This window comes from Stegostoma tigrinum, chromosome 10 (assembly GCF_030684315.1).
Source record: "Stegostoma tigrinum isolate sSteTig4 chromosome 10, sSteTig4.hap1, whole genome shotgun sequence".
Taxonomy (NCBI): domain Eukaryota; kingdom Metazoa; phylum Chordata; class Chondrichthyes; order Orectolobiformes; family Stegostomatidae; genus Stegostoma; species Stegostoma tigrinum.
The window spans coordinates 75,269,256-75,845,971 of NC_081363.1; the positions used below are offsets into that span (position 1 = coordinate 75,269,256).

Consider the following 576,716-nt stretch of genomic DNA (forward strand, 5'->3'; position numbering starts at 1 on the left):
CGACCAAGTCACACCATGGTTGATTGTGGAATTTGAATTCAATAAAATAAATCTGGAATTAACGGCATAATGATGACCATGAAATAGTTGCAATTGTTCTAAAAACCCATCTGGTTCGCTGATGTCCTTTAGAGAAGGGAACTACTATCCTAACATGATCTTGCTTATATGTGAGTCCAGACCCACAGAAGTGTGATTTACTCTTAATAACCATCTGAAATAGCCTAGTAAGACACTTAGTTGTTTCAAAGCAATGTTTAAAACTGGACAGACCACTAGGCATTGCGCCTAAGGCACTGATAACAGCAGACATAGCCCCATTCACCTGCAAAGTCTTTTGCACTGATGCCTGTGGCCTAGTGCCTAATTTGGGAGAGCTGTCTAGTTAAACAACAACCTGACACAGTCATACTCTCAGACTCATACCTTGCAGGCAATGCCCCAGATGCAGCATTACAAATCCCTGGGTATGCCTTGTCTCACCAGCAAGACAGCCAGCCACCAAGGAGTCCTAGCAAAACTGAAGTCAATGAGAATCATGAGTTAACTCTCTGCTGTTTGAAGCTGTCCTTAATTGAAAGTCACCTAAGCTCCAAGGCATCTGTGCTGGTGTGCTTGAGGGTAGACATTTTCTAATTAATCTGTTCACAGATGTTATTAAACAACTCTGGAGCCTCCTGATCCACAGCTAAGGACATTGCCACAGAGCCACAAGAGCCTGTATTCCTCAGGTAGTGTCCTAGGCCCAGTCATCTACAGCTTTTTCATCAATTACCTTCCCTCCACTGTAAGGTCAAAAATGAGGATGTTCACCAATGCTTGCACAACACAAATTCCACCCACCATCGACACTTTGCAGCAGCAGTGTGAACTATCTACACGATGCATTGCAAAATTTCACCAAAGATCATCAGGTAGCACCTTCTAAACCCACAACCCCTTCCACTTAAATGGACAAGGACAACAGATACTTGGGAATTCCACCATCTGAAATTTCCTCTCAAAGCCAATCGCCCACCTTGGAAACTTATCACTATTTCTTCAAAAAGGTGGAACTCCTTTCCTAATGGCATTCTGTGCGCCCTACACGAAATGAATTGCAGCATGTTTAAGAAGACAGCTCACTACCAACTACTCAAGAGCAATTAGGGATGGGCAATAAATGTTGGCCAAGTCAGCAATATCCAAGAATGAATACTAAACAAATAACCGTTGTGAAATGGAACATATTAGCATGTAAATGATGCTGACCAATAAGAATTTTGTAATGCATTGTCATTTCGGATTTAAGGTATTGGTGAAATGTAAGGGTTGCATTGTTGTCTTATATTGCCTCTGTATAAATTAAATTATTGCAATAAATAATATTTTGTTGTTCACCTCAAGACAAATGACCTGCATGTGTGATGCTTTCCAGTTGAAGCAAAAGGAATTACAGTTAGCCTCCAGGCTACTTTTCAAGATATAATCAAAGAAGGTGTAATTTTTAATGCTCCAGCCCATTAATCCTTTCATTCACTGCATGAAAGATAGAAGTTGCACAGCATAGCAGATGTGTCCTTGCATTTGAATCCTGCCTTAATGATCTGAGCATGCATTAAATTTGCAGAATAAACAATACTTGAAAATAATCAATTCAGCAGATTCCGATGGGTTAAATGGAGCTTAATGGACGCAGTGAACTTTGACTATTTGCTGAGGTAAATGCAATCTTCCCCGGAATTTAGGACTCAAAGATAATTAAAAAACACAGAATTCCCTCGTTGAGCTAAATTTATTAGTGAACAATATATTTTTTCTATATTGATGGAATCTGGAATTTCTACTGAAGGTTTAAGGATTACATTCTGTTCCTATCTATTTACAAGCAGGCCCCCGGTTTATAATGACTGAATAAGTAAAATTCCACTGTAATACCATGGGATTACAGAGCTCTCCTGGAATTGTGACATTGACTTGGAGATTGCATTCCATGATCCGTGCACATTTCCATGAAAACCACGATAAGTGGCCTTGAAAGCATGAAAAGCAATGAATTGCATTTTCCCTCTTCAGTGAGTGGTATTGCGGGACACTTACATCTGGCAGCGAGAGGAGGATTTAGGTTTCTTGGCCTGCTTTGCACACAAAACCTGTTCCTAAAGGGAGCAGATAGTATTTCAACAGACTGCACCACCCAGTCCCTGCAGAATTAGACAGATGGTACATCTGCCAGTTCCTGCATTATGTCAAAGATGAGCGTGCAATTTTCAGTTAACATTATTTTTGGAAAGCTATTTATTATTTTTGGGTTCCTGAAGTATCCAGTATCATTCAGTAGCAGTTATGGCTTCTTTGTCAGTAACAATAAAGGTGGCATTTCCATCAAAACCACCTTTATCAATCTTATTCATTTTGAGCAGGGGGTCTGCAGGGTGTATTGGAGGTGCAGGTGATTGTGAAGAAAGCGAATAGCCCTAGGTCTTTTATTTCACAATAAACTTGTGATTTGATGCTATATTTTGGTAGAAATTGATCTGTGGCTTCCTGCATTTATGAACAAAGGATAGAGTTACTTTTTAAAATACTTTCTTTATGCAAACAAAGCCACTTTGATTGCATTTTGACCAGTATAAAACATGATGAAAATTCTGTACTTTTCTTGTCACTTTTAAGAATGTCTTTTCCATTGTAATGGCCCATTGCACAATGAGATTTGAGATAACAAGGTGTAGAGCTGGATGAACACAGCAGGCCAAGCACTATCAGAGGAAGAGGAAGGTTGACGTTTCGGGCCTAGGCCCTTCTTCAGAAAAAGGAACTTGTTCACTTATTGTCCTGTTTTCCACAAATTTGTGGTGATATCACAGAATCATAGAGAACTAAAACACCAAAGATAAGAAAAAAGCCCTTCAGTTCATCAAGGCTGTGCCAGTCAAAAACGACAAGTGAACTATTCAATCTCCATTTTCCGGCACTTGCCCCATAGCCTTGTATGTCTTGGCATTGCAAGTGTACATCCAAATACTACCTCAATATTACGAGGGTTTCTGCCTCTACCTTGCATTCCTGTGCTTACACTGCCTCCATTAATACAGGCTTTCCACATTCTCACCACCCTCTACGTGAAAATGTCTTTTTCCCACATCTCCTGTAAACCTTCTGCCCTTTACCATAAATCTATCCCTTCTGGCCATTGATCCCTCCATTAAGGGAAAATGTTTATTTTCTGCCTCTGCCCCTCATAATTATTAAACATCTTAGTCATATCCGCTCTTAATCTCCTCTGGTCTAAGGTAAACAACACCACTCTCTCCAACTTCTCTTCATAACAGAAACTCTCCAACCCAGGCAATATCCTCCTCAATCTGCTCTGCACCCCCCCTCCAGTGCAATCACATCCTTCCTTATAATGCGGAGGTCAAAACTGCACACTGGAATGATTGTAAGAGGGTCACCTAGGTGGACCTCATAGAATACGAGTTCCCTGATTGGGGCTGTTAACCTCGTCCAATCAGGGAGCTTTGGCTGACAGATAAGAACAGGTTCTGTTCACTCTGAGAGCTGGCACTGAAAGACCCAGATCTGTGTCAAAGACTGTCTACACGTAAATAAAGGGTGACTTGGTGATGGGATACTGGCCTGAATGGAGTTATTTCAGATTGATCAATCTATTGATTAATGACATATAGGGATATAGGAATAATGTAGAAATGTGGCATTGAGGTAGATGTTTAGTCATGATCTAGAATGGCAGAGCAGGTTTGAGGGGCTGAATGGCCTGCTGCTGTCTCAAGTTCCTATGGCCATAATTCCTACCATGTATAGACCATGAAGAAGACCTCAATTTCAAGATCCTACCCGAATTCATACCCCACTGGCTATTTTACAAGTTTTGCCCTGAAACAATGATCATCTGATGGATTTCAAATCTTTGCATCTTTAATACTGTGCACAAGTGCCTTCATGGTCTTGTCTTCCCTATCCTTGCAAACGCTGCCAGGTCAAAACCATGCCCAGCTCCTCCAACTTTCCTTGCCTCTCCCTTTGGTATCATGCAAAAGATACAGAAGAAATATCCTTTGTTCTGGACAACTTTTGAGAATAAAGCAGACTTATGATTGCTTGTGTAATTTGTTCCTCCTTAAGTTCCACTGTCTTTTCACTAAGTAGCTACACACTGAACAATCACACCTCCCCTCACTGTGATCACAATAGTTTCACAAGCTGCAACTATTCACATAGAGTGTCCTACGATGTAATGGATTACTTCCAAGTTACAAAGCTTTTTTTTTGCTTGTTCATGGGATACAGGCATCTCTGACTGGGTCAAAACTTACTGTTCATCCATCATTGCCCCATTATTCTGAGTGGCCTCCTCTGGCCATTTCAGAGGACAGTGTTAATCGCTTTGCTGTGGGTCTGGCATCACATGTAGGCCAGACGAGGTCAGGATAGCAGATCTCCTTCCCTAAAGGACATTAGTAAACCAGATGGATTTTTACAACATCACCAACCATTACATGGCTGTCATTAGGCTACTTAATAATTTCAGATTGAGGTTGAATTCTAATTTCACCGTATTCTATAGATGACTAGGTCATTGCCACTACACCCGTTACCTCTACCCTCCCCCTTCAACTGAAGTCAGAGCTTTTTGTTACATCTGTGACATTATAATGCAATCCATTGCAAATTTGTTTTAAAAGGTTCAGACCCCATCGCCAGGATATAAATGGCCTGCATATTGTAACCAACTATAACTAAATTCTCACACAGTAGAAAAATAAATAAAACAGAGGTAGCATGAAGGATCGAGAAAAAATTGAAACTAGCGAGGCATACTGCAAATTAAATTTAACATGAATAAAGTATGATAAGTTGGTCACAGAAGTGTGGACATAAGTAATTAAATAATTAAGATATAAGTAATGTGAATGAAATTACACAGTAATTTAGAAAGGGAATAGACACTAATAGTAACCGTGTCAATGCAAGTACCCGGAGAAATTGGAGATGAAATGATGGATTATAGAGCCTGCAGTGTAGCCAACAGACATTACACTTCAATGCTCACGTCAGAGAAAACAATCAAAATTATAAAAATCTTTCGAACTTGGTCAGATTCGCTATTTCTGACCCAGAGCAGGCAGAAAGTTTAACTGTTTACCTTAGGATGACATTTCTTTGTTCAAGCCTATCTTCCAATGCAGGATCCTTCCTGATAGTTGCACAGCAGCAATTCTCCCATGGAGCGGCAGAGATAGTCTTTGTGGAGAACACTTCCCTTTATCATGATTCAGATTTTCATACTCCAGCAAGTAAAAGTAGTTAAATGCCTGAAACCTCCTTTAAAGGGCTACATGAGCAAGGTAAGCATTTACGGTAATTGGGTAAAGAGTTGTGTTGCGGGTGGGGTTGAATGAAGGTGCAGGATGACAGTGTGCGGGTGAGATGATAGGGTGGCAGGTGGGAGAGACAGCAGGGTGGTGGGTAGTTAAAGCAAGAAGTTTGCAGGAGGGTGCGTGGGGGTGTGGAGTGGCAAGTGGGTGAGGGGTTAAGTTGAGTCACAGGGTAGACATGTCAGCGCTGACAGTTAGGTGTATGGGAGTACTTGGGCCCAAGGGAGCAGATGAGTCTGTAAAGGGTTGAGTAAATTGTTCAGGTTGCAGGTATCAAGCAAGGAGATAGTTGGAAGGACAGGAGTGGCCAGAGATTCAGGAGAGGAGGTGGAATGTGTTTGAGGGTTTCAGTTATATTGTTACTCACGAGCTGGAGCCTGTATCGATGTTCTAACATTTTCTGGGTAACTATCCAGGTAATGATTCAGAACTCTCTGAAGCCTCTGACTCTAGCTCAGTGTTGGGGGCCTTCTAAGAGGTTTCTGGATGTTGGCTACTTGCCTATTGTTTGGGGTGCCTACGTCTTTGAACTCAGAGGGGGAAGGACATACTGATTGTAACAAGGTCAGCCAGTTGAGCCTCATAGAATATGAGTTCCCTGATTTGGGCTATTAATCTGGTCCCATCAGGTAGCCCCGGCTGACAGATAAGAACAGGAGGATCAGACTTCCTATTCACTCTGAGAGCTGGCTTTGAAGGAACTGGATCAGTGTCAAGCACTCAGCATGTGTAAATAAAGGGTGACTTGGTGTTGGGATACCAGGCTCGTGGAGTTATTTCACGCCCAACACTCTAGATGTGGCCTGATTAATGTTTAATACAATCCTAGCATAACGCCCCTGTTCTTAAGCACTATACTTCAGCTAATAAAGGCAAATATGCAAAATGCCTTCTTAACCACTTTATCCACCTGTTCTAATAGCTTAAGGGGCTGTTGTATGTGCGCATTGAGGTCCTTCTGATTCTTGGTGCTTCCCAGGATCCTACCATTCATCATGCATTCCCGTGTCTTGACCATCCTGCCCAAGTGCATAACCTCAAACTTATCCAGATTGAATTCTATTTGCCACTGATTAGCCCATCTGACCAGCCCATCTATGTTTCCCTGTAATTTATTGCTATTTTCCTCATTACTTCTCACCCCACTAATTTTCATTTCATCTGCAATTGTATCATCTGCGATTGAAAAAGACAGCAAAATGATAATATGAACTAAAAATATAGTAATGGGTCATAAAGACTGAATTCCATCCATTTGGTTGTGATGAGCCTTAGTAGCATAGATTTTTAAGTTAATTGCCTGACTTTAAAACTGTCATTGTGAATCTGTCATTCAGTATATGACCAAGCCAAACTTCCATTCGACTGTTTGTGTTTCTGTTTCAGATGAAGTAATGAATTCTACTCGCTTCAAATGAAAATTTCAATTTTGATTATTCTTTATCAGGTAAGGGATTGTTAAGAATAATAATACCAAGCTAGCTCATGCAATTTTGTAATCAAAAACTCACCCAACTGCAAATTACTTCAGCCTGTGCTTTCCTGGGCCACTGTGAGAGGCAGACAAGTCTGCTGGATTTTACAATACTAATGCACAAAATTCTTTGGTTAGAAGTTATTTATCCAGCACCTTATTGTGTGCATGAACCCAGGCTAACTCGACTGGTGAAATCATCGCAGACATAACCTGAACAGCAAAATATAAATACAGGTATATTCAATAGTCAAAAACTGGGCAAGTCATTTTCATAGACTCCAGTTTCCACAATAGGATTTGTTCGGCATTTACTCCAAAGGGAAATTAGTTTCTCCACTTATAGAGTTGTTTGAACTAAAATTTTGAGAGTCTGCCCATTGTCGGTAGGCTGGTGGTGTAAGCTGATTGTAAATGGCTAGAGGTGAAGAAAAGGAGCTACAGCCAAACCCATCTTTGACTCCTGTAGAAAAATCTTCCATAACCATCTGCTGAGAAACTTTCAACTTTACTGTACATTACATGAATCTTCATTCCTACAGGCCACTGCAGGTATTCATATCCATTGTCAATGAGATGGTAATACTGACTGATGCATCCTATAAGAGAGTGGAGGAGTGGGGAGTGCCTGAGGATGCTTCGCCTTCTCAGTGGAGTATGAGGAGAAGGCTGCAATGACTTTGGAATCGTGAATTTGAGACTCTGATGGGTGAAAGAAAAATGTTTGAGGAATATTACACGTATGTATGGATGCCGCGGTCAATCCTTCAAATGATGCAACAACTGACAACTCTGACTCTTGAACCTGTAGTTCCTATTTGTGGCAACATCAAGGACATTTCCTTTCCATTGCGAATTGGAATGGGTGGCATAATCGTAGTAGTTTTGCCACACAACAAAGAAAACCTGGATTTGTTGCACTATCCATGCTTTGTAGTCAGAAGCACTTGCAAGAAAGTTCTGCAATGATCTTCATTCAGCATCTTACAGTCACTGCTGCAGGCATGCTTCAATGGTAGAATATTCAGCAAAGCTCCATGCTAGAAGCAAACCTAGACCAGCCACCTTGGTCAAAGCACAGTTTGCATCTTTGGTATCGACCTTGCTGAGACTATCTTCTTTCAGGATAGCAGAACAAGCCAGGGCACTCTCTCAGAGAACCATGATATTTGATTGTGAAAGTTAATACGAGGTTGACCAAGAAAAAGTTCCTGAAGTGCATCCTTCACTTGGGTGCTCCCAAGAGTCAGCTGGCATGAGAAGGGGAGTATTAGAGTCCAAACATTTTACTGTAGAATGTGAAGACAAAATATCTCTCACCCTACTAGACCCCATCTTCTGTTTAAGATAAACACTAGACCACACAAAAGAGGGTACTTGTGACCACCCAACAGAGGCTAAGTGCTAGGGAAAATCTAATTGTGTTGTGTTCACTCTTTCTTCCTAATATTAAAGTAGAATGTTTACTTAGTCTTGGTTGTACATGAAGGGGTTACAGTGTTATTCAGTCAGGCAATGGTCACTTCAGGATAAAGAGGGCCAATGTGTTATCATATCCTACATTTACAACATTGAGGAATGGTCCTTTATTTGGATATGAAGGAGTAGGAGTTTCTCTATTTCATTAAACAGTACAGAGAAGAATTTCAATATTCAGTTTTAATACATTGCATCCTGGAACAATTACTGAGAAGTGTGCTTCCATCCAAGCAAGCACTTATAATTACAGACCAGCTAGGGTAGCATATCCGAATTCTTTTATACGGGGAAGCGTTTTAGCACACAGCAGGCCTAAAATCTTTGAAATATGAAGCTTACAGATGACAGTGCTGAGATCTATGAACTTGAGGTTACAGTTCTTGGTGATCAAATTTATGAGGCATATGATCAACTTTGCAGTTGTTCATCAGAAAATGAAATGTATCCTCTCAATCGCTCTCCTCAAAATATCCTCATGTATTCTTTATCAGACATCTTTTTACTTTGTTGTGTTGTATCTAACAGAGAGACAATGGTATTGGGCAATTGTTTGATGGCCATTTGATGCAAACCCAATTTCTAATGCCATATCATTGCCTTCCTTGCACATATTCACTTGTTGTAGCATTTGGTGATTGATGTGAAGAGTGAAGTTCTTGCAACATGCCAATGTTCACAAATGAAGATGCAGGCTAATATTTCCTGTTCTCCAGTGTAGTATTTGCATTCCAGTTCCAACAATCAATGTGCTTTGTAACTGAGTGCACATTTGCTGTCTTCTATGTATGGTGCAAGCACAGCTCCAATGACATTTCCTGATGCATCTCTTGTGACAAACCTTTCCTCAACTGGGTTGAAATGCACAAGGACTGACAGTGGAGTCAAGGTCAGTTTTACCTCTCTATAGTGATTGGGACCATTGACTGTGAGATCCCTGGTTGGCCCAATCAGGGAATCTTTGTTGATAGATATAAACGGGAGTGTCAGAGAGGCTCCTCATCCTAGGACTGCTCTGAGTTGGCTGGTCAGAGGCCATGTCCTGTGCACATATAAATAAAGGGTGCCTTGGTGATGGGATACTGGCCTCTTTGCAGTTATTCCTTTGTCAAATGCTGTTTACTGTGTGATTGCCCATTCCCATGGTGTAGCTTTACTCAGCAACTTTCAAAGCAGTTACATTATCTCTGCAAACTTGGAGAGGAATTTGTGATTAAAGTTGGTCAAACTAGAAGATACCAATTCTTTAGTGATATTGCCAATTTGGAAGCAGAAGAATGACTTTCATGTTGTTATGTTTGGTTTTACTCCAGCTACAGTCATGACGTACTCTTGGAAGTCAACCTTAAGTACTGCAAATGTATATTTCTACCTATTGAGCATCAAACTCGGGGGAGGTGATGGCCTAGTGGTATTATCACTGGATTGTTAATCCAGAGACCTAGGCAATATGCTGGGGACCCAGGTTCAAATCATACCACGGCAGACAGTGGAGTTTGAATTCAATAAATATCTGGACTTAAGAGTCGAATGATGACCATGAATCCATTGTCAATTGTCAGGAAAAACCCATCTGGTTCACTAATATCCTTCAGGGAAGGAAATCTGCCATCCTGACCTGGTCTGGCCTACATGTGACTCCAGACCCACAGCAATGTGGTTGACTCTTAACTGCCCTCTGCCCACTTAGGGATGGGCAATAAATGCTGCCTGGCCAGTGATCCTAATCCTGTGAATGAATAAAGGAAACAATATTGTGCGAGTTGAATGAGAATGGGCAATAGCCAGTGATCATGTTCTGCTTTGTCTCTTCCATGGATAAGGACATTGTTGAGCTAGTTGAACATCACCTCAATAGCTGCCAAGACTGATGAAATGAACTTCTGTTAGGCATAAGTGCTAATCTTTGCCCGTACAGCATTCTGGGAGACTGAAACACACCTTAATGAGCAACAAAACTGTAATATAATTGGCTTTACTGTGTTGCATGCTGACCTTTCTGATGTGGAGGTGCCAGTGTTACACAAGGTCAGAAATCACAAGACACCAAGTTATAGTCCAACAGGTTTATTTGAAATCACAAGCTTTCGGAGTCTTAATCCTTTTTCAGGTTGGTAAATATTTCAGCATCTTTTCATGTCATGTCATTTTTTTTAGACATGATGAACACCAATTATATAGCCACAAGAAAGCTAGAGAGAACCAGCTCCTATTAGTCATGTGATTTTACATCACTTTGTAATGAAACATTTGTTTAATTTACATGTTCGCAATAGCCATTTACATCACAGGACTTACTCCCACCCTATCCTAATTTACGACTGAAAATATTGTTTGTTTCTGATACCAGGCTAATAATCATCCAAAACAGAATAAAATGTTCTAGTTATGAAGGCCAAAGGCTCAAATAAATATGACAAGACAAAAGGTAGTGAAGAGCCAATTTCCAATCAGATAACCTATACTTCTCTAATTGAAGTAGAAGATGAGAAGAATTTGATTTTATTTCCAAAAGCCACAAACTAGTTATATTACTTTAGAGTTTTATTTCAAGTAACATTTGTGCTTCACATGAACTAGGCAATGACCCATATCCAACAAAAAGAATCTACCACCGTCCCCTAACATTCAATGGCGTCTCCATCACTGAATCCTCCATTATCAACAATCTAGGATTATCATTGACCAGATACCAAACTGGACTAGTTACACAAAAAAAGTGGCTACAAAAGCAAGTCAGAGGCTAGGAAGTCTACAATCCATCATCGTCACTCACTAAAGCTTGACCACTAATCTATAAGGCACAAATCAGGAGTATGATAGAATACTACATACTTGTCTGGATGAGTGCAGCTCCGATAACACTCAAGAAACTCGATACCATCCAAAAGAAAGCAACCCGCTTGTTTGTCACCGTATTCACAAATCACTACATTCACAAGCATTCATTCTTTCTTCACTATTGCTTAGTAACAGCAGAATGTCCCATCTACAAAATGTACTGCATAAATTCACCAAAGCTCCTTCATCCACACCTTCTAAACCAATGACCACTCCAAGGGCAAGGTGAACAGAAGCATGGAACATCACCACCTGCAAGCTGCCCTCCAAGCCCCTTACCATCTGACTTGGAAATCTATCACTGGATCTTCAGTGTCACTGGGTCAAAACTCTGGAACTCCCTACCCAACAGCATTGTGGGTGTACCTATGTAAAATGGACTGCAGCCATTTAAGAAGACAGCTCACCACCACCTTTTCAAAGGCAACGAGAGATGGGCAATTAATGTGGGCCCAGCAGTGATCCCCACATCCCGTGAATGAAATTGTTTAAAAAGTGACGTCTATTGACACCAGAATCAGAGAAATAAACATTTTCCAGTTTTTTGTTTATTCACTTGCGGGACATGGGAGCTGCTGGCTGACCAGCATTTAATACTAATCCCCAGTTACCCTCGAGGAAGTGGTGGTGAGCCGCCTTCCTGAATTGCTGCAATCCACGTGCTGTAGGTAGATCCACAATGTCCTTAGGGAGGGATTTCCAAACCCTCGGTGTTGGAATCTGAAAGTTTGCAGGCCAGGTTAAGCACATACAGCTGTTAAGCAAAACTCTGAACAATTCTGATTGAATACTGCACTTGGCATTTAATCTCAGTGAGCAGTTCTCGCTGCTCCAATGTGGCACTTTACCTTGATTTTCCACACCAACCACACATGGTCACCTTGACACTTATTGCTGAAATAGGGGCATAAGAACCTCATGCAGATAAGAAATCCCTTCTCCTCCCCATATATTGAAACAGAAGCAGTAGTGTGTAACGTTCTCAATGATTTGAACAGTTGCCTTAACTGCAATCTTAGTTAAAAGAACATTGTCATTTAATGGAGGAATTCAGTGCCTTCGAAAATTCATTCAATTATGTTATTTGTGCAGTTGAGTGTAATAATGTATGCTAAGCATTTGCCAGACTGCAACAGCTGAAAGAGATGGAAAAATAATCTAAAACATATTTTTGCCAACCTTTAAAGAGATTTTGGTCCCTGTATTTTATCATTCCTGTCCTCAAATTCCAGACCTCTCCAGTGTTATTCTCTGAATGGCTTCGAAAATTATATTCCAACAATCTTTCCTTTATCCACACACTTCTTCATCATAGTATATGTAAATTTATTGCAGGATTGGGAGATGTGGTGTGTGGGGTGTAGGGAGCGGAGGTGGGATCAAATTATAACTCCAATTCTGTGCTGAAGCTCTGCAGACTTTACTCCATCTTTGAAGTTATAGTTTCATAATATAGTCCTTTTTTAAAAAAAATGCCTCAGTTGATTCAATAGCACAGATGTACAAAAATAGCAGTTTAAATATATCCTGAAAAAGGATGAAGCTGTGGGAAGCCATGTCAGCTTCCATATTTGCATCACTTTCTTGTCAATTCTAATGTTCAATGAAGTAGATGATGCATCATTATTAGTGGGCACTGTGAATCTACCCGGTCGCTCTCAATCTTTTCCATTTGGTCTGCTAGCATGACCATATCTATAACTGGCTTAGCCTCACACAGGCAGGAACTCTTACTCCGCATGCAAGTCACGTCCTCTGGCAAAACAATCAGTGCTTACTATTCTGTTCTTCCTGCCTATTGAAGCTATTTGCTTGCATAACATGTAAACATGCCATTGTGTTGTCAAATGCACTGGCCTCCAGCTTTTTCTTGAATAAGAGTAACTTCCTTTGCATTTTTCTCTGCAGATGGGAAGCTCGATGACTTCAGAGAAACTGTTGGGGCTCTTTGAATTCAACTCCGCACCTGATTATTAAACACTGTTAAAAATGCTATGTACTCTTCTGTGGGATACAACTCTTGGCTCCAATTAAGAAGGATATAAGCTTCTTAGATGCAGAATTATGTGTCATTGGGAATAGATAAGTCAATTAGAGGACAAAGACTTGTTTCACAATATGTAAATACCCATTATTGTTGTCTGGTTATATTTTCTTGGGCAAGTATGTTTTTGCACAGAATTTCCCCATTTTTTTCCAGTGAAATACTCTGCACTTCGGTTTTGTGGATTGAAATACTTTCCTATGTTAGGCTTCAATCCAAGGATTTCTAAAGCTTTGCCTGTGTCATGTAGATTCTGAAAGTGAGTATGAATCAGAGAATGAGAACTTAACATTACCTGGCTGATTTTCAGCATGTCTCAGTCTCCCCACTTCCAACAGATACTTCACACACACAAAGACTCTCATCAAAACAGCACAGTCATGGCTCAGAGATATATGCAGTTACCATTCTCAAGCCAATATAGATCCAGAGTGACAAAATGGAGTGTCTATGGAGTTGACCTTTGTGGCCTGAAGGTGCAAGTTTTCCAAACAGTAATTCGATTTCCTCGGCCTCTCATTAAGTTCTGAGGTACTTTAAAGAAATGAATTAATTGTACGCAGTGGCACTGGTTTTAAAATTGAAAGCCCTTCCACTCCATCATATCCTCCTGGCTTCAACACTTGGCTCAATGCCTCACTATGAAAACATCTCCCACAACACCTCCCAGTCGCGAACCACATCTCCACAAGTCCCTCTCCCACTCCTTGGGCAACATGTCTATCCTAGGCCTCCTCCAGTGCCACAACAATGCCACCCGAAGGCTGGAGGAACAGCACCTTGCTTTCTGCCTAGGAACTCTGCAGCCCAATGGTTTCAATGTGGACTTTATTAGCTTCAAAATCTCCCCACCCCAACGTCATCCCAAGACCAGCACCCCCTCTCGTCCCAGCCTCCTCGACCTGTCTGTCTTTTCTCCCACCTATCCACTCCTCCCACCTCACTGACCGACCCCATCCCAACTCCCTACCTACATTCACCTTTACTGGCTTCATCCCCGCCTCCTTGACCTGTCTGTTTTCTCTTTACCTATCTGCTCCACGATCAACCTTCTATCATCACCTCCCTTCTCTCTATTTATTCCAGAGCCCCCACAGTCTCTGCCATTTCTGAAGAAGGGTCTAGGCCGGAAATGTCAGCTTTTCTGCTCCTCTGATGCTGCCTGGCCTGCTGTGTTCATCCAGCTCCACACCCTGTTATGTCAGACTCCAGCATCAGCCATTCCTACTATCGCCCAGTTAGGTGGTCTAAGGTAAGTTGAGATAAGGACCACAAACAATGGCATCAAAGTCCAGAGAGTAACATGTTTCCATTGTCCATCGTGTAAAAGATATATTTTGTTCTGGGATCTGAACCAAATGTTCAGAAATAAAGTTCTGCAGATGTTTGAAATCCGAAATAAGACAAACAATATTGGATATACTTGAATTCCTAATTCCCAATAACCCTATTCCCAACTCCTCCGCCTCCGCCGCATCTGCTCCCACGATAAGACATTCCACTCCCGCACATCCCAGATGTCCAAGTTCTTTAAGGACCGCAACTTTCCCCCCACAGTGATCGAGAACGCCCTTGACCGCGTCTCCCGTATTTCCCGCAACACATCCCTCACACCCCGCCCCCGCCACAACCGCCCTAAGAGGATCTCCCTCGTTCTCACACACCACCCTACCAACCTCCGGATACAACGTATCATCCTCCGACACTTCCACCATTTACAATCCGACCCCACAACCCAAGACATTTTTCCATCCCCTCCCCTGTCTGCTTTCCGGAGAGACCACTCTCTCCGTGACTCCCTTGTTCGCTCCACACTGCCCTCCAACCCCACCACACCCGATACCTTCCCCTGCAACCGCAGGAAATGCTACACTTGTCCCCACACCTTCTCCCTCACCCCTATCCCAGGCCCCAAGATGACTTTCCACATTAAGCAGAGGTTCACCTGCACATCTGCCAATGTGGTATACTGCATCCACTGTACCCGGTGCGGCTTCCTCTACATTGGGGAAACCAAGCGGAGGCTTGGGGACCGCTTTGCAGAACACCTCCGCTCAGTTCGCAACAAACAACTGCACCTCCCAGTCGCAAACCATTTCCACTCCCCCTCCCATTCTCTAGATGACATGTCCATCATGGGCCTCCTGCAGTGCCACAATGATGCCACCCGAAGGTTGCAGGAACAGCAACTCATATTCCGCCTGGGAACCCTGCAGCTATATGGTATCAATGTGGACTTCACCAGTTTCAAAATCTCCCCTTCCCCTACTGCATCCCTAAACCAGCCTAGTTCGTCCCCTCCCCCCACTGCACCACACAACCAGCCCAGCTCTTCCCCTCCACCCACTGCATCCCAAAACCAGTCCAACCTGTCTCTGAGATAATAAAATGTGAGGCTGGATGAACACAGCAGGCCAAGCAGCATCTCAGGAGCACAAAAGCTGACGTTTCGGGCCTAGACCCTTCATCAGAGAGTACCCTCCAACCTGTCTCTGCCTCCCTAACCGGTTCTTCCTCTCACCCATCCCTTCCTCCCACCCCAAGCCGCACCCCCAGCTACCTACTAACCTCATCCCACTTCCTTGACCTGTCCGTCTTCCCTGGACTGACCTATCCCCTCCCTACCTCCCCACCTATACTCTCTCCACCTATCTTCTTTACTCTCCATCTTCGGTCCGCCTTCCCCTCTCTCCCTATTTATTCCAGTTCCCTCTCCCCATCCCCCTCTCTGATGAAGGGTCTAGGCCCGAAACGTCAGCTTTTGTGCTCCTGAGATGCTGCTTGGCCTGCTGTGTTCATCCAGCCTCACATTTTATTCTCTTGGATATACTTGAAGTTGTTTCCTCCTGGATTGGAGAACTGAATGTAAGAATCTCTGTCTGAAGTTACCTTTTTGCCAAGAAGTGTGTTTATGGAATGTTACTATATTGGAACAGTTAAATAGTAATAGTTACTTTATCTATTATTTGGTTAAGGTTCTCAGTGGTTAAATTATTCTAAATTCCCCCTTACTTTGTTTCTAATTAACTATGGTGTTTAAAGAAAGTGTGTTTTGCTTAACATCAAGTAGTTTGACCAGTTACATCACATAAGAAAAAGTTAGGGTCGAGGCTACCTTCTTGAAATATTTGAGGGGTCTGTCTTGTCCATAAAACAATAAATGCTGGTCTAGCCTGTGAGACTAACTTCCAGTGAAAAAAATAAAGAGACAGTCAAACAGATAACAAAGTGTGGAGCTGGATGAACACAGCAGGCCAAGCAGCAACTCAGGAGCACAAAAGCTGATGTTTCGGGCCTAGACCCTTCATCAGAGAGGGGGATGGGGAGAGGGTTCTGGAATAAATAGGGAGAGAGGGGGAGGCGGACCGAAGATGGAGAGAAAAGAAGATAGGTGGAGAGGAGAGTATAGGTGAGGAGGTAGGGAGGGCATAGGTCAGTCCGGGGAGGATGGACAGATCAAGGAGGCGGGATGAGGTTAGTAGGTAGGAGGTGCGGCTTGAGGTTGGAGGAGTGGGTAGGTGAGAAGAAGAACAGGCTAGGAGGCGGGGACAAGCAGCACTAGTTTTGGGATACAGTGGGGGAGGGGGAGATTTTGAAGCTGGTGAAATCCACATAGATACCATTGGGCTGCAGGGTTCCCAAGCGGAATATGAGTTGCTGTTCCTGCAACCTTCGGGTGGCATCATTGTGGCACTGCAGGAGGCCCAGGATGGACATGTCGTCTAAGGAATGGGAGGGGGAGTTAAAATGGTTTGCGACTGGGAGATGCAGTTGTTTATTGCAAACCGAGCGGAGGTGTCAAACAGATGCTGTCCCATTGAAGACAGCCGCTCAATAGCGCCACCAATACCAGTGGTGATCATTGTTGAGCCAGATAGGAGACCAGCCATATTTGGCAGGTAATGAGAGGGGGAAAAGGGACAATTGCTTAAAATGTAATCTTGCCAGGAAAATCACAGGGTCTTACTTCCCTACCCATTTCTTCAAATACCCTTCCTACCCTGCATTGATACTGAGAGTCCATCTTCATCCACCTGGTGACCAGGCAAGAGATTTGATCTGCTATTGGAAAAATACTAATGTTCTGATTAAAGAACCTACAATAAGGCCAATGTATCTTCTGTTCAGCTGCCCCAATTGTGATCCCACCATTGGTAAAGCAACCGGTCAATGGTGTATAATGAAGTGTGGAGCTGGAAGAAGACAGCAGGCCAACAGCATCAAAGGAGCAGGAAAGCTGGTGTCAGGGCCCTTTTTCAGAAATGTAGAAAGGTCCCAACCTGAAACTTCAGATTTCCTGCTCCTCTGATGCTACCTGGGCCTGCTGTGCTCCTTCAGCTCCACACTGTGTTATCTCAGGCTCCAGCATCAGCAGTTCTTACCATCCCGCATTGGTGAATGGTGGGACAGCCATCTGACATGGCCCCCCCTTGATTTTTTCCCTACCTGCCCACCTCTTGGATGTTGGGAAAATTCTGTCCAAACTTTCAGGTTGGTGGTCTTCCATCAGAACTCCAGTATTGGAGCTCGGCAAAGCTACGGCAATTTTTGTTTGGCAATGCATGTTACATTGAGTTTCTCGGTGGGTTGTTTTCTGTCACCAGGAACAGCGAGCTTTCTCACCGTATCTTACCAAAATCGCCTCAGTAACAACCTACTCTGCCCTCGTGGCATCCTTCAAGAATGATTTCAGCCTCTTCTTACCCATTCCTGAAACAACTCACCATTCAGTGCTAATCATAAAATTCACCACATCATCTTTAGCAGCCTGTTGTGCATCGGGACATCCACTCTCAGTTCAGAGCTTCTCTACACAGATTCTAATGTTTGCCTCAGACGTGGCAGATTAGGGGGAAAATATTATCCATTAGCCTTACAGACAGGGACCTGGTAATTCTGCCGGAGACGAAGGTGCAGGCTGAGAGACTTTGTCCTCCCTCAGAAACAGTCAATGAAGCCACAACACCTAACCATACAGGATTCATTCGATGTTGCTACTGGGGTTCAAGAAGCCTCAGCTGTCTGGAACAGAGCACTGGAGGAAAATAAATCAATTTCTCCACTCTGCCAATGTCAGTGCCGCCAATAGCTCTCGCTCACTCCACCTCCAACACTGTGCCCAACTCTCATCAAGAAACATACTTTCGAATCTAACGTCTGCCTGCGACATCTTCTGTACTCAACCTCAACCAGTCCAATCCTCAACACTAAGATAATGAAATGTGAGGCTGGATGAACACAGCAGGCCAAGAAGCATCTCAGGAGGACAAAAGCTGACGTTTCGGGCCTAGACCCTTCATCAGAGAGGGGGATGGGGTGAGGGTTCTGGAATAAATAGGGAGAGAGGGGGAGGTGGACCAAAGATGGAGAGAAAAGAAGATAGGTGGAGCGGAGAGTATAGGTGGGGAGGTAGGGAGGGGATAGGTCAGTCCAGGGAAGACGGACAGGTCAAGGAGGTGGGTAGGTAGGAGATGGAGGTGCGGCTTGGGGTGGGAGGAAGGGATGGGTGAGAGGAAGAACAGGTTAGGGAGGCAGAGACAGGTTGGACTGGTTTTGGGATGCAGTGGGTGGAGGGGAAGAGCTGGGTTGGTTGTGTGGTGCAGTGGGGGGAGGGGATGAACTGGGCTGGTTTTGGGATGCGGTGGGGAAAGGGGAGATTTTGAAGCTTGTGAAGTCCACATCGATACCATTGGGCTGCAGGGTTCCCAAGCGGAATATGAGTTGCTGTTCCTGCAACCTTCGGGTGGCATCATTGTGGCACTGCAGGAGGCCCATGATGGACATGTCATCTAAAGAATGGGAGGGGAAGTGGAAATGGTTTGCGACTGCGAGGTGCAGTTGTTTATTGCGAACCAAGCGGAGGTGTTCTGCAAAGCGGTCCACAAGCCTCCGCTTGGTTTCCCCAGTGTAGAGGAAGCCACACCGGGTACAGTGGATGCAGTATACCACATTGGCACATGTGCAGGTGAACCTCTGCTTAATGTGGAAAGTCATCTTGGGGCCTGGGATAGGGGTGAGGGAGGAGGTGTGGGGACAGGTGTAACATTTCCTGCGTTTATAGGGGAAGGTGCCGGGTGTGGTAGGGTTAGAGGGCAGTGTGGAGCGAACAAGGGAGTCACGGAGAGAGTGGTCTCTCCGGAAAGCGGACAGGGGTGGAGATGGAAAAATGTCTTGGGTGGTGGGGTCGGATTGTAGATGGCGGAAGTGTCGGAGGATGATGCGTTGTATCTGGAGGTTGGTGGGGTGGTGTGTGAGAACGAGGGGGATCCTCTTTGGGCGGTTGTGGCGGGGGCGGACCTCTCAGTCTCCATCTCAGGCAACCAGCTTGTAACTGATGTCCATTTCAAGCCCACCGACTCCCACAGCTACCTAGAATACACCTCCTCCCACCCACCCTCCTGCAGAAATTCCATCCCCTATTCCCAATTCCTCCGCCTCCGCCGCATCTGCTTCCACAATGAGGCATTCCACTCCCGCACATCCCAGATGTCCAAGTTCTTCACAGACCGCAACTTTCCCCCCACAGTGGTCGAGAACGCCCTTGACCGCGTCTCCTGCATTTCCTGCAACACATCCCTCACACCCCGCCTCCGCCACAACCGCCCCTAGAGGATCCCCCTCGTTCTCACATACCACTCCACCAACCTCCGGATACAACGCATCATCCTCCGACACTTCCGCCATCTACAATCCGACCCCACCACACAAGACATTTTTCCATCCCCTCCCCTGTCTGCTTTCTGGAGAGACCACTCTCACCTTGACTCCCTTGTTCGCTCCACACTGCCCTCCAACCCCACCACACCCGGCACCTTCCCCTGCAAACGCAGGAAATGCTACACTTGCCCCCACACCTCCTCCTTCACCCCTATCCCAGGCCCCAAGATGACTTTCCACATTAAGCAGAGGTTCACCTGCACATCTGCCAATGTGGTATACTGTATCCACTGTACCCGGTGTGGCTTCCTCTACATTGGGGAAACCAAGCGGAGGCTTGGGGACCGCTTTGCAGAACACCTCCGCTCAGTTCGCAACAAACAACTGCACCTCCCAGTCGCAAACCATTTCCACTCCCCCTCCCATTCTTTAGATGACATGTCCATCATGGGCCTCCTGCAGTGCCACAATGATGCCACCCGAAGGTTGCAGGAACAGCAACTCATATTCCGCTTGGGAACCCTGCAGCCCAATGGTATCAATGTGGACTTCACCAGCTTCAAAATCTCCCCTTCCCCCACCCCATCCCAAAACCAGCCCAGTTCATACCCTCCTGCCACTGCACCACACAACCAGCCGAGCTCTTCCCCCCCACCCACTGCATCCCAAAACCAGTCCAACCTGTCTCTGCCTCCCTAACCTGTTCTTCCTCTCACCCATCCCTTCCTCCCACCCCAAGCCGCACCTCCATCTCCTACCTACTAACCTCATCCTGCCTCCTTGACCTGTCCGTCTTCCCTGGACTGACCTATCCCCTCCCTCCCTCCTCACCTATACTCTCCTCTCCACCTATCTTCTTTTCTCTCCATCTTCGGTCCTCTTCCCCCCTCTCCCTATTTATTCCAGAACCCTCACCCCATCCCCCTCTGATGAAGGGTCTAGGCCCGAAACGTCAGCTTTTGTGTTCCTGAGATGCTGCGGGGCCTGCTGTGTTCATCCAGCCTCACATTTTATTCTCTTGGATTCTCCAGCATCTGCAGTTCCCATTATCACCAATCCTCATCACTAACGCTGCAGGCTCGTTTGCTGCCTGCTCACTCATTCAGGACACCTACTCAAGAAATATCTAGCAACACCTGTTTCTCTCTCATTCGAGGAGGAGAACAACCCATGATTGGCCGGGAAGATTTGTAGTAGGTGATCGACTGCCCAAAATTCGGCTCCTCATCCTTATGTAAACCTGAGTGGTCAACTGACTGATTCCAAGTCCCTTAGCCAGCAACAGAAATTGTCTTTGACTTAGTGCCAGGACATCGTGACTGAATATTATCCCCCATGACTTGATTGAGGCCAGCTAGCAACATGGCTGGCTTCTTGCCTTTGGATCTATGCTAAATGGCGAAACAAGCTGGAGTAATATGAACCTAGTACCTCTGGCTGAGGGAGCAAAATACAAAAAAAGCAAGGCAGGGTTGCTGTGAATATTTAGGTACACTCAGTGTGAGTGAGCATAATGACTAAAGTGAACAGGCTGGAGATGCACTCTGGTCCAAACAATAAACTGGGCACATAGCTCTCAGTCTGCAGTCACTTCACTGCAGCTTTACAATGATAGCTGCAGCAATTGCTATCTGAGGTTCAGCATTGAAGAAAAGTGGCAATCCTGTAAGTGGGGGTGAGATGTGCCATCAAGTTCCTTAGAGGCTGGCCAGCATCCGTGGATGTGGGATGTGTGTACTAGCAATTAGATCAATATTATTGTTTCATGCAGCTGGATAAGTGTTTTCCTTTCTGTAATTTTCCAGGCTGGAATTCACCTACTTAACATTCCCAAATGGTGCATCAGGAATCTCAAAAAACAATCAGCAGAGGAATCACTACAGTGCTGTGGAGTTCATTATATTATAAATTTCACCTCCACGTCCTTGGTTCAAAATCAACCCATTTTGATTGGATGAAAGTCTCTTTTCTCTGCTGGAATAAATTTGTGTCATATTTTAAACAGCATAAACTCAGTCTAAGACAGCTCATCATTCACAATGCACTGACTCAGGTTGGCAATGAAACTGGCCAATCTTAATCTGATAACTGGAATCTGGCCTGGAGGTGAGTGCCATGTGGTTAAAGTGGTGGGAGATTATTGTGAGGTGCGGGAGACTGGATGAACAGGTTTCTGAACCGTCCTGCATAATTTCATTGCAGGGCTGCTTCAGACTTTATCTGTAGGTCCTCAACCACAGGCATGAAGCCTGACTGACAGGCTAGATGGACTCGCTGGTGCAGAAAGTATGCTCACAAGTGTTTGAAAGAAACTAGGCATATTGGAGATGTAAAAAATGGTGACTGGGGACAATCTTAAGCACAGGGCTGGTTAGAAGATTGCCTGTATTCTGAGGTGCTAATATGTAGGTAAGTGTGCATTGGTAGGTACTGAACACAGGATGATACTTCAATTATAGCTTCATGTGCAGAGTCCAGTGGAGGTTCTAAGGTTTCCTGATCATACAGGGAAGGGATGACATGTTGACTCAGTGCTTAGCATTGTTGCCCCCACCCCCCGCCCTCACAGCACCAGGGACCTAGGTTCAATTCCAAACTTGGGCAACTGTCAGTGTGGAGTTTGCATGTTCTCCCCATGTCTGGGTGGGTTTCGTCTAGGTGCACCGGTTTTCTCCCCACAGTCAGAATCTGTTAGTCAGATAATCGTCACATTCCCCTCATTCAATGTGGATATTGTTTTCCCTTAACTTTGGCATTGCTTATGAATTGCCCTGATGAGTGTAAGATGAAAATCTTCAACATTACATATCTTTTTTTCAGAAGTTTTGTATAATGAGGCAAGATCACCAAATCATTTTGTCCTCCCATCAGCCTCATCATCTGCCTGTAAGAACATCCTCATTCTGTGGCTCATTGCCCCTACTCCTTGATCTGTTAAGTATGGGAACTTCTTTGGTTATGGTATTGTTATAGATTTTAACATGCTAATATGATTCCAGTTGGTTTCACTACAGACTGAATCAGATCCAGGCTTTAATGTGACTTGATAGTCATTTGTTTAAAATTTCATCAAGGTGATCTTTCACTGACACATAAACGTACAACACTGTAGATTTGGGTTAAACAATGAATCAGAAGCTGTTTATACAAAAGAAATGAAGATAATATAAAATAAACTAAATTATTTGCATATAACAGAAACTTAAAAATTTAACTGTAAAATTATAAACGTAATCCAATTAATCTTGCACAGTATTCACACCAAACAGAATTTCCTTCTGTTTCACCCCTATAACATTTAATTTCCCATCTTGAGAATTTGACAGCTTCTTCCAGAAGTCTCCCTACAACTGAACTGAGACTTCCTTGACTTCAAATAACACCATCAGGGTTTTAATCAAACACCCCTGGTCTATAATTTGTAAAATAAACTCTCCATTCTGAAGTAACCTCTTCTTTATCAGTTTTCAAAATGCCTCCCATTCTTAGGAGCAAGTGTTCACATGTCCAGATTCAGCCAAGACTCCTACAAATCCACCCAGACTGAAACTGAATACATTGCTTTTTTAAAAATAATTCTAAATTTTCAATCTGAAAATTTAACACAGTGCACCATTCATTTTGTTCAGTTGTAAACTCTCGCAATATAATCTGTAGTGATTGTAATGAAATCAGCCTGGTGGACCTCACAGAATATGAGTTCCTTGATTGGGGCTGTTTATCTGGTCAACAGGAGCAACAAGTGATACACAGAGCTAAGCAATCCCACAACCAATGGATCAGATCCAAGCTCTGCAGTCCTGCCACATCCAGTCAGGAATAGTGGTGGGCAATTAAACAACTCACTGGAGGAGGAGACTCCAAAAATATCTCCATCCTCAATGATGGAAGAGCCCATCACATTAGTGCAAAAGATAAGGCTGAAAGTTTTGCAACGATCTTCAGTCAGAAGTGCCAAGTGGAGGATTCAATTCGGTCATCCTCCTCACTACAGATACCAGTTTTTAGTCAATCAATTCATTCCAAAATGATACCAAGAAATGGTTGAAAACACTGGATACTGCAAAGGCTATGGGTCCTGACAACATTCTGACAACATTACTAAAGACTTGTGCTCCAGAACGTGCTGCTCCCCTAGCCAAGCTGTTCCAGAATAGTTATAACACTGGTATCTGCTCGACAATGTAGAAAATTTCCCAAGTACTCCCTGTATAAAAAGCAGGACAAATCCAACCCGACCGATTACCACTCCATCAGTCTACTCTCAATCGTTGGTAAAGTGTCATCAACAGCACTATCATGCAGCACCTGCTCAGCAAATAACCTGCTCAGTGACACCCAGTTTGGGTTCTGCTAGGCCCACTCAGCTCCTGACCTCATTATAGCCTTGGTTCAAACATGGACAAAACAGCTGAATTCCAGAGGTGAGGTGAGAGTGACAGACCTTGACATCAAGGCTGCATTTGAATGAGTGTGGCATCAAGGACCCCTGGCAAAACTAGGATCAATGGGTATCAGGGGGCAAACTCTCTAATGGTTAGAATCATGCCTGACACTTAGGAAGATGCTTGTAGTTATTGGAAGTCAGTCATCTCAGCTCCAGAACATCTCTGCAGGAGTTCTTCAGGGAACCTCAGCCCAACCTTCTTCTGCTGCTTCTTCATGACCTTCCCTCCATCTTAAGGTCAGAAGTGGGGATGTTTGCTGATAATTGCACAACTTTCAGCACCATTCCCTACTCTTCAGACACTGAAGCAGCCCATATTCACAAGCAACAGGATCTAGATAATACCCAGGCTTGGGCTGACAGGTGGCAAGTGACATTCGTGTCACACAAATGCCAGGCTATGACCATCACCAACAAGAGACGATCTAACCACTGCCCCTTGACATTCAATGGTGTTACCACCTCTGAATGTCCCACTAGCACCAGCCTGGGTGTTATCAAACAATCAGAAACTCAAGTGGACTCACCATATAAATGCTTTGGCTGTAAGAGCAGTCAGAGGCTAGGAATATTGCAGCGAGTAATTCACCTCCTGACTCCTCAATGCCTATTTACAATCTACAAGGCACAAGTCAGGAGTGTGATGGAATATTCCCCACTTGCCTGGATGGGTGCAGCCCCAACAACACTCAAGAAGCTTGACACCACCCAGGGCAAAGCAACCTGCTTGATTGGCACTACATCCACAAGCATCCAGTCTGCCCACCACCGACACTCAGTAGCAGCAGTGTGTGCCGTCTACAAGATGAATTGCACAACTTCACCAAAGATCCTCAGACTGTATCTTCTGAACCCACGACCACTTCCACCCAGAAGGACAAAGGCAGCACATATATGGGAACACAAACACCTTTAAGTTCCCCTCCTTGCAGATATTTTACCGTTCCTTCACTGTCGCTGAGACGAATTCTTGGGATTCCCTCCCTAAGGGCATTGTGGGTCAACCCATGGCAAGTGGTCTGCAGCGGTTCAAGAAGGCAGCTCACCACTACCTTCTCAAGGGCAGCGAGGGACGGGCAGTAAATGCTGGCCAGCCAGCAACACCCACATCCTGCAAAATGAATTCTAAAAAGCCAGGGAGCCCTAGCTGACAAATAAGAACAGGAGTGTCAGACACCTTGTTCGCTCTGAGAGCTGGTTCTGAGAGAGCTGGATCAGTGTCAAGAGCTCTCCATATGTAAATAAAGCCTGAGTTGGTGGCGGGATATCAGCTTTTGTGGGTTTATTTGGTTTTGGCAGGATCGGACCTTTCTCAGTCCAAAGTCTGATATTGTCAGCTGTGGCAGGAAGTGTGCCCAGAAAATTTAAAACTATTACGGACTCTTCCAGAGCCTGTACCACTGATGGTGTGTCTGCCAGTGGGAGGCAGCTCAATGCATCTGCATTTGCTACTTGTCCTCCTGGGTGGTATTCCAACTTGTAATTATGTGCACTTAGTATTACAGCCCCAGCACTAAGTTACTGCCAACAGATCCCCTACATTCAAGGCAATGGCTGGGTGAACCCTGGGCTCAGTTACATGTTAGTGATGCAGACCCTCCCACAGACTCAATGTTCTTATTCATTGTGGATGAGCATTAAGAGTAGAAGGATGTGCATTGTGCTCATTCGTCAACACGCAGATGATTATAGAAAAACTGCACGCACCTTTTGCAATACATGGGCTCCAGGAAATGCTTGTTACAGATAACGGGCCATTGTTTACCAGCAGGGAATGTGAGAATTCCCAGAAGTGGAAATGATATTCAGGACAGCTCCATATCATCAATCATGCAGTGGTCTGGCTGAAAGAGCAGTCCAACCTTTGAAGGCTGGTTGACAGAAATGGCTTACAGCTTCAGTAGGTACCAAACTGTCACAGTTCCTGTTGTTTATCATACCAACCCCTCACTAACAGGAAGGCTATGGCCTAGTGGGGTTATGGCTACACTGCTAATTCAGAGGAATAGGTAATATTCTGGAGAGACGAGTTTAAATCCTACCATGGCAGATGTGGATTGTGAATTCAACAAAAATTGAAAGGTAAGAATCTACTGATGATCATGAGCCCATTGGTGGAAAAGTCCACTTGATTCACTAATGCCCTTTAGGGAGGGAAACTGCCATCCTTACCTGGTCTGCATGTGACTCCAGACCCACAGCAATGTAGTTGACACTTAATTTCCTTTGGGCAATAAATGCTGGCCTAGCCAACAACGCCCTCATCCCAAGAATGTGTATTTTTAAGAAAATGCAACAAGTTGCTTCTGCGGGGAGAATCTATACCAGGTTAATTCTGATCTTTCCAGACTTGGGGATGGAGGGTGTAATGGAATAAGGAATGTCAATGCTGGACATAAGACTCATCTAAGCAAGAGGGACAGATTACTTCGGGGAACAAAGTATGTTGTAGGAACCATGGGAATGGTACTGTATGGGTAAAAGGCATGGTTGTTGCGAGGTCAGATCTAGTGACATATAATGTTCGGGTAACTGTTCAATCTCGAACAAGCATATAGATCATATGAAAGCTGCAAACCCACAAACGGTGAGGAAGCAAAGTATACCCACCTCTTTGACAGCCTTTCCAACTGTGGGTTCTCCCTCACTGTCAAGTGTTCAAGATACTTTGGAATCTGATATGGACCTGGCAGATGCCACCTTTGCTGCCTGAAGAGGAGAATGAATTTCTTCTGAAATGCTCCATGCAGAAGAGCCAGGCTACTGTGCATAACACACCACCCATATCAAAAGCAGATTCAGAAGAAACTGACACAGTACTAAAATGCCCCAGGAGGAGATACAAAAAAAATGAGCAAAACTATGTCCTCAGACTCAGAGGGGGAGGGATGTCATAACCGTAATGAGGTCAGCCAGCTGGACCTCATAGAATATGAGTTCCCTGATTGGGGCTGTTAATCTGGTCCAGTCAGGGAGCCCTGGCTGACAGATAAGAACAGGAGTGTCAAACATCCTGTTCACTCTGAGAGCTGGCTCTGAGGGGAGCCAGATCAGTGTCAACAACACTCTACATGGAAATAAAGCGTGGCTTGGTGATGGTGATACCAGCCTCTGAGGAGTTATTTCACACTCCAGGAACTCTCTCTGTTATGAAATGCTTTAAAAATAAATAACCATAACTTTAGGAATACTTCGAACTTTTAATCATGAAACACCTTCAGGCATGCAGAAAACACAAATGTTACCAGTTCAAAATTCAACAATTCAAAACAAATGATATTAAGGTGTAGACAAACTACTTAACTTATATAACAACACTTTGTACTTTCCAAACACTCTTAGTCATTTTACCCAATCGTCAGGAAAATTAGTAGCTTAAAAGTAAGCAGAGGAACTGAATCCCTGAGCACTGCTACTCTGTGAGTCTGAGCAAGCAGGGACACCTTAAAAGGAGAAGACAGGTGAAGGACTGTTAGTAAAGCTTCTATGGGGCCAAGCAGCAACATCCACTTCTAAAAATAAATGAAAATGTTTTCCAAGGAGACTCTCCTCTCAATTGTAGGACAGTGATTTATAATATATTACTGAGACTCCCACATGTTCCAAGCAGGAGGGTTAGCCATGTTAGCCATGACTGTGTCATAAAATGAACCTCGTGTAAGAAGACAAGAGCATGTTCTTTTTTCCAAAAGTTGTCTGCCAGCTGTCTGGTCACACTGAATAGTAATGAGAGAAAAATCTATCCTCATGTCGTCATTCAAAATTAATGAAGTTTCCAGTTCATTGCTGAATAGTTTTTTTTAAATATTGCAATTCTGCTCCTATTTCCAAATTTATTATGCTTCATTTGTTTTTAAGATTCAATGATTTATCATTGTTTAAATGAGACATTTTTGAATGCTTCTTTCAAATTGATTTTTGCCAGCTCTATATATAGCCCCTAATCTGACTTGTTTGGTATAGACTAAGAAATATTCTCTTTATCTGGGCCAATCATTGAGGTCCTCCATTGGCTGACCATTAGGCTCAGAAACAAATGTTCTTTATGGGTTCAGACTTTGTGCTTTCTTTATTGTAAATACTGTAAAAAAAATAGAGACACTTAGTCTGCAAAAGAAGGCCAGATGTCCAATGCGTTTCTGCTCAAGCAATCCGAACCTAATCATATTGTCCCATTATTTCTGCATTTCCATGCCTCTTTCTAAGTGAATCTATGCTGCATAGACAAAAATGAAAATCAAATATAAATTTCTTCACAACAGGCACTTAAAACTGTACTCAAAGTGCCCCATTTTATGGCCAGGTAAAGAAATTAGAACCTAATGGTCTGGGTCTTCCAGACTCCAAAGAGTCAGAAACCAGACATACCTCAAAGGATGGATGTCAGACCATCCAGGCGGCTGATACATTCTCTTTGATGGAATATTTGCAAAGTTTAAGCTTACAATGGACAAATACCGCCAACCAGAACTCTCTTAGAAGGTCTCCAACATAAAACTAAAGTTGGAGACTTCACAGGGTTCTGAATCAGTACCCAGGAAATGTTAGACAATTAATACAGGCTGCAACTCATGGGCAACAATATCACTGATCCAATTGCACGCCTCCCCACATCTCTGGCCATCCCAGTTCTTCCAACCACCTCCTTACTTGATCCCCACAACCTGAACAACCTACTCACCCTCTTACAGACACATCTATTCCCTTAACCTAAGAGCCCCCATACCCATAACTACCCTGAAACTCAACCTACCCCATCACTAACCTGCCACTCTATCCCTCACGGATCCTCATGTCAGCTCATTGCTTTAATGATGTACCACCTACTGCCTCTCCTACCCACCACCTGTCGTCCCATCCACACAGCCATTCTACACCTTCATTCAACCATGCTCAACACTACCCCTTATCCAATTATTTTACACACTTACTATGTCTCTGTAGACTCTCAGGCATTTGACTACTTTTACTTATGGAATATGGTAGACACTGTCATGAAAAAGATGTGTTTTCGACAAAGTTTGTCACTGTGGCTCTCTGGGAGGATTGCTGCAGGGCAACTATTAGAAAGGATCCTGCATCAGAAGATGAGATTGAAAGAAAATCATACTAACGTCTGCAAACTAATGAGCCAGCTCGGTGAGCGAACCAACCAGGAGCATCATACTGAAGTCAATAGTTAACTTTCTGTTTGCTCTGGGTCAAAAATAGTGATTCTGACCAGAATCAAAATGTTTGTGCTAATACTTATTATTGTTTTCTCTGACACGAGCATTGAAGTGCAATGCCTATTGACTGCTCTGCTGGCTCTATAATTTATCATTTCATCATGGATTTTTCTGGATATTGGCATTGACATGGTTACTATTAGTGTCCATTCGCATGTGTAATTTCATTCACATTACTTATATCCTAATTATTCAATTTTTTATGTCCATAAAGTATCTCCATACATTATTAATGTTAAATTGAATTTGCAATGTGTCTTGCTAGTTTAAATTTTTTTGTCAATCCTTTGTGCTACCTGTTTTATTTATTTTTCTATTGTGAGGGAATTTAGTTATAACTGGTTACAACGTGCAGACCAGTTATATGCTCACTATGGGGTTTGAGCCTTCTAAAAAGAATATGCAATGGATACATTGTAATGTTGTGGATGTAGCAAAAAGCTATGACTTCAGTTGAATTGAGGTGGGCGAGATGTAGGGGCTTGATGGTAATGTGTGGGGACTAGTCATTTCTGGAAGACAGTGAAATTAGAATTCAATATCAGACTGGAATTAATACGTACCCTAATGACAGCCATGTAATGTTTGGTGATGTTGTAAAAATCCATCTGGTTTATTTATGTCCTTTACGGAGGGAGATGTTCTATCCCGACCTCGCCTGGCCTACATGTAATGCCAGACCCACAGCAAAGTGATTAACTCTTAACTGTCCTCTGAAATGGCCATAGGAGGCCATTCAGAATAATGGGGCAATGATGGATGAGCAATAAGTGTTGACCCAGTCTGTATCCCATGAACAAGTAAAAAGTAATCCATTACATTGTAGGAAACTCCATGTGAATAGTTGCAGCTTGTGAAACTATTGTGATCACAGTGAGGGGAGGTGTGATTGTTCAGTGTGTGGCTACTCAGTGAAAAGACAGTGGAACTTAAGGAGGAACAAATTGCACAAGCAATCATAAGTCTGCTTTATTTTCAAAAGTTGCCCAGAACAAAGAATATTTTCTGTATCTCTTGCATGATGCCAAAGGGAGAGGCAAGGAAAGTTGGAGGAGCTGGGCATGGTTTTGACCTGGCAGAGTTTGCAAGAATAGGGAAGACAAGACCATGAAGGCACTAGTGCACAGTATTAAAGATGCAAAGATCCGAAATCCATCAGATGATTGTTGTTTCGGAAGTGCAGTGAAGTGGAGTTGAAATGCCCATCAGCCATGTTTAATTGCGGAGTGGACTCGATGGGCTGAATGGCCTTACTTCCACTCCTATGTCTTATGGTCTTAAAACCCGCTTGTAAGATAACCAGCAGAGTATGAATTTGGGTAGGATCTTGAAATTGAGGTCATTTTCATGGCCTGCATATAGTAGAATTATGGCCAGAGGAATTTGAGACAGCAGCAGGCCATTCAGTCCCCTCAAACCTGCTCTGGCACTCTAGATCATGACTAAACATCTACCTCAATGCCACATTCTGCATTATTTCATTTTGTCAATAGAAATCCATTGGTTAATCTCTGCCTTGAACTTATTTAATGAGCTTCCACATCCCTCCAGGATAGAGAATTCCAAAGACTCAGTGTTTTGAGTGAAGACGTTCATCCTCATTTCAGTCCTAAATAGCTTGCCTTGTATTCGGAGATTGTGCTCTCTGATTCTCGACCCCATAGCCAAGCGGAAATAAATCATTCGGAATCTATTCTGTCTATACTTTTAAGAATTTATAAGTTTCTGCTTAGATTGCCCGTCACTGTTCTTAATACCAGAGAATACCGATTAATCTCTTCAGTACCTCATCATGGGTTAATCCCAACATGCCAGGAATCAGTCTGGTGAATGCCCATTGCGTTCCCCCATCCTTTCCTTGGTAAGCTGACCAGAGCTGCACCCAAAACTCCAGGTGTGATTCACAAATATTCTATGCAATTGAAGGAGGGGCACTCTGAAACCCTGTTGTGATAAAGGCCAACATGCTGTTTATCTTCTGAATTGCTTGCTGCACCAGCAAGGTAGCTTTCAGTGACTTATGAACAAGGAAACACTTCCTAATTTAATCAATAGTTAAGAAATACTGTGCACCTCCTTTCATCTTATCATTAATTATGGTTAATTTCACGCTTATCCACATTATATTCTATCTGCCACACTCTTGCTCACTCACCCAGTCTGTTTAATTCTCCTTGAAACCTCTTTACATCTTCCTCACAACTCACATTCACAGCAAGTTTTGTGAAATAGGCAAATATGAAAACATTACAATTGGTGCCCACATACAAATTACTTACATAGACCGTGAACAGGTAGAGCTAAAGCAATTATCCTTACCGTATTCCACTGATCACAGTTTGCCAACTCGAGAATGGCCTAATTATTCCTACTTCCTGTTTACTGATCAAGCATTTTGCACACTCGTCAAGGCAAAACTTCATCGACACCACAGGAAATCATCCCTCTCCCTCTATTTCGTAATTTCTCTATTTTGTAATTCATTCCTGTGATCTATAATCTATAATGCTGGGCTTTTTAGTTCTTTATTTTTCTGTATTTTTTCATAGAACATAGAACATAGAACATTACAGCACAGTACAGGCCCTTCGGCCCGCGATGTTGTGCTGACCTGTGAAACCAATCTGAAGCCCATCTAAACTACACTATTCCATGTACGTCCATATGCTCATCCAATGACGACTTAAATGTACCTAAAGTTGGCGAATCTACTACCGTTGCAGGCAAAGTGTTCCATTCCCTTACTACTCTCTGAGTAAAGAAACTACCTCTGACATCTGTCCTATATCTTTCACCCCTCAATTTAAAGCTATGCCCCCTCGTGTTTGCCATCACCATCCTAGGAGAAAGGCTCTCCCTATCCACCCTATCTAACCTCAGAACTTGTACTGGAGAATCTGTACCAAGATAGCTTGACCCTAAGGTGGAACTGTAAGTGGAAACTTGTAAACGTTTCACTGTACTTGTTTGAGTTCATGTGACAATAAAGTTATTTCAATTCAGTGAAGCAAAGGATAGGAATGAATGCTGTGCATCCCTGTTTACCACATCCTGAGAGCATGTAAAGGCAATCAGGACAGATAATAATTGGTGCAAGAGTTAGACATTTCTTTTCATGGGTACAGATTCCAATTGCTGGAGTTTCACTGATAATTTTGTCATCTCCATCCCCGTTGAGTTACCAGACCCAGAATCATGTTTAAGGGACCCCACAAATTCAAGCTGATAGTGCTTGTTGGCACTATCACCAGCTCCCCCAAACTAACTCCTCTAACCCCTAACATCACCCTCTGCAATACTGAACAATTTGTTTCACTTCTGAGGCCAGTCAGTGAACCCTTTTTTCCACTCCTCTCTTTTTGATTGTGGCCCTGTGTTTAGTGACATATTCAAGTCGGGGAGTGATTCACGGTCAATTTGTGTCAGTTTTTTCTTCACTCCATTTGTCAAAAGTAGTCACACAAGACTCCAAGAGGGATCAAACAGTTCCTCGTTCTATGCACACACACACACACACACACACACACACACACACACACACACACACACACACACACACACACACACACACACACACACACACACACACACACACAGATGAACTTTTATTTAACCCTGACAACAAATCCTGCCATAATCCTTCATCTTGATCTGCCAGGAAATCCTTAGGCTGATGCTTCACCATCATGGTGTCAATGCTAACGCAGGTCAGATATACCACAGGGTTAGTGACATCAGAGCAATTATTTTGAAAAGCCTAAAGGTGTGATAAGTATACTTAATTTTGATTGTGCTGAAGGCTGTGTCCTGTCTGATGACGTCTGACTACATTCACAAATATCAAGTTAAAGAATTTCTCAACTGGATATTTGTTTCAGGGCATACGAGCAAAAATAACATGTCATGTCTTTATGAACACGGGTGACACCGAGCTTTTTCATATTTTGACTTAACACCTGAGGCAATTCGTTTTGCAGAAGGTTCCCATTACAATAGAGTCATTGGATATGTTTTTCTTTAATACCTCATTGAAAGAAAGCCAATATATCAAATGGTCTGCTGAAGAGGTGAAGCTCCCTTTAAACCATGCTGAGCTAGAGCAGAGTTACAGATTCACCTGCTTTCATGCTGAAGGATAGAATGGTGAATCACAGAACCTTTAGGGAATTCAAGCAGTAGGTTGATTTATGACGAACATATTTGCCATGATATAATTAACCACAAGGATAATCATGTTTGTTGCAAAAAGATGTTGCATTATACAGGCTACCGCCATCATAGAATACTGCAGCACTTGAGAAAACTTTTTTATAGTCTTCAAATTCATATAAATGTATTCAGTTTTGGAGTTTGTGCACTGCTGCTGAAACTCACATTTTATTTGCTTCTGGATTCACTTCCTTCAAATCCCTTCACGACCACCTCTGGAGCTCTATATTTGTCTAAATCTTCACTGCCTAAATACTGTTTTGCACTAGTCTTTGCTCATTCTTTACTCCTGTTCTGTTCAACATCTATTTTGCCCCTTTCTAGCAACACAATTCAAGATCAAACAAATTCAGAATCCTTGTACTCATTTCCAAACCATTTTGCGGCCTCCTCCTGAACCCCTAAAACAAAAAATGTAGGCAGTGTGAAGTAAATGTTTCATTCAAGTACATAATCCCTTATAACACAAGTACTTAAATTAATTTTTGGTCCGAGTTCAAAGATTCTTTAACCACTTGGGCTTGATTGTCAATTTGTCAAATGGTAAGCATTTTACTATATTAATGGCGGATTGTGAAATCGGTTATGCAGCAGTAATCAAAGCCCTCAGGCTTATGTCAACAGACCGAAATAAGATGAAATAATTTTTTTAACACTTCAGATGCTTTTAAAAATGTTTAGACTTTCAAAACTTGATAGCTTGACTTGAGAGAAGCTTTTGACAAGCCATGCTGACACTTCTGCTCCACTTAACAAGTCCTTTTGAGATTTTTGACCAACCTTCTTGACAGATATTTTTTACACTTTTGCCAGTTGACATTGATAGGTCTGTTGACATTTCCAATGAGTTTTACAAATAATGTGTCTGCGCATTTGATGCACAATAGTGTTTGCTTTCAACCATGCCAAAGTGCACGTTACCTGCTGATAAAAAAACCTTTCCCCAAACATCACCTGACCACCACCAAAGGTGCCCAGGAATTACATTGAAAGGGATACATTACCTCTCCTCAGGGGTACCCTGGCTATCTAAAAAAAAACAAATATATACAAAATTCAGTCCTGTTCTTATTCGGTCTCGTCTAGACTGTTTGGGTTTCCTGCCCTTGGCCAACAAAAATCCCACGGCTGGTACTAGCTGATGATTTAAATGGCCAGATGCCTCTGTGAACCACACGTGTTTGAATCCAGAAGTGACCCATTTCTGCCCACAAAAATAGGAAGTGCTGATTTCCAGGCTCATCTGCCATTTTCGTCATTTGAGACAGCCACTCCATTGTGACAGAAAATCCAAGCTGACACTTTTCAACAATTTCAAAGGCTTTGCCAAACTCAGCACACTGTGATTGTAGGCTGGTTACATCTCTATAGTTATTGGCTTTATTGGAATCAGAGTCCAAGATTAAATGACAAAGGGGTTGCTGCACAATTTGGCAATGCAAACTCCTCATTCATTGTCATGCTGTCAACATTATTTTAGCTCATACTACAAACCTTAAATACATTTATTTTTTGAAAGAAATGATGTGTGATCAGCATTATTTAATTATGACTTGATGTTGAATTATTTTACAACCTTATTTTTTGTAAAGCAGTCAGTGGTACAGTGCAATGATATAGTATTCCATTGTGATACAAAGTAGCAGATTTAACACTTCCAGCTATTAACCACAAATTTTGCAACCTGCTTATATTTGGTTTGACGTGCAAAGCAAAGGAAACAATATTTTCTACAAGTTGGAGGGAAAATTAAAGAGCAAATCAATACTTGCTATTCATTCTCATTTCTTAGCAGACAATGTAGAATTCAAGATAATAAAGCCCTTGGCCTGCTGTGTTCATCCAGCTTCACACTTTGTTATCTTGGATTCTCCAGCATCTGCAGTCCCCATTATCTCTAATGCAGAATTCAAGTTAGGAGCAAGGAGGTGAACGCGAGCAGAGTTACAGAGGCCAGCTTTATATTGTGTTATATGTGGGAGTTGTGTTGAAGACACTTGGGTGAGAATTCATGCGTCAACTTTGGCTCAGTAGGTGAATTCTCGTGTCTGAGTCAGAAGGCCGACAGTTCAGGTCCCATTCCGAAGGCATGCATATGACATCTAGGCTGTACTGTCCTTCTAATGAGATTCTGCTATCTCAGATGGATGTGAAAATTCTCAGAGTAAAGAACAGCAGATGAAATAACTCCACAGAGGCTGGTATCCTGTTACCAAGTCACCCTTTATTTACACATAGAGTGTCCTTGGCCCTGATCCAGCTCCTTCGGAGCAAGATCTCAGGGTGAGCAGGATGTCTGACACTCCTGTTCTTGTATCGTATGATTGGAACAAATTAACAGCCTCAATCAGGGAACTCATACTCACACAATCATGACATCCCACCCTCCTGAGTCCGAGGATGTAGGCCGGATTTTTTTTGTAGCTCCTCCTGGGGCATTTTAGCACTGGTTCAGATCCCTCCAACTCTGCCTTTGATACGGGTAGCATGTAACGCACAGTGGCTCACCTCTTGCATCCAGAGCATCTCGGAATAAATTCATCCTCTCTTCATGCAGCCACCTCTGCTTCTGAGGTAACTTCAAAGCTTGATGGAGAGGGAGGACATTCAGGTTCCAGAACAGCCAAAAAAGCTGTCAAGGAGCCAGGCACATTTTGCTCATGCACTGTTTGCAAGTTTGCAGCTTTTATATCATCCGTGTGCTTGTTCAGGACCATCATACCTACCCGAATTTTATACAGCACTGGACCTGTTCTCACATTGTACATGCCTCTTACCTATACAGGACCATTCCTATGTCCCTGCACTAAACTTCATCCCCTGAAGTAAACTGTCTCTCTCACTTAGTAGAGTCTTGTTTCCAGCATTGTCATTCCGATGCTGTTTTGCCTTCCCCCAGCCAGATCCAGGAAGATCAGACTTAACCTGGTGTGGGGTCTTCTCTCCAACAGCAAATCTGCTGGAGCTATCTCTATAGTTGCACGAAGAGTTATCCTACAATCTAATCGGAACCAGGACAATTTGGTATCTAGTGAAGCTGTAAGCTGCCTCTTTGAGCCGACCTTCAAAGTTTACACTGTTATTTCTGCCAGACCATTAGATGCCGGATAGTATGGAACTGTCAACTTAGGAAATACTTGAAATCTCTGCTGGTAAACAAAGTCTCCCCCCCGCCCCCGCATTAGCTATGACAAATACTTCTGGGACTGAATGTATTGCAAAAGATCAAATTTTCTATTGCCATGCTCTTATTTGTTGAATAAGCTCTGTACAAGTCCAACTATTTTGAGTGGGCATCAACATTGACGAAGAACATTGAACTCATCAAAGGACTGCATAGCCAACATGTAACTAAGCCCAGGCTTTACCCAGCCTTCCCAAAGAATGTGGGGGAGTAACTGGTGGGTTTTTTTCTCCTTGTTGATACTCTGGGAATTGCCCACCAACGCAGCTCTGCCTAAATCCAATGCTGGCCATGAGACATAACTTCTCGCCAACATCTTCATTTTGGAAAAACAGTGTCTGGTGGTGTCCTTGGCTCAGGACAATCACTCTTGATCCCCATAATAAAATGCCATCGTCATTGATGGTCTGGTCTATCAGGGTCCAAAAAATTTTCTATTCTAGTTGTGGCAGCCATTTGGTTTCTCCCATCACCAAAAACTATTTTAGTTTTATCAAGACTGGATCTTTCTGCTTCCAAAGTCTGATACTGTCAGCTGTGGCTGAAAGTTGAGTAAATTTAAAACCATTACGGACTCTTTCAATGGTGGTACCACTGGTGATGTATCTGCTGGTGGGAGGCAGCTCAATGCACCTGCATTTGCTACTTGGCCTCCCAGACTGTGTTCCAACTTGTAATTATATGCACAAGTATTAGCGCCCACCACTGATTTCGGCCTGAAGCTATGAATAGCACTGCCTTGTCCTCTTTAAGTAGTCCTAGCAGGGGTTTGTGGTCTGTTATTACTACAAATTTATATCCATAAAGGTATTGGTGGAACTTCCTGACTCTAAATAAGACCACCAAACCTTCCTTCTCTATCAGAGAAAATTTACACTCTGCATTTAACCAAGTCCTGGATGCATATGCTATTGGGTATTCCTCTTCATTGGGCCACCTATGAGCTCATCCGACCACAATGACGTGTGGGAAGGCTCCACATGTCAATATCAGATCTCGCTTGGGATTACAATGTACTTTAGATGATGATAGCTGTTTCTTCACTTCCCTGAAGGCTATGGTTGTCTATGTAGACATTTTCAACGTTGACCCTTTATTAAGAGTTGATGTAAAGGTGCCAGGATGGACATTAGGCTATGTATGAACATTCTGTGATAGTTCATCAGGCCAAGGAAAGACCAAGGTTCTGGTCCAGAAGTGGGTGTCAGGTCACGTTGGATTGCACTCACTTTGTCTTCTGATGCATGTAACCCAGTCTTATCGACTTTGTAGCCCAAGTAGGTCACTTGGGGTGCCTAGAGCATACATTTTTTCCTTCTAAGGCATGCACCTGCCTGGGAGAAACATCTAAGGATTATGTCCTGGTTCTCTAAGTGCTCCTTATTGGTAATTAGCAAGTTATCTTGCAACCTGGGTTAGACTTTGTAAACAGTTCTCCATTTTCCTCTGAAAAATTGCATAGGCTGACAATACCCCAGATGGCAGTCTCATATATCAGTGCAAACTCTCATGGGTATTAATTGGAACGCACGTCTAGGAATCCTCATCTAGTCACAATTGCAAGTACGCATGGCTCATGTCCAGCTTTGTGAAAGACAGCCCTCCTGCCAGTTTTGCATATAAATCCTCGACACAAGGGCCTGGGTATTTGCAAAAAAAGGGGTTTACAGTTTGTTTAAAATCACCACAAAGTTGAACTCACCCAATGGACTTCACAATCAGTACAACCAGTGCTGCCCATTCCTCAAACTGGACCGGTTTGATGATTCCTTTGCTTTCCAGCCACCTGATTTCTGCCTTTACTTTTGCCCATAAGGCAAACAACATTAGGCAGGCCATGCAGTTATCATCAAATTGCTTCCTGGTCAACATGCAAGGTGGGCTTGGCTCCTTTGGTAGACCTTCGACCTTCCTGAAAAACTTCAAGCCTTTTACAACAATCAGTGGTAACTGAACCAGCTACTTCTCAAACTGGAACTGAAGTTGTTCACTTAACTTGTGGAGGCTGCCTGGTATAGCTTCTCAGGCTAGCCAAGGTCTTGCACAAATTTAAGGGTTGGAGCCCAGTGCAAATTTCATTAAAGACTGGTTCTGCAATCACTGAAACAGCCACGCTGCTATCGACCTCCTTTAGATCCAGGTGACCATTTAACCAGGCTTTTATTTTAATCAGCTCCAATTTGAACATCTTGACTGTTCCAAACCAGATGTCGGAGAACTTTCCAGGGTGTGCACTCTCCTGGATACCAGCCCATGAGTTCCCTAACTCCATTTGACTCTTTAGCTGACTGGAATCCACAGCAACCGCAATGGCTTGCTGGCCCAGACGCTGAAAAAAAATGTTAACCATTTGGCTGAGGTTTGACTTTGTGTTGAGATTTTGCTGTGGACTGACCTGGAATCCCTCTTTTCAGGATAAGTCATACAAGTGGAGTTCCCCAAGCTCATTTGGACTCTCAAGGGTGTCTACTTCCATTGGAAAGCCCTACGACTTGTATACTTTATTTGCCAAATTTTACAATGATAAAACCAGTTGCAGCACCTATTTGAAGACCAGGTGGGGTTCAACTAGTAAAGGCTTTTGCATGGCTACATCACCAATCCTGCATACCACATGGTCTCTCAGCATCTCATTAGGGTTAATTCAAAGTCACATGCCCCTGCCAGTTATCTTAACCTCAAACATCCTGATGCAGATTCCCCGGCTCTCGAATGGCCGAGTAAAACCAATAGCATCTCAGAATTAGAGGGGACTAACTAAATCTGTCAATTCTTGATAGTATCTGGTGCATTAGGGAAAGTTAGGCTCCAAATGACTGAAAAAGCTGCAGGTCCACAAACTGTCAGGAGAATTACTCATTGCTTTTCATCTGCTTTGGTGTCATTTGCCCATAAAAAGTAACGCATTCTTTCCACATATTGGACCCAGTGTTCAACAGCAAGATTGAACGAGTGAAGCTTGCCAAATACTGGCATGAAGCCAGTAATGTTTACCCCAGTAAACAATAAAAACAATATTGCAAGCAAATTTCTTCAATAGTCACAAAGTCACAAAGATGTACAGGACTGAAACAGACTCTTCGGTCCAACTTGTCCATGTCAACCATGTCTTCTAAATTAGTCTAATCTCATTTGCCAGTATTTGGCCCATACCCAACTAAACCCTCCATATTTGTATACCCAGCCAGAAGCCTTTAACATATTGTAATTATACCAGCCTCCACCACCTCTTCTGGCAGCCTATTCGATACATGCACCACCCTCTGCATGAAAAAGTTGCCCCTTACATCCTTTTTAAATCTTTTCACTCTTACCTTAAACCTATGCCCACTCGTTTTGGACTCCTCCACCCTGGGGAAAAGACATTGCCTATTTACCCTATTCATGCCCCTCATGATTTTATAAACCTGAATAAGATCATCCCTCAGCCTCCAACACTCCAGGGAAAATAGCCCCAGTCAATTCAGCCTCTCCCTATAGCTCAAACCCTCCAACCCTGGCAACATCCTCGTCAATATTTTCTGAACCCTTTCAGGGGTTTTACAACATCTTTCCAATAGCTGGATTAAATATAGTATTTCAAAAGCGTCCTAACTATTGTCCTATACAGCCACAACATCACTCCCAACTCCTATACTCAATACACTCACCAATAAAAGTAAGCATACCAAATGCCTTCTTCACTATCCTATCTACCTCCAACTCCATTTTCAAGGAATTATGAAACTACACTTCAAGATCTCTTTGTTCAGAAACATTCCCCAAAACCTTACCATTAAGGGTGTATGTTCCGCCCTGATTTGTCCACCCAAAATGTGGCACCTCACACTTACCTAGGTTAAACTCCATCTGGCATGTCTCAAGGTCCTATTATGCTCTGAGGTAACCTTCTTCGCCATCCATTTTGGTGTCATCTGTAAACATACATCTGTAAACCATACCTCCTTTATTCACATCGAAACACTGTGCTTTTCTCTCAATGTCACTGAACTAAGTCCACAGGGGCCGATAACCTGTTGCCAAGTCACCCTTTATTTGTACATGAAGAGTGCTTGACATCCAGCTCTCTCAGACCCAGCTCTCAGAGTAAACAGAACCTCTGACACTCCTGTTTATATCTGTCAGCCATGGCTCCCTGATGGGCCCCAATCAGGGAGCTCATATTTATGTGGTCCATCTGGCTGACTTCATTACACTCACTACAACAGAGAGCTTCTTCCTAATAACTCAATATTTATCCTGAACTGATATGAATCAAAAATAAATCATTTGATCATTATCTAACGGCTATTTGTGGGCCTTGCTGTACACAGATTGGCTGATGCATTTGCAATATTACCATAAAGGATATACTTCAATAATTGTTGCATCTGCTGTGTTGTACCTTGGAATGTCCTGAGACTTTCTGTAGGAACTGTATGAAAGCAAAATTAAAGCATCTGTGTTTTATTTTTAGGAAGTGGAGGACAATGAAGAGGCCAAGGGCAGTGTGGGAAGGGGCAAAGTATTAAGAGAATAAGGAACTGGAAACTCAGGGTCACGTTTGAGGATTGACTGAAGGTGCTCTGCAAAGTGATCATGCAGACTGTATCTGGCCTCTGAGGTTTTATTCGCAGATTAGATTCATGAAAAAATAGAATATCCTTCAGTGGCATGTGTAACCAAGTACAGAAGTGCAGGGGTACAGTGAAATTTTTTAGAATGCCTCCTCTTATGTTCAATTCCCTCATTTGCATTACACTGAACTTTACTTCCAACATGTAGAATTTATTTTGAAAATTAAACACACGCAAACACATGCACACACACGGGTGCACATGCATGTACATGCACTCGCACACAGGTACAAGTACTTAGGTACAAATCTTCGATACAAAAGAAGAATAAAAGGAAAAGTAATTGCATTATTTTATAGGGTTTAAAGAAAGAGATAGAAATAATACATAGTCAAAGGATTGGTATTATAGTCAGATATAAAAAAATTCCAAATAAACATTACATTGCAGCAGCTCAGCACAGGGGCTTCCCCAAATGGTCTGACCAATTGGTTAAGGCATGGCCCAAGGTTTTGGAATACTGAAAGGGGAATGGAGGAGAAGGTATATTACAGAGCATCGTCACCTGACGTGGTAGAAATGGCAGAGGAATATCTTTCATGGAGGGACATGCTCACCAGCTGAAATATTTTTTGTCTTTCAACTCCTTTAATCTTCAATAATATCAGCCCATCATCTTCCACTCTTCAGGAAATACAAGAATAGCATTAGTTATGATCTATTTCAGTCTCTGGCTGTATTAGTTGGAACGACCACCTTAAAGTAATAGTAGAGTAAAACTTCCTACCCTCATATTGAGAGTACCCTTCATGATGTGTGGCATCATAACCTTGTTAAATGGAATAGCTTTTGAATAGATCTAAAAACTCAAAAGCTGAGCACTCAAGACATGCTGTGGCCATCAACAAGCTATCATCGTTCACAGAATCATCTTCTGTAATTTCATGTACCAGCATATACCCCAAACTACAATTACTAAAAAGCCAGAGGAATCACTGTTGGTTCAGTGACCAGTGCAGAAAAGCATGCCAGAGAAACACCAGGGATCCCTAAAAATGTAGTGCAAGCCTAATGGAGCTACTACAGACAACTTTCTGCAAGTCAAACAGCAGAAATAGCATGCAATTAACAACCAATTAAACAGACCTAAGCACTGCAGACCAGCCACATCCAGCAGTGAATGGTGGTGGCCAATAAATAAATATTCCCATCTTCAACGATGGCGGATCCCAGCACATCAGTACAAAATAAGGCTGAAGCATTCGCAGCAATCTTCAGCCAGAAGTGTCAAGTGAATGATCTATTTCAGCCTCATCCCACGTTCCTAACATCACAGATGCCAGCTTTCAATCCAATTCACTTCATATGATATCAAGAAACAGCTGAAGGCATTAGGTACTGCAAAGGCTATGGGCCCTGACAAGTATTCAGTCATATCACTGAAGACTTGTGCTCCACAAGTAGCTACACCTCTAGGTAAACTTTTCAATACAGTTACAACACTGGCATCTACCTATCAATGTGAAAAACTGGCCATGTATCTCCTATGATTCCAACTCCATCGTGTTTCTGGGCAAGGGGCAAGGCTTCATGTGGAAGTACAGGAAATGGGGCAGGCACAGGTCAGATCACTGTTTACATAGTGGAGAATAATACTTGAACGTGGTAAAACAGAAAACATTTCTATCTAATTAGGAATTTAATATTGGAAAGGAGCTATAACAGAAACAGAAAAAAATCAGAAAATGGAACAGTGTCCATATAGGAAACAACGTAGGAAGTATTGAAATGAAATTAATGATAGGAGTCTCCAGACTTATCATGGATGTACAGCAGATGGCGAAGTTCCAGAAGATGGGAGAATAGCCAATGTTGTTCCTTTGATAAAGAATGGAAACAGGGATAATCCAGGAAATTGTAGGCCAGTGAGTCTCAGATCAGTGCTGGAAAATTCTGAGGGACAGGATTTACTCACATTTAGAGACGAAAGGAAAGAACTTATTAGGGACAGTTGGCATGGCTTTGTGTGGGGATGGTCTTTTATCACAAATTTGTTTGAGGTTATTGAGGAAGTTACAGAGATGGTTGATGATGGTAAGGCCATAGATATTGTCTACATGGACTTTACTGAAGCTTTTGACAAAGTCCCTCATGGCAGGCTGGTCCAGAAGATTGACTCACATAGGATCCGCAGTGAGTTGTTAAGATGAATATGTAATTGGCTGTCATAGAAGACAAGGTGTTGTTGTGGAGGGCTGGTTTTCTGATTGGAGGTCTCTGGCCAGTGGTGCTCTGCAAGAATTTGTACTGGGATCTCTATTGTTTGTAACTGATATAAATGATTTGGATGAAAATGTAAGTGGTCTGATTCTTAAGTTTGCAGACGACATGAAAATTGCTGGAGTTGTGGATCATGAGGAAGGTTGTCGAAGGATACAGCAGGATAAAGATCATTTGGAAAATTGGCCATAGAAATGGCAGATGAGTGTGAGGTGCTACACTTTAGTGAGGTCAAATGCAAGAGAAACAGGGGGACTGTTAGAGGCATTGATAAACAGAGAAATCTTGGGGTGCAAGCCTATAGTTCCCTGAAAGTTGCAACTCAGGTGGATAAGATGGTAAAGAAATGCCTTCATCGGTCAGGGCACTGAATATAAAAGTTAGAAAGTCATGTTGCAGCTGTGTAACAGTTTTCTTAGGCCACACTTGGAGTATTGTGCACAATTCTGGTCAGCCACTATAGGAAGGATGTGAAGGCTCTGGAGAGGGTGGCCAAAGAGTTTTACCAGGATGTTGGCTGGACTGGAGTGTATTTGCTATAAGGAGAGATTGGATAAACTTGGATTGTTTTCACTAGAGCATCAAAGAATGAGGAATGGCCAAATAGAAGCATATAAAATGATGGGAAACATGAATAGAGTGGACAGTCAGAGTCTTTTTCCTGGGGAAAACATTAAATATGACAGGGTGCAGGTTTCAAATGAGAAAGGGGGAATGTTTAAAGCAGATGTTCAAGGCAAATTGTTTTTTATGCATGTGGTGTCAGGAATGTGCTGCCAGGAGAGGTGGTAGAAGCAGATACAATAGCAAAGTTTAAGAGGCATTTAGTCTGACACACGAACAGGCATGGAGTAAAGGGATATGAACCATACGCAGGCAGGTGGAATCAGTGTAGAATGAGAACAAGATCGGCACAGATATGGTGGGCTGAAGGGCCTGTTCCTGAGCTGTACTGTTCTATGTTCTATGTTGGTCAACAGGTTAACACCAGTAACGGAATTAGAAAAGGTCAGGAGGGGTGAAAGGTGAACCTTGTGAAAATAAGAGAACAGGAACCGCAAGCAAGGTTGTTAAACCTTCCAATTTTGAGTTAAATCAAGAAATACAATGACACAGTCATGAATGGGCCAGTAGAGTATTTAGGGCTCATTTGTCATGTGGTTTTATGCTGAGATAAGAGTTTAGTTTCAAGATAGGCTTATCAGCTGTCTTCACGTTTGGTCTCCTTCACAACAATACTTGTTACATTTTGAGACTGAGTAAAATACATAGATACATAGGTATACGTAGATATATGTATATTTGTGTTATTGAATGACAGGGCACAGTGGCTCAGTGGTTAACACTGCAGCCTCACAGCGCCAGGGATTCAGGTTCGATTCCATCCTTGGGTAACTGCCTGTGTGAAGTTTGCATGTTCTCCCCATGTCTGTGGGGGTTTCCTCCAGATGCTCCGGTTGCCTCTCACAGTCCAAAGATGTGCAGGCTAGGTGGATCAGCCATGCTAAATTGTTTAGGAGATGGGTCTGGGTGGGATTCTCCAAAGGGTGGTGTGGACTTGTTGGGCCAAAGGGCCTATTTCCACACTGTAGAGAGTCTAATCCCATGAACTCTTCTGGTTAATGCTTTTTGTGTGCTACTCTTCAGATAGTTCTAATATATACATAGCTAGACTTTAGCTTTCTGTCTAGTCCTACCTGTGTTTCTCTCTTCCCCTTTAATTCTACCCACACTACACTGTTTATGCCCAGTGAAGAGCAGCTTAATGATATCATTGCACAGTTAATTCAGGGTCCTAATAAAGATGAACACACAAGTCGCACTGGAACAAATATTGTTCCGCATAACCCACAATAAGGCAGCTGCAGCTAGAATACATATATGATGTTTTGTCCCATGTCATGGAAACATGGAATCAAGTGAAACCCTTGCCCTTCATTAAAAATTGGCAGCATCAACAATGGAAGTGATGACCTTTCAAAAGTATTTAATTCATAGAATCTCTACAGTATGGAATCAGATCATTTAGCCCATGAAGTCCATACTGTTCCTCTGAACAACATTTCACCCAGATCTATCCACTACCCTTTCCACGTAACCCTGCATCTCCCATGGCTAATCCGCCTTGCCTGCACATCCCTGGACACTATAGGTAATTTAGAATGTCCAATATGCCTAGCCCGAATATCTTTGATCTGTGGGAGGAAACCAGAGCACTGAGAGGGTACCCACACAGACACAAGGAGAATGTGCAAACTCCACACAGACAGTCACCTGCAGTTAAACCTGGGTCCCTGGTGCTTGAAGCAGCAGTTCGAACCACTGAACCACTGTGCCACCCCAGCACAGACTGTGGAGCATGTGGATCCTGAGATCATACAAGTTGGTATATAAATGCAATTTCTTTCTTCACACTTTGCATTAGCTGAGTATCTCTGGCATTGCAACGAAGGGAGACACAAATGTTCCTAACGCTTCAAAAATGTGGTGGAGTGCCAGTGTGACAGATGTCCATTCCCTTTTTTTTGCCCAGGAAAAGAATATTCCAACATCTTTTGGTGGCATCTACTTATTACGTGACTGGGCAGGCAATTATTAGGAAGGCATCTAGAAGAAATCTTAGGCTGTGTTTGACTTTGCTAAGGCAGAAGAAGGTGATTGACACAGCTAGCTGTCATGTTTCCTTATGTTTTTCTCAACACAAGCACACCTACTGGTAAAATCAGGGATCCTTAATCTGAAGAGTTAGTAGCACAGGTGCAATCTTCCAGAGCACTTGGCAATGATTCTCACTTGGATGAATACACATTACAGATCAACTCTGGACTATCATGTGGTGTTCTACATTATTTCTTACCTGGTAATGCAATTGAATCGAAGCTACACTGGCAAAAAAAAGTGCAAGAACAACAGCAAGTTCTACACCGAAGCCTTTTTTCCAGGTCAAGCAAAATTCTAGGGACTAGTGACTTTCCTGTTCCGGTTTCGGACAACATATCTCAGATATCTGCCAGTAGTGCGGCTGGAGACAATGAAGTTTGCATTTGGAGTAAATTTAGCCCAGAGTAACATCCTGAACCCACAGATACTGTTAGATAGGAGAGGAAAATCTGTTGGCATCTGCAACTGAATGTGTTTTGTGAAATGTTTAAGTGGATAGCAGGGAATAAAGTGCCTTCTGCATTTTGAACGGTGAGCTAAGGAAATATTTTACTGACAGCATTTCAAACATTCTGCTGATCTCTCTCCTATGCAGCACACTCGATGGACTTGTAATCCCTCTAATCTTGGTAAAATTGTTCCTTGCATGGCAGGTCAATAACTCTCTTATAAACCCAGAAAGAATGCTATCGGAATTCTGCAGAGCGCATGTTTCAGATTTACATTTTTAAGAAGTCCTAAGCGTATTTTCTCTCATTAGTGTCTTCATCTTTTTAAACGCAGCGTGACTTTGGTGAATGTGGGTCACCTCCTTTTTTAAGAACTTTTACTGAATTTGTCAATTGATTTTTTTGTATTTCTCAGAATCACAGAATGTTACAGCGCAGAAGGAGGCTATTTGCCTCCCTTCATTTAATTTTTCACCCTCTATTAGGCCTGGTTTCCAATTGTATTGTCTACTTTTGTCATGAGCACACTTTTTCCTCAGCATAATTTCTCCCCCTTGTTTCATTCATGAAGTTGTGGATTGCCTCAGAGGAATGTACCTTGGCTGCACCTGGGCATCTCTTCTTTGAAGGTAGCCCATTGATTAGTTATTGTTTCTTTTGTTATTTGCAATAACTAAGGCCATTGATTTGCTTCAGAAATGTACTTTGATAGCTGTCATATGAATAAAGTACAGGATTTATTTTCAGGATTGCATTGGCAGATAAGCTTCATGTCCATCAGCTTGAACCAAACTGATCCTAGGTACTTGTATGCTTGGAACAGATTGTAAGAAATATCTGACCTGTACAAAATGCTAGTGCGGCCTCACTTGGAATATTGCGTGCAGTTCTGGTCGCCCCATTACAGGAAGGATGTGGAAGCATTGGAAAAGGTGCAGAGCAGATTTACCAGGATGTTGCCTGGTCTGGACCGAAGGCCTTATGAAGAAAGGCTGAGGGACTTGGGTCTGTCCTCATTGGAGAGAAGAAGGCTGAGAGGGGATTTAATAGAGAAATACAAGATGATTAGAGGATTAGACAGGGTGCACAGTGAGAGTCTTTTTCCGAGGATGATGCCGTCAGCTTGTACGAGGGGGCATAGTTATAAATTGAGGGTGATAGATTTAAGACAGATGTCAGAGGCAGGTTCTTTACTCAGAGAGTGGTTAGGGCGTGGAACGCCCTGCCTGACAATGTAGTTAACTCAGCCACATTAGGGGTGTTTAAACAGTCCTTGGATAAGCATATGGATAATGATGGGATAGTGTAGGGGGATGGGCTTAGATTAGTCCACAGGTCGGCACAACATCGAGGGCCGAAGGGCCTGTTCTGCGTTCTATTGTTTTATGTTCTATTTGCTTTCTGTATAAAGGATCAACTTCCATGGATTTGAACTGGTTAACATGTCAGCCAAAGTTTCCTCCTGGTTAGTTTAACTGGTACTAGGTTAATGATGCTAAAGGCAAAATTCCTTTCTGCATGAACAATTTAAAGAGCAATTTGCCTTTCACAATCTCAGGAAGTCCCAAAGTACTTTGTGGGCAATGAAATACTTCTTTGAAGAGTGTTCATTGATGTAGTACAGGTAGATTCACTGCCAATTTGGAACTTAGGAACAGGGGCAGGGCATTTAGCCCCTCAACCCTGTTCTGCCATTCCAGATCATGGCTGTACTTTTGCCTCTATGCCACATTCCTACACTATTCACAAATATTTCAACGTCATTAGTAAATTGAAATCTATCAATCTCTATCTTGAATTTAGTTTTGACTGAGTTACCACAAATTTCTGGTATAGAGAATTACAAAGTTTTCAAATGCCTCCTCAACATAGTCCTTAATGGATAGCCTTTTATTCTAAGGTCACGTCCCATGGTTGCAGACCTCAGAACAAGGGAAAACACCCTTTCTGCACCGACTCTGTCTATCCCTTTAAGAATGGTGCAAGTGTGTATGAACTTTCCTTTCATTATCCTCAACTCCAAAAAGCACAGGCCCAATTACCTCAATTTCTCATCATAAAACAGTCCCTTCATTCGAGAAATCAGTACGGTGAACTTTCACTGTTCTCCCTCCAGTGCTAGTATATCCTTCTTTTCAAGCAATCCTCCAGATGGAAGCTCACGAGCATTCAGGATTTGCTTCTGCTACCTTCCACCTTAGTTCGACTTTCCATGACTAGTTTTATTTTGATTCTATCTGAATACCCTCTTAGGCCCCCATCTCCCTGACAAGCTAACATAAAGCCTGGCACCAGCAAATATCCAAACAAGAACATTAGTCCTGGATCTGCTAAGGTGCAACTTGTCTTCTTACTGTATGAGAGTTAGTCCCAAAGCCTAAGTAACCTAAATCCCTTCCTGCTACACCATTCATACAACAATGTGCAGATAGCCTCATTGAATGATTTTGACTGACAGATAACTATTGACAAGGGCACTTAGGCACTAAAATTGAAAATAAACACTTCATGGTTTGCCAAATAGTGACAAGTTTACAATGTAACTCAAAAAACATCTATTATTTTTTAAGATCATGAAGAATTTTTTTTCTAGAAATGATGGAGATTTGAATTTTTCAGAATGTCTAAACAAATTGGTCTTATTGTGATCATCTCCTCCATCGACTCATGGATTTCTTTCACACAGTCACTCATTGATTTTTCTTCATGCCTTGTGCCAGCTGATTAAACTGAATCATTTAACACACACATATTGGTCTTTTGAATTGCATGATGATAATTTTCCAATTTTAGGGATTTGCAAATAAAAAAGGACAGTTTAACAATTTGGTTGACTGGGTTCTGTCAATTGCTGGGTTTAATTTGCTCTCAAATGCACAATATTACAGAAGGTACTTTTTTTGGGGAGGGGGGAGTGGCAGTGACGATGGGGAGTTGGTTGTGTTGTATTTAGAGTGCTGCCAAGCAGTAGTCAGAATTTAGCACGCCATTAAACCCATTAACTACTCAATTACAATGATATCTTTTGCTGCATCTTCTATTTTAAAATTATTCATTCTTCCAAAGGTGTTTACTGACCTTTTTTGTGCTTGATTCATAGTAGCATACCCATGAAACAATAATCTTTATGAATTTTTAGGAACATAGGAGCAGCAGAAAGCCATTCAGCTCCTCGAGCCGGCTCCACCATTCAATAAGATCATGGCAGATCTGTGGTCTGCCTTGACACTCGGGCTTAACAAAATAAATGCCAGTCTCAGATTTAAGTTTAATAATTGAATTAGCATCAACTATTGTATGAGGAAGAGAATTCTAAACCTCCACTACACTTTGAAGTGCTTTCTAACATCTTTCCTTGATAACTTGACCCCAATATTTAAACTATATCCCCAGTTCTGGACTCTTCAATCAGTGGAAATAGTTGATCTTTATCTATAGATAACACAGTATGGAGCTGGAGGAACACAGCAGGCGGGGAGCATCAGAGGAGGAGGAAAGCTGACGTTTCAGGTCGGGAACTTTCTTCAGAAATGGGGAAGGGGGAGGCAGCCTCTGAAATAGATAGACCAAGGAGGGGTGGGGCTGGGGAAGGTAGGTGGGATGGTGTTAGGTGAGTGCAGGCAGACAGTGGTCGGGTTTGGTCAGTGAGGTGGGAGGATCAGGTAGGTGGGAGAGAAGACAGACCAGGTCAAGGAGGTGGGGGCGAGAAAGAGGGTTGGTCATGGGATGAGGCAGGGGATGGGAGATTTTGAAGCTCGCAAAGTCCATATTGAGACCATTGGGTTGTAGGCTCCCAAGGCGGAATATGAGGTGTTGCTCCTCCAGTTTCTGGGTGGTGTCATTGTGACACTGGAGGAGGCCCAGAGTGGACATGTTGTCCAGGGAGCGGGTGGGGGAGTTCCCATGACCAACCCTCCCTATCATCCCAGTCTCCTTGACATGTCCGTCTTCTCTCCCACCTACTTGCTCCTCCCACCTCACTGACCAATCCCCATCACTACCTACCTGCACTCACCTGTCACCATCCCACCTACCTTCCCCAGCCCCACCCCTCCTCTCTATTTATTTCACAGCCCCCTTCCCCGCCCCCATTTCTGAAGAAGGGTCCTGACCCAAAACATCAGTTTTCCTGCTCCTCTGATGCTGCCTTGCCTACTGAGTTTCTCCAGCTCCATACTGTGTTATCTCTGACTCCAGCATCAGCAGCTCTTACTACTTCTGAGTGAATTACTTTTATCTATCCTGTCTTTCCCCATTAATGTCCCAAAAAACCTCAATTAGATCATCACTTATACATTGAATTTCTAGAGAATAAAGGCCTAATTTGTCTAATATCTCCTCATCACCCCTGAAGTCCAGATATGACCCAGTGTTGAACTCCTTCCACGGTCATAACATCCTGCTTGACGTGTGGTGGCCAGATCTGCTTACAATACAAGTGGGATCTATCTAGGATTTGTATAAATGCAGCATAATGTCTGCATCATTAAACTCCAGTCCTTTAGAAATGAAGGCCAATATTCCATTAGACTTCTTGACAATTTTCTGCGTTTGTGGCTTTTTAAGGAGCCATGCACCTGACCCCCCACATCTCATTGGACATTCGCTATTTTTAACTTTGTGCCATCTAAAAAACATCCCAATCTATCAATTTTCAGGTGAAATGGATTACCTCATAGTTGCTTATAATAAAATCTATCTGCCACAGCTTTGTCTATTCATTTAATCTACCTGTTGTAATTTTATGGTGTCATCAACAGTGTCTAGCTATCCAATTTTGTGCCATCGGCAAATTTGGGTTTTGACTTTTTATGTCATTAACAAGGTCATTACTGAATATTGTGAATAGTTGAGGCCATAACACATATCCCTGTGGGACCCCACTAATCACATCCTGCCAATTAGAGTACTTACTGATTATTCCAACTGTGTTTGTTGCCATTCAACCAATTTCCTATCCATGTCAGTAATTTGTCCTCCATTCTGTAGGCTTCCAACTTAGCTAAACATCTAGTGTATAAATTTATTAAAAGCCTTCCAGAAGTCTATACAAACAACATCGATTGACTTACTGAAGGGTCCAGACCCGAAACGTCAGCTTTCCGGCTCCTCTGATGCTGTTTGTCCTGCTATGTTCTTCTAGCGCTGCACCTTGTTATCCATTGACTTACTTCCGTCAACCATCTTTGTCACCCTTACAAAAAAAAGGCAATAAGGTTTGTCAGGCCTGACCTACCCTTTACAAATCCAGGCCAATTCTCCTTGATTAACTGGAATTTCGGGGTGATCAATTACCCTATCCTTGATTATAGACTCCAACAATTTACCCACTGCAGATATCAGGCTAACTGCATTATAATTCTTCGGTTTCTCCCTCCACTTAAAGAGCAATATAACACAAGTAAGTTGCCAATCCAATAGATACAACTCCTGAATCCAGACAACTCTAAAAGGTTATGGCTAGAGAATAGGCCGTGTGCTCTCCCATCTCCTTTAGCTTCCACAGATGGAAGCCATCAGGTCCTGGGGATTTCCCACTATTTAGTTCCATTAATTTCCCCATCATTGATGATTTATTAAAGATAACTTTATCTAGGCTCTGTCCCTGTTCCTCTTAATTCCTTTGGGACTTCCTGCAAGCTATTTTCCTTTCCTGCTGTGCATAATGAAGCAAAATAATCATTCAGCATGACTGCCATTTACCCTTGGTCATTGACAAAATCTTCACTCTCAGCTTTCAGGGAGCCAATAGTATTCTTAACAAGTCACTTTCCCTTTATATAACTATAAGACTCTTTTATTGTCTTTTATGTCCCTTGCAATTTTCCTTTCATTATCCTTTTTAGCCATTCTTTTAAGCTGCTTTGTGGCCATTTGTTGGTCTTTGTATTTATCCAGTTCAGTGGGATCTGTACTGTTCTTCGTGTTTTTATAAGCCCTTTTAGTTCTATGCTGCCCCTTACCTCCTTCGATGTCCATCACTTTTTTTTGTCAGATGGAGTTTTTCCTTCTCATGCATATGAGTTGCTTCTGAATAGCATTAAATGTTTCTCTGAACACCTTTCATTGTTCTTCATTTGTTTTTGTTATTGGCAGACTTTCCCAGTTTACTGTGGACTGCCTCTGCATCATCCCATTAAAGTCTGCCTTTCTTATATCCAGAATTCTAGCATCCAATCTTTGCTTGTCACTTACAAATGTTACATGAAACATGATCATGTTATGATCACTATTTGACAAATACTCACAAACACTTCGATTCATTGCTCATTTTTAGATCCAATATTGCTTGTCCCCATGTCTCATCCAAGACATATTGCTACAGTAAACTATTCTGGACACACTCTAGAAATTCACAACCTTTCAGGCAGTTGCTTATCTATCTCTCCCAGTCTATGTGAAGATTAAAATCACCTGTTAATACCCCTCTGCCTTTGCTACATAGTTGCCTAATTTCAGCATTTGTACAATCTTCTGAGCTGCTACCAGGTAGTCAATATGACACATATATATCTCTGTTCCAATTCACCCTTTATTTATATATGCACAGTACATGGGTTCTGACTAGTCAGCTCCAAGCCAGTCCTTAGACTGAGGAGACATTCTGAATCTCCTATTTACAACTGTCAGTCAGGGCTCCCTGATTGGCCCAGGTGAACAGTCCTAGTCAAGGATCTGATAGTCAATGAGATTCATCTGGCCCTGGTTCTAATCATTAAAATTCCTCTACAGTTGCTCAGTTCTATCCATAAAGTCCCTATTGGATGCTTTCCCCTCATTACATCCTCCCTCACCAGATTAGTGATAATGGGAACTGCAGATGCTGGAGAATCCAAGATAATAAAATGTGAGGCTGGATGAACACAGCAGGCCCAGCAGCATCTCAGGAGCACAAAAGCTGACGTTTCGGGCCTAGACACTTCATCAGAGAGGGGGATGGGGTGAGGGTTCTGGAATAAATAGGGAGAGAGGGGGAGGCGGACCAAAGATGGAGAGAAAAGAACTTAGGTGGAGAGGAGAGTACAGGTGGGGAGGTAGGGAGGGGATAGGTCAGTCCAGGGAAGACGGACAGGTCAAGGAAGTGGGATGAGGTTGGTAGGTAGGAGATGGAGGTGCGGCTTGGGGTGGGAGGAAGGGATGGGTGAGAGGAAGGACAGGTTAGGGAGGCAGAGACAGGTTGGACTGGTTTTGGGATGCAGTGGGTGGAGGGGAAGAGCTGGGTTGGTTGTGTGGTGCAGTGGGTGGAGGGGACGAACTGGGCTGGTTTTGGGAAGCGGTGGGGGAAGGGGAGATTTTGAAGCTGGTGAAGTCCACATTGATACCATTGGGCTGCAGGGTTCCCAAGCGGAATATGAGTTGCTGTTCCTGCAACCTTCGGGTGGCATCATTGTGGCACTGCAGGAGGCCAGTGATGGACATGTCATCTAACAAAACCAGCCCAGTTTGTGCCCCTTCCCCCACTGCACCACACAACCAGCCCAGCTCTTCCCCTCCACCCACTGCATCCCAAAACCAGTCCAACCTGTCTCTGCCTCCCTAACCTGTCCTTCCTCTCACCCATCCCTTCCTCCCACCCCAAGCCGCACCTCCATCTCCTACCTACCAACCTCATCCCACCTCCTTGACCTGTCCGTCTTCCCTGGACTGACCTATCCCCTCCCTACCTCCCCACCTGTACTCTTCTCTCCACCTAAGTTCTTTTCTCTCCATCTTCGGTCCGCCTCCCCCCCTCTCCCTACTTATTCCAGAACCCTCACCCCATCGCCCTCTCTGATGAAGGGTCTAGGCCTGAAACGTCAGCTTTTGTGCTCCTGAGATGCTGCTGGGCCTGCTGTGTTCATCCAGCCTCACATTTTATTATCACCAGATTAGTGATTCTGTTTCTAATCAGTAATGCTACTCCACCTCCTAAGTCATTGTCTCTATCCCTTCTGTAAACATTATAAACTGGTATGTTTAGCTCCCAGTCCTGGCTAAGCTGCAGCCACAACTCCATAATGGCTAATGTATCACAGTTTACAATTTGAATTGGCATTTGCAGCGCATTTAATTTGTTCTTTGCACTCTGTGCATTTGCATAAAGAACTCTAATTTTGGCTGTACATTCTATCCAGTTCTTCACAATCTCATTACTTCTTCTTCCTGGTTTACTAAATGCGCTTTTTATAGTCCTGCCTTGTTCATTCAACTGGCCCTGCTTGTTCATCCTATTAATCTCTAACTTCTCCTTATATCCTGATCTGCTGCTCCAGTTCCTATCACCCCACCATACTAGTTAAACCCCCACCAAGGATTTTTGATGAACCTGTTGTTTATTTTCAGCATGTTCTGTGTTTTGGATTTTAGATTTCTAATTTTTTTTTCTTGTTTCTTATATTTGTACCTGTATTAACGCTACTGAGCCCCCTGTAATGCTCCCAAGCTGAGCAATGCCTGATTTAACATTGAAATGAAGCCTGGCAGTTAACTGGTATCCGCAGTGTGCATTCTCCATGACAATATGCCTGGTAAGCGGAGTCCATTTTCAATGAATCAGCAGTTATGTTGGTTATCGCCCTGAATTGATATTCTTGCAAAATGTCTGGCACTCCGCCCGTAGCCTCCACAGCCAGTAACACCAGAGAAGTCAGCCACACTGAGCCCTGCCGAATTTTTCACCACCCCTCCCAGACCTCCCCCTGACTGAGGATGAACGGTCAATCCTAAGCAAGGGGCTCACCTTTGTCCCCCTCCACCCACACATCAACGAATACCAGTCCCATTTGGACATCGAGCAGTTTTTCCGCCGCCTTTGCCTCCACGCTTACTTCTCTAACCGTGAGCATAACCCCACCCCTCCACTGACCCCTTCACCAGCCTCCAACACAAGTCCTCCTCCTGGACACCGCCTCAGGCCTCCTACCCTCCCTCGACCTCTTCATCTCCAACTGCCGTTGAGATATCAGTCTCCTCAACCTCTCCACCTCTGTCACCCACTCCAATGTCTCCCCTGCAGAATGTGCAGCCCTCCACTCCAATCCCAACCTCACCATAAAACCCGCAGACAAGGGAGGCGCAGTTGCAGTATGGCGCACTGACCTCTGAGGCTAGACGCCAACTCTCCGACACCTCCTCCTACCGCCCCCGGATCACGACCCCACCCCCGAGCAGCAAACCATCATCTCCCAAACCATTCACAACCTCATCACCTCAGGTGACCTCCCGCCCGCAGCCTCCAACCTCATTGTTCCCCAAGCCGCTTCTATCTCCTTCCCAAAATCCACAAACCCACCTGCCCTGGTCGACCCATTGTCTCCAACTGCTCCTGCCCCACCGAACGTATCTCCACCTATCTCGACTCCATTTTCTCCCCCTTGGTTCAGGAACTCCCTACCAACGTCCATGACACCACCCACGCCTTCCAACTCCCCCAGAACTTCCAATTCCCCGGTCCCCAACACCTCATTTTCACCATGGACGTCCAGTCCCTATACACCTGCATTCCCCAGGCAGATGGCCTAAAGGTCTTCCACTTCTTCCTGCCCCACAGATCCGACCAGTCGCCCTCTACCAACCCCCTCATCCGCCTAGCCGAACTCGTCCTCACCCTCAACAACTTCTCTTTCGATTCCTCACACTACCTACAGACAAAGGGGGTGGCCATGGGTACCCGCATGGGCCCAAGCTATGCCTGCCTCTTTGTAGGTTACATGGAACAGTCCCTCTTCCGCACCTACACAGGCCCCAAACCCCACATCTTCCTCCGTTACATTGATCACTGTATCGGCAGCAGCTCGTGGTCCCAAGAGGAGCTTGAACAGTTCATCCACTTCACCAACACCATCCACCCCAATCTCAAGTTCACCTGGGCCATCTCCAACACATCCCTCACCTTCCTGGACCTCTCTGTCTCCATCTCAAGCACCCACCTAGAAACCGATGTTCATTTTAAGCCCATCGACTCCCACAGCTACCTAGAATACACCTCCTCCTACCCACCTTCCTGCAAAAATTCCATCCACTATTCCAGGTTCCTTCACCTCCACCACATCTGCTTCCAGGATGAGGCATTCCACTCCCGTACATCCCAGATGTCCTCGTTCTTCAAGGACCGCAACTTGTCCCCCGCAATGGTCGAGAACGCCCTCCACCGTGTCTCCCACATTTCCCGCATCTCATCCCTCACACCCTGCCCCCACAATAACTGCCAAAAGACAATCCCTCTCATCCTTACATACAACCCCACCAACCTCCAGATACAACGCATCATCCTCCGACACTTCCGCCATCTACAATCCGACCCCACCACCAAAGACACTTATCCCACCCCCACCCTTGTCCGCCTTCCAGAGGGATGACTCTCTCCAGGACTCCCTTGTCCGCCCCATACTCCCCTCCAACCCCACCACAGCTGGCACTTTCCCCTGCAACCGCAGGATGTGCTACAGTTGCCCCCACACCTCCTCCTTCATCCCCATCCCAGGCCCCAAGATAACTTTCCACATCAAGCAGATGTTCACCTGCACATCTGCCAATGTGGTATACTGTATCCATTGCACCCGGTGTGGCTTCCTCTACATTGGGGAAACCAAGCGGATGCTTGGGGACCGCTTTGCAGAACACCTCCGCTCGGTTCGCAATGAACAACTGCACCTCCCAGTCGTGAACCATTTTAATTCTCCCTCCCATTCTTTAGATGACATGTCCATCCTGGGCCTCCTGCAGTGCCAAAATGATGCCAGCCGACGATTGCAGGAACAGCAACTCATATTCTGTTTGGGAACCCTGCAGCCCAATGGTATCAATGTGGATTTCACAAGCTTCAAAATCTCCCCTCCCTCCACTGCATCCCAAAACCAGCCCAGCTTGTCCCCACCTCCCTAACCTGTTCTTCCTCTCACCTATCCCCTCCTCGCAACTCCATCTCCTACCTACTAACCTCATCCCACCCCCCTTGACCTGTCCGTCCTACCCAGACTGACCTCTGCCCTCCCTACCTCCCCACCTATACTCTCCTCTCCACCTATTTTCTCCTTTATCCATCTTCGGTCCACCTCCCCCGTCTCCCTATTTATTTCAGAATTCTCTCCCCATCCCCCTTTTCTGATGAAGGGTCTAGACCCGAAACGTCAGCTTTTGTGCTCCTAAGATGCTGCTTGACCTGCTGTGTTCATCCAGCTCCACACTTTGTTACCTTCGACAAACTGTATTGTTTCCTTCAGCAATACTGACGAAATGTTAAATCTGGTTGTGTCTTCACTCCTGTTTGGAGAACTGCAATTGTACTTGCTGGCTTGCCATAGTCATAGGTCCTGTGTGTGCTCTCAGTGGCTTTGTGGGTAGCCTGCAGCAATCAATAAAAATACTTCTAACATAAACCCAGATTGTCTGATAGTGGGATAGTCATTATTCCAGCATATTTGAGAGTTGTGCGGGGAGACCCTGTGGAATCCCCATCACAAAAGACGTCAAAAGAATTGCTTCAAATTCTTGTGGTTCTGAACATTCTGCTGAGCAATTCCTCCACACTTGTCCATTTTATTTGGGAGAGTCCTGAGGAATTTAAGTAAATTTCTACTCACATAAAGTTAGACTGTTAAATACGTGGTCTAAATCCTGAATGACAATTTAATTAATCCCATACTTACCTCAAACAGCTCCCAACTACATCCTCCACCCCCAAGCACTTATAGCCCCCTGATCCTGTTCTGATGTGCTTGGGTCTCAAACCATTTCATCTGGTCTGGACCTGTTCCCCCTATCCTCTGTTCCAAACTGAACTCCCTTACTCCCTTCACCCACTCCATGCCTAACACCTCCACCCCATTACCCAATTTCAGATGTGACCCTCCCTTTAAGCCCTGGAAGCTGATGCCCCTTCACTTTTTGTAATATCCAGTGCCTGTAGCAATTCCCTGATTCACATTGAGTGAATCAAATTGCTGAAGACTGATAAGCTGGGGATCTTTGGAGTAGGCTGAGATGTATTATCTATATGGCACAAGGTATGAAATCACACGCCACCAGGTCATAGTCCAACAGGTTTATTTGAAAACACAAAATCATTGGCTTGTTTCGGAATTAGGCTAAAAAACAGGAGGCAGAGATTATAAATAATGTACAGGTGGACTGATAGTATGCAGGATGTGACTGATATAGTCCTGCATGAATCCTGTTGGAGCCTCATTGTATTAATTAATAATTTAGTAACGAAATAGAGAGGCTGATTTCCAAATTTATCACTCCCACTGGTTAGCACTGCTCCATCACAGCACGGGACCCGGGTTTGTTTCTACCCTTGAGCAACTGCCTGTGTGGAGTTTTCATATTCTCCCTGTGGCAGTGTGTACTTCCTCTCGGTGCTCTGGTTTCCTCCCACAGTCCCAAGATGTACGGCCTAGGTGGATTGGCCATGCTAAATTGCCCTCAATTGACCAGGGATGCATAGGCTAGGTGAATTAGCCATGGGAGATGCAGGGTTATAGGGATAGGGCGTTGGGGAGGCAGGGAGGGTCTGGGTGGGATACTCCTCAGAGGATATGTGTGGACTTGATGGGCCAAATGGCCCACTTCACACTGTAGGGATTCTATAATTCCATTGGGTGAAAGCAGTGCACTGTGAAACTGCAGATTTTTGGCTTCTTTAAGTCTGCTTCATCTGAAACATTCTGCATGAAACAACTCTTGTGAGATTGTCACTTTGTCTATCCCTTGATTCGAGGATTGTGTTTACTCAGGATCATAAGTTTCTGCTGTGGGTCTTCACATGCTTGAATGAGTTAATTCCTGGCTTGTAGCTCTTTAGCTACAGTCCTCAGAGGTAGTGGGATCTGCAATGCAGGATTTGTAGAATTACAGCATGTCAGAATCATGCAATTACCTACCCAGCAATGGGAAGGATGGTATTTGAGCAAAAATCATTCAGGTGATACATATTAAAGGGGCACGGACATTTTAAAATATTCAGAAAATCTTGAGGGCTTTTTTTTTCTTGACTGATTTCTTGGCACGCAATTGTGTTTCTACATGTTCTTCTTTTGGAATTAGATGGTTTCCAAGTATCTCCGTAAAATGTGTTTCTATACAATGGATGGTCAGATGGAAAATGAAGGTGGAATAAGATGACATGTTAATTTAGGTCTAGTAGGATTTAATTCCAATTCTAAAATAGGCTAATGCGTTTAGTTTTATCTCATGTACTCACTGGGCACTCCAATGTCATATTTTGTGCGCGAACATCATAGTAACAGATGTTAACCAAACTCCAAACCCTAAATTTTTCCAGAAAATAGGTTTAGAAAATGCCAATATATGAAGCCAACGTAGTTTTAATTTTTGTTTGAGTAATTGCTAAGCAGAACCTGATCGAAAATAAGCAAACGTTGGATTGATTTGACTTGATTTAACTGTGGCTTTCAATCCAGCCAACTATAGCTAGCAAAGGCACAGAAATAAGTTGGCAGAGCCTGAGTGTGAGCACAGCTGATGATTATCCACACTTAAGCCAGAGTACTGCTGCCTCTTCAAATATAGCAAGCCCTTATCCCTGAATGGCCTGCCGTCCTATCGTCTCTGGCATGCTGCCCTCTTAATGGATATGGGTTTTCATTTACTGCATGTGTTATCCTCAGTCCTCTCTCTGGGTGAATTCATTTGGAAGCTATTGAGTTGAAATGTGATTTTACAAAGGTAAAGTAAGGTTGCACACATATTGCTAGGCCAAGCAGAATTTTTTTTTAAAATAAAATGTAAAATACTTTGGCAGTAACAGTTAGAAAAGCAGAGAACTATTTTAACACTTTTTGTGCTATGGTTCATTGTGATGTTAATAAACAATCAGCTGCTGCTTTGTATGACTGACTGATATACCTCAAACCTATTCCGTTATAATGCAACCTTTAATGGAGGGGAGATAGAGGAGGCGATGGTAGGTGATGCCCTATTGCTAGACTATTAATCTGGAGAGTCAGTTAATGTTCTGAAAACCTGGATTTGAAACCCATCTGGTTCACTGATGTCCTTTAGGCCCTGTCGTTCCCTGATCTGGCTTACATGTACCTCCACAGCAATGGGTTGACTCCTAATTGCCATCTGAACAAGCATAGCAAGCCACTTATTTGGCAGGGGCTCGTGTGGCCCAGCGATAGTGACCTTAGCTCTAACCTGGGTGACCCACATTTGAGTCCCACCTACTCCAGTGTGTACAATAGCATCTTTATCAGACTGATGAGAATATATCTAAAATGCTAAGTTCTTTTATAAACTCCTCACATGAAGAAATTAAAATTAACAATGCGCTTTGAAAAATTGGTCAATCATATCAACTGAAACCTGTTTAGCAATCCATATCCACAAAAGATATTTAGCACCTTTGTAGTAACAGAATGTAAACTTTCACTCTCTGAATCAGAAGGTCTGGGCCGGGAGCCCCAGCAAACTGGAAGTCAGCTCAGACTTGTGTGTTGTCCTGAGACAGACAAGCTTGCTCTGGCAAAAATGACGTCTTTTAGATAAGACAGAAAAATGAGTCAGTCATTTCAGATGTGTCTAAAAGGTTCTCTTGAGCGATATTTGTAGAAGAAAATCGGCATTCACTTAATGTCCTGCACAATATTTATTCCTCAGTCAAGATCACAAAGACAGATCATCCGGTCATCTATCACTTTGCAGATCGAGAGACCTAGCTGTGTGTGCGAATTGGATGCTATGGGAGGAATTTGCGTTTTGACTGAATACTGGGATAAAATAGGGGCTACAGTCCACACAACAACAGCAAAAACAACGTTAGCTCTGTTTTTTCCTTCACAAATGCTGCCAGACCTGCTGAGCTTTTCCAGCAACTTTGTTTTTGTTCCTGATTTACAGCATCCACAGTTCTTTCGATTTTTATTTTGGGACTACAGTCCTGTGTTTTGTGAGTGACAGTGAGTGAGAAGAAATTTGACAACTTGACTGATAACTGGAGTGAAGAAGTTAACTTGTAAGAAAAGTGGGGATATGTTGATGAGGTTGGCCTTGTAACCAATGAAGTTTAGAAGAAAGTGAGGTAATCTTCGTGAAGCATGTTATATTCTGAAGGGGCTTGAAAGGTTGGATGCTGTGAGGATGTTTCCGTTTATGGAAGAGACTAGGACTAGAAATGTATTTTAAAATTATTTCCAGTTTAAGATAGAGATGAGAATTTTTTCTCTCTGAGTTCATTTTCTGTCGAATACAGTTCCCTTGAGAACTTCAGAGGAGGTTTTATTGAATATTTTTAAAACTGAATTAGATTCTTCATTTAACAAAAATGTTTAAAGTTAAAGGGGCAGTAAAATGGAGGGTAAAACCAGTTTACAGTTGCTGTAGGTTGATGTATTTGTAAGCCATAGAGGCAGTACCAGGCACACCTCAAAGTGAGGTGTGAATCTGTTGAAGGTACAATGGAGGATTATTTGCATGCCAAACAACATAAACAACAAGTTATAGACAGGCCTAAGAGATCCCACAATCAATAGATCAGATCTAAGCTCTGCAGTCCTTCCAGATCCCATTGTGAACAGTGATGGACAATCAACAACTCACTGTCTTCAGAAATATCCTGAACTTTAGTCTTGATGGAGCCCAGCAAGATCACGCACAGAATACGGCTGAAGCATTTGCAATAATCTCCACCTATACGAGCCATTATCCATGATGTGGAGGTACTGGTGATGGACTGGGGTGGACAAAGTCTGAAATCATGTGACATCAGGTTATAGTCCAACAGGTTTATTTGAAAATACAAGCTTTTGGAGCCTTGCTCCTTCTTCAGGTGTGAATGAGAGGTAGTATCAGAGACTGAATTTATAAGTAAAAGACTAAGCTGCTGTTAAAGCCCCCTCACATATGTGTAAATCAATGGGGTGAATTGTATTTGCAAAGACATTCTATTTTGTTCAAAATGCACACAACTTATAGTCAGTCAATATGTTGTTTTATAAATTCCTACTTTAGAAATAAAACAAATTTGACTCCAAACTAAAATACAAACAGATTCTCAACAAGGCCTCACACCTAATAAGCATTGTCTGACCTAAAATGTCACCTCTTCTTTACACTGACAACACCTTTACTTCTCTCAGGACAGTGATGTTAAAGGAATTTAAGGATTTATATAATCATATTAATCAATTAAAACCTTCTTACTGATTAAAGATTTAACAGCATCTTTGGTTTGTTCAGTACATCCTCATCAGTGGTGTGACCCCTTTAATCTTTTACTTATAAATTCTCTGTCTGATATTACCCTCTCACTGACAGCTGAAGAAGGAGCAAGGTTAATTTCTGGTTAATGATCACCCCAAGATATTGATGGCAGGCTGTCCAAAGATGGTAGTCCTTTTGAATCCAATGGGAGATCATTAGATTCTGTTTTGTTGGAGATGGATATTATCTTGCACTTATGTGGCATGACAATTACTTAGCACTTGTTTAACTCAAACCTGAAACTTGTCGAGAATTTCTGGTCGTCTGCGTAGGTTGGTTCATTATCTGAAAAGTTGTGAATAAAACTCAATATCGTGCAATCATCCGAGAACGTCCCAAGTTTTGACATTATAATGTGGGGAAATGCATTGATAATGCAGCTGAAGATGGTTGGGGCTTGAACAGTACTGTGAGGAATCCCTATTATGATGTACTAAGACTAAAATGATTGGGTAATAATAATAATTCATAATAATAATGATAGTAATAATAATAATAACAATAATAATAATAATAACAATAATAATAATCCAAACAATCTTCCTTTGTGCTTTACTGAGTACAACCTGTAAAGAGCATTTTTCCTTGATTTCCATTCACTTCTTTAAACTTTTCTAGGGCTCCATGATGCCACATCCGGTCAGATGCTGCCTTGATATCAAGGGCAGTCACTTGTACCTGACTTCTGGAATACAGCTTTTTCTTGTCCATATTTGGAATAAGGTGTTTTAGGATGAAGATCCAAATCAAGATTCAATGAACAAACAGAAGATCTTGTAGCTCCTGACAAACCTCTGAAATATGCCGAGAGAATCAATGGATGGAATCTCGTAAGGCCTGAATGATGCTGCCTATGGAGAGAAAGGTAACAGAATCATGACAGATGTCCATCAAGGCCTATCTCGATATTGGGAAAAATTCACTGCATCGTTTAACTAAGTTTTGGTGTCGAGGTGAGTTTCTTGCTAGGTAGCAACAAGGTACTATTAGGAAGGATTAATACTTATCTAATTAACTGCACACTGCACCTCATTAATGTACAGTTTCCTACTCTATCACTGAGCACATTAAACACTGAGAATCTTGATACGGAAGGCACAGTGAATATATGGTGACTTCAGCTTGCTGCTTGCTCCAAAGGTCCTCCACGTTGGTTGCCAACATCTCAGGGCATGCTCATGGGCAATAGCCTTACCCCATATCCATGGACATTAGCATCTGACATGTCAGCCTCTAAGAAGCTTCATAGCACATCTTAGGCCCACACAATGATCACTTCTGCACTTCAGTCCTGCAGCTGGGGTGCACCCGCAACTATAATTGTAATATTGCAGCAAGGACACAGTAGGTGAAGAATATTTAACTCTTGGTTAGCCAGCGACTCGGGCTGCTTAGAGTCAGGATCCTATTCACATAAGACCAAGGAGCTGAATGTCTAGCAGCCCCCCTACCCTTTTGACCTCTCCTGCCCTAGTCTGAGCTGCTTTGCTCTTGAAATAAGAGAGTGACAGGAAATAAAAGAGACACAAGTGAGTGGCACAGTGCAAGTGAGGATGTGTCCTGGGCAAACATGTCAGCGGTGCTGAAGCCATGCAGAGTTAATGTTTTCAGGGATTTGGGGTGAGAGAGAGCAAATGCAAGAAGATGTTGCAGACAATTGTGAAAGTAGTCGAGTATGAGCTTGCGCAAGATGGGTGAGGTGGCACAGATAGAGTAGGTATGAGGTATCAGGGTGGGTAAACACTGGCTTCTTCTTGCATTGCTGTGCATTCCAGAAGATGGTTGAGACTGCACTGACCCAGGTGGCAATCCCAGAACAGGCAGGCATGATGTGGTGCCCACTGCTAGTCATGGGGAAAAGGACATCCCATATCTGCACCATGCCATCTGCCAGGATCTGCAGGTCCTTGCCTGCAAAGCAAGATGCCAATTTCCACTTGTATGCCATGACTGGGATAAATTTCAGGAACTGTGCAGGGCAGCACCAGACTGACAATCCTTGTTCAAGCACACAACGGCCTTTTAAAGATGACTCAAGTGCCAGGGATGCTGGTTTATTCCAGGATGTCTTGGAAGTGGTGAATTATTCTGTGTATGACAGGTGGTAGAATGGTGCCAGAAAAGGGTGAGAGTGGCTTCATAGGCCTGTGATGTGAATTTAGCAAAAAAAAAGGCATGAGATCTCACTAGGCCTCGTGATAACTAACCTTCCATGAGACTCGTCAAAGCTGACACTTAACTAATGTAAGGTTCAGCCTCATATGACCACTGAGGCTGTACTCTTAAACTGGAAGTAGACATCACAGGAAATGATATCGCTGCACAAATATGCAGGTGATTACTGGCCACAGCAAAATGCTTCTAGGTATTAATATCTGATATCCAAGGAGCAACTACAATAATATAATTTTGCCACCAAGATTTATGACAAAATAATAAACATTTGAATATGGAATGATCGTGAGAAACAGAAGTTTCTGAAAATATTCCATCAGTGTAGATTTTCATACTAAATCTCAGCTGTTTCTATTTAATATCATAAGAACTTAAAACTTTGTTTAAAAAGTTATCCTGCCAAAAGAAATGATCATGCCATAGGTTTAGACTCAATCCAATTATAATTCTTCATGTTTAATTCCCCAATGGGGCAACATAATTGGTGTGGTTCTTTGGCTACCTTTGTTTAACTAATCCTTTTGTGGTCATTAATCGTATCATAACAATTCCATTCAGTGAAAAAAAAGAAATTCTGCATGAAACACGAAACAACATCTATTTATATTGGCCTGCACAAGTCATTCTGGGAGATTGCAGTGTTTATGCTGCTCCTGTGTTTCTCACCATGTGGTTACAATATGTGAAATAGGCAGACACATGACAGATAAAATTTTATGTAAGGTATTATGAAGTGATTCATTTTGGTAGGAAATGTTGGTAGAGGCTATATAAGCTAGGCAGTGCAATTTTAAAGTGGGGAGCAGCAAGGCAGACTTTGACATGGACATATGCGGGACTGAATACTCAGGACACATTGAGAAAGGTGTTAAAAAGGATACAGGATCCTTAGCTTTATAAATATAGGCATTCTAAGATAAAAAGTAATCCTCTCTATGGATTGCCAAGTTGATGTGGTGGAGGGACTTATGTGCTCTGACAATCCCTTGTGTCCATGGAGCTGGTTTTGACATCAGATGTTAAATGCACTGCCAATTCTCCACTTGTATAAATGACAGATTTAAGACAATTTAGCTGTAGTTCAGGCATCATCATCAGTGCTTATGGCCTTGGCTCCGATGAAGATGTAAAGGAAAAGATCTGTTTTGAAATCGATGAAGTCCTCAATGCCATTCCAAAGGTTGAAAAGATTAGGGGATTCAATTTGCTGGGGTTGGCTGCCATCTGATGTCTGTGATGGAACCATTGGGAAAAGCCAATAGCGGGCACCCACTGATAAAAAAAAACTTAGCATGATTTCATTACAACGAATGCCCTCTGCTACCCGAAGAACTAATAGAAAACCACACTGAGGCATCCTTGAACAAATCATTGGCACCTTCTGGGTTACTTCATTGTTCAGGTCAAAGATCAATGTGCTGTCGGTATTATTCGATCCACTCAACTGCTGCTTGTTGGACAGATCATCAACTTGTTGATCAGTGATGAATATTCACATAACAGCAAGACAACACAAAGTTGAGAAGTGATAATGGGAACTGCAGATGCTGGAGAATCCAAGATAACAAAGTGTGGAGCTGGATGAACATAGCAGTCCAAGCAGCATCTCAGGAGCACAAAAGCTGACGTTTCGGGCCTAGACCCTTCATCAGAGAGGGGTATGGGGCGAGTGTTCTGGAATAAGTAGGGAGAGGGGGGGAGGCGGACCAAAGATGGAGAGAAAAGAAGATAGGTGGAGCGGAGAGTATAGGTGGGGAGGTAGGGAGGAGATAGGTCAGTCCAGGGAAGACAGACAGGTCAAGGAGGTGGGATGAGGTTAGTAGGTAGGAGATGGAGGTGCGGCTTGGGGTGGGAGGAAGGGATGGGTGAGAGGAAGAACAGGTTAGGGAAGCAGAGACAGGTTGGACTGGTTTTGGGATGCAGTGGGTGGAGGGGAAGAGCTGGGCTAGTTGTGTGGTGCATTGGGGGGAGGGCACAAACTGGGCTGGTTTTGTTAGATGACATGTCCATCATGGGCCTCCTGCAGTGCCACAATGATGCCACCTGAAGATTGCAGGAACAGCAACTCATATTCCGCTTGGGAACCCTGCAGCCCAATGGTATCAATGTGGACTTCACCAGCTTCAAAATCTCCCCTTCCCCCACCGCATCCCAAAACCAGCCCAGTTCGTCCCCTCCCCCCACTGCACCACACAACCAGCCCAGCTCTTCCCGTCCACCCACTGTATCCCAAAACCAGTCCAACCTGTCTCTGCCTCCCTAACCTGTTCTTCCTCTCACCCATCCCTTCCTCCCACCCCAAGCCGCACCTCCATCTCCTACCTACTAACCTCATCCCACCTCCTTGACCTGTCCGTCTTCCCTGGACTGACCTATCCCCTCCTTACCTCCCCACCTGTACTCTCCTCTCCACCTATCTTCTTTTCTCTCCATCTTTGGTCCGCCTCCCCCTCTCTCCCTATTTATTCCAGAACCCTCACCCCATCCCCCTCTCTGATGAAGGGTCTAGGCCCGAAACGTCAGCTTTTGTGCTCCTGAGATGCTACTGGGCCTGCTGTGTTCGTTCAGCCTCACATTTTATTAACAAAGTTGAGAAGTCCAAGAGCAATAGGTTTTATATCTTAGTATTAGTAAACAAAGTGAACAGAAAACAAAGAACACAGAAGTAAGGTGATTGACAATCAAACTAAGGCAGTATAAATGAAAATAAATTTAGTGCAATGATTTAGAATGCAATGTCTGAGAGGAGTGATTCAATAATTGTGATATCAGGGGTTGAGTCTGACTTTGTGATACATGAGTGATACACAGTATATGCATCATGACAGAATGAGACACATTATCATATAACATTCCTCATGGCAAGTTGATGCCCCTGTAAGATGCAATCACAGTTAGATATGCTTCTTCGACAAAATAAATGTTTTCCTTGCCTCAGCTGACTCTATTAATATTCCTTAACAAAGAAACAAAGAAACAAAGAAACCTACAGCACAGGAACAGGCCCTTTGGCCCTCCAAGCCTGCGCCGATCAAGATCCTCTGTCTAACCTGTCATCTATAAACAAGACAAAGCATATTAGACAGTGGCAGTGAGTAAAAGAACAGGCAAAGAAATGTTTCAGTCATTGCTGGGGAACTTCAAACAATTCACTAGACCAATCAGGCAGAGGTGTGGCTGGATTGGCACCAAAAATTTACAGATAACACACTTTGTCAGATCTCATTACAAAGCTGATCATAGGTCAGTACGCTACTGCATACATTGGTAGTTGTACATACAATAACCTACTCAGGCAAGGAATTCACAGAGTAAGAGAAAGTAATGAAAGTACTCAACATCTACCTCAATCTGCAAAAAAAACCTATTGTCAAATGGGCTACATTTAATAGATGCACCCAACAAGAAAGAGAATATATTTATGGTTTGATCAATGATTTGTACAGACTTGAAGAAAGCTGTGTGTTTAGTGCCTTAAAAGATGAACTAATCAGAGACAGAATTGTTATTGGTGTCTCAGAAGAAACGTTGGCTGACCACATGCAGCTGAGCAATGAGTTAACTTTAACAAAGGTAACAACTGAACAGGCAAGCTGATGACAAAGAACAAAACCAATTGATGATTCAAAGTGACCGTGAGAATCATTTTCAAAAATATCAGACTCAGTAGAGCATGTCAAGTTGAAAAGTGAAATTGGGACCGTACAAAAACAAGGAGGCATAAAAGGCATGCGTCAAAATGCCTCTCCAAAGCCTCTCCAACATCTGTAAGGCACAAGTCAGGATTGTGGTGGAATACTCCCTTGCCTGGATGAGTGCAGTTCAAACAACACTCAAGAAAAAATCCAGAGCAAAGCAGTTCGTTTGATTGGCACCACAGCCAACAACATTTAAACACTCCACCATGATGCTCAGTAGCATCATGTGTGCTAACCATAAGATGCACCGCAGAAATTTACCAAAGATCCATAGGCAGCTCCTTCCAAACACACAACCACTGCCATCTTGAAGGACAACGGGAGTAGATACATGAAAACACTGCCACGTAATCTCCCTTCAAGCGACTGACCATACTAACTTGGAAATATACCACCAATCCTTCACCGTCACATGGACTTCCTTCCCTAAATGCATTGTGGGTCTGCCCGCAGCACACATACTGCATGGTTTAAGAAACAGCTCATCACCTTCTTCTCAAAGGCAACTAGGGATGGGCAATAATTGCTGGCCAAACCATTAAATGTCAAGAGATGGTGGTTAGATTGTCTCTCATTGGTGATCGTCATAGCTTGGAACTCGCGTGGCACAAATGTTACTTGCCGCTTATCAGCCCAAGCCTGGATATTGTCCAGTTCTTGTTGCATTTGAACATGGACTGTTTCAGTACCTGAGGTGTCATGAATGATGAACATTGTGCAATCATCGCCAAACATACCCACTTCTGACCCTATCATGGAGGCAAGGTCATTGATGAAGCAGCTGAAGATGGTTGGGCCGAAGTCACTACCGTGAGAAACTCCTGCAAAGATGTCCTGGAACTGAGATGATTGACCTCCAAAAACCATGACGATCTTATGTGCCAGTTATGTCTCCAACCACTGGAGAGTTTGCCCCCTGATACCCATTGATTCCAGTTTTGCTAGGGCTCCTTGTTGCCACGCTTGGTCAAATGCAACCTTGATATCAAGTGCAGTCACTCTCACCTTACCTTTGGAATTCAGCTGTTTTGTCCATGTTTGAACCAAGGCTGTAATGAGAACTGGAGCTGAGTGGTCCTGGCAGAACCCAAACTGGGCGTCACTGAGCAGGTTATTGCTGCGAATGCTTCAGCCTTATCTTTTGCACTGGATGTCCTGGTCTCTTCCATCATTGAGGATGGGGATATTTGTGGAACCACCTCCTCTAGTGAATTGTTTAATTGTCCACCCCTATTCACGACTGGATGTGGCAGGACTGCAGAGCTTCGATCTGATCCGTTGGTTGTGGCATCACTTAGCTCTGTCTATCACTTGCTGCTTTCTCTGTGTGGCGTGCAAGTAGTCTTGTTTGGTTCCTTCACCAGGTTGATGCCTCATCTTCAGGTATGCCTGGTGTTGCTCCTGGCACGCCCTCATTGAACCAGGGTTGATCCCCTGGTTGAACGTAATTGTTGGGTGGGGCTTATGCCGGGCCATGAGGTTGCAGAGTGTGCTGGTATACAATTCTGCTGCTGTTGATGGCCCACAGTGTCTCATGGATGCCTCGTTTTGAGTTGCTAGATCTGTTTGAAGTCGGTCCCACGTAGCACGGTGATCGTGCCACACAACACGATGGAGATTATTCTCAATTTGAAGGTGGGGCATCATCTGCACAAGGACAGTGTAGTCATCTAGCAGCTATGGTCTTTAGGGCCCATTCAGTTTGATCAGTAGTACTGCTGCTGAACAACTCTTCGTGGCATACATTCAAATCCACCCCCCACCAAGAGCACTTTTTGTGCCCATGCCAGCCCCAGTGCTTCCTCTAAATGTTGTTCAACATGGAGCAGTACTGATTTATCAGCTGAGGGAGGACGGTACATGGTAATCGGCAGCATGTTTCCTTGTCCATGTTTAACCTGATGCCATGAGATTTCATGGGATCTGGAGTCAATTTTGAGGACTCCTAGAGCAACACCCTCCTGACTGTATATCACTGTGCCACCCCCTCTTTTGTGTCTATCTTGCCATTGAGACAGGACATATCCTGGGATGGTGTTGGTGGTGTTTGGGACATTGTAAGACATGATTCTGTGAGTATGACACAGGCTAGTCTGTGAGACAGCCCTCCCAATTTTGGCACTAACCCACAGATGTTAGTGCGGAGGTAGACAGAGCTGTTTTAGCCATTTACTTTTCTGGTGCCTAGGTTGATGCCATTTTTAATTTGTTGAGACTTTGTAGTGATTGGTACAACTGAGTGGCTCGCTGGGCCATTTCAGAGGGCAGTTGAGAATCAAACACATTGCTGTGGGTGTGGAGTCACATGTAGGCCAGACCGGGTGAGGGCGGCAGAATTCCTTCCCTGAAGGACATTAGTGAACCAGATGGGTTTTTCCGACAATCGGTAATGGATCCACAGAGATCAGTAGATTCTTAATTGCGGACTTTTTTTTTTAATCTGCCGTGGTGGGATTCAAACCCAAGTCCTCGGAACATTGATAACAAAGTGTGAAGCTGGATGAACACAGCAGGCCAAGCAGCATCTCAGGAGCACAAAAGCTGATGTTTCGGGCCTAGGCCCTTCGGGTTTCTTGATTCATAGTCTAGTGATAATACCATTAGGCCACCCCTTACCTCTTGTTACTGTTCACACTCAGAATATCTCCAAAATCATTTTTCAGGCAGACCAGAGATTCTGCATTTGTGCTGAACTGGAGTCCTCTGTCAGTTCTCTTCATGCCCAGCTGAGTTGAAGAGGCCACATAGAGGATTTTAATTGCCAAACTCCTCCAAAGGGCATATTTGAACAGATAAGTGAAATCATCAAAGCAGTAGATCCTGTCAAAAAAGAAATTCAAGTCAGACATTTGGGGTGAAATGTAATATCTGGGGTTGAATCAAAGTTGAGAAATGCATTATGAGGGATTGGGTCTGATTGTGTGATATGTTATTGAGCCACTGCATATATCGTCACAGGAAGTGATGCAACATTACATGATATTATTCACACAATAGATTGAAGATTAACATTCAAAATATATATTTGGATAAATTCCAGACATTGAAATAAATTGCAGAGCTATGGAAAAATACTGGATGATTTGGCAATAATTGGGTAGATCTTTCAAAGCACTGACACAGGTATGTTAGCCATATAGGTTCCTTGTTTTGAGTGTTAAATGAGAATTACATGTATTATTTTGTTCTCGCTGTGGTCAGTATTCTCAAATACATGGCTTCCAAACCACTGATCCTCAAATAAGCACTTTTGAGTTCTAAGGATTGTTTTTAATAACTAATTGTGGAGCAAGCGTGTGATAGGTCTTTTCTGAATCTGTGTCACACCTACAACTTCCTGGTAATCAATAACTGAGGCCAGGGACACAATCTTTCTGTGATTGTACCATTAATGAGAGATTAGCTATGTATACATGTGAACAATAGTAGGATCATCCTCCGGATTGGACACCATTCAACTTCTAACATGAAAACTTTCAATAGGTCAGTGCCTTTGTTCAAAAAATGGACAAAAGAAGTTCATGTGAACCCATTACACATTTGTTACTGATCTTGCATAGCATGATTGAAGACCTATTTACACACTTACTGTTGATGTTTTTGAGCTTTCAATGGCATTTAGTTTTCAACATAGTCAAGGAAACACCATGGCCAAAAGTGAAAACTCCCAGGTAACATAATGTGTGAGTGCATTCAAGATTAAGTTCTACTTACCTGTCTCCAATTGCATGACTTATCTAGCGAGCCAGCATGATGTTTCAGATTGCAATACTAGTCTCCTGTTTGATTTCTCTTGTATTTAGTTTCACTGCTGTGCTTTAATGAAGCTTCTGGAACTGCACCATTTTGCTGAAAATGTATTTGACTTTGGAACTCTGCAGCCATTGGACAAAGTCTTTCTTTCTATCAGGTTGATCATAATCCCAGATTTAATCTCAGAGATTAAAATATATTGCATAGAAATAAACTGGGCAGAATTTATTGCATAGAAATAGGTGATGCAGCCCAATGCATCTGTGCCAGCACCTACACTACACAAGAATCCAGCTTAATCTAACCCCCATCAGCATACATTCTGTTCCTTTCAGCTTTATGTGTTGATCCATCTTCCCCTTAAAGCGTCTAGACTATTCAGTTTGATCCACATACCAATTACATTGTTTAAGAAGTTGTTCTATTTCCTGTTGAAAGTATTGGAGTCAATATGGCCGTGATTTTCCATAAATGGAAAGATTTCCTCTATGTCTGTTCGATCAAGGCCCTTCATAATTTTAGGGATCTCCATTAAATCATCTCCCAGATACTACCCACTTTCATATTTCATGGCAAAACTATCCTTTTAGTACAACAAACCGACTACATCCATAAACCTATCCAATGACAAATCTTATGAGAACAAATTCTTTTGAATTATTCCTTCAAAAAAAATTTGATCACAAATAGCTGTCATATAAAATCAAAGTGCTAGGGTTTCAGTGTCAGTCCTGGGTATGCATATTAACTGGGTTGTGTGGCAGAAAATAATAAGGATTGATTCGACTGTTGTAGCAAGTGGAGTCACGTTTTGAGTCAGATACCAGTACTGGGATCTCTACCATTTCTAACCTGGGAACCTGAGTTCAGAAACTCACAACAAAGTGTGTCAACATTTTGGTATCACATTGGGATGGGCAGTGATTGTAGCTGGTATATCACTGCATGAATCGGATAGAATGTGTAAGCAAGCAGAACAATGGCAAATGAGACTTAACATAGACAAATGAGAAACACTGTATAACAGAATAAGCAACACATGCACTTAACAACTGGTTTTGGAATAGTTAATGTTGAAGCTGAAAGAGGGCTAATAATCTCACATCAACGTAGAAATTTTCCATCAAATGTAGAGCATTAATTGTGAAAATCAACAGAATATTAATTACATTGCAGCAGCAATAGAATATGGCTCAAGGAAGTTGTGAGCAAACGTACAGAGCCCTTATTAACCACAGTATTTTTATAGAGTTCTGGTTGCCAAGAAACAAGGAAGGCATAGAAATGCTGGAGAAAACACCCACAAAGCCATTTCTAGATCAAGGGATCTGAGTTACGAATAAAGACGAGAGAAACTTGACTTTTTATTCTGTCCAAAGGGTGATCTTGTATGAAAAATTAAATCTGGATATTAATACTTTGAGCTAAATGCTGAAACTATGCCCAAAAGACATTGATTTTAGATAATAGAAGGTAAATTTAGAAGTGATGTTAAGAAATGGTCCTTTATATAACCCTGTTTATAAAATTGCAAATTCAGCATTTTGCTTATGAAACAACTAAACAAAGGCTGGTATTCTGTCACCCATTATTTACATGAGCAAAGTACACGGACTCTGACCAGCTAACTCAGAGCCAGTCTCTTGAGTGAGGACATTTGCTGAGGCTCCCGTTTTTATCTATTGGACAGAGCTCCCTGATTGGCCCAGGTTACCTGGCCCAATCAGAGATCACATACTCCATGAGAGCCACCTGGCCAAACTTGTTCCAATCACTACAATTTATAAATGTTCAGTGATCTGTCTCATGTCAGAGCTGGGCCTGGAAAATAAAAACTGCCATATTTATGTAGGTCTCATTACGTGACACTGGTAACAGCCAGAAATAAAATTTGGCCTCATTAAAACATATTAAAAGCAAAATCCTTTTGTTTGCATGTTCTTACACCTGAATCTATTACTTGAGAAACTGGCTGAAGTACAGCTATGTAAATGAATCTTCAACATGATTACAGTAGGCCTCTAAGATAACAAAGTGTGGAGCTGGATGAACACAGCAGGCCAAGCAGCATCTTAGGAGCACAAAGGCTGATGTTTTGGGCCTAGATTCTTTATCAAAGAGGCCTCTCTGATGAATGGTCTAGGCCCGAAATGTCAGCTTTTGTGCTCCTGAGATGCTGCTTGGCCTGCTGTGTTCATCCAGCGCCACACTTTGTTTTCTTGGATTCTCCAGCATCTGCAGTTCTCATTATCTCTGATTACAGTAGGCTCTAGCAAGTTGTTTCAAGCCACTGTCAATATTTGAAGCCATTTGTTTGAATAGGGTTAAGCTTTGATAGGATTTTAAAGTCCGAAGCAGATAGACTATTGGTCATTAAATATTTTTAATGCAGATATAGATTATTGTTAACCAAGGAAATTAGTCATTATCAGGGCTGTGTAGGAATGTGGAATTCTAATCAAACAGATCAGCAGTGATCTCATTGAATGGCTAAACACGCTCCAGCATCTGAATGGTATGTTCTGCTCCTACGGTTGCATGCTCGTAGGATTCTAGTTATACTGTTCTTTAGCAAGGAAGACAATACTGCAAGAATCAAATTTGACACAAGCAAAAGCTGAGATACTGTATAGGCCAAAAATTAATAAAATGAAGATGCAAAAAATTGGGCTATGTTTCACATTGATAAGTCTCCAGAAATGGATGAGAAGCATCTAATAGTGCTGAGGTAAGTAAAGGCGAAAACTATGGAGGTATGTGTCACAGTCACATTCCTCCTAAGAAATGGAAATTATATAGAAATACATGGAAAAATATTTTTTGTATTCTTTCATGCGATATAGGCATCACTGGCAAAAGCAGCATTTGCTGTCCATCCTCAATTACACTTGACAAGACGATGGTAAGCTACCTTTTCGAGCCACTGTTATCCATATAGTGTAGATACATCTACATTGCTGTTCGGAAAGGAGTCTCAGGATTTTGATCCACAGTGAACGAATGTTTATGTAGTGCCCAGTCAGGTTGGTGGATGGATCGGAGGGGAACTAGCAGTGGATGGTGTTCCTATGCATCTGCTACCCTTGTCTTCTAGATAGCAGAATTTGCAAGTTTCAAAGGTGTTGCTGAAAGAACTTTGGAGTGTTTTCACCCTATATCTTGTAATATGGTATGCACGTTCGCCATTTTGTAATTGTAGTGAATGGATTGCCAAAGAAGCAGACAACTTTCTCCCAGATGGTGCTGACATTCTCAAGCGTTGTTGGAAATGTGTTCCTAGAGGAAAGGGGGAACTATTCCACCACACTGCTGACTTTCACTTTGTAGATATTGGAAAGGCTTTTAAGAATCAGGAATTGAGTTACAGGCCTCAGGTTTCCATGTCTCTGATGTGTTGTTGTGGTCACTGTTGCAGTATTTGTATGGCAGATCAGTTCACTTCCTTGTCAATGACAGTGGAGTTTTGGCCACTGAATATCAAGGGGAAATGTTTAGGTTCTCTGTTGTTGGCAATGGTCATGGCAGATGCGGCACAGATGTTATAATCTTGCATTTATCAACCTAAGCTTAAATCTTGTCCAAATCTCAGTGCAGATAGATATACACTGCTTCAGCATTTGAAAAGTATCAAATAGGAATCAACGTTGTGCAAGTATCCTGACATCTAAACATTTTTAATGAACCTGTTTAGATGTGTTATGACACACTTCCGGAGCAGGTAGGACTTCCTGTCCAGACGTAGGAACATACCACTACCAGTGCACCACAATAGCTCTACTAAAGAAAAACTACAAATACAAACCCCCTTCATGTTCCCTACTTCTAAACCTAGCAAGGATGGAAGGTAATTGATGAAGCAGCTGGCTAGGTGGTTGGCCTATTGATTTTACCCCCAGGAACTCCTGCAGTGATGCCCTGGAATTGAAATGACTAACCTCCAACAATCACAATCATCCTTCTTTGTACTAGATAGGACTCCAACTAGAGGATAGCTTTCCCTCTGATTGTTATCAACATTCATTTTTCCAGGGCTCCTTGATGTAGCACTTAGTCCATTGCTGCCTTGATGTCAAGAACTGTCACTTTCAACTCTCTACTTGAATTTAGTTCTTTTGTACAAAATGAAATTAGGAGATTAGTGGCTCGTGGTAGAAACAAGAGACAAGCATAAATAATGCATAAAAAATGGGTTATTTCATTTATCCATGTAAGTGAAATATTTTGTTTCCTCTGTCAAGTAAGTAGATACTTCCATTTTGTGCCTCAAAAGAATAAATGCATGTAGGATTCCAGACAGTGATTGAAAATTTGTAGTATTCATTCTCGTTTTATTCGATTTCCTATTAAATTAACATCTTAAGCAGTGTACCATATTAATTATGCCATCTTTTAATATCCTTTCTCCTATAGCAATAGTAATTTCATTTATATTATATATAGGTTCTGTTTCTACTATGGTACATGTCCACATATTCATATCAGAGCACCAAAGTTCAATCTTCACAAGGATAGAAAAAATACCAAGGAGGAAATTGAGAAAGGAGGCAGTGGAGTGGGAAGATGAAGGTAATAATGATAAGGGAGGAAGAAAATGCAGAGTACAAAATTAGGATCAGTAAAATTTAGAGGGCAGTACACTGGAGTAAATCAAAGAGAATACAAATCCTTGGGGGAGAGAAAGGCACTGAGCACTGGGGCTTTAACTTAAAAGGAAAAAAACACTGCATTTGATCAGTATCATCAGTAGATATCTTGAAGTGTTTTCCAGCCATTGAAGCATTTTTACTCTATTATATTGAAAACATGACAGCCAATGGATGCACAGCAAGTTCCTATAAATAACCATTTATTTATTATGTGATTTCATGCAATTGGTTGGCTGAATCTGAAGCTTGAGGAAATCTTACTTGCACTGTACACACCAAGAATAAACGTAGTTTGCTAATGTGGGGAGGAATCACCAAGAAGAGAGATAGCAATTTGAATGAATGCATTAGACATTACACATGTACATTAAACTGAATGATGAATTTTCTTCAGTACTAGATGCAAATTGAAAACAATTATGTTATTTAAAATCAACGGAGGGAAAGTGTGAATGTGACCCAGCAGAGAAGATAATGGTTCATAGTTTTTAAGAGCCAGAATAGGCCCTTTATCAGTAGTATTTCCACAAGGCTGCAACATTCCACTGACAGCAGTTCTCGGCATAATACTGTGCTGGGATGATTCATTTCAAGAGACATAAGGTGCGTAGGTGGAAAGAACTCCAAGTCTCTCAACTGCTTTTTTTAAATGTTTTAGTCTTCTAAATATGGTTTGACAATATTGTATATATTGCTGAAGAATAAATGCAATCCTGATTTTTAATTTAAAAATGTTGAGAGTGAAATGTGATGATATTTAGACAGGGAGAATATGATTCCATATTTCAATCATAATGGCATCACTACAATTTTAATATGAGATGTGAGTAAAATTTCATGAAATATTCATAGATGTAAACATGATCATTTTGGCCAAGTTACAGATGAAAAGAGATTGACATATATTTAATCACCAAGATGAAAGGTGATAAGGGAAGGACATTGTGTGAGGCTCAAAAACAACTATGGGGATTGCCCAGTGTGATTAATCTATGTTCTATCCTTCCAATGCAGTTAAGTTGTGTTGTTTGCCAGTTTGAATGATGCTTGCAGGTAGCCTAGCACTAAACATGCTATTCATAGAGCACGCACTTCAGCAGGTATCCATGTCTGTGTGACGCTAGCACACTTACAGGTAACCTGCGCCACGTAAAGACAATCTGCACCTCTTAAAGGCAAGGTGCATTCTGGCTGCTGCAGGGACTGGGTTCCAGAAGTACATGAAGATAGACAGCAGTCTCCAAGGTGATCTGACACAATGTTGGTTGACTTGGTGTAAACAGTGGGCAGGAGGAGGAAGGTCCTTTACCACTCAAAGACAATAGGAGGCCCTCAGGATAGAGACTCGGAAGTGGAAACAGATAACTTTCACAGATATTGCAAGCACTCTTGCCTCAATGCCCTGAATATAAAGCAACAATAAGCTTAATGGCTTCATATTTATGACCAAGGTCAGTGTGTGTATTTAAATTGCTTGCATCACATGCTGCTCCATTCACCTTCCTGTTCATTCACCTACCACCATTATCAATTAAGAACAACTCATATATAATATTTACAGTATCTCCTAATCCTTCTATATTTAATATTGTTACAAGCTTCACACACCTATCTTTTTTCTTGCCACACCTCCACTATTCAAGTATGACACTTGTAGTACTAAAACCCACAGTGCCATTCATTGACGCAAGATTTTTTCTCTCTCCCTCTCTCTCTGTCTCTCTCTCTCTCTCTCTCTCTTACACAACCACAGGCAGCAGAACCTAACTGATGGGGGACACATCATGCTGTCTGTTCTCATAACCATGCAAGAGATGTTGCCACCATGCTTGGAGAGGTCACAACTGAGGCCATGGTTTGTATTGAGGTTAGGACCAGAAAAGATGAGGCAGGGTGATGGATTTAACCAATTCCACTGAGGGGTATGGTTGCAGTCAACTTCTGCTATAGAGGGCACAGATGAGGACTTTGATGTGGCAGGATACAGAAAATCCAGACAAGCAATGAAATGTTTGATGCATTGAGAGACCTGGCTGTTATAGTCAAGGAGCATGGAGAAGTCCAGCACCAAATTGGCACAGTTCAATAAACAGCGTTCGGAGATCATCTTTTTCAGCACAGAATTGGTGATCAACTTCGTGATCACATTTATGGGCCCAACTTTATTGCTGTGTCATGGCTGTTGTCTCAGCTTCCATCCCAATTGTGCACAGCGTCAATACAATCAGAAGCCTCCCAAAGTTGAAGTTCAAGACTTGCATCAGCTTGCTGCCATAGAGGTAGAGACTGTTGCCATATAAACTTAGCTTGCCGACACCATGATTTCTGACACCAGTACTCAAAGGTTTTTGGAAGACCACCCAGCCTTTTAGAACTGATTATAAGGTTGCTCAAGCACCATCATGAAGAATAGCTGTGATTGCATGGAGCATCTAGCTGTTTGCATCTATTAGGATGAAAGCATTTACATAGGCAGACTTTGGGTGGTTTTTTTCATAGAATCAGTACAGTGAGGAAACAGGCCCTTCGACCTGACAAATCCACACCAACTCACATAGCAACCCACCCAGACCCAAGCCCCTATAACCCATCTAATCTACACAGCCCTGAACGCTATGGGTGATTTGGCATGGCCAATCCGCCTAGCCCGTACATCTTTGGACTGTGGGAGGAAACCAGACCATCCGGAGGACACCCACGCAGACACGGGGAGCTGCCCAAGGGTGGAATTGAGCCCAGACCCCTGGCACTGTGTCTTCCCTATCATGAGCTGTTGCCTAGCAGCCAAGACAAATGGCTGCCATCCACGCCAAGATGGTTCAGTCTGACATCAAACCTTCTAGGGCTAAAGCTGTTCATGATCATGCTTCAGGGCCATGTGTTCCTTCCACCATTGAAATTCAGCAGCCTTCCACCAGCCATACTGCTGTCACTGGGTCAGCAATTGTGAAACAGCATTCAGATGGAGAAAAAGGGGAGACGGGCTTTAATGAAATAATGTATAAGAATGATATGTTGATTTTCACTGCCCTATCTACCTGCTTCTACGGGTGATTCAATTTTCAAGGAACTATGCACCTGCACCCCAACTCCCATCACCCCAGGTCTCTTTGTTCGACAATACTCCCCAGGGCCCTACCATTAAGTGCCCTGATTCACATTACCAGGATGCAACACCTCACATTTACGGAAATTAAACTCCATCTACAACTCCTCGACCTTTTGGCCTATCTGATCATGGTCCCATTGTCCTCTAAGATAACCTTCTTCATTGAAACTGAAACAGTGAGGACTCATATCATTCTTGTGCATTGAACTTTTTCTTTAATCAGTTTATTTTGTGGTGCCTTTTGTTTTTATTTTGTGGCCAAGAGGATGCTGTGATGTTCAGATATTGAGGGGAGGTAAGGTGTGCTACTGTTGTTGAATTATTGTATTGGGTAATGGTTGTGAAAGAATTTATGTTTGATATATGCTCAGCTCTGCCAAATCTAATAATATCACAGCCACTAGATAGAGAATCAGGTAGACTCTGCCACAGTTTCCAGATGGATGCATGTGTCTTCTCTTTTAGTTAACTTCTCTAATTGCTAATGTAATAAACTACATTTGTTACATAAACCTCTTCTGCTGAAACTTATCTGTGCTATACCCTCCAGGTTCTGCAAACTACTTGAGACTAAGAAGAATTGGTGTTGATGTTACTGTTTTCAAAGATTATTCATGGGATGTGGCTAGGCCAGCTCTTATAGCCTATCTCTATCTACACCAGAGAAAGTGGTAGTGCTACTGATATTCCGTCCAAATGAGTCAAGTTCAACTGTCTGCCAGAAAAAAGTGTGTTTGTTGCCCCTTCTTTTCTTCCTCCTCTTCTACTGTACCCAAGCTGGTTGCCATACACGTGGTGTTAGAAGCTGGTGGCTCTTAATAGTAAGGGTGGGCAACATGGAGCAGACCACCAAACAGCTTGAAACACGCAGTGTTAAGTATGTAGGACTCCTCCAGAGTGGTTCAGGCATGAGGAAGATTGTTTCAGTCCTATTATTCTGTTCTAGCACATTTCTTACGGGTGTATGGCTTTCCTATTCTGCACACTTGTGCATGGTTTGTGCACTGGAGTCATGAATCATGTCATCAAAAATATTCCTAGGAGCCCCTCACTGGTTTGTCAAATGCAGCTGGAACAGCAGACTGATGCTACAATATCAGATATTGACCAGCAAGATAAACTGTGGATAATTGTACACCAAATATACACTGAGCAATGGGAACCTCATCTTGTTAAAATACATCTCAGGGTTGACATAAAGTCAGGTCAAAGTTGCTGGGATAACCTGTACTGTGGAGAAGCCAGCGATCTTTGAGAAATTGTGCCTTAAAGTGCCTTTTTCACCACCCTGTCTAACTGCTTCTGCCTGTGATTCAACTTTCAAGGAACTATGCACCTGCACCCCAAGTCCAATCACCCTTTGTCTCTTTGTTCAGCAACACTCCCCAGGGCCCTACCATTAAGTGCCCCGATCCACATTACCAAAATGCAACACCTCGCATTTATCAATATTAAACTCCATCTGCAACTCCTCGGCCCATTGTCCCATCTGGTTATGATCCCATTGTCCTCTGAGATAACCTTCTTCACTGAAACAGTGAGGACTTCATTGCTGAAACGCAAATGGCTGATGCAATGGTTGAATTTTAATGTCCCACAAAGAGAGTAGTGTCTCCCATTGTCAGAGACTCAGTGTCCAATAAAATGTCACAGTACACAGGGAGCTGAAGATCCCTATTTAGAGACTGATAACAGCAAGCAGCCTCAGGAGCAGTGCGTGTGCAGGCACTCACATCCTTGGTGATCCAAACTGATGTTGCAATATGCAGTTAATAGAATTCGCTTAAAAGATTGCGATAACACACTTTGGAAGTTCAGGTTACAAGGTGTAGAGCTGGATGAACACAGCAGGCCAAGCAGCATCAGAGGAGCAGGAAAGTTTTGGTCCTAGATCTTTCTTCAGAAAATCTTTGGAAGTTACTCCCTACGTGCCAGATAACATCCTTGAAGGGCCCACATGGGAAGTGTCAGTGAGAATTAAAAAGTATTTTAGAGAGAAAAACTTATGTGCATATTGTCCAAAAACCTAGGGCATGAGAACTGAGTTTTGTGGCCTGTAACTCTTGAGGGCATCGCTGTCATTTCAAATCATGCCAAATCTAATCTCGCACACTTTCTACTAGGATTCAATGGATAATGAACAGGAACCCAAGCTATGTTCCCCATCCTAGCATGGAAATATTTATTTTCATTTCTTTTATTTTAATTATGTAATCAATTAATTAAAAAAACTAAACACAGTTGATTGGCTATCTATCTTTCCCTGTTGGATTATCATGAGATACCAATAATAGATGCATCAGTAGTTTGATGGTTTTCAGAATTTAAAGTGTTAAAATCTTAAACTTACCAATGCTCTTGCAAGCAATAAACTACAATAAATGAAAATTGTACGACAGTAATAAATGTACAGTAGATAGCCAGTGTTTCTGATTACGGTTACATGATCTTGCAGCTAGTGAATCTGTTATAAGTGGTGTGTTGGATGACTCACTGATGAATTAACTGACAAAAAAAGTGAAAATCAGTATGCAAAGGTCTTTTGTGCATAAAAGACACAATAATTGGCCCATTGATTTTGATAGAGGCATTAAAATAGGTCAGGCAAATCTGGCAAGCAGCAAAACTCAGCACCTTGCATTGAACTTGTCATTGTCATAATGACCTCTGCCATGAGGGACTCCTTAAAACTCAAGAAGCCAAACGAACATGATTGATTTCCTCTGACCTTGTAACGTGGTGTCAGAGTGGAGTTGAGACTGGGTACTGAAGAGATGAATAAAAATACATCTTTAATGAGAGAAAAATGTGAATATTTAGATCTTCAGCAAACAGCTAAAAGCCACAGAAAAGGAACAAATAAAAAGGCTGCTGCTCAAATCACTGCGTGAGACCATTCCTGGTTGAAATGAAAGATATCATCAAGCAGAGCTGCATGGCGGTTTTTCCAATCATGATGGCAAACTTATAAAATTGCAACAGATTTGATTCACATACCAGAGCAGCTATGAGTAGCTATAGTTTTATCACTGGGGATAGACTGTAACATAGTCTATTCCATGTCAATTTTCAGCAAAGAATAACAGAAAGAATAACAGGATGAATCTTGGAAAGCATTGAAGGTGAATGCAACTTGTGAACAGTGTGGGCAGAATCTTATGGAGTACCTGGTAGAAGATTATACAATATTGAGGGCTATCGATGGTGTTGATGGTTGTTGGGGGATTTAAAGGCTAGGGGGGCACATTTTTAAGTGAGAGGAGAGAGATTTAACGAAGACATGAGGGGCAAGTTGTTTTTCACAGAATGTGGTTTGCATGTGAAATGAATTTCCTGGGAAGTAGTGGATGTGGGCACAATTACAATGTTTAAAAGCATTTGGATAAGTACATGAATAGGAAAGCTTTGGATGGATAAAGGCCAGAGGCAGGTTGGTGTGACCAGTTTAGTTTGGTATTATGTTCAGCATGGACTGGTTGGACTGTTTCTGTGCTGTATGACTCTGTGACTCTATATGAGCAACGCAGGCCGTGGTAAAGTTTGTAGCAGAATTACGCAAGGGGTCTACCTTGACATCATTAGTATCTCACAACATCTTTTATGCTTTTCTTTACAGTGTGACCAGATCCTCACTAGGCAGTGCTGAATTCCCAATTAAGGGCATTATTACTTGTTACAAACCTTGTTAATGGCCCAACTCACTGAAGTAATATTCAGATTCCTATCTCACCAAACGTGCCAAGGGAGGTAGATATTAATAGATCAGTTATTTGCAGACTTGTGCTTGCTACTTGCTTCAAAAGGCCTCCATGTTGGACACCTGGCACCATCACCTCAGGGCACGTTCCACAGATGCCAGCCACACAGTCTACATCCACAGACATTGGCATCCAACATATGTAAATGTCTAAGAATCCTGATGAAAAACCTCCAGTCCCCTTACAAGATGCTTCTGCATCAATACTGCATTTTATTTGCATCAGTAACTGTCATTGTTAATGCCCTCGTAAGAAAATTGTATACTCGGTGGGGACACCCAGCTCATGGACTGGACCAGGCTGCATCTTCAGGCTCTTCGCTCAATGTCATTGCTCTCACTGACTCTGGACCTGCCTGGATGATTACAGGACTGCTATCTTGCTTTTCCTTTATGCAGCTTTCCCACTCATCTCGAGCTTCCAGACTTGCATTACTTCTTTCTTGCTGTATTATTCAATGCAGACATAAAGGCAGGAAGATTGTCACTGTCGTCAGCAGGACTCAGTCAAGTCAAGAGAGATAGCCTATGCTCAGGTGGGCCCTGGCATAGTAGGTCAAGGGCATTTTAGGAGGCTTGGACATCGTCAGGCTGTAAATCAGAATAGTACATTGCAGGCTACTTTCTACATAAGAGATGGTGAATGTCAGGCAGCCCACCACACACCTTGACCCTTTCGGCCCTACTGGGCCTTATTCTGAGAATTGGAGAGAGGTGGGTATGAAGGGAGATGAATGTGGGTAACACAGCTATTACTTTTGGGTGCATGTGGGGAGGCATCCCAAGTGAGTGAGTAGATAGTGCAGAGGGAGTGCAGAGTAAGTGGTATCTGGTTGTTGGAGTGAGTGACACAGAGTGAGGGTAGCTGTTGCATGTAACAGTGAGGGTGGTAGAATATCTGATTGATGGGAGGTACAGTGGCAATGATACAGTAAGAGTGAGGTTTCAGAGAAATGATAGTGACATTCTCTCCCAAACCAATTCCCAGTACCTCCAGCTTCCTGTCCAGAAAACAAATGCCAAGTTTCTAAAGAAGGATCTAGGCCTGAAACATCAACCTTCCTGCTCCTCTGATGCTGCTTGGCCTGCTGTGTTCAGCTCTACACCTTGTTATCCCAAGTTTCACCCTACCTGCCATGCTTGGTGCAATTGTCAGGAACTGGGTGCATGACTGGCACAAATGCAAAGGAAGCCAGTTAATTCCAGGATATCCTGGCAGTAGTGAGTTGTTCCAGAAACAGCACATGTTCAGATGGGTTGGGACTTGGATGTGGGGTAGGTATTTAATGATGTAAGCGTGGTAAGAAATGGCGAGAAAATTAAGAACTTTTTGCAGCAAAAAATTGTCCAAACAAGTTGGTGCAACTTGTACTTTGCAAAAGAAGTAAGATTCAGCCCTGTGTGTTTTAATATTGGGAATCAGGGTAAAAAAAAATCCACTGATTAGTGCAACTGAACTAACGTGCTTATGGGATCCTGTCAATTCAGGCACCTGAAAGAAGACCTCAATAAAGATCTTACACCTCAGAGATCCTACTGAGGTAGCACAATTTGAGAAGAGATTTTGACTCTTGAAGAAGTTATAACATAGGCACAAGCTCCAAGGTTGGATCTCAATATAGCATATACATCGGAGAACAGAAGGAATTGTCCATCATCATCTTTGGCAGTCCCTCGCAGACAGGGAAGGCTCTCTTCCACTCTTAGGCTGAGTCTATAGGTGACTTTACAGTTTGCTGTGGCTTCTGCAGGCTCTGTTACCCTTGGGGTAGGAGGTACTTGTGGAAGGAATGGGTGGGGAGTTGGTGTGGCAGCATGGTCCTTATGCTGTTTTCGCCTGGTTTCCAGTTTTTCCTGATGGCAAATGTCAAAGTGCTCCCTGCCTTTCCTGGTGCTCCTGCTCCACTTTAGATGGCCTTGGGCCATTGATTCCCAGGTGTCTGTGGGAATGCCACATTTCACCAGTGGGGCCTTGAGGTTATCACTTAAGAGTGTCCTCTGTCCACCTGGGGCTCCCCTACCATTTTGGAGCTGGGAGTAGAGCACCTGCTTGGGGAGTCTCATGTTGGACATGTAGTCAACATGCCCAGCCCATTACGGCCAATCAACGGTGATCAGTGCCTCGATGCTTCATGTGATGATCTGGTCAAGGACGCTGGTTTCAGTGCTTCTGTTTTCTCAGTGGGTTTGCGGGATCTTACACAGGCTGCATTGGTGAGAATGTCTGAGAGCCGTAAGGGAGGGTGGGAACCACAAGATGGAGAAGCAACCCAAACCTGTGACATTCTTTGTTAAGCACTCAGATCTTTCAAGTGCAACAATGTGGAGAAAAGAAATAAGCATCCACAGAAGCAGCAGTAGAAAGATCAAGCCCAAGGACAAGATTAAAATACTGTGCAGGTCATTCCCTAAAACAACACAAAGTATCACAGATAATCAGGTGTCGAGCTGGATGAACACAGCAGGCCAAGCAGCATTAGAGGAGCAGGAAAGCTAACGTTTCGGGCCTGGACCCTTCTTCTGAAATGGGGGAGGGGAAGGGGTTTCTGAAATAAATAGAGTGAGAGGAGGAGGTGGATGGAAGATCGATTGAGGAGAAGATAGGTTGAGTGGAGGCAGACCGGTCAACGAGGTCAGGATGGAGCCAGTAAATGTGAGTGTAGGTGGGGAATTGGGGTGGGGGTAGGTCAGTCCAGGGATGACGGGCAGGTCAAGGAGCCAAGGTGAGGCTGGTGGGCAGGAGGTAGAGGTGGGGCGTGAGGTGGGAGGAGGGGATAGGTGGGAGGAAGGACAGGTTAGGGAGGCGGGGACGAGCTGGGCTGGTTTTGGGATGCGGTGGGGGAGGGGGAATTTTGAAGCTTGTGAAATCCACATTGATAACATTGGGCTGCAGGGTTCCCAAGCGAAATATGAGATGCTGTTCCTGCAGCCTTTGGGTGGCATCGTTGTGGCACTGGAGAAGACCCAGGATGGACATGTCATCCAAGGAGTGGGAGGGGGAGTTGAAGTGGTTTGTGACTGGGAGGTGCAGTCGTTTGTCACGAACTGAGCGTAGGTGCTCCACAAAGTGGTCTCCAAGCCTCCGCTTGGTTTCCCTGATGTAGAGGAGGCCACATCGGGAACAGCAGATACAGTATACCACATTAGTAGATGTGCAGGTGAACATCTGCTTGATGTGGAAGGTCTTCTTGGGGCCTGGGATGGGGGTGAGCGGGTGGAGGTGTAGGGGCAGGTGTAGCACTTCCTGCAGTTGCACGGAAAAGTGCCGGGGATGTTGGTTGAGAGTGTGGAGTGGACAAGGGAGTCATGGAGAGAGTTGTCCCACCAGAAAGCAGATAAGGGTGGGGAGGACAAAATATCTTTGGTGGTGGGGTCGGATTGCAGATGGCAGAAGTGTTGGAGGATGATGCATTGGATCCAGAGGTTGATGGGGTAGTACGTGAGGATGAGAGGGATTCTGTTTTGGTTTTTATTGCGAAGAGAGATCGTGACAGATGAGTTGCGGGAAATGCTAGCGACATGGTCAAGGGCGTTTTCGACAACAGCGGGGGGGATGTTGCGGTCCTTGAAGAACAAGGACATCTGGGATGTCCGGGAGTAGAATGTGTCATCTTGGGAACAGATGCGGCCGAAGCAAAGGAATTGGGAAAAGGAGATGGTATTTTTGCAAAGTATCACAGCCTAGGGAAAACACTCTTTTAACGCAGAAGATAAACAATCTCACAAGTACACATTAAACTTTGAAGAAGATAAATAAGCCTGTGGAGATTTTTTATGCAGAGATGCTTGATGCTGATTCTGTCAAATCAAGCATCGGTACTAGAAAGATGACAGAGGAAGATTTGAGCAAATCAAACTATGCTTTAAAGAAAGTTGACAGTGGTTTGTACTTATTGTGATGAAGACAGCAGAATGAAAGTAAGAATTGAAGATGTCTTGGATTCATAATGTTCAAAGACGTTATGACACAATTGGGACTTGAAGCTAGGCCTCCTGGCCCAGAGGTAGGTTTGGTGCCATTGCACCACAAGAGCCTTGACAACAATTTGAAATTCTAGATACACACCAGTGTTTCCAATGACATTATGAGCTTTGTGGACCTGTGTAAAGTTACACCAGATGGCAATCCAAAAATGAAATCCCTGAAGGTAAATTTGAGGCTGTGATATAATAGTACTCAGTCAAGAAAACAAATTAACCTGACAGCAAGACTGAATGACAAGACTGAATGTGTGGAATTTCAGAGTCTAAACTAAAGCCAGTATATTCAGCAACTTAATAACCCTAGACATGTCAGAAACTACTTGCAGCATTTTGCCAGCCGCTATGACAAATAAACAAATTAACAGATTAAGTGAGAAAAGATCAGATTAAGACAATCTTGTCTTGCTGAACACGGCTAAAGCAACTAGTGGAAACAGTGTAAATCAAGAGTCAGCTGAGAAGATTGCGACACATAACTTTGGAGTAGTTCATTTCCTCCAGCAGATGTTTAAGGAAAATTCAACAACCACATGCATACCATCGCAGGACCCAAACACTGAAACGATTATGTGTGCCATATGTGTAAATAAATTAACAAAAGTGGGACTAACAGTTATTAATGCACGAGAGACACGGTGCATAAGTTAGGTAACATTGTCATGGAAGATAATGTATGCAAATTTGGTTATTTTTGTTCATCCTGAAAAGAAGGATGTTTCGCCAGAGATACAACGATACACAGAAACATACATAGAAGATAGAAGCAGGAGAAGGTCATTCAGCCCTTCGAGCCTGTCACACTATTCATCACGATCATGGCTGATCGTCCATCACAATAACCTAATCTTGCTTTCTCCCCATAACCTTTGATCCCGTTGGTCCCAAATGCTTTATCTAGCCACCTCTTGAATCCATTCAATGTTTTGGCATCAACTACATCGACCTTCGCTAATCAATTCTACGGACTCAGCTCTCTTTGGGTGAAGAAATGTCTCCTCATCTTCTCTTAAATGGTCTACCCCGAATCCTCATACTGTGGCCCCTGGTTCTGGACAGACCCACCATCGGTAACATCCACCCTGCATCTACCCTGTCCAGCCCTGTTAGAATTTTATAGGTCTATATGAGATCTCCCTCATTCATCTGAACTCCAACGAAAGAAACCCTAACCCAGTCAGTCTCTCCTCATATGTCAGTCCTGCCAATTCTGGAATCAGCCTGGTAAACCTTTGCTGCACTCCTTTGAGAGCAAGAGCATCCTTCCTCAGAAAAAGAAACCAAAGCTGCGCACAATATTCCAGGTGCGACCTCACCAAGGCCCAAAATAACTGCAACAACACATCCCTGCTCCGGTAGTCAAAACCTCTTGCAATGAAGGTCAACATACCATTTGCCTTCTTTACTGCCTGCTGCACGTGCATGCTTACATTCAACAACTGGTGCTCGAGGATACCCAGGTCCCACTGCTCACTCCCCTCTCCCAATTTACAGTCATTCAGGTAGTAATCTGCCTTCTTGTTTTTGCTTCCAAAGTGAATAACTTCACATTTATCCAAATTATACTGTATCTGCTTTTGATTTGCCCACTCATCCAACCTGTTGGCATTATGCTGAAGGACCTCTATCCTCATCACAGTTCACTCTCCCACCCAACTTGGTATCATCTGTAAACTTGGAGATGTTACATTTTGTTCCATCATCGTAATCATTAATATATATTGAGAATAGCTGGGGTCCCAGCACCAATCCCTGTGGCACCCCACAAGTTACTGACAATCAATTTGAAAACACAAATACCCTTCTTAGTTTGCTGTAAGCATTTGACCCTTGGCCATGACGGACTCAGCGCAGGCAGCCATCTTACAATCAGTCCAATGAAGACATGGCACAAGCATGACTGTTGCCGTAGTATCTCACAGCAGTCAGGACTCAGCCCCACTTATGCCATGACAACAAATTCCTTCACCAAGGTAACCTAGTAATTCCACCCAATATGCTTTCAGCAATACTTAGCAGAATTCATGTCAGTAAAATTTTGATCTGAGTTCTGCTGAGACCCCAGGAGAGTCACCAAAGTTACTCGTCCCCAAAATAATCAATTCCAAAGGAACCTGTTCACAGTTGGAAGTATATCCCAAATGGGTTGAAGATTTCAAATGGTAAGCATTAATTCTAGCTTGTCTCAGTCTCTCACTTTCAAACTGATTGGTGTGGCGCAGCTCCACCTTTGTGGTCAACAGCTTGGAGCAGGAATTTCTTCCTGCCCTGGATGTGTGAAATGCTCTAGATAGGTTCTGATTTTAATCACTTGGGCACATTTCTGACCCCTTTCCCTGCGCTTCCAAAGGCTGAACAGGCTTCTTGGAATTGCTTTACCTGGTTTAAAGTCAATGATTTGGCAGAAGAACTTCCCTTTGGGAGAGAGTGAAGGAAAACTGGTATGGGATTGTTGTAAGACTTCATTATTGCAGTCTTGAGTAGTCTCAGTCGTGTCAGCCTCTCGCTGTTGTAGCATTCTAACTATTGAGTTAAACAGGGTCTGATCAAACTTCAGAGTTAGGCTCACACTTTGAGAACTCATTGCATGGCTAGATGAGGTGTTAAACTAAAGCCCTGGCTGCCTGTTCAGGTCAGTTTAAGAAATACTCTGGGCTGTATGTTATATTTTTCAGCAGGCTAAAGGAGGCTGGATGGAAACTCTGAGGTCTGCTCTCCCCTAGTCTCACCATGTCCATGCATCCAACCAAGTATTAAATATCTGGTAAGTGGCCACCTGGCATGAAGGAGGCCAATGATAGGTGCACAGGAAGCTGCTTCTCAACCAGAAACCCTTTCCCTTGCTCTCTCCCAACATTGCAGTAATTATGAAGGCGGTTTCTTACGTCTGTTTTTAAATACTTTAATGTAGTCAGCTCTTGCTATTTTGAATTTTGTTTTGAAATCAGCACAGTGAAAGATTTTAATTGCAGCTATATTCAAAATGGAAAAAATGATTCACACTTTGAATATGTGTAAATACTTAACTTGTGAATTCTGAGAATCAACACTGTGGGCCAGATAACATCATGCAGTAGAAAGTTAGGGCCACCATCACAGCCAGAATTGTAAATACCCCTGATCTCAGAACATTGATGACATAAAATTAAAATTTTTAAATTTGATCAAAATTCATACAGTTGCAGTCACCTTCCCCAGCAGAATCTATTGGTACGTTCAACCATGGCCTTAATGTTGGGCCTTTTCCATTGCTCTTGTGTCACCTCGTCTTAGCTGCCAATTGAAATTATCGAGGATGATTGGTTTGTCAACATGCTGAATAGCTTACCAATTCATGATTTCAAATTGCCTGGTGGTTTGTTGATCTCAACGCACAAGCGCTTTCCTTCATCTTGGCTTACTTTATGATGGTTGAGTATCCAATATCATTACAACAAAATTTTCATTTGGAAATGCAAAGTACAACCCTGTCACATTATTTTGGAAAAGAACAGGGGTGTTACCCTGATAACTCAGTTAATACTATCCTCAACCAACCTAATTGAAACAGATTATTCCATCATTTAACACATTAATGTCCATGGGACCTCGTAATGTGTAATTTTTTTCCAATGCTACAACAGTGACAGCACTTCAAAAATATTTAATTGACAGTCAACTGTTTTTGAGATGCCCCTAAGATGCAAATGTTCTATATAGCTGCAAGCTCTTTCTTTATAACATAAAACAAACAGAGCTCTGGGAACAGTATCCTACAGGCATGACCAACCAGGGAACATTGCATGGCTGACAGAAGTCCAAAGGAATGAGAAAAATAGCTGGACAATTAAATTTTTAAAAAAACTTTCAGCATAAATTTTTTACAGATTTGATGCAGTGAAGATCCAAAGTTTGTGCGTTATCCTGGGACATAATTCTATAGTCATTAAAACAAAAACACAATGTCTTATTTGAATCATGCCAGAAATACATGACATAAATATATTCATGTGAATGCTTTGTGGCAATCTCAGTGCCTAGAAACTAAAACATCATGTTCCATTTCTACATTTTGCAAGCAAAGAAACAGACAAAGGCATTTTTATCCTGAAAGAGTGTCAGCAATGGGAGGCATGCAGTTACTCACCTACAAATGTCTCCTACATCCTGTGCAGTTGTTAATACAGATATACCATATCATGGGTCTTCTGTCCTGTTTTGACTGAGCCGAAAGACTAAGTTTCTCAGCTGGACAACTTGTCAGGACACAGGTGTGCAAATGTGCAAATCTAGGGCCAAGCAGAAGGTCCACCTGCCCACAACCTACAGTTACTTGCCCATAACTCCATTCTTATTCAAACTCTCATCCAATGTCCTCTTCACCACATTGTGGGCTGAAGTTGATAGTGTAAAAATATAACCTGTTTCCTCTCACAACGTGAGATAACAAGGTATAGAGCTGGATGAACACAGTAGGCCAAACGGCATCAGAGGAGCAGGAAAGCTGACATTTCGGGCCTAGAGCCTTCTTCAGAAAAAAACATTCTGAACAAGGGTCTCAGCCGAAAACGTCAGCTTTCCTGCTCCTCTGATGCTGCTTGGCCTGCTGTGTTCATCCAGCTCTACACCTTGTTATCTCAGATTCTCCAGCATCTGCAGTTCCTACTATCTCCTCTCACAAAGTGGCAATTTTCTTCATTTGCAGAATGTTAGTGTCACTGGTTAGACCAGCATTTATTATCCATTCCTAGTTGCTCAGGGAACAGTTAGGATTCAAGCACATTATCTGGAAGTTTAGAGTCACATGTAGGGCAAACCAGGTAAGGAAGACAGCTTTCCTTCCTTAAAGGACATTAGTGAATCAGATAGGGTTTATGATGATTGATAATGTTTATATGGTAACCATTAGGCAAGCTTTTCATCAACAGATTTTTTTGAATTCAAATTTCAACATCAGCCTTGGTGGAATTCAGGCTATGTTCTCAAAATCTTCCCTGGGTTTCTGAGTCAGTAGTGACATTACCACAACACCATTGTCTCTTTACAGTCGCAGGAGTCTCCTTGTTGTTCAAATATGTCCAAGCTGTAAATGGTTTCAAAGCTGCACTTTTACAGTTAGTTTTATGCTGAAGAATTTGATTATTGTGAAGGGTGAATGAAGTTGGCCCTCCTCCTCTGCTCCCCAGTCGCTTTGCTGCTTCTGTGTGGTCCCAGAAGCAGGAGAGATCCAAGACACCTAGAAATCTTGGCAGCTACCATGAATGGCCGAACCGGGTGATTCTTAACTTTAACCCCTTTCAGCAAAACACTGAGGCTCAATAATTGTAGATTATGCCAGAGCATCACTACGGGGAGGTTGGCCCTGGGAACTACTTCATTCGGCTTTGCATTTGAACCTGAGTTGCTAACCTTTTTCCACACAACACACTTAGGCAACTGAGCTCACTCACCAATATCACCGTGTTGTATAACATAGCTGAATTTGCTCTCTCAGTGCTGGTTGCTGAGAATGTTAAGATGGCCCTGGTAAATATAATAGCAACATAATGAACTTAATTACATATCATCTAAATCAAGTGTATTCATTCCACTTTGGCCATTTGACTTACTGTTCAAAACTCAAGTCAGATACTTAACACAAATTTGAAGATTAACTGCCTGGTGTGTGCCAATGAACTGAGATTTCCAAAGCTTTCCATTTACTTCCTGGCAGGTTATCTCTTCAAATCTTTTCTCATCATCCTAAGGTTACAGACCTTATTCAAAACTTATAAACCTCTATTGATAATTAGTCTTGCTAATATTTGAAGCATATTTAACTCTTGGCTCTAATATTCTTTTTAATTCTGGAGTCTGCACCTAAAATTCTTTCCCTTAGCAACTTAGCTATAATTGAATATCAACTCACTGTCAGTAGAGTCCTTCAGTCACTGTGAGTTTTGACTCTGTTAGACAATGCCCAGCATTTCAAATCAATTCTGGTGAAAAAGATGTTTCCTTCACTCCAGCTTCGTCTAAATTCTCAAACAAAATATTTTGAACAGAGAACTTACTCACCCCTGTACTTAACGTGTTGTCCCTTATCTCCTGATTGTGAATCTTACAAGAACCTGTTCACATGAACATTTTCTGGAATCGAATTTGTTTTCCATCAAAAATCAGACCGTGAAGAAATCAGCAGTGGTTTCATTGTCGCATTAAGGCCAGCTTTTTATTGAATTCAAATTTCACTGTCTCGACCACACACAGACTCGGGGAGCATTTCTTGGACCATCTGTGAAATAACCATGAGGTACGAGGTAATCGATAACACCTTCTGGGAGCTAACCATTTTAACTCCCTCTCCCATCCCCTTTATGACATGTCCATCCTGGGCCTCCTCCAGTATCAGAATGACACCACCCACAAACAGAGGAGCAACACCTCATATCCTGCCTCCGAAGGCTACAGCCCAACGGCCTGAACATAGAATTCACCAGTTTTAAAATCTCCCCACTGGCCTCACCCCATGTTCAAACCTCCCTCTCATCCCCTCCTCCTTGACCTGGCACAACCTGTCCAACTTCTTGCCCACTTATCCGCCCCACTCTTCCCACTGACCAATTCCCACTACCCGCCCACCTGCATCCAGCCTCACCCCTCCTCCGACTATTTCCTAGCTCCCTCCCTCCTCCCCGTTTCTGAAGAAGGGTCCCAACCCGAAACGTCAACTTTCCTGCTCCTCTGATGCTGCCTGGCCTGCTGTCTTCCTCCAGCTCCAAACTGTGTTGGCTCTGATGCCAGCATCCACCGTCCTTGCTATCTTCAAGAGGCACATCAAAACTGGTATTTCAGCATAAGAAATAATTTTGCAATATTGGCTGCATCCACTGGTTGAATATTTTGTTTGACACAGAACTGAGTTACAAACTCTACGTCCTATCCATTACCAAGATCACTTATTTCTACAGCCTATGTTACACCCACACTTCCCCTAGGAAATATATTGATTCCTTTCCAACATCACAAATCCTCTACTCCCCCTTTTGCTGGCCCCTCCTTAAACCCCAAAGTCATCAAAACCATTGCCATTATCCTCTTATCCCATATTAATGAACCACTTAATATGGCCAATTCTCCACCCCTAATCCTTAATGATCTCTCCATTAGTTCCCATTTATCAGGGATTGTTTTTATGGTTTTTGCACTTGTTTGAAAATGTTATGTGTACAACATTTCAGTTCCTACACTCCTCACTGAGCCTTAGAAATCCCTGTCTCACTCTTTGTGTGTTTCTTCTCTCTTTGCAGCATCTTCTGAGGCAAAGCATTTTACTCTATGAATCTTATGTCTGAAAACCTCCTGTCAACAGACTACAGATTAAGTCCAACTCTCTCAAATTTTTCAAAATCTTTTCAAATCAGCTTTTAAAATCAGCCAACACTCAGTCATCACTTGCTGCCAACGACTCTCCTCCTTGGCACTGAATCTTAGGATACTTTCTATATATTAAGTTGTTACATTTTTCATAACTATTGCTACCCGTCAAATAGTTTTTTGGCAAACAGTTTATTTACCTTTGGCTTATTTCACTCCCACACAACTCAGGAGCAAGGTGACTAGTTAAATCAAACTCTGAAAATGTTTCTTACTCGCAAGGTAGCCATAATTATGAATGAAATCCTTGTAGCTAGGATGTAATGAAGCTACCTAAAGTCAGTTAATCACGAGGGAACATCACTGGTCTGCCACAAGAACATCTCCAGCCTTTATTTCATGTGCGGTGCTAGTTGGCTGCACTTCATTACTTGTCTCACATTATAACAATCCAGTAAATTTATTTTAGAAGAGTTGAGTGATTTCAATCTATCCTGAGTATAACATTTCAGAAGTGATTACGAGGCTTTTAGTGGGTACTGCTTACAAAAGTGGAGATAGGCAAATATTGAACCACATTAACAGAGAGGAAGAAATTATTTATACCAGCCACTGGAAATGTACTACTAGCAACAATATGGTGTGTATATATATAAAATTAGATTTAATTTTTGATTATTTGCAATGTTTGTCCTTGTTTGACAATTTGCAAATGTTTCATCTGTGTAAACTTTTTTTTCTGCACGGCTTAATTTTATTCTAAGGCCTATGTCTGCAGCTGTACAACAGACCACCTACAGACTTCTACATTGCATTGCATAACACCACCCTGTCTTGTAAATCAGTTTACAAAGCGTTTGGAAGAGATACAGTAGATCAGAATATGTAGAATAAAATAATTACATTTACATAAAACCCTTCATGTGAAAGTATATTATTGATTTGGATAGTTTAGAGGTGATAGGGCAGAGAAGATATCATGCAGCAGATAAAAAAACAATTCAATCCTATTTTTAGCTCAGAACGGAAGAGCCGGGGGCACTGCCCGATGTTTGTGCGAGGGTGAGGGTGGCGTTAAGTCATCAGGCTGTGGGTTGCCTAGTGAGACCAATGCTTTTTTCCGAGTGGGTGTGTGGATGTGGGACAGGGTCATTCAAAGGTCTTATTCATCATGGTGGGCTGGAATGCTTGGTTGAGTTAAAGAGATGGCATTTTGAGAAATATTGGTAATCTTGATCCTATCACTAGTTTTATTATAACATTGTTTACAGCAGTACGTTAGCTGGTGCATAGTGCACCATTTCGGTGTGAACTTTGCCCCTTGAAGACCTGAGGCAACTCCCAACTTTCTGATTTGCAGCACTCACAATATCTGCAGCAGGGACTCTTCACCAAAGAGGTGCGACCACCTGTCGACAGCATCACAACACCACCACATAAACAGGCTTTCACTGCCCCTCAGAATACTTGGCAACCCATCCCTTACCCCATAGGGTACTGGCAGGACCCCATCACAAACGTGGTGGCCAAAAAAGGAGGTGCTGTCATGACCACAAGGAGCAACCCTGCTGAGCAGTAGCCTGAATGGACCCTGGACATGTTGGAATCCAGCAAAAAGGGTCGCTGTCTCTACACACACGACTCCCCCCGCCACCAAAGAAAGAAAGACCTCACCACAGTGGATCAGAAGAAGTATTGGTCTCAGTCAGCAGCCCACAACCTGATGACTGAATGCTCCTACAACACAAACACCAGGCAGTGGCCCCCAGCTCCACAATCGGAGGGTCTTCAATATTATATGTTGCATTTTTCTTTTCTGCTGGAATTTTAAAATTTATTTTAACAGTTATTTCATTTATCAATGTCGGATTTTCGTCATTTAAAGTATTATAGTTCAATTTAGAGTGTACAGTTATAACATTTTATTATTTTTCTGCTAAGGATTTCTCTACAGAAACATAGAAGCAGGGAAGATAGGAACAGGAGGAGGCCATTCGGCTCTTTGAACCTGCTCCGCCATTCATCACGATCATGGCTGATCATAGCCTTATCCTGCTTTCTCCCTGTAACCTGTGTTCCCATTCGCCCCAAGTGTTATTTCTCATGGTCTCTTGAATACATTCAATGTTTCGGCATCCAATACTTCCTGTGGTAATGAATTCCACAGGCTCACCACTCTTTGGGTGAAGAAATGTCTCCTCATCTCCATCTTAAATCATCAGACAGGGACTCCAGGTTCTGGACACCCCCACCATTGGTAACATCCTCCTTGCATCTACCCTGTCTCGTCCTGTTAGAATTCTATACGTCTCTGTGAGATCCCCCACATTTGTCTGAACTCTAGCGAAAACAATCCCAACCAAGTCAGTCTCTCCTCATAAGTCAGCCTGACCATTCCCGGAATCAGCCTGGTAAATCTTTGCTGCATTCCCTAGAGAGCAAGAGCGTCTTACCTCAGAAAAGGAAACCAAAACTGCACACAATATTCCAGGTATGGCCTCACCAAGACCCGAAATAACTGCCACAACACATCCCTGCTCCTGTAGTCAAAAACTCTCGCAATGAAGGACAACATACCATTTCCATACTTTACTGCCTGTTGCACATGCATGCTTATCTTCAGCTCAAGGACAGCCAGGTCCCACTGCTCCCTCCCCTCTCCCAACTTGCAGCCATTCAGGTAATAATTTGCCTTCTTGATTTTTGCTTCCAAAGTGAATAACCTCACATTTGTCCAAATTGTACTGCATCTGCTATTGATTTGCCCACTCATCCGACCTGTCGACATTACGCTGAAGGATCTCTGCATCCTCATCACATTTCACCTTCCCACCTAACTTGGTATCATCTGCAAACTTGGAGATGTTACATTTGGTTCCCTCATCCAAATTATTAGTATATATTGTGAATAGCTGGGGTTTCAGCACCAATCCCTATGGCACCCCACTAGTTATTGCCTGCCAAGTTGAAAAGGACCTATTAATTCAAATTCTTTGTTTCCTCTCTGCTAACCAGTTTCCTATCCATCTCAACACACTCCCCCAATCCCATGTACTTTAATCTTGCATATTAATCTCCAATGTGGGAATTTGTCAAATGCTTTCAGGAAGTCCAAATATACTACATTAACTGTCTCCCCCTTGTCAACTCTACTAGATATAACTTCATAGAATTTCAATGGATTGGTCAAACATGATTTCGCCTTCATAAATCCATGCTGACTCTGACTGATCCTGCCACTACTTTCTAAGTGGTCTGCTATAAAACCGTTGACAATAGATTCGAGAATTTTCCCTACTACCGGTGGTAGACTCACCAGTCTATAATTTGCTGTTTACTGTCTACCTCTCTTTTTGAATATTGGTGCGACATTAGAACCTATATCTAGTTTGTGGTAATCAATGCTTTACTTTAAGTATTTTCACTTAAAGTCACATTTAACAGGAATTCAACCCTGACTTGAAGCAAAGTCTGATTGACTGGTAATTTGGGCTTGATGCAAGTAAAGATATAGATAACAGGGTTCTGGATGATCTCAAGTTAATGAGGGTAGATGTGGTTTGCGAGCCAGATGCTGATTCCAATAGCCACACCTAGAGGAGACAAAGATATGAATGGGAGTTTCTGAGCAAGTGAGTGAACAATGGAATGCAATATCTCAGAATTGGGAATGAGCGATCTCAGTGAGGGTGTTGATATGTGACCAAAAACTTGTCTCAGAATCACATTGGTCCCCAAGGCTGTAAACAATCTGATTCAGCCACAGACACTGGTCAGGAAAATGAAAAGAATTGATGGCTTGGGAGCAGAGTTTCCCTGGTCTTCTCAATATTTAATTGCAAGAGATTTCTACTCACTCAGTGGTTTCACCATCTGAATAATTGAAATAAGGAGGGAAGCAGTCTATAATCTAGAGTTGAAAAATAGTGACTCATTCGATGGCCTGGATTGATGTCGATGCTGACCTCCACAAACCTGGCTGAGAATTCCAATCTTGGATCTTTCAGAAATGCTGAATACAGCTGAAATAAAGTCCTGCCAGGTACCAGATAGTTGAGGGAAATCAAACCTTACCTCCTTTTACAGCAGTTAAATGCCGTGTTCTAAGATTTACATGTCCAGCAGCACAACTAGACACTTTGACAGCTGCTGTGAATGGCTAAGTACATAAAGTAAATGTTGAATTAGGGTGTTTATGGATTAGAGACATGGTTCCAAGTGGACTGGATGCTAGTTTGAGTTATTAGGATTGCGCCAGGTGCCTGAGTCGCTAGGCACAGAGAGTCCAAGTAGGTAGGGTACCAGCTGGGTTAGCTGCCAGGTGGGTAACGTGCCACTTTGGTGGATGTGGTGCTCGGCTAGTAATGGTGCACTTTGGGTAGGTCATAGTGCAGGGGTCAGGCCCAGGCCAAGGTGGGAGTGGGAGTTGTCGGGGGCACTGACTGTCAGGAGGGCAGGGATCAAAGGCAATGTGGGATTCCTGATCTAGTGACATGTTAGCGACATACTGGAGCAGAGGTTGTTAACGTACAATGAAGTCTGAAGGGATGCCTAAAACTTAATGGAACGAGAGAATAGGTATTGAATATATTAATTAAGGATAATTGGTTATATAAATATGGGGAGATAATAATCAGTGTTTTGTAGTTTTATGGTTAGCTAAAATAAAGTTCTCCAAAGAAGTGTGGTCTTGAACGCTGTTTAAGGACAGTCACGTTCTGGTATATAACAGAGGGTTTCAAATTCTGCAGCTTCATGGAATTGGACAGCCCCTGGAAGTGGGGTAGATTGAGGCAGTGTCGTGGAATCGTGTTAAATTTAAGGAGCAGGATGTCTGGTCAGAGCAGTGTGGTGTCGTGGATCCCTGTGTGTAAGGGATTGAGAGTGGTGCAGTTGAAGGTACGTGTACAAGTCACTTGGGGTGGATGAGGGAGAAAGTAGGGATGGTACAGTCATCTTAATAGTTACCCAGGAGTTAAGCCAAGTGTTTAATCATTTAACCTTTTCTGAGTATCCTTAACAGAAGTGGAATCATCCAAATTCTCCAATGTTAAGGCTGTTTTTGGAGGGTTCCAAATGCATGGGAATTACCCACCAGAATCTTCAACTTCCTGGATAATTCCAATGGCATCTAGCTTCAAAATCTCCCCACCCCTGACCTCATCCCAAGACCAGATCCCCCTCTCATCTCCACCTCCTTGACCTATCCGTCCTCCCTCCCACTGATCTGCCCCTCCCTCTCACTGACCAACCCCCATCCCAACTTCCTGCCTACACTCACCTCTACTAGCTTCATCCCCGCCTCCTTGAACTGTCCGTCTTCTCTCCACCTATCTACTCCTCCATCCACCTTCTATCACTGCCCCAACTTTATTTATTTCAGAGCCCATTTCCCCTCTCTCATTTCTGAAGAAGGGTCCAGACCTGAAACGTCAGCCTTCCTGCTCCTCTGATGCTGCCTGGCCTGTTGTGTTTATCCAGCTCCACACCTTGTTATCTCAGAACCCAGCATTGGCAGTTCCTACTATCTCCTATGGCATCTGATGTGTCAGGGATTTTACAGGGTCATGATACATAATTCTAGCTTATGCTGCTCCAATGACTATCTGCATCAAAATGTTATGTTATAGTTGTACAGGACATTGATAAGGCCACTTTTGCAGTATCTTGTAGAGTTCTGGTCACCCTCCTGTCGGAAGGATGTTATTAAATTGGAGGGGGTGCAGAAAAGATTGACAAGGATATTACTGGGACTGGAGGATTTGAGTTAAGGATAGGCTGTATAAGGTGGGATTTCTTTCACTGGAGTGTAAGAGGTTTAGGTTTGACCTTATAGAGGTTTATAATGTCATGAAGGGCATAGATAAGGTGAATAGCAAAGGTCTTTCCTCTAGGGCTTGAAAGTTCAAAACTAGAGGCCATAATTTTAAGATGTGAGAAGAAAGGTTTAAAAGAGACCTGACAGCTTTTTCACACAGAGAGTGATTTGTATCTGGAATCAACATCCAGAGGAAGTGGTAGATGTGAGTACAGTTACAGATTAAAAAGGCATTCGGACAAGTACATGACTAGGAAATGTTTAGAGGGATATGGGCCAAATGCAGGCAAATGGAACTAGTTTAGTTGGGAAACATAGCTGCCATGGACAACTTGGACTGGAGAGTCTGTTTCTGTGCTGTAACACTCTATGTCCCTGTGTGGATGAGAATTAATCTTCGGCTTTAGTATCTTGGGGTTAGGTGTAACAGCAAATTACAGCACAACCTAGTTTAAGCTTTGTGAGCACCTGATATGTTGATACAGTTGTAACCAGAGGAGGAATTGCAGCGTTTATTGTTGATGGTAAGGGGAGGTAAAATCCGGTGTTATTAGCATACTTATGAAAGCTGAGTGAAAAATTGTGGTCATTTTCACAAGGGAGTAAGTTGTGCACAATAAATAATTACAAAGCATTTGTCCCAGGTCAAACTACATGTGTGCAAGGACAAGCTGTTTGAAGGGCTATAGATGCTCTGTCTGATGTAAGTTGGAAAGATCAATGCATGGAGGCTATTTGAGTGTCACTCGCAAAACCTGACTGATTAGGCGAGAGATAGGGCAAATAAAATTTGAGGTGAATACAGTCTTTCAGGCTATTTTTAGTTGCTTTTATGTTTCTCCTGAGACAAATGAGAAAATATGAGCAATGTGGATGATATATCCAGCTGAAGGCAATTGATTCTGTCGAGACAGTTCAGAGATTAAAAAATGTGTTGGCCAGTAACGGCCAAGATAATAGAATGGAACTTAATTTTTTTTTCTCTATGAGCAGGACTTTATATACTTGACTATATGAAGTACTGCTTACCAGGAGAAAACAAATTAGTTGGCAACTTAAAGTCAGATGTGAACAGTGCCAAAATAGCTTAAGGTGAAGCCAGAAAAACTTTAAGGTTTTGAACTGTCTTGGCATTCATCATTGCAGACCAGTAATCAACAAACAGGGTGGAATCCTAAATTGAATGGGGTTAATCCTTTATCAGTCTTCCAGGAATGGCACCTCCTCTTAATTTACATTGTTATGATCCCTGCTGATGATAATACTAGACAATTCAGGCCCCTGTGTGAAAGCAGGTTAGATGGACGGTGAGCTTTATTTTTGTAATTTGTTTACCATGGAAGTCAGTGACTGGACATATTCGCGAGGGGATGCTAGTATGCTTTTAACAAATGAACAAATACATATGTACAATATCACACCATTCAAAAAATATTTGAAATGGTCTTATGATAAATATCAGATACAAAGATGAAATCCTTTTACTCTCTCCAGCAATCTTACAGATCTCCAAACCTCAGGGAAGAGTCATCCTGTTACATGTTCAGTGGGAACAGCTGGGATTGTTCTTTTCTCTGTATTGACTTAATTTTATTTCTTTAATATTGTTTTCTGAGACCATTAAAAAAAACCGCTAACACGTTTCACTTATTTCTTAACCTAAGTTCCTGAAACTCCTCTTCTACAGTGTTCTGTTTCTGGAGATTCCCTCTCATTGGCATAAGGATTTGAAACTTATTTTCTTATGCCCTAACTGTTTTAGAGGCTGTTAAAATGCATTTCTGCAAAGACAAAGCTCTTTTCTGCCTGAATGACCTGCTTCATTCTTTGAAAGTAACTCGTTCACTCTTTAACTATCTGAATGGTTTTGAGTTTCTAAAAGTACTCTGAGCCCGGCATCTCATTTTGAGGAGTGAAAGTCTACATCAATGGAACTGAGAGGTTGGAGAGGACCCAGTTCCTCAGAATGATGATAACCAACAACCTGTCCTGGACTGCCCACATAGATGCAACAGTAAAAACGGCACAACAAAGCCTCTTCTTGGTCAGGCAGCTCAAGAAATTTGGCATGTCAGCAACTTCTACAGATGCACCATTGAAAGCATACTGTCCGGGTGCATAATGGCGTGGTATGGCACCTCTTTTCATTGGAGAAAAGGAGGAGGAGAGGGGACCTAATTGAGGTATACAAGATAATGAGAGGCATAGAGAGAGTTGATAGCCAGAGACTATTTCCCAGGGCAGAAAAGGCTAACATGAGGGGTCATAGTTTTAAGCTGGTTGGAGGAAAGTATAGAGGGGATGTCAGAGGCGGGTTCTTTACACAGAGAGTTGTGAGAGCATGGAATGTGTTGCCAGCAGCAGTTGTGGAAGCAAGGTCATTGGGGGCATTTAAGAGACTGCTGGACATGCATATGGTCACAGAAATTTGAGGGTGCATACATGAGGATCAATGGTTGGCACAACATCGTGGGCTGAAGGGCCTGTTCTGTGCTGTACTGTTCTATGTTCTATGTTCTATGTTCTATGCTCTGCACAGGACCGTAAGAAACTACAGAAGGTGGTGTGCACAGCCCAGACCAGACCAGTACCAAACTTCCATTCATGGACTCCACTTACATGGCTCAGAACGGCTGCCAACAGCATCGATCTCATCCCATTAATGATTTAATGAAGATACAGAAGCCTGAACACACGCATGAGCAGGTTTAGGAACAGCTTCTTCCAAGCCATCATTAGACTGATGAATTGACTCTCTAGCATCAAATAATGATTGATCTTGCTAATTTTGATCTCACCTAGCGTACACCCCGTGCAATGTAACCTGTATCTCTGTCTAAGTTATTTTGATCTGTACCTCCTTGCTTACTATGATCTTTCTGTACTTCTCATTGTACAAGTGACAATAAATCAATCAATCAAGTACAATAAGGCAAGGCAAGGTAATGCAAGGCAGAATGTCATAAGCATCCAGGTAGGCTTAGTGTGTGTGGGAGCTATGAGAGGAGACAAAGAGCCCAGAGATGCAGTCTGGTCCAGTCCATGTGCTGAGTATCCCTGAATACAAAGAGTCCTTTCAGGAGCATTGCAATGAATAGCTGCCAATGCAGCCCCAGATGCAGCATTTAAGTGCAGAAATCACCTCTACATAGATTGAAGATGCCCCCTGACTCTTAGAGGCTGATACATGCCAACTGCCATGACTTTGAATATGAGGTGATTCTGACATGATGTATCCGCTCATGAAGTTTGCCTTGAAATGTTGGTGCACAGTTTTGGAGCATTTCGTCAGCTTAATCCACCGGGTGCTCATTTTTGTTTTCTTGTTGAGTTTTTCCGATATTGAACTTGTTTAGACAGTTTGGTCAGATAGGAGACTGAAAATTCATGAGGCAAGTTGGGTAATTAACAATGAATAGTCACCACTAATTGACAAATTGCTGTTGCCCGGCGTGGATTTCGCCACATCACTTGTGAAACATATCAAAAAAAGGCACAAGTTGTTCCCAAGATCAAAGAAGCTGCTTGGTCTGCTGTGTTCATCCATCTCCACACTTTGTTATCTCACTGTATTTGTTGCCTGAGTCTGCCACATATCTCGCCATAGTCCACATCACTCAGACTCCTGAAAAAATTACCTCAATCCCTCTCCTTCTTAACCAACACAAATCAAACCAAATCCTGTGCGTAATTTCTGCACTTTCGAATTCAGATTTCCTTCATAATAGCATAGTTATAATGAATGGGCTTTGCACAGAGGGTTTGCACAAATATATACACTTTCAAATTAGGAACAAGAGTAGCCCTCTTGGTACCTTAAGGCTGTTCTCCTTCTAAATAAAACCAGCACTGATCTGATTACTTAACATTCCTTCCTACTCCTAAGAAACTTACCACCCTTTGTATACCAAGAAACCTTCCCATTCCTCACTATTACTGCTCTTATCCTGTTGCCAGAAGCCTTTGTGTTTAGCAGGGGGCCAAACTGTGTTATGTTAAGAGCATGTGGTTCAGTCAGCGCTCTCTTCCTATAATAAGTCTATTTCTTAAAGAGAAGCTGCAGTGAAATATATTGCTGGTATTCCAAACATAATAAATGGCATACCAATACAGACAAAGTGTTCTAAGTTGATGCATATTACACAGTACACATTAGATTTAGAGGACAGATGCTATTGTTTTACAATGAAGACCCTCAAATGTTGTTGTTAATTGTAGTGTTTAGGTGGTGGGCATTAATTAGGTCTCTTATCTATAGTGTCAGTAAGGGGCTTTTGTGGCACAGTGGTAACATTTCTACCTCTGGGCCAGGAGAGTTGGGTTTACCCCATTCAGACCTGTTCCAGAAATGTGTTGTAACATGTCTCAACAAGTTGATTAAAAATGTACTTTTAACTTCAGGGACTCTCTGTGGCACTGTGGCAATGTCCCTGAACCAGAGGCCAGGTTCAAGTTCCACCTGCTCTAGAGGAGCGTGTACTAACATCTCTGAACAGATTGATCAGAAAACAAAAGTAAAGCAAAGAAAAATATTTAAACAATATGGTGGCAGCAAAGGGTAGTTGTCCCCACCTCTGAGTCAGAGGCCTTGGTTCAAGCTCCGTCTGTTCCAGAGGTGTGTAATAACATTTCTCAACAGATTAATTAAAAAATATCTGTATAGTAGCAGTTTGGTGCTATTCATGCCCCTAATGGGTTCTGCACATACACTGAACAATTGGAAAATGAGTGATTTACTGGTGTTAGTTAAACAGGAAAAATACCACGGGTGATTTGGTGGCAGGAAAAGCCATTTGGTTGTGTGATAACACTTCAGGTATTTAAAGAGAAAAATTGCATAGTAACAGTCTGAAATTGTTTGGTTGGGAGTTGCATGTTTGTAAGTATGTTTCTGTAAATACAAATGTGAGCATTTGAATGTTGGGTTCCAGTTCTTTTTACTGCCTGGCGATAGAAGATCACTTTCAGAGTGGAACATAATCAATTAGCTCGGGTGTCTGGTCATGAGGAATTGGCAACAGTCCTACAAAATTTCCAATAGCTTTATTCCAATGGTCAAAGTCAGCAAATGCATCTACTCGTGGCATTTCCTACTCTGCACCATCAGTTTCTCATACTGCTCAATACTACACGCCAGCATACAACCTTCAGCATTCTGATACTGAGGACTAGCACCTAACATGCTATACTTCATCTCACTCTCACACAAATACCAATGCTGTCAGCCTCACAGCTACCTCTCATTGCCTGCACGTACTTCCAGCTACGCAGCTGTGGCAGGCACACTGCCCATATACAACATTACATAGTCATTGACATTCTTCCAATCCTATTATAGGATAAGATGGCATGGAATAGAAAAGAACACAGTAGAATAATTAGGAGATAAGGATGTCTGCATCTCCTGAGTCATAGATTCATGAAGTCGTAGAGATGGATGGAAACAGACCCTTTGATCCATGCCAATCAGATATCCTAAATTAATCTAGTCCCATTTGTCAGAATGGGTTGGATTGGACAACACTAAGCACATTGACAATGGTGGCATCTTTCTGTCCAGTGCACCTTCTCAACCTTCATCCAGCAATGCTATTGGGAGAAAGCTGCTACATGAGATTGCAGTAGCTAGGCTAGAGGGAGAAGATGGTTCATTTCGTGTTTCACCACAGGGTGAGGTCATGAATGAATTCTGTTACCAAGAATCATATGGGGATCTTAATGGGATGGTGCCTGGGAAAATGTTAACAAGAACATGTTGAGACATTTGACTGGATAAGAAGCAGCCCCTTATCGCCATTAATGAACATGGAGTTCAGATTCAGATTCACACTGGCAGAGGGCACCAAGCAGTTTGCTCCACATCCCTTTTGTGCTGCAGTCCCAGTGGCACTGTCTGTACTGTTCCAATCCCTGTTCTAACCTTGGAGTGGTAGGTGACCTAAACCTCTGCTCATACTGTGAGGATGCAACCACACTCTCCAGCAAATCCATCAACATACCACTGCACCTTCAATTGCATTCCAGAACACTTCCAGTCTCTTTGAATTAGCAGAAGTTCTTAATAATTACTTCATCTACAATTTGGATATTTCCCCCTTGAAGGATCATGGGTGTAGGCTCTACCTTGCTGTTGAGCATGCACTGTTTGAAATTTGACAAGTTAATATGCTGCCTGGGACCTACCTAGTGAAAATGACATAATCTGGCATTGCATCAGCTGGTTGGGCTTTCAGACAGCCTTTTGATGGACTTATCTAATGTCCATGCACACTGGAGGCAATCAGTAGTTCAACTCACCACAACAAAGCCAACAATTTCCCATGCATTGGGTGGAATTTTCAGTTATACTGTACAAGTCTGGCTTTGGATTTGGAGGTAGGAGTCACTTTCATTCAGGACGAGACAGCTTACACTATGCATGTCAGAGGAGAATGGCAAAGCTTGATGCGACCAGACAGGAGGTTGTTGCCCACCCCATTCCCCTACTCTTCCCAAACCCCTTTGCACCCCTCTCCTGCCCACCCATCCCCCACCTTCCCCTAAAGGTACCTTCTAGAATTCAAGGTCCAGGTACAATATCAGAAAGACATTTGAGCAACCATTCACTTGGTGCAATCCGGGAAGCCTCATCAGTCCCAGCCACCTCCCCAATACGAACAGGAGTAGGCCATTCAGCCTCTTCAGCCTGTTCCACCATTCAATGAGATCATGGCTGATCTGTAGCCCAACTCCATATATTTGCCTTTGACCATATCCCTTCATACCTCTGCTTAACAAAACATTATTTATCTCATATTTAAAACTAACAACTGATCTAGCATCCACTGCTGTTTATGAAGACAGTTCTAATCATCTACCATCCTTTGTGTGTTGAAGTGCTTCCTAAAGTCTCTTCTGAATGGTCTGATCCTAATTTGCAGACTCTGCTCCCTAGCTCTAGAATCCCCAACCAGTGGAAATAGTTTATCTTTATCTACCCTGTCTTTTCCTGTTAATACCTGAAGATTTCAATGAGGTTATTCCTTAACTTTCTAAGTTCTAGAAAAATGGGCTGATCTGCATAATATCTCCTTATATGTTAACCTCTGCAGTGCAGGTATTATTCTCCTGAATCTCTGTTGTACTTCCTCCAAAGCCAGTGTATCCTTCTTAGTGTCTGATGTCCAGGTCTGCTCTCAGTACTCCAAGTGGGATCTAACCAGAGTTTTGTAAAACTGAAACATAGCCTCTGCATCCTTGACCTCCAGATATAAAGGCCAGAATTCCACTAGCCTTCTTGATTATTTTCTGTACTTTTTTGTAACATTTTAAAAATCGATGTACCTGAATGTCTAAGTGTCCCAGAGGTGTCTCCGAGAAGACAGTGAGTGGCTCCAAAGTTCAGCAGTGCCTTCCTGCAAGTTCTCAGGGGTGTTCACAAAAGACAACCCTGTAACCGGGGTTTGGCAGCAAGAGCCCTCCTATGGTATGATAAGATCCACACTTACCTGATTGAATCTAAATAGGCTTTATTAAAAATGACGACTTATAAGGTATGGGAAGAGAGGACACCTGTTGGAATCTTACAAAATTAATCTTCAGTTTCACGTGATCTGACATTGCTATGACAGCTCCTTTTGCACATGCTTTGTAGCTACAATGAGGCTAACTATAAGGCTAATTAACCCTTTGTGGCACACTCCCATCAGACCATGCTGACCTAGATGAAGGTAGCAGTGGGGGTTAGCACCTGTGGCGCCAAGAGACATACCTGGCTGCTGCACAGGAATGGGCTAGATGATTTCTAATGCTCTGCAATAAATTGCACCATAGGAGCTTCACGCATGGGAGCTTCACACAGTCTAACTGTGCCAGTACAGAGGCATGTCATTGAGGAGAATCACATGCAAGCCTCAGCAGTATATAAACTAAGTGCACGGTGCATGTGACAGCCATGTCATGCTGTCAATGTTCTATCAGTTAAAGAAGAGTCTAGCCACTAATCTCTTGGTGAGGAGGCCCCGAAGCTGTGATGATTATACATACTCCGGAATTGCTTATGCACATATTGGCATGAAACTTAATCTTTCTCTTTGTCTGCAGAAGAAGACTATTCATAACTGAAGGGAGTGGTCCCAAGCCACTGGAAAGATGCCAGTCTGCCAGATAATTTCTTTCTGGCAGGGGAGGATTACGATTTGGTCTGTGTAGATGTAGAGATAAATGTCTCATAGGAAGTTCATGAAGATGCCATCAGTCTGATCTTGTCAGAAGTGCTAACAGAATGAGACATTGTTTCAATAAGGGATTTTGCATACTCAACAGCTAATTTTTTTTTCTCCACTCCAGGTACTAGAGGAAAGCAAAAGAAAAGAATAACGTACAGCCTCACCATACATCCAACCTGAGTTCCTACTTAAGTTCCAGCTCCAACATTTCTAAGGATGATGTCTCCTAGCCCTCAGAGGAAGCACTGCAATTCATTCATTTGTGCCCTCTGCATGCACAAATTCATTCACCTCTACTGGTGTGCTACCTAGTTTAGGCTCTGGGTTACAATCTGGTGAGCATAGCCTGCAGGGGAAACAACAGAAAATGATACTAACATTCAGAGAATGTGTGAAGACCAAGCTGCTGCTAAGTCTCATGTAGGTGATGAGCTTCTGGATGCAGTCATGAGACCCATTGGTAATGCAGTGATAGGTTGGGGAAGGTCAAGTAGTAGCATTGTGAATAAACTATCTATGCTCTATCTGAGTTCATGGCTCTGATGTGTAAGTACTTGGCTGCCTCCATGAAAACAGTGGTGGCTGCTTTGGAGACCCAGCTCCAGCAAAATACACAGTGACTTTCAGATATGCACTTGGTTCTGATATCCATTACTATAGCAATTTGTGCTGTGCATCAAATGCAGGGGAGACGTGGATAAGGTACCTTGACATTCCTGCAGACAGCACTTCACCTCAAGATGCTAGGGAAATGCCATTGGGCACATATAGGCTGGAGTGGTGCCAACCAGGGACACCAGGGTCTTTGTTTCAGTTAACTCCAAAGAGGACTTGTTAGCCAACCTGCCCTCTGCCAGTGACCTCATCACCTACCGAAGATACACCTGCACTTGTGCAGAAGATGCTTGGCGGACCCCGGGATGCATAAGGATGCCAGTCAATGTTGTCACAGTCAACAATGTAGAAGACTGTAGGCTACTACCACCTCAGCTGTGGATAACAGGGATGCATCTGAATAGGCGATGGCCCAGTGGTACTATTGCTGGATTGTAATGCAGATAATGCTCTGGAGACCTGGGCTCAAATTCCACCATGGCAGATGGTAGAATTTGATTTTTTTTAAATGATGACTGAATCTAATGATGACCGTGCTGATTGTTGATTGTCAGGAAAAAACCCACCTGGTTCACTCACGTCCTTTCGGGAAGGAAACTGCTATCCTTACCTGGTCCGGCTTACACGTGACTCCAGACCTACAGTAATGTGGTTGACTCTTTAACTGCCCTCTGGGCAAACAGGAATGGGCAATAAATTCTGCTTAGCCAGCAATGCCCTCATCCAGTGAATGAATATGAAAAGACTTAGGTGCAGTCACAGATAAAGAAAGTTGAAGAGCAAATGGGTGGTTCACAAGTTCAATCAATGTATATAGTTTACTCTATCATAAATATATTTTCACTTATATTCTTTTGATATTTGTTGTAGTTTCATTGAACAGGTTGGTGTTGATATGATTGGCGGATTAGAGGCATTGAGCATCTTTCCACACCAGAATGTGATGATGGCCTTCTATCAAGAGACTATTTATTGTTTGGCATCATCAGTCATGTGTTTGCCTCATATAGTTCTACTAAACTGGAGAAGGGCAGACCTCCCTCAAATGGATTGTGGCTAAGGCTCATGGGACTGGTTTCAGGGACATTGAAGTTGTCTATTGAAGTGAGAGTAAGGATATTGGGCCTGCAGTGTAAAGAAATCTGAGAGGGCTCTGTAGGAAGGATCTTTCCCCTAACTGGGGCCTCCAAAACTAGGGAATCAGTTTCATGATAAGAATTAAAAAAATGACTTGACGTAGATAGCATCATTTTCTTGAGAGATGGGAGTGATTATAAGTGTGTAGCAGTTTCTTGCCCATAGTCTAGTCCTCAGTAACTGAGTATGCTCAATTAATGTAATGTGAGATTTCTAGAACAGAAAGATACAGTGCTATAGGTATAGCAAGGGAATAAGGTGATGAGTTGGATCATCCATGTTCAAGGAAAATATTTTCAAGGATGCAATTGACCTCCTCTTGCTCCTCTTTCCTATCACGCTGTGTTCCTAGTTTTGCCTTACAAAGTTCTCAGCAAATTGCAGCAGGCATCCAAACTGATGTAAGACAGCATGAGACTTTCAAGGTAGCACGGATATTGGCTTGCTTGAGCCAAAGCCCATAAATTTGCCTGTTTTCAAGACCCAGGGTCATGTTACGTAGATATAGGCACGGGCTTTTGGTGCAAAGGCTAGATCTTTTTATACTGATTAGTGCATGCAAGGGATTACACTGTCAGCAGTACTAATATAAAACAGGACACTTTATTTAAGGAAACAAAAACTGATGTAACTTAAATAACTCAATGACGTATGTCCCAAATTGGAAACTGGCTTCCAGTGAGCCAATTAAAAAAAAAACGATAAAACATAAGTAACAGTAGTTCATTTGGCGTGGATCTATTAGCTATAAGGTTGGCATGGGCCTGTCTGTCTCATTCACCATTGCCCTAATATCTTTTGATTCCATCTGTAACATCCAGTCCTGCGTAACCATCAGGGGTGACATCTCAGTTCTCCATCTTCCATGATAAGGACATCCCCCTTTTTTGAGTGAAGTTGTGTAGGGTACGGTACACTACGACAATGTCGGACACTGCTTCTGCAGAACATTGCAGTATTTTGCCTGAGCCATCCAAACATCTGAATCTCATTTTCAGCAGGCTTATTTTCTGCTCAGTGCTGGCTTTCGTGAAGGCATGCACGGGATTTCTCCTTAGCAGCAACCTGAATTCCTAACTAGTGTCATCGTCCAGGTCTCTGGGTACCACTTGTCAGCCAACAGCCAGTCATGCAATTAACACAATGCATTAAAGACTTGTGTCATTTGTGAATTTGTAAGGTGCTAGGCACTGGGTTGTGTGCACACACCTCGAGGATTTGTCTGGCGTGATCACACATTAACTTCAAGTTAATGTACCAGAAATGTTTCCTGTTGATCAAAACAGCTAGATGATCCAAGGGAGTTCTAATTGCAACATGTGTACAGTTTAGAGTGGGGATCCTGTGATTACACCAAATCCCAATTCCCTGACTGCTAGGCTCTCTGGATCTCAATGGAACATCATAAGTTCACGGGATCTTTGGAATAGATCTGTGGCCTCCTGAATACATTTGTGAGTTTTATGCTGGGATATCCTCAAAATAAGCTGACAGAAAAATAGGTTTGTGACTAAGGTGACCTTCAAGGCAATCAGCATGACATTGCCTCCCAGTCCTAGTGGTTGAAATTCCTTATTCAATAAATGGAACCTGTATGAAACCACCTCCTGGGACATTTCAGAGCACCTCCTGTGTTAATCCTTGGTCAGGCCCTGGCATCTGTCCTCCCTGGTGGCTTTCTCACTCCCGTAGCCATCTTGGCGAAGGCTATCCCATGGGCTTATGGCAATACATTCATGTGCTGAGAAAAACTGCACATTGACTGAGGTAATGTAAACATGTTGATTTGCTCTGCCTCGTACAGTACTGAGCTCCTCTACTGCATCCTCTTGTTTCTATTGTGCTAGCCGTGCCTTGCCTTCATAGACAGGCCAATCAACAGATATAACGAGCACTGACCAGGGAAACTATCCCTGATTGAAAGCTTAAAACTTTTATCCTTTCTTCATGTTTTTATCTACTTTATAAGGTACAAATCGTCCCAAAATGTACCGAGTCTCCAGATATTATTCCAATATTACTGGAATATGATCCATGTATGTTGTAGTAATGCTGATTTTGGGCATTAGACCATGGGATGGAGAACTCAGTCGAGCATGGTTCTCCATCTACTTTACTGATCATTATCAAGATGCCTCTGATTTATCCAAAATTTCTGTGCATTAGCACTGCCCATCTGAAGGCAGGCTCTTCTCACTTTGCATCAGGCCTTTCTCCAACCATTGTGATTAAAGATACTTTCTCGAAGGATGAAATGTTTTTCTTGTGAGTTTCAACATTTTTGATTCTCCCCTCTGCCATTCACCAAATTCTCCCTATTATCTTTCACCCACACCATCTTGTCATTCCCTTACCCTTGATTCATTTCCATTCCCATTTCTTTGATGGCTGATGTCATCCTTGTAGATATATATCCTTCCTTGGACATTGTTTCATCATTCCCTGGACATTGACACTTTCCCGCAGACTATGCACCACTGTGTTGTAGTGAACCTCTCTCTCATGCATCCTTTGTTCCACTCTTCGCACAGTCCAGCTTGGAGTGCTGACATCTGAACACTATCAAAATAATAAGTTGTAATAATGTATGGCCACAGGGACAAATCATTAACTACTTACTGCAAAATCCTGAACATGAAGCTTTCAGCTGGGAGAACTTAATTGGGAAGAAGCACTTAATGCTGATGAAGTGGCCTTTTAATACACAGAAATGCATACAAATGGGCTTTTCAACTCTTGTGGTTGGGAAGATTGACTTGCCTTTATAATTTAGGGAACTTAATTACAAAAGTTTATCCAGCCATCAGGACACTGAATTTTGGGCTTCAGCCCAATTAAGTTCCTTTGACCATCTTTCTTCCTGTTCCAAGAGGAGCACAAAATTCTGCCCATTATGTCTAGCATACATGACTTTAATTAAGGAAACAGGATGCTGAAAAACCCAGGTAGGCATCTGTTGTCTATCCTTCCATGTTGTCCATGCATTATTTTTACTTATACTGGAAAAGTACATATTAAGTGGGAATGCATTTTATGTGTAAGTTTTTTTATGTCTGAGAACTTATGATACTTGAAATTCATATTGATCCATCTATTGACTCAGTGTGTAGCTTCCATAGAAGTATGAAGTTGTATGTATAAACAAGCATTTGTTATCTGCCTAACCACTACCAATTCTAAGCTGCTACTCCACATCCTGACAGATGGGTAATACTGCTGGCTGTTTGTTACTCCTAGGTATAATACATATACAACATGTTGATTCATAATTCTATAAACACATACCAGTCGCAAACTTTCCTGACAAATTAAGGGCAATTTATTTGTCAATATATTTCAAGGCATTATATTTTATAATCCTTCTGTGTGAACACCATGTATCAGTAACACACAGTACACTAGCAGAAGGCAAACACACTAAACATTGCATAAAATTATCTAGTGTTTGTTTCATTACTTGGTATGGAAGAGTACAGACAAGAAGGTTTCACTCTCTGGTCTAAGTTGAGTTATCAATCTCAGTTGGGTTCATACATTTTGCATCAGTCTTCCTGTTTTCATTGAGTAAAATAGGAACAATTCAGCCATTTAGTTCATTGAGGTTATTCTGCCAATCAGTGAGAGAACTATTTTGCCTCCTAACTTCTGCCTGCCTTAGCCCTGTATCACTCAATACTTTTAGTTAATGAAATTATCAATCTCAGATTTAACTTTAACAATGGATCTATCATCATATACCATTTGCAGGACAGAATTCATCTTTCAATACCCTCTATGTGAAGAAATATTTCCTACCTTTCTCCAGTTGGTCCCAATTCTAACTTTAAAGCCATGTATTAGTCCTGGACAAGGAGGTATTCAATGGATGGCATGACTCTGGGAATTTCTGTGGAATAAAGGGACATTGGAGTGTTTGTCCATAGCTTGCTGAAGGCAGAAGGGCATTTTAGTAGGGCAGTGAAAAAAATATAGAGGACACTTGCCTTTATCAATTGAGACATAGATTACAAAGCAGCGAAGTCATAGTGAAGTTCTATCGAACGTAGGTGAGATCATAGAGTACAGTATGAAGTTCTGGTCACCACATTATAGGAAAAATGTGATTGCCCTGGAGGGGTGCACAGGAGATTCACAATGGCATGGAAAATTAAGTTAATAGGAAAGGTTGTATAGGCTTGGTTTGTTTTCAGTGGAGCAGAGGAAACCGAGGGGCAATCTCGGGCTTTTCCCCGAGTTAAAGGGTCAGTCACAAAGGGACACAGGTTCAAGGTGAGGGACAGGAGGTTTTTAGTGTGCGTGAGGAAAACCTTTCTTACCCAGAAAGTGATGATGGTCTGAAATGCATTGCCTGGGAGAGTGGTACAGGTGAATGGCCTCACATCCTTTAAAAGATATCTGGATGAGCACTTACATAAATGATTTGAATGAGAATATAGGAGGCATGGTTAGTAAGTTTGTAGATTACACCAAAATTGGAAGTACAGTGGACAGCAAAGAAAGTTACCTCAGAGTACAACAGGACCTTGATCAGATGGGCAAATTGACCGAGGAGTGATGGATGGAATTTAATTTAGATAAATGTGACGTGCTGCATTTTGGTAGGGCAAATCAGGACAGGACCTTTACGCTTAATGGTAAGGTCCTGGGGAGTGTTGCCAAACAAAGAGGCGTTGGGATGCAGGTTCATAGTTCCTTGGAAGTGAAGGCACAGGTAGATGTGACGATGAAGAAAGCATTTGGTACAATTGCCTTTATTGGTCATTGTATTGAGTTTAGGGGTTGAGTGGTCATGTTACAGTGGTACAGAACATTGGTTAGGCCACCTTTGGAATACTTCACACAATCTTGGTCTCCCTGCTATTAGAAAGATGTTGTGAAACCTGAAAGGGCTCAGAAAAAATTTACAAGGGTGTTGCCAAGGACGGTTTGATTTATAGGGAGAGGCTGAACAGGCTGTGGCTATTTTCCCTTGAGTCAGAGACTGAGGGGTGACCTTATTAAAGTTTATAAAATCATGAGCGGCATGGATAGGGTGGACTGCTAAGGTCTTTTCCCCAGATTGGGGAGTCCAAAACTAGATGGTATAGGATTAAGATGAGAGGTGAAATATTTAAAAGCGACGTAAGGGGTCGGTCAATTTTTCATCCAGAAGATGGTGCATAAATGGAATGAGCTCATTGAGGAGGTGGCAGAGCCTGGAAAAATTGCAATATTTAAAAGGCATCTGGATGAGTATGCGAATAGGAAGGGCCAAATACTGGCTAGATTAATGGGAATAGATTAATTTAGGACATCTGGTCAGCATGGATGAGTTGGACCAAAGAGTCTGTTTCTATGCTGTACATCTCTATGACCCTATGCCATGTCATAACATTCAAGTCCCCTGGCCAAGTGCGGGTAAATGTAATCCTATTTACATGGTTTCTCACTTGTTGATACAGCCTCAGTGGGGTGAAGGGCTTCTTCTGCACTGGGCGATTCTTGATATTTCTGCCACTTTCTCATCATACTCTATTAATTCCCTGAAATGTCTTGAAAACTTAAATCAAATTCCCCCTTAACTGCCTTAATTTCCAGGGGATACAACCTGAGAATGTTTAATCTGTCCGAGTGGACTAATGTTTGAAGTGTAAGTCTATCGTATGGATTCTTGGAAAGTGCAGTTTTAAAGATGTCAACTTTGGGTTTAGTTCTGATGCCACCCATAGTTGCACAGCTAACCAACCATGTCAGACAGGTATAAAATTAACTTGCATCCAAGTGTCAGACTATTTGATTCAGTTGATAATTTAGTCAAAAATGCTTTGGTAAAGCTCTGAATGATAATAAAGCCACAGAATTTAATCACATTATCTGGGTAGACATTCAGTTCACCATTAAATTATATTTAAAGAGTACTGACTTTTGCTGTTGTCATAAGCAATATTTCTTATTTAACCAGTACCAGAAGAAACCTAACTGTTGCGTGTGCATGAAATGATTGCTGAATTTGTCTACACAGTACTCGTATTTCAAAATAATTAATTGCACTTGAAGTGCATTAGGATGTTTTGAGACATAATATCACCACAGATCTTTTTGTTTGACAGTGGCTATCTAAAGTACCTTAAATGACTACCTGAAAAGTTCAAGAGTTGGTGGTGGTGTTATGGAATACACACTAGTTTAAGTCACAGAGTTCAGTTGAGGGTCAACTGAGCTGGTGAGATGGTAATTAGATACAAAGTTCACCTTTAAAGCTACAGTATTAAAGAGGGTCTCCATTTAAAAAAAACATTTTTGGAGCATCATATCTGAAGATTGCGCTAGTTTCCTGTATAAAGAAGCGAAGAGGAGGAAGAGAAAAAAGGGAAGGTTTGTGATAGGATGAGTGGCGTATTAAATGACTAAAGACTTAATTGTTCTCCTTCCCCCTCCCCCTTTCACTAGCACATAAGCTATCACATTTCTAAATTGCCTTCGCCTGTAAGTTTCATTTTCTTTCACAGATGCTGCCTGGGCTGCCGAATATTTCCAACGTTTTCAGATTTCATTTCAGAATTCCCGTATTCGGCTTTTGCTAAAAGTGCTCTCTCGTGTTCATGGCAATAGCTGACTTCGTTGATCGCATTTACATTAATAAAATTAAATAAATAAAATAAATTAATAAATAAGTTTGCCCGATTACCGTCTCCTGTCCTGACGTTTATGAACTGATTTTCTACAAATGGAAATAATAAAAAAGACTAAGCATGCTTCCTCTCCAAAGCGTTTCGACCCCCTGTTTGCAAAAGACACACACACACACATTTCTGGGTTCGTTGACTTGGCCACCAGTTCCTCAGGCACTTGCTGAGAAAGTGCCAAGCATGGACGCTTTCCGTCTCTGGCCCAATAAGCCTGCAGTTCCCAAGGATCAACACAGCCAAGTCTCCATCTCCTCTCCTGCAGTTCAGTATCGCGACGTTTTGCCGCAGTGACCTCAGACGTTTGAAAGTGGATTGGACTGAACTTTTTTTTTCCACAACTTCCAACTGCAGTCGGGGGCTGGGGCACTGGTGGTTTGAGGAAAGCAGTGCACGCATCCATTTGAACGGCAGACCCAAGAGAGCCTGGTGCTGCCTCTGACTGGGGACAACAGCAATCTTAGCTCATCGCTTGGGAACTAAAGACACCACCTCCAGTCCCGGATTCGGCATTCCTTCACCGAGGGTGGGAAAATAAAAGCCGGGTAAGCAAAATGAGCTTTTTTTAAGTAGCGAAAAGGGAAAGACCACACGATATGTGAAGGAGCTGAAGCTTTCCCCCCGCCACCCACTTTTGTTGACTGCACCGCCTTCGATGGTGGCACCGAGTCTCACACAGAGTTTCACTTTTTTCTAGCATTCAGGCAGGACGTGGGTGAGCGTTTGAGAATGTAAAAGAAACTCGCCTGTTCGCGGCTCTGAAACTTTGTGCTCAGCTTGAAGGGATCCTTCTCTCGGGTTGTGAGCTGTCAGAGAAAGTAGCAGATGGTCTGCATCGTTTTTTAAAAAATCTAGATCCCAGATATGTGATTTTTTTTGTTATATGATTCGGCGGCCAGCCTTTAAATAAAAGCTTTGAATGGTCGGCGCTGTAAGAGATCGTAGTTGCGCGTTGAATGACACTAGTTACAAATCGAATGGGGGTTGGGAGTGGGTAAAATCAGTTTATTCAGTACAGCAAGCTTCAGAACGATTGAGTGGATGAACAGATGTCAGTCAGATATGTGGGTCTGAGGCCACTGTAGTGTACCAGGACTAGTTAGCTATAAGAATCTGGATGAATAATTGTTGATGAAATTGCCGATTGTGTAATCGAAACAAACAAAAGGGTCCGCTTAGCCAGTTTCTCTGTTTTTGGTTTCTCTTGTTAGTTTCAGAACGCTGTTTCCATTGGCGCATTACTTGTAAATATATTTGAAATGATATTTAAAACGTTGTGTCTCTGGAGTAGCGCTCTAATCTAATTTCCACCTTGAACGGAAACGTCAGGAGCTCTGGACTGGCTTTGTAAAAAATATCTAATTTAACCCCCCTCACCCCACGCTGAACGTCCCTTCTTACACGCAAATTTATTTTTGGATTGCAACACATATTTCTAGTCAGGAGAAGGTCGTAGTTTTCTCGGGGTGTTCGTTCACCTGCCACTGGCCCAGTGTGTTACTCAGTTCCGATCTTGCATTACCGTTTACTGTAGAGGCTGGATTAGAAGTGAGAATGCCAGGAACTGTACCGCTTCGGTGCTGCAGGTTGGTAATCCAAAAAAAAAATGTAGATCAGCGACGGAGGTGTTGGCAAACCCTACATTCTCTTTTCACGTTTCCGAACAATCGACCACCTTTCCTGATAATATGCGATTCCCAGGCTTATCAAAAGCAGAAACCGACCTTTGGAAACAAATGAATCCGCGTAATAAATCGAGGTTAATTTTCTTTTTTTTTCAAGCACGTTATTTCCTCGGGCCGGAGCATTCTCGTTACAATGAAAGGATTGAATGAAAATCGTTAGAGAAAGCAGGAGGACTGGTGTGGCTGGTGAATGAGAGGCATAGCAACCTGTTCCATTCATTCTTTGCCTCGATTTATTTGTCATTTGCAAAATTCATTGACGTGGTCGCAATGGTTGGGGGTGGGCGGTGAAAGTAGAAGTATACATGGGCAGGGACGGGTGAAATAGTTAAAAAAAAGCTAAATTTAAACATCTCCTGTTAAATGGTAACTTTTCGAAAATGCAAAGAAGCGGACGACCCCTTGGATTTCAGGTGCTGTGTTTGCAGGCAATGATGCCTGGATCTGGGTTGGTTGCCCACCTGAAACCTTGGCAACTTGACCCACCTTCCACCTGGCGTCTCCGTCCCTCTCCGTCCCCAACGCCTTCTGCCCGCCCACCAACCAACCCAACCACCCTCATTGGTCGACCCCCGACCCCGCCTTTCCGCCACCGCGGGCCGTGGTTGGTCAACGTCGCATGTCGATCAGTGGCGGCGGCGGTTTCCAGGCCTCCCTCCCCCACCTCCACTTCCATCTCCTCCTCCTCCTCCCCCTCCCCCAAACACCCTGGTCGTCAAGGAGAACGGGAGCGAGCCGGCGGCAGCGCGCGGGACTGCAGCTGCGGTTGGAGTGGAGCGTGAGCCCATCGGTCGCCAGGTAAGGCAGTCCGCAATGTGGGGGAGAGGTGTCGTTGATGGCCCTGTGGCATATTAAAAGCGGCGGCGATGTGGTGCCCATTCTCTAAATCAGAGTTAAACATATGACTGTAATAACATCCCACAACCCCACCCCACCTCCCACCTCTCACACATATTCAATCTTACCACCTACTCAGTGAAACGACTGTAAATTGGACGTAGGCGGGTGGATAGAGACGGAGGGTTGCATGTTGCAAAAGTTGTCAGGTATACCTTTTGTTGTGTTCGCTGTTGTTGGTAAACATGAAAGGTAATGATGCGTGCTGGTGCTAAAGACTCATTACTGTTTCCGTGGAGCGATTACTCTTCTTCTCTTCTTCCTCACCCCTCTTTATGTTTGTTTTTGGACATTGTGCTTTGGGATTTTGGTTCATTCCCTCACCCACCCCCTTTAAAACAATAATAAGGCTAAAAGCATCATTTTAATTTTCTGCTGTTCGGAAACTTGTGTTAGATATTAAATTGTTTTGTAAGCTCAGGGGTGTTGCAATCTAGAAGAGGTGATGTTTCCCTGCTGAGTCAGGCGTGTTGTGTTCGATCACATTGTCGTTCACAGACACTGTTATTACTAGATTACCTTGTAATTTCTCAATGTTCCAACTAAGTGACACTAAGGTCTGACTTATAAAGGGTAACGTTATGTTACCTTCTAAATTGTTTTACTGTATATTCCATGATTTTCATTTGTGCTTCCTTGTGTGTTTTTATGTTAAGTCTTGACATTCATACTGGTTGCAGCAATCATCTTTGACCTATAATAATTGGTGCTTTAAATCATTTTGGCTGATGCCACAATTTCTCTGAGATTTGAGAGTCTAAATGGGGCTGCTTCACATTGCCTGTTACTTGTATGGTCTGTCTGTTTTATGCCAGTGTGGTCTGGGGTGGAGCCCACAATCCTGCATTTTTCATTACACAGCTGTGGACCTTTTAGACCTTTGCAATCAGATTATCTTGATATCATTTTCTTTCCCTGAAATGACTTGAGTACAGCAAAAGATCAAAGATTGGTTCAAGTGGTCACCATAACCTGTCAACTGCTGGTATTCCAAAATATGGAATAGATAGATGATCCTTCCTTAGCTGGAGGTGGGAAAACAAAATAATGCAGTTAATTTGATTTTAAAAATTGTACACAGTTGGAATACTGGACAGTTAGATCGTGCATGTATGCATCCAGGTCTTGAATAATACCTAGAACCAGCCTCTCCATGAAGTACTAAATTGGTTGACTACCCTAGGCAATGCTGACTCCAGAGCATACAGATTTAAAGTTCAAATAGCAGCAAATAATGAGAAATTTAGGAAGCATACATGAAGTAAACCAAATCATGGACTAGATTATTGGTTGGGGGGGGTAGGCTGAGGAAGAAGAGATTTTACTGATTAGTGTTTGGACTTGAGGCTGTTTCTGAATTTGAACATTGAATGGGGAAAGCACAGAATCAGGCCCTTGGCCCACCATGTCTGTGCTGATCGTGATAGAATTCTAAACTAATCTGCTGTACCTGCACAATTATCCTTTGTATTCTTTGCTTGTTCTCGTCTGTCTAAATGCATCTTGAACATTGGTATTGCATCTGCCTCTACTATCTCCTTGGCAATGTTTTCTAGGTACCTTCCACCCTCTGTGGCTTTTTTTAACAAAAACTTGTCTCTCATATCTTCTCTAAACTTTTCTCTCACCATAAACGTATGTCCCATAGTATTTGACATTTCTACCTTGGGGGGGAAAAAGACAACTATCCACTCTGTTTATGCCTCTGTCAATTTTATAAACTTGTGTCAGGTTACCCCTCGGCCTGTGATGCTTTAGTAAAAACAAACCAAGTTTATCTGACATCTCCTTATTGTTAATACACTCCAAACTAGGCAACATCTTGGTAAACCTCTTTTGCATCATCTCTAAAGCCTCCACTTCCTTCCTACAGTGTGGTGACCAAAACTGCACACACTAGTCCGAATATGGCCTAACTAAGGTTTTATACTCAGTGCCCTGACCAATAAAGGCAAGCATGCCATGTACTTTCTTTACTACCTTCTCAACTTGTGTTGCCACTTTCAGGGAGCTATAGACTTACACCACAAGATTCCTTTCCATGTTTTCGCTTGGTTTTGAGCTCACAAAATGCATCACCTGAACTTGTCCAGATTAAACTCCATCTGCCATTTCTCTGCCCAAGTTTACAAATAATCTGTATTCTGCAGTTTCATTTGACAACCGTCCTCACTATCCATAACTCCAACAATTTTTGTGTTCACTGTAAACATACTATTCAGGCCACCTACATTTGAGTATATGTTACAAACAATAGAGGTTCAGCACTAATCATTCCACTGGTCACAGATCTCCAACTGGGGGGAAAAAAAACCTTTCACAACTACTGTCTGCCTCTATTACCAAGTTTTGTATCCAACTTACCAACTCGTCATGGATCCCATGTGACTTAATCTCTGGAAGTAGCCTACCCTGAGGCACCTTGTCGATTGATTTAGTAAAATCCATGTAGGCAACACCCCCAGCTCTGTCTTAATCAAATATCTTCGTCACTTCCTCAAAAAACTCAATTAAGTTTGTGAGATAAGACTATCTCTGCAGAAAGCCATGTTGATTAGTTTCAATAATTCCATTCTAATCCAAAAGCAATTAAATTCTGACCCTAATTATCTTCTCCAATGATTTTTCATTCTCAAAGAAATGAATAACGTTGACCATTCTCCAGTCTTCTGTGACTTCACTTGTGGCTAAAAGTTATACAAAGATCTCTGTCAAGGCCCGAGCAATATCCCCACTTGCTTTTTCAGTACCTTGGGATGGATTGCATGAAACCCCAGAGACTTACCTACTTTAATGTTTTCCAAGACACTCAACACTGACATATACTACTGACATTCTTTGAATGGTTTATACTGCCAACTAATCTTTGCATTCTGGAGAAATTGAAGAGTTTTCTTTAATGAAATCTGAAGTTAGACCTGGAGATATTACCTTTTGACTTCCTCATGCATTTCAGCAAAGACTTCAAAACGTTAAGGAGCCATGATGCAATTTTGCTTTGTGTCACTGGTTATTGTAAATGTAATAGAAAATGGTCGCAGAAATATTTGTGCCCTGCCATGTCATCGTGAAATAGGCACAGAATTCTGACAAACTTGTTCCAGCATCCTACCCTAGAGTGCAAATTCTGTGGAGCTCATGTTCAGGTTAAGGAAGTGTTCAAGCTAAATTGTGTTGCAGTTGCCTTATTAATGATTCGTGCTTTCTCATCACCTGTTAAGGTCAGAAAAAAGGTTGTTGTTGTTGTGGGTGGGCAATACATACTTTTCCAAAAACAGTGAAACATCAGATTGTGCCTCATAGGTAAAATTTGCAGCTCATCCTGTGGAATTTCCCTGTGGACTACAGGGTCTCGCCCAGTCTACAGCTAAGTAAACCAGGTCCCTTTTTTGGCTGGCATCCCAGCCACCCAACTAAAAACTGTTGAGCCTCTTATTTCCTTCGAAGGGGTCTGAAGCCTATCAAAGAAACTTTTCTTAAATTAGTTTACAAAGACGAGCTCAAGAAACCTGGAGTAAGACTTAATTTGATGGACCAAATACCTGCTGTTGAATGATTTGCAACCAACTTGCTTGCCTAGTTTTTCTTGTATAAGTTTAAAAGTAGGCACCGATCAGTTTGGGGGTGGGGGGATAAAATGAAAATTGATAGTTTAGCTAAATGTAATTTCCAACTGTATTGAGCTCCTTCCTCAACCTCTGTGAGGTGATCATTATCCTTTTCTTCGGAATAAACTTTTTATTCAAATTTATTTGGGTTCCAAGTATTGCTTTGCATAACATTTTATTCTGCCTTATTGAAACAAAGAAACTAGTTCTGGGGAGCCCACAAAGGTTCAATTCCAGTGCCTTTAGCAATGCACTTGAAAAGAAGACCAAATTGAGCATAAAAATTTTCTAAACAGAAACAAAATTTCAGCAGATGGAGCTTGAGATTACACGATGCATAAACTAAATTGATCTGATTCAGTGCTGCTATGTTTCAATTCTTTGTCAATCCTGATGAAAAGTGGATATAAAGTGGGACTCTGTTTGAGCTTTGTCATTTCTTTCATGTTTGACTAGCTATTTAATATTCTGATTGGGATTGCATGCACAGAATGGTCATTTTAGGAGAGTTGGCAAGGCGCAATAGCAATGAGTCATTGCAGATTGTTAGCTAGTGCAGACTCTCGCTCTCGCATTAGTCAGGTGCGAGAGAACCCTGCCTTGACAGAAGAAAGAACTTTCAAGCTTGCAGGGCTAAAAGACCATTACAAGAGTGCCAGTTTTGCAGGAGAATGAACTTATTCTAAATTTTATTTTAATGCTTTTCGCAGAGTTAGTAGGAACTGCTGATGCTGGAGTCTGAGATAACAAGGTGTAGAGCTGGATGAGCATGGCAGGCCAGGCAGCTTCAGAGGAACAGGAAAGCTGATGTTTTGGGTCTGGACCCTTCTTCAGAAATGAGGGAGGGGAAGGGGGCTCCTGAAATAAATAGAGAGGGGAAGGTGATGATAGAAGGTGGACAGAGGAACAGGTAGGGGGAGGAAAGACTGACAGGTCAAGGAGGCGGGGATGATGCCAGTAAAGGTGAGTGTAGGTAGGGAGTTGGGCTGGGGGTTGGTCAGTGACAGAGGGAGGAGTGGATAGGTGGGAGAAAAGTTGGACAAGTCAAGGAGTTCTGGATGAGACGGGCTGATCTTGAGATGAGGTCGGGGTGGGGAGATTTTGATGCTTGTGAAGTCCACATTGAGATGCAGGGTTCCCAAGTGGAACGTGAAGTGCAGTTCTTTCAGCCTTTGGGTGGCATTGTTGTGGCACTGGAGGAAGCCCAGGATGGATGTCATCCAAGGAGAGGGAGGGGTAGTTGAAGTGGTTTGTAACAGGGAGGTGTTATCGTTTGTCACGAATAGAGCGTAGGTGTTCCACAGGTGGTCTCCAAGCCTCTGCTTGGTTTGCCGAATGTAGAGGAGGCCGGCTCGGGAACAGCGGATACGGTATACCACGTTAAACAGATGTTCACCCACACATCTGCTAATGTGGAAAGCTTTCTTGGGATGGAGGTGAGGAGGTAGGTGTAGGGGCAGGTGTAGCACTTCCTGTGGTTGCAGGGAAAGTTGCCAGAGGTGGTGGCCGAGTGGGGGAGTGTGGAGAGGACAAGGGAGTCACGGAGAGAGCGGTCCCTCCGGAAGGCAGAGAAGGGTGGGGAGGGAAATATACCCTTGGTAGTGGGGTCAGATTACAGGTGGTAGAAGTTGCGGAGAATTATGCGTTGAATCCGGATGTTTTTGGAGTGATGCGTGAGGACAAATGGAATTCTGCCTTTGCTGTTGTTATTGCGGGCAGGGCTGATGTGTGGGAAATGTGAGAGATGCGGTCGAGGGTGTTTTCAACCACTGTAGAGGGGAAATTGTGGTCCTCCTACCAACACCACCGCGCCACCCCCCCCCCCCCCCCAAACCCCCTACCGACACTCACCTTTACTGCCATCCTTCTCGCCTCCTTGACTTGTTCGTCTTTGCTCCACCTATCTGCTCCTCTATCTACCTTCTTTCATGACTTCTTTTTCCCCCCCCCCCATTTATTTCAGAGCCCCCTTCCCCATTTCTGAAGAAAGGTCCAACCCAAAACGTCAGCTTTCCTGCTCCTCTGCTGCCGAGTCTGCTGTGTTCGTCCAGTTGTACACCTTGTTAGCTGTTTAAGTTGCAGTTATGTTTGGGACTGACACAAGCAGCACAACAGAAGCCTTGAAACATACTTTTAAATTCTCTGGCCTTCATTGTGGTTGTGTGGCCTAGAAACTGTTCATTATCTGAACTCCCCATTGTGGAGCTTTAATTTAAGTAGGTCATATTAGATTTCTATCTTAGTATCTAGAGCAAATACAACTCACCGTCTTCAGAATTCTGCACAGATTACATTTGTAATCTGTTAAGGGGAAACATTGTGGTGACAATTCAATATTTATTGTCAATTTTAATCTGAATTCATATATCATCTATCCATTGTTTAATTGATGCAAGTTGAGGAATATGTTCATATACTAAAGTTTTTGGGCAAGTTGCACTTGTATTAGTAGTGATATGTTGCTTAGTTGAAGCAATTTGTCTTGGTTGCTCAAATGGATTTGAAAATCAAAGGTGCCTTTTTAGAGTAACAAAAATATGATTAGTCTACTTGATTTCAAGTTGTCAGATTATTTACCCTTCCAATAAGAAGAGATTGACCAAGTGTTTTGAATTGATACTGAGCCATGGGGGTATTACCATCTGAGGAGGGGTTGTTGTTGAGGTTTAAAAGTTTGAGGGGAGACTTTCTATTGAAACAATCAAGATTCCTAGGAGAATTTACAGGATAGATGCGGAGGGATTGTTTACTCTTATGAAAGAGTCTAGGAACAGAGGACGTGATCTCAGTAAGAGTCGCCCATTTAAGGTGGAGGTGTGGGTGGTCAATTCGTTTCTGCGGAAGGCTTTTGAGATCATTAAGTACATTCAAGGCTGAGTTATAAAGAGTTTTAACTGGTAAAGGGATCAAGGGTTATGGGAATCATCTATATTGCTGTGGGTCTGGAGTCACACGTAGGCCTGACCAGCTAAAGATAGTAAATTTCTTTTCCCTAAGGACATTAGTAAACTGAATGGGTTTTCCTGGTAATAAGTAATGGCATGAGACTTGCATCCCAGAATGTTATTGAATTCAAACATCTACTGGGATTTTAATGTGCGTTCCCAGACATTATCTGGGTTTCTGAATTAATAGGCCAGTAATAATGCCACTGGACCATTTCCCTCTCCTAAGAAAGGGGGTCCTTCAACAAAACAAGATTGGAAACCACTTGTCAAGAAAAGCGAAGGCTGAATGTTGTCTTAATGGATGTCTTTAAAACTATTAAAAGGTTTGAAAGGGTAGATACAGATACAGTGTTCCTGTTTACTGGGGATCCAAAACTCGGATGTTATGTGCTCAGGGGAAGCATTTTTTTTAAGTCGATCTTGAATGTGAAATGTACTATAATAGAGCTGTGCGGTTGAGCTGAAGAAGAAGGCTTTTATGAAGAAGAGAGGACGAGGAGGATATTTTGTTCAGATTAGACGAAGTAGAATGGGAAGAGATTAATTGCAAAAATAAAACATTGCAAAAGTTTCAGTCTAAAGTAGTCTTGTTTCTGTGCTGCATGAATTTTCTTTCATGCCCCATTGTAAAATACTTGCTAATTTTTTTTAAGTTTGGTTTTGAGAAGAAGCTTTATAAAATCCACTTCCGCCCCCTGGTTTGAAACACACAACTGTAGAAAATTAGAATAGGAGCAGACCTTTAGCCTTTCGAGTAAGCTGTTGCCATTCATGATCATCCAACTGAATAGCTTGTTTCTGTGTTTCTCCCTCTTTTTGATCCCTTCAGCCCAAAGTGTCAGATCCTTATTGAAATCACAATCTTTTTGACCTTGACTGCTTTCTGTAGTAGTGAATTCCACAGGCTCACCACGAACTGGTTGAAGAAATTTCTCCTCATCTCAGTCCTAATTAGTTTACCTCATATCCTTAAATTGTGATCCTGGTTCTGGACTTGCCTATTATCGGGAACGTTCTTCCTACATCTAACCTGTTCAGTCTTATTAACATTTTATAGGTTTCTATCAAATCCCTCCTCATTCTTCTGAGCGCCCAACAAATGTAATCTTAATCGATTCAATCTCTTCTTTTGTGTCAGTCCTGCCATTTGAGGAATCAGCCTGGTAAACCTTTCCTGCACTTCCTCTATAACAAGAACATCCTTCCTCAGAGGAAATCAAAAATATACATGTTATTCCAGATATGGTCACACCAATGTCGTGTAATAGTTATAGTAAGACATCCCTGCTCCCGTTTTCAAACTTCCTTGTTATGAAGACCATCATAAATTTACTGCCTTCACCATCTGTTCACCTGTATTCTTAGCTTTAGCAATTGTTTGTCGAAGGTACCTAGGCCTTATTGCAACCTACCCCCCCCACCTCCTAAATTATAGTAATTCACATAATCTGCCTTCCTGTCTTTTCTACAAAAGTGGATAACCTCACATTAATTCCACATTTTACTGCATCTGCCATGCATTTGCCACTAGCTCAACTTGTCCAAATGACTCTGAATCATCTCTGCATCCTCCTCCACAGCATAGCCTCCCACACAGCTTTGTGGCATCTGTAAATTTGGAGACATTACGTTTAGCTTTCTCATCCAAATCATTAATTTATATTTGGAATAGCGTTGATCCCTGCAGTACCCCACCAGTCACTGTCTGCTAGGAAAAGAAAACACTTATTCCTACTCCTTATTTCCAGTCTGTCAACCACTTTTCAGTTCATTTTGGTACAATTTCCCTAATGCCATGTTAAAATTAAAGTATTGGAAAATTCTCGGGATTTTGTCAATGGCCTTCTGAAAGTCAATAAACTATATTCACTGAGATAACAAGATGTACAGCAGGCCAAGCAGCATCAGAGGACCAGGAAAGCTGACATTTCGGGCTTAGACATCTCCACCTCCACATCTTTAGCAGGTAGTTCCTCAAAGAATTTCATTTGTCAAGAATGATTTCTCTTTCATAAATCCATGCTGACTCTGTCCGTTGTTTTCTAAGTGTGCTGCGACTAATTCTTTTGTAATTGACTTTAGTATTTTCTCCACTACTGATCTCAGGCTGACTGGTCTGCAATTTCCACTTTTCTTTCTACCTTCCTTCTTAAATGGAGGGATTAAATCAACAACGCTCCAACATATAGGAACCATTCTAGAGCCTGTAGAATCTTAGAAGCTGACCACCAAGACATACACTATTTCTAGGGCCACACTCTTAAGTACTGTGGAATGTAGATTACATTTACATGGAGATTTATCAGCCTTCAGTTCCATTGTTACGAATGCAGTCCCATGTATGCTGCCCCTTTTAAGACAGGAGGGTTAGGTCGATGTCAGGGAAGGATGGTACATACTGGGGAGCAAGCTGAGAGCCGTAGTCGTGAGGGGTCTCCGGCCACAGCCAATGGGTGAAGAGCGGAATACTCACCTGGGAGCTTCCCAAAGTTGATGTGGAGAGCAGTTGCAAGGAGATTCAGGCTGTGGGTGATGTCACAGAAGTAAGGTATGCTAACACGTTCATTGAGGGTGCGTCCAGTGTAGACAGCGTTTGCCAAGGGGACTCCGGCTGAGAACATCTACTAGACCCAAGTGATGGGACAAATTCCAGCTGGCAAGAGAACAAAACTGCGGACCAGTTTGGAGTGGTGGTATCATTTGATGAAAAAACAGAAAGTTGGATTCTTTTCAGTGAATTTTGTTAAATGTTTATTTAAAGGCAAACAAAGTGTCTAAAGATACGGAGTTCTCAATTGTTCTTGATTATCATTTGCGAGTGAGACCTTTTCAGGAGTCTGAAACGAGAGAAACCCGTGCAGAAGACACATGAACTATGCAAAGTGTTAGGAAGGAATTTTGCATCAAAGTCACTGGACCAGAAACTTTGTGTTTCTAAACTGGTACAGCACAAAGAGTCCATAGCTGCCTTAGAGTTTGTCAATATTGTGAATTCACATGATCATGCAGGACTGTTCGGATTGTGGCCTCCAACACAGTCATCTAAAGGAAGCTACTGACAAGGAGAGACTTTAATATTAAAAGCTGCTTTCAACATTGCTACCTTGATGGAGTTGGTTGCCAGCAAAGCAACACAATTGTGTGACAACACCCAGGTGTATAAAGTAGCAGAAAATCAGCAGATTTTCTGCCAACAGAGAATGCTGCAGATGTGGCCATGAAGAATCAGTGTGTTGGATTCCAGAAGCCCAGTGCTGCAGATGTAAGTGAGTAGGACATATTGCCTGAAATTGCCAGGTATAATTCGCACAAGCAAAGGGATTTCTGAAAGGTGAGAATTCAGAAGACAAAGGCATAAGGAACATGCTGCAAGTCAGGTAGTCGACAAGGAGTCAGCTAGATCTACAGGGAAAGCAGAAGGCCTAGAATTGGCAGAGCTTAGGTTAAATTTCCTGTTGGTACAGGGTGAAGCTGAGAGTTTCTAGTTTCTTCAGAAATTGGAGGGGAAGATAGTAGAGATGGATGTGGGTATGGGTGCAACACTATCTCTCATTCCCCAAGTTAAAGGCATTTGTCATTGCCTACCAAGATTACATAACAGACACTTGTAACAAATTGTGCTACTGAAGGGCTACATACTGATAAAGCTAAGGGACCAGTGTACCGAATTGCTTCTGTACATAGTGAAAGACATGCAGTATTTGGATGCTCCTGATTATGGTATATAAAGTTAAATTGGGCATGGTTAATAGGCTGGTGGACTCAAACAGTTTTGTAAGGGATTTTGGATAGGTATAAAGATGTCTTCAAAGGAACCTTGAGGAAGTGAAAGGAGTAGAAATTAAACTTTGGTTGAGGGGGGAGGCTTGCCCAAGGAGCCTCAAGGTGTGTGCAGTACTGTGTGCCATCCACCCTGAAGTGGAGGTGGAACTGGAGCAGCTTGTGAACTTGGGAACGTTGGAACCAGTAATCAACATTGACTGGGCCACCCAGTTGTTCCAGTCGAAGAAACAGATGGTACAGTGGGGATTTGTGGTGACTTCAAGGTCACAAACAACCCAGCCCTGTGTGCGTTGATCAATACCTAATTCCATTCATTGAGGACCTGTTGAGTGAACTGGCTGGGGGAAAAGTGATTCTCAAATGGATCTGTTTCAGGCTTACAGATGGAGGTCGCGAAGGAGTCTCACCCACTGCTGCTGATAAAGACATATGAGGAACTGTTCTGCTTCCAGCGTCTTGCTTTTAATGTTACATCAGTTGCAGCTTCATGCCAGAGGGCCACTGACCAAATTTTGAGTGAATTGCCATGTGTCAAATGTTATCTGGATCATATTTCGTTTGCTGGAACCTCCAAATGAGACCATCTGAAAAACCTAGAAGAAAATCTTAAGGTTGCAGGAGCACAGTCCATAACTTAAAAAAAGGGAGAGTACACTAGAGTACCTGGACTATGTAATTAATTCCAAGGGAATATACAAAGCACCCAAGATGGAGATTACTAAGAAGATTCCTAGACCAGAGAATGATCCTCAACTGAGATGATTCTTGGGGCTTGTAAATTATTATGACTAGTTCATATCTAATCTGGCAACCATTGCCAAAAACTACTGTTGGTTTCTGGGAAAAGAACAGCAGTGGAAATGCACCTAGAAATGTGAGGTGAAGCAAGCCATCAAAAAAAAAAGCCAGACGTGTTGACTCACTTCAACCTGAAGTTGGCATACAGTGCCTTGCTTTATGGGGTGGCATCATACTGTTATACATCTTGCCCAGATTAGGCGTGGGATGCTACCTTGAGTGACTCAGTCGTGAGCCTCATGGTGGATTTAGTCCCGAGAAGGACTAAATAATTCTGGGCAATTTTTTTCTATGACCTTGCCTCCAGGATTTGGGAATTGCTTCTATCAAATGGGTATTTAGTATGGAGAATGAGAATTATCCCTTCCCTCTTGAGAAAAGGTGCTCAAACAAGAACACCCTGGCATGGAGCAAATGAAAATAAACTAGCCAGGAGCTACTTCTGATGGCTGGAGGTAGACTCCTTGCTTTCTTCTCAGTTTGGATCATGTAAATCCTGTGCTTAAGCAAGGAATGTGCTACTGTTGTCACTCCATCTGTGGGAATAGCCTCAATCATCATGGCAGTGGATTCATGTCAGTTTTTTTTAAGGGGCCAACAGAGTGATAAATGTTACTAATAATTGTGGATGCTCAAAGGCAAAGTTCCTCAGACTGTTGAGTTTGTCTTGATGGGACTAGGGACCAGTAGTGTTGACTGAGCCAGGGGTGGCTGTGCCTAAGGATGAAACAACATCGGTATCACAAGGCATCAGTAGCCAGAGGTACATATTTGTGAAACAGCAGGAGCTTCTGGAAGCCTGACAGTCTTTTGAGGGATTGTTACTCCCCTAACCCTCACCCACCGAGAGAGTGATCATGTCAGTGTAGACAACATTAGAGTTGTCTTTTTCCACTGGCTTTTCATTTTGTATAAATGTTCCTGACTACGTGCACATTAGCTACAACGCTTGTATAATAATTATGATTAAGGGGGCACGTGTGTGTGCGAGCTAGGGGAAGCAGTCTACGACTGATCGTGGAGCTGAGAGGACACAAAATAAAGTACTCCCTGTTCCAGTGGACCCTCCACCTACCTTCCATTGTAGTGACCCACAAGCGTAAAGCCAGTCAATTTCCTGACTAAGATAATGATTTTCCTTCAGTTCACCTCTGTCTCTAAACCCAGTGTTCCTCAACTTTTCTGGTGTGTTATTGTGTTCTCTTTTGTGAATGCAGAAAAAAAATATATTTAGTTGGCCGTGGATAGCACAGCATGGAGCTGAAGGAGCACAGCAGGCCAGGCAGCATCAGAGGAGCAGGAAAGTTGATGCTTCAGGTCAGGACCCTTCTTCAGAAATGCCATTTCTTTTCTTCATTTCTTTGTTATCTCTGACTCCAGCATTGGCAGTTCTTACTATCTTTATTTATTTGGCCAGACATTTCTTGGTTCCCTGTTATATATTCTTGGTTTTTGACTGTAGGGGACCCGCATTTGTTTTCACCAATTTTTTTTTTCTTCATATATCTATAGAAACTTTTACAGTCAGTTTTTATATTCTCTGCAAGCTGACAGTCATTCTCACCCTTCCCTTAATCAATCAATTTGCTGAATTCTAAACTGCCCCCACTGCACAGGTTTGTTTTTTTTATTTTCTGTTCAATTTGCATGCCTATACCTGGATCTGATGCTTTTTTAAAATTTCCTTTAGTAAGCCATGGTTTGGCCACCTTTTTCACATTTTACTTTTATGCCAGATAGTAATGAATGATCATTGCAGTTCGCCCATGTGCTCTGAATGTCTGTTTGCCATTGCCTTGCTGACCAAATAAGTTTCTGATTTTAAATTGGATAGTGTATGGTGTTACATAGTAGTTCCAGAATAGAATGAGGCCACTTGTCCTGCCAGGTTCATGTTGGTGTAAATCTAGTGCAGGAGACTGCTCCCACCCCTTTTCATTGAACTCATTCAACATTACTCTTCTGGTATTTGCCTAGCAGATCACCATCAATAAATCTTTACTAATTGCCGCAAAAGAATAGCCGAGCCAGATTTGTTACCTAATTGGCACGTTTCTTTCCTCTTGGTGATTTATTCCAGGATTAGTTTAAAAAAAATTCAGTTTTGGTTTTTGAAGATGCCTATTCTTGTGACACGACAAGCATTGAATACTGTAGTTTTTGCTTTGGAGAAAGCATTTTCTATTATTATGTGCTAGGACACAAGCATACCCAGCGGATTAATCAAATAAATGAACGTTGCGTTGCAGGTTGTAAAGATTAACAGAACCAGTGAGGATTGGGAGGACCCTTGTTTATATGCCAGGCAATATGCTGTGGACACATTTCTGACATTGGTAATGTGCTATGATGATATTCAACAATTAAACTAACCCCAGGGAAAATACTTACTTTGTATTGGATATTTATAGAAGTAAATGTCTTTGTGAAAAGACAACACAATCTTTACAGTAAGACTACTCTTGTGCCTGCTGACAAACTTCCTTATGCTACACTACTGACTCATGGCACAAAACTAAAATGCTTTGCTGTTTGGTGTCAGCATCAGTGAATGTGCTATCTGTCTCCATGGCAACCACTTTGCATGCTTGCACAGTCACTTCAGGACATGTGTAACTGAAACTTACATTGAAGCTATATGTTTAACAAAGACCTGACTGATAAAACAAGGAGGACAACCCCTGTTAAGGTTGTATGTCATGCTATAATGCCACATCCAATTTTTGACTCGACTTCTATGTCTTTCCTGCCACCCTGAGGCCTTTTGCAAAATGTCACAGTAGTCTTTTATGTGTGGACCATGAGTTGCACCAGCGTTAACTCTTGACAGTGATGCAGTATTTATGACATTATCAATTACAATCTAAGTGTTGATTTGATGACCAAGAAAGTCTGATTCGATATATTGTCAGAATCATCCGTACTATTTATTTTCTAATATTTATTTTGTTTTTTTCCCATACAGTAGTCACCCTTGTGTTGATGTCTTGCAATAGTTAGATAAAATCAAGTATTTTAAGGTGTATTTTTTTTTGAGGGGAGTTAAAAGTACTTATTTAAGAAGTCTCAGGATTCTTTTACCTGCTGTTTATAAACTACAAAAGAGCTTGGACCTTTTGACTGCAGCTATTCAAATACAGAAACTATTTAACAACTTATCGGATTTGTGTACTTATCCAATCGGACCTCTCTGCAATTTCAAATAATAAAGGATTTGGGTAATCATTTAATGTGTTTATTAATGTTTTGACTTGATCTTAAGTTCTGTGTTTCTCTTTTTTTAAACTTTTTTCCTATACATGTATTGTACAAAATCTTAACAGCATTATTTTTTCTTGCTGTGTTTGGAATCCACCCGTTTACTTTGCATCAACCTGTGGTCAAGGCCAATCTCCAGGAACACTTAAAACAATAATCTAGTCCCAGGTAGCCATACCATGCTGTATGTATAAATCAGGGTAAACGGCCTCTCTCAATGATTTAAATTTCTAGCCTAGGTCTCTGGACCAGTGACAGAATATTTTATCCAGTCAACAACTGTTTCCTTCACCCTTTTTGAAAACCTGTATATTATCGACTTTTTATTTGTTTATATGGCTTGGTCACCTATTGTTTTTGATCGGCATGTGTTTATAGCATTATTGGACTGTCCAGCTCACGGAACACCTCTTCTCATGAGCTGCACTAATTACGTATTCCATATCCCTTTTTCTTGACTTTTTTGTGAATTGGCTAGGTAGTCAGTTCTTTTAAATATTTAAAGATTCAACTGCTTTCCGCACCTTCCCCAGCATTTTGCAGCCTCTTTACTCTGTGTAATTCTGACGTGTAAATTCTCCTGTTGCTTGTTGCAGTCTGTAACTTGTACATCTAACTGATGGTCTGCATCACTCCCAGAAAATGTATTCCAGGTCCCAACCACTCTGTGATAAACAATGATGGTGCAGCAAGTTACTACATTGGAGATTTTTGGGAATAAATATTGAGTACGCATATCAAAAAAATGTAAAGAAACCTTGCATTTTTATTAAAAAAGAGCACGGCCTCTCACAGAAACAGTTTTAATGGGTATATTGCTTCTACAAGTAGATCAGCATTAGGTCTTGCACATAAATAGATACTTAGATGCCTGTGATGAGGCAATTAACCCTGATTTTAACAGAATTCTCTGTAGAATTAGCTGACTACATTTTCGTAAGAAGTTGGGCTTTTACAATTGGGCCCGGTGGATCTAGGCCTGAGAGGAGAAAATAAGTACAGGTGCCAATCTAATAGAATTACACAAACATACAAGCTCAAAAGCAGGCTGTTTGGGCCATCTAGTATGGAATGGTATTTATGTTTGATCTCTTATGAGAATCCTAATTGTACTGCCACTTGTATTCCAGAGGCCCTGGCAAATCTGGGGACATCAGTAGAAATCCTGTAATAAATTCAATTTTGCATTTAAATTCATGGAATCTTTATGGTACAGAAAAAGGCCTTTCAGACTGTAATCACTGCACTGGCTCTGTAGATAAATGTTATGACTTAGTGCCATTCTCCTGCCTTTTCTCCGTAACTTTGCACGCTGTTTCTATTCAAATAATCATCTCGATACCTCAGTTAAATCTGCCTGCATCACTTCCAGACAATGCATTCCAGGTCGTAGCAACTCTGTGTGAATAAGTTGTTTTTTTTTGCTTCCACTGCAAATTGCTTTATATCTTTACTCTCTTATTCTGAATCCTTTTTACAAGTGGGAACTGTTCCACCCATCTACTCCTCCTTCTAGCCCCTCCATGATTTGAAATTTGCTTCAAATCCTCTCCTGCGTTTGTCCTCTCTCAAGGGAAGCAATCCCAACTTCTCCAAACTGACGTTTCTCATTGCTGGAAACATCCTTTTAAATTTCTGAACTCTTTCCCAGTGTGTTCACATGTCATGGCACCCAGAATTGTATGCGATACTGCAGCTGAGGTTCAACTAGTGTCTTATAAGTTTAGCATCACCTCCTTGCTCTTGTACTCTACATCCCTCTTCTTAAAAAGATGAGGATACTGTGTTCTTTATGAACCTCTACCTGTTTGCCCCCTTTTAATGACTTGTGCACATATTGACCCAGGGCTCTTTGATACAGCACACACTTTTTAAAATGTTTTATTTATATATATGCTGTCTCTCCATGTTCTTTGTTCCAAAATTATCACTTCATAGCTCTCTGCATTGAATTTTGACTGCTAACTATTTCCAAATGCCATTAACTTGTCAGTCTCCTTTTTAGAGAGCTACATTGTCCATCCCTCAGTTTACAATGTTTCCAAGTTTTGTGTCATCCACACACTTTGAAATTGTTCCCTGTATGCCAAGGTCGACACCTGTTATAATGTATTATCCAGCACCTGTGGAATTAGGAGGTTCACAGAAGGATAATTAAGAGGTCCACAGAATCAAAGTAAAATCACTAAGTAATTGAAACATATAGGGGGTATGCATACCCCCTAAGTACAACATTAATTAATCAAATAATAATGTGACTTTGCCTTAAATAAAACTTACCAGCAGAGAGCCTTCTCACTTGGACCTTCAAATGATTACTCTGACATCGTGGTATTTCAGGAAAAATTTGCTCTAAATTAAATCGACTGTTGAAATTTCATGTCACCATCTGATTGAACACCAAGTATATTTACATTGAGGTAAATAAATTTAAAAACTATATAATAATTGTACAGAATAATACAGTAAACTTGAGTATTTGGACTATATAATTTTTACTGGTTTATCAAGAGCGCTGGTTCATAAGCTGACAATTAAAACAAAACGTCAGGGTCCCAGTACACACTCCTGAGGATCTTCACAATGTACCTTCCTCCAGCCCAAAAAATATTTTGTAACCATTGCTTTGTTTTCTATCAAATGATCAATCTTTCATCTGCCCTGCTACCTGTCCCTTTTATTCCCAGTGCTCTAACTTTCCTCTCAAATTTGGTGTGCAGCACTGGTCAAATACTTTTTGAAAGTCCATGTGTACCACAGTTATTCTTCTCAACCCCCTCGGTTACTACTTCAAAATAACTCCAGTAACTCAGTTAAACACTATTTTCCTTTAAGGAGTCCATACTGGTTCTTGATTAACTCCTATTTGTTTATGTGACTTTAATTCCATTCCAAATAGAAGTGGGGGTGGGGAAAAATCTTCCTGATGTACATGGGTAATAGCAAAAAAATTGGAAGAATTGTTTGAGGAGCTCCTTTGATGTTGAAAGCAAAACATCTTATTTTCCAAACAAATGTTGAATGATGTGATCTCATTCTTACCTGTGAGTGGCAAAAGATCTGTTTGTGAATATTAGAGTCTGTTAACATCCTCATTGTGTAATCTTGCCTCATTGGTATGCAGCTTCCCATTCTCCTACCTGCCGGATAGAAACAATTTCCAACATGAAGGTCAAAGTAGTAACTTCCAGATCACTATTGGCAAAGACTGGTGCCGATTTTCCTCTGTCCAGTCTATCTGGGACAAATGGCAGGAACTGTGAAGAGTAACTCTGGACTGTCAGTTCTTGACTGAGTGTGCAGCTTGGCTTTAAAAATGATACCAATTCTGTTAATCCTTTGAAGTCATGACAGCAGCTGGTACTTAGACCTATATTGAGTGGGATTATACTAATGAGCAGGCCTTCACAGGGGTGTGGTGCATAGTTAGTGAGGTAATTTGAAAAGAGTGTACAAGAAAACCTGCTAGATGTAGAGAAGAGAAAGTCCCTATGAAACTCATTAAAAATGATACCTGGCAAATTTTTCTGGTAAGATTCTTATGTTGCCTATAGAAGCTACTGCCTGCTGAGGTTTTGAGCAAGGGTGTAATTTTGCAATTGTCCAGTCTCCTTGCACTACTCACGTCTAAAGAAAACTGAACATTTTATGGCCAATGCCTCTGCAATTTCCACACTCTTCCTTCAGTATTCTCGGATGCATCTCATTGGTACCATTAATATTGTCAATTTAAGTACCAGCAGCTTAACCAATACCTCATCAATTTTAAGCCCTTTTAAGTGACCAGACTTCCTTCTTTATCACCATGACCTGGGTAGTATTTATTTTCTTGCTTAAAGTCACATTGAAGTATTAATTTAATACCTCAGCCATGCCCCTGCTTTCATGTTTAAATCCCCTTTCTGATCCCTAATTAGCTCCACTTCTCCTTTTACTATACTAAATGCCAATTAAAGACTTTGGGATTCCCCCTTATTTGTTAGTTGCCAGGCTCTCTTCATGATCCTCCTTTGCTTATCTTACTTGCTGTTATGTTCTCCTTCTGAATCTTGTTTATAAATCCAGAAAAGAAAGCTAACCAATGCAATGGTGAGAATGTCATCAGTTGTAGCATAACACTGCCTTGGTTCATCGTCATGCCACTAATAATCTGATGTCCATTATTTGGACGGGGCTATACATAGAATCTTCACCAGTTGATCTGGCTCCTGCACTTGGAGCAAGAGAGAGCAATAGGTGTCTAATGGCTACCCTCAAGTTGTGACCTTCACAGCACACTAACCCATATAGCAATCCATAATCTGATGTGCTATGAAGTAAGTGTTTTTTTTTCGAAAACAGTGGAATGTTGAGACTGGATAGAGGCATGCTGTACCAGTCATTCAGAGATTTAGAATAAAGGAGAGGGGACAGTTTGTACAAGTTCTGAGGCTGTGGAATTTACTTTCAGGATTTGTGACTGTGGCAGAAATTAGATGAACAAAAATTATGGAATACATTGAGAAAATTTATTGCTACATGTATATGACTACTTGCTTGATGAAGGCCAAAGTACCAACTGCATTTTTTTCTAATGTTGGAATCCATAAATCTCTTTGTAGACAAGAAGGATAGATGTGGAACATTTTTAAAAATGATCATCTTTTGATTATTTTAAAAAATGCTTTATAACTGAGCAGTTTTTGCATAAGGTCAAATAAATTGCTATTTGTAACATTGTAATAAATTAATTAAGTACATGAACCTGATTAGATCCAGTATGCACAATGATATCTATAATTCTACAAAAACTAATATGTTTCAGCTTCCCATGACCCACCAATCAGAAAAATAATTTGCTAAATTATTCTAATTCCTCTGCTCCAGCAGTTTCTAATTAGATTGACTTCATGTGTTGTCCAATATTCTGGTGTTGTGTCCATTTGAAAAGGTTACTAGTCAATAACTTTTACTCTTGTTTTGCATTTGTTTTTTCCCTCTCCAATTGTAATGAAGCATACTTGTTTTTTTTCTTATTTACATCTGAAGGATATCAAGCTTTCATATTTTCATATTTTCTCCATGACTAGCAGTCTGTTTGGAGCATTATACTTTTGTTTTTGGAAATGCAGTCCTAGTGAGAGAAACTAGTAACAGTCAAAATCATGTAATTTTTGAACACAACAAAATTGATATTTTTCCTGCATTAATATTGTGATATTAGTCTAATCTAGAATGTGGAGTCTTTGAACTATTTACACTCCATTAATGTAAAAGTTATATTAATTCTTTTAGAAAAACCTTAAAGTTCATGAATGTTGACATCATGGTTGGGCAACAGATTAAGTAGGGTTGGACTTACATCATTTACCGCAAACCCAATCTATTTTACAGCTAACAATGTAGGTTTTCTATAAACTACAAGAGATAGACCCATGATCAGATCTACAACAAAGTCTCCCGATTTAAAAGCAAGATTATTGCTCCAGCAAAATGTAATGGATGGAAAATAACTGGATAATACAATTGATCACAATCACTTCTGCACTTCAAGCATGATTTGACGTAGTGACACAAACCTCTCTATTTTAGCTTGAACTTTGTTATATGTCACTACATTTAAAAGTTGGGGAAAGAAAATGTGCAGTACTAAGAGCCTAAAAATGCTGTGACTCTTGAAGTCCTGAGGTCTGGATGATTTGTATTCTAAGACACACAATGTTACTGGTGAAAGCATGAATAATAGCCATATTTAATACATTTCTTTGGATGCATGAATTAATTAAAGTAGAGGTGTATTGAACTTTGGTTTATTTCTAATAAAAGCTGAACAGATTAGCTTTATTTTGGAGAAAAACTATTGATCGTAATTAATATTTGTAAAGACTTAAATCAAAGAGCAAGCTTGGAAAGATTGGGATGCATGACATGAATTGTAACATGATAGCAATGCTTGAAAGATTTAAAGAAGGAAAAAAAAGTAGGTTTAAGTGGATGGTTTGAGAATTAGAAAGATACCTGTTCCTGTAGTGAATTGGACACCCATTTTGTGCAATATCAATATTTACTGGCAATAATAAGCTAGCTCACAAGGCAAACCAAGTAAAGATGTGGGAGACTGCAGGGCGACAAGAAAGTTAGCTAGATGGGAGTGAGAAAAGTGCTGCTTTATCTAATTCAATAGAAAACTTCAGAGAGTCAAAGAAATGTACAGCACAGAAACGGACCCTTCAGTCCAACTCATCGATGCTGATCCGCTATCTTAAATAAATATCTTGATGAAAATCATGGTGCAATTCTCACTGGACTATCTTACAATAATATATAAATACAGATACTTTTTTTTTTCAAGAAAAATTGGGGCTCAAGGAAGAAAAGCAATGAAAATGGTACCTAACTTTGGCTTTATTTGAGCTTTTGAAGATTAAAGCAAGGAGCTACTGAGAGTACTACAAGTCTTGACTGGAGTGTGAATAATAGACAAGATGTTGAAGTCATGAAATGTAGACTTGGATGATAACAGAAGGATATAATCACAATGAGAGACTTGTAGAACTGGGAATGCAGGTAGAGCAGAAATACAAATGAAAAATTTTAATATATAGAAAGTTCAAAGTTCCATGAGGTTCAGAGAGTCAACAGGATATTGCCATTGGTGAAAGAATTTGTAACAGAAGGATTAAAGTAGAAACACAGTTAGATTTATTAACATGCACAATTTTTTATTTGAAAGTACAAACATTGCACAAGTAACTTCTACAATTGTCAGTTGGCGTAGGAGGGTATCAGTTAAGCACTTGAAAGAAATTTGTAATGGGAAGTAGAGAGACCAGAAAAATGCACAGATGTGATATGTGAGCTTGTGAAAACGTTATGGGTTCAAGAAGAGAATTAGCTAGAAAAATAGGCCAATTAACTGTTACTTTTGAGAGCATCTGCCAGAAATATAAATGTAATTATTGCCCCCACATATGTCTGCTGTGTATTTGGGTTTGTTTTCAACACCAGAGATATTTTGCTTTACATCTATGGTTTGAAGTGACTATCGTTTTGTACTGAAATGATGGAATAACCTAGTAAAACCTTTTTAAAATGAGGTGGTTTGGCTGTTCAAGATTGGATTTGAATTTCTGAGCAACTGGTGTCAACCAGGCTGATCTCATTCTGGGTTTACTTTTTGAACATTTGTGTCTTCTGAACAAACCTTTAGAAATGAATAGTTAATATTTGGAACACATTTGATAACTAATGAATTTCTGTTGTTTGTAAGGCATGTAGTGAAACTATTAACATATTCCTAGTGCCTCGATGATTGGATGTTAGTCCTTTTTTTTCTATTCACTTTGTTTCTTTTTGTCTCTGTGGCTTCTGGTCCTGGTCATTTCTCTACTCTTTTCTTTTCCCTGCTGTTTGCTGGAGTTTACCTTTTTCCAGCTCACTTGTGGGATGTGGGTGTTGCTGGCTGACCAACATTTATTGCCTGTTCCCAGTTATTCTTGAGAAGGTGCTGGTGACCTTCCTTTTTGAACTGTTAGTCAATGATCTATGTTCACTCACAATGCCATTAGGAACAAAATTCCAGAATTTTAACTCTGTGACCTAATGCTTTGTTTTGCTCTTTCCAAAGCAGTAATATTTAGTGTGAAGTCGTCCAAAAGAAGGGGCATGACCAGAATTGCATACGCACTTTTAGGAGTGAGCCAGTTCAGCAGGAACTAAAGAAGTGAAGCATGTATAATAATTCTTAAAGAAAACATTTGTACATTCTGCTTCTCATCTTGCTATTTTATCTGACCAGCAGTCCTCAAGATATTGTAATACACATGTACATGCTATATAAATGAATATTGAGATTGTATACTCAATAACTATGTTCAAGACGCTCTTTATTCCCTAAATTCTTCTAAATTTTACAGTCATCCACATGAAAGGTAGGTAGCATATTGTATAACACTACGAGAAAATTTGCATTTACTCCTCAGAATATCAGTGGTTTATTTGCCAGAGATGAGTTCAGTTGGGTGGCTGGTTAGCTCAGTTGGCTAGACAGCTAGTAAATGAAGCCCATTGCTTCCAAAAGCTTGGGTTTTGATCCCTTTTTCTGTCTGAGGTAAACTCTGGAATTCTTGCTTTCCCCACCTGTGTTTAAAGAGCATGATTTTTTTTTTTGTTACCAAGCCACAAAAAAAATCTGCTTTCGAGTAGAGAGCTAGAGATGTGTTGTGAACCAAAATATTTGGTTACGGTCTATCAAGAACTTGGTTCTGTAAAAGAAACAGCTGGTTAGGGTTCAATTCAGTTCGCTAACTGTGTAATTGGGCTTTTGTTTTGGGCCATTTTTAGTTCAAATATAGACAAAAGACTGAATTCCAAAGGGAGCTGAGAGTAACTGCCCTTAACATCAGGGCAGCATATGGCCAAACAAAATTGGAGTTGATGGGAATTGGCGGGCGGGTGTGTAGCGGTGAGAGGCGGGGTTGCGGGAGCTTTCCGTTAGCGCTATGCTCGATGCAAAAGGTGATGATTCTTAAAGTTGAACCAACACCATTTCAACACATTATTGATGTTACTAAGGATAGTGTCTTAGATCTAATCATCTTCAGCTGCTTCACCAATGACCTTTCCTCCACTCTGAACATCACTAATTCTGAACTTAATGATGATTGCATCATTCACGATTCATATGTGAGCAGCCTGTGTCTGTATGCAGCAAGACGTTGGCAACATTTGATGGGCAGCACAGTGCCTCAGTGGTTAGCACTGCTGCCTCAGCACCAGGGACTTGAGGTTGATACCATCCTCTGTGACTTTCTGAATGGAGTTTGCGCATTCTCCCTATGTCTTTGTGCGTTTCCTCTCGGTGCTCTGGTTTCCTCCCACAATACACGTGTTGGGTGGGTTGGCCATGCTAAATTGCCTATAGCAGCCAGGGATGTGCCGGTTAGGTGAATTAGCCATGGAAAATGCAAGGATAGGGAGAACCAGTGGGTCTGGGTGAGATGCTGTTTGGAGACTTGTTGTGGACTCTATGGGCTGAATGGCTTGCTACCACACTGAAGGGATTCTACAGTTATAATATGAAGATTGGGCTGATAATTGGCAAGTAACATTAAGCCATGCAAGTAATGATCATCTCCAATGAGAGAACATAGAACAGTCTCCCCATCACATTCAGTGGTCTGACCACAGTTGACACCTCGCTATCAACATTACCATAGACCAGAAACTGAACTGGACTAGGTATATAAATACTGTCGCTACATGAGCAGGTCAGAGGTCAGGAATCTTGCAGTGTGACACTTGTATTGACTATCTACATGGCACAAATAAGGAGTCTTGACGGAATATTCGTGACTCGACTCATTGAAGCTGGTTCCTTGATTGACACCACATTGTGCATGGAGTGAGGGAGAGAATGAGTATTTGTCACTGATAGGTGGTACATGTTACTACAAGGTGCAATGTTTCACTCACCAAGGCTCAGTTGGTGCATTTCGTTCCATGAGCTCCACCAATAGAAAGATAAGGACAGCCGATGCATGCAAATCTCTCCACCTATTTTGCCTGCTAACTGCATGTATTCCTGACTTTAACATAACGGTCATAGTTCAAGAGATAGTGGGAACTGCAGATGCTGGAGAATATCAGAGAACAAGGTGTCAAGCTGGATGAACACAGCAGGCCAAGCAGCATCAGGGGAGCAGGAAGGTTGACATTTCGGGCCTAGACCCTTCCGAAAATGGTTCAATAATAGTTCAATGTCATTGGATCAAATTCCTGAATCTCCCTCCACAGCTGCATTGTGGGTATTTGCACTATAAGGACTGTAGTGGTTCATAAGGCAGCTAACCAAGATCTCCTGCAGGGTAACTGGGGATGGGCACTAAATTCTGGTCTAGCCAGTGGTATCCGCAACCCACGACAAATTTTTAAAAATGTTCGATTGCATACTTCAATCGTAGCTTCAACTTGCATGAATGGGAGGCAGCAGCAGAGAAACTATCCAAAATGCTGCAACATTTAACTGCTATACAGCTTTGAGAGACTTGGGGATGTGGTAGTATTGTTGAAGTAAAAGTAAACAACATGTTGAATCTGTCTTTGAAGAATGTTTGAGAATATTGTTCAAATAATAGGAGCATCTGAATTGAATTTATGAACTTCCATTTGTGATATTTTAAAGTACTTTATTGTAATTAAGTATGAAGCTGCTTCACAAAACTGTCAGACAAATCTTCTCAAAATTCATTGCCAGACAAAATTTAACAATGATTCAGCCTCTTATCTTGGGTACCCACTCAAATCAAACCAACAGATTTAATTAATTTTAAGTGCTGCTGAAAACAAAATGCCATGGCGTCTTTATTTACCAACATAATTATTTTCAATGTTTTTGAAATCCACATACTCTGACATTTTGGATTCCAAGAGACCAGTGAAGGTATACTGGCAGTGCGTTCGTTCTGGCTTGCCTAACCTGGTGCAAACTTAGACTTTGCTTTTGTGGTCAAGAATAATGAATTTGTGGATAGGTAAGAGCTGGATTTAGCAGCAGAAGTACAAACAGCGAATGACTCACTGTCATGGACCAAGGGTCAGCATGGCTCAGTTTTAATTACTGATGCCTTTGGGTCAAGGTTGTTTTCAAGCACAACTGTTGGACTTAATTATATAAAATAACCATGATTGAAAGTTCTGACTAAATAATCTTTTTTTGCTATGTGTAAGCATTTTTTAATACTGGATCCCATCTGTCTGTTCTGTTAGCTTTTGCTTGGGGAGCTTAAAAATCCAGTATTTGAAGAGGAACTTGAAGGCCCTCTGCCAGTCTGCATGAGAAGTCTCTACTTCAGCCATTTATTTGTGTTGTTAGGTATGCGTGATAAATTGCTACATAAATAACAATTTGGCTTAACTTTTATTCAGAAACTGTATTAAAATATAATATCTCTTGCAATTTGCATTTCAATGTTATGTGTGAACTTTTTTCTTTTTCAGGACTTTTCACTCACTTTTAAGTTGTGTTCCTATGCCTGGTTAGATTATTGTTCTGCCTCTTTTGCCCTGTTTACTACTTTGCCTTCTCATTTCCTTCTCTTGTTTGATTAGGTATTCACTAAAGCCTACTTTCACTGATTTCTTTTCTGAGCAAGTGTTTTCCAACTTACAATGCTTCGTGTTTCAAATCCACTTGATTAGATATCTATATGATATTCAGCATTCCTCAAACTACTGCTTTTGCCAGTTTGAGAACCACGCATATATTCTTTTCTCTTCCGAAACATTGATATGCCATCTTGAAGCTGTCCAGCTGTACAGCTCCAAACATCCTTTTCTTCAAACTTAAGAAGTAAAGTTCTTATTTATTCAGAAGTCCAGATCACATCCTTTTTTTTGTTTCAACTCTGTCTCTCTTGGATATGAGATGTTGATAATGATACTGATGTTGCACGCCCCCTAAAGCTTTCTCTGTTTCTTTTATTTAGTCCTTTTACCATCCCCTTTTGCCTTGTGCCATCATCGTTTTTTCCCCCTCCCATTTAATTTTCACTCCTCCTTTCATACCCAAATATCCCATCACAGGTTTTCCCTGTTGTTCTTCCTCTGAAACTGCACTCAGAACCAGAAAAAGTTCACTCTGACAGGTTTTAAAGACAGGTCAGCATTGACTTGAAACTTTACTGTTCCTCTCTCCAACCTGCTGACAGTTTGCATCGTTTTCTCTTTTATTGCTTTACCTATATTCAAGAGTATATTTTGATGATTGTTGAATGTGTTAAGACTTTGCAGCCCTGCTTTCTCATTGGATGACCTGTTGAAAAGATGAGAAATTTGTTGGACTAAACCCAACGATTAAACTAATGAATATTTGTGAACAAAAAAGTGCTCATTGCTGAAATCTGGATTAGTTTACTTTTTTAACTACAGAATTGTTTGTTTTTGTTTTTGTTAAGATTTGCACTCAATTATAATTTCATATTTTACATCTTACTTTAAAATTAGTTTACTGAAAAAAAGTTGCCCGGAGCCTCCCTTGATAGTAACAACTGAAGGAATTTTGGCCTTGGGCAACTTTGAAATTGCTGAGATATTTTCCTGAAATTCAGGTCTTGGTTTATTTTGTAGTTTTGTGTGTACAGATGTGACAACCTGGTAGGCTTGAAGTTCTTCTGTTTTAAAGTTTATTTTAGCTGGTTGCTTTAGGCTGTCAATCCCAGCTTGTTTGGCAGACGTTGTCCTCATTACAACATGATGTTGCTTTCAGCCTGACTTCGTGTAAGAGTTGGAAGCTTGTTTAAGGTCTGCCAAGAAATGGTTCCTATTGTTGACTGAGATAACAAGGTGTGGAGCTGGATGATCACAGCAGGGCATGCAGCATCAGAGGAGCAGGAAAGCTGAAGTTTTGGGCCTCGACCCTTCTTCTGAAGAAGGGTCGAGGCCCGAAACATCAGCTTTGCTGCTTGGCCTGCTGTGTTCATCCAGCTCCACACCTTGTTATCGCAGATTCTCTAGCATCTGCAGTTCCTACTAACTCCTATTGTTGACTGTTGATCTTCACTTGATATGATGTTTACATGTTTCAGGCATTTTAATAAAGCCATAAGAACTGTAATTTAATAAAATGTGAGGCTGGATGAACACAGCAGGCCAAGCAGCATCTCAGGAGCACAAAAGCTGACGTTTCGGGCCTAGACCCTTCATCAGAGAGGGGGATGGTGGGAGGGAACTGGAATAAATAGGGAGAGAGGGGGAGGCGGACCGAAGATGGAGAGTAAAGAAGATAGGTGGAGAGGGTGTAGGTGGGGAGGTAGGGAGGGGATAGGTCAGTCCAGGGAAGACGGACAGGTCAAGGAGGTGGGATGAGGTTAGTTAGTTAGAACTGTAATTTAATGACCTTTCTTTCTGCCAGACTTGGTTATTGAGAAGCAAAACTCTGGGTTTCCCTGCTACCTATTTTCCCCTTGCCAGCACCCACTTTAGCCTAGCAAAGCCAAATAGTATCTCAGTTCAGACTTCTAATTCTTCCCGGAGGTAATAGTTAATACTTAACTCTCTTGTCTGTGTGAATCTTTGTACGATACTGGTGGCAGCACTGATTTTTTTCCCTCTGTTTTCTCTCTCTTCCATCCACCCACCATTGTTTGAAGTTTGGGTAATTATTTACGGATGCATCTCCTTTTAAATGGGACATTGATAGCTGCTTTAGACTTGGCACAATGTTATCCATAGGAACCAACAATCTTTTAGAACAATGGTGCTTACTAAGAAGATTTGACTGTTTTCATATGAATGCACTGATTTTGGTGACAGTCCTATTCTGACTGCTGAAATATTTATAGTATTTCATTACTTTTCCCAAGCTTCCTTACTTTTGAGTTTAAACATCTCATGTCAGATCACCCTCATACTCTTTAAAGTATCAAGTAGACTAGTTAGGAGATAGAGAAGTAACCTTCCATTTTGAGAAGCTAGTCGGAAATGAAATTGGGAGAAGTGATTAGGATATCACAAAAATCAAATTCATCCCATCAAAGACGGATGCCCAGATAATTAGAGTTTCAAAGATTTAAGCTGGGTTAATATTCTTAAGAATAGCTTTCTCTTCTCTGGATTTGTGCATCCTACAGTCTCTAATCAGTCTAATGCTGAACCAGCAGTCCTTGCCGCAGGTGGGGCAGGAGGTGTTTGAAGGGCCAAATTGGCAGCATGCTTGGGTTTTTGCCCATTCCTTTTGCACTTGACCTCCTATCTAGCCTTATTGGTCAGGTTTGTTAACACCTGTAGTGTAGTTTGGGTGGTCTTGAGCAAGACATTCCCATGAAATGGTAGGAACATTGCATTTTTCATTGGAAGCTTTGAGGACATTCTTGAAATTTTGTTTTCTCTGCCCTGTTGCTATTTGCATGCCGCGAGAACAAATTGTTTTAGAAGTCTTTGTCAGACATGTGGATGATATTGCCCTTTCAAAACAGATGATACAGTGACCAGTGTGTCAGTGCCGTGAGACATGCTGATTTTGAAGCCATATGAGGTGTTCTGAGGAAGGGTTACTGGACCTGAAACATGACTTTTGATTTCTCTCCACAGATTAGATTAGATTCCCTACAGTGTGCAAATAGGCCCCTTTGGCCCAACAAGTCCACACTGCCCCTTGGAGCATCCCACCCAGACCCATCCGCATCCCCATCCCCCTATAACCCACACACCCCTGAACACTTTGGGCAATTTAGCATGGCCGATGCACCTAGCCTGCAAATCTTTGGACTGTGTGAGGAAACTGGAGCACCCGGAGGAAACCCACGCAGACACCTGGAGAATGTGCAGACTCCACACAGACAGTCACCCAAGGCTGGAATCGAACCTGGATCCCTAGTGCTGTGAGGCTGCAGTGCTAACCACTGAGCCACCATGCCGCCCTGATACTGCCAGACATGCTGAGCTTTTCCAGAAATTTCTGTTTTCGTTACTGATTTTGGAGCACCAGTCCAATTATTGGATTTTCAGGATATATCATTATGCTTTTCTAGGGTCTTGAGGTGTCTGCTGTATATTGCCTTTGCCTCTGCTTACAGAAGGGCAGGTTTGCCTGTAGACCATAAGCTTGTTTTTGGGTTTGAGGTCTTGGTCATCAAGTGTCCTTTCTCAAACGGCCAAAGATTGACTGGCACACTGGGTGATGCTGAATTTCATCTTTTGATGTTTGTCTTGTGCAAAGGAAACTGCAGAGTTATGAGAATTCATCTGTTGTCCAGTGGCTCGCTGTAGATCGTTAATGTTTGGGTTAGGGTGATTGGAGCCATGTCGTTCTGGATGCTTGGTACATGGTCTAGACTGAGCTTAAGAATCCATACTCCTCATGGCTGTTGGTGAGTTGTTTGATTTCCTACACTCTTTCTTTCCACCATCATCCGTTCTTTAAGCTATGGATTTTTGTTAGATAAAAACCAAAAGAACTGCGGGTGCTGTAAATCAGTAACAAAAACAGAGTTGATGGAAAAGCTCAGCAGGTCTGGCAGCATCTGTGAAGGAAAAAGCAGAGTTAATGTTTCGGGTCTGGTGACCCTTCCTCAGAACTGATGGTAGCTGGGAAAACGTCAGTTTATATTGCAGAAAATAGGGAAGTGGGTGGGGTTGGGAGTGAACTATAGGATAGAGCCCCTGTGTCTTTTGGGCTCTATCCTGTCCCACCCACCTCCCTATTTTCTGCACGTAAACTAACGTTTTCCCAGCCACCGTCAGTTCTGAGGAAGGGTCACTAGACACGAAACGTTAACTCTGCTTTTTCCTTCACAGATGCTGTCAGACCTGCTGGATTTTTGTTAGACTTTGATCTTCATTTATCTGTAAAGTTGCTTTCTTCCAATTGAGTTTTGGTAGCTTTTTCATTTCAGAAACTTCTTGCACATGAGTTAGTCATTTCCTTTCCTGGCCCTTCTCATCAAATCTTGTTTCCTGTGCAGATAAGCTCAATATCTCCACCTAGGTGCTTTTTATGATGGACTTTGAGGGATATGGTGCTTACAGATATGGAGTTATGAATTGTATTGGTACTTTTTTTTTCTAATTGGCTAAACTAAATGGTCCTCTGTTAATATATACATTAAACTCTGAATTATAAGAATAAAGATATTAATTTTGTATTCATAATTTTACCTGTAGTAATTCTTGCTGAGGATTGCAGTGTCAATGTTAGATACTTTTTCAGAAAGTTAGAGATAATGGGGTACTGAAGCTGCAGATTGCTGAGTTTGATGGGTGAGGTGCTAGATGACTGGAGGGTGACTAATGTTATTGAAAGGCTGCAAGTAAAAGCCAGGGAAATATAGACCAGTGAGTGTGATGTTGCTGGTGCGTAAGTTGTTGGAGGGGATGCTGAGAGATAGGATGTACATGCATTTGGAGAGGCAAGGACTGATCAGGGAAGGACTTTGCTTTTTGCATGGGTTGAGTTTTTTTTTTGACTAGGTTACCAAGCAGATAGATAAAGGCAGCGCAGTGGACATGGAATACATGACCTTTTAGCAAGGCTGTTGACAAGGTTCTGCATGGTGCACTGATTTGTGAGGTTAGATCAATTGAGATCCAGGGACAGCTAGCCAATTGGATACAAAATAGGCTTGGTAGTGGACAGGGTTGTTATTCATGTTGGAGTCCTGTGACCAGTAGTGTGCCGTAAAGATTGGTTCTGCAACCACTGTTGTTCATCATTAATATCAACAACTTGGATGAGAATATAGCAGGTATGGTTAGTAGGTTTGTGGATGACACAAAAATAGGTGGTATAGTGGATAGTGAAGAAGGTTATCTAAGAGTATAATGAGATCTTAATCAGATTCGCCAGTGGATCGGGAAGTAGCAGATGGAGTTTAATTTAGATAAATGTGAAGTGTTGCATTTTGGTAAGGCAAATCAGGGCTGGATTCATCCACTTAATTGTAAGATCCTGGGAAATCTTGCTGAACAAAGCTACACCAGGGTGCAGATTCATTGTTCCTTGAAAGTGATGTCGCAGGGTAGATAGGGTGGTGAAGAACGCATTTAGCACATTTGCCTTCATTGGTTAAAACGTTGACTGTGGTTTTGATACAATATGTTGCAGTTATACAAGACACTGGTGGAAAAATATTGACAAGGACGTTGCTGGGACTAGAGAGCACAAATTATAAGGAGAGAATGGACAGGCTGGAATTTCTTTCCCTGCAATGTTGGAGGCTGAGGGGTGACCTTTTACTAAGGTTTATAAAATCATGACGGGTGTAGGTAAGGTGAGTAGCCAAGGTCTCTTTCCCTAAGGGTTCAAAAATAGAAGGAAGAGCTTAAGGTGAGAGGGGAAAGATGTAAAAGAGACCGAAGGGACACCTTTTTTATGCAGAGGGTGGTATGTGTCTGGAATGTGCTGCCAGGGGAAGTGGTAGAGGCCGTTGCAGTTACATCTAAAAGATATTTAGGCCGGTGCATGAATAAGAAAGGTTTAAAGAGATTTGGGCCAAATGCAGGGAAATGGGATGAGTTCAGTTTTGGATACCTGGTTGACATGGACCAAGGGGCCTGCTTCCATACTGTATGATTCTGAATGAATGTATCTGTGTTGGGAAAGCTTAATGCTACCTAACAATCAAATTGTTTTGCCTTTTAACAATGGCTACCACTAAGTCAGTAGGTGCGGTTGGTGCAAATGTACTTCTTGGACAAATTATTTTTGATACAAATAAATATGATTAGATGTGAGCTTTGTTATATTTATGTTCTGGTAAACTACTGTCAGTATTCGAAGTTCACCCAATGTATTATAGTGTTTTCCATCAGTTGCAATGAATTTCCTAGTTTCACACTAATTTTAAGAGATGATTTGTTGGTTTTTAGAGAATGCTTGCATCTCTGGTTGTTATTAGCAACTTATTCTTGTTCTGCCAATAGAACACATGAGAGACTGCATTTTATATTGAATGACTCCCCTCTAGACTCCTAAATAATTTTCACTATCAGAAGACTTAATGTTGGGAGTGTGATGAAATATAATCCGCTTGTCTATGAGGGTGCTGAGCAGCTGTGGCACCACTTGAAAATTGATAACATTTGGGAGAGTTTACTGCATGACTGCCACTGTGCCCCTCCTGCAGTATGTGCTATCTGTAAGCAATTTGAAGTTGGGCAGCACTTCTCATTTGGTGATCTTTATTCAGAAGAACATCAGTAGTAAGTGCTTGACATGACTGTTCCCTGCCAAGTCCACCTCCAAACCCCTCTTCTGACATAGTCAGGTGTTCCAAATTCTCTATTTCTGCTTGGTCAAAATTTTAGAGCTCTCTATCTCACAGCACTGCAGCATTACCTTCAAAACAGCAGCAACTCGTACTTATAGCATGCCTCTAATGTAATAAAACATCCTGACACACTTCACAAGAACATTGCAAGCAGAGTTTACATAAAGCAATCTTACAGCAATGGTCAACAAGGGTTTTAAAGAGTGTCTTAAAAGTGGAAAGATGATAAATGCAAGTGTCTTGGAGGACGAATGGTTTGGAGGAAATTCGAGTTGATGAGGCTTAAGTTCTATATAGGGATTGAAACCAGAATTAGGATTTTAAAATTGAGGTATAGCTTAACTGTGTGTCAATGAACAACCAGGTCATTACTTGGTGCTACCTGAGTCTTTATTTGCACTGAGTTGCAGAATTTTGGATGGCCTCAAGTTAATTATGGGAAGAATGTGAGAGGCTACTTAGGAGTGCATTAAAGTTGTCAAGTCTGGAGCTAACAAAGATGTTACAAATGTATCTGAAGTAGAGTTGGAGTCTGGTGATAGTGCAGCTGTGTAGTGGAAAGCTCATTTTGGTATCAAATTTAAACTCCGAGCTGATTGTGGATGATCAGCTACGGTCATAATGAATGGTGGTGCTGGCTCGAAGGGCCGAATGGCCTACTCCAGCACCTGTTGTTTATTATCTATTGTCTATTGTCTTATATCTGCTTAAGCCCCAGAAAGGGAGAATGATGGAGTTAATATTTGGGGAGCAGAGTCTGTAGTGGGGGCTGATACGATGATTTCAGCCTTTCTGTTATTGAAGAAAAGCTTTGATCATCCTATAGTGAATACTTGCCAACACCCAGATCTGTCTCACACTATGAATGTGTCAATAGTGCTATGTGTGAAAACTGATGTTGTCTTCATGGGGAGATACTAACCTAGTAACATTACTGGCCTAACAATCCAGAAATCTCAACTAATACTATGGACACTTCAGTGCAAATTCGAGTCTGGTTGGTCAGGAGTTTCGACTTGATTATTCTAATTCTGGAATAGAATCCTTGACTCCGTAATTGTAACTATGGAACCCATCTAGTTCAATAATCTCCTTCAGGGAAGGAATTCTGCTCTGTATAGTTGATCTATACCATCATAGCCCTACTTTCTGTCATTGTTTTAGGTCTCGTGGTGGCCCAGTGGTCTGGGGAATAGGGAAAAACTGATTTAGGACCAAAGTTCTAACATCTGTTCATTTGGCAGTTTCTAACTATGAGCAAGATATTTTCAATCAAACAAACAAAAACAGAAATTGCTTGGAGAAACTCAGGAGGTCTTGAAGCATCTGCAGAGATTTTGAGCAGGGTGTGAGAGGTGAGGAAAGGGGTGAGTGGGTAGGTGGGGAGGAAGTCCAAGATCTGTCTCTCTTGCTTGCTCGCTCTTTCTTTTGCACTCGGGTCTCACTGTCACTCTGATGTTGGTTTTATTGTCACATGTACCAAACTACAGTGAAAAGCTTTGTTTATGAGTGGTACACGCAGATCACAGCAAGCAAAGGATGCACAGATCAAGAAGACTGAGAGGCATTCAGATTTATGTTGCAGGTTACAATATTTGAGGCGAGAGCCCATTTGACAGTCTGATAACAGCCAGAAAGAAGCTGTTCCTGAACCTGCTTGTGCATGTGTTCAGGTTTCAGTATCTTCTGCCTGATCAAAGAGGTCATAGATATTATTACCAAGGTGCAATGGTTCTTTGATGTTGGCTGCCTCTCTGTGGCAGCGAGCTGTGTAAACAGAGTCTATGGATGGAAGGTTGACTTCTGTGATGGTCTGGGCTGTGCACACCACCATCTGTAGTTTCTTGCAGTCCTGTGCAGAGCAGTTGCCATACCAGGCCATTATGCACCTGGACAGTATGCTTTCAATAGTGCATCTGTAGAAGTTGGTGAGGGACCTTTATGGACATACCAAATTTCCTGGGTCGCCTGAGAAGATGAGGCATTGTTGTGCCTTCTTTGACTGTCGCATTTACGTGGAAAGTCTAGGACAGGTCGTTGGTTATCATGACTCCAAGGAACTTGGAAGCTCCACACTCTCTACATCAGAGCTGTTGATTGTAGACTGGACGTGCTCTCCTCCTTTCTTTCTGAAGTCGATGATCAGTTCTTTAGGTTTGCTGATGGTGAAAGACAGATTTGTTTTCATTGCACCATGCCACCAAGCCTTCTGTCTCCCTTCTATATTTTGATTCGTCATTGTTAGATATCTATCCAACTACGGTAGTGTCATCAGTGAACTTGTAGATGGCATTCGTTGAGAGTTTGGCAATAAGGTGTACAGGGAATACAATCGGGGCTGAGGATGCATCCTTGGGGGGGCCTCCAGTGTTGCGTGCTATTGTGGAGGAGGTGCAGTTACCTATCCTCACTGATGGGGGTCTGTGGTCTTGGCTCTGCCCTCTGCAGCTGGATCCTCAGTTTTCTGACCCAATGTCATACTGTTTTTGAGATCAGTTTATAGGGGATAATGTTGAAGATGGAGCTGTAATCAATGAACAGGAATCTGACAGAGGTGTCTCTGCGAGGGATATGGCATCCTGTTTGGTCTTTATTTCAATAGACAAACTGTAGGGATTGAGGCAGGCTGGGAGACTGGAGCTGATGTGGGCAATGACCAGCCTCTAGAAGCACTTTATGATTATTGAAGTAAGAGCTATTGGGCGGTAGTCATTAAGGCATACTGCATTTGTTTTCTTGGGTACGGGGATGATGGTGGTCTTCTTGACCGGGTGGGGACTTCGGCTGTTAGCTGGGAGAGGTTGAAGATGACGGTGAATACTTCTGCTAGTTGGTCCGCCGAGGATCTGAGTGTACAGTCGGGAATAATGTCCAGGCCTGTCACTTCCCTTCAGTTGATTCCCAGGTAGACTGCTCTGACTTCAGAAGCTGTGACAGGGAACAGGTCTGTCAAGACAGGCATCACCACACCAGTGGTATTCTGTGCAAACTGATCATTGAAAGCACTGAGTGTTTTCATGGAGGAATATCTCATTGTCTGCTGTCTTACACTGTTTCATTTTGTATCCCATAATATCGTGTAGGCTTTGCCATAGATGGCAGGAGTCTGTTTGGTAAGTCTGGGCTTCGAATTTGGTCCAGTGCTGCCTGATGGATTTGCGGAGATCATCTGGATTTTCTGTGTTGGTTTGGTTCACCACCTCCGAACACCAGGAACTGTTGATCAGGAATCATATCCCACTGCCCTTTGCCATGCAGGAGGGCACCATGCAGTATACAGAAAACACCAGCTTGTAGTGGCACAGTTTCTGTGCGTCTTTCTGTCGTTCGTTCTTTCTGTCGTTCGTTCGTTCTTTCTGTCGTTCGTTCGTTCTTTCTGTCGTTCGTTCGTTCTGTCGTTCGTTCGTTCGTTCTGTCGTTCGTTCGTTCGTTCTGTCGTTCGTTCGTTCGTTCTGTCGTTTGTTCGTTCGTTCTGTCGTTCGTTCGTTCTGTCTTTCCTTCGCGTGCGCACCCCGGGACCGCTTGCTCCGCTCTGGGATCTCTCTGCACTATCTAAACACTCCTTGTTCCATCCCCAACCCCAACATCTGTGTAAATACTGTACCACTTTTCTTCGTTCTGCTGAAGAGCCCTAAAACTTGAACAGTTAACTCTGTTTTCTCTCTGATACTGTCAGACCTACTGGGTTTCTCCAGTTTTTTGTTTTTTTTTCATATCTCCAGTATCTGCAGTTCTCTTTTTTTTAAATACATTATTTTGTGGTGTTAGTTACTGCTTGTCTGTATTTGGAAATAGATCCTGCATTCAAAATCATTTATATTTTTGCCTTCACAGCTCCTGTGATCTAACAAGTCAAAGTTTATATCATGATATTTGAATATTTTTAGGAACTAGTTGTAAATTATCGACAAACTTTATTGCACAAAATCTTTTATTTCTGAACTTAGTAAAATGATATTTTCTTTCCTTTTTTTGCTGTGTCTCCTGGTTTTCCATGTTTTGCCATCACACATTTTCCTTTTTTCCAAGTTTTTTTTTAAACTACAGGAATTGGAAAGCTAATGGAATTATTGAAATATCAACCTAACTGAATAATTCCTGGCAGTGTATGGTACTTTAACATGTAGTGTGATTTTGATAATCAAGAACACTATCTTTGCCACTAACATCAGCATGTACTTCATATGATGGCTCCTAAAAGAGGAGGTGATGGTCTAATAGTATCATAGCTGGACTGTTAATCCCGTGACCTGGGTTAAAATCTTGTTATGGCAGATGCTGGAATTTGAAATCACAGCTTAATGATGACCATGAATTGATTGTCAGAAAAACTCACGTTGTTCAGATTTTTTTTGGAAGAAAGCTGCCATCCTTACCTGGTCTGACCTGCATGTGACTCCAGGCCCAGAGCAATGCAGTTGACTCTTAACTGCCTTCTAGGCCATTAGGGATGGGCAACAAATGCTGACCCAGCCAGCAGCACCCTCATCTCATGAATGAATTAAAATAAGAGTTACCCACAGAGGTTAGGTCTGTTCAGAGTTAATCAGTCTCAGCCTGAAAAGTGACAAGTGTGTTATGATTAGCATAACATCTTCAACTAAAGAAATTGGGGCATAATTTTCAATTTTTAACCAGCTCTATATTATTTCATCAACCACACAATGGGATATATTTTAAACATAATTAACAGTCATTGAATTTACCTTAAATGTTATCTAGTGCAAGTGTTTATCATCTTGATATTTCTCCCATTTGGGTTTTATCTTCTGTCAACTTTAAAAGAAGCTATTCTATGATCGTTATCACACTGCTGCTTATGGGGTATTGCTGTGTATAAATTGGCTGCCATATTTCCTTCATCGCGACAAGATCGTCCTTTAAAATACTTCGGTGACTTTGGGAAGTTATGATCTTGTGAATGGAACTATAGAAATGCCAAGTTTTTACTTTCAAATCTGTTGTCTAAGTGGTTGTTCTTCTGAGCATAGCGTGAGCTTTTACAGGCAATTCAGTTGAGAGGAAAGCTGAAAACAAACCTGACTGAATATGCATATTCACAGTGCTCCATATACATGACACTGGTGACAGTCACCACCAAATATATAATTAATTTAACATAGGGAAAAAACAAATTAAGTGCTTTATTGAGGAGTAAATTAATAATAGAGTATGATAAAAGCAAAACATTCACCCTATTTTATGTAGTTGATAACACTATCAACGAGTTTTGTAAGTGGCACCCTGTTTTTCCAGATTGAGGATGGTTATGCTAATCATATCACCATTGATACTTAAGTGAGATTGAACTGAACAGATCTGACATATGGCTTGGTAACCAGAATATGCAGCCTTTTACTTTTACCCAGGGAGTTATTGGTTTGGACAGTACTAAGCTTTTTTTAAAATCATTTAGTAGATTGTAGATACATATAATGGAAAGATATGTATTGACTACTAACTTTTTAAAATCTTTTTACATGTAGCAAAGGTGGAAGCCAAAAATTAAAACATTTCTTTAGCTTTTGATATTGACTATAGGAGACACCTGAATTTGAACACCTGTCATTTTGCTATGAATGTGTTTCCTGTGCTTATGGTACTTGTAGCAATTCTGCCTTGACTTGTCGAATGAATCATGTGGTGGTAATGATGATGTAATACTGGTGATGCAGGATCTTCTTGAGTAACATACTGCACTGAGCATTTTACGCAGTTTGTTTTCCACCACCTTCTCTCATTTTCCTATAATTAGTTGGTTTTCAAGATTGCAACAATTGCTTTGTGTTGATCTGAAGTTTGTTTTTACAAATTGATCTCCAATCAATGCGTATCATCATAAAATACTATAGTGCCCAAATAAGTGACTGCATGTTTAATATAATTAGGTGATTGAATTTGTGCCTCCCTGTGCCAAAAATAACATTAGATTGAAATAGACAACAAAGTGTGGAGCTGGATGAACACAGCAGGCCAAGCAGCAACTTAAGAGCACAAAAGTTGACGTTTCGGGCCTAGACCCTTCATCAGAAAATCTTTCTGATGAAGGGTCTAGGCCCAAAACGTCGACTTTTGTACTCCTAAGATGCTGCTTGGCCTGCTGTGTTCATCCAGCTCCACACTTTGTTGTCTTGGATTCTCCAGCATCTGCAGTTCCCATTATCTCTGATTAGATTGAAATAGTTCTGTTAATGTTGTGGCAACATTTTTTTTGGATTTTGTGTTTAACCAGGCAGTTAACGTAGGTTTGCATACAACATATTTCCAGCCATTTTTCTGGCGATTTAGAAGTCACTGTCATTTATTTGGAAACTTGCACACTTTGTAACATGATGTCAGCATTCAGCAGACACCAAGTCAACTGAGATTGGAACGTCCATTACCTATAAGAAAGAACTGATTTTACATAGCATCTTTTACAATTACAGAATAGTCCCAAGTACTTCACGACCGATCAGTTTGCATTTCACTTGATACCTTTTGGTTTTCATTGTGCTTGGACGTGTTATGACTTGCCTGTCGTAGGTGGACTTGAACCCAGACCTGTTGCTCAGATGTAGGGCTACTACCACTGGCACAAGATTCCAATGGTCAATGTTGTACGTAGCAGATTTGGAAGCCACTTCTTATTATAGGGGGAAAAGAAATTGACCCATAAGTCATAAATGATGATCCAAGATGTTTTGAAGGAAGATATAGGCTGGGCATTAGGTGAATGTGTTGCTTTTGTAAGTAATAATATAATATAATAAATAATATAATTTTAACCCCCCCCCCGACCACTGTATAGATGACAAAACCTTGATTTAAAGGCTCAATTGAAAGTGAGACACTCCTGTTTTGAAATGTCAGGTAATATTCTGCAGTTGCGTGAGACGATAACCTTCGGGTGACAATGATCAATTAAATCAAACTGGAACTTTAAAAGGTTCAAACACCTAATGTCCTTTTTTGTGCTGGTGTGACATTTTTGCTTCCCATGGCACTCTTATTTATGGTTAATGCAAACTGGCATGATAATCATGACAAACATTTTGGTGCAGGTGTATCCAAGTAGAAATGATTTTTGTCTAATATCCTATTTAAGGTTACGTTCAGTAATAGGCTGCATGAGAACTAAAGTTGTCTGGGTACAGTAAGAAGATTGTAACATGAAGAAGCATAGTTGATGACAAACATTTGCTCTGTTGAATTCCTGAGGGCAAATTTCACTAATTTGGTTTTTGAGTTGCAACATGTTCATGGGTGTTCCCTATAATTGCAGAGGGTAGCTAATTCCATGACTCCCATTTTGAGTACAATTGTTAACTTTTAAAAATAAAAAATGCTGGATGTGCACCATAGTTTTGAGCATCCTTCGAAGAGATGAAAGCTTGATGTTTAGATGAGAGATCTCTACCCAAATTGCTATCTCATTTTTCCTTGTTCACTTGACTGGCTGTGTATTTCAGCTGTGATGGTTTTGGATTTTTAAGTTTTGAGTTTTTCAAAAAATCTATATCTATTTTGTGCTGGTTCGGTGCTTTTTAAACTTTTAACATTGACCCTGGATTGTGATGAAAATTATTCTTAGAAGCCTATTCCAAGATATTCTTTGTTGTTTTATGAATTGTTGTTGGGGTAATTTTCTGCCGCAGTCCTGCGACTAAGGGCTCAGTTGGTTTATAGTGGTGAAGGAAACTGCTTAATGAGAAGAGGCTCTTCTCTTGTATTTTAATTTATTGCATGATAACAATCAAATAAAAAATGTTACAAGATAGTGTTACAAAGACTTTTTGGGAGATATGCAGATATAGGTCTTCACTTAGAAGATCTGCTTTTTCCCTCCCAAGTTCTGATCATGTCATCACACTAGGTGGAGCTTAATTCTGTCTTCAACATTGAGCCTTTCAGGACCATTAGCTGTTATAGATATTTTGAGATTTTAGTACACACCTCTAGGACAGGTGGGATTTGAACCTGGACCTCATGGCTTTGACTGCTCCATGAAAGCCCTTTTCTGTTTTTTTTTATACAATGCTCCCCCTCTTTTTTTCATAATTGGTATTTTTTTACTTGACAAGTTTTCAGTCATGTTGAAGCTAATCAGCATCAGCCATCTGACAAGGTCTTTTTGAGCATGAATATTCAGCTGTTTTGGTCACCATGTCATCAATACATTGTTGTCACTTTAAATGTTCATAGCAAAGTAAGAAGTTGTTGCTGAATCTCCACTAAAAAGTGAGTGCACCTCTTTCTGATTTCAATGTTTTGCAACTGCAATGCCCCTATTTTTGCAAGATGCTAGTGCATTTGAATCAGAAGGAAAATAAAGCTAAGCAGTGGAGCTTGCCTCTGATTTGTATGACCAACTAATAATCTAGTAATACGGAAAATTGCAAAAGAGCATAAACAATGAATTAGAATGGTAGGTAGGTGAGATGGAGACAGATCAAAGTGAGCGGGGTTGTTAATAATCTCCAGCTGTCTGAAGTTTGTGCAGTATTGAATTGCTCAGTATTATTGTACCTTTGTGTAGTACAGCACACTCCATGAGTTGTGCAACATCGTTTTAAGGCTTCAGCACCAATTCTGAGAAGTCCATTTAAAAAGTTCTGAATATTGATGTATGTAATGATTTCAGAAACTATTAAAGCACAAATACATCAACAAAGTAATACGTTCATGAAATAGTCGCATATGAAAAGGAGACACGAATAAGGCTGCAGCAATGTAGATAGACGGAGAATGGTGCTTGTAGGATACCAGTTCGTTTGCTGAAGTGAACAAGAGCTTTAAAAGAAAGACAAAAGGAAAAATGTGAGAAACGTAGTGGGAGGCTCGTTGATGAGCTGAAGCTGCCTATTACAGCAACATGCAACTGATCTCTAGAATTAAAACCTGGTAATACATTGCATAATAAAACTTGTTTTTAAAACCGTGCTATTGCAAAGTTTCTGGTTCAGTGTAGTTGGTTGTGGTTTGTCACTTTATTGTTTTTGGTCATTCTTCCTCTCTAAATGTGGAGACCTTTTTTTGTCAATGAGAGAAAATATTAAATTTGTGTGATCGTAGCTAAAGAGGAAGGAAGGCTCTTGAGCTACCATAATGGGCAAATGCTAAATGGCCTCCATCCTTATCACCTGAACAAGATGTGGAGATGGGGACAGGGAATTGTGAAAACCATATCCTTTTAACTCCACCTATTCTGTAAACCTCCTTGCCCTTAAAACTAAATTGTAGGCAAGACATGTTGGCTACCAGCAGCAGTATGGCTAATCTTCTAGAAGTGCTGATAACCTATCTGAGCCATTCAAATTTTTATCTGAGGCTCTGTTGAGTTGTTGAATTTAGTTGTAGGAATAGGTTCTGTAGAAGTAGATTTCACCAAAATGTGCAGGTAAGATTAATCAGCCAGTGTCTAGGGAGTCTTACAGTATATTGACAAGGGGGGAAAAAAAAACTACCTTTTCACAAGATAATAAAATGTGAGGCTGGATGAACACAGCAGGCCAAGCAGCATCTCAGGAGCACAAAAGCTGACGTTTCGGGCCTAGCCCCTTCATCAGAGAGGGGGATGGGGGGAGGGAACTGGAATAAATAGGGAGAGAGGGGGAGGCGGACCGAAGATGGAGAGTAAAGAAGATAGGTGGAGAGAGTGTAGGTGGGGAGGTAGGGAGGGGATAGGTCAGTCCAGGGAAGACGGACAGGTCAAGGAGGTGGGATGAGGTTAGTAGGTAGCGGGGGGTGCGGCTTGGGGTGGGAGGAAGGGATGGGTGAGAGGAAGAACTGGTTAGGGAGGCAGAGACAGGTTGGACTGGTTTTGGGATGCAGTGGGTGGGGGGGAAGAGCTGGGCTGGTTGTGTGGTGCAGTGGGGGGAGGGGACGAACTGGGCTGGTTGAGGGATGCAGTAGGGGAAGGGGAGATTTTGAAACTGGTGAAGTCCACATTGATACCATATGGCTGCAGGGTTCCCAGGTGGAATATGAGTTGCTGTTCCTGCAACCTTCGGGTGGCATCATTGTGGCAGTGCAGGAGGCCCATGATGGACATGTCATCAAGAGAATGGGAGGGGGAGTGGAAATGGTTTGCGACTGGGAGGTGCAGTTGTTTGTTGCGAACTGAGCGGAGGTGTTCTGCAAAGCGGTCCCCAAGCCTCCGCTTGGTTTCCCCATTGTAGAGGAAGCCGGGTACCCGGTGCGGTGTGTGATCTGCGAAATAATGGCTTCATATTTGTTTTTGGGAGTTTTCAAGTTTTTAAAAAAAAGAGTAGCTATAGACCAGTTAGTGTAATCATCTGTTATTGGGAAATCATTAGAGCCTATTGTAAAGAACATAATAGCAAAGCACTGAGAAATCATGGTATAAGCAAGCAGAGTCAGCATGGCTTCACAAAAGGAAAAATAATTCTTTTTGAGTAAGTAGCAAGCAGGTTAGATTAAGAGGAACTAGCAGAACTAATATATTTAGGTTGCCAAATGGTATTTGATAAGGTGTAACAAGGGTACTCAAAATAATAGTCCATGATGTTGGAGGTAGTGTATTAGTTTTGATAAAGGATTGATTAATTAATAGGAGACTGTTTAGAATAAATGGACATTTTTAAGATGACAGCCTGTAACTAGTGGACTGCCACAGGCATCAGTGCAGGTGTCACGTAGCTTGTTCTAGACAAATTGATGGATGAGGAAGAAGTAGGCAGGAAGACAAGTGGTGAAAATGGCACTGAGCCTGCTGAGATGTAGGTTGCGAATGGACTTAAATTTGGAAAATAACATGGGGAAAATGTCAGTTAATACACTTCGGCAAGAACGATGGAGGTGAAAATTATTTAAGTGGGAAAATTCTGCAGAAAGCTACAGTGCAGGGACTTGGGAGTCCTCACGCACACATAGAAAGTTAGGATAGAAGTTCAGTTAATAGGAAAGGCATATGGAATATTGGCCTTTACCCCAAAGGCAATGGAGTATAAAAATAGGGAAGTCTTGCTAAAGCTATACTAGGCACTAGTTACACTGAACCAGGCATATTGAACAGTTTTTGTCCCCTTCTCTGAAGGCTGATCTGGTTTTGGAGGGATTGTCTTGAAGCTCACGTAGGCTGAGCTTGTACCTATTGGAATTTGAAGACTGAGACAATCTTACAGAATTATTCAGGCATTTGGCAAGGTAGATATGAAAATGTTGTTTCTCATTGTGGGATGTTTAGGAAAAGAGGCCATAATCCCAGATTAATGGGTTGCCCAGTTAGGATAGAGATGAGAAAAGAAATTTGTTTCTCTGAGGGTTGTGATTTTGTGGAATTCCTTGCTGTAGAGGCTTGATTTTTGAGTATATTCAAAACTGAGACCTTTATTGATTAAAAATCTATCATATTGGGTAAAGGCTGAGAAGTGGTGTTGTATTGTCAGATCAGCCATGATCGCATTGAATGGTAGAGCAGACTTACTGGTCTGAATGATCTTCTGCTATGTATTATACTGTAACACTTTTACTGACTGCAGTAAGCAACACCCACAATGATGCCATGGAAATATGGACAGTGTAAAGAAGGAGCTGGTAGAAGACAGACCTGAAATTGCTGTGCTTCTGTGTAGTAATGTAGGTCATAAAAATGTAATCTATAAATAGTTGAAGTAATGCACTAAACCTCCTGGTTTACTCAAGATTCTTCCAGGTAGACCATAAAGGTCACAATCCTTATGCATGCTGTACCACTTCGGACTTGAAGGAATGTGAACACAATGATTGTTTCCATTTTAAATGTTTCAATTATATAAAGGTAAATCTTGAAGGTTTCATATGATGGGACTGTTGCCCTTTCCCTTGGCAACTTATCTTTTGTGGTTGCCATCAGGAAATTATTTGCTGAGTTTGAATGAATGTACTAAATTGTGCTATTCCAAAATTGCAAGTAGAATCACTGAAAGTTTGTCATCATTGTAATCTAGGAATGGGCAGAATTTTTGTACCCTTTTCATAATCTGAAAGAAAAGAGAGCGTTTTTACCTTTTGCATGGTCTAATTAATTTCTAAAAGAATATTCTAATCAAGCTGTTAAGACATGTTTTGAAATACCTATGTAGCAGGTGGACCTTGAATTCAGCTTTCTGGTGTAAAGGCAAGGACACTACCACTGTGCCACAAAAGTCCCAAATTTATGAAGGTATAATTTCAATTTTTGGCATTGTTATAAGTAATATAACACTTTGTCACTCAATTACAGCTTGAATGCCTGAGTAGCTGTAAGCTGTGGCTGTTCTTAATTTAACCGAATAAGCTGCAAATTTCCTATTGTGAAACAGCACTCAACTTTGCTCTTTTATATTTTTGGATGTTTCTTTCGAGAATTCTATCCAACTTGTCACCAGCTAATTCTCCGTTGTCTTATCAACAATAATGAAAAACATTCACAACCAGGTCTATGCAGTAAGCATTAAGCAAACTGCTGAATTTTTCATTGTTGGAGTTTGTTTTTTCTTTGAAAGCCAGTGCGGGCTCCACCTTTCCCTTGAAGTTGTTTGTATGACTGAGTGCATTTTAATTTCTGACATCTTTTTACTGGATTAAATGCAAGTATTTATTTGGTTTGATAGGACTCATTAGACAAAAGATGCACATTGCCTGTTAAAAGATTTGGCTTTCTTGATCTTCAAGTGGCCTCAACCACCACTACTGGCAGGGATTTAAGATCTTGCTACTTTATTCTTTCACTTTTAGGATTGTTATACTTTTGTCAAAATGATTTGATCATGTTTAGTTTGGTGGGGTGTGGTCTGATTTTCATGTTTTGTTGTTTTGCATTGCCGCACACTTTTTTTAGTGAATGAGCCAAATCTCAACATTTTAACTCTCAGATATCCCTTGATTTTCTTTTAATTTAGAAACTTCTGGTTGCTGCAGAATATTCTGCAATTTTTTTGGAATAGGCTTATATGATTTTCACTTTTAAAAATAAATGTTGCATGAGGCTGTTTTTATGGATCACAAGTACTGATTCAATAGACTCTACTGGTTCTAAGTGCACCCTGCCAAATTATATTGAGTAATTGTATTTTATTACAAAGCATACTGAATACCATATAGCATCACTGATGGGAAAATGTGTACCCATTACATCTTGTAAATGACCTCATTATCATATTGAAATGAAGTGTATGTTCTACTTGAACCACTTTACAATGCACCTCACTTTGTGGGGGAGGGGCCATAGAGTGATTGGTGCACTTTTTGTAACTATATTTGTTTCTGCTTGTTCTGCTTTTACTACCCTTTCACTTTTAATGAGGTTATACCTGGCACTCCAAACGCAGTATCATGCTTATTGCCTGGAGGTGTTAAAAAAAAATGCAGTTTGGCATATATCAGTTTAAGTTCTCTTGGTGTGAGAGTCGCTGAACCACAATACTAAGGAGTCATTGATAATAACCGTCACCAAACATTTAATCTCATCACATCCAGGATTGGTCAATTTGGTGTCTGATCGTTGTATTAAAATTGTAGAATTAGGTTTTATTGACACATGCTCAATTACAGTGAAAAGTGTACAAAGTCACCATTCTCCATCGCCATCTTACCTGCAAAAATCTGAATTTAAAATAAAGGGGAAAAATACAAGATAAATGCTTGAATCCTTAGATTACATTGGCAAAGGATTGAAATGAATTAAAGTTAGATCTTTACTGCACTGAAGGTGAGCTTTTAAAAATAAATGATGCCAAAAAAAACACACTTTACCCCAGTGTGAATGTCTCCACGTTGGAACCAAAACCAGAAATAGGATGAGAATATATTCTTTTGAGTATTGCCACCTAAGAAAAAGAGGTCATCTGTTTAAGGTAGATGAGGAGTAATTTCTCATCTGGAATAGGAATCTTTGGAATTCTTTACCATAGAGGGCTGCAGAAGCTGGATTGTAAAGTATATTAAAGGCTGAAATGGGCAGACAACCTTTACTCATCAAAATTCTCTGAATCAAAAGCAGAAAAGTAAAGTTGATGATTATCAGATTAACCATGAACTCATTGAATGGTACACAGCATCGATGGGCTGAATGGGCTACTTGTGCTCCTACATATTTTGGTCTTACAGTTTTAACTTCTAGGAGGCATGTTCATGATACTTTAACTATATCATAGCATGTGGCCCATTGGTATAAGACTCTCGGGTTCCTTCTTACTGTGCTGTCTTCTTGCAGCATGTCATTGTGATGAAGCATGATCTGAAATAAAATCTGAATTACTTAAATTGAGCCCAGACTTGCAAGATCCCATGGTGTTGTGTGCGTGTGCGTGTCCTTCAGTATTGTGTTACTCGTGTCATGTTTTTGCAATACTGGAGCTAATGTAAACATCATATTACAATAGATGAATAGTACATCACATTGGGCATTATGAGACTATTTCTTGTGTAGTGCATTGAAATTTGTCTAATGTGAGAACATTTTCATCACTATTCAGTGGAGTTTCCCTGAAAGAAGATAACTTCAGAGTTAATGATTTTGGTATTTGTAACTGCTGCAGTTACCCAATGAGAGTAGTGAAAACATTCACACCTAGTACCATACAATTTTATGACAATGTCTCCTTGACTGGATTTTGTTATCAGAGGAAGTAGTTGTCTTGGCTCCACTCAATTAAATACTTTTAATCATCTTAAATGCTTCTATTAGATAATAGAATCATAAAATCCCTATGGTGTGGAAACAGGCCGTTTTGGCCCAACAAGTCCACACCAAACCTTTAGCATCCCACCCAGACCCATCCCCCTATAATCCACCTAATCTACAAAAGGAAGATTCTGCCATCCTTCTAATGGGTCTCTAGAGTAAATGCAGTGTACTTCAACTGGTTCCTTCCCCAAATTGCCGTCAAACCTTCTGCATGCTTCAATCCACTATTGTCCTTGCCTCCATGGTCAGCCTGTTCAATATTTCAACCCCAAAACAGTCTCTACATTAACCCTGGATTTATTTCATGGAATTTCCATTTTCTTTATGCTGCAATGCTGTCTATTTAGATTAAACAACTAAACATGGCCTAATTGGTAATTGGGCTGTATGGTACATGTTTTAGTGTTGAGTGTTGGAGAATTATTCAGTTTCTGCTGGGGCACTCCAGTTGATGGCCTTAAACTGTTGTGTTGAAGTAAAGTGTTGGCTTATTGGGTGAAGATAGGATATATCAGAAATTTCTCTTCAGAAATACGCCTAAGGTTTGATACCTCATGACTTGCCATTTGGGATATCAGCGGCAGTCTGTTTTCTTGAAACTACCTTTTTAAGCATTGATGCACTTGCTCTCTTTGGTTAAACGGATGTGAGAGAAGAATAATCATGCTAGTTATTTGTTGTAAACCTTTTTCTTGTATAGAGCTAGTTCCGGATGCAGCTCTGTTCTGTAAGTTAGCCATAATTTGCTTTCCTGCTGGAAGCCCAAAATATTTGAACATAATGTGCATTGGTAAATGGTGTCCCTCTAAACATGTCTGGATTTGTTATGAGGTACAGGTTTGATATTATATTTTTGATACTCAGTAACTCATCAGTCACAAGTGACGAATGACTTAATTAGTCAGAGAAGCTGTCTGTAAATAGAGGTGATTTCCTAACTTGAAGGCTATGCACATTTTTTCTGTAGGAAAGCATTGAATCCTGTCCACAGGAGCCTCCAGCAATGCAACCCAGACTGTGTTTTGCAACATGCATGTCTGCACAAGTGTGTGTGCATGGCTTTGAGAGATCTGATAGGAAAAATTGACCTTTAATTAGAAGGAGGCAAATTTCTTGTTGGATTGGGTTCAGTTCAGTGCTCTGGAGTATACAGATATCAAAATAGGATCGAGGAAGACATTTTCTTCCCCTTCATCTCACTGCCATTATAGTCAAATTCAAACTTCATAGCAATCTAAGGATGATTACTGTGCAGGTATAAATAATATTAAGATGTAACCTAGACAGCTAAATAATAACCTAGAACTGTTTTTAAAACATATTTCTCCCGTATTGTCCCTTGACTTTTCTTCCCATCACCTTTCTTCCCTTATCCCTCCTTATCTGTCATATGGCTTTTATGTCTAAATTGCCAAACAGCATTGTTAAGTTAGTGACTGGAAGCTTCGTGCAATATCCTGGCTTGTTGCTGAGCCTATCTGCTTGTGACTCCAATCAGCTGCTTTTACATCATAGTTTGGTCTCTGAAAATCAGCTAACTAAGCCCTTCTCTGAGAATGGCAGCCAGGGAAATCTAACGGAATGTTGCTCCTCTTTGCTGTCTGTCAGGCTAAAAATATTTTTGGTAAATTTGTTAATGTGGCTGTGGGGGGGAAAAAAAAACACTGTACCTGTGATATTTCAGGAAATCTTGCTGTTTTGGTGACTAAGGGTGATTTTCTGTATGTGGAACATGTGTGTGGTGTTTTGGATTAAATGTGTCTCCTGTCCACCTTCAATGCTGCTGTCTGTCCAATCTGCTTTATCTATAGAGGTAAAACTGAAACATAACTTTTAAAAATAATCTTGAATATTGGTTTTGGTGTATTATTTTAAAAATGTAACTACTGTTGAACAGTAAATGCACTTTGTTTTAACAAAATTTAACTTTGATTATTTTTTCCATCTGCAACTTATTCTTAATGAGCAATCCTTTATGAACTGGAGAAACCCTTCTCAAGTTTAACATCATGCAGCAGTTGTATGGCAATTTAAATTAGTACATAATCAATCCCTTTGTGTAATGCAGCCTTTGATGTATTGGAGAGGCACATGCACTTTGCTTGAATTATGTCATTCTGGAATATTAAACATTTTTGGATCTCCTCAATGATGGCATTCTGAGAGATATGGCCGCAAGATGTACAATGTTAGATCAGTTGTGCCAGTTCAACCTTTTAGCAACTGTGATGGTGAGGTTTGATGATAAAGGCCTGCTCAAGTTGGCAGTACACATTTGTACTACAGCAAGACCTAGGATGTTATACTATCAATACATAAGAGTCCTGGAGAAATTACGTTTGTGAGGGGACCACTGAATAAATGCTGGTGCCCTTCTGTACAAGGATTTCAACAAAGCTCCCGCAAAATTATTCCAGCGGACTGGATGTTGTGTCCAGATACCTATCCTGCCAGCTTTTGTTTCCTTAACTTTCACTTGGCTCTTCCAGGGAGGACAAAACAAGTGATTTGAAGATCTTTGAAATTTTTCTTGAAGCATGGCAGCTTTGAAGTCTGGGAAGAGCCTGCTACCAGCTGTTCAAAGTGGAGCCCATTACCTTGTGTGATATTCTGCCACATACGCCCAAAGTTCTGCAAATTGACTAGACATCCATGGGCCAAGGGACAGCTGAAGACTGCATGGTCACAATACAGCCTTGTGTACTTTTTTTTGCTGCCCAAATGCTTGAAAAGCCAAAAACTGTATTCTCGCTCAGGTGCTAATATGTATTTTCAGCGTGAGATAATTTTGGGTTTTCCTGCAATTTGCTGCTTTCAGTGGTAACTAAGAATAGAATCAGGCCTGAAGTGTTTAACTTGGCACAATTTCCATGAGTATTGTGTAATCCAAAAAAAAGTTAGAACAAGCTGGAATCCAAAAAATGACTAAAAAGTAACATTTTTAAAACTTCTGGTTTTTAAAGATTACTGGGGGTTTTCTGAAAAAAAAATTGTACTTTCTTTTACTTCCTCTGCACCATTTAAAAAAAAATCTGATACATAGTCCAGAAAATTGTGCAGTGTGAAATGCATGAATGAAAAATGTTTTTTGATGCACAGTCAGTGAGTGAGTGTGCAACTTGTATTTGCAAGACCCTTGCTGGTTTTGACCTGTTCTCATAATCCTGGGTCATGCACAGCTAACTGCAAGTCAAGCATAGAGGCTACCAGGATTCGCTCAGATGTGGAGAAAGCAAGTCTTCCCAGTGGACATATTGAGTCTCTGCAGTTTTGTGCCCATTGTATAACTGACTGAATGGGGGCTGTGCTTTTGGAACTGGAGGAATAAACTCAGATGGCGAGGAGCCAGCTGACACACTCTGGGCGCACCTGCAGCATTAAATTGAAGTTCCAAAGACATCAGTAATCAATCTTGGGTTCTGTGCTTTTTACATAAAATGATTGACTCCCAAATGTATCTGTGGCCTGATGGAAGCCTAGAAGAAAGAATAGGATGGTGTTGTAGGTGTGGGTAAGGTATCGACTGGCTTGAATGTACTGAGTGAGGGGAGACACCAGAATTATTATTGTAGAAAATCTGACTATTGATTGTTTGTGCCATCATTCAGATCTGCAGCTGCTGTATTGATTCAGTCTAGGAATTCACTACACCTATGTAAATTGGTATTTCTCTCCCTTTTTAAATTATGATCAGGTTCAATAGAATTAGTATTGAATAAGTGTCTTTGAAAAGTATGTTGTATTATCAAGTTGTTTTCTGTTTTGACAGAATTATTGTATAATATTTTGCAACTGTTTTTTGGGCGGAATTCATTATATTTAAACATGATTCGTTGTGCCTTGAGCTAAATATTATTGTTGGTGAATGCTGCCAGAGGGGACACATGGACTATTGGTCAATAATTGATGAAAGCCTGCAATATTTTGTGTTTTTAACAGGTGAGTTTGGATCACTGGGGAAATTATGCCATGTTGCACTTTTTAGGAGCAGTGCCAGACCTGGGAATTGTTCATATGCAGACTCATTCTATACCGATTAGTGAAAATACTCAGCAAATTTCTGGGATCGCAGCAATTTTGGGGGGAAAAGAAAATGCACTTCAGGCATCTGCATGCAAGTGACTGAGCCGACTTGCATTGCCAGCTGCAGTATTGGCTAAACCAGTAACTAGAGGTTGATCTGTTATTTGGAATTCTTCAGAAAAATTTCAACTCTTACAATCCTATGTTTTCATTTCTCTGAGAAGTTTGACGGTCTAACTGCCTGCAGAGTTGGTGACCACTATATATTTTTGCTGTTGAGTTGATTGCTTGCGACCACATCTCTTATGCATTTTTCTTTTTGAAAATAGGCCATCCACACTTGTAGCATCACAGAAACCATAGAAGATAGGAGTCGGAGCTAGTCATTTGACTCCTCGAGCCTGCATTTAGTATTCACTTGTTGCCGTTGTTAGTAGTAAGCTGCTGACAACTGTCTGGTTTGTTAGGCTATTTCATGGGACATTGAAGAATCGATCTCGGGATCTGGAGTCGCTCATAGTTTAGACCAGCAAATGATAGCAGATTTGTGGGGAGTATTCCATCATACTTCCAATTGTGTTTTATAGATGGTAGAAGGAAAGCTTTGGGGAGTCAGGAGTTGAGTTACTAGCCACAGTATGCTAAGCCTCTGACCTACTCTAGTAGCCACTGTTCTTATGTGGTGAGTCCATTTAGGCCTCTAGTCAATGGTAGCTCAAAAGATGTGGACAGGGAGGGTATTCAATGATGGCAACAGCATTGAATGTCATGGGGAAATGGTTAGATTCTCTCTTATTGGAGATGCTCATTGTGTGGCATTTTTGTGGTGTGACTGTCAGTTGGCACTTGTCAGCCAAAGTCAGATATTGTCCAGATCTTGGATAATGGGAACTGCAGATGCTGGAGAATTCCAAGATAATAAAATGTGAGGTTGGATGAACACAGCAGGCCAAGCAGCATCTCAGGAGCACAAAAGCTGACGTTTCGGGCCTAGACCCTTCATCAGAGAGGGGGATGGGGAGAGGGAACTGGAATAAATAGGGAGAGAGGGGGAGGCGGACCGAAGATGGAGAGTAAAGAAGATAGGTGGAGAGAGTGTAGGTGGGGAGGTAGGGAGGGGATAGGTCGGTCCAGGGAAGACGGACAGGTCAAGGAGGTGGGATGAGGTTAGTAGGTAGCTGAGGGTGCGAGGAAGGGATGGGTGAGAGGAAGAACAGGTTAGGGAGGCAGAGACAGGTTGGACTGGTTTTAGGATGCAGTGGGTGGGGGGGGAAGAGCTGGGCTGGTTGTGTGGTGCAGTGGGGGGAGGGGACGAACTGGGCTGGTTTAGGGATGCAGTTGGGGAAGGGGAGATTTTGAAACTGGTGAAGTCCACATTGATACCATATGGCTGCAGGGTTCCCAGGCGGAATATGAGTTGCTGTTCCTGCAACCTTCGGGTGGCATCATTGTGGCACTGCAGGAGGCCCATGATGGACATGTCATCAAGAGAATGGGAGGGGGAGTGGAAATGGTCCAGATCTTGTATCTGAGCATGGGCTGCTTCTTCATGTAAGTGGTTGTGAATGGTGCTGAACATCATTGGCGAACGTAACCACTACTGACTTTATGGTTGATGAAATATCACTGATTTAAAGCAGGCAATGATGGTTGGGTCTTTGGAACTACTGAAGAAACATCAGTCATCTCACACTCCAGAAGCTGATAACCACAAATATCTACCTAATGTGCCAGGGAATGACTCAGTCTCATGGAGAGTTTATTCAGGGGAATCCTTTTGTAGAAAATACACTTTTGGTAAACAGTCTAGGCCAGTACTTGAAGGAATTGCATAAAACTTGGGAGAGGGAGAGCATAGTTTGTCTGAGCAGCTATTGATTTTTTTTCAGATACAGAAGTTGTAGTGGGAGAAAAAATAATTTTTCTGCATGTTTTTACTGTTAAGGTAGTCATTCCACTGGATTCCTGGAGTAGAGGAAACATGTTTGTTGAATTTTGATAATGAGCTTGCTGATGTGGTACAGGATATTGTGTCTACAAGCTGAAGTGGGATGATCACTTGGAAAGACAATTAAAATTAATTGCAATTATACCAAGTTATTAAAGTTAATAGAGGTGAAATCAAAAGACCTGTTTCTAATTAATTCCATTATATTCTTGCCCAACTTGTGACTGGAGTAATTTCAAAGCTTTGTGAAGATGTTGCCTAGTTGACACAGGCTGCTTGAAATCTTCTCTCCAATTGGATGAGGAGGAGTTTCTACAGCCAGAGGGTGATGAAACTGTGGAACTTGAAAGGCTGTGGAGGCCAAATCATTGAGTGTACTTAAGGCAGAGGTAGGTTCTTCACTAGTAAGGGGATCAAAGGTTACAGAGAGAAAGCAGGAGAATGGGATTGAGAGACATATCAACCATGACTGAATGGTGAAACAGACTCAATAGGACCAATAACTGAAATCTGTCCCATACCCTAGGACTGTGGAGATCCCTTGAGGTGAGTAGTGACTCCCTGGAGCCCCATACATTGGTCAAAGGTGATTGAGCAGGCTGTCAGGTTTCTGACTCTGATTTTGTGTCAGGACTGGTCAGGTGGTGTGACTCAGCACCCTCCTGCAAGGGTCAGTATCATTATGGTGGTTTATTGTGCTTTCTACAAAATAGTTTATCCAGAGAGACACGGGCTTGAAAGACTGAGGGAACTTTAGAAAGAGCAAATCATTGGGGGAGAAGCAGGAAATGCGAGATGCGGATCAAAAACAGAAGTTGCTGGAGAAACTCAGAAGATCTGGCAGCATACATGGAGAGAAAGCAATGTAAACATTTCACGTCCAGTGACGGCTCTTCGGGACCAATAGCTGGGGAAAGGTGGCATATATGCTGATGAAGGGTAGGTGGGAAGGGAAGGTGTGAGCAGTTAGATGGAGACAGAGCCTAGAGGAGAGAAAGAAAGGTAGGCAAACGAATGGTTGATAATAAGCCAGGCAGGGAGAAAAGCAGGCAGATGGGAGATATGAGTTGGTGAAAATTGGGTGGCTGTGCTGAAAGCAGCCTATGGCATGACAGGGTGCAGGGTGGGTAAAGGATGTGGAAGGAGGTGTTAAAACTCTAAAATTACTTAAATCCGAGGGATGAGGATGAATTGGAGATTGAGGGAGATGACAGTGAATAGAGAGCTGCCCTTGCTGCAGCTTTTTCTTGGAAAGAGATCCTTTCTCTTCTCCTTCAAGCTTCCTGCATTAGATTTTAATCAAGGTCAACATGGCTGAAGCAATAGACTTCCCTATGTTAGGTGTCAGGTATTATCTCTCCTGTGGATTTTCACTCCCTTTTGAGGTGCTTTTCGTAATTAGCTTTCCCTCACAACAACCTTTAGTGGTGGCTATTGTGGAGTATTCAAACAATTCCTCAACTTGTGACCCACCTCCATTTCCAGACTTGCTGGCTCTGAGTGGACAGGAAATCCATCCCTTTATCTACTAAGGGCTCATCTTTGTGGAAATTTGAACTTTAGCTTCCTGTTGGAGGTGATCTGAAAAATGACCTGCCCCTGCCCTGTCTCCCTGGTGAAAATTCAGTTGCTGACGTCAGTGCAAGGATAAAGCCTATAAGCTGCAGACAAAATAATATTCCACTTTTATTCAGTCTCAAATGAGGATTCTCCCTCTCCTGCTCTCTCTCCTCTTGTGCCCCCACCACTGAACTGCACTCTGTCTTTGCAATATTTAGGTAGAGGAAATTGCAGCGTACCTGAAAGTGGCTGTTGAGCAAGCAGACTGACTAATATGGCTAATGTGGGGTCAAGAGAAGTGAAGAGGTAAAATTATGTTGTTCATTTTATATGTGGAAGCAGACCCTACTTCTGGGATAATGTTGCCAGGGTAAATATAGATATTTACAAGTGACATTATTACAACTTGCACAAATGTGTCATCATGTGCAATTTTTTTCGAAATTTAGTCTCTGCTGTGAAGGATCTTTCAGTTCCATTTGATCATTTCAGCCCTTGAGTCTCACTTAGTAGCAAATGAAACTACTACTGAAAAGCTGCATTTCCATGAACCCACTTACTTGGGTCACCACAACTCTGATATTGCAGAATCTCAACAATCCAGTAAAAGCAAGATGAGGGAAGAACTGCATTAAAGGCATACTTGGTATTAAGTAGGGTATGAAGGAAGGCATGAAATCACACCACACCAATCCAACAGGTTTATTTGAAAATCGAAGCTTTTGGACATAGCCCCTTTGTCAGGTGAAGTGAGAAAGAAGCACACAGAACACAGAATTTAGAATTAAAAGATCAAAGAGTCACACCACTGATATGGAACAGACCTTCGGATGCTGTTAAATCTGTAATCACTTAGAAGGGTTTAATTGAGGAAAATGTGTGTATATATGAATCCCTGAAATTCCTTCAAGTCACTGCCCTGAGAGAACTGAAGATTTTATCAGCGTAAAAGAGAAGTGACGTTTTAGGTTAGACAGTACATGTTAGGTGTGAGGCCTTGTTTAGAATCTGTTTTGGGTTTTGGTTTGGAGTCAGACTGGTTTTATTTCTCAAGTAGGAATTGACTGAGAATGTAATAGTTCAACTCTTATTTCAGTCGGGGCAATATTAAATAATAAACAGCAATACATACGAAAATTTACAAAATTGAGCATTTTTTTTGGAACATTCAACCACACAAGATGATGGAGGTAAAGACATAGAAGCCAACTTCGTTGAGTTGGTAAAGTAGATGTGTGAGCTTTGACTGAACACCTTTTCCTTATCCTTGATTGCTCTTTGTCTCAATTTCCCCTTTCCATGATTTATCAATATACCAGTTTTTTTAGGCAGATAATTTCCTTTCCATGTAGTTCATAACAATGCTGGAGAAGTGGCATGATGTCAATAATAGCTTAAAGGGAGGGACTTGGGGGTAAGTTAGTCTGTGTTCAGAAAAAGGAAAGTGTGTGGAAAACATTCTGCTCTATTTCAGCTTTCTATCTGTCTCCATGATGTATTAAAGAATGGAGAGGAAACGAGTTGTGTAGATTCTTTGTGCCAAAAGTTCACAAGAAACCACATATAAAGGTTCTTTCACGTTAATGGAACATAGTGATAGCTGAACAATTGCTCCCAGTGGATTTCTCAAAAGTTGCTAACAGAAATAAGCTTTAAGGCTAAAGTGCACTTTCTACTTTAAAACAATCAACAATTTACGTTACATGCAGTGGATAGATTAGTGATAGTAAGAACTGGAGAATCTGAGATAACCAGGTGTAGAGCTGGATGAACACAGCAGGCCATGCAGCATCAGAGGAGCAGGAAGGCTGATGTTTTGGGCCTCGACCCCCCCGCCCCACCCAAAAAAAACCACTTCAGAAATGGGGGAGGGGAGGGTGGGTTCTGAAATAAACTGGGAGAGTGGGGGAGGCGGATTGAAGATAGATAGTGGGGAAGATAAGTGGAGAGGAGACAGACAGGTCAAAGAGGTGGGGATGGAACCTGTAAAGGTGAATGTAGGTGATAAGTTAGGTCAGTCCAGGGAGGATGGACTGGTCAAGGGGGTGTGATGAGGTTAGTAGGTTGGAGGTGGGAGTGGGGATAGATGGGAGGAAGGACAGGTTAGGGAGGCAGGGGCAATCAGGGCTGGTTTTCGGATGTGGTGAGGGAGGGGAGATTTTGAAGTTTGTGAAGTCCACATTAGTACCATTGGGCTGCAGGGTTCCCAAGCAAAATGAGGTGCTGTTCCTGTAACCTTTGGGTGCCACTGCACAAGGTCCAGGATGGACATTTCGTCTGAGGAATGGGAGGGTGGGTTAAAATGGTTTGCACCTGGGAGGTGCAGTTGAACAGTGTGAACCAAGCGGAGCTGTTCTGCAAAGCAGTTCCCAAGCCTCCGCTTGGTTTCCCCGATGTAGAGGACGCCACAGCTGGAACAGCATATACAGTATACCACATTAGCAGATGTGCAGGTGAATATCTGCTTGATGTGGAAAGTATTCTTGGGGCCTGGGATGGGGGTGAAGAGGGAGGTGTGGGGGCAGGTATAGCACCTCTTGCAGTTGCAGTGAAAAGTGTCGGGTGTGGTGGGTCTGGAGGGGAGTGTAGAGCGGACAAGGGAGTCCCGGAGAGAGTAGTCCATCTGGAAAGCAGATAAGTGTGGGGTGGGAAAAACGTCTTTGGTGGTGGGGTCAGATTGCTGATGGCGGAAGTGTCGGAGGATGATGCTTTTGATCCGGAGGTTGGTGGGATGGTACATGAGGACGAGGGGAATTCTGTTTTGGTTGTTATTGCGGGGAGGGCGTGTGAAGGATGAGTTGTGTGAAATGCAGGACATCTGAGATGTATGGGAGTGGAGTGTCTCACCCTGGGAGCTCATGTGGCGGAGGCGAAGGAATTGGGGATAGGGGATGGCATTTTTGCAGCAAGGTGGGTGGGAGGTGGTGTATTCTAGGTAGCTGTGGGAGTCGGTAGGCTTGAAATGGATATTGGTTTCCAGGTGGTTGCCAGAGATTGAACAGTTCATCCACTTCACCAACAACTTCCACCCCAACCTTAAGTTCACCTGGACTATCTCTGATACCCCTGTCGTCTTTCTGGACCTCTCTGTTTCCATCTCTGGAACCATTGGAGTCTTGGAAACTCCAATGGTTCTCGACCCAGCTTATGTTATCTTTCCTCATGGGCTGAAGTTTCTTTCCAGGGATCAATTAAATGAACTTTTCTGAATTGTTCTCATGGAATTATGCCCATTATTTAAATAAGGCAACTAAAGTTGTTGCCCCTTAGATGTGGCCTCACCCATGCCCTGTACAACTGTTACACAGCATCCCTACTTTTATATTCTGTTCCTTTTGCAGCAAACCACAGCATTTCATTTGCTTTTCTAACCAGGTGTTTGATACATTGCTCGGACCAGACCCTGGAAGAGGTTGCCCAATTCGTTGATTCCAAGCATGATACCCCAAACTGGTAAACTCTTGCAGGAGGAAAAATGAACTGGCTCCCCTTCTCTATTTGTGCAGCCCTTTAGTTGGTTGCAATAAAGTTCATTTTAATAAGGATCCCTTCCAGCATTCACTCTGATTTTCTTGCCAACATGCTGATGTTGATTGCCACGTGGCCATTGAAGTGGCTGAAAAGAACCGGTGATCCCTTTCCTTGTGGATGTCACGCAATTTTACCAGGCTTCCTTAAATCTCTCCACAAGAGATTTTATTAAGTATGAGAAGATTTAGTAACTTGAGACTTGCACAGAGATTAGAAATGGGAAGAAAGTCTAAAAAGACAATTCTTCTTTAAATAAAAGTGGATCAGACTTCAGACTTTCTGCAGATGGATCTCGAACCAAAAAAACAATGTTCCTGCTCCTCTGCTGCCTGGCCAGCTGTGTTTCTCCAGCGCCACACTGTTGTCTCTGACTCCAGCACCTGCAGTTCTTGCTATCTCTGGGTCAGAATTGAATATCTGCATTCAGAATGAGTCCTTTTGTTGTCCTGTTTCCTTGTTTCACAGCATTCTAAGACAAGGGTCTTGACTGCAACACATGTGACTAGGGTATAGTTTTTAGACTGTGACTGTCCTGATATGCTAATGTTTGAAAGCAGCCTGGTACGCATGAGAATGTGTACCAACCCACGAGCATACTCCAGTACATTTGAAACTGGTCTGGTGTATTCTTTAAAGTGAAAATCACCGTGGACTTTGTTTTGGCTCAGTGTAGCAATGTTGCATTATTTGGAGGGTTTCTCACCCTGAGATTGATGAGATTTCTTGTTATATCTTGCCAAATGTGCTTCACTAACTACCTTTTCCATTCCAGTGTATCTCCGTTTATCTTGCACCTCTTTCAGAACAACCCATCACTCTTCAGATATCTGCCCAATGGACTGCATCCCTTGTGCCCATACCACTGTAGTAGGAGTTGTGGCAGTTTCCAGAATAGTGGCGCACACCTCATGGAAGTGATAACAGTAATCACTGATGAAAACTCCAAATTTAATCAAAAGAAATGACTTGCTATTGATGAACTCTACAGCATTCCAATATGACCTTCAGTGCTAAGTGTTTGCAATTGATGGTGATGTCACCTGTAGAAAGCCAACTAATTTCCTGACTCTTCCTGCTTTGGCTGTGGAACGAACCTTGCAATCAGGCAATGAAACTGACCAGTTACAAAGCCATGCTATTCATGGCACATAGTATGGCTGACACTCCCTTGCTAGGAAAGCTCATTCTCTCTCAGATTTCTCTCTAACCACCACATCTCACAGTTTACTTATCCATAGCTGTGATCCCTGTAAACACTCTCCATACTACGCAGCTACTCTGCTCCTCAAGCCCACTATTGATCCACATCTTGTCATGGTCCACAAGGTAAGCAATTGGACAATTTCAACATAAGCTTTTAGTTATAGCCACCAAAGCAGAATAAATAAAACAATAGAGGTTGTAGTTCACTTCACAATGCAAACCAAAAGATGACCACTGCATAATTTACAGCCCAATTGGTTTGGAACTGGGTGTCAATTAGGTCCTGTCTGGTTTGTAGCAGCGAGTGCATTCATGAAGAGAGCTCCCTCTTCTGAATACTGTTCCCAGTTCTTCAGCATCCAGCAAATTGTTGCTTGCTCCAATTTCTGCAATGCAGAGCACAGCATGGTAGGTTGATTCAGCACACTCTGTCAAGACTGTACAGGAGGGGTCCTCCTCAGCCTGCTCCCGGCATCGGAACCTCTTCAGCAACCATATCTTCTGCTCCACCACACTGGCCTGGTCGAAGTGTAGGCAACACTGCATGTACCTGTGCTCTGTATCAGTCAGGGGTTTGTACAATGGTGTCATGAACTGTGGTTGTAGGTTGATAACCAGCCCTCTAAAGGACATGGGCCTGCAAACAAACCTTAAACATGAGTGCTGCAGGATTTAGGAATTGTGGCAGCTTCCAGAATAGTGACCTACATCTCCTGGAAGTGATAAAAGTGATCACAGATCAGCTTCAAATTTAGTTTTAAAAAAATGCCTTGCCAGATGAACTCTGCAGCATTCCAATATGGCCCTCAGTGCCATGTATTTTCAGTTGATGACATCCTTCACCTGTAGAAAGCCAGCTAATTTCCTGATTCCTATTGCTTGGGCTGTGGAATTAACCTTATCATCAGGTAAAGAAACTAACCAGTATGATCTCTCGTGTGTCATTGGTCACTGTTCTGATGTATTTGTGGATGTACAACTAAGAGATCCTCATATGTGACTTGTCACGAGAAGAAGCTAATCACAAGAGTTCGAAGTGGCTGTCACCTTCACCGCCACTTGGAGAAGACGGCCGTTCGCTTTGCAGGTCTCAGGTCCTCCTTTTGCAGCCAGCACTATTTCCGTTGCAGTGTCCTGCAACTGACAGAGCCTGGGTCAACTTGGTACCTTGTTTAGCCTCAAGACATGGAGTTGGGAGTTGAAAATCCTTGAGCCTCCTGCAGATTTGTTGCATCTTGAAGGGCCCTGTTAGTGCAATCTCGCCCTGACCTGGGTACTGCTTGTCCTCTGTGATGGCCTGTTGCTGCTCCTGGTCTTACTGTAGGCTCCAGTCCTCTCTGTTCATTTTTGCCTTATCAGGAAGGCAGCCAAAGTGTCTGGCATCCCACTAGTGGTAAGGCACGGGATTCTGTGTAAAGTTCCTACATTGGGAACAAGATGATTGAAAGAGATTCTTTGCTCTTAGGGTCATTGGTGACAAGCCCTGTAGATTACGGCTTAACATGCTTCTCCATACAGAGAGAGATGCTGCATTCCAGCATCAAAGACCATATCGCTACCATTCATTCAGTTTCAAGTTCAGCATGTTCAACAATTTGGTGAAGGTGTTACACTAGTTTTCTTTTTTTAAATGGTGGAGACATGGTCCTTGGAATGCAGTGTCTCTTTTTTTTATGGTGAAGAATGTTCATTATTAAGGCCACAGAATACAGTGCAAGCTAATGACCAGGATATTACATCAAAATGGAGTGCCTGTTGTGTTCTGACCCTTTCCCATCCCAGACCCACATTTTACTCATTCAACCTTTCATTGCATTCATTACAGACAATTGTTAAATTTGCAAGACAGATGAAGTAATATTCTGCACCTCCCATTAGCACCCTTGGAAGTTGTAAAATTAATCGTTTGCCTTTGGCCAGTACTGGGTCCTTTTTAAGTCATTGCTAATGTTTAGTTTCAAGGACCAGTGGTATGGTACAAATCACCTTTTGGCCAGCATGTGAACTCTCAGCACCTTCGCTCGTAGTTATTTTGTAATCAGCCTTTTCAGTTGTTGTAACATAACAAAAATGATTAGTGCAAATTTTAATTCATTTATTTCTTTCAGCAGTTTGATATTATTTTCTTGTGTAAACTCAAAGTCTCTACGTGCCATACACTATCTGTAATCATGTGAATGTGAAATAATAATGCATTTCAGGGATATCAATACTGCCACGTGCATGGATGCCAGGAAATATATTCAGAATTGTTCTTGCCTATTCTGTCCCTATAGCTCATTCCTCCACTTGGTGGCCTGATATCCAATCAGCAGTTTACATTCTTGCATCGTAGCATAGTCAAGATTGCATGGAACTTTTTTATTTTATGACCAAACTATAAAAAGTTATGACATTTTTAAGATGTACTGAATCTATAGATATGGTTGCTTTGTAAATGTTCTGGCTGGGAGAAAGCTGATGCAGCAGTTTCTATTAAACCGAAAATTTAAGCAGGCAATGCATGTTTGTTTATTTCAAATACGTCTTCCTGATGTACACAGCTTTCCTTGTTTTTGAAGAGTAGTTGAATCTGTGTGTACAAATACAATGCAGCGTGGATATCCTGATGTGCTTCAGTGGAAAACTCCGCATTGAAATTTTGGTGAGGTGCCAAATATGCTACAGTATTTCTTGCAGAAATTCGTGTAAGATAACAGAAGGTGCAATGGAGGAGTTGGCAATTTGTCTTCCCGTCTCCTGTTTCACTAAGTTTTTTTTTGATGGTTGTCAGGTATTTTGCAGAATTATTGTGAATATACATTTCATTGTAATTTACACATCTGTGTCTTGGGGGTTGTTTATCAATTATAGAGGACCTAAAGCAAATTTGCTTGCCCTTTAGAAATAAAAAGCACTGCAGTTCAGTGCCATTCAACCTTGTGCACCTCCACAAAGTTACTTGAGTCTTTGAAAATGATCTTTGCCGAACTTAGAAGTTGGTAACTATCTTCCTTAATAATGAAAATGTGTTTTTCTCTTTTACCGTATGATGATTTATGGGAGAATCTGAGAACTACACAATATGCTAGTGGTAAGTAAAGAGTTTTTTAAAAATCTGTTATTTGTTTACCCTGTTGTAATATGTTATAAATAAATGAAGTATTTCATGTTTGGTGGAAGTGTGTTTTTGTGCTTTCAGAGGTTGTAATTTGGCCCTCAGTTTCTCTCATGTTGCTTACAAGAATTCTGATGTCTTGTCTTGTTTTTCAGTACACGTTTAGAGGATATCTTGGATTTAGTGAGCATATTTCTATTTCAATTATAAGCGCAAACATTTTACAACCATTAAACAGATTCTTGTATTTTGTGGTTTTTTGGTTTCTTTGTTCATTTTAGAAAAGAATTGAACAACAATTTGGAATATGAAAGTAAGTAGTATTTCTGTTTCAGAGTTGAACCAACATAACTCATCATGTCTTACCGGTGGATCTTTTATCTCATTGCGGGCAGTGAACCAGGTGATTGGTTTTTTTATAATAGGGACCACTATGCAATGAAGTACATTGTATCAGAGCTACTGATTTGCTTTGACTACTAAGTCAAATTCCATTTTCGTTACTTCTGTCACTGGAGGTGGGCGGGAGTAATGTTCTACCCTGATTTGTTGTCTGTTTGTAAACCATGTGTCTAAAAATCTAATGGATGGAGCTGAGTAGGTAGTACACAGGTAAGGGATGACCTAAGGGGAAAGGAAAGCATTTATTTTTGATGTGGATTTCTTCAAGTGTACATAAATGTTGGGATTTTTTTTTCTTTTATAATATCGTGACTTCTTTTCACAATATTGTGGAATTTCTCACTATTTGTGTAATTTGTCATTAATGCCAAAAGGTCAATTTTCGGAGCAAGTTGCTGGTTGTAGATTGGCCTGAAGCTATGTTAATGAGGTGGAGTCATAGAGATGTACAACATCGAAACCGACCCAACTTGTCCATGCTGACCAGATATCCTAGAGTTAGTGAGACATGACTTCTGACACACACACACGTGTTGACGATCCTTAATCAGTCCTTGCTTTTCCAAACACATGTCGAAGCTCTTAATTTGTTTTCTGCTTTTATAGATGATGCATCAACTGAAACAGCAAAAGCCTGAGAGCTGCATAATTGTAACAGCATTGTGTGATGGACGTATGCACTCCACTAGATAGTGACTTAACACCTTGGCAAAAACAGTTTTAATATGGTCAGAGGCTAAAGGACATTTTGGTAGAAATATAACATTGGCACAATATGTAACTACATACGCGCTGTTTTATTTTCATGTCTATATTGACCATTTTTCCTGAATTGCAGAGCGCTGAGATATTTATTTGTTATCTTCATATTATTTAGCAATCTGCCTTGTATTTATCTTTGTTTACTTTAACAATCTTTTATTTTCTAAGTTGTTTTTTCAATGTTAAATAAAACCACATACACATATTCATCCAGCCAGCTATAGTGCTTTCTTGAAATACTTTCCATAAATATCATGCGCAACTTTATTCCTCTGCAAATGAAGATTCTAATGCCAAGCTTACATAATTGACTACTTTTTGCATTTATTCATCTATAGCATTTTTGAAGTGAATATATTTTCCCTATTCTGAGTATGCAAAGTTGCATATTTAGAAAATCTTGAGCACCAAGTGAAGGTCAGGTTAAATCTTTACGGTTAGCCAATAGATTGTATCGACAGTTAATATTTTCAATTAGTCTGCTGAAGGTATTGGTCACTTGTTTGGATTTCTTCTGTTCATTGACTCGTGGCTTGACTTGAATTAGCTAGTTGTCAATTCTTTTAAGATTGCATTTTTCAGCAAATGGTTACCTGTTTTGCTTGTTTGTCACCGACCTAAAATTCCAGCACTGTCATCAAAATATAGCAGAATGCAATAAGCTTTATGTTAAGACAGTATTTGGAGGGCAGCTGAGAGTATAAGATGTGGCCTTTACAGTATCCCTTCCTTTCCTTTCCATTTTGCTGTCCTCTCTGTACCAGAAAATGTCATTCATTCTCTGACATTAATGAATGAATATATTTCATGTGCACTCTCTGGCTTTTATACATCATTGTAATAAGGATTCTAATTAAATTGAACAATTACATGATGTGTTGAAATTAAGTTGTTTATTAAATTGTATGTAGCCATTCAAGTTTTCTTGGATTTTGAAAAATATCCAACAATACAACAGGAAACGTTAATACCTGCTACTGTCAGATATGTTGAGAAGATTTAATGTTTCTCATGTAACATAAAATCTTTTAATAGTGCATTGATTTTTGGAAACGCCTGTTTATATCTGTGGTTTAGTAGCTTGTGTAATTTCTTCTTCCTTGATCTATTCCATAAATCATTTCACTGTATCATAAACAAGCTTGTAAGTTGGCCGAATGTTGTGTATGCAATAACTACAGTAATGTACAACTGAGTGCAAGATTAACTTTTATTGGAATTTTCAACCTTTTTTTATGAGGGTTTGCACACTTGACCTGGCTTTTACAATTGCAAGCAGTTCTAGAAATGTATGGTACTAAATTGAGCTGTTTAGTACAGATGCTGTTAATTTTGTTATTGAGTTATGGCAAGCTGTCTACTTTGGGAACTATGAATATGTAGTAGTATGGTCTCCACCTTGGGTTAGCCATTTAACCTCCTTTTTTAGTGCGGTTCACTGCAAGTCATCATGTTGGTACAGAAAATCTCTACATTACCTCTGACTAACTGCAAGTACACCACTGAACCATCTTGCCATTGCCAAGTGTTTTATGAGGACCTTCTCCATTGAGAAATGGTAAATCATTGCATTCAGCTACTTGATGGACACGACATGGTTATGTTACTGTTACATGACTAATAATCTAGACCAATTATGGACCAAATAATATATATGTAGAAAGAGGGCTGAGGTCCTGCAAGAATTTATGGCGCTAGATAACAGACTGAAAATCAGGACCTCAAAAGTTGTAATCTTGAGGTTTGTGAGCATAGCAACAACTGGATAGAGCAGATAGATGCTTGGCTGAAGAAGTGGTACTGAAGGGAGGACTTTAAATTCTGCATTATGTCTGGGAGTGTACTGTAGCTTTAGCTGTAATCGTAACAAACTATTTGGCTTTGGAGGTTTGTGTAGATGAAAAAAAATTAAAGGGAACCATGCCATTGGGAGAGTGGGTCTGTGATTGTACTGTACCTCAGATTAAAAGAAGCTATGGAAAAGAACCAAGGGAGATCTGAAGTAATGTCTCTGAATGTCTTAGATTTTAAGGCCAAAGGTCAAGTGCTCAAATGGGATTAAAGTAGATGGGCATTTGTTTACTGGCACAGATGTGATGGTCTTGTTTTTCTACTGTCAAACTGATTCTAGCTTTGTTTTTGTAGCCATTGTGGAGATCAAAGCTGGGAACTAAATTGTTAGGGTTGTGTGACTTTTCAAAAGGAGGCAGTAAGGAAAGGGTGGGGGTAGTAGCCTCGTTGGTATGAGTTGAAATTAGTTTGATTGTATGAAGTGGTTTTGGATCAGAAGATAGAAAATCTAAGTGAGTGGAATTAAGAAATAACAAGGGAATGTTGACACAGGTAGGATGATCTATAGATTTCCTAATATTCTTTAGGACAGAGACTAAATTAGGAAATAATGAGGGATGTGACAAAATCAGTTACATAATCATAGGTGACTTTAATCTTTTGTTATTGATTGTGAAAATCACTGGCAGATGTAGCCACAAGTAAGAAATCAGTGTCTTCAGGACAGCTGCCTAGAACTATATGGGGTCAGGCAGTTTTGGATCTGGTGGTGTGTAATGAGGCTGGTGTAATAAATGATATCAGAGTAAAACATTCCCTCTGAAACAGTAAATATTTCATAGAATATAGCATTCGGTTTCAGTGAGAAACTTGGTTAGGAAACATCTGTGGTAATCAAAAATAGGATTCATTTTATAGGGATGAGGTCAGAATTGGCTAGAAAAGAAATCCTCTAGAAAAGATGGTTGCTGAGCAATAGCGGATACTTATAATTATAGTTAATTACTCACAACAAAGAAATATCCAAGTGAGGAAAAGGGATTCTAGAAAGGAGATAAACAAATTTGTTTTTAACCAGGGGAGTTGAGAATAGCATCAAATTGCCTGTTTTCTTTTATTCATCTTCGCCGCATTGAAAGAATCAATAGATTAAGAAAGTTTTTTTTTAGAAAAATGCCCCCAAATGTTGAAAGTGATGTCTACTGACACGCAAACCTTTGATCAGTTTGCTTTGGTACATGCCCCCCCCCCAAAAAAAAAAGTGAGGCAGAAAGTAAACTTTGAGGGTAAACTAGCAAATAAAATTAAAAACAGACAGTGAATGCTTCATCAAACACATGAAAAGGAAGAAGAGGTTGAAGTGAGCATATGCTGTTAGACAGTGAGGCTGAGGAAATAATGGGGATCTAGGAAATAGCAGAGGAGTTGAAAAAAATTGTTTGCATCAGCCTGCGCAGTAAGAGGCATTAAATGCGATCTAAAAAATGTTGAGTAATCAATGTGTAAAAAGAGGGGGAGGAAATAAATTGAACAGCTACCACTAGAACAAAAAGTACAAGGGAAACTAATAGGTCGGAAGCCTGCTAAGTCCCCGAACTTAAGTTTCAACCAAGGATTATAAAAGTAGAGATAGTGAATGCACTGACAGTAATCTCCCAGAAATCTTTTGATTATAGTGATGTCCTAGATGGTTAGAAAACTGTCAAAGGGACATCCTTATTCAAAAAGACAGGGAGACACAATCCAAGCAATTATAGCCAGTTAGCTTAGTGTGTGTCATCAGGAAAATATTAAAGTTTATTATAAAGAATTTAAGAGCAGAGAATTTAGAAATACAGCAAACTTTTTATGAACTGACACCAATGGAACCAGGAGTGTACAGGTTGATCAAATCTTCCAGTTAATCAAGGGGCCACATTTTTGGAAAAACACAAACTTAGTGGCAGAAACATGAAGCAGCGGTATGCATATTATTGTTTACTTTATTTACAACATAAATCACTTCATAATATAATTTTGTCTGAAATAAAACTTAGTAGAGAGCCTTCTCACTCACATCATCCATTCACTACTCTGACTTTGTGGCAGATGGCAATAATACAGCAAGCTTCAGGCATTTGATATATAAAATCTTTGCAGGTTTATAAAGGTGCCAGTTATATGATGTAATCAAGCCCAGTCAACGTGGCTTCATGAAGGGGAAATCGTGTCTGAAAATTTACTCCAATTCTTTTGAGGTAATGACTAGAAAAGATAAAGGAAACCAAGGAGATACTTGAATTTCTTGAAGAAAAATGCTTGATAAGGTACTGCACGGTAGGCTTCTTTAGAAGGTAGGTTGATGGTGGTATATTTAGTTTGTGTGGAAGATTCGCTAATCAATAGAACTCTAGTGAAGGTATTTTTGGAATGGCCACCTCTAACTAGAGGTGTGTCACATGGATCAATGTTGGAGCTGCTGTTATTTGTAATATATTATGACTGAGTAAAGTACATGTTCTGTTTTAAAGTTATGGATAACAGAAAAACAGGTGGGTGAGCAAGTGGTGAGGATGACACAAAGTGCACAATCTTAAGATGTTTTTGTGATTGCATCAATTTTGTTTTTTTGGCTATAAGGCCTAGAAGATTTTCTTGCTATATCTCTCAAAACTTGCATCCTTGCTTACTTAGCCTGCACCCATGGCACCACTTTTATCCAATTCAAGCCATATCTTATACTCTGTTCTTGGAATAATTTGCCACTGCTGGAACATCCCAGAATTCTCTGGAATCCCTGGCAATGGTGCTGCCTTTAAAGGCCATTGTGCACAGGATCTGCCCTTCATGATTCCTGACATTTACTTTAGATGTGGCAGACTAGGGAATTTTATCACCACGATTTGTGGACAGGACTTGGAGGTGCTGCTGAATGGGGTGGTACACATTTGGGATGTGTGGTTCACCCAGCATCAGTACAGGAGACCACAATACCAAATGACAAGTGCCTAATCATTGTTCCCACCCAGGATCATTCAGCCTCTTCTACCTGGAAGGATGCAGTCCAATGCAGGAGGAAGGTCAATATTTGCTCCACGCTGCCAGTGTAAATGCCACCTCACACTTGCTGTCTCTAATACTGCACCCATCTCCCACCAAGAACCATTTTCTACCATTTATCATTACTGCCTGCAACAGTTTCCTTCACTCATGCCCAAGCCACAATGGTGCAATCTAGCATTCCTGTGGGCTGCCTAATGATGGGACACTTGCTCCACGTGCAACAAAATTATCAACCACTTTCATCTCCCTTTAATACCTGAATCTCCCTCGTTGCAGGAGAAAACATCTCACCATAGGGCAGAAAAAGTCAAGACAATCAGGTGTCTGATATTCGCTTTCTCAAATCTAATGTGTAAAGGACCCTGACATGACAGCCCTGAGCAGCAGATTAACAGTGTCCGTGCCGCTTCACTGCTTTCCTGTGACTTGCTGTGCAAGCACTCTCTTTTTTTTAAAGAGTCTGCAGCAGCGGGTGAGGGAAACATATATTTGACCTCCTCACTGATCTGCCTGCTTTAGATGCATCTTCCATAATAGTATTAGTATTGGTAGGAGTGACCACCATGCAGTCCTTGTGGAAGTCAAGGCCCCACCGACACGGTGCGAATACCCTGCAGTGAGTTGTGTGATGCTGTGTAGTGCTGTGCTAAATGGGATAGACTTTGAACAGATTAGCCACTCAAGATTGGGCATCCGTGAGGTGCTGTGGACCATCAGCAGCAGCAAAATCATACCCCAATAGAATTTGCAACTTCATAGTCCTGCATATCCCCCACTGAACCATTATCGTCAAGCCAGGGGATCGACCCTGATTTCAGTGAAGGACATGCCAGGAGCAACACAAGCATGCCTATAAATGAGTTGTCAACCCAGTGAGGCTACCAGACAGGACTACTTGTGTGCCAAACAGCATTAGCAGCAAATGATGCAATCCTGCCCCATCTAGTTATGAATGGTGGTGCACAATTAAACAACTTGCTCCTCCAAGCCAGTCACTATCCTGACTTGGAAATAGATTGCCATTCCTTAAATGTTACTGTGTCGAAATCTTGGAATTCCCCCCTTATAAAGACATTGTGGGTTTATGTACAGCACATTGACTGCAGCAGTTCAAAAGGACAGCTCACGACCATCAACTTCTCAAGGGGCAACTAGGAATGGGTAGTAAAAATGCAAGCTGGCTGACCAGCAATGCTCACGTCCGTGAAAGAAGAAAAAGATTAATTCTGAAAGACCAGCTGCAGTTGATTGGACTTTGTACAATGAAAACATGGTGCAAGTTACCAGCATGCTGAATCTGCCGGTAATTTACAATTAAAAGTGCAGAGCCTTTGTCATATGTGTCCTTTGTCATATGTGTCCTTTGTAGATTTCTTTCTTAAACTAAAATCTTTCTCCTGTGAAGTGGTATTAAAAGTATTTGTACTCTCCACAGCTCCGGATGTCCTGCCTAAAGAAGATTTGTCTTGGTGCACTGGATGGTAAATCCCAGAGGCATTTCCCAATATCACATAAGATCATTTTACAGTATTTCTTTTGCTGTAACTGTGAAAGACAGTACAATAGCTCCAAGCTTAATGAGAATGAATAAAAGTGATGAAAGCAAAGTTCTGAAATGCCATTTGAAATTGTCTATTTAACAATAGCACAACAGTGAGAGGCTTGAAAGAAATCACAGCTGTCTGTACCTTAGGAAAGCGCCACCATCCAGGGTGGAGGATTGGTTCTTGGCATTCTTTTCTTCCCAGTCTTGGTTTCACCACCACATCATCTAATCAGTGACCTCATGGAGACTGAACTACTATGTGTATATCAAATGAATTGAAATAAAGTCATATGATCATGTGTCACAAGTTTGATGTCATGTGGTCAAAATATCACGAGTATGTGCCCAGCTTCATTCAGCAAATGTAACTCATATACTCCTTTATAAGCATGCACTGCTGATGCATTATAATTATGTGTGAAACCATAAGACAAGAGTAGAAGTTCGCCATTCTGCAAGCTCATGGTTGATAATTATCTGTTCTTTGACGCCTTCCCTTCCTAAATAATGGTATTGAATTGGCAGTTTTCCAATTAAAGTTTTTTTTCGGCAAAGGTCTGTGGCTTGGGTCATAGGTGAGGTTGTTGACTTGCTGAGCTGGCTTGTTCTTGTGGTGATGAAACATCTGAACGCTAGGTGACATCATCAGTGGATCCTCTGATGAAACGGTGTTTTTATACTGCTTGGTATGTTAAGGTGAGTTGTATAAATTCGAAGTGGACTATAATAACACTGCCTCATCAGGCCTTCAAGCCTGCTAATTCCAATACATAAAGTCATTGCTAAGTGAAATATGTCTATATAATGTCTCAACTGTGCTCATTTGGTGAAATGGCTACTGGACCATAACCTTGATGCCCAAAGCACAGCTGCAAGACAACTGAAAGTTTTATGTATGAAATTACTGGACAATGACATTGAGAATTGGGAGTTGGTTGCTGAAGGTAGTAACCTCTGCAGAATGACGTGTTTGTTTAGAAGAGGTGGGTTGAAATAAAAAGGTGAGGACTCGAAGAGCAACACATGTCAGGGAGTCATACACCTTTCAGCCTATTGAGAGAAACAAATATGGCAACATTTGGATCCTAAGCCACATAAGGTGATGCTTGACCAAAGTTGATTGTCATGTTGCAAACAATCATGCTGAGATAGAAGGATGATGAAAGTGAATTGGAAACAGTATAAAAACATGTACAAGGATGACACCATTGTGGAGAAGTTTTATAACTAACTAACACCAGTCTGGCCTCTCTTTTCTCTGAGAAATAGACAGGTGGGTGGGTTCAACAGATGGAGGTCTTTAAAATTATGGAAAGGTTTTGTAGGCTAGATGTAGGGAATATTTTTCATCTTTTGGGGAGATCAAAGTTATTGACCATTGACAAGCAGCTAATAAAAGCATTTGAAGAGTTCAAAAGAAGCTCTTCTGCCTGTAGGATGGGTAGAATATGAAAGTCACTCGCACAGGTACTTGAAACTAATGGCAAATATGTGTTTAAGGAGAAGCTACAAGCTGGCTGTTATCGCACAGTGATAGTTTTCCTAACCCTGGACCACAGGGCCTGGGTTCAAGTCCCACCTCTTCCACAGGTATGTAGTAACATACCTGAACACGTTGGTTGTGGAAAAGAAAAGTATGAGCGCATGGAGAAAAGAACTGTATTATACTGATATTATGCTTGATTCAGAGGTGCTATGTTATGAACTTTCAGATCTTTTCAATGCTTTTAAAAACCAGATCCAAGCAGGCTATTGAAATGACTATCATAAGTTGTGATATTTGTCATTTAAACTACCAACGGTACTGAGTCTGTGATAAATGACATAAATGACATAAAGCTTTGAACATTTGCAGCCATCTGGGAATTCATAATACTTTTGTGTAAGAATGGGACAACACAGGAGGTCTCTTGAATTTGCGTAACTCTTATGCTAAACAAAAGGAAAGGTAGAAACTTAATTTGTGACAGACAGACACCAGTGGTCACTATGAACCTTGGGCAATGCTTTGCTTTTTTCCCATCCAAACTAGACTAGATGAATCTCAAAGGTTTTAATCCATGACCCAGAAATCAATATGAATACCACCTCTTTAAAATACTCCAAAGGCAACATGATATGACCAGGGCTAACCTTTTAATTTTTTAGGGAGTTTTTTAAAATGCTATTGGGAAGGGTCTAAATCCATTTGCCAGCAGGATGGGAAGGTGCAAGGGAACGCCAAAAGAATTAAAGAAGCAGTAACACCTCCTACAATCAGTTTACAGAATAGCATTTTTAATTCTGCACTGTTGATGCACTATATGAATTCACATAACATTCACACAAGATGCATGACTTGATCATGGTAGCAGAAGGAAAAGGGTATGATATCATTGCCGTTGTGGAGAAGTGGCTGCAAGTCTACCAAGACTAGTAAGTAAATGTTCAAGGATATTTGACATTTAACAAGATTGGAGAAAAATACATGTGTGGCAGGATAGAGCTGATAACAAAGGGTGGGATCAGTGTATTAGGAAGAGAGGATCTCCAATCAGAAGAATAGTAGAATCTGTTTGGATGAAGCTAATAAACAGCAAGAAGTAGTAAATACTGGAGAGATTTATCGGTCTCTAATATTAATAGTAACACTTAACATGATATAAATCAGGAAATTCAAGGTGTATATGCTGAGGGGAATGCAATAAACATGGGTGATTTCAGTCTATGTATGGAGTGGGTAAATCCTAAAAAAAAGCAAAAGATTGGAGGAAAATTCCTGGTATGTTTGAGATTAATCCTGAAAACTCTGTTTGGATGAGCCAATTAAGGCACAGACCATTTTAGATCAATCATTCTGTAATATGAAAGGTCTAATTATTAATCTCATTACAAAACATGGTATGCTGATGTCTCATCACCAAAACAGAGCTTTTTTTTTGCTATGTGTGTGTGTGTGTGCATTACTCATCATTCACTACAGTGAAGAACTGTGGATATGTTCAGTGCACAGCAGTATTTAAAGTATGGCAGTAGACAGGTATTTGTTTGTCAGTGCAGTTTTTGGTCTGGCAAAGGAAGTGGTTACTCTGTGCAACTCCAGAAATGTGTATGTTGCAAACTCTCAAACACCTTGCCAGGTCCTGCTTACACACCTGGGTCACCTCATAGATCAGAGACCGGACTGGATAGTAAATTGTAGATGAACTATAACAGATTTGAGCTCTGACATCTTCTTCCCCTCTCAAAATGTTCCACAGCAGAATGTGAGCAATGATGTTCTGTGGGGAATAATGCTGGAACATGCATTCAGAAGGTGTGCCCAGATTTGGTCCTGGCAACTGCTGTGGGCTTCACTTCTCATGTATGGAGCTGGAGGCTGGAAACCACTGCCTTGTCACTTACCATTGTGTTGGAAATCCACAAAAAACTCCCTCCCTCCACCATTGATGCTCTGTAGCAGTAGATACGTAGAAACTCCACCAGTGGAAGATCCCCTCCAAGCCAATATCCATCCTGACTTGGAAGTATATTCCCATGGCTTGTGCTGATGGGTCAAGTTCCTAGAATTCCCTTCCTAATGGCCTGCTGACATCGTGCAGACTGCAGAAGTTCGAGAATGCAGTTTACTACCACTACCGTGAGGGCAACTAGGGATGGACAGTAAATACTGGCAGAAATCCCATGAGTGAATTGTGGCTTATTTTCCAAGAACCACCAGCCCATTTAGATATTCATTAGCCATTCAGAAGAAGGGTCCAAACCCGAAACGACAGATTTCCTGCTTCTCTGATGCTGCTTGACCTACTGTGTTCATCCAGCTCCACACCTTGTTATCTCAGATTCTCCAGCATTGGCGGTTCCTGCTATCTCTGAGCCTATTTAGATGTTGGCTTGCAGTGTGATCTGCCCTCCGGAGTGGAAAATAGTGTTGCAATTTGATGTGTATGAAATATGAAAGAATGCATGGAACAAAAATTTTCTGAACGTATATCCATCCAAACGTATACACCTGGAATTCCCCATGTGGTTGGGAAGTAATTTTTTAAATAGTATCTGTTAGCTAAAGAATGTGTATTCTTTCTAAAACTGCAAACCTTTAATGGAAAGAAAGATTTAAAAAGTTAGGTATAAATTGTGGTGCTAGTGTCATGGCTGATGGAATTTAGGTCATGAAGTAATGACCAGAAAAATGTGGAATGGTAGAGGAAGATCAAAGGGGAAGATCAGAATTTGATTGTAGTGATTAAGGAGTGAGTGATCAATGTCGCACAAAAAACAAATGTACAATACTGTAGTGTAATCATTGATTATAATGAAAATGCCATGTATGTGCCAATATGACACAAATGTTGCTTGACTCTTGGCTATGAGAATGTACTTTTGGAATTTGTTTTCATATACGAACATCTCAGTAATAGGAAGGGCTGGAGAATGAGCAACAAATTACTTTTTACTGTGTGGTCTGTTTTTTTTATTTTCACTGCAGTTTTGTGTTTTTCTTGGATGTGATCTCAACAGTGTAGAGAAATTGTTCCGAAGTACATTTTTTTACGTCAGTTTGGGAACACTTGGATAAAACAAACAGTTACTTACTATGACCAGCTGTCTAAAATGTAGCGAGAAATAGGATACTCTAAGATTGTGCTTTCAATATTGAACAAAGGAACTAGTATCTCTGTTATGTGCAATACTGTCCTTGAAGTTAATGGCTTTTTGTTCTCCTTCCCTTGTAAACCCAATATTTACACAGGCTTGAGAAACTTGCTTGCTGTTTTATGTAGCAAAATTGTAAAGCAGTTTTTAATGCATCATGATGTTGCTCAGGCTTGACCACAGAAGGAATCCTCTTCCCTCACACCCTGGAAAACAAGGAAACCTTGGCTTAGCTTGTGTTACCTGACTGAAAAAAACCTGCAGATTTTGGAAATCAGAAACAAAAGCAGAAATTACTGAAAAGCTCAGCAGGTTTGGCAGTATCTGTGGGGAGAAAACAGTTAACATTTCGGGTCATTGGAATAGTCCAGGTAATAGACGTTTTGTTCTTGGTGGCCAGGAACCAGAGCCCTGAATATTGTTACCTGCCTGGTGCAGTATTCAGGATATCACATCTGGGCTGCAGAGGATCAAGGATTGAAGGAGGAAAGATCCATTTGTCATAGTCAACACAGTTGCCAACCATATAAGTTGAAAGTGGTTCTGTGAAGGTATATGAGCAGCTAGGGGCTAATTCAGAAAGCAGAACCAAACAGTTGTTAATCTCAGTTTGTGGCTTGGGTAGTAATCCTAATTGGCACAGGGTCAACAAGACTAAAGAGGTAAATATGTGGCCCAAAGTTTGAGTGGGGAAACATGTTTGAATTCATGGACAGTACTGGGGAAGGAGGGAGCTGTGCTGATGTATGGGCTCTGCCTGAATCCTGCTGGGCCTAGAGTCCTGGTGAGTTGTATAACTAAGGCAATATTTCGAGCTTCAAACTAAATATGGGGTGGGGTTTTCATGCTGCATGGAAAATTATAAAATCAGAGATAAAGGAGAAGGAAGGATTGGAAAAAATAGAGACAGAATATGTGAATGTCATTTGTACCAGGTGACACTAAAAATGTACAGAAATTTGCTAACAGAACCAGCTGAAAGGTTTTGTATCTCAAATGCATGAAGCATTTGGATTAACATAGTTGAACTGCCAGAGCAAATTGATTTAAATGAATTTGACCTCATCCAGTTAAGGAAATATGGTTACATGGAGGATCAAAACTGGGAACTCAACTTTCAGGGATATTTCATCTTAGAGTGAGACAGAAGGGATGGAAAAGATGTTGGGGTAGAGCTGTCTAATAAGGAACAAAATGGAGACAGTTGTGAGAGATGATCTCAGCTTGAATGATGTATGATCCATTTGGGCAGAGATGGGAAAGAAGACATTAGTAAGAGTAGTGGACAGACCCCCAATCAGAAAACACTCTGTAGGAAAAGCCATAAAGCTATATAGCAAAATGTTAACACTTTTAGTGAAATTTCAGTGAGAGTTGCGTCCTTACTTTTCTACCTTCAAACATAATTGATGGTATGCAAAGAGGGGATTAATAATAATAATAAAACATTAATTCTGATTTCTCTCTAAAGATGCTGTTTCAGAAATTTCTGCTTTTTTGTTGGTGTAGAGTACTTATTATTGGCTTGTTTTTATCAAGCTGTGTGTAATGTTGAAAGCAGTCAGACAACGCCAGGTTATAGTCTGACAGGTTTATTTGAAATCGCAAGCTTTTGAAGCGCTGCCACTTTGTCAAGTGAAGTGAAGAAAAGCATACAGGCACAAAATTTATAGGCAGAGAGATCAAAAGAAAATACAAATAGTGAGTGGAGTATCCAGTAATAAGTCTCTGCAGGTGATTGAAAAAGTGTCATATGGTGTGAGTAAAGTGTCAGTAGCTTAATAAATGAAGGGGATGACCTATAATCCAATTAAGTAAGGCAGAGAGGTAATGACAAAATGTTTGTTTAAAAATAAGGCGGTGCTTGACAGAAACCAAACAGCTGAAATAACATGATAGGTATAAGAGTCGCATCCAAAGTGACAAGGAATCCAAAATTGCACAAACTAATTGGAGAGATCATTACAATTTATCAAAGTAATGATGCCAGCTCTGCATTGTATCAAGGATAACAAAGTGTGGACCTGGATGAACACAGCAGGCCAAGCAGCATCTTAAGATCACAAAAGCTGACGTTTTGGGCCTAGACCGGAAGATGCTACTTGGCCTGCTATGTTCATCCAGCTCCATGCTTTGTTGTCTCGGATTCTCCAGCATCTGTGGTTCTCATTATCTCCGCATTCTGTCAATGTCCCTTTGTAACCTAGCACAGCCCTCTGCACTGTCCACAACGTGACCCACCTTCGTATCATCAGTGAACTTGCTAATCTACCCTTCCACTCCTTCATCCAAATCATTCACAAAAATCACAAATAGCAGAGGTCCCAAAACAGATCCTTGTGGTACACCTCTTGTAACTGAGCACCATGTTGAATATTTCCGTCCACTACCACCCTTTGTCTTCTAAGGGTCATCCAATTCTGAATCCAATCTGCCACATTCCCCCCTGTCCCATGCCTACCACATGTGAGCCTACCACAGGGAACCTTATCAAACACCTTATTTAAATCCATGCATACCACATCCACTGCTCCACTTTCATCCACGTGTTTGATCACCTCTTCAAAAAATTCAGTAAGGTTTGTGAGGCATAATTTATCCCTCACAAATCCATGCTGACTATCACGAATCAAACTATGCCTTTCCAAGAGATCATAAATCCTGTCTCCCACAGCCTTTCCAATAACTTGCTCACCACTGAAGTAAGCTAACTGGCCTGTAATTTCTGGGGTTATCCCTGTTCTCTTCCTTTGACCAAGGGAATGACATTTGCCTCTTTTTTCAATCTTCCGGCACTATACCCGTGGACAAGGAGGACAAAAAGATCATTGCCAAAGGCTCTGTGATCTCGTCCCTCGCTTCCCGTAGAATCCTTGGATAAATCCCATCAGGCCCAGGGACTTATCTATCTTCAAGCTCCTCAGAATTCCTAGCACATCATCTTTACTAACATCAACCTCCTCTAGCCTTCCTTCCTGTTTTACAATGTCCTCCTCTACAACTAGGTACCTAAGCTAACTGGCTTAGTAGCCAACACGTTATATCCGAAAGAGAGTATCTGTTGTGTTCTGAACCTCTACCCATCTTAGACCCACGTCAAACATTCCAACTTCTATTGCATTCATTAGGTCACACTTGTATGACTTTGAATTCAGCAATGTTCCTTTCCTTGTCCCAAAAGCACCCTTGGAGGTTACACAAATAGTGGGATGGTTTTACCCAGTATTTGCCTCCTCTTATGTTATTGCTGCTAGTTTGTGCATCACTGAAATGACAATTAGTTTGAGCAACTCCAATGGCAGGGTGCACTCTGCCATTGACCATTGACACAGCAGCATGTTCAATCTGCATGCATTGCATATGTGCAAAGAAATGTTTACAAATGAAATGTAGCTGGAGTTTGCAAACACGTGCTCTGTGAATTTTCTCCTTCAATGTCCTAACGTCCAACCTAAGTAGATCCTGCGCTTTCATCCGTCAAAGTGACATTGACTCTAACCACCCTGGGGATTGTCAGTTGTGTTACACATCTGGAGAACAGAAAATGATGGCAGTGAGTGTGATTCATTGTGGAGATTATGACCACTTGGCCCTGCTTGTTTATCAGGTGCCCATCCGATCAAACCTGGACTTATATGTGCCCTTTAATGCTTGCTCTACCCTGGCAGCCCATTTCCATTCATCATCACCCCCACCCTGGGTTGAGATACATCATGTTGAGCTTGGCCTCTCTATGCTCTGAAACTGGACATTATACCTTTATTGATGCCTAGATGGCACCTCTAGGCTCTCTCTGTAGACTGTGGTAACTGTCGCTGCCGATAAAGACAGTGGCTTCTGTTGTTGCTTCCACCCCCTCTCCCACTCCCTCTCTCAGTATTGACTTCCCTACCACTTTTGACAGTGGCTTCGTCCCCCTTTTACCTGAGAACCTGCCCCCACTCCCTTCACCCTTCTTTGACAATCAGATAGCCCTGACAGTGAATGTTCCAAGTTGATCACTCATTGTGACTGTGTCCCTGATTGAGAGTAGCAGGACTCCTTGACTAACAGCAGCCCCTTGTCAGAGGACTAGCTCCTACCCAGTTTCTAGCATGGCTACTTGGTTGACTGATGCTTCGATATGTCATAAATCAAAATGCTCACCATGCTCCCATAGAGTTTCATACTGACAAGCAGCTCGTTTTTATAATCTGCACGAAAGAGCTTGTCAATACAGCAGTGTTGATAGCGTGTTAACACTTCAGTCAAAACCTAAAGCTAACTGGCATGGAAAAGCAAGGTATGGATGTTGCAAGGATTGAGATAGAAACTAAGTGATCAAGAGAGAGAGACCCTGTGATGTAATGTTGTTTTAATCAGTCAGCTGGAACCTTGTCTCTGCACAAAAAATGTCCCTCCTGTAACCTTTCAAAGTTAATTGAAAGACCCCCACAATAGAAATCCTTTGGAGCAAATGATGAGCTGATGTCACGGCTCTGCTTTCCGTTTCAAGATTTCTCGATGATCAGCATGATCCATGCACTTGGTAAGGTTGGATGCTGAATATTAGTGGGAAAAGTTGTGCTGCTAAAGAGGCAATTAAAAAACAATAATTCCCCTTAATTGGCAACTCACTTCTCCCGAACAACAAACATGCGTCGCTACTTGGCAAAAGCATAAAAGTTGATGCAAGATTCTCCTGACATTGCTGGACTTTGTGTCCAATTCTGTCGCAAAGCTCACTATTATCTACGTAGCTCAGATTTATGTTACATTCTACCTCTGATTTCTTTATTTGGAATATTGTAAATATGTATTTCTTTATACAAGTTGCAGCACACTGATTATGAAAATTGAAGTGAATGCAAATTTGCATTCATAGTCATGTGTATGTTTGTTTGTTTTTGCTGTCTAATGTCTTGCTGCATCTTTGTATCTAGCAGCAACTTGATTCTATGCACATTGCTAGCCAATCAATATCAGATGCATTTTCAGCCCCTAGCTCTCTTGTCTGATTTTCCCTTGGCAAACCAACCCCTGTCTTGCTTTCAATAATTCTTTCTTTGCTCGAGTTTTTGTTTGACTAACACCAATTCTCCCCCACCTTCCAGCCATGTTCCAAGACCTCTCCCAGTGCATGTGAGGATAACTCTAGGAAGTGAAAGTTGTTTGGTTATGTTGCGTTTTCTATCCGAGAACCACAACGGATGCAAAGTGATTTTCTTTAGAGAAAGACTATCTTTACAGGAAAGTGTTGAAGATGTCTCTTTTTGGAGTGTGGAGCAGGATAGTCTTGTAAGGTTGGGGAAGGAGTGATGAAGTTGTACTGAAGTGAGTAGAACATTTTCCAGTTTCTGTCACTGAAGTAAAATTTTATACCTGGTGCTTCTCTTAAATGCTGTCATTTTGATGCGCACACTGAGTTACGTTTGATTTAAACAGCATGTTCTGTGCAGCAAAAGAATATGCGGTTGATTAGCATTATTACTTTAGGATGCTCACTCAAGTTCTTTCTTGACAAATTTGTGAACAGTAATCAAAATAATTGGAGTATTCTAGAAGCTTGGAGAAAAGTGGAGCAGCACAATTTTGCAGCTCTTCGAACTTCTTTAAAAAACTTGATTCTATCTTTGGATCTACTTTGAAGTGAGACCTAGTTTATGCTCCGTGAGTTTATTCACCCTCAAGCAGAAAACAAACTGGCCGTTGTGCTCCATTTACTTTTTATTTTTCCATTAAGTAGATTTGTCTATAGTTCATCAGTAACCCTTCCTGATTTGTTTTCCAAGGCTCTGCAGCTACTCCCAGTCTAAAACGCCTAATGGAAGCTAGATTTGAGCTAAGTAATGAATAAAAGCTAAGTAGGTATTGTGACGAGGATTGCAGCCTGTTTCCTCACTGGACAAATTTAATTGTTTGCAGTATACGTTCTCTTGGCTGCACTCTCATCTGCCAATCTGTTGGAGTATTTGTCTCCTACAACAAAACGTGTGCCTGTGCTCTGTATCTAAATTTAGTGATGCCGCTGGATTGTAGAGAGACCTATTACTCTGTGTACTGTAATCTCACTTGCCATTTTATGCGTTTTATGACTTTTAATGGTGACAAGTTTAAAAATACTCCTCCAGAGGGGGACAGCTATGACAACAAATCAACTCCTTTTACGTGGACTTCAATAAATGAATGGTGTACATACAGTTTTCCTGGAATTACTTCACATATCCTCCACAGATCCAGGCCATTAAGTGAACTAGTCTGCTAGTGTTTACTGTGAATCTCTTTCCCATTGTTAGTACATCCATTCAACCTTTTGGCATATCTTTCCATTCCCTTTATATGTTTGTCTAGTTACCTTTTGAAAGCGTTAAAGCTGTTTGCCTAAACCACCTTCTGTGGTACATATTCCATATTTCAAACAAAAACAAAGGACTTTGGATGGTGGAAATTAAACAATAACATTCCACACTGTAGGGAATCTTAAAAAAAATCAGCAAGTCCAGCAGCGTCCATGGAGAGAAAGCAGAGCTGACATTTCGGGTCCAGTGTCCATCCTTTAGAACCTTCAAAACTTCAGCTTTTTCCCAGCAATTTCTGTTGTTTTTCCATGGTAACTGTCTTTTAATTTATGGCCTCTTTTATAATGATTACCCCATATCTGCCCGACGTGTGTTTTCACCGGACCATTGGTGAGGTTCTCCAATTCATATTATTTCAGAGAGGACACCATAAACATTCTTTCACTATGTTGGGATTGTGAATTTAAAATTACTAAATGCTGTTAAATTCCTGGGTAAGGAGGGATGAACTAGCTGTCCTTATTCATTCATTCCCTTGGTTGGTTCTGACAAGGTTAACTTAAAAAGGATCCTTTGTGGATATTTCTTACTAGCTTAAATGAGCTTGTGCCTTAAGAAGGAGCCATTTTATCCAGGCTTTCTTGAATTAACAAAAAGATTGAGTTTTCTTAATTCTGGCATGTGGGAAGAAATATTAATACAACACACATGCACACACATTAGAAACAAGAAGAATATCCAAAAAGGGAAATCTTAAAATAAATTCCATGAAATTGTCTTTGAATTGTTTATGAAGAGAGGATTGCTGAATTTTGTACCATCTGCACTAGAGATTAGTAATACATTGATGTTGGTATCATGACCCTTAGTTTTGGTTGAAATTCTGTATTTCTGATACCTCTGAGACCATGATTGAATTCCAACCTTCAGGGTAAGAGAGGATTCTTTTGTCCAGTTTCTTTTCACTAGGTTGCTTTCTAGCAGAGAGAATGAATCTTTATTTGCAAGACTGTCAATTAGGGTTGGATTTTAGACTGTAACTGTGTCAGCATACTAATAGTCAAATCCAACTGGTGGACGTGAGAACTTTTTAAGCCTAACTCCAGAAGAGTTTGAAATTTGGCTTTTTAACTGATGTCGTCTTGTGTATTCTTCAGTAATAACACAAGATATGTCTGCACTTTGTGTACCAAACTGCAGGAGTGCTTGCTGTTGAGCAGGGGTTTGACACCCTGCATTATCTTCATAGCCACGGGAGATCACAGTTCAGTTTGTTTTGACTTGCTTCTTTCCTATAAGCCCGTCCCCAACCCCTAAAACCCTCTCTTTGAGGGCTGTTATTTGAAGCTCCCTGCATATCTGTAGGTGTGACGTTGCATTGGTGTTTCTCTCCAAGCAACCACTTAAAGCCATAAATGGCTGCTGATGAAAGTTATCAGCCTTTCTTTATCTAAAAATAATATTTTGGAATTACATGTTAAAAATGACTGCAGTACTTAATGGGTTTCTGACCTATGGTTGTGCCGCCTGTCTATTCCATTCATATTTTTAACGATCTCTGGTCAGTCAATCTAAATCTTGAATAGCATTCAAAGTATGGCAGGAAGTTTGGCAGGCAGAGTGAGTTATCTCAATCATTTGGAGTTAAAGCACACAGTAAATGCAAATATAAGCACCAATACCAAACTAGAAATGAATGCCATGTAATTACATAAACAACCATTCACAATGTTGGGATTGTCATTTTGAACATTACTCAATGCTGCTAATGCCTGTTTTTGTGCCTGTTTAGTGCTCAAATGAAGTGTTCTGTTTTCCTTAGTGACTAACTTGGAAAGTGAAACACCGTTGAGCTTCTTTTGAGAACAGTTTAGATAACTTGTGAGAATGGTGGGCAATGCAGGATTGTTTTATCCAACTTTCTCTGTAACACTGAAGAAGGAGCTGTCTGAATGTTAGACAGAGGAACTGGTTTTTTGTTGTCCTTTGGAAAAGTGGCAAATGTCAAGGTCATGCTCAATAGATTGTACCTTTAGAGCAATAGCTCTAATCTAGAACAGAATGCAAGAATGAGGTTGCGCTCTGTTTAGATGCCCCTGACAACAGTGTCTTCAAAACCCTGGTGGCAAATTTTTGACCCAGTCATCTCTGCATTCTGCATTGCGAGTTAAAATTCAGTGTCCATATTCTGTGATATTGTGCACGAGTTCACTGGTGGGCATTTCCTGGTATATGTCTTGGTTGCTTCTTTGAGAGGCTGAGACTTTGAAGTTAGCCTATTAGACCTCTGCCATTGTGTTTGCATTTGATTTTGCCTATCCAAGGTTAATGATCTGGCCTGGATCATCTTTCCTAGCTCCTGTACATCTGTTCCACATAAATCACCATATCTGGGCATCCGTAATAATCTTGCCTCTAAAGTTTGTTGCATGAGCACCTGACTTGTGCAAATAAATTCTTGCCTTGAAAGCTCTAGTGAAGTTATTGAACTTTTTTTTTGGCATTGCAGCCATGTACTAGGCATTAGACAACTGATGATAATGAGATCTATGATCTTTCCATAATCTGCATCAATTTCTTAAATATTTCTCATACTTTTTTTAAAACGGAAGCTTTTACATTTATCAGGATTTTACTCAGAATTCTTTAAATAAGTAATATTACCGTTTTAGATTCCAAACATGGCCCCACTTTGTCTTTTGACCTCTCTCTGTTAACCTAATTGGTGAGGGAGTTTTCTTCATGCGTTCAGAGGGAAAAAGACAGCTGAGGTGAGGATTGGTCAGCAAGGTCATCGGCTTGAATGAACAGCCCACCTCTTAGTTTTGAAGCATCGTCCTGTAGGTACATTTGAATAATAAACATTCTAGTATCAGGATGCACTTGAAAATGAACCAAAAGCTGAGCCTAGACTCTCCTTCAGACATGGGGAAGGAGAAAGGGTTTCTGAAATAAATAGGGAGAGGAGGAGGCGGACAGAAGATGGATAGAGGAGAAGATAGGTACAGAGGAGATAAACCAGTCAAAGAGGTGGGGATGGAGCCAGTAAAGGGGAGTGTAGGTGGGGAGGTAGGAAGGAGGTAGGTCAGCCTAGGGAGGATGGACAGGTCGAGGGGCAGGATGAGGTTAGGAGATGGGGTTGGGGCTTGAGGTGGGAGGAGGGGACAGGTTGGAGGGGGATCGGTTAGGGAGTCGGCGACAAGCTGGGCAGATTTTGGGATGCAGTCGGGGGAGGGGAGATTTTGAAGCTTGTGAAGTCCACATTGATACCGTTGGGCTGCAGGGTTCCCAAGTGGAATGAGTTGCTGTTCCTGCAACCTTCGAGTAGCATCGTTGTGACACTGCACAAGGCCCAGGATGGACATGTTGTCTGCGGAATGGGAGAGGGAGTTGAAGTGGTTCGCGACTGGAAGGTGCAGTTGTTTAGTGCGAACCGAGCATAGGTGTTCTGCAAAGCGGTAACCCTAACCCCTTCCCCCTCCCCCATTTCTGAAGAAGGATCTAGGCCTGAACTGTCAGCTTTCCTGCTCCTATGATACTGCTTGGCCTGCTGTGTTCATCCAGCTCTACACCTTGTTATCTGGGTAAATTTATAATAGTTTTTGATCCGGCAGGAGAATGACCTTGTATTTATATCCAAGTATTGCAATTATGGTGATATACTTGAGATCTCAGACCAATGTAGTCACTGGATATGCAAATTATATTCCATATGGCTTTTTGAAATTTATTGCTTGTGGCTGAATGGAATGCAAGCTTGATCTTGGAGCTAGGGAACATAATCAGCAAGAACATCTATTCTGGAAAAAGTCAGCCCAATTGAATGAAATGCGTTATTTCATTCTCAATACCATGAATTCACTTGGGTACAAAAAGTTTCATTTAAATGTTTTGCGTTCCACAGTAGGTATTTTATATTTTAGGAAACTTTTGTGGGTATAATGTGATTAGTGTGCAAGACTTCCAAAAATAAGTTAAACAACATATTGGGTGGTGTTCTTGTTGGAATATGAGTCAAAGCCTACTACATAACATGGTGCAATACATTTGCTTATCTCCATTTTCATGCAGGAAATGCTGAAAGGACAGCATTTTTCATGCAAATTAAGCACATTACTTTACCTAAAATTCTATTTCAAAATGTGATTAAAAATGATATATTTCATTGCAAGTGAGTGAGTGATATTCATATTCTTTAAAAGCATTAAAATCACTTTACCTTTAGTTTCTTTTGACTAATATTCTAGCCTGAACAAATGACCATTTGAGAATATAGATTACATTATTGAAAACTCGCAGAAGTTATAAAGTTCTGAACTTGAAGCAGAAAGGCTGTTTCTAGAGAGTACAGCCCTTAAAAGGTTGGACTCTGAGAAAAAGTTAACGTCTGAAATGTAATCCATCTGTTTACTCCACAGATTCTAACTGACTGGTGTACTTTCTAAATTATGTATTGACTCAAAAGTTTTCTTGTTACACCTGTTCTGTCTTGTACTCCATTTTGAGTTAATACCCTGGGAGGCTTTTTGTTGCATTGCTTTTTTGATATGGAGCCATTTTGTTAAAGCTTGAGGATTGAAGGGTCTAGGCCCGAAACGCCAGCTTTTGTGCTCCTAAGATGCTGCCTGGTGATGTTTGAGAGATGTTTTTCTGATTGGAAGTCTGTGTCCTTTAGGGTCTTACAGTGTTGGGCCCCTTGCTGTTTACGGTTTATACGCGAACGGTGTAGTGTTGATCAGGAAGTTCCCAGATGATACAAAGGTTGGTGGGATGGTAAATATTCAGGAGAATAGGCCTGGATCACAAGATGCAGTAGATGGCTTAATCAATGGTGAATGGAATTCAAGTTGGACAAATGTGAGGTGATGCACTTGGGCTGAACAAGCAAGCCAAAGGAATACATTCTAAATGGTGGGACCCTGGGACGTGTCAAGATTAGAGAGGGATGTTGTTGTGCATGTACACTGATCCTTAGAGTATCAGAATAGGTGGATAAATTGGCATATTGGTTGGTATATTTGTCTCATCATAGACTTTAAGCAGGGAAGCTATGCTGGAAGTTTATAAAATGTTGGTTAGGCCACAGCAAGAGTATTGTGTGCAGTTCTGGAATTCACCTAATAGAAGGGTTGTAATTGCACTGGAGAGGGTGCAGGAAAGATTTACCAGAATGTTGTCTTGCCTGGAGAGTTTCATTTCTGAAGAGAGATTGGACAGATTGGGATTACTTTGAGCAGACGAGACTACGGGAGGATATGACTGAGATGTATAAATAGATAGATTGAATTGAATAGAAGAAACCTTACACCTAGATGGAGGGATCAGTGACAAGGGGGCATGGCTTTAAAGAAAAGGGAAGAAAGTTTAGCGGAGATGTGGTCATAGCAAAAACGCTCATAACATTTAAGGAATATTTAATGTGTTCTTTCAATACTAATGCGCATAAGGCTATGACCAAGTGCTAGAAGATGGGATTAGAATGGAAAGATCGTTGTTTTTGACTGGCCCAGACACAGTGGGCTGAAGGGCTTTTTTTGTGTGCTGTAGGTCTCCATGATGTGAATTCAACTAATTGACTTTATTTGTTTTCAGAGAAAATTATTGCTCCTAAAAATGGTATTTTTGTGAAAGTAAGAGAAATGTAGAAGTATTTCATGACTTCATATATGTTGTTACTTTGTCTCTCCTTACTTCCACCTGCAAGTAACAATGACCTTGTGGTATTATTGCTGAACTGTTAATCCAGAGACTCAGATAATGATCCATACACCCGAGTTTGAATCCTACCATGGCAGATGATGGAATTTGAATTCAATAAATATCTGGAATTAAGAATCAATTGAATCCCTGAATTGATTGTCAGAAACCCCCAACTGGATCACTAATGTCCTTTTAGGAAAGGAAACTGCCTCCTTACTTGGTCTGACCTACATGTGATTCCAGACTCTCTCTTAACTGTCCTCTAAGCATTTAGGAGTGGGCAATAAATGCTGCCTAGCTAATGACTCTGTTAACCCATGAATGAATGAAGAATAAAAAGAAAGTGATGTATTCTCTTTTATTTGTTAATTTGCATGAAAATCTACACTGAATTGCTGTTGTAAACATGGCCAGGATTAAGTGACCAATAACTCTACAAGTAAGTTGCAGTGGCACAGTAGCAGGACTCCCGTAGCAGTTATGCAGTCACAAATCTAAGTTAAATTTATTTCTGTTATTTTTGAGGATTATTTTACTGTCTCAAGGTCTTTCCTGTGCAATATTCAAACAATAAATTATTAGATTTATCCTTAATATTATTTGATTTGCATGGGGCTCACATCCTATAATACCTAGTTTCATGATCTAAGCTGATGATAATACTGAACATGTCGCATCTCAAAGTGAAATCTGAATTGATCATAAGTTTTGCTTTTGCAATTTCATTTTTGTGGTAGTGAGTCACCCACGATTATCTGTGTTCTTTTAACAAAAGAACATTATTTTGTTACAAAAAGCAAACAGATATGTGGGAAGATCTTAACACCAACAGCAAAAGAAAAAAACACAGACCTTTTCCCAGGAATATCCTTTTACAGATAGTCAATATCAGTGAAATATCGCTCCTGTCTTAACCACAATCTGTCTTTCTCAGTCATAAAAGTTCAGCTTTGTAGACATTGCATCAATTAATACTACAGGTACTTCATCAAGTTATTCAACTGAAGTCTTTGAAATTACATTTGAATTTACTATTCAAAAATGGCTTTGACCTTTTTTAAAAAAAAACACACATTAATTTCTTAGGACTAAAACCAAAATCCTATTTACCTCTACTTTTACAATTCAAATTCCCAAATGGCACTATGTTGTATACCAACTGGTTTCAAATGTCTTTAGAACAGGCTTTTAAACCACAATCTGGTGTAGCATTTTACACCCTGATCTTGAACAATTGTGCATGTAGTCAGGTGAAATGAGAGGTTCAGCTTCAGCTACATTTCCAGGTCCTTCTCAAGGGTTAGTTCAATTTCTACTTGGTAGGTCAACATTGATGACTTTTTTTTTAAAATATGAAGTTGTAGCCTGTTTCAAAACTTCAGTATCTGTCTGACCTGCAAATTAATTGATTGACTACAGAACAGGTCGGTGTTTCTGGAACTGACTTTTTAAAGTGTGCTATTTGGGGGAAAAAAAAATGTGGTCAGTGCCTAGACAGAGATTAAGTGCTTTAAAGCTAGAGGCTAATTTCTTTTGATCTGTGAAACTGTTACTTTGTGTCATTCTATGGTGGAGCATTTTCAATGTTGGGCTTTTGAACCATTCAGTTGATCATAGCTGATCAGATTTTGAGCTTGCTTTACTTAGGTTCTTGCGGAGCCTAAAACGCTCATGTATTTGGTTTTTGAAATTTTCAATCAATTAGCATTAATAATATTTTTGGAGATTAATTTTCAGGTTTCAATTGTAGCTTGCGTGGAGGAATGCTTTTTAATGTTAGCTTGAATGGCTTAGCTATGCAGAGGTCTACCTTTTATTGGTTATGATTTTTGAGAGAAAATTGACTTGATCCTGTACAATATTGACCAATGAAATTTGTTGTTTCCTAGTTGCCATATTGTAACCAGTGTTACAGCCCCACTGTTATCCTTTGTCAGCAGCATGTGGCATTATTGTAATATGTCATCTTTTCAGGCTCCTGGCATTGAATATATTCCAACATTTCTAAATTTCTCAATGGCTAACCTGCAGCCCTGATTGAAATGTCAGATTCAAGGTGCCTAACTTTACAAGAGTAACATAGTCACATGTTTCAACAGATTTTGTATTGTTTGTTCCAGCCAAAACTTAATTTTATCTTCATAGCTTTAAAAGAAAAAGTCAATGAAGCATGTACATCCTGTAATTTTCTGCATGTGTAGCACAGCTTTTGCCCACATATCTGTATGAAAGTGGAATTTCCTGCAGATTAGAGTTGGAATCACATGAAGCATTTGTACACTTCATTAAATTTCTATGCTGAAAGTTAGGTTGGTTCCAGATTTTATTTTGAAAGTGCTGCAGATTTTATATTGGCCACGCCTTGTTAAGATTATGGCTAAATCCCAAAACTGAGTAACTTTCAGCAGCAATTGCTCAAATCATTTGTGCCTTCCCTGACTCTGAGTAGGACCATGTTGTAAAGGTAGAACTTGTATAACCCAAAAACTCATGAGACTTAATGAAGTTGATTGACACTATGATGGAATATCAGATTTAGAAGAGAGGGATGCTTGATGACTAGCACAGATACGTTGGATAAAGGGTCTCCTTCTGTGCTGTAATGCAGTATGACTTTATGATCGTGTGAGGGGAGAAAAGTGATGTACATTTATGGTATTCATGCTGCAATCCTAAACAGTAATGTGCTGTCCTTATCCATTGATTAGTTTTAGAGTTCAACAAAATATTTCACAAAAAACCTAAGTCATTACATCAGAGCCTGTGGTGTTGAAGGTAGTGTATTTGAATAGACAACTGGCTAAAGGCAGGAAACAGTGACTGGGGATAAGGAGTTCTTTTTCAGGTTGGCACCCTGTAACCAATGGGGTCCCACAGGGATCAATGCTGGGACCACAGCTGTTTACAATTATGCATACTGACTTGGAGGAAGGAAGCAAATGTGTTGTCTGCATTTGTGACTACAAAAATAAATGTAAAGGCAAACTGTGAGGAATATACACTGTTTTATTGATAGGCCAAATAAGTCAGCAAAAATTTGGGAAATGGACTATAATGTAGGAAAATGTAAAGTTGTTCCCTTTGGAAGGGAAACAAAAAGCAGAGAAATAGTTAAATGGAGAAAAACTGCAGAAAGCTGGAAATCAAAGGAATTTTGAAGCATTTGTACATTAAACATGAAAAGCTAGCTTACCAATGCAACAGGTAATCAAGAAGGCTCTTGTTTCAAGGGGATTGGAGTATAAGAGGAGGCAGTCTTACTACAACTGTACATGATGCTGGTGAGATTATACTTGGAGTACTGAGAGCAGTTTTGCTTTCCTTACTTAAGGGAAGATATTAGTTCATTTGGAGGCAGTTCAGAGAAATTTAACTAGGTTGATCCCTGGTATGGAGTGTTTGTCTTATAACCAAAAATGAACAGGTTGGGATTCTGCGCAAGAATGAGAGGCGGTCCTACTGAAACAGCCTTGACCGGGTAAATACTGAGAGGATGTTTCCACTCATGGGAGACCCTAGGACCAGATGATAGTCTCAGAATAAAAGGGTGAGAATTAGGACTGAGATGAGGAAGAATTTCTAAGCAATGTGAGTCTTTAGAGTTCCTTAACGCAGAAAGCTGTGGGAGCACAGTCCTGTATTTCAAAGCTAAGATAGACAGATTCTTATGTAATAGGGGAATCGAAGGAGTTCTAATTATCATGTAGCTGGTTGAGAGCCAGACAGTTCAAGCGTGATGTTAGGAAGCACTTTAACATGCAAAGGGTGGTAGATGTTTGGAAGTGTTCCACATATGGCATTGATGCTAGATCAGTTGTTAATTTTAAATCTCAAATAATTTGTTCAGCAAGGATCTTAGGGGATTTTGGGCCAAAGGCAGACCTGTGGAACTGGGCCACAGGTCAGCCATGATCTCATTGAATGACGGAACAGGCTTGAAGGGTTGAATGGCTTATTCCTGTCCCTTTGTTCCTATGTTTTGGTGAGGGGTAATAGTGGAGTGGTGCAAAAGTGCAAGATAATTATATAATAAAATTGGCTGTCAATGACTTACACTATTATTTCCTGGAAAATGTTAGAATAATATCACAGCTGTCAATGTTCTGTTATTGTGCTGAAAGCCGTCTTCTGGACTTCTTTAGTTTTAAAAACAGTCAAATGCTTTGTGAAAATGTGGAAAAATGATGGGAGTACCTAATGAAAGAACAAGAAGTGAGGTGATCAAAAGGTTAGTTAAATGGATGTTTAAGGAGTTTTTTAAAAGAAGCAAAAGCAAAGAATTGATGGAATGTGCAGGCTTGGCAGCTGAAATTGTGGCTGCCATGACGATTGCAGCAAGATGTTGGTGGCAAGAGAGCCAGGGTTGTGATGACGACATGGAAATGTGTCTGTCTTATTGTTTTTTAATTGGAGTAAATTTAGACTCATTGTTGGAGATTTGTGCAGTTTGTGTAATAGCAACCGTAATAGAGTTTTGATAAAGACCGAGTAGAGGTGGGTGTGTTTAGTATACATGTTTGGGATTCTGAAACCAAATTTAACGTCACTTGAAGGATTTCAGGATCTGACCAAATGTGAAACTGCTTTGCTTTGGGTACAAGTGTGATTAGACAAGGTTCACAAATTTATTGTTATCGAAACAAGTACAATAAAAATTTAACTTCAGGCAGTGGGATCAGCTGATTTACAATGCAGTACTAGTCCTCTGTTTGTTGAGGTGCTGTCTCTGAAAGTCTTCTGTTTTCTTTGTTTTCTGAACACAGCAACACTAATTAGCAGGGCTTATGAGTCCTTTCCAAACCATAAGCACAGCCTGACCAGTGGTACCCTGGAATTCTGGTCCAAGGAGTGCATGATTAGACTTAGGTTGGTTAGATAAGGCTGACATTTTGTTTGTTTCATGCACCATCAGATATTGCTTGAACTCCTCCACAGATGCTGACAGACCTGCAGTGTTTTTCCACACCGATTCCTACCTCTGTTTGAGATCTCCAGCATATGCAGTTTTAATTTTATACAGTGCATGGTTGCTTCTTGATGTCCATTCTTTCATAATAAGAAATGTTATTGTTATTATTTCAGATTTGGCTTGTATATTGTGAAGTCCTATTTAAATCCAACACTTGCCTCACTGCATGTGTTTGTGCTGTTGACTAGACCAGTCCCTTTGAATTTTTTTTTGTTTTTGGAGGCCTCCTGCTGGATATATTTTTATCGTGACAATTATTATGTTTGGGAAGCTACTTTATTATAAATTATGAAGTTTTTTTATAACTTTGAACAAAACAATATCAAACTAATATGGTGGGTCAAACTTAAAAATCTGCATAAAGTATAGCACTCATCCGTATTTACAAGGGCCTAAAATATATGCATTCAGTTGATACGTAGTGAAAAAGGCGAAAGGGATCTTATAGTTTTATACAACAAACTAATCACCCACAGACCAAAGTTAAATCCATAACAAAAAGTACATTTGAATGTTTTGCTTTTAAACTAAACTGCTAATTATACATTTGGAACTGATCACATATCTGTGGAGAATAATTTGTCATCTGGGGGGAGCATGGAGATGGAAGTTGCAAAGATAGATCACTGATTGCAGGGTTAGGAGATGATATGAGATTCTGAACGTAATGACATGAGGGAGAGATACTGTTGTTACAAGTGCTCTGACTGTATTAAGATTAGTAAAAATGGAATAAACAAGGCTGTTCCATGGTGCTGGAAACTCTGAAGAAGCATTCGAACATTTTAACACAAGTTGAAAGATGTTAGAAGGTTTTCATGATGAGAGCTATAACATTTGAATAAAATGTTGCTATTGTTATGCTCTGAATGTAAAATGTAAAATTTGATCTAAAAAGAAGAGTTGTTGGCTTAGAGTTTCGTTAGAAAGTACTGTGAGGCTTTAACATTTTGAGCAATGTGTGCTATTCGTTATTTTGTGAAACAGCTGTGAGAGGTAGTTATATAAAGTGAGGGAGAAGAATATGGGCAGAAATTTATTCCTGATTGGTCAAGCTATTGTGTTGGTAATAGGTAGGTACATGCTGACATTCTTGCAGCTGATTGGCCAACTGATATTCAGAATGGATTATCACCTTTCTCAAAAAAAATCACCAAAATGAGGGCAATGTCTTAGGGGTTAATGTTGTGAGGTGGATGCTCACATATCTTCTCATTGTTGCATGCTGAATGCAGAGTATGGAACTGAAGCATTGCAGGTCATTGAAAATATTAAGTTGAGCATGTTTGACCACAGCTAACTTCTACTTTACTGTGCTTTTAAAGCAAGTTCCCTGTTATAGAGTCAGAGATTTACAGCATGGAAACCCTTTGGTCCAACTCGTCCATGCTGACCAGATATCCTAAATTAGTCTAATCCCATTTGCCAACATTAGAACCATATCTCTCTAAACCTTCCTATTCATATACCCATCTAGATTTTAAATGTTGTATTGTACCTGCCTTCACCATTTCCTGTGGTAGTTCATTCCATACATGCACTACCCTCTACATTCAAATAAGTCGCCTTTAGGTCCGTTTAAGTATTTCCCCTCTCACTTTAAACCTCTGCCCTATAATTTTCAACTCCCTTACTCTGTGGGGTGGGGGGGAAATCTTGATGATTCATCCTATGTACACCCCTCATGATTTTATAAACTTCTATAAAGTCACCCTTCCGCCTCTGATACTCCAGGGAAAATAGACCCAGCCTGATTAGCCTCTCCCTGTAGCTCAAACTCTCCAATCTTGACAACATCTTCGTAAACCTCTTCTGAACCCTTTCAAGTTTCTCAACATTTTTTCCCCACAGCAGAGAGACCAGAATTGAGCTGCTGTATTCTAGAAGTATCCTGTACAGCCACAACATGACTTCTCAACTCCTGTACTCAGTATAAAGGCAAGTGTACCAAACACCACCTTCGCTACCCTGTCTACCTGTGATTCTGCTGTCACAGAACAATGAACCCACATGCCAAGGTCTCCTTGGTTAGCAACACCCCCAGGACCTTAATATTAAAGTGTATATGACCAATCCTAATTTGCCCCACAAAAATGTGTCACCTCATATTTATCTAAATTAAACTGCGTCTGCCACTGCTTGACCCACTAGCTTATCTGACCAAGATCCCATTATACTCTGAGGTAACCTTCTTTGCTGTCCACTACACTTCCAATTTTGGTGTCATCTGAGAACTTACTAACTATTTATCCTATGTTCACATCCAAATGATTTATATAAATGCAAAAAGCAGTGGATTGAGCACCAATCCTTGCAGCACAGCATGGGTCACAGGCTTCCAGTGCACAAAGCAACCCTCCACCACCACTTTGTCTCCTACCTTCAAGCCATGTATGCATGCTATGTATCTAAAAGGCTACGTCTCCCTGTATTCCATGTGATCTAACCTTGCCAACCAGACTACCATGCAGAACCTTGTTGAGCACGTTGCTGAAGCCCATGTAGACAACATCCACCACTCTGCCTTCATCAGTCCTCTTTGTCACTTCTTCAAAAAGCTTAACTTAATTTTCCACGCACAGTCATGTTGACTACTTTTAATCATTCCTTGATAGACATAAATGATGTCCTTCAGCATCCCCTCCAACAACTTGCCCACCACTGATGTCAGACTCACTGCTCTGTAGTTCCCTTGCTTTTCCTTACCAACTTTATTAAATAATGGCACCAAGTTAGCCAAGCTCCAGTGTTCCGTCACCTCACCCATAGATGATAAAATTACCTCAGCAAGGGGACCCAACAATCACTTAGCTTCTCACAAAGTTCAGTGCTACATCAGATCAGGTCCCAGGGATTTATCACGTTTATCCACCTGTTACCAAACTCTGAGTTGACAGGCAAGCCGTTATGGCTGTGGGCTCTTTCTAATCCATGGCAACCGTGGAGCAGCAACTATGATTGGCAGTCTAGAGTTTGGCTTTCATGGTCCCTTAGGATGCACGTACAATTATTTTCTTACCTTTGGACGTGACCAAATGAAGTGAGCTCCGAGGTTGAATTTGTCAAATAGTTGATGAAGAAGAAAAAAAAGTCGTAGCTCTACCTCCTCCCCAACTCTTTCAAACCATCCTGTTCACACAATCCCTCCCACACACATTTCCATTCACTTGGATCACTGCAATTTTGAAGCTTCAAAACTGAGTCACAGTGGGAAAATGAGAAGCAGTGTTGTCGGGTGAATGAGAACAGATAATGACCCGCAATAGAACTCAAACTTTTAATTTCAGTGCAATGTTGCTTAATCTACGCTTGCTGTAATTATTCAGAGTTTAAACTCTCAATCTGAGTTCAGATGGAAATGCTGGACCCTGATGTTCAGTTGGGAAGATTGTGTTTTGTTTTAAATCGAAGCTTTCTCAAAATGTATCTTTCTCTTTCTTGTTTCCTGATTAATCATTCATGTCACTCACAGTACAGCCACTGTCAATACAGCAAGAGTAAAGTTGCTGTGTAGGATTAATGGATGACTGAGTAAACATCAGGGGAGAATTGGTGATACTGGGTGTGGGATGAGTTTTTGTGGTTGAGTAGTCAATAAATGCTACCCATAAGATAAAGGTGTCCTGTATTTCACCCAGCAGGCTTGGGTCCAAATTGACATCGGTAACAGAATAGTTGTCTGAAGATCAAGAGTGGAAATTTAGTTTCTTTTTAGACAAAGTTGTTAGTGGAAGTTACTGTTGAGAAGAATAGTTGAAACGATTAAAGTGTAAAATATAATTTCATATTCATGTTATGTCAACTTGAAACTTATGATTTGAAAAGTGAAGTGCAGAAGTTGCGCCCTTGCTGAAGAAAGAACAAGGTGTGGCTTTGGCCTTAAGAATTGGACACTAAGGATAAACTATTAATGTATGGACTAAATTATATTTTAAAAACCTGTTTAAATACATATGAGGCATGGTTAGGTATTGATAAATTGAGAAAACACATGGTTATTCTATGGAAGAATCTCTAATGGAAATGAACAGACTATCTTCAAAATTGAAATAAAAGCTTATTTGGTGATCCCAAACTCACTGCTTGTCTTTAAATTTTTGAACTATGCTGAAGTGTCGAACGGGATAGATTCATGATATTAGCTGGAGTGAATTTTTCACAAAGAAGCTTTTATTCCAGACGCCTGAGCTTTAAAGAATAAATCTAGGAAAACCTTCATTCCTTGTGTCTTTCGTGACTCAGTTGGGACATTCAGCACTAACATAAAGAATGGAGGATTCATTGATAGAGATGATGTGGGATTTCCCAGAGGTAGGCCACAAGCATCTATACAAAAAGAGAATTGTAACTTTTAAGGTGTGAAGGTGATATATTTGATTTATAATAGATAATAGGAACTGGGGAACCAAAACAGAAGAAAGAACCCCAGAAATGTAGGAGGGAATAAATGGGCAAGTGTTTTATTACTGACTCAAAATACCATTGTGATAAACTATGGTAAAACATTTTAAAAATTGAACATAACAGAAGGTTCAGAGGAGAAAATGGTGCTGCTGATCAGGCATGGGGAATTGCACTGGTACTAAGGGATATCAACCGAGTAATTAATTGTAGTCATAGACCTATTGAATTCAGCTGTTTTGGACAGTGGATGTGTCCAGCATGTGTCATGGATTAAATAAAACCTTACCTATATCCTTTGAGTAAGAACCAAAATTGGTTTACAAATTCATCCTTGTTCAGGTTTGGGAATGACAATGCAATGTAGCCACTCCATGATTCCCTGTAAAATAGCTGTGGTAAATTACTTTCTGCATAGATGGTTTGTCAAGTGTCGTTCCTATTTAAGGCTGTCTATATTCGGAAAGAAGACTCCTGGAACCCGATAACTCATTTGCTTTTGGGAAGTTAGTGGAATTGCTTTTTATGTATGCAGACATGATTGCATTCTGTTAACAAAACTTCACTTCTCTAATCAAAATATTAAGTAGGTGTTATTGCTGTCAGGAAATAGGGTTTAAAATAACAAATGCCACCTTCCCCTCCCCATGGTTGAAGAGAATGATGCTTTTTTTTTGTGGCTTGGCAACAAAAATCTGCTTTCAAGTAGAAAACTAGAGATGAGTGCAGTGTACCAAAATATTTGGTTAAGCTCTATCAAGAACTTCATTATTGACCATTCCCTCTATTGTAAGATCAATATTGGGGATGTTCAATGATGATTGCATCATTCACGATTCACATGTGAGCAATCAGTGTCCATGTGCAGCAAGACCTTAGCAACATATGGTAGGCAGCACAGTGCCTCAGTCGTTAGCACTGCTGTGTCACAGCACCAGGGACCTGGTTCAGTACCACCCTTGGGCAACTGTCTGTGTGGAGTTTGCATATATACCCTATGTCTGCGTGGGTTTCCTCCCCACAGTCCACAATGCACAGGTTAAGTGAATTGGCCATGCTAAATTGCCTATACTGTCCAAGGCTGTGCAGGTTAGGAGAATTAGCCATAGGAAATGCAGGGTTACAAGGAGAGGGTGAAGGGGTGGGTCTGGGCTGAGATGCTGTTTGGAGGATAGGTGCGGACTCAATGAGCTGAATAACCTGCTTTCACACTGAAGGAATTGTATGAAAATGCTCAATAATCTTACAATTATAGTTTGCCTGTGCATTAGCTCATGAATTAAAAGCCCCACTAAATAATACAGGATTAAGGAAAATGAATACTCTAAACGTAACACATTTATTGCTGAGCTAACAAGGTGTAGAGCTAAATGAGCACAGCAAGCCGAACAGCTGAGTTTCGGGTCCTGACCCGAAATGTCAGCTTTCCTGCTTCTCTGGTGCTGCTTGGTCTGTTGTGTTCATCCAGCTCCACACCTTCTTATCTCAAGTTCACCAGCATCAGCAGTTCCTACTATCTCTGTAACACATTTATTGCTGATATGTTCTGACTCTATGATCCTAGCTGATGTTTGTTACTGGACCTGTCAGAATTGCTGAAAGCTGGCTTGATAGATCATGTTTTTATTTAATGAAGTGTTCTTCCTACTTTTCAGTGAAATAGAATGTCGTTGATGTATTTTTAATGATAAAATAGAAATTTATTCTGCGAAAGAGATTAAGATAATATAGAATAAACCAAAATATTTATACACAATTCAGTATGTAAACTTTCAAAATAGACAGTAAAAGAACAATCTCATGTTTCCCAAAACTATGAAATTACAATACTCCCCAAAAAAAAAGTTCTCTTCTGTACCACATCTGTAGATTTAATCATTTCTTTCAATACCTGGTTTTGAGAGTATGGTCTTCCTTGATGATTTGTGCAATTGAGTTTAGACTTTCTCACAAAAACTGAAATTGCTGGAGGAACTCGGCATCTATACAAAGACAGATATGTAACTTTTAGAGGAGCTTCTCCAGCAATTTTTGGCAGCATCTGTGGAAAGAAGGCAGAGTTAATGTTTCAAGTCTGGTGTTTCTTTTTCAGAACTGTTAACAGTGTGTAAAATGTGGTATTTATGCTGAAGCTGAAATTGTGAGTCAGAGAAATGAAGGGGAGAGATGTGTGGATAGATGGAGATGGTGCGCAGAGAGAGATACGTGAAAGGGATAGGTGCAAAGGTGATTATGGATAGCAGGCCAGGACATAGGAAAAGCTGAATAAGTAATGATGATAAGAACTAAGAGTAGGAGAAATGGATGAGCTGTACTGAGTACTACCTATATAATTCGATAGTGGGATGAGGAGTACGTGAGAATGGGTGACTGTGCTAAAAGCAATCCGTGTCATTCACAGGACCCGTTGTGGCGTGGATAAAATAACATGGAAGGATGAAAGCAAGATCTAAACTATTTAGCTATCTGTTTACTTTTCTGTTTTCCAGCCCTCCCCTAAATCATACAAGAATTAGTCACTTAGTTTTATCAACATTTTCTTTCATGAACCAATGTGCAAACTTTTGAACCAGTCCAACATAACTCTTGAGTGAAGAAGCACTACTTGACATCATTTAGAACTTCTGCCTGAGCTTAGCCTTGGTGTTAACATTTAATCTTAACCAAGCATGATTAGTGAGACTTCTATCACTCCTAGATCTTTTGTCTTGTAACCAGTTTGATATCAGGCTTTTTAAAAAAACATACAAATAATCAAGAAATGACAGGATAACAGAATAAAAAGGCCTAGGAGAAAACCAACCAGTCTACCTCGCCTGTCTTGTGGAGTGCTGAAGCTTTGAGCATGTGTGTGCTCCCATGTACCCACCAGAGCCGTAATCTCTTGCAAGATGCAATGAACAGATGATCTATATTTTCAGTGTGCAAGATTGTGCATTTGCTTGTACTGACTTCGATTGGCCACACATCATCTTGGTTTAAAACTCTTTTATAATCCATAGAAATGTAAATTAATAAAGCTCAGATTCTGGCCGAACAAACTTAGAATGTTGATACTGTGGCTTCTACTGTTCTAGCCTTTTTGTTCAGGATAATTGTCAAGTCTTTCAAATATTAATTGCATTGTGACGCTTAATAGGCTTTTTACTGGTATAGTTGACCTTTGGAAAATATATCAGTAATTTCTGTCCTTCAGGTGGACAAATATAGCCATTATGTCAGAGAAGAGACCCATTAAAGGATGATGTGTTATGGATGTAGACTGTATTAAATGGAATATTTAGCTGATACCAAAATATTACAAATTAGTAATGCTTGCGTTTTCCCTTGTAAGTTTCTTTTGCCCTCCCATTTCTTGAAGACCATGAATATGTCTTTATTTCATCTTTCCTTTATTGGTATGTGATTAAAATGAGAGTGCCTTGGTAGGAAGTTGGCCCAACACATGATTTAAACTGATAATTGTTCCTGGTCCATTACGCAACATCAACATATCCAGGCAATCATTGATTTTAAAACTTTGAGCCAGGAAAGTTATTTAGCACAGTTTGGGACTAAATTAAAATGATATCAGACATATCACAATGTCTAATTTATTTGGACTACACACCAATGCTTTTTTGAATACTGCCTCAATCTTTCAAAAATGTGTACGTTGTCAAAACTTTAAAGTTTTGATTTTTGATGCACAGAGTGGTGTACGCAGAACCTATTAAAGTTCAAGAATCTGAAGGTAGATGGCAAAATTCAGAGAGGCTCTGAAATGCTAACTCTGTTTTTTTCCTTCAGAGTAGGTCATTTTGTACCCCCCCCAGGTGATCCTGCTCTGTTATTCAATAGGATCATGGTTGATTTACATCTGCATTCCTGCCCTTTCTTCCTAATATTTGACTCCCCTACTGACAAGAGTGTATCTATTAAAGCCTCAAATATGTGGAAGAACACTGCCCCCTTAGATCTTAGTGGCAAGAAATTGCAAAGACTCTTAAGCTGTGAAGAAATTTCACCTCTTCTTCAGCCTTAAATAACTGCTCCTTAATTCTGAGACTCTGGTCCTTGGCGCTCTCCTGAGGGGAAACATCTCAGTATTTACCCTATCCTGAATGCTGTAAGTGAGTATTACAAGTATAATAATAGCGTGGAGCTTTCAGCACAGTAGTTATGCCACAGATTACTATTTTAAACTGTATTATATCTTGCTGCCTATATTTGTCTCATAGATTAACAATCTTCACCTATGATAATGGACAGGAAAACAAGTGTGGTTTTACTTTGAACCCATAAAACACAAGAATGTATAAGTTAATTGCTTAGCAGACCATGAAGACTGCAGAACTCCATTAGTAAGAAATTGCTGCAAGTCTTCCACAAGTATCTAATAGATGAAACAAACCATGTAACTGAACCAGCCTCACTAGTAAAATCTAGTAGAATGAGGATCAAACTGTAGGATTGTTCATTTCTAGATATATTGTGAACTTCATCATCTATTTAAAATACATGACAATTTGAGAACAAAAGGCCGAACGTAATCTTCAAATGGAAAGGTCTTGGGGCAGGGGATACTTCAATTGGACTTTAAAAACATAATTCAGTTCCCATTATAAAGTTATGCATTTTGTTCTTGATAGAAGCAGAAACATGGTAAATAGATTTATTGGCAACTTGAGAGATTTATTTGGAATAGGGATTTATCTGTATAATAGATATAAACTTAGAATTCTAAGGCAGTGCCATTCAGCCACTATTTAGAATGTATAGCTACTGTGTAGCAAGTTCACATTGCCCATTTGTTATGATGAGTGTACAGGAATTTGTAATGGGAGGTGGATGTGGGTTGTGAGTTTTAGAAAAAAAGTCTATTTTATGACACTTCCATTGTGTAATACTAAACTGACCATGATTTGGAACCTTTTTCAAACAGTGATGTTGAATTCTTCTTCTAATTCACTCTCAGAATTTGGATGTCACAGGCTAGGCCAGCATTTATCGTCCATCCCTAGTTGCCCAGAGGGCAGTTAAGAGTTAACCACAGTGAGTGGTTGTTTCTGGAGTTACATGTCGACCAGACCAAGTAAGGATGGTGGTTTCCTCTCTGCACTTTGACAAATTGCAATGCCACGAAAGGTCAAAATGCCTACTGTGCACCAATATGTGATCTTTCTCTTTATCCCTCTATGTTGTGTTACATTTCTAACTAAATGTTAGAAAGTTGTATAATGCCAGTATGTGGAAGAGAACCCTGTAGGAAAAGTGTTGAAAGTAAATTAATCCTACTTTGATATCACTCATGATTGGTGTATGTAGCCACTTGCAATTGAAAAGAAACTTGTTGGTTTTTCTGTGAGCAACAGTGCTATCTCCTCCTAAAAACAGGCCTGGACAGGACTAGCACATCTCTCTCTAACTGTTGTCATTAATGCAGATCTTGGAAAAAGAGCTGACATCTTCCTGTTCATACACCGATTTGTTGCCTGTCCCTCGATCATTGGAGGATGTATACACGTCACAGAATTCTGCCATGAACCTTCATGGGATGGGACAGACAATACTTGTAAGAATTTGGATATGTGGTGCAGGAGGTCCCCCAAGGCTATGGGATGAGCACCAGAATTGTGGCCTTTTCTTCTATCTCTGCTGCTTTGCCTCATTATTAAGGTGCTTCAACCTAAAACATTATGTAGCTTGATGGCCCAGTTTTTGTATTTTGAACATCGGGTAGCAATCTGCTCCATTCATTAACATCAATACTGCCACACTTCAAGATATGTTCTGAATATATTCAAACTTGTTCCTTTGTCCTCTCCTGGAATGTATGCTGTTTGCGAGACAACAGGACCTGACAGGAGAGAATCTCTTTTTAGTTGTCTTTGATGGACTGAACTCAATCCAGTTAATTTTGCAAGAGATTTGTTGTAATCTTGTACAGCTGGCTTCAAAAAGGAGAAACTGATTTGTCCAATATCTGCCTGTTTAATCAAGAACAAGTATTGTTGACAGAATTTGCTTATGACTACTTTGAGTTGCTGATGCTCAGTGCAGGCAACACTGCATTGCAGGTGATAACAGTTGCTCTATACGTGAACTTTATTGACTTGCGGGGATCTTTGTCAATTTATCATTGCCATTGTTTGTAGAAGGCCGAGCTGAATCTCCTTGGGAGTCAGAAGAACACTTACCCTGCTGAACCCTGCAACATTAATGGTTTCTGGTAGAGTACAAGGAAAATGAAGACCCTATTGTAGTCAGGGACAACATGGTGTAGAGCTGGGTGAACACAGCAGGCCAAGCAGCATCAGAGGAGCAGGAAAGCTGACGTTTCAGGCCTAAACATCAGCTTTCCTGCTGCTGCTTGGCCTGCTGTGTTCATCCAGCTCTACACCTTGTTATCTCAGATTCTCCAGCATCTGCAGTTCCTGCTATCTCTGAAACAATTTTAACCCTATTGTAGTGACAGCATTCCTTAAGTCCCATCATATAGGATGCCTCTAAGCTGATAGGAAGCAGTGGAGAAGAGTGAGGTACACACTGAAACTGAAAGATGTCGTACCTCCTCATCATTCAGCAGCTGAGCAATAATCACCCCAATTGCTCAGAATCAAAAGCCAATACCATCAATTCAGTCTCCTCAAAGGTACTGACCAGTAGAGAAGATCAGTGAATGGTAAAAACCACATGCTTCAGTCTCTGAACACTGCCCAAAGCTGGCTGACTTTCTCCAACAGGAATTGATTGACCTACCTAGAAATCTTGAATATTGAATACAAGGAAGGCAGTGGTAATACACTTCTAGCAACACCCACGGCACTTGGTGCCAATTCACGATCTGCCAGGATAGGAAAGAACTAAGTTGTGCAATAACTTTACGTCGCTGAAACCTCAATTACATATGAGGTTAGGGCCTGTTAACCAGACTGAATTCCACTCTGGAGACAGCCATGCATACCTGCCCCCACTTCTGACAGAAAAGTTTTCACACAGGCCACAAAGGTTTTCAGGATTGACAGAAGATGGGAACCTGCTTTGATATATCCTGCACTTACAACGTAGTGTCATGCACAGGCATGCTGCCAAAATTGACCAGAATTCTCTGCTGTGTGAAAATCCTACAATGTAGGTAAACATGTAGCTAAGAGAGCAAAATCTCAATTTACGTCAATACCTTAATATTGCATGGAACTCAAAAAGGAACATGTTCAACATGTGCAACACACCTGTGTTCAGATACTCTTTATGGTTCAGTTGGCAGTGCATCGTCTTCAGGAAATCGCAGCTTCTCTGTGCAATTTTACTGGAGGTAAAGATGATGCATGAATTGCACCTGAATTCGATTGTGAACCATTAATCGTAAGTAAACAAAACTCGTAGCCTTTATTTCACTAAATAAAGGTCATGTGCAACAGAAAAGTTGTCAGTCAGTTAGTTCTTAGTTACTTTGCACTTCAGCTTCGTACAATAGTTTGACTTATTGCCACAATATCCTGCAATCACATGGAAAAACCAACAAAAAGCCTGAAGTAAACTGGAAGGCTTTTCAAAACTTACAAGGGTTCTATGTAAAATGCACTCCTAAAATGCACACCCAGATTTCTATGTAATGGTGTTCCCTGCATGAAACAACTTTCCTGGTTTAGAAGAAAGTTTTTGGTTCTGTTATCAATGCTGATTTGTTTCAAGCATCTGAACTCCTGTTGATTTTCGATAAGGAATCCATAAAAATCCAATCCATCATTGAACAATTTAAAAAATAAACTACAGGGGCTAAACAAAGCAAACTACTGTGATCATCGAATGTTTATTCATTTTTTTTCCATTTGTTGTTATATTGTTTACTTGGGGAAGTGGCTTCATTTCAAAACTTACCATTAAGTCATGTCATCAAGTCCTGTCAGCATTGACGATTTGACTTTTGTAAATTACTTAATGTCACTCTATGCTTGAAATGTGTGTTTTCTTTTAGTCTGCAGAGCCAGAAAAGGCTGGACATTATTAGACTGAATCATTAATTTGCAATTCTCAGTTAACATCATTTGTCACAAAAGGTTCAGCTGGAGTCAACAACTCTGACCAATGGTAAATTTATTGCTTGTTCAAAAGTGGGAAAATGTTTCCCCTCTATTGTTCTTACCTAATAATTTTTAAAGTGGGCAAAAGGTCAAAACTTTCTTTTGTAAATGCAGAAAGCAAGGTAGAAAAAACAAAGGCAAATACTACTGCAGAGATTTAATCTATGTGGTTGTAGCTTTCAGCATGATCCAGGCATGTAGTATTTTTATCTAATGCCCATTAAAGTATTCAAACTGATTTTAATAAGTTTCAAAAGATTTGGTCAAGGATAGTTATGTTTCAGAAATTCAGGAATTTTCATTTTTGAATCATGTTCATCCTTAAATGTGGGTGCATTGGTCCTAGTGAGATATCAAGTTGCCAAACATGTCAAACAGCAGATTGAACCTGTTGACTTCTTGTTTTAAGCAGATGCATTAAGGTGATAGGCACCAGCCTATTCAGGTAGACCAAGAGCAGGTAGCTTATTTCATATTTTGAAGGGTTCAGTCCCATGATTTTACTAAATTTTTGCGTTTAATCCTGGTCAGGCAGATCTCTTCTATTTTATTCAGTACTATCAACAGGACTGTTGCGGCACAGTGGCCATGTCCCTATCTGTGGGCCAGGAGGCTTGTGTTAAAATCCCACCTGCTCCAAAGACGTGTGATTACATCAACAGAAATTGCTGGAGGAACTTGGGTCTGACAGCACCTGTGGAGCAAAAGCAAGTTAACATTTTGGGTTCAGTGATCCTTTGTCAGAAGTTTGAGTTTCTCCAGCAATTTTGGTATCTGTTTCAGACTTGGAGCATCCACTATTTTATTTTCATTTCAGTGTGTAATAACATCTCTGAATGTGTTGATTGAGGGGGGAAAAGAAATCAATATTTTTTGGAGAGGCTGTTGTGTCATGAAAGTGTCCCTACCTCTGGGCCAGGAGGGATGATTTCGAGTCCTACCTGTTCCAGAAGTGTGCCATATCATTTCTGAGTAGGTTGATTGGACTACATCCGTTCATAACTTTCTCTTTTATAGAATTAAAGATCTCATTTGCCTTTCACATTGCCTATCAACTTGTCCTGCACTGTCAAAGATGGTCAAAAATCATCTCTGGCTGATTGGTACAAAATGATTCAATATTGTGACGATTTTTAGTCTTGAATGTAGTAATCTTTCTTTGTATTGGACAGTAGGGGTTAGGTTGACCTACCTTTGGATTTTTGGTCTGTGCTGAGTTAAACAACCTCAGTCAGGACAGCAGTTGTCAAGATGGCCATCTGGTGATCTCTGTGCTGTGAATGTTGGTGTTCAAGTTAGCTACAACGTTGTTACAGTTCTTTCAAACTATTGATACTGTATGCCAGAATCTGTATGTGAGTATGGCCACCCATAAGAGCCCTCAAAGGGTGATTTGGAGTATTTCAACAATCCTTCAATGTAGGTACACATTTGGAAGAGAGAACAAAGCAAATAAATTATCTGAATATTTGGATTTATTAATTATTTGAATAATTTATAATTTAACAAATTAAGATCTGTGTAGTGATTGCCTAAAAGTCAGTTGAATTCAGTTATTTGATAGGTTGGTGTAATCTGTAGCTCAGCTGTGAAAGAAACAAGACATTTTGTTTGGATAGCCTCCAAGTAATTGTTGAGATTGAGTTTTTGTTTCCTGTGTGTTTAAACAGCTGCTTGTCAAAATCTACCAGTGCACAAGTAGTTGAGGCAATGGAATGTTTTCAAATTAGCTGACTGTGTTTGGGATATATAGAATAGGTCTCTTCTTGGCAGGACTGAGGGGGTGGGGGGTAAAGTGTAAAGTCTTTAAAAACTCAGACCTCCAGGTGGAATCCAGCTGGGTTACTTTTGTTTAAATGCTGTTGGACCCCTTGATGCAGGACAGAAAAGAGCTCATTTCGTGTAATTAAATGAGATCGTGCTAGCTTGTGCATGCACATTTTGTGAAGTTTCCAGGTAATCTGATAGAAAATCTTAAATCTTAATCTTCACTTGAACCAAAACGTTAAGTCTTTGATTTCTCTCCACAGATACTGCCAGCCCTGCTGAGCTTTTCCAGCAATCTCTATTTTTGAATACTAAAGCTTAAAGTTTGTAAATTGGAGATGGTACAGGGTAATGGAAATGATGATTATTATAGCATATGCCATATAAATATTAAAACTTAATTTCTCTGTAAATTGAAGCGCTGAATAATAAAAAACATGTGGATGCTGGAAATCTGAAACAAATGTAGAAATTTCTGGAAAAACTCAGCAGTCTTGGCAGCATGGCAAAAAAAAATCCAGCGAACATTTGGAGTCCAGTGACCTGTCTTTAGAACACGATAGCAACATAAAATGGATACTTAAGAACCAATGATGTTGGGGTAGTATATTAGCATGAATAGAAGATTGGCTAGCTAATAGAAGACAGAGTTGGGATAAGGGGGCATTTCCAAGATGGCTACCTGGGGCCAGTGGAATTTCGATGAGGAAGTGAGTGTGCTATCACCACGTTTGTGCATGACACAAAAATAGGTGTGAAGGACAAGTGGTGAGAATGGCATAATGTCTACAAAGGAATGTAGATGGATTACGTGAGTGGGCAAAAACTTGACAGATGGAATACAATATTGGAAAATGTGAGGCTGTGCACATTTTACAGGAAGTGTGGAAGAGGTGAATATTATTTAAATGGAAAGAGACTGCAGAAAACTGCAGTGAAGAGTGATTTGTGTGTCCTTGTGCATGAGTGACAAGTAGGTCGCATTCAAATTCAGTGGTTAAAAGGGAAGGCAAATAGACTGTTTGCCTTATCTCAGGGGATGGAGTGTACAAATAACAAAGTCTCGCAAACGCAATTCAAAACACAGTCAGACCACACCTGTGAACAATTTTGGCCCCCTTATCAAAGGAAAGATATGCTGGCATTGGAGGCAGCCCAGAGTATATTCATCAGTGATTTTCGCTATGGAGAAATTTTCCTATGAGGGGAGAGATTAAAAAGGTGGGGCTTGTACTGGTTGGATTTTAGAATTTAGTGAAGCATGTAAGATTCGTTGAAAGTGTCGAGGTAGCTACTTTGTTTCTGCTTATGTAAGAGCCTAGGGCCAGAGGGCATAACCTTAGAGTAATGAGTTATCCATTTAAACCACAGAAAATAACTTTTTCAGAGGGCAGTGAACTTGCGGAAGGGGGCCACAGAGGCCTGTCGAGGCTGGGTGTTTTAGTATGTTTAAGGCCACGATGGACTGAATTTCAATCATTTAAAGGAATTGGTGGTTATGGGGATAAGGTAAGCAAGTAAAGTTGAGGACTGTTGGATCAGCTATGATCTCAATGAAAGGTGGTGCAACTATGATGGGCCAAATGGCCTACTTCTATGTCTTAATGTACTTATGTCAATAAATGTCCATGAACTGTAGACTGTAGAGGTCGCAGACGCACACGCGCGCGCGCACACATGTACGTGGCAACATTTTCCTACTTTGCTCTTCCCCTTCAGCAATAAACCACACATTGTATTTGCTGTCCTGCCACTTCCTGTGTCAGGCTTTGCTGCAGTTGAGGAGGATGGTCAACACAATAGCCTTATAAATAGGACTTTAATTGACTTCCAGTGCTCCCTGTTCTCTTAACATGTTGCAGCTTTATACAGATGACTCTTGGCTGGAATTCTTTGTTGTTGGTGTTCTTTTGGGAAAGGCAGATGCTGAGAAATGTTGGATGTACTCCAAATGTGACACCTTTACCTAGATGGCATGATGGGAATGTTGGTGGCAAACTTCATCTCAATAACTTTTAAGGACAGGCCAAACATTTTGTAAGAGGTATTGAAAGATTGGTGAATGTTTGAGAGCTTTCACTAGCAGAATTGTTGAATCACATGGGATGATTTTCTTCCATGAAGCTGCACCTGCTAGTGTTGAAACCCCACTCCTGAAGAGCCAATTCCTATAGAAGGGCCATTGTATCCAGCTGCCTGAAAACTGTCACTGTCAACAGGTTCTTTTCCCACAGCTCTTATTAGTCAATATGTTCAAAGGCTGCCCAAAGGATAAAATGTAAGGATATGCTTTATGTTGTCTTCAAGCTTGTATGATTGATGCCATTGCCTGGGAGCAGAAAGCTGCTGATCACTTAGCATGACACCTCCTGATCCAGCAAAGCACAAGTCACTGAGGCTCAGCAATGTGACAGTGAGGTGGATTGGTGGCAGCAGAGGAAGAAGAAAGAAGCCAGTGTGGGGCTGAGAATTTCATTTCCCCAAATAACAATTTGCCCCACCGTAGAAAAACTTGTGGATCCAAACTTGAGCTGCTCAGTCACCTCAAGACACACATCTACCCCAAGAGACATATCTTCAGTTCTCAGCTGATATCCTTCTGTTCATGCTAATTTTTTTTTCTTATGCCAGGACATCTAGATCTGAGGAGTTCTGCAGTTCCTCTCTCTTTTTAATATAACACACGCCAAATCCAAGATTATTTTGGTCTTTGTACTATAACGTCTCAGGACAAACTCCTTCTTCTGTTTTAACTACATATTCTAACATTGTTGCATAACAGGTGAAAGAAGATGAGAGGGTTCTGTCTGTGTATTCTTGTCAAGGCAGAAACTAGTTAGTTGTTCACTTTAAATTGTGTTAATGCTTAAATTGAGACAAATTTCAATTCCAGAATTTTGAGAATGGCCCTCCACCACAGTAGGTGCTCTCCCATTCCTATGTGTTCCATATGAATTGAACAAAATAAGTCAGTTTTGCTGAAAGTGATAATGGGAACTGCAGATGCTGGAGAATCCAAGATAACAAAGTGTGGAGCTGGATGAACACAGCAGGCCCGAAACATCAGCTTTTGTGCTCCTGAGATGCTGCTTGGCCTGCTGTGTTCATCCAGCTCCACACTTTGTTATTTCAGTTTTGCTGAAATGTTGGTTCTGTCTATTCCAATGTTTTCGGCTATTGTGGCTGGTGGATGCAGTTCATCTGGTGATTTGAATATTCTGATTAAATGATGTTGATCCAAGTTTACTGTTAAACCTTATGTTTTATGGATTACCTGAGCTTTTGTTTTATAGTATAATGTTTCTACAAATTTTGTCTATTGCACTGAATTGCACTCATGGGGTTGGGGGGGTGGTGGGTTCCCCATATTCTATCTGTCCTCTTTCTATCTCCTCCACATCCTCTTTCTCCTTCTTCTCCAGCCGTCCCCTTTTCCAGATATACATTTAGATCGTTAGTTGTCATCTGCATAAGAGTCCTTGTTTCTCTGTGAGTGGCAGTGAAAACTTTCTGTTTAGAAATTTATTTTATAATTATTCTGGTGGGATTGCAGTGATTCTTATTTTCCATCTTAAGTTTCAGTTCCCACTTTCGGGAAATCTTTAATTCCTAATGATTGAATCTGTAATTTTGAAATAAGGCTGTAAAAACAATTTTATGGGCAAAAATTCAAGAATAAACTATTTTGGCTCATTTTAGAGCTTTCATTCTAGGTGGTGGCTGATTCTGTAGTAGTTCTTTTTTGTAACATCCGTAGTTACTGCCTCATGATGTGGTCCAGAAAATTGCTGTCATTCACTGCTGCCCAGGCAACCTCACAGATCATTTCTAGTCTCTCGCCAGGTTTGAAATTTTCTGTTGAGTATTCCAGCTTCTTTCTCCTGTTGAAGGCAATCTGTCAACGTAAGCAAGAAAAAAAACTTGGCTGTGTGACTTGTTCCCAACAGAAATGCAGTTGATGGAGAGATAGCGAAAGTTGAACTTGTTGATGTGGGAAATCTGTTTTTGTTGCCACAGAGATAGAAATACTGTTGCTAAGAAATGATATTTTCCTCTCCCTGAACTGACTTTCATAATTAAAGACAAAATAAATGTGGAGATCAGTTTGATCCTCATGAAAACTAAAGTATTTAATTTTGAGAGTAGTCTATGATTCCAGTATTAAAATAGCATTGTTTGATCAATTGTTAGAATTTTGACTAATTTAATTGAACCGTAGAAATGATATCAATTTTTTTTGGATTATACTTTTTAGATAGATGGCAGTTCTTTTTTGCCTTTGCTGTGAGGCTTGCATAGTTTATAAGCTTAAACGAAATAACAAATCTGGGCCAGAAATGGTATTTTGTTATTCACTAATTGAACTATATAATATTATTATTCAATGGATTTAGTAAGAGTAATTTGCTTCTTTAAAAAATGTGGTAAAATGTAGAAGGTTAAAGCTATTGCCCTTGGCCCCTGCCAAAAATTGTGTACTCTAGCCACCAATTCCCTGGTCTACTCCATGGCCTGGCCAACTGGAATGAAGTATTTTGTAACCTTGCCAGTTTTTTTTGACCCTGAGCTGACCGTCTAACTCCAAAGACTGTCTGTTCCCATCTCTGTAATGTTATGTGGCTTTGCTCCTGCTTCAGTTCATTTTGCAGTTCAAATCTTGTAACACTTGTATGATTCTGTGACTGCCATACTTGAGAAGGCAATGCCCTCCATCAATCAGTGTTACCAAAAACAGATTATCTGATCATCACTTCATTGCTGTTTGTGAGACCTTACTGTGGAACATGACTGCCAGGAGCTATGTAAATGCAACCAAAACAGAAGTTGCTGGAAAAGCTAATCGGTCTGGTGGCATCTGTGCAGGAGGGGAAAAAAAAAAAATCAGAATTCATGTTTCGCGAGGAATTTCCGAGGAAGGGTCACCAGACCCAAACCATTAACTCTGATTTCTTTTTTCCCTGCACAGATGCTACCAGACCTGCTGAGCTTTTCCAGCAACTTCTGTTTTTATTCCTGATTTACAGCATCCGCAGTCCTTTCGTTTTCTATATAAATGCAAATTTTTTTTCGTTCAATCCATTTAGCCTCAGTTTTTTGGTTTGGAGAGACAAAAATTTGCATGTGTTTCCTACTTCATTTTGTTGGCTGAAAGTTCAAGTAACAGTATGTTGCCTGAGAATAGAATGCAGATTTCTCTGGATTCATATTTATTAAGACATTAAGGCCTAGAAGAAAGAAAACATGGTAAAAATAAGGAGCATAGATAACAGCTTTTGAGACTCTTTGGCCCAAGGCCCATATTAAAAGACTTGCAATGAATGATCATCTGAATTTAGATTTCAGTGTGGTGAAGATTTATAATATAGTGTCATTTAGGAATTGGATTTCAAAAGTAGAGATAAATGTGTTTTTGGTTTTAGTTTCATGAAGATGCTTTTTTTTTGTGACAAGACATCTTTGACCAGTTGAATTCAAACAAGATTTCCAAGAAAACCTGTGACTTCAGCTAAATAACCACCTGGAAAGGTAATGAAAAGGTTTACAAAACTGAACTCTTGAAATATACAGAAAAACAGACCTGGGGCCACAATAAAAATTGAGAACAGCATTTTCATACATGCAGAAGGGCAGTTTATTTTCTGGTCGTCCAGGCTTTCAAAATCAACATCTTGTTGGAAGTGTTCCTACTGAATCCCTCATTATGTAATGGTAGTTGACACTTTTATATAAAACTTGGTATATGATATTTTCTGAGGGACTCGAGCTGGCTTTTCACAGACATTTTATCAGAGAAGCAGCAAAAGCTTTTATTTTTCTGGAGTCTGAGTACGACAGCTTATTGCTATCAATTCATGTTCACAGCACAAGACCTGGTCCTGTATTCCTGCTTTGACTATGTTAACAAAGGGTGCAACAGATATACTTGTAATGTGTAGTGTTAATTTCAAATTGCACAATGGTCAGTGCTGCTAAAGATTCTTTAGCATTTAGATGCAAGTTATAGAGAACTGGTATTACACTAAAGGGGAAGTCACCATAGCCTGACCAGATTTCAGGGCTGCTCTTTCATTAGACAGAGGAACTGGTGATGGTTTAACCTGAGGGTCACCATGCCTCGGTTGAGGGGAGACGTTGAGGAGTGTCCTTTGTGGTTAAGTCAGCTGGTGCAGGAATTAAACATATACTGTTGGCGTCAGTCTGCATTGCTGATGGACTGTGTAGCCAATTGAGGTAATTGACACCTCTACTGTGGAGCTGTGAACTACAGGGCTAAGAGATAATGGAAACTGCAGATGTCGGAGAATCCGAGATAACAATGTGGAGCTGGATGAACACAGCAGGCCAAGCAGCTTTTGTGCTCCTGAGATGCTGCTTGGCCTGCTGTGTTCATCCAGCTCCACACTTAGTTAACTACAGGGCTAAAGTGGGAGAGTAGGAGGGACTGGATTGCTTTGTAGGGCTTTGGCACGTTCTTGATCGATCAAATGGCCGCCTCCTCTGCTTTAAATAACTACTGACACTAAAGGTAAGTAGCTGCATGCAGGGATACTGTATGGACCTTTTTAAATAGGTGAAAGATATCTAGCATAGAAGAAAATATAAAAATCCGAGTCACTTTGTAGCAGCAGTAAAAATGCTGTGCTCAAATTAGTTACAGAAATCCATGCAAATTGCAGTTCAATGCTGTCACAGTTTTCTTGAATAATCTCTCCTCAAAAGAGGTAATCAATTCCTCGGAGTAGTCCAGGGAAATCTATCTCTGTGTATATACAGTTTACAGGGTGGCAACATGTGGGCGTAATTTTTCTCTACGTCACGTCCCTCCCCTCCTGTTTTCCTACAGCAAACAAAAGCCACTGCTGGTTTCCATGATGGAGGGAAATGAAAGGTGGAAGCACCTAAAGAAAGCAAAAAGACAAATTTTGGTTCATCCTCACAAAATGACTCATATGTGTTTCATTGAGAGAAATAAGCTTCTTAGAGGAGGAAGAAACATTCAAGATTTTGAAACTTAGAAAGCTGATAATGTGAGTTGCCAGCAAAAGATATTTATCTAAGAAGCCTGTGTCAAAATTTGTTTTTACAACACAGGCATGATTTATCTTTTCCACTTTTTTGTTAGGACGTGGAAGAGTCAACTTGCATAGTAACAAGACAAAACTTTATTTTAATTCATGTAAGGAATGCTACTCACCTAGCCTCTGACAGCTGGTGAGATTATTTAATGCACGAAAAGACCCTGTAGGCAATCTGCTTTCTTGCCCTCAAAGTAAATCTGTTATACAAGCCCATTATCGCTCATGACTATTCATTATGGTAGACAGCAAGGTCCCTAGATGTTGTTTCAAATTCCTTCTGATGTTGTCTATTATTTTTAACTCTGTAACTTCAACCCAGCCTCTGTACAATGTCTGCTGAAATCCTAATTCATGCTTTTCATTTCAGTGATTCAAACCTGCACCATGCTAGTTTCCCAGGCTAGGTCCTCCAGAACTGTGGTTCTTGTCCCTACTCAACAGGTTTTATTCACCTATCACCCTTAGACTTGCTGCCCTATATTGGATTCCTGTCAAGCAGCGTGTTCATTATAAAATTCTCAGTTCTTTTCAAATTGCTCCTTGGCCTTGGATGTCTCTTATGTAATCTTCTCTGGCCTAACAGTCCTTTCAGACATTAATGCTCTCTCTAATTCCGGTTTCTTATGCAGGCTAAATTCAATAGCTCAGTTGGAGGTCATGCTTTCACTTGCTAGGGTCCTAAGCTGTAAAATTCTTTCTCTAATACTCCCTTTAAGATGCACCTTAATATCTAGTTCCTTAATCAAGCCTTTGGCTTTTTTGCTCTTAATGGTCCTGTATGGCATAGGATCTAATTTTGCTGTTTAACTCTGCAATCATGTGACTTAGGAAATTTTAAAACATTAGAGTGCTACACAAGTTTATCCAATTATTTTACTAATTGATAATTTTTTTCTTTATTGGTGCTTGATGGACAAAAGTTAAAAGGAAGTTTAAAATGTTCTGAAGTTCCAAGCACCTGTTGAAGGTAATGTCTTTTACACTTCTAGTCTCTGATTTGAGTTTTGTGACTGTGTGCTATTTTCAAGCTCCTCTTTTTAACAAATTTTTTTGCCAACTGAGAAGTGCCACAATGCATCTGTTTTCAGTAATGTTCCTTACAAAGGAATTGTAGAACAATTGCAGTAGTTGAGGTGGACAGTGATTGTTGTACTTAGGAATATTTAGTGCTTCAGCAGTCTCTCTCAAATTCCTTCAAGTGCTACAGCCACCAGCACCTGTTTGCGGCGTGTAAAATAGTGAGGACAGGTGACTGAAGCTGTGATCAAAGGGGTGGTTTTAGAGGAAGGCTTTGAAGAAATGAAGAGTGTTTTTACTGGAATTGGAGTCTATGCCATCACATGCATGGCCAATAATGGATAAACTTTTGTTAACCAAAGGTGTTAAGGAGCATGGGCAAAGGCAATGGCAATCTATTATGTTGGGCCACAGATCAGCCATGATCTCATTGAATGGTGGAACAGGCTTGAGGGACTAAATGCCGCCTCCTGTTCTAATGTTTTCTCTAAGCCTCTTGGCTATATCTTTACGGGCAAGCTTAAGGGCCGCAACTACTTGTTTGGCCTCTTGACATCTGTGTTTTCCAGAATTTATGAAGCAAGCACACAGAACAGTTTGCATGGGGACCTGTTGGACTCATGGTATTGTCACCAGACGATTAAATCCAGAGACCCAAGTAATGTTCTGGGGACTGGGTTTGAATCATGCTATGGATATGAATTCAATGAAAATCTGGAATAAAGAGACTTACTGGGAGTTTTTGCTTATTTTTGCATTCAGATCTGAAGTTCTCTACCACCTTTGTGGTGAATGGATGGATTCCCACCTTTTTGTGGCCAAAATATCAATGTCTGTCCTTTTTCACCACTTTTTCTCAAATAAAGCCTGGTGCCTGTGGCTTTGTCATTTTTTCCTACCCGAAATTTAGTTTAATATGAATCTGCTGCTCTTATCACTCTCTTTTAAATTGTCCCCTTGTCCCACTGATGTTAGTAGACCTGCCATCTCGGTTTATATTTTTGCCTTCTTTTGTCCTTGACTTCCCGACTGCAGCCACATTTCATGCTCTCTGCTCAGTATGGTAGCAATGCTCGTTCTAAGCTGTAAATACACTTTCTTTGCAAAAAAGCTTATGGACCTCGCAGCCTTTTTGTTGCCCATTGAAGTTTTGCTCTAACCCAATAGGTGCTTTAAACTATACTCGCAGCTGCTGTGCTTGATCATTTCATAGCTGAACCTCGAATTTGCACTGTTCTCACAGACCTTTGCTTCCTGATTTAATTTGTAACTGCCAAGTGTGATGAGCTTCTCTGTTACACTTGCTTCTGGGCTTCTTACTAGAAAAAGTTATTACCATTAAGTGCTATTTCTCTTTTGTTATTCTTTCCATTCATGTGTTTCTCTGCCAGTTTCATTGTTCAACTAAGATAATAAAGTGTGAAGCTGGATGAACACAGCAGGCCAAACAGCATCTCAGGAGCACAAAAGCTGACGTTTCGGGCCTAGGCCCTTCATCAGAGAGGGAGATGGGGAGAGGGAACTGGAATAAATAGGAAGAGATGGGGAGGCGGACCGAAGATGGAGAGAAGAAGATAGGTGGAGAGGAGAGTATAGGTGGCGAGGTAGGGAGGGGATAGGTCAGCCCAGGGAAGATGGACAGGTCAAGGAGGTGGGATGAGGTTAGTAGGTAGGAAATGGAGGTGCGGCTTGAGGTGGGAGGAAGGGATAGGTGAGAGGAAGAACAGGTTAGGGAGGCGGGGACAGGCAGGGCTGGTTTTGGGATGCAGTGGGGGAAGGGGAGATTCTCACCTATCCCTTCCTCCCACCTCAAGCCCCACCTCCATTTCCTACCTACTAACCTCATCCCACCTTGACCTGTTCGTCTTCCCTGGACTGACCTATTCCCTCCCTACCTTGCCACCTATACTCTCCTCCCCACCTATCTTCTTTTCTCTCCATCTTCAGTCTGCCTCCCCCCCCCCCTCCCTATTTATTCCAGAACCCTCTCCCCATCCTCCTCTCTGAAGGGTCTAGGCCTGAAACGTCAGCTTTTGTACTGCTGAGATGCTGCTTGGCCTGCTGTGTTCATCCAGCTTCACACTTTATTATCTTGGATTCTCCAGCATCTGCAGTTCATTATTTCTCATTGTTCAACCACTTTACTGTTAGCTGCTGCAGGTATTGACTGGTTGTATAAGTAGTATTTTTAAAGTTGTAAAAGCCCAACGTTGAGCATGAGTCGATTGGAATATTGTGCTCTCAGATCCATTGGAATTTTCACTGTTAACTTTTATTAATCTTAAATAGTCAGTACTGATTACCATATCGTATTTAGTTTTAGGATGCCAACCACTTGCAGCATGTGGTTGGAATAGTTTGCCGTCACCAACTTAGTCTTAATGAGAAGAGGCTGTATCTTAAAGATGTATTTTATTGCATGATAGTCATTGATTATCAGTTCAAAGATAATTAAGGATTCACATCAAATGCTTGCTGGCAATGCTCACACCCAGTGAATGAATAAAGAAGGTGATTGATGGTAAATCCATGTGCTTCTGTGGTTCAATTTAACTTGCTGAAATAGAAGCCTGGCATCGTTTGACCTTGTATCCTATGACTAGAGTGTATTTACAGAATATTCTACTAGAAGAATCTATTAACATCGTAATGAATTGGGGATATGGTTATCAGAAGTTTAAAAGAAGTACCATTTGTAATGCCCACAAGTGGAACAAAATAATAATTCATGGATGTTACTGCATTTCTCAGCAATTTGTAAGTTCAAAGGTGAGATGCAGTTAGTTAATGTATAATTGAGTCTTTTCAAGAGCCAATATTTAGCCTGCTTTACAGATATAATACTTAGTGCTCCACACTGTTCAAACTGCTGAAAGTTTGCTGAGTTGGTGTAAAAGATTAGCTATAATTTTACATTTAAATAGTTAAGCCACATAATGGCATCAGGAGTCTGCTGTTCTGAATCTTCTGTTGTATTTGTGAAGTAAGATTTGAATTGTTGTGTTTCATGGCGTTTGCTAGGTGACAAAAGTCTCTCATTATGGTCTTGCACACCTACCATGCTTTGTGTGGAACATACACCATGCTGGAGAAGCTCAACAGGGCTGGCAGCATCTGTAAAGAAAGAAACGGTTAATGTTTCAAGTCCAGTGACACTTCCTCAAAAGAGTCTGTTGCAACTCGAAATATTAACTTTGTTTCTCTTGCCATAGGTACTGCCACACCTGCTGAGTTTCTCCAGCATTCTGTGTTTTACTTAACATTTTCGGCTTCTGCAATATATTGCAGGGTTCTAAGGAAGGGTCACTGGACGTGAAACGTTGACTTTGATTTCTTGTCACAGATGCTGCCAGACATGCTGAGCTTTTTCAACATCCTCTGTTTTTGTTTCTGATTTACAGCATTTGCAATTCTATCATTTTTTATTTTACATTACTTTTATTTGATAATTTGTATGGAAGTGATTTAAGGTTGTTCATGAGCTTCATAAGGCTCAAAGCTGGGGATCTTCTGCACTGGGCCTTTTAACATAGTGACTTTGCAAACTTATATTAACGTTCCAAGCTTCCGAGATTTGAAGTTGCAGTTCACCATCACCACAATCTCAAGGCAAGTAGTGATAGATAATAAATGTTGAGCTAGCCAACAATTCCTACATCCTGTTAATAAATAAAAACAAAAAGTTGGGATTGGATTTGCAGTGATGTGTGGGAACTAAAACAGTGTTTGGGATATAGTTAGAACTCTGTGACTGAATAGATGGTGATTTTCCTGAGATTTTGGGGACTTCCCAGAAGGTTGTGCCCATACAATAACATTTTAATTACATTTTAACAAGTGCAGCTCCTGAGGGCTGTTCTATTTACCTGGCAGATATAATAACTATATCTGATAGTTGAATATCTCAGTAACCAGTCTTTTATTTTTGGCTGCTAAATTTTTGATTGATGTGTGAAGTAAAAATATGTGAATGTTCAGTGAGCAGACCCATTGTAGGGGTAAAAGTGGATGCTGCTGAAATGGGAATCAGTATTTGGTGAATGAGCTTAAGTTAATTCCTTGCATCAATTTTGATCATATGAATTTACTTTAAATGATACCGAATGCACGTTCTTTAGAAATTATCCTGGCATTTTTTTAAAAATTGTGTACATGTTATTATGTCCGCATTTTTATTTTTAACTCAATTGTATCAACATCACTGTCAAAAGAACTACAAGGCTGTGAAATTTGCAACATAAAACTGAAAACAGAAATAGGTAATTGGGACTGAGCTGACGGCAAATCCAACAGAAGTGTAAATGGGCTTCCTTGGCTGTCTACCTGGGTTGGGAGATTGTTAACTGTATGTTTGAGCAGTGTTGTCAAGTGCATTCCTACATGATGAGCCAGGAATCCAACTTTAATCAGCATTTTTCAACAGATAACTTCTCTTTTAGCTATTGGATTTTTTGGAGATTTCTTTGTTACTTTTCAAACCAAATTTTGTCTTCCATTTTACAGATGGTTTTTGTAAATATCTGTTATAGGTTAATAAAATTTCATTGACTTGTCCAGAAGGATGCCAATGCACCACCAATGAATGAAAGAAGGCCCTCTTTGGATTATTTTAGCTCCGAATTTCACCATGTAATCTTGTGATCCTCCTTCAATTTATGACAAGCTGTTCACAACGGTTTCAAGTAGATAGGAGAATCCAGGGCATTATATGATGAAGGACGTGTCTGGCCAGTATTAATCTGTGGATTAATAGTGCCTATACAGATTTACTGGTCATTTGTCTCTGTCTTTTTGGAGCTTTGTGTACAAGTTAAATGTTGTTTCCCTATATTACAATAATGCACTTTATTTTGGATAACACTTTGAAATAGTGCAAAGTGATAAATAACGATAAATTCTAATGCTTTCCCTCTCTCTGAGACTGATGGAACTGATTTTAACTCTGCATGTAATTGGATTTTCAGTGAGTTAAAATCTTGCAGTGAATCTGTAATTTAGTTGTGCCTGTGAAAGCTAACAAACCAACATTATCTTAAGTAAAAGGTACTTTAGGCTTGACCAGTTCAGTTAAAGTGGCACTTTGCAGTTTATTGGTTGAAATTTTGACTTTTCATTCACGTATGTAATTTGAGGGAAATGTTTTTAATCCAACATCTATTTGTAGCAATTGCAGATTTTGCTGCAAAAGAAGCCAATTTGACTCTGGACGTTTGGCAGGACGAATGTTATTTTTTAGTCACCTTGAGCTAACCTCTGTGTTCTGCTTCACAGGTACGAGCTAAGTGTTTACAACCGAAGGCTCAAATTTCTTAACTTCAGGTATTCGTGAGCTCAGCTTCTTTTGAGGTAGCGACTGAACAGCAAGTTTTAAAGTAGTGAAGGTTGATTTCGGAACACATTGTGATCAACCCCTTATTTTGTCAGAAAATGACTTTTTTTGCCCAACTATATTTAAAGGTCACTCTGATTTTTTTTATATAATTTTCCCAAGTTAAAAGTTCAGTTTTCAAATAATTTAGTGTATACATTTTGAATCTGATATGGAAATAATTGTCAATTCTTCGGAGTAAAATTCTGAATTTAGTAAGGGTGAAAAGTAGTTAAATGAATCTCAGCAGAAAATGGAAAAAGTTTCTATTTCACATTTACAGAACAAATGTTAAGATTTGACGTGTGGCTGTAGTTTCAAATTACTAGTCATATTTGCAGCCATATATAAAAATGCCTGAAGCGATTTGTTCCATCTCTATTTTGCAAAGCCAATTTGAAAAAGTGATAATTTGCAACTGTACTGAGCCTTGCGCACATACACCAATTTTGGCTGCATTGTAACTTGTCATGATGAAACAACAGTTTTGCACTGAATGTTTCTGAAGATGGGTCTCGACTCGAAATGCCAAACTTTCCTGCTCCTCTGATATTGCATGGCCTCCTGTGTTTATCCAGCTTCACAGCGTGTTATTCTCAGATTCTCCAGCATCAGCAGTTCCTACTATCTCTACACTTAATGTTATCCTTGCCCTCCCTATCTTTGAAAATATGCATTCTTTTCACCTACATATAAACTTTCAGATTGAATTAATTACTGCTTTGTTTATTGCATTATTTTTATCAAATTTCCTCTTCTCTTGGCTTCATTGATTTACCCAGTGTAGAAAAGGCCATTTGACCAATTGAATCTGCACATAACTACCACTATAAGCGCTGTTATTCAAATTTCCTGCAGTTGTCCCATATCCTTGAATCTAATGATATTTGAAGAAGTCATCCAGAAAATTTTTATAGTTTAAGATTTCTGGTTTTGGTCAGTGCATTCCTAATTCCCACCACCCGCTGAGTGAAAAGATTTTTCCTAAATCCTCTCTGAATCTCTTGTCTGTTACCTTAAAACAATGCCCTCTTGTGATTGACCTCTCAACTAGGGGCAGCGTCTGCTCTCTATTCAACCTATCCATACACCTCCATCTTGTATACCTCAATCATGTCCTTCCTCAGTCTTCTGTGCTCTAAAGAAAGAGCCCAAGCCTATCTAGTCTCTCCTTTTATAGCTTAATTTCTTTATCCCAGACAACATCTTGGTGAACCTGCTCCATAACCCTCCAGTGCTATCACATCCTTCTATAGTGAGGTCACCAGAGTTGCACACAGTATTCCAGTTGAGGCCTGACTAGCACTCGCTACACCTTCACTGTTACCTCCTTACTCTCATACTCTTTTTCATGAATGATGAAAGCAAATATCCCATTTGTCTCCGTTATTATCCTATTTGCTTGCTTTGCTGACTTCAGGAATCTGTGAACAATTATCCCAAGGTCCCTCTGGCTACCCAGTGTCCTGCCTTTCGTTAAATACTCCCTCATCCTGTTTCCTCTTCCAAAGTGGGAGATGATGCACTTACAAGGATAAATGCCATCTGCCAATAGTTTGTCTATCTGACCAACCCATCTATATCGCCCTGTAACCTGCAACCATTTTCTTTGTTATTAACTGTACCAGTCTGTCGTCTGCTTCCCGCTTCCCTCTTCCCTCCACATTTTCATCGATCCTTGTGGGTATGCCACTGGACACCAGCCTGCAGGCACTCAGTCTTCTAGTGTTACCCTTTGTGCCCTATTACTAAGCCAGTTTCTGATCCTTCTCGCCAGGTTTCCTTCAATTCCATTTGCTTTAACCTTCTCGACCAGTCTTCTGTGTGGGACCTTGTCAAAAGCCTAGCTAAAATCCATATATGCTACATCAACTGAACTTCCCCTCATCCACATACTTGATCACATTTTTAAAAGAATTAACATATTTGTTACGCATGACCTCTCTCTGACAATCTCTAATTAACCCCTACTTTTCAAAGTGGGTATTAATTCACTTCTTCAGAATTTTTTTCAGAGCTTCCCTACCACTGATGTGACTCACATCAGTCTGTAATTTCCTGGTTCATCTCTACCATCTTTCATAAAACATGGAACTATATTTGCCAGCCTCCAACACTCTGGCACTTCACCTATGGCTAAAGAGGAAATAAAAATTTCTGAGACCCCTAGTAATTATCTGCTTCACTGGGGATTTGTCTGTTTATATGCCTGACAGAGCCTCCAATGCCCCAACCCCTCCATTTCCTATGTCAAACCGTGCAAGTTCATCACAGCCCCCTTTCCTGAATTCTGTATCTATGTTCTCCTTTTCCAGAGTGAAGACTGAAATGAACTATTCACTCAACACCCTTCCATTATCCTTTGGATCCATGCACAGGTTGTCCCCTTGATCCCTAATGGGCCCTTCTCTTTCCCTGGTTAACCTCTTCCCTTTAATGTATTTATAAAATATCTTCAGTTTCTTCCTAATCCTGTTTTACAAGTCCTTTCAATGTCCCTTTAGCTCTGCCAATTGCTTACTTAATTGCACTTGCCTAGAATTTTATTTCTCGAGGGCAAAGCTGAATTGTTCATTTTGGACTTGCTGAAAGCCCTACTCCTGTTACTTATCCAGTCCTAAATTGCCATATCCGGTCCTGAATCCGTTGCCCCTACACTTCCCTCCAAAAGGATGCATGTGGACCTGTACGCTCTGCCCCCCCATTGCTCCTCATAACCCGTTTCTATTTCAACATTCACTCTATGTTGAAACGACTGCCGTATGCCATACACAGAAGTAGATCAAGAACAGGACCCTATAGAATATCATTCCATGCTAAAGCTAACTGCCATCTGAATACCTAAAAAGTATTGATTTCTGCTAATCCTGAGCAAAACCTACGTTCAGATCTGTGCAAGTTGCCTGGTGTTGCATCAGGAACCTTTTTTTGACCTGCTATAGCTTCTTGAAATAATTCAATGTCAACTACTACTACTACTTCCTACTTCATTCCCTATTAATCTGTCAGTTGCTTTCTCTAAAGAATAATGTTGGTTTGGGAAGGTCTGATTGTTTGAAGATTTGGGGTGAATATTTTGTCAAGTTGTTAACGTGAAATGGGGAAGTGATTCATTTGTTTGCTGTTATGGAAGATTATCAACCTGAAAGAGTAACTCTGTTTTTCATAGATGCTGCCAGGTCTTCTGACTATGTCCACTGTGTCTTGTTTTTATTGAAACTTATCTGATATTTGTGGGTACAGGTTATGGTTTAGTCTTCATGTTGAACAATGTTCAACAGCTCAAGAGGCTATCTGTCTATAATGTTGAAGATTTTCAGCTGAGGCGAAGTTGCCATTTGGTGTAAGGGCTATATAGTTCATTAGTAGGGTTAGTTCCATTGTAGTGGATGCTGCTGCGATGATTCAGGACAGCTAGTCAATTAGGGGAAGACATTTTTCATCTGCTTTATGGCTAAAATTTTTCAATGCCATGTCTGAAATTTGAATACCAGCTAAATGTTTAACCACCATGAGGAAATAGATTACCTTGTTACACAACGTCTTACTGGTATTTTCTTTTACCAGGTTAAATTCTAATTGACATAAGAACTGTGGACCCTGAAAACAGATGCTGTACACTGCGAACTATACAGGTAGGAGAGTACACTTCATTGGGCTAAGCTGTTGTCCTAAGAAGGCAAGTGCTTGGGTGATTACAGCATAAAATAAATTGCTCTATATGTAGATAGGCTCGTCTTGATAGGTTATTACATTATCTCTGGCAGCTTCTTCAAATGCCCAATTCTGAAAGAGCCATTAACTGTGTCAATATGGAGGGAAAGTGGTGTAGCAACAGGTTTAAATTTAAAAATGAGCTATCAAGAAGGTTGATTTCAGCAGTAAATTCAGACAAAAATTGTCCAGCTGAGAAAATTAGATTAAAAGTTGAAAATAACAGAACTAAATGGTTTAAAAAGAAGCTTGAAACCTACGAGGTGAAACAAGTTGACATCAGAAGACTGTTCTTCCCCCGCCACCGACCCCAGCGTTGCTGTTTGAAGATTTTAATGATGTCCCTTAATAGCCATATTACGTCCTTACAGCTTAACAGGTTTACAAAAGCAAAACTGTGTGTAAATGGTGGCCTAGGCCATATAGAATAGAGGAAAAAGTTGACACTGTGACACCAGGAAGTTAAGTGCTCTTGGCGAGAAGTGCATGCAGAGGTAAGATTTTCATGTACAGGATTCGCATGTAGATTTATCATTGTGTTCCAGCATGTAATAAACTGTTTGAACAACTGAAAACTAATGGAGACCAGTATAATAGATATTAGCTACTTGTTACACCTCAGTAATACTAAAACGTTATTGGTTACAACAATTGAAATCGGCAGACCCCTCCTCTTGCTCATCAGTTATTTTCTACTTGACCAGAAGACTGAAAACATTTTTCAGACTTAAGAGTTAAACTCTGATTTTCAATTAATGAAGTGACCTTTAAAATAGGAGTTTCTTTTATATAGTACCCTTTTAATGCCCTCAAATGTTCCGAAGTGATGTTTTAGAAGTGTAATCACTTGTAAAATTGTTGACCTAGTAGCTAATTTGTGCACAGGAAAGTTGTGCAAACAGCATTATCAGAATGACCAATAATCTGTGATATTAGCTGAGGGATGTTCTTGGCCAGGTCATTGGCATCCTGATTATTTTCTCTTAAACAGAGCCATGGGATATTTTATAGGCTTGAGAAGACAGACTGGGACTCTGTACCATCCAAAAGACAACACCTTTACCAGTGCACATTTCTTCTGCACTACGCTGGAGAGTCAGCAGAGGTTTATGTGGGGTGTGTTTATACCCACTGCCATCTGCCTCAGCAGAGAACAGTATCGCCATGCATTTTGTGTGTGTGTGTGTGTGTGTGTGTGTGTGTGTGTGTGCGCGCGCGTGTATTTGAATGTATTATATATTTGTGTATCAATATCAATGTTTGTTTTTAGTAGAATTCTAACACTGGCAGTAGTTAAATTGGATGGTGACAAGTGTCAATCATCCTGTTCTGATGGTGTTAATGATTTTCCAAGATCTTATCAAGTAATTTTGTCCTCTCAGCTTTCACAAACAAAGTGTCTACTTTATCAGCTACCAATGTTTTGTAAAGATGTAATCTCTGGATGAAAACATCTATCAATATTATCTGAAACACAAGGCTGTGTCATTTGGAAGTTTTAATGTGATTGTTATTTATTGCAATTTGTTTTATATGAGAAAAAAAATCTCACGCATTTTCTAAAATAAACATTGGGAAATTGCAAAATGTTATTTTTAAAAGAAAAAGACATTTTCAAATGATGTTCCATGTTCTTTTTGTAAAATTACAGCTGCTTGAGAGAATGATTTCTTCAGGGCAACTTCCCAGAGCATACACAGGAGTTATTTCTTTAGATGATCTTTGGTCAACTTAAAGCCTCATAAGGATTATTGCATTTATTTTGAATGTTTTGGACTGAAAAAGTCACAAAGGCCAATATAATTTTGCGTAGTGATTTTTGAGTAGCAATTTTTTTATAAAAGAGACTCCGTATAACAAAGGGACCCAAACTGATCAAAGCAAAATGCTGAAAGTTGTTTGGGGAAGGCAATTGAGACTGGAAACTAAACTCTAAAACCAGCTGCTTGTCCAATATTCCCTACCGTTGCCACAAAATATTGCAAAACTTAATACACAGTTGCTATTAATTGGGGCAGATTTTATCTCCAAACATGGTGTCTCCCTCCTCCCTGATGAAGTAACTAACCATTCTCTGTTTCTGCATTGCTGTACAGATATAACTTAAATTAAGCACTTTTAAAAAAAAAAGTCCCAAATATCAGCACACTCAGACACATAAAGGATACAATACAGAGACACCTCAGGGATGTTTTTGGGAGTCAGGAGTCCAGATGTTTTAACTGTTAAATATCTGTCATGCAAACTTACTTTCTTCCCTATTCCAAACCTGCTTTAACTTTTTTATTTCTTGTGTGGCAGCTGCTATTGAGCTCTGCATTGGAAGAAAATACAAAAGCAAAACAATCTGGGAAAACAATATGGAAATGTTCAAGCTTGTGGAAAAGAGCAAACTGCTGTCAAACTGCTTTAAACATAGAACATAGAACATTACAGCACAGTACAGACCCTTCGGCCCTCGATGTTGTGCCGACCTGTCATACCGGTCTGAAGCCCATTAAAGTACTCCATTTATTGAGTGCTTGTGTATGAAACATCTAAAATATCTTGCAGAAATTGAGATACACAGAAAACATTGTTCTTTCAATGGTATCTTTTAGAAGTAATGTATTTGTCAATGATCTAGGGAAATAAGACAGTATTGTATTATAAAACTACTGTGAGATGGTATTTATTGTTTTCCTGAGACATAACCATGTAGTTGTTTGAATAGTTCTAACATATAATTAGAGCAATATGTTCTATGGGTCAATAAAAGATTCAAATTGCCATTTTATAAAAATATTTCTTGATACTAGGCAACATCCTGACAATTGCTTTCAACTCCAAGATGCCTAAATTTGAAATACATTTCCTTTTGCATGGAACCTGACTTTCATACTGAGGTCTCATAATTTGTCAGGTTCATAATTATCTCTTAGCTTATATTCCATGGATCTTGAGAACAAGCCTAAAATACTATGAATCCATATGGTCTTTCAATACTGTGGAAATTCTTATTAGTTACACTAGCTATGCCAGAGAGAAGCAACAAGGAATAATCCATAAAATAATGATTTAATTGCATGAATGACCTCTTTTATGCATATTAACCATCCTGTTTGAATTAGAATTTGACTTAATAGACTCCCTTTGATAAAGGATAAGTAAGAATTGGCATTTCTTGAAGCTTTTAGGAGTATGTCATTCCTTTCCAAATAAGATTTACGTGCAATGGTTAAAGAAGTTTCTGATTTCACCCTTGTTGAAAATGACACCTGAATACATGAAATTTGATCATACCTGGATGTTTGTTATCTAGAGGACAAATTGAACAAGTAGCACATAGGACATCTACAATATATACACATTCACACACTAATGCAGGATCTTTTACTGAAAATCAACAGTAGTATGTCAGAGATAATGGGAACTGCAGATGCTGGAGAATCCAAGATAATAAAGTGTGAAGCTGGATGAACACAGCACGCCAAGCAGCATCTCAGAAGCACAAAAGCTGACATTTCGGGCCTAGACCCTTCATCAGAGAGTATGTCACTCAGGAGCTTGCAACTGTAAATGTGTTCATTGTGAAAGATGATGCTAATGTAATTACAGTACTGCTTTGTAATCATCCCTCATGTGGCCACTGTTCCCTCTACCATATATACTTGAATCTGTTTTTGCAAAGAAAATGTGGGACATTTTCTCAAATTCAAATGGTATAGACAAATCACTCAAACTTGAATAGTTTATCTATACCCATTAGTTTTGTAGGCTTGTAATACCATCCAATCTGTAAGATGCATCCCTGTACAAGCAAGAAGGTTAAAGGAAGCAATAACGTTGCGTATGAAGTTTGCTGCTGGCTCGTGATATGCTGCAAATTATAACTTTGGTGTAGCTCATAGTTGGGATCATTCATAAAATACGCTAATTTATTTTGAAAAATTCATGTCCATCATGTGAATTCCATTCTGCCCTCCCAATCTGAAAATCACATAGCATAATGGCGACTGTGTGCTTTTTTCACATGAGACTCACTTGAACACCCAGCAACATAACTCAAAATATTGTCCCTCTGAATTTGTTTAGGATAGAAGAATGTCTACAGTGCTTAAATTATGCCATATGTGTCTAATACTTTGTAATGAAGGATCAGTTTGTTTTGTTTGCAAGACCTCTATCATTGTGCTTGCATCATAGTGAACATTGTAACGTTTGTCCCTGTGTGCTTCTGCTATGGTGGAATTATAGTTAATAGTTAATGAGCTAGTGATGTAACAGTGGCATCAGTCACATGTAAGAGTCTGACAAGAGAAATGGAATAACCTGTACAATATAGAGATGTACTTAACCTCTCTGTCTAGAAGGTACTCATCTAATGTGATTAAAGGGAATTTGAAGAAACTTAAGTCACTCATATGTAGAGGAAAGTCTTCCAATTCCAAAACAGGCCAGAAGTCACCTGAAGAGAAATCCCATGTTGTAATCCAAGTGGAGCCAAGCCATAACCAACTATAAAATTCTGCTGTGTTGAAATTGTGACCAAGTTGTACGTAATGTATTGTTATGATTGCAATTTTATCTTGCTGTTGCCCAACTTTAGAATATGCTCACAGGAAAGAGTTCATAAAGTGAGTCACAATTTAACTTTGTTTATTTTGAAGCTAATGATTCCATAAACTGCTGTATTTTGTGTAATAACTGTTGAACAGGAGATTGTGGTGAAAGTCAGACATAGAAAAGAAGTGATCCGATTACTGATTTAAAACAGTTTGACACTTCCCAGATGATGGCTGCAGGACATCGTGTGTGAGAAGCTGAACCCTAACTTCAGCATTACTTGGAATCAGATTCAAAGAGTTCTTTGTTTTTGTAAAAGTTAATTCTGGTGGATTTGTATGGTTCTGACTCCGTGTTTCCTGTATACATTTGAAAATCAATTTATTTCTATTAGTTAGACTTGCACTGAATCTTTTTTTGGCAAAGATCTGCAGCTCAGGTTGTGGTTGAGGTTGTTGACTTGCTCGCCAAACTGGCGTGTTTTTGCTCAGACATTTTGTCACCATGCGAGGTGACATCATCAGTGGAGCCTCTGAAGTGATGCTATTCTACTCCACTTGGAATTCATACATTCCAGTCCACTATGATGAGTACTGTCATTTTCGGTCTTGATCTGTATGGGATTATATATGGGGTCCAATTCTATATGCTTGTTGATTGAAGTATGGATGGAGAATCATGCCTCTAGGAATTCCTGTGCATGTCTATGTTTGTTTGGCTTGGGCTACTATGGTTACTTTGCCCCAGTTAAACTGATGGCCTTCATTGTTTGAATGTACAGATATTAAGGAGAGTTCACCGTGCCATTTTGCTGCTGGCTGATGTTTATATATTCTGATGGCTAGCTTCCTTCCTGCCTGTCCAGTAATGTTTGTGGCAGTCATGCATGGTATTTTGTAAACCACATGTGTTCTGCGGGTTGTGAGAACGGGGTCTTATGAGTTCGGTGTCATAAAGTGGCTGTAGGCTTGTGGCCACTGTGATTTCTTGTGGTCTTAGGAGTCTAGTTGTCAGTTCCAATGTGTTCCTAATGTAGGGCAGTGTGGCCAATGTGTTAGATCATACTGTGTCCCCCTGTTGTTGGCTGTTTTGTAGGTGCCTGTGGATGAATTTTTGGGGATATCCGTTTCAAGCAAGGATCTTGTATAAGTGTTCTTCCTCTTCCTGAAGTGTTGCAGTGTGTCCTGGCCATTTTGAGTAATGTCCTAATGCTGCTTTGTTTGTGGACTTTGGAATGGAAATTGAGGATTTGATCTGTTCACTGAAGTTTGGAACTCTCTTTTGTTAATTGATCTAATTTAACATCCAGTAACAGAAGTTGATTTTTTTTCTTCCCTTGTGAATTTAATACCTGCGGATACACTGTTGATGAGGTGCTGGGTCACTTCTAATTTGTTGCGTTTGATAATGATAAATGTGTGATCTATGTACTGGATCCACAGTTTAGGTTGAGTGTGAGCGAGGGTGGTGTGTTCTAGTCTTTGCATTACTGCTTCTGTGATGGGCCCTGAGATGGGAGTGTCATTGATCTCTGTATGTTTGACCATTTAAACACAAGGTGTGTGGTGAGGCAGAGGCCTAGTAATTTAAGTATGTTGTCCTTGCTGATCGAGTTACTGGTCTGTGTTGCTGTTGTCTCTAGTAATGTGGCCACTGTTTCTTTGGCTATTGGGATGTCAACTGGTATCCTTTGATGTCACAGCTTTATTCACATCATAATCTTGTCATTCTTGAGGGTATCAAGGAAATCTTGAGTTAAGAAGATAGAATGAGGTGATCCATTTACTAGGTGTTTCAATCTCTGTTGTAGGTCCTTGGCCAGTTTGTGTGATGGTGTGCGTAGAAGGGAGACTGGGTCTGAGAGGGATGTCTGGTTTATGTATTTTAGGCAGTCCATAGAAGTGGTGGGTGTTTATGCCTTCCAGTTTCAGTCTCATGAACCTGTCTTGTTTATCTGCCCTGCATTCATTAGTCGCTTCAGTGTCTGGGTGATCCTATAACCTCGCTGTGGCGTGCGGTCTATTGCCACCTGTTGGTAACTGGTTGTATCTGCAAGTAGTTTCAGTGCTTTCTTAACGTAGCCTGTTTTTTTTTCATAATGACGGCCATGTGCCCTTTGCTGGTAGGATTATGATGTTCTTGTTCCTGAGTTTATCTAGTGCTTTTCTGCTGTGTTCAGGTTGCCCCCTTCGTTCCTTCTGTGTAGCCAGGGGATTATACTTTATTGGATGACTTGTTGTGTTTCATCCGTCAGTTTGTTGTCTTTTAATGTATTCTCCAGAGCGGCTATGAAGTCTCTTCTGTTCACATCTTTGTGGTTATAGTTCAGTCCACATAATAGGACATCATGCTCAGTTTCTGTGATTTGCCTGTTGGTTAGGTTTCTTATCTATGTGTCTAGTTTGTTGTTGTCCTTGTTTTTGTGGTGGATCCATTTGAGGAGTTTCTCCTGTGGTTCGTTTTTCTTCTTAGTTTTGGTTTTGTGTTGATGGCGATTGCCTGTTCTTGGGTTGCACTGAATATCTGACCTTGGAAGTTTAGCATTTATTTGTCTCCATTGATTGTATAATACTTGGGAGTGACTCTTAAATGTAACAGGTTAAGGGCTAAAATAGACCAGTCTGTTGAGAAGCCGCTCATAGTTTAAGCTTGTTTGTGCTATTCTCCATCAAAGTGTACTTTAATGTGCAATCTGTATTCCTAGCCACATGCCTCTTTAGCTTCTCTTTTTAAAAGTATGTGTGATACATACTTCTGGTTGTTGAGTAAAATAATGTTGCCAGGCTGTCGAAGACACACCCAATATGTCATGTGGACAGGCTTTGACTTGTATCTTAAAATTTTTATGGCTTTGGTCCTAGACTTTACTGAGGTTTGATTTCACAGAATGATTTTACTGGCCAATTAATTTGTGTATTGTGAACAAATGAGTATATTACTTCTGAAATAATAGATCATAGCTTAACTATACCTCTTTGCAAATTGAAAGAACAACAACAAAATAATCTGACAATTAATTTCAGCAGCGGCAACTGGTCACAAATTCTGATTGTGTATCTAAACAGAGAGAGTGGTAAAATGGATGTGGAAGGAATAGTTCACCAGATGTATTTCTTTTCTTCAATTTTCTGATTTCTTAGCAGTTATTTTTAATTTTTGGACTTTATGGGTGACTATTCCCAGCTAATACTTTGTGAAGACCATTCTTGTTGACCACAATGACAATATTATGCTTTTGAATCTATGAAGTGTACCTGTAAGTGGTTGTACCATCCACTATACTTCTGAACATTTTATTGTTTTGTGTGATGTGAGTATCTCTGTCAAGATCAAAATTCGTTGCCTGTACTCAATTACCTTTAAACTGAGTGGCTTGAAATTTTTTGAGGGCAGTTAAAAGCTAGCTAATTGCGACGGGTTTGGAGTTGCATGTAGGTCTGACTAGTAAGGATGGCAGAATTCCTTTTCAAATAACATCAGTGAACCAGCTGGATTTTTACAACAATGATAATTTTCTGGCCACCATTACCAAGACCAACTTTTAATTTCAGATTTTATTAATCAGTTAAATTTAAAATGCACCTACTGCCTTGGTACAGTTTGCACCTAGATCATCAGAGCATTAGCCCAAGCCTCTGGATTACTAATCCAGTGACGTCCATCCTCCTCGTGTGATGTACATCTTTGCCTGACTAATACCTAGGTAAATAATAGTAAGGAGGAAGAATCAATCTGAACACTCCCCTTCCACAAGTTAGAGTATTGTGTCCTTTCCTGCTATCCTTTTTCAATTAACTGATTATTCTATAATCAGATTGGAGGAATTTATTCTGTGTAGACACAGTTAATGAATAAAACCCTGTCTTGCCACTATGCATAGAAATAACTCATCTTTGACAACTATACTTGTGGCAAACAAAAATTGTCGTGGCAATTTATCTTGATTTGACACCAAGTCAGCGAAACAGTTTTGTGAATTTGCAACAAAAACAAAAGTTCCTGGAAAAGCTCAGCAAGTCTGGCAGCATCTGTGGAGGAGAAAACAGTTAACGTTTCGGGACTGGTGACCCTTCCTCAGATCCGGACCCAACACATTAACTCTCTTCTCCTCCGCAGCAGTCTGGCAGCATCTGAGCTTTTCCAGCAACTTTGTTCTTGTTCCTGATTTACAGCATCTGCAGTTCTTTTGGTTTTGATTGTGAATTTGCAAATTTGCTTCAGAGCTAAACGCATGAATAAACTTATTATTTGTTACCATTATTTGTCAATGAAGATTATTCTCACTTCCGTCCAATTTAAAAATTCTAATTATTAAAATACTAGCCATCTAGCCAGCATAAACTCAATAAAACAGTAAGTCAAAGAGATTTACCAGGATGTTGCCTGGAATGGAGATTTGAGTTGTAAGGAGAGGCTAGGAGATTAAAGGGTGTTCTTGTACAAGTTTTTAAAATCATGAGGGGTATAAATAAGGTGAATGGTAGGTGTCGTTTCTTTAGGGTAGGGGATTTCAAGACTAAGGGCTATATTTTTAAAGTGAAGAGAAAGATTTAAAAAACTTAAGGGCAGTTTTTTACACAGTGGTTTGTGTGCAGAATGAACTTCTTCTCAAGAAAGTGGTGGATACAGATACAGTTATAACATTTAGAAGACATCCGATAAATAAATGAACAGAAATGTTTGGAGGGATGTGGCCCAAGCACAGGTAGATGCATATAGTCTACTTTGGGATTATGGTTGTAATGGTCTGGTTGGACCAACGGGTCTGTTCTCGTGCTGTATGACCCTATGACTCTATAGCCCAATGCCTGCCAGGTCAGTTTACATTAGTATACAAAGGGGTTCTTTGATCCCACATCAAATTTAGACATTTTAAATACAAAACCGCTCCCTCATTGGTACTTCATTAGGCTGTCTGTCAGAATTTCCATTCACATATGATGGCAGGATTTACGCGAAAGTCTTCCGGAAGAAGGTATCAAGGTAGTGCTGCCAAAGTATGATGTGCATTCATTTCAGTTGACACGGCTGCCAATAGATTACTGTAATATTTTATATACCATCTTTCGTAATATCTACAAAAGAATCTTTACAAAGACCATAAAATACTCAATTTTTATTGTGTGTTCTTACTGGTTATCCACATGGCCTTTCAAATCTGAGGTAAAGTCACAGATTTAACTTTTGTTTTCCATGAACTCTGTGATTCAGTAGGTGTCTATCTCACTTCTGTCTGCTCTTGTTTGAGTTTAAAAAAATGAACTATGAGAACAGTAAGAATTGAATAATACTTCTGCCTGTCTTGGGAAAGGAGTGAAGAAAATTTGTGTCAGAGGGAATTTGAGAGGACAGGAAGAGATCCACACATTTGGGAATTGAAAACATGCTGCATTTCTGAAATACCAAATTCAAAGTATAAAGAGGCTGAAATCAGACAGAAAATGCTGGAATTACTTGGCAGATCTGTCATCCTTGTGGACAGAGAAATAGAGTTAACATTGATCTTTCTTCAGAACTGCTTTAGCTTTATGTTGAGTACGCTAGTTAACTCCAATGTGAGCACAGAGCCAAATAGAACTAGTGCTAACAAACTTGTCCATTTATGAAGTGCATGGACTATCTCCACTTCTCCTTCTGGTTCATTTACCCCTACCCACCACCGGCCTACTGCTACAACTAAGATTTTTTTTATATCAGGGAATTGAAATAGGGAGAATCTTTTGAGGCATTAAATTGAATTGTAACTTTAAAAAAATGCCTTGCAATGATACGTTAAAAACTGTACTTTTGAATATAATGAAGTAAGTTGAGCAGACCTGTCTTGTCTCTGTCTTAACCTAACCCTGAGAAGAAAAGTAGCTGGAATATTGATGGGTAATTGCGAGGAAAGATTGGGCAGGAGAGGGGAAGTAGTTCATTACTCAAGTGACTTAATTTTGACATCAGTTGCCATTTTCTCAGATTCTAGAAAGTGGAAGGCATACTGGGAAAATAATTCTGTGCGGCTGCCTGAAAATTATAACCTTCTGGATCTCTGTGCTGCGGATTCTTGAATAAAATGTTCTCTTTGTTTTGACTCTAAAGAGGATTTATTGCGAGTCATTAACAAAAAAAAATGGAGTTCACAGACAGAAAGTTGAGGAGCAACACACTGTGGCCTTTTATGAAAGGAAAGGAAACTAAAATAAAGAAACTTCAAAACCATGGACAACAGAGGAGAACCTGTAAGCTAAATTCACTTCTCCCTCTTGTCAGTGGCACAGGTCATGAATAGTTTCCTCCAGTACCACATCCCTACATCTATTCTCCCTTTGAGTGTTCTGGAAAATTCTTAAAATTCTCATGACAACTTGGCTCTATTGAAGGAACGAAGCCGGACATGAAGTCCAATAATGAAGGAGAGCATTTCATTCTGAAATGCAATTTCATTTTGTGGAGTTTGAATGCTATTGTGAATAGTAATTGTCTATTTTCAGGGGAAAACCGTATTTATTATCTTGCATTTGAACCCCTTGAATTTTATGTATATAATAAAGAAATTCTGGTCTGAACTGGGAGAACAATGCAAGAACTGAAATACAATCCTGCAAGTATCAGAAAAACTTCTAGAATCCAGACTCATTTGATCTAGTTTGACCCTCAAACCGTTAAGCTTTCTTTATCACGTTTTGGTGTTAAACAGAGTGGATCATTCAAATTCAAAGACAAAATATTGTGAATGGCTGAAAATTGGAAATGGAATCAGAAATTACTGGAAATAGTTAGCATCTGTAAAGAGAGAGACAAGGGGCAGTATCTTACAGAAGTCTAAGCAATGTGGGCTATTGTGCAATGTACGCAGAATCAGATAGTACAGAGGCCATCATGATGTCAGGAGGACCCTGCACCATCTGTTTTGCCTTCTATAAGTGGATTAGCAAGTTTGTTGCTAGGCAGCAAAGAGGTGCCAATTGACAGTTATTCTTGATTGTTAAATACCTTGATTTACCAAGATGTTGCCAGTAATGGAGAGTTTGAGTTATAAAATAGGCTGGCCCTCCATAGAGTATCCTATCCAAACCCACCCTCTATCCTATCCCCATAACAACACATTTCCCATAGCTAAACCACCTAATCTGCACATCCCTAGATGTGATGGGCAATTTAGCTAACCAGCGCATCTTTGGACTATGGGAAAAAACTGGGATACCTGAAGGAAACCCATGCAGGCATGAAGAGGCAGACAGCTGTCCAGTGTGGAATTGAACCTGTGGCCCCTGATACTGTGAGGTAGTAATGCTAGCCACTGAGCCACAAGCCTCCAAATCTACCAATTTCCCAACTGAATGAAAGACCTAATCCCCAGTACAAACGTGGGAGTTGGGGCACATTTAGTTGTCCTCATTTTATCTTCCAATGGGTGTAACCCAGTCTTGTCAACTCTGTAGCCCAAATTTGCCACGTGGGACACCTAGAATACATATATTTGTGTTCTAAGGCATACACCTGCCTCGGAGAAAAGTCTGAGGACGGTGTCTAAGTTCTTGAAGTGCTCTTTATTAGTTTTCCCTTGTTATTAGCACATCATCCAGATAAATGGTGGTTGAGGTAGAACTTGTAAAATGTTCTCTGTCCTCTGCTGAAAAATGGCCCCAGCTAATGATACCCTACATACTGGTCTCAAGTATCGATATACACTGTTTTGGGGTTAATAGTTGAATATTTCTGGGAATCCTCGTCTAATCCACAAAGGGAGGCAGTAACCTAGTGGTATTATTGCTGGATAGTTAATCAAAATCCCCAGATAAAGTTCTGGGGACCTGTGTTCAAATCCTGCTAAGGTAAATGGCAGAATTTAAATTCAATAATTATCTGGAGTTAAGAATCTAATGATGAACTTGAACCCATTTTCGATTGTCAGAAAAACCCTTCTAGTTCATTAATGTCCTTTAGGGAAGGCAACTGCCATTCTTACATGGTCTAGACTACCTATGATGGCAGACCTGCAGCAATTGGCTGACTTTCAACTGCCCTCTGGGCAATTAGGGATGGGCAATAAATCCAGCCTGGCCAGTGATCCCTCTTGCTGTCAATGAATAAAGAAAAAAGATTGCAGATACATGTGGCTCCTGTCGAGTTTAGTGAAGGACAGCCCTACCCCTCCGCCAACTTGGCAATCAAGTTCTCTATGCAAGGGATTGGGTATTTATCTAACTGCCAGAAATGGGTTCCCGTTTATTAAAATGTCTATCAAGGCGAATCAACCCACTGGGCTTCACAAGAGGTACAACCAGTGCTGCTCATTCCTCCAACTGGACTGGTTTGATGATTCCTTTGCTTTCCAGCCTCCTGGTTGCTACCTCTACTTTTGCAAGTAAGGCAAATAGCACTGGGCGTGCCTTAAAGAATCATTGAATTGCTTTCTGCTTAACATACAAGGTTGCCTTGGCTCCTTTGATAGTCCCTGGATCTTCCTGAAAATCTCCCATGTGTTTAATTAGGACTTCACTCGGGCAGCCATTTTCTAATTGAAAAATGTTTAACCAATCTAAATGAATCTTTCTCAACCAATTTCGCCTCATTAGGCTTGGGCCTGAACCTTTTACTATAATCAATTGTAACTGAACCTCCTGCTTCTCATACAAGACTGGAATTGACGTTTTACCCTTAATGTGCAGAGGTTCCGCAGTGTAAGTTCTTTGCCCAACTGAGGCCTCATGTCGATTGGGAGTCCAGAACGAATTCTGTTAAAGATTGTTTCTGGAATAACTGATATAGCTGCATTGGTATTAGTCTCAATTAGAGCCAGGTGACCATTTAACCAGATTGGCTTTGATTGGTTCTGATTTGAGTGTTGCTATGCAGTTTAATTGTTCCAAGTCCGATGTGGGTAGGCTTTGTACTGTGTGCACTCTCCGGATAAAAGCCTGAGAGTTCTCCTACTCAATTTAGGCCTAATGGAACCCTTTTTTTTGCTGTGCTGAGCCTGCACACTGGCAGCAGCAACAACAATGGCTTGCTGGTCCAGATCCTGAAGAAAACGTTAACCATTGGTGTGAGGCTGGTCTTTGTTTTGGAGTTTTGCTGTTGACTGACCTAGAATCCCTCTGTTCAGTATATGCCTTGAGTAAGGCTATGCAATTGCTTTCACTTAAATGGCTCCCCCAAGCTCAGTTGGCCTGCCAGTTGTGTCTATTTTCATTGGAATACCCTGCAACTTGTGTGCTCTGCTTGCCGTGTTTTCTAATGACCAAGCCAGTTAGGTTGCCTGTTTGAAGTCCAATTGGATTTCAGCCAATAGGTGCTCTTTCATGGTTAATCAGTAATCCCATATGCCAAATGGTGTCTCAGTATCTCATGAAGGGTTAAACTAAAGCCATGTGCCTTTGTCAGTCATCTTAACCTCGTCAAAAATCCCAGCACTGATTCCCCTGGTTCTCAAACTGCTGAGTAAAACCGCTAGCGTCTCAGAATTAGAGGAGGCTTGGAATCATAATATTCCTTAACTAAATCTGTTGACTCTTGAAAGGCTTTAGTATCTGGTGCCCATTTCTGAAGAAGGGTCCAGACTCACCGTCAGCTTTCCAGATCCTCTGATGCTGCCTGGCCTGCTGTGTTCATCTAGCTCTATACCTTGTTATCTGCAGCTATATAAAACCTTTGTTGGGCTGCATTTGGAGTGTTGTGTGCAGTTTTGGTTGCCACACTACTAGAAGAATGTGCGAGCTTCAGCGAGAGTGCAGAGAAGATTCGCCAAGAAGTTGCCTGGATTCAAGGCCCTTGTCTATGAGGAAAAGATGGCGTCTGAGAGGAGACCTGATAGTGGTCTACAGAATTGAGAGGCAAAAATAGAGTGGATAGTGAGAGGCTTTTTTCCAGGGTTGAGGTCTCAAGGGGGTACAGCTTTAAGGTGAGAGGGGGAATGTTTGAGGGAGATGTACCAGGGAGGTGGTAGGAGCCTGGAACACACTGCCAAAAGAGGTGGTGGATGCAGGCACATTGGTGACATTTAAGAAGCGTCTGAATGGTTACATGAAATAGAGGGATACAGACCGAAATAAGGTCAGAAGTTTTGTTTTTAGTTTAGTTAGGGCATGATGATAAGTACAAGTTTGGATGACTGAAAAGCTTGTTCTTGTGCTGTACTTCTCTTCTGTTCTCTTATCTGCCAAGTCTCTCTCATATTCTCCTTTTGTTGCTCTGAATTCCCTCTGAAGAATTCCCCTTCACCTCTTATACTCTGCAAGAGATTCACTGGATCCTGGTTGCATATGACTCCTTATTCTTGAACCAGAGCCTGAACATCTTTCTTCATTGATAACAAGGTGTAGAGCTGGATGAACACAGCAGGCCGAGCAGGAAAGCTGACGTTTCGGGCCTAGACCCTTCAGAAATGGTAGCATTTCTGAAGAAGAGTCAAGGCCCAAAAAGTCCGCTTTGCTGCTTGGCCTGTGTTCATCCAGCTCTCCAGCATCTGCAGTTCCGACTATCTCTGAAACAACTTTATTCATTCATTGTTCCATATTCTTAACAGCGTTACCCTTCACTCTAACAGAAACACAATGCATCTGAACTTTTGTTATCTCATTTTTGACAGCCTCCCACTTGCCAGTTGTCCCTTTACTTGTGAGCAGTCTACTCCAGTCAAGTTTTGAAAGCTCTTGTCTCGTGCTGGCAAAATTTGCCTTGCTGCAGTTAAGATCTTTAACTTTGAATCAAGGCTTATCCTTTTCCATAACTACTTTAAACCTAATAGAATTACGATCACTGATCCCAAAGTCCTCCCCCACTAACACTTCTTTCACTTGCACTGCCTTAATTCTCACGAGCAGATTTGTTTTCCTCCTCCTAGCTACATCTACACGATGAACAGAATTTCTTGAACACATTCAGCAATCCCCGTCATTGAAGGTCTCAACATTATGGCAGTCTGAGTCTTTTTGGAATGTTAAAATCACATACTATTGCAAGTCTATCATTAGAGTGCTCGCTAACGTTTGCTCCTCAATTTCTGAATGCTAAGGGGATGTAGGGGCATGGGTTCTATACTGTTGTGCGAACCTGTCAAGTTGATCATTCCCTTGTTATTTCTGAGTTCCAAATAATATAGTTTAGTTGGCCACTCCTTCTCATCTCTTGCTTCCCTTTCTATCCTTCGTATAACACCTAAACCCAGGAACATTGTGCTGCCAGTCCTGTCCCCCTCTCCACTGTCTGTAATGTTATGATGTCCTAGTCCCATGTTCTCATATTATCCCCCGAGTTCGGCCGCCTTACTTGCATTGAAATAAATCTAGTTTAATTGTTCAGAGTTACCTCATTCTCTGACTTACTCAAGTTTGCCTTTTCTAATTAACTTGCCTTTTTTTAAAATTCCGACCATCCTCACCTATCTTTTTATCCTCACTACTACTACTTAAGATCCCTCCCTATTAGTTTAAAGGCTAAACACAACAAGATGCCCTTTGTAATAATAAAATCATTTCTCTTCATCTTGAATTTGTATTCACTGAGTCTTAGAATTAATAGGATTTAACCTGTGATTTATCTGTTAGTTCAATATGGAAGGTTAACAGTTGTCTCTTACCATTGAAGTTACAAGCAGGGTGAGTACACCGATTGGTGCAGCCAACTATGTAATTCACTACAGTAGGAGAAGTATGTATATCATTGACATTATTGCTATAATTAAGAAGCAAGCTATTTGTCTAGTTATCTACAATGTGATTCTGATTCCTCTCCAGGCATGCAAATAGGAAGTTATAATCTCAGTATTGCAAAGTTGTCATTCTGCATGTTTCATAGAAGCAAGATTTGATTTACATTCTTCTTGTAGTTAGCATCATTACAACTGAGACTGAAGGCTTGCACAGTCACTCTAATTCCAATTATCTGTCAGATTTTAAACAACAAGATACATCATCCAAGTTTCTTTATAAATACAATTATTTGATTATTAATAAAACAGATCATTCAAAAATGCAGTAAAGTGCGCAATAATATGCAAGTACAAATGTTTGTTGCTCTAAATATCCCAAAAATGAATGCGCAAACACATGCACATTCTCTCTTCAGCAAAAGAGAGAAGATAAATTAGATTTCTCTGAATAGATTGGCCAAAGTGTTTTTCTTTTCAGGAAAGCTAGTGAGTTAGTCTTGAAGGGAAAAGGGTAAAGAATAGATTGTTTTGGAGTCTGTTACTCTGATAACTGACTTCAGCTTATCCAAAACTCTGTCCATATTTATTTCTGGACTCTAAACGGATCCCATTTGTTGATCTGATCTACCCAGTTCTCACAAAGCCACATTGTTTCCTACTCCAGCAATGCTTCAAATTTTATCCTGGTGTTCAGTTCCCTCTAATGCCTTTCCCTTATATCTCTTTATCTCCCAAGTCTCCTCGATCACATCAACCGTGTGAAACTTCTGACTTTCGTAAGTTTCGTCTGTCGTGCAAACCTGATTTTCATCGCCTCTGAATTGGCACGAATGACTTCTGCTACCAAGGCCCTAAGCTCTAGAATTTCTCTTTCTTCTTCCTCTTGCCCCCACCGCCATTAGGATGCTTGTTCATTGACCAGGCGTCTTTTTTTTGTCAGTATCTTTATTATATCATGAGCTGGTGTCAGGTTTGTTTAATAATGTTCATGTAAAGTATGTTGTTATGATTTGCCATGTTAACAATATTGTAGAAATGCATGTTTTGTGATGGTTGCGCTTGGTACTTTGTGTGAGAATTGTGTCATAAGATTTTCTTTGAGAGGAGAGAATTAATTACCTGTAAATCAGAGTGAATATGTCTGATTTTGTAAGGAAATGTTTGCATATGTTAGGGGGACATTTTAAAACCCATCTTTTAAAGTGCTTAGATTATTATCAGAAATATCCAGAGTTGATTTCTGGTCAGTGTGGTTATTTACAAGTGATAGGTATTACACTAGAAGTGGGCTCGGTGTCTTGGTTTACAGATCAAGAGATCTGAACACTAAGGAAAAAAATGGCATAACTTAACTGTAAGTCGTGCAGAAAATGTACATGTCCCAGCAGCTGAATTACAATTTTAAAAATTGCCAGCATGGTAAGGAATAGAACAACCTGTACCTATGCATTAGATTAATGTTAACTTAATTTTAGTGATGATTAAAATGTTAATAATTCAAACAAGTTGCTTTAATTGCTTTTTTTATGACTGTTGTGATTGAGAGGCAGTAGCATGAGGACATTTCCCTTTCCCCAGCCATCTGCCGGTGGACAACATTCATGCCCATGCTGCCTGTCTTGACTGTTCCAATGCTGGCTTTGCTGGTTTCCCGTATTCTACCTTCTGTAAACATTGGTGTCATCCCAAATCTTCTGCCCATTGTTTCATCTCGCACATGTCCTGTTTATCTATTATTTCTCTACTTGCTGACTTGCATTGGCTCCTTATCAAAGTATATTTTAATGTTAAGGTAATCACCTTTTTGGTTTGAAATCCCTCAAGCCTTTCTCATCTCTAACTCTGCAAACCCTTCTAGTTCTTCAATTCTGCAAAGTGTGTTTTCATCTCATTCTATCATCTAATCCTGAATTTTAATTACCTGCCAGTTGGTATCAGTACCTTCAGATGTCCCTATCCCTTAACTGTGGAATTCCCTCCCTGAACCCCTGTAACTCCCCATCTTTTCACTCCTTTCAGGGCTCATTATCATCTACTACTTTACAGAAGCTTTCAACCATTGACTGTAATAGCTCCTTAAGTGGTTTGCTATTGCCTTTTACTCAGTAATGCTCCTGTGAAGTGTATTGGGGCATTTTATTATATTAAGAGTCTATATACATATAAATTATTCTTAATTTATTTTGAAATTGACATTAAACACGTGGTCTGTTTTCTTCCCACCCATCTACCCAGCTCCCACCCAACTACTCAATTTTTAAAGCTCTCCTGATTGCATGAAGCTTTACATTAAAATTGATACATATGGCCCTGGTCCCTGGGCATAACCTCTCTGCTTCAGCCCCAGAGCATTACCTCAGGTAGTTCTTCCTCAGCATCCTCCTTCAGTAATAACTTCTGAACAAAGATCAATGAAATTTCCTCCATTTCCACAAGGTTTGCAATTACTTGTGTCTCAAAAGTCACCCGAGGTTGACATTAGTCAACTGAGTACATAGCAGACGTCAAATTTTGCACTTTCCTATTTAGACTGGCTCAGTTCCGTACTGAGGCAAGTGCATCTGCCAACTTATTCCCAAGGGGAACACCACAATGTATTTTACAGAATAAAGTAAATGCATGAAACAGGTGGTTTGATTCTCTTTTTTTTCATTGGCAAAATGTTATTCATTCATGTCTGTTTTAATACTTACATGTTATGGAATAGGGCAGAGTATATCAAAAAGCCATAGGGAGCAATGAGCATTCCTTCCTTCCTGTAGTGCTGCAAGAATGTTTTAGTGCTTATATTATCCCAGAGGAAAATTGAAGTCATTATTTTGAAATGCCGCCATGCGAGAGAGTGGAAGCTGTAATTACTTTGCACATTCAATTTAGTCAGCATCCTGTGCTATTCACAAAAATGAAAGAGCAGAACCACCAAGTTTACTGTATTCATGGTTGGAGCAGCTAATGTGAATCTGGAAGCTAAAGCTTGCATTGTGGAGAGTAGTCAGATGCTCTGATATGGTAGTGTTACTGGATACTTAAAATATGAGCATTTAATTCTGATCAAATGCTATGCATTTGCATTAAATTATGATTTATTGTGCAGTTAAAGTTGTCATTTAAAATATTAATTGATTGTACAATGCTACTTTGTTTCAATTCCACATCTCTTGACAAATGCACGGTCAAGTCCCAAACCATCTTTGTTCCTTGCCTTGCTAGCACAAATTCAACATATAGATGTAACATGATGAGTTGACAAGTAGTTTTTGATCACACTCTTCTGTTTGAATCAACCACATATTTTAACATAGTCTTCAACATTTGTTGATTTGAAATTTTAAAACAAAAATCCTATTAAGCATAATACATATCCTGCAGCTTAAGTAAGTTAGTGCTTCAATTTAGCAAAATGAGTGTAAATGGCCCTCATTAATGAACCTTTCAAAAGGGATTAGATGTCAAAAGCTATTGAAAGTTTGTCCCATGCCAGTTAGGTTGGGAAGCAGCTGTTTGTTATTGCTATCATAAAAATTATGGCTGACGGTGGTGGGGAAAAAGAGCAAACAAGGCATTGAAGGTTCTCTATGAAGGAAGAAGATGCAGACAAATTCAAGCCAAATTCAGTGTCAAACATGTGCACTGTGGTTGGATAAATAATGCTGAAAAAATTAACGAAGAATGAGAGTGGACAATAGAATGTGCTCACCAAAGGATGAGACTTGCAAAAAATAAGAAATCAGCCAACAGACAATAGACAATAGGTGCAGGAGTAGGCCATTTGGCCCTTTGAGCCAGCACCACCATTCAATTCAGCATTCAATGCTGATCATCCAGTCAGTATCCTGTTCCTGCCTTATCCCCATAATGCTTGATTCCACTATCTTTAAGAGCTCTATTTATCTCTTTCTTGAAAGTATCCAGAGACTTAGCCTCTACTGCCTTCTGGGGCAGAGCATTCCATATACCCACCACTCTCTGGGTGAAGAAGTTTCTCCTCAACTCTGTTCTAAATGGCCTACCTCTTATTTTTAAACTGTGTCCTCTGGTTCTGGACTCCCCCCACCAACGGAAACATCTTTCCTGCCTCCAGATTGTCCAATCCCTTCATAATCTTATACGTCTCAATTAGATCCCCTCTCATCCTCCTAAACTCAAGTGTATACAAGCCCAGTTGCTCCAATCTTTCAACATATGATAGTCCTGCCATTCTGGGAATTGACCTCGTGAACCTACGCTGCACTCCCTCAATAGCCAGAATGCTCTTCCTCAAATTTGGAGACCAAAACTGCACATAATACTCCAGGTGCGGTCTCACCAGTGCCCTGTACAGCTGCAGAAGGACCTCTTTGCTCCTATACTCTATTCCTCTTGAGATGAAGCCAGCATGCCATTAGCTTTCTTCACTGCCTGCTGTACCTGCATGCTTGCTTTCATTGACTGATGTACAAGAACACCCAGATCTCGTTGCACTTCCCCTTTACCTAATTTGACTCCATTGAGATAGTAATCTGCCTTCCTGTTCTTGCCACCAAAGTGTATAACCACACATTTATCCACATTAAACTGCATCTGCCATGCATCCGTCCACTCACCTAGCCTGTCCAAGTCATCCAGTATTCTCATAACATCTTCCTCACATTTCACGCTGCCACCCAGCTTTGTGTCATCAGCAAATTTGCTAATATTACTTTTAATGCCTTCATCTATATCATTAATGTATATTGTAAATAGCTGTGGTCCCAGCACCGAACCTTGTGGTACCCCACTGGTCACTGCCTGCCATTCCGAAAGGGACCCATTTATCACTACTCTTTGCTTCCTGTCAGCCAGCCAATTTTCAACCCAAGCCAGTATTTTGCCCCCAATACCATTGTGCCCTAATTTTGATCACTAATCTCCTATGTGGGACTTTATCAAAGGCTTTCTGAAAGTCCAGGTACACTACATCCACTGGCTCTCCCTTGTCCATCTTCATTGTTACATCCTCAAAAAATTCCAGAAGATTAGTCAAGCATGATTTCCCCTTCGTAAATCCATGCTGACTCTGACCTATCCTGTTACTGCTATCCAAATGATTTGTAATTTCATCTTTTATAATTGACTCCAGCATCTTTCCCACCACTGGTGGGGACGTCAGGCTAACTGGTCTATAATTCTCTGTTTTCTCTCTCCCTCCTTTCTTGAAAAGTGGGACAACATTAGCCACCCTCTAATCCACAGAAACTGATTCTGAATCTATAGAACATTGGAAAATGATTACCAATGCGTCCACGATTTCTAAAGCCACTTCCTTAAGTACCCTGGGATGTAGACCATCACATCCCAGGGACTGATCAGCCTTCAGACCTAACAATCTATCCAACACCATTTCCTGCCTAATATAAATTCCCTTCAGTTCATCCATTACCCTACGTCCTTCAGCCAGTATAACGTCTGGGACATTGCTTGTGTCTTTCCTAGGGAAGGCAGATCCAAAGTACCTATTCAACTCTTCTGCCATTTCCTTGCTCCCCATAATAAATTCACCCGTTTCTGTCTTCAAGGGCCCAATTTTAGTCTTAACTGTTTTTTTTCCTTTTCACATACCTAAAAAAGCTTCTACTATCCTCCTTTTATATTTTTGGCCAGTATGCCTTCGTACCTCTTTTTTTCTCTGTGTATTGCCTTTTTAGTTATCCGCTGTTGCACTTTAAAACTTTCCCAGTCCTCTGACTTCCCGCTCATCTTTGCTATGTTATACTTCTTTTTTATCGTTATACAGTCCTTAACTTCCCTCGTCAGCCACGGCCGCCCCTGCCTCCCCTTAGGATCTTTCTTCCTCTTTGGAATGAACTGATCCTGCACCTTCTGCATTATATCCAGAAATGCCTGCCATTGTTGTTCCACTGCCGTCCCTGTTAGGGTATTGAACCACTGAACTTTGGCCAGCTCCTCCCTCATAGCTCCATAGTTCCCTTTGTTCACCTGCAATACTGATACTTCCGATTCTCCCTTCTCCCTCTTAAATTGCAGATTAAAACTTATCATATTATGGTCACTACCTCCTAATGGCTCCTTTACTTTGAGGCCACTGATCAAATCCGGTTCATTGCACAACACCAGATCCAGAATTGCCTTCTCCCTGGTAGGCTCCAGAACCAGCTGTTCCAAGAATCCATCTCGGAGGCACTTCACAAACTCTCTTTCTTGGGGTCCAGTACCATCCTGATTTTCCCAGTCTACTTGCATGTTGAAATCCCCCATTACAACTGTAGTAATACCTTTGCAACAGTCCAATTTCAACTCCGATTCAACTTACACACTACATCCAGACTACTGTTTGGGGGCCTGTAGATAACTCCCATTAGGGTCTTTCTACCCTTAGAATTCCTCCACTCTATCCATACTGACTCTACATCTCCTGACTCTATGTCCCCCCTCCGCAAGGGACCGAATATCATTCCTCACCAACAGGGCCACCCCACCCCCACTGCCCACCAGTCTGTCCTTTCGATAGCACGTATAGCCTTGAATATTCATTTCCCAGGCCCTGTCCACTTGAAGCCACGTCTCAGTTATCCCCACAACATTGTACCTGCCAATTTCCAACTGAGCCTCAAGCTCATCCACCTTATTTCTTGTGCTTCATGCATTCACATATAATATTTTTAACTCGTTACTCCCCTCACCCTTCTTATCAATCCCAATTTCACCTGACCATTCTGTATGAACCCTTCTTGAGTTTTCTGCTTGGTTGATTCTGTTGTCTTTCCTAACTTCTCTTATTTTCACTTTCCCTTTAATTTCCTTCTTACATTTCCAGTATGTTCCCCTCCCTCCCCCCCGCCGCCACTACTTAGTTTAAACACACCTGTGTTGCAGTGGCAAACCTGCCTGCCATTGAAGAATGTACTTGATACAACGATTACAATCATAGCATTAAGAAAAAAATGATTTTGTGGAGAAAGCCGAAAGCTTTGCCAAGGAAAATGGACATCGACAAATTTTGTCACAGCAGCAACTGGGCTTTACAGTTTAAAGGGCAACATGACCTCGTTCACAAGCTCAAAATAAAACGAAAAAACCTACAGATGCTTAAAACCTGAAGCAGGAACAGAAATTGCTCGAGAAACTCAATGGATCTGACAGCATCTGTAGAGAGCAAACGGAGTTAATCTTTGAAGGGTCACTGGACCTGAAACATTTGACTTTGCTTTCCCTCCACAGATGCAGCCAGACCTCATGAGTTTCTTCAGGAAGTTTTTTTGTCTCATCTGCAAGCAGCTTTTTCAGGAAAGTTCATCTGCAAGTATTTCAAATCTGGATGTCTGGCTTATGCATAATCAAGAACCTATTCAAGAATATAATCTGGTGGATTGCTTTAATGCAGACAAAAACTGTCGTCTTTTACAAATGCAAACTAGATTAAATTTACCACACAACTGTCACACTGCAGTTGGCATAAGCACCTAAAAGATTAGGTGTCACATCTTGTTGCCATGAATATGTTGGGAACTGAAAACAAACATGGCTTATTACTCATTCACAACTCCGAAGCGCCAAGTTGCTCAACCAGATCAAACATTTGCCAGTAAACTACAAAGCAAACCAAAAGACCTAGATGACATCAATGACTTTTATTTCATGTGTTCAACTATGTTGCTACGTGCAGTTCCAGAACCACACAATGCTAATACCCATGCATAGTTGCTTCTCTCACACAATGACTAATAACCATATTTTTTTTCTCACCCAGTTCAACTAAACAGTAAATTAACCAAGGTGTAATTTAAAAGTTGAAATGCTCACTACACAATGCATTGCCTATAAGAAAACACCCTTCCTGAAATCAGGTGTAGACTTCAGCATAGACTTGCCTCAGGGAGTGAGACCATGAGGTACCAGAGCAGAATTGTTATTTGGCATATCAAGTCTGCTGTTCTGTTTCTCAACCCTATTATCTTCCCTTCTCCCTGAAACCTTTGATCTCCTTAGGTATCTATCTCTGCCTTAAGTGTATTCAATCATTTGGCCTTCATAGCTTTTTATAGCAATAAATTCCTCACTATTCTCAGACTGAAGATATTCCTTCTCACCTCTGTTCTAAAGGGTCATCCCATTACTGAGGGGCTGTGCCCTCAGTCTAGCCTCTCCTGCTAGTGAAAATATCATCTCCATGTGCACTCTATCCAGGTCTCTCAATGTTCTACTTAAATCTGTATTAAATTAAGGGTAGAATAAAAGCACTGCTGCAATGAATTTGTCTTAGTCAGTTGTAACTAAGCACTGCAGCGCAGGTATATGGATAATGATGGGATAGTATAGGGGGAGGGGCTTAGATTGGTTCACAGTTCGGCGCAACATCGAGGGCCGAAGGGCCGGTTCTGCGCTGTATTATTCTATGTTCTATGTTCTATCTCTGCGACCCCCTCCCCCATCCTTTTAAACTCCATTGAATAAGACCCAGTGTTTGCAACCATTTCTTGTAATGTAAGCCGTCCATTTCTGGAATCTCTTATAAACCACTTTTGGTCTGCCTCCAACAGATCTTTTCTTTGAACACCAGTTTTAAAAAAAATGCTCACAATATTCTACGTGTGGTCTGACTAGAGTCTTACGCAGACTCGGCAGTATATCTCTTCTTTTACATCCTAGGCCCCTTGAAATTAATGCTAACGTTGCATTTGCCTTCCCACCTGCCAATTGAAACTGCATGTTGACTTTGAGAAAACCCCAAATGAGGACTCCCAAATCCCTTTGTGCTTCATTTTTCTGAAGTGTTTCCCCATTTGGGAAAATAGTCTTGGCGTTTATTTCTCCTACCAAAGAGCATAACCTCACACCATCCCACACAGTATTCCTTCTGCCTTTCCTTTGCCTACTCTCCTAGCCTGTCCTTCTGCAGCCTCTCTGCTTCCTTAACACTACCTGCCCCTCCACATATTTCTGCATCATATGCAAATTTGGCATCAATGTTTCGGTTTCTTTGTCTTGATCGATAATGTATAATGTGAATACTTGTGATCATAACAGACTGCTGCGGAACTCCACTGGTCACTGCTGCTGTCCTAAAAAGAGTCCTTTTTCCTCACTCTACCTTCTGCCAGTCAGCCAATCCTCAATCCATATTGTACCTTGCCCCTAACATCATTGTCTCTTGCCTTACTTAGTAGGCTTCTGTGCAGCACCTTGTCACAGGCCTTCTGGAAATCCAAACAGATCACATTCACTGGCTGGCCTTTGTCTAACTTGCCTGTCATCTTCTCAAACAATTCTAACAGATTTGACAGGCATGTTTTCCCTTTGATGCAGCCATGCTGACTCAGCACTATTTTACTATGTACTTCCTCGCAAGCCACAATCTCTTCCTTTAATAATCTTATCAACAGCAAAAGTCAGGTTAATTGGCCTCTAATTTCCTGTTTTCGGCCTGTCCCTCCTCTTAAACAGAGGTGCTACATTAGCCATTTTTCTGTACTCTGGAACCACCCTGACTCATGATTTCTGAAGATTGCCATCAATGCCTGCACAATCACCTCAGCTATTTCCTTCAGAATCCGAAGGTGTAGTCTAATCTGCATCAGGTGACTTATCCATCTTCAGACCTTTCAGATTCCTCAGCACTTCCTCCTTCGTGATGACTACTGCACTCCCCTCTGCTGCCTGACTCCCTGACGTTTTGGTGTGCTAATAGTGTCTTCCACTGTGAAAACTGATATGAAGTACCTGATCAGTTTCTCTGCCATTTTTTTTATTCCCTGTTACTATTTTTCCAGTCTCATTTTCCAGCAGTCCAGTGTCCACTCCAGGTGTTCTTGCGGGGGAAAGTATTCTAAATCTTTAAAGATCATCTGAAGACAGCCTGGGTATGCACAAAGCAGGAAAGAATGGTTTCATATGTGCAAGTTAGTTTGAACCTAATGATTATGCTGAACCTTGTGTTGCACCAATAAATGGCAGTTTCATTGTGGAAGCAGTTACAAATCCAACACCACCTGAAGATGGGGTACACTCAAAAGATGAATCCTACACATTATTAGTGCTGAGACTTTCAATATGTTAAATTCATTTGGAGACTCTTTTTCACAGACAGTAATTACAAATGGAAAAGCATTTGAGTTATTGGACAAGCTTTTCTATCTGCAAAAAGAAGAGTTGTCAAGAATGAAGCAACTGTCATTTAAAAACTATTTTCAAATCCAGCTACCTATGGTTACTATTGTTAGACCATATACTGTATTCTATTGCTTGAATTTTGTCTTTAACGTGTTAGCTGTGTTGTGCCTGATCGGGAGGGACTGGAATGACAGCTTTGGGTAAAATGTTTTACAAATAGAAGCGAGTTTTAGTATTTTGCAATTCTCACTTTTTTTTAAAAAACAAAGTAATGTAGAAAAATCATTACTACCACTATGCCACTCAAGTTTTGTATATAAACATATTTATACTCTGACATACTCAATGCAGTTCATGACCATCTTGGATTGGTTATAACTTGTAATGTTATTGAAGCTTATTTAGACCCGTTCTGAAATATATATGTAACACTTGTATTGTTGACTGGATGTAGACTCATGTTGAACACTTTGTAAAGCAAAATCCGTTGGCTACAAATGCAGCAGTGTTGCATTCAGAAAGAATAACCTTGCTTGGATAAATACATTACCTTGATCTTTTTCTGAAGCCTTCTTCATTTTTTGAGCTGGAAGGTCTCTTCAGCACAAGTGAAGTATTTATAAACAGGAAGTCTGAATCTATACCATTCTATCCAGGAAAAGCATTCAACCAGCCATTACTGATTGAGGAGGTAACTCCCAGTGCCAGCAGCTTTTTCTTCAGCTGCTAACCAGTATTTGGATTGTCTGTGGGAGTTTATTTTCTTGAATTTAACTAGTTGTGCCAAAGTATTTTCGAGTTAACACTCTGCAGAGTTTTATATTCTTTTAGATTTTATCTGTCTTATTTTTGAAGGACAATTAGATATGTTTGCACATTTTAAATCTATTGTTATAATTTTTGCTTTGTTTTTAAGCATATTACTATTCCATGTTTATTGTGTTATATTTACAGTACATCTTACCATGTTCCCTTTCTCTAAACAAGTTTATATATAATTTATAATTTTATGCTTGAAAATCATGAAAGCATAAACTTGTTGCACCTATCTTACCTGCCGAAATTTAAATGGCAATTTTGATATCTAAAATAAATTTATCTTGCTGTAGCAGATGCACCTTGGCATTTTTATATAATTACCAGGAATTGTGTATGTGACATATCATCTGATCATTTGTCCCAGTTTTGAATGAAAGCAAATGTTTTGTTTTACAGTTTGAAGAATACCTAAACAAGTTTGTCAGATCCCTTTGAGGACATAGAATCAATCTGCATTGATTTTGAGATACCTTGCACATATTTATAAGAGGACAGCATAGTGAATCATTCACCCAAAAGAATTTTGATACACTTACCACAGCACCAACCAGCTCTTAAGTTATTCTAAATTTCACTGTGGATGTCCTTCCTTTATATACATATAAGAACGCTTTCTAGAAATTACAGCAGTGTTAATAACTGTTTGATTTGCTGAAAGACTTAACACTGGCAAGTTACTAGTTTGGAATGGCTCTTGTTTTATGTGGTTCACTTGGAGGGAAGTTGTGTAATAACAAGTTGACTTGAAGGTAAACCTGATTAAAAAGGAGCTGAGTTGAGGGAAGTCTACTGCAAACTAGCTGTCTAGCTGATCTCTGAGCTAGTAAGAACTGCGAATGTTGGAGTGGGAGACAACACACTGTGGTGCTGGAGGAACACAGCAGGCCAGGCAGCATCAGAGGAGCAGGAAAGTTGACATTTCAAGTAGGGACCCTCCTTCAGAAATCTGAAGAATTTCAGAAAACAGACAGTGTTACCTCATGGTCTGCTATCACCCACAATCATTGTTAACTACAAATAGTTCCCAATAGTAGTATGCATTCTCCTAGTGTGATCATTACCTACTGTCTGTCCAACCCCAATTTTCTGTCTCTTTTGGCTTTATCTCCACCTGTCTTTCACTCTTACTCCCCCCGCCCCCCCCAATATTCCCATAGATCCCCAACTTTATCCTAGCTAACAACAGTTCTGAGGAAAGATCACTGAGCTCAAAATGCTAACTGATTTTCTCTCCACCAATTCTGCCAAACCTGCTGAGCTTTTCCACCAATTCCTGTTTTTGTGTCTACATTTTCCTGATTTTCTCCGGCTCAACACGCCTACTTTCCATAGCGCTTCCAGGACACACATCCTAGTGATCAAACGCAATCTAGTTTTCAAAATTGAACAGAAATTTAGCAATACCTCCAGCATGTGTTCTGCTGAATTATTAGAAGTATTAGCCAACATTCTATTTGCTGATTTTGTTTTTTATTGGCAAACTGAGTATTAGCACATCACCAGCAACAGCTTTAGAACTGATGACCTGACAAATGTCCTAAACTAATCAGTTGTATAAAAAAGCAAAAGAACTGCAGATGCTGTAAATCAGGAACAAAAACAAAGTTGCTGGAAAAGCTCAGCAGATCAGGCAGCATCTATGAAGAAGAAAATTAGAGTTAACATTTCAGGTCTGGCAATCAGATGTATGTTAATGGGCTTAAAAGCGTGTTTGCACAAATGCAAGGCCTCAATTTACTAACTCAGCATCACATTATACAATTCCTCAGACTTTTGTTATGCCCCAGCTGACTGTTGCTAATCAACATTTGTTGCTCACGTTCAGTTGCCGTTAGAAGCAAATTGTCTTGGGCATTTTTACTCAAAGTATTTTATCCAGCCTCAGAAAAATGACAGCAAGCTGTGCTCTGCTTTCACTATTAGACTGGAGTACATAGCTTTGATTTTGTACAATATTCCATTGAAAGTGCTCACTAAACATTTGTCCTGTCCTGGGACAGACATAAAACACCTACATTTTCATTGATTACTGATGAGTAATTCGATCTATGTCTAATCTGTCAACAAAGAGCATTTGAATGTCATTTTAGTAAAAATATTACATTTGAAATATTTAAATTGTTATAAAGGCATTCAGATTTTGAGGGTAGAAACTGGGGTAACATTTGGCAAACTTGATGCATGGCTCACACAAGGAATTGAATTTGACCTGGAAGTCACCATTTCCCAAAGGATCTCAGTCTAGATAGAGACTAGTGACGTCCTGTAGTTGAACTTGGAAATGCATTTGTACCAGTAAGAAGAGCCATTAATTCTGTAAGCATACAATTATAGTGAGTGCTTTATAGCTGGAAACATTGGCTCCACTGATCTGTAAGAATATTTATCAATTCCTTCTGAAATAGAGGATTAACACTTAATTGATCTAAAATGGCCAGCAGTTTCCATATTACGGGAATGTTATGACATCTGCGAAACAGTAGATACTAGACTATCTCTGATCTAACTCTGCATCTAAGGTCATTTTGAACAGATTTCTCTGTCAGGAAAGCATGTGGGTTGTGTATTTCTGTGTGTTTCATCCCCTACATATATCCTTCTAAAGCAAAAGAGCACACTTATACTAGTGCTGTAGAATATGTGTCTAACTGTATGTGTTTTGGACTTTATAAATAAGTGGTTCAGTTGACTGCAACTACTGGTAACTGTTGAAACATTAATTATTGACGTTTCATCCAACATTGATATGAAACACAGTTTGCATCACATTTAATAACTAATGTCAGCACAAAACAAAATTGAGCCATCCCATAAAATAACCTTAGTGTTTACAAAACAGTCTAGAGGGTTTGAATAAGATTCACTTGCATCAGTTTATGGTGTCACTGCTTTAAGATTGCTTTGTCTTCTTGCTTTCTTTTGTCCCTTAAATGCCAGATATGCATGACAAGAAGGTCAGCATCTCAAGAAGAAATATAATTCAATTGAAACATCATGACGTTGTTCCCAGATACTGCAATTCAAGTGCGTTTTGAGAAGATTTGTAGCTCAGGTTGAGGTTCTGGATGTAAGTTTGCTGGCTGAGTTGGAAGGTTCACATGCATGATGCATGAACATCAACTAGCCACAAAAAGACATGCCCCACTATCACTGGTATCCTTGCATACAGATGAGGAAGGACACCACTTCGACTGGGACAACAACAGAGACACGCATAAGAATTCCTAGAAGCATGGCATTCCAACCGGAACTCCATCAACAAACACATTTGATATGGAGAGATAGTGGGAACTGCAGATGCTGGAGAATCCAAGATAATAAAGTGTGAAGCTGGATGAACACAGCAGGCCAAGCAGCACCTCTGAAGCACAAAAGCTGACGTTTCGGGCCTAGACCCTTCATCAGAGAGGGGGATGGGGTGAGGGTTCTGGAATAAATAGGGAGAGGGGGAGGCGGACTGAAGATGGAGAGAAAAGAAGATAGGTGGGGAGGTAGGGAGGGGATAGGTCAATCCAGGGAAGACGGACAGGTCAAGGAGGTGGGATGAGGTTAGTAGGTAGGAAATGGAGGTGCGGCTTGGGGTGTGAGGAAGGGATGGGTGAGAGGAAGAACAGGTTAGGGAGGCAGAGACAGGCTGGGCTGGTTTTGGGATGCACTGGCAGGAGGGAACGATCTGGGCTGGTTTTGGGATGCGGTGGGGGAAGGGGAGATTTTGAAGCTGGTGAAGCCCACATTGATACCATTGGGCTGCAGGGTTCCCAAGCGGAATATGAGTTCTCGTTCCTGCAACCTTTGGGTGGCATTATTGTGGCACTGCAGGAGACCCATGATGGACATGTCATCTAAAGAATGGGAGGGGGGAGTTAAAATGGTGAGTGACTGGGAGGTGCAGTTGTTTATTGCGAACCGAGCAGTGGTGTTCTGCAAAGCAGTCCCCAAGCCTCCGCTTGGTTTCCCCAATGTAGAGGAAGCCACACCGGGTACAATGGATACAGTATACCACATTGGCAGATGTGCAGGTGAACCTCTGCTTAATATGGAAAGTCATCTTGGGGCCTGGGATGGGGGTGAGGGAGGAGGTGTGGGGGCAAGTGTAGCACTTTCTGCGGTTGCAGGGGAAGGTGCCAGGTGTGGTGGAGTTGGAGGGCAGTGTGGAGCGAACAAGGGAGTCACGGAGAGAGTGGTCTCTCCGGAAAGCAGACAAGGGTGGGGATGGAACTGCATCCCAAAACCAGCCCAGCTTTTCTCTGTCTCCCTAACCTGTTCTTCCTCTCTCCCATCCCTTCCTCCCACCCTAAGCCGCACCTCCATTTCCTACCGACTAACCTCATCCCGACTCCTTGACCTGTCCGTCTTCCCTGGACTGACCTATCCCCTCCCCACCTATACTCTCCTCTCCACCTATCTTCTTTTCTCTCCATCTTCGGTCTGCCTCCCCCTCTTTCCCTATTTATTCCAGAACCCTCACCCCATCCCCCTATCTGAAGAAGGGTCTAGGCCCGAAACGTCAGCTTTTGTGCTCCTGACATGCTGCTTGGCCTGCTGTGTTCATCCAGCTTCACACTTTATTATCTTACATTTGATTTGGAGCCTATCGACCACCCTCTGAGAAAAAGAACAGGAAATGACATGACCAACCCAAGGTAACCTAAACAGATAAATAGAAAGCAGGACATAACATGAGCGCTTCATCGGAGCCTCACTGTTGATGTTAACTAGAATGGTGACAAAACATCTGGGAACAAACCTTCCAGCTCTGTGAACCAGCTTACATCTGGAACAAAATAAAGACCTACTCTTCTGTGGACCGAGAGGAGGAGAGCGCTGTGTTGGAGGTGGAAGGAAGACGTCGGGTTGGCTGTGCACCCTTGCAACCGGTGGATCTTAATGCTGGCTTCAGCCTAACGCTGGTTCAGGAGAGCAGCCAACCTGCAACGATGGCTGCGGCAAGTGCTCGTGCCCCAGGTCAGGGGGTCCGGAACACCACCCGTGTTTCCGTGAAGAAGGTGGATGAAGGTGCACCTGTGGACCGCACCTTCGTGAAGAGGGTCCTGTTGGACTGTTGTCGGTTCGCTGCTGCGGACATTTACTGCCTGCGGGATTTCCCCGGAGGAGGTTTTTACGATTTAACCTTCAGGAGTGCCAGGCTTTGCGAGCGCTTCCTGGAGATTTTTCAAGGAGAAAGGAGGTGAGGGTCCCCTCTCTCTATTGACCGCTTTCCCGCTGTTTGTGATGCCAGCGCAGAGGAGCCGTATGGTGACTGTACACATGAACAAATTGCATGTGCCAGCAGTTGATGTCCTGACCTTCCTTGGAAGGAACGTGAAGGTGGAAGGGGAACTAACTGACATCATGGACCCCTTTGGCATCTGGACCAATAAGAGGCTAGTCAAGGTGACGCTGCGGATGGGCGCGGATGGGAACGTTGTGCACCCACCGTCCAGCTTTGCGATCGGCGGGAGCAAGGGCTACCTGACCTACGCGGGGCAACCTAAAGTCTGCCATGCCTGTGGTAGGGCAGGTCACGTAGCGGCCGACTGCAAAGCCACCATCTGCAGGAACTGCAGGGAGGAGGGACACCTTGCAAAGGATTGCCCACAAGAAAAAAAGCTGCAACCTTTGCGGGGAAGTGGGCCACCTCTATCGGGCATGCTTGTGGTGGGGGACCACTTACGCCCAGGTCGCCGGCAGGGGCAATGTGGGGCCAGCACCCCCCACCCCCCCCCCCCACCCCCCCCCGAAGGAGAGGAAGGCACCAGGGCCCTGCGATGACCCCACTAATGTGCAGGAGGGCACAGCCCCGCAGGATGGGCCCGAGGCCAGCAAAGCACCCCTCCAGGCTCCGCTCCCCTCTGACATCCCGGAGTCGATGGAGGCGGCGACAGGCGACCCAAGGGAGTGGACGACGGTCCGGAAAGCGAGGAGGAAGGCGCGTCAGCGGGCCCAGGAACCGCAACCATCAGGCAGGAAGAGGCAGCTACAGGGGGGCTATAAGATCTCCTCTGACGAGGGAGATTCGGAGAGGGCCCGCCCAAAGCAGAAGCTAAAGATCTCAAGGGAGAAGGAAAGCAGCACCCTGCTTCCAGGTGATGGGAGGCGTCCTGAGGCTCCCTCCGACACCCAGTCACGTGCCGCTGGGGCCCTGGAGGGCCCCCCGGAACTTCCAGGCGGGAAGGAGGAAACAGCGTGTCCCCAGCCTGACCCAGAGCCGGACTCTCCTGCCTCCGCACCCCTGACAGGGGGATGCCACCCGGAAGGCAGTACGGATGGTTTCCTGAGCCGGGTGAGCGTCCAGCAGTTAGACCGGGCAATGGGCATGAAGGGACAGGTGGAGGCGCTGGACCTTGGACTTGGGGAGGGTACTGCAATCACTGCCCACAATGAGGGTACAAGTTGCGAGCATTAATGTGCACAGCGTCAAGTCCACTGCAAGATGTGTGTCCACATTGGCCTACCTGACCACCGACAAGGCTGATCTCCCTGTTTCTCCCTGTTCCCTGTGTGGGATACCGCACCTCAGCAGGTATGGGAAATGGTCCGGCGCCTGGACCTGTGGGCCTCTGATCTGGTCGGGCGGGTAACGACTGTTGCTCCTCGGGCCTGGCTATTCTGCTGCGGGGGCGAAACTTCACCATCTCTCAAGGTCAGGAGGTGGTGGGGGGGGGGCGCCTCCTAGTGGCTGATGTCACCAACAGGAACGCTACCCTGAGGCTGATCAACTTGTATGCCCCAGCGGTACGGAGTGAGCGGTTGGCTGTCCTGCAGCGGCTTCCACCCCTGCTGGCTACGTCCAGGCCGGTCATCCTAGACTTCAACTGCATCATCGATGCAGATGGAAGATCCGACGTGGGGACAGCGGGTGGGGGGAGTCAACTGGACGTCACGTCCAGATTCCTGATGGACAAGGTGAAGGACACCAAGCTGCTCGACGTCTTCAGCACCGCTGCAGACGGAGCGCAGCGGAGGTACACCTGGTTGCGGCCAGACGGGTCTATTCGCTCAAGGATAGACTTCCTGTTTGTGTCACGGGCGTTCTCGGTCAGGTCCACCGGCGTCGACTCAGTGTTCTTCTCTGACCACTGCCTCCTGCTGGCTGACTGTCATTTACAGGACGACCAGCCGGCCGGCAAGGGGATGTGGAAGCTCAACACGACTCTGTTGACCCCAGAGAACGTCGAGGAGCTTAAGAGGGAATACGCCGGTTGGAGAACCGTGAAACCCCTCTTTGAGTCTCCGGGCGACTGGTGGGAGACAGTGAAGGAGAACATCAAGAGGTTCTTTGTCCTCAAGGGTGTTCGGAAGGCGAGAGAGAGGCGGGGAAAGCTGACGCGACTCCAGAAAAGGGTGCAGAACCTGCTCCTTCTGCAGTTGATGGGGGTCGATGTCAGGGGGGACCTCTGCGAGGTGAGGGGCCAGCAAGCCTTGTTCTTTGCCGCGGAGGCCTCCAGGATAATCTTCCGGTACAGGGTACGCTCCGTGGAGCAGGACGAGACGTGCTCGCGTTTCTTCTTTCAGAAGGTGCACAAAGAGAGCTCTGTGCTTAGCCGGCTGAAGGAGGACGACGGCTCGGTGACGTCGTCTCGGCCCGACGTTTTGAGGATCAGCAGATCCTTCTATGCCGGACTGTACGACACGAAGCCCACGGACAGCACGGCCTCCAAGTCATTCCTGTCGTCTAACACGGCAGTCTTAGACGACGGCACGAGGGAGTGGCTGGACTGGCCGATATCCCTGGACGAGCTGACCAGAGCCCTCAAGTCCTTGGAGAGGAATAAGACTCCCGGGAGCGACGGCTTACCGGTCGAGCTGTATTTCGCTCTGTGGGACCTGGTCGGCCAGGACCTGCTGGAGGTGTACAATAGTGCGCTTCGGGCAGGGCAAATGTGCAAGTCCATGAGGAAGGGCATCATCACCCTCATTTATAAGAGGAAGGGGGAGAGGGAAGAAATTAAGAATTGGCGTCCCATTTCACTATTGAACGTGGACTACAAAATCCTGGCCAAGGTCATAGCCAACCGGGTCAGGTCTGTCCTGGAGTCGGTGATTCACCCTGACCAAACCTGTGCTGTGCCAGGCAGGAAGATCGCTGAGAACCTCGCGTTCATCAGGGATACAGTCGCCTACGTGCAGGACAGGCGGGTGGACATCTGTCTCGTCAACCTGGACCAGGAGAAGGCCTTCGACAGGGTCTCTCATGCTTACATGAGGGATGTCCTCTCCAAATTGGGGTTCGGGGAGGGCATCCGCAATTGGATCCGGCTGCTCTACACCAACATCGTTAGCGCAATCTCGATCAACGGGTGGGAATCGGACAGTTTTCCCGTCAGATCTGGAGTTGGGCAGGGCTGCCCGCTCTCTCCTGCCTTGTTCGTGTGCTGTGTGGAGCCCTTCGCCGCATCCAGCAGGAAGGTCGTGAGCCTGAAGGACGTGACTATCCCAGGCAGCGGAGGCCTTCAGGTCAAGACCTCCCTGTACATGGACGACGTCGCCGTCTTCTGCACCAGTCGTCGGTCGGTGAGTAGGCTGTTGGACATCTGCGGCCAGTTTGAACTGGGCTCAGGTGCCCAAGTCAATAGGGGAAAGAGTGAGTTCATGTTCTTTGGGAACTGGGACGACCGCTCCTCCTTCCCCTTCACCGTCAGGACAGACTACCTGAAGGTGCTGGGTGTTTGGTTCGGTGGAGCTGGGGCGTGCACTAAGACTTGGGAGGAGCGTATCACCAAACTGAAGCAGAAGCTGGGCAGGTGGACGCTCCGGTCCCCCTCCATCGCGGGTAAGAACCTGGTTCTCAGGTGCGAGGGGCTTTCGGTACTGTTGTATGTGGCGCAGGCTTGGTCTATTCCCTGGACCTGCGCTGCTGCGGTCACCCAGGCCATCTTCCACTTCATTTGGGGGCCGAGGATGGACCGGGTCCACAGGGACACCATGTACGAAGACCTGGAAAATGGAGGGAAAGGGCGTACCGAACGCCACCCTCGCCCTGACGGCTACCTTTGTGCGCGGCTGCATCAAGCTGTGCGTAGATCCTCAGTACGCAAACACCAAGTGTCACTACTTACTGAGGTTCTACCTGTCCCCGGTGTTGCGAAGGATGGGCCTGGCCTCGTTGCCGCGGAATGCTCCGAGTAGTTGGACCGCCCCGTACCGCCTGTCCTTCATGGAGAAATTTTTGAAGGGAAACACCTTTGACCACAAGGCCGTCAGGCAGTGGTCAGCACGTAGTATCCTCGAGACCCTTCGGGAAAAGGAGAGCGTGGATCCCGTCGTGTGGTTCCCCACGCAGACTGCCAAAGTCGTTTGGCAGAATGCCTCATCGCCAGAACTTTCAAACAAGCACAAGGACATTGCTTGGCTGGCGGTGAGAGGGGCTCTGCCAGTGAGATCGTTTCTGCATGCCCGGAATCTCTGCACCACCGCACGCTGCCCTCGAGGCGGCTGCGGGGGGCACAAGACTGTCGATCACCTCCTTCTGGAGTGTGCCTGTGCGCAGGAGGTCTGGAGGGGGATGCAGTGGTATTTGTCGAGGTTCGTCCCGAGCAGCTCCGTGACGCGGGACTCCATGCTCTACGGGCTGTTTCCCGGGACGCACACGGAGACCAACATCAACTGTGCCTGGAGGACCGTCAATGCGGTGAAAGACGCTCTTTGGTCTGCCAGCTGAAAGAACTGGCCCCGACCGAGTGTTGCAGACTGGCACACTCCAAGGTCCAGGACTACGTGCTGAGGGACGCACTAAAGCTTGGGGCAGCCGCCGCCAAGGCGTGGTAGGGAAAGACCACGGTATGAAACCCCTCATCCAGAATAGATAAAAGGGCCCTATCTGGTAAATGGGCCCAGCTGGCGCCTTCCCCAACTGGTCAGGGGGCCAACTGGGACTGTGCGGGGTGACGACTGCCGGGGTATTTTCTTTGCTTTGTTTTTTTTCTCTTCTTTGTTTTTTTCCCTTGTTAGTTGGTGTCTGTACCCCCTGGGTAACCCGGAGCGGCTTGCATGACTGGGTAGGTGTATAAATATGTTTTATTTTTTGTACATCTTATGAATAATGTATATTTTTTCAAATAAAAAAAAGTGATGAAATGTCTGAAAACGAACCTTCCAGCTCAGCGAGCAAACTTACATCCTGAACTGCAATTCAATATACACTTGTTTGTCATTTCTTCTAATTAGTTATGTGTATGTTTTTACATGTGCTTTTAAATTAATGAAGCTGATGTTTCTTTAATGTTCCATATTTGGCAAGCAATCCTGTCCACACCTGCACGCATTCCTTAGCAATATTTCTTTAACAAGGTCCACTGGACATGTTGATGGGAAAAGATTGACATGCAGGGCTAGTTGGATGTAAGAAAACTGTAGGTTTTTAAAAATGTTTGGATAATATCACTTTCTTTAAATATTAAATATTAAGAATCTCGTTAGAAGAGATTCAGATTGTTTTAGTAAAAGATAGTTTGTTTTGATGAGGCTTTCTGTTAAACGTGCATAGTGCAAATGCAGAACTCTGAAGGAACTTTGTACAGAGTGTAATGAATTCTTCTGAAAAATATGGTTATAAAATGTTTTAGTTGAAATGCTTAAATGTCTTATGAATACTGCAAATACATTTTTAAAAAACAAATAATTAATTTCTCCAGATGAGCACGGTTGCATTGGTATATATAATAATCTTCCATATACTTCAAACACCATCTCTTATCTCCTTGCTTCCACTTTTCCTGCTCCTCCTTGTGCAGTGAAGATTTTTCAGAACATGGGAGCGCTCTAGTTCTGTTCTCTGTGTCCATTCTTTATATGACTCTAGATCGTGAGTAAAGGGTTCATTTTACATGGCAAAAATTACAAGCTGTTTAACCTTGTCCTCAGTTCATAGGCTGTCTATACTTGTTCTATTTATCTGTACTATTCAACATAAACCTGTTGGGTAAAATGGCCTGTTCTTGTGGTGTTAAATTCTATATAATTCATTGTGATTTCCATGTCTCAGAATTGCACGATGCAAAGCACTTATTGAGTTAGTAACTGAGGGACTCTGAATACCACGTCCTTTTGAAAGTTGTTCTATCCTCCTTACCTCACCAACTCAAAATTGCAAGTAATAATTGCATTTTAGGAGTGGGAGTGATACCTGGTTTACCCAGTTCTCTTGACTGCAACAGGAAATGGGTTGAAAAAAATAACAAATAGAATAGGGATAGAGCTGTAATACTAAACTGACACCTCGGGTGACTATATCACCTGAATAAAAATCTTCCATATTACTGTGACACAGTATGGCATAACTTGTGGAAGTGTAAATGATCTCCTGTCCAGTAGTAGTTTTAGCATTGCACAGGTAGAAACAATATTCCAAGAAGCAGAATGAAGTCCATCAATTGAAACAAATTTTTGTCTTTTTTGATCACTTTTGTTTCTTATTTCTCAGCACCATCGAAAAACTTAAGTTGCCTGACCATTACATTATATCTCACTACTGTATTTAAAGCAAGGCAGAGGGAGCACTAAGAAAAGAAAGATGTTAATACTTTTATTTTCTAAATGCTTTGACCAAACTATTAGCAGACATTAGACTTTGAGCCATTTACTTACAGCTTAGTGAAAAGTAATATGGCATCACAGTAATTTCACATTTCACAGCTTTCACAAGTTGCTTCCTGGACGTGAGCGCAGGCTATGTGCATTTAGTTTGGAAAGTGAGTGCCAAGAATAACTTCAAATTGCATTACACACTTTCACCAGCTTTCACCTAATGGTTTCTGTGCCACTTCAATCATTTGATTCGTAACCAATGTTTTTTTGAATTTTGATGTCATATATTGGTTGAAATTATTCCCATCTATTTTTCTTTTAGATCATGTGAAAAGAGTATAGATATAACACCAGAGACAACAAAATGTGAGGCTGGATGAACACAGCAGGCCAAGCAGCATCTCAGGAGCACAAAAGCTGACGTTTCGGGCCTAGACCCTTCATCAGAGAGGGGGATGGGGTGAGGGTTCTGGAATAAATCGGGAGAGAGGGGGAGGCGGACCGAAGATGGAGAGAAAAGAAGATAGGTGGAGAAAGTATAGGTGGGGAGGTAGGGAGGGGATAGGTCAGTCCAGGGAAGACGGACAGGTCAAGGAGGTGGGATGAGGTTAGTAGGTAGATGGGGGTGCGGCTTGGGGTGGGAGGAAGGGATGGGTGAGAGGAAGAACCGGTTAGGGAGGCAGAGACAGGTTGGACTGGTTTTGGGATGCAGTGGGTGGAGGGGAAGAGCTGGGCTGGTTGTGTGGTGCAGTGGGGGGAGGGGACGAACTGGGCTGGTTTAGGGATGCAGTTGGGGAAGGGGAGATTTTGAAACTGGTGAAGTCCACATTGATACCATTAGGCTGCAGGGTTCCCAGGCGGAATATGAGTTGCTGTTCCTGCAACCTTCGGGTGGCATCATTGTGGCACTGCAGGAGGCCCATTATGGACATGCCATCTAAAGAATGGGAGGGGGAGTGGAAATGGTCCGCGACTGGGAGGTGCAGTTGTTTGTTGCGAACCGAGCGGAGGTGCTCTGCAAAGCGGTCTCCAAGCCTCCGCTTGGTTTCCCCAATGTAGAGGAAGCCACACCGGGTACAGTGGATGCAGTATACCACATTGGCAGATGTGCAGGTGAACCTCTGCTTAATGTGGAATGTCATCTTGGGGCCTGGGATAGGGGTGAGGGGGGAGGTGTGGGGGCAAGTGTAGCATTTCCTGCGGTTGCAGGGCAAGGTGCCGGGTGTGGTGGGGTTGGAGGGCAGTGTGGAGCGAACAAGGGAGTCAAGGAGAGAGTGGTCTCTCCGGAAAGCAGACATGGGTGTGGATGGAAAAATGTCTTGGGTGGTGGGGTCGGATTGTAGATGGCGGAAGTGTCGGAGTGTCCATTATCTCTCGATATATCACCAGATATGGTTTTTAAGAATAAAATCTTAAAGCTTTCCTTTTACTGCTTTTATGTAATTTCCTTTGAACCCCTGCAGATCTACAGATTCAGTGCAATCTTTCAATCGATATATTGCTCATGATTCGATTTGTCTTATCCAGACTTTGGAGGTTACGCCAATGCCTTGAAACATGTTGATAGATAGGTAGTTACTGATACAGACCAGATTGGGTCAACTTAGTAGCTTGTAGCAAATTGTTGCAGATAATAATTATTCTGTACTTCCGTTGTAAATCCTGGAAAATGATATTTATCAATGTATGTACTCCAGACAGCATTAGGCCATAACGAGTTGCCAAGAGAGCAGAAATTCTTTCAGTATTCTGACAGCCTGTAATTTTGGTGATTAATGTCATACAGCGTGGAAATGATGTTTTTAAAATCTTTCTCCTCTCACCTTAAAAGTATACCCCTCAATGTTGAAATCCCCCACCCTAGAGAAAACTCATCTGTCATTCACTTTATCTATACCCGACATGATTTTATAAACATCTATAAGGCCACCTCTCAACCTCCTACGCTCCAGTGTAAAAAGTCCCAGCCTCTCCATATGACTCAATCCCTCTATTCCTGGCAACATCTGAGTAAATCTCTTCTGAACCCTCTCTAGCTTGCTAATATCCTTCCTTTACTAGGGTGACCAAAACTGGACACAGTATTCCAGAAGAGACCTCACCAATGTTCTGTACAACCTCAACATAACATTCCAACTCATACTCAAAGATCTGAGCAGTGAAGGCAAGTGAGCTAAATGCCTTCTTAACCACCCTATGATGAAATATAATGAAAACTTCAAAAAATTGTATACTTGAACGCCTGGATCTTGCTGTTCTACTATATTATCCAGGGCCCTACTATTAATTGTACAAGCCCAGTCCTTGCATTTTTCTAAATTTAACTCCATCCACACTTCTCAGCCCATTGACCCAATTGATCAAGATGTCTTTGTGATCTTAGACAATCTTCTTAACTGTCCACTATACCCCAATTTTGGTGCCATCTGCAAACTTTCTAACCATGTAGTAGTAGTAGTAGTAGTAATAATAATAATAAAAATACTCAAAACAGCGAACACCTCAGTTCCCTCCCTTGCACAGCAGGCACGTCAAGTAAAAAGAAAAATGAGGGTGGTGGCTCACAAACCCTGGACTATAAGTTTGAAGACAATTTTTTTGAAATTGTAGGAAAGGGAACTACCAAGGCAGAAGATACCAAAGTTGCCTCCTAGTTCTCATCCCAGGATTGCCTTGATGTGTGTATGTCATTTGTCATTGGGATTTCAGGTGACTGTTCCATGTTGAAGCTGAAAAAAGGATGTTTTAGCGATTGGTTTAAAAAAAAAATGGATATTACACCTGAAGAAATATGCTGTGTTTTTAAGATCCTATTTGGCCATCCTATGTTTAGTATTTTCCGGTCTTTATTTGGGATTTCCAGTATTAAATTTCCTCATCCTGTTTTGTATTTAGCTGCTTGTTTGGGGCTGCCAAGACTAAGATGGTGACGAGAAGAGTGAGGCAGAAAGGTGAAGTTATGATATAGTTTACAATGATTTTTACTATAGCATTTTGTTATTCCTTCCTTTTTTTTGGTTTCAGTGAAATCCAGAACTGCATACTTGTGAAATTCTTAACATTACTATGGCAGCCAGGAGGAAATCAATGAAAGAGTTTGTTGTTTTGAGAACTAACATTACGATAATGTATGCATTACCTCAGGCACCTTGTTTATGAATGTGAAAGTCAGCAATTGGATAAGTCATTATCTGTGCTGTGCCATAAGATAGCCAGTTTGTAATGGAGGTGGTAGTGGCAGGAAACTAACGCAGCTGTGACTTCATAATATCTTTTAAGTATTAGGCCTAAACTGTGTCAGTTCAGAGGAAAAAGTAATCTGGTTAAAGCCTTGGGAGATTTGTATGCTCTATAAATTGGGTTGCTCAATCTTCTGTAACTCAGTTATAAAATATACTTTTGACAACAGTATTTTGTTAATAGTCAAGCTTTCAGGCACTTATGGTAATCATCAGTTAGTCCCACCCATCCCATTGCAGCAAAACAATAGGGACATGATGATTAATGTCAGCAGGTGCATTTTTGAGCAATTGTTCTTGCACTGGTCCGAGATAGACAGAGAATGTTTGTTTCTGCTGCTAGATGCTGCGTTATTAGATTAGATATGATTTTGTTTTCAGTTCTTTATGGGCCATTTGCTTTACCAAGTGTATTTAGTGTTTATTCCTGCTCAGAGGAAGCAGTGTCAGATCTAAACCACAGTAAATAGCAGCATTCAAAAACCAACAGAGCAATTCTTGTAGTGCAGTGTTACATACAAACGTTAGACTGCTGCAGCCATTGGTAATAGTCAGATGGCCAACTGGTCATCCTTTCAATCAAGACAATCAGATAAATTATGTGCAAGCTTCTCTGCATGATTCTTTGTGGCCAAATGCTCTAATATATGGAAGGGTGTCTCCCTCACCCTTCTTTTCTCTCCAATTACTTCATTCTAGCATAATGGAGAGGGTGTTTAACTTTCATCAGAAACACTAATAATCAGCCATATTTAGAAACATGTATTCAAAAAATACCTTGGTGCGTACTCATGCCTCAGTGCTCTTTAGAGAGTATGTCAACAAATTGACGACAAAGCTTAATATAAAAATTTTCAAAAGACAAAATTTAGCTTTTAATGTGAGGCAGTGATGTTATATTTTCAGATTATGACTTTCGATGGCCCTATCAAATTCAGTGTTTTACACTACTTCTATGAGCAAGTCTTGCTGCCTTTTACATCATGTCATCATGTACCTCATTTATTCAGGCCCAATCATCTGTATTGAGTGCAAGAACGGAACAGAAAACTATTTGTGTAACATACTGTACTACAGCTGTTGTCATAAAGTTCTGAGTCTTCTCAAGTTGGTGCATTGGGCACTTTCCTGGAGTATGACCTGGGTTATAAACAACGAAATGGACTTAATGAGCATAATTGCGCAAGTAAACAGAAACAAATGAAATGCTGGAGAAGTACAGAAGCTCAGGTTTGCCTACTGTCCTCTAAAGATGATAAAAATAACTTCAGCTGCAGGGCTGAAGTATGATAAAATTGTGTTTCTGAGATCAAACCCCACCATGGCTTGTTGGGTGAAAATTTTAATGCCTTCACTTCGACATCAACTGGAGTGATTTTTCAATGTAACTTTTATATCTTATCCATGGATTTACATGCCTAATGGCAAAACAAGAGAAGTCTGAACATGGAGCTGACAACAGCAAGATTTCCTCTGTCTACACAGTATAGAAGAATATATAAATGTGGTTATAAAAGCTGTGCTTTATTTAAATTTTGCCTGCCTGGATTATATGCAGCAATCTTCATTCAGCAAATGGAGTCGATGAGTTATCATAGTTTTTTTTTGTATCTGTGAAGCTGTCATACAAGAAAGATTTCTTTTGAGGAAAAGCAGATTGCAGATAATGTAGAAAATATTCATTATGGTATCGTATTCTGAAAATTTACATTGTATCTAAAAATCTAGTCCTTGTCTTATTCTTCTTTCTTTACCCTGTACAGCTGTGTTGTGGGCAAGTGGAACCCAGACCTTCAACCCAGATGACAGCTGATATAAAATGGAACGTAGGCCAACGTTAACATTCAGGAACAACAACAAAGCTGATACTTTTGAACAAGTGCTAGAGATCACTTTTCTAAGGCAGGGTCACTGGATCAGAAGCGTTATGTCTGATTTCTCCCCATAGATGCTGCCAGACCTGCTGAACTTTTCCAGCAAATGCAGTTTTTACTGCTGTGATGGTTCTGCTGAGTATGAAAACTTTAAAATTCTACTTGTACTGTCAATTTTGTGTTGATGTGGCATGGACGTTTAACCACAGTTGGTCTTGTCCTTTGTGAATATTTGTTGCGTTCCTAGTTTGTTCAATACATCAACAAAGAAAGTCCAAGCACCATAACACATGATGACCCTTAAGATAGATCCTTGAATCATTGTTGCACAGATATGTTTAAACCCTCTTACGAAGCCATGGTAATGTCACTAACATTGAATCGAGAGACCAAAGTTCAAGTCCCACCTCCAGAAGTGTGTAATAATACTGCTGACCGGGTTACCTGGAAAATAGGTAGAAGCCTGTTTTCTCTGCTTCAGAAGCTATTTAATGCTTTACTGTAGGACTTGGGAGGTAAATTGAGATTCTCACTGGATGCTGTGACATTGGAATTTTTATGCAAGGCGAGCAGTCAGCAACTTCTCAATACCGCTCATCTGACAGTGATATAGCACTGTTAAGAGTTGATGATCAGAATTTACAGAAGATTTTTTTTTTACAAACCTGCTTCTTATTTCTAATGTTGTCTTATTGCCTCATCCAGCAAACTAGAAAGAGAGCTTAGATGATGCTCTGATGGTCCTGTTTGTCTGTCTTTTCACCTAATTTCCCCCATCCCTCCACCCGCAACCTCTTCCCCAGATTTTTCTGCTCTTCTCTTTTTGAGCTGACTCTTGTATAGTGAGAGTTTGCCTCTGAAGAGGCAATGTTTATGTTACCTCTTGTAGCATAAGAAACTGCCCTTGAGCATTGTCACAACTTACTGGGATAGCGTATTGTAAATTAAGTCCTACTTCTTCAGGAAACGTCAGAAATGTGAAAATTTGATTAAACTACTAAGCTATCCAATTTGACTCATCTAATTTAGGTTGAAAGACTGTACACTAGTTTTTTTTTCATTTCGCAAGAAAATAACTATTGGTTAAAAGCAATTTGATTACAATGGCTGAATTAGGCAATTGAATTGATAATCTGCAACTTAAATTCTACCTGTTTCTTAAAGTTGCCACATACGTACAAATAGACACCCACAGAAATAAGACAAGGTACAAGTATTATGAGTGGGGCAAGGGAAAATAATATCAGGAGTACGGTCCTGGCAGTAGATCAGATCTCGGGCACCTGTGGATTGTTTCCTTTTGGCTTACTTTCAATTTTTTTCTAATTCTCTGCTAACAACACAAGGTTATGAATACATCGGTTTTCTCATGTCCCTGATTGGGATTGACTGACCCCCTTGAATATAGGGTGTGTAGGAGTACACTTAAGATGGAAATTAGGAGGGCAAAAATGGGACATGAGATACCAGTGGCAGATAAGCTAAAGGAGAATCCAAAGAGATTCTGCAAGTATGTTAAGAGCATAAGAGTAACCAGGGAGAGAAAAAGGTCCTTTTAAAGATCAGTGAGGTCATCAATGTGCAGCGCCACAGGAGATGAATGCAATCCTAAACGAATATTTCTTGTCAGTATTTACTGTGGAAAAAGACATAGAAGATAATGAACTCTGGGAACTAAAGTAGTGATGCCTTCCTTTTTTTTTAGATTAGATTCCCTACAGTGTGGACACAGGCTCTTTGGCCCAACAAGTCTACTACGCCCCTTGAAGCATCCCAGCCAGACCTATCCCCCTATAACCCACACACCCCTGAACACTACGGTCAATTTAGCATGGCCAATCCACCTAGCCTGCACATCTTTGGACTGTGGGAGGAAACCGGAGTAAACCCACGCAGACACTGGGAGAATGTGCAAACTCCGCACAGACAGTTACCTGAGGCTGGAATCGAATCCGGGTCCCTGGCGCTGTGAGGCTGCAGTGCTAACCACTGAGCCAACGTTCCGCCCCATGCAAAGAGTCCACATTATAGAAAAGGAGGTGCTGGAGGTCTTAAAACACATAAAGGAAGATCAATCCTCTGGACATGATCCAGTGTATCCCAGGACATTGTGGGACACTAGTTTTAAAAAAAAGTTGAGACCCCAGTGGAGATATTTGTATCATAGACAGCCATGACTGAAGTGCTGGAAGAACGGAGGGTAGCTAATATTGTGCTATTATTTAAGAAAGATTGCAAAAAGAAGCTAGAGAAATATAGTCTGTTGAGGCTGATATCATTGCTGGGTAAATTATTAGAGGAAACTCAGATCAGATTTGCATGCATTTGGGTAAGCAGTGACTCATTAGGGATAGCCAACATAGCTTTGTGCATGGGAAGTTATGTCTCTCAAATTTGATTGAAGTTTTGAAGAGGTGGCCAAGAATGTAGATGAAGGCATGCAATAGGCTTTGTCTACATGGGCTTTAGCAACACCTTCTGCAACGTTTTGTATGGGAAACTGGTTAGTAAGGTTAGATTGTATGGTATCCAGGGAAAGTTAGCTAATTGGATTCAAAATTGGCTCAATGATAAGAGACAAAGGGTGGTGGTAAAGGATTTCACTCAGACTGGAGGCATCTGTCCTATGTTCTGCCGCAAGGATCGGTGCTATACCCAACCTTGTTCATCAGGATTTGTATAGCTAATGGTAGGGCCCTGGGGAGTGTTGTCAAAAAGAGACTTAGGGGTACAGGTACATAGTTCCATAAAAGTGGCATCACAAGTAGACAGGGTGGTGAAGGAAGCATTTAGCATGCTTGCCTTCAGTCAGGGCATTAAGTTTAGGAGTTGGGATGTCATGTTGTGCCTGTACGAGACATTGGTGAGGCCAGTTTTGGAGTACTGTGTACAATTCTGGTCACCATGCTATAGAATGTTACTGAACTGGAATGGTTGCAGAAAAAATTGGCAAGGATGTTACTGAGCCTGGAGGGTTGGAGTTTGCAGACAAAGGCTGGATAGGCTGGGACAGTTTTAACCTCGAAGATAGGAGGCTGCAGGGTGCCTCTACAGAGATTTAGCATGATGTTGATGAAGAGATTGTTTTTACACCATGCCATCGAACACTGTATCTCCTTCCTGTCATCATCTCGTCATTGTTTGAGATCTGACCGACAACATTGGTGATGTCAGCAAATTTGTAAATGGAGTTGGTGCAGAATTTGGCCATACAGTTGTGTGTAGGTATGGAGTATAGTAGGGGTCTGAATATGCAGCCTCGGAGGCACTGGTGTTGAGGATTATAATGGAGAAGATGTTCTCACCTAAGCTTATTGACGGTCGTCTGTTGGTCAGGAAGTCAAGAATCCAGTAACAGAGCAGTGAGCAGAGACCTAGTTCCCAGAGTTTGAAGATGAGATTACTGTCTGCCTTCAATTCCAAATAATCAGTAAGTAGGGACCTAACATAGGTATCCATGTTGTCCAGGTATTTTAACCTGAGGGTAGAGCAAGGGAGATGGTGTCTGCCATGGACCTGTTGTGGTGGTAGGTGAATTCCAAGGGATCAAGGCAATCTGGGAGGCTGCAGCTGATGTGACCCATGACCAGCCTCTCAAAGCACTTCGCAATTAGGTAGTCATTGAGGCACGATGCATGATTTTGCTTCGCACTGGGATGATAGTGACCACCTTGAAGCAGGTGGAAACATCAGATCATAGTAGGAGAGGTTGACGATGTCTGTGAATACTCCTGCCAGAAATCAGTTACAGTCAAATCACCTAAATCAGTTAAGACACAGTTCATGTTGGTACATGTTAGAGACTGTCAATGAATAGATGGACCCAGCTGATGACCCTTGCTATAGCAGTTTGTTTTGGTTATAATTCTCCTCTCTCGAATACAATAACTGTAGTATACTTGTCGCTGGTTCTGCTTTTTAATACTGTTTTATTCTTTTGTTTATGCCACTGAAGTAGCAGTGAATGCTACTCCAGCTGGCTTAAAAAAAATGTGAGCAATGGGGAACTCCCAGCATAAACATGAATACAATTCCAAACCGTGGAAATGCACTTCTTGCCACTGCAGATTATTCAGGTTCACTCTTAAGTTAAGTGAAGTTGCCAAGCTGTCCTTGGCAAACAACAAAAAAAAATGACTGAGTATGAGATAATTTAAGTTGATGTTTTTTTTGGGCCAGGCTTTGATTTGACTGCAACCATTGTATGGGTTTTCATACGACCATAAGGTATAGGAGCAGATGTAGGTCATTCATCCCATCAGCTCTACTCCCTCATTCAATGAGGTAATAGCTGATCTGAATTGTTTTTCTTTTAAAATTCCTCCCTTCAGTTTTACATTTTTGTTACTTTTTTATTCTGTGTTATGACCCTGTTTGTGATTTCTTCTTTCAAGTTAGTTAATTCTAGGCTCCATCTGCCTACTAAATTTTCTCTCAGCACCGTTTTCAAATTCTGCAGTTCCTTTCCTTCCCTAAGGCACTATAAGTCCTTCTACACACTAGAGTTACAGAACTTCAAGAAAGCAGCCCACTACCATCATCTATCGGGCAATTATAGGATGGGCATTAAATGTTGGCCTCTGTAGCAGCATCCCATTACCTTCATTGCCTCAGCACTGTTTGCACGAAGTGCAAGAGAGTTATCTTGGTGTCCTGACTCATGTTTATCTGTTAAATAATATCACCTTGCTGTTGTGCACAAATTTACTGCTATACTGTATTTTCTATATTACTTCAAAAGTACTTCATTGCTGTAACATGCTTTAAAGAGCACGATAATATGCAGAGATAGTAGGAACTGCAAATGCGGCCTTTCTTTTCGAAGCCAGCTCTACAATTGAATGCAAGTTTCAGGTGGTTTTTAGAATCTGCATGGAAGTTTCAGCTTTGAAAATAAAATAAAAAACATGCACAATCACTTGTGAGTAAGGCATTCACTAGAAGGCTGTCTCCAGCGTACTCTAAATGCATGTAAACAGGGGCAGCTTCTAGAAATTGATGTCTGGTCCACAGGAGTTGCATAGCACTTGGGCCCTTTTCAGAATTTGGGGATGATGAACATACTGGTGGTCATTTGAAAACAGTTTGGCTATGAGGACCTTCGACTGTTGATGTGGGTAGACCTCTTGAGAGAAAAGAAAGCCATTTCTCTCATTGTTTTATTTTGCCTAATATCTTAATACATTCTCAATTCAAATTGTTGTTGCCTATGATCTTCCACAACTAGATGTAATGATCTTTCCTTCACTTTCTCGAAGCTTTTTAATACTTTTTTTGAAAACAGTTGCATACCTTTCCTTTTTAAGACCGTAAAAAATAGGAACAGGAGCCAGCTATTCAGCCCCTTGAGCCTGTTCTGCCATTCAACAGAAGCATGGCTGATCCAACATTCCTCATGTACGCTTTCCTGCCTTTTCCCTGTAATCATTGATTCTCCTACTGATCAAAGATCTATCTCCACCTGAAATACACGCAAGGAGAATATTTGAGCCCACATCCCTGGGGGACGTCCTCAGTCTCCAGATAGCTAATCCAATGACATTTTCACTGTTGCACCACCTGCCTATATTTTTGCTTCCTTTCATTTATCCTTGTGGATCTCCCTGTTTCTGTATTGGACCATCTAAAATTAAACACAACATTCTAACAGTAGTGGAATTACACACACATAATTTTTTTGTGTCAGTATTTGTCATTCATGATGGCATGGTAATTTTCTAAATGGATATATTCATACCGCCTGCTATCTATGTTTGAATCCTAGTTGCCTGTTTCTCTGCAATCTTCTGAGTCTTTTTGTTGAGAATGAATATATTCGTCCCTTGTTTTTTTTTTCTCCTAAAAGGCAATATCTCACAGCTACCACAATAAATTACATATGCCATTTCCATCAGTTCTACAAATACATCTAATTCTGAACTCCACAATATGTAGCCTAAATTTGTTAGACGTTGTTCTTTTCAGCCAAACCATCCTCAGAAAAAAGGTCAAAGATATAGTCAATTGGCCAAAGTGATGATTCTTTTTTTTATGCGGAAATTTTCTTGATAAAAACAGTACCTCAGTGAATAAAAACAAATACTTTGGGAACGAAGATCGTATGATCATGATTCCATGTGTAGCCTATACTGCATGTAGCACTTTTTTTGATGCTGTAACTGTAATCTTCAACAACCTGTCACAGGTTGGAATCATAGTCATGCAGCATGGAAACAGACCCATCTTATTTGATACAGCCATGCTTCAGTACCTGACGAGTAGAAAATGGTGCTGAAGATTGTGCAACCATCAGCAAGCATCCATAGTTCAAATATTTTGGTGGAGGGGACATAACTGACACTGCAGATGAAAATAAATGGGCCTCAAGAGAACATCTTGAGGAACTCCTGCAGTGATGCCCTCCGACCAAGATGACGAGACACTAACAACCACAACTATCTTTTTTCCTGCTGGGGATGAATTCAACAAATGGAGAGCTTTCTCCCTAAATCTGAATCAGTTCAGTTTTGCTTGGGGCTCCTTGATGCTATACCTTGGTGCCAAGGGCAGTCACTTTTACCTCACCTCTGGAGTTCAGCTCTTTTGTCTACATTTAGAGCAAGGCTATAATGCAGTTAGGAGATAAGTGGCCCTGATACAACCAAACTGAAGATCAGTAAGAAAGTTGTTCCTCCGCAAGTGCTACTTGACAGCACTATCATCAAGGTCGTCCAACACATTGCTGGTGATGGGCAATAGATCAATAGGGTGGTATTTGGTTGCGTTGAAATTATCCCGCATTACATGTGACAACATCCAGAGAAACAACATTTACCCCACAGTCATGCCAGGTAATGACAAACTCCAACAAGAAAGAACCTAATCTATCACAGATTGACGTTTTAACATTAATACTATTGCAGAATCTCCAACTGAAGACATCCTGAGAGCTACCATTGACCAGAAACCTAAAGGACCAGCTCAGAGTGTAGAAATTCTGTCTGGAATAACTTATCTCCTGTCTTCACCATTGCCTGTTCACCACAAGAACTGGTAAGGTGTGTGTGATAGAATACTTTGCATTTGCTGGATGAGTGCAGCTCCAACACCATCTAAGACAAAGCATGCTGCTTCACATAGAGGTTACTTTTGTGTAGAGTGAACAGAAGAGATGTGTAAAGTAGACATGCTACAGAATTGATATTGAACTCTTCAACATTAATTTAGGCCCAGCAGCAAACATTCTTGTCGGACCAATGCCCAGTTAGCTATTCGGTGTCTTGGAGCCAGGGAAAAAGAACTAATGAATTAGTTTCACAGAACTCTTCTATGTGATAAACAAAATAAGGACTGGGTATCAGTGTTGTGTAGGAGGTGAGAAGGAATTCTAACTTTGTGAGCTGGGCTCTTGAGCACTGTCATATTGTACATGTTGATACATGTCCCTTTGAGTGAGTCTCTGTTGCAAGTCTCTATCCGGTGAATACAGAGTACGGGCTGTTAAAGTTCTAAAGTAATGTACTTTTGCTGAATGTATTTATCACAACAAAAAGATGTATCTCGTTTATTTTACTCATAACAAACATAACGTAAACTCTTTGGAGAGCTATTTCATCTTTGGCTCCCAGGTGTCCCAGCAGCCTGGCAGGTGGTCCTCTCCAGGAGTGGCAATCTCCTGACAGGTGCCTTGTCCTATTTGCGTCTTCTGGATATTCCATCGTTCCTTAATTGGCTTTCCCCGAGCCAAGGAGCTATTAACTGAATTGTTATGAACTTTGTCTTAGTTTTACTTTTATTATTATGTTTGACTTCTGTGATTGATGTAGGTGCTGCAGTGGGTTGGCTTCTAAAACCTTTCACTGCATTTTCATGGAAAAGTGCACATGACAATAAATTTCTGTTCTATTGTATTCTGTTTGCTTTACACAGCTTGCACTGATTCCTTGCTCTCAGAACCTTTTTCGCTGTTCTAAGCTAGCCAAACTTGCATTAATCAAGGTGTAGCATAAACCTTAGGCATGGAACTATTCCAGAATAACAGTGTATGAAGTCATTTGTTTCCTTATTGCAATGTATGTTGATCACATTTCTCACTGGAAAGCAAGTTTATTTCTGTAATTCCACTGAGGTGCTAGTCTTGACTGGGTTCTTGGGATACTCAGAGCCAAACATAATTTCATGATGTGAGGGTGATATTTTAACATGCCCACTTTTGAGTATACCTTCTTGTGTACACCACCTGTGTAACTGAAAAATATGATTGGCACAGGCTGACTTGGGCCCCTACTGACAGAGAGAGAACAGGAATTGGAAAATAGGAGGGAAGAATACTCTGGAAAGAAGTGTGGTATGATGTGGCTGTGAGTATTATAGGGAAGGTAAATTGGGTTAACTTCCCTGTCAGTTATCAGATAACCCACCACATTAACTTTTGACCGATATATCAATGATTACGCAACTATAATAACAGCAGGCCTTTCAGAGTGTAGTGAAAGTAATGAGGCCAGCCAGGTGGACCTCAGAATCAGAGTTCCCTGATTGGGGCTGTTAACCTGGTCTGGCCAGGGATCCCTGGCTGACAGATATAAACAGGAATGTCAGGCACACTGTCCACTCTCAGAGCTGGCTCCGGGGGAGTTGATTAAGTATCAGTGACTTTCCGCATCTAATTAAAGGATGATTTGGTGATGGAATACTTGAATTGGAGTTATTTCAGTGGTGACGAGTGGGATTCAGTGATGTAACTGTGCAAAAGCACCCAATAGCTGAATCCCAGCTAGACTTCAAACAGGTGTAGTGTCCTGTGCTAGGGTACAACTGGCTTTGTCATTTGGAAAATGTGACAAGTAGAGCATGTGAGTTGCAGAGTATTCCAATGGAAGTAGACATGCTCACATTACCTTGCGCAGGACATATCCTGAACAGAGGGAATCTAGGTGCTTGTGGACTCGAGACCGTGAAAGAGTCCCACTAGACTTAACTGAAGTAAGAGAACTCATAGAATCATAGCATCCCTACAGTGTGGAAGCAGGCCACTTAGCCCATCAAGACCACACCGAATTGCCGAAGAGCACCCCACCCAGACTCCCACCCTGTTCCTGTAACCCTGCATTTCCCTTGGATAATCCGCCTAGCCTGCACGTCCCTGGACACAATGGGTAATTTAGCAAGACTAATCCACCTAAGCTGCACATCTTTGGACTGTGGGAAGAAGCCAGAGCACCAGGAAGAGAGACAATGTGCAAACTGCGCACAGTCACCCAAGGTTGGAATTGGATCTGGGTTCCTGGTGCTACAAGGTAGCAGGCCTTACTACTGAGCCACCCTGGTAGGCCAGTAAGATACCCAGGAGAATGCACATCCTGTGAACTCAGCTGACATCTGGTTTGGAACAGATAGATTGAGCAGCAATTTCCAAATCAGAACCAACCAAAATGAACATCTGGTTAAATGATCACCCAGTTCTAATGGAGCTCAATACCATCATGAACATTTCAGTGATGGCAGAATAAAATTCATTCTGGTCTCAACCTTTTATTTACACAAGACCTCAGCTAGACTGAGAACCTATACTAGTGACCCTTTACAGATTAAGGGTATAACTTTAGTTCTGGTCTCTTTAGAGAAGCAGCTGATTCAGTTACCACTGATTTGTAGTAAAACGCTCAAGACCCGAGCTTGATGGGATGAAATTGGTTGGGAAAGAATCACACAGATTAGCTCAACATCTTTCAATTAGATGGCTGCTTGAGTGAAGTCATAATTAAATACCTGGAAGCTTTTCAGCAAGGTCTAGGCACTATGGAAGGAACTACTGTCACCTTGCATTTTGAGCATGAAGCAATACCATGATTTGCAAGGCCACTAAGTGCCATTTGTTTTGTGGATAAAAATCGGAAGACTGGAAAGTGAAGCAATCCTCAAACCAGTTCAGTTTGTGGAATGGGCAGCACCGGTCTTGCTGATTGTGAAGCCCAATGGGTCAGATTGCCTTTGTGGAGATTTTAAGCAGGGAGTAAAGTGCTTTTGCAGTTGGATAACTACCCAATCCCTTGCATAGAGCATTTATATGCAAAATAGGAAGGGGGGTGCTGTCCTATACAAAGCTGGTCGTGAGCCATGCGTACTTGCAGTTGTGGTTAGGTGAGGATTCTCAGAAGTGTGCTACAGTTAATACCCATAAGGTTTTATGCCAATATACCAGACTGCCCTTTTGAGGTAGCAAACCTGTGCAATCTTTCAGTGGATGATGGAGAACATTTTACTATATCCCAGATCACCATTTATCCAGATGATGTGCTAACGACTGAAAAGACTAATACAGGACTTCGAGAACTCGGACGTAGTTCTTAAACATTTCTCCCAGCTGGGCTTTCGCCTTAGAAAGGAAAATTGTGTGTTCCAGGCACCTTAAATAACCTGCTTAGCTACAGAGAAGACAAGGCCGATTACACCCGTTGGAAGATAATGTGAGGGCATTGAAAGGTGCCTGAGTTCCCATGTCTATAGCAGAGCTTAGGTCTTTTCCTGGGCTGGTGAATTATTATGGAGAGTTCATACATAACCTGGCCTTCATCTTGGCACATTGCATCACCTCTTTAAAATGATAGTCAACCTTGGAACTGGTCATGTAGCCAAACCATAGCATTCAGGGAAGTGAAGAAAATCATCATTTAAGGTATTGGCACACTATGATCCTAAGTGAAATCTAATATTGACGGTATTGGGGTAGTATTAGCTCATAGGTAGCCCAGTGGAGACGAATGTCCAATATCATATTCATTCAGGTCATTAGCAAATGCAGAGCCCAAATATGCCAAATAGAAGGAAGGTTTGGTGGTCATATTTAGAGTCCATATGAAATTTCACCAATGCCTTTACCGACATAAACTTGTAATTGTAACAGACTACAAACTCCTGGTAGGTCCAACTAAAGAGGATGAGGCAGTGCTGCCAGTAGCTTCAGACGAATTCAGTGATGGGCTCTAATACTAAGTGTATATGCGTACATGTTGGAACACCAGCAAGTTGCAAATGCGGATGCAAATGAGCTGCCTCCCACAAGTAGATACACCACCAGTGGTACCACCACCGGAAGAGTCCGTAATGGTTTTAAATTTACTGAACATACTTCCAGTCACAGCAGACAATGTCAGGCTTTGGATACAAAAGGATCTGGTCCTGGCAAAACTGAAAGAGCTGATGGTGATGGGGGAAGAGACCAGATCACAGTACAGGGCAGCATATTATTTTTGGGGCGCAGAAGTGATTCTCCCATGCAAAGGCCACTAGTAGATGTTAACTGAACTCCACCGAAGTTATCCAAGAGGTTTAAAAATGAAGATATTGGCGAGGAGTCATTTCTGGTGGTCAGGATTGGATACAGACTTAGCTACATTGGTGGGACAGTGCAGAGAGTGCCAACAAGGATAAAAATTTATCACCAGCAGCTTCCCCACATTTGTAGGAATGGCCAGGTTACCCCTACACTTGGTTGTGTGTCAACAGTGCAGGTCCTTTCATGGGCTTAATGTTCGTTGTCATTTGTGGCTTGATGTACATAGAATTAATTCTATCAAGCACGGTGATGTGATAAATAAACTGTGTGCATGTTTTTCTATGCACGGACTCCCAGAATTGTTGGTCACAAATAATGGGCCATTGTTTACCAGCAGGAAATTTGAGTGTTTCCTAAGGTTAAATAGTATTCAACATATAAGGACAGTTTCACACCATCTATCGTGCAGCGAAAGGGCAGTCCAAACTTTGAAGCCTAACTTTAAAAAAAACACCCTACAGCTTCGCTGGATATCAAATAGTCTTGGTTCCTATTTGATTAACAGACCACCCTTCACATAATTCAGGGATAGTTCAAGCAGAGTTTGTAATGGGGAGAGGACTGTACACCAGGTTTAATCTAATCTTCTCAAAACTTTGGTTGGGATGGTGTGAAACAGCATCAAAAAGCAAGAAGTTGATGCTGAATCTTTTGATTAGGCCTCAACAAGAATGTTGTGTACAATTTAGGAAGACACATTATAAGAGCAATGTGATAGCACTGGAGAGGTTACAGAGGAGATTTACCTGAAGGTTTCCTCGACTGAACATTTTTAGTTGTGAAGAGAGATTGAATAGATTGGATTTGTTTACCTTGGAGTAGAGGACGCTGAGGAGGAACATGATCGAGATGTATAAAATTCTGAAAGGCATACAGAGTGGATGGGAAGAAACTTCCCTCTCTGATGGAGGGAATCCCACATAGGATCCGTAGATTTAAGGTCAGGGACAGGAGGTTTAGAGGAGATGTGAACAAATCTTTTTTCCACTTGGTGGGAGTGTCGAACTCACTGCTTATAACAGTGGTGGAGGCAGAAACTCTCTTAACCTTTTAAGAAATATTTATTGGCCAAGTGCTGGAAAATAGGATTTAAATAGTTCGGTGGTTGTTTTTGACTGGCACAGACTGAATGCTCCAAAGGGCTTTTTTTCTGTGCTGTAGACTTCCATGATTATGACACTATGACTGTGACTAAGTGGAGAATTAAAGGAATGCTGTATTGTCAAAGTTATGATCTTTTCAGTGAGGCAATAACTGGAAGCACTGTCTGCAAGATGGATTTTGCTGTTATTTGAATCACAGCAGCATCCAGATGCACTTTCTCAAAAGACATGGATCTACTAGTCATTCTCTACCTTTTGTTTGTCAATCTTTTTCAGGAAGCTTTTGAAGGATGTGATAATATGCTTTTTGTTTTTAAACTACACTTTTTTGTTGCCAATTTCATTACTGACTGACTTTTTTCTAAATTTTATTTTACTGAATTTAAATTCTAAAACTGCTACAGCTTCTTAGTCCTTTAATATAACCACTGCATTAGTGCATCCTTGTAAATGTAAATGATTTTAAATATTCAACAGCCGTGGTTGAGACTATTACGGCTGGGTGTTGTATATAAATGGGTGTTAAATAGTTATTTGGCTCCAACTTAACCGGTTTCAAAATTTGTACAGGTGTATAACTGTGCCATTTATTTGTAAAACCTTTACATTATATTGGTTAATTTGTTCTCTGGATGTTTAGAACGCTGGCATGGCCACTCTCATTGCTGCCTTGATTTGCAATGATTGCAGTGAAACTGGAGTCACCTATTGGCACAACCATTTGAAGTGCCACGTACACCTACCTGAAGGATAGATCAAGTTGCTTATTTCAGCAATTTGGCCATGCTGAGATTGACTTGTATGCTATACTCCAAGGAAAGAAGGAACTCAAGAAAATTAAAATCATCAGGAAGTTAGTACCTGGCAAACTGTTGGAACTACAGGCCACTAAGTCCCCCAGTCCTGATATTTTTCACGTGTGGCTCTTAAAAGAAATGACTAGCGATGCAGTTATAACATAACTTCTAATTTTTGAAAATTCATTAAATTTGGCGAAAGAGCAGGAAATAGCTAATGTAACTGTTTTCTTTGAAAAGGCAGTGAGATAGAAAGCAGGAAACTACAAACTAATTAGCTTAACATATGTCATAGAGAGCATAGAGTTCTTTAAGGGAGTGACAGTTGCTATGGATAAAGATGTAATATTGGATGTGCTATACTTGGATTCTAGAAAAAGTGCCACACCAAAGATTATTACAGACAATGAAAGAAATTATTATAGAAAAATAAGAGGTTACATTATTGGTATGGATAGTTGATTGGATAACTAACAAGAAAGGGAGAGCATAAATGGTCACCTTCTGGTTGGCAAGACATCAAGCATGGTGTGCCACAGCAATCAGTGCTGGGCCGTCAGCTTTTTTAGCAGTTTTTCAAAGTTATTCAAATAAAGGGATCAAAAGTATGGCTCTAAGTTTGATAATGATGCAAATATAGATTTTAAAAGAAGTAGAGGACACAAGGAGGCTACAAAATAAAAATTAGTTTAGGTGAGTGAGGTCTGGCAAATTAGGTATAATTGGGACAGTATGAAATTCTTCAATTTAAGAAGAAAATTGTTGGAAATTCACTAAGTAGTGAAAGATTGCAGACCTCTGATATGCAGAGGGATCTGGATGTCTAAGTACATGAATTTTAAAAAGTATAGCATATACAGCTGTTATTAAGAAAGCTAATAGAATGTTAATATCTATCACAAAGGGAATTGAATACATAAGTAGGGAGGGTGTGCTGCAGTTTTACAGGGCAATGATAAGACCATGTCTTGAGTACTATGTAAAGTACTAGTCTCATTATGTCAGGAGAAATGGAAAATATGTTAGAGGCAGTTCAGAGAAGATTTACCAGACTAATAACAGAAATGGATCAGTTATGCTATGAGGAAAGACTGGGCAAGCTAGGTTTGTATGCTGTCAGGTTTGGACGAGAAGGCGGTATCTTGATTAAAACGCACAAAATCCTGAGGTGATTTTATCAGGTGAATGCAGAAAAGATGGACAGCTCAGCGGTTAGCACTGCTGCCTGTCAGTGCCGGGGACCTAGGGTCAATTCCAGCCTCAGGCAGCTGACTGTGTCGAGTGTGAACATTCTCACTGTGTATGCATGGGTTTTCTCCATTTGCTCTGGTTTTCTCCCACAATCCAAAGATGTTCAGTTCATAGAATCATAGAATCCCTACAGTATGGAAACTGGCCATTTGGTCAATCTAGTCCATTCATCAACCCTCTGAAGACCATACCATCCAGGCCCACCCACACCCTACCGTATCTTTGTAACCCTGAATTTCCCATGGCAAACCAACCTAGTCTGCACATTCCTGAACTCTGGGCAATTTGGCATGGTCAATCCACCTAATCCACACATCTTTGGACTGTGGATTGCTTGAATTTAGGTGATTAGCAGGTTTTGTAGATGAGCTATGGTAAATGTGAGGTTACAGGGATAGGGAGGGGACTGGGTCTGGCTGGGCTGCTTTTTGGAGGGCTCATGCAGACTCGATGGGGTGAATGACCTTTTTCCGCACTGTAGAGATTCTATGACAAGAAATTCATGGAGAGTCCAGAAATGGGACCACTGTTTGTCTTAAATGGACACCCTTTATTTTTAGAGTTCAGGAGAACTTGTTCTCATGGTTGTTGAGTGCACTTTGAACTATTCATTAAAAGGCAGTGGAGGCAGGATCTTTGAATACTTTCGGAGATAGATAAATTCTTAAGGGATGGGGTGAAAAACTGAAGGTAAACAGCAATGTGTAATTGGTCAAAATCAGGTAAACCATAATCACTTTCAATGACAGTGCAGGCTGAAAGGGTCAATTGGCCTAATCCTAGTTTGCATGTTTGTATGTATATAATCTATTGGTTGATGTTGAAACACAGTGTAAATCACATTACTTGTAACAGGAGGATACAATAAAAAGTATCACGTGTAAACCAGATTTATAGTAATTAACTCCATTTATGAGTAACATGTTTGTGGTTTCTAATTCTGGGGATGTTTGGCTGACATGCGAGAAACTGTTGTTGGTCTCTGCTTGACCTGTCGAGGTGTAGCCACTCAACTCGGAAGAAATAGGAAATTGCAACGTTACCTGACTTTGCCAGCTCAAGGCAAGAATGAAATTAGTTGCAGATAAATAGTGGTGGTTGATTTGACCAGAACTGTCATCTAAAGTGGTGAGTGTAAACTGGATTATGTATGGAAAAAGAAGAAATCAAATAATTTATCAAATTTTAAAAATTAAGAATTCATTGCAATTTAAGTTAGGTTTGAATAGAAACATAAAAGATAAGATCAGGAGACGACCATTTGGCCCTTTGAGCCTGCTCTGCCATTTGTCACAGTCATGGCTGATTGTCCAATTCAATAGCCTAATCCTGCTTTCTCCCCATAACCTTTAATCCCATTTAACCCAAGGGCTATACCTAGCTGTCTCTTGAGTACGTTCTGTGTTTTGGCTTCGTCTGCTTCCTGTGGTAATGAATTCCACAGGCTTACCATTCTTTGGGTGAAGAAATGCCTCCTGGTCTCCATCCTAAATCGTCTACCCCGAATCCTCAGATGGGGACTGCTGGTTCTGGACATACCCACCATTGGGAACATCCTTCCTGCATCCACCCTGTCGAGACCTGTTAGAATTTTAAAGTCTATGAGACCCCCATCCCCACCTCCACCCCTATCTCGCAGCATTTCATTCATCTGACCCCCAGCAAAAACAATTCTAAACTAGTCAATCTCTCCTGATATGTCAGTACATATCAACCTGGTTAACCTTCGCTGCACTCGCTTGAGAGCAAGGGCATCCTTCCTCAGAAGAGGAGAGCAAAACTGCACACAGTGTTCCAGGTGTGACCTCACCAAGGCCCTGTATTACTGCAATAACTGATTCTAAACTCAAAACCTCTCGCCGTGAAGGCCAACATACCACGTACTGCCTTCACCACCTACTGCATTTGCATGTTTACCTTTCGCAACTGGTGGTCAAGGACACTCGTCCCTCTTGCACAGTCCCCTCTCCCAATTTACAGCCATTCAGGTAGAACATAGAACAGTAGAGCACAGAACAGGCCCTTCAGCCCACGATGTTGTGCTGACCATTGATCCTCATGTATGCACCCTCAAATTTCTGTGACCATATGATGTCCAGCAGTCTCTTAAATGTCCCCAATGACCTTGCTTCCACAACTGCTGCTGGCAACGCATTCCATGCTCTCTCAACTCTGTGTAAAGAACCCGCCTCTGACATCCCCTCTATACTTTCCTCCAACCAGCTTAAAACTATGACCCTGCGTGTTAGCCTTTCCTGCCCTGGGAAGTAGTCTCTGGCTATCAACTCTATCTATGCCTCTCATTATCTTGTATACCTCAATTAGGTCCCCTCTCCTCCTCCTTTTCTCCAATGAAAAAAAGTCCGAACTCAGTCAACCTCTCTTCATAAGATAAGCCCTCCAGTCCAGGCAGCATCCTGGTAAACCTCCTCTGAACCGTCTCCAAAGCATCCACATCTTTCCTATAATAGAGCGACCAGTAATCTGCCGCCTTGCTTTTGCTTCCAAAGTAAATAACCTCACATATTTATCCAAATTATACTGCATCTGTCATTGATTTGCTGACCTAACCAACCTGTCCAGATCATGCTGAAGGATCTCTGCATCCTCATTGCAATTCACGCTCCCACCCAACTTGGTATCATCTGCAAACTTTGCGACATTACATTTTGTTCCCTCATCTAACTCACCAGTATATCGTGTGAATAGCTGGGGCCCCAGCACCGATCCCTGTGGCACTCCACTAATTACTGCCTGCCAATTAGAAAAGAACCCATTAATTCCCACTCTTTGTTTCCCCTCTGCCAACCAGTTTTCCATATATCTCAATACATTACCCCCACTTCCATGCGCTTTAATCTTGCACAATAATCTCTTATGTGATATTTTGTCCAAAACTCTAAGTCCAAATATACCGTATTGACTGGCTCCCCCTTGTCAGCTCTACTAGCTACATCTTCATAGAATTCCAACAGATTTGTCAAGCATGATTTCAAAAATCCGTGCTGACTCTGTATGATCTTGCCACTGCTTTCTAAATTCTCCACTTTAAAGCCCTTGACAATTAATTCAAGAATGTTCCCCACTACCGATGTTAGGCTGTTCACCTGTGGCTTGGCATGAATAGAATTTCAAAGAATCAAAACTACTTTATTTTTTATCAGAAACCATAACAACAGGGTTATCAGCTGATCTGCCTTTAGTTTGTTTAATCTGACTAAAGCCTGACTGGAAATTAAAATGATGTTCTTTAGTGTAAGGATAGGCCGTTAATCAGTATTCATTAAGGAATGAGGCAGTGTGCAATTTGTTATCAGCAACAATATTTCAACTGGATCTGTTTGGAATTATTGCTCCCAGTCCTAACAAATGATCATTTCTTAATTTGATTACCTGTACAAAAGATTAGTCATCACTTGTCAGTAGTTAATTTTAAATATTGGCACCAGTACACAACAGGAAGAAGAATTTTGTTCAAATCAATATTTTATGCCTTTATTTAACCATTTCACATTGCTTCCACCACTACCAAAAACTGTCCAGTACTGCTAGGACTTGGCTGTCATGTCACACTCCTCAAATTCCTTCTTTGGACTTATGTTGACCAGTGTTGAAAGGAAATGTCCTTTGCATATGGCTTGTGTGCAGTAGAAATACCCTACAAATTTCATCTTGTCCATCAAAATACTTTTGCTTGTAACAACACTGTAATTTCTTAGTTTCCTGCTTTCTGTTTCACATACATTTTATGTGCTGACAATCATAGAATAGCTCTCCTGCATACATCATTTCATTTAAGTCATGCTATTTTCAGTTCCTCAAATGGTTTTAGCGCAAAGGTATTGTGTTCGAAATCATGCAAGGAATTTACAAGGTTTGATTCCTTCTGAATGGAATGATCTGAACTAGGATTGTGGTATCTTAGTTGGTATCTTGCCTTTGGGTTATGGATTGAAACATGCAATTTATCACTGTTCTCAGTCTCTAATCAGTGATATATGCATGCATTTTTCAGCAGGTGGGATGTCTAACATTGAGATGGGTTGGATTGAATTTTGATTGTTGATATGCAGGGATTCATAATCCTACTGTGAACCTCCCTCAGTAGGTTAGAAAGAGAGAACTTGTAGAATTATTGTATTAAAATATTTCTAAGTCAGTAATTGCTCATCATTTATTGTGGGTATTACTTGGGGTATGTTATAAATAGTCAAAAGGTTGATCCTAAAATATTAAGCTTTGGGGTAATTATAAACTAAGGTATATAAATGGAAATGTGGCAATTCTATGGCATGTTGTTGATCTTTAATGTCAGAAGGGACCAGTATTGTTTGCATTTTCCTCTCAGTATACATGCTACATGTAACTTGCTGTAGAATGAAGAGATGTTATCTTCTACAGTTTTCATTTGTAAAGACCCCACCTGGATTGTGTTAAATTTTATTCAGTTTTTTTCCCCCTCATTCCTCATTGCAGTTGTCCTTGGTTTCACTGAGTTTACTTCAGTCTTCAATTCTAATGCTGTTCATCTGCTATAAAGCAAAATTACTTCCGTTTTTATCCGGGAATATTGTTGTGATATTTTATGATTATTAAAATGGTTACTTAAATGGCAACTTGTGTAATTAACATAGTATGATCAAGTTCCAGTCATTGATCCAAAACAGTAGCTCCATTTCCCTCTGCCCTTGCTGAGAGACGTCCTATTTCTAAAAAATTGTATTGCTTCCGATTTCTAGTATCTGTAGTATTTTGCTTATTGATTAAATTCTTCAAAACATTAAGTAAAAACAAAATAACTATTTTTTTAATCTTTTTTCAGGTTTCATTCAAGCCTTGGCAATTGTAATTGTATCATCTAAAATCCATTTTGTGATGTTCTGTGGATCATTTGACAAGCAGCCCCAATTAAAAACAATGCCAAGATGAACATATGTGAAAAGATGCTGCTGAGTAACAGATATTTGTAGACAGCATAATCCTTCAAATTGAGTTCCCTGGTGGTTCTCTCAAGGAGATTCTTACTTCCAAAGGAGATGGTTGCACATTTAATAGAAGCTGTTGGGAGAAACCAGTGTGGAGCATGACCAGTTTAAAACGATCCCAGACTGAGAAGGTGGGTATTGGTTCCACTTCAGTTCTTGGGCCTGAACTAACTATTGGTGCACGCTCAGATGACTTCTACGCACGACGTTTCCGAACGTCAAATGGCACATTTGGTTCATCTGGTGTAACGGGGCCACCACCACGAAGTGAAAGTGCTCATCATGTTGGTGCAATGCCAGGTGTGCCTAAAATGGGTGTTCGAGCGAGGATTGCTGACTGGCCTCCCAGAAAAGACATGGCTAAAGAGTCTAGTAGAACAAGTGACCAAGAGTCTGCAGGAAGCCCAGATGGCACTATCATGTCTATCCACTCTGGTAGCCCAAACAGCCGGCTGAGCCAAAGTAATCAAAATTCTCTGGAATCCTTGGCATCAAGGAGGGTACACAGTGACTATCTACAACCCAAAGCACAAGAGATGGAGAATTTGGATTCTAGGTTTCTTACACCAGATGGTTACCTTCAATCTCCTGCAAAGGGCCTTCGCAGAATAAGGCAGCGCAGTAATAGTGACATTACCATTAGCGAGCTGGATGTCGATGGAGCCGAGGAATATGGAGCATTGAGTCACAAAATGGGAACTGCCCTTCACCGTGAATATGGCAGCACTTCCTCCATTGACAAACATGGAATGTCAGGGGACAGTTTTTTTGATTTGTTAAAGGGTTATAGAAATGAACAGTCAGATCAGCGAAGCCCAGCACCAGAGCAACTCAGTGAGTTACTGAAGGCAGAGGCCAATAAAGCCTATGGTTCAAATGTTGAAAGCACCAAATCTGACTTTGTGGATGGTTTCTTTTCACACAGAGGGAGTCCCAGGCCACTGCATAAAGAAAGGGAGAAACCACTTAAGAGACGGTCAAAGTCTGAGACGGGGGATTCTTCTATTTTTCGCAAATTGCGCAATGCCAAAGGTGAAAGTGAACTAGGCAAATCAGCAGACTTTGAGGACAGCAAATCAGAAGACAGTGTGAAGGGCTGGACTTGCCAAAAGTGCTTTGCTCATTATGATGTGCAGAGTGTTCTCTTTGACTTGAATGAAGCCGTGACGACCAGGCACAATGTCATTAAAAGGAGGAACACCACAACAGGTGCATCTGCGGCGGCTGCTGCCTCACTGGCTACTGGTCCAATGGCGCATTCAGTCAGCTTCAGCTCTCCCTCAGGTAGTACAGAGGACCTGAATTCAAAAGAGAATCTCAATGTAGACTATGGGGATGAGAAAAGCAATGAACTTGTACTGAGCTGCTCATACTTCAGGAATGAGATTGGTGGAGAAGGAGAACGCAAGATAAGTCTATCCCGGTCAAATTCTGGGTCACTGAGTGGATTTGAAAATACATCTGAATTTTCCCTGAGCTCTCACTGCACAAATGCAGGAGTTGCTGTTCTGGAGATATCAAAAGAAAACTTGGCAGTACATTGTGAAAAGGTGAAGAGGTACATTGTGGAGCATGTGGACCTTGGAGCTTACTATTACCGAAAATACTTCCATCAAAAAGGTAAAGCTTTAATTTAGTTTCTGTCAATATCTCTAGTGTAGGAAGTGATTGGTCAGAGGTGCCTCGCTAATGATGAAATGGTTTTCACAAAGTGATACATTGAGTTTCTGGTCTGCAAATATTGGCATCAGATTTTATCTAAAAATAAGTAGCCGCGAAAAGAGGAATTCTTAATGGGAGATTTGAGCAAAGCATGGAACTGCTTTTAGGTTAGCATATTTTTAAAATCAAATACATTACTTCTCTGTGCTAAAATTGATTATTTATCAGCAATCACATTTAATGCAATTACAATGTGGAAGACAATGAGGTAGGATGGTAGTCAGTAGCAATAGTTCCATGCTTTGCTGGATTACTCAATGGCCAACTATGTCACAAACTCATTCTATGTTTACAAGCATTTCACTTGGTAAATGGTTCTTAATGAAACATTAAGAAATGACGTTATGCACTTCAGAATTGTAATTGAAGTTAATTTCCTAAATGTTTGAAAGTGAATTTAATTTAACACCCAATACTGGCATAAATAACAATGATAACACAGTGTGGAGCTGGAGGAACATAGCAGGCCAGGCAGCATCAGAGGAGCAGGAAAGCTGATATTTTGGGTCAGGACCCTTCTTCAGAAAGCCTTTTGGATGTTCTGCCTTTGTTTTAGCTTCTTGATGAAAGCTGGGATAAAATTACCTTCTAACAACATAGTAATGTTTTTTGGTTGAGAATAAGAGAATAGGAATTAGTGGTATTGAATATCTGTTGCTTAGACTGAAAGATTTTCCATGGAAGCTTAGAGTAGCATTCAGTTGTTCAATGTCATTAGCTGAGGTGTGTGATTTCTATAGTTGAAACTTCAATGTTACTTTATCTAGTTACCATTTTGTTTTTGTGTACATTTTTTAAAAAAATGAAAGACATTTATGTAGCATCTTGTATAAGTGATAATGGGAACTGCAGATGCTGTAGAATCCAAGATAACAAAGTGTGGAGCTGGATGAACACAGCAGGCCAAGCAGCATCTCAGGAGGACAAAAGCTGACGTTTCGGGCCTAGACCCTTCTTCAGAGAGTATGTAGCATCTTGTCACTTCTTTAGAATGTTCCATTTTAATCTGTTTTAAAATAATCTGGAGTGTTTCATCCTTCCTCTTCTGTCTATCCATCCTGTCTACCAATCCATTTAATGTTAGAGTTTTTCCAGCTAGCCCAAAAACAGCTTCTGCAATTTTTTCTCAGTCATAGGGTGTGGGTGTCTCTGGCAAGGCCATCATTTATTGCCCAGCCCCATAACTGCCCTTGAGAAACTGGCAATGAGCACCACTCTCCAGCGAAAGCACCCCACTTCTGACTTTGTGATGGAGGGAAAATCACAAATAAAGATGGTTGGATTGAGGATACTATTCTGAAGAAACTCTGGCTGTGTTGGCCTCCAATATCTACGCTGTTTTTCTTCTATGCTTCTTCCATTCAGCTGAAGGGTTACTTGACTCTCAACTCATTAGAATGTTGTTTTGATGTCAAATGCGCTCACTTTTTCACTTCACCTTTGAAATTTGGCTGTTTGTTTGGATGAATTCTGTTTAGACCAATGCTATAATGAAGTTTGGAGCAAAGTGATTCTGACAGAATTCAGACTGAAAATTGGTGGGTAAGTTATTGATCAGTGAATGCCATTTGCTGGTATTGTCAATGACTCCTTCCCTGGCACTTTGAATATCAATGTGGACTGATGGAGTGCTGTTGCCAAATTGAATTTCCCTTTTTTGTAAGTGCATCATATCTAGGCTTTTTTTTTGGATCGATGTTAATATATCACTAACAAACACTTTTAGGTTAGTGGTGAAGTTAGTTCTAAAGTTCTCGGCACCACAGACAGCTCTCAATCTTTTGTGGTATCCAAACACAACAATAGTTTGATGTTATGTGGAAGAAATCAAATCAGCTCATAATTTGTCTTGTGAACCTCTGGAAGGGGCCACAATGAATAATCCGTTCAATACTGATTGTTGATTTTGATTACCAATGCATCAACTTGTCTTGTATTCATATGCTGATCTCTGCCATTGTTGATGATGTGAATTTTCATCCTATTATTTGTATAATTTTCTGCCACTAATCATGGCTGAATGTAGCAAGAATGTAAAGTTTTCATCTGATCTGTTGGCCTTGGGATCATTTAGCTCTTTTAATAACATGCTGTTTCTGCTGTTTTGCATACATGCAGTATTATAACACTTAGAGAGAGGGTTACGGCAATTCATGAGGTTACAGATAGTAGTGAAGGGCTGCTGATAATTGACCATGTTCCTCATTGATGTCCAGGTTTTGGCTGCCAAACTGTTATGGCTTAGCATGAATGCAAAACTCTGTGTGCAGATTTGGGGTGCTGAGGATATTGATAACATTAATTAATAATAGTCCATTCCAGGCCATAAGCATGTCTGTCCATTAGAGAGGAAATTGTCCCTTTCCATAAAACTGGTTATAGCCCTAGTTTAGCAGGTGCCTTTCCACAAAATGTTGTTCTCTGTGACCATGTGTACTGAGCACATGGAAGTGGCTATTTTAAACCTAGTCATTCCCTGATACATAATTTCTGATTAAATTTAAAAATTTGCATTTATATGGTCACACGATGTTTTGTCAGTAGAAATAGGCAGAAAAGCTAATCTAAAGGAGTGAAAGAAGGAATATTGGCCAAAGAGTATTAAAAGACAAAACAATTTTCGGAAAGACCTGCCAGTGAATAAAATGTGTGCAACTGAATGTTCCAGATTGAAATGAAGTGAGGGAGTGGATAAGATCATAAAGTCTAGAAATGGACACTGGGTGATTAAAGTCTGAATATAGGCCTACTGACCGAGTGTGATACTTCAATTTAGAAGTATCCAAGGTATTAAATTTTAATACTTTGGGGAACAAGGTGTTTGTGACAGAGAAGGGGACAGAATGTCAGCAACTGCATTTTTGGATAAACTGGAGTTTAAAGAGAACTTGGCAAGGAGGTTACTAGATGTCCTTTGAACTGTTTGAAGAAGCCTGTGAAGTTTTAGATTAGGCATTTGAATGCCAATAAGACAAAAGTCAAAACCAGACTCCCACCAAATCTCCCTCGCTTCAATGTTTTGGGTTGGTCCCTGGGACAGTTAATCGCTTCTAAGATCTCAAAAGATGAGCAAGTGACACAGTGGGTAATTCTGCTGTCTCTCAGTGCTAGGGACTCAGGTTCGATTCCAGCCTTGGGTGACTGTCTGTGTGGAGTTTGCACATTCTGCCCATGTCTGCATGTGTTTCTGTTTCTTCTCACAATCCAAAAATGTTCAGGTTGTGTGGATTGGCAATGTTAAATTGCCCTGTAGTGTATAGGGATATGTAAGCTAGATGGATTAGCCATGGTAAAATAAGGAGTTTTGGGGGATAGGATGGGTCTGGATGGGATGCTGTTTGAAGGTGCAAACTTGCTGGGCCTCTATCGTAGAGAATCTATGACTCTTAAGATTACAGAATCTGCTAGATACCCCTATCAGCAACTATAGACTTGCACTTGATTCAAGCCTTCACAAGCTGCTCCTTTGGAAGAAGGCTTAGATGAGTCTTCATCGACAGATGGACACAAGATTTAAGTTGCAGTGTATAAAGCAGTTATGCACCTGACTCTCTTGTATGGCAGCAAAACATGGGTGATGTACTGCCAACTCCTAAGAAAGCTCCAGATATACCAAGAGTATTGCCTATAGAAGATGCAATATTCAGCTGATGGACTGTTGCGTGAGCAGACGATCATCCAGGAAATAGCCATTCTGTGCATAGAATTGACCATCCTTGCCTGGCAACACCACTGGGCAGCCACTGCATCAGAATACTGAACATACTCCTTCCAAAGTGTGTTCTGTACTTCGGGTTCACGGCTGGTCAAAGTTCACATGGTTACTTGTGGAAAAGTTTAAGAAAACCTTGAAAGCCTACCGGAAAAAGATTGGATAACAAAGTGTGAAGCTGGATGGACACAGCAGGCTAAGCAGCATCTCAGGAGCACAAAAGCTGACGTAGCTCTGATGAAGGGTCGAGGCCCGAAACGTCAGCTTTTGTGCTCCTGAGATGCTGCTTGGCCTGCTGTGTTCATCCAGCCCCACACCTTGTTATCTTACATTCTCCAGCATCTGCAGTTCACATTATCTCTGGAAAAAGATTGGCTTTGATTACTACAGCTGGCAGTAGGGTGCAGTTCATTGTACTGATGGTATGCACTGTCAGCAAAATATAGGGGGCATGAGGCAGGGTCGATAACAATGGCTGAAGACATGACTGGAAGACTAACTGACTTTTGGATATAGACTTTTTTAATGTCGCTTTTCCCTTAACATTTTTACTTTTCTTTTCTCACCATCTTTACATTTTGGTGACATTACCTTTTTTCTTTTGCGGTGACATTACCTTTTTTCTTTTGCAGTGTCCTTTTTCTATTTCTTCCCCTTTCTCTCCTGACATTCCCTCATTCCCACCATCCCTTTCCACTCGCCTGCCTAGCCCTTCCTCCTCATTCACACACCACTTCCCTCTTGTCTGCTCAACCACTCCCTCTAGCTTGCCCACCCTCAACCTCTCACCCACCCAGTTACCCCCTCTTTCCTACTACACAACCCCTTGCTCACATCTCTCTCACTGTTGCTTGTTATCTCGCAGTCATGGTCTTGCTCACCCTTCCTCACACTCTTACCTGCCTCCCTCCCCCTGTCCATTTCCCTTCTCTTACTTTATTTCTGGCAGCTGTTATCCTTTCTCTGTTATGATCCCAGTTGATGGCATTATTTGACCAGTTAGATTGTGGGTAATCAGTTACCATAATGTTTAGCCGCTGAAACATTCACGTGAAATTGCAGAAGTTCTTTAACAGCACAATATGCACTATCTCAGAAAAAGAACTAAACAAGTAAAACACAACATTTCTCAACTCTTCAAATCTTTGCTTAGCTGATGCTTTTCAGTTCCTTTTCCTTTTTAAGCTGAGATTTTTTTATGATTCCTTTGGGTCTACTGGCATGAATTTATCACAGCTCCTTCTAAATCTCTCAGTTCTAACAACTTGAAGACTACATGACAATTTATCCCAGCTTGGAAATTCCACACTAAAACACCAGCTATGGTGACTGGTTTTCCTGAGCTGACTTGATGTTCCAAAACAAACTGTTTTACCTTCTGAATTGAACTTTAGGTTGTTATGAATGGAGATCTTGAACCTTCTGTTCTGAAGTCAAAATTAACCTAACTGCCATAGTCAATTTATTGTATCTGAAATAAATTCAACAGTTTTCATGTTTAATGTGTTAACAAAGGGATGTTTTAAGCCTTATTAAAAAAATGTATTTGCGTCACCGTTCATTGACTTTCTGCCCCTTTCAAAAAGAGAATCCCTTCACTGGACTAACCAAAGCCCATCTGCCTCTTTTTTTTTTGAAAAATAAAATGCAAATTCCAAAAAAAAGTTTATATTTTAATCACAGTGACAAAAGCAAAGTGATGTGGAATAAGTATGGGCTTCAGGCCACAGCATAGAGCCAAGTTAGGATAGCCTTGACTGAGATGAAGCTCATTTTGGTCTTTGCACCTATGTAAGCTCTCTGAAAGAGCTATGCATTTAGATTTTCCGCATGTTTTCGATTTTTTTTTTCACCTTTGCTCATTTTCCTTTATGTCTTTAATGGATTCAGCTCCTAGCATTGTTCCTTGAAGGGTATTCATTTTTGAAGGGAAATCTATGTTAAAAATTGTATAAAAACTCTCCCTTTAATGCATTTATAGGGTTCAAATATCCTGCCGATCAGAAACCTGCAGCATACTATTTAAAGATGAGCTGTGGCAGTGAGATAATAAGGAATTTGTTTGAACTGATGGAAAAAAAAGTGGAGCGTTGATACCAAAGGTTTCATTCACAAACTAATCAACTCTTCAGGTTGACTTGAGTTTGAGTAATGAAATGGAAATTAGAGTAATTTAAGAGTTGGTTGGAATTTTGGTGGGGTGACTAGGAGATTTTCTAGACAAGTGTTTATGGTGGGGCAAACGGCATTTCTCTTCTGATCTTGATTTTGTGATTTCATAGCTCATATTTCAAACAGAAGCCCTAAATGGCTTTGTTAATGGCATGTCTTATGTTCTAGGATTTCAATGCAGTATAACCTCAGTGTGGAAATTATCTCAGTTGTGAGACTGATTTATTCAACAACATAATTAACTCGGTCAAGGTTTCAAAAAATTGTGTCTTGTACTGGTGGTACTTCATTGATTTTATTAAGTTCTCTTGGAACTGAAACTTAAGGTCGCCGTTTCTATCTATGGTGATTGCTGGGAGAACAATCTATGCCCATAGAGGGGGAAAAAATATCAGAGCTGTATATTAACATATCAGCTAATTCAAACTCCTCTACAACCCAACTTCTGTGCATTTTTGATAACTATTTTGACATTTTGTACAATTTTGTTCCAGTTACACCGGTAATTTGCATTTGAATGATTTGAAACATTTAATAACCTAAATATTTTGCAAAAATACCTTCCTTGTCAGAAATGATGTCAAAAGCCTCGTTTATGTTTCTGTAATTAATTTTTCCTACAATGAGAGGTGTACTGTTACAACAGTATATCTATATTTTGTTAAGGCATTTCATTCTTTCTCCTGTAATGTTAGTTTGAAACCTCACACATAGAATTGAGCTCGGTTGAGAATTAAATAAAGCCATTAGCTGGCCCATCTGCCCAGTTCTGTGTCTTGAGTAGATCCTAGTGACTCTTTCTAGGATCTTGCAGACGATCCCACCCTCGGCAAACTGTCTGTGTGGAGTTTGCATGTTCTCCCCGTGTCTGCGTGGGTTTCCTCTAGGTACTACGGTTTCCTCCCGCAGTCCAAAGATGTGCAGACCATGATTTGCTGTGCTAAATTGCCTGTAGTGTTGAGGGATGTATAGGTTGGGTGGGGGATGGGTCTGTGTGGGATGCTGTGAGAGTCAGTGTGGACTTGTTGGGTGGAAGGGCCTGTTTCCACACTGTAGGGACTCTGATTCCAATCGTGCTTGAAATTAGGAATATGAAAAATGGAATGCAAATATGATATTACGCAATCATGACATTTGTTATAATTAATGTTACATGTACTCCAAATAAATAATATTCAGGTGGTTCTTTTGTTAAGGAAATAAAACTTGTACTTTTTGGAGCACTGTTCTATATCTCAAGACAAACCAACGTGTTTTATAGCCAAAGAAGCACTTTTTGAACTGTTGTTATGTCAGGAAATGACAGCTAACTTGTACGAAGCAATGAGGTACGTCCAGATAATGTGCTAATAGTGTTGATAAAGGGATAAATATTGGCCAGAATACTAGTAAAATCTCTTAAATCTTTGAAAAAATACAAGGGATCCTTTTCGGGTCACCCTGAGTGAACTCTCCAAATACAAGTCCCATCCTTATTCCACCTCAAGTGCTTGGTTATGGATGTGCAATCAAGAGAGATCTTTTAAAAAATTCTTCTTTGTTGCCAGCCTGCCTCATTCAGATCTGCATTTATTCATACATTTACCCATTTAGCTGAACTGGACAGCAAATTGTAAATTTTCTGTTGCAATCTAACTGTTATCAGTTGAAATTATCCTGTGAGCTAATGTCAAGATGTACTTAGCCTTATTCTTTGTTTACATATTGAAATGCATAAAACTTGCAGCAATAAGACACAACTTTGAAAAACACAGGAGGTGCTTACACAGGAACATACATGCTGGCAAGTATCTTAAACACCTCAAGTAACTTCTGACTCTATAATCACCCTGAAATCTCTAACTTTCAAGTTTTACTGTCAATGGACCTTCATTTTATAATTTTTCTTTGGACAATTTGGGTGACAGTTATTTTGACATGAAACTAGTAATGTGTGCCAGAGTTAGAAAACTACATTGAGATTAACAAAAACTTGGATTTAACAAACAGCAGAATTGAAAAGAAAAGTCATGTGTTTGTGCAGAGCTGGAATCTTGAGTATGATGTGATCAAGAATTACATTCAATAATTTGGTATATGAGGGAGTTTTCTGCAGTAAGGGAAGATGAGCTGTCTTGCTTTTTACAAAAAGTAGTGATGCAAACTAGGGAGCTAAAGTTGATGAAGTCTGAATGCTGAAGGCCTTGAGCAGTAACAACGTGTGTTTGTTGGTAATTGTAGAACTTGGGAGACTGAAAGCAGAAACTAAAGGCCAGTTCTCTCCAATTCCTGAGAAATGCTGTTAAGGCAGGCGTAGCAAAACATTGTATTGTGTTCACATCAGACATAGCCAATATGGTTTTGTCAAAGAGAAATTGACAGTTTTGTTTGAGCTCTTTGAGGATGTAACAAGCAGGCTGGATAAAGTGGAAGCAATCAATATTGTGGATTTGGATTTTCAAATGGTATTTGATAAGGTACTACATTATATGTTAATGAATAAAATACAAGCAAAGAACCTGCAAAGCAGTACATAGATGAGTGGAGGAGGGCATCACAGCCGTGCCAGATTAGGTCCTTTGCAATAATATCTTTTTTTAATTAAGGGTGCATAGATAGAAATTGAGAATAGGAATTCACCTGTGTACAATCCAAGGATTGAATTTAAATGCTGCTGCATTGACATTGTGTGATATTTCCATAAAGCAATAAATTTACCCATTGGCACATTCAACAAACCTGGAGATGTTTCATTGAACTTTAGTCTGCTGGAACATAAAGTATAAACCAGCCTTACACTCATGTGATGCTGCTTGGCCTGCTGTGTTCATCCAGATGTACACTTTGTTCCCAAACTTTCTTCTGATGTGTGGAGACATCCTGGACTTTTCTATTTTGCTATTGAGTCATATGACAATGTGCAATAGTTAATTAGATATTATATTTTTATCCTAAATATATCACTAACTCAATGCACGCTTTAGAGTGGAGCCTAAGAAGCAAATGACACTACTTAAAACCATTCATTTTCTTGATTTATTGCACTTTGTTTTATTCTAAGATTCTTATTCAGTGCCTTGTCTTTGAGAGGATTATTTAGTAAACACTGAAGTATTTTTCTCATCAATCTGCTTTCATTTATTTAAATAAAGTCTGATAAATGCAAAACAAAAACTTCAGGGCCTGCCTACCCCATTAGGAACTAGAAGTTTGTTCTTTAGCGCAGAAGCATCCATCTGTAATATTATCCACTGCTTGAAAATCCCTTGCAGGAGTCTGGCTTTTCAGAACTGAACAGTAAATGTAAGCATCTTCCAGATAGGGAATCAGAATCACCGATTTTTTTTTTTAACTGTTCTACCAGAGAACCTCTACAGTGTGGAAACAGGCCCTTAAATCCAACAAGTCCACCGACCCTCAGAGCATCCCACCCAGACGCATCCTGCATAACCCACCTAATCTACACATCCCTGAACACTATGGGCAATCTAGCATTGCCAATTCACCTATCCTGCATATCTTTGGACTGTGGGAGGAAACCAGAGCACCCCGGAAGAAACCCACACAAACACGGGGATGATGTGCAAACTCCACACAGAGTTACCCGAGGCTGGAATCAAACCTGGGTCCCATGTGCTGTGAGGCAGCAGTGCTAACCACTGAGCCACCATGCCACCCAAAGCAGAGTCTGTACCACAAGCCTCCAATCAGGACTCAAAGCGTGCAACTAGCGGCAAGGATCTGATGGTATATACACTTGGTCAGTATGGGGATCGAACCCATGACCTTGGCGTTATTAGCACCATGCTCTAACCCAAGCTGCAAGCTGACTGCCTCTGTAACGAATAGCAGAGGATGGTTGTCAATCCATCAACCTCTGGGTTATGTGCCCAGCACACACTCACGGTGCCACTCTGCTTTTGAGTATTTCAAGTATTTTCAGCATTTTTCAGTTTATATTTCAGATTTTCTTCATCACCGTAATTTTGCTTTAGTGCAATGAACGTATCAAACCACCTTATTTTAAACTGCTCTGTAAATTTCCTCTCCTCTCCCTCTCAATCAACTTCACAAACCTACAGCTGGGCACATAAACCTTTGCAACAGTGCAGATTTATTTAAAATGACTTGTACATGCAAAAACTTTGAGAACATCCTCTGGAATCTTGCTAATTCTGAGACTATATGCTTGCTTTTGGAAATTTATCTTGAAATTTAATGATCTCAAAGTGTATCTTTGGAGCTAGAGAAGGAATAGGTACAGGAAACAATCAGCGCAACTCTTTATTTTGTTAAAAAATCTCAACATATCAAATAGTTTCAAACCGAAATCATATCTATATCCTCCCCATCTCATAATTTAATCAGATTGTACAATATCTGCAGTTTCTAAATGGTGTGTGTGAAGTCTTTTTTTAATTTAGGGACTGCTTTGTTGTTTTCCATGAACAAAAACAAAGCCCTGAAGAAGGGTGATAATCGGAATGGCAGATGCTGGAGAATCCAAGATAATTAAATGTGAGGCTGGATGAACACAGCAGGCCCAGCAGCATCTCAGGAGCACAAAAGCTGACGTTTCGGGCCTAGACCCTTCTTCAGAGAGGGGGATGGGGTGAGGGTTCTGGAATAAATAGGGAGAGAGGGGGTGGGAGAAAGGTCTTCCCTGGACTGACCTATCCCCTCCCTACCTCCCCACCTATATTCTCCTCTCCACCTATATTCTTTTCTCTCCATCTTCGGTCCACCTCCCCCTCTCTCCCTATTTATTCGAGAACCCTCACCCCATCCCCCTCTCTGATGAAGGATCTAGGCCTGAAACGTCAGCTTTTGTGCTCCTGAGATGCTGCTGGGCCTGCTGTGTTCATCCAGCCTCACGTTTTATTACCCTGAAGAAGGGTGACAGGACCCGAAATGTTAACTCTGATGTTCTTGTCACATACTGCCAGACCTGTTGAACTTTTCCAGCAACATCTGTTTTTATTCCTGATTTACAGCTTCTGCCGTTCTTTCGGTTTTTGTTTCCTTCATGTTGTACTCCTTGTGATGTTTCCACCATTTCAGCACTCACTTTCTACCTCAATGCGACCAAAGGAATATTTCTTTCTCTGTCATTCAGATGTTGATCGGTGTGACATCCCAGTCCCTTTTGAAATTAATGTACTTTTGTTTAAAATTAATTAGGTGTGCGCACCTATGTTAATGTTTTGGGAAAACTATTATGGCTTAGCACATTACCTGTAATTAGATTCCCTACAGTGTGGAAACAGGCCCTTCAGCCCAACAAGTCCACACCGCCCCTTGAAGCATCCCACCCAGACCCATCCCCCTATAACCCACACACCCCTGAACACTATGGGCAATTTAGCATGGCCGATCCACCTAAACTGCACATCTTTGGATTGTGAGAGGAAACCGGAGGAAACCCACGCAGACACGAGGAGAATATGCAAACTCCACACAGACAGTCGCCCGAGGCTGGAATCGAACCCGGGTCCCTGGCGTTGAGGCTGCGCTGCTAATCACTGAGCCACCGTGCCGCCCCAAAACATTAAGTACTGTTCATAATTTTTTTGTAATCTCTCAGTAATTCATTTAGCAAGAATTTGGTCCTCAAAGAACGTGTGATCACCTGAGTCATGAGTTGCATTCTATCCATTGCTAGACGTCACATTTTCTGCTCTCAAACAAATTGGAAAGCAAGTTGCAAGCAACTCTCTCATATTCTAGAATACATTTTTTTTTCAATTTCTAATCAGTTAATTTTTCAGCTCAGGTAGCAGAAACCTAGTCATTAGGTTCATGACCCGATTTAAGACACTGAATGCAATTATTCCCTTGTCATTTTTCTCTCTTGCAAACATCTTTTATATCTCTGTTTATTCTGCTGATCAAAAATTAGCATTTTTCTCTCAGGGTGCTCACACTTGGGAGAATTATTTCAGCTAATTTTCTCAACGTTGGTAGAGTTTAGCATTACTTAACATTTCTGTCCCATACATAATACAGCTTCTTTGTAGTGTAGACTTTTACAACATCTACATAACAAGGTTTAAGGCTGTTTCTAATTAAAAGCTATGACCAATATTTAAAAACTTTCCCATTCTGTAATCATAGCTCCATTTTTGTATTTGTGCACTTAACTCCTGTTTTCCCATTTCACCATTAGTCTCTCTCCTTGTCATTTTTCTCTGATTTTGACAACTTTGATGTTCCCCTATTGATATGAGCATTCAGTTTAAATAAAGATGTTCACAAAAGAGATTTCTGATGAAGACAGAAGTGGAAAAGAGATTATATGTAAGTAACACCTGTTCATGTGTCATGGATGTGTGAAAGTTCTTTACAGTAAGTGATATGCCTTTTAAATTTCGACACCAAGGCCGTTGTTGCAGCCAATTCGTGCATAGCAAAGTTCCATGATCAGTAATAAATAAAGATGTTTGGACAGTGTTGGTAGAGGGATTAATGTTGGACAGAGCACTGAGTGATTGCTTCACTGCACTTCAAAGTCTCCTGAGTTTGTTTTCATCCTCCTGCACAAGCATAGTAGGCCTTTTGAAAAAGACAGCGCCTCTAACAAAGCAACAGTATCTCAATGTTGCAGAGAAGTATCCATCTATACCCTGTAATCGAGTCATACAATGAGAGTTGAATCCTTAATCTTTTGACAGAGGTGTGACTGCTATTAACTGAGCCGGGGCTGACAATTTTAAAGTCCTTCATATTTTTAGATTTGTAAAACGGGAGTTTGAAAATATTGTTTGATCCTTTTTAATTCAATTTTGTGAGGCTAACTAGTAACTACCTGCAGATGTTCAGTTGGTTTTGCTGAACAACTCCAGTAACTTTGATAACCCTATTGTCAAGTCAAAGAAAATATGTAGAATGTAAATATCAAAATTTTGTTGTGATTGAATCCAGTGCAACTCCAGGGTATTTTTACTTTTGAGTAATTGCCACTTTATGATAGGCAGATGTATTTTAACAATGATGTTCTTATAAAAGCTAAGTGATTTTGATATCCTTGTTGATAGAAAATTGTATTATGTACAATAATTTGTCTTTTAGATTTATTTTTAAATGGGCTTTTAAATATTTGTATTAGTGTTCCGTTGCCACACCTGATAGACTTTTTACAGTAGCACTGCTGCACTCCATTCTTCAGTCTTCTTACAGAAAAATTGACTTTCTCCTAGAGTATATCTCAATCTCTGATATTTTGGACACAATATCTGCATGCTGGTTATGCAGCAGCAGAGGACAACAGCTGTGGTTTGGTTTTTCTTCTTAAATTTTAGATGACAGATGTTCAGCACAGGCCATCATTTGACTTGATTAAGATTTGACTTCGACCAGGCTCAAAATTCTTAACAGCCCAGATTGAATATAGGTGATTCCAGACATAAGTATGAATTTAAAAACCTCCACACTAGAGGAGCCAATTAGTACTCAATTAAACTGTAAGTAGAATGTTACTGTTATCATACAGTCATTATTTATCTTTCCTGCTTTCACCATAATAAATGTAATTTTTATTTTCTCCCTCCTTCCTGCCGTATTTTATTTTTCTAACCCCACGCTTCTTTGAAGTGGCTCACTAAAATATGCTGCTAAGAACAGAGGGAGCCCTTTTGTATATAGTTCTTTACATGAGTGTCAGCAAGCTATCCATAAATGGGGCTATTAGCCTTGGTCCAATTTGTCTTCCCTCAATGTCAATAGATTTGCAGCAGGCATCATCCTAAACATTAAGATGGTAAACATAGGTTTCTTCATCCTTTCCCAGGCTCACCTGAAGCCAATGCTTGGGCTGTACTGCTAACTCTGCATCGACCAGACTGTTGAATGTGAAACTACATTGCTCAGTGCCACTCTCTCTATACTGAATATGGAAGTGTTAATGTTCCAATATGGATGCAAGGTAGTTTAGTGAACTTTCATCCCAGGTAATTGTGATCATGGCTGTAGTCATTGCATCTGGATGACAAACACTGAAATGGACATATCATATAACAGATTCAGTTGTTTGAATTGATCTTTTGAGATCTGATGTCACAAATGATGCTTCGATTTAGATCTCGCTCATTAGTAAACTTTTCCTAGACAATAAAATGTGAGGCTGGATGAACACAGCAGGCCAAGCAGCATCTCAGGAGCACAAAAGCTGACGTTTCGGGCCTAGACCCTTCATCAGAGAGGGGGATGGGGAGAGGGAGCTGGAATAAATAGGGAGAGAGGGGGAGGCGGACTGAAGATGGAGAGTAAAGAAGATAGGTGGAGAGAGTATAGGTGGGGAGGTAGGGAGGGGATAGGTCAGTCCAGGGAAGACGGACAGGTCAAGGAGGTGGGATGAGGTTAGTAGGTAGCTGGGGGTGCGGCTTGGTGTGGGAGGAAGGGATGGGTGAGAGGAAGAACCGGTTAGGGAGGCAGAGACAGGTTGGACTGGTTTTGGGATGCAGTGGGTCGGGGGGAAGAGCTGGGCTGGTTGTGTGGTGTAGTGGGGGGAGGGGACGAACTAGGCTGGTTTAGGGATGCAGTAGGGGAAGGGTAGATTTTGAAACTGGTGAAGTCCACATTGATACCATTGGGCTGCAGGGTTCCCAGGCGGAATATGAGTTGCTGTTCCTGCAACCTTCAGGTGGCATCATTGTGGCACTGCAGGAGGCCCATGATGGACATGTCATCTAGAGAATGGGAGGGGGAGTGGAAATGGTTTGCGACTGGGAGGTGCAGTTGTTTGTTGCGAACTGAGCGGAGGTGTTCTGCAAAGCGGTCTCCAAGCCTCCGCGCCTCCGCTTGGTTTCCCCAATGTAGAGGAAGCCGCACCGGGTACAATGGATGCAGTATACCACATTGGCAGATGTGCAGGTGAACCTCTGCTTAATGTGGAATGTCATCTTGGGGCCTGCGATAGGGGTGAGGGAGGAGGTGTGGGGACAAGTGTAGCGTTTCCTGCGGTTGCAGGGGAAGGTGCCGGGTGTGGTGGGGTTGGAGGGCAGTGTGGAGCGAACAAGGGAGTCACGGAGAGAGTGGTCTCTCCGGAAAGCAGGCAGGGGAGGGGATGGAAAAATGTCTTGGGTGGTGGGGTCGGATTGTAAATGGCGGAAGTGTCGGAGGATGATGCGTTGTATCCGGAGGTTGGTAGGGTGGTGTGTGAGAACGAGGGGGATCCTCTTTAGGGCGGTTGTGGCGGGGGCGGGGTGTGAGGGATGTGTTGCGGGAAATACGGGAGACGCGGTCAAGGGCGTTCTCGATCACTGTGGGGGGAAAGTTGCGGTCCTTAAAGAACTTGGACATCTGGGATGTGCGGGAGTGGAATGTCTTATCGTGGGAGCAGATGCGGCGGAGGCGGAGGAATTGGGAATAGGGGATGGAATTTTTGCAGGAGGGTGGGTGGGAGGAGGTGTATTCTAGGTAGCTGTGGGAGTTGGTGGGCTTGAAATGGACATCAGTTACAAGCTGGTTGCCTGAGATGGAGACTGAGAGGTTCAGGAAGGTGAGGGATGTGCTGGAGATGGCCCAGGTGAACTGAAGGTTGGGGTGGAAGGTGTTGGTGAAGTGGATGAACTGTTCGAGCTCCTCTGGGGAGCAAGAGGCGGCGCCGATACAGGCATCAATGTACCGGAGGAAGAGGTGGGGTTTGGGGCCTGTGTAGGTGCGGAAGAGGGACTGTTCCACGTAACCTACAAAGAGGCAGGCATAGCTGGGGCCCATGCGGGTGCCCATGGCCACCCCCTTAGTCTGTAGGAAGTGGGAGGAGTCAAAAGAGAAGTTGTTGAGTGTGAGGACGAGTTCAGCTAGGCGGATGAGAGTGTCGGTGGAGGGGGACTGGTCGGGCCTGCGGGACAGGAAGAAGCGGAGGGCCTTGAGGCCATCTCCATGCGGAATGCAAGTGTACAGGGACTGGACGTCCATGGTGAATATGAGGTGTTGGGGGCCAGGGAATTTGAAGTCCTGGAGGAGGTGGAGGGCGTGGGTGGTGTTACGGACGTAGGTGGGGAGTTCCTGGACCAAAGGGGAGAAAATGGAGTCCAGATAGGTGGAGATGAGTTCGGTGGGGCAGGAGCAGGCTGAGACGATGGGTCGAGCAGGGCAGGCAGGTTTGTGGATTTTGGGAAGGAGATAGAAACGGGCCGTGCGGGGTTGGGGAACAATGAGGTTGGAGGCTGTGGGTGGGAGGTCCCCTGAGGTGATGAGGTCTTGAATGGTGTTGGAGATGATGGTTTGGTGCTCGGGTGTGGGGTCATGATCGAGGAGGGCGGTAGGAGGTGGTGTTGGAGAGTTGGCGTCTGGCCTCGGCGATGTAGAGGTCAGTGCGCCATACTACCACTGCGCCACCCTTGTCTGCGGGTTTGATGGTGAGGTTGGGGTTGGAGCGGAGGGAGTGGAGGGCTGCCCGTTCTGCGGGGGAGAGGTTGGAGTGGGTGAGAGGGGTGGAGAGGTTGAGGCGGTTAATGTCTCGACTGCAGTTGGAGATGAAGAGGTCGAGGGAGGGTAGGAGGCCTGGGGGTGGTGTCCAGGAGGAGGACTTGTGTTGGAAGCGGGTGAAGGGGTCAGTGGAAGGAGGGTTAGGTTCCTGGTTGAAGAAGTAGGCATGAAGAAGTAGGTTACGTGGAACAGTCCCTCTTCCGCACCTACACAGGCCCCAAACCCCACCTCTTCCTCCGGTACATTGATGACTGTATCGGCACCGCCTCTTGCTCCCCAGAGGAGCTCGAACAGTTCATCCACTTCACCAACACCTTCCACCCCAACCTTCAGTTCACCTGGGCCATCTCCAGCACATCCCTCACCTTCCTGGACCTCTCAGTCTCCATCTCAGGCAACCAGCTTGTAACTGATGTCCATTTCAAGCCCACCAACTCCCACAGCTACCTAGAATACACCTCCTCCCACCCACCCTCCTGCAAAAATTCCATCCCCTATTCCCAATTCCTCCGCCTCCGCCGCATCTGCTCCCACGATAAGACATTCCACTCCCGCACATCCCAGATGTCCAAGTTCTTTAAGGACCGCAACTTTCCCCCCACAGTGATCGAGAACGCCCTTGACCGCGTCTCCCGTATTTCCCGCAACACATCCCTCACACCCCGCCCCCGCCACAACCACCCTAAGAGGATCCCCCTCATTCTCACACACCACCCTACCAACCTCCGGATACAACGCATCATCCTCCGACACTTCCGCCATTTACAATCCGACCCCACCACCCAAGACATTTTTCCATCCCCTCCCCTGTCTGCTTTCCGGAGAGACCACTCTCTCCGTGACTCCCTTGTTCGCTCCACACTGCCTCCAACCCCACCACACCCGGCACCTTCCCCTGCCCCCCCCCCCCCCGACCCACTGCATCCCACAACCAGTCCAACCTGTCTCTGCCTCCCTAACCGGTTCTTCCTCTCACCCATCCCTTCCTCCCACACCAAGCCGCACCCCCAGCTACCTACTAACCTCATCCCACCTCCTTGACCTGTCTGTCTTCCTTGGACTGACCTATCCCCTCCCTACCTCCCCACCTATACTCTCTCCACCTATCTTCTTTACTCTCCATCTTCGGTCCGCCTCCCCCTCTCTCCCTATTTATTCCAGCTCTCTCTCCCCATCCCCCTCTCTGATGAAGGGTCTAGGCCCGAAACGTCAGCTTTTGTGCTCCTGAGATGCTTTTTGGCCTGCTGTGTTCATCCAGCCTCACATTTTATTATTTTGGAATTCTCCAGCATCTGCAGTTCCCATTATCTCAGTAAACTTTTCCTGGTGGTTGGCAGGTACAAATTTGGGCAAACAGCTTTTGAACAACAATGTTTCAGTGGTGCTGATGCTTATCTTTACTTGTCTCACTTTACTTCCTTTCAGCTTCGCATTATAAGGTTTGCGTCTTCTGTATTTTTCGACATCAATATTATTTTCTCCATCTTGTTCTGTTACTTCTTGTGGTACATCAGGTTGATTAGGATTGGAGAATCTGAGAAGGATTAGATCTAAAGAGTGCAGTTTTCTAGCAGTTTGTCTCATTTATGTGCTGGATCTGATAGACAATAATGATCCAGCTGTGGTAAGAGAATGAATGCATTATTAAAGTTAATTCACCCTTTCTTCCTCACTGCTCACCTCCATAGAATGTTGTCCACAAAGGTTTAGTGATCTATATAGTGTAGAGATTCTTTTTCTTGAAATCAAGGTTTGAGTATGGTGCTTAGTCAAGGGGACTTCTAGGTACCCTGCAATAACAGTATTCATTCAAGTTGAGTAAGCAGCCATTCTCATTGAAATATTCTCACAGACAAGGCAGGATGTTGAATGAATTGAATGTTTTACTTTTGACGTAAACTCTAAGATAAAAACTAAAATGTAAAAAAGTTTAAAAAGAAAATTTTTATGAAGTAGAAAAAAGAAGTAGTTAGCAGATATCCCTCTTTCAGGGCCAGTAAATCTATCTCATGGTAATTATGAACTTCGTATACTTCTGGAGTCTAATTTTGCCCCCCCCCCCCCCAAGTGTTTTTATAAATGAACTAATGGCATAGAATTGAAAGTTCGCAACAGTTCAGTGATTTTTGAATTGTACTTTTGGAGCCCTCAACATTATAACCTCTGGTGAAGAATAGAATTACTGACAGCCTTTCTTGGATTTCTTTGTTAAACTGCTGTGCAAACTATAGAGAGGGAGTCATTTCAGAGCAGTATTGATGGTGATAATTTGCAGTTTGAATTATTGTTGTAAAATAGAGGTTTCATTCTTTCCACTTATTTGTATTTCCCATCGTTCATCAAGCCAGTAGGTTTCTACAAAATAAATCAACTTTTCAGCTTTCTGCAATGCCAAACCTTACATTTCACATAGTGGGATAAAATCATCTGTAGCAAGTTTGACAGACTGTTTTATGCCACTTCTGGTTATCAGTTCCATGGAAGTCAATCAGCAAAAGATTAAAATAGCTTGCCACTCTGCTGTCATCCACCTTTCTCTATCACTTCGTGTTTATAATTAACCGAAAAGAGCAACTCCATCCAGAGCAGAGATTGTAACTAATTGTTTTTACTTCCTGTGGGTGACAGTCCTCAAAATTGAAGGCTGTCTACTTCCCCGTCAATACTGAGTAATTTGCCCCAAGTAGATGTAACTGATTGATTGAAGTCAGTAGTATTCCTCTGAATGGGAAGCAACAGTGATGTTAAAAGTGATGAGGAACCTTTGAAACTGGCTCACAATTGTAAAATGCAGTATACTGATCCAGCGGGAGGGGTTTAGCTGTGATGTAACATATTACAGAAATACATAAGATAAAGATGAATTAAAAGTTTTTAGCTCAGTTTTATTGGGAATTATTTGGAAAATGTGTCTATCAAAGCTATATAGAGAAATTAGGTTACTGAATAAAAATCATTGCTGTGGTGGAGTTTTTTTTAATCTGCTCTTGTCATGTGGGCATTTAGCTAGGTCAGCACTTATTACCCATTCCTAATTGCCCTTAAGGAGCTGATGAACTGCCTTTTTGAATTGCAGCCATCCATGATGTAGGGCATCAGAAAGGTAGTTCTGGAATTTTGACCCAGCGTGCTATTAGTGGTTGGAAAAGTGGCAAATAGTATTTAATTTAGAGAAGTGTAATAAATTTCAGGAGGGCAAACAAAGCTAGGGAAGACAGATGAGAGTGAGAAGGATAGTGAAATCAAAATATCTTGAAGTGCATGTCCACAGGTCCTTGATAACAGTTCACGAAGAACTGTATAAATTCTTAGGCCACAACTGGAATTTTGTGTGCAAGGGCATTATTGCTCTGGAGTAAGTACAGAGAAGTTTTACAAGAATGATGCCAGGGCTAGAAAATTACAGCTGTGAGAAGAAAGATTGGGGTAAGGTCATGTTGCTCTTCTTAGCACAGATTCAAGCCTATAGAATTGACAGGAAAACTTATTTCCCTTCATGACAATGTCAATTACCAGGGAGTATGGATTCAAGATGATTTGCAGAGGAGTAGAGGGACTATGATGAAAACTTCTGTTTCCCTCATAGGTGGTGGTTGTTTGGAATTTGCTGTCCAGTTTGATGGTGGAGGCAGAAACCTTCGACTCATTTAGAAGGTAGCTCAATCTGCACCAGAAATGCTGTAACCTGCAAGGCTACAAACCAAATGTTAGACAGTGGGATTAGAATGAGTAGCTAATTTTTTTTCTTTCAGCTGGCGCAGACATGATATGCTGACTGGCCTGTTTCTGTGCCGTATGAGTTATGTGGCAGCAGTGAAGGAATGCCAGTATTGTCCCAAGTGTAAATCGTGTGTGCCTTCAAGGGGAATTTGCAATTGATGGCGCGTGGACTTGCCTGTTTCCCTTGTCCTTCGGGGTGGTAGAAATCGCAGATGTGGACGGTACTATGGAAGAACCTTGGAAAGTTGCTGCTGTGCAAAATGTAGATTGTCATTGCTGTCATTGTGCATTGGTGATGGAAGGTGTGACTGTTGAAGCTGGCAAGTGAAGTACCAAATGGGTGGACTGCTTTGTCCTGGACATAGGTGCACCCGTACAGGAAGGTGGATTCCCTCACATGTTGATGTGTGTCTCGTAGGTGGTGGATAGGCTTTTTGGAGTTAGAATTCCCTAGCTCGAACCTGTTGTTGTTACCATAGTTTGCATACGGATAGTTCAGCTTGACTTCTGGTCAGTGGTAACCCCAGAATGTTGATTGTGGAGGATACAGCAATGGTAATGATATTGAATACCAAGCAGAAGTGTTTAGATTGCCCCATGTTGGAGATATCATTGTCTAGCACTTGACACTTTATATGCCATTTAGCAAGCGTCCCCTAATTATTATTCAGGACTTGGTGCATTCAGACATAATCTGCTTCAGTAAGTGAGGAGTGATGAATAGTGCTAAACCAAATAGAATCATTAGCAAACATCTCAACTATTAGCTTCTTTCTTCCCTGCCCATCCTCCCTGCTAGATATGTCAGTGACTGATAAGTTGCTGAGGACAATGGTTTCTCCTTCTTGTTGAGTCCTTCACTACCTGCTGAAGGTCCATTCGAAAGGTTGTGTAGAATTATCTACATTGCTTTGGGCCCGGAATCATTTACAGGCTAGACCAGGTAGATTTCCTTCCTTAAAGGCCATTAGTAAGCAAAATATTTTGCAATTGACAGTTATGATCAACCATGTTTAATAGCACCTTTTAAAATTGATAAACATCCCAAGAAACTTCTCACAGATGCAACCATAAAATTACTGTTAGATTTTTAATTTCAGCTTCATTAAGGTTCCACCACAGGAATGTGTTTGTTTGCATATCCAGTATGAATTTCTAAGTGCTGACTTTTGTGCAGACACATTGAGGTTAATGCAGATGAATAATTTGGGATGGGAAGGAGCAAGAGGAAGTAAATTGCAATCATAAAATCATACAGCAGAAAAAAAATGTCATTAAGTCTATTTTATCTGTGCTATCTCTTCTAAGCAGTATCCTATTCATCCCATTTCTCCTACTCTTTCCCATTCCTGTAAATATCTTCAAATCTAATAATATTAATATATAGTATATGGAGTGAGAGGACAAAAATAAGTTGCTTTGAGAGAAATGTCAGTAAAGTTGGGTAATAACATTGCAACATTGGTATTCTGCATAATATTATTTGCATAATATTCTTTTAAAATCTCTGATCAAACTTTGGATCTTTATCACAAATTTCCATTTTTAGCTTTGAATTAATTTTTATGGTTGTATCTCTATAAAGTATCTCAGGATGGTTTTCGATTTTAAAAGAGCCTTTAAGTGTAAATTGTTATTGACATAATCAAACACTTCTCGTGACACTGAAGGTAACTTACAACAGCTTTTCAACAGAAGCATTCTTCATCCACGTTCATCCAGTGCATTATGGGGAGTGGAAAAAGTGATGTATCTTTTATTTCATTTTTAGTGTTTACCTCATTAATTTCAGACTGAATAATTTGGTAAGACTTCCATCCTTCAGTTTGCAGATTGTAAAACTAAAGAAAGTGCTGGATTATGCTGTAAATTTTACAGTCATTTCACATACAAACATTAGGGCATCAGTATATTGTGCTATGAGTAATGATCCATGGATTTCTATTTGAATTTCCTAACCTTGGACTAAACAGTGTGAAGCAAGGGTTAATCAACAGTAACAATCAAGTTTTATTTCTCAGTTCAATACAGTTATTATTTAAGCCACTTATATTTTCATGGTTGAACTTATTCTGATTCTTGATAATTTTGTACATTTGAAACAGAAGTTCCTTGTAATGCTGATTATGATTGTAGCCCAATGAATATTCGATTGCACTATTTCTGGATTTTGACTTTGGAAGTATTCGTGGAATTGATCATTTTGTTAATGTTAAATAATTTCTCAGAACATTCAAACTATTTTGGGGTGGATGAAAATCTGGGCCCTGTGGCAGTGAGCATTCGACGAGAAAGACTGGAAGACAGTAAGGAGCACGGAGCTCAGTACAACTATCGTATCATCCTTCGAACTAGTGAGGTGAGATTGTTAAATCTTCTTGTGTCTGGCTCAGTAACTATTTAGTTGCATTGGAATTAAAAGTACTCATTGAAATTGCCACACATCCCAAATGCAATATGCATGTATCTACATATTCCATTGATGCTGCCATTGTTCTTGATTTCACTAAAGAAAGACTTCCACCTATATAGCTCTGCCTCACATTTTCACCTTTCTTGAAGAACATGATGTACAATTACTTGGACAGGTAGTGACAGTTCAGCAGGAATAAGTAACAGCCATTTTCCTCCCAGCACATCAAGTAAATGTTAACACTAGTTAGTATTAACTCTGGTAATTTTGATTTGAGGGAAGAATTACTAAGTAGTCATTCTTGTGAACTCCTTATTCTTTATTCAGATATTCCTGCGTGATGTTCAGTTTGGACTTTCATCTGCAAAACATGTGAGCTGGCCTTGTATAACATCTCATCTAAACCACAACACCTTCAACAATGCAGCACACCCACACCAAATTACCGTAGTCTTGTCCTAAATTATGTGTTGGAAGCCCTTGAGTAAGTTCGAACCTAGAGGTGTGTGCAGTTTACTGAATCTGTGTGGTAGTGATATTTTGGCTTGCTGCAAACAGCCTCTAATTCCAAATGTCAGTATCTACCTGGAACTCAGCCCTGTCACTTAATCAAGCGATTGCACGTTGAACGCTCACATGCAAGATTTATACTGACCAATAATTATAGACAAAGCGCAAGAACAAAAGACTTGAATCACACCAGTGAATATACTGTATCTCTTGAGATAACACTTAAGGGTACACAGTAATTTAGATGAAGACACTGCCCGTTTTGAAAGGTCTACTACTGTGATAATGCAATGTCTTACCATTATTACAGGTTGGCTTTGGAAATTCTGTAAAACCATGTGGAAAACAAGATCTGCTCTCTCTCTCGCGCTCTCTCTCTCTCTCTCTCTCTCCCCTCTCTTCCCCCCCCCCCCTCCCTCGCTCGCGCATGCGCTCTCGCTCTCCCCCCCGCCGCCCCCCCCCGCTGTCCTCCGCTCTCGCTCCCACACCTAGTTTTTCAATGTTGCTAACTGACCTTTCTCAGAATCAACATACTGTCAGTGAAGCAGCTAATCTGTGACTGATAACTCATGCTAATTTGTAGTTATTAAACCAGTGATGTTTTATAATCAGCCAAGTCATTTCAGCAATAAGTGATTTGTTTTCCACTTGAAAGCCAGTATTATTATTGACTCTGGGACTTCTTTTGTGATAATATAATCTGTGAACAACAATTGACATTATCCTTACCAAGTGTGGAAAAAAATTGTCTGTTATATCACAACGTGCCAAATGCCTGTTCCAATTTATTATTTTGAACTGGCTTGTGATGCTAGGATCACCAGTCAGAAATTGACTAATACACGCATCCAGGATCAAGTTTTGACATGAATTTTTAATTGAAAATTGTGGAAAACTAAATCCTCTAAGGTTTATTTAGTTTTCTAAAAACATTTTTATTACGTATTTTAACACAGAATATCATTTACATAGGTGCGCTCTTAAGACTTTTGTTTATTGTAACAAGTACAGCAAAAACAGTTGGACCAGGTATCATCTTTTGCCCCCTCCACACTGACTCAAAAAAACTCCTTTGAGAGTGACTGAAAGATTGGTGTATCGTCAGGTGAGAAAAATATACTGAAGTTAGTTTGGATTAGGAAGCTGAGGATAAGAACAAGTTTAAGATACATATTGCACTGCAGCATTGCATGGAAACAGACTTATGAACATACAAACAAGGAACAAGTATAGGCAACTCAGCCCTTCAAGCCTGCTCCATCATTCATAGAATGATAGGATTTTACAGGGCAGAAGGAGGTCATTCAATCATGTCTGTTCAGGCTCCCAAGAGTGTTAGCCAGCTAGTCCCACTCTGCAGCCCTGTGTCTGTTGTCTCCTAACCTCATCACTTGCAAATATATAAACCACCAATGGAATCTTCCTTCACCACTCTCCCTGACAGCGCATTCCAAATTCTAATAACTCTGAATAAAGAAGCTTCGCCTGCTCATTCCTGGCTTTCTTACTGACATTTTTTTTTAATTGTTACTGACATAACTACTAAGGAAACAAAATATTCTTCTTTACCCTGTCAAAATTGTTCATAATTTTGAGCACGTCAATAGGGTCACCTCTTAATCTTCTCTGCTGCAGGGAAAATAAGATCAATCTTTGTAATCTTTCCCTGTATCTAAAATCCTTAATTTCTGGTATCATTCTACTAAATCTCCTTCAAACTCTCTAAGGGCTTTAACATCCTTCCTTGAATAAGGTACCCAGAATTTCCACAATACTTCAAATGTGGCCTGATCAATGATTTTGAGAGGTCTGTGTGTGTGTGTATTATAAACCCTATAACAACTGTTTCAATTTGCCTACAGAGAATCATACATGTGTACCCTGAGGCCCCTATGCTCCTCTATTCCCCGCAAAGTTGTACCATTGAACCTGTATCCTCTTTGTGTTTTTTTTAAACCAAAATGGAGAGAAATATGAGGCAATGCATTGAAATTCATTTGCTAAGTGTCTACCCATTTGGCCAACTTGTTAATGTCCCTCTGAAGTCGTTCAACATCATCACCACAATTCACTGTCTCTCTAGCTTAGAACCACGTGCCAAGTTGGAGATTTTGCCATGAAAACCTATTTCCAAATCATTTGTATAAAAATGAGAAAAAGCAGTGGTCCCAACACTGATCCTTAGAAATTACCACTTTTAACTCCTCTCCAATCTGAGAAATGCCTACCGATTCCTATCTTTTAGTCAACTTCTACTCTATACTACCCAATCCCAAACATTTCTAATTTGCTCACCAGCTCCTTCATGGCAAGGTATCAACTGCTTTCAGAAAGTCCAAATATGCAACATGCACACGACTAATCTCAACCACTGCCTGTGTCACCTCTTCAAAGAACTCAGTTACGTTTGTCAGACATGATCTTCCCTAGACAAAGCCGTGTTGACTGTCTAGTATTAACTAATTTTTCCGTAAGTGTAAATTTACATTAACCTGTATTATAGTCTCCATTAGCTTTCCCACTATTGATGTCAAGCTGATAGGTCTGTAGTCTCCTGGGTTATCCTTTTTGTTCCTTTCTTAAGGAATAGTGTGTTTTTTTTCCTCATAGGGCAATCCACTCATTCTAGGGATTATTCTAGTAATCTCTCTCTCAATTACTTCCAACACGTGAGCACTTTCCATAATTATGGTGAGCAATACTGTCCACTGTACCCCTGATGTGGTTTCACCAATGCCCTGTATAACTGAAGCATAACCTCCCCACTCATTCATACAGTTACCCTTACAATAAAACATAACGTTCTGTTTTCTGTTAGCTTTCCTGATTACTTGCTGTACCAGCATGCTAACGTTCTATGATTCATACACTAGGATACCGAACTGTCTCTGCATCTTGGAACTGTGCAACCTCTCATCGTTGAGATAATGTACTTCTTGTTTGGAATCCTTCCTTCCTTCCCTTTCAGACTAGCCCTGAGTTACAGTCATCCTTGTTGATTCTGCCCTTCTGTCGTTGTTGGCTTGGTCTATTGGAAAACACAATATATTTTTCAAACCAGGTCTTTGTGGTTTATAGAACAAATTAAATGCACTTTTTTGCGTGTATTACCTCTTGACCAGCTTTACCTATACATGCTAAGTTGAGAGCATGTTGCGATGCAGTAAGTGTATTTGTGTGATTTATTTCATTCATAGAATAAATAGGAGTCTAAACAGGACATAAACCCCATTTTACCAGCATAAAACCTGAAATGATGTGTATCTAACTGCAATTAGTTTCATGCTGGTGTTTTAAAGAAAGAGCATAGGCAATGCATTAGTGTAGCATTTTGATTCTGATCATTTCATAGCCCCACACCTAAATGCCCTTCTGAATTAGTGTCTGCTCAATTGAATGCTACTGGAGAACATTCATCCCTGAGCATCATTGGAAGTACAGTTGCAACGAATGTGTTAATTCAATGTTCATAGCCAGAATTTTCCCTTCCCTGGTCTGGTGAGAGAGGTGTTAAGAAAATAATTGAGTGAGATCACCCTGAAGAAAAACTCCTCCTTTTCTTGCCAATTCACAAATTAAGTGCTGGGTAAGAAGATCAGTTGAACACCGCAGTCCGTCAGAATTTAAGACACTTAATGTTCATTAATAGCCATTTAAGGATCCTGGCTTGCCATGCCTCCCAATTTTTTGTCGATCAGAATGACTGGGAAAGTGGCTGACTAGGTGACTTGGGTGATCTGCTGATTGGATTGTTGGGGGAGGCAGTGTAGGTTGTGTTTTACCCAGTCTGGGGACAAGCAAACGAATGGATGGAAGAGGATGCTGGGGTAGACTCTGTAAACCACCCCTTTGTCCTTGCATCTAATCCTGTCTTTCCTGTATTCTGCACTCAGCAGAAGCAAAGGTAAAAGGCCTTTTGTTGCACATTGCATCCCCTGACAATTAGGCTCACTCAATTTTCTTTAGAACCTGGCAGCTTCCAACTTCTGGTGAGGTATGACTTTACTGTTGAGGGCTGCTCACTGAAATTCGTCAGTCAGCTATTGTGCCGATAGGTGTTTGATATAGTGTGCTTTCTTGGCATAGGGTTTAGTAGGTTGTTCACACCTGACCTGCACAGTTAAACAGAAAAAGGGAAAATCACAGCCCAAACCCAATTCCCATTCAGATATTCCAAAGCTGACTACACTGCTGAAACATAGCTTTTAAAATCTTATATAATTTAATGTGGAAATGTAAAGTCTTATCATGTTCAACACTTACTTCACTAGTTACATTGTGAAAATGATAGCTTCCTCCTGGCATTTGGCTATAAACAGAACAGGCATCTTTCAGTTCATCATTTAAATATCTATTACTTTTGTAAGAACCATGACACTGTTTACAACATACTTAAACTTTTGGGAAACCAGGACCTGGTTCTACCCTGCTGTAAAAATGAAATTTATGACAAAATTCTGATCAGAAGTGGGAAACCTTAGTGATAAAAAGAAGTCTTTTGAGACTCAGCTTAAATGCAGTATTCGCTGAGATTCAAAAACAAAGTTGCTGGAAAAGCACAGCAGGTCTGTCAGCATCTGTGAAGGAGAAAACAGTTAACGTTTCGGGTCCGGTGATCCCTCCTCAGAACAGTTCTGAGGAAGGGCCACCGGACCCGAAACGTTAACTCTGTTTTCTCCTTCACAAGTGCTACCAGACTTGCTGAGCTTTTCCAGCAACTTTGTTTTTTCTTCCTGATTTACAGCATCCGCAGTTATTCTGGTTTTTACTGGCTGAAATTGTCCAACTAACTCAAACTGTGAATCACATCTGGTAACTTGGTCACTGTAATGCAGCTGTTAGTTGGATAAACTTGCTAAGACTTTGGTAAGTGTAACAAGATTAAAATGTCTTTTGTTATCACTTTCGTAGCTTACAACCTTAAGAGGTTCTGTATCGGAAGATGCAGTTCCTTCGACTGCAAAGCATGGCACCGCCAGGGGTTTACCTCTGAAAGAAGTACTTGAATTTGCTGTACCTGAGCTCAGTGTTCATTGTCTCAGACTGGGCCTGAACACCCCGAAAGTTACAGAGCAGCTTATGAAATTGGATGAACAAGGGGTGAGTGTTCTTCTCTGGTTAACTCTGCTTACTTTGTAGTTTTTGAACAATCATGGCATGGATGAGTTTTCTGGCTCAAATGAATCAGTAAGCTTCGCATAGTCAGGAAGTAGCGATTCCACCTGACATAAGAGACAGCCTGAGTCAGTCTATAGTTTGGGAATTTGGAGGCAGCATGGCAATAAGTGCAGAAGGGAAGAGGTCATTTTTGTTTGTTTCTTTTTGGTTGATAGTTTGTAAAGTTTTTTTTTAACAGGATAATTAAAACCCAGAATCAAAGGCCCAGCACAAAAGAATGACATCATAGGTAACACAGTGTGAAGCTGGAGGAACACAGCAGGCCAGGCAGCATCAGTGAAACAGGAAAGCTGACGTTTCAGGTGGAGACCATTCTTCAGAAATTTTGTCAGCTTTCCTGCTCCTCTAGTGCTGCCTGGCTGCTGTGTTCCTCCAGCTTCACACTGTGTTATCCCTGACTCCAGCATCAGCAGTTCTTACTATTTCTGACATCACAGGTAAACGTGGGTGGTAATAGCTACTAATTTGACTACAGGAAGTTCTGCTATAACATCTGTTCTGGCAACACAATTGGCTGTAAGGCAACTGATGAATGGGGGAATGGTATGTAAAACTGAAACTTGTGTTGGCTATAACAAGATTCTATCAGTGTGCAGAGGAGTAACATAAAGATCACATGATCATTTCTCACTCTGCCAACCCACAAGCCTTGAAAGGTTACCTTAAGTCTACCTTAGGTAATTCAAAAGAGGTTGAACAATTTTTTGTTTTCTGACCTTGTTGATGTTTTGGAAGATGTTTTTGGAAAGTATTTCAGGAAAAAAAATGTGGATTTCAAGATTCTCCTCATCCTGGATAATGCGCCAAGCCATCCTCCCACCATTGGTGAGCTTTCTGAAAACATCAAAGTGCTATTTCGACCCTCAAACACAACCTTTCTCCTTCAACCCATGGACCAGGGCCCAATAGCAGCTTTTAAAGCTTACTATTTAAGGCACTCATTTAAGAGTCTGATTGTAGCCACTGAGGGAGGTAGGGAGAATGTTCTTCAATTTTGGAAGAGCTTTAATGCCAAGAATGCAATTGACATTATTGTGGAGGCCTGGGGTGATGTCAGTAAGTGCTGCTTGCATGCAGTTTGGCTGAAGCTTCTCCTAGTTTTTTCAAGATTTAAAAACCTTTGATCAGTCAGAGGAGCTCCCAAGAATCAAAGAACATTGTGTTGATCTTGCAAAGCAAGTTGGATTTGAAGAAGTGGAGAATGAGGGTGTTGAAGAGCAGCTTGAGTCCCACTGTGAAGACCTCCCTACAGCTGAAACAACAGCTTGTTACTGAGGGGGAAGTGGAAGCTAGAGATTCAGTCTAGAATGCAGCATCACCTCTGTTCTGTCTTCTATCCCGAGGAAATTGAGAAGCTGTTGCAGTTCTTAGAGGACAGCGATTACAATGCAGATGCAACAGAGTAGCTGTTTGTGGAATAAGATCTTATTTAGTATCCGATGAACAACTTCTTAATGAAGAAAGAAAAAGAGCAAAACAGCAAAAACTGGATGCCTTTTTTTTAAACCAACCCCCAAGAAGCAGTGAGAAGACAAAGAACCACAGCTCTCCACTTCGGGATTAACTATTTTTCACCCTAACCCTGTAACCACAACTGCACCTGAAGATGATGATGATGACGACAACGACCCTCAGCCCCTGCATTAAGACCAAAGCAACCTCAAAACCTCATTCCCCATTAAGTCATTTTGATATTTTTTCAAGTAAGGTGTTAAATTTACTTTTATTTCATTATTAGATATAAATTAAACTTTTTTTTCAGACTGTGCTATTCTTTGTCTAGGCTTTTGAGTGATTTTTTTGTTGTTGGTCTGTCCCAACCCTGCTTTTCCCATAGACCCAGTTATTTCTACAGAGTGATTTTCTATAACGCGATGTTGCGCAGGAACACAACTACGACTTTCTAGCAGAATCCCCTGTGTCTACTGTAGGTTACTTTCAGATTAAAGGTAAATAGGCGAAATGTTTTTCGACTACAAACTAAAAGAACAATGCTGTATTTTTTATAAATCAAATTAAGCAACTCCTTAATTAAAATCGAGATGCTTTGCCAGGCAATATATTGTACCTGCATGATGTGGGAGCAGTGAGACCCCATTATGATTCCATAGTGACCACGTCTGTAGCAAATGTTGGCTGCTTGAGGAACTCTGCCTCAGAGTTGATATGATAGAGTCTGAGCTTCAAAAACTACAAGGCGTAAGAGAAGGGGAGGAAAATGTATCCTTCCACCACCTGCAATCTGACCCCACTATCAAGGATTTATTTCCCTCCCCACCCTTACCTACCCTCCGGAGGGACCGATCTCTCCATGACTCCCTCATCCCCTCCACAGTCCCCACTAGCCCTACCACCCCTGACACCTTTCCCTGCAACAGCAGAAAAAGCTACACCTCCTACACCTCTATCTCAGGCCCCAAAACAACCTTCCACATCCGCTAATCTGGTCCATTGTATCTGCTGTTCCCTATGTGGCCTCCTCTAAATCAAAGAGAACAAGCACAGACCGCTTTGTGGAGCACTTTTGCTCGGTTCGCGACAAATGACAACACGTCCTAGTCACAAACCACTTCAACTCCTCCTCCCACTCCCTGGATGACATGTCCATCCTGGGCCGCCTCCAGTGTCACAACGTTGCCACCCGAAAACTGAGGGAACAGCATTTTATATTCTGCCTTGAAATCCTACAACCCAATGGTCTCAATATGGACGTTACGAGCTTTAAAATCTCCCCAGCTCCCCGTCCTCACTCCAAGAGCAGCTCCCCCCACCTCATCCCCACCTCCTTGACCTGTCCTCTTCCCTCACACCTACCTGCCCCTCCTTCCTCACTGACCAACTCCCTACCTACACTCACCTTTACTAGCATCATCCTTGCTTCCTTGAGTGTCTGTCTTTTCTCCACCTATCTGCTCCACTATCCACTTCTATCACTGCCTCCCCCTCTCTATTTATTTCAGAACCCCTTCCCTTCCCCCATTTTTGAAGGAGGGTCTAGGCCTGAAACATCAGCTTTCCTGCTCCTAAGATGTTGTTTGGCCTGCTGTGTTCATCCAGCTCTCCACCTTGTTATCGCAGACTCCAGCATTGGCAGTTCCTACTGTCTCTGAGTTAGATGAGTTTGTGACGCAGGTTGACTTGACGCGTAAAGTGTTTTGGGCATCAGAGAGATGGCTGCAAGGGGATCAGAACTGGGAGCTAAATATCCAAGGAAGCACATCCAGTCAAAAAGTCAGGGAGATGGGCAGATGGGGCAGACTTGCCCTGTTATTAATAAATGAAATTAAATCAATGGCAATAAATTATATGGAGTTGGAAAGCTTATAATGGGTAGACTTGAGGACTCACAAAGCTTTTTGAAAAGAATCCCTGATGTAAGTTCTGTACAGGCCTCCTAGTGGTAGTCAGGATTTTGGGAAGAAAATAAATCAAGACATAGAAGGGGCTTGTAAGAAAGGCACAGTTAAGATAAGCATTGGGGACTTCAATATTAGGTGGACTCAGAAAATCTCATTGATAGTGGATCCCAAAAATATTGCAGAACGTCCACAATGTACTCTTTGGACCAGCTTGTTGTCGATCCCACTAGGGAAAGTGCAATTCTGGATTCCGTGATGTGTAATGAGGCAGACATGATTTACCCCAGCTTGAGGTAAAGGAATCCTTGGGTGCACAATATGATAGTATTCACTCTGCAGTTTAAGAAAGAGAAACTGAACATCAAACATAGTAGTAATTCATTTGAGCAAAGGTAACTACAAAGACGTGAGGGAGAATCTGGCCAAAGTTGATCGGAAGGCGAGCCTGGCAGGGAAGATAGTAGAGCAGCAATGGCAGTAGTTTCTGGGGGTAATTTGGAAGGCACAACAAATTCATCTCAAGAAAGAAAAAACATACTAAATGGAGGACGGGGCAACCATGGATGATGGGGAATTTAGAGATAGCATAAAAGCAAAAGAAAAAGCATACAATGTGGTGAAGATTACTGTGAAACCAGAGAATTAATAAGTCTTTGAAAACTAGTGAAGGATAACTTTTTAAAAAAGCAATAAGGGTGGAGAAGATGAAATACAAGTGTAAGCTAACTAATAGTATAAAAAAATTGCAAGAGTTATTTTTAAGATATCAAAAAGATAAGAGTGGACAATGGACTGGTGGAAAATTATGCTGGAAAGGAATAATGGGGAACAAAGAAATGGTGGAGGAACTGACAGTTTGCACCAATTTTCATCATGGAAGACACAAGCAGCATACCAAAACTTCAAGATAGGCAGGGGATAGAGATGAATGCAGTAGCCATCACTAGGGAGAAGTTGTTGGGGCAGCTGAAAGTTCTGAAGGCAGGTAAATCACCTGGACCAGATGGACTATAACCCCAAGCTCTGGAGGAGATAGCTAAGGGGATTATGGAGGTATTGGTGATGATTTATCATGAATCACTGGAGTCGGGCACAGTGTCAGAGGACCAGAAAATAGTTATTGTAACACTCCTGTTTAAGACGGAAGGGTGGGAAGCAGAATACAGGTTGGCCTGACATTGGTCATTGGTAAGACTTTAGAGTCCTATTACGGATACGATTTTGGAATATTTGGAAGTGCATGGTGAAATGGGGCTGAGTTAGTACGGCTTCATCAAGGGAGGTCATGTCTGAAAATATATTACAATTCCTTGATGAGATAATGATCGAGTTATGCATAGGCAATTTAGTAGGGTGTGATCTGTGTGGATTTCCAGAAGGCCTTTGACAACGTGCTACACAGGAGGCTGCTAAATAAGATAAGAGCCGGTGGTATTAAGGGCAAGGTTACTGGCATTGTTAGCGGATTGGCTGGCTGGCAGAAGACAGAGTATGGATGAAAGAGGCTTTTTCAGGGCAGCAGGCAGTGACTAGTGGAGTTCTGCAGTGTCCAAGTTTGGACTACAATGATTAGCGTTATTGATTAATGATCTGGATGAAGGAACTGAACGTGTGTTGACGGTAAGTTCACAGATGATGCAAAAATATGTGGAGGAACAAGTAGTGTTGAGGAAGTGGGGAGGCTTCAGAAGGACTTTGACAGGCTTGGGTAGTGCCTGAAGAAATGGTAGATGAATACAATATGGGAAAATGAGATTATCTACTATCGTAGGAAGAATAAAGGCAGACTATTTTCAAAGGCTTTGAAAGTCTGAAGCACAAAGGGAATCGGGAGTCATGGTTCAGGATTCTCTTAAGGTTAACATACAGGTTCAATTGGCAGTTAGGAAGGCAAATCATCAATAATCATTTCAAGAGGGCTGGAATACAAGATCAGGATGTACTGCTGAGGTAGTCTAAGATTCTGGTCAGACTACATTTGGATTGTGAGCATTTTGAGCCACATATCTAGGGAAGGATGTGCTGGCATTGGAGGTGGTCCAAATGAGGTTAAAATAATGATTTTTAAGGATTGAGGATTTGTTATATGAGGAGCGTTTGAGGACTCTGGGTCTATACTCGATGGAGTTTAGAAAGATTTGTGGGAATTTGATTGAAATTTACATGATACTGAGAGGTTTGGATAGAGTGCACATGTAGAAGATTTTTCCACTAGTAGGAGAAACTAGAAGCCTTAGAGTGAAGGGACCACCCTTCAGAACTGAAATAAGGAGGAATTTCTTCAGCCAAAAGGTGGTGAATCAATGGGACTCCTTCCAACAGACCGCTGTGGAGACTGTTTGTTAGTTATTTATTGTATCTAAAACAGTGAAAGGTTTTTGATTGTTGAGAGGATCGTTGGTTAAGGGGAGAAGGCGGGCAAATGGGGTCAAAAAACATATCAGCCATGAGTGAATGGTGGAACAGTCCCAATAGGCTGAATGACCTAATTCTGTTCCTGTGCCTTATAGTCTTATGATCTGCTGGTCAAGTATGTGCTGATTATAATAACCAGATAGAAGTAGCTGCTCAAAGCTGTTTGGAAGGGTCATGTTTCATAATTTTATTCACCGAATTCTTCAAAGCAACTTTCTCTCATCCTTTATCAAACAATGTGAATTTCAACTGAATAAACAACTATAAATTGGGAAAGAACAAGGTTCATGCTGCTTATAATTCGTTGTTGGATTTTTAAAAAAATGAACTGATGACAAGACCCGATGTTTAAATGGTTTGTTTTTAGTTACCTGCAGACATTTGTTGATTTAGACTGAATTCAATGATCTAACATCCTTTCTGCTTTTGAATTGTATTGTCCTCCATGATAAGTATTGTCTCGGGCTAACTAGATTTCTTATTTGGTGTGAGCGAAAACATGAAATTTGAATGTATTCAGAAGCATGAAAGAAGTAGACTTACGTGCTAAATCTAGTATACTGATGAATTTATTCGCAAAGAACTTGTGATTGATTGGAATTTCAATGTCTGATGTCGTACTGACATTTCTATAGGACAATAAGAATCAAGAAAAGAATTAGCTGTCACTTTTGTTTGTTAGTGTAGAATATCACAATGGGGCAGGTTTCCACTGGTGAGAATTACATAAAGGTGTTACCTTCCTCCAAGAAAGGATGGAGGCTTCTATAATATATGGAAGTCCTGGTAGTCATTCCTTGGGTCTCTCAAACTTTATTCCCATGTTTGTGTGTACATACATGTTCATTAGTTGCATAAAAAGCAATTGTTCCTATCTAGAGTTTTCATTTAATGGAACAAAGCTAGGTATCAAACAGTCTTCAACTTACTAAAGTCTCTAGTTTACCTGTGTTATTGTTACAATTTATTTGTGTTTTTGATTATCCCTCCATTAATTAAAAACTTGCAAAATGACTTCGATTCGTATTCTGCAATTTGACAATATAAAGAAATAGCCACGCAACTCTTGGACTGTTTTAACAACTGAAATCCTGTACTTAGACCTTGTAAGAGAGAAAACCTAATATCCTTGTCTGTTCAGGCTCTGTACTTTCAAACCTAAACCAACATGGTCGACTGCTGGGATAATAAAATGTGAGGCTGGATGAACACAGCAGGCCCAGCAGCATCTCAGGAGCACAAAAGCTGACGTTTCGGGCCTAGACCCTTCATCAGAGAGGGGGATGGGGTGAGGGTTCTGGAATAAATAGGGAGAGAGGGGGAGGCGGACCGAAGATGGAGAGAAAAGAAGATAGGTGGAGAGGAGAGTATAGGTGGGGAGGTAGGGAGGGGATAGGTCAGTCCAGGGAAGATGGACAGGTCAAGGAGGTGGGATGAGGTTAGTAGGTAGGAGATGGAGGTGCGGCTTGGGGTGGGAGGAAGGGATGGGTGAGAGGAAGAGACTGTAGTCTATTGGGGTTGACTGCTAACTGTTCTCAGATGTCAACTAACAAGCATTGGTTGTATTGCTACCTTCTCAGGATGACTAGGTTTGGACGAAGAGAGCAGACTGTCACAAGAATGTCTTGTAGACAATGTATAATGTTTTGAATCTAACTTAACACAGGATTTTGAGTATGATGGTTTGTGCTGCAACTAATTCATTTGTTTTAAAATAAAAGATCATTGTGCTATACTGTCATGGGCATTTAACAGTGAACTGTAGTTTTTTTATTGGTAAATGACTGGTGGAAATGTCTACTGCAGTAAATGCTTTTAGTCTTGTTATACTCTCCACTCTGATCTTTTGGAATAATAAGGTACTCTATTTACCTTTCTATTTGAACAGCTTAGTTTTCAGCACAAGGTAGGGGTAATGTATTGTAAAGCTGGACAGAGCACGGAGGAAGAGATGTACAACAATGAAGTGGCGGGCTCTGCATTTGAAGAGTTTCTGCAGTTGCTGGGAGACAAAGTGCGTCTGAAGGGTTTTGACAAATATCGAGCCCAACTCGACACCAAAAGTAAGGCCTTTAAAGTTTTGTCACAGTATGAATCAGTTAACTTTGAATTGTCACAAATGCTGCCTATTACTGTTCCCCTTCCTGCTTTCCCCCTTTCTTCCCATCTTCCTTTATTGAATCATGAATCATGAGTGTTGTCAGCTCTTAGTGGCCTAGCTTTGCAGCCCTTTGTAGGAAGGGGCCATTTCTCCTGTGAGATAGTTGAAGCTCGCAAAGCAATTGAAAGTGTGTTGTAATTATTCTTTGCTTTGAATATTGGGTGTTGAATATTTAATGCTCAGCAGTGTGTGGGTTATGGACCGGATGTGGGGGAAGGAAGTCTAAAATGAGAGCTTGGCTTGCTATCATTTTTAATAGTATTGATGGCAAGTCAGCTTCCATGACACAAACCAGTCATTGAAATTTTTTAACAGGTGATGGCCTTCATTTCAATAAAGTTTATACTATTTTCACTGCTGTCATCTGCTTGATTCTGGTTTTAAGAAACCTTGGCAAATAAGGTGAGAGAGGGTCCAGATCCTTAAGGTGAGAGCCTCTTCAGCACTGTTTCTGGATTGCGTGGTACAAGAGTAGTTTACTACTTCTGACTCCATAACATCCTTTCAGTGTATGCTACCTTCCACCATCCCTTCATACATGCTGTGTTGAATCCACCATCCTTTCACCTTACCCTGTTGGCACATACAATGTTCAACCCGTCCCTCTTCATTTTCTTATTTGTCTCTTTTACTAGTTCAGTACCTAGAAGCATAGAAAGTAGGAGTAGGAGTATGCCATTTGGCCCATTAGCATGCTGCATTATTCATAATGATCATGGCTGACCATTCAACTGGGTACCCTGTTCCTGCTTTTGCCCCATATCCTTTTGTGACTTTATGCCTGTATCTCCATCTTGATAACATTCATTGTTTTAGTCTGAACCCCTGTCTGTGGCGTAGAATTCCATAGGCTCACCGCTCTCCAGGTGAAGAAATTTTTTTTCATCTCAATCTTAAATGGCCTACCCATATCCTTAGACTGTGACCCTTGGTCTGAACTCTGCAGCCATCAGAAAAATTCTTCCTGCATTTACCCTGTTTTGAGCTTCTCACCATAGTGGGGTATGACAGTTGATTCTGGTTGTTTTAACCAGTGTCTTTATGAATCTCAATCATCTGGAGGGGAGTAAGCAATTTAACCCTTAAACCTGTTCCATCGTTCAACTAGATTATGTCTGATTTCTACCTTAGCTCTTTCTACTCACCTTAGTTCCAAGACCTTCAATACCCTTGCCACATATAGGAAAGGTAACCCTTATTGATTTCCCTTCTTCTGCCCTTGCAGACTGACCCAAAGGAACTGCCGTAGTTGAGATTCAGTATTAGCTATGAATTTCATCTTTCTGGCCCATGCTCCATTTGTTCTGTGCTGAGTGGTGACATTCAACATTTGGGTAACCGATGTACTTTGTGCGCAACTTCGTGAAATTCAGCGCTATGCATGTATGCTTATGATCTAATAATTTTGATTGTGCTTGGCTTCAGTAAGATGCCAGGTTATTAAGATTATCAAGTGCAACATCATTAATTACCAACTCAAAGAAAGATGGAGTACACATCTGCACAATAACATTAATTTAATAGAAAAACTTTATTTATGGAAGGTTTTGGTTGTCATTTGAAATAGCTTCTCAAATCTGTCCTTCAGTCAAAAGTCAGTAAAAATTGTTAAAGCTGATAATGATTATCTCATTTCAATAGCCACATTTGGTCTAACCAAGCTATTTTAGTATACTATCTGCAGAATCAAATAAATGTAGAACAGAAAGAAACGTTTCTCCTTCAGAGAAAGTTGCATGATTTTAAAGTAGTACATGATCAAAACAAACAACAGATCATAAACAATATAATGGTCAGGATCACAACATGCAGGAAGATTAAATGTTGAATTTAAATGTTGGATGAACAAGAATGCAAAACAAGTCAAGCATGGATTTTAATTGAGGATGGATCCTTTTATTTAGAAAATGCCCTTCACCACTTGATATTGTATTGGGAAATGTTTCTAAAAAAGCATTTCCCCAACCCTTCAATTCCATCTGCGGTAATGCGTAGTGGGAATAATGCTATTCAATCATCACAGATCGTTTATAGGTTTGAGTTTTTCTGTTGTGCACTTTGTTTGAACATAATCTTTTTGTTACTGCTACGTACATTAAAAGGGAAGGCAGGAGAAGAGAAATCCTAATAGTACAGTCCACATGTGCAGTCATCAGACACGATCCTTGCCGATAATGATATCCTACATGAGGCCCTCATTGTGTGCCAGGTTTAGAAGGCCTGGGGATACTGATAAATTGGAGCTAAGATTTTAATTGAATACTGCAATAATTAATCTCTTTTTAACATTGTACTGAAGATAAAATATAAATTAAATTTGGAATATCAGCAATGTTTGACTATTGACTAACCTCTGTTACCATTAATTGGAAAATTACATGATGCTATAGTCAATCTAATCAGCTGCCTAGATCTAGGCTTTTTCAGACTGCCCATGGGTAGTCTTTTACCTTTGTTTTTTTAACAATATCTGTTTTAAAGTTGAAACTTCTGTCAACTGGTGTGTTTAATTGTTCGTTTTTTTTGTTCTTGAAAATTACCCTGTGATATGGTTTGACCCCATTGATCATGTAAATTGTAAATATAGATAATTAAACAGAAGCAGTTTTCCTGCAGAAGTCAATACTGTTCTGTGTTGTGTGTCATAAAATACCAATAAATTATCAATATGTAGGGTGATACTTTCATTGTATTCTCGTCTTTTCCCTTGGAGTTCTTTCCTTATCAATTTTCTGATCAATTATGCTGAGCTTGCCTTCTTTGTTTTCAGCTGACTCAACTGGTACTCATTCCCTCTACACGACTTACAAAGATTATGAGATCATGTTTCATGTTTCCACCTTGCTTCCTTACACACCAAATAACAAGCAACAGGTAGGTCAAGGTTCAACAATAAAATTAAAAACTGGCTATAAAGTGGTGTTGAGCTATAGTTTTAGGTGATTTGTGGATTATTAGTAACTGACTATGCTTAGCTTCATGTATCTAATCTGAAGAGCAATCTTGATGCTAAACTAATGTAATAACTATTGTTCAATCGTAAAATTCAGTCAGGTTTCAATTGTTTTACTTTCAGCATTGCTTTCCCTCCCTGAAGGGTAACTGGAGAACTGTAGTTGTTTGCATTCTTCAATACATCAGCCAATGAGCACATTTCGTATGTGTGGTGGCCAAGATATTGTACTAAAGAGTGTATTACATCTACAACTGAACTGGATTTCCCCTTACATTTACATTCTGTACATTAAAGTAGAATATCATCAGGAATGAAAAACAAAGCTAATTTCTGGAGCATCTTTTCTCATTCTGTGTTGCCAAGATCAGTTTTACTGTCCCTATTTGCTGGGTTGGGACATGCAATGCAATGGATAAAATATCAAATCCAGATCGTGTAAATATTCGTTGGCAAGATTGAATTAGAATGCAGCCCAATCAGAAGAAATGCACATTGTTACACCAGGTGATGCCATTCTGAATGTTTACCCAATCTGTCGTCAGTTTACAAACTGAGTTTTTTCTCTACTGTTATTCGTGTGCCATGATTTATGCCTCCTACGAAGTTATTCTTGGAGAAAATTGAACTAAAGTTATATAAACAATGTAACCAAGTTGATATCCAACTGGTAGATATCTTTAAAAATGAGATAACAAGATGTAGAGCTGGATGAACACGGTAGGTCAAGCAGCATCAGAGCAGCAGGAAGGCTGACGTTTCGGGCCTAAACCCTTCTTCATTTCTGAAGAAAGGTCTATGCGCGAAACATTAGCTTTGCTGCTCCTCTAATGCTGCTGACCTGCTGTGTTCATCCAACTGTATACCTTATTATCTCAGATTTTCCAGCATCTGTAGTTCCTACAATAGTTTCCTACTGAAACATCTTTAAAAATGGCTGATTTTACATTGTCCACTCGGAATTTTTGTTTCAAAGGGAACAATCACACAATGATAGGTAAAATATTAAATGACAACACATTTAAATTTGTTTAGTTTGCCTTCTACCATATTGATATTCACATGCTGGAACAAAAAAAAAATCTAGAGGTCATGACTAATCATACCAATCAACTATTAACTATTTAGCCTCCAACATAAAAGCCCGAATTTTCTCTCTGAAGGATGGTGGCTATCTATTTCCTATTACCAGCTGATGTGCTAGTTTATCAGCATGCTCCAATGTTCGGGCAATTTCCAAGATGATGGTGATGCTAACCCACCTGCAAGAGGCGAATAGCCATTTAAGCTGATTAAAAGGTCTTATTCAGGCCCCTCTCCTGATGGTCATAATTTGACACATGTAGGAGTGTCCCTTCCAAATGATGATCTGGTGGTCAGGAACGCTTTTTTATTTTCATGTTTTGGTAATTGTTCAGAAGGAATTCCTGTCTTGAGATGCCATCTTGTTCTTTTATCTACATTGGCAGTGCACATGTCTGACAATGAAACTATTCATCTGTTCAGTGCTAAGGTCCATATGTTGGCCTTATAACCTTGATGGCACATCTGCCATCCTGAATGACACTAAGCAAACCACCTTTCATTAATTTAACATTATCTTGATAACTGCTTCACATGACTGTCACCGATGTAGTGCATGGTTAAGTTCCAGAATGCTCCTACTGTCAATATCAACATAAGCACTGTGTTTGATGTAAGGAAAATCTCAGCGATACAAAACATGTATCCAAAGTCACCAGTTCATCCTAAGAATTGTGCACTTAGAATATGTCATAAATTGAATCCCAAAACACTTTCTGAAATAGTGGAATTGTGCAATGCTCCTTCTATGTGCCTTTACATGCACTGTACTTTTATTTGTCACCAAACATTGCAGTTACCAACTGAAGTGTGAGGAGTTAATGATGCCTTTGATATACACTGAGCACTCCTGAACAAGTTTTTGAGAAATTTATTTTTCTCGCTACTATTTGTTTGGTGGGAATAAATTAATATGAAATATGAGCTATCCTGCTCACCTTCAGAACAGCATAACCTGGTGTACCAATGTACTTTTTTTCTCTCGTCAACATACTTGGAGCCTCTTGATGAAAATTGACAAATTATTGATTTTGTTTGATGATGATCTTTCATTTTGCATGTCATATCTTCATTCATTTTCACAAAAGTCAAGTGGTGGGTTGCAGAAAAATAACACTAACATTTATATTGCTATTTGTAGTTCCATTTTCCCAGACAAAATAATTAATGTCAATTTATAAAATATTTCATCTCACTTTAAAGGCAGCCTGACGGTTACACTCCACTTCTTGATTTCAGCTTCTTAGGAAACGACACATTGGGAATGATATAGTGACTATTGTATTGCAAGAACCTGGAGCCCTGCCATTCACTCCAAAGAACATTCGCTCCCATTTTCAACACGTGTTTGTCATAGTGAGAGTGCACAACCCATGTACTGAAAATGTCTGTTACAGGTGAGTAAACTGAGAGTGTTATTAATGTAAGATAACAAGGTGTAGAGCTGGATGAACACAGCAGGCCAAGCAACATCAGAGGAACAGGAAAGCTGATGTTTTGGGCCTAGACCCTTCAGAAAATCTCCAGCATCTGCAGTTCCTACTATCGCTGATGTTATTAATGTACACATTTTTGTGCTGGGAAAGGAATATAGGCTTTTTTTGTTCTAAAAATTGACAAATGCTGCTGTGTTTAGTGGTTTGTTGAAATCTTCTACATTGTCTGTTGCAGCAATGAATTTGCAATTTTGACACAACAGCATTTCTCAGTTTCACCTTGACATCCAATCCTCTTGCTGGGTGGGCGGGGTTGGAGTTTAATCTCTAAACCCAGAAGGATTATGGATGTGGAGAGAGCTTGGTGCAGTCAGGAGTAAAGTACTTAGACTCTACCAAGCTATTGCTTGATGCCCTTCAGCCGGCAGGTTTCCTGAGATCTTCGAAATTTGACTGAGCAGGGTTAAGCTTGCAAAGATAAGCTCAAGCCATTTGTTTTTGGGAAGGTGAAAATTCAGCCTGTAATTTCTTCCCAGGGTATTACTTCAAGATAAGTAATTCATTTTCCAGTCCATGCCATTACCAGTTTGAGATTTTGGTTATTGCTCAGATGCCAGCCCTGATTGCAATTATGACTGAGACCGGAAGCCTCTCGCATGTGAAGAGGATGTAGTTCCAATACTTCTTTGCATTTTGCCTTGATAGCAAATTGCCAGTATGGGTTAAAATACAGAATTTTTTTTCATAACCTATCTGGTCTCTGATCCTTTTTTACAATAGAACAGTAATGTAATTCTGATACTTTCTACTATCAGGTAGAGCAGTTTACTACCAAGATTAGAGATCACAATATACCAAGTTTGGAAAATTGCATACTCGAATTACTTCAAACTGAAAATAGAATGGATAGAAAGAATACCAGTGTTTATAGCAAGAGAAAAAGTATGTGCAAAGCTCTATTTTCACTTCTTCAGTTTTGTATAATACCATGATTTTGTTTTTGCAGTGTTGCTGTGGCTAGATCAAAAGATGTGCCTGCATTTGGCCCACCAATTCCAAAAGATGTCACTTTCCCTAAGTCATCCGTCTTCCGGGACTTTTTACTTGCTAAGGTGATCAATGCAGAGAATGCCGCTCACAAGTCAGAAAAATTCCGTGCCATGGCAACACGGACGCGACAGGAGTACTTGAAAGATCTAGCAGAGAATAGTGTCACTAACACACCAATTGATCCTTCTGGAAAATTTCCTTTTATTTCACTGGCGACAAAAAAGAAAGAGAAATCAAAACCTTATGCCAATGCAGAGATGTATAGTCTGGGAACAATTGTGTGGAGTGTGCGTGCAGAAGACTACAGCTGTGCTGCTGAAATTGACTGTTTACTGGGTATCTCCAATGAATTTGTGGTCCTCATTGAAGAGAGTTCTAAGCAGGTAGTATTCAATTGCTCCTGCAGAGATGTTATAGGATGGACTTCAAATCTAACAACCATTAAAATCTTCTATGAACGGGGTGAATGCATTTTTGTCAGGACTTTTAATAATATTGAAGAAATTAAGGAAATAGTCAAAAGACTGGAGGTAAGTCACTATTTAGTTATTACAGATCTCACCTGTTTAAATGTTTTCTGTCATTTATAAACTCGGGAATTGCCTGAATAGGTGTCTTTAACTTTTGTTTTAATGTGGTTCATTTAACTGCACATGCTTATTTGCTATTATAAATAAACTGCTGCGTCATTTGTTGGCCTACATGTTCACTTGCAAACCCAACATCCCCGCTTCCAGTGCCCCCCCTCACTCCTGCTCAAAACTCCTCACTTACCTCTTCTGCTGAAGGCTCTTGAGACAATGAGCTGGACCATGTAGGACTGAGCCAAGGAGGTTTTGGGAGGGAGTTAGCTAGAATTTTGTAAATTGTAAGATGTCTTTCTGGAAGTTGGTTTATGGCTGTTGGGCATATGTTTCATTAACTCTGCAATTTTGCAGCTGTTAAAGACCTTTCTCCTTTTGATGTTTATATATTTTTTGATGCATTTTTACATTTGGATGGTGGTAGTGCTGGCGCTAAGCGTAGGTCCATAATAAGTAATCAGGGTAAATACTGGTGGTCTCATTTTAGGCATAATACGCTTGAATGATTAAAACTCATTCTACTGCGCCCTGGTAGTGTTTTAACCCCAATTTTAGGTTGGTTTGCACTGAAATCCTGCTAAGTAAAGAATTGAGACTGTTTAATACCATTTAACTAGATTTTTACAACCAATGAAGAGTTAACAACTTTGTCCAGGCTAATTAAGTTTAACAAACCTGTTGATTTTTTTTTTCAAATCAATTATATTGCAAAATGGTCTTATCCCCATCTTTGAGCTGGGAGGCCTGGCTTTGAGTCCCACATGTTCCAGACCTGTGTAACAACATCTATGAGCAGATTGATAATGGAAAATATCTTCATTTGTTTACAATCTTTGGTAGCCACCTCAACCTGTAGAGACCTTCTGTATCCAATTGACCATCCAAGTATTTTTATCATAGGTTTATGCCTGCTTTTCCTCTTACTTTCACCTGGAATTATCCAGGCATTCACTTTCTCATTGAAAATATTTGGCCCAGTTAGATTTGGATTTTTGAAAACTTCAATTAATGGGCTTTGAAGTTATCAGCACTGCCTCCCACCATTTCCATAAATTTCAAACTAATCTGTTGCCATTTCTAATGCTGACTCAGTTTGGGCGTTGTGACAGATGTATGGTCAGGACAGATAGTATTGATTAATGAATCACAAAAATATTAAAGGATATGATGACTGCTGCTATGTAGATTGATTGACTAGTTAAATGGCAACAAGTAAGAAGATAGAAACAACTTGCCAATTGTAGATTTATAGTGATCTATGAGGTTTCAGTTATTCTTGAGAGGATTATAACAGAGTTCATTTCTGAATAGTTGCTGTGTTACTCATTTAATCATCTATGTTAACTGTACACAATACTTCAAAGATTTTAAACATTAGTACTAATTTCCATGATTAAGCTGAGAAATACAGTAAAACCTATTTGCTTTATTTTATTACAGATATAGTAGGAGCTGCCAATGCTGAAGAATCTGAGATAACAGTGTGAAGTTGGATGAACACAGCAGGCCAAGCAGCATCAGAGGAGCAGGAAAGTTTTTTCTGCTCCTTTGATGTTGCTTGGCCTGCTGTGTTCATCAGCTTCACACCATGTTATCTCTGCTTTATTTTATGTCCTTTATATTTGGTATAAAGTTGCAGAACTATACCACACATGGCTAAGAGAACAATCATACCTTAAAGTTATTGAGAATCTGATATATTTTAAATATGGTATATACAATTTATGTCAAAAATAGTATCTTTGATGCAAAGCTAGTGGCTCTGTACTGCAAGGATGTGTCTGAGTTATAATTTATTACAGCACATAAGACAAATTTGTTTTAGAGTCATACAGCATGGAAACACATTCTTTGGTCATGTTAACCGTGCCAACCATGTTACCAAACTAAACTAGTCCTATCCGACTGTGCTTATCCCATATCTCTCCAGACCTTTCCTATTCAAGCATTTATCCAAATGTCGTCCAAATGTTGTAACTATACCTGTATCTACCACTTCCTCTGGCAGCTCATTGCACACAGGAACTCTGTGCAAAAAATGTTACCCCTCATGTCCTTTTTTAAAAATTCCTTCTCTCATTGTAAAATCCCTCCAATGCCTGTGAAACTCCTTATCTCCCCTATTAACAAAGTTGCCTTCAAAAAACTCTGCTTCTTTTATTTTGAAGGCAACTGTGCCTTCAAAGTCCAATTCTGTTAGAACTTGAAAACTCTATTTCTGGGAAAGATTCTGAAGAAAGTGGAATAAAATATCCATTGTTAAATAAGTGAATCTTCTCTCATTTGCAACTAGCAACAGACAAATTTCTGTTTTACAAACCTTTCTGATTTTATTGAAAATGTTTCTATCATTGTTTTTCTTCATTCCTCCAAAATTCAATTTTTGTTAAAATGGCTTTGTTCAATGCTGATTTCTAATTGCAGAAATCTAGATCATTCTCAATATCTTCTCTTAACCCTTTCTGTCCATGAACTTGAATTGGGGAACATCTTCCCTCTTTTAATCTATTTTTATAACCCACATCTTGGCATCGCATAAGTACTTCATTTTTAGTTTTCTTCATCTTCATTTTTGAACCTTCATGGTGACCTGCACTCGGTGCCTCGATCTAATGGGTGGGAAAATGAGTCGTGATGAGCCCTTGTTGAAACAAAGTGACCATCTAATAATTCAAAATGGTGTCTATGTTGCAGTACATACCTCTGAAAGGAAGTGCCATACTGGAGAAGGAATTTGTGCCCACACTTGTGCATCTGATAACTGTCTACAACATGTATACTGGATGATCACAATTCAATGTGTGGTGTAGATCTGACATCATTTTTGAATGGTACACTCTAGTTGTAAATTTTCATAGCAGACTGTGTCATAAAAAGGCATAAGGGGGATCCCACTCCCAGTACTTAAAAGGATATTACCTATTTGCGATTTAATTGCCAGACTATCTCTCTTGACACCTGGTACAATTGGACTCATTTTCAGACGTTTCCTGGGCTGGTTTTGAAGTACTTGTTTGTAGATTAAAATCTAATGCTGAAATCGATTGAATTGAGGCATTAGTGTCACCGTTTCCTTCTGCAGCCTTTTGTTTTCCTCAACTGACGACTTAAATAATGACTGGAAGAATGAACAAAGACCATGTAAAGTGAAAGACGTTACTACAAGAGGGAGGCATGAAAACATGTCTCTTGAGAATCTTTCGGCAATTCTCCTAACTTCAAGATAATCTTTGCCTAACACTACAACAGCCAAAATCGGAACTCAAAACAGGGCTAAGTCCAGACAATGATTTCTGTGGCTGTTGACATAACTGGCTCCTTCTAGACTGTGACTAGATATCTAAGAAATAACACAGACGACAGTGCATTGCTTCCTAAGGGAGGCCCTTATAGTGCTCTGAATAGAAAGAGAAAGCCCCATCTCCTTCCCGCTTACCAGAGCCAAGCAAAATGAATGAGCTGGTTTGAGAATATTGGAAGCATAGTTAGTAAGCTTCCAGATGAAACCAAAATTGATGGGCAGTGAAGAAGGTTATCTAAGAGTACATCAAGACCTTGATCCACTGGGCTGGTGGGCTGTGGAATAGCAGATGTAGTTTAATTCAGAAGAATGCGAGGCTTGCATTTTAATGAGACAAATCAGGGCAGGCACCTTGTACTGTTAATGGTAGGGCTGTGGGGGGTGTTATCAAACAGAGAGATCTAGAGTAACAGATACATAGTTCCTTGAAGGATGCATTGCAGGTAGCCAGGGTGGTGAAAAGGGTATTTGGCATGCTTGCTTTCATTGGTTAAAGCACTGAGTACAGGAATTGGCATTTCATGTTACAGCTGTACAAGATGTTGGTAAGACTACTGTTGGAGTATTGCATACAATCCTGGTCTCCCTGTTATTGGAAGGATGCTATTAAACTAAAAAGAATGCAACAAAGATTTACAAGGCTGTTGCCAAGATTAGAAGATTTAACTTTTAAGGACAGACTGAATAGGCTGGGAGTTTTTTTCCCCTGGAGCATAGGAGGCTGACGGGTGACCCTACAGAGGTTTATAAAATCATGAGGGCAATAGATAGTGAGTAGCAAAGGTCTTTTCCCCAAAGTAGGGGAGTCCAAAACCAGAGGACTAAGGTTTAAAGTGAGAGAGGAATGATTTAAAATGGACTGGAGGGTCAACTCTTTCATGCAGAGAGTGGTGCGTATGCATTGAGCTACCAGAGGATGTGGTAGAGGTGGGTGCAATTATAGCATTTAATATACCTTTGGACAAGTACCTGAATCGGAACGGTTTAAGAGGGATATGGGCCAAATGCAGCATACTTGGGACTATAATGCTACACTTGTCCCCACACCTCCTCCCTCACCCCCATCCTAGGCCCCAAGATGACATTCCACATTAAGCAGAGGTTCACCTGCACATCTGCCAATGTGGTATACTGCATCCACTGTACCCGGTGCGGCTTCCTCTACATTGGGGAAACCAAGCGGAGGCTTGGGGACCGCTTTGCAGAACACCTCAGCTCAGTTCGCAACAAACAACTGCACCTCCCAGTCGCAAACCATTTCCACTCCCCTTCCCATTCTCTAGATGACATGCCCATCATGGGCCTCCTGCAGTGCCACAATGATGCCACCCGAAGGTTTCAGGAACAGCAACTCATATTCCGCTTGGGAACCCTGCAGCCATATGGTATCAATGTGGACTTCACCAGTTTCAAAATCTCCCCTTCCCCTACTGCATCCCTAAACCAGCCCAGTTCGTCCCCTCCCCCCACTGCACCACACAACCAGCCCAGCTCTTCCCCTCCACCCACTGCATCCCAAAACCAGTCCAACCTGTCCCTGCCTCCCTAACCGGTTCTTCCTCTCACCCATCCCTTCCTCCCACCCCAAGCCACACCCCCAGCTACCTACTAACCTCATCCCACCTCCTTGACCTGTCCGTCTTCCCTGGACTGACCTATCCCCTCCCTACCTCCCCACCTACACTCTCTCCACCTATCTTCTTTACTCTCCATCTTCGGTCCGCCTCCCCCTCTCTCCCTATTTATTCCAGTTCCCTCTCCCCATCCCCCTCTCTGATGAAGGGTCTAGGCCCGAAACGTCAGCTTTTGTGCTCCTGAGATGCTGCTTGGCCTGCTGTGTTCATCCAGCCTCACATTTTATTATACTTGGGACTAGTTCAGTTCAGTTCAGAAAACCTGTTTGGCATGGGTGAGTTGGGCCGAAGAGCCTGTTTCCGTGCTGTAATACTCTATGCTACCATTGGCTGCAAACATTTTTATTCTGCATGCTTTCTGTTAGCCCAACCTTTAGCATGAAGTGTAAATGATTTCATTTCATCAATGTGAATTACTATGCAACTACAGGCAATGTATCGTCTCGCCAAATTCATGTTATCTAAGCAGTTGTCATTACTCCTTCCATAGCCAAATATACTGTGCTGCCACAAAATAGAGTCTAGTCAAAATGTATAAATTCAGTCATAAAAATAAGCTGACCAGTTAATTGCTAGCTACTGAGTGATGAAGGTTAGCTGCTGATGACTTGGCTCATGACCCTGGTCTGTTCATGTGGGCAGTCAGAAATCACACCAGCAGGTTATGGTTCAATAGGTTTATTTGAAAACACAAGCTTTTGGAGCCTCTGTCCTTCCTCAGGTGTTGGTGCCCGAGTGTTTTTCAAAATTTGTGATAATATTTCGCTCAGCCTCGCTATTGTAAAGGAAAAGCACTTGCCTCCATTGGTTTAGGTGAGCTGTTGAGAGGCAGTAGCACAGGAGAAAGTCTGACAGTAAGTAGAAAGAGAGAGAGGGTAGCCATTGTGTTGCCCTTTTCTGCCTGGGCTGTACATTATAGAATATTTAATAATTGATAAGGGTAACTTCAGTGACATCCTTTCAGTCACCAACTGCATTATGTTCCTTAATTTTCCTCAATGACCCTCATAATGTCTTCTCCGCCAATACAAAATAAAAATATTGCAAAATATAGTTCAAGCAAAATACGTAAATGTGGGCATCATACGCACATAAATAAAATAATCACCCTTGTGCCTTCCATTAGTTCCTGTCATCCATGTAATAAGACCATAAGCCATAGGAGCAGAAGTAGGCCATTCAACTCATGTCTGATCTGCCATTCAGTGAGGTCATAGATAATCTGATGATCGTCAGTTCCATGTTCCTGAATTTTTCCTATAACCCTTGATTCCTTTACTGATTAAAAATGAATCATCTTCACCTCAGAATATTCTTAATGACTCAGCCTCAACAGCTCTTATTGGTTAAGAATTCCATAGATTCAGTATCCTTTGAGATCAGAAATTCCTCCACACCTCTAATTTTATTAAGCGACCCCTTATTCTAAGATTATACCCTCTGCTCCTAGACTTTCCCACAAGGGGAAACAACCTTGTACATCTATCATGTCAAATCCCATATGAATGTTGTTTCTTCTCTGTGCCTTTGCCTGCATTGTTAATCCTACGCAGTGGTTGCAGCAATGTTGATAGAATGCTGCTAGCTTTCAGTGGAGGAGACTGCAGAAAGCCGTGAATGATTATCGTCAACAGCTTTTGGGTCTTAAAGATCAGGCTTCAATACCTCAGCACGTGTACTGCAGCCTGAACTGGTTGTCAACAGACAGACAACAGCAAGAGTGTTGGTAGAGTGGCAGTGGTGGTGGTGGTGAATAAATAAATGCTTTGAATGAATGAATGATTTATTGTCACACACATTGAAGATACAGTTCAAAGTGTTCTTTCACCACAATCCGGTGTCATTTCGAGTTGCAATAAATATATTGTATTTAAAAATAAATTACATAAATAACAATTCAGCTTCTGTTCAAATTGCGGTCTTAAGCACACCTTCAGGGTTTCTGCAAGGAACCTGTACGGTGTTCTGGTTCTCAAGGAATTCCGCTTCAGAAGACTCTGATGCCCCAGGAGACTCCAGCTCTGCTGCTGTTGCCGCCTCGCCGCCACCACCAAGAGTCCAGGCTCTGGGCCTACTGCTGCCAGGAGTCTCCACTCTGGCACCAAAACCACCAAGAAGCTGCCAGGAGTCCAGCCTCTTAACATCACCACTGCCACTAGGAGTTCACTTCGAGGTCCAGAGCGATGATGCCAGTAGTGTGAGCTTCCGTTACACCCCAGAAGTTGAAAGAAGCTGCTTGTTCTAGAATGGATTCTATAATATTGACCATCAGGCACGATCAGTCATGGTGGATTCCACCTGTGAACAGATGGAGGTAACTGTTGGAGTGGTATGCTGTTGCATGTGCTGGACTCCATAGCCCTTAGACTTTCAAGTACACCAAGCATTCAGTAATGTACACTCATTAGCTACCTGCTGTAATAAAAATATAAACTGCAAGAAATAAATAACAGGTCTGGCAGCATCTAAACAGAGAGAAACAAAGTTAACATTTCAAGTCAGATATGACTCATTAACAGAATATTCTTCTGTTGGTAGGTATATCAAAAGTCCTCATCTGGGCTTTTGCAGCAGAATTAATGTGTGACCTTAACAAATAGCAACCTGAAATATCCTCCTTCCCCCAAAATCCCCTGGAAAAACAACCCTCCATCACCACCAGCCTTCAAGCCAATTTTGTAACCAAGTGGCTAGATATCCTTAGTTTCCATTGACCTAGCCTTGCTAACAAGTCTAGCATACGAAACTTTGTTGAAAGCTTTGCTGAAGTCCACATAGACAATGTCCGCCAGTCTGCCTTTTTCAATCTTCTTTGTTACTTCTTCAAAAAAACTCATTTCAAGTTAGTGAGAAGCAATTTCCCATGCACAAAGCCATTTGCGAGAAACAAACAAAGCATTCTGTTACCTTCGAGGTGTTGTTGCTTATCAGTTGTTTAGTGCTTGATTGAAGCTTCTTAGCTGGAGACTAAGCTACTATTAATTTTGTGCTTTGTATTGCAAAAAAGAAGAATTCACGTGCAGTTGAATATATTGTGTAACATAAGTCCAGGTCAGAAGCTAAGTGCTTCAAAGTGCTGATTTGTTCTGGTGAATGATTGACTGACTGTTTTTCATAAATTCCTATTTCTATTCTGTAAAGTGGTTTCCCTACTGCCTGTCATCAAATTTTGTCTTTTTTTTAAACTGACCCTGTAATTTGAGAATCCACCATTAGTTTCTGTGGCATTCATGCAGTCTAGAACAAGTCATTATTTTATTCTTGTTAAATTGTGTCCATGCTTCAAACAATTCCTTGCATTTATGTAGTAATGCTCCTATTGCAAAGGAGTCTCAGAATACTGGATTTTAAAAAATCAAAAGGCCAATATGCCATCATAAAAGCATAACAAATGCAGGGATGAAAATGTCTTTTTGGCTGAATGAGTTTCCTACTTTTTCATTTGGTGAACTATTTCAAATGTTTATCATAACTAAAATCCAGGAAAACTTCTCTCTTATTTCCATTTGTCTCCTCCGGACTTAGTTTCCTGAAGCACTTTGACCTAAAATGCTGCTAATTTCATTAGTGGGGAAACAAGACGATCAAATCAACCACAGAATCATTACATAAATAATGAGATAAATTAAAGTCATCATGATTAAACTTAAGAGCGACATCTAACATTGATTTTGGAGGATAAGATGTCATCAGACCAATATCCATGACATTTTTGAGGAACTGGCAGCCAAGCGCCTTGAAAAACCTGATTATAAGTTACATTCACAAAGTTCCAAACCAAAGTCTGCCATTAAACATTGAAAGTGGTGTAAATCATGGGTATGCACAGTATGTTTGCTGAAAGATAAGAAACAAAGGATGGTGGAAGAATAAATCTAGAAATTGGAGGCCAGTATGTTCAACCTGGAATGATAAAAGCATTTTTAGAAATGATAATCTTGAACCAAATCACAAGGCCAAGTTTGGTAAAGGCAAATTAAGCTTACATAATTCAGCGTTTTTTTTCTAAAATGGTGATGATGAGTCCAATTAATTTAGTGGTTATCAATGTCCAAAAGGGTGACCCATAATAGGCCCTTCCACAAAGTTGAGGTTCATGGAATAAAACGGATAGTTGTGGTATCGATGCAAGATTGATTTCATGGCATGAAACTGAGTAGTGGTGAATGAAAGATTGTTTGGTTTGGTAATGATGAAAGGTATGTAATGGGATTTTCCAAGGGGCTTAGACCTACCACTTCTAATAATTTATATTAAAGGCCTAGCCGTAGATGTACAGGACACACATTCAAGCTTGCAAATTTTGAAATTATCGTGAACTTTGTTGGTAGTAATGATACAAATTGACTGCATAGGCGGAGAAATAACATAAATTTTGGTGGATAGAAGGTGGTGAGGTGGTGTAACTGTATGGTACAGTTCCAAAAGTGGTACAGCAATATAGAGAACTGGAGGGATATGTGAAAAAAAATTCTAGACGGTTAAAAAGATGATGGATCTGGCCACCTTACCAGCAGGCTGGCAAAAAAAAAGTGTTGTGTAAAACTATCACCCCAGCTGTGTTTTGTTTCCTCAGTGTAGAGGAGACCACACTTTGAGCAGTGAATATAGTAGACTGGAATGAAGCAAGTGCAGCTAAGTTGCTGCTTCACCTAGAAAGTCTGTCTGGAACCTTGGATAGTGAGGATGGAAGAAGTAAATGGGCTAGTCTTGCATTTTCTGTGGGAAAGTAGAGTCTGCAAGATGTTGGGAGTAGAAAAGGAGAGGACAAGGTTGTTCTGGAGGGAATGGCCTCTCTAGAATGCTGACAAGCAAGGGGTGGGGAATATGTCAGGTGGTGGCAGTGGATTGGAGGTGGCAGAAATGGTGGCTTATTGTCCTTTGGTTGCAAATGCTGGTAGGGGGCTGGAAAATGAGGGACAAGGGAACCATCACTTTTTCCTCCTTTTGATTTAGTTCATATTGTTGATTCAGTAATGTAGCAGAGTGTAGCAGCTAATGTAGCAGAGTGTGAAGTTTTTTAACACCAAGAGATAGCGTTAGCTTGAAAGTGGAGCAGGAAAATTGATCCGCTGAAATAACATTGTCAAAGAAAATAATTACCTATGAACTTTGAATGCATCGACTTAATGTTAATACTGGTGTGTGGTATTGTATTGCTTTCCATGTACTACGTTCAAAGCCGCTCTGGATGTGAGTTTGCGCGCTGAGCTGGAAGGTTAGTTTTCAGACGTTTTGTCACCATTCTGGGTAACATCATCAGTGAGCCTCCGATGAAGCGATGGTGTTATGTCCCGCTTTCTATTTATCTGTTTAGATTTCCTTGGTTTGGTGATGTCATTTCCTGTTCTTTTTCTCAGAGGATGGTAGATCGATTTGGAACCAATGTGTTTGTTGATGGAATTCCGATTGGAATGCCATGCATCTAGGAATTCTCGTGCTTTTCTTGGTTTGGTTTGTCATAGGATGGATGTGTTGTCCCAATCAAAGTGGTATCCTTCCTCATCTGTCTGCAAGGATACTAGTGATAGTGGGTCATGTCGTTTTGTGGCTAGTTGATGTTCATGTATCCTGGTGGCTAGCTTTCTGCCTGTTTGTCCAATGTAGTGTTTGTCACAGTTCTTGCAAGGTATTTTGTAGATGACATTTGTTTTGCTTGTTGTCTGTATTGGGTCTTTTAAGTTCATAGCTGCTGTTTTAGTGTGTTGGTGGGTTTGTGGGCTACCCTGATGCCAAGAGGTCCGAGTAGTCTGGCAGTCATTTCGGAAATGTCTTTGATGTAGGGGAGAGTGGTTATGGTTTCTGGGCCCTTTCTGTCTGTTTGTTTGGGTTTGTTGCTGAGAAATCGGCGGACTGTGTTCATTGGGTACCCGTTCTTTTTGAATACGCTGTATAGGTGATTTTCTTCTGCTCTTCGTAGTTCCTCTGTGCTGCAGTGTGTGGTGGCTCGTTGAAATAATGTTCTAATGCAGCTTCGTTTGTGGGTGTTGGGATGGTTGCTCCTGTAGTTCAGTATTTGGCCCGTATATGTTGTTTTTTTTTTCACGCATGAGAATTCCTAGAAGCGTGGCATTCCAACCGGAACTCCATCAACAAACACATTGATTTGGAGCCTATCTACCATCCTCTGAGAAAAAGAACAGGAAATGACATTACCAATGCAAGAAATGACATCACCAACCCAAGGAAACCTAAACAGATAAATAGAAAACGGGGCATAACACCAGCGCTTCATCGGATGCTCACTGGTGTTACCTAGAATGGTGACGAAACGTCTGAAAACTAACCTTCCAGCTCAGCAGGCAAGCTCACATCCAGAACCTCAACCTGAGCTACAAATCTTCTCAAAACTCAAAGCCCCTCTGTCGAATAGCTCCTCCGTACTTCGGCAGCCCCCACCTCCGCCCTAACCCATGTTGATTCTATTTCCTTGATTCTGTTCTTATGCTTCATTGTCTGTGACAGTGCTTCTAGTTTCCTAGACTCAGTTCTCCAAACCTTCCACCTTGAATGCTTTCACCTTGCAGCTACTTCTTTGTTCTTTGAACTTTATTCTGTTCATTTATGTTTTTAATCATTTCTCAATGCTGGTTTACTGATCACCATAATCAATGTAAAACAGTTGTAAATTGTAATGACAACAGAAACTGTAGTTTATTTACGTGTTTATATTCAACATAAAAGCTACATCCCTCAGAATGTTGTCTGCATCCTTTTCAGGTAACCACAAAGGGGTGCGAGACTGTTGAGATGACTTTAAGGAGAAATGGCCTAGGCCAGCTTGGTTTCCATGTTAACTATGAAGGCATTGTAGCAGATGTTGAACCCTATGGCTACGCGTGGCAAGCAGGACTCCGACAAGGCAGTCGGCTGGTGGAAATCTGTAAAGTTGCTGTGGCAACTCTAACCCATGAACAAATGATTGATCTGCTGCGAACATCTGTAACTGTTAAAGTGATCATCATTCCACCCCATGAAGATAGCACTCCTCGCAGGTATGTTCCCTGAACCAAAGTTTGCTGCTCCAACCAAATTCTGCTTACTGTCTCCCTATGCTACCAGCAATGGACAAATCTATCTGATTAGAAGTCATAAATTCATGCTAGCTATTAATCTGTGGTGCTTAGACTAAATTTTAGTTTCTGAAAGCAAACTATTTTAATGAAATGTAAGTGGAACTTAGCCTGGGGCTACCCAAAATGGAAATGGGATTCCAAGTGAGGTAGCTATCTTAAATTTTGGGGTCTTGGTGGTCGCCATGCAACTGCAACAGAGTAACAAATACCTGTGATTCTGCTGTAACTGGCTGCCAGTCTTCTTCACCTGCTCCACGTTCACAGATCTTCACCTTTAACCCCTGGTTTTTCCCAACCTTCAATATTTTGGTTCTCTCTCTCCCTCCCTAACTTTGGGAAATTCTTTCCCATAGAGGGCTATAACAGCTGGGTCAGTAATGTCTTCAAGGCTGAGATGAACAGGTTTTTAATTGGTAAAGGAACCAAGGCAGGAGAGTGGAATTGAGGATCATGAGATCAGCCATGGTCTTAATGAATGATAGAGCAAACTCATTGAGCTGTATCACCTGATTCCCCTGTGCCATGTGGCCTTATGGATGTACAGATAAGTTTGGTCAAATTTTCCTTGAGAAGAGATTAACTGGCTTTCCCATCTTTATTTAACACTTCTTCAGTCATTTGCAACAGGGTTAACAAAAAAGATCCTATCCCTCATGGATACTTTTCTCCCCGTCTATATACATTTATATTTTAAAGGAAGTAATTTAACTAGGTTTTCTTGATTATAGAAGGAGGGAGTTTATTAGTTACTAAATGTGAGAAGAAATAATAGACGTTGATCAGAAAGGAGAAGTCTGCCCATTGAAAACTGAAGTTATTGGGTAAGTTTGGTGTACGTCAACTTTTCTATCTTTCTCTGGATGTACCTTGAAGTGATGATTGATACTATAAAGATAATAGGCCATTGAGATTGTATAGCCCCTTTGTAGTGACTGTTTTTCCTTTAAAATAGCCCCAGTTGTTTGTGGAAGGAAACAATCTAAATCTGGCCTCGCAACAATATCAGTGATTGCACACAAAAAGACAAGATAGAGAATCTTTTCAAAACCTTACCAGAATAGGAAGAAGAGTTGACATTAGAAGAGAAAATTGCTGCATGGATTTATTCAAGAACTAAAGCTGTGAAAAATTATCTGCACACTGTTTCCTTTTGATAATAGTTTGGGTTTAGAATGAATAAAAAAAATAAAATTGAGAACTGGAGTATTAAGAAAGCTAGCAAGTAATGTTAGAGATTTTTAAAACATTTTTACAAGCGTTTTTGGCAGGAGTCTCAGCAGCTTGTGTTGGCCCTCTCGAGAGAGAGAGTGCCTGAGACTTGAAAATGGAAAACAAGGGGAGAAGCATAGAACAAGAGACAACAAAGTGTGGAGCTGGAGGAACACGGCAGGCCAGAGAACAGGAAAGCTGATATTTCGGGCCAGGACCCTTCTTCAGATTTTCTCCAGTGTTCTTCCTGATCCACACTCTGTTATTTCTGACTCCAGCATCTGCAGTTCTATGCTGTCTGAGTGTTTTAGAATCATAGAATAAGTGCCTTCACAGTAACAGACTTAGAAAACTTGCCAAAAATATTTGAAACAATAAATGAAATGGGTGGAGGAACTTAAAATAATTATTATTATCAGGGAAAAGGTTGGGAAAACTATTAGACCTAAAGACACTTGAGACTCCAGTCAGTTGCATGCGTAAGAGTGCAAAGGTGGTAGAGGCATTGGTTATAGTCTTCCAAAATTGTTTAGATTCTGGAAGAATTCCAGAAGATTGGCAAATATCAATGCAACATCTCTATTCAAGAAGAAAGAGAGAGAGAGAGACTGAAAACAGTAGATTCTAGGTTGTAAGCCTAACACTCATCAGACGAAATAGCTAACATCCAAAATTAAGGAGATACAGCAACTTGGAGAATCATAGTGTGACTGAATAAAATAAATGTTATTTTATAAAAGGGAAATCGTGTTTTCCTAATTTACATTTATTTAAGGAGGTATCAAGACAAGTAATTAGAGGGGGATCTGTAGATATGGCATACTTGTATTTCCTAAAGGTTTTTGATAAGTGCTACATTAAAGATTGCTACATAAGATCGAAACACATGGTGCAAAGGGTAACATATTAGCATGTATAAAGAATTGGTTGGTTAAATGGAAATGAAATGGTGATAGATAAGTCTTTTTTGGATTGGCAAGATGTAATGAGAGAGAATATAATTACATTAGAAGCAGTTCAAAGAATGTACACTTGACTCATTCCTGGGATGAAGGGCTTGCTTTGTAAAGAAAGGTTGAAGAGATTCAACTGATCTCAGCATCACTGTAGGAAATCTTTAGCATATTATCCCGTGTCCAACCATTTTCATCTGTTATATCAATTACTTTCTCACATTGTAAAGTCAGAGCTGGGGATGTTGCTGATGAATGAACAATGCTCAGCTCCATTTGTGACTCGTTAGATATGGAAGCAGTCTGTGTCCAAATGCACCAAGGCCTGGACAGCATTCAGGCTTAGGATGATAAGTAGCAAGTTATGCCACACAAATTCAAGGCAGTGATCACCTCCAAGAAGAGAAAATGCAACCACTGTCTTTTTCACATTCAGTGGCATTACTTTGTTGAAAGTTTCACTGTCAACATCCTGTGGATTACCTGTGACCTGAAACTGAACTGCAGCTACCATGTAAATGCTGTGACCACAAGAGAAAATCAGAAGCTGGTGATTGGAGTGGGAGTGGAGTAGGTCCTAGAGACATTTGCCAGCAGCTAAATGAATGAATGAATGAAGGAAAGGAAGACCTGGAGAAATTTATTGACACCTACAAGAGTAAGGAAGTGGAGGACCCAGTGTTTCTGAAGAGGGTGAGAGCACTGAGAGAGCAGCTTCTCGGTGTTCGAGAAAACGGGATCAGCAGTATCACAAAAAGAAGACTGTACCTTGTGAGATGGTGGAGACAGCAGGGGGATAAAACTGGCATGGGAGAGTCATTTCAATCCATTTGCATCTGCCAGAGCGGACGTTGTAGAGTCATGCAGCATGGAAACAGACCCTTCCATCCAACTATTCCACACTGACCATGTTCCCAAGCTAAATTAGTCTCACTTGCCTGAGTTTGGCCAATATCCTTCCAAACCTTTCCTATTTGTGTACTTGTCCAAGGGTCTTTTAAATGCTGTAATTGTACTTTCATGTACCACTTCCTCTGGAAGTTTATTCCACATATGAACCACCTTCTGTGTGAACAAGTGGCCCGTCAGGTGCCTTCTAAATCTTCCTCTTCTCACCTCACCTTAAAATTATGCCCTGTAGTTTTAAACTCCGTACCTAAGGCAGAGACCTTTGTTGTTCATCCTATCTGTATTCATCATGATTTTCTCGACCTTCAACATCCTACACTCCAGTGAACAAAGTCCCAGCCTTTCCATCCTCTCCTTGTAACTCAAACCATTCAGACCTGGTGACATCCTTGTAAATAGTTTCTGCACCTTCTCTAGTTTAATGTCCTTCCTATAGAAGGATAACCAGAAATTATTTCCATGTTTTTCTTGATTGGCCATGTGTTTGCAGTCAGGAAACATTGTAGCTGAAAAGTACAATTAAGAAATTCATTTAAAATGGTTAACATCCAAATCAATTAAATGGAATAAAAATGGCTGAACATGTGGCAGGTTGCAAATGCAGTATTTAGGAGCCAGCAGAAGCGTAACTAGTGATAACCACATCTGCAGCAAACGTTGGGTGCTCAAGAAACTTTAGCTCAGCCGGAATTTGAGCTTAAGATACCGCGATACATCAGGGAGGGGGCAGGTACCTGAACACTGTTTAAGGAGGCAGTCTCACCCCTTAAATTTAGTGGTTGGGGCAGGAAGGTATGAGAGTGAGAGAAGTAGATATGGTGCTCAGAATTTAACTTTGGATGAGTTTCCAGCAGTGCCCTAGTTTAATAGAAGCAAGTTCTTACTCCCAGCGTGGTTAAAGGTACAGACTGCAGTGGAGATTGAGTGAACTGACTGCAGCACCATGGTCCAGAGCACCATCCACGTAGAAGTAAAAAAGAAAAATGCAGGAATAACTGGGGATAATTAGGAGAACTGGTGCTGTTGTTCCAGAGAACAAGTGTCCTGACATCTGCATTGCCTATCTGGTGCCAAGTTTCAGGACATTTCTTTTGGTTTGGAGAAGGATGTGAAATGGAAGGAGTCCACTAAGAGCCAGCAACATGGGTAGAACTAAAAAGTTCTGCTGAGGGATCAAGAACACCTCAGGGCTCAATTAAAAATGCAGATCTACAAACTTGGTAACCTGAATTACAAACTGAACTATGTGCAAATTGAAGAAGTAAAACAAGATTAGAGAGGAACTTTGATCAATTGGGCCAATGGACTGAGAATTGGCAGATGGCATTTAGTTTAGATAAATATGAGGTTTACTTTATACATTAATGATCTAGATGAAGAAACTGAGGGCATTCTGGCTAAGTTTGCAGCCGATACAAAGATTGGTGGAAGGTCAGGTAGTATTGAGGATGTGGGGAGGCTGCAGAACAATTTAGAACAGAACAGGTTAGCAGAGTTGTCAAAGAAGTGGCAAATGGAGTAGAATGTGGGAATGTGTGAGGTCATGCACTTTGGTAAGAAGAATAGAGGTATGAACTATTTTCTAAATGGGGAGGAAATTCAGAACACTGAAGTGCAAACTGAGTTGGGAGTTCTAGTCCAGGATTGCCTCAAGGTGAACTTGCAGATTGAGTCAATAGTTAGGAAGGCAAATGCAACTTTGGCATTTATTTTGAGAGGACTTGAATCTAAAAGCGGGGGTGTACTTTTGCAGCTCTGTTAAGGCTCTGGTCAGGCCACATTTGGAGTATTGTGTGCAGTTTTGGGCCCCATATCTTTGGAAAGATGTACGGGCCCAGGAACAGGTTCAGAGGAGATTCATGAGAATGGTCCCAGGAATGAAAATCTTAACATATGAGGAACATTTAAGGACTCTGGGCCTATACTTGATGGAGTTTTGGAGGATGAGTGGGGATCTAATTGAAACTTACAGAATACTGAATGGTCTGGACAGAGTGGACGTTGGCAAGATGTTTCCATTGGTAGGACCCAACGGCACAGCCTTAGACAAAAGGGAAGACCTTTTAGAATGGAGATAAGGAGAAACATCTTCAACCAGAGAGTGATGAATCTATGGAATCCACTGCCTCAGAAGACTGTGGAGGCCAGGTCATTGGGTATATTTAAGATGGGTTCTTGATTATCAAGGGGAACGATTGTTATGGGGAGAAAGCAGGAGAATGGGTTGAGAAGTTTATCAGCCATGATTAAATGGTGGAACAGATTCAATGGGCTGAATGGCCTGATTTCTGCTCCTTTGTCTTGTGTTCTTACTGCATTTTGGTAAGGCAAAGCAGGACAGGACTTAAACAGTTACTGTTGGAGCACTAGAGAGTGTTCCTTGAAAGTGGAGTCACAGGTAGACCGAATGGGAAAGAAGGTGTTTGGTGCACTTGCCTTCATTGGTCAGAACATTGATTGTAGGTGTTAGGATGTCATGTTACAGGATATTGGTGAGGCCTCTTAGAAAACTGTGTACAATTCAGGCCACTCTTCTGCTGGAAAGATGGTACAGAAAAAGGTTTACAAGGATTTTGCCAGGATTGAAGGGTTTCAGTTATAGGGACAGGTTGAATAGGCTGGGGCTTTTGTCCCTGGAGCATTGGAAACTGAAAGGTGACCTTAAAATCATGAGGGGCATGGATAGGGTGTATAGCCAAGGTCTTTTTTCTAGGGTGTGGGCAGTCCAAAACTAGAGGGCATAGGTTTAAGGTGTAGCAGAAAAGATTTGAAAAGGACTTGAGGGGTAACTTTCTCGCACAAGGTGGTGTATGTATGGAACAAGCTGTCAGAGAAAGTAGCAGGTAGAGTTACAACATTTTAAAAGGCATTTGTATGGGTATATGAATGGGAAAGGTTTAGAGAGCTATAGGCCAAATGCTGGTAAATGAGACTAGGTCGGATTTGGGTGTCTGGTAGGTGTGTACAAGTTGGACAAGGTTCTGTTTTGGTGCTTATGACTCTGACTGTAGACACGCATGGCTCAAATTGGTGTGGGAGAATTTGGTCCTGATTTATGAGAACTGACACCAGTACTGGGGAAGGGGGTTAGGGGTTGTGTGGGAGAGGGAGAGAGGTTCCATTGGAATGGACACAATCTAAACCATGCTGGGACCAATGTCCTGGCAATTGTATATCTAGGATTGTAGATATGTGTTTGAACTAATTGGGAGAAGATTAATTTAAGGGACATTTGAAGAATCAAAAAAAAAAGCAGATATTCAGGGTAGCGAAGAGGTGAGCAAAAATCGAAGTATGATTGGAAGAGCTTGAAAATAATACATAGAAAAATGCCAGAGAAATTAGAATCAGAATAAAATGTAATCTAAATCGTTAAAGCTTAAGACTCTATTACAGAATCAGAGAGCAGGAAACTTTAGGCCATTTAGCCTAACATCTGTTGTTGGGAAAAGGCTACAGTGCATTTTTGAAGAAGAAACAGCAGAACATTTAGCAAAGTTTAACTCCATCAAAGAGTCCACTTGGTTTTGTGAAAGAGAAATCTTGTTTGATAAATTTGCTAGAGGTTTTTGAGGATGTAATAAGCAGTTAATAAAGCAGGATTGATATATGGAGTGTACTTGGATTTTTAGGAAGCATTCAGTAAGATGTCATGTAAAAGGTTATTACACAAAATAGGAACTCGGAGTATTAGGAGTAATATATTAGTAAGTATTTGGGATTAGTTAATACACAGAAGACAAGACCCAGTTATGGATCGTTTTCAGGTTGGAAGGATGCAACTACTGGAGTGCCACAAGGAGCTATCCAAGGTCCTCAATGATTTACTGTTTGTATTAATGATTTGAAGGAGGAGCACTGTGTAATGTATCTAAATTTGATGGTGATACAAAAATAGGTGAGAGGCCATAAATAGGTTGAAGGGCAAAGACTTGGCTGATGGAGTTTAATACAGTAAAGTGTGAAGTCATGTACTTTGGTGGGAGGATTCAAGAGACAGACTTATTTAAATGTATAGAAACTCAAAAAAAGTGCAGCACAGAGATCTGGGTGGTCTTGTGCATGAAACACGTAGGTCAGTGTGCAAGTATAGCAAGAAGACAAGTGGAAATGTTGGTCGTTTGTTGCTCGGGATTTTTAACAATCGGCAAGTCTTGTTACAACTGTAAAGTGTGTTGGTGAAGTCACACCTGGAATACTGTATGCATTTTTGGTTTCCATATTAAAGAAAGGATGTACTGGCATTTCAGGCAGCTCAAAAGAGATTCACTAGGTTGATTCCCAGGCTGAAGGGATGACTTACCAAGAATGGCTAAACAGGTTAGGCCTTTGTTCGTTAGAGATTAGGAGAAAGTTGGGGGCTGGGGGTGAGTGGTGTAAGGGGTTAAAACACACAAGGTTCCAATGGGACTTAACACAGTAGATATTGAAAGATGTTTCCACTCATGGAGAATCTTAAACAAAGGAACATTCATTTAAAAATAAGATACAAAGAAATTTCTTCTCAATGAGTCGTGAAGTTCTGTAATTCTCTTTCCCCCAAGGAATTGCTGGTCAGTAGCTCACTACTTGACTCCTAAAGCCTTTGCATTGTCTGCAAAGTACAAGCCAGAACTCTCCACTTCCCTGGATGAGTGCAGCTCCAACAGCACTCAAGTAATAAGTATGTATAAGCACTGCACGGCTTACAGTATTTCAAGATTGCAGCTTCTCTAGTGCAATTGGGGATAGAAAATAAATGCTGGCAGTGTCTATATCCTGTGAATGAATTAAAAATCAAAATGAGCCGGTATCAAATGAAGATTTAAAGAATGAGGGGTGATCCTACTGAAGCATTTTGAAATCTTGAGGGGAGTTGAGATGGTGGATAATGGAGGATTTTTCTTATTTTGAAGTAGACTGGAACTAGGTAATACTGTAAAAGAATGAGGTCTCCCTTTTAAGATGGAGATGAGATTTTTTTCCCCCCTAAGTGTAATTAAAATGTGAAATTGCCTTCTAAAGCAATGGAAATTGGTCATTGAAGCTTGCTGGAAATCCTTTAGAGGCCTCCACAAAATATCCCTGAAGAGGTCAAACCTCTCTCCCAACTCACAGGATTTCCTGGCTTGTGACCAACCAAAATAGCAAAGGTTCTTTCAGGAGGGCACTGAACACAGTGCATCTTTCTCAGTATTGCACAGAGGCAAAGCTGTTACATCAGAGCAACTTTACAAACCTCCTAATAATTCATCTGCCCAGCCCTCCAAGCACTGCCTGCATCGAATGCCAGAGTCTGTAGATCATTCATTGCCCTGATCGAGTATCATCTAGCACTTTATCCGCGAGTGGAAGATTGATCCTCAATCCCAAGTGATTGCCTAAGAGAGAATGATTTCAACAATAAACAAGACAATTGAAGCTAATTTTAGCTCTTGGCTGTTGTTCTGCGTTTATGTTTGTGTCAAATTTGTTTAAACACTACCTTCAATTGGAACAAACACACACAATGTAGGAAAAACTCCATAGATCTGGCAGCATCTATTGAGAGAGAAACAGAATTTACAGTTTGAGTTCAATACGATTTCTTCTGAACTGAAAGGAGTTTGAAATTGTTTTGTTTTAATACTTTTAGGCAGAGCAGGAGGTGGGGACAAGGGGAACAGATGAAGCTGTTGCCCAGTGCAAAAGACAAAGGGTTGGTTAATTGGAGTGAAATAGATATATATATAAAATTGATATATGGAACGGGGTATATGGGTCATGGATGGAGAGGGAATGTTAAATAAATGGAAGGTAAATGTCATGAGATCAGGCTTTCAAATTGTAGAATTCAATATTGAATTATAGAAGGCTAAGCAGAAAATGAGGTGGTCTTCCTTGAGCTTGCATTTTGCTTTGTTGGAATTTTGGGGAAATGTTAGTGTAAGAGCAAGGGATTATATTGAAATGGCGAGCAACTGAAAAACCAGGGTCATTGCAATGGACAGCGAAGGTATTTTACAAGGTGGTTATTATCATGTTGTTTATAATATTATTATATTATTTATATTTTGAAAATATTGTTTTAAATTCCAGATAGGAAATGAAATCATTTGAATTTACAAACCGGCTCTGAAATGTGACATGAAATTAAGAATTTATTTTAAAAACAGCATTACTGTTCAGGGTGAACACAGTAATTTACTTCATCCAAAAATATTCTGATTATTTTGAAAATATTCATTACGTTAGTAATGCTGCCTGGGAGCCAGAAGTGCAAGTTTTGTGTGCTCACATCACTAAACTCTGCTCTTCGACACATTAGTCTTGAAAATAATTTGCAACAGCAAGGCAAAATGTGAAGGTAGGTGCTACAAATAGGGGCAAGAAAGCACATTTCTTAGGAGAGAGAGCTGTCTCCTATATAACAGTTGATCATTACTGATAAATCATATTAGTTATATACTGTTTTCTCCAGGATATTCTATACGTAGTTAATGGAGTGCTGAAGCATCCAAGCAAAATACTGCTGTTTATGTATTTTTATTTAAATGAATTCAGACCTACTTCAGTTCCAATATGGTACCTGCATCCATCATTAAGTATTAATTTGGAAATTATTTGTTTACTATTTCAGCTAACATCTTCAATTTTTTTTCTGTTGCCAAGAATTCCAAATTTATTGAACCACAAAAACCAAAGAACTGCAGATGCTGGAAATCAAACAAAATCAGAAATTGCAAACTGAGCAGGTCTGGCAGCATCTGTGGAGAGAAAGCACAGTCAATGTTACAGATCCAGTGATCCTTCTTCAGAACTTCGCTTTATTCTATAGGAGTTGCAGTTTGCTTTAATTAAACAATATTTGATTAATAATGAGAGCAGTTTATCAAATGCAATTCTCCACCAAGAATCATTGTTGTCTGACAGACGAGGACTTTAGGTTATGCTCAACTATTCATAGATTTCCACATATGGGCATTCTGATGGTTAGGCAACCAGAAGTTGATTCAACCTCGGTGATCATTCATTGGAATTCTAAGTATGATCTGAAGTTAAGCAAAAAATCACTGGGAATCTCTGAAATGGCCCTCCACATAGATGTTAGCTGCTGTTGAGGTGTTCTGATGTAATTTCCCATCTATGTTTGTAAATATGCAAAAGTGTTCTGGTGTTGCAATTTGCGGTAAGCTGGTAGAATGATTTTATTTTCATGAATGGAATGTGGACTATCACGAGTTGGGTCAGCACATATTTTCCATCCCTCATTGCCCCTTCAACTGAGGTTTTTTTGCTTGCTTATTACTGAGGCAAGTTTAGAGTCAACCATATTTTGCTGTACGTCTGGAGTTAAATGTAGACAGGACTAGATGAGGGAGGAATATTTCCTTCTCTAAAGGACATTGATGAACTGAATGGGTTGTCTAACAGTTACTACATGGTTCTATTTAAGCTATCTTTGTTTCCAGATTATATTATTGAAGTCAGATTTTCCAACTGCCACAATGGGATTCAAACTCATGGCCCCAGAACAACAGCTTGTTCTTTGGATTGCTAATCTATGACTTTTCCACTATGCAGCGCGTTCCCTATATTCAATCTTGGTGAAGAAGTGTTTTTTTCCTCATTCATCAGTTCTACACAGTCAAACAAATTAGATTGTGATGTAAATAATTCGTAATTTGAGGATATAACTAATTGTATCTGTTAAATGTTATTTTATGAATGAATTCTCACAACTAAAACAGCTTCAGTGCCCCCAGTGGCAATGTTTAATTGTTTAAGTTTCTTTCACTTGCAACATCTTGCAATAGTTTGATTTCAGCATTCACTTCCTATTTCAAGGTGAAGGCTGAATATAACCAGACACAAAATGTAAATTTGGTTCCTTATAGCAATGTGTGAACTATTGCTTGGTCCTTTCAGTAACATCTTGAACTGTTTATGCATTGTTTACAGTAAGTTCATCTGTCCTGACAGTTCATTTTCTACCATGATATGAGAAATAAACTAACTGGGCTGAAAAAGTCAATGACATGTTACATGTGTTGCCTTTTCATCTGAGGACTGGACTGAAAACTGTCAAGCAAACCAAAACTCAATCATGGGAGATCATTCCAGTCTTTTTCAATGTGCACTGTCAATTGTCTATGATACCCAAGCCGCCTTAAAAGTCAACTAAACCTTTTTGCGTGCAGGAAAAGAAAAATCAGTGGCTGAGAAATAGCAAATGCTTAGAAACTTGTACGAAACATGTCCAGTAACAGTTGGACTCTGTCAGGAGATGATATCTATTAACGGAAAACTTCTAATGATTTCATTCAACTGAAACACATTTTAATTTCTTTCATTGACTTAGAAGTTCCTTTTAACAAAAAGAAGCACAGATAATTTGTGGAGCCAAACAGAGTCTCTGTTCCCACTCATACAGGCCACAGAGGTTATAGGATTGTATAGGCCAGACTGAGACAGTGCCTTAGAGACCATGGAATTGTTGGCAGAAGCTGAAAATTATGGCTTCACAGTGGTTATCAAAAGAAAATTGCAGCTCATACACTGCTAGAAATTTGACAAGCTAGCTAACAGTGCTTAGATTAAGAGAGCAAGAGAGTTGATGCAAAGGTAAAGCTGAGGGTCATCATCAAATGTTTAGAAACTGGCTCAGTATCATCAAGTGCTAGGGGTGAGGATGGATCCTGAGTGGACTTTGGAGTGGAAGATGTGGTGTGGGAATGGAATTCAGTTGTTAGTGATGCTGTGGTGAATGTAACATTAACAAGAGTAGAACAGTGTAACTGCAGCCTTATTATATCGACCATAGAGGAAGAATTTGGAGGAAAACTGGGTAATGAACTTCAGAGAAGGCTTTAGAGAAGTCAGAAGGTTAGTAGATCAAATTATGATCACTTCCATATTATGTACTGATTGTTTCAGCACTCTGGGAGAAAGCAGAAATCTGTTTGTGTTCCAATGGATTCGATGGAGAGATTGTCATGAATCTGGCCTCTGACATTTTAAATATATAGAACAGGCAGATAAGGTAGGAGATAAATGGTAGTTTAAGGTGTGCATTTTGAAGAAGGAAATTTGAATACTCAGGAGTTGTTGAAATGGATTTGAGGGAACAGAACTGGGTGTGTTAGGCTTGAGCGTAGTGAAAGATGCTGGAGAAATTGAAGATTGGCAAGTTCTGGACTAGGGTACAGAATGTAAGTGTGTAGGAGGATTAGATTTTAAGTGGTAGGGACCAGAAGCAGTTGAATAAGTTGCTGGGGAGTTTCAGTTGTTAATCTTAAATGAACAATGGTTTATAAGCAACCATCACTTGCGTCTAGAGACGGCATCAGTTTTTGACATTTCACCTGATCAGAACAGTTATTACCATAGCTATTATCTGTCTGTGACTGAAGTATTTCACCAGTAATATTTCTTTTTATTTTGTTTTTAGGAGTTGTTCAGAGATGCACCGTATGCCTGTAATGGAATATAAGGTGAACAATGAAGGAATTCCGTACGAATTCAAATTACCATTTAAAAATAGCAATAAATGGCAGCGGGGAATTCCATCTTCCCACAGTACGATTCAACCCCAGTCCCAGGCACAAAGCCAATCTGTGAACAAGATGGTATCCACATCTAGTAATAGGGCTCAGCCACAAGAACGGAGTTGTGCTATACCACGCAGTGCTTCCAGTGACGGACGACCATTGGACACAAAGCGGTTTGTATTTTTCTTCCTCTAACTCCAGCATTTAGTGAATGCAAAACTTGTCTTAGTTCAGATTTCAGCATTATCACTAGAATTCTAGAAATGCATATTGATAGCCACAGACATTCCCACTTTTATTTTTGATCAATTTATTTAGGTGCCTGACTCCTTTAAGTTCTGTTTTTAGCATAACCATACGCATACAATAATTTAAAGGGACTGATTTGTGTGTGGCTTGCATAGGGGCCTTCATATTGTTATGTGGACAATGTTATGATCCCAGCTGATGTTGCCGCTGGACAACGGTCTCAGACTGAAATCTGGTTTTGAAACTGTGTATTTTTCTTGATTAATGTGAGGTCTTTCACTGAGGCATAAGTATGCATGCTGTAGCTTTGGTTTAAGTAAGTTTTTATTATAAAAATTATCAACCAAGCTATTTATATATAAGACAATTTGAAAGATTTTGAAGCATGGTAGAACAAACTCTTGTCTAGTCCAACAACATCACTTTATAGTATAAAAAACATAGAGCATGCCCTTCTCTCGCCTTTGACTTAACAGCTTCAATTCTGAGGGCTTGCTAGCATCTTTTTTTTTGATTATTCTCACAACTTGGCTTCAGATAACTCCTTCAGGGTTCTGACCAAAGAACTCTGGCCTGGAATTCTCAAACGAAAACCCTTGCACTGAGAGAACTTTTCTCTTCTAATTGTTCTGAACTGATCCTTTCTCTAGAAGAAATTGTTCTAACCCGTGGCCGATCTTCCACGAACTGAAATAAAATTTGCCGGTTTTCCAATCCATGGGTTTTGCCGCCTATGAAGAAAAAATTAAATTCTTGGTTCTTCAAAGCAAAAAAAAAGTTTAATGTCTTTCAATGTTTGCTGTATCCAACCATAAAACACCCTCCGCGCAAACAAATGCATATTATCTCTCCATGAGGGCTGTAGTCCTCTGCTCTCCGGCACACGTTGTTTTGAGAAATGGCTCCCGAAAGACAGACAAGTTAATTATTAAATCTCCTCATACATATAGACCAAAATGCACACATCACTAGTTTGAAAACCAAACTGTAAAATAAATAATATTAATATATGTAAATCACACATTACATTGCAACAGACAGCTTCGGTGGAATGTCAACCAGAAATTTCATCGTTATTCTACTCATATGAAAACACCCTTTTTTTTAAATCAAATAATTTTCATTGAGGTCTTATTGCTGTTCTGGTTACATCTCATAAAGGATTGGCTGACCATGCATAGTTTGTTGATTCACAGAAGTGGGAAAGGGCCTGTGAAGCTTAAGTTATGAGGGTAGTTTACATAGATTCTTAGATTTCCTTGAATATAAAAGAATAATTATGATCAAACTGGATTGTCTTGCATCAGAGCAAAATACTGATGATATTGAAAATATGAAATAAAGACAAAATGCTAGAGGGGCTCAACTGGTCTGGCAGTATCTGTGAAGAAAGATGTCTTACAATTGTTACTGATAGAAACTATTTCCTCAGCTTGGAGAGTCCAGAACAAGGGGGCATAATCTTAAATTTCAAATTTGCATGCACAGCAATGACAATCTGGAAATTGGGGTCATTGAGGTCAGAACAGAGCATGGGTTTGGCTTTTTGATGAGATGGCAGACAGATCCCAACTCCTCATTATGATGGTCATAAAAGCTCCCAAGGCACTGGTCAAAAAAGAGTAGAGGACTGAGTCTGCTTGATGTCCTGGATAGCATAACTAAACTGAAACACAACAGATTATCTGGTTATTTATCTTATTGCTTTGAAACACTTTTGAGACTACTGAGAATGCGAAAGATGTTTCTATAATTTTGTATAAGACCATGGGAATGAACAAAAAAATAGCTTTTAGTAATAGAGGATGAAAAATATTGCTTCAATGTGACTTGTAATATGTTTGAGCATTGACAGCAGGGTACATATAAGGGCACAATCTCTGCCCCTGTACCAGCCAGCTTCAATCATTCAACCAATAATTGAATTGAAGAAAGATGTTTGTGCACAGTCCCCCACAAATGTGATCATGTTGTATTCTGAAGATTTTGTTCATTTGTGCTGAATGTAATGTTTCCATGCAACGTTAGAATACTTTGTCAGTTCTTCAAAATTTTCTTAACTGGGGAGAGAAAGCAAAAATTGTGTGCAATTTCTAGACATCTGAAAGTGAACCAGAAAATAATAGGATTTCACAGCAAGCAATGAGCATTTCTGGAGAATAAACAGGCAGGTGAAAATGTCATAAACAGCAGGGTTCTGGCTCACTACATTGACTTGTTTCCTCCATGAATGCTGCCCGACCTGCTGTGCATTTCCAACTGTTTCTGTTTTGGTTTTGTTCTTGTGCAAGTTTGCCTCTGGGAAATTGAGTCTGGAGTTCGACCAGAAATCATTTGTAACCCTCCCCAAATACACTACTCTGAAAACAAACTAAAATAGTATAGTCCAGGAGAGAAATAATTCTTTTAAATTAAAATTTTATCAGAGTTTCACCTAGTAGGTATATTCACTTTGACACTGAGGCATAAGACCATATATATATATATAAACAGAATGCTGGAAATACCCAGCAAGTGGGCAGCGCCTATGGAGAGAGAAACTCCAAGATAGTTGGAACTGCCCATGCTGGAGAATCTGAGATAACACAGTGTGAAGCAGGGTGAACACAGCGGGCCAAGCAGCATCAGAGGATCCGGAAAGCTTGATGTTTCAGGTCACAACCATTCTTGAGAAATGGGGGAGGGGAAGGGGATTCTGAAATAAATAGGGGGAGGTGGATAGAAGATGGATAAAGGAGAAGATAGGGTGAGAGAAGACAGGCAGGTCAAAGAGATGGGGTTGGAGCCAATGAAGGTAGATGTAGGTGGGGAGTTAGGGGGGGATAGGTCAGTCCAGGGAAGATGGACCTCCCCTCCCCCAGTCTCCCTATTTATTTCAGAATCCCCTTCCCCTCCCCCATTTCTGAAGAAGGGTCCCGACCCGAAATGTCAAACTTTCATGCTCCTCTGCTGCTTGGCCCGCTGTGTTCATCCAGCTTCACACCGTGTTATCTGAGAGAGAAACTCTATTCAGCTTGTGGACCTTTCATCAGAACTCTAAATCAGATCTTGTTCAGTAAGTGTTAAAGTGTGGTAGGACAGAAATGTTCCAAGGCTACTTGCTGTTTGCTTTTTCAAGAGTTACATGCATGCATGAAGACTACCTACTTAAGCAATTTCTTGGTGTCTGGCTGGGGCCCACAAAATTGGACTGAAGTAAGAGATAACAAAGTGTGGAGCTGGATGAACACAGCAGGCCGAGCAGCATCTTAGGCCCGCCTCTTTGACTTGTCTGTCTCCTCTCACCCTATCTTCTCGTTTATCCATCTTCTATCCGCCACCCCCGTCTCCCTATTTATTTCAGAATCCCTTTCCCCTCCCCCATTTCTGAAGAAGGATCCTGACCTGAAACGTCAAGCTTTTGTGCTCCTAAGATGCTGCTTGGCCTGCTATGTTCACCTAGCTCCACACTTTGTCATCTCGGATTCTCCAGCATCTGCAGTTCCCATTATCTCTGGACTGAAGTAAGAATTGCCTTTCCAGGAAAGAGAATTGAGGTAGAGTAAAATCTCTGAAGGTGAACACACCACGGTGTTTTGAAGTAATCAAGATGGCTGCTTTTGATTACCAAATCATCACTGAAGTTCGATATAGAGAACAGAATTAAGTGCACAATCTAACTATACACATTGTTGAATCTTGCATTCTTTTTGCAATCAGTTTTGTCAGGTTTTGTGAAGAGTTACTCTGTGCGAGACTTTGGTGGCTTTTCTTGTTGCATCTTACCAAACTCAACCCATTAGCTATCTAACCTGCCTCATTTGTGTCCCTTTGTGTAATTTTTAACATCATTCTACCACTTTCCATATCTGGAACAGCTCACCACTCGGGATATCCTGGAATAGATTGGTATCCCTGGCAGTAGCATCATCTTTAAAGGCCGTTGTGCACTCAGTCCAACCTTGTTAATCCAGATCTGCCCTACACAATTCCTGATGTTTAGTCTGAACATGTCAGATAAGGGAAGATTGACACCCTCTTTGTATGCTGGGATCTAGCAGTTCTGGTGGCCAGCATGGTGCACCTGCCACGCCATTTATCCATTACCCCCAGGATAGGCAGTAAAAGCCAAGATATCAGACTATGGCAGCCTGTTTCCAAGTTGCTAGTTGAGTGCAGTTTCAGCTAACTGGAGGAATGCAAAGCAATGTAGGAGGAAAGTCAATGGCCTTCTCCACTTTGCCAGCATAAATACCACCATCTTCTCTCCCTACCTCATGCACACTCTATATCTGTTACTGTATCTAACTCCCAACAAGGCCTGTGCACTCTCACTCATTATTGTCTGAAATATCTTGCCCCACTCGCTGTCACACAATCCAACCTCGACTCCACTATCCTGGCATCCCCTCTGCACACTCTCTTTGCTTGCTGGAGAAACCTTCCCACCTGCACCAAAAATAACAACTGTTCCACCCACTTCCATCCGTCTTAATACCTCCATCTCTGTCATTTCAGGAGAAAATAGCCCAAAAAAAGGCAGAAACACATCAAAACAAGTAGTGAACTGCCCAGCATTCGGCGTATCCCTTCTTATGTGGAGAGGATCCAGATTCAGACCCACCCCCAATGGCTGGTTGTCTAAGTGCATCCAACCCCCTTGAATAGTATCAGAGGCTGCCCTTGACTTACTATGCTGCTTCCCCCAACTGAAAGCTAGCTGCCTTCACTGAGGAATGCTGACAACTGTATCAAGCTTCTTGGCTTTGTGTCCATGCTAATCAGTATGGCAATACAGCCATATTCTGAGCATGGTATCTCTAACTGGGCAAGGCAAGGAGACTGTGAGCATCCAGGTGGGCTCAGAACACAGAGCACAGAGTCCTATGTCATGGGGGTGCTTCAGATGAACCTCAACAAAATCCACAGGCATTAGATACTCTGCATAATTCAAACATCGGAATGAAGTAGCAGAGAGTAGCCATTACCCAGTTTACTGCCTGCCATTACTGCCTTTTTATGAGAGCGCGATAAAGACGCAGAAGTACCGTGTTACAATGACTTCTTCGCATACATATGTCCTAATTTTTAAAAAAACATTTTTATTCTACAAATGTAATTTTGTAAGTATTTTACATTAACATCAGGATCAGTGGATGAATATCCTGCTACTGTTTACACACAGTAAAGAAACAGCAATGATATTTCTTGACTCCTGCAGGTCATTATCTGCGGTGGATAGTTCTTACGTCTCAGTGTCATCTGTCGGCAGAAATCAGCACAATCGCAATTCACCCAGTAATCTGTCTTCCTCCAGTGATGTGGGATCTGGTGGTGGCACGCATCGAAGGCAGAAGTCCATCCCTGATGGGTAAGTTCCAACCAATTGTTTGCTCCAGTTTGAAGCGTTTGATGAAAATCTTGCCTTCAGGACACATTAAAGAGCTGTGTTCAACTTGTACAAATTGAACTATCTGTGCCCTGCTGAGCAAGCTGAACAGGAGGCTGATATCTCTGACAGCTGTTAACAGGTACTCATTTCCTGTAAATTGCAGGCACTGAAATTAGAATGAAACCAGGCAGAAAGAAGCCACATGCCTCTGACACAAGATATCAGAAACAATTTTACACTCTGAAGGCTTCAAGGGCATGGCCTTCACAGGCTATGTTATTAAAATGGATAAAATAATGTTGCATTGAAATCTCCAAACGTCTTGACGCTTTTATATACTTTTAGCACACATACTAATCTACTAATCATGCATGTTACCAATTGAGATAATGAAGCACAGAACTCTAGTTTAGGAGCAAATTACTGCAAATGCTTGAATCTGTACTCTAAACAACAAATACTGGAGATCAGAGGTCAAACCACATCCATGGAGAGAGAACAAGCTAACGTTTTGAGTCCACCACCACACACGTCAACCCCAATCCACAGTATGAATCCTCCACACTTCACTTCAGCTCTGATGAAGAGCCATCTAGACTTGAAACGTAAGCTTGCCATCTCTCCATAGAAGCGGTTTGACCTCTGATCTCCAGTATCGGTTGAACTTAATCTTAAATTGCTTTATGTTGGACAAGTACTAGGGATCTTTGTGAATAAGGCTACCTCTTTCATTGCTATTTTTGTTTCTTTTTTTTCCGTCTTATTTTCACTGGCACCCTTCTCTATTACCAACCTTTCCTTTCTCTTGCTCTCTATCGTTGCTCAGATCCTCTACTGCTTCTAGCATTTCACCATTTAGAAAGTATATGTTTGGTCAGAAAATGAAAGACCTCAGGTTTGTCTGTCATTTAATAAAAACAAAGTGCTGGAGAAACTCCAATAAAAGCATTAACTCTGTTGCTAAGTTTATCGAGCATTTTCTTTTGTTGCAGGAGAAACAAAGCAGATCTGGCAGCATCTTCAAAACAAGAGTCGTCTTGGATTTGACATGTTAACACTTTTTTTGTCTCATCACAGATGCTACCAAATATGCTCAGTTTCGCTCGCACTTTGGTGATTGGAAATAAACGCATCAACAGTACTTTGCTTTTATTTAATCTATTTGCCACAGTTTTGCCCATTAAGTTAATCCATTAATATCCGTTGGAAATTTGAAGTGCACTACATATGAGCCAGGATGGGTGATCGCTGCCTAGCCAGCGATGCCCTCATCCCATGAATGAATAAAGCAAAAAAAAAGTAGCAAATAATCTGTGTTCGTGAAAGTAAACATTACTTAAAAATGATGATATTTATAGTTAAAGCAAGTGAATGTGAAGAATTAACTACGAGCAAAATTGTTCTGATATTTGCAACAATTGTGTTAATGCTTCATTTAAATTATTAATTCTACTAAATTAGGATGCATATGTGCCATGTACGAGTACCAAGTTATTCCAAGTCAGGTATAAGAAGCTTCCAAATAGAGCGAACTTTAGCTAAATTGAGTTGAATGTTATCAAGAATTGGTTGTGTTAATTCCAGTGAGTTTCACGGAGAATTCCTGACCATGAGCTCTAGAAGTCATCTGGCACAATTCTCCACAGCTAACTACATTGCATATGCACCATCTCACATACTCTGCAGTGGTGGAAATGGTTACTGTTGCTGGCATCTTCTTGGATCCCCACCACCAGAGCTGTTCCAAGCCCAACTGTGCATTAGATCAGATATTGCAGCCGGGATAGCCCTCCACAGGGCACGTAATGGGAAGGAAATAAAAATAAAAGTTTCTAAGGGCACAAATGTGAGGAACTTCATTGGAAATACAAAACTTTATTTGTAACTGTATTGCTGCTTTATGTCATTGGCTGTCTGGCTGTTACTGTAACTGCAACTACAAGATTTAAGCTGCAGGTGCTACCAGTCCTTAGTGCATGTTAGAACACTGTCTAAATGAATGCTACTCTTTGCATTACACACTGCATAAAAAACATCTTGTTAATGTTGAATGTGGAAGCGTCACATGCTGTAAAACCTGCAAACAGTTGTTAACGCTCACTTTCACTGTTGCTTAATAAAAGTTAAGAAGCAAAACAAAAACAAAAGTTATAGCAAACATAAATAGTTATATAGCTAATATAGTTATAAGGGACTAAACAGAGACTGATTGCCTTTTCACCAATGACAAAGTTAGTCAATAAATGACAATTTACCCGACTGATCTATTGAAAGCAGCTGTCCATTAAGTCCTGGGCTTAGTCGTCCCTAGCATGTTTAATTGAAACAAACTGCTGATTGAACACAACCTTTCCTCATCATCTTTTTGTATACATGCATGTTGGTCAAAGTAACATTGCTGTACTGGTGATTATGGATGTTTGTTTTTAAGACAGGACTGTGCCTGTCTCCTGTTTCTAATACCAGAAAAATTTATTTGTCAAGATATATGACAAATATTGTCTAAACATTACTAATCATTGTGGAATTTATCAATGAGCTATATAGCCACAAAGCTGTGGGAAAAGTCGAGTCTAATGAATAACGTATGGTGTTTAGATTCTTTACACAAACAGCTACATTGACCTTCGAAACAATTGCATTTCATCAATGGAAATATGCCATTTTCAAATCCAAAAGCCTATTCATCTAATGAAAAGGGATCAGTTCAGATGCTTTCGTCAAAATGTTCTAATGTTCACAGCATAGAAATCCATGCTTTCCTTTTCAAAATATGATGATTGTTCTGCATAATTATATCATTACTTCATAAAGCATAATTTTTTCATATATATTTTAAAGATCATGTGGTGAATTTGAGCTTTTCTACATTCTCCAGAATGAAAATTAGCCTTTGATTAAAAACAAGAAATATTTGTAGTTATCATTTCTCATGACCTTTGCCTTCATCACTGTGCCAGAAATGTGAAGTAATATTAGGCTTCTCTGTCGGACAGACCCTCTGCAAAGACTGAGGCATCCTTCACTACAGCTGTTCATAATTCCGAAGAAAATGAAGCTAGCAATCTTTTCATTTTGATAGTCATCGAGTCAAACATTTATTTTAAAAAACAACAGCAAAAGTAATGTGCTTGTCAATCAATAAATGTAGGAAATAGTGTGTATCTTGACAACCTTGTTGTTGTGACTCAACTGGAATGATTGCGCTGATAATGATGCTGCACTGTTCCAAAAGCTGGCAGAAAATGAATAAGTGTATAAAAACCTAATATAACCACCAAAATGACCAATTTGCCTGTCTGACTGCTATTCAGGGAAAAAGCAACTCATCCAGGTTTTGTCAGCAACAGACAAAAAAAACTATTTATTGTAACATGCTTACTTACGTTTTAGCAGCTCTTGTTAAAGTTATTTCCAATCTACAGTGCAACTATTCCCCTTCAATATCCCAAATACACACACAGAATTACAATTAAGAGAGAGAGAAAAGACAAAACATTTAACATGTATACTATGGGTAGTAAAAGAATATCAAAGGTTTTGGAGTAGATCTGTAGCTCGGGTTGTGGGTGTTGAGGTTGGTTGCCTCGCCAAGCTGGTTTGTTATTCCGCAGATGTTTCATTACCATGCTTGGTAACATCCTCAGTGCAGGCTCAGATGAAGCGTTGGTGTGTTTTCCTGCCTGGTTTTTAAACTCTAGGGTCCATTGCAATGGATTGCCTCACTCACCTTGCTCTGAGGATGTTACCAAGCACGGTAACAAAACGTCTGCGGAACAGCAAACCAATCAACCTCAAGTTAAAGAATGTAGTCAGGATAAACAAACTGAAGATCAAAAGTCCTGACCACAATGTGCAATTATTTTCCCTCAGTACTTTTAATTTTAATGTTGTCTGCAGGATGATGTTTTTTTGTTTGTAATAGTTGAACAAGTGGATTTTTGATTTTTCCTGGAATTCTTTCTTTTAAGCTTCCTTGTTTTAACTTTCTGTGGTTTATTGCCACGTAGTGAAAATAAGAGGGAGAGATGAATGCTTTTAGTTTATAACCTCCGAAAGTTTCTTTCCTTTACCACCCTGGCACCTGGAACTTTTTAACATTCGACATCTCAACCAACTAGAAGGCTGTTTTGGCAGAATTTCCTTAACTCAAAAGATTCTGAATGCTACTCGGACTTGGATATTCTCACTGCTTCAAATTGAACAGTATTTTGAACAGCTCAGCAATGTGCAAACTCCCTTCTATTTTTTTCAGTTATATCAGTCAAACTTGCATTCCAGTCTTTGGTCTCATAGAAACTGTGAGATCTGTACATCTTATAGATCAGGATTCCTGGTGAATTTCACAATGTAAAGGAATACTGTGAACTAACTTTAAACCTACAGATTATAAATATAATTTAATTGATAGTGCACACATATGGGGTTTTATGATAGGCTGTGATTTAATCTTTTCAGTAAAATAGGTGTCTTTCAGTTCCCGGATTCTATTTTGTATGGTGATCAACTGTTTAATATGCTGTGTTTAGACAAGCTCAAGTTCCAGTAAAGTCTGGAGTAGACTAAACCAATAGTTAAAAGGTCTTCAGTGTAAAATTGTTCAAATCTAAAAGGTACAAGCCATTAAGAGAGCAAGAAACCAGCAGAAAGCTATCTTTGTGCAATAAAAATATTCTTTGTCCTTGCTAAACAAACCAAAGCAACTGTAGTTTTGCAGTCTCATCTAGCAATCACGTCCCAAATCACCATAGATAACAAAGTGTGGAGCTGGATGAACGCAGCAGGCCAGGCAGCATCTTAGGAGCACAAAAGCTGACATCAGCTTTTGTGCTCCTAAGATGCTGCTTGGCCTGCTGTGTTCATCCAGCTCCACATTTTCTTATCTCAGATTCTCCAGCATCTGCAGTTCCCATTATCACTGATCCCAAATCACCATGTCTGTTTCACATTTGGAACAATATCAGGATTGGGCAACCATGTTGCATGTAATTTCAATGATTTCAGAATGTTTCCTTCAAACAGTGTTTTTTAAAAAAAACTTTATTTCACCCTGTAAAGACTAGGAGATAAAACCCACTAAGAAGTATATGAAATGTATTTCTTTATAGTGATGATGCTAACTTGCTTCATTAAATGTGATGGAAATTCAAGATGTTGGGTTTAAGTGGAAATTAACAACTCACTTCATATCAAAAATACCTTGGAATATGGACTAAATGCTAGAGACTTTACTAATGGACTGATCTATCGAGGATTATTAGATATCTTTCACTTAAACTAGATTATCTTCATTATCCAGATATGTGCTTATCCATGTACCAGGGAAATTCAGTTCCATTGTATTCCTTGTTCACATTATTGTAATGCATGCATGAGACTTGACCTTGATTAACTGAAAAAATTGAGTGTCACAGAATGTGTCTGCAAGGGATGTATGGTAAATAAGGTTAAACCTACTTTCTGCATATAACTAGATTTGGTTTTTAGTATGTTTGTTATGTTTCTCCACCACCCTAAGACCACTGAGACCAATCAAGCTTCTGATTTATTTTTCTCTCCACTTAATATAACCATAGCCTCACAGTTCATATTGAGATGTTTGCTGATGGTACCTGTGCTGTCTAATTGACAACACCGACCTCTGCCATATTCACATGAGCTTGTGTAACAAATGTCAATACAAAAAAGTTCTATTGTTAAGCTATTGCTTAAGAAAATTAATCTACAAAATAAGAAAATTAGGACATTTTGTATGCTTATCAAAATTAACACTGAAAAAATTGAGGATTTTTTGGACTAGTCCACAAAAGAGTCAGCTCCATTATATTAGAATTTATTTACTTATTAAACTCCTTACCAGGCTGTGAGATTCTTTTTCAGGAATAGTAATTTTGTTTTTCTTAAAATTTCAATTGTCAGATTTGGTATTAATCGCCGGTCACCTGGATCAGTTGATCGTCTGAGCTTTAATGATGGTGGCGGGAGTGGTAAATCCACACCTATCTGGCAAAGAAGTGAGGACAGCAGCATGGAGAAAATTACAGCTGGTTTGTATGATGTTAAATTTATTCTGTTGTATCACACTTTTTATTTAACATAAATCACTTACCCAGTCAGAAGTCATGACATGGAGGTGCTGGTTTTGGACTAGGAAGAATAAGGTCAGAAATTGGACGATACCAATGAGTTTATAGCCCAATAGGTTTATTTGAAATCACAGGCTTTCATAGCCGCTTCATCAGGTGAAGCGTCAGCTAATAAAGGTGCTATGCTCCAAAAGTTTGTAATTTCAAATAAACCTGTTGGACTATAATCTGGTGTTGTCTGCTTTCTGACCTTGTTCAGAAGTGTTATGTCATTCCAAATTAATTGTTATATGCTTTATGTAAGTAGTTATTTTAAGTGGTTATACTAATAGCTGTTTTTTTTCAAATGTAAATACAGATCCCTTAGTTCTATTTCAGACTTGTTCAAATCATCCTGATATCTTTTAGCATGGCTGAGTTTAGAGTTGTTTTGATTCAACTGCAATATAAATTTAATACAGAGATATTCCTAGAATTTCTCCTTTTGTAAAGTTATGCAAATTTACAGCAGTAATGGAAGACAAATGACTTGAGGTTCTTGCGAAGATTTGTAGCTCGGGTTGTGGGTGACGTTGTTGACATACTCACCAAGCTGGCTGGTTGTAAGTTCAGACATTTCATCACCATGCCAGGTAACAACATCAGTGCAGCATGATGTTGTTCTACTCCACTTTGTGTTTATATGACCTGCCCTGTTGAGGGGTTTTGTGTTGTGTCCAGTTCATTTTTGCAAGGGTTTGTATATGGGCTCTGGAGAACCACATCTGTAGGCATCCCTATGTGTGTCTATGGTTGGCTTGAGCTAGGATGGTCACATCATCCCAGTTAAATTGATGGCCTTTCTTGTCAGAGTGTACTGAAATTAGGGAAGTTTTTTTTGTCTTTTTGCTGCGAGCTGGCGTTCCTGTATCCTGATGGCCAGTTTCCTTCCTATCTGGCCAATGTAATGTTTTTGGCTGTCCTTGCATGGTATTTTGTACACTACATCAGTCCTGCATGTCATGGCAATGGGATCTTTGGTCCTTGAGTGTTTGTTTTAGTGTGGCTGTTGATTTGTGTGCTATCCTGATGACCTTCACATCCTTGGCGGTTTGCTCTTCTCAAGTCTGTGCCTTCACACTTCATTAAATGAACAGTATTTGCCACTTATTGACCTACCTAACTTGTCCATTGAAAATTTCTTACAGTTCACGACATTCATCTTTAATGTCGCAGCCAATATATCACCTGACAGGATGAATGCATGCAAACACAAAAAGAATGTTAAAGCACTAGGAATTTCCCAAAAGATTCATCTTAAAAATGAAAAATAAGAGATTTTGTTTTTTTTTTGCGTGCCTCATCCCATGTCTTCCACTTCAGTTACACAATAAGACCATTTATCTAACAGTTCAAAGACAGAAAATGCTAAAAATATACAGCGCTATGTTTAAAACAAAAGCTAACACTTTGATTTATAAATGCTGAGGGAATTTTTCTGGCAAATGCACTGGAAGGGAATGAGCAGTACCAAAATGGAACTGGAAGTCGCAGTAAATGAGTTAGCTGATCACTGCAATCAAGGAACTATGAACATAATGTACTTAATCAAAGAGTAAGTAGGAGAAAATGAAAAATACTGAACTTTTCTTCAAGAAATTAAACGGTTGAAAATGTTCCACATGTTGTCAGTACCATAGGCTATAAACAAGTGAAAGTTTTGAGTTAAGGTAGTTTCAAATGGTTCTAGTAAATCTGCATGACCAAAAAATTTATATCAAATGATTTCATAGTGCATAACCTGGTATGTTTCTCCCTCTTCCATGATAAAAACTTAAAACCACAGTCTTTATTTGCAAATTTAGAGAAAAGGATTTTGTTTTTTTCTTTTTAAGAAGGCATTGTGATGAGTTTACTGAGCTAAGTCTTAATTCTAAAAAGTCATAGCATTAGAACTTAGTCGCCATTTGAATTGAATGCTTAAAGTCATTTTGGAAGTGAATTTCATGTTTTGTCTTACTTTAGATTTTTTTGCAAATGCTTTAGAAAGTTTCTTGATATAAAGCTACAAATGAAATTGAGTCATTGAGTGTAAACTCCTGTCCAAAACTATTGTGGTTGCCTGCAGTTGGTCATAGTGCTTCATTTATGTAAAGGTATTGTGTTTCAATTTAAAGAAGTCCCAACACTTTGTTGTCCATATGAGTAGTTCCTACGTCTTTTGATCATTAATTTCCCATTTATGACTTTCCATTTATTCAGACAGTTGCTTTTAAGAATGAAGTGCAAATGTGATCATGGTGCTTTTCACAAAATGTAATTTTTATACTGCAAGCCTCCAGGCCTAATATCACTTACTAGTCCAGAAATTCAAAAGCTGTTGAAGAAAATCACCATGGCCAAAGGAAGGGAGAATGAAGGTTGTAGTTTTTCTTGTCTACATTTAAATCATACCTCTTTCTCCCTTTTTTTTGTTCTTTCTGATCTAATTCCATGCTATTCACCATCTCTCTTATGCTGATGTAATAACTTTGTTCTAGTCTTTCCCCTACCTGCTCTATTGCTGTCTGTCAAGTTTTCTTTTCTTGAACTAGTTCTTTCTCTCCATTTTCACTCAATGTTTGTGTGTGTCTCCCAGCTACAACCACAAGATCCACCTCACTTGCTTACAACAATAATTATATAGCCAACATTGTAGCATGCCATATTTCCAGATTTTTTTCCCTTCAATCTGGACATCTTTATTTATAATCACTTGTATAGCTGCTATGAAAATCTATTAACAAGAAACAGTAAGTGCACATGTTGCCAGTGTTGCTCTTTTCATTGAATTATTCATGTTTGATTGCCAGAAAATATTCCTACATCTAATCTTGTTGGCAGTCCTTTTATTCAAGCCACAGTAATTTGATTGTTATTTGAAACATTCAAAATGTAATGCCATATTGTATAGACTGACATTATTTATAAAAAATAACTAGGTGTTAGGAGGCTTTGGATGTTCCAAGAAAAAAAAGTTATATTGGACTCAAAGAAAATTAATTTTAATTTCTGTCTTCTCAGATGCTGACAGATCTAAGTTTTTCCAGCACTTAACTGTTTTCATTTCAGATATTCAGCATTTGTTGCATTTTATTTTTACTGCAGTAAGCAAAGACTCCATCTCTTTGGTGTGCTCATACAAATGAGATTGTGTCCTGTAGGTAATGTTCCAGGTTGATGTTCTGGGGATTTGAGTTCAAATCCCACCATGGCTTTGATAAAATCGAATTCAGTTAATAAATCTGGAATATAAAGATTGAGTTAATAATGATGACCAAGACAACGATCATTGGTTGTTGTAAAATCTCATCTTGTTTACTCTTCCTTAAGGGAAGTAATTCTCCCATCCTTGCCCAGTCTGGCTGATATTACTCCTAGACCGACAATACGGTTGACTCTTAACTGCCCTGTGAGATGGTTTAGTGAGCTACCTAGTTCAAGAATGACAACGGATGGACAACAAATGTTGCCTTGCCTGTGTATAATGAAGCAATATTTAAAAAAATTTGCAATCCAATCCCAAATGAGGAATAAAAGTTTTTTTTGTTTGTTTTCTATTCGGCTTTGTATTCAAAGAGCCAAATTCCGTCAGAGAAACTTTAGGAAATTGATGATGGTATTGCTCTCTTATGAAGAACTTTTCAAAGCACTGATGGAAGTACAGTGAAATTTATCTGTAATGTGGCATGTTTTACATGTATGCTGATAGCTTAACTTCAGTATCGATCTCTAAATACCCCTCCTCTCACTCTCTGACTTGTCAAATTGTTTGTCCAATACCCAGTACAGAATAAACAGAAATTTCTACTAAGTAAGTTTTCAGGAGAGAAGGCTTGCGTTCTGACCCAGCCACAAACTATTTCCGGTCATTATATCCCTCTCCCTGATCTAAAACAGACTGCTCACAACATTGGTGTCATGTCTGATGCTGACAGGTGCTTCCCATTCTGTCCTCAAGAAAACAGTCTACTTCCACTTCCCTCAGCATCAGGCTCCACCTTTCCTTTGCTGTTAAAGCCCCTGTTCCTGTTTTTACTCTCTAGACTCGGTCATTGCAATGCCTTCTCCCATGTTCCTTCTTTTATAAACTAAAAATCATTCAAAATTCTGCTGTTCATATCTTAATTTGTACTGATGTGTCACCCATAATCCCTGAACTCAGAGACCTTCATTAGTTCCTGGTTTCGCCACACTTCAAGTTTTTAAAAAGTTGCTTTTGGTTCAACCCCAATGGTCTTGGTGATCCCCATCTATTTAACTTTCTCCAGCCCTACAAACCTTTGAGACCAATATGGTCTTTCAATCTTAGTCTCCTGCACATCTCCAATTTTAATTGCTGGTGGCTACATCTTCAGCAATCTCAGCTTTAAGCTCCAGAACTTCCTCCCTAAATTTACCTTAAGCTGGGCTTTAAAACTTTACCTCTTTGATCAATCCTTTGTTGATTTGTTTTAATATCTCTGTGGCTAAGAATAAAACATTGTTTAATGCACTCTGTGAAGCTCTTTAAATATTTTACCACATTAGATGGTCCTCACGTCAGTTTTGTTTCAAGAGCTTTTCTTGAAAATTTCTCAAGGCTACTTTTTGATTTTGGCAGTACCTTTTGGTTTTCAAGGCTTTTTCATTTTCAGGACCTCCATTATTAGGTCGTACAATCGTGTAATGATAGTACCCTTTCCATTTTGTGATGATGTAAGGGGCATTTGGATTTGTACAAAAGCAGAATTGGATAAATTCATCAATATCCTCAAAAATCATTTCCACTCCACTAAACTGAAATGCATGCCACGCAAGGAAAATGTTAACTCCTAGAAACTACAATATTTGAATTGCCACCAGACAACAGGCTTAGGTCAGCAACAAATATTTTCTTTTAAATATCTAACACACTTCAATACACAAAAAGCAATCCACCTAAAAATCTTTCTGTGAACAAGTGAGTTCACAGTGAAATGACTACATATTTGTCTCTAAGATGGTCACTGCTTCTCAAGTAATCCGTAGCTTATTAAATGTTTGGAAATGTTGTTATGCACAGGTAAAAATCTTTCTGAAATGAAATAGTCTTAATTATTTAAGATTCAGTGCTTATTATATTCACATCTACTACCTTCTCCACCCACCCCCAGATGAATCTCAGTAGCTCCTGAACTTATACAGCCCTCAGCTAAAGACTCCATATCAATTTGCAAGAAATTTGCATTGACTTCAAATTTACTAAGTATTATTTTGCTAAAATGTTGAAGATACTGTCTTCCCTTTTCAGTCACGCATTACCCTGTCTTCAGTTCCCCGACCCCTCAGCCTTGCTCCTGGACCCTGACCTTGCAAGACTCATGCCCTTTGGAATTGCTATTGAATGCCTCAGTGGGAGCTATTATTAGATTGTTTCATAAATAAAATGTAGGAGTGGTCATTGAAGTGGGAAGGACACAGTACAACTCACTACTTGTTGATCTCTATTATGTTTGTGAAGTTAAACTTTTTTGAAGAATTTTTAAATACATTCAAGTGGCAAGATGAGTTTTAATTGATCAATTTCACAGTATTCAGTAATAACATGTTTGCTGTGAAGCTTTATATTTAAGTTGATTGGTGTTAATGAATGTCCTACAGCCAGTGGAGTCATCTTTGCAACATTTCTTAGAATGGGAAGTTGGACTCTCGTTTACATTTTATTTGAAGTGCAGATTCAAGAAAGCACTGAGTGCTAAAACACACCTGAATTGTGAAATTAGCATCATACAGCATGGAAATTGACGTTTCAGTCCAACCAGTCCTCTCCAACTGTGTTCCTAAACTGAACTGGTCCCACCTGCCTGCGCTTGGCCCATATCCCTCCAAACCGTTCCTAATTATGAACTTATCCAAATGTCTTTTAAACATTGTAACTGTACTTGAGTCCATCACATTCTTTGGCAGTTCATTCCATAGTCAAACCATTGTGTGTTTTGAATAAAGGTTGCCCCTTATGTCCTCTTTAAATCTTTCTCTCTCTCTTCTTAAAAAATGCCTCCTAGTTTTGAACTCTCCCACCCGAGGGAAACGTCCTTGTCACTCCCCTTATCTATGCTCTTCATGATTTTAGAAACCTCAGTAAGGTCACTCCTCAACCTGCTATGCTCCAGTTAAAAAATGTCCCAGCCTTTCCAGTCTATCCTTGTATCTCAAACCCTCCTCCCAGCAACATCCTGATAAACTGGAGAGGGTTCAGAAAAGATTTAATAATATCCTTCCTAGGGCAGCCAGAACTGCACACAGTACTCCAAAAGTAGCCTCACAATTGTCCTGTACAACCTCAAGATGACATTCCAATTTCTTTACTGAAAGGTCTGAGCATTGAAGGCAATCATGCTTAACCGCCTTTTAAAACATCCTGTCTACCTGTGCCGCAAATTTCAAAGAATTATGTACCTGCACTCCTAGGTCTCTTTGTTCTACAACACTACCCAGGACCCTACCATTAACTGTGTAAGCCTTTGTATTACCAAAATGCTATGGCTCACATTTGTCCTTATTAAACTACACCTGCCACTTCTTAGCCCATTGATCCAATTGATGACTATCTGTTTGTAATCTTAAACCATCTGCTTCACCGTCCACTGTACCACCAATTCTGATGTCATCTACTAACTTACTAACGATTCATCCTTATTTTCATCCAAATCATTTATATAAATGACAAACAAAAGTGGACCCAATACAGATCCCTGTTGATCAGTCTGAAAATCGGCTCTCTGCAACCACCTTCGGTCTCCCACCATAAGCCAATTGTGTATCCGTTTGGCCAGCTCAACCTGAATCCCATATGATCTACCTTAATCCAAATTTTTGAAATTCTAATATTTCCAAAAGGCCTTGACCTGATTTCGATTTTAAAAGTATTTCTATTTGCATACACTGTATTTGTTCTTTATCTTTTTTTTTCTCCCCTGACCCACCATCTGCTATGTCTGCAAAAACCTGTCATTATCATGTGTATCAAATTGCAGTCTTTTCGACAGGATATAGTTTAGCTCTGAAGGTTCATGGTAATTGTGATGTCAATAATGAATGTAAAAACGCCCATCTTCCTGCTGCGTATCCATGGCCATCAAAGTAGCTCCTGCAACACCCAGGAACTGATGACGCAAGTTTATTCTTTAAATTGGGCTCAATTGAGCAAAGTCACCATGTCACCTGTGAACTTGTATAGCTGATATTGAAACCCAGCGAAGTATATGTATGTTTGCTTTCTTTTCTTGTAAAAGAAAAGCTATTTCAGTTTTTACCATCAGACCTGTTACACTGCTAAAAAAACACGTTTCCAATTATGTCAGTTGGTCTTGGCTCTGTTCTTCAAAGTCCAGTCTGTCATTGTAGATTAGGTCTTGCAATGTGGTTCCTAAATATCTGTCTTTATAATAATTACTGAAAAGTAAAACATGTTACTGAAGCATGCCATTTTACATTTGTGAGAACAAATACAAAAATGCCAAATTTCAAACTTGCAAACAATCAGACTATTAAGAAATGGATGCTGATTGTTTGGTAAGTTGACTGAATGGCTAAGGCATTCTCAGGGGCCTTCCTAAGCTTCTGTGTAATTCAAATGTGATGCAATACTTGAAAATGCTCTTTTTGTTTTTGAAAATGGTAACCTGCTAATCAATGTATTTCACTTGTAGCAAGCGTAAAGGCTCCAATATTGAACTTGACTGATTATCTTATTATTCATGTAAGAGTTAGCATATTGAGGATTGTTCAGCCAGTGTTGCTCACCTGCAGATTTACATTGACAGTGGAGGCTTTTTGGTTTAGTTTTGAAAGTGCAGTCAGGTTGAAAATGTTTTGTATTCCTTCTATTACTAACACCCAACCCATAGCAACATCTTAACCAATGAGTTGATTTGTCAACCAATTAACACTGATCTCTGTGGTATAAAATGTAGTGATCATTTGAAATTTGTCATTCTTGCATTTGCTGTGACGAGTGTGAAAAGGAAGGATTTGGCAAATGCTTCTTTTCAGCATCATTATACTTAATAAGATGTCTACAGGAGGAACTCCCAACAGTTTGAGGCCATAATACACCAAAACATTATTCTTGAAAGAATGTGAGGTTTCATATCTGTTGTAGAAAATAGCCTCTATCCAGTGTCTACAGCTTTGTTTCGTTTTATCTCTTGGTGTTTTGTGTTATTTGTACAATTTACAAAATTAGAGTTCACAAAAGTTTTGATCGTATGTAATATGAAGTCAGTTCAGAAGATGAGACATATTGACTCAATGTTAAACCTGTTTATATCTTCAAGATGCTGCCAGTCCTGTTGAGTTTCTCCAGCATTTTGATTTCATTTCTGAAACAAGAGCACTTGCCTTTGATGGTCCAGTTTCAGTTTGTACCATCTTTACTATTATTCTACATTGAATAAAGCACTCATTAATTTGCTAACTTTTTATAATTATTGCACATAGTTCTCATGCTGTGGTTTGAAAGGAGCTGGTGATTTTAGCATTGAGATAATTATACACTGCAGAATTCACAGTTGACTAACTTCCCAGCACTGATATACCAAAAAGCATGGACAGGTGCTAAACTCCTGGTATCTTTGGACACACAAATTGTACATGTTAGCAAAACTTCTATTGTTTCAGCAAAGAAAATTGACCATTATCATCTTGTAAATATTTTGCATTTCTCATTCTAAAATTTGGTGTGTTAAATGGCATGAAGCATTGGTTAAAGTGGTCAGATTTGTGCACTCTGGAAAGGTTAACTTTTCATGGCTTATTTTGTTAACACTCACACTTCCACACTTGGAAAATTAGTTTGAGTTCCTCTTTCACCCGTCCCACCCATGTCTCCCCGTCAGCTTTCCTGCTCCTCTGATGCTGCATGGCCTGCTGTGTTCATCCAGCTCTACACCTTGTTATCTCAGATTCTCCAGCGTCTGCAGTTCCTACTATCTCCATTATACCTTGATGCTCCATACATTAGAAATAACATATTTTGCTATAGTAATCGGACTGAGTAAAGAGAAGAGGTGATTTTGTATGTTTCCTAAATTTAAAAGTAAAGTCATGATATTTTTGTGTGATGCACTTGTTGGCCATGTAGATCTGTCTTCACTGCTGAGGTTGCAGTTGAGACGTATCATTGGATCTGATTAGAGAGATCTTTCCTTTGCATTTGCTTGTGAACTGTAAGTTATTCATAGTGACTGCCTCACTATATTTCAAATCAATTCTGGCCTAATAATCCCATTATCTTATTTGCTTCATTCACCACCCACCTCCCCCCCCGCCCCGCCCCAAGCATTGCTGCAACAATCTTCAATATATGGGTTGGACCTTAGCAGACACTTTGCAGCCCATACACTTTATTTTATTTCAATGCAAGTTTAGCCATTTCAGGGATATTTTGTACCATGCTTACAGCTTGGCATTGCTGTGTGTTGAATCTCATCTGTTGGTGCATTTGGATGCTCTGTGACTGTGTGGAATATTTATTACAAGCCATTTTAATCAAGCTTATTTGTTTCAAATAAGTCAATGAAAAGAGCTAAAGATATCTGAATTAATTTTTTCATTAATTAGTTCATCAATGTGTTTGCCTTAAACAAGGTGCTAAAAAACAATGTTTTGAAGCGAAACCAGTGTCATCTAAATTGACAGGAAAATATGACTTAAAAACAGACACTGCCAAGAGCAGATGAGTACATAGTAATTATTTGTATTGCATCAAAAGTTTGAAAATATATGTCAATATCAGCAAGTGATCGGATGCAGAGCAATATATAGATCTAAGATGGGTTGGAAGTGTGATGTGTGTGTTATGTGACTAAATACTGCTCGCATTTAACTTAAGTTGCAAACTGTCAAGAAGTCCTTTTGGAAATTAGGCCAGGGTATGTTTCACTTCCCAAAATGTACATGGAGGTTTATGCTGAGCTGCATTGATAAATTTAATCATTTGAATAATTCCACCTGTTGATTAATTACAGGTGGTTTCAACTGACTTCTGGCTAGCAATGGAACCTAGAATACTACAGATATTCACTTCAGGAGTTACACGGTTCAGGTCAAATTCTTGTTAGATATGATGACGGTTGTGATCCATCAAACAATTGTACTTACAATTTCAGGTGGTGTACTTAATATAACTATAGAAAATGTATACTGCAGGAGGTTTCTGGGTATTGTAAATCCTAGAATTAGAAATTAGCTCTCAACTCTCATGTCATGGAAAATGCAAGAAAATGGTGCAACATTATGCCTAATTTTCCAAAACTAATCACAGAAGACCAACATTCACAATAGAAATACATGCCCATTCTACCACTGCAGGATACAAAGTATAATGGTTCACAATGCCCATAAGATTGCACAATAAAGTTTGAATAGATAATGGTGGACTTGTTTGGCAGTGGTCAACATAGAAACAGCAAGCTTTAGCCTCTTCTCTACAGCCAATTCAACACATTTCGTCCTGCAGCAGCTAAGGAACCACATCTTATACTGAAGGTGGGCAATATAGTCATAGGGTTTACTCTTTGTGTCACTTGACCAGCTCAGGCCAAATGCTGCTCTGATTTATCTGACAGAAAAGGTAATGGTTTGATTGGAATGCCAGAACGGTTTCTGTTGCCTGTTATTTTTCTATCTTCTAAGCAAAAAAAATCCTGTTTATTACCTATTCACATTTTACCTTGCAAATTGTGAGTATGTTGCAACCCCAACGCATTACTTCTTATAAGATTATAATGTATATTTGTTTATGCTTCTATTCTTGTGTATTTTTTTTCTAAAAAGACATAATCAGATTGAAAGTTTGTTTGTACTTTTATCTGAAGAGGGTTTAAGCTAATTTTCTCTCCAGGATTTATTATGCAGAACGCTTCTGCGAACTGCACTTCAAAATGATTCTATTAATTAAATTGGAAAGTGCCATTTCAGTTGTTTGAGTAACGCCAAATGTCATCGACTTCGAAGATAAATTAAAAATGAATCATTTAAACTTCGAGGTAGATGTTGTAGTCCTTCTGGATTCCATTTTAAGATGGAATGAAGTTAAAACCCCCTGTAATTTAATATCTGGCTTGCTTGTGAATAATAGAAATTCAAAGTGCTTAGAAAAAGTATTGAAATTGTGTTTCAGAACCAACCTGGCACATCCCATCTATGTCAAAGGTAACATCTGCCCTTCGAGAGAGCCCCAATGGGAGGCTGATGAGACAGGATGTTGTAGTGGGCCACATTTCTCCCAACAAGCATGGGCAGGTAAAGAAATTTAAGTCCATTAACCTGCTTGATTTTACTGTGTTCCAATGTATTCTTTTCAGTTAATGTTCTTAACATCCAAAACAAATCTGAGTGCTTGAATTATTCTGCTTGGTGTTTTGACATAAAAAGCACCTCTAAAGAAAGGGTTGCATTAGACAAAACCGCTAAACATTTTTCTTGGCACCACTTTTGATACTGACCTTGAGTACTGACTAAATTACAAACTAAGGTGTTCAAAAAGTGTAGTGCTATGTGATTTTGCTCCTTGTTCTTGACATGAATTAAAGAACTCTATGAAGCAAAAACATCAGCTTAGATTTTGCTCCAACCTTTAACATGGCATAATGCAGACAGGAGGATTCTAGGAAGAAGTGGATAATAGTAAAAGGAACCCTGAAGTTACCATGATGGAGATGGGTTTTCCTTTCAGAAGAGAGACAGAGGTAGGAAAACAGTTGGGGAAAGCATTCCCAAAAGTAAGCGCATGGTCATTAACCATCAAAGACAGAACAAGTAAAAATGTGCAAACTTGGAGGAGTAGAGAATAATTGTTTGGGTGCACAGTTGGAAGCTTGCAATCTGAGACCCTAAATACTTGTTAGATGCATCCATTTTCAAGTGGAGGCCACGTTGAATTCCTTTTAACTAAAATAGCAGAGTTCCGGGGGGAAAAAACTCAAAAGTGCAAAGTTAGTAAGCGTAGCCCTGTGATTAAAATAAAATGTCTTGATTTTAATGCAAATCAGACTTGTAGGGGTAAATTCTTTCAATTATTTAAAAGTTTGTTTTCAGTTATGAGCTGTACCTCCTTTTTATGTCTTCTCCACTGCTCCTTTCTCCCCACCCCCATCATCATCCCTGTCTCCTCATTACAATACATAAAAACCCAATGTGCTCACTTTTCCATGCCTAAATAGCATAAATGTCAAACAGAAACATTTGATATATCCCCTCCCTACCTCCCTACCCATACTCTCCTCTGCACCTATCTTCTCCTCTACTTAATTTCAGTCCGCCTCCCCCTCTCTCCCTATTAATTTCAGAATCCTGTCCCCATCTCCCTTTTCTGTGAATGGTCTAGGCCCAAAACATCAGCTTTTGTGCTCCTAAGATGCTGCTTGGCCTGCTGTGTTCATCCAGCCCCACACTTTGTGATCTTGGATTCTCCAGCATCTGCATTGCCATTATCTCTGATCACAACTTTAACCTCACTGCGAAGCCTCTTAGAGGATGCCTAACCTTAGAAGAAGTTGCCCTCCTCCCTCTGGACCAACCTCAGGGGATCTCTGTCCCACTGCAACTTTCTTGTGGTCTCTTCGGCCTTGAAACTGCTCGACCATGTCCTGAAGCAAACCAGATACCACAGCCACATCACCTTCCTCAGCACCTGCCTACGGAACCAGATCATCCCCAATGGACTACAGTCCACATTCAAGCCTTCCCAATTTGGCCCCAACCATGACCAGATCTACATCCGGAACATAGAGAACCTTCAGAAGCGTTTCTCCCTGCGAGTCCTGAAACACACACTCTCAGCTATGCGCCGGCATCTCCAGGCACTGCAATCCAGCCTGCCGCAGCTCAGAACCTCCCTCTCCCAGACTTGCAAAGGACCTCTCCTGTTTTCTTACCCTCCACAGGATCCACAGACTAAACACACAGCTCCACTCAGCTTTACTGGACACCAAAAATCGTAAGTACAACAAACTCACTGACTCCTGCCACCTTAAACAGGATTCCTCCACCTCCCACATCCCCAGCCTGACCCTGCACCTCCCCGACAATGTATCCATTGACCATGAGGACATGGCCATTGAACCCACCGGTGTCACCTCCGCCAACGCCGGGCACACCACTGCCGGGATCGCGAACACGACCGCTGCTGGGGCCACCGCCTCCACCTCTACTACTTACCCCGCAAACACCACCATCACCATTGCTGCTGCAGCCCACCCGATCCGCCCACTGCTGCCGACGCCACATCGCCCACCACAGACGCTGACGCATTTCCGCCCACCATCGATGCCGACTACAATGCTACTCCGCCCACCGCCGACGACCACATCGCTCTGCCCATAGCCTCCACAGCCAGCTACCCCAGAGAAGACGGCCACAGTGAGCCCTGCCGAATCTTCACCATCCCCCCAGACCCCCCACTGACGGAAGACGAACGGTCAGTCCTCAGCAAGGGGCTCACCTTTGTCCCCTTCCACCTACACATCAACGCGTACCAGTCACATCTGGGCACCGAGCAGTTTTTCTGCCGCCTCCACGCTTACTGCTTTAACTGGGAGCCTTACCCTCCCTCACTGACCCCTTCACCAGCCTCCAACACAAGTCCTCCTCCTGGACACCACCCCCTGGCCTTCTACCCTCCCTCGACCTCTTCATCTCCAACTGCCGTTGAGACGTTAACCGCCTCAACATCTCCACCCCTGTCACCCACTCCATCGTCTCCTCTGCAGAATGGGCAGCCCTCCGCTCCAATCCCAACCTCACCATCAAACCCGCAGACAATGGAGGCGCAGTTGTAGTATGGCGCACTGACCTTTACATTGTTGAGGCCAGACGCCAACTTTCCGACACCACCACCTACTGCCCCCTTGATCTTGACGCCACCCCCAAGCACCAAACCATCCATGACCTCATCACCTCAGGTGACCTCCCACCCACAGCCTCCAACCTCATTGTCCGCCAACCCCGCATGGCCCGCTTCTATCTCTTCCCAAAATCCACAAACCTGCCTGCCCTGGTCGACCCATTGTCTCCACGTATTCCTGCCCCACCGAACTCATCTCTATCTATCCAGACTCTGTTTTCTCCCCCTTGGTCCAGGAACTCCCAACCTACGTCCGTGACACCACCCACATCCTCCACCTCCTCCAGAACTTCCAATTCCCTGGTCCCGAACACTTCATTTTCACCATGGACATCCAGTCCCTATACACCTGCATTCCCCATGCAGATGGCCTGAAGGCCCTCCACTTCTTCCTGTCCCGCAGACCCGACCAGTCCCCCTCCACTGACACCCTCATCCGCCTAGCCGAACTCGCCCTCACCCTCAAGAACTTCTGTTTCGATTCCTCCCACTTCCTACCAACTAAGGGGGTGGCCATGGGTTCCCGCATGGGCGCATGCCTGCCTCTTTGTAGGTTATGTGGAACAGTCCCTCTTTCGCACCTACACTGGCCCAAACCCCACCTCTTTCTCCGTTACATTGATGACTGTATCAGTGCCGCCTTGTGCTCCCAAGAGAAGTTTGAACAGTTCATCCGTTTCACCAACATCTTCCACCCCAACCTCAAGTTCACCTGGACCATCTCCAACACATCCCTTACCTTCCTGGACCTTTCTGTCTCCATCTCAGGCAACCACCTACAAACCAATGTCCATTTCAAGCCCACCGACTCCCACAGCTACCTGGAATACACCTCCTCCCACCCACCTTCCTGCGAAAATTTCATCTCCTATTCCTGATTCCTTCGCCTCTGCCGCATCTGCTCCCAGGATGAGGCATTCCACTCCAGCTCATCCCAAATGCCCTCATTCTTCAAGGGCTGCAACACCACCACCACCACCTCCTCCTCACCCCCCCCCCCCCCCCCCCCCCACCAACCTGCAGTGGTCGAGAACACCCTCGACCGTATCTCCTGCGTTTCCTGCACCTCATCCCTCACATCCTGCCCTCGTAATAACCGCTCAAAGAGAATCCCCATAGTCCTCACATACCACCCCACGAACCTCCGGATACAACGCATCATCCTCCGACACTTCCACCATCTCCAATCCGACCCCACCACCAAAGGCATTTTCCCCACCCCACCCCTGTCTGCTTTCCGGAGAGACCACTCTCTCCGCGACTCCCTTGTTCGCTCCACACTCCCCTCCAACCCGACCACACCCGGCACTTTCCCCTGCAACCGCAGGAAGTGCTACACCTGTCCCCACACCACCTCCCTCACCCCATCCCAGGTTCCAAGATAACATTCCACATCAAGCACATGTTCACCTGCACATCTGCCAATGTGGTATACTGCATCCACTGTATACAGTGTGGCTACCTCTACATTGGGGAAACCAAGCAGAGGCTTGGGGACCGCTTTGCAGAACACTTCCGTTCAGTTCGCAGTAAACAACTACACCTCCCAGTCACAAATCATTTCAACTCCCCCTCCCATTCCTTAGACGACATGTCCATCCTGGGCCGCCTCCAGTGCCATAATGATGCCATCCGTAGGTTGCAGGAACAGCAACTCATATTCCGCCTGGGAACCCTGCAGCCCAATGGTATCAATGTGGGCTTCACCAGCTTCAAAATCCCCCACTGCATCCCAAAATCAGTCCAGCTCGTCCCCGCCTGCCTAACCGGTTCTTTTCTCTCACCTATCCCCTCCTCCCACCTCGAGCTGCACCTCCATTTCCTACCTTCTAACCTCATCTCGCCCCCTTGACCTGTCCATCCTCCCCAGACTGATCTATACCCTCCTTACCTCCCCACCCATACTCTACACTGCACCTATCTTCTCCTGTATCTATCTTCAGTCCGCCTCCCCCTCTCTCCCTATTTATTTCAGAATCCTCTCTCCATCCCCCTGTTCTGATGAAGGGTCTAGGCCTGAAACATCAGCTTTTGTGCTCCTAAGATGCTGCTTGGCCTGCTGTGTTCATCCAGCCTCACACTTTGTTATCATTTCAGTACATACGTTCACTTGGTTTCTCAAGTCCGGCTCGATTGACCTGTGGCAGTTTATGAAAAATAAATGTTTTTGCATGGGCAAGTAACAGTACTGAGTTAGTCATCAAAATATTTAAATGGGAACAATTCTTTAAAATCATTTCCTCATGTTATTGAAGTAAACCAGTTAGCAATTGTGTAGTTACAGCCTTGTGCTGTCCATGAGCTAAAAGTAACATGGCCCGTAAAAGGTTACACTAAGGGTCTATGTTTAATGAGAGGAATATATTCAATGTATAGAACATGGCAAATGGTCATTGCATCACCATTTTTCATGAAGTCTGGTTAATGCACGTTCAGTTGGGCATAAATGTTTGGATGAATCAAATACGCTTGGTACAGCCAGGTTCTCCATTTTTCTGTGTGTGGGGACTGACACCATTATCAGCAAGCGAGCTAACCACAGCCATGATCACCAATGGGAACTGACTGGATCAAGTTCCAATTGGGAACTTAGGGAGTCACCCATCCCCTCCCTGTCTGAAGCTGTTAGCCAATCAGATTCTGTCAGTTACAGTGAGCAGTAACTGTTCAGGTTGCTAGCTGAGCAACAGCAGCCAAGTGGAATCAGCATTCTCTCCTTTGAAGAGGGTAGAAGCAAGAGAGTGGCTTTCAGCTGCCACCCAAACTGTGTTCATGATCACTCCAAGATTGGGGCAAATGACTGAGGACTGCTCAGCTGAGTTGGCTGGACAGCTGGTTTGTGTTTTACAATTCCCACACTACTGAGGTGACCATGATGGCCTCCTCTGAGGCATGGTGATCCTCTGGTTAATTCACCAAGGTATGTCCCTCTCGCTCTCGCTTGCTCTCCTCTTCTCCTCTCCCCCCCCCCCCCCCCCTGCCCAATCCCTAAGGGAGTGAGAATCCCTACAACTCTCCAGAATTGGGGCAACCTTACAGGATGTGGTCATCCTGTGTTTTACCAGCTGGGAAGACTACTGCAACATTGTGATGTTGAATTTCAGCATGAAGACTTAATTTATATTATCTGTTTACCAGAAGAATGCAACAAAGAATTCACAGTTTTGCAATGTTTTGATTTTTGTATTGAAGTTGAAAGATTTGCTTTTCATTATTTTGCTAAAACTAATTTTAGATTATAAATATTTTGATCTGAGATTTGCTGAGCACAAGCTCAAGTAGTTTAGAGCATATACCTGATGTAACTGTATTTTCTCACCCACACTTCTCTTCCTAGACTGATACACAGTATTCAAGTCACTCAAGCAGCAACACACTTTCCAGCAATGCTTCAAGTGCCCACAGTGATGAGAAGTGGTACGAGACAGGGGACCGAACGGAGTCTGACCTAAATGGATATAACTACGTTCAGGGCACATCTGCAGATAGTGGCATCGACACAAGCTCTTATGGGCCATGTCAAAGTACGGTGTTGTCTTCGGGCACTCCAGCTTGTCCAACAAGTTCTTTGAGATCTGGACCACTAAAGGAGAAGGCACCTTCTCCTTGGCCTGGCTGCAGTGAAGGTAGCATGCATGGCAGCCGATTAGGTGATCGAGCAGCCCATAGTTACGAGAGGAGGGGAGCACTATCACCAGCACCGAGCACAGAAAGCAAATCCTATGGAGGATTAGTACACAGTACATCAAACCTACCAGTCCGCGAAAGCAGTGCATATAGTCTCAGTGATACTTCTTCCCAATCCAGGTAAAACTTTATTTTTTTTCTGTTCTCAATAACGATGGGTTTCCTCTGCTTTTCCTTTTTGGCCACCTCACATTATCCAACTTGAGAAAGCAATGTTATTTATCATCAGTGTCACCACTTCAATCCATTTGGTCTGAGGGCACCTTTTCAAATAAACCCAATGTGAAGTGTAAGGGTACAGTGGAATCTGCTACCTGGATGGTAGCTGACAGAAGAATAAAAAATAATGCTATTGACATGCTTTCTGAATGACCAGGCATTATAGTGTAATAGGAATGGAAAGTCTGCTTCCAGGCTGGGAGTTGCACCATTATTGCCTATTGATGCCCTTTCATCTTCCTTCCATAAGTCCCTTTAGGATTGGTCTGACCTTTGCTTAGTACCTCCTTGCATAGAACTAATGAGGCCCTGTAGCTCAGCAAATGATCACATCAGACAATGTTACTATTACATGTTACTAACAATGTTACTTCTGTTGGATCACTACCAACAATTGATCTATGTAATGCTGCAGTTCCAACAGTGAGTCTCCTGAGTTGGAAAACATTACTTTGTTTACCTGTCTTTGATCCACAATTTTTCAGTTGCATTTTTATCCTTATATATTTAAATGCTGAAATTAGACCTTGGTGAGGTGCTTTGAAACTGATGAATGTGAAACTGATGAATGTGAATGTCTGTCTATATGCAACCCATCCATAAGGTGGCGCGTATTGCAATCAGAAGCAATTACCATAAGGACAACTATTTTTTAAACTTGCTTCATCCTGAGCCTGGGAACATTGAAGCTAGTTATCTTGCCTCGTTATATTCTGGCTTAGGGCAACTAATCATCATTGGGCCTAAAAGGAAGCGTAGCCTTTCTGACCTGTATTGCTCTATGCCATGCTATGTTATCCACAAAACCATTGCAAAAACTTGAGTCTACTTTTTTTTTCATCCCAACAGAACATTTTCCAGGAATTTAGAGCAGTAAACATTTTAAAACCTTTAAATAAAAGAGAAGATATTTCTCATTGACTGTTGATTCTATTCTAGTCAATATCCTATTCTAGTGAACAGATGGCTGTGGTTTCAGATCATCATCTTGGAATGTCAATTATAACATTGCAAAATAAGTTGAGCAGGCATCTTGACATCAGAATGTTCCTGCTACACAATGCTGGATGTTGTTCATGAATATATTGTTGATGTTTGGCAGTATGTATATATCATTTACATTACAATTGTTATTAATATGTGAGTACATATTGCTTTGAGTACATCAATATAATTGTCATGTATTTTAAGAGTCTGAATCTGAAAAGGAAATCTTTACTTTTTGCATATGTTCTTATTAGAAGCCTGGCATAAGAGATGTTAAAGCCATTGCCAGAAATCTGTTGATTAATAACCTACAGGAATTATGCAAGCCCTGCAGAAAATCTACTTACCTATCACACTGTTGTTTGTTCACCTTGGTTGCTCTCCTAGCCCCAACTCCATTGTCTCAACTTTGAATTACCATGTTTTTACTGCTCAATAGCCTCAGCCTTTCTGATTCCCTCGGCCCTCGGCAGAAGGACTTTTCTGTCCTTTGGTCTCATAGCCTCTTCTAAATGTCTAGCCAAGTAAATCTGTAGAAAGAATGGGGCGAGAGACCTTTCTCCTGCTGATCTCTTAACAACTTCCATCATGCCAATCCCTTAAATGCTGTATTTATATTAAGCAGCAAAAATGATCAGTAATTATGCAATTCAGCTCAATTTAACCCCTCAATTTGAAAATCAATTCTTCATTTTAATATTGCCAGCAGTTGATATTTGAGTTGATAGTTCATTTGGTTTGACCTAATAATTTTGGTCGTGAAGAACTTATTAGTTTGAATTATTTATTTATTAACAGTTTATAATAAATTATTTCTTTTTTTCCCCCCTCTAGTACTCTGAGTTCAAGACATTCCATAAGTCCAGTAGTCTTCACACGTAGTAAGAGCTCACCTCATGATGAGATTCGACCCACTCCTTCACCACAGCCTTCTCTCCATTCATCCTCAGCATCTGGACCCAGGACGTTTTACCCACGCCAAGGAGCTACCAGCAAATACCTAATAGGCTGGAAAAAGCCCGAAGGAACTACTATTAACTCTGTTGGATTTGTGGATACAAGAAAGTAAGATTCCACATCTTTGTCTAACTCCCTTTTCTTTCTCCTAACCCATACAATGTGACCAGGTTAACTTTGCATATAGACTGGCAATCATTGGGATCCCTATTTCCATCCTTCCCCCAGCACAAGCACCTCTCTTTTGTCGATTTCCTAAAAGAATTTTGGAATTGACAAAACAAAAAGTGGTTGGTTTAGATGAATGCACTTGTGCAACATGTGTGTTCTGATGCCAAACAGAATATATTTGTGACCTGCTTGTTCGAAGAGTATGAAGCAGCAAGCACTACCACTTTATTTGGATGAATTAACTGTTATAGCCAGGCTGAATGACACACTGAACCTTATGGTGTAAACTAAATTATACATTCTGAAAACAGAGCTTCATGTGTTGTGTAACTGAATATTATGCACCAATAGATGACACAACATAGTTTCAATGTAATGTTAGTAAATCAATTGAATGGGCTATTTGTGGAAAGGTCTTCTTCCTTGTTTTTAAACCCAGTTCAGGCTTTCCTATTCTTTAAAGCGTCTTCATTTCCTGGTTTGAGAGTCTGAGGAAATGGGATACTTTGCTGTGACAGTATCACAAAATAAGTATGGAAGTGGGGGTCCTTTGGCTTTGTAGCTTCGTCCATATATTTTTATAAAAACTATTGTTCTTTTGCCCTTCTCATTCTTGGATCCAACATGCTCAAGAAATAATTAGGAATGTGACCACCTTTTAGTCATTGACTATCCCCTTAGCTGTTCGCTGATTGTTTGTCACAATCTTGAAATAGTATTCCACTTTTGTTGTTGATGTTGGTGTTTTTTGATGCATCTTATTTACTGTACCTTATTAAATAGATATCAAACCACAACATGGGAAGATTATGTAACAGTTGTGGATCTGCTTCTAGCAGTTGCAAACAGTTTTCTTGAGGTATAAATTTTAAACTTTTTTTTTAAAAATATACCAGAGGAGACTGTAAGAATAAAGATGCTTGTTCCTTCCACTTCCTTTCTTCTTCAAGTCTCCATCTTATTATAAAGCACTGAAATCTAACCCAAATTCCAAATCTGCTGTGGTTGTAGATTAACTGCTGTGTGCCGTGACTGCACCTGCATTGTTTTTGTTGGCAATACAACGAGGCTGCTTTGCTACATACCAGACAGTTCAGAGACAGTCTTTTCATGTTAACAGTTACGCTGATGAATGAGAATAGAAAAGATTACTGTACATTTGTTGAAGTCTGATGAAATCTGCCTTATTTTATTCTTCTTGTTAATGCAACATTCTTTCCAGTTAAAGTTCCAGCTTTATCACTGCTATAAAATTTGCTGATTGGGAAAATCTCCTTGGTATTTAGTTTTTTTTTAAATCCAGAAACTTCGGTCTAATAATTCCTTCAATGTTGTTTCTGTTAAAAGTAAATTTCTCTCAATTTTTTTCTGCATTTCTGGTGGTTTGTTAGGTAGTTGAACATGTTCCTTGAAAAAAAACATTCTCACAGCAACAATCACTTGCTTTATCAAGACGTATTATCTAGTCTTTGGGACATTTTTGTGATGTAAACAGTTTGATGCATGAGTTTCATAGTGTGAATTGTGAGTGGCATCAAGACATTTTACTTAACAACTGGCAGCTGCTCAAATTATATGTAAATAAAAGTACTTTTGGAAAATCACCCACATTTAGCTATCTAGCTATCGACTCAAAAGTATTCTGCCTTTTTTCTACGTTCAGCTTTCTATCCCATATGCATTAACCTACGCACTTTACAGCATTGAGGAAGCATTGCTATCATGAAAAGGTCACTAGTTTAGTCATCTGTATGCTCAGGTGACTGTCATGGTAACATGGGTTCAAATCCTATCATGACGACTAATGAACTTTCAACTCAATTAATAAAACATCTTGAAATATAAAGTTAGTATCTGTTATAGCAACTTGCCTCAGAGAAGAAGATCCTTTATCCTTTATCCTTTATCCTTACACAGACTTTCATACATGTGATTCCAGATCCACAGTTAACTCAATTGACTATTTACTGCCTTCTGAAATGGCCTGGTGCAATAGTTTTCAACAGTGAGAGTTATCTGTGTGCTGTGAAATTTTGTGCAAAGGTAGTGTAAAATGAATGTTGTTTTATTGCAAACAATATTCTGTCTAACCAAAATTATAATTCATAAAGCTCATGAAAATGGATCATCAATTTAAAAGCACAAATCAGTCTTTTAAGAACGTAAGAAATAGGAACAGGAGTAGGCTGAGGAGCCCATCGAGCCTGTTCAAGTATCCATCTCGGCCTTTAAATGTACACAAAACGTCTGCCCCTACAGCTGTGTGGAAAGGCGTTCCAAACACAACCCCCCAAGAGAAAAAATTCATCCTCATCATTATCATAAACTGACACCTCTTCTGAGACAATGTCCTCTGGTCCTAGATTCTCCCATGAGGAGGAATCATCCTATTAGTATTTGCCTGTCATGACTCTTAAAAGTCCTATATGTTTCAATGCGATTACTTCTTAATCTTCTATACTCCCAGTGAGTTCATATGACAAATCCTCCATACTGGGGTTCATCTTGGTAAACCTCCTCTAAATTGCCTTCAGTGAAATAATGCCTTTCCTTAAGGAACCAAAATGCTTACAGTATTCCAGATGTGTTTTCACCAGCACCTTGTACAGTTGCTGTAAGAGTTCTCTACTCTTGTGCACAAACCCCCTTGAAATGAGAGCCAGTGTTCAATTTGCCTTCCTGATTACCTGTTGCACCTATGTGGTAGCTTTGTATTTTGTACACGACTGCCTCAGAAATCCCCCTTTGCTGCAGATTTCAGCAGCTTGTCTCCATTTAAGTGTTCTTTTGTTCTGCCTTCCAAAATGAACAACTTCACATTTTTTTCCTATATTATACTCCACTCACCAACTTGCGTTTCCACCTATTTTTGCGTCATCAGCGAATTTGGCTTCTGTATATTTGCTTCCTTCCTCAAAGTCATAACAGTATATTTTATAAACAGTTGTGATTCCTGCACTGATTCCTGTGAAACCCTGCTGGTTACAGTTTGCCAAGCTGTAAAAGAACCCCTTATCCCCACTTTCTGTTACCTGCCCATTTGTCAATGCTCTATCCATGCCAATATATTATCTCGAGGACCATGAACTCTTATCTGAAGACTTACTTTTTATGGAGTACCTTGTTGAGCATTTTTAGGATGTCAGCATATCTACTGGTTCTACTATATCCATTTAGTTTGAGACTTCCTCAAAAAACTTTAATAAATTAGTCAGACCCACTGCCTTTCATGAAGCCATGCTAATTCTGCTTGATTAGATTATCAATTTCCAAATTTTCTCTATTACTTCCTTAATAATTAGCACATTAGCAGTTTTCCCATCCTCTGGTACGTCCCCTGAATCCGGTGATTTTTGGAAAATTACAACTAATGCATACAGGCCTAGGATGCAAGCCATCAGGGTCAGCAGACCCATTTCGCTGCTTTAGTTTGTCTGATACCACCTGTCCAGTGTTGGTGATGGAATTCCTCCCCTGTAGTCTGTAGTATGAATGAGATGCTCAGAGTTTCTTCCACTGTAAAGACTGTTGCAAAATATCTGACTCACCTCTCTGCTATTTTCTTCCTCCCCATAACTATTTCCTCGTGTTATTTTCGAAAAAGCCTATGTTCATTTTGACCTCACTCTTCCTTTTTTTATATTTAAAGATGTTCCTGTTGTGAGTTTTATTTTCATTCCTTATTAGTTCACCCTGGTAATTTATTTCCTCTGTCTTTATTATCATTTTAGACTCCCTTTGCTGGATTGTGAATTTATCTCAGTCTTCTCAATTGTCACTGGCTTTTGCCTCCTTACACGTTTGCTCTTTCAACTTTATACGCTCCTTCATTTCCTTGGTTAGCCGTGGTTGCCTTATTCCTCCATAATCTTTCCTTCTCATTGGGATATGTTTTTGCTGACTGTCATGAATTACGTCCTTACATGTCTGCCATTGTTTGCTTAGTCTTTCTGTTCAGTCCACCTCAGATAACTATCCTCATTTCATTTGTAATTCCCTTTATTTACGCATATACACATCTATTGTTTCTGACTGAAAATTCTCATTTGCAAACTGAATATTAAATTCTACCATGCCATGATTACTACTTCCTTGGGATCTTCAAAGTCATATATTAAATCTGTCTCATTGCCAGTTACCAGACCCAGGGTAGCCTGCTCCCTAGTTGTCTCCATCACATATTGCTCTAGGAACTGTTCCTAATGCACTGTATGAATTTGCTGTCATAGCTACCTTTTCCAACTTTATTGATCCAATCAACAAGTTATCCATAATTATTTCTCAATTTTTTTAATGTGCTCCTATTATTTGTTGATTTATACCTCTCCTACAGCATGACTATAATTCTTACACTTCAGCACTCTAAAATGTGTGGCCAAAGGCTAACATTGAGATGATGTGAAAAGTTGGGTATGCTGTGGAATTTTTTGTCTGATTGAAGTGTGCTGTGTTACTGAAAAGGCTGGGAAACACGGATCTGGTAGGCCACACAATATTAAGGAAAATTAGAAATGAGCATGAAATGCTGGCCTTGCTAGAAACACTCTCAATAGCATGAAAGACAAATTCCAGATATAAGATAAAATGAGAACTAGTCAATTCTAACAATTGTAAACAAAAACCAATTTATGAGTTACATTCTTTCTTTGTCTAATGGTATATTTTACTATGGACGTGATCATGTACTTAAAATATTAATGGTAAAACTATGCTCGTTTTAATAGCTGTAACAAATGTGTAAATTTGGTTAAATTTTCATTTTGAAAACGAGAACTTATTTTAATACTCAGAGCAAATAGATTAAACAAACATCAACTCATTTGGCTGCCCAATGTGAGGTATGATTTCCTAATTTCTCTACTTGCCTTCCCTCCAGAAACTACTCTTCAGGGATCAACCAATATTGTATAACTGTCAATTAACACTCATCATGAGTAAAATAATTTAGCATTGGTGCAACTGATTTATGTTATGTCAGTATTTTCAATATTAGCTAATGATGTTAGCCTGAATTCTCCATATGGTAATTAGACTATGTTTGCTGTATTCCTGCATGCTATAAAAGTATTCTGCTGCCATTTCCAAATCCTTTGTCTTCAACAATTCTTTGCCAAAGAATTAATCCAGAATTATTGGTGTAGATATTACTGTGCTCAGTTGTAACCTGCTTAGGAAGAATAAACTTGTTAGAACTGGATGTACCTGGCGCACACATTCATCAAAACCTTGCTATCCAAATTATTATGATCCATAATAAACTTATGTATCTGGAAAATTGTATAATTAGTAAGGCTAATAAACAGGATCAGTTCCGTATGCATCAACACTGGCCTGCAACTATAGTGAAGAAATAGTGCTGTTTTGCTACTGTTGTTGAAATTTTTATCATGGTAATATCAATTAATAAATTGGTTCTATTATGTGTGTAAGCAAATGTCCCCAGTGAAAACATTTTATTAAATGTAGTTCAAGGTTGGTGATTGTTGTATCAGACATCTTGACTACAACAAGAGAAAAAGTTGCCTCTCTGCTCAGGAGTCTTCCAAGTTTTGTGCACTATCCGATATACCCATAACTGAACCCAAATCTTTGACCTTAGTTTCTCTTATACAGAATTTGCATAATATTGTCTGACTCTGGCATTGGAGTGAGAAACAGAAGGAAGCTTTAGAGATGGAAGGCCCACTACACAGTGATTTAGTCTTTGCAGAATATTCTTTATTTAGAAAAAGCTCTAAAAGTACAGTCCAAAATATTTCAAATTGGACATTACAGAAAATACAATATATCACAATTTTTATCCACTGACCATGTTGCATTCTTAAGTGTCACAACTGAATTCCAGCATTTGATGTTTTACTATATGTATTTACTGATGAGCTTACAGTCTGAAGGGTTTTACAAATTATTTTTCAATGCCCTGTAGTTGAGAGGCCTCCGACAGTGGCCTTTCACCGATTTGCATCTTTGCAGTGCTGTCCTAAGCTTTTGTGGATCCCTCAGCACATAGTCCCAAACTTTGGAATATGCTGGCCTGCAACACTCAATCAAGGACTAAAATGCATCTTTTACTGAATTGCAGGTCCTCCAGCAGCAGTTGAGTTTTGCCTCTGTTTGCATCCCTGGGGACAGAGAACACTGACTGTGCTTTCTGTCTATAGATGCTACCAGCCTGGCAGGCATTTTCCAGCACTTCCTGTTCTTGTTTCAGATTTCCAGCATCCACAGTACTTCATTATAATTAAGCTATTCCCTGTATTTTGTCAAATATTTCTCCTTTATTTAACATCACAAAAACAGGTTGATCATTTTCATAGTGTCGGAGTTTACGGTGTGAAAATTGACTGCTACATCTCCTGCATTACGGATGTGACTGCAATTCAAACCCTTCCGTGGAAGTGTAGAGCATTTTCTGTGAATATTTTTCACTTCACCACAATGGAATCCTACTGCTATCAGTAATAGGTGGGAATAACATGCCAGTTACAACGTATCAACGTTGCTAATTACAAGAGTATATTTCCATAATTCATTAGATTGTAGGAATTTTGCTTGCAACGGTAGTTTTGCCCAAGTATTTTCAAAATGTGAGAAAGAGAGTTAATAATGCAATGTCATCAGCTTCTGAAATATGTATTATCAAATCACTGTGCCAGAAAAGTGGCGATAGAGATGCAGTTATGTATAAAAATGGATTGGATGCTGTCAGTATGCAAGTATGCATGCAATTTTGTGTGATTAATTAATTACTGTCAATTTTTAAACAAGTTCATAAGTGGTTTGTGACTTGCAGAGTGAGCAAAGCTCCACTTGCATAAGGGACCAATTGTTCATTTGTATTTCAATGTAAAATGTTGATACGTGGGTCTCCATGAAGTATTTCTCCTCTTAAAATTTAGCTATCTGTATGGCTGCAGATCAACTAGCAATTTTGCCCATTTGTAAATGTATGCATTTACTATTCATTGATGGTTAGGTTGAATATCATCCATTTGTATCTACTTTGTGGAACTTTCATCACCTGCGTGTTTACATATTCTGTCAGACTTGTGCCTGGATGTCAGATGGTGTCATGCTTTCGATTTGGTCATGGTTGACATGAAAGGTTATAAGCGGCCATGTGGGTGAGTGGGAACTGAGAGGTAGGAGTTGGATGACTTAAATCAATGGGACGGAAACACTGAAAATCAGGCAAATATTTTAACCAGTTCCCCTCAACACTCTCTCTCTGCTTTCCTTGCATGACTGACTATGTTCTGCATCTGGAACAGTCGACCTAACTGTTTTCTACACCTGCTCTCACCGCCCCCATTCCTCTTTGTGATCAGGCAGTTAAGTTACTGAAATAAGGAATTGTCTAGAAATCTTTACTCTGGGTCAAAATTACTTTCAAAACATTTTAATGATAGTGACACAAATTTAATATTAAAATACAGAAATCTTTTAAATATAACCAGGTTACTGAAACAATAAAAGGGATTGTCAAATAAACTGTTAACAAATCTGAAATAAATCAGTACATCTTCAGATTCTGACCAAACTGTTGTGCATTTCTGGAACTTTTGTTTTATTTTAAACACTTGATCACTTAAGCTGCAAAATTAAATCCAATCCATGCATATAAATAGTCTAAATGTTTTGGGCATGCAGGAAAGAATTGATGATAATTCATAATCGATTATCACAGTTCCTGGAAAGGCGAGATGAACTTAACATGGTCAGTAGACACATACTGAAATCAAGAATCCTTAAGTTAGGTGACAACAGAACTTTGCACACCGTGCTTTTTCAGTCCAGTTTGTAACAGATTACTTTACCTATTTTCATCTCTAGAACATGCTTGGTCTATTCCATCTCAGACATCCATTTTTGAATCCCTCATTCATTTGTTACTTTGAGACTTAATCAATGGACAGCAGCCCAATTTCTGCCTTCTGTTAGCTTCAGGTCACCCAAATACTTACTGGCCATGTCCTTACTTGAACAAAGCTCAATTCATACATAATCCTGAATTTGAGAAGAAGGCTTTGTCGATGTACCTGTCTGACAGGACTAGCAATGTACTCTACCTTGAGGGAGAAAGACTTTGAGAAGATTGGCAATAATATAAATCAATGCAAGTGGCTTAGAGTTCTCCTGGACAGGAAGGAGCAGAACAGAAAATAATGAAGACTATAATTGGGGGACGAATGAGAATGCCAAAAGGCATTTCATGGCAGCTGGAAAGTAAGTTCATTTGTTATAGTTTATGTTGGAGCAAACAACATAAATAGTCATTGGGTGGAACATCTGATAAAGGAACTTCAGGCATTGGTCTCTAAGCTAAAAGGTAGAACTTAAAAGACAACGATCTTTGAACTATTAACTATTGACTGTTGACTGTGAAAATTAGCATTGGAGCAGATGTCAGGAAAACTAATACATGGTAAGAATGCGAGAAATATTCATTTTCATGGGACACTGAAATGGAAATCTGAAAAGATGCTTAAACCATAAAGTGAAAAGAGATCAAAGTCATGTTGAATTGTCTGTACAGCATTTCTCCCATTGCCTATAACAAAACATAAGAGCTGGAACCAATTATGTATTTGGAGGAACCAATCATAATTTTGAAAAGAAGTACAGGTAATGACCATAAGACAAGAGTGGAAATAAGGCCATTCGGCCCATCATGTCCTCTCCACCATTTAAATCATGGCTGATGGGCATTTCAACTCCACTTCCCTGCACTCTCCCTGTAGCCCTTGATTCCTTCTGAGATCAAAAATTTATCGATCTCTGCCTTGAAGGCATTTAATGTCCTGGCCTCCACTGCACTCCGTGGCAATGAATTCCACAAGCCCACCACTCTCTGGCTGAAGAAATGTCTCCTCATTTCCATTTTAAATTACCCCCTCTAATTCTAAGGCTGTGCCCATGGGTCCTAGTCTCCCCGCCTAACGGAAACAACTTCCCAGCGTCCACCCTTTTTAAGCCATACGTTATCTTGAGTTTCTATTAGATCTCCCCTCAACCTTCTAAACTCTAATGAATACAATCTCAGGATCCTTAGCCATTCATCATATGTTAAACCTACCATTCCAGGGATCATCCATGTGAATCTCCGCTGGACACGCTCCAGCGCCAGTATGTCCTTCCTGAGGTGTGGGGCCCAAAATTGGATGTCGCTGTAGCCCTACCAGTCCTTGGGCTGCCTTCTCTCCAAGAGAGATGACTGGTGATGAATTCTACTTGAGGGTCACCATGCCTCCAAGTTTGAGGAGGAGAGCTCTTCAGGGGCAAGTTACCTCAGTTGGTTGAATGGCTGGTTTGCAATGCCAGTAAGGTAGGTTTAATTCATGCACCAACTGAGGTGCCCAATCATCATTGGGATTTCTGAAACATAGCGACAAAAAAGATCAGAGCTGGAAATTATACACTTACATTGCAGTTATTATAGATTTAGAATATATAGAAAGTGAAAAGGGAGGCGGAACAGCACAGTGAAGTACTTATAACAATAATGGTTGTAGAAAAAAGGACACAGCCATCAGTAAGACCAAAGTAAAAGCCATATAGACTGAAAACACAACTAATAAATAATAATAAATGGCACTAATATAGGTTTCCTACAAAGTGCTGAATGGAAGAGAGGTCCAGTAAGAAATAATGTGAATAAATTAAGGAATTGAGTAGAAAAGGATAGGGTAGGGTACCCAATATACACACACACACACACACACACACACACACACACACACACACACACACACACACACACACACGACAGTGTTTGGTTTGGAGGTGAAGTTGTGAGGGGTATGGGTGGGGACATTCCACCTTTCCATCACCAGCCAATGAAGCCCCTTGTCAGAAGACTAGTACATGCCCTTCTCACCTGCATGCCAATTGAAGTCTTCAAGCAGGTAACTAGTGTTCACTTGAGGATCTTGCCTGCCACCAATGGTATGCAGCCAGCAGTAAGCGAGGGAGCCATCACATGGGAGTGCAGGAAAGAAAAGCCCTTTCTGATTCACTTGCAAGATCTAGGGTTGAACCCTACTTCAAAGGCACTTGATAATTGATTGAGGAATGACATTGAAAAAGTGGGCCCTTGCTTTGCCTCTGACAGGGCTAGGCTGCCTTCATTCACCTCAAACAATATGAACACATTTAAGGGGAAACTATATAAGCATTTGAAGAAGTGAATACATGACTATGATGGTAAATTTAGATGAGCAATGATTGGAAGAGGCTTGAGTGTAGAATATACACCCGCAGGACTAGTTGATATGAATGATTTATTGCTCGACCATAAGGCCTCTGAAATCCAATGGTTGCTGACCTACATTAATGTATTGGTTAATCAGTTTTGAAATTCTCATCATTTTTGAATCCCTCTGTAACTTGTTCCCTCCTTAAATTTCTAATCTTCCCAGTTCAACATCCATGTCACATATCTGCACTCCTGTAATTGTGCTGACATGAATATCCCTGATTTATAACTTTTCCACCATTGCTGACTGCATCTTTAGCTAACTAGGCTCTGAGTTCTCCCTAAACACCTCCATTTCTTCAGGGGTGCTTAACTCTTTGTCTAGCATTTGGTCATCTGTTGTTGTATCTCTTGATGTGACTTGGTATTAGATGTACACTTCAGAACTGGCTGGACATTTTATTGCATAAAAGTTCTGTATACATCTTTGTTACAAGTTCTGTGTAAGGCTACACTCCATTTATTCATATTCATTAAGATCCTTAATCATCTTTGAACAGCTAAAAGCTGTATCTTACCAGCACAGGGCGTTGTTAAATTTCCTATTCCTAGGTGTAGAATCCATACAGTCTGGAAGGAGACCATTCAGCCCAGTGAGTCCACACCAACCCTCCAAGGAGCATCTCGCCTCTATCCACATCCCCCTATCCTATCCCTGTAACTCAAGTATTTTCCCATGGATAACCCATATTGCCTGCACACTGGGCAATTTTAGAATGGCCAATCCACCTAACCTGCACACATCTGCAGAACGCACAAACTCCACACACACAGTCGCCCAAAGGTGGAATTGAACCCAGGTCCCTGGCACTGTGAGGCAGCAGTGCTAACCACTGAGCCACTGTGCTACCCTTTATCTAGCTTATCAATTTGAGCATCAACCCAGACAACTCATCAGTGCTCTGGGATACTATGGGTTGGCTAGATTTGCACATTTGCCTTGAATAAGGAATGCTAGCACTATTTAGGTGAATTTCAGGAGGTCATCCAACACTTAATTGTGTGATACTAGCTGACCAATTTGCTGTGTCGAGGTTATTTCTCTCTGTAATTACCTACTTTGCTACCCGTGAGCTGATTATTTTGGAAAACTTCATATGGACAGAGAATAGAGAAATTCCGCTAATGCCAGGTGAATTGTTCTCTAAACTCTCTACGACCCTCCAAACACCCTTGACTCAGAGAACTAGGCTGTTCAGTATCTCAGCCCCCAACTCTGAGAGTTAGGCTGTCTTGCACACCTGCACACAGTAGCATCACCCCCACACCCCAACCCTGGGGCAGGGGCAGGCCACTTCATTTCTTCCTCCAATTCAACAGTGAGATTATGGTGGGGAGGAAAATATGCTGAGTGACCAACCAAGTCATAGATTTGTTTTCAGACACTTAAGTAAGTGTAATTTGGATATAGCAGCAGAAAAAGCTGCAGCAAAAGTGATCAAATTGGAAATCCAAACTACAAATAGCTCTTAGTTGGGAGCATTACTGGTTACTACCTATGTTTCTCAGCCATGTTCCAATATCAACTAATTTAGAGAATTAAGTTCACCAAGCCTCATACACCACAGGCTTTGTCCCATTAACTAGTTAAGTCTAGCCCTAACCCTTGAACACACACATGTTAATCGGTCATACAGCATGGAAACAGACTTGCAGTGCTGGCGTCAATAGAAACATCTAGAATAGCTTCATAGTTATTGCAGAGTCCATAATTAGCCTGTTCTTCCTCATACATCATTGCATTGTGTGTTTCTGCGTGTGCGTGTACAAGCGAGAGTGAGAAAAGCTCAGATAGTTCCAATCCCTACCTTTTCCCATGACTCTAAATCTTTACTCTCAGAATAATTATCCAATTCCATTTTGAACGCCGTGCCTGAATCTGCCTCCTCCACGATCTGAGGCAATACATTCCAGAAACTAATCACTCACAATGTAAAAACAATTTTCTCATTTCACCTCTGGTTCTTTTGTCAATCGGTTTAAATCGTTATCCTCTGGTTCTCTATCATTTTGTTATCTATGTCACTTGCTCCATTCATATGTAGTAAAACAAAGCTGTCTAGGACTGACCTCCATATCCAGACATCAATGCTGTGCCTGCTGTCATTGGTGCTTTGTCCTTTAGCAACTCCTTCCCTGTCTCCTTCCAGGTTATGCAAAGCAAAGCCTGGGTGGAGACTCCGAGAATGACGTGAGAGGGTTGGCAACTTCACGTGATTAGTTCCAATCCATTTTTTTTCCAATTCAAACTTGAAAATGTTAAAGCAGATATCTGCAGGTTAAACACTTGAGTGAAAATTTAAAAATTTATTTGAGGACTGTGTGAGTTGCACATACTGCTTATACCAAAGGTGCTGGGCTGATGGTGACACAATTCAGGTGGCTCAGGGTCCAAGGGAGAGGGAAGATATGTCATCTAATGTAATAGTGGAGATTAATTTGGAAGAGGAACAAAGGGAGCACATGTTTTTTACTGTGTGAGAAAAACACAGCAGGTGTTGCTGTACCTGACCTCAGTTCTCCTTCCATTCCTCCTGCAAAAGGAGGAATCCCCTTGCAAGATGTTCATGATTAAACTGCTACTTTTTTCTTGCCTGATAAGATAGATTACTGCTACACAAACTCCTCTTAGATGAAGGCTTCAGAGAATTTCTGGAATAAATGTTGATAATGTGTTCAGAATGCTTTCCTAGTTGTTTTAAAATTCCTCTTTAAAAGATTAACAGCATAATCGGTGTATTCCTTTCAGCCATTTGTTCACTTCATTTTAGTTTTTCCTAGTTAGGAGAGGAAGTTATACGTGTTCTGTCCCCTAAGATTCTGTGCAGTCTGTTCAGGGAGTGCCAGCAAGCAATCTTTAGTGACAGCCATTCTTTCCAATTCCCTGGGAGGTTGCTAAAAGTGCGTGTTCAACTTCAACCAGTATGGTGTCTTGTGCTAAACTTCTGTTGCTGCTTAAGACCTAATTTATTTACCAAAAGGAGGTGAAGACACTCATATCCATTGAGCCTTATGCAAATGTATGCAACTGATGCTGTTTTAGTGTATGGACAGCTGGATAAAACGCTACGTTTTGTTGAATTGTGTAATAAAACATTACAATTGATCGTTTATTGTATTTATTAGGCGCCACCACAGCGATGTTTGCGAAATTACACAGACAAAGCTGCGAGGTTCAGTTCGAGACTTGAGGTCTCCTAAGAGGTCATCAAAGTCAACAATTGAAGAAGACCTGAAGAGGCTAATTAACCTTGATAGTCCTCCCCCGGACATTGGCAAAGATGGGAAGGTATGCAGGTTCCAAGTGACTCTACTGCATTTGTGAGGACAGTAGGCCTGGTCATAACTTCCCAGATATGGCTGTTAGTATATTCCTTTCTAAATCATCTCCCTTTCCATCATATAAAATGTACTGCTGTGTTGCTAACTTTAAGTTAATCATATGGCAACTTTTAAAACAGTAGTTAACTTTATCATAAAGCATTTCAAACATTGCTTACTTTTAAACTTTCAATTCCTTTTAGTACTTTTAAACTGAAAAATGCAGGTTTCCTGTGAAACTTTGGAAGTTTTGTTTGTGGAGCCAAATTTTACTATTCCATGTGTCATCTTATGTGATGCCTTTGAGGTTTGCTGCAAAGATTTCCTGTCTAGCAGCCTCTTATGAACGCAATACCTGACAAATGCTTCCAACATTTCCTTGGAGCTTGTAAAATGGATTTTTAGACAATTGTATGACAAGTCTTGCATCTTCATGTTTACCCTAGTCTTTCCGTTCAGGACCGTGTGGTGATGGCTGCTTTTGCAATGAGTCCCAGTCTAATTTGTATTCAGTACTCACGAAGAGCAGATAGCACAAGTATTTTTGCCAAAAGCATCGAGTTCAGTCAGCTCAGCTGGTTAAATTGAGGCATCCCTGACTGATGGAACCTATTCATGTTCATTGCGGCAAGGATCATTTTTTTTCAAAAGAACATTAATAATCTTTCTTTCCATTGAAAGATGTTTTCATCCAGTGCCAACATGAAGCACATTCAGATTCAGTTTTGCACAGTTGATTACAGAATAATGCTCCCACTTTTCTGCTTCAATAATGTGCCTTAAATCAAACTAAAAGGGGCATAAATTTGAATGTTTCCTTCCACACCAGCTTCCAAAAGCCTACCTGCACAAGATTTTTGGATGCTGTGCATATAACGTTGGAACAGCGTACAGTGAGTATTGACAAACGTGTTAGTTAGGACAATCCATGTATTCCTCCTTTGCACCCAATGGATTTTGATACCTTAGTTTGGGCTGATTTTGAAATTGGGTACCATGTGTCAAAAGACCACTGGAAGCAGTGCTAGATCTCCTCTTCAGTAGCTGCTTTGGCTGACAGGACACTCCCAAGGTATTACAAACAGTCAACATTCTCTATGGGCTCCTTCACGGACCTTGATGATCACCCACTCAACCACAATCGCTCACATACCTCTGTCGGCACTTACAAATTTCCACCCGCGTGAGCACTGTTGCCTGTCTGTCCTTGCTTGGTTTCTAACCTGCTCCATCATCTGACACTTCTCTCTCACTTGTTCACTTGCCAGCACTCAAATGCTCACTTTCTGCCGAGACTTGAACTCACCTGATCTCACTGCAGCCAACCTGCTGTTACTCTCTTATCCATGCACCGACTCTCCTGCCCAGGCTCACTCACTCAGTCACTAACTCAACCTACTGTAACACACCCACGAGCCCATGCACATAGTCAGTCATCAGCCCACCCACACTCTCTCTCTTGCTCACTGATCAACCCACTCGTGTTTGTTCACTGGCTCATCAACTCTAGTAAATGTTTTAATCACTCTGAATAACCATGCAGTAGATTAAAATAAAGCACTTGAATTTTGTGGCGAACTTTGAGTCATCCTGGGGAGATTCCAGAGTGAATAACAAACAGTATGTTACAGTCCCAATTGGTATGTAGACTAACATGTCAGCCAATTCATGTGCAACAAGGACCCCTACATAGTAAGATGAATATGATTGTGATGGTTGAGGAAAGATTCGTTTCCTGTGATATTTCAATAGTGCAGGGGATTTTCAATGTCCACCTGAGCAGGCAGCTCTGATATCAGTGGAACTGAACATCCAAGAGTTGGTATTCACTTCAATGCTGCATAAATTGTCCACTTTGATATGTTTTTCTCTTTCACATGCTTCCTCCCCCACAGCCTTGCCCTGCATTTCTTCCAAGTTGTACTCAGAGACTTTAACATCTCAACAAAGCACTTGCTGTGGTTTTAGATGTACTGTTTCTCATTTAAAGCAATGATAAGCAATGAAGTATCACACGGGTGGATAGAAAGAGAAAACTTCACATAATACCTAAGAAAAAGATCACAAAGTTTCTTCCATTGCCTTAATTCTGAGAATTGACACCACTAACATAGGCCTTGACTAAATTGTTCTATGCCAGTTTTATTTTATTAACACCACAAATTCCTCCCACTACTACTCTCATATCCCTCTCTTTCTGTTCCCTTGTATTTGTAATCCAGCCTCTTATTAAAGACATCAATCTCATTGCCTTCATTCTTAAAAGAAATTCCTCCTAGTTTTCTGTATCTGATCTGTGGATGCTATCTTATGTTTAAGTTTTTGCATTCTGGAGACAGCAACAATTGGAGATAGATTTTCTTAGCTGTCCTGTAGGACCTCTTGATGCTTTTAAAGGTCTTCTCTATTACAGAGGAAAGACCCCAATCTGTCCAATTCTCACCAATAATTACATTATCTCAATTACAGCAAGCCAATATACATCTTTTCTGCCCTGACATTCTTTTTGTGCCAGGTCAGAATTACTCAGAATATGTGTGGTCTAATCAAGATTCCATTATATATTGAATATTTCTTCTTGTCGTTGTATTCTACATGTCTAGAATTGACCTCCAGTCTTTGCTTGCATTCTTTATCAATTCATCAAAGAGCCTTGCTACTTTTTAAGCACTTCCAGGAGAGTGATCATGGGACGTTACTCTCTTCAAATCAGTATTTCTTGACATCAGTAACTGGGATCCAAAGAATACTTTGTTGAGATGTTCTGACATCATAAAAGCAGCTTTAGAAATTGCGTCCTTTTCTTTGCATCTGTGTCCCTTCTGCTTCTTTCACAAACATGATAGCACAGAAAGAGATAAACTGATGCTAATGGACTAAATTGTGTTCATCAATACACTTGAAACAAATTTGATTTTATGTGAGCAGGATATTTAAAAGTTAGAGTCATAGGTTGTGAGAGACTTTTGGAGTGTAAATGAAAATAAGAACAATAGCTGGAACAGAAACTACGGAGAAGGTGCTTTGGTGGAGGATTTAATCAACTATCATATAATGATTCTATGTAAGAATGGATCTGGGTCAAATAAATTGGAATCAAAGGTTGTCAGGAAAGAAACAATGTGTTACCTTCAAAGGAGAGAGATTGGGCACAGGCAAGGTAGGGCAAACAAATCTAGAGCTCCTTGGATGAAAAGATGTGGGGATTAAGGTAAAAAAGAAACAAAGTGCTTATCACAGTTGTCATAACATAATATACACTCAACAAGCAGGCTGAATATATAAGGTTCGAAATGGGTGTGGTATGGCATATAAGAGATATAGAGTTTGAAACGAGACTGCAACAAACTAATTGAAATCCCAATGTCATCTACAGGCATAATAATTGTAAAGGGCCATAAAAGGGGTGGGACTGATTAAATCCACGTTTTGGCACCTAAACACAGACAAAACTGAGATATTCAATGAATACATTGTGTCACTCTCTTTCAAGGCAGAAGCTGCTACCTAAATCAGTGAAAAACAATTTAATTAATGCACGAAAAGGATTTAAAATTGGTAAGGAAGTGGTATTGCCAAGGTTACATGTGCATAAACAAAAACAGAAAATACTAGGGAAACTCAGCCGCTGTGAAGAGACAACAGTGAGACTGAGTCCAATAACTCTTCTTCAAAACGAGACAGGTGACTAGACTCTAAACATAAGCTCTGTTTTCTCCCCACAGGTGCTGTCAGACATGCTGAGTTTCTGCAGCAATTTTTGTTTTTGTTTCTGTTGCGCCATTGGGCCCCGCAGTTCCTTGGTTTCACTTTGACTGTTAGAATAGCCAGTGCAGACTTGATGGACTGAATGACTATCTGAAATGTATGATTTTGTGATGTTTAAGAGGTTGATTTGTTGTAAATTCTAACTGTGATATGCTGTGAAGGCTACTGTAACCAATCAAAAATGTGATTTCAAAATGAAACATGAACTGTTCTTAAGCAAAAAAAATCAACTTTCTAAATCTGATCCCTGGCTTTCCAGTAGGTGTGAAGCTTGTGCTGTCTGATGTTTGACATACATTTAATAATTGCAGTTCTGTTCCTTATCTCTAATTTAAAATGGGCGCATTTGCTTTTGTTTTCCTTTTGTCTTGACATAGCTGTCTCTCCCAGACACGCCAACAACAAGGAAGCCATTGCACCGCACCTTCTCTGATGAGAGCATCTACAGTGGCCAGAGAGAGCCTTCATTCTCGAATGCACATGCATCACTCCTAGACCAAGCGTTGCCCAATGATGTCCTGTTCTCCAGCACTCATCCCTCCTTGCACTACACACTGCCAGGCCGTAAGCATGGACAGTCGATAAAATCTCATCATGGTGGGTAGTGCTCACAGGCCCCTCTATTTTGTCTGAGTAAAGTGATCTAGTGGTGCGTTTACTGCTATTATTGTGACAAAGGGGGGTTTGTATCCTGATTTTTCTTCTGCTTTTGCCCCCTAAAATCTGATTTACTTAAGGTGCAGTTCTGTAGGAACATGCATTCTCTCTCTCTTCTTGCAACAATGGCTATGTTTTAAGCTTAGGCAGGGAAAGTCAGGACGGTTTTATCCACATGGGGCATCACAACCAAGATTCCCGCTTAAGATCTGCATAAATAGGCATTTAATTTCCAACAGGAATCATTCAATAGCATCAAAAGCAGGAATACACTTTCTGCCCTGCAAAACTCTAGTAGCTTTTATTGGCGTTGGCAGACCCTGCATTGCCATCCTGGTGAAAATAACTCGAAGACAGATAAGAGTTAGATCCAAAGTTTACTGCTGAACCTTTGAATTAAACAGTGAGGAAGAGGAAGGTACCTAACTTGAGCTTCATGTTGTAGACCTTTTGCATCCCTTAGGCCATAGTCTGTGTCTTTTGTTCCAATCAAGGCCGCATTGAGACTCTAGTTCTCATCATCAAGGTCTTTATGTAGGCAAATTAAAATCTGTCTTTTTAACTTTTGGACGGATTTTCCTCCAAAGTTTGTTTAGCCACCCATTTAGCCAGTTAAACATTCTGAAGGTTAAATATTGAGAGTTACAGAATCCAAGCTCGTGCTTTTGGAGAAATTGAATTTCATTATTTCTCAGTCAGGATATGTACTCCAGAGGTAGTTTCAATGGAGGAAGAAAATTGTGGTTTCACAATAAAGTACAAATTTAGGAAAATGGATCTTAACGATCATTTTCCTTCTTTTGGTTTGATCCAGTTTTAATTCCCATTTTAAATTACTTCATGAGTTTGCTGTAATTAACTTACCTGATATCCAGTGTTCGATTAGTATTTTATTTTTTTATCCAGCAGTTGAACTTTCTGCATCTGATGGTTCCCTCTCTGATATTCATGAAAGAAGGCGGCAGCCACTGCCAGATCCAGGCCTTATGCCACTGCCAGACACAGCCATGGGCTTGGAATGGTCTAACCTTGTGGATGCAGCAAAGGCATTTGAAGGTAACCGTCTGTGTTTTTTGCTCCACGCTCTTGTGCGAAAGTAACCTGTAATATTTTTATTATTTTCTAATGGCACTTTCACACAAAGAGCTGGTGTGAGACAGGTGAAAATTCATTGTTGGCACAGATTTCACATTTTCAGAATTTCTCACAGATTATTGAATACTGATTTGTGCGCAAATGTCGAACGTTTCTATTTGCTGGTATTTTAGTTATTTTAGACATTGTTTCAAACTAAAGTCCTTCTTTGTACATGTGGTTCATTGATGTTTGAACATATCCAATGTGTTCATATCTAATTCACTCAAGGCATGAAAAACTGATCTGTGGTGATGACTTTTATTTTAGCACATATAACAGCCATTCTGTGCTAGAAGTTTCCCTCAAAAAGCTATACAATGGTAAACCAGTAAAATTACATTTAAGGACTATTGACTCAAGAAGAAATGTTAACCAGAAAGCCAGGAAAGCTGTTTGCTGTTTAGCTGTGTCGTAAGATGTTTTACAATTCATCCAACCCAACAGAATGGGTGGATTGTGTTTTCTTTTGCATGAAGCACTTACTCGAGCTGCACTTTACATTAGTCCAAATCAAGCTAAAACCTCTTGGACAAAATTAAGGACTTTATTGCCCAAAAGTTGTTAAACAATAGTTTTAAGAATTCGTGAATGTTTTTCTTTGTCCTCACTTCCCGAAACCCACAGTGGACACATTCTTATGTGCCTTCCTTTCCAATTTAAGTTAACTGCTACTTTTTCCACTTACTGCTCAAGTTTTTTTTCCCCATGGTCGTTATCAGTGAAGCTCCCATTATTGCGATGCTAAGGTATGATTTCACAGGGTGGTCTAATTGCTGATTCCCGACATACTGAAGTTGCCCTTTGGCCTTACAATAGTCATGTAATATAGATGAAAACTGGCAAAATGCACAAAAATGCCAAGTGCATTTTGGCACCAGCTAGGAATAATTCAGAGCAGTGGATTGATTCTAGCATGGCCCCATCACCTGTGTGTTTGCCTGTTAATTGTGCTACAAGTTAGCTCTGTAGATTTTGTATGATATTGTTTCATGCTTTTTCAACAGGCTGAGTGAAGTTCAATTATTGTGGCATGGCTTGATATTTAGAACTCTGAGAACAGGGATTTAAACAATTCTCCCTTATCCTCTTGGGTATATTAAATTCCTTAGGGCCGTCAGTGCTTGTGGATCTGTTACCACAGCATCTTGAGAAATTTACTGATATATTGTTTGTGTGCCTGAGGCTTATGGGAAATTGGGTCTGTCATTTAAACGCCGGTCACATTTTCAGATACTGAAAGCTTGGATTAGTGGTTCTTCCATAATTTGACAGGGCTTGACTGTGGAGTGGATTAGTGCCTTCTGAAAATCTTCTATCCTGGCTATAAGAGATGGCCTAAGCGCTCTCATTAATTTGACATAATTTGAGAGCTTAGTATTTATAGAGAATTACACAAAAGAATGTGGCAGCTGGTGTATGAGGCATAATCTTTTTTTTTTCTGCAGTTGTTAACGCTTTCTGTGTGATTTTTACATTGTGAATAGTTTAATGGGACGCACATGTGTTTCTCATTGTTAAAAGTTCCTGATAATGATGAAAATGATAGGATAATCCATCTGCTTTTAGGAAATGTGCAACGATTAGCAGCCTTTCTTATATCTTTTCAATGCCTAGAAGCTTCTCCACATTGCATAATCAGTGGGTCAATATAACTAAGCATTTCGGTTGGGATCTGTATTGAACTCGATGAGCTGCCATGAAAATGATTGCAAATGATTGTTAATACATATTGCACAGTGATTTTTCAAACTAATGCACTTTTACTTAAATGTTAATTCCAATGTGCTAACGTACATAACAGTAAGTGAGAGGAGCAAATCTTATTTTTACACCATAAGCAAACCAATGTTCTGCATTTACTGCTAAAATTCACGCAGCATAAAATCCCCTTAATTATACTTCAACCTAAAATGTGCTTTGTATCTTTTTACTACTTGAGCTTTGAAGTAAGAGTTGGGATTTCTTGGTATTCCTTCCCAGTCGAGCTTGCGTGGTCTTGTTTCACTTTCTGCTTGCAGTGGGGAGACTTCTTCATTAAAACGTCTGGACTGGGAGTCTTGCTGCATGGGGAGTATGATAAACTTTGCCTTCCTACTGTCACCATTCTTTCAGTTTTCCTTGATCTCTAACACAATTGCCATCAGTTAAGGATGTCAAAGTCCACTCATGAGGGTCGAGGGTCAGTGGGTTTCCCAATATCGTTAGAAGCTCTATCATTAGAGGTTGTAGCTGTTGATGTATATTGGAGTGAGAGGGAGCACCTCCTGCTTTTAACATTTAAGAATAGAAAGAGGTTACAGCTATCATGCCATCCTTTGTAGAGTGGGGGACCTCTGGTCACATCTGTGGTCATTGCAGTACGTAGGCTGCAAAAGTACTTTCATAAAAATAAATCAAGAGCTGAATCTTCAGGTCTGCTGCTGGGAAACCAGCTCCTTTCACTGGCTGTGTAGACCATTTAATTACTTTTATTGGTAGATGGCTGCTATGTCCCAAAAATTACAACCTTTCCCAAAAATGGAACAGTGATAAAACCAGCAAACTGGCATCAGCAGAGATAAAGTCTGAACCTGCCCAATGTTTGAAAATCCTGCCTTTTGTCTTTATGCCTCAATGTAGGCTCTTGCCCACACTAAGGAGGCAGCCTTACAGGCTCTTTCTCTCTGTGCTTTCCTGAATTTGTATTCTGAAGCCATAACTTTCTGACTCCTGAGAAAGCTATTACTGAGCCATGATTGACATGTTCAGTACAATATATTAATTTGCATATGCTGTGTGGAAAATTGCAGTTTGTGCTAACAGGTTCATTGTTGCATACTTCTCTTAATTGTTTCCTTCAAATTCCTCCTGTTAGTTACAACACACCTTGCTTAACGCATATGTTATGCAACTCATGATTGTTTTCCAAAAACCAGCACAAACTAGCAAATGAAAAATATATGCATCCAGTTCTATTAATGCTAGGGACATCCATCTAATATTGATTGTGACTTAAATTTCCCATTTAACACTTTATGCCAGAGCTTTTACTTCCGTCTCTCCTGAAAGAATGTAGGAATAAATACCATCACTGAGAAATTGTTGATCAAAATTCTAGCACAGCCACACATTGTTTTTATGACAGATAAGGTGGATGTCAAGGATGGGGTGGTTAAGGGAGAGGTGGGTGTGTTGAATGTTCTTGGGGACAGGTGAGTGTTTGGTGAATGTTGTCTGGGGGAATGGATAAAGTGAATGTTTTCTGGGGGGGGTGTGACTGTCCTGGAGGCATGTGTTTGAACATTGCTGCAGGTACTGGAACGCTTTAACACTCTTGCTAATTTGCTTGAGAGTTTTGCTGGTTTTATACATGCTATAGTTTTTTTTCTAAAAGCTCTCCAATAAATCTGTGTTTAAAAAAAACAATGTTTTATAGTGCCATCAGCTCATGTGTCCCATTTTTTGAGCATCAGATCCCACTTTGTTGGCATCTTCGAGAATCTGGCAAGGTTAAACCAATAATTGGCGTTTTAAATTTAAACTTAATTGAACTAAATCGAACTTAAATTGAACATTCGGAGAAGATGTGATAATGTCACTGAATGAGTAATCCAGAGGACATGATTTCAAATCTCCTCATAACAGTTGATGAAATTTAAATTCATCACATAAATCTGGAATATAAAAGCAGGTCTCAGGAATGGTAACCATAAGACCATTGTTGATTATTGTAAAAACCCTTCTGGTTCATCCTTTAGAGTAGCAAATCTACAGTTGTTGCCTAGTCTGGCCATATTTGACTCCAGATCTACAGGAATGTAATTGACCCTCAGCTGACTTTTAGAATGGCCAGCAAGCCACTCCGTTCAAAGCCAATTAGAGAAGAGCAACAATTTCTGGCCTTGTTGGTGATGCCCATAAAAGAATAAAGAAAATCTTCCAGCCAAGTACAATGTGTGTATCTTTGTTAGGAATGCTTCACTTTCCTACCGTATGTCATTGGTGTATAAGTTGAGGGGTATCAGGTATTTGGGGCCAGTGTTTACAATTCTGGTGCATGGTAGCTCACATGCACAGTATGAAAAATTCTCCGATGTACCGTTGAAATTTGCTTTGAGGATTAGTTCAATTCTTTGTTTAAAAAATCAGAGCTTTTCAAGATGAAAGTAATGATCATGCAGAGCACTAAGTGCTTGAGCACTATGCCCAAATTTCCGATCCCCTCTTCGCTGAGAGACCACATTGGTCCAAACTGCCACTTTCCCTTTCCTTGCTAAATCAACAAGTACTGCATTTCTCAGAATTGGCAAAGCTTGTTTCTCCTTCCTCTCTTCTGAACTCCCTCCTCAAATATTCCATCAAAGTTCCATGTCACAAGCTAATTCAGAAACCTGCAGTCACCTTACAGAAGGGAGATCAGTTGTCAGCAATGATTGAAATGCATTGGAAGGAAAAGGAAGGAACATAATTATCTCTTTCATTCGCATCTCCTGACAGATGATCACAGCGTGGCATCATTAGCCGCACTCAAACCAGCATTTCGTGCAATCTGCGGAACTGCAAAAGTTTAAGCCTGAGTTAGAAATGTTCATTAATTTATGCCAAAAGTAACCGTTAGCTGTTTTCCTTCTTCAATTTCTAGTTCAGAGAGCTTCTTTATTTGGTGTTGATTCAGACCACAGACCTGACAGCTTATTGCTTGATAGTAACAACCAGGCAGACAGACATCCATCACCTCAGGCTGTACCCAGAAGGTGAGTCATACTATCTGAGGAACCTATGGAATGATGGTCAGTTAAGTGAACACAAACAAAGTGAAAAATAACCTTTCAATTGACTCTTGAAGCCAAGCCAGTTGTGCATTCGGAGTTACATGTTGTAATCAACTGCCTCCTCCTCTTTCACACCAAGAGTAGTCTTTGAACAGAGCAAGTTTCAAACAGTTTTGTTGAATAGTAAACTGCATCGTATATATCTCAGCTTTTCTTACAGCTCTTGAACCTTTTCTTTTACTCAGCTGGCAAAGGAAAGTCTGCTCCCCCAATCAAATTACAGTTACCTTTGAAGTTGAGGTATGTAAAGGGCCAGAACTTTCCTCTTGAAGGCGAAGCTTCTACAAGGGTCATACCATTACCCAGTTAGCAAGGCCCTTGTACCAAAACTCAATCGCTGTCCTGCAACACACACAGTACACTTGAGCAATTAATGTGCAAACCCAGCAAGTTCGTAACAATAGCAGTGTGGCTAAAGGTTAAATTCTGTTTGTGTGAACAGTGTACCTGGACCAACAAGTTTTGCAGATGTGCAACATAAGGTATATCTACTCATCCTCTAAACCTAGCCAATTTTGAGCATTCCTAATATTTCAAGTTGTTAGAATGCTGTATTTTTCAAAATCTCACCCAGTAAATTCTACATTGTAACACTCCAAGACGACTTCTAAGTAATGCTACTGGATAATTAATTTTACAAAGAGAAACATGAAGTGCTACATATTCTAAGTGTTCATGAGCAAAATAAATCTTTTTCAGATGAATACTGTAATTGGATTTGCAATTTGATTATTGAACTACATGCATCCAAAATAAAAACACAAAATGCTGGAAATTTAAAGCCAGTTTGTCATCTTAAAAAAAAAAGTGAATTCAAAAAGTAGAAATTGTGCCTACAGGGTAGGCAATGACCTTGTGGTATTATCACTAGACTATTAATCCAGAAACTCAGCTCATGTTCTGGAGACCCATCACCCAGATGGGGTATTTGAATTCAGAATTTGGAATTCAGAATCTATGATCACCATGAAAATGTTGGAAAAACTTACTTCATTCACGATGTCCTTCAGAGAAGGAAATCTGCTTTTCTCACCTGGTCTGGCCTGCATGTGATTCCACACACACAGCAATGTGGTTGACACTCCTTTTCCCTCAAATGGCCTAGCAAGCCATACAGTTGCACCAGTCTCAGAAATGAAACCGGATGGATCACATGGCATTGGAAAAGACAAGGGTAGAAACAGCCCTGTAAACCCTGCCACGTCCTCCTCACTAACGTCTGAGGGCTAGTGCCAAAATTGGGAGAGCCGTCTCTCAGACTAGCCTAACATAGTCATACTCACAGAATCATACCTTGCAGACGATGTCCAGTACACCACCACCGCCGTCGCTGGATATTTCGTGTCACAATGGCAGGATAGACCCAGCAGAGGTGGCGGCACAGCGGTATACAGTCAGGAAGGAGTTGCTCTGGGAGTCTTCCATGAAGTCTCATGGCTTCAGATTAAATATGGGCAAGGAAACCTGCTGATTACCACATACCATCCTACCTCAGCTGATAAAATAGTACTCGATCAGATCGAACAGACTTAACAACTCTGAGGCGCTGTGGACCGTCAACAGCAGCAGAATTGTACTCTAGCACAGTCTGTCACCTCATGGACCGGCATATCCCCCGTTCAACTATTACCATCAAGCCAGGGGATCAACCCTGGATCAATAAAGAGTGCAGGGGGGCATGCCAGGAGCAGCACCAAACATAGCTGAAGGTAAGGTGTCAATCTGGTGAAGCCACCAAACAGAACTACTTGCATGCCAAACAGCAAAGGCAGCAAGTGATAGACAGAGCTAAGCGACCCCACAAACAATAGATTAGATCTATGCTCTGCAGTCCTGACATAGCCAGTCATGAATGATGGTGGATGATAGTCTAATTTAACAACTCACTGGAGGACTAGTCTCCACAAATATCCCCATACTCAATGATGAAAGAGCCCAGCGCATAGGTGGAGAGGATAAGGCTGAAAGTTTCGCTGCAGTCTTCCGTCTGAAGTGCCAAGTGGATGATCCGTCTCAGCCTCCTCCAGTGTTCCCCAGCATTACAAATACCAGTCTTCTGGCAATTCGACTCACTCCACATGATGTGGTTCCCCTGTTCAAGAAGGGGAGTAGAGACAACCCTGGTAATTATAGACCAGTGAACCTTACCTCAGTTGTTGGTAAAGTGTTGGAAAAGGTTATAAGGGATAGGATTTATAATCATCTAGAAAAGAATAATTTGATTAGGGATAGTCAGCACGGTTTTGTGAAGGGAAGGTTGTGCGTCACAAACCTTATTGAGTTCTTTGAGAAGGTGACCAAACAGGTAGATGAGAGTAAACCGGTTGATGTGGTGTATATGGATTTCAGCAAGGCGTTCGATAAGGTTCCCCACAATAGGCTATTGTACAAAATGCGGAGGAATGGAATTGTGGGAGATATAGCAGTTTGGATCGGAAATTGGCTTGCTGAAGGAAGACAGAGGGTGGTATTTGATGGGAAATGTTCATCCTGGAGAGCAGTTATTAGTGGTGTACCGCAAGGGTCGGTGTTGGGTCCACTGCTGTTTGTCATTTTTATAAATGACCTGGATGAGGGCGTAGAAGGATGGGCTAGTAAATTTGCAGACGACACTAAGGTCGGTGGAGTTGTGGATAGTGACGAAGGATGCTGTAGGTTGCAGAGAGACATAGATAAGCTGCAGAGCTGTGCTGAGAGGTGGCAAATGGAGTTTAATGCAGACAAGTGTGAGGTGATGCACTTTGGTAGGAGTAACGGGAAGGCAAAGTACAGGGCTAATGGTAAGATTCTTAGCAGTGTAGATGAGCAGAGAGATCTCGGTGTCCATGTACACAGATCCTTGAGAGTTGCCACCCAGGTTGACAGAGCTGTTAAGAAGGCATACAGTGTTTTAGCTTTTATTAATAGAGGGATCAAGTTCTGGAACCAAGAGGTTATGGTGAAGCTGTACAAAACTCTGGTGCGGCCGTACTTGGAGTATTGCGTACAGTTCTGGTCACCGCATTATAAGAAGGATGTGGAAGCTTTGGAAAGGGTGCAGAGGAGATTTACTAGGATGTTGCCTGGTATGGAGGGAAGGTCTTACAAGGAAAGGCTGAGGGACTTGAAGCTGTTTTCATTAGAGAGAAGAAGGTTGAGAGGTGACTTAATTGAAACATATAAAATAATCAGAGGGTTAGATAGGGTGGATAGGGAGAGCCTTTTTCCTAGGATGGTGACGGCGAGCACGAGGGGGCATAGCTTTAAATTGAGGGGTGAAAGATATAGGACAGATGTCAGAGGTAGTTTCTTTACTCAGAGAGTAGTAAGGGAATGGAACGCTTTGCCTGCAATGGTAGTAGATTTGCTAACTTTAGGTACATTTAAGTCGTCATTGGACAAGCATATGGACGTACACAGAATAGTGTAGGTTAGATGGGCTTGAGATCGGTATGACAGGTCGGCACAACATCGAGGGCCCAAGGGCCTGTACTGTGCTGTAATGTTCTATGTTCTATAACATGAAGAAATGTTTGAAGACACTGGATACTGCAAAGTCTATGGGCCCTGACAACATTCTGGCAATAGTACTGAAGACTTATGCTCCAGATCTTGCTGTTCTCCTTCTTAAGCTGTTCCATCTAGTTACAATACTGGTATCTACTTGAAAATGTGGAAAAGTGCCCAAGTATTTCCTGTACTTAAAAAGCCGGACAAATCCAACCTAGCCAATTACAGCCCCAGCAGCCTGAACTCAATCGTCAATAAAGTGATGGAAGGTGTTATCAACAGTGCTATCAAGCAGCACATGCTCAGTGACACCCAGTTTGGGTTCCGTCAGGACCACTCAGCTCCTGACCTCATTACAGCCTTAGTTCAAGCATGGGCAAAAGAGCTGAATTCCAGATGTGAGGTGAGAGTGATGGCCCTTGACCTCGAGGCTACATTTGACCGAGTGTGGCATCAAGAAGCCCTGCAGAACTGGAATCAATGGGTGTCAGTGGGCAAATTCTCTGGTGGCTGGAATCATACCTGATACGTAGGAATATGGCCATGGTTGTTGGAGGTCAATTTTCTCACGTTCCTCACGGTAGTGTCTTCAGCTGCTTCATCAATGACCTTCCCTCCATCATAGGGTCAGAAGTGGTGATGTTTGCTGATGATTGCACAATGTTCAATACCATTCACAACTCCTCAGATACTGAACGTAGAATAGTACAGCACAGTACAGGCCCTTTGGCCTACGATGTTGTGCCGAATTTTTTGCCCTAAACCTGAGGTCTATGTAACCTCCACCCGTACCTTATACTATCATCCATATGCCTATCTAATAGCCACTTAAATGCCTCTAATGAGGCTGACTCCACTTCCCTCTCAAGCAATGCATCTACTGAAGCAGTCCATGGTCAAATGCAACAAGATCTGGACAATATCCCACTTGGGCTGACATGTGGCAAATAGCAGTCGTGCCTCACAAATGCCAGGCTACAACCATCACAAATAAGAGACAATCTAACCACTGTCCCTAGGCATTCAATGGTGTTACCATCACTGAATTCCCCCCACTATCAATGTCCTGGATGTTGTCATTGACCAGAAACTCAACTGAACTCACCACATCAACACAGTGACTATAAGTGCAAATCAGAAGCTAGGAATACTGTGGTAAGTAACACACCTCCTGACTCGTCAAAGCCTGCCCACTGTCTGCAAAGCACAAGTCAAGAGTATGATGGAATGCTCCACAATTTACTGGATGAGTGCTGCCCTAACAACACCGAAGAAGCTTGATGTCATCCAGGACAAAGCAGCTTGCTTGATTAGAACTACATCCACTTCCTCCACCACTGACGCTCAGTAGCAGCAGTGTTATAGTATCTACACGAATCACTACAGAAATTCACTGAAGATCCTCAGATGGCACCTTTCAAATCCATGACCACTTCCATCTCAAAGGATAAGGGGAGCAGATATATGGGGAGCACCACCACCTTCAAGTTCCCCTCCGAGTCACTCACCATCCTGACTTGGAAGTATATCGCCGTTCCTTCACTATTGCTGGGTCAAAATCCTGGAGTTCCCTCCCTAATGATATTGTGGGTTAACTGACAGCAGGTGGACTGCAGCCGTTCAAGAAGACAGCTCACCATTCTCTTAAGGGCAGCTACGGATGGGCAATGGCACCCACCATGAATTTTAAAAATTGTCCATTCTGACACTTAACTAATGGTCTCCTCAATGATGTACCAGACAAAAATCAGGGGTTGATGGCTAAAAGACAGCACAAGCTTTAAAGTTGTATAAAAGGCCAGCAATAACTTTCTTTCTCTTGCTTGTTCACTAGATAATAACCACTGCAATTAGAGTAGGGTTCAAGATGACATCGGTCCTACCTGTTTTGGGGGGACGTTATCAGCTACTAACCTTTGAAAACGGGTGGAAATTGAGCAGATCTGATGTGAGTTTTACAAATTAAGAAGAGCTGTCTCATTCTGAGTTTAACTGGTTTGAATATCCTTTTCAGAGAGGAGTCTCCTACCACCCTGTCTGGCAAGGTGACTGAACTGGAACTATTGCTGAAGGAACTTCGGGATGATTTGAGGAGGGTAAGCGAAAAGTTTCAAATTTGAGCAAGCTGCAGTTGGCATAACTAGATCCTATCATGCTTGTCACAAGGGTGGGATGTAATGCTCAGCTCGAGTGTAGTCTCGAGCAAAAAAATTGTACACTTCACTTAGGTTATGGTAGCATGATTGAGGTGGAAAGTGATGTTAATAATGCCTTCATTTAAAGTACTATTTAATTTTGCAACTAATTTGATAATTTAAATTGTCCATGCTTTGTTTTAAATGAGCATTTCTCTGGCCACTACACCACCAATTTTGGTGTCATCTGAAAACTTACTAACCATTCTTCCTACATTCACACCCAAATCATTTATATAAATGACAAAAAGCAGTGAACTGACCTCCGTGGCACGTGGCTGGTCACAGGCCTCCTGTCCAAAAAGCAACCAACTACCGCCAGCCTCTGTCTCCCATGTCTGTTGCTCAAACGTTTGAGATACCTTACCCTTCTGGAGTAATCTGAGGGTAAAGTTGTCTCTTTTCAAGTCTAAGACTGGCCTTAGAATGGCCTTGGGCCATTCATGAGTGTGCATGACATACAACAAGAAATGATCTGATCAAGGTAACCGTTATTCTGCTGGATGGCTTTGATGTGCCCTATTTCAAGTTTTGGGTTGTGAATGTGATTAACAATGAATCTATTGCACAAAATTAAATAACATCACATCAGTTCAATAGCTGTCACTTTCTAAAGTACAGACTGAAACACATCGGGAAAAGAATTTAACTGCTGATCAATTACACAAATATCATACATGCATATAAAAAAAACCCAATTACAATTTTGCTATATTTTGAGAAGAACAGGAATCATCAGTCATTGTTGAGGTCAAGTAGACAGATATAATCTTTTAACTGTCTGCATCTGACCTTGGATGACTACTGTCTGACACTGGATGTCTGAATTTTTGTGATAACATTTAGCTGACATGTTTGTTGTAAAGTACAATAATGTGAAAGGTAGCATTCTCCCTTTGATTCCAGTCTATATCATAAGCTGAGCCTCTACATTAATCTTAAATTGATTGCCTGACCAGCTGAAAATTGTTGTGGTGATAAACTGTTTCACAGCCTGCATAGTGTTTTGCTTTTCATGGACTATATTCCAGTAACTGCAATTCCTACTAATGCACAAGGTAGGAGGATGGCACTAATACCCTCATGTAATCCTTTTAAATTATCTCACAATGTTTTATTGTTTGCTCTTAGATGATCACAGTGCCTGCCTGACATCATTTAGAAGCAGTTTTTAGTTGTCTCCCTGCTCAGTTCAGGTTTACAAACATTTTTAACTACTGCACAACATTGATGTGCTTAATGTATACCCGGTAGGATAAGTCCACATGGCAAACATAAAGTTTGACTTCAATTAACCTCTCTGCTCCTGTCTAATCCAAAGTATATACTTTGTACTGAATAACTGAAAGATAACTCCAGATTTTTGTTTGCATATCTTACAAAGGACTCAGGTGGAAGTCATTGCATTGTACGCAGCTCCAAGAATAAAGAGAACTAACCACGGTTCTGATCACAAATATCTGCAAGTTTAGGCAGGAACAGCAGTGAAACAATTTCCTGGTCCTCCTCTTCTCCCACCCCACCCCAACCCACACAGTGATTCTACAGTGTCAAAAAGGCTAAGTTCAGATGTTATGAATCCCACTTCATGAAGGTACCAGGCAATATCTAGCATTTCAGTCGAAGAATAGGGGAGTAGATTACAGTACAGTTCTGAAATTTGAATAACTTATGTTGTGACAAAGACACATTTTATCATCATCATTGTCAATTAGTTGGAATCTGACTGAAATTACTACAGAGTAGTAACCCCCAGATGTTATCTTTCACATGAAATGTGATTGTTCCCAAGTGTTCACGAAATTAACTGTATGCTTGAACTTCATAGCATACCCCTAATCATTCTCTCACACCTACTAGAATGACTTAAATTTGTCTTGTGCCTATAACAACATCAGTTGAAATTCAGTCATTCATATAACTTTTAAAATGCATTAATGAGGTATGGGGAACACTGCCTTGATCATTAATGCCCATCCCTAGTTGCCCTTACCTCACAAAGCTGCTGGAGAGGGAGCTCCATGATTTTGTTGGCCGATGCAGAAGCAGCAGTGATACATTTCCAAGTCAGGATAGTGAGTGTTTTGAAGGCGAGCTTGCCGGTCATAGTGTTCCAATATATTTGCAGCCCTTCTATGTGGTAGTGGTGGTGGATTTTGGATTTGTCTAAACAGCTTTGATGAATACATGTATAAATGGTACACGGTTCTGCAGTTGAGCATCAGAGATGAACCAAGAGAATGTTTGTGGATGTGGTGCCTGTCAAATGGCTGCGTCATTTTCATGGTGTCAAACCACTTGAGTGCTTGCAGAAAAGTGGGGAGTATTCCAATTCACTCCTAATTTGTACCTTGTAGATGGTAGAGAAGTTTTGAACAGTCAAGAGAAGAGTTACTTGCTGCAGGATTCCTAGCCTCTGACCTGCTCCAGTAGCTAGTCCTGTTCATTTTTTGGTCAGTGATAACCTACAGAAAGTTGACAGTGGAGGATTCAGTGATGATAATGCTATTAAATGTCAATGGGCAATGGTTAGATTATCTCTCATTGAATAATGTCATTGCCTGGCAATTGTGTGACACAGATGTTACTTGCCACTTGTCATCTCAAGCCTGGATGTCATTCAGGTCTTGCTGCATTTGGACGTGGAATGCGTCACTATCCGACAAGTCACAAATAGTGCTGAATGCTGTGCAATCGTCAATGAACGTCCCACTTTGGACTTTATAGTGGTGGAAAATATAAGAAATCTAAAGAACTGTGAATGCTGTAAATCAGGAACAAAAACTAGCTCAGCAGGTCTGGCAGCATCTGTGAAGAAAAAAATCAGAGTTAATGTTTCTGCTCTGGGCACCCTGAACCTATTTGTCTACAGTGATGTCCTACACACAGCAATGAAATAAAAACCAATCAATCTGTATGTATATAAGTATATTTCTAGCAGGTAATTAGAATTAGGCATCAATCATTGTACTATGAATTAGTGACAGGTTCAAATTAGTGTAGTGACATTTTTTTTGTGCACATAATTCTGTGTATGCTTCTGGCCCTTGATCAGATTACACTATTTTAATGACTGTTATATTTTGTACTATTTAACTCTTGATCTGATTTACTGTGCATCAGTGACTGCCAGGGACTGCTGTTTCTACACATCAATTCTGCAGTCAGGCACTTCTCTGTATTTCAAACATGATGTCGATTTATCTGTGTGCATTTCTCCTTTAGGCAAAAGAAGATCGAGCTGCACTGCAAGAAGAGGTGCAACACCTGCGGGAAGACAACTTGCGTTTGCAGGAAGAGTCCCAAGCTGCATCTGCACAGCTGAAGAAATTCACTGAATGGGTTTTCAATACAATTGACATGAAGTGACTCTTTGTAGGAATGGAAAAAAAAACTTAAAACTCTTCTAAAGGAAAGAGTTTTGATGTGATCTCCCAATTGTGAGGAGTTCCACTTTAGAAAAACCCAAGCACTTTCATCACAAGCTGAATGAATGATTGTTCTCAGTGCATACCACATACATTTTTGCTTGCCTTACATTTTCATCTGGAATTGTTAAAATGTGAAAGTCAGGTTTTTGCACAGTATAAATATATTTTTGTTTGTAAAGTTCATTTTACCATATTGAACCACTTCTGTGGCATTAGTTTTCCAGACCTTGGTTACCGTGACACATGTGGGATGCTTTCCCATTTATTCATTTAATATTAAAATAACGTGTTTAAAAGGGAGAGGTCAGTTAGCTTCATGCCAGAAACTTTCAAGAGTCTTAAGCAAAAGAGGGTTTTAAATTCCCGAAGTTTTGATTTGTGCATTAATAATCAAAGGTGGTGTTTCTTAAATCATTCACCATGATTGGGAATCCTTTTGGGTTTTTGCTTTATGTTTGAAAAATAATAAATTCATACCATTTTTAAATTAAGTAATATTCAGTGTGAGTGTCTTTTATCTGGAATTAATTTAACAAAAAAAGGAAAAATCACCATTCAAGTACAGTTTGAAGAATGCTTCACACAAACACTTTTTAAATGCATGTGGTGTGCCCTTTTACATATCCCTCTTGTACAGGTTCAGACTAAAGCACAAATGGTGACCAAAAAGAGTAAAATTGAGGACCTTCTGATACCTAGATGAAAGGGCTCAAAGTAAGTCCTTAGAATGTTACTATGAAACTCATTTGATTTTATATTTAACCTGATTTAAGTTTCTAAATTGTGGAGAAATTCATTGTAATAGATGGTAATTTCTGCAAAAGAAAGTTTGTGGGTTTTATATTACAATGACAGTGTGATCTGAAGTGTCACTCCAATAGAGACATTTTTTGGTTATGGTTGTCATGAGGGGAAATTTAACATTGCCCACTGACCATAGCAGTTGCATTGAGTATGGGGTTCATCTGCATTTTTTTCTATTTCCAAACTGTATCCCCCTCTCTCACCCACATACATCCCTTTTAAAAAAAAATGAACATTTTCTGATTCCAAGATTATAGAAAATAACTGATACTTTTGTAAATAAATTGGAACTGAACTTTTCGGAATATTTTGTAAGGTTCTGGTAAGTTTTGAAGTTCTGGAATTTTTTAGTGACCTTGTATGAAGGAAATGTATTATACCTTGTAGTGTACTGTTAATACAAATGGGAATTATGGCAGGCATTGAGGTTTCAAAGGTATTTGCTTGTTCAGTTTCCCCTTCCCTTGGTTAAAACATTGGAACTAAAGCCCGCCTATTTATTGTACTTAGGATTTCTGATTTATCATGTCCTGTATTTAATCAGAAAAGGTACATTCTAAGCATCTCACAATAAAACTTGTTTCAATGTTTGCAGACTTGTCTTTTTGAAATGTTTTGTTACACAAGGCACTTGAAGGAATCTTGATGAAATGGGTCAATGGGCTGAAAATAGCAGATGTCGTTCAATCTGGATAAATGCCAGGTATTGCGTTTTGGTATTACAAACAAAGTGTTCTGCTTATACAATTAGTGGTATGGCCTTGAGTAGTGCAGAACAGAGGGACCCAGATAGACCAATCTTTGAATTCCACATCATGCATAGACAGGGTAGTTAAAAAGGCATTTGGCACATTTGCCTTCATTGCTCAATCCTTTGAGCATATGAGTTAGGAAGTCTTTTTGAGGTTGTAGAGGACATTGGTGAAGTTGCTTCTGGGATACTGTGTCCTGTTCTGGTTGCCCAGTTATGAGAAGGATAATATTAAGCTGAAGAGGGTTCAGAAGACACTTACCATAAAGTTGCCAGGTATGGAAGGTTTGAGTTATAAAGAAAGGCTGGATAGGCTCGGAGGTTTTTCATCAGAGATTGAAAGGTGACCTTTTGAAGTTTACAAAATAATGAAGGGGTGTAGATAAAGTGAATGGTAATCCTCTTCCCCGAGGATGAGGGATTTCATGACTATGGGGCACATTTTTTTAAGCCAAGAGGCGAAAGATCTTAAGAGCCGTAGGTGATTTTTTTTTAAGGCAGAGAATGATTTGCATGTAGGACTAACTTCCTCAGGAAGTGGTGGATGTGGATATAATTACAATATTTACAAAACATTTGGATAGGTATATGAATAGGAAAGGTTTGGGGGAATATGGGCCAGGAGCAGGCAGGTTTGGCTAATTGAGTTTGGGATTATGTTTGGCATGGACCGGTTGGACCGAAGGGTCTGTTTCCATGCTGTATGAATCTATGTCTATTAAAGTTCACTTAATAGAACATTTCTCCCTTTTTCGCTTCTGCACTCAGCTAATTACATTTGATTCCTAAAGAATAAAACTGAATAGATTACAATAAAAATGTTATTCCTTAATGTTCAGTTTGCTAGTCCTCTGCATATTTTATCTTTCACTATTTTACAATGATGAGTATAATTTGAAATGCCCTCCTTCATTCCTCCTGAGCTTCTAATGTCTTGAGACCACCCACTCACTTCTGCTTGTACCTATGGTGTTGAAATCAAGACTCCTCACATCATCATCATCATCATCATCATCATCATCATCATCATCATCATCATCATCATCATCATCATCATCATCATCTATTTCACATTCTTTCCTAGGATCTCAGCACTGGTGCTGCTTATCCCCACAGTTTGGATCCAAGATTGACAGCCAGTTTATTGAAGTATGTATCTTCATTCATAAAAATCAATCTTCCTAAACCTGAGTTTGATTTGCTCAAACAATCATCCTATATGTGAACTTTTTTTCTGCTGTTAAGCATTCAGCATGTCTCACGCCATGGAACTTGCTGCATTATCAGGTGGTCTTGTTACAGTTGTGACTTGTCTAAACCCAAATTGAATTAAATTATTCTGGATTATCCTCATTGGGTGACTTTCATTCACTTACTAAATTGAAAGAGCAGTCTCCCTGCTCACCAAACACCTAAAATAGGTGCAGGAAAAGGCCATTTAGCCCTGTCAGGCCTACTCCACCATTCAGTATGATTGTGGTTGATCATCCAATTCAATATCATGTTCTGCTTTCTTTCCATATCCTAGATCCCCTTAACCCTATGGAATATATCAGACTGCTTCTTGAAAACGTTCTATATTTTGGCCTCCAACATTTTCTATGGCAAAGAATTTCACAGGCTCACTATTCAGCGATAATAATTCTCTGCATCTCAGCCCTAAATGGCCTATCCTGTATCCTTAGACTGTGATAATTGGCTCTGGGCTCCCTGGTCATCTCGCTTTTTTCCTGTCTAGTCTTGTCAGAATTTTTTAACTTCCTATGCAGCTACCCTTCCTATGCAATCTAAATACCAGTGAATATAATCCTAACTGATCCGGTTGTGATCTCCTCTTATGGCAGTCCTGCCATCCCAGAAATCAATCTGTTCAATCTAGAAGCTCCCTCAAATTGCTGTTGTGTTTTTTTTAAGCTGAGGCAGAAAAGCTGGAGCTGTGCAATCTTGGCACTAAGTGGGAGGATACATAATTGTGTACATTCTCCATATTCTAGTTTCCTAGCATTGGGATGTGTCGTCGTGGTGAAATTTGACTTGAACCCAATTTTTGGCTTTTGGCATTCTCGTTTCCCCTGCCTTGTTGAGGCAGAGAGCTTGTCAGCATTGTGCTGCCTGCATACCAAAGGATTGTAAGCATGCAATGCAGTGCAAAATGAACTGCTGACTACATTCTCACCGTGATATAGAACTAGCCAGCAAATCTTAGATTGCCTGCCCTTAAAGGGGATGTGTACTCTGGCTGCTTATAGCATTAGAAAGGCTTTGATGGAGCAGCAGAGAGCAGGCTCCCACATACTGGGAAAGCACGCTGGATACTATTATACAGGAGGTGGAAAGCAGGACAGAGGTCACGTTCCTCCGGTAGATTCTTGATGCATGCCCTGCAAAGGGAACAAGAGTTGGTAGCCAGAGAAATCGATCTCCATAGTCTCATCCTGAAGATCTGGCTTCAGTGCCAGAAAATGTTCAGTGACCTCACACTGGGTAGTAATGGTCAGCAAATGTGTCTTCAAATGATATATCCCACCCATCAGATTCTCTCACTGTTAGATGTTCCAAAACCTTATCACTTACCCGTCAGTTATTAGGTCTTGTGTCACTCCATCTGGGATTCCACCTCACCCTTGCACGCTTTGTACTGCTGCCAGTCTCTGACCTCGTGCAGCTTCCAGCTGTCTGATTGTGGCTGATAGATCACCCCAGGATATTGCCGTTTGAGCAATAACATTTTTTCATGCCTGTTGCAGGGCAAAGTCACACACAACCACAGGAGCAGCAAGAGAATCAGTGAAGGGAGCATCTCTACCTCCTGAATCCTTTAGAGGAGATGGTGCTGCATGACAACGCCAGTTCTGATTGAAAGTATTGCATCTGGTATGACTGAGAGCATTTAATATGACAATCTGGTACTGCATTATGCTGTTTTTCAATCCTACTTTGAACTTACCATTAAAGAGTGTTTTGAGATTTTCAAAAATGTGCCATCTGGCCAACTGGAGTAGGCTAATCAAAAAAAAAAGTGAGACCAATGCCAACCTCTAATACAACAACACTATCATGATCGGACAGTCATTGCCACCGGATCAGATACAAACATTGCGCGTACATTTGTGTGTGGAGCCTGAGGAGGTAGGGGAAGCCCTAAATGAGTTTTTTGCTTCTGTCTTTACGAAAGAAACAAACTTTGTAGTGAATGAAACCTTTGAAGAGCAAGTGTGCATGCTGGAATGGATAGAGATAGACGAAGCTGATGTGCTGAAAATTTTGTCAAACATTAAGATTGACAAGTCGCCAGGCCCGGATCAGATTTGTCCTCGGCTGCTTTGGGAAGCGAGAAATGCAATTGCTTCGCCACTTGCGAAGATCTTTGCATCCTCGCTCTCCACTGGAGTCGTACCTGAGGACTGGAGAGAGGCAAATGTAATTCCTCTCTTCAAGAAAGGAAATAGGGAAATCCCCGGCAATTATAGACCGGTAAGTCTCACGTCTGTCGTCTGCAAGGTGTTAGAAAGGATTCTGAGGGATAGGATTTATGACCATCTGGAAGAGCATGGCTTGATCAAATACAGTCAACACGGCTTTGTGAGGGGTAGGTCATGCCTTACAAACCTTATTGAGTTTTTTGAGGATGTGACTAGAAAAGTTGATGAGGGTCGAGCTGTGGATGTGGTGTATATGGACTTCAGTAAGGCATTTGATAAGGTTCCCCATGGTAGGCTCATTCAGAAGGTCAGGAGGAATGGGATACAGGGGAACTTAGCTGCTTGGATACAGAATTGGCTGGCCAACAGAAGACAGCGAGTGGTAGTAGAAGGAAAATATTCTGCCTGGAAGTCAGTGGTGAGTGGAGTTCCACAGGGCTCTGTCCTTGGGCCTCTACTGTTTGTAATTTTTATTAATGACTTGGACGAGGGGATTGAAGGATGGGTCAGCAAGTTTGCAGACGACACAAAGGTCGGAGGTGTCGTTGACAGTGTAGAGGGCTGTTGTAGGCTGCAGCGGGACATTGACAGGATGCAGAGATGGGCTGAGAGGTGGCAGATGGAGTTCAACCTGGATAAATGCGAGGTGATGCATTTTGGAAGGTCGAATTTGAAAGCTGAGTACAGGATTAAGGATAGGATTCTTGGCAGCGTGGAGGAACAGAGGGATCTTGGTGTGCAGATACATAGATCCCTTAAAATGGCCACCCAAGTGGACAGGGTTGTTAAGAAAGCATATGGTGTTTTGGCTTTCATTAACAGGGGGATTGAGTTTAAGAGTCGTGAGATCTTGTTGCAGCTCTATAAAACTTTGGTTAGACCGCACTTGGAATACTGCGTCCAGTTCTGGGCGCCCTATTATAGGAAAGATGTGGATGCTTTGGAGAGGGTTCAGAGGAGGTTTACCAGGATGCTGCCTGGACTGGAGGGCTTATCTTATGAAGAGAGGTTGACTGAGCTCAGTCTCTTTTCATTGGAGAAAAGGAGGAGGAGAGGGGACCTAATTGAGGTATACAAGATAATGAGAGGCATAGATAGAGTTGATAGCCAGAGACTATTTCCCAGGGCAGAAATGGCTAGCACGAGGGGTCATAGTTTTAAGCTGTTTGGAGGAAAGTATAGAGGGGATGTCAGAGGCAGGTTCTTTACGCAGAGAGTTGTGGGAGCATGGAATGCGTTGCCAGCAGCAGTTGTGGAAGCAAGGTCATTGGGGTCATTTAAGAGACTGCTGGACATGTATATGGTCACAGAAATTTGAGGGTGCATACATGAGGATCAATGGTCGGCACAACATTGTGGGCTGAAGGGCCTGTTCTGTGCTGTACTGTTCTATGTTCTATGTTCTATTTGAACAGGGATAAGCAAACTTTTTTTTTAAACTTAAAGCCTCTTTCCAAAAAATAATTGCCTTCAGTAAAAACTATTAGAAGGCATAAAATGAAAGCTCAACATTTTGAAACCAAGTACTTGGCAAATTTCCAACAGTATCCGGTGAAATGTAAAATTTATATATGTATGATAAAATGCATCTTATGTACCAATAATAAAGAAACATCAAAATTAAACTATAACTAACTCTGAGCTATTGCATTTATTAAACCTTTAACTTAACTTTTGTAACTAATTTTGTAAATAAACTTTTAAATGGGAGTTTAAAGTGTGTAGAACTAAGATTTATTAACTGTCATTTTTCATGACTGTTAAAGGGAACAGCTTTCAAATAAATTATCGCCTCAGTTATTATAGAATCCTCACAGTGTGAAAGCAGGCCATTTGAGTCCACACCAACCATCCGATCGACATCTCACTCAGACCCGACCCCATCCTATCTCTGTAACCCTGCATTTCCCATGGCTAACCCACGCACCCTGCCCAACCCTGGACACTCTGGGTAATTTAGCATAGCCAATCCACCTAACCTGCACATCTTTGGAATGTGAGAGGAAACCTGACCACCTGGAGAAAATTCACACAGACGGTGGGAAAATGTGCAAGCTCCACACAGTCAAATGAGTGCTAAATCAAACCCTGGCACTGTGAGGCAGCAGTGCTAACCACTAAGCCACTGTGTGGCCCCACATATTAGAAATAATAATTTTCCTTAAACAAAAAGCATCATCTAACCGTGGTGTTGCTATGCAACTAGAATAGTTGAGAGCACAGTAGTGTTCAGAAATTAATTATTTCAAACAGTCCAGTACAGCACAATGATTAGCCTTCTACCCCTCAGTCAAAACATGGCTCTTGTTCTTGTTGATATTTCTTATTTCAGACATTTTCACACTGTATTCTCTGACTAGAAAAGGTTTTGAGCTGCATGTGAGGTATTGAGAGACTGAATGCAGACCTGAAGTCGTAACTGGTACTGCGTTTGAAATCAGGATGCGGTGAGTCACTGAGGACGTGTGGGTTGCAGCCAAGCAGTTCTGACACAACGGTGTACATCAGAACACTGATGAACATGCATATGTAGATGTGTGCATTGAAAGGCCTGCCTTGTAACAGAGTTAAGGAGCATGCAAGAATACAGCTCAAATTTAAACAGAGCTGAAATACATCCTTCCCAGCATGGAAGTGAACGCCATTTTCTTGACAACATTTGTTGGCACAGCTGTAATGTAGTATCCGGTGCCGGGCAGTGTTTCCCAAGCTATTACAGTTCCACTTGGAGTGCCTGAAAGTTATCAAGCTCTCAGATGCGGAGAGTTGAACTGACTCCTTTATTTGCCCAACTCCTTAGTTTGTCACAACAAGAGTAATTTACAAAGCATCTCTTCCATTGTGCATACCTTTCTTCCAGGACAAATGAATTTATGCTATTAATGGAGCCATTTAACCAGTCTTACTTGCCTTAGTTACTCTACGTGAGAAGAAACAATAAAGCAACACACAGACGCGCACAAAACTTAGAAATCTGATGTGAGCACCAAAAAAAGTTTTAAAACAGTAAGGATCTCTGTTATTCATGAAGAGTAGTTGGAAAAATGTTGCAGCTGCCACAGTGGTTGTTTTCAGTTGTGTTGGTAGTTGGTTAGCCGATTTCAGTATTCCTTGCTTTGTAGGTTGATTTACATTATTTTGTCCTGGTTTGTTTGGACAGTGGCTGGTGATTACATTTTTCCCTTTCTTTACATGTGATGTTGGTATGTTTAATGGTTGTGCATAAAACTTATGACTTGGACACTATAATGTCAAGCCACAAAACACACATGATGGGCTCAACACATGCTTTTTACTCTGTCCCTGTGTATTCTTGAACAGGGTGAACACTTTCCCAGAGTGTTGTTTTTTTAAAGACTATCATGTTCACAATCTGAGATACTCATGGGGGATTACATTTAGTTTCTATTGCACTTGTTCCTTAGAAGCTTCTATCATACCTGCACATTCCAGAATTCCTGTTCAGACAGCCACTAGATTTACATCTGCAATCCTCTTTTAGGAGACAAATGTACATTCTAACTTTAAAGTCTGAGAAGTCGTTAGGTTCTCCAGGGTTATGATTTGTGGTCGTGACACTGATGTCTTCTATTCTCGTAGCTCAACAGCACTAGCCAGTGTTTTGGTGCTATAACAGGAGCTCAAAGTGGAATCATGGAATCCACACTTGTCACACAAGCCCAACTTTATACTATGCAATCTCACATTGTAGCTACCATGATGTGGACACCGGTGCTCAAAGGGGAGGGGGTGGGTAGCAGATGCCGCATCTCACAGCAGCCCGCAGTCTATGATCAGATTGATTACTAGGAGTACTGAGGCGTTGCTTCAGGGGAGTGGCAGTGGATCCATGGTGCATGAACTTGCAGTCTCCTCGCAGGATGACAGTATTCATATGATCCCTACTTCCACTTCTGCCGGTGCTTTTTTTTTACATACAGTGATATAATTCTGATGCCTCTTAACCGGCCAACCCACGCTGCTACGACAATAGTGAACATGCTGCAGTCTAGAGCTGCTCGAGGATGTCTGACAAGAAGAAGATTTTTCTCCCCTATTAAAATTCAGTAGTTACCTACCTGCCATGTTGTAGCATATGGGGACACTGTAGGGGCAGTAGGCCAGGCTTAGGAACCACAATGCACTAATGAAGCATGCAAATGTGAATGCATTACTGCAAGAATTGGTGGATAAAGTTATTATTAATTTTATTTTGGTGGTCTTTGGTCAAGAACACTGATGATCCATGGCTGATGGAATAAAAAGTGGTATATTTTGAAGCAATGATAACGATGGACTGAAATCACAATGAAACCGGACCCTAAGTCCCTCCTGATGGAGTGTGGAACTAGGCCGCCCTAGATGCCTCCTTCCTTCAACAGCTTCTTCTTTTTCCGTTCTTCTGTCTCTTTCTCCTGCTCATTCTTTTTCCTCCCACTTCTCCCCTCAGTTCTCTTTCTGTTCTTCATTATGCTCCTGATATTCCCTTTGAAGATCTGCGAGCTAAGGCTGCACCCTTGAGATCCAGGTTCTGGAGGACACATCAGACCACCATAAACTTGCAGACCATGGTCCATCAGGTTTTCTGGGAAGGTTGCACCCAAGCGATCCAAGTCTTCTAACGCATACACCCCTCAGGGCAGCATGATTCTCATATGCTACCCATATCTGATCGTCCAGCAAAGACATTGATCAGGTTTAGTATAGACATGCCTTGCCACCCATCAGTGCCACCTCTCATTTTTCTTATGATACAAAGATGGCAGGCATGGCTGACTGATAGATAATAAATGTATTATATCTACTGCCAAGATCGGCATCCTATGAAAGGAACTTCCCAACAAGGTCATTTACCAACTGCGTATTCATGGAAGGGTTAGTCTTTTCAGTAGCGGTACCTCTCTCCATGTGGGATCTTCAGGGTGGTATACAGGCAATCCGTGGGTCCCTACAAGATTGGGAGTTCCATTAGCCTGCCAAAACCTAACAGTCTCTCTTCCCCACCTCTCTCCCTCCTCTGCAAGGCTTCTGTTACCTCCTGGATGCAACAAAGCATAGAGTGAACTGAAGTGTTGGTTATGTCAGCTGATCAGGAAGCATCCAGTGGTGTGGAAATTGTGCAACACGGTGATCATCGTGGTCGCTGTGTGACCTGTCTTTGCTCTCCTCACTCTGTTCCATAGCTGTATGTCTAAGAGTAAGGGATGGCTTAGTTTGGTAACTGCCTTCTTGTCAGAGAACCAGCAGAACCAATTACGAAGCCTGAAGATTTTCCAAACTTCTCCAGTAATGCTGAACAATGGATTTCCACTCAATGTAACAGCAAGTAAAAGTGAAAAACATTTCACCTGGAAGTTCCATTGTGATCACTTTAAATAGTAAGTGCTGCAGAGTGGGTGTTACCTTGTGTAGCTGAATGCATGTCTTACTTGTGTGAAAACGATTAAGAAAAAAGCGTTAGTAGTACATAGGAGGCTCAAATTGACAGTTAGTGCACCAAATCAGCACAATTGCTGGTGTTTCATTCCTCCCGTCCTGCATTCTTCCAGTGTACGCATGGCATACCTGTATACGTCATAGTGACGATATCCAAAAGCATTCCAGCCAAATACATTTTGTAGTTCTGCTGTACTACACAGCAAAGTTTTTTTTTGCCGTGATCTTTGCCCACTGAAGGTTGGGGATCTTTCCGGTTGGATATAAAGAGGGCCAGTTAAACATTTTGCAAGTCTGTTAAAAGATGTCCTGGCTGTCAGTCTGTCAGGAATAGTGCATGTGGCATGAAAACTAAGTCCAAAAGAAAGTGACTTAGGGAACCCCTTCTTTTCGAGAGTTCTAATGAATTCGTTTCCCCCCCGCAACATTTCAGACGTAAGTTGGTAAATGGTGAATAGTAGATTGATGCTTCCTTATTCATTGCACAATTGACCAAGTCACTGAATAAATCCAAGGCTGCTGACTGGGTTATTTACAGAATTGCCTATTATAAGAAGTGGGGAAATTTCAGTCCTGTACAGAAGTGCAGTTGTCAGTAATTCTGAAGGAAAGGGTGTGCTAAACAAAATTAAGCCATCCAGCTGTTAGAACCCAGCACAATTCTATTTGTCTTTGAAAGACTGGTCAACAATTTCAAATGATTAATTAATAGCATTTTAATGCTACAATGGTTCTGACACTTGATCAAACAATTCATGAACATCTGTGTATTCACTCAGTTGAGTTGTGCCTCCCATCTGCTCATAATCTAAGGAAATGGGTGGGAGGATTGATGCAATCACCAGTGAGTTTCTATTGTTTATTCAAGCAGAATTGTACTCAGTAAGTGATCTCATCATTTTTGTTTTAATCTTCTAACTTTAACCTGAAGGCTCTGAACCAGACCTCTTTAGGTTCAATGTTACTGTCAATTTGGTCCCACGGTCATACCATTCTTCATCAATGAACTTCAATAATGAAGTGATAGCTTTTCAGACAGTGTACTGAAACAAAAACAGTTGTTAAAGCTATGAATCATGCACTACCGTGCCACAATATGGGCATTAATGCCAATAATAGCTCATCTGCCACCACAGGAGTGGGATCAACTCTGGTGCAGAGCCCATCCATTGTCAAAATTGTATCTATCACTGCTGTAGTCTGTTTCCCTTGTTCTTGCCTACTGTACTTTTAAACTGCAGATGAACCGCCACAAAGTGGCATATTTTCTGTTTAGATTTTTTCCCATTGGTAGCACATGGGCATTGCGAATATTAACTTTCTTTAAAGTATGCACACTTACATCAGACTTTCACAACAAGGTTGATAGAATCAATAGACCAGGTTCCTTTATTAAAACAAGAATTGTTATTTATTATAAGTAATTAGGCTATACCTAAAGTAGAGGCATAAACCATTGGAATATAGCAACTAAACAAAATCCTAATTTCCTTATAATCTCATCCTTACACAAATAAATGGGGAAAATAGATTATTAGCAGAGGTAGGACAAAAAAAAACTGAAAAGTCTAACACTGAGACGATCCTGCTTCAGCTCCCAAGCCCATTTGTGAAGAAAGTTCCTGACCGGAAATGTCAGCTTTCCTGTTCCTCTGATGCTGCCCGGCCTGCTTCATTCCTCCAGCTCCACAATGTGTTATCTCTGACTGCAGCATCGGCAGTTCTTACTATCTCTTTGGTGCTCAGTTGTCTTTCACTGGAAACTTCCGTCATTATGTAAGAAATACAGAACGACTGATGGCCTTTAAAAATATTTCTGGTTTCTTAATTCAGAAGTCATGGCTACTGCTGCAAGAAATGTAAATATTTTTCTTCAAGTATAAACTGCAGAGAACAGGCAGCTTCAGCCAGGAAGTAAAACAGCACACACTGCATCTTTCTATATCTGTGTATGTGTCCCTGTAACACGTTTCCAGTTCCAACCTGCTCAGTCAGCTGAGAAGCAATCAGCTGCATTTGTAAATAACTCCTTGTCTTCTGATCATCTATACATTGCAGGAACCCACAGCCACAAACAGCTCACGATCGGAGTTAACTTCCTTGCTGAGAAATCATTCAACCATCCCTGTTTTGAAAAACAGTTGTTGTTTTTCTCCTTGCAATCCACAGCTTTTAAAGACACAACAATAAAAATATATCATTTTTACCCAGCCATGTTGGAGTTTCCCTTTCTAGCCTCTTGCCATGTGGAGTAAGTGGAGGAGTTCCTAAAAAAAAAGGCATCTTGACTCATGGTAACCACTGCCAAGGAGTGCCCAATCTTTACCATGTGCTTAACATCAATCAATGTACCATGGCCTGCATGCGCATTCAAGCCTAGGCACTTCTGCATATTCTAGCCCTGTTCCCATCACCTCTCGCCTGTTGCCCTTGGACTTCTATAAATGAGGAACAGCAGCTGCTGGCAAGATCTTACACATGGATTCTTTTCAGTTAAAGGAGGTGTTGCATCCGAGGCTACCACAAATCATGGCTCGAACCCAGAGCTGGAAGGTCTGTGATGGTGAGTTGTCCTCTTGCTACTGCCTTCATCCACCATCAGCCATTGAGAATTAGGAATTCTGCCGCCTGCTGCTGAAGGCTTGGATTCTTCAGGATTGTATTTAGTCCAGGGGTCCTCCCAGGCTTGCTTGCCATGGGTCATCTGGAGCACTAATATGAGGGTGGCTTTTCTTCTGAAGATCACTGGCCCTGCTAGCCCCTCCAACATGACAATGCGATGATCTATGAAGGAGCTAATATCAACTACCTCCAGGGAAGAGCCCACAGATGTGTTCCAGGAAAATTTGGTGTTCTCCATTTTTTGGCTGGAGGAGAACCTTTAATGGCATTCTGCCACAGCACTAGAGCTCAATGGTTCCTTCATGCAAGTCGACGTGGCTTTCAGGTTGTCTTCCAACCCGAACAACACAGCCTGCGAAATCTCAGTCTTTGGGTACGGTTAAGATAGAGAGTAATGGATTTCCGATTATCAATGATTGTGGAGATAGTGTGGGTAAAAGTCATTGAAGTGTTTGATTTGCAATGATCGTACTGAATGGCACAGCAGGCTGACTCCCTAAATTCCAATGCTCCTACGGCCTCTGAAATGGCCTGACAAGTCACTCTGGACTGGGTGATTTATATTTATTTTTAACATCACGGATTGTAAGTTTCAGTGTTTAGATTTTGTGTGTCTGAAGTTAAGAATCAATTTCTAGCGCAAGAATCTAAATAGCTGAAGGGAGAAACTATTGGCCATTCCAGTGTACAAGTTAAAATCACAAGAGTCTTAAACCTGTCGAGGTGTTAGAAGCAGGGATTCTGGTGTGAGCAGTATACAAAGTGGTGTTTTGGGTACTGTACATGGTGTGTACTTGGTATTGTACATAATGAGTGCTTGGGTACTGTAAGGGGTGTTTTTTTCACAAGTATACAGAAGTGATTGGTATTATTTTCAATTTATAAAGGAAGGCTTTGAATTGTAGGACTTTTATTACTTGACTTAAAATCTTTGAGCATGTGTTATAACTGGATTTTTGGATTTATTCTATTTAACCTACTTTTGAAATCCGCTTTGTTTTATTGTCTAAGCAAATTCTGCAGCATTACATGCTTATTTTTCAGGGAGAAACTGTTTGGTTAAAACCAGAACCAAAGAAAATATAGTTTATCAAGCCAGGTTGTAGTCTGGGATCTGACTTGTCCAATAATAACATTAGCTGGAATCATAACAATCGGGTGCTTGTTAAGAATTTTGAATTCACTGGATTTAAGAGAGACCTACATCCTTCTTGTTAATGTAGTAGCTATTTTGAGAGGTTCTGGAGCATAATGCAACAGTGTTGTGTTGAGAGCTATTGCACAAAATTTGAAAATGCCTTTCAACGTTGATAAGAGCTTTCTGGAAGTGGAAGATCTAACAATAGGTTATTTAAAATCCTTGACTAAAGCTGACCTGAGTAACTTTGCAGATAATTTGAAGGTAGAAATAAAAGTAAAATCTTTGTAAGGGTGAGATACTTGAAGTGATTACAGAACAGATGGCAGTAAATGAAACTCTCTTTAACTTAATACCTATAGCTTGTGCCCGAAGCTTATCTATTTTAAGACTACAAGATTTAAGACTACAAGAAACAATCTTATTCAAACATTTGTGGGATTTATGAGGGAGACAGGATTGCTGCGGGATGAGGTTTAGATCACTCAACTGAAGAAAAAATGTTGAGAGTTTAGAGGACGTCATGATCGTGGAAGAAATCAGAAACAGCATACCCGTAAATTTAACAAATGTATTTGTGAGTACCAGGTATTCAAGATCAGAGAAATGATCACATGGAAACCCATGAGACATTGGTGGAAAGAAAAAATCTGTGGCTGGAAGTAAAACAGCACACACTGCATCTTTCCCTCTCTCTCTGTATGTGTCCCTGTAACTTGTTTCCAGTTCCAACCTGCTCAGTCAGCTGCATTTGTAAATGGATGGAAAAGAAGCTAATTTTAGAAAACAGACAGGAAAATACCAAAGTAATAAAATGAAAGGATTAGATCCTTTTACAAGCATATCATAACCAAGACACAAGAATAATGGCATTAGAGTTTCCAACTTATTTCCATTAGAAGACTGACTAGAAATCCCTGTCACTCTCATAGCCTGACGTTGCTGTATGTTGGAGAGATTTTTAAGAAGATACTTATTTAGAAAACGCACCTTGTTTGAGCATCAATTTCGGAAGTGACCCTTGAAACCAGACCTTCTTTTGAAGGTAGGGATGCTGCCCATGTGCCACAAGATTTTCACATAGGCACATAACAATGAACAAAGCAAAAAGCAGAAAACTTTAGATAAATTTAATAAATGTAAAAAAAAGAGCTGGGGAAACTCAGTCGGCTTGACAGCGTGTGTGTATGTGGAAAGGGAATTAAAATTTCCAGTCCAATATTGCTTATAATTCTCAGAACTTTCTCAAAAGACTTTTACCCCTCCAGTTATATTCTGCTTCAAATCTCTTTGTTTCCTGACAGTATTATTGATTTCTAGCACCTCGCTCTTCCATTTTAATATTCTTTGAAATTCCAACAACCAAGTGTCCATCCACTTTCCACTCACACCATCCTGAAAGTTACCAATGGCACGACTGCAACATTACACCATCCCTACTTTTTTTGCGCTCCAGCTTTCCAGTGTTTGACGCTATCAATCACTTCACTTTTCTCCAATGCTTCTTGTTTGTCTTATAGCAACTTTTGAAAGTTCCAAGATTTGCTCTTAAATCCCTAGCTGACTCTGAGCATAAATCTTTTGTTGCTCTGTGTCATAACCTGCTGACACTCAACTTTATCTGTCCCTCACCAGACTTGGCACTAGCCGTCACTATACTATCTCACTTTGTCCTTATTGATTTCTGAGTAACTCGAGGGTGACGTCCAAAATAATGCTATCCCGTAAACACTACAAATCTGAACCATCCGCACCCCCAACACCGATTTCTGATCAGCCACCTGATTCCATTTGAACTGAGGTCCAAAGCTTATGTCCTACCTATCACCAAGAATTTTGTTATCTGCCTCCCAGTGCCATTGAAACTTTGGCACTTCAAGTTTGAATTCTCCTTGTTACCCCCCACCCCCACATTGCCTTTTACTCCACTTTGCTGTTTGTGATATATAAATATAAATGACTTGGCTGAAAATGTAGGTGGGTGAGTTAGTGAGTTTGCAGACGATACAAAGATCAGTGGAGTTGTGGATAGTGTAGAAGGTTGCCAAAGGATACAGCAAAATATAGATCAGTTGCAGATATGGGCAGACAAATGGCAGATGCTGTTTAATCCCGGTAAGTGTAAGGTGCTGCACTTAAGGGGATCAAATATTAAGGAAAAGTATACAGGTTATGACCCTGAACAACATTGTTGTACAGAGGGATCTTGGGATTCAAGCCTATAGCTCCCTGAAAGTGGCCATGCAAGTACATAGGGTGGTAGAGAAGGTGTATGGCATGCTTGCCTTTATTGGTCGGTGAATTGACTACAAGAGTCAGGATGTCATGTTTCAGCTTTACAAAACTTTGGTCAGGCCACACTTAGAGAACTACATTAAATTCTGGTCGCCATATTACACGAAGTATGGGGATGCTTTAGAGGGGGTGCAGAAAAGATTTACCAGGATGCTGTCTGGATGAGAGGGTATGAACCATAAGGAGAGGCTAGAAAATCTCAGGTTCTTTTCGCTGGAGTGACAGAGACTGAGGGGATGTATAGAAATATGAGATGCATAGATAGGGTTGATGGTCAGAATCTTTTGTCCAGAGTTGAAATGCCTAAGACTAGGGAGCATGCATTTATTAGTGAGAGGAGGCAAGTTCAAGGGATATGTGAGAGGATTGATTTTTATCCAGAGACTGTTGCTGCCAGAAATGGTGGTGGAGGCAGATACAATAGGGGCATTTAGGAAACTTTTTGTTAAGCACATGAACATACAAGAAATGGACCAAGGGCAGGCAGAAGGGATTAGTTTAATTTGACATCATGTTTGGCACAACATGGTGGGCCGAAGATCCTGTTCCTGCTGTGTACTCTCCTATGTTCTATGTTACAAAGGTTTATAATTATTCAAAACTGTTTAAACCTCATCCTGTGCTAAGTTTCTGCCAACTTGGGCAGCACGGTAGCTCAGTGATTAGCACTGCTGTCTCACAGCGCGAGGGATCAGGTTCAATTCCAGCCTCGGGCGACTGTATGGAGTTTGCACATTCTCCCCGTGTCTGCGTGGGTTTCCTCTGGGTGCTCTGGTTTCCTCCCACAGTCCAAAGCTGTGGAGTGGCCATGCTAAAATTTCCCGTAGTGTTCAGGGGTGTGTAGATTAGGTGGATTATAGGAGGATGAGTCTGGGTGGGATGCTGTGAGGGTCGATGTGGGCATGTTGGACCGAAGGGCCTGTTTCCACACTGCAGGGATTCTATAATCTATTCTATATCAAATTTAACATTGAATTATTACCTGCATAAAAGGAAATCCTCTTTATTTGTGAATCTTTCCAACTCTAGCCGTCTTCTTTTTGTATCACTTCACATTATTCTATTATCTTGAAGAATGACACAGCATCACATCCTGCAACTAAAACTGCTTTTGATTGTGCTATTGATGATCCTTTGGATTTCTCCCAGTGCTTAGCTTCTCCTATTGTCTCTGTGCAATGCTTTGGGATGTTGCTACATTAAATTTTTAGATATTGCGGTCCTGTGCTGCAATTTCAGAAATATGTGATTGTTTTGATATGAACAAATGCAACATGAACAATTACAACATCTATCTTTTTAACTTTTTCTCTTGAGCCCCTTCTGGGTTTTATGTTGTGTTTTATGTAATCTCAGTCCTGGAATTTAGCAACACAGTGGTGTTTGTGACACAATATCAAACCAGACAGACTGTCCTTTTGAATGGGTGATCATCAAGAGTAGTGAGATACCCAGAGGCAGCTTTGTTGCTTGTCTTGAAAGTATGTAGAGAATTTGCCCTTCTTGTGAATGTTTTGTAAAGTTCACAACCTTCTAGCAAGATTACAAGGAGCAGTTCTGTGCCTTTCTTTTTAATTCTGACTCTGTCTTCACCCGTGAGAGAGGCCAGCATGCGCAACAAACTCAACAGATTCACTGTCACTCCCTCCAAAAGTGACTCAACAAAGATCACAAGTAAGTATTTGAACAAATTTCCTGTTGTCTGTATAAAGCAATAAATTATATAAATGCATGACTATTCTTGTTCAAAAGAGAGCTTAGGCACTCAGTTCCTGAAAGTGAATGAGCTATTTGTTTCAATCTTCTACTCATATGCAATTACAGAAGACCTCTGTCATGTTTCTCAAGGAGTGAATAGTACTTATTGTCTTTCCCCAAAAATCTATCAAAAACACTTTAGCAATGAGGTGTACAAGGTAATGAGAGGCGTGGATAGAGTCGATAGCCAGAGACTTTTCCCCAGGGCAGGATTGACTGCCACGAGGGGTCATAGTTTTAAGGTATTAGGAGGAAGGTATAGAGGAGACGTCAGAGGGAGGTACTTCACCCAGAGAGTTGTGAGCACGTGGAATAGTTTACCAGTAGTAGTCGTGGAAGCGGAGTCATTAGTGACATTTAAGCGACTGCTGGACACGCACATGGACAGCAGTGAATGGAGGGGAATGTAGGTTAGGTTATTTTATTTTTGGATTAGGATTATTCCACGGCACAACATCGTGGGCCTAGGGGCCTGTACTGTGCTGTACTTTTCTATGTTCTATGATTGCTGAACATAGTCTGCTATGTTTCTTCTGGTAAATTTCTGCACTTGCTCACATCCTGATCCGAACACTTCTAAGTTGCTACTTTACAAACGTCCCTCCACCTCTACTGTTATACAAGGAATTATCCAAAATCTTCCCAAACTGGCTATTTGTGTTGTATAAGAAGGTAAGGCATTGGGATTAAATTGACATGTGACATTAGCACCAAAAGGGCAACAGCGAGTCAGTAAAATTAGGGTTTAAAGCTGCTTTTTCACTATCATTCATGTTGCGTTACTGCTCAAGACTGATTTCACCCAGTAAATGTGGGCAGGCCAGTTGACCATTGGATTATGAAAGCAGAGTCGTGCTCTAATCTATATCCAAGCACACACACCTACATTCCAACACGGATTCTCTCCATAAGCCAAACCGTGGCCTCTAGCCCAAAAAAGACTGAGAATAACAGGATTCTGACATTAATCAACTCCACCAGGGCATCTGTTTGAAATAATTATTTTTATTCAAAAGTCATGGCCTCAGTTCCTGATTTTGAAGTGAATTAGTTATTAAATTATTCAAAAACTGATTTTGGATAGGCTTAATATTCATCATCTTCTCTTGAAAGGTCCCAATACGTTGCTGAAAACTGTACTTCTTCATGTTAACTGCATAATGGATCTGAGTGCTTCAAAAACTAAGGTTTAGCAACCACTGTGTTCAGGATATGAATGCCAGTGAATTCAACAGCTTTTTAATAATAGCGCATTGCCTGTTAGAAACTTGCAAGGCCAGGGCAACTGCTGGTAATACACAGCTATGAGTGTACTGGTGCTGGGAATCGGTACCAGCAGCAAACAAGCTGAGTCTCCATGTCATTAACAGCTTGAGTATCACCTTACACTACAGTTTGGGAATGACCAGCTTTCCATGCTGGTGCACTCATGGATGCATTGAAAATAAACACATCTTCATCAATACAGTTCATGGCCATTTATTAAAATACAGTACTTCAACCCACTTCTGTGTCAACTGTCTTTTGCTGATAATTGACTTTTAACTAAAATATTGTAAAGCTTTGTTTAATGGGCAGTCCCCGTTTTCTTTTATCAGTGCTTTGTCTCCCTCTAAAGCCCCTAAAGTGGCAGGAAAGAAGCAGAGTTATATCCAGCTGACGGCGCCATGCTGAATAGTTTGGTTCACCAGAAGCAGAAGAACATGCTGGGGAATATTTGAAGGGCAGGATGTGTTAGGTTTTTAGTATTCACATAGTCTACTTGCTTCACTCACCACTTGCTGATGTTACACAATGCAACATGATACCAACAGGGTGGCAGTAACATCGTGGGAGTAGGCTCCTGGATGCCCAGGGTAATCTTCTAAGGCCATGAGTTCAAATCCAAGCAGGGTATTTAAATTTGATTAACAAATGTCTGGGGAATTGAAAGCCAGTCCCTGTAATTGTGGTCTTTAATTGTGATAAAAACCCACCTGGCTCATTAATGTCCTTTGGACGAAAAATGAATGGCTTTACAGAAGGCAATCTTAATCGGTTTGGCCCACAGCTAATTCCAAGCACAATGTAACTGACTCTCAACTGTCCCCTGAAATGATCTAGCAAGCCACTCACTTTTAGGGCAGTTAGGGATGGGTAGTAATTGCTGTCCTTGCCGGGGAGGCTAAATTCCATGAAAGAACGAAGAAAAAGCATTAAAAGTAATAACTGGGGTGGCCTCTGCTTCTGTCCCAGCCCTGTTTTGGTGAATCATGCAGTTGGTTAACTTCTGGTTTCGTTCCTTTCAAATTGCTGCCAAAATTCTGGATGTTGTTTTTCTCTTTCATTACTTGGCGATGTTATTATTGTGCCCAGGGAAAGATTTTTTTGCTGTTGCATTATTGTTTGTCTCATAAACAGTTTGGTGGCAATTATGGGTGTTCTTTTAGGATGGGCTTTGGGGCTGGCAGCCACCTGAAAGCGGCAAGAAAAATAGAGTATGGGAGACAGAGGCGATGATTTCGAAGGGAAGTTGCACTGGAAGAGAATGAACTTGTAAGGCAGTGGGGATAGTGGGGGAAGAATAGAGTACAGACCAGGGTTATTCTAAAGTGAACCAGCATGCACATGATGTAGTGTCTCAGCAGTTAGCACTGCAGCCTCACAGCACCAGGGACCTGGGTTTGAATCTACCCAAAGGGTGCAGGGTAGATGTATTAGCCGTGAGCAATGCAGGGTTATATGGTAGAAGTTTTGGGTCCAGGCGGGATGCCCTTTGGAGTGTTGGTGTGGACTCGGGCTGAATGGCCTGCTTCCACAAATCACAGGGATTCTACGATTGTCTGATAGACTGAATAACCTGTGTGTCCATATGACTGAATCAAAGGAAGCCGTCGCTGCACAATTTTGCCAGCTGTAGCCATGAAGCAGCGCATGGAGATCTCTGCCTTTGGGTTACATGGTTACTGTAACCACGAACATTTATACAATAGGATCTTTTCGAGTTGCAGCAGGCATCATTAGCAACACTTCCCAGTTGGCAGAGGACTTGCATACCAGGGAGGTAGGTGACTGCTACTGGGGACGCAGGCTACGATGCTGTCATCATCCAGGACCTCCAAGGCTGCACTCAAGAATCTTAGTTCCATTTGCTTCAGGCATGTCGCTGTAGAAATGTTTCCCTGGTGTCTGCAGAATGCATCACGCCTTGAAGAGATATTGCTGTCTATAAGTGCCGATGAGTCAATCGTTAACACCCTGTGTACACATGCAGCCAATGTGAAAGCATAAGCTGCATGATTACAGTCAGCAAAGAACTGAATGTTGTCTGCTGCCTGAGTCATCAGGAGTCCAGATTTCTCGCTTGCAGTTGTTTGGATAAAAAGCAGTTTTCTTCCCCATCAGTGAATTTCTGTCTGTTTTGACTGTCGGTAAAATATCTTCAAGAATGTACATTCATAGGAACCTGGATCAGGGATACTCCTTCTATTCATTGAAACTGGAGTAATTTCTGGCCTATTACTTAAGGCATGGTCATCTCTCTTTGTCCTAGTGATATTCGATAATCCTTGCCCACCCTCCCCCTCCCCCTACCAGAGTTCAGTGCCAAATAGGGTAAATCAGAATTTTGTCAAATTAACTGCGGTACTTCTGAAGAAAGAGACAGGCTGTTAAAGCTTTTCATCTTGTCATCATCAGGGCAGATTCATGAATGTTAAACTTCAAACAAGCAATGATTTATATTGTATGAGAAAAAGGGGACTAATTGGTTGGCACATGGGCTATGATTGATCAAGGCATTGCTGTGGGGAATGCACCAGAGGGCTACTCTCCTCCAGCCTTTTGTTTTGTTCAAAAAAGTGTGTTCCATTTTGCTGCAGAGGTCAGGTCCCTATGAATGAATGAATGAATGTATGTAGCTTCTGACAAGTACGTTGCAAGCCTATCTTAAATTGTTCACGTAATTCTTAGCACAGTTTGAATTTGTCAGCAATCACTGATCAACTACATTCATCATGAGATGTTATGTTCTGACTTTTGCAAACACGATTGAGTACAGTCAGTAATCTGCCTATTGCAGACTAATGCAATCCATCAGTCTTGGGACAAATAGCCTCAATGCTTGGCATTGCATCAGCACTGAAATTCAAATGCCATACTATTTGTGTGCCAGCAGAATGCCCCTTGGCTTGATGGCACCATCCTGTTAGTGGAGAATACCACATGTGCATTTACTGCAAAGTAGCAGTGTGAGGTGGCCAACTTCCCCTGTTTCTGAAATGTCCTCATGTCTGACTCTGGACAGTGCCATGTAGATTTAAAGTAAAATACATTCTCAGGGTGTGGATGGTGTTCCCCAAGATCATATTTATTTGCTGTGTCCTGGAAGGTAGCTGTGATGATGGTGCTTCCCCCTCCATTAGCTGATAGCATTACATCGGATATTTGTTTTATTGTCCTTAAATAACAGTTGATTTAAACTGAATGTTTTAATGCCGGTGTTAAAATGATGCCAATTATAAAACCTAGCTGAAAGTATTCATAGGCTATGAAGCTTTGGCTTGCAACTTTTACCTAACTTCCTTTCCCCAACATGCAGATACAGCCTCTCAGCAGGAGTGACTGGAAAATAGCCAGGAGTGGACACTGGGCTAAATATTTTGCCCAATTCCTAGCCTAAGGCCTAACGACCCTGCTCAATACTAAGACCTCTTGGTGGACCAGAAACCATTGTTTGCTTTTGGGCTTCAATGTTTTGATGGCTCAGTTGCTAAACACGTAAGGAGATGACTGATTTCAAGGAAAAACGAATTCCTTGCTTTGATACAGGAAAGAGGAAGTGGATAATTCTAACTTCTGTGGAAAGAATAATATATGGGAATTAAAACACATTTATTCCACTTCCTTCCTTGTCCTCATGTTTGTGCCTATTGTCTGAGAGATGTGAATTTCAGTGACTCTTGACTACCCCCCAATGATTCATCATGTTTCTTTTGGCAATTGTCATCCAAAGAAACTGATGAAATGGACACTTGAAACACTTAGCCGCAGAGTCAGCCAAAAATAGCTTTTAGTGTGTTTTTGAAGTGAAACCCTTCAAATAAGGATGTGAGAAAGGATTAAGTAGAGAAGCCAAGATGGCAAAAATGGATTGAAAGAGCAGACCAGCTGAGTGAAAACGTATTGGCCAGGAAGTGATCACGTCCAGAGAATTCCCTGAGGAAATATGCTTTTCTTGTCAACCAAGTAGTTGCCCATATATGGGGGGGAGGAATAAACAACGATTGCAGGAGAAGAGGAAAATATGTGTGGGGGATGAAGTAAGATGCAGAGGGAAAGGATATAAGGAGACCACAGACTGGAGGAAGAGCGGATACAAAAGCAGGCACAGATTGGGTGAGATTGTGGTTGGCGGCCAGAGAAGGAGATGGACAGACAGTAAAATCACCATAAAACAGAGGAGTGAACATTTTGGCTGCTCAGGAAGAACTTCAGTTGGGTTTTCATTGGTAAAACTCAGAAAGTCAGTTTACATTTTATGAATGATCCCTGACTTTGATTCAGGGTAAACAGTTTGGTCACTAGGCTTCCTTCACAGACATAAAAATTTGGAAGTACAAGAAATAAACTTAAGCAACTCAGCTTGACTTAGCAAAAGAGCATTTTTGTTTGTATTTTGCTCAGCAGCTCAAGTGTACATTTTATTAACTATGGGTGCAGCCAATCATTGCGAAAGCAACTGTGTGGTCCTGGGGGAAATTGTGGATCTGTATTAAAGGCTGAGTTGGAATCGCGGTAAGGTGGGGCAAATTATGCAGAAGTTTCAGTTTGTTTGTAACAACAAAGGAATGTCTCCAGTCTACATTACTTCATCTTATTTGACTCAAGTGAACCAAGGTGCAGTGTATTGCACAATGTGTTGTCAAATTGTTAGAACGGTGTCTATCATCCCCCACACATCTTTGAGGTTGCCACCCATTGTCTCATAACTCAGCTCCTTGAGAAGCCTTCCTTGTGTAATACTGCTGGGTGATATTACATTAACAGCAATCCCGATACAAGGCGTGTCAGCTCATCACCTTAAAGTGACATTACTTCAATAGCATGAGAGTGTCTATGTGGGCAATGTCTAATATGCTAAGGAGCTATCCATAATTATATTTGGCTGTGTTTCTTCAGCTCACTATGTTCTATTTTGCACAGTGTGAGACATAACCCTTACCTTGCTTCCAAGTCACACAGTTGTGAATTCAACTTAATGCATAAAATGCAGGCTGACGTTCCAGGAAGTCAGTGCTGTCTTCTGGATGAGATGTTAAAGTATGGATCAGTTTGCTTTTTACAATGAAGTATAGGCCCTGTGACACTGTTTTGAAAGGTTTATCCCTGGTATGGTAGGAGACAGAGGGTGGAGGTAGAGGGTTGGTTTTGTACTGGAGGGTTGTGTCGAGTCGTGTTCCGCAGGGATCTGTGCTGCGTTCACTTTTGTTTGTCATTTATATAAGTGAGTTGGATGAGAAAATAGGAGGCATGGTTAGTAAGTTTGCAGATGACCACCAAAATGGGTGGTGTAGTGGACAGTAAGATTACAAAGAGATATTGCTCGATTGGGTCAGTGGGCTGACGCGTGGCAGATGGAGTTTAATTTGGATAAATGTGCGGTTTTGCATTTTGATAATACAAATGAGGCGAGGACTTATACAGCTAATGGTAGGCCACTGGGTAGTGTTGTAGAACAGAGAAATCTAGGGGTTCAGGTACATAATCCTTTGAAATTTGTTTCTAAGGTCGACAGGATGGTCAAGAAGGTACTTCACACACTTGCCTTCATTGCTCAGAGTATAGGAGTTCCGACATCATATTGTAGTTGTACAATTAGTTGATGAGGTCTCTTCTGGAGTACTGTGTCCGGTTCTGATCACTGTGTTGTAGGAAGGGTATTATTAAACCAGAGAGGGTTCAGAAAAGATTTACCAGGATGTTGCTGAGAACGGAGGGTCAGAGATATAAAAATAGACTGGAAAGACTGTGATTTTTGTCACTGAAGTGTAGGAGGTTGAGGGGGGTGAGGTTTGTAAAATCATGAGGGGGATAGATAAGGTGAATGAGAAGAGTCTTTTCCCTAGGTTGGGGGAGGTCATAACTGGAGGGCACATTTTTAAGGTGAGAGGAGAAAAAAAATTAAAAAGGACATGAGAGGCAACTTTTTTTTACACAGAGTGGTTCATGTGTGGAATGAACTGTTAGAGGAAGTGGTGGATGTAGGTACAGTTACAAAGGTTAAAAGACATTTGGATAAATTCATGAATTGAAACGGTTTGGAGGGATATGGGCCAAGCACAGGTAAGTGGACCTAATTTAGTCGGTCGGCGTGGATTGGTTGGACCGAATGGCCTGTTTCTGTGCTGTATGACCCTATGGTCTCTGGCCACTACGCATTGCTCAGTCACCTTCATAAAAGCAGGATGTTTAGTTATTAGCATTTTGTTATTTGTGACAATTTGCTGTGCGCTTATCAGTTCAAGCATTTTCTACACTGCAACAGTGACTATACTTTAAACATAGTGCATGCAAAATACTTTGAAAGTCCTGAGGACGTGATAGGTGCCATATAAATTGTAAGTACTGTTTCTCTTAACAGTGCATCCTCCCCTGTCTGGAATGAGGACTAGGATCTATGCTGTAGGCTGACACATGACCACAGGTTGCAATATGAAAACCTGATAGTTCTTTTTTCTGGAATTACAGTTATCTCATATGAGCCATCAACAATTTATAAGCCTTTGTTAAAGCCCTGAGGCGACCATCAATTTTTCACAAAGGTCCTGAAAATGTCGTTATTCTCTGTTGTAAATGATACTGATTGTTTCTAACCACAAGTGCCCAAGCCTCCTCAATCATATTCACTTTCATTGCAAGAGGTTGTAACTGACACACAGTTTCTAGTGCTAGCTTCACTGTTGCATTGGATTTTATTCTGTTACTGACTCCCAATGTTTCGATGCATGGATAGCTGGCACACGAGGTGCGGTTGAGCTACAAGCTTATATCTTTAAGGCAGTATGTTATGCCGAGTTTACAATGTTAAAAGGATTAATGAATGGTCGACTTCACTTTGACTAAAGTGAATATTCTATTGTCGTTTATAATCCACTGGGCCTGATTAACTCTCAACATATAAGTAACCATGTCGATGAACCATTTCAAGCACAATTGTTGTATTAGTGTTAGATACTTATCCATCCAATCTTCTTTCTGAAAACATCACTCTCTTCTACACCAGGCAAAACATATCAAGTAGGTTCTTATTTTTTGCATTATTCAGTCCATTTCTTTTTAAAGATTTTCTAGATTTGGTTTGTTTTCATCTGATCAAAATTTCACTGCCTGTGAGAAACTCACCTTCATAATTCTCGGTTTGCCTCACTTCGCTCATTTTAAAGTTCCAAACAAGGCACCTCGCGTATTTTTTTCCTCCTGTGGCATGTTTCAAAACTTTTAAACCTGCTCCACAATGTTACTGATGCCATGGACTGGCTATAAACAAATTTAATGGCCCTTGGTTTTACAAATGTGGCTGGGCCTCGTTGTCTGCACACCCTATTGCAGCATCACCAGATGTGAACAGTAGATGCTCCTTTTCATCTCCATCGTTCCCAGCCAGTTAGTTTAATTTAAAGTGCTTACCCCCCAACTACAGGGATCCTTTATTTTTAATTCTGGAGCTCTGAAATGGTTGCTTTCTAGCAGACCTTGAATTGGGTCTGCCCCTATTGATCCTCCATCTCTTGAGGACACGTACCTGTAAAGTGTGAATCGCCTATTTATTTGTTCCCAGCCCGTGCTATCTTTCCTCAGCCCCCTGACAGCTCTTAGATGAAAGTTCTAGCCTAGCTTTTGTCTGGCTGTTCTTTCCCTGGGCCCTGAAGACTGCTCCTTTGCCAATCACTTGGACTTCTTGACCGAGTATTCTTAAAGTGGCAATATCATTTAAGTAGTAAACTCATGAGTCTTTAGAAAATTTTTTCTCCTGGATTGAGTGCATTATTTTCATCAATATTACCTTCAGATATTTGAGCCTTGATCCCGTGGCTGATCGCCATGTCATATGCTTGTGGAGCCAACAAATCCTAGCTAATTGGATAGAGTGCTGGTCAGTTTGGACAGAGTATTTTCTACCATTCCCACTATAGGGGGCCCATTAAGTTATAGTGATAGAGGTTAAACCATTTGTAAGCCTTAATAAGAAGAAGAATTTGTCTTAACAACAAGATGCAGTTTATTTTTTCCTAAGGATGCTGCTTATTGCGTGATATGAAAAGGTGTCAGTTACATTGACTAGTTATTCATAACAACTAAAACTATCAGGGATCAGGGTGACATTCCTAAAACTATTAGGATTGTGAGCTGGACTCCTCTTTGTCCATACAGGACATCACCATATTTGCATTTATAGAACTATTACCATATACAATGCCTCCCAAGGTTTGACATAAGTCAAAAACCATCTCCTCTACAACTTGTCCTGTCCCAGGGCCTCAAAACTGTGAAGGTCCTTGCCTGTCTCTGACTTCTGATGTTCCATATATTTTAAAATCTAAGCCTAACCAGTGATTCCTGACTTGCCTTACCTCTGTTGTTCTTTAGCATATGAATTGTCCATTGAAGAAATCTCCCACTTGCCCAATGTCTCTCTAATGTATAACATTATATCTACTAATGTATTATCAACTTTGCTTTTCAGGGATTCCAGTCTTTTTGGGGTTGGGGTGTCTGGTGTATCGTGGTGGATGCATAGTATACTCCTGATTTTCACAATGGATTTATCCCTTCCTCTAGATTTTGTCCTTTAATTTTATTTTATTTCTGACCTGTGCTTACCATTAGTGTTTTTTCTTTGAGGAAATATTCATATATCTGGGTTCCTTTTGGTAATCTCACAGTAGCTATGAAAACAATAAGAAATGAACTGCCAAGCCTTGGGGACTAGTGCTGGTCTTAGGCACAGCATATTGTTTACACTGTCAGTCGCAAAATTTGCACATCAAAGGAGGCCAGAAAGTGTTGACCTGGATCAACTCCGAGATTGATGCCAGAGATGACTATGTATCTACCAGATGGCGGTATAGCCCTCCCTAGCCGCCACTTGTCACCGTCCTCACTTCTAATAACTTCCCATTGCACAACAACTCCTCATGTTTTAAATTAAACATACAGCCGCTTAACTGATGACTAATGCTGTCGTGTTTCCTGTTCTGAGAGGCTTATTTATGTTTTTACAAGTGACGAGCTGTTTGCTGTTCTGACATTCTCCCCTTCCAAAATTGCAGCCAACTCACTCAGTTGTAATTGGATGCTTCTTGCTGTGTTGCCTAGCAACTGCTCCCTCCAATAAACCTCCAGTTGCTCACCTGAAAAAGTTGCAGATGCCAGGTGATGGTTGCCATGACGTGGGAAAGGGAAAGAATGTGAAAAATGACAATGTGCTTGGTTGGGCAAAACTCCTCATTATCCGCACCGTATGTGCTTGGGAGCAGCCAATAGGAAGTACGGTTAAGCCCAAAGATGGCAAATGAGCTGGTAAAAACCCACTCTGGATAGATGTGCGTTGGCGTCAGGAATGACTTACTGACGTCTGGCACAGCCTTCATCTCTAAATGTTTGAAAAATTGCATGCGCCACAACTAAAATTCTAATACAGACTATTTGCTGGAGGCAAGCATGGAATTAGAAGATGATGTGGAATTTTGAACTCTAGATGCTTGAAAGCCAACTGATGAATTACAGATAATGAGAAGTAATAATGGAGATTTAAGTTGTGACCAAATTCTACTGGGACCTACATCAAGAGCATTGGCTTCTTCCTGAATGGACCCATTGTGTTTGTTGGGTTTCAGTGTCTTAGCTTTATTGGAGTTCTTTCTGCTTCTGTGATTTGTCTGTTTTTGCTTGCGTGGGCCTCCTTAGACTGTTGGCCATCATCTCAGATAGTGGCACTTTGATCTTTTCGAGTCTCTTCAGTTCCACCATACAACAAAGCCCTCTGCCTTGAGAGATAATGTTCCTTCACTTCTTTTTCTCAGAACCTTTTAAAACGCCATTATCTTGCAGGATTTTACGCTGATGATGAATTGTGCATGATAGTCCAAGGATGACACTTGCTCATGGAAAAAAAACTGGTGTATAAGGTCTTTTAATATAGGTGGGCTGTTGTGCTGCATCGATAATGAATTGCGGACACAATAAGGACCTACTCTTTCTCCCTATAGTTACTGATCAAATGTTTGTACTTTGACAATCCAAAGGAGACGGATTTAAGATATTTAGCCATAGTGAAGAATTGCTTCTTTTTAATGCAGTACTTTGTTTTATTCATTCCTGTTGATGTGGACATTGCTGGATGAGCATTTATTTAGCAGTATTTATTTACTAAGCAGCATTTATTTTGCAACTCTAATTTCCTTTCAGAAGATGGTGATGAGCTGTCACCTTGTACAACCACAGATTTGGGACTGAGATCCACTCTCAGTGCTGCCAACGAGGAAGCTCTTGGACTTTGACCCTGAAAGCTCAGCAAAATAGTTCCCAGCCAGGATGGTTTGTAACTTGAAGGGGAACTTGCATCTAGAGGACCTCCCATGTATCTGCTGCCCTATCCTTCTGGATGGCAGAAGTTGCATGTTTTAAAGGTGCCGTGGATGACCCTGGCATCTTGTAGCTGAGACACAGTATTGCTACTGCATGTCCATGGAAGGGAGTGAGTGTGGAAGGTGGTGGATGGGTTGCTAACCAAGTGGGCTGCTTTGTCCTAGATGACATCAAGCTTCTTGAGTACTGTCGGGGCTGCACCCATCTAGGCAATTGAGGGTTAATTCATCATACTCCTGATTTGTGTTTTGTAGATGGTGGACAAGGCTTTGGGGAGTGAGGAGGTGAGTTACTCATTGCTGCATTCCTAGCCTCTGACCTGCTCCTGTAGGCACAGTACTTAGATGGCTGATCTAATTAGGAACTACTTTGCATCGCCGATGGTGTAATGGAAACAGGTTCAACTGAGGCATTCAAGATGGAATTAGATTGTGACCTGAAAACATGAGAGGGAGCTGCATTGGGTAAATTGCTCCTTCAATAACCCGGCACAGATATGATGGGCCAAATGGTGTCCTGTGCAGTAACTGTTCTATAGTTTTGTATTGGCTTTCCAGGGATAAGCCTTCACTGTAGGGGCAGGAAATAAGCTTCATCTCTGGGCCAGGAACTTGTCTCCAAGGATAACCGATGAAGATTTTCATCTGGGCGCACCCGTATTTGGCAGGGAAGCTGTTAATGTTGAAAGGGTGAAAAGTTGTTGATGTTGGAAAATTTTTTTCCCCCGTGGGACGATCAAGAAGTAGTTGGGGGGGTGGGGGGGGGAGGGTCATAATTTTAAAGACAAGGGGCTGCTGATTGAAAACAGAGATGAGGAAACAGTTTTCCCTTTGAGGATTGAGAAGTCTTTGGAATTCCCCTTCCTCAAAAGACAGCGGATACAAAATATTTTTAAGCCAGATTCTTGATCACCAAGAGGGTGAAAGATTGTCGGGGATGTGCAGGAATGTGGTTAAAATCAGAGTACTCATGCTCTTATTGAATTGCACAGCAGGCTTGAAGGGGAGTGGTCTATTCTTGTTCCTCGTTCATACATTGAAGGTGGGTACATGGGGTTTTAATCCACAGGGTGGTCTTTGGTTATGCCCCCACTATGGCAAGGGGCTGCCAGCTTACCAGGAGCATTGGCACCCAAGCCGGTACACACAGTGACCATTTTTCATCAGTAGTAGAGGAAGATAATGTTTATGGTGGCTGATGAAGTGCCAGTCAACAAGTTCTGACTATAAAACAGTTTCTCAGTTGCCAGGGATAACGGGAACTGCAGATGCTGGAGAATCTGAGATAACAAAGTGTGGGGCTGGATGAACACAGCAGGCCAAGCAGCATCTTAGGAGCAAAAACGATTTCTGATGAAGGGTCTAGGCCCGAAACGTCAGCTTTTCTGCTCTAAAATGTAGCACCTCATGCTTGGCCTGCTGCGTTCATCAGCTCCATACTTTTGTTTTCGCAGTTACATGGTTTAGAATTATGTTAAGTGCAGAGGAAGCAAAGCAGCGCCATCAAGTGGCTACCCTTCTCCACTACAACAAATATTGTCACGAAGGAAATCTGAAATATGTCTTTTTTTGCAGTTAATTTCAACTGAAGACAGTTACCTACCAAAGGGTTAACTGATGTTCTCGTCAGTTCTTGAGGACAGGAGTGGGATTTTGATTCTGCTGAATGCACCCAAACGTTCATCCACTTTATCCCTTTCGTGCTTGTTTTAACTCCGATGAGTCTCCCGTGTATTTCTGATGATTCCATTTTTATTTGGTGTGCTGACACATCTGGTACATCCTCAAATATTTTTTCAGATGTAAGTACCCAGTGGCGTCTTCCTGTGTAATTGGCAGAAATGCATTAGTTACCAACACTTGAGCTCTGAGACCAGGACAAGTGATACCCTGCATATTTACCACATGAGGAGTTGTTGACGATTCTGGGTCTGCATTTGATGGAGTTTAGACCTAGCCAAATCTCTCAGTATTCTGTCTGTGGAGAACATATTTCCACTCGGGTGGAGGGGGGGAGACTAGGACTCAAGGGCACAGCCTCAAAATGAAAGGACGACCACTTAGAACTGAGATGAGGAGGAATTTCTTCAGCCAGAGAGTGATGAATCTGTGGAATGCATTGCCACAGAGGGCCGTGGAGGCCAGGTCACTGAGTGTGTTTAAGACACAGAGATAGATAGGTTCTTGATTAGTAAGAAGATCAAGTGTTATGAGGAGAAGGCAGAAGAGTGGGGCTGAGAAACATATCAGTTATGATCGAATGGTGGAGCAGGCTCAATGGGCTGGAGGGCCTAATTTCTATATTGTACGGTCTTATGGCCTAACATGCAAGGTGAGATTATACCTCTTTCTTTCATGTGGCCAATCCACCTGATGTATCGTTTGCAGGTTTGAATTGGGCTCCATCTAGATGCCAATCTATTAAACTTCATGATTTGGAGGTAGGACTGCATGCTGCTGTCTGTGAGGAACACAGGACCACAAACAGGCCACTCAGCCTTTCCAGGCTGTTCTAACATTCGATAAGATCATAGCTGATCTTATTAGGTCATAGCTGACCTAATTCCATATGCCTGTCTTTGGCTATATCCCTTAAAACCTGCGCTTGGCAAAAGTTTACCCATTTCAGACTTGAAACTAGCAACTGATCCAGCATCCACTACCATTTGCAGAAGAGAGTTCAAAACATCCGCTACCCTTTGTGTGTCGAAGCACTTCCTAACATCTTACCCGGACAGTCTGGCCCTAATTCTCAGACTATTCCCCCTAGTTCTAGAACTCACAACCAGCAGAAATAGTTCACCAACCCTGTCTTCTCCTCTTATATCCTAAAGACTTCGATCAGACCATCTCTAGAAATTCTAGGGGGTAAGTTCTAGAGAAAGCTAACTTAATTTGCACAATCTCCCCTCATAACTTGTAGAATAAGTACCATTCTTATAAACCTACCTTCTACTTGCTCCAAGGCCAGTAAAGCCTTCCTGAGGTGAGGTGCCTCGATCTGCTCGCAATAATCCAAGTAGGGTCTAACCAGGGTTTTATGCTGTATCCTTGTAGTTCAGTTGTATGGATATAAAGGGCCCATGACCAATGCCATCTCTGAGCATTACATCAGATTTCTTAATTATTTCCTGCACCTGCTTGTGATATTTTAAAGCCCTACACTCTTAAACCGCCAAGTCTCTTTTTTAAGTGTACGTCATCTAGAAAGTACCCCGGCCTCTCCTTTATCAATTCAAAATGTATAACCTCATACTTGCTGACATTGAACTCCATCCACCACAGTTTTGCCCATTTGCTTAGCCTTTCAATATCTGTTTGCGTACTTATGCTATCATCTACACTGTCTACGATGCTGCCTAACTTCATGTCACCAGCAAATTTAGGTATATGACTTTCTGTGCTGTTATCCAAGTCATTAATAAATAATGTGAATAGGTGAGGCCGTAACACAGATCCTTGTGGGACACCACTGGTCACATCCTGCCAGTTTGAGTACCAACCCATTTTCCTTATTTTCTGTTGCCTGCCACTCAACCAATTTCCCAGTCATGTCAATAATGTGGCTTCTACCTGAGTTAACAGTCTGTGGATGTGAGTTTGCTTGCTGAGCTGGAAGGTTCATTTTCAGACGTTTTGTCACCATTCTAGGTAACATCATCAGTGAGCCTCTGACGAAGCGCTGGTGTTATGTCCCGCTTTCTATTTATCTGGTTAGGTTTCCTTGGGTTGGTGATGTCATTTCCTGTTCTTTTTCTCAGAGGATGGTAGATTGGCTCCAAGTCAATGTGTTTGTTGATGGAATTCCGGTTGGAATGCCATGCTTCTGGGAATTCTCGAGCATGTCTCTGTTTGGCTTGTCCTAGGATGGATGTGTTGTCCCAATCAAAGTGGTGTCCTTCCTTATCTGTATGTAAGGATACTAGTGATAGTGGGTCATGTTGTTTTGTGGCTAGTTGATGTTCATGTATCCTGGTGGCTAGCTTTCTGCCTGTTTGTCCAATGTAGTGTTTGTCACAGTACTTGCAAGGTATTTTGTAGATGACGTTCGTTTTGTTTGTTGTCTGTATAGGGTCTTTTAAGTTCATTAGCTGCTGTTTTAGTGTGTTGGTGGGTTTGTGGGCTACCCTGATGCCAAGAGGTCCGAGTAGTCTGGCAGTCATTTCGGAAATGTCTTTGATGTAGGGGAGAGTGGTTATGGTTTCTGGGCCCATTTTTTCTGTTTGTTTGGGTTTGTTGCTGAGAAATCGGCGGACTGAGTTCATTGGGTACCCATTCTTTTTGAATACACTGTATAGGTGATTTTCCTCTGCTCTGCGTAGTTCCTCTGTGCTGTAGTGTGTGGTGGCTTGTTGGAATAATGTTCTAATGCAGCTTCGTTTGTGGGTGTTGGGATGGTTGCTCCTGTAGTTCAGTATTTGGTCCGTATGTGTTGTTTTCCTGTAGACGCTGGTTTGAAGTTCCCCATTGACTGTTCGCTCTCCTGTGACATCTAGGAATGGCAGTTTGTTGTTGTTTTCCTCCTCTTTTGTGAATGTTATGCCAGTAAAGGGTATTATTGAAGGTCTTGAAGGTTTCCTCTAATTTGTTTTGTTTAGTGATGACAAAGGTGTCATTCACAAAGTTTGGGTTGGATGATTGGCAGAGCTGTTTGTTCGAGTCTCTGCATTACTGCCTCTGCTAAGGACCCTGATATCGGAGATCCCATGGGTGTACCGTTGGTTTGTCTGTAGGTTTTGTTATTGAAAGAGAAGTGGGTGGTGAGGCATAGGTCCACTAGCTTGCTGATGTTGTCCTTGCTGATGAGGTTGGTGGTGTCTGGTGTATGTGTCTTCGGTTCTTCTAATAGTGTAGTCAGTGTTTCTTTGGCCAGGTTGATGTTGATGGATGTGAACATCAAAGACATTTCCGAAATGACTGCCAGACTACTCTGACCTCTTGGCATCAGGGTAGCCCACAAAACACACTAAAACAGCAGCTAATGAACTTAAAAGATCCTATACAGACAACAAGAAAAACGAACGTCATCTACAAAATACCTTGCAAGAACTGTGACAAACACTACATTGGACAAACTGGCAGAAAGCTAGCCACCAGGATACATGAACATCAACTAGCCACAAAACGACATGACCCACTATCACTAGTATCCTTACATACAGATGAGGAAGGACACCACTTTGATTGGGACAACACATCCATCCTAGAACAAGCCAAACAGAGACATGTACGAGAATTCCTAGAAGCATGGCATGAAAGTTTGTGAGCTGTTCAGTTATAGAGCCCAACAGTCTCTCCACCACAGATATTAGGATAACTGGTCTGTTATGCACTGTTTTCCCTCTTTTGCCCTTCTTAAAAGGCGGAATGACGTGTACAAATTTTCGAATCCAGTGGGAGATTCATGCTGTTCCACACATTAAACCCGGGTTTGGTCACAGCACAGGCTGATGATGTTCCTGACAGCTTCATACCAAATGACTTATGAACACGTTCTTATTGAACCTAAGTCAACTATCTCCAGACCTTTGTTGGCATCGTAATAAGCAACACAGTTAGAAATTGCCAGACGCTGAATTGTGACACCGATAAGAATATATGTGATGTGTGACTACCCTGCAAAGCTGACTTAATGGCTGCATATTGTTGTATACACTTTGTCTTTAATGCAGTTCTCTGAATGGATCCTGTGTTCTGTGTGCCAATATTTTCAAATGAACTTATTCAGAGGTAGAGTCATAGAGCTGTACAGCATGGAATCATTGAACCTTCGGTCCAATTTGTCCATGCCGACGGCATCCTAAATAAATTTAGTCCCATTTCCCAGCATTTGGCCCATTTCCCTCTAAACCCTTTCTATTCCTGTTCCAACCCAGGTGCCTTTTAAATGTTGTAACTGTACCAGCCTCTGGCAGTTCATTCCACACATGCACCATCCTCTGAATGAAAAAGCTACCCCTTACGCCCCTTTTAAAGCATCCCCCTCTCACCTTAAACCTATGCCCTCTGGTTTTGAATCCCCCACCCTGAGGAAAAGACCTTGCCTGTTTAACTTAATCATGCCCCTCATGATTTTAGAAACCTCCATAGGATCACACCCCAGCCTCTGACACTCCTGGGAAAATAGCCCCAGTCTATTCAACCTCTGCCTATAACTTGAATTCTCCAACCCTGGCAACATCCTAGTAAATATTTTCTGAACCCTTTCAAGTTTCTCAGAATCCTTCCTACAGCAGGGACAACAGAATCGAATTCACTATTCCAAACATGACCTGACCAGATACCTATACAGCGTCCCAACTCCCATCCTCAATGCACTGACCAATAAAGGCAAGTGTACCGAATACCTTCTTCACTATCCTTTCTACCTGCGACTCTACTTTCAAGGAGCTATGAATGTCAGGCAACCTTAGAGTACAACAGGATCTTGGCCAATGGGTCATTGGGCCGAGGAGTTGCAGATGAAGTTTAATTTAGGTAAATGTGAGGTGCTGCATTTTGGAAAGGCAAATCAGGACAGGAATTATTCTCTTAATGGTAAAGTGCTGAGTGCAGGTTCATAGATCCTTGAAAGTGGAATTGCAGGTAGATAGGATAGAAAAAAACGTTTAGTATGTTTGCCTTTTATTGGTCAGTGCATTGAGTATAGGAGTTGGGAGGTCATATTGGAGCTATAGAGGATGTTGATTCAGCCACTGTTGGAATATTGCATGCAGTTCTGGCTTTCCTGCTTATAGGAAGGATGTTATGAAATTTGAAAGGGTTCAGAAAATATGTACTAAGATGGTGCCAGGGCTGGAGAGTTTGAGCTAAAGGGAGAGGCTGAATAGACAGGAGCTATTTTCCCTGGAATGTCAGATGCTGAGAGATGTCCTTATAGAGGTTTATAAAATCATGAGGGGCATGGATAGGGTAAGTTGACAAGGTTGTTTCCATGGAGTGGGGGAGTCCAAAACAAGAGGGCATAGGTTTAAGATGAGAGGGGAAAGATTTAAAAGGGACCTAAGGGACAACCTTTTCACACAGAGGGTGGTCTGTGTATGGAATGAGCTGCCAGAGAAAGAGGTGAAGGCTGGTACAATGATAACATTTGAAAGTTAACTGCATGGCTTTACCTAGAGAGATGTGGGCCAAATGCTGGTAAATGGAGGTTAGATTAATTTAGGATATTTGTTGGCATGGATGAGTTGGAGCAAAGGGTCTGTTTCCAAGCTCTATCTCTCTATAACTTTATAACCTGTACTCCAAGGTCTTGTTATGAAACACCTTTGGAGGAAATGGGACTTGAACCCAGGACTCCCAACCAAATGTGCTCTGTGACATGACAGTGTAATGACATGACAGTGCTGCTAGTTAGTTTGGTTTGAGTTTTCAACCTGCATACATTTAAACCAGTAGTTTCGCTGTAAGATCTGCATCACAATTTGTAACATATTGCACTGTTTTAAATTAATGCACCCACAGAGTTAATCAATATCTGATAAGTGATTAACAATTGGACCATTTTATAGCCCACTATTTATGAACCACAAATAACCATTAACTGGCGTCCACCCCTGCCCCCTCCCCATCCAGCTGCAGCATCCCCTTACCCTAAGGCCCTCCGTAGACACATTCACCCCAACACCCCCGGCCCCACTACTTCCCTGTCTCCACCAGCTCCCACAAACACCTTCTCCCCATCCCCTACAGACTCCTTGTCTCCACACGAACCTAGCACCTCCCCACCCACGGACTCCTTCCCCTGCCCGATCAGCTGCATTCTCCCTGCACCCTGAAGCTTCCTTCCCCACCCAGCCCCCAATTCCAGCAGTCTCCATCTCCTGTGTGCTCACAGGGAGGGGGGCCAGTAACCCGACAATAAAGGTTTAGCATAATTGGTAAAGGCACGAGAGGGAAAGGAAGAAAATTTTATTCTCCATCCAATTATGATGGTCTGCCTGAAAGGGAGGCAGAAACTGATTTTAAGAATGATTTTCAAAAGGGACAGGGATAAAGACTCGCGAAGGAAATGCTGGTGCTGGAATGAAGCAGGGAGTGCGGCTAATTGAATATGCCTTTCAAGAAACTGACACTGATTCTTGGGTCTGAATGATCACCTTCTACTCTTTCAAAATAAAACTTAAACTTAAGTTAGACAGGCCTTGGCATGCCTTGTTAAAAAGAAACTTAAAATCATATGGATATATATTGCATCAGGTGTTGTAGTGGGATTTGAATTTTGTATCCCTGGGGCATTAATGTGGGCCCCTGGGTTACTGGACCAGCAACACTACCATGATGCTCCATTTCCCCTTAATGATTATCTCCTGTGCTGTAATAAATGTAATTTTATTCTAAGTATCAGACATGAACCTAAGCAAGGAAGTTTCTCACAGTCCAGGTTTATTCTGCCTCAGCCTAAAAGCTTTCATTCCAAACAAAAGCATCTTGGTGACTTCCACTTCAAATTTAAGCTCGTTAAAAATTCGCATGCTCTTAAATGCACATAGCTTGAACATTGGGAATCCAGTGAAATTCCATCTTGTGGAATTCCGACTTGAATTAATACCAGCTTGAACTATGAGGAGTATTGTGCAATGATTATTGAGGATTTGCTTCCTTTAATTCCATGCACATCACAGGGCACTGGCACCAGCACAGGAGGGAGCTACAGGATGAAGCTGATCCAGTGGGATGGGCTTCACTTGAACAATGTCGGAATAACTAACCTGCAGGCTCAAATAAACAGAGCGGGGGTTCTGAAGATAGGTTTTATATCTTGTGAAGCAAAAGGACATGGCAGTATTGCAGGGCAACTATTTAGACAAGCATACCTGGAGTAGACCAGAAAGGAACAGAGTGTACAAACATTTCATAGAAACCCTACAGTTCGGAAATAGGTCCTTTAGCCCAACAAGTCCACACTGACCCACACAGCATCCCACCCAGACCCATTCCCCCATAACCCACTAATCTACATATCCCTAAACACTATGGGCAACTTAGCATTGCCAATCCGCCTAGCCTGCATTTCTTTGGACTATGGGAGGAAACCTGAGCAGACGCAGGGAGAATGTGCAAAACTCTACACAGACAGTCACCCAAGGGCATGATTGAACCTGGATCCCTGGCACTGTGAGGCAGCAGTGCTAACCACTGAGCCACCCTGAAATCTGGGCTGGTGCAGGAATAGAACCTGGGACCTCTCGCATGTTAACGCTGCACAGTTCCCTAAGCAAGAACCATGCCCCTAGACAAATGAGCCAAAAATCACAGGAAAAAAGAAAAACAGTAAGAGGGCAAAAATAATTACTCATCACTTAAATACATATACTATTTGAACAAAATAAGTGAAGGACAAATAAAGGTTAAAAGCTGTGATATTATAACGATTATGCAGACGTGAACACATAGAGATCAAGTCCAGGAGCTAGGTATTTAAATAAGATGCAGCATTTTGTAGGAACCGAGAAAGAAAAGGTTGGTGAGATAGAAATAACACAGTGTGAAGCTGGAGGAACACAACAGGCCAGGCAGCACCAGAGGAGCAGGAAAGTTGACATTTTGAGTCGGGACCCTGAAGGAGGACCCTGGCTTGAAACGTCAACTTTCTTGCCCTTCTGATGCTGCCTGGCCTCCTGTGTTCCTCCAGCTCCATACTGTGTTATCTCTGACTCCAGCATTGGCAGTTCTTACTGTCTCCCAGGTTGGTGGGATAGCTTTGTTAGTGTGAGATGGAATAAGTATGATAGCAAGAAATGATCGTGAAGTGACTGTGAGTGTTATTTGGCTAAATGAGAGTACTTTGGAATTGGGTGAAAACGTCTTGAGTTTCAAGGGGTTAGTGATAAATTAAGCTAATTTCAGGGCTAATCTTCAACTAAATTAGTTCTTTAATCTAGTTACTAAAGCTGCTTTGTTTGGATGTAGTTTTAATCATATTTCTGAAACAGGAGTCAATTGAGTTATTCAGGTAAAGCTGGTTAACAGAACAATGGTTTCAGCCTGTACAGGGGTCCTCTTATGGCACAGTGCTAGTATCCCTCCACCATGGTTTCAGAGGCTTGGATTCAAATCCCATCTGCTCCAGAGATGTGCAATAACATCTCTGGACAGATTGATTGGGGAAAAATAGGTTAAGTCAAAAAGATTTGATCTTATTCAGGAGCATTGTTTTTGGGGTCCTATAAAAAGGAGGGAACCTCAGTACTGTTTAGTTAAACAGGGTTTGATGAAAACAGGGAGTGGGTGAAGCTGAAAGACTGAATGTGGTGCCCAGTCTCGGTCTGGGAAATTCAGAAAGTCACATGATCTCTACAGAAACAGCCAATTGGCAAGTGATACCTGCAGAGTATTCTCTTACAGCTTTTAAAGCGTATCTTTTAGCCTAATTAAAGGTGGGCCCGTCCAATTATAATTTGAAGTGTTTTTAAATGAAGAAAGATCCCGTGCTTTCTAAAATTCTCTCGAAGAGAGTAACTAGTCTAATCGAGAGAGAAGTCACGACTGGAGACCCAAGGCCCCCTCTTGCACAATGTGGGAAATGAGGGAGACTTCCAGTTTCCCTGATGGTTATGCGTGCAGGAAGTGTGTCCATCTGCAGCTACTGGCTAACTCTGTTTTCTAGAGCTAGAGCCTGTGCGTGGGCTGACTAGCGAGGATTATATAGGCAGAAAGGCAATGGGTGACCATCAGACAAAGTAATAAATCTAGGGAAGGAAGTGCAGGAATGCCCTGTGGTCAGCCCCCCCTCTCTCAAACAGATAAATCATTTCAGATACTGTTTGGGAGTTGGGGGTGGGGACTCTCTGGGGAAAGCAGCATCAACCAGCTTCATGGCACTAAGGGTGGCCCTGCTGCACAGGAGGGGAGGAGAATGAGTGGCAGGGCTATAGTTATAGGGGTCCGGCATTAAACAGTTCTGACAGACCCTTCTGTGGCATGAATGGGCAGGATGGCATGTTGCTTGCCCTCCTGCCGGGCTCAAGATGTCATGGAGCAGCTGCAGGACATTCTGGAGGAGGAGGCTCAGCAGGCAGTGGTGGTGTTATACAGAGGCTGCAACATCCCTGGTAAACAAAGGGATAAGGATTTGAAAACTGAATCTGGGAAGTAGAAGACAAATTAAAATGTAATGATCTCAGGACTAACGCCAGTGGCCACGTGCTAGCCAGAGCAGGAAGAAGAGGACAAATCAGATGAATGCGTGGTGGGGTAAATGGTGTAGCAGGGACAGGTTTAGATTCTTGAGGCATTGGGACTGTTTCTGGCGAAGGTGGGGGCTCTACAAGCCTGACGGGTTGCACGTGGGCAGAGCTGGGACAAATGTCTTCATAGGCTCCGGGCAGGGAGGTTTACTTTTGCTGGTCCCAGTGATGAGGTTTTAAACAAGTGTGATGAGGACGGGAGCCAAAGTGTATGCCGAGGTGGGTCAAATTCGGATCAGGAAATGGGAGGTTGAACATTAGTTGGTGATGTAGTCAGTGACTCAGAAGACAAAAGAAACTGGGATTAAAAAGCATCCAGCAAAGGAAACTGATGGGGTTGTGGGTTGTTTATACTTCAACACAAGGATTATTACAGACAAGGCCGATGAGTTAAGGGCACAGGAAGACACGTGGCAGCGAGATGCCACTGCTGTAATGGAAACTTGACTAAAGGAAGGGCATTTATGGCAGCTCAATATCCCTGGATACAGAGTTTTCGTGCAGGATAGAGTGGGTGACAATAAAAGGAGGGGCAGGGTAGTGTTATTGGTTAAAGAATAAACTATAGATGTGAAAGTGATGATATACTAAGCAGGTTAACAAATGAGGCTTTGTAGGTTGAGTTTAGGAATAAAAAAGGGGCAGCTATACTACAGACTCCCAGATAGTGGGAGGGAGATAGAAGAATGTATGCAGACAGATTTCTGCCTGTAGGAATAAGAGAGCAGTAATCGTAGGAGACTTTAACTATTCCAATATCCCAGTATCAACTATTCCAATTTCAAACAACATTAGTGGCACTGAAGTGAAAAATTCATGAACTATGCCCAGAATTTCTTTTAACAATAAGTAATAACACCCAATGAGAGGAGATGCAATTCTGGATTTCGTTTGGGGAAATGAACATGGGCAAGTTGGTGAGGCGACAATGGGTGACCATTTCGGGTATAGCAACCGCAACTCAGTTAGATTTTAGTAGTATTATGGAAAAGGACAGAGATAAATCTGATGTACAAGTTTTTAACTTGTTGGGGGCCAGGGGGGAGACAAATTTTACAAAACTGAGAGAAATGATTGGGCTGAGGTTTACTGGACATGTCTGCGAAAGGATAAATCAGCGATAAACCAGTGGGAAATGCTAAAAAGTGAGATTCTTAAGGCACAAAGCAGACATGTCCCTCCAAAAATATGAATGGTACTGCCAAGTCTAGACCCACATGGTCGTATAGAAAAGCACAAAAGAAAATTAGACACAAAAAAGCTTGTTATTGTGTCAAAAAAACTCAACACTGCAGATAGTACACGGATCAAGTTTTTAATAGGAGAAACAAGGAAATCGGTTCACGAAAATATATTAGTAAGCAAGATAAGGAAATCCAAAAAATGTTTTACCAGTATATTCAGAGCACAAGGGTAAGTTAAGGAAAAGGTGGGACTTATTAGAGATGAAGAAGAGAGCTTGTGTGAAGATGCAGAGGATATGGGAAGAATTTGAAATGGTTTTTGTTTCTGTATTCAAAAGGAAATGGATGGTATGGATGTAGTAAGCCAAGAGAAGTTTGAAATATTGTACAAAATAATCATAATGAGAGGGGAAGTGTTTGAGGATTTGGAAGCTTCAAAAGTGGATAAGTTGCCAGAGCAGGATGGATCCTTCCCGAGGATTTTGAAGGAGGTCAGGGAAGAAATATCAGAGGCAATGAGGACATTTTCCAATCTTCTACGAGATATTGGTGAGGAACTTGAGGAACACCGGTGTGGTTCCACTGTTTAAGAAGGGTATGACAGAAAAGCCAAACAATTTAGGCCAATTAGCGGTGAGCAAATTGTTAGATAGATTGGATAAACTGTGCCTTAGAACAGGCATGGACGAGTCAGGTAGTCAGCATGGCTTTCTTAAGGGAAAGTCATGTGTTACAAATTTGACTAATTGCTTTGAGGATCAATGAGGGTAGTGTAGTGGATAGTGTCTGTATGGATTTTGGTAAGGAATTGACAAAATCCTGCATGGCATACTGGTCAGAAAAGTAAAAACTCATGGGATACAGGGTAATAATTTGAATTGAAACCAAAGTTGGCTTAGTAACAGGAAACAAAGGGTAATTATCAATGGCTGCCCTCACACATGGAAAGCTATTTCAAGTGGCTTTCCACGGGGTTTAGCATTGGCACCTTTTACTGCCTGTTTTACACATCTAATGACTTGAACATGGAGGGGGCAGTGGGCACAATGGAGAAATCTGCAAACAATACAAAAATTGGCCAAATAGATGAGAGCTTTAAGGTCCAAAATGATATGGATGGGTTGGTGGAATGGGTAGGCAAGTGGCGGATGGAGGTCAGCTCTGATTTAGGGACGTCAAACGGTAAAAGGGAATTTACAATAAATGGGAATATACTGAGAAGGGGAGGTGAAGTGCGAGATCTTAATGTGCAAGTTGCACAGGTCCCTAAAGGTAGCAGAACAAGTAGATAAAGTTGTAAGGAAGGCATAAGAAATGTTCTCTTTCATGGACAGAAGTATAGAATACAAATATAGGGGATGTAATGATGAAACTGTATAAGACCTTGAGACCATAGCCCGAATATTGTGTACACTTTGAGTTGACTATTACCCAAGGTGACAGAGTTGTGATGGTAGAGATGAAGGTCATTCAGTTCATTGATTCTATGCTGGCTTCCTGTGGAAAGTACTGTACATGCCACTTACACCAAACACTCAAATACTGGTCCTAGAAAATAAATTTTAGTCTTTAATACTCTCCTCAGTAAAGACCCAAAAAAAGGCCAGGTCAGACATACTCTGGCAGATACATTATTTGGTAATCGATGCAAATTCGAGGTCTTGGGCCACAGCTTCTGACTAATGCAGAAAATAGTTTCTTATGCCCACAATGAAAGGGGCTGGTTGATCTATCACTAAAACAGATCAAACCAAGGATAGCCACTTCCACTAGGAGAAGCCAAGAGCAGAGTCTTGCACCACTGGCCCAGGTCAGGGCTCTCTAGATGAGCCTGGTTTGTTTAACACAAGAGCAGTGAACAGTACCTGACCTGAAATGATTGTTAATAATGAACAGTGACAAGATTGATTTAATAGGCATTGCTTATTGTATTATTTAACAAGATAACAGCAATGTTTTGATGTTCCTATTTGTTTGAAGTACGTGCCCTTGAGTCTTTTATGGCAAGTTGTTGTTGATGATGAGATGTTGGATTTTTTAATGGTGAGTGAGAAGGAGTTTTAAGTTGCACCATATTTTACAAAAACAAAACAACTTACGCTTCAATAACAGCCAACCTCTACATAATAGAATTGAAGTCAACTGGTGAAAGTGAGATCAAAGATTTTTTTGTCGAGAGCTGCTTCAAGGATCAGAAAGGTTGTCAGAATGAACTAGGAAAGAGACATTTCGCAGTTGATAGGAGAGTTATTGTAGTCCCTCAGGCTGGCTATAGGTGGTAGTGTTGGTAAAGGAGTTCACTGATGTCTGACACAAGATGTGGTTTTTAATCAACCCCAGACTCATCTGTCATCCTGGACCTGTATTCCAAGTCCTGGCTGAATAAAGTTTGCAATGTGAGTATTAACAATTGCCTGCGATCAATTTAACTTGCCTGCAATTATTTCCAGGACATACCCACCCCACAGCCAGCATTAATTGCTTTTTTGAAACCAAAACAAAGCTGATCTGGCCATTTGTCTTTTTTGCTGTGCACAAACTGCTTTCTACATTTGTCAATGAATTCATAGTTATAATTCAAAACAATGTCCTGAGGACATGAGAGATGAAAGGTCGACCCAATGTACTAGAAGGAAAACAAACAGTAAAACTTGTGAATGATACATTCTAGGTTCAACCTGTCTTGGAAACTGCTCGATGGATTTGCTTTTTATAATTCAATAGTGTGAAAACAATATCCAACTCCAAACTTCTCAGTCCTCTCCTCACTTGGAAATGCTCAAGTGTCAGTCATTGAAGTAACTGTTGATGTGGTTTGCTGGGGAAGAGATTGTGGTATCTTAATCTGGCACAAGCTGTTCATTCAAATGAACAACCATGTCCTCTGACCCCTTCTCTCTCCAATATCATTCAGTACCTCCAAGGAGAGATTTGTATTCCAGTTTCATTTAAGGCTGGTAAAGATTGCTGGCGCTTGGCCTTAACTGATCTGCTACGTTGGGGATATTGTAATTGTCTGTTTATTTATCTTGTGCCCTATCCTGTTCTGCCATCTTATAACTGCGATAACTAGTTGTGTTGAGCAAGACTCGGTGTCGATTGGCTGGCAGTGTGCTTGCCTGTCGAATGATCCTGATTCTTAATTATCACAGTGAACCTTCTAATGACTAACGTTAATTGGACCAGTGTCATGCAATGGGTAGCATGGTGACTCAGTGGTTAGCACTGCTGTCTCACAGTAGCAGGGAGCCGGGTTCAATTCCAGCCTCAGGTTACTGTCTTTGTGGAGTTTGCAAATTCTCCCCGTGTCTGTGTGGGTTTCCTCAGTGCTCCAGTTTCCTCCCACACTGCAGAGATCTACAGATTAGGTGGATTGGCCATGCTAATTTGCCCATAGTGTTTAGGGTAGGGGATGGTGTGGCATGGACTGAATGGCCTGCTTCCACACCAATGGGATTCTAAGTACATTTTTGTCTCACTGTGATCTTCAAAGTGACAAGTTAAGGAAAACATGGAGTTCGCGTTCATGCAATGTGAACTAGCGTAGAACCAAAATGATCACCTCCCTAGAGCGTAAGATAGAATCGAGAGGTCAGGTGAGCCTTGTCCTTACCAATATACTTGACACTAAGCTAATCTCTCATTATCTGGCCAAGGCTTAATGAAGTAAGCAAAATGCAAATTTTTTTACTGGCTGCAGTTCTCTGATCAATTAGACCATGTTCACAAAACTTTTGCAGCTTTTTCATTTCTGAATTTCGAGCTTAGACTCAATGCAGGTGTTTTATCAAGATGATATGTGGATGAATGCTATGCCGGCTCAAGATGGACATGTTCTGGGACACCATGGTGGAAATGACATCACACAAAGCTGGTAGTGTGGTGTGAGCTGGTGAAATGCCAACACAATGTTTCATCTGGCACACTGTCTCATCTCCCTTCTTACGGCCATTCTCTCAGATTCAGCTGTTTTACACTTCTCTGTCCATCTGATCTAGCTACTCAAATGAAACATGTTTGAAATAGATACTTAATTTTATATCTTGCACTCATTGTTATCCTCTTGCTACATGGTTTTAATCATGGATTAGTCCTACATTGTCTGGTTTTAAATGAACTGTGACAATGGGTTATTTTTTGTGTGATCTCAATGGTCTCTTCATGTTCTTTATTTGTCTGTTTAGGCTTCTAATTTGCCCCTTTACTGCTTTAATTTGTGGCTTTGTGACATTCCCAGTTCTGTTATCTCCAATTGAGAGCCATAGAAACAATTAAATGTCCCTTACTTATTGCTATGTCTCAATGTGACCACTCTGTATGGCAGTGTGACACAATCTGAGCTTTAAGTTCATTGCTTGCTTTTAGCTTTCCCATCCTGGAAAATGTGCCACTTTGAAAAACAATTTTCCCTTGTCTACCATGGAGTTCAACTTTACTCATGCAACCTCCTGTCCAATCACTATCAAAACATTGTACAATCTGTAACTGTCTAGGTATGTCTAGGGCTTGAACTACATGGGGTCCTAGCTCGCACTCACTTAGCAGGTTTTAAATGCGTTTTAGCTGTGTGTAGATTCAGCATGATAGAATCTTGCTATGAGGATCCCTGCTACATGGTTCTTGAGTGTTATCCTCTTTCAGTTGCTGACTGTCTGCTTGAGCAACTTTAAGGTCTAGCTGAGTAATCTTCAGGTCTCCACAGATACCAGTGTTCTGCCTGCTGCAGTTAAAGGGAGTCCCCATTGCTGTTACTTGCTGTAAATGGATCCTCACCATTGCTCATTGTAGCATCAAAGGGATCTGGCAGATTTACTGACATCATCCCCTTTCCTGGTAGGGATCTACAGAACCTGAGTGTGGCAGAGGAACAACTCATGCAAGAAGAACGCTATTGCCTTAAATAAGGTGTTGTTTGTTGCATGGAAGCAACTAGGCAACAGTTGCATTGGCCTGACAGAGATGTTGCTGAGATTGAGGGAGTCAACAGTTGATATCCTGCCTGAGTCTATGACATCGTATTGAGTGACACTTACTATACTCAGTGTTAACCCTTTGAGACCCTTTTACAACATGTCCTGGATGGTGAACCGATATGCTGCTGCTGTATCCCTTCAAATCTTTGTCACAATTACCGACCTGAGGTTTTACTCAGCATTGAGCAAGGCGAGTTACGTAACTCTAGAAATGAGTGCCTTGCCAAGATAATGCAAGGACACAATCCCATCAACTTAGATTATCCTTGTCATCAATCTGCTTTTGTGCTTTTTCTGGTTGAGCTGCCAAGAGAAGTCAATTCCAAATGAAACATTCACTTTATCACTTTATAAAGCTCCCAGATTGCTTTCAATCCCTCGTATCTTTTTAAAAGCAAATCCAACAGATTCCTGGCCATTCTGGGAGAATTGGCAGACTAACTAAAAATAGCCGTACCATCAAAAGCTGTGTGTGAAGGCTATGGGATGTGATGGTCTTGTAGCAAAGGTTGGGGCCTGGATTTGACATTTCCCCCACTGGTTCTGCTTTGTTGGAATTGAAGGGGGAACGTTGTGGGCAGGGGACAGGGAGAAGTGGAGGCTTCTGTTAAATCGCCTGAGTGCCCAGCCCACCACCTTCCCACCCATTTCAGATCTCCCATTTCCACGCACACCCACCCTCCCCCGCCCCACCAGATACAGATGGGTGGGTGCCAATCTGACAGCCCACTCACTCTACTTAAATAAATAATGAGGGCCAACTGGGCTTGGTAAAGCTCACTTGACCAAAACATCACCCTGTCCATGACTTAATATAGAAGTCAGGCAGGTGTGTGCAGCCTGGTTTGTTTTAAGCATTGGGGGGCAAGTGGGCATTATGTCTGGAGGGTGCTCTTGGCCCATTGGGGTCTGCCCCCTGCCAGAAGATAGTAACTCCTTCCATCCTGCCCTCACATACTTTAAACACCCCACTTGCCTAATGACGTACTTGTCTGTGGGGTTCCATTGGGCCTTCACCCTGTGGGCCTGCCTGCAGTGCTGGAAGTGCCCACTAGAGGTCTGCCAATGCAGCAGACTGGCCAGCAGGTGGGACATCTTGTCATTGAGGGGCAGAAATCCCCCTCTGCGCCCACGGCACTTAATGTCTGCAGGGTCCGTTTGACGTTGCCTGTCAACATGCTGCCTACTTTCTTCTGGGGTTGATGATCTATCTGATCCCAAACTCCCTCCATGTAGGTTTCTGAAGTCTTTTCACAGGCATAGTCTGGTCTGGCAGGCAGACTCTTCTGCTGAACAGAAGGGGGAAAGAAAGCCCTTCATAAGACTACCTGCTCTTAAGCAACTTTTAGACAGAGACTGAAGTAGGCCTTGAACTCCTCTGTATCTGGGAAACTATAACTTATGCTAAGGTCTTACTATTACATTGCAAAACTGGGGTATGATGGGAATCTGAAGAAGGGTCCCAACCCGAAACATCAACTTTCCTGCTCCTCTGATGCTGCCTGGCCTGCTGTGTTCCTGCAGCTCCACACTGTGTTATCTCTGATGGGGAAATATCTGCTTCATGAACGTGAAAGCCAAGAGAATGCATCATTTTAGCGGGCAGAGATTTTCTTCAGTGGATGCCATGGATCACAGTCCTGTATTGTTTCTAGCGTTCACCCCAGGGAAACGCAAGTATTAGAAAGAGCTCAGAAAATCCTAAAACATAAGCATTTTCTAATTTTACACTTACAGTCTTGTCCTGATTTGCGTGTAGCTCTGTTTGAGAGCGTGGATGTAGTTAAGAATATTCAGTTGTTGAACGATAAAAATCAACCTTTTTAAACTTATAAAAACCTGACAGTTACAGTACTGGGAGGTAAGTCACCACTTGTAAACATGCTATCCTTAGCCAATGGAGAGGTGAAGGGCAAAGTGGAGACCTCACTGTCACCCCTTCGCTATCTGTGCACTCATCTAATTCTGGCTGTTTGTTCAGCTCTCATTTTTATTTGCTGCAGGATTGGCTATATTGCCAGCCTTCCGAACCCTAAGCTGTGTATTTCCCTCCCTAAGCATCTTCACCCAACATCCTTTCTTCTCTTTTGCATGACACTCTTTAAAACCTATTTCTTTGTCTACGCTTTTAGTCACCTGCGCTAAAGTTCAATGGTGTTTATTCACTCTTTCATTGGGTAAGCACTTGCTGCCTCTTCCGAGTTGCCCTTGAACTGATAAATGTTATGCAAGGACATTCCAGAGGGCAGTTATGAGTGAACCGCATTTCTGTGGGTCTGGAATTAGATCAATTCCCATTCCTAGTAAGGAAACCAGATCTCCTTCTTGGAAGGACTTCAGGAATGGTATATGCTTTCGCGACAGTCGGTGATTTATTAATGGAATTTCACAAGCTTCCGTGATTGGATTTGAACCAGAGTGTTCACCTAAATCTTCAGATTACTAATCCAGTGACCACGATACTGCCTTAAGTTCATTGACTTAACAAAGCAACTTCTCTTGCAGCAAAAAGCTGAATTGAAGTAATCTTTAGAATCGACCATGCCAAGTTAAATATAGAAATATGCACTGTTATCGTACAAGAGAGCTCAACAGCAATATTCATTTTCACCCACAAGTCTCATGTTGAACTGCCCCTTGCATACTGACCAGTCTGAATGTATCCTCACCTTTTAATCTCAGTGTGTGCCTGTCCAGAGAGAGTCACTAGATGGCGATCAGGAGCATATTTTGTCCACTCGAGGTAGGGTGACCATGGCTAATTGTGGCAAAACTATCGCTGCCTCAGATGAGGTTGAATCCTCATGTCGGGGAGCACGAGCATTGCATTAGTGATTGTAAATCGTAAAAGTTATGAATGCCTTATCTCACCTCACCAGCCCAATGTCCCAGAATACCTTTTTGTTTTGTCTCACCTGGAAAAGATTATATTTGAAGTGCAGACCTTGTTGGTGTGCTGATGGTTTTCACATGAGCAGCTCCCATAATGATTAATAAGTGACCCTATAACCTCTTTGGTTTATGGCTGAAGAAAACCAAATTTACAGGACATCTTTACATGGCATCTTTGTCAGCCACCTGAGCAGTTAATCGATAATGGTGTTAAATAACTTAGGTAGCTTTAAACCTTCTGAGTTAATGACAACAAAAATTGTACAATATTCTAAGCTAGAAAAGCTTCTTTTAAAAATCTAGTTGACCCAATGACCTGACAGTATGTTGCTTGATTTCTGTGATGAAGGTGCCCTGGAGGAAAATGATGAAGCCTACAGCTTTGTTTGAAGCTATGATTTTTTTTTGACTCATTCGTGGGATATGGGCATCACTGACTGGGCCAACATTTATTGCACATCCCGAGGGTGAAGTGGTGGCAAGCTGCTTTCTTGAACCACTGCAGTCCATTGCTGTAGGTCGACAAGCAATACCATCAGGAAGGGCTTTATTAAAAAAAAAGCTTTTAATTTGTGAATTCTGGGAGGTTCATTTAAGGGAACATGCATTAAAGAATCTAGAGTGGGAGCATTCATCTGCTTGCAATTTTCTGGAGACCCCTGACTTGTTTGAGACTACAGCCTTACACTATTTAATGCTATGGCACGGAACCTGGAGATGATTTGATGTCCAGAAGTACAGGAGGGATTGTACTAAGGTATTTTTAGATTTGTGAAAAGTCCGCAGCTTTGAATAATATTTGCTAAGATCTTTCAATAAGCCCTCAAAGGAGAAGCTGTTACAACTCTCTGAAATGACAACATTGTTGATCTACAGGCCAACTGTAACAGTAAGTGCAAGAAATCTTGTGTCCTGATATCGCCAGCAAACATTTGGCAGTAGACAGATATGGAACATTAATAAATTAAAGTGGACAGAAAATCTTGAAGCTCATGTGGAATTGACACTGGACCCAGCATTAAATATTGTGGGCTTAATGCATTATTTATCTCCTATGATTTGCTACCATTTCTCTAATCTTTGCTGAGCTTCAGATTCCTGCACTTCAGAAACATTTTGGCAGTTGCATCTTGTTAAATGTAAACTCCTTAGTGAGTGGGGAGTAATTGGCTTAAAAGCTATGGGGGCGGTAAGAGAGATTGGACTGGAGCACATTGCTGAGCTCAAGGTTTACTGGTTTGGCTAACTAATCTATCTAAAAGGTTGTAATGAGGTTTTATCAATTGCACACTGCATATGTCAAAAAACAATGCAAATGAGTCCTGGATCAATAAACCTTCTAAGCATCTGAACTGAGGATGCTTTTAATTTCTTCTGCAATTTCACTACATTGATAGAACTGTGAAACCAGAAGCTATAGAGGATAATGGATACCTCTGTGTAAAACACAATTTTAGATCATGTTGGAAACTGAGAGGAAATCTCAGGTTACTGACTTCTGTTTACTGGGAGGCATCTTTTATGGTGTGTAATAAATGAAGTTAAATTTAATGTAATGGTTCCTTACGCGATTCAGCGGAGCAATTTTGGCCTATGGGCTGCCTGTTTGATTCCAACAGTTGGGTACAGCGGAAATGGTGGAGGGATGTGATCACATGGTGTGCTCATTTGATGGTCACCATGTGCCAAACCTGTCATCGGTCAAACAGGGCAGTTGCCTGACTGGGGAGGGTGTTTGGTGAAAGATGAAAATGCACGGCCTGTAGATTTTCTGGTACAAATGGGCCTCTTTGGTGTTTGCCAGCTCAGCCTACGTTCCTTAAGCGGAATGCTGGAGAGTTTTTCCATAGATCGATAAAGAAATATTTCACGTTAGTTCTGTTAAGCTGAGAGAATCGATAGTGCTCATTCCTTGTTGTACACCAAACTTGCAGATAATGACTAGCCAAAGTGCTGGCCTCTGGTCCTCCCCAGGTCCAAGTGACTGCATAGCACAGCAAGAGAGCTGCTCAATCTCCCAGCCCCTCTCAGCTGTCCAATGTTACCTACGGTTTGCCAGTGCCATTTAATAATGGTGAATTTGGACATGCAATATAATGTCTCCTGTGCAGGACTGTACACCTAATTTAGCAGCAGCTTGCCCCCATATTCCTGTTCCTGTCAGGCTGTTTAGTTCCCTCAGACCATACAAGAGTGCGAGAGCAATCATCAATGCCACTTTAGGATTATTAGCTGATCTGCAGGTCAGGCGTTGAGAGAAGTTGGATAGGTCTGTGCTGTTAGAATGAAGACAAGAAGAAGCTCTAGGAATCGGTGAGCAACTAAGTGTCGGAGTCCCAGGGAGCTACGAAAGTATAAAGTTCTTTCCTCTGCAACGGGGAAGCTGTGAAGGGCCCAGAAGAAGCCTGAGAACATAAACACTTCAGTGCAGCTCACAAAGTGATGGGGGAAAGACGCAGATAGCATTTGTTCAAGGGACGTGTGTGTTCCTAGTTAGCCTAAGATTTATGGTCCATCTCTGAACGACTATAGGGCAGCTAACAGTCAACCACATAGCTATGAACCTGTAGACCAGTCCAGGTAAGGATGACAGATTTCCTTCCTGAAAAACTTGATGAAACTGAGCAAGATTGGAGTTCCAGAAAACCCAGCTGTGTGTTTAGCTTGGTGAAGCTAGCTGTGGACAAAAAGCTAATGTTTTGCCAGAATCGGTATTCGGGTGCAGTTTGAGAGTCACAGAGTAGTGTGGATCCAGGAGAGTGATCAACCAGAACAAGAGCAGTCATTGAGGCAGTTGATGGCAGAGTGGCACTTGAGAGGAAGTTTCAGTGCTGACTTGACGAAACTAAAGAATTGTGATCCCTCAGTGATATTGAATAACACTTAATGACCCATCATGTCATTATCTGTCCTGATTGCATCTACTGTTTGTGCGTTCTAAGGTTTTTAGTCACAGTACATTACCATGTTTACACATGAATTCTGGTATGAGAAATGGGTTGCGTCTATATTGGACATTGCATTACTGTTCTAATTTGTAAATGATTGTTGCTTGTTCTAAATCTTGGATTGTTGTGAATTAAAGCAGCAAGTGCTGGTGAAACTCAACAGGTCTAGCAGCATCAACAGAGAGAGAAACTGGGTTAACATCTCAAGTCTAACTTGAATCTACTTCAGGAACCCTGTGACTTTGTTGTCTTACTAAATTCTTTGGTTCTCGCCTTTAGTCTGTTTTAAAAACATAGCCACGGGTTCCTAAACAGATTGTATCAAATCGAGATGGACTGCTGTGGGATCATAACAATGCAAGTGGGGATCTGATCTGGAATCAGCAGCTTTAACGCTTGTGCTTTTAATTTTCATTTTAGCAATTGCAAGATTGTATTAGCAGTAGCAAGGTTTGGTCTTAGTTTATTTGAATGAAACTCAAACATAATTCATGCATGATAAAGGTAGCAGGGTAGGTGTTGTGTAGGAATGTGGGAGCTGGTGGATGCCGGTGGTGCGATGCAAGTCGAGCACATTTGCAGCAGTTGTCAAAATCTTTGAGAAGATTCACTCAGAGTCAATGAACAAAAGGATAAGCTTGGCCCTGCAATGCATCACGGGAACACTTTATTCCGCCCCTGAGGATAGGGTCTTCTGAGTTATTCAGTGACCAGGGATTGGTGGGTGTGACTGCTAATGGGGCAAGTGTGGGGACTGAAAAGGTGGAAATGGAGGAACTTTAGCGTGGTTAGTGTCAAAGATTCTTGCAGCTCAAATGGATGAGAGCAGGGCTTGCAGTCTGGAGGATCAAACTGAGTACTGTGGCACAGGAAGCTATTCCAGGAGGGGACATGAGTAGGAGTGCAGTGGTAGTAGGGGACTGTATAGTGAAGGGTTAGATATAGTTCTTTGCAGTCAAGAGCAGAAGTTGCCTGCTCAGTATTAGGAGTTGAGACATCTGCACTGGGATAGGGAAGAACTTGTCGTGGGAGATGGATTGTTCAGTTGTTACGGTATACTTGGGCAGAACCATCATAGATAGGTTAGAAATTGATTCGGCTTCAGGAGTGTGAGTTGTTCGGGGGAAAGTTTAAAAACCTCAAATGTAATAACATTTGAGATCTGACCGGAGCAACAGGAGTATTTGTGTAGGGTGAATAAGCTTAGGGAGACAAATTGTGACTCAGAGACTTGCCTGGGATAAAAGGATTTCAATTCATGGACATTGGTTCCAGCAAGGAGGGAAACTGGGAGTAATACTGTTGGAATGAGCTTTACCTGAACATTTTTGGGTCCACTGTTTTGGTGCATCATATAATGAGTGATAGAGAGGGTTTTAATTAATTGGTTTAGGATGGGCAGCAGGGATCCTATAAGACTATAAGACATAGAAGCAGAAATTAGGCCATTCAGTCCATCGAGTCTGCTCCGCCATTCAATCATGGCTGATAAGTTCCTCAACCCCCCCTTTATAATCAAGAACCTATCTATCTCAGTCTTAAATGTACTCAATGACCTGGCCCCCACAGCCTTCTGTGGCAGTGAATCCCTTGGATTCATCCTCTCTGGCTGAAGACTTTTCTCCCTATCTCCTTTCTAAAAGGTCTTCCCCTTACTCTATGGCTGTGCCCTCGGGTCCTAGTCTCTCCTACCAATGGAAGTATCTTCCCAATATCCATTCTATCTAGACCATTCAGTATTCTGTAAGTTTCAATTAGATGCCCCATCATCCCTCTAAACTCCAAGGTGTGTAGTTCCAGCGTCCTCAAATGTTCCTCATATGTTATGTTTCTCATTCCTGGGACCCTCGCAAACCTCCTCTGAACCCACTCCAGGGCCAATACATCCTTCCTGAGATATGGGCCCCAAAACTGCACACAACATACGCATTCCTGTGAGAGGAGATGTAGTAAATCAAAGGGAATCAACAAGTCAAGCGATCAGCATAACGATTTGGACACAGGAAGGGGCATAGAATACCAACTTAAGAATAAACTAGTGCCTAAGGCCAGAGATTGCTACAATGGTAAAATGAAACCTTTCCATCTATATATGAGCAACATCTGTGGCTCCGAGATGGCTGAAATGCTAGCAAAAATAGAAATATGTAAGACCTGCCCACCAGTACAGAGCCACGGTTACAAGGTGACGAAGGCTGGGACCCTGAATATTGAAAGGTGCTTGACATTTGAAAAGGTAGCAAACTAGGAAAAGTTAGAGTGTAAGAGCCAAGTGTGAAAGAAGTGAGAGATTACCTCAGCTGAAAGAGCAAGCTGTAGAGTCAGTTTGGGTGGACTTGAGAAACAGAAAATGTCAGCAGTTACAGGAGGGAGCAATTAACAGGCTCTCTAACAGTCATTATAACAGAACAGAGTGCGTAGGAAGGTGTAGGTGAAGTTCTGCTAAAAGAAATTGGTGACTTTAATCAAATGTAGATGGGATGAATCACATTGGTAGCCTGGAAAATTCAGGACAGTACAGCATTTTTGTGAAGCATGTTTTAACCAGGGAGAAGACTATTCTAAGATAATAAAATGTGAGGCTGGATGAACACAGCAGGCCAAGCAGCATCTCAGGAGCACAAAAGCTGACATTTCGGGCCTAGACCCTTCATCAGTGCTCTCTGATGAAGGGTCTAGGCCCGAAACGTCAGCTTTTGTGCTCCTGAGATGCTGCTTGGCCTGCTGTGTTCATCCAGCCTCACATTTTATTATCTTGGAATTCTCCAGCATCTGCAGTTCCCATTATCTCAGAAGACTATTCTAAACCTGGTAATGAGCAGTGACAGGATTAAGTCATCAACGATTACTCGGAATACTAAACTAGGCCCCGCGTATGTGCGGATGTGGGATATCATAGCAGGTGGCAGGAAGCATCTGCACATGCATTACTAACATTACCACATTCTGGATACAATGACATCAGCACCAGTGGATGTACAGACAGCACCCACTGAGACCACCACAAAAGGATGGGATCAGGGAAGAGACTGGGACCAACAATGTGAAGGCCCAGGATCCCAGTTATTTGCCAAACTGCTAACATAACATCTTTTACTCAAGAAAGAAGGAAGTTATAACCATGACAGTGCAGTGGATCAGTGGTTAACACTGCTGCCTCACAGTGCCAGGGACTCAGGTTCAATTCCAGCCTCGGGCAACAGTCCTTGTGGAGTTTGAATGTTCTTCCCTGTGTCTGCATGGGTTTCTGCCAGATGCTTTGGTTTCCTCCCACAGTCCAAAGATGTGCATGTTAGGTGCATTGGGTGTACTAAATTGCCCGTAGTACCCAGCAATGTGTGAGTTTACCATGGGAAATGTAGGGTTACAGGATTTGGGGGAGGGTGTGCAGAAGTTCAGGTGGGATGTTCTTCGGGCTGTTGCTGTGGTCTTGTTGGGCCAAATGGCCTGCTTCTGCACTGTAGTGATATAACAGAAACAAGCTAGTTACATTTTTCATAGCTTAAAAAATTGCCAGAATCCATTTAAGGTTTTAATGGATTAATTATAATGTGATCAGGCAGAGTCATCATGACTTTGTTAAAGGGAAATAGTATTTAAATAACTTGGAGTTTTCTAAGGAAATAACAAATAATGTTATGTTCCCCTTTTGTGAGACCAAACCTAGAATAGTCTTTAGAAATTACATGGGTTTTATTTGAAAAAAAATGAATTAGAAGCCGTTCAGAGACTCAACTCTTTCCTGGGATGTAGGGCTTATCTTTTGCACAAAGGTTAAACAGGTTGATCTTTTGTGCTCCTGAGATGCTGCTGGGCCTGCTGTGTTCATCCAGCCTCACATTTTATTATCTTGGATTCTCTAGCATCTGCAGTTCCCATTATCACTGATCTTATACTCTTTCCAGTTTTAAAGAATGAGAGGTAATCTTCTTGAAACATTTAAGATCCTGAGGGGGCTTGATAAGGTAGATACAGAGGGGATGGTTTCTCTTATGGGGCAAATCCAGACTAAGGGACACAGTTTGAGAATAAGGTTTTCCTTTTAAGAGAGAGGTGAGGAAAACATATATTTTAATTCTGTGAGAGGGTATTTTGTGCAATTCTCTTCTCCAGAAAGCAGTGAGGGCTGGGTCTTCGAATTTATTCAAGCCTGGGTTGATGGATTTTGATAGTAAAAAGGATCATGGGTTATGGAGGGGCCAGATAGGACAGTAGAGGTGAGGCTCCAATCAAATTAATGGAATCACCCCTTAACAGTTTGGAGGAACAGGCTGGAAGGGCCGAATGTCCTTCAGATCCTAAGTCTTCTGTTTCTATGAATTATGATGTGAAATTATAATATACTATATTTTATAAATGCCTTGATGCGATATAAAATTAATTGGTCCTGACCTCATTAAATCCTTAGATTAAACATGAATGAAAGAGCTGAACCCTGGAGGTGGTGAGAGTGGATAGTGCTTGATAATAAGGCTGCATTTGACTGAGAGTGGCATCAAGGAACCGTAGCAAAACTGGGGTCTCCATGAATCAAGGGAAAAGCTCTCTGTCATTTGGAATCATGCCTGGCATATAGGACAGTGTTTGTGGTTGTGGCAGATCAATCATCTCAGTTCCAGGATATCTCTGCAGGAGTTCCTCTGGCTAGTGTCCTAGGCCCAATCTCTTTCAGTGACTTCATTAATGCCATCCTCCATCATAAGTTCAAAAGATCACCGATTATTCTGCAGCAAGACTTGGCCAATATCCAGATACGGGCTGACAGGTAGCAAGTAACATTTGCACCACACAAGTGCCAGGCAATGACAAGCTTCAATGAGAAAATCAAACCATAACACCTTGACATTCACTAGCGCTACCATCACTGAACCCCACAGTATCAACATCCTGGAGATTAGCATTGTCCAGAACCTAAACTGGACTCACCATATGAATGCAGTGGCTAGAAGAGCAAATCAGAAGTTAGGAATCCTGTAGTGAGTAACTTGCATCCTATCTTCCCATCATTGCTGTCCACCATCTTCAACGCACAGGTCAAGAGAGTTATGGAATACTCCCCACTTGCTTGGATGAGTTCAACTCCAACAACTCTTAAGCTTGATACCGCACCCCCCCCCCCAAGACAAACCCATTCCTTCACCACTGATGCTCAGAAGCAGCTGTGCACATGATCTGTAAGATACACTGCAGCAAATCCCCAAGGTTACCTTGGACAGCATCTTCAAAATCCCACGACCACTACACTTGAAGGGCAACAGCAGGCAAGTTTTCCTCCAAGCCACCCACCATCTTGACTTGGAAATGTATCACCATTCCTTCAGTGCCACTTAGTCAAAATCCTGGAACTCCCTCCCTAACGGCATTGTGGGGGCATCTTTAGCCAACAGATTGCAGCAGTTCAAGAAGGCAGCTCATTATTGTCTTCTCAAGAGTGACTAAGAATGAGTAATAAATAATTTCCTAAACAATGATGACCACTATCCCTGAATTAATTCAAAAATAGTGACTACTATTATGAAAGAAAATGACAGATAAAAATCCTTCCACCAACAGCGATGACTTGAACTTACCTAAACAATGCCTTAGGTTAACACTTCATCCAGAAAAATTGTTCATTTGACAACACAATGGAGTGGGGCTTAAAACTGCCACTTTCTGATTCAGAGCTGAATATTCCATCAATTATATAATATTTGTTATATAATGAAGAATTTTTAAGTGAAGCAGTTGTAATATTATGACCTTTATGTATTTGGCTGAATATAAAGCTTTTCATGCTTCAGTGAATAAGTGCAACTCCTGATAAAACAGCTTAGAAAGTCTTCTGTATGGTTGTACAATAAGTTGGTAGTGGTGAAGTGTTGTAATTGTTTCCATGTCCCAATGCTGTGAAATCTTGATCTTTACCATGCAGATTAAATAAGACTGTTGAGGGTTGAGTAAGAAGGTGGCCATAGATGTTCTTGTGTTAGTCTGTGGACCAAATGTTGTAGTAGTTTGCCATTACTGCTTCTGGCTAACTAGGAAAGTCACTCGCTCTGACTACCTGCAGGGACTTATTAGAAAGATTTAAAAGTTGATGATGAACCTGTGTGACTGCGCTTACTTTTCATAACCATGCAATCCTGAATTGGGACTAAAGCTTCTGGCCCAGAGGTGCGCCATAGGACCCCTCTCCTGGGCTACTATCCAAGTAAAATAACAACATGCATTGATATCTCACTTACAATGAAGAAGATGACTCCAGGATGGTGCAAAGGAAGGGGCAGGTGATGAAAAATACATGTTTTGTTGCATGGCTTTTGAAACCCTAGAGTATTTCTGCATACCACTGATCTGATTAACTCATCCTTTGCATAATTCATCCATGAGGGAAATGAGGAAAAATTAGAACTCACCATTGTATGAGATGATTGAACCAAATAGTTCAGATGCTTTCAAAATGTGACAAAATAAGTTCATGATCACTCTGTTGCAGGAAGGACATCATTAAGCTGGAGCACGTTCAGAAGAGATTTACTGAGATGTTGCTGGGAGTGGAGGGCATAAGTTATAAGGAGAAGCAGGATAGGCTGGGACCTTTTTCACTGGACTGTTTATAAAATCATGAGGGGTACAGAGAATGTGAATGGCAAGTGTCTTTTTCCATAGGGTGGGGAATTTTTTGAGACTAGTGGCATACCTTTTTTTGAGCGGTGGAAGGTTTTAAAAAAGATATGAGGGACTTTTTTTCAGTGGTTCATGTGTGGAATGACTTCCTGAAAAATCAGTATAGTTGCAACATTTTTAAAAAGTACATGAATAAGAAATATTTGGAAGGACATGGGCTAAGCATAGGCAGGTGCAACTAATTTAGTGTGAGATTATCAGAGATAGTAAGATTTGCTGATGCCAGATTCTGAGATAACATAGTGTGGAGCTGGAGGAACACAGCGGGCCAGGCAGCATCAGAGGAGCAGGAAAGGTGATGTTTCAGGTCAGGACCCTTCTTCAGAAATGTTGCTCCTGGCCTGCAGTGTTCCTCCAGCTCCACTCTTAGTATGGGCTTATAGTGGGCATGGACTGGTTGGACCAAAGTATCTATTTCTGTGCTGTATGACTGTGAGAAAAGGGAACAGAAAGGTTAGATTGACCTAATTGGATAAAGAAATTATATATTCCAAATTTAAACCAAAAATTGGTTCTTCACTGATTATTTGAATTTGATATATCTGAAAATTGTTAGCAAGATAGTCCTCCTTTGTGAAAGATGGAGGTGAATTTTGCTGATGATAGACTCGGAAGTAGGGGAACTGGTAGTATGATGCAGGAAGGTCTCTGGAGGAAAGATCAATGCTGCTGCTATGATATTGCCATTGACAGGATGCTCTGGCACAGCTACCCATTGGGTGGTCAATTGAACCATTTAAATGGCCATTCTGAACCCCTACTGGCATTTTAGCTCACATCGTGAACTGAATTGCTGAATGCAATTTAGACTCTTCTCAGGACAGACATAATTTTTGTTCTGTTCGCCTGTTAACAAACTTAATGTTCTGTATCAGCACAATACGTTCTGATGACCTTGAAAGCTTTTGATAAAATAAACGATGTGCTGCAGAATTTGTTTTACCAGGATGATCCACCATTGACCAGATAATAGGATAGATTTTGATTTAAAGCAGTAGTATAATACAGGTGACTGCATATTGGCAGCCTGCTCCAATTTTCTTCATAGCGGAGTTAAAAATGAAGAAATATAGCATCGACTGTTGTCATTTTAGACAAAGCCATTGTCAAACCCAAATCTTTATTAATGATCTTTTGGGAGGTGAATAGTTTTATAAAGGATGAGACTGTTGGGTGATGGCCTTTTGCCCATTTGATGCACCCAGTGACCTTGTTGGTAAGCTACAGATGGCCTAGGGTGTGGGTCCATCTACCTAGCCTTAGTTGTAGGCCCTTGCTCCCACCCGAGGATATACTCCTTGCAGAGAATTTTCCAACACTTCTAAAGAGATCATTTTTGCCAAATCAATTTACTTCAGTGTGTTATGTCTTGAAGTAAATGTTTATTTAAAATCCAATTTGCCCAAAGAGAGAATAAGAGATTTTCATCCCTTTGGTCGAGGTGGATTTTGTTGTCCAGGTCCTCTAAGACACAGTAAATGGGTCATATCTGAAACTGCAATTTAAATTGTGGAAATAAAATTCTATATTGGCCTTAAATTGCCATATGTCCAATGCTGATCTCAAACCATGTCTATCCTCATTCCCGCCACACCCCTATCTATTCTCCTATTCTAGTTAAACTACTTGTTCAGTTAATGGTGGCTGTTGGCTCCCAAGCGCTCAGTGAATTGCCAGTGGGAGTCCATTCCCCTTCACGTCATTCATTTTTGGCTATTTCATATTTAGCAACTGCCAAAATAATACTGGTTTTACCACCCAGTTCTCCACCTGACATCTATAATTCTATTTTTGTCTCTAAATGCTTTTCAATCCACATATTAGCCCCTGGTCTCTATTCATGTTACTTTCTCCTGATGTTCATTTTGATTTGTAAGGCTTAAACTAAATTTTATGCACTAAAATTTTCTCTTTTCCATTCAATCGGAGTAAAATCATTTCATGCCAGAGGCATTTTATGGTGCTGGATTCAGAGAACAACCTGCATATCTGCTGGTGAACCCTTCTTTGGGTAACCTTTGCTGCTCTGTTTGATGGCCCACAATGTGGCTACTAGGTTTGCTGTGTTCTCCTATTATGTGCTGCAAAGTTTTTTTTTGTTTGTTTGATGGCCAATTACGGATTGGTTCTACCTGGCATTCACAATTTGTAAAGTCCGTATAAGCGGGCAACGCTTCTGGAAACATGTTAAGTACTGACCTGCTTCACAGAAAATAGTGATATACCAGAGGAGATCCTGTCAAATGGCCATAAAGTGGCATAACGGAAGTATATGGATCTGGAACCATGGTAACTACATTATTTCTGTGCCAAGACCACCTTGCCTGCTTTCACTGATGGCCTCAATTTGCAGTACTGAAAAAGCTGTGCTGATATTTTCACACTTTGTGTCTCTGATATGGGAATCGATGTGGGATTCGTTTTAAGCTATTGTCTTCCCACACAGTATAGATGATCTCCTCTATCTCCCTTCTCAATACACCTCTTAGGACGCCACCAAATCACTACTTGGCCTGTTTCAAGAAAAAAACTGCAAAAACATAATCCCAGGTTAATTCAACTCCTTTTTCACTGCTATAAGCATGCTCTGAATTCAAACAGTTTTCACCAGGTGTAAATTTAAAAGAGGGAATGGGCCAGGTATGACTTTGGCGAGCAAGCTACAATATCTATTCAAACCCTAAATAGGTTATTCAATATTACACAGCAGCAATAAAACAGGGTGCAGTGAAATTGCGCACATGTACATCATCGTGAATATGTGCCCATGATTGCTCAGAATGATCAGTTACTGACATTGGGTGCTGGGAAATGTTACCACATCGGATCAAGAGAAAAATTACCAGTGTTATCTCTTAGGCTGACGTTGTAATGTAGAGAACACGACCAGCATTAGTTTTCAGGTGGGTTGAATGGCCAATTTGCTGCAGTTCAGCAGCAGTTTGCTGTCTTCTGAGGAAGGGTCACCAGACCTGAAACGTTAACTCTGTTTTCTCCTTCACAGATGCTGCCAGACCTGCTGAGCTTTTCCAGCAATTTTGTTTTTGTTGCTGCAGTTCACGTTTGGCACGCACACAGAAAACAATCAATACAATTAAAATGTTCCTAGCAAAAACCTTAAATGACAAAGCTTTCCAGATAATGGATGAGACTTATTTGAAATTGCTGTAGAGGCAGAGCCGAGAAGTCAGACATCACGGAGAGCTGTGGTAATAGGGGACTCCATTGTGAGAGGGACTGACAGGGGTTTCTGCGGCAACAGGTGAGATTTGAGGATGGTGTGTTGCCTTCCTGGTGCCAGGATCCAGAATGTCACTGATAGAGTGCAGAGAATCCTCGAGGGTGAAGGTGAAGATCCAGAGGTGGTGGTGCATGTCGGCATTAATGACGTCGGGAAGAAAAGGAGGAGCATTCTACAGCGGGAATTCAGAGAACTCGGAAGAAGGCTGAAAAGCAGGACTTCAAGGGTGGTTATCTCTGGTTTGCTTCCAGTTCCTCGGGCTGGAGAGGGCAGGAACAGAGAGATAATGGACCTGAACGTGTGGCTGAGGGACTGGTGTCGGAATCAAGGATTTAAATTCTTGGATCACTGGGGTATGTTTTGGGGTAAGAATAAATTGTACAGAAGGGACGGGTTGCACCTTAATAGGTGGGGGGCCAGCTTTCTGGCAGGCAGGTTTGCCACTGCAACACAGGTGCATTTAAACTAAGTAATGGGGGGGGGGGGGCCAAACTGGAAATTTAAGAATGAAGTTAAAGGGAAAGTGAGAATAAGAGAGGTTAAGAAGGACAACAGAATCAGCAGAGCAGAAAACTCAAGAAGGAATCGTACAGTATGGCCAAGTGAAATAGGGATTGATAGGAAGGGTGAAGGGTGAAACAAATTAAAAATATTATATATGAATGCACAAAGCATAAGAAATAAGGTGGATGAGCTTGAGGCTCAGTTGGAAGTTGGCAAGTACAATGTTGTGGGGATAACTGAGACGTGGCTTCAGGTGGACAGGGCCTGGGAAATGAATATTCAAGGCTATACGTGCTATCAAAAGGACAGACTGGTGGGCAGAGGGGGTGGGGTGGCCCTGTTGGTGAGGAATGATATTCAGTCCCTTGCGAGGGGGGACACAGAGTCAGGAGATGTAGAGTCAGTCTGGATAGAGCTGAGAAATTCTAAGGGTAGAAAGACCCTAATGGGAGTTATCTACAGGCCCCCAAACAGTAGTCGGGAGGTGGGGTGCAGGTTGAATCAAGAGTTGAAATTAGCCTGTCACAAAGGTATCACTACAGTTGTTATGGGAGATTTCAACATGCGGATAGACTGGGAGAATCAGGATGGTACTGGACCCCAAGAAAGGGAGTTTGTAGAGTGCCTCCGAGATGGATTCTTAGAACAGCTAGTTCTGGAGCCTACCAGGGAGGAGGCAATTCTGGATCTGGTGTTGTGCAATGAACCGGATTTGATCAGGGACCTCAAAGTAAAGGAGCCATTAGGGGGTAGTGACAAGTTTTAATCTGCAGTTTGAGAAGGAGAAGGGAGAATCGGAAGTGTCAGTATTGCAGTTGAATAAAGGGAACTATGGAGCTATGAGGGAGGAGCTGCCAAAGTTCAGTGGTTCAATACCCTAACAGGGACGGCAGTGGAACAACAATGGCAGGTATTTCTGGATATAATGCAGAAGGTGCAGGATCAGTTCATACCAAAGAGGAAGAAAGACCCTAAGGGGAGGCAGGGGCGGCCGTGGCTGACGAGGGACGTTAAGGACTGTATAAAAATAAAAGAGAAGTATTAAATAGCAAAGATGAGTGGGAAGCCGGAGGACTGGGAAGCTTTTAAAGAGCAACAGCGGATAACTAAAAAGGCAATACACAGAGAAAAAATGAGCTATGAAGGAAAACTGGCCAAAAATATAAAGGAGGATAGTAAAAACCTTTTTAGGTATGTGAAAAGAAAAAAAATGGTTAAGACTAAAATTGGGCCCCTGAAGTCAGAAACGGTGAATTTATTATGGGGAACAAGGAAATGGCAGATGAGTTGAATAGGTACTTTGGATCTGTCTTCACTAGGGAAGACACAAGCAATCTCCCAGAGGCAGTAGTGGCTGAAGGACCGAGGGTAATGGACGAACTGAAGGGTATTTATATTCGGCAGGAAATGGTGTTGGATAGACTGTTAGGTCTGAAGGCTGATAAGCCCCCTGGACCTGATCGTCTGCATTCCAGGGTACTTAAGGAGGTGGCCCTAGAAATTGTGGACGCGTTGGTAATTATTTTCCAAGGTTCTATAGATTCAGGATCAGTTCCTGCGGATTGGAGTGTGGCAAATGTTGTCCCACTTTTCAAGAAAGGAGGAAGAGAGAAAACAGGAAATTACAGATCGGTTAGCCTGATGTCAGTGGTGGGAAAGATGCTGGAATCAATTATAAAAGATGAAATTACGACTCATTTGGATAGCAGTAACAGAATAGGTCAGAGTCAGCATGGATTTACGAAGGGGAAATCGTGCTTGACTAATCTTCTGGAATTTTTTGAGGATGTATCTATGAAGATGGATAAGGGAGAGCCAGTGGATGTAGTGTACCAGGGCTTTCAGAAAGCTTTTGATAACATCCCGCATAGGAGATTGGTGAACAAAATTAGGGCACATGGTATTGGGCACAAAATACTGAGTTGGAATGAAAATTGGCTGGCTGACAGGAAGCAAAGTGTAGTGATAAACAGGTCCCTTTCGGAATGGCAGGCAGTGACCAGCGGGGTACCACAAGGTTCGGTGCTGGGACCGCAGCTGTTTACAATATATATTAATGATATAGACGAAGGCATGAGAAGTAATATTATCAAATTTGCTGATGACACAAAGTTGGGTGACAGTGTGAAATGTGAGGAGGATGTTATTAGAATACAGGGTGACTTGGGCAGGCTAGGTGAGTGGACGGATGCATGGCAGATGCAGTTTAATGTGGATAAATGTACGGTTATACACTTTGGTGGCAAGAACAGGAGGCAGATTACTATCTCAATGGAGTCAAGATAGGTAAAGGGGAAGCACAACGAGCTCTAGGAGTTCTTGTACATCAGTCAATGAAAACAAGCATGCAGGTACAGCAGGTAGTGAAGAAAGCTAATAGCATGCTGGCCTTCAACACAAGATGAATTGAGTATAGGGGCAAAGAGGTCCTTCTGCAGCTGTACAGGGCCCTGGTAAGACCACACCTGGAGTATTGTGTGCAGTTTTGGTCTCCCAGTTTGAGGAAGGACATTCTTGCTATTGAGGGAGTGCAGCGTAGGTTCACAAGGTCAATTCCCGGAATGGCGGGACTATCATATGTTGAAAGATTGGAGTGACTGGGCTTGTATACTCTTGAGTTTAGAAGGATGAGAGGGGATCTGATTGAGATGTATAAGATTATTAAGGGATTGGACACTGTGGAGGCAGGAAGCATGTTTCCGCTGATGGGTGAGCCCAGGACCAGAGGACACAGTTTAAAAATAACGAGTAGGCCATTTAGAACAGAGTTGAGGAAAAACTTCTTCACCCAGAGAGTGGTGGATATATGGAATGCTCTGCCCCAGAAGGCAGTTGTGGTCAACTCTCTGGAAGCTTTCCAGAAAGAGATGGACAGAGCTCTTAAAGATAGTGGAATCAAGGGTTATGGGGATAAGGCAGGAACAGGATACTGATTGTGGATGATCAGCCATGATCATAATGAACTGTGGTGCTGGCTCGAAGGGCTGAAAGGCCTACTCCAGCATCTATTGTCTATTGTCTAAATTATAAAACTCTGCATTGAGATATATTAATAATCTCAGATAATATGCATTGAGTGTTGAAATCCCATATGTAGCTGTTATAGCACTGATATTTGAAAAGTACAGCTAAAATATTTATTATGAGGATTCAGTTGTGATAATTGGAAGACTTGTTTTTAATTTATTAGCAACATCAAATTAAAGATTCTAAATAAATGTCTTTGTTGTTGAAACGGAAATTCACCCAACTTGCAATTATGTTCATGAGCACAGATATAGCAAGTACCCGCTGTTGTGATAAATCACTGTTATTTCTATGATTGTATTAAAATAGAGTGAGAAACTGCGCTCCTAGATGCCAACCTAGCTGAATGGGTTGATGGAATAGTGAACGTATTGCCTCATGTCAGAGCAGCCAGGAAGACAGGGGTCCTCCTCTATTTTTTATCACAGGCCAGAGGGACAACAGAGAATCAACACCACTCTGAGATATCAGAGTTTGTGAGACTCCTAATGTATATCTCTGGTTTTAATTGTTTCTATTTTCTTTCATTTGTCTTTCATGCTGGGATTTGATTGAACTCTCAGTGAATGCTGGTGGGATATTTGGATTTGAGCTCAAAGTTGGCTTTATCTGGGAGATAACAAAATGTAGAGCTAGATGAACACAGCAGACAAAGCAGCATTAGAGGAGCAGGAAAGCTGACGTTTCGGGCCTAGACCCTTCTTCGGGCCCGAAACGTCAGACTTCCTGCTCCCCTGAAGCTGCTAGGCCTGCTGTGTTCATCCAGCTCTACATCTTGTTATCTCAGATTATCCAGCAACTGCAGTTCTGTCTATCTCTTTATCCAGGAGATCTTCCTTCAGGAGTCACTAGTTTGGATGCCTGTTCCGAATAACAGCTTTGTTTTATCATTACTGGTTAATTCAACACAAACAAGATAGGGCTATACAGATACTTTAAACTGTACAACTCTGTCCTGCTCTGAATAATTTGCTCTGACTGTCTTTAACTTTTTTAAAAATTAATTCTTTTATAGGCATTGTTGTCAAGCTCCGTTTATATTGCGTACCCCTAATTGTCCTTGAATTGAATACCTTACTCGGCCAACTGTGAGGACAGTAATGAGTCAACAACAACATTGTGGGTTTGGAGTCACATGCAGACCAGACTGGGTAAGGATGGCAGTTTCTCCCCTTGAAGGGCATTACTGATCCAGATACCTTTTGATAGCAATTAGAGTTTTCATGGTCACCAAGCTTCATGTTCCAGATATCTAACTCAATTGATTTTAAATTCTACCAATTGCTATGATGAGATTTAAACTCTTGTCATTATCTCTACACCAGAGTCCAGTACAAGGTATGCTACTGGATACTTAATTATTGTACAGCTGCTCTCCACCAGCAATAGAGTCACAATTACTTTCATGTATTACAGCCAGAGCCTTTTCAAAACCATTGTGTTGAAATAGTTCGACCTGATTGCCTGATTCCCCTAGTTTTGTGTATTTTGGGTGATGAATTTTCAGGGAGATCCAGAACCAAATTCGACAGTGTCTTATAAATACCAACACAGCAAGTGCACCAGTTTTTCTGTCTCCTTTCCCAATATTAGCATTGTTTGCCAAGGTGAGATCAGGATCGGTGGCATTTGTCCACCTCGAGACCAATTAAGGGGACACCTTTGTGACAATTCCGAAGCATGATATATGCCCCACTTTTTAAATTCTCATGAAGGAAGTAAACACTTAGCTGCCAGTGAAATTTCACCTGAAGTCATAGAACGTTTATTTTCCTTGCCAACTTGTCTGCATTTCAAATTAAATACATAAGAAACATCAAGGTAATAAAATGTGAGGCTGGATGAACACAGCAGGCACAGTAGCATCTCAGGAGCACAAAAGCTGACGTTTCGGGCCTAGACCCTTCATCAGAGAGGGGGATGGGGTGAGGGTTCTGGAATAAATAGGGAGAGAGGGGGAGGCGGACCGAAGATGGAGAGAAAAGAAGATAGATGGAGAGGAGAGTATAGGTGGGGAGGTAGGGAGGGGATAGGTCAGTCCAGGGAAGACGGACAGGTCAAGGAGGTGGGATGAGGTTAGTAGGTAGGAGATGGAGGTGCGGCTTGGGGTGGGAAGAAGGGATGGGTGAGAGGGAGGCACTGGTTATGGGATGCAGTGGGTGGAGAGGAAGAGCTGGGCTTGTTTTGGGATGCGGTGGGGAAAGGGGAGATTTTGAAGCTGGTGAAGTCCACATTGATACCATTGGGCTGCAGGGTTCCCATGTGGAATATGAGTTGCTGTTCCTACAACCTTCGGGTGGCATCATTGTGGCACTGCAGGAGGCCCGTGATGGACATGTCATGTAAAGAATGGGAGGGGGAGTGGAAATGGTTTGCGACTGGGAGGTGCAGCTGTTTATTGCGAACTGAGTGGAGCTGTTCTGTAAAGCGGTCCCCAAGCCTCCGCTTGGATTCCCCAGTGTAGAGGAAGCCACACCGGGTACAGTGGATGCAGTATACCACATTGGCAGATGTGCAAGTGAACCTCTGCGTAATATGGAAAGTCATCTTGGGGCCTGGGATAGGGGTGAGGGAGGAGGTGTGGGGGCAGGTGTAGCATTTCCTGCAGTTGCAGGGGATGGTGCCGGGTGTGGTGGGGTTGGAGGGCAGTGTGGAGCGAACAAGGGAGTCACGGAGAGAGTGGTCTCTCCGGAAAGCAGACAAGGGTGGGGATGGAATAATGTCTTCGGTGGTGGGGTTGGATTGTAGATGGCAGAAGTGTCGGAGGATGATGCGTTGTGTCCGGACGTTGGTGGGGTGGTGTGTGAGAACGAGGGGGATCCTCTTAGGGCGGTTGTGGCGGGGGTGGAGTGTGAGGGATGTGTTGCGGGAGACGCGGTCAAGGGCGTTCTAGACCACTGTGGGGGGTAAGTTGCGGTCCTTGAAGAACCTGGACATCTGGGATGTGCGGGAGTGGAATGCCTCATTGTGGGAGCAGGTGCGGCGGAGGCGGAGGAATTGGGAATAGGGGATGGAATTTTTGCAGGAGGGTGGGTGGGAGGAGGTGTATTCTAGGTAGCTGTGGGAGTCGGTGGGCTTGAAATGGACATCAGTTACAAGCTGATTGCCTGAGATGGAGACTGAGAGGTCCAGGAAGGTGAGGGATGTGCTGGAGATGGCCCAGGTGAACTGAAGGTTGGGGTGGAAGGTGTTGTTGAAGTGGATGAACTGTTCGAGATCCTCTGGGGAGCAAGAGGTGGCGCCGATACAGTCATCAATGTAACGGAGGAAGAGGTGGGGTTTGGGGCCTGTGTAGGTGCGGAAGAGGGACTGTTCCACATAACCTACAAAGAGGCAGGCATAGCTGGGGCGCATGCGGGTGCCCATGGCCACCGCCTTAGTCTGTAGGAAGTGGGAGGAATCGAAAGAGAATTTGTTGAGGGTGAGGACGAGTTCGGCTAGGCGGATGAGGGTGTCGGTGGAGGGGGATTGGTCGGGCCTGCGGGACAGGAAGAAGTGGAGGGCCTTCGACTCCCACAGCTACCTAGAATACAGCTCCTCCCACCCACCCTCCTGCAAAAATTCCATCCCCTATTCCCAATTCCTCCGCCTCCGCCGCATCTGCTCCCACAATGAGGCATTCCACTCCTGCACATCCCAGATGTCCAAGTTCTTCAAGGACCGCACCTTTCCCCACACAGTGGTTGAGAACGCCCTTGACCGCGTCTCTCTCATTTCCCGCAACACATCCCTCACACCCCGCCCCCGCCACAACCGCCCAAAGACGATCCCCCTCGTTTTCACACACCACCCCACCAACCTCCGGATACAACGCATCATCCTCCAACACTTCTGCCATCTACAATCCGACCCCACCACTGAAGACATTATTCCATCCCCACCCTTGTCTGCTTTCCGGAGAGACCACTCTCTCCATGACTCCCTTGTTCGCTCCACACTGCCCTCCAACCCCACCACACCCGGCACCTTCCCCTGCAACCGCAGGAAATGCTACATTTGCCCCCACACCTCCTCCCTCCCCCCATCCCAGGCCCCAAGATGACTTTCCATATTAAGCAGAGGTTCACCTGCACATCTGCCAATGTGGTATACTGCATTCACTGTACCCGGTGTGGCTTCCTCTACATTGGGGAAACCAAGCGGAGGCTTGGGGACCGCTTTGCAGAACACCTCCACTCGGTTCGCAGTAAACAACTGCACCTCCCAGTCGCAAACCATTTCCACTCCCCCTCCCATTCTTTAGATGACATGTCCATCATGGGCCTCCTGCAGTGCCACAACGTGCCACCCGAAGGTTGCAGGAACAGCAACTCATATTCCGCTTGGGAACCCTGCAGCCCAATGGTATCAATGTGGACTTCACCAGCTTCAAAATCTCCCCTTCTCCCACTGCATCCCAAATCCAGCCCAGTTCATCCCCTCCCCCCACTGCACCACACAACCAGCCTAGCTCTTCCCCTCCACCCACTGCATCCCAAAACCAGTCCAACCTGTCTCTGCCTCCCTAGCCTGTTCTTCCTCTCACCCATCCCTTCCTCCCACCCCAAGCCGCACCTCCATCTCCTACCTACTAACCTCATCCCACCTCCTTGACCTGTTCGTCTTCCCTGGACTGACCTGTCCCCTCCCTACCTCCCCACCTATACTCTCCTCTCCACCTATCTTCTTTTCTCTCCATCTTCGGTCCGCTTCCCCCCTCTCCCTATTTATTCCAGAACCCTCATCCCATCCCCCTCTGATGAAGGGTCTAGGCCCGAAACGTCAGCTTTTGTGTTCCTGAGATGCTGCGGGGCCTGCTGTGTTCATCCAGCCTCACATTTCATTATCTTGGATTCTCCAGCATCTGCAGTTCCCATTATCACAGAAAGATCAAGGTGATACTTTGTATCCCATAGAACATATGTATGAAATAGGAGAGGAGTCATACTAATCTACTGCTCTATTTCACAAGATCATGGCTTATTTGATTGTGACCTCAAATCCGTATTCCCACTTACCCTAGTAATCCTTAACTCACTTATTAGTCAAGAATCTTGCTGTAAAAGTACTCAATGACACCACCTCTGCCAAAGAGAGCTCCAATGATGTATGCTCCTCTGAGAGGGGAAAAATAAACTCCTAATCACCATCTAAAGTGTGAGACCCGTTCTCTATGAATTGTGTTCCCAGTTCTAGTTACTTCCAAAAAAAGAAATGTCCCTTTAGCACCCACACGATCAAGCCTCTTCAGGATTTTATGTTGTGACAAGACCACCTCTGATCCTTCAAACCTCCAATGGATATAACCCTGGCCTACCCAACCTTTCACCATAATGTAACACCCACAGACCTCCATCCCAGGTAACTATCTATATCCCTTTTAGTCTCCTCATGTCTTCTTCACCATTTACTTTCCTATTTTTATATCAGTAGCAAATTTAACATCCATACATTTGGCCTGTACAACCAAGTCATTTTTATACAGTCAGTCAATTTGCCATTTTGAATGGATAGGTAAATAATTGAGGACCCAGCACTGATCCCTGTGGCACATCAGTCATCACATCCTACCAAATTGTAGAAGACCCATGTGCACCCACCCTCTGCTTCCTGTTGGCCAACTAATCAGATATTCATGTTAAAGTGTAACCTGTATACCACAGTGAGCTCTTATTTTGCATAGTTATCTTTGATTTGGCACCTTGTTGAATGCCTTCAGAAATCTAAGTACAGCACAGTCACTGGTTCTGCTTTATCTATGTCACTTGTTACTTCTTCAAAGAACATGAATAAAATTAGTATCAGATTATTTCCCTTCTATAAAACCATGTAATCAGACAGAGTCTACATTACCATATTTTGATTGCCTTTCTTAACAAAAGATTCCTGTAATTTCCCCATGATGGGTGTTAAACTGTCCAGGGAGTGGTTTTCTGCTGTCTTGCCTATCCTTTGTTCTCTTCAACTCTGCTGGGACCTTTACAGAATCCATAAAATTTTGCGAAATTAGAACCAATTTTAACTTTCTCACCAATTAAAACAAGCCAAACTGATTCTGCCTAAACACTAACTAAACCATTATTGCTGTGACATAAATGGGAGTGTGTTTTGTATGACGTAATGAGGGCAGAACAATATGAATGAATTTGTAGCTAGTTGAGGAAATATTTTTTGTCTTAATGTGAAACCTTGTATCAATAAACAGTTCATTGTGCAGTCAGATAAGATGCTTTCCACATCCTGTAACCATATAACATGACAGAAATAATTAATATTAATCACTAGGCTGTTATTTGTATGCAATTATGGTCAATTGAAACAGAAAATCTGGTCTGGCTGTGAGAGCTTTGAAGGCCTCAGTCATTTTTAAAATCAGATTCAATCAAACTGTCCATCCTTTGAAATGGATATGAATATTTTAGCGGGCAGGTTGCTTAATTTATGAGTCTGTCAGGAATAGAATGGTCTTACCAGGATTAATTTGATTATTTCTTGTCAACCTATTCAACAGGTATGCAATTCTGGGGAGATCTTAAGAGCAGCATTTGGTCTGACGCTATCAGGGTCACTGTGGCCTGTCATGTCTTCGAACTTGGCTTAGTTGACTTTTCTGTGCTTGAAGACGACTTTAAGATTCACGAGTATAAAAGGGAAAGATGCCCCATCCATCCACGTCAAAGAAATGTGGGGCTGAATACTCCGATGGGGGCATTGTTGAGAAAGTTGGGAAAAATAGGGTGAGATCTGTAATAAGGAAATTCTCAACATTGAGAGCAAAAAGTTGAATTCTGCAGCCAAGTGTGGAATGTGATGGAAGGTGACATGGGAACCTTGCTAGTGAGCAGTGACAGACTTACTTGTATTTACTCACACGCATTAGTATGCCCTTAGTAGTTGGTTTTTTGCTTCGTTGATGTGCAGTTTCCTATTACCCCAACCGCTGGATAGAAATGAGATGGAAACATGAATGTCAGAGCAGGTACCAGGTGACGCCATCACTCCTCTGGCCCTCTGTCTTAGACAGCTGTCACCAACATCTCGGGGCATGCACCATGGAGAGCAACCATCCCCATTTGTCGGATACCAGCCTCACTCCAAATCTCCAATCCACTTACACTTCAATGCTGTACAATGAGCATGCACCAGCATTTTTTCATTTGAATGTTGGGACCAGGGTACTCTGTGGACAGGAACGAGCACCCAGCTCATGGTGTGGACCAAGATACATCTTGGGACACCTTGCTTGCTCTCGGAACATGCTCTCACTTTGTACCAATTTCAATGCTCATAGCATCCCTTGAATCATTAAAAAAAAATGTCTTAATCCCCTCAGCCAGAGCTCATAAACTCTCAATACGCTTAACTTGTCTTGTCTTTTACTGCAAATACAAAATCGGTCTGTTTGTTGCGGCCATCAGCTGCAGTCAGTCAATGGGTGGACACCATTCACAGATTTAATGTGATCTGCAAAGGATGCAATGATGAAGTGAGGGAAAACAATGGTCCTCATTCAGTGAGTAGTAAGGGTTCAGAATACACATCCTGGAAGCGGAAGGTGCAGGAATGTTCAATTAAGGCATTCAAGAGGATGTTGTGTGATTATTTGGATAGAAACAATGTGCAAAGGTATCGGGGTGGAGTGGAGGTTGGAGAAGCAGGAGATTGGCACTAAGTGATGCTTCTTTAACAAGATGGTAAAAGCCAAATGCTCTCCTGCATTATAATACTTCAGTGTTTCTGTGAAATCCCCCAGTACATCACCATGCAATTGTTATAATTTAATATACCTGAAGTGAAATGAGGGAGTAAGAGATGGATGGGCTAATTGGGCGGGAATTGATTGCATAAATATTGGGGAGTTGGTAGGCAACGGGGTGAGTTTTATGCATTGTGAGTGGTATATTGGGAGGTGATGGGACAATAGTAATGTTGCTGGGCTAGTAATGTTGATTGATGGTCTGGGATCATGTGATCGAGTCTTGCCATGGAAGATGGTAAAATTTTCAGTTCATGGAAGATCTGGAATTAAAAGTACAATTCCAACTAGTGGCCACGTAACTACTTCAATTTGTTATAAAGACCCATCTGGTTCACTTAGAGAAGGAAATCTACTGTCCTTGCTTGGTCCAACTGACATCTTAACTGCCTCCTGAGCGATTAATTATGGACATTAAATGCTGGACCAGCCTGCAATGCTCACATCCCCTAAAAAATAATAATATTAATAATAGTAATAATAATAAACTTTTCACATAAAAGAGTGGACTTGAGTTCTGCATGCATACAGATTTCCTTTTGGAGTACAATACTCTGTCAATCTCTCACCTGCTCTAGGTGGCAGTGGTCTAAATAGGAAACACGTGGCATGTCCACTAGCCAAATGGTCAAGTATCAAAGTCTAAGGGATGTAGTCCTTATACAAGTCAAGGGGACTTGGTAGTGTTGGTCAAGGGCCGCTTCCAATATCTGGTCAAGAGCTTGGCCCATGGCCTGCCAGCTGATTGGGGTCTGGGGGTCCTATCAGTGCAATGCTGTGCCAAAGTCAGCCCTGTGGGTCCTGTGTAACCGATCCAGGCAAGGGTGGTAAGTCAGCTGGGAGTTGCACAGACATCAGTCAGGGCTCTGGTCAGGGCTGTCTGACCAACTCAGTCAATGGTGTGGGTCACAGTCAGTCCACGCAGTCACTGAGAGTTGAGGGGAGATGCTGTGGGAGGGAAGCTGGGAACTCAGTTGTGGAGATTGGATGCAGCATGCTGGAGGGGTTAACAATAGTGAAGTGAAGGGAGGGCAACTCAAGTTGGGGAGGTGACAGACCATGGCAGGGAATGTGGATAATGTGGGTTGGGATGTCATTGCCAATCAGCATCATTCTTCTTTCGATGGGAGGACACTGACTGCCATATTTGGCTTGATGACTTGGTGTGCCTGGGGTTCAGGAGAATATGTTGGGAAGATGGATTGTCTAGAAACGTGGGGAAGAATTAAACCAATGAGGTTGACTGAAAGGGCTACCAGAAAGTGAATATGGAGATTTGGGAGTCACCTAGACAAAGACTAGACAGGTGAGCCTGTGGTTCACTACATGAAGTGCAGTCATTGTCCCGTTCCATTGTGCAGCAAATAACAAACACATACTGGGGGTGAAAATGGCTGTCACCACCTGAATGGGTGAGGTAAGTGTTTATTCTGTGAGGAAGGGAGCTCCATTTTTGAATCATGCGAGGCTCTTCAAAGGGCAACAGTGTTATACAGTACAGGGGGCACATGCCTGTGGGCTCCATGCTGCTTAGACATTGACTTCTTGAATGGTGCATACATCCTGATTCCATGCACTCTGTACATGTTCAGCAGGCCCTGATGGTATTGGTCCTGGATTTCCATGGTAGCTGCCAACCTGTCCATGGAGGCAGCCAACCACTTGCATGGCAGCATGGTGCAAGCAGCGTTGACGAAGTCCTCCAACTTTGTTCTGGGTTCCCCAGTGCCTCTGACAAACCTGCCTGCTGTCCCTCTGCATTTCAATGGAATTTGTTTAATTTTATCTCTATGTGGGTCCTGAAATCCTCAAGTGAATATTGAGCGAGTTGGGCATGATAGTTGTAAGGGGTAAATAGTGGTGGAGTAGGTATGTGTTGGCATGAGTTAACACTAACATAACACAGGGCCTAGAAAAAACCAGGGGGTTTTGGATGAGTGGCCTAAATTGGGCTGGAGAGTGTGAGTAATTATGGAGGTGAGAAGAGAGACACAGGATGGTAGAAAGGATGTGAAAAGCCATGGAGTTCAGGTGGGACATGAGTTGGCCATAGCTAGACATGGATGGGCGATGAGGGGACGTGAGGATGTGAGGCTTGAGAGTTCATTTCTTTCCTAAAGAAAGCTTCAAAAAATGCACTAACACCACCTCTACACTGGGCAGCCTGCATATTTGTCCCAGGCTCTGACAAGTATACTCTATTACTAACCCCTCCTTCAATGGAGTGAAAATCTTAACTGTTGCCGCTTTATCCCAAGTTTGGTTTGTAGAGTCTGGGTGTGTCCATCTCTGCAATTTTAATCTGGGAGTGAAAATTCAGGCCCTAGTGTTCTTGTTGCACACTTTATTACAAGTCAGATATTGCAAGAGTTTGTGATGGTCAAACCGTTACAGATGTGGGAGACAGATAATCCACCCACAAAATCATCTAACAATTAATTGAAAACAAAATCAGGTGCAGTATTGGAGAATTTTAACATATGTAAAGCCATAAAAGCAATAGATTTTTCTAGAAGCAACGATAAATTTAAGGGCAATCATGAGAACGGGAAAAGTGATTAACTTAAACTGAAGCCTAATGGGACATACAGTGTCATCACCTAAACTATAGTTCATAAAACCAAACACGATTAAGCTATACTGAAGACTGGTCACATTGTATTTAGAATATTGTGCTCCATCTTAGTGACAAATCTAGTGCAAATTCACCAGAACAATATCTGGGATGAGGAGAAATTGTCGAGATGGAACATTGCGTAATTTTGGATCAAATTTACTCTGGGCTAAGCAGTGGTTTGAATGAGGTGCGAATTTCAAAGATGCATAAACTTGTGAGTGAAGAATTCTCCCCTCAGGCCTAAATGACTGATGTCTGATTGGGAAATGGGAAATGGCAGAGCAGGCTTGAAGGGCTGAATGGCTTACTCCTGCTTCTATTTTCTATTGATTCTATGAAACAGGCAGGAGAAACAGCCTGTTGGCATGTAGCCTGTTAATGAGTCTATAAATTTTAGCAGTCTTAGAATTTTATCTGATTCAATGAGATCACATCTAATTATTCTAAATGTTGGAGAATATAGGCCCATTTTACATTTAGGACAGCTTCGTTTCTTAGGAATCCATCTGGTGAATCTTTGCATCCACTATAGAATAATTATGTCATTCCTTAGATGGGGAAACCAATTTTATGCAGTGGGCCAGGTGTGGTCTCATCAAAGCCCTACATTATTGCAGATAGATTAATTATACCCCAAACCCCTCGCAATAAAGATGAAAATGTTTTGGTCTAATGGGGAATATTATGTTAATAATAACTTCAGAAATGAAGAACGAATTATTTAATAGAGTAGACAAAATCTGAATCATTTAAAAGAATCGCAAATCTTGACTTGCTTTCATAAATATTTGCTGTCTTTGCATGTTAACTTGCTGTGCTCTGAGTTCATACATACTTACTAATGCCATCATTTACTAGTCACTCACCTTACAGGACATATTTGACTTTTCTATTGTTCCTTCCTGGATGTTAAGAGTATTTGGGTTTTTGAGTAAAGGTAGGAAATCAGAATTAAAAGATAGAGCTCCTATTTAAAGTATTTAAATGTAACCATAGTAGCCCAAGCCAAACATAGAGACACACGGGAACTCTTAGAAACTCCACTCTTATTGCAATCAACAAACATGTAGAATTGGACCCCAAATACAAACCTATTCAGATCAATGACACTACTCACTAAAATGGACCAGACAGTCTAAATTCCAAATGGAGCAGAACAACATGGCTTCATTGGAGGCTCAACTGATGATGTCACCCAGCATAACAATGAAACATCTGAACGCGAGCAAGCCAACAACCTTAGAGCTCCTATATGTACTAAAATGGAATTGGCTAGTGTTCCTGCAGCATAAAGGAGAGAGAGCTTGCTTTTTTTTTATATGTGAAGTAGCCCTAGTCTGTAATTTGTGGTAAATTTAAGTTTGAAATGAAGTGTCTGACTATAAGCATCATTGTTTAAATATTGAAAAAAAATTGAGATGAGTGATAAATTGCAATTACGGGAATTATGAAGGAAAAAGTCACACTTCACTGTTAAGTTGCTGTACTTTTATTTTACTTCTGTGTTCGCCAAAGGACCATTGGAAATTGACAGAGCAAAGTGACTTTGAAGGTGATGACCATTTTAATTTTTGCATGTGACTGTAGTTGAGAGAATACAACTGGAATGATCGTGTGAGAGAGTTTGATTCTGTTTCTACCATTCAATGCTGAAGGTTGACTCATTGATGTATATGTCCTATTCAGAATCTCTACTTAAATGTACCGCTCACATGAATAAGATGGAGAAGTAAATTTGAATGGTATTCACATTAGTTATTCAGATTGAGAGCCCTTTCACCTGTCCAATGAAACTATTTGTCAGTTGGGTATTGTTTGCATCTGACAGAGAAACACCTCCAGGGGCTATGGTTCATGAACAAGGTAGCTACAAATGGTGCTACAGGAAATCCAATGGAAATAATGGAATTTCTGCCTTGCGTCATTTCACCACAATGTCTTTCTAGGAAGCCAGTTGATCCCTGTGAAAAACAGGTAACAATAGGATTTCAAGACCAAGTGCATTTATTGCCTTCCCTAATTGGAGAAGGAAATCTTTGACATCCACAATACAGAGCTCCATGACATTTGTTCCAAAGGGAGGAATATCAAGATGTTACTAATGGCACTTGTGTAGAGTTATGTGCTCCTGCTCATTGAAGTGCTTAATGTTTGAACTGTAAGGGTCTTTATTCCATTGTTATTCAAACTTTTTTGACAATTTTCAACAACTACTACGGTGACTTCCCAGCGGCAATCATGATATATGTTATTTCATGAATGTTCAATTTGTTACCATCATTTCCAGGAAACTTGTAACACCAATATCCCATTGACAAGGGGCAGCATGCTGATTCTGTTCAATCGAACCATGGGTGTGAGCCTCAGGAAAGTATATCCCTTATTAAATATGATTCTGCTATTGGAAAAGAAAATCTATTAAATAATTTGAACCCTGGTAAGAGTTACTCTGGAAACCAATTAAAAACCATCAGTAGGGCTTGCAACTGCCACATTTATAAGTTGGCAAGATCCTATTTTTATGCAGGGAAAGGAAGTTTTACATGCATTATATGTTTTTAATAAAGAAATGGGTCATAGCGACAGCCAGTCTCCGTTGTATCCCCCTGGCAACATCCTGACCAATCAGAATCTGCCTGTGTGCCTGAGAATTAAGATTGACAATTAACTGTTCATGCTACAGTTCCATGTTAACGATGGCCAAACTATTCTGCACCCTCTTCTCATGCTGTACAAAAAGGTGTCCCTTTGTTCAGGTCTATTTCTTGTGTCCTAGTTCTGCTGAGTCCAGGCTGAGACCCTTTGGCTCCTTGTGTCCTTTTAGCAATTTTGAAGCAGTTACTGGTAAACCAAGAATTGCTGCAGTCTTTTATTGAACTCAGGAACAATGGAAGCAGAGTTAAGTGCTATTAGCTGCAGGCAAAAGATTTAAAGTGGAGAAGTGATTTAGAAGAAGTACTTTTTAAAATATATCCTGATTTTTAATTGTGAGTCTTATAGAGTATGAAACACAATTTTGCCCGGGAGAGAAAGGCATAAATTGTCTCAACAAAAAGGAAAGGGATGCAATGCCTCAATTTTGTTCAAAACAGCAGGAAGCCTCCTCGGAAAAAGTGATAAAAAAAAGGAATCCTCAATTTTGAGTCCTCTAACTGGGAATATTCCATTAATATTTCAGAAGTGAAGAAAGAAATATTTAACAGAATATACAACATTTGAAATATTTAAAACATTATTAAAACCATTATTACATTAATATTATTACCTTAAAGAGTTTTAACACTGTAAACATTTGTAAATATGCTATTGCATTTGAAGAAAAAAAATTCCAAGGTAGAAGCAATAAGTCTCTGTAAACAACCCCTACATACATTAATATAGTTTAACAGCAATACAAAATTAACTAAGACTGGTAAATGCAGGAATAGCTGGAAAGACATTAGCGAGCTGGACCATGAAATAAAACAAAACTATTCCTGAACATACAGAGACAAGTTTATAGAATATCAGATCTAAAAGAAAATTGAAATCAAACAGATTAAATTATTTACACTTTAATAAATTTCATCAACATGCAGCAGAAACAGAAGACAATGCAGTTACTTCCCAGTAGACTTAACATCAGAAATTTTTAAAGAAAACACTTTTAAAACACGGAAGACAAATCAAAATGGATTGCTAAATCAGATGCAGAGCAAGTAAATGCACTACTATTTTCAGTAGGTCCTACAACTGATGATGTTATAAACTGCCAAAGAAAAGAAGATGCATACATTTTTGTGACATTATAAAATCATCGAATCCACAGATTAACAGATATCCCACAGTGTAGAAACAGGCAATTCAGCCAAACAAGTCCACACTGACTCTCCTATGGGCAGCCGATCCAGACTCGCCCCCACCCGCAGCCTATAAACACTGAATTTTCCATGGCTAATCCATTTAACCCAAAACATTCCTGGACACTATGGACAATTTAACATGGCCAGACTTCCGAATCTTCATGTCTTTCGACTGTGGGAGGAAACCAGAGCACCTAGAGGAAACGCACACAGACACAGGTGAATGTCTGTGTAGAGTTTTCACAGTTGCCTGAGGTTGAATTTGAACCTGGGTCACTGGTGCTGTGAGAAAGAAATACCCATTAACCCCCAAAGAATGTCACTGCTTATGGGCAAAGACAGAGTCTGGCTATGATGAGAGTTTGTTCCATTTGTAACAAAATGTGTCACTTCCAAGGAAAGGTAGGAGTCTAAAACTGTTTCAGAACATCAGGGACATTGGTGGGGTACACACATAAAGATGTCCACACAGTCGATAACCCACCGTGATTTGTAAAGTTTCCTGTGCTAGGAGATGTACTTCCACTGTAGCAGATACCTTTTACATGCTAAAGGAAAATAAGAGACCCATGATCATTGAACTTGCGTGTAGTAATAGATGTCTTTCTTAACTCGAGCTTGATGTAAAGTTCTGTGTGATAAAGAATTCTCCAGAGGAGAAATTAAAGTATACTCAACATCAATGTCAATAAGCCACAAGTCAATGACTGACCGATCTTCCAAATTCAAAACAAATGGGTAATGACAGAAGCCACCAGTTCATTTAAATTTGTGAGGTCAGGGGCTTAGGGTTGGAGATAGGAAGGGGTAGGGGTAAATGTATAATATTTCTTTATATCATTACAGAATGGCATAGTAAAGGGGAAATGAGATAATGGAGAGATGCTATATGTGATAATGGATACCAACGGGTTATTCCAAGCTAAGCTGAATCTGTACCCACTCTGAAATATATAACTTGACCACTGGATGGAAAATTGAACAGTTCTGGGCAGTTTAAATTGGGACTGGCAGCTCTTGGAATCTGGTAGAGAGTCTCCTGGGCACCTACTTGCTTTACCCACCTCTTTCAGTAATGTTACAAAGAGTTAATATAATCTGTACATAGTTACTGAGATAAGTGCTTATTCTGCTGAAACCTCTTCATTGTTCACCCTTCATCACAAGTCTCTAGACTAGCTTAGGAAAATGGATTATTGACAACATTTCACATCAGGTGCCCGGGTTTTATCACCATCATTACAAAACCCTGAGCTAGATTGTTAACTCCTGTTTCTCAATTTCTTACTCTCTCTTACTTTTTCACTCAGCAAAGTTCTATTCCTGGATTTGGAGTACCTATTAGTATAACGTGGCCAGACTGCTTCTATTGTTCTCACCTTGTTCTCTGTGAAAGTAGAAACAAACATTGATTAAAGGACACGACAGAGTGGAACATTGCCACTCTTAACTGTCTGGGTTGCCTCAGATCATGTGAACAGAGAAAAAGGAATGAGTTGTTCAGCTAGTGTTCAATTAGGCCATGGCTTCTAGCTTTTTATGGAGAAAGTTCCAGATTTCAACAGCCCTTTGTGGGACGAAGCGACATCAATCCTGAATGAGCTAACAGTAATTTTAAATTATGACTCCTTTGTTTGGACTCACTCATCATGAGAGCTCATTTCTCTATCCATCCTATTAAATCCATTAATCATCTTAAACATGTTAAATGAATCACCTCAATCTGTGACAATATTACCCTAATCAATGTAAACTGTCCTCATAGTTTAGTTTTAAATCCCTCCGTAAATCTGATGGATTTGTACTGCATCCCCTTCAGGGTCAGCAACTCCTTTGTAGGCAAGAGCTGAACACAGATCCCATCCCACCAGAGATGGTGGGAACTGCAGATGCTAGAGAATCCAAGATAACAAAGTGTGGAGCTGGATGAACACAGCAGGCCAAGCAGCATCTCAGGAGCACAAAAGCTGACGTTTCAGGCCTAGACCCTTTTTGGCCTGAAACGTCAGCTTTTGTGCTCCTAAGATGCTGCTTGGCCTGCTGTGTTCATCCAGCTTCACTCTTTGTTATCCCATCGAACCAGAGCTGTAGAAACTGTAGAGTTTTGTATACAAGCTACCTTAGATAAAGCCTAACATTTCTGTAACCTTTTTTGTTTTTTTTAAACTACCTGCCCATGTTCTCAGAGATTTCTGTGCATGGAGCCATAAATCTCTCTAGTCCTTCGAAGTTGCCATCTCCTCACAATTTAGAAAGCACTTTGATCCATCTATCTTAGCTCCAAAGTGGATGATTTTGCTTTTGCACATGGTGAATTCCATTTGCCACAGTTATGTCCAATTCCTTAATCAACAATGTGCCTTTGCAATTTGTTACTACTATTAACATTACTTTTGGCACCATTTAGTGTCATCAACAAACTTGGGCATGTAGCTTTTCTAATTCATCTATAATTATGAAGACTGAGATCCGAGAATGTATCCCTATACATTACTAGTCACATCTTGCTGATTGGAGTATATTTGTTTGTTACCCATCCTCTCTGCCTTCTGCATCTTAACCAATTTCCTATCCTGGTTAAAAGATTGTCTTCAACATTGGGTACTTCCACATGCAGTCAGAAATGTTCAGCAAGAGCTGCCCATGTAAAGAAATAGCATTGTACTGCCTTCTGTACAAGGAAATGGTGCTAGCCAAGCGAAATACTGGAAGTTACACTGCGAGCCATGACAACTCATAGAGGTGAGGATAGGAAGGAAGACCCAACAATTAATAGTTGACACTGTGTATAAATATGAGGTTAAAGCCTTACACATCCTTCCTCACAGGTTCATTGAACTTCTTACTGCATTACAATCACATCATCTGCCTACTAATGCTTATGTCTTTAAGGTGTAACATATCCCACTAAAGGGTATATCATCGCTGTCTGGCTCAATGCCCATCTCAGGGCAACAGAAGATGCAGTCTCCTCCACCCCTACAAATGCAGCAACAATTCATTCGGGTTCATTCAAGACAGCGTGCAACCTAAAATTATTGATTAACAAGGCTGTAGAGGGATTAAGAGATGTGGTGGACAGTGTAAATTCTGTGTCTTTTTATTTTACTGCAGTTTTGATTGTGGACTGACATGGGAAAAGAAGTGTTTTGAAAACCAAGGACTGTTGATGGACTGACACTTTATTTGAAAGCAAATAATCTCACACTAATTGTAAATACCGTTCAACACAGCAGCTGGCAAAAGCAATGGTGGCAGGATTGCAGATGAGCTAGAGCCAAGGGCTATGTACCAATGAAGGTGCAGCCAACAACAGCATCAGATTGGTCTGTGGACTAGTGACCAGTTATTGAAGACAAAGGCCTTCTGCCTGTCAATAGCCATTTGATTGGTTCTCAGATAGAGTCATAGAGTCTGCAGCATGGAAGCAGACCCATTGGCCAAATTGGTCCACACTGGCCATACAATCATAGAGTTACAGAGATGTAGAGTATGGTAACACACTCTTTGGTGTGTGACGACACTGATCAGATATCCTAAACTTATCCAGTCCCATTTGCCAGCATTGGGCCCATATCCCTCCAAACCCTTCCTATTCATGTGCCCATCCAGATGCCTTTTCAATGTTGGAATTGTACCTGCCTGCACCACGACCTCTGTCAGCTCATTCCATACACACACCACCCTCTGCGTGAAAAAGGTATCCCTCAGTTTGTTTTTAAATGTTTCTTCTTTCACATTAAACCAATGCCTTCTAGTTTTGGACTCCCCTACCCTGGGACAAAGACCATGGCTATTCACCCTATCTGTGCCCCTCAGCATGCTGAACAACATGGGGGTATGAACAAGATTGTGAGAAACCATCAGATCATTACAGGCTCAAGAGTTGTTTCTGTACTCTGGATTAAAAAAAAATGTTAAAACTGTAGAAATCTGGTGTATTCTTCTTTCAGAAGTTGCTGTAATCTGACTTTCAATAAGCCTTATTGAAGCCTGTGTAAGTGTTATTAATAAGTTTTTATAAGTGTGAACCAGTTACCTGTTGACCTTGTGCAAACAAATGAAAGCATTGAGTGATAAAAGATTGAAAAGAAGCATTCTGATCAGTACACGAATTATTCCACCAAATTCTGTGGATAGGGACCACCAAACTATTTCCTACTCTTCCCTTTTCCCACAAAACCCTAACATTTCCCCTGTAGCTGTCTGTCTGAATGAGTGCGTTTGGCAGAGTTTATGGGGCAGTGACTGCGGTTAGAGTTTTCATTATAGATTTACATGTCAGCAATCCATAATTGATAACCTGTAACTCAAGTCTGTTTAATTTTATTATAAAATGATTATTTTAAAGTACAAAAACCGCATCCATGCTTCCTGCTACCTTGGGTCTAAAAAGCAGATAAATTGGGAATTTTGTGTACTTTTAAAAATCTGTAATTTTTATGATCACGCTAGGAATAGTGGGGTTTGTTTTCCAGTGTTCTGCCCTTTTGAGGGGTAATAATAGATAATGTAGTTATGATTATCAGACACATGCAAGCTATTCCATAGGGCAAGTACAGCTCTTGGGAATCTCCCTTTCTGACTATGTGCAGCTGGGAGGCAAAAGCATTGGTAGACAGGCCCTAGTCACAACGGACAGGCAGAAAAAGATTAATCCAGCAGAATGATGGTAATCCCAATTTTTACTCATGGTCAGAAACTTGAAATCTTTCATTTCAATTTGCTCCAGAATTGCTGCTTGATGAGATGGATAAGGATGTGGTTTACCACACTGCACTCAGCTTTGGTGACTTGCCCAGTATTACTGCTTGAGGTCTGCTTCTTATTTCCCGGAAGACTGAGGGAAAGGACTGTGAATCATAACTGAATGTTGAGGCTCAGAGAAATGAGAAAATTGAGTCCAGCTGAAGCTAGAAGTTAATTAGTGCTCAGTCTACGGTGATTTAGGTTTGTTCCGGTGAATGTCTTAAAATTTGAAACTTTTTTCCAAGATATTCCTTTAAGTTAGCCACCAGGAATTCAGATCTTTTAAAAGTTTGTTTGTTTTTGCAGAAACAGTAACACATTTGCAGCATGTGAATTCACTCCTCAGTTATTTGAAGTTACTGATTGTAATATTGTGAGCTAAATGTGAAGTATCTATGTGTTACGTACCATCATCCTCCCAGGTTAACCTCAGCAGTTTGTTCATAAACAACAAACTTTGGCTGCAGCACCTGTAATTCAGTTGTGCTCGATCTGGTGTAAAACAAAAATCAATGTTCACAGCTTGTGTGGGGTGTTCTCATTTATTGGGACGATGTTGACATTAGTTATTCTCTTAGTAATCAATAGTTGTTCAAATATCTAAGCCCCCTGAGCTGCATGTTTTTATGTGTTGAACTGCCAGAAAAATCAATAGGAGAGGAACCAGGAAATTGTGAGTTTGAAGATTCAACAATTACAGGTGGTGGCAACTCACTCTATTTGCCACTTTCTAGCCCAAATTCTTGACATTTACTTGACAAATCAGTAAGCTTGCTCGGTGGAAGCAAGGTACGACCCCATTGGAATTAAAATGAACAAGAAGGCAGATCTAGTCAACAAGGATAAAGTTAATTAGCTTTGACTTTGGATAGTGATTATAAAGCTTCTTCATTGTGCATCCACAAGCAAATAATGTCCCATTGTGCACAAATCAAATGAAATGTTGGCAGCATGTACACCTACTATGTGTGAGTGATAATGGGAACTGCAGATGCTGGAGAATCCAAGACAACAAAGTGTGAAGCTGGATGAACACAGCAGGCCAAGCAGCATCTCAGGAGCACAAAAGCTGACGTTTCGGGCCTAGACCCTTCATCAGAGCGCTAGCTTTCATTCTGTGTTGTGAGATGATAGTTTGTGCTTTGATGTCCAAGTCAATTGATAAACTGTGTGTGTGTGTGTGTGTGTGTGTGTGTGTGTGTGTGTGTGTGTGTGTGTGTGTGTCTTGTGCGGCCCGTGGCATGGGGGTCTCTGCTGCACTTAAGGAAGACAGCAGACAGAGAAGGTGCATAATTAACACTCCTCGGTCTTCGCTGGCCTCTCTTCTCAGCCAATTGCATTTTCCATTTCGCTTCTGCTCAGTGCCAGAATGTAATCCTGTTTTACACCATCATAGGTCTCAAAAACTTCTGATATTGTTTCCCAACGTGGCTGATCTTACCCATCACATGTCATGGAAAGATGAGGTTGCACTGAGCAGCTTTGATGGATAATCAAATCACTTCAACAGCTACTCCCAACACCTTTGCTCACATGTGCTGACGTCGATGAAGCCATTCTACAGTGGAATCTTTTGTTCAGGCCATTTTACTGGTGACTGCTGGGCTGAGAATATTGTGCAGATCGAAGATCATTCAGGCTAGATGCATTCAACCAAGGCCTGAGCCTGGGTTTTTCAGTGGGCTCAGGAAAAATCTGACCGATGTACGTTTTGCATCTTCTGAAATGCACATGTACACAAATTGTGAGTGACTTTATCAGGAAACGTTTCTATTTTTTACACAGGGGTCAGGGACCCAGTACAGTTCGGATACCTCTGAGAGGGAGGCAGAGGTGGCTCACCAAGAAGGCCCATTTCAACTCCTGGCATGGTTTTAAAGTGCTAGGACTACCACTAACATGGAACACAGCAGGGGGAGGGGGTCTACCCTCTAACAGTTTCCCCAGTGTCTGTCACGGCCTCCCCTTCTGCATGTGTATGGCTGTATAGTGCTCACCAGCCTGTAATCTGACCCAGCGATTCATTGTCTACTCTCTGATGTGTGTACCTGCGCTGATGCAGGGAGAGTGATGTGAAACTGACACCGCAGAGTCAATTAGGACTGTCATCCAAGGAGGAGGTGCCAATGGAACACGCATCTCTGTGATATCCTATTCTGCAAGTGAAGCATAAGAATTATCGGTATAAATATGTTCTGAGCTAAAACGGCACGGCAGCACAGTGGTTAGCACTGCTGCCTCACAGGGACCCAGGTTCAATTCCAGCCTCGGGCAACTGCCTGTGTGGAATTTGCACATTCTCCCCTGTGTCCGTGTGGGTTTCCTCTGGGTGCTCTGGTTTCCTTCCACAGTCCAAAGATGTTCAGATTAGGTGGATTGGCCACGCTAAATTGCCCATAGTTTTCAGGGATGCATAGATTAGGTGGGTTATAGGGGAATGGGTCTGGGTGGGATGCTGTGAGGTTTGGTGTGGGCTTATTGGGCCGAAGGACCTGGTCTCATACTTTAGGGATTCTAGGATTCTGAACACTAAAACACAGTGACCCCCGAAAAAGGTCCTAAAACACAGAGCCCTGTGTAAATAAACCCAATACCATTTGGCTGCAGTCAGATATCACAGTAGCCAGAGGTGATGGGTAGATGTAATTCCCCCTCACTTTCCATGTCCACTCAATGCTGGCTCTGCACTGACTGCTCTGCTCCCCTGTGTCTTTCAGGGGATGGATCTCTGGCATTTCAGGCTAAATCATGGATTTATCTAGGCTGTCCACAGCTGGATCTGTTGATGACTCCAAATGCACTTTTACAGAGTCGAAAATTTCTCCTGACCGAATGATGATGATGACTTATTGGCACTCGTACCTTACAATGAACAACACGGTAAAATGAAGTGAAATGCTTCAGCAGTGGTGGCTGGTATTTTTGTCCCGCAGTTGTAAAGAAAGAAAACATGAAGCCTCCAGTGATGCTCAGGAAAATCCCTTTTTATGCCAGATTCTACCTAATCCCATGAGCTGTCTTGTTGTCTGGCCGCCCTTCAGATCCTCACACTCAAGAAGTCTGGGTCACTGGATCCAATCCCTCAAATGGAGATTGTGACTGATCATCTCAGCAGCCATCTTCAACCAAGCCCCAGTCTGGTGCGACAACCAGCTGGAATTAGAATCTCTCTGTGAACCTGTATGGCTTGGAGGGCCTGCACAACAAGATACTACTAGGCTTGGGGTATTGTGCTGAATGAATTGTGCTATCCCTAAGTTATTAGGTTCTGTTGACAGCTAGTGAATATTCAATAATTGAAGACAATAAGGTAACAGGCCTCGATATTGGGGATACCAAGAACTGCCAATGCTGGAGTCAGCGATAACACAGTGTGGGTCTGGAGGAATGCAGCAGGCCAGGCAGCATCAAAGGGGCAAGAAAGTTGACATTTTGGTTTGGTATTGGTCAGTTAAATACACTTAGGTCTGTAAATGAAGTAAGCACTGTGGGGTAGGGAATGAATAGACTAGAAATGTAAGCTCTAAGGCAAACAATAATCAGTCTCCACCAAAGTGTTCTAGTTTTTTTTTGCTTTTCACAAATGGGCTTAGAGGTGCTCTAAAATGAGGGCTCCTAAATCCATTCATGACACTGACTGATCAGGAAAGTTGGAAAGTTCTTGCATCTGCATCCCAGAAATTTCGTGCTGGTGATATTCAGACATTCAACAATGTTGGTCAGTTCTATTGTGGGAGTGCTTCAGAAAGATTATATGCAGAATTTTGACTTTTAAGGCATGGCATCTTCTCATGCTTTGCAGTCAGGTGATACAGGTCTCCTAGCATCAGAGCTCCCTCTGCAATGTGGTCCACTGGTAAATCCACATTCGCCCACTTTGGAAATTCAAGTGTAAATCTTTTCCAAGTTCAAATTTGGAGGAAAAGTCAGATTCAGACCTACAAATAATGGTTTTTAAGTGAGTTAACATCACCTAGTTGTGGCAGTTATCAATCAAACGCCTGAAACTCCTTGCCCGAATGAAGTGCTGATCACTAAAGCAGGAGATGGAGCTAAAATGTACCTCATCAAATGTTTATGTAAGGAAAGGAATTGTAAACACAATGATCACTGTGAGGGAGAGGCCAAGTCAGTATATCTGGGAATTTGGATCAAAGTGGAATTTGGTGCCATGGAGAAAGAGATGCTTTAAGTAAAGTTTATTTCTAGGCATTAAGTCTCCCAAGGTAAGATGAGTATCAAGGGTTAAAGGCATGGATCAAGATGCCTGCCTGCCAAGAGAACTGCATCAGAGTGATGCCACAAATGACGACATGATGGGAGTACTAGGAAACAGCTAATTTGGTGTTTATTTCAAGTCTTTAAAGTAAAAGTGAGTCTTCAGTTTGTGTCTAATTCATTCTTACTTTCTTTTCTATGCAGCTTGTTAAATACAGGATTGACATTTGTGCAATAAGTTACAGTAAAGTGTAAAGAGAGGTTAATCCTGCAAGTGTAAAGAACAGGGACACTAGAGTAAGTAATGAATAAATTAAATAAAATAAGGGAGGGAAGACAAGACAGGTGATGTGTTGCTAGGAATCAAGGTGAACCAAACATATCTGCCATTAAATTTTTGAGGCTCGAGGAATATCCGATTTGAGTTGAGGAGCTGGAATTTGAACTGTGGGCGTTGTGCCACATGAGGAGAGAAATAATTACCAGGACACTTAGATCTGGGATGTCATCATACTCATCAAATTAAGCCACTTAATTTTGGCCTGTGGTCATGGACATGGGGAAATGACTGCTTGTTAGACAGGTAGGGGGCCCCAAGAGACAGCATTCAAGGAGCCTCAGTTTCTGCAATTGTCCAACAGCTGCGAGGTTTTTGCAAGGTTGTGTGCATGAGAGTGGGAACTGCAGGGAGAATGAATGAGCTGACCTGGCCACAGTCGATCAAGGAACCATTCAACTAAAAGGATGAAATAGGATTGTAGTGATGATAGGGGACAGGATAATTAGGAGAATAGACACTGTTCTCTGCAGCCATGAGTGTGAGTCCTGAAGGGTGTGTAACATGCCTGCTAAGGACATCGCCTTGGTGTTGGAGAGGATTTCGGACTGGGAAGAGAGAGATCCAGTTGTTGAGATGTATGTTGGTACCAGTAACATCAATATGACTGGATTCAAGGTTCTGCTGGAAGAATTTGATCAATTAGGAGTAAAATCTAAAAAGCAGAACCAACAAGATAATAAATGTGGTATCGCTAAGTGAGTCATGAACGAACTGGCACAGGATAAATAAAAGCACAAGTTAAAGGTGCAGCTCAAAGATTGGTGTAGGAGGATTGGGTTTCAGTTCATGGGGAACTGGTACCGGTACTGTGGTTGAAGGGAGCTGCTCCAATGGGATAGGCTTCACTTGAATTATGCTGGAACCACTGTCCTGGTGAATCAAATAACTAAAACTATAGAGAGGGTTCCAAACTAAACAGAAGTAGGGGAAGAAGGGGTACATATGCTTACAGATCTGCCACGATAGAAAATATAATAGCAGAACATTTATAAATACATAACATAATCAAGCAGAGTCATCAGGGCTTCAATGTAGGGGAATAGGTAGCAAATGTGAGAATTCTTCAAGGAGGTAACAAACAGGATAGATAAAGGTTCTGACGAAGGGTCACTGGACCTGAAACATTAACTGAGTTTACTTCACGCATGTTGCCAGACCTGCTGAACTTTTCCAGCAACTTCTGGCTTTGTTCCTGACTTACAGAATGTGCAGGTCTTTTGTTTTTATTTCAATAAGGGAGAAACAGTGGACGTAATATATTTGGAGTTTCAGAAGATATTTCATAAGCTACCACACATTAGGCTACTTAATAAGATAAAAACCTAAGGCCACTGGTAGTTTTATGTTAGCATGGATAGAGGATTAGCTAACTAAAGTAGGAAAGAGTTGGGATAAAGAGGGCCAGTTTAGAAGAATGAGTGTTGACCTATTGGAGCATATAAGAGATTCTGAGAGGACTTGACAGGGTAAATATGGAAAAGTGGTTTCCTCTTGTGAGAGAATCGAGGACCAGAGGACATAATCTCATGTGAGGAGTTTCTTCTTTCAGAGGGCAACAAATCTATAGAATTCTTTAGGGCTTGGGCCATTAAGTATATTCAAGGCTGAGATAGATTTTTAATCAGTAAGGGAGTTAACCATTATGGTGCAGGAAAACAGAGCTGAGGATTATTAGAATCACCATTAGGGGAGCAAATTTGAGGGGCTGAATGGCTTATTTCTGCTCCTACATTTTACAATTTTAAGAAATTGCTCCCACGTGATTGGATTTAGGCAGCCATGTTAATCACATTCCAGATTCCCAGTGTCTAGGAGGCACATTCATTAACGGGAAGACAAAATCCAGCCCTAGGTGTTAGGTGATGGCTGAGCAACACAGACCAGCAACATAATATCCTGTGATACTTCCAACATGAAGCATCAGCATCCCTAACTGGTGATTTTGTGCAAATGAATGGACAATGCTGGAAACAGGCACCTATGCCTATTTGATTGTACTGCAATAAAATTCCAAATAGCTTTAACAATCAGTTATTAAGCAAGAAATCCTAAGGCAGTCCAAGGATTCATGGAAAATAATTTTTGACTGGTTATCAAAGTGTTAAATGTGTCCAATAATGATTGAAACATTAACAATAGTTCAATCATTTTAAATGCAGTAGCTGAAGAAGTGGGTTACCAATAACTAAAAACATCAATTGAGAGAGAGGCTGAACTGGAGCACTGAACGCTGGAGGGTGACATCATAGAGGTTTGTAAGGTCACGAGTGGCATGGATAGGGTGAATAGTAGGGGAGCCCAAAATTAGAGAACATTGGTTTAAGGTGAGAGAGGAAAGATTTAAAAGAGACCTGAGGGGCACTCATAGGGTGGAATGATCATGTACGGAATAAGCCACCTCCTTGACCTGTTCATCTCCTCTCTATCTATCTGCTCCTTTATCAATCTTCCATCCACCTTTCCTTCTCTCTCTATTTATTTCAGAATCCCCCCCCCCCCCCAATTTCTGAAGCAGGGTCTAGACCAAAAACATCAGCCTTCCTGCTCCTTTGATGCTGCTTGGCCTGCTGTGTTCACCCAGCTCGACAGCTTAATATCTCACAACCATGTCATCTGTTTTACCAAATCTTGAATACCCTTTGCATAAAAAAACCTTGGCTCACTTGGCTGACGACTTCTTTATACCTACTACCTGAAAGTGGACTTCCAGCACAAGCACATAACCCCACCATCCTCCACCTTTCAGCCCTATTCCTCTGCAGACGGCCTTTATATCTACTATATCATGCCAATCTGCAGATCTGCCCTCGAATCTTTTCCTATTTATTGGTCTGCAGCCCTGGTCAGATTTCTCCTCTCACCTACCACAGGTCAGAGTTACTCTAGGCCGCATCCTTTATCCCCACCTGCCATGCCCTGCCCACAGATCCCTCTTCCATTTATCCCCGTGAGGTCACAACCCAAATGGATCGAGGTAAACACAAACAAATAGAACTGGAAGAATTGCAATGACAGGGACAGCAGTAGCACTAACAGAAGGGAGAAAGTTAATAACTAGAAGAAGAGAGAAACAAGGAGAGCAGCATAAGTGAAAAAAGAGAAGACATACAGCCGTGGGTGAGGTGCGGGAATATTGGAAGGTGGCTAATGTTGTGCCTTTGTTTAGGAAAGGCTGCAAGGAGAAGCCTGAGAACTATAGACTAGTGAGTCTGATATCAGTAGCGGGTAAGTTGTCGGAGGGGATTCTGAGAGACAGGGTTTACGTGCATTTGGAGAGGGAAGGACTGATTAGAGCATAGCTTTGTGCAAGGGAAATTGTGTCTCATAAACTTGATTCAGTTTTTTGAGGATGCAACCAAGACAGATGAGGGCAGAGTGGTAGACATTGTCTACACAGACTTTAGAAAGGCCTTTGATGAGGTTCCACATAGTAGACTGGTTAGTAAAATTAGATCACATGGGATTCAGGGAGAACTTCCCAATAGGATATAAAATTGGCTTGACGGTAGGAGATGGAAGGTGGTAGTGGAGGGTTGCTTTTCAGACTGGAGGCTTGTGATCACAGTGTCCTGCGGGGAGCAGTGCTGGATCCACTGTTTTTGTCTTTTATATAAGCGATTTGGGTGAGCATATAGGAAGCGTGGTTAGTAAGTTTGCGGATGACACCAAAATTGGTGATATAGCAGGCAGTGAGAAAGGGTATCTAAGATTACAAAGGGTTTTTGATCATTTAGGCCAATAGGCTGAAGAGTGGCAGACAGAGTTTAATTTGGATAAATGTGAGATGGTGTATTTTGGTAAGACAAACAAGGGCAGGACTTACACAGTTAATGGCTGGGCCCTGGGGACAGTTGTAGAACAGAGAGACCTAGGGGTTCAGGAACATAGTTCATTTAAAGTTGCATCACCTGAGACAAAATGGTAAAGAAAGCATTTGGCATGCTTGTCTTCATTTCTCAGGCTGTTGAGTTTAAGAGTTTGGACATCATGTTGCAGTTGTACAGGATGTCAGTGAAGCCACTTTTGGGGAGTATTGTGTACAGCTCTACTCAGGCTGCTATAGGAAGGATATTAATAAATTGGAGAGGGTGGAGAAAAGATTTCCAAGAATGTGACTGGGACTAGAGAGTATGACTTGTAAGAAGAGGCTGAACAAGCTGAGACATTCTGCACTGGAACATAGAACACCGAGGGATAATCTTATAGAAGCTTATAAGATCATGAGGGCCCATGTAAGGTAAATAGCAAAATTCTTTTCCTTAGGGTTGGAGAGTTCAAAAGTAGAGGGCATAATTTTAAGGTGAGAGGAGAAAGATTTAAAAGGGACCTGAGGGGAAACTTTTTGACACAGAGGTTAGTCAATATGTGGAGTGAATGGCCAGAAGAAATGGTAGATTATAGGTATAGTTACCAAATTTAAAAGACATTTGGATAGATACATGACTAGGAAAGGTTTGGACGGATATGGGCCGAACACAAGCAAATGAGACTAGTTTAGTTTGGGAAACTTGGTCGGCATGGACAAGTTGGACTGAAGGGTTGGTTTCTCTAACTCAATGATTCTGTGGCAAAACAATGAAGAAGTTTAAAAAAAGGCATATTGCTTCAAAATGGCAAAGACAACTAAAAGAACAACCTCTTCAACTCACTTTGAGCAAATTGATAGGAGGCACACTCTACAGACAGATATATTTCACAACCTTGCTTGTAATTAGCCATGATGCACTTTCTGTCTTCTGCCATTTTCCTGACTCCATGACTTCCTGATATGTACTGATGCACTACCTTGAATCCTCAGAAATCACCAGCATAGCACTTTGTATCACAAATATGTAGATAACAGCAGAGATTGCCTTTCTATTAAAGCTGCAAGCCTCTGCAGGGAATTTTTCATTGAACAGCTACACAAGAAAAACTTCAAAGCTTTCTATGAGTGAGTGTATCAGAAATGGAAACATTACTCACAGTCCTGCCGCTCACATATTGAAGCTGCATAATGGAAAATCGTTAACTACCTCCACAAGGGAGACTAGCTGGAGATTTGTGAGTGATGTGAAATCAGTCATACCAATCATTTTCATGATAAAGAGAATTCACGACAAGTCAAAATCAGATGACCCAAAACATTGGTTCAGTCCTGCCAACAGAGTAACAAATGCCATGCCGGTGACGAGCTTAAATTCCACAAAGGTAACTCTGGATTAGCCAAACTTGTCTAGTCTAATCATACAAACACAACCACCATTCATAACGGATTTAAGCCAAACAAGAGCATGAAATTATCAAATGCTGGGCAAAAACCATCAATAGATAGTAAAATCTCCCTGGGAAATGAGGTGGAAAATCTGAAGAAGGCAGGAAAGGCCGTGACGAAAGCCACAATTGTCGACTGCCTCCTTGCTCTGAACAGAGCATGATGGATCATGCTAACAAGAATGAAGAGGCACATGGTAAGGTCAACCGACCAGGTAATAAAGCACTTTTTGCTCACCTTTAGGATGTCAGCATTGAGACAACCTTGGAAACATGCACGCTGGTGGCCAAAGCTATAAACACGCACGGTGCTGGGTGATGGTGGAAATATACATGGTGCTGGTTGATGGTGGAAATGTACACGGTGCTGAATGATGGTGGAAATATACACGGTTCTGGATGAGGGTAGAAATATACACAGTGCTGGATGGCACCATGCTCAACGGAACTGACAGAAGAGACACCTGCTCATACAATATGTTCTTCAAGCAGCTGGTGGTCCTCAAGAGTCTGATGAATACCTTCCCATTTGCTGAGCACTTTCCCCAGCCGAAGCTGCAAAGGCTGTAGACATGCTCCTGGATTTACTGCAGCATGAAATCACGTGTCTGACTGCATTGAAAATACAGTGTCCTGCATCACACTTGTAAATTATGGCTAATGGTGTTCTCAGTGGACTATGAATCTGGAGGCCTAGGTAATGTTCTGAGGACTTGGCTTCACCGTGGCAGTAATATTCTGGAGTGAACAGTTTAATGATGACCATTAAACCATTGCCGATTGTTGGTGAAAATCCTTCTGGTTCACTAATGTCCTTTAGGGAAGGAAATCTGCCATTCTTACCTGGCCTGGTCTACATGTGATTCCAGACCTACTACAATGTGGTTGACTCTTAACTGCCCTCTGGGCAATTAGGGATGGGTAATAAATGCTGGTCTAGTCAGCGAAACCTACATCCCACAAATGAATCAAAAAATAAGCTTTTCTACAGACAGCAGGCTAAGCAGAAATTGATTACTGGAGTTAACTCCTGGAAGCTATTTTTTGAAAGGTCAATCCTTTAGAAAATATGAACAATTTGAATATTAAAGACATTTGCTACACATTTACTGCTGTGTTTTCATTTGGCAATTTTTTTGACAGAGAGCACAATGGTATAAAAATTGGATTACAAAGAGCCTCTTCAGCTGTCTCAAATCTCACTTAACATAAATTTGCAAGACAGATCCCCTGAGTTTTTTAGTCATCAGGATTTTATTTGAGTTATATCTCTCTGACTTGCACAGTGGTGTGAATTGAATGATATGTGCTTTTGCCGATTCTGAATATGTGGGGCAGGATACAGTGATTACAGTGATTGCCTTGTTTTTGTTGTTAAGATGCTCCTAATGTAGTGCTGAAGGTTATCCATAAATACTGATGTTATGTAAGAGAGGTAGAGAAGTGAATCCTATAGGCAACTCTCAGTTTATAGCAAATTGTTTGGTTTCTGTGTTTTTCCCAGTTTAAAATTGAAAGTTTAATGCACTATCTTGTAGAAAAAGATACATGTTATTCTTTTTTCCTTTTTTTATTAATGTTTGACTCTAAATCTAATTATTATGAAGACTAAGCAGTCTTCTCTTTATTGGATTTACTGATTTTCTTCCCCTCACTTCATTACAACAAATTACAGGATTTACCTCAAGGAGGAGAATGTACAACCTGTCTGGAATTACGAGATTCAAGGTTAATTTGTACCAAAAACTGGACTGAGCTTGATGATCATTTGTGATTTTATACTGAGGAGGTGATTACCTAGTGATGTTATCCATAGACTGTTAATCCAAAGACCCAGGTAACATTCTGGGGACCTGGATTCGAATCCCGCCAGGGCAAATGATGGAATTTGAATTCAAAAAATATCTGGAATTGAGAATCTAATGATAACCGTGAAACCGTTGTCGATTATTGGGAAGAAGCCGTCTGGTTCACTAATTTCCTTTAGGGAAGGAAACCGCCATCCTTACCTGGCCTGGCCTACATGTGACTCCAGACCACACAGCAATGTGATTGACTCTTAACTGCTCTCTGGACAATTAGAGATGGGCAATAAATGCTGCCAAGTCAATAATGCCCTCATCCCGTGAATGAATTAAAAAAACTCAAAATAATAACTGGGCTCTTGTGAACCAGCACTTTAACATATAACTAAAGATTATGTGGCAAGCTTACTAACCTCTTACTGGAACAGAAATACATTACTTCTGGCAAATATAAAGCTGTAATTCTCACTTGATTGCATTACATTCTGATAGTATTACATAGACTGATGTTTCTTCCTTCAGCTACACATAATAGACAATATTATCAACAGACGAGTTCTATAAAGACTGGACCTCTGTGATCGGGATGGAGCTGGGACAGAAAGAGTGGTGCTACTAATTGAAAATCAATCCAAATTCTCGAAGCAGGAGTGAAACGTCTTCCCGCCCAATGTAAAAAAATTGATGATGGAATGCATTCTGTTCTCGCAGATTTAACACATGAACTACGTATCCTAGCAACTATCTCCTCATCTGAGGCTCTTCATTCAGACTTTGATGTGATGATCTGTTGTGAAGTGGAAATAATGAGCTAGTGCAAGGGTGCAGCATTATGCTGATAAAATTGCAGTGGAACCTTGTCGACCGAAAATTAAAAGAATTTTGAGAACTATCAAATACCCATGGCAGAACTCCATGTGCAAACAAGAATACCCAAATCTGGGGTTGCAAACACTTAATTAGTATGGCAAGAGTTTTGTGAATTTAACACTGCAGGTTTTTTCTTGCAGCATTTTTGATGAGTTGTTAAAGCTGTATCTGAATTGCTTCTTTCTATATGTAGTGGGCTGGTAGGAATTAAAGCAAGAATTTATTTTTTTTTGTGGATTGTAAGGCTATAAAATACTGCTTCATAATGTGGCAGTTCTATTATTGTTCCCACCCCAGGGAAAGCATTTTATGTGGGCTTAGCACAACATTATTACAGTTGTGAATTAGCAAGTGTTGATTAATTAAATATGAAGTATACTACTACTCATCGCTTACATTTTAATGAAAAACATAAAAGTAACCCTCCCACAGTACTTTTGCAGCACCAAATCCTGTTTAAACCAAAGTCTCATTCTCCTTTCATGATGTTGAACGTTTCCTTTCAATGCTGAAAGGATGTGAGGTAAATGTTCACAAATAATTGGTGCAAAACTGTAAAGATGCAAACAAAGTAATGGGGGGGGGGGGGGGTTCATTTCTAGAGTTGAGAAGCAGAAGGCTTAAATTAATCTCAACTTGACCACAATTGAAAAATTGTGAATATTTCGCTCTGCTCTGCTTCTCGCTTGGGATTACTATCGTTGTTTATCCATGGATAGGACATAGCAAAATGATTATCCCTCTTAAAATGTGCTCAACCAGTGGAATTATTAATCTACTAATGATTCTTAGCATGGTACAATTCTTTACTTTTTACATTAAGTACGTTAGCTTCTTGAAAATCATTTACATTTAAATTTTTTTAATAAAGTATGATCATAATCGTAAATAAAAAATAAAAGCCTGGAAATTTGAAAGTTTTTGCAACTTCATGTTCAAGCAAGTTTTTGACTAAGACTAATGCGATTATATTTTCCGTCCAAGGTTGGGAGACAGACATTGGTTACTGTTCACAGATAGTGTACTCACCTCTAGGGAAAGTCACAAATTGGCATTTTTTAGGTGACCCTTCAAATGGTAGTTAGAAAGGTTTTCTAAACATTTAAGGATTGTCTGCAGATTTCTGAAGCTGCACTGCTGTCCAGAGGCCTTCCAGCTTCTCTGGGTAAGAAAATATTGTTTGCAAAAGTAAGAGGCAGATGCTTCGAAACATGCATTATATATTTCCTAAAGTTTGTTCCATGGATGGAACACAAAAGATGCTCTTTTGCCTTTATCTAAATGGGTCAATGAGGTGTGTTTCTTGGTGAAGATATTGGATGCTTAGGAGCCCATTCAATCTTGAAAATGTTATTGCACAGCCACTTTTTTATGTTAAAGTCTGCAGTGAGAAAACATAACTTAATCAATTCCCTCTGTGGTTACACCATCAAATACTTTTCTTATCCCCTATTTTCAGAAACAATAAGTTTACTTGTCGTTTTTGCAATGTGCAATGAGCATATGGAGATAGTAGCCATTTTTTTTGCTTGAAAAATAATGAAAAACATAGCAAGTGGATAATTTACCTTGATCCAAGGTAGCTGCTGAGGGTCTGGTGAATGTCTATGACTTCTGCACAGTTAAAACCTTAACTCATAGTTGAACATGATTCCAAATAGTTCTCAAATGTAATTAGTCATTGAATGGACGTACCAAGATGAAAACTATCTGTAGATTTCATACTTCTTGTTTTTTTTCTGATGCAGAGTGACTGTTTCTGAACTTGAAACTTAATAATGAGATCACTAAAGACACCAGTGAAATCATAAGGTGATCTTTGATTCTTCATTGCAGAACAGTGTCTTCTTATGAATTCTTCCATGTGGATAATTGAAATATTAACTATATGACCAAAACAGATTACAGATGACAAACCTTATTATCAGAAGAACCATGGGGAAGCCAGTCAGTCTGACAACCAACAGAACAAGAGAGAATTACGAATGTCCGGAATCGTGCTTAGCAACCAGTCAACTGAGACAGTGTGAGGGAAATTAATTCATATTCCCTGAAAAGTTTTGCATCTACAGCAACTCAGCCATAATCTCCATCTGAAAATCCAGGGATACCCAAATGCCATTCTTGTACAAAGCGCAAGGAGATGAAATCAAGGCGTCACCACATAGATCTTAAAAGTTTGAAAATTGAACACATGACTTACTTCTTACGTTTCTGCTAAAAAACTAAAAGTGTGATTAGTTTCTTGAATTAAATTTTACTTTGTGTGCACGTGCGCGCGTGTGTGCGTGTGCGTGCGCGCGTGTGTGTGTGCGTGCGCGTGTTTGTCTCCCTGCATGAAGGAGTAAGAGTGAAATATCATGTGTATTTTTATCTGTTTTGAAATTCACCCATGATCTGTTTTGTGTTTATGTTTAAGTTATGCTCCCTTCTAGCTTTCTCTCCCTTTTCAAGCAACCCTGTCATAATCACTACAGCATCATCTTCATTATCTATGCTTTTTGATGTTCATCCCAATGCTCAACAATGCCCCCGAGATTTTATCACCATTATATTTACAGTCTAAATATCTTCAGACTTCAAAGGATTAGTCTCTATGCTGTTTTGATGAATGTCACTGATTTGGTTCTGATCGTACCCTGAGGATGAGAATGTTCTTCACTCTCCTTCCCATCAGTGTGTGTCCCTCTCAGGAACAGCGTTTTCCTCTTCTTCTGAGGGATACTTTCTTGTTCAATGATTTTTTTTTACCATTATCCCACGATCTATTTTAACTCCACAGGTTTGTTTGTGATATTCTTGCTGTGATCATTTCTTCTCTCTGCTGATCTCTTATCCATTATTTCTTCCTGGCTTGAAAATCTGGTAATACTTGTGCTCACTACCTTTTGTTGAAGTATCTAACATGGTTGCCTTTTGGCACCTCCTCGTGCTGTTGCACTCTATTGTGTTCATTCCCAATAATGTGAGGTTTCACCATTGCAGACAGAGTTAGAAGTTGTAGTCTTAATCTCCTGTTCAACAATGATAACTGTTCTGTATTAGTGAGGATTGGCAATTTAATTGTGCAAGATTCAAATTTTCGTTTCTCTTCTTTAATTGTTCACACTGCTCACTCAGTTTCTCCATTTGCTTGACAAAAGTGAGGTGAACTGGCATCATGAATGAAGTCATACTTGTGCAAAACTTTTAAGTTGCCCAATAGCAAACTGTGGTCCATTGTCTGATGCTACAATGCCTAGAATCTAATGCATGATTCTCTTATGTAATTTTATTATTGTCCCTGCTGTGATTATGGTGCAAATAGTTTATTTCAATCCATTTTAAGTAGTCTATATGAATAATGAAGATCTCCCTTTTAATTTGAATAAATCAGTTCTTAGGTGCTCCCTTGGTCTTGATGGGAAAGATCTGGGCAATAGTGTGTCTCCTTCCTGTTGGCTATTTACAGCGTAGAGAATGCAGTTAGCAATCAGTTCCTCAATAGAGGAGTAATACAAACCACCAAATTGATGTTACACCCTACATGACATTTTGTAATTTGACATTGATGAATCTCAAGTCAACTCTTGGTATCCCTACTGTCTCATTGAAGACTAGTAAGTCGTTAATGATAGTGACATGCTTGCACTTTCAAACTACCGGCATGATGATAGGTTGTTAGGTAAACAGAGTCTAGCCAATCATCAGACAATACTTCTGGATTTGCTTGCATTTTTTTTGTTAGTTCTTGAATTTCTTGTATCTCTTGAAGCCCCCTTTCAGTAGCTGGTAAATGTTTAGTAACATCTGATGTTCTAAATGACTTCTAAATCTTCTTGTTCTGTTCTAATCAATGATTTTTTAAAAAAGAAGTCTGTCTGCTATAGTTATGTATTTTTCTACATATATTCTGTAATCGAATCCTATCTCATACGTATTAATTTGAACTTTTGAATTTTGAGTGGCGCCTTAATGATTTGTTTTAGCATTTGGAGGAGTGACCTATTGTTTGTGATCAATTTCAATTTTGAATTGCAAGCCCATTAAACAATTTGATTGTTTTCATATTCCCAGGCAACTGTCGTGCCTCTTTCTTTCTCAGTAGTGACACAATACTGTTAGGACTCTGTTAAAAATTTGGAAGCATAACAGACTGCCCTGCATGTTCCAGCTTTTTTGAACTTGTAAGTGTACATGCTTTTAATCATGTTGAAGATCAATGCTAATTTTTATTATAATTGGTAAACCTGAAAATTTTTTGCTAAGACTTCTGAAGAGATCAGAAATGCTTTGATGAAAGTCTTTTTTCCTGGTCAACATTCCAGCACCATAACCGACACAAGGATAGAAGCTGCATCAGAGTTCTTTAACCTCTAACCTATTAGGTAGCAATTTGCCCACTGGGCAGTCTTTGAAGAATTCTGGTGTGGAAGCAATACCAAATGGTAATCTGTGAATATTATACCATCCAAAAAGTGCAAAAAATGTAATTAACTTTCTGGAGACTCCATCCAGAATTAATTGACAATGTCCACTGTTAACATCCAATTTATTGAATAGAACATTCTGGCTAATTCTGTTAGTCATTCATCTACTGAAGCCCTTAGGTGAATCTCATTTTCCATGTCTTTGTTTAAAGTTAAATTCAGGAAGTTCTTTTGAATTATTTGGTTTAGGTACCATATCCACAACCAATTTGAACAGAATCTTGTTCGCTGAGTAGTTAATTTTATCAGTCCTTGTCATTGGATGTTGTTTATTTGTTTATTTCTTCATTAACTTTGGCCAAGACTGCGTGAGGTACTTCCCTTGGTATATATTTTTGATTTAGTTTATTATTCTCACATGTACCTAGGTACAGTGAAAAGTTTTGTTTTGCATGCAGTACAGGCAGATCATGATGTTGAAGCAGAACAGTTTGTTTGGTCATTTATGATACTGCTTTAAATTTCCCCAAACCTGAGTATCATTTTGAGAAATCAGATGAAAATTCATTTGCTTGCTCAATACCTGCAATTTTATTCCATTTACATGTCAATCTCAGCTTTAAGCAACCTTTCTGCTTAGCAGAAAACATTGATTCTAAATGACGTGGAGAGATTCCACAATTTCTCTTTTCCTATACCTGAGCTTCAACGTGATTTATCCTTTTAAGTTTAAAGATGTTAGAACAGTGGAACTTGCAATTTCATGGAAGATTTATTTGTTTAAACCCATTTAAATCAATTTCATTATACAGATTCTCCAGCTTCTGTATCTCAGTTAAACACTGGACAGTGTCCATACACTTCTAACTTGACACTCCAATATTTGCATTTTCCCAGAATGGATATCTTTTCTTGATCTTGTGATTAAGGCATTGCTTTTGGGATTTCACACTTTGTTTTCTGGGTGTCTATATCTTAAATTGACAGACAGGTCCAAAATGGGCTTTTTTACTACAGTGTGGCATCAATCAACATTCATCCTGTTTGTGCAGACTGCTTCCCCTACTTCAAAGAAACATCAAAATAGCATCTGGTGTACTTTGTTCTGTCAGGCTGCAGTGTTTGTATGCCTTCTCTTTTGTGTGCTGCATACTAAATCTGCTCACCTAAATTCTTTCCCCTGACATATGAGGTGGATGGCCCTGGTGAACTGCCCTGTAGAGTACAGGGATATACAAGCCAGGTGGGTTAACAATGGTAAATGAACGATCAAGGGGATATAGTGGGAGGATGGGTCTCGGTGGGATGGTCTTCAGGAGGTTGTTGCAGGCGCGATGGACTGAATGGCCACTTTCCACACGGTAGGGATTCTATGATTCTATTCTATGATTACACTGGTTTCCCCTTGAATGATCACCCTGTTTATTTCTGAAGATTAGCACCACTTTCTCCAACATTAAACTTTCTCTGGCCTGGATAAATATTGACAAAGCCTTGTCAGCGACCCTGACATAAATCAATTTAGTCTTCATAAGTGCATAATTCTTTGCCATCTTATAAAGGTTATTGATGGATGAATCTATGCTCTCCCTACTGTCTGTTCTTTTTTTCAATTAAATTCCATTTGTTCAATAAGTAAATTCATGAAATTGTACATTTTAAAGCATTTTGCCGAACTAGGCAATAAGTACCCACAATACCTCTGTACAAGGCTGCATTCTCATCAGTGCTCTATCTTTCAAACACATCATCAGTGATGTGTATAAAGTAACATACTGACCTGGTCCTTCTGCCCTTCCTTACTTAATGCTGTCTCTGATTAACCTTTTTCTTCAAATCCTCCCATTATCCAGGTGTGATCCAGCAACTTTCTGGATTATTTCTGCGTGTGGTAGGTTAGTTTCCAAGTTTCTCCTGAGCCCTGGAGTTATGTCTATATCTGCAACTGTGTCTATCATCCTGTTCTTTGCTGTTTGTAGTGATGTAAATTCTGGAATCTTATTAGAGTTGCACACTGACTTTCTGCGATCTTTTAATGTAGTGCAACATTATGCATTAATAGAGTAGAAAATTATCAAAAACCAATTTACTGCCATACGTATTTTCACACAACAAACGGTGAAAAGTTGAATAAGTTGCCATGCCACAGAGCCTAAATTCATGACAAAAAACATAAATAAGACGAAAGAAAGTAAAAGTTCATCACAGTTCAATTAATGACTCCTAGATTCAGGGTAAGCTGGAAAACTGCCGTGTCAGACTGCGCCGAGACCGCCCCATCCAGTTAAGACCACCCTGGGACATTGAGTTGCTGCTTCCACACCAGGACTAGATCTCCAGGCTGGGTCACTGGAAGACCTGGAATCTACCTTTGGAATAAGGACGAGACCTTCACAACAAGTTGAGACCTCCACGCTGGGACTAGGCCTTCACATACACGGGGACAAGAACACCACTGCAGGCTGAGAATGCCCGCCCTGGACAAGACACCAGGAGACCACCCTGCTAGGCCTGTATGACCATCCTGGGCTGTTTGAAGCCACCTCATCTCTGAGCCTGGGCTGGGAGAAACTGCCCTTAGCCCCAAGTTGTTAAAATAAGGTAACGCACCATAATAAATGGAAACTTTAATAAAAATGCATAGCACAGAAAAGTGAAGCAGACAGAGAAGCCCTCACATTGAGTTGCAACTCTGCCACCACCTTGGAAAAAAGCTATCCACACTACATTTTCAAAACCTTTTAGTTAATTTATACAAATTTCATTTGTAATGTATTTTTGTTGAGCTGTAGAAAACTGGCTGTGTGGGTAGGCATGTTATATTTTAGTTTTTTTTCATTTCACTGCATTTGTAAGGGAATGTAATAAGAATTAGTGGCAATCTTTTCAGGGTATTATATTTCAAAGTAATCAAATTGGGCTTTCAAAATGCAATTTTCTCTTTCAACATTTGCTCAGTACCCATGATCAGGAAAGAAAATTCTTACATTTTCTGCTCTTGTGGTCCAACAATTACAGCGATTGGCGTAAGCAATACATACTGATTTCCCATAGCTGCATCATTCATGTCTCTACTGTGTAGTAATATGAAATTGACACTCCCGTGGATGAACAGCAACAGGTTTTATCAAACATAATCATGTACAGAGGATTGTGAAAGAGGACATCTTATTTGGAGCCATACAGATGCATTCTCCAATTTCAAATGTTTTTCTGTTGTTATGATATAGTTCCTTTTGTACATGCTCAGTAACAGTGCCAAAAATAAAGGTATATAAAGAAATTATCTTTACTCTGTATTTTACCCCAAGTTCTTTGGCAGTACCCCCTTTTCTCATTCATATTTAACCATGTAAGTCATTCTGAATGTTATCCTGCGTGTGTTTACTCTATATTTTACCCCAAGCTCTTTGGCAGTACCCCCTTTTCTCATTCATATTTAACCAAGTAGGGCATTCTGAATATTATCCTGGAGGTGAAGAGATAAAAACTTCTCCGATATTTCAGGTTTGTTCCTGTGTCAAACTTTAAACTTTACTAACGCATTCTGTGCCTTCATGAGGTCAACAATCTGGGTGAAAGATCTCTCCAGTGATTCCGTGGCATGGTGGTTGGTTTCTCTTGGAGCCTTCCGTTGCCATATATACAGATCAACAATTTCTACAGATTGAATATAAACAATGTTCACTTTGGTCTCAAGGATCTCAGTTTCCCTGAATATGTTCTTGCCAGCTACTTAAATTGTTGTTTTTCTTCTTTTCTGAGATTGAAGATGTTCTCAAAACAAGTCAAGCTCGTATTGATTTTCTCTGTTGATAACAACAAGGATTTGTAGCGTACTTTTGGCTTCTTAGTGTGTGGGTGTGGTACCATCCACTTTGATTAAATGTTCAGTGGCCTTGAATTCGTTTGAAAGCTCAAAGGCCTCTTTCTTGCATGATTTGAAGTTTTCTTTCTGATTCCATCTTTCTTGATGTCTCAGATTGTGAGGTCAACCGACTGAGTCTGAAATTTTTGAAGCTATTTTGTGTTCATTGATGTAACCAGGGTATTGCTTCCTGGGTCAGCATTTGTTGCCCATCTCTAGTTGGCAATTGAGAAGGTAGTGGTAAGTCATGTCTTGAGCCAAAGTAACTCATGTAGTGTAGATCAGTCCACAATGCTACAGGGATTTTGATCCAATGGCACAGAAGGAATGACAATATATTTCTAACTCAGAATGAGGAATGGCTTGGAGGGGAACATGTGGTAATGTTCCTTGTATCTGATGTCCATTTCCTTTAGATTGGTTGAAAGATGTTGCTTAAACAGGCTTGTTGAATTTATGCAGGACAGTTTGTAAATGGTACTGCAATTGTCTGGTGGTGGAGGGAGTGAATGTTTGTGAATGTGATGCCAAACAAGTGGGCTGCTTTACTCTGGATGGTGTCAGGCCTCTTGAGTGTTGTTGGAAATGCACTCATCCAGGCAAGTGGGAAGCATTCCATCATGCTTCTGGCTTGTAAATGGTGAACAAGCTTTGAGGAGACTGGAGATAAATTAGTCACTGCAGGATTCTTAGCCTCTGACCTATTCTTGCAGCCACTGTATTTATATGGCTAGTCCAGTTGAGTTTCTGGTCAATGGCAACACCCCCAATGGTGGATGAGTCAAAGGCCAGGGACAATAGTTACATTCTCTCTCTTTTTTGAGATGGTTATCACCTGGTACTTGTATGACACAAATGTCACTTGTCACTAGTCATTCTAAACATCTCTCCTCAGGATCATTTATCACTTGATTTGCAAAATAAAGCTGTATTTGTTGCTTGAGTAGCTTCAATAGTTTAATTCAGTAAAGATATCTTTGGCTGCCTAATCAATGCTTAACTGTTTATCTTCCATTTTACATCAAAGGTCCTTGCTTTTGTCTTTTTATTATATAAGTAGAGAGTAACGCTTATATGTTTCTTTCTTGTACTTGTTCTGCTTTGCTTATTTGTTATTTTTTCCCACTTCTCCTTGTGTTTCATTTTAATTTTCACTGTTGCTGCTCCTTTACTCCTTACTACTTATGTTTAGACTGTTCCTTTAAGAGGTACAGGCCTTTGATAGCAGTGGGAGTAGTTTATGCTAAAGTTGTAATTTTACCATTTCAGTTATAATGACTAGTAATGTCACTGCACGTAGAGACATTTATAAGCTTTCACAAGGCTAATGGCAGTGACTCATGATGCATGACTTTTCTACTTTTCTCAGCAAATTGTTGGATTTATTATAGATTAATAATGCCAACTGCTATTAATGAGTTATCATTATGATATAAGCAATTATGGCATTAATGCTTACTGGCATTAAATTACCAGCAATTTAATTAACAAATTAACAAATGCAGGAAGATTAATATTATTTAAAATCAGGTAAATATGATAGAGCACAAGGCAATAATCTCATGCCCACAAAGGTGGAAAACCTGTTAAAGGATCAGTTTTGTATTAAAAATTTAATTTCCAGCATTGTGGTCAGGTATGTCATTGTTTCAAGTTTCAGCAAAGTTTCCAAGATGACCAAGGACAAATCTTAACCTCAGCTCAAACTCTCTATTGCAGGAATCCAACAAGACTTTAATAAGATTGTTCACAATGGCTGCTCTCAGTGGCACACATAGATCAGCAGATTTTATTTTAAAATTCACATTTCTGGCTTTCTTCCTACAGAAACTGTTAATCCCTTACTGCACTCAGTGGCGGAAGTTCCACCTTGTGTTGGGTCGACATAGGAAGAGATTTCTGTGATTTCACTCAGGCTGCATGTTGTCTTCACCCAACTGCTGGCTACTACACTGACATTTTCCATGCCACAAACACTCAGAAGATACCACTTGTTCTTTTACCAAGAAATCCAGTTGGAAGATCGGCGGCACTTGGAGTCACACAGCACGGAAACAGGCCCTACAGTCCAAGCAGCCCATGTTGACCAAAATCCCAAACTAAATCAATCTCACCTGCTTGCACTTAGCCCATATCCTTCCAAACATTTCTTATTTATGTACTTATCGAAATATCTTTCAAACATTGTCACTGTATCCGTGTCCACCATCTCCTCTAGAAGTTCATTCCACACACGAACCACTCTCTGTATGTACAAATTTGCCTGTCATGTCTTTTTCAATTTTTTCTCCACTCACCTTAAAAATATCTTCCCTTGTCTTGAAATTCACCACCGTAGGGAAAAGGCACTTGCCATTCACCTCCTATACACCCCTCATTAAAAATAAGCGTCTATAAGGTCAGCTCTCGATCTCCTACACTCCAGTGAAAGAAGTCCCAGACCACATGGCCTTTCCTTATAACTCAAACCCTCCATTCCCAGCAACATCTTAGTAAATTGCTTCTGGATCATCTCAGTCTTATTAATGTTCTTCCCATAACAGAGAGCCCAGCACTAGACACGTTACTCCAAAAGAGGCCTCATCAATGTCATGCACAACCTGAACATAATGTCTGCAAAGATCATAGCTTACAATTCCTTTTACCCATTAGATTCCACCAGCTCCTAAATTCATTATAACCTTGGTTCAGGCATGGTCAAGACAGCAGAATTCTAGATGTCAGGTAAGAACAATCATGCCTGATATTAAGACTGCATTTGACTGATTGTGACATCGAAGACTCCTATTTAAATGGTTGTTAGTGAAAAGTAGGGGTGGATTCCTCCACTTGTTGCAATTATATCTAATATAAAAGAAGATGGTTCCTGGAGATGAATTATGTCTGGCTCGAACCATCGCTGCATAAATTTCTCAAGATTCTGTCCTAGGTCTAATCATCATTGATGGCTTCACCAACGGCCTTCCCACCATCATGAGATTACAAATGGACATGATTGCCAATGTTTGTGTAATGTCAAGCGCCAAACCACTTTTCCTCAGATATTGATGCAGTCTGTATGCTGTATCCCCATGTGGTAAAACCTGGACAACATTCAAGCTATTGCTGGTAAGTGACAAGTGACATTTGCACCATACAAGTGCCAGGCAATGGCCAACTACAATGAGAGAGAATCTAAACATTTCCCTTAGATGGTCAACTGTATTAGCCATTGGAGCAGAGAAGGGGTTGGGGTCCCAGGTAGAGGGCAACAGATCAGTGCCCACGGAGTGTAATTGATTTGGGCGATATGTAAAAACCAAAAAGAACTGTGGATGCTGTAAATCAGGAACAAAAACAGAAGTTGCTGGAAAAGTTTAGCAGGTCTGGCAGAAAAATCAGAGTTAATGTTTCAGGTCTGGTGATTTTTCTGAGTTCCAAGGAAGGGTCACTGGACCTGAAATGTTAACTCTGATATTTCTTCACAGATGCTACCAGACCTGCTGAGCTATTCCAGCATATTCTGTCTTTGTTGTGGGAGATATGTAGTTGTGTGTGTAAGTGATAAATATGAGGTCAGTTGAATAGTTATTCAGGGTTTAGTCTATGTACTTAGTATTTTAACTTTTCCTGAATTACTATTTTACTTAATTTTATTGTAACCCTCCAAAATGTTCAATTTAATTGGAGACATTTAGAGGATTCCAGTGTAGAAGAATGGTGCAGAGGAATGTTCAATTTCCAGGGCAATTCCTTAGAAATCTATTCTGATGAGGATTCTCCAGTGACCTCATGTACAACTCCTATTAAGCTGGAAGAATGACTGGCCAGCATAAACTTCAGGTCAATGTGCCCTAGTTCTGATATAGCCAGTAATATGTTTTGTCTCATAATAGACTTAAAATTTAAAGAAATATCAACAAAACTCCCTTAATAAACACTAAACTATAAATACAGCATAAAACAAAATCCATTCAATGAAGATGAAAAATTGGTGAAGGCATAGAATTTGTAATATGAAAATATAAAGATTCAAAGAAAAAACAGATTTCATGATGCATGGACTCACCAAAAAATTAAAAACAATTTTTGTCCAGTAGTAGTTGTCTTGAAGGCGTGGTTATTCCTGAAGGCTAGAAAAAAGGATAAAGCATGAAACATTCTGAAGTATGTCAAGTTAAATTTCTTGCTCAAGTGGTCATCCTTAATCATGGTAATCTCTGGGATCTTGACAGAAACAGCTTGCTCAATATAATATTGAAAAGCCCTTTTAGGCAATTCTTCCAGAGGAACAATCAGGCTTCACCCTGGTCTCACAGTAAAGTGTTGCATTATATCTCATGTTCATTACTATGAGTTTCCACTGTTCAGAGGGTAGAACTGCAAGACATCTCCTTCACTTTTAAGGAAGACAGCATGGGTATGTCAGAGAATACAGCAGCAAGTCTGCCTCTGGCACTTCTAACTGGGTCAGATAATAACATCTAAGTGGATATATTGGATAAAGTCATCGGTGCCTGCTGATGAACAGTAGCATTTCTAAAAGACCTACAGTCTGTCCATAGGAATGACCCTGATCTTTTCTCTGCTTTCCATTTCAATAAACCACCCTACTCTAATGCTAACTAACACTTCTGTCCTGGGCCTGTTGTAATGTTCTAACGAAGCACAACACAGGCTCAAGGAACAACAATTCATTTCTACTTGTGCACCTTACTGCATCCAAGACTCACCACACGCCCTCTGTTGTCAGTCACTAACAGTCCCTATTAACAACTATTCACCCTCCCAGATAACAAAGTGTGGAGCTGGATGAACACAGCAGGCCAAGCAGCATCTTAGGAGCACAAAAGCTGATGTTTCGGGCCTAGATCCTTCATCAGATGAAGGGTCTAGGCCCGAAACGTCAGCTTTTGTAATCCTAAAATGCTGCTTGGCCTGCTGTGTTCATCCAGCTCCACACTTTGTTATCTCGGATTCTCCAGCATCTGCAGCTCCCATTATCTCTATTCACCCACCCAGCCTGATTGTTAGCAATTCCTTTGTCTATCCAACTGTCTTCCTTTCTCTTTGGATTCTATCCTATTGTTTACTCTCTAACCCACCCACCTCCCTATTTTCTGCAATATAAACTGACATTTTCCCAGCCACCATCAGTTCTGAGGGAGGGTCCCGAAATGTTAACTCTGTTTTTCTCCTTCACAGATGCTGCCAGACTTGCTGAGCTTGCCAGCAACTTTGTTTTTGTCCAAGACTCAATATTGAATTCTACAACTTCATAAACTGGCCATATGATCCCTGTTTTTCTACACCACCCATCTCCCCCCACCCCCAAATCCTCTGTAACCCCTTCCCCAGCCTTGTTATGTTTGCGTCTTGATTACTTGCTGTCAGTGGAGAGGAGACACTCTCTCTCCTTTACACAATTTATACCTCTTTTTCTCTTCACTACCATTAACCACTCCTTTATCACTTACACTGGGCCTCTACTCCATCTTTGCCCCATTGCCCCTCCTCTGTCACTGTAAAAAACATTTTAAACATTCATTTTCTAACCGCTTTCAGTTCAGAAGAAGCATCGTGCTGGACTCAAAATGTTAACTGTGTTTCTGTCTCCACAAATGCTCCAGATCTGCTGAGTTTCTTTACAAATTTCTGTTTGTTTCACTCCAACTTTCCTGTTGTGAATTCTCAACATTTTTTTTCCTATCTGATGTGAAATTAAGTAATAATGAGGGTGATAATGAGATAATCCCATCTCAATGGCCTACATTTGGCTGAAAAATCTAGACTTGAAACATTAATGCTGCTTTCTGTCCACAGATGGTGCCAGGCCTGCTGGATATCTTCAGCAAATTCTACTTTTGTTTGCAACTATTTAGTCTCAACATTGAGAGCTGCCTCAGTCAACATCTGAGATACAAAATTAGAAATTGCTAGAAAAACACAGCACGTCTGGCAGCATCTGTAGAGAGAAATCAGAGTTAAAGTTTCTTGTTGAGCGACCCTGCCTCAGAAATGATGGTAGCTAGGCATTTTATGTGCAGAAGATAGGATGGGGGGGAGGGAATAAGGAATAAACAATGGGTGGAGATAGGACCCAAAGAGAGTGAAGAACAGTTTGACAGACAAAGGAATGGATAACGATCTGGCTAGGAGGGTGAATAATTATTAATGTGGAGTGCTAATGGCTAACAATGGGTGGCATGTAATAGAGGACTATGTGATAACAATGCCTGGTTTATGGAGGCTGGGGTAAGGACATGGGAGAGCTGAAGCCCTATAGTTATTGAGCTTGATATTGAGTCTGAAAGGCTTGCAGCGTCCCCAAGCAAAATAATAAGGTGCTGTTCTTCCAGTTTGAGCTGAGCTTTGCTGGAACACTAGAGCAAGCCTGAGACAGGTGTTGGCGAGGGAACATGGTTGTACGTTAAAGTGGAGGCAACTGGAAGTTTAGGGTCTTTTTTGTGGTCACTCGAAGTCTCAACAGATTGTCACAAATTTCTCACCGTACTCCAAATTCAGAGTTGGGAAGATTCCACCCATTGTCAAAGGAAGTTGGGAAATGATAGTCACATTGAATATTTTAATTGAATCATATTTTGCTGAACATAACAAGGAAGTTAAAATTGATTCAGGAGCAGGGACTCACCATGGGAAGCATTTTCAAATAACAGCAGTGAAGAAAATAAAGGCACTAAACAATAACAAATCCACAGGGCCTGACAGCTGCAGTAGAAGGATTTTAAAGAAAGGAGGCAAGAATACTTCAGATGCTATGCCTATACTCATTGAAAAGTTCTCTCATTTTGGGAACAAATTCTTTAGTTTGGAAAATTGTGTATGTCACTTTCTTATTTCAGCAAGAGGAATAGAGGATCCAGGGAATTATTGACCAGATAATTTTGCATTTGTTACTAAGAAATTAGTTGTGTCTGTAATTAACTACGGGGTAATTGAATGCCCTTGAAAATTTGCAATAGATCAGAGACAGGCAGCGTGGATTTATGAAGGATAGGTCATACCTGATTAACCTGATCGAATTTTCTGAAGAGTTGACTGAAGTGGTCAAAGGCAGACGCATGATATTTATATGGACTTCCAGAAGACATTTTAAAAGTCCCTCAGAAAAGACCATTCTTTTAATCTGAAACTTACAGAATTGAAAGCAAATTACTGACTAAGCAGAAGCAGAGTCAGGCTAAGTGGGGAGGTACACTAATTGGCAAGATACGACCTGTGGAACAAAAAAGAAAGTTGCTGCAAAACGTTCAGTGGGTCTCGCAGGCATCTGTGGAGGAGCAAACAAGACTTAACATTTCGGGTCCGGTCTGTTTCTGTTCCTGATTTACAGCATCCACAGTTCTTTTGTGTTTTCAACCTGTGGATGTACATCAAGGATTGATGTTGTGTGCTCTTGTTTATTATTGGCTTAGAATTTAGAATAGAAGGCCGCATATCCAAATTTTCCATAGACAGTGAGGTAGGTGGCACTGAAAGTATTAAGTGGAAGCATTAAATTGTAAATATAATTTATCAGATAACCTGAACCATCAAAACTGGCAAATGATTTAGGTGCAGAGAAGGTTAAACCAGTAAAGGATAGGGCTAAGATAATAAAATGTGAGGCTGGATGAACACAGCAGGCCCCGCAGCATCTCAGGAGCACAAAAGCTGACGTTTCGGGCCTAGACCCTTCATCAGAGAGGGGGATGGGGAGAGGGTTCTGGAATAAATAGGGAGAGAGGGGGAGGCGGACCGAAGATGGAGAGAAAAGAAGATAGGTGGAGAGAGTATAGGTGATGAGGTAGGGAGGGGATAGGTCAGTCCAGGGAAGACGGTCAGGTCAAGGAGGTGGGATGAGGTTAGTCGGTAGATGGGGGTGCGGCTTGGGGTGGGAGGAAGGGATGGGTGAGAGGAAGAACAGGTTAGGGAGGCAGAGACAGGTTGGACTGGTTTTGGGATGCAGTGGGTGGGGAGGAAGAGCTGGGCTGGTTGTGTGGTGCAGTGGGGGGAGGGGACGAACTGGGCTGGTTTTGGGATGCGGTGGGGGAAGGGGAGATTTTGAAACTGGTGAAGTCCACATTGATACCATTGGGCTGCAGGGTTCCCAAGCGGAATATGAGTTGCTGTTCCTGCAACCTTCGGGTGGCATCATTGTGGCACTGCAGGAGTCCCATGATGGACATGTCATCTAAAGAATGGGAGGGGGAGTGGAAATGGTTTGCGACTGGGAGGTGCAGTTGTTTGTTGTGAACTGAGCGGAGGTGTTCTGCAAAGCGGTCCCCAAGCCTCCGCTTGGTTTCCCCAATGTAGAGGAAGCCACACCGGGTACAGTGGATGCAGTATACCACATTGGCAGATGTGCAGGTGAACCTCTGCTTAATGTGGAATGTCATCTTGGGGCCTGGGATAGGGGTGAGGGAGGAGGTGTGGGGGCAGGTGTAGCCTTTCCTGCGGTTGCAGGGGAAGGTGCCGGGTGTGGTGGGGTTGGAGGGCAGTGTGGAGCGAACAAGGGAGTCACGGAGAGAGTGGTCTCTCCGGAAAGCAGACAGGGGTGGGGATGGAAAAATGTCTTGGGTGGTGGGGTCGGATTGTAGATGGCGGAAGTGACGGAGGATGATGCGTTGTATCCAGAGGTTGGTGGGGTGGTGTGTGAGAACGAGGGGGATCCTCTTTGGGCGGCTGTGGCGGGGGTGGAGTGTGAGGGATGTGTTGCGGGAAATACGGGAGGCGCGGTCAAGGGCGTTCTCGATCACTGTGGGGGGAAAGTTGCGGTCCTTGAAGAACTTGGACATCTGGGATGTGCGGGAGTGGAATGTCTTATCGTGGGAGCAGATGCGGCGGAGGCGGAGGAATTGGGAATAGGGGATGGAATTTTTGCAGGAGGGTGCGTGGGAGGAGGTGTATTCTAGGTAGCTGTGGGAGTCGGTGGGCTTGAAATGGACATCAGTTACAAGCTGGTTGCCTGAGATGGAGACTGAGAGGTCCAGGAAGGTGAGGGATGTGCTGGAGATGGCCCAGGTGAACTGAAGTTTGGGGTGGAAGGTGTTGGTGAAGTGGATGAACTGTTCGAGCTCCTCTGGGGAGCAAGAGGCGGCACCGATACAGTCATCAATGTACCAGAGGAAGAGGTGGGGTTTGGGGCCTGTGTAGGTGCGGAAGAGGGACTGTTCCACGTAACCTACAAAGAGGCAGGCATAGCTGGGGCCCATGCGGGTGCCCATGGCCACCCCCTTAGTCTGTAGGAAGTGGGATAGGGCTAGGTACTTTATAACTGGTAAAAGGTAGAAACGGTGGAAACACAAAGAGATTTGTGGGTTCAGGCACATAGATCATTAAAATATACAGAAAATAGTCAAAAAAACAAATGGAATGCTAGCTTTTATTTCTGGACGACTAAAATGCAAGAGGATAGAAGTCATGGTTCAGCAATATAAGGCTGTCATTAGACCATACCATGAGTACTGTCAACAGATGTGGGTACCATACCTTTGGAAGGATACATTGGCAATGGAAGGAGTGCAGTATTAATTTACTAGAAGCACTTAGTAGATTTAACAGGTCAGTAGAACAAGATTTATGGGAAAATTTCCAAGGGTTAATTCATGAGATTAAACGAACATAAATTATATTCCCTGCAATGTCAGGAAGTTAATGGCTGATTTAGTTGAAGCTTTGGGGATGGTAAGCACCCGCAAATCTGCTGGATAGAGACGACTTCTAGAACTGGTCAGCACTGTCCCAAAAACCAGAGCCAGGCATTTTAGGAAAGAAATTGGGAAAGACTCCATCACGCAAAGAGTGTGTGGCAGACATTTGAACTTTTCTTCCATAAATGACAGCCAGCACTAAATCATTGTAAGATTTGAACTTGAAGGTAAGAGAGAGACAGACAGACAGACAGACAGACAGAGACTTATGATTCAAACAAGTGAAAGGATACAGAGATAGTTCACAAAATCAACCATGATGTAACTGAACCTCAGAACAGGCTTGAAGGGCCAAAGGTTTGCTCCTGACCCCGTGCTTCTGTCAGCACTGACTGACAGAGATTGTTGTTAGGAATGTGATGGGATTCTGGTGATTTTAATACTATTTGGGGCTGGTGATGCAGTCCGTAGCAAATGGTGTTTCAAAATGTACTCATTGATCTTGACCACTCATGTAAGACTATTCCAGTGGCACTGTATTTGGGTGCTTGGGGGACTAACAATGAACCCTGAGGATCTCTGTTTTCAGTACTTTCTCAGCCTGTGTCTGCATGACTTCCTACCGCTAGAAAATACAAGATGTTTCGCCTCCTTTCTTCTACCAAGACCCGTAGTGCAACATCCAAAATTTTGGGTGCCTGTTCTCTCTGCTGCCATCCATCCTCCACTCTTTTATTAGGTCAGTTGCAAAATGATCCCAGACACCTGCTTGAGTCACAATACGTCTCCCCTTCAAGATTTGCAGGACATTGCGTCCACTGCAAATTAGTACAGCCAAGGTATATCCTAATAAGCAGGCACAGTATGAAGTTGGTTTGCAAAATTGCATCAAATGAGCAGACAATTTCACAATTGAGATGCCCACACCTGCTTTCAGTGGTTCACTATTTTCACCCCAGATCAGATCTCTGTGAATTGCTGCCAATGTTGCTTATCCATGCATCACATGTTTCAAATAATACTAGTGTCTTACTCACATCTTTGTTAAGGAACAGCTGTTTTTCCACTACAGTCTTTGGCAGTAGCATGGGAATTATTTTTTAAAAAATCAATTTTTTAATGCAGCTGGTGCAAAGCCTGAATTAAATTATTTAATCAAACACACATTCTGAAACCTAACTTAAGGTAAAATCTCTGGAGCAGTGCTGCAGATCCTGCCTGGCTGGTAACTTTTGCCCTTCTTGTTGTAGAGAATCTGAGACTAGCTGGTAATAGAAGATAAGATGCTTCAGGAAATATTGTCATCCACTATCTTACCAAAAAATGCAAGTATATTTGACAAACAAGCAATGCAAAAAACATTACAATCTGCAAGAATATGGAGCATTGTCTACTGACTGTGCCAGCCTAGCTTGTGTCTCACAATGGAATGAATATATAATATAAATTATATATAATGTAAATACTGATATTCAAAAGCAAAGCTTTACTCAGTTTTGTTTGTGTTAATTTGGGAGGTTTCATGGGGCAGTTTCTTTCTCAACAGCAGTTGGCGAAATTGGATTTTAATACTTTTAAACATCAGTGATATTTTCCAGTAATTCTATTTGTGGAATTGCATGCCTTTGAGAATTAATAATTAACCATAACCATTCACTGGATTGACTGACATTTGTCTTATGTTACAAGAGACAGAGTGCAATATAGTTATCTTCAATCAGTTAGATCCATAAAGCAACAACATTTGGTAAACTTGGTAAAATGCTAAAAATAGAAAAAAATGATTAAAAATTTCCAGATTGGCCAGTTAACCAATGATGCAGAGAATTGAACAGCATGCATTCCTGCACAGATCTTTCTCCTAACCAGTTTATTTTACTGAGACCAGGTTTCAGATGAACATAATGATATTCTATAATAAGCTCTGACACGCAGACAGACACACCACACTCACATACCACACCCGACACACCCCACACTCTATCATCCTCTTAAAGCATCTATTCCTAAGAAAAACAAAAAGAATGTAAAATTATTCCATTGCCCCTTCATTAAGATCTTGGAACTTCCTACCTAATACCATTGCGAGAACAACAGCTACCTAGAAAACTAAGCATTGGAGGCTCCATCATGGTGAAGAATCACAGAAATCTTAAACAATCACAGGAACTCCAGCTACTGGGTGGATTCTGAAACCTGGCATTCAACTTTTGCAGCTGGCAGCATCTTCCTGCCTACAGCACATGTAAAGTGTCCTTTCCACGGAGCTAAACACTATGTTGTCTAATGGACAAAATTGCCTCATTCTTCATGAGAGGCTCAAATACAGATTGAAGCTACTTTCCTCAGTGGTGTAAGCTCATTGGCAGGCTGATTGATACATCGAGAATTCCCTGTTGGTGTCTATCAGCTGTCTTTAGTAGGCTGGGTAGACATCTGGATTGTCTGTTTGCAAACCAAAGTGGGATCTTCACCGGTTTATTTTGTGTTTATTTTGTACCTGCACATTAAATTACTAATCTGGAGTACATCTGAACTATGGGTATCAGTCCCCGAGGCTTACTCCTTATTATGTAAGGCTGTTCAACTAATGTACTGTGACATTCCTTTATTTACATCTGTACATAACAGATTATCCAATACAGCTCTCTGGCGAAGTATCTAAGACCTCTCTTTTCACAGAAGGTGTCTAATGCCTTAACGATGTCAGAGTTATGTGATCACTTACAACAAAATGAATCTCATGATATCATCAATATGACCTATGTAGTACTCTGGCATCCTAACCTCTGTGACATTTATCTGCTGAGTGGATCCCTCCTGTAGTCCACCCAGCAGGGTACATGAGATGCCAATTAATTAAAACAATAATTCAAATTTTTAACAATTAAAATATAATGTCAAAGAAGTGATCAGTGACAAAGCTCAGTTGTTGTAATAAATGAAGCCGGCAGCTTCTGTTCCTTAATTCTAGGTCCAACATATTTCTCATAGCATGATGTTACATGAATGTCAGGCTTCACTAATTTAGTCATAACTTGTATTGTCCCATATCACAAGGTACCATTTCCAAGAAACGAGTAAGTAGTGAGAAATATTTCTTGATATTTGCTAATTAATTGGATCCTTCAATCATGGAGTCCAGTGGAGCCAGGTTTATATTTGAATGTAGATCAAAGGCCCTGATAAACTTATTGTACCTCTTCAAAAAATAGAATCTGAAAAACTGAATTCAAAGAATCAATAAGAATTTTTGAATTTTAGAGGATAATGGTTCAACCAAGATTTGGCACAACACTATCTTCTTTCCTCAAGGTATGTTGGGAACCAGGTATGTAATCAAAAAAATAGAACCGAAGATTGAATGCACTTGATCCAATTTCAGAACAACTTGTTCACACAGTGCACAGTCATTATAGTTTCTATTTGTCACTTCTGCATTCTGGACCAGCCATGACACATAATCTTCACTGGGTTCTATTATTTGAGCTGCCAAAGGCTCAATTCAGCATCAAATAAGGTGAAAAAGTTAAAACTGTAGGGATGGCATCAGGATTTATTCCTTTTTTGCACTTTGATGAAGGTATAAAATGTCCTGCTACATGGTATCAAAGAGTGTTTTCCTGATTGACAAAAGCTTGAGTGTGTTTGATTTTTTGGAATTACATTTTGTCCAGCGACAATTAAGTGAAGGGAAGAAACCCTCAGGACACCACACATGTAGTCAATTGCATTTTCGACTTCAGTATTTTCAGGCATTATTCCTAATCTTCATATTTATGTCTGTTGTTAATTTATGCCTGACACCAAGTTTTCTGTATTTTCCACCTCTCCCATTTACTCCTTTTGTCAGACTTTCTTCCCACTTCAGTTTTTTTGTGTACATTCTCTGTCTTCATTCATCACTTTTATTTCTTCAGTATTTCAGTCTGTCATCTATATAGGAAATGAACGGTACATTATCCGTGGATGCTCTCCAAGTCAGCCTGCATTTGATTATTCAGTTTACTGTCCAAACTAGAGACTGTTCTGAATGTCGCACACCATCTTTAATTCCATTCACATGTCATAGAGCAAATTGAAGACTTCAGGCATCTGTTCACCACGTTGTGTGTGTTGCCATCTGTACCTTCTGAATGTTGGAGGCTCTTAGGAGAATAACATGGTCTAGTGTGTGTGTGTGTGTGTGTGTGTGTGTGTGTGTGTGTTTGTGTGTGTGTGTGTGTGTGTGTGTGTGTGTCGCAGTATCTGCTTTATGATCTAATGTGAAAAGTCTTGCAGAGTGGAATTTTCTTCTAAGTAGTATAAATTTGCAGTGGGGAATAAAAGTTTGGAGGTGGGGTGGGTTTCCCCACACAACTCTTTCTTCTCATTTCATTACATATGTGTGTTCAGGTAAAACGTCAGTTGCTATGGGCAGGACGTTCTGAAATCCAGTCAGACCATTCCAGCACCAAATTCAAGTTGCTGCATTTAAAAAGCACCTGGACAGCACTTCACTGTCTGCGATGCAGGGGCTTCTTTCAACCTCAACTCACCACTCCCTCCCCCACCCCAGAGATGTCCCTCTGTACATAGTTACATTCCTTAAAACCTGTTGAAATATTCAACTCACCTGAGCGTAAACCTGGCCTTACTCCAGGTAGCAGGATTGAAGCTGCAGGTATATACCTCATTTGGTGAGCTGTGTGCTCTGGAACTCAGGTTACTTATTCACTGGGAATCAAGCTAACTCCTTGACACGAAGGATGTGAACTTCTCCCAGATAGGGTTCAAGAGTGCTGAAAGATTTAGTGGCTGAAATTATTCTCATATATGCTGGGCAAATTGCTGAGTGAATCTATACAATCTGCATTTGATGTATATGATATTTAATGTTTAAAATTGACCTGTTCATACATGTTAAGCCTATGGTGAATTTGGTTTTGAGAAGTTTTAAGAAGTGAAAACTTAGCCCTCAGTTTATCCTGTTCGGACAGTTGTCAAAATCTGTTCTTTCAGGTTATTGTTCTCCATGAGGTTCATACCAAGATCTAGTGTCACTTGTACATTGCATCATTGGTAATTTACATTTTCCACAGATCATTAAGGAGCTAATATAACAAGGAACTTATATAACAATTAGCTTTCATGATTCTAGTTCACAATTTCAATAATGAAACTGAAACTCTGAACATTTGTGTCATATGGCCTGTTTCTAGGAACGAAATCACTCTGGATGATGGAGACAGATAATGGGAACTGCAGATGCTGGAGAATCCGAGATAACAAAGTGTGGAGCTGGATGAACACAGCAGGCCGAGCAGCATCTCAGGAGCACAAAAGCTGACGTTTCGGGCTCGACCCTTCGGAAGGGTCTAGGCCGGAAATGTCAGCTTTTGTGCTCCTAAGATGCTGCTTGGCCTGCTGTGTTCATCCAGCTCCACACTTTGTTATCTCACTCTGGATGATGTTCATTTCGCCATGTAGTTTTGTGACCAATGCTTAAGATTTCCTGGCCAGCGTACATAAGCAATGAAGACTGTGATAAAATTGCTGACACCATGGATAATAACAGCCCTGTTTCTATTTTCTGTGAATATGTTTGGCTCCATGGGAATATGATATAACATTAAATAGATGTTTGGGAGAAAGCGATATGGCTGGGATTTAATCAGAGTGTTTTAAATCAGATTATTATCCACTGGAGTGAACCTGAAATTGTTTTTGGATGTTATATGAAACTCAACATTAAATTATATTCACATTCACATGATCTATTGTCTTATTTTTTTTCTGTAGCAAATAAGGACATCTGACGTAATTCAGACCAGATTGTAATATCTTGCTTAGCACTTTTCTTCCTATCTCTTTGACCAGTTTCATTATCATTCACTCCAGTTTAACCTTTACCTCAGAGTATTGAATGCTCCACTGGAATTAATGGTTCTGCTGCTAGTGGAGCTAGCTGCAATTCAGACAGCCTGTTACACCTAAATAGGAAAGACAAAATACAAAAATACTGCAGGTTTGTTTGATTATCAATCAGAGATGAGTATAATATATGGACATCTGTGCAAGATTAGCTGCGCAAGTTAAAGGGAAAATACACTGAGGCTGTAATCCCAAATAACAGCCTGCCTCAACTGTAACACTGTTGTGGCCCTATCTCTGCCCCTTTCCTCATTTATCATAGAACTCATAGAATCCCTACAGAGTGGAAGCAGGCCATTCAGCCCATTGAGTCCATACCAATCCAGACACTACTCCATCCGCTCCCTCACCCCATCCCTGCAACCCTGCATTTCCCGTAGCTAATCCAACTAGCCTACACATCCCTGGACACTATGGGACAATTTAGCGTGGCCAATTCACCGAAACTGCACATCTTTGGACTGTGGGAGGAAACTGGATCACCAGGAGGAAACCCACGCAGGGACGGGAAGAATGTGCAAACTCCACACAGACCTGGGAGTGAAATCGAACCCAGGTCCCTGGCGGTGCGAATGCTAACCATTGTGCCTGTTGTGATCCAGAAGTACGGCTTCACTCAAATTTCCTTTAAAAGAAGCAAGTTTTGACCGGCCACAGGAGAAATGCCTTTTGATGGTCTCAATGCCTCTCATTATTCCTTTAAACTGAGAAACCAGGATGTATGTCTGAGGTCCAGAAAGACGTAACCACATTGAAAGAATAGAAGAGTAGACTGCAGATAGCAAGTTAAATGATTATACAAATTAGACAAGAGTGATGTGAGCAGAGGTAATCTTTAATTGAAGAGGGTTGAAGATCCAAATGGGGTCTAGCTAGTGGGAGATAAACGTACTACTATATTGTAGCCATCAAGTCCTTAGAAGCTGGTTTGGGGGCAGAAAGAACCAAGAAAGAAATTTTAAATGCATGTACAGATTTCATTTAACATTCATTTTCTCCACTATCAATAGCAGCAGGGGTTTTACCTCTGCTCCACTGCAGTAACTCACCGAGACTTCTTCAACAGAGCCTTCCAAACTCTCAACTTCGACAGACGAAAGCAACAGGCAGTCGGAACGCAATCTCCTGCGAGTTCCCTCTGAGCTGCAAATCATCCTGCTGTAGGAACTGTTCCTTCACTGTCACGGTGTCAAAATCCTGCAACTCCCTTCAACACAATACTGGGGTGGATATACCCGCACCACATGGGCTGGAGGGCTTCAATAAAGCAGTTGACCTCTCATAAGTAGTTCGTGCTGGGCAATATGAGCTGGCCTTACTAGGGATGCTTACAACCCACAGATGAATGTTTCTCGGATGGTCATGTGGCTTTGCCGGTGTCACCAACAAATACCAGCCAAATAATCAAAACATGTCAAACAAGGCAAACTCGACCAGGAGATGCTTCACCGGAAAACTTCACCGAACAATATTAAATTCCAAACCATTAGGAATCTTGCAGAGAGAAATAAAAAGACATTAGATCTTTTGAAATAGTCCTTCATTTTTTTTGCTTTGTGGGGCATATGTGCAGATGCAATGGAAGTCTCAGGACTAGTTAGGGCTCAGAGGGATAGCAAAAGGTTACTAACTTGGTCTCTAAACCTGTGAAGATGCCTGGGACTACAGTCCAGTTTGGAGGAAACTAGAAAGTTGGAGTCAACTATTTTGTTGTGGATCTGGAGTCAAAAGTTAATTGGGCCAGATAAGAATGGTGGATTTCCTTGCTCAAGGATGATAGTGAACCTGTTGGGTTTTTAAGATAATCTATGATGATTTCATGGTCACCATCACTGATGACTACTTTGCAATTCCAGATATTACGTTAGTTAACTGGATTTAAATTCCACCAGTTACCATGGACCTCTGGATATTACCAGTGACTTTACCACAACACCACCATCCCCCTTAATGTACATTGCCAGTATATTTCCTATGTTGCACATGAGCTTTAAACTATTTTTCTGTATGAGTAACTATTTTGGCATCAAATGGCTAAAGGATGATGAGACACATTCAGCAAAGGACATTGACTTTGGGAAGCTACAATGAGGATCCTTCAAATTGTTGGCGGAAGATTTAACAGTGGGATAAGGGGTCATTTTAAGTTGAGTTGCCTATCACACAGTCCATTTTATACCTCACCCAATTCTTCTCTGTAATGGGCCGCTAGTTCTCTAACACTCTATTTTCACCTACTGAACTAAGTTAAGTCTTAGTTCTATCCTGCAGAATTTGTAACTCCACTAAGTCCGCACTGTTATTTTCAGCATTGATTAAGAACATGGGCTATAGATGCATGAATAAGCCACATGGGCGCTTGAACACACATTGAACTTTTAATAATGATCTGCATCAACTCCACTTTTCCATTCTATCCCTATATCCTTCTATTCCCTTAATATTCAAGTCATATTAATCTCAGTCTTGAATATACATTAATGAGGATCCACAGCTCTATGGGATTGAGAATGTCTGAAATTCTCAATCCTTTCAGAGAGTTGATTTCTCTTCACAGTCCTAAATGGACAACTCCTTATCCTGAGACCATTACCCATTAGCCAGGAGAAACAGCCTCTCCTCATTTTCTCTGTCAAGGCCAGAAAAAGCTTGATATGCTTGCACTAGGAATTGAAAGTCATCAGTTTGCAAGTAATAAAATTATGATGGAATTGCAAGTTTTAATGGGTTATCTAAAATTTGTAATCTTGCTGTGTCAGCTTGTCTTCTGGGCTGACAGAAATAATTTCCCGTCAGTATGCCACCTGTAACTTTAACGATTTTTTTGAGTGCTATAATCCTCAACCTTCTCATGGCTTTTTCATAGTATTGTTCAGTTTAATTTTGTAATATGATTTTGGATTATAGTATAGTCTGTAGACTCTCACGATTTGAATTGCAAACTGTTAAATCCATGGAAAACCGAATGTCATTTGCAGCTTTCCAAGTCCTCCCATTTAAATTTTAACATTTTAAAATGTTCTTTCCTTTCTTCTAGAGCAGCATTTTCAGGGTGAAAGATGTCAAATGATGATAGGGAAACCATTGTGAACATATTTTTTCAGCAAAACTGGCCATGGTCAGTGAGTTGTAACGTGGACAAGACAGATTATTTTCACTATAGTTATAGTTTCTTTTTAATGAAATATTTTCATCATAGTTATAGTTTCTTTTTAAATATTATGTTGTTAGTACATGTTTCATGCTGCAGATATTATTTTACCAATGAGACTTGGTGCACATAGAGAACGAGCAAGTGACAAGATTAGAATTTAATATTTTGACCCTGACATTATGGTTTGGGGTACAAGTGTTTAACATGGTCTTCTGAAATTTCCCTCTCTGCTATGTTGGCCCATCTACAGCTCGTATGACTCATATAAACAAATTAAACATTTTCCCCTCAGTATGCTACATAAATTCAGGGATATTAAGGTGTAAAATAGCACATCTTCATCTCTAAATATCAGTCCTGAAGCTAATTTCTTGGAACTGGGCTGATGCTGACCTTCGCTGAATGTCAATGTAATTATTAAGTAAAAGGAAACATTATACTCTTCAGAAACAAGGAACAGTAACATGGCAGGCGAGCATTACTATCTGAACAGGCATCAGGCCTTGGGGGTGAACTTCACTTCCAGAACCAGCAGTGTGACAGAAAATATTAAATCCAGCAAATAACAAAGTCTATTCTTCAATTAATTTAGTTAAGACAGCATAAATGCCACAAATTTATTAATCAATCCATTGATATTATATATTTTATATAAAATCTTGTTAATCTTGTTTTGTCGATCTATACAATCTCTGCACCCTAATCGTTAATCTGCACTCACTCTCCTTGCTATCGTAGAGTTGTCCTTGGTTCTAAGCTTGATTACCACTCTGCCACTAAGCTCTCAGTTTCCTGCTCCTTCTCGCATAAACTCCAACTTTCCAGTTTCCAGCAAGCAGGGCTCGAGCCCCAGGCATCTTCACAGTCAAACACAAGCCACCGACCTCTTTTTACCCTCTGAACCTAAAGTAGCCTTGACACTTCCACCATCCCCCGTAGAGCTAGAACAGATGGGTTTCACCTTTCACTCACCTTGCAGAATGCTAACTAGACAGTACACACCCAAATCCCAATGCCAAAGTTGGATGAAACCATTTAGAGGAATAGTGTTGGATGCAGATAAAAGACACAAGTATTATCATTATGTGACCTGCCACCAGAAAGTTTTTGACTTCCCTCAGTCTGTCGTTCTTCATGCAGTCCTGCTTAAGATGGAAAGTGAGATATTTATACTCTCAGGTCACATGCTAGATATGGTGCTTACAACATCTGTGTTTTATCCGACAGAGAAATGCTCATGAGCTGTGGGAGAACACAATGATTAACATATTTTAAAGATGGAACCAGTAATGGGCATCCATGAGGTGCTATGGACAATCAACAGAGGCAGCATGATAATCTGCAACCTCATGGCCTGGCATATGCCCCACTCCTATCATGACCATCAGCCAGCAGGTCAATTCTGGTTCAATAGGCAGTGCAGGAGAGCATGCCAGGAGCACCACTACGTGTACCTAAAATTGAGGTGTCAACTTGGTGAAACTGATTGCATACCAAACAGCAAAAGCAGCAAGTGTTACTCTGAGCAAAATGATTCCATGAACAACGGATCAGATCTACTTTTGCAATTCTGTTACATCTTGCAAATGGTCATGGACGATTCACTGAGAAAGGATGCTCCACAAACATCCCGATCCTCAGTAATGGTGGAGGCCAGCATGTCAATGCAAAGAATAGCACCACATTCACAACTATCTTCAGCCAGCAGTGCTGAGTGGGTGATCTGTTTCCTCCTCTTCCAGGGTATCTAGTCTTTAGCCAGGGACAAGTGGGCCAAATCTAACCCAGCCAATTATTGCCCTAGGAGTACTTTCAATTGCGGCAGTTTTGATGACAACCTTCTCTCAAGTGGCTTAGCAATAATCTGCTCAATGATGCTCAATTTGGGTTCCACCAGAGCCACTCGATTCTTGACGTCATCTGTTCAAACATGGACAAAAGAGCTGTATTCCAGAGGTGAGAGTGAGAGTGACAGATTTTGACACCAAGGCTGCATCTGATTAATTGTGGCATCAAGAAGCCGTCACAAAATGGATTGAATGGGAATTGGGCGTGGGGCGGGGGGGAATCTCTGATGATGATTGGTCATGCCTGGCAAAAAGAAATTAACAAGATGGTTGCGTTAATTGGCGGTCAATCATCTCAGCTCCAAGACATCTCTGCAGGAGTTCCTCAGGGTAGCTTCCTAGCTCAAACATCTTCAGCTGCTTTATTAATGAGCTTCCTCCACCATAAGTGCAGAAGTAGGAATGTTCTCTGATTATGCAAGGTTCAGCACATTCATGACTCCTCAGATACCAAATCAGTCCATGTCCAAATGCAGAAAGAACTGGACAATTCCCAGGCTTGGGCTGACAAGTGATGAGTAACAAGCAACTGTTCAAGTGCCAGGCAATGACATTCCCCGGGCAGAGAGAATCTAACTATCATGCCTTGACGTTCAAATTATCATCACTGAATACTCCCCCATCAATGCCCTGGGGGTTACCATTGAAGAGCAATGAATTGGACCAGCCAGATAAATACAGTGACTATATGCCAGATCAGGGACTAGGCACCTTATAGAGTGAAACTCACCTCCTGACTCTATACAAGGCTCAAGCTAGGAATATGATGGAATACTCCCTACTTGACTGCAACAGTACCCAAGAAGTTTGGAAAAACTCATGACAAAGCAGCCTGCTTGATTGGCACCACATCCACAAACATTCACTCCCTCCATCACTAACGCTCAGTAGAAGCAATATGTATTGCAGGAATTCACCAAGGCTACCTTAGACTTTTTTTTATTCTTTATTCATTCATGGGGTGAGGTGTCACTGGCCAGGCAGCATTTATTGCCCATCCCTAATTGCCCAGACAGCAGTTAAGAATCAACCACATTGCTGTGGGTCTGGAGTCACATGTAGGCCAGACCAGGTAAGGATGGCAGTTTCCTTCCCTAAAGGACATTAGTGAACCAGATGGGTTCTCCGACAATCAGCAATGCTTCATGGTCATCATTCGACTCTTAATTCCAGATATTTTATTGAATTCAAATTCCACCATCTACCTTTGAAAACCATGATCACTTCAAACTAGTAGGATAAGGGGAGAAGATTCATGCGAATACTTCAATCTGCAATTGTCTGTCCAAAGCATTTGGAAATAAACTATCATTCATTCAATTTTGCTGGGTCAAAATCCTGGAACTACCTTCCTGGAGACATTATTGTGATGCCAACATGATATACACTGCAGCGCTTTAATAAAACCATCACCTTCACTAGGTCAACCAGAGATGAGTAAGAAATACCGACCCAGCAAGCAATGCCCATGTGGCTGGAACGAATTTTTTTAAAAATCAGGCTCCTACAGCACACATGGAAACCTAACTTTCAAATTCCTGCAAATTTTGCAAATTCCCAGGAAACAGAACATCCAAGAGTAAAAGGAAGGCACAAGATGTCAGTTTTACAAGTTAAATGCCTCTTTGAGCATTTTTTGTGTGCCACCTCTTCCACAAAAGGCCTTTCTCTTCCGATCACAGGTCTGCCCTTTCTCCTAGTCGCAGGCCTTTAGAGACATGTACAGCACAGAAACAGACGCTTCGGTCCAACTTGTCCATGTCAGCCAGATATCCTAAATTAATCTGGTCCCGTTTCCCAGCACTTGACCCATGTTGCTGTAAACACTTCCTATTCATTACCCATCCAGATGCCTTTTAAATGTTATTATTGTACCAGCCTCCACCCCTTCTTCTGGCAGTTTATTCCACAAACGCATCACCCTCTGCATGAAAAAGCTGCCCCTTAGGTCCCTTTTAAATCTTTCCCCTCTCACCTTAAACCTATGCCCTCTAATTTTGGACTCCCCTACCCTTTGGAAAAGACCTTGAATGTTCACCATATCCATGCCCTCATGATTTTATAAACTTCCTTCAGGTGACCCTAAGCCTCTGATGCTCCAGGGAAAACAGCTCCAGCATAACAAAGTGTGGAGCTGGATGAACACAGCAGGCCAAGCAGCATCTCAGGAGCACAAAAGCTGACGTTTTGGGTCTAGTCTTTTGTGCTCCAAAGGTACTGCTTGGCCTGCTGTGTTCATCCAGCTCCACACTTTGTTATCTTGGATTCTCCAGCATCTGCAGTTCCCATTATCTCTGATCACAGCTCCAGCATATTCAGTCTCTCCCTGGAGCTTAAACCCTCCAACCCTAGCAACATTCTTTTAAATCTTTTCTGAACCTTTTCAAGCTTCACAACTTCTTTTGTATAGCAGGGAGACCAGAATTGAACACAGTATTCCAAAAGTGGCTTAATGAATATCCTGTACAGCTGCAACTTGATCTCCCAACTCCTGTACTCAATGCACTGACCAATAAAAACGGCCTCTCAATTCTCAAAATGATAGAAGGAGCTACCAATGCTGGAGAATCTGAGGAAAAAGGTATAGAGCTGGATGAACGCAGCAGGCCAAGCAGCATCAGAGGAGCAGGAAAGCTGACATTTCAGGTCTAGACCCTTCTTCAGAAATGGGGGAGGGGAAGGGGATTCTGAAACAAATAGAGAGTGGAGGGAGGCGGATGGAAGATGGATAAAGGAGCAGATAGTGGAGATGAGACAGATAGGTCAAGGAGGTGGGGATGGAGACAGTAAAAGTGAGTGTAGGTAGGGACTTAGGGTTGGGGTTGGTCAGTCCAGGGATGACAGACAGGTCAAGGAGGTGGGGATGAGGCTGGTCGGTAGGAGGTGGGGGTGGGGTTTTAGTTATTGAGGTGGGAGGAGTGGATAAGTGGGAGAAAAGATGGACAGGCCAAGAAGGCGGGGATATGATGGGCTGGTTAAGGGATGTGGTCTAGGAATGTGGTTTAGGATAGAGATTTTGAAGCTTGTGAAGTCCACATTGATACCATTGGGCTGCAAGGTTCCCAAGCGAAATATGAGGTGCTGTTCCCGCAACCTTTTGGTGGCATTGTTGTGGCACTGGATGAGGCCCAGGACGGACATGTTGTCCAAGGAGTGGGAGGGGGAGTTGAAGTGGCTTGCATCTGGGAAGTGCAGTTGTTTGGCGCGAACCGAGTGTAGGTGTTCCACAAAGTGGATTCCAAGCCTCTGCGTGGTTTCCCCAATGTAGAGGAGGCCACATTGGGAACAACAGATACAGTATACCACATTAGTAGATGTGTAGGTGAACATCTGTTTGATGTGGAAGGTTTTCTTGGAGCCTGGGATGTGGTGAAGGGGGAGGTGTTGGGGCAGGTGTAGCACTTCCTGCAGTTGCAGAGAAAAGTGCCGGGGCTGGTGGGAGTGTAGAGCGGACGAAGGAGCCACAGAGAGAGTGGTCCCTCCAGAAGGCAGATAAGGGTGGGGAGGGAAAAATGTCCTTGGTAGTGGGGTCAAATTGCAGGTAGCAGAAGTGCCGGAGGATGATGCGCTGAATTGGAGGTTGGTGGGATGGTACGTGAGGATGAGGGGGATTCTGTTTTTGTTGTTATTGCAGAGGGATGAGTAGCGGGAAACGCGAGAGATGCGGTCTCCATCCCTGCCTCCTTGACCTGTCCATCTCGTCTCCACCTATCTGCTCCTTTATCCACCTTCCATCTGCTGCCCCCTCCTCTCTATTTATTTCAGAAATCCCCTCCCACTCCCCCATTTCTGGAGAAGGATCCAGGCCCAAAATGTCAGCCTTCCTGCTCCTCTGACGCCTCTCAATTGTCTGGATCTTCAAGAGGCCTCCACTGTGTTGTTCTGTCATTGGGTTTCCACCCCTCAACCCCTCCCAGCTGGGCTACCATTTGGCCAGCAATCTTGATGGCAAAGGAACTAAAAACTGCTGTTGTTTTTGCTGCTGGTAACAGTGGAATTTTGTTCCACATCTGACTTCTTTGATAGTTTTTCGCATTCGTTGCCTCCCAGTATGTTTTGAGGTTGCAGATTATCAATAAACGTTCTGTTTATGATGGTCATCTATGTGTTGGGTTTGAATTAGCTCATAACAACTGAAAGTAAGAATATTGAGGCTGAATATCAGGTCCAATTCTCATATATTGGGGAGAAAGAATCATAGTGGTAAGGTCACTGCCCTATAACCCAGAACCTGAGACTAATGTTCGGGGCCTTATAAATTTTAATCCCACCGTGTCAGTTGATGAAACTTGAATTTAGATCATAAATCTGAGATTAAAGAGTTGCCTAAAACTAACCGAATAATCACTGTAGGCTGTTGTCAATATCTATCTGGTTCACTAATGTTCTTTAGAGAAGGAAATCTGCCATCCTTAGCTGGCCTGGCCTATATGTGACACCAGGACCACAGCAATGGGATTGGCTCTTAACTGCTATCTGAATTGGCTTAGAAAGCAACTCAGTTCAAGCACAATAAGGGACAGGCAATGAATGCTGACCTGGTCAATGGCCCAGATCTGATCCATATCCCACTGAAAACTTTTTAAAGATATTTATATTCATCTGAGCTCATCCTTGACTAAAATGTTTTTAAAATCACATTTTAGCTTTCAGTGTTTAACAGTGCCAAAGATTAGTCAACCTTTCCAGGAAATTTCAGGCAGATTCCAATGTTTTCTTAATGTACCTGAACTTGCAATACAATAGTTTAATTTTTAATTTCATGTTTGAATGTGGGACCAGATAATGCAATAAATCAGACATTGGCCTTACAGTGAACTTGCCACTTCTCATTGTGAGAGCAACAGGCATGGAGAACTATAAACTGAGGGAAGGAAATCTCAGATGGTTTATTCGAATGACATGTGAACCTCTGTAATCTCCAACAGGGATTCAGATGGCATGTAGAGAATTATTTTAAATGCAGCATATTTTATTTGAAGTGACAGTTTTTTCAAGTTGAAATCTCACTTGTCGGGCCTGTTTTCACAATGGAATTTATATTATATAATATCTTTGAACATAAGAAAATATCAAGGCATTTGTGTGGGTGAGGAAAAAAGGTGGAGAAATTCAGAAAAAGCAGCACTTAAAAGTGGGGTCTTAAAATTAAGGCAGTTTTTTAAACATCAAACAAATTAAAAACAATTAGGATCCTTTCATCTTAATATTGCTCTCAATGCTCTTCAAAGCTATAGCATCTAAGCAAGCCTTACTGCAACAAATAAAGAGCTATTCAAATTGACTTGGATTCTGCTTCAACATCGCGGAGGCTTGTTTCCAAATGTTAGTAATTTTAGGCTCACTTCATGCCAGATGGAAAATTGTACTCTTGGCATTAAGGCTTGACCTTAAAACGTCAATGGAGTTTTAACTCAGTAGCAAAAGCCTTATTGCTCGAGGGCTAAAAGCTTCATCTCGGCTGACTATTTGAAAGAGTGCAGTAATTAGTCCTTTCTTCTGGCTCTCTCTTGCTGCAAATTCCAATGAGATTTGGACTCAATGCCACCACCAGACTAAAGACTACTTGAATGAAGGTCAAATGATAAATTATTTCAAGTCAGGTCAGCAGTAGCTGAATTTGTATTTTGAGAGAAGTAGGAAGGTAATGAAAAGACATTTATAAAGAAAGAGAACAGCCAGCACCTTAGCTCATTCAGGAAATTGTTGTACTGGCTACGATTGAATTGATACCAACATAGAATAATACTAATATGAATAGAAAGAAGTATGAGCCGGATTTTCCTTTCTGGCTTGTGTTCTTGATGTCACCACTAGCTGTGGGTCCCAGGCCATCACCATATAAGAAGCAACAGCCTAACGGCACTTTTTCTGATTGTCTAATTGGTTAGAAAAGGTAATATTTGCAATTCAGTTAAGATATCAGCAGATGCTCAAAGCTGGAGATATAAAAGGAGTCGTTTCAACATTGAAGGGGCTGGAGGCTGCTATTCTTTAGACGACATATCCATTCTGGGCCTCCTGCAGTGCCATAATGATGCCACCTGTAGGTTGCAGGAACAGCAACTCATATTCCGCTTGGGAACACTGCAGCTCAAAGGTATCAGTGTGGATTTCACCAGCTTCAAAATCTCTCCTCCCCCCATTGCATCCAAAAACCAGCCCAGCTCATCCCCACCTGCCTAACCTGTTCTTCGCCTCACCTGTCCCCTCCTCCCACCTCAAGCCACACCTCCATTTCCTACCTACTAACCTCATCCTGCCCCCTTGACTTGTCTGTCCTCCCTGGACTGACCTATCCCCTCCCTACCTCCCCACCCGTACTCTCCTCTCCACCTATCTTCTCCTCTATCCATCTTCAGTCCCCCTCCCCCTCTCTCCCAATTTATTTCAGAATCCTGTCCCCATCCCCCTTTTCTGATGAAGGGTCTAGGCCCTAAACGTCAGCTTTTGTGCTCCTAAGATGCTGCTTGGCCTGCTGTGTTCAACCAGCTCCACACTTTGTTATCTTAGTCTTAATACATTCCTATTCATCATTTTAACCAGAGACATATCAGACAAGAAAGGACCACTCGCAAGAAATATGTCAAAATAAGCTGACCTGTGCTGAAATTGCAATCCAACAGTACAAGGTTTATCTGAAATCTTAGAAGACTCACATAGCACCAAAGATGCTACTAGTAGGAGGTCAACTGAATTGTCGAATGCGAAGGTGAATGTTTTGCTTCTGATATCTTGATGATTTCTCGTGGACCCTGATTTGCAGGAGCGGTCCCACCTCCTCCAACCCATACACCAGCCTTCCTTCTTTTTCCCCTCAGCACTAAATTTATGCCTTTCTGTCCACTTTTTGAGTAATGTAGTTAGTTTTTAAGTCTGCAGGAATTTCTATTTACAGAGGTTTATACAACACTTTAAAGCCTCTACACCATGCTTTAGTTCTTGCCCTCTAGATATCTTTAATCAAACTTTTCAGGCTTGTTAGAATACAGCTCTGGAATAGGTGGGGCTTGAACATGTGTCTTCAAGCTCACAGACAGGGACATTGCCACAGCACTACAAGTATCTCTAGCATTAACCAATAGCTGAACCTGAATCCAAATTCAGGCTTAACTGTTCAGGCACAGTGAGCATAGATCAATTGCCAGATTCTCACAGTCAGACACAGAAAAAGCAAACTATTGAACACTGAAACGCCCAGCAACTGCAGTGTCATTCTCACTACTTTCAGGACAGAGGTAGGGCTGCAGAACTGAGATAGTCCTGGGGATCAGGGCCACCCTCAAGATGATTTTCATTTGAGGTTTCCATCTGCATGCTGCCGTCCCTCTGAAGTTATAAGTAGGTCTTATGCTTTGCACTGATTTTTTTGGGACTGTATCTTTCAGCTGAAGTTATTATTCAGATGGAGTTATTATTTATTAATTTTCAGGTGATTATTTATATTGTCACATTACTGAATCAAATTTGCTATGTTTGACATTCTTTAAATTCCATATTGTAAGAGTCGGAGCTGTTGGTGACCGATTTTGGTCCAACAGAGCACCAAACTAAATGCAGGAAGTAAGAAGAGAACTTGAAAAGGAGTAAGATAGGCAAAGAGGGAATATGAGACTCGACCAGCAGGCAACAGAAAAGTGAACCCAGCAGATTGTACTTTCAGGTCCCATCAGCATTGGGAACAGCTTATCAGTTTTGATACTTTATTTCTTACTAGCACAAGGACAGTGCAGATATTCTGTGTCACTTCTGGTTAAAACTAACTTGTTGAAGAGATCATTCTGAGTTGGCTAAAAGGGTAAAGTTGAAATTTTCGCAGGGGTTGTAAGGATAGCACACACTGTCTGGGCTGATTAGGGAGGAGTGGGCAGAGAAGGAAGTCAGTGATGTTTGTTTTTGCTCCATTAGACGTTAGTGGCACAGAGTGGCATTCATCGCTGGGAAAGCGGTGACCTTGGTGTTGGGCACATGGTGGGAGAAATGGGCAATCAGCGCACCAGTATTCAATGGGTGATCACATTCCCTGGCATTGTGGATGCAGCCAAGTAGAAGGCAAAGCTGCCAAAAACAATGGGTGGTCCTCTGTCTGGGAGGAAGTCTTCTGGAAGAGTGGATGAAGTGCTGAGCAGTTGTGCTATCAATGTGGGGCAACACTTTTTGCAGGAACGATGAAACTTCAAGCAGCAGGAAGGCAACAGAGGCCATGTTCTCAACACAGAATTGCCACCAAAGTTGGAGCTAACTGGAGATGGCTGAGAAACTGAGCCACAGGAAACTGTGACTCTCTATGCCTCCTGTGGCATGGACCCCAGGGCACAGACTTAGAGTAAAGGGAAGACCGATTAGAACGGAAATGAGAAGAAACGTCTTCAGCCGGAGAGTGGTGAATCTATGGAATTCACTTCCACAGAGGGCTGTGGAGCCAGGTCATTGACTACATTTAAGACTGAGATAGATAGGTTCTTGATTAGCAAGGGGATCAGGGTGACGGGGAGAAAGCAGGACAATGGGGTTGAGGAACTTCTCGGCCACGATTAAATGGGAGAGCAGATTCGATGGGCTGAATGGCCTAATTTCCACCCCTGTATCTTATAGTTTTATGGTCTGTGTCTTTGTTGCCAAGCACCTGAAGATATTTTCTGCAAGAAGGTGGCTTTTGCACACAGTCCTTCTTAAATTATGTTCCCTTGTAACATTGGATGAGGTCATACAGTTATACAATACAGAAACAGGCTCTTTAGCGCAACAAGTCCATGTTGATCAGATTTCCTAAACTGAGCTAGTCCCATTTGCCTGCGTTCGGTCCATATCCCTCCAAACCTTTCCTATCCATGTACCTGTGCAAGTGTCTTTTAAATATTATAATTGTACCTGCCATTACCACTTCCTCTGGCGACTCATTCTATGTGCACACCACCCTCTGTGTGAAAATGTTGCCCCTCGGTCTCTTTCAAATCTTTCCCTTCTCAACTTAAACCTACGGTCTCTAGTTTTGGGTACCTTTACCCTGGGAAAAACAGCTTGCATGTTCACCTTGTCTATGCCCCTCATGATTTATAAACCTCTCAGTCACCCCGCAGCCTCTTTCCCTTTCCAAATGCATGTAGACCATGTCCCTCAGAATCCCCTCCAACCACTTACCCATTACTGATGCCAGGCTCACTAGTCTATGGCTGTCTAGCTTTTCATTGCAGCTTTTCTTAAATAATAACATAGCATTAACCACCCTCCAGTCTTCTGCCATCTCACCCATTGCCTTCAATGATGCAAATATCTCTGTTAGGGTCCCCGTAATTTCTTCCTTAGCTTCCCAAAATGTCCTGGGATACACCTGATCTGCTCCTGGTGATTTATCTACCTTTATTAAGAACACCAATACCTCCTTTTCTGTAATATGAAC

At 41.2% G+C, this 576,716-nt stretch overlaps 2 protein-coding genes across 13 annotated transcripts; one reads left to right on the forward strand and one right to left on the reverse strand.

Annotated features, from left to right (window-relative positions):
• Positions 1 to 63,714: 63,714 nt before the first annotated feature.
• On the reverse strand, positions 63,715 to 120,151 carry LOC132210061 (uncharacterized). The gene is made up of 3 exons (XM_059649287.1): positions 118,112 to 120,151; positions 71,583 to 71,786; positions 63,715 to 63,944 (listed from the first exon to the last, which is right to left on the reverse strand). The coding sequence occupies exons 1-3, from the start codon at positions 118,390 to 118,392 to the stop codon at positions 63,752 to 63,754; spliced, it is 678 nt and encodes a 225-aa protein (XP_059505270.1). The 5' UTR covers positions 118,393 to 120,151; the 3' UTR covers positions 63,715 to 63,751.
• On the forward strand, positions 118,308 to 441,979 carry sipa1l1 (signal-induced proliferation-associated 1 like 1). Of its 12 annotated transcripts, none has more exons than XM_048537169.2 (24): positions 118,309 to 118,534; positions 243,113 to 243,180; positions 286,876 to 287,125; positions 293,889 to 294,023; positions 306,277 to 308,059; positions 330,401 to 330,531; positions 336,007 to 336,195; positions 343,936 to 344,110; positions 346,979 to 347,082; positions 349,484 to 349,641; positions 350,687 to 351,260; positions 362,970 to 363,244; positions 375,806 to 376,078; positions 381,355 to 381,504; positions 387,445 to 387,572; positions 398,776 to 398,897; positions 404,837 to 405,306; positions 407,227 to 407,457; positions 420,902 to 421,064; positions 425,242 to 425,461; positions 426,428 to 426,577; positions 431,280 to 431,391; positions 436,973 to 437,054; positions 440,379 to 441,979. In XM_048537169.2, the coding sequence occupies exons 5-24, from the start codon at positions 306,538 to 306,540 to the stop codon at positions 440,520 to 440,522; spliced, it is 5,373 nt and encodes a 1,790-aa protein (XP_048393126.1). In that variant the 5' UTR covers positions 118,309 to 118,534; positions 243,113 to 243,180; positions 286,876 to 287,125; positions 293,889 to 294,023; positions 306,277 to 306,537; the 3' UTR covers positions 440,523 to 441,979. The 12 variants fall into 12 exon arrangements, with proteins under 12 accessions (XP_048393130.1, XP_048393131.1, XP_048393132.1 ...); XM_048537168.2 differs by having other exon boundaries at positions 293,889 to 294,018; XM_059649285.1 differs by lacking the exon at positions 118,309 to 118,534 and adding an exon at positions 120,429 to 120,472 and having other exon boundaries at positions 293,889 to 294,018.
• The last annotated feature ends 134,737 nt before the right edge of the window (positions 441,980 to 576,716 follow it).

Bases quoted from the DNA above. Each gene is read 5' to 3' on its own strand.
- LOC132210061 (XM_059649287.1), bottom strand. From the start codon at position 118,392: ATGGATGCGTGCACTGCTTTCCTCAAACCACCAGTGCCCCAGCCCCCG. The intron at 71,787-118,111 runs GTGTGTGTGTGT...CTTTTTTGACAG, and splicing joins AAGTCAACGAACCCAGAAAT to GATCTACTGCTTTGATGATT. The intron at 63,945-71,582 runs GTAAGGGGTGGC...TTCTCTCCATAG, and splicing joins AGTGTGAACAGTAACAAGAG to GCAGCATCATTCAGGCCTTA.
- sipa1l1 (XM_048537169.2), top strand. From the start codon at position 306,538: ATGACCAGTTTAAAACGATCCCAGACTGAGAAGGTGGGTATTGGTTCC. The intron at 308,060-330,400 runs GTAAAGCTTTAA...ATAATTTCTCAG, and splicing joins AAAATACTTCCATCAAAAAG to AACATTCAAACTATTTTGGG. The intron at 398,898-404,836 runs GTAAAGAAATTT...TTCTCTTCCTAG, and splicing joins CTCCCAACAAGCATGGGCAG to ACTGATACACAGTATTCAAG.